This window comes from Cladosporium halotolerans (assembly GCF_011745625.1).
Source record: "Cladosporium halotolerans strain TM138-S3 chromosome Unknown Sca19, whole genome shotgun sequence".
Classification (NCBI taxonomy): Eukaryota; Fungi; Ascomycota; class Dothideomycetes; order Cladosporiales; family Cladosporiaceae; genus Cladosporium; species Cladosporium halotolerans.
The window spans coordinates 1-486,472 of record NW_027191470.1 but is presented as its reverse complement, the minus strand read 5'-3'; the positions used below and the strand labels follow the sequence as shown (position 1 = coordinate 486,472).

General features: G+C 56.5%; 183 protein-coding genes across 183 annotated transcripts; 89 read left to right on the top strand and 94 right to left on the bottom strand.

The window, feature by feature from the left end:
- Positions 1-301: 301 nt before the first annotated feature.
- Positions 302-2,504, bottom strand: WHR41_05764 (uncharacterized protein). The gene is made up of 2 exons (XM_069374369.1): positions 1,061-2,504; positions 302-1,002 (listed from the first exon to the last, which is right to left on the bottom strand). The coding sequence occupies exons 1-2, from the start codon at positions 2,366-2,368 to the stop codon at positions 586-588; spliced, it is 1,725 nt and encodes a 574-aa protein (XP_069228492.1). The 5' UTR covers positions 2,369-2,504; the 3' UTR covers positions 302-585.
- Positions 2,505-3,144: 640 nt separating this feature from the next.
- Positions 3,145-4,182, top strand: bna1 (3-hydroxyanthranilate 3,4-dioxygenase). Its single transcript, XM_069374368.1, has 2 exons — positions 3,145-3,507; positions 3,572-4,182. The coding sequence occupies exons 1-2, from the start codon at positions 3,230-3,232 to the stop codon at positions 4,095-4,097; spliced, it is 804 nt and encodes a 267-aa protein (XP_069228513.1). The 5' UTR covers positions 3,145-3,229; the 3' UTR covers positions 4,098-4,182.
- WHR41_05762 (uncharacterized protein) lies at positions 4,090-5,038 on the bottom strand. The gene is made up of 2 exons (XM_069374367.1): positions 4,773-5,038; positions 4,090-4,721 (listed from the first exon to the last, which is right to left on the bottom strand). Exons 1-2 carry the CDS (start codon positions 4,936-4,938, stop codon positions 4,216-4,218), a joined length of 672 nt encoding a protein of 223 aa, XP_069228512.1. The 5' UTR covers positions 4,939-5,038; the 3' UTR covers positions 4,090-4,215.
- A 276-nt stretch (positions 5,039-5,314) lies between these two features.
- Positions 5,315-6,306, top strand: WHR41_05761 (Proliferating cell nuclear antigen; the record flags this gene model as incomplete). The annotated part of the gene is made up of 5 exons (XM_069374366.1): position 5,315; positions 5,366-5,406; positions 5,460-5,889; positions 5,944-6,233; positions 6,289-6,306. Coding segments are annotated over 5 exons (780 nt in total).
- Positions 6,307-6,865: 559 nt separating this feature from the next.
- WHR41_05760 (uncharacterized protein) lies at positions 6,866-8,101 on the top strand (the record flags this gene model as incomplete). Its single annotated transcript, XM_069374365.1, has 1 exon — positions 6,866-8,101. One exon carries the CDS (start codon positions 6,866-6,868, stop codon positions 8,099-8,101), a length of 1,236 nt encoding a protein of 411 aa, XP_069228493.1.
- Positions 8,102-8,303: 202 nt separating this feature from the next.
- WHR41_05759 (uncharacterized protein) lies at positions 8,304-8,978 on the bottom strand (the record flags this gene model as incomplete). Its single annotated transcript, XM_069374364.1, has 1 exon — positions 8,304-8,978. One exon carries the CDS (start codon positions 8,976-8,978, stop codon positions 8,304-8,306), a length of 675 nt encoding a protein of 224 aa, XP_069228581.1.
- A 768-nt stretch (positions 8,979-9,746) lies between these two features.
- On the bottom strand, positions 9,747-11,731 carry WHR41_05758 (uncharacterized protein; the record flags this gene model as incomplete). The annotated part of the gene is made up of 2 exons (XM_069374363.1): positions 9,747-10,323; positions 10,382-11,731. 2 exons carry the CDS (start codon positions 11,729-11,731, stop codon positions 9,775-9,777), a joined length of 1,899 nt encoding a protein of 632 aa, XP_069228582.1. The 3' UTR covers positions 9,747-9,774.
- A 1,014-nt stretch (positions 11,732-12,745) lies between these two features.
- WHR41_05757 (uncharacterized protein) lies at positions 12,746-14,630 on the top strand. The gene is made up of 2 exons (XM_069374362.1): positions 12,746-12,917; positions 13,008-14,630. The coding sequence occupies exons 1-2, from the start codon at positions 12,832-12,834 to the stop codon at positions 14,146-14,148; spliced, it is 1,227 nt and encodes a 408-aa protein (XP_069228589.1). The 5' UTR covers positions 12,746-12,831; the 3' UTR covers positions 14,149-14,630.
- Positions 14,631-14,806: 176 nt separating this feature from the next.
- WHR41_05756 (uncharacterized protein) lies at positions 14,807-17,580 on the top strand. Its single transcript, XM_069374361.1, has 3 exons — positions 14,807-15,190; positions 15,262-15,424; positions 15,478-17,580. Exons 1-3 carry the CDS (start codon positions 15,141-15,143, stop codon positions 17,110-17,112), a joined length of 1,848 nt encoding a protein of 615 aa, XP_069228590.1. The 5' UTR covers positions 14,807-15,140; the 3' UTR covers positions 17,113-17,580.
- A 5-nt stretch (positions 17,581-17,585) lies between these two features.
- On the top strand, positions 17,586-18,929 carry WHR41_05755 (uncharacterized protein; the record flags this gene model as incomplete). Its single annotated transcript, XM_069374360.1, has 2 exons — positions 17,586-18,104; positions 18,201-18,929. 2 exons carry the CDS (start codon positions 17,586-17,588, stop codon positions 18,927-18,929), a joined length of 1,248 nt encoding a protein of 415 aa, XP_069228587.1.
- Positions 18,930-19,305: 376 nt separating this feature from the next.
- Positions 19,306-20,241, bottom strand: WHR41_05754 (uncharacterized protein; the record flags this gene model as incomplete). Its single annotated transcript, XM_069374359.1, has 1 exon — positions 19,306-20,241. The coding sequence occupies one exon, from the start codon at positions 20,239-20,241 to the stop codon at positions 19,306-19,308; it is 936 nt and encodes a 311-aa protein (XP_069228588.1).
- Positions 20,242-20,753: 512 nt separating this feature from the next.
- WHR41_05753 (uncharacterized protein) lies at positions 20,754-23,564 on the top strand (the record flags this gene model as incomplete). Its single annotated transcript, XM_069374358.1, has 1 exon — positions 20,754-23,564. The coding sequence occupies one exon, from the start codon at positions 20,754-20,756 to the stop codon at positions 23,562-23,564; it is 2,811 nt and encodes a 936-aa protein (XP_069228585.1).
- A 1,599-nt stretch (positions 23,565-25,163) lies between these two features.
- Positions 25,164-27,526, bottom strand: WHR41_05752 (uncharacterized protein). The gene is made up of 3 exons (XM_069374357.1): positions 27,197-27,526; positions 25,518-27,137; positions 25,164-25,462 (listed from the first exon to the last, which is right to left on the bottom strand). The coding sequence occupies exons 1-3, from the start codon at positions 27,416-27,418 to the stop codon at positions 25,265-25,267; spliced, it is 2,040 nt and encodes a 679-aa protein (XP_069228586.1). The 5' UTR covers positions 27,419-27,526; the 3' UTR covers positions 25,164-25,264.
- A 110-nt stretch (positions 27,527-27,636) lies between these two features.
- WHR41_05751 (uncharacterized protein) lies at positions 27,637-29,440 on the top strand. The gene is made up of 3 exons (XM_069374356.1): positions 27,637-28,029; positions 28,097-28,633; positions 28,686-29,440. The coding sequence occupies exons 1-3, from the start codon at positions 27,742-27,744 to the stop codon at positions 28,872-28,874; spliced, it is 1,014 nt and encodes a 337-aa protein (XP_069228583.1). The 5' UTR covers positions 27,637-27,741; the 3' UTR covers positions 28,875-29,440.
- Positions 29,441-29,610: 170 nt separating this feature from the next.
- On the bottom strand, positions 29,611-30,430 carry WHR41_05750 (uncharacterized protein). Its single transcript, XM_069374355.1, has 4 exons — positions 30,229-30,430; positions 30,095-30,167; positions 29,930-30,041; positions 29,611-29,879 (listed from the first exon to the last, which is right to left on the bottom strand). Exons 1-4 carry the CDS (start codon positions 30,261-30,263, stop codon positions 29,749-29,751), a joined length of 351 nt encoding a protein of 116 aa, XP_069228584.1. The 5' UTR covers positions 30,264-30,430; the 3' UTR covers positions 29,611-29,748.
- A 162-nt stretch (positions 30,431-30,592) lies between these two features.
- On the top strand, positions 30,593-31,210 carry WHR41_05749 (uncharacterized protein; the record flags this gene model as incomplete). Its single annotated transcript, XM_069374354.1, has 1 exon — positions 30,593-31,210. The coding sequence occupies one exon, from the start codon at positions 30,593-30,595 to the stop codon at positions 31,208-31,210; it is 618 nt and encodes a 205-aa protein (XP_069228496.1).
- A 536-nt stretch (positions 31,211-31,746) lies between these two features.
- WHR41_05748 (uncharacterized protein) lies at positions 31,747-35,310 on the bottom strand (the record flags this gene model as incomplete). The annotated part of the gene is made up of 2 exons (XM_069374353.1): positions 31,747-34,765; positions 34,837-35,310. 2 exons carry the CDS (start codon positions 35,308-35,310, stop codon positions 31,991-31,993), a joined length of 3,249 nt encoding a protein of 1,082 aa, XP_069228495.1. The 3' UTR covers positions 31,747-31,990.
- Positions 35,311-36,251: 941 nt separating this feature from the next.
- Positions 36,252-37,637, bottom strand: WHR41_05747 (uncharacterized protein). Its single transcript, XM_069374352.1, has 5 exons — positions 37,541-37,637; positions 37,431-37,485; positions 36,856-37,374; positions 36,724-36,787; positions 36,252-36,659 (listed from the first exon to the last, which is right to left on the bottom strand). Exons 1-5 carry the CDS (start codon positions 37,586-37,588, stop codon positions 36,452-36,454), a joined length of 894 nt encoding a protein of 297 aa, XP_069228498.1. The 5' UTR covers positions 37,589-37,637; the 3' UTR covers positions 36,252-36,451.
- A 496-nt stretch (positions 37,638-38,133) lies between these two features.
- Positions 38,134-39,408, bottom strand: WHR41_05746 (uncharacterized protein; the record flags this gene model as incomplete). The annotated part of the gene is made up of 1 exon (XM_069374351.1): positions 38,134-39,408. The coding sequence occupies one exon, from the start codon at positions 39,406-39,408 to the stop codon at positions 38,134-38,136; it is 1,275 nt and encodes a 424-aa protein (XP_069228497.1).
- Positions 39,409-39,984: 576 nt separating this feature from the next.
- Positions 39,985-41,362, top strand: WHR41_05745 (uncharacterized protein). Its single transcript, XM_069374350.1, has 3 exons — positions 39,985-40,187; positions 40,242-40,463; positions 40,526-41,362. The coding sequence occupies exons 1-3, from the start codon at positions 40,111-40,113 to the stop codon at positions 41,259-41,261; spliced, it is 1,035 nt and encodes a 344-aa protein (XP_069228500.1). The 5' UTR covers positions 39,985-40,110; the 3' UTR covers positions 41,262-41,362.
- Positions 41,363-43,414: 2,052 nt separating this feature from the next.
- WHR41_05744 (uncharacterized protein) lies at positions 43,415-45,650 on the bottom strand (the record flags this gene model as incomplete). Its single annotated transcript, XM_069374349.1, has 2 exons — positions 44,418-45,650; positions 43,415-44,349 (listed from the first exon to the last, which is right to left on the bottom strand). Exons 1-2 carry the CDS (start codon positions 44,719-44,721, stop codon positions 43,415-43,417), a joined length of 1,239 nt encoding a protein of 412 aa, XP_069228499.1. The 5' UTR covers positions 44,722-45,650.
- An 8,111-nt stretch (positions 45,651-53,761) lies between these two features.
- Positions 53,762-54,813, bottom strand: WHR41_05743 (uncharacterized protein). The gene is made up of 4 exons (XM_069374348.1): positions 54,758-54,813; positions 54,224-54,619; positions 54,051-54,137; positions 53,762-53,991 (listed from the first exon to the last, which is right to left on the bottom strand). Exons 1-4 carry the CDS (start codon positions 54,767-54,769, stop codon positions 53,962-53,964), a joined length of 525 nt encoding a protein of 174 aa, XP_069228502.1. The 5' UTR covers positions 54,770-54,813; the 3' UTR covers positions 53,762-53,961.
- Positions 54,814-54,986: 173 nt separating this feature from the next.
- egd2 (Nascent polypeptide-associated complex subunit alpha) lies at positions 54,987-56,152 on the bottom strand. The gene is made up of 3 exons (XM_069374347.1): positions 56,092-56,152; positions 55,656-55,974; positions 54,987-55,594 (listed from the first exon to the last, which is right to left on the bottom strand). Exons 2-3 carry the CDS (start codon positions 55,946-55,948, stop codon positions 55,276-55,278), a joined length of 612 nt encoding a protein of 203 aa, XP_069228501.1. The 5' UTR covers positions 55,949-55,974; positions 56,092-56,152; the 3' UTR covers positions 54,987-55,275.
- A 208-nt stretch (positions 56,153-56,360) lies between these two features.
- WHR41_05741 (60S ribosomal protein eL14) lies at positions 56,361-57,513 on the bottom strand. Its single transcript, XM_069374346.1, has 4 exons — positions 57,456-57,513; positions 57,248-57,393; positions 56,885-57,148; positions 56,361-56,760 (listed from the first exon to the last, which is right to left on the bottom strand). Exons 2-4 carry the CDS (start codon positions 57,371-57,373, stop codon positions 56,713-56,715), a joined length of 438 nt encoding a protein of 145 aa, XP_069228504.1. The 5' UTR covers positions 57,374-57,393; positions 57,456-57,513; the 3' UTR covers positions 56,361-56,712.
- A 676-nt stretch (positions 57,514-58,189) lies between these two features.
- Positions 58,190-59,260, top strand: WHR41_05740 (uncharacterized protein; the record flags this gene model as incomplete). The annotated part of the gene is made up of 1 exon (XM_069374345.1): positions 58,190-59,260. The coding sequence occupies one exon, from the start codon at positions 58,190-58,192 to the stop codon at positions 59,258-59,260; it is 1,071 nt and encodes a 356-aa protein (XP_069228503.1).
- A 459-nt stretch (positions 59,261-59,719) lies between these two features.
- WHR41_05739 (uncharacterized protein) lies at positions 59,720-62,907 on the top strand (the record flags this gene model as incomplete). The annotated part of the gene is made up of 3 exons (XM_069374344.1): positions 59,720-59,816; positions 59,933-60,207; positions 60,268-62,907. The coding sequence occupies exons 1-3, from the start codon at positions 59,735-59,737 to the stop codon at positions 62,905-62,907; spliced, it is 2,997 nt and encodes a 998-aa protein (XP_069228561.1). The 5' UTR covers positions 59,720-59,734.
- A 149-nt stretch (positions 62,908-63,056) lies between these two features.
- WHR41_05738 (uncharacterized protein) lies at positions 63,057-64,136 on the bottom strand. Its single transcript, XM_069374343.1, has 3 exons — positions 64,014-64,136; positions 63,953-63,964; positions 63,057-63,893 (listed from the first exon to the last, which is right to left on the bottom strand). Exons 1-3 carry the CDS (start codon positions 64,094-64,096, stop codon positions 63,284-63,286), a joined length of 705 nt encoding a protein of 234 aa, XP_069228562.1. The 5' UTR covers positions 64,097-64,136; the 3' UTR covers positions 63,057-63,283.
- A 172-nt stretch (positions 64,137-64,308) lies between these two features.
- WHR41_05737 (uncharacterized protein) lies at positions 64,309-65,556 on the top strand. The gene is made up of 2 exons (XM_069374342.1): positions 64,309-64,640; positions 64,704-65,556. Exons 1-2 carry the CDS (start codon positions 64,391-64,393, stop codon positions 65,501-65,503), a joined length of 1,050 nt encoding a protein of 349 aa, XP_069228567.1. The 5' UTR covers positions 64,309-64,390; the 3' UTR covers positions 65,504-65,556.
- Positions 65,557-65,562: 6 nt separating this feature from the next.
- On the bottom strand, positions 65,563-66,586 carry WHR41_05736 (uncharacterized protein). Its single transcript, XM_069374341.1, has 2 exons — positions 66,292-66,586; positions 65,563-66,155 (listed from the first exon to the last, which is right to left on the bottom strand). Exons 1-2 carry the CDS (start codon positions 66,499-66,501, stop codon positions 65,823-65,825), a joined length of 543 nt encoding a protein of 180 aa, XP_069228568.1. The 5' UTR covers positions 66,502-66,586; the 3' UTR covers positions 65,563-65,822.
- Positions 66,587-66,610: 24 nt separating this feature from the next.
- WHR41_05735 (uncharacterized protein) lies at positions 66,611-67,950 on the top strand. The gene is made up of 3 exons (XM_069374340.1): positions 66,611-66,897; positions 66,970-67,109; positions 67,204-67,950. Exons 1-3 carry the CDS (start codon positions 66,812-66,814, stop codon positions 67,263-67,265), a joined length of 288 nt encoding a protein of 95 aa, XP_069228569.1. The 5' UTR covers positions 66,611-66,811; the 3' UTR covers positions 67,266-67,950.
- Positions 67,739-69,741, bottom strand: WHR41_05734 (uncharacterized protein). Its single transcript, XM_069374339.1, has 3 exons — positions 69,171-69,741; positions 68,045-69,053; positions 67,739-67,983 (listed from the first exon to the last, which is right to left on the bottom strand). The coding sequence occupies exons 1-3, from the start codon at positions 69,601-69,603 to the stop codon at positions 67,953-67,955; spliced, it is 1,473 nt and encodes a 490-aa protein (XP_069228570.1). The 5' UTR covers positions 69,604-69,741; the 3' UTR covers positions 67,739-67,952.
- A 362-nt stretch (positions 69,742-70,103) lies between these two features.
- Positions 70,104-71,372, top strand: WHR41_05733 (uncharacterized protein). The gene is made up of 2 exons (XM_069374338.1): positions 70,104-70,668; positions 70,725-71,372. Exons 1-2 carry the CDS (start codon positions 70,356-70,358, stop codon positions 71,246-71,248), a joined length of 837 nt encoding a protein of 278 aa, XP_069228563.1. The 5' UTR covers positions 70,104-70,355; the 3' UTR covers positions 71,249-71,372.
- Positions 71,373-72,130: 758 nt separating this feature from the next.
- Positions 72,131-73,889, top strand: WHR41_05732 (uncharacterized protein; the record flags this gene model as incomplete). The annotated part of the gene is made up of 2 exons (XM_069374337.1): positions 72,131-73,175; positions 73,234-73,889. The coding sequence occupies 2 exons, from the start codon at positions 72,131-72,133 to the stop codon at positions 73,887-73,889; spliced, it is 1,701 nt and encodes a 566-aa protein (XP_069228564.1).
- A 1,772-nt stretch (positions 73,890-75,661) lies between these two features.
- On the top strand, positions 75,662-77,053 carry WHR41_05731 (uncharacterized protein; the record flags this gene model as incomplete). The annotated part of the gene is made up of 1 exon (XM_069374336.1): positions 75,662-77,053. One exon carries the CDS (start codon positions 75,662-75,664, stop codon positions 77,051-77,053), a length of 1,392 nt encoding a protein of 463 aa, XP_069228565.1.
- A 4-nt stretch (positions 77,054-77,057) lies between these two features.
- WHR41_05730 (uncharacterized protein) lies at positions 77,058-78,070 on the bottom strand. Its single transcript, XM_069374335.1, has 3 exons — positions 77,872-78,070; positions 77,474-77,669; positions 77,058-77,406 (listed from the first exon to the last, which is right to left on the bottom strand). Exons 1-3 carry the CDS (start codon positions 77,928-77,930, stop codon positions 77,359-77,361), a joined length of 303 nt encoding a protein of 100 aa, XP_069228566.1. The 5' UTR covers positions 77,931-78,070; the 3' UTR covers positions 77,058-77,358.
- Positions 78,071-78,308: 238 nt separating this feature from the next.
- Positions 78,309-79,903, top strand: WHR41_05729 (uncharacterized protein). Its single transcript, XM_069374334.1, has 3 exons — positions 78,309-78,375; positions 78,449-79,314; positions 79,373-79,903. The coding sequence occupies exons 2-3, from the start codon at positions 78,462-78,464 to the stop codon at positions 79,555-79,557; spliced, it is 1,038 nt and encodes a 345-aa protein (XP_069228656.1). The 5' UTR covers positions 78,309-78,375; positions 78,449-78,461; the 3' UTR covers positions 79,558-79,903.
- Positions 79,904-80,036: 133 nt separating this feature from the next.
- Positions 80,037-80,899, top strand: WHR41_05728 (uncharacterized protein; the record flags this gene model as incomplete). Its single annotated transcript, XM_069374333.1, has 3 exons — positions 80,037-80,148; positions 80,250-80,710; positions 80,774-80,899. 3 exons carry the CDS (start codon positions 80,037-80,039, stop codon positions 80,897-80,899), a joined length of 699 nt encoding a protein of 232 aa, XP_069228655.1.
- Positions 80,733-82,016, bottom strand: WHR41_05727 (uncharacterized protein; the record flags this gene model as incomplete). Its single annotated transcript, XM_069374332.1, has 2 exons — positions 80,733-81,822; positions 81,903-82,016. The coding sequence occupies 2 exons, from the start codon at positions 82,014-82,016 to the stop codon at positions 81,031-81,033; spliced, it is 906 nt and encodes a 301-aa protein (XP_069228664.1). The 3' UTR covers positions 80,733-81,030.
- Positions 82,017-82,487: 471 nt separating this feature from the next.
- coq6 (Ubiquinone biosynthesis monooxygenase COQ6, mitochondrial) lies at positions 82,488-84,047 on the bottom strand (the record flags this gene model as incomplete). Its single annotated transcript, XM_069374331.1, has 1 exon — positions 82,488-84,047. The coding sequence occupies one exon, from the start codon at positions 84,045-84,047 to the stop codon at positions 82,488-82,490; it is 1,560 nt and encodes a 519-aa protein (XP_069228663.1).
- A 436-nt stretch (positions 84,048-84,483) lies between these two features.
- Positions 84,484-85,398, top strand: WHR41_05725 (uncharacterized protein; the record flags this gene model as incomplete). Its single annotated transcript, XM_069374330.1, has 1 exon — positions 84,484-85,398. The coding sequence occupies one exon, from the start codon at positions 84,484-84,486 to the stop codon at positions 85,396-85,398; it is 915 nt and encodes a 304-aa protein (XP_069228662.1).
- A 272-nt stretch (positions 85,399-85,670) lies between these two features.
- On the bottom strand, positions 85,671-86,504 carry WHR41_05724 (uncharacterized protein; the record flags this gene model as incomplete). The annotated part of the gene is made up of 1 exon (XM_069374329.1): positions 85,671-86,504. The coding sequence occupies one exon, from the start codon at positions 86,502-86,504 to the stop codon at positions 85,671-85,673; it is 834 nt and encodes a 277-aa protein (XP_069228661.1).
- A 740-nt stretch (positions 86,505-87,244) lies between these two features.
- Positions 87,245-88,432, bottom strand: erg10B (Acetyl-CoA acetyltransferase erg10B, cytosolic; the record flags this gene model as incomplete). Its single annotated transcript, XM_069374328.1, has 1 exon — positions 87,245-88,432. The coding sequence occupies one exon, from the start codon at positions 88,430-88,432 to the stop codon at positions 87,245-87,247; it is 1,188 nt and encodes a 395-aa protein (XP_069228660.1).
- A 1,177-nt stretch (positions 88,433-89,609) lies between these two features.
- WHR41_05722 (uncharacterized protein) lies at positions 89,610-92,573 on the top strand (the record flags this gene model as incomplete). Its single annotated transcript, XM_069374327.1, has 1 exon — positions 89,610-92,573. One exon carries the CDS (start codon positions 89,610-89,612, stop codon positions 92,571-92,573), a length of 2,964 nt encoding a protein of 987 aa, XP_069228659.1.
- Position 92,574: 1 nt separating this feature from the next.
- WHR41_05721 (uncharacterized protein) lies at positions 92,575-94,796 on the bottom strand. The gene is made up of 4 exons (XM_069374326.1): positions 93,931-94,796; positions 93,503-93,875; positions 93,092-93,442; positions 92,575-93,036 (listed from the first exon to the last, which is right to left on the bottom strand). Exons 1-4 carry the CDS (start codon positions 94,555-94,557, stop codon positions 92,753-92,755), a joined length of 1,635 nt encoding a protein of 544 aa, XP_069228658.1. The 5' UTR covers positions 94,558-94,796; the 3' UTR covers positions 92,575-92,752.
- Positions 94,797-95,018: 222 nt separating this feature from the next.
- WHR41_05720 (uncharacterized protein) lies at positions 95,019-98,625 on the bottom strand. Its single transcript, XM_069374325.1, has 2 exons — positions 96,369-98,625; positions 95,019-96,317 (listed from the first exon to the last, which is right to left on the bottom strand). The coding sequence occupies exons 1-2, from the start codon at positions 98,223-98,225 to the stop codon at positions 95,373-95,375; spliced, it is 2,802 nt and encodes a 933-aa protein (XP_069228657.1). The 5' UTR covers positions 98,226-98,625; the 3' UTR covers positions 95,019-95,372.
- Positions 98,626-99,996: 1,371 nt separating this feature from the next.
- On the top strand, positions 99,997-100,602 carry WHR41_05719 (uncharacterized protein; the record flags this gene model as incomplete). The annotated part of the gene is made up of 1 exon (XM_069374324.1): positions 99,997-100,602. The coding sequence occupies one exon, from the start codon at positions 99,997-99,999 to the stop codon at positions 100,600-100,602; it is 606 nt and encodes a 201-aa protein (XP_069228571.1).
- A 668-nt stretch (positions 100,603-101,270) lies between these two features.
- WHR41_05718 (uncharacterized protein) lies at positions 101,271-102,579 on the bottom strand. Its single transcript, XM_069374323.1, has 2 exons — positions 102,100-102,579; positions 101,271-102,040 (listed from the first exon to the last, which is right to left on the bottom strand). The coding sequence occupies exons 1-2, from the start codon at positions 102,220-102,222 to the stop codon at positions 101,609-101,611; spliced, it is 555 nt and encodes a 184-aa protein (XP_069228572.1). The 5' UTR covers positions 102,223-102,579; the 3' UTR covers positions 101,271-101,608.
- Positions 102,580-102,739: 160 nt separating this feature from the next.
- Positions 102,740-104,047, bottom strand: WHR41_05717 (uncharacterized protein). Its single transcript, XM_069374322.1, has 2 exons — positions 103,394-104,047; positions 102,740-103,331 (listed from the first exon to the last, which is right to left on the bottom strand). The coding sequence occupies exons 1-2, from the start codon at positions 104,021-104,023 to the stop codon at positions 103,134-103,136; spliced, it is 828 nt and encodes a 275-aa protein (XP_069228575.1). The 5' UTR covers positions 104,024-104,047; the 3' UTR covers positions 102,740-103,133.
- A 322-nt stretch (positions 104,048-104,369) lies between these two features.
- Positions 104,370-109,271, top strand: WHR41_05716 (uncharacterized protein; the record flags this gene model as incomplete). Its single annotated transcript, XM_069374321.1, has 1 exon — positions 104,370-109,271. The coding sequence occupies one exon, from the start codon at positions 104,370-104,372 to the stop codon at positions 109,269-109,271; it is 4,902 nt and encodes a 1,633-aa protein (XP_069228576.1).
- Positions 109,272-109,416: 145 nt separating this feature from the next.
- Positions 109,417-111,651, bottom strand: WHR41_05715 (uncharacterized protein; the record flags this gene model as incomplete). Its single annotated transcript, XM_069374320.1, has 1 exon — positions 109,417-111,651. The coding sequence occupies one exon, from the start codon at positions 111,649-111,651 to the stop codon at positions 109,417-109,419; it is 2,235 nt and encodes a 744-aa protein (XP_069228573.1).
- Positions 111,652-112,640: 989 nt separating this feature from the next.
- WHR41_05714 (uncharacterized protein) lies at positions 112,641-116,729 on the top strand (the record flags this gene model as incomplete). The annotated part of the gene is made up of 1 exon (XM_069374319.1): positions 112,641-116,729. One exon carries the CDS (start codon positions 112,641-112,643, stop codon positions 116,727-116,729), a length of 4,089 nt encoding a protein of 1,362 aa, XP_069228574.1.
- Positions 116,730-116,949: 220 nt separating this feature from the next.
- WHR41_05713 (uncharacterized protein) lies at positions 116,950-117,597 on the bottom strand (the record flags this gene model as incomplete). The annotated part of the gene is made up of 1 exon (XM_069374318.1): positions 116,950-117,597. One exon carries the CDS (start codon positions 117,595-117,597, stop codon positions 116,950-116,952), a length of 648 nt encoding a protein of 215 aa, XP_069228579.1.
- Positions 117,598-117,690: 93 nt separating this feature from the next.
- WHR41_05712 (uncharacterized protein) lies at positions 117,691-118,765 on the bottom strand (the record flags this gene model as incomplete). Its single annotated transcript, XM_069374317.1, has 3 exons — positions 117,691-118,456; positions 118,516-118,529; positions 118,586-118,765. The coding sequence occupies 3 exons, from the start codon at positions 118,763-118,765 to the stop codon at positions 117,691-117,693; spliced, it is 960 nt and encodes a 319-aa protein (XP_069228580.1).
- Positions 118,766-120,028: 1,263 nt separating this feature from the next.
- WHR41_05711 (uncharacterized protein) lies at positions 120,029-124,077 on the bottom strand (the record flags this gene model as incomplete). The annotated part of the gene is made up of 5 exons (XM_069374316.1): positions 120,029-120,724; positions 120,788-123,223; positions 123,286-123,858; positions 123,915-123,945; positions 124,006-124,077. The coding sequence occupies 5 exons, from the start codon at positions 124,075-124,077 to the stop codon at positions 120,093-120,095; spliced, it is 3,744 nt and encodes a 1,247-aa protein (XP_069228577.1). The 3' UTR covers positions 120,029-120,092.
- Positions 124,078-126,141: 2,064 nt separating this feature from the next.
- WHR41_05710 (uncharacterized protein) lies at positions 126,142-129,651 on the bottom strand (the record flags this gene model as incomplete). Its single annotated transcript, XM_069374315.1, has 1 exon — positions 126,142-129,651. The coding sequence occupies one exon, from the start codon at positions 129,649-129,651 to the stop codon at positions 126,142-126,144; it is 3,510 nt and encodes a 1,169-aa protein (XP_069228578.1).
- Positions 129,652-130,081: 430 nt separating this feature from the next.
- Positions 130,082-130,468, top strand: WHR41_05709 (uncharacterized protein; the record flags this gene model as incomplete). Its single annotated transcript, XM_069374314.1, has 4 exons — positions 130,082-130,096; positions 130,154-130,194; positions 130,247-130,315; positions 130,381-130,468. The coding sequence occupies 4 exons, from the start codon at positions 130,082-130,084 to the stop codon at positions 130,466-130,468; spliced, it is 213 nt and encodes a 70-aa protein (XP_069228491.1).
- Positions 130,469-138,096: 7,628 nt separating this feature from the next.
- Positions 138,097-139,323, top strand: WHR41_05708 (uncharacterized protein; the record flags this gene model as incomplete). Its single annotated transcript, XM_069374313.1, has 1 exon — positions 138,097-139,323. The coding sequence occupies one exon, from the start codon at positions 138,097-138,099 to the stop codon at positions 139,321-139,323; it is 1,227 nt and encodes a 408-aa protein (XP_069228490.1).
- Positions 139,324-142,159: 2,836 nt separating this feature from the next.
- Positions 142,160-144,455, top strand: WHR41_05707 (uncharacterized protein; the record flags this gene model as incomplete). The annotated part of the gene is made up of 2 exons (XM_069374312.1): positions 142,160-142,479; positions 142,536-144,455. Exons 1-2 carry the CDS (start codon positions 142,411-142,413, stop codon positions 144,453-144,455), a joined length of 1,989 nt encoding a protein of 662 aa, XP_069228487.1. The 5' UTR covers positions 142,160-142,410.
- Positions 144,456-144,967: 512 nt separating this feature from the next.
- WHR41_05706 (uncharacterized protein) lies at positions 144,968-149,929 on the bottom strand (the record flags this gene model as incomplete). The annotated part of the gene is made up of 1 exon (XM_069374311.1): positions 144,968-149,929. One exon carries the CDS (start codon positions 149,927-149,929, stop codon positions 144,968-144,970), a length of 4,962 nt encoding a protein of 1,653 aa, XP_069228486.1.
- A 2,308-nt stretch (positions 149,930-152,237) lies between these two features.
- On the bottom strand, positions 152,238-154,689 carry WHR41_05705 (uncharacterized protein). Its single transcript, XM_069374310.1, has 5 exons — positions 154,388-154,689; positions 154,278-154,329; positions 154,159-154,232; positions 153,282-154,099; positions 152,238-153,226 (listed from the first exon to the last, which is right to left on the bottom strand). The coding sequence occupies exons 1-5, from the start codon at positions 154,518-154,520 to the stop codon at positions 152,597-152,599; spliced, it is 1,707 nt and encodes a 568-aa protein (XP_069228489.1). The 5' UTR covers positions 154,521-154,689; the 3' UTR covers positions 152,238-152,596.
- Positions 154,690-155,720: 1,031 nt separating this feature from the next.
- WHR41_05704 (uncharacterized protein) lies at positions 155,721-157,289 on the top strand. Its single transcript, XM_069374309.1, has 2 exons — positions 155,721-156,234; positions 156,315-157,289. Exons 1-2 carry the CDS (start codon positions 155,931-155,933, stop codon positions 156,845-156,847), a joined length of 837 nt encoding a protein of 278 aa, XP_069228488.1. The 5' UTR covers positions 155,721-155,930; the 3' UTR covers positions 156,848-157,289.
- Positions 157,290-157,602: 313 nt separating this feature from the next.
- WHR41_05703 (uncharacterized protein) lies at positions 157,603-159,215 on the top strand. Its single transcript, XM_069374308.1, has 3 exons — positions 157,603-158,026; positions 158,081-158,184; positions 158,241-159,215. The coding sequence occupies exons 1-3, from the start codon at positions 157,815-157,817 to the stop codon at positions 159,077-159,079; spliced, it is 1,155 nt and encodes a 384-aa protein (XP_069228483.1). The 5' UTR covers positions 157,603-157,814; the 3' UTR covers positions 159,080-159,215.
- A 249-nt stretch (positions 159,216-159,464) lies between these two features.
- On the bottom strand, positions 159,465-160,073 carry WHR41_05702 (uncharacterized protein; the record flags this gene model as incomplete). The annotated part of the gene is made up of 1 exon (XM_069374307.1): positions 159,465-160,073. The coding sequence occupies one exon, from the start codon at positions 160,071-160,073 to the stop codon at positions 159,465-159,467; it is 609 nt and encodes a 202-aa protein (XP_069228482.1).
- A 976-nt stretch (positions 160,074-161,049) lies between these two features.
- On the bottom strand, positions 161,050-162,417 carry WHR41_05701 (uncharacterized protein; the record flags this gene model as incomplete). The annotated part of the gene is made up of 1 exon (XM_069374306.1): positions 161,050-162,417. One exon carries the CDS (start codon positions 162,415-162,417, stop codon positions 161,050-161,052), a length of 1,368 nt encoding a protein of 455 aa, XP_069228485.1.
- A 1,140-nt stretch (positions 162,418-163,557) lies between these two features.
- Positions 163,558-164,988, bottom strand: WHR41_05700 (uncharacterized protein). The gene is made up of 3 exons (XM_069374305.1): positions 164,399-164,988; positions 164,153-164,327; positions 163,558-164,101 (listed from the first exon to the last, which is right to left on the bottom strand). The coding sequence occupies exon 2, from the start codon at positions 164,315-164,317 to the stop codon at positions 164,153-164,155; it is 165 nt and encodes a 54-aa protein (XP_069228484.1). The 5' UTR covers positions 164,318-164,327; positions 164,399-164,988; the 3' UTR covers positions 163,558-164,101.
- A 2,924-nt stretch (positions 164,989-167,912) lies between these two features.
- WHR41_05699 (uncharacterized protein) lies at positions 167,913-169,328 on the bottom strand (the record flags this gene model as incomplete). The annotated part of the gene is made up of 2 exons (XM_069374304.1): positions 167,913-168,497; positions 168,561-169,328. The coding sequence occupies 2 exons, from the start codon at positions 169,326-169,328 to the stop codon at positions 167,913-167,915; spliced, it is 1,353 nt and encodes a 450-aa protein (XP_069228560.1).
- A 1,524-nt stretch (positions 169,329-170,852) lies between these two features.
- On the top strand, positions 170,853-172,148 carry WHR41_05698 (uncharacterized protein; the record flags this gene model as incomplete). The annotated part of the gene is made up of 1 exon (XM_069374303.1): positions 170,853-172,148. One exon carries the CDS (start codon positions 170,853-170,855, stop codon positions 172,146-172,148), a length of 1,296 nt encoding a protein of 431 aa, XP_069228559.1.
- Positions 172,149-172,725: 577 nt separating this feature from the next.
- On the top strand, positions 172,726-174,039 carry WHR41_05697 (uncharacterized protein; the record flags this gene model as incomplete). Its single annotated transcript, XM_069374302.1, has 2 exons — positions 172,726-173,027; positions 173,088-174,039. Exons 1-2 carry the CDS (start codon positions 172,774-172,776, stop codon positions 174,037-174,039), a joined length of 1,206 nt encoding a protein of 401 aa, XP_069228558.1. The 5' UTR covers positions 172,726-172,773.
- A 382-nt stretch (positions 174,040-174,421) lies between these two features.
- Positions 174,422-175,474, top strand: WHR41_05696 (uncharacterized protein; the record flags this gene model as incomplete). The annotated part of the gene is made up of 1 exon (XM_069374301.1): positions 174,422-175,474. One exon carries the CDS (start codon positions 174,422-174,424, stop codon positions 175,472-175,474), a length of 1,053 nt encoding a protein of 350 aa, XP_069228557.1.
- A 1,133-nt stretch (positions 175,475-176,607) lies between these two features.
- WHR41_05695 (uncharacterized protein) lies at positions 176,608-179,686 on the top strand. The gene is made up of 3 exons (XM_069374300.1): positions 176,608-176,805; positions 176,862-177,085; positions 177,138-179,686. The coding sequence occupies exons 1-3, from the start codon at positions 176,733-176,735 to the stop codon at positions 179,469-179,471; spliced, it is 2,631 nt and encodes an 876-aa protein (XP_069228556.1). The 5' UTR covers positions 176,608-176,732; the 3' UTR covers positions 179,472-179,686.
- A 1,131-nt stretch (positions 179,687-180,817) lies between these two features.
- Positions 180,818-182,945, bottom strand: WHR41_05694 (uncharacterized protein; the record flags this gene model as incomplete). Its single annotated transcript, XM_069374299.1, has 2 exons — positions 180,818-182,729; positions 182,812-182,945. 2 exons carry the CDS (start codon positions 182,943-182,945, stop codon positions 180,818-180,820), a joined length of 2,046 nt encoding a protein of 681 aa, XP_069228555.1.
- A 277-nt stretch (positions 182,946-183,222) lies between these two features.
- On the bottom strand, positions 183,223-186,816 carry cot-3 (Elongation factor 2). Its single transcript, XM_069374298.1, has 4 exons — positions 186,660-186,816; positions 186,462-186,593; positions 185,597-186,326; positions 183,223-185,537 (listed from the first exon to the last, which is right to left on the bottom strand). The coding sequence occupies exons 2-4, from the start codon at positions 186,467-186,469 to the stop codon at positions 183,753-183,755; spliced, it is 2,523 nt and encodes an 840-aa protein (XP_069228554.1). The 5' UTR covers positions 186,470-186,593; positions 186,660-186,816; the 3' UTR covers positions 183,223-183,752.
- Positions 186,817-187,396: 580 nt separating this feature from the next.
- WHR41_05692 (uncharacterized protein) lies at positions 187,397-197,155 on the bottom strand (the record flags this gene model as incomplete). Its single annotated transcript, XM_069374297.1, has 1 exon — positions 187,397-197,155. The coding sequence occupies one exon, from the start codon at positions 197,153-197,155 to the stop codon at positions 187,397-187,399; it is 9,759 nt and encodes a 3,252-aa protein (XP_069228553.1).
- Positions 197,156-197,475: 320 nt separating this feature from the next.
- On the top strand, positions 197,476-199,509 carry WHR41_05691 (uncharacterized protein; the record flags this gene model as incomplete). The annotated part of the gene is made up of 1 exon (XM_069374296.1): positions 197,476-199,509. One exon carries the CDS (start codon positions 197,476-197,478, stop codon positions 199,507-199,509), a length of 2,034 nt encoding a protein of 677 aa, XP_069228552.1.
- A 503-nt stretch (positions 199,510-200,012) lies between these two features.
- WHR41_05690 (uncharacterized protein) lies at positions 200,013-202,024 on the top strand. The gene is made up of 3 exons (XM_069374295.1): positions 200,013-200,327; positions 200,515-201,188; positions 201,270-202,024. Exons 1-3 carry the CDS (start codon positions 200,143-200,145, stop codon positions 201,770-201,772), a joined length of 1,362 nt encoding a protein of 453 aa, XP_069228551.1. The 5' UTR covers positions 200,013-200,142; the 3' UTR covers positions 201,773-202,024.
- On the bottom strand, positions 201,943-204,376 carry WHR41_05689 (uncharacterized protein). Its single transcript, XM_069374294.1, has 4 exons — positions 204,188-204,376; positions 203,038-204,124; positions 202,852-202,986; positions 201,943-202,793 (listed from the first exon to the last, which is right to left on the bottom strand). The coding sequence occupies exons 1-4, from the start codon at positions 204,202-204,204 to the stop codon at positions 202,161-202,163; spliced, it is 1,872 nt and encodes a 623-aa protein (XP_069228650.1). The 5' UTR covers positions 204,205-204,376; the 3' UTR covers positions 201,943-202,160.
- Positions 204,377-204,743: 367 nt separating this feature from the next.
- Positions 204,744-205,823, top strand: WHR41_05688 (uncharacterized protein; the record flags this gene model as incomplete). Its single annotated transcript, XM_069374293.1, has 2 exons — positions 204,744-204,966; positions 205,033-205,823. The coding sequence occupies exons 1-2, from the start codon at positions 204,783-204,785 to the stop codon at positions 205,821-205,823; spliced, it is 975 nt and encodes a 324-aa protein (XP_069228651.1). The 5' UTR covers positions 204,744-204,782.
- A 255-nt stretch (positions 205,824-206,078) lies between these two features.
- On the bottom strand, positions 206,079-207,014 carry WHR41_05687 (uncharacterized protein; the record flags this gene model as incomplete). The annotated part of the gene is made up of 1 exon (XM_069374292.1): positions 206,079-207,014. One exon carries the CDS (start codon positions 207,012-207,014, stop codon positions 206,079-206,081), a length of 936 nt encoding a protein of 311 aa, XP_069228646.1.
- A 1,179-nt stretch (positions 207,015-208,193) lies between these two features.
- Positions 208,194-211,724, top strand: WHR41_05686 (uncharacterized protein; the record flags this gene model as incomplete). The annotated part of the gene is made up of 1 exon (XM_069374291.1): positions 208,194-211,724. One exon carries the CDS (start codon positions 208,194-208,196, stop codon positions 211,722-211,724), a length of 3,531 nt encoding a protein of 1,176 aa, XP_069228647.1.
- Positions 211,725-212,217: 493 nt separating this feature from the next.
- On the bottom strand, positions 212,218-214,755 carry WHR41_05685 (uncharacterized protein). The gene is made up of 3 exons (XM_069374290.1): positions 214,530-214,755; positions 214,395-214,462; positions 212,218-214,271 (listed from the first exon to the last, which is right to left on the bottom strand). Exons 1-3 carry the CDS (start codon positions 214,627-214,629, stop codon positions 212,574-212,576), a joined length of 1,866 nt encoding a protein of 621 aa, XP_069228648.1. The 5' UTR covers positions 214,630-214,755; the 3' UTR covers positions 212,218-212,573.
- Positions 214,756-214,958: 203 nt separating this feature from the next.
- lsm4 (U6 snRNA-associated Sm-like protein LSm4) lies at positions 214,959-216,018 on the top strand. The gene is made up of 3 exons (XM_069374289.1): positions 214,959-215,075; positions 215,149-215,340; positions 215,417-216,018. Exons 1-3 carry the CDS (start codon positions 215,073-215,075, stop codon positions 215,594-215,596), a joined length of 375 nt encoding a protein of 124 aa, XP_069228649.1. The 5' UTR covers positions 214,959-215,072; the 3' UTR covers positions 215,597-216,018.
- Positions 216,019-216,135: 117 nt separating this feature from the next.
- Positions 216,136-217,035, bottom strand: WHR41_05683 (uncharacterized protein; the record flags this gene model as incomplete). The annotated part of the gene is made up of 1 exon (XM_069374288.1): positions 216,136-217,035. The coding sequence occupies one exon, from the start codon at positions 217,033-217,035 to the stop codon at positions 216,136-216,138; it is 900 nt and encodes a 299-aa protein (XP_069228642.1).
- Positions 217,036-217,785: 750 nt separating this feature from the next.
- WHR41_05682 (uncharacterized protein) lies at positions 217,786-218,420 on the top strand. The gene is made up of 3 exons (XM_069374287.1): positions 217,786-217,908; positions 217,974-218,130; positions 218,205-218,420. The coding sequence occupies exons 1-3, from the start codon at positions 217,865-217,867 to the stop codon at positions 218,292-218,294; spliced, it is 291 nt and encodes a 96-aa protein (XP_069228643.1). The 5' UTR covers positions 217,786-217,864; the 3' UTR covers positions 218,295-218,420.
- Positions 218,421-219,853: 1,433 nt separating this feature from the next.
- WHR41_05681 (uncharacterized protein) lies at positions 219,854-223,215 on the top strand. Its single transcript, XM_069374286.1, has 2 exons — positions 219,854-222,365; positions 222,420-223,215. Exons 1-2 carry the CDS (start codon positions 219,897-219,899, stop codon positions 223,107-223,109), a joined length of 3,159 nt encoding a protein of 1,052 aa, XP_069228644.1. The 5' UTR covers positions 219,854-219,896; the 3' UTR covers positions 223,110-223,215.
- Positions 223,216-223,548: 333 nt separating this feature from the next.
- WHR41_05680 (uncharacterized protein) lies at positions 223,549-225,522 on the top strand (the record flags this gene model as incomplete). The annotated part of the gene is made up of 1 exon (XM_069374285.1): positions 223,549-225,522. One exon carries the CDS (start codon positions 223,549-223,551, stop codon positions 225,520-225,522), a length of 1,974 nt encoding a protein of 657 aa, XP_069228645.1.
- Positions 225,523-226,310: 788 nt separating this feature from the next.
- WHR41_05679 (uncharacterized protein) lies at positions 226,311-227,632 on the top strand (the record flags this gene model as incomplete). The annotated part of the gene is made up of 3 exons (XM_069374284.1): positions 226,311-226,409; positions 226,472-226,483; positions 226,544-227,632. The coding sequence occupies 3 exons, from the start codon at positions 226,311-226,313 to the stop codon at positions 227,630-227,632; spliced, it is 1,200 nt and encodes a 399-aa protein (XP_069228542.1).
- A 616-nt stretch (positions 227,633-228,248) lies between these two features.
- WHR41_05678 (uncharacterized protein) lies at positions 228,249-229,232 on the bottom strand (the record flags this gene model as incomplete). Its single annotated transcript, XM_069374283.1, has 1 exon — positions 228,249-229,232. One exon carries the CDS (start codon positions 229,230-229,232, stop codon positions 228,249-228,251), a length of 984 nt encoding a protein of 327 aa, XP_069228541.1.
- A 245-nt stretch (positions 229,233-229,477) lies between these two features.
- Positions 229,478-230,842, top strand: WHR41_05677 (uncharacterized protein). Its single transcript, XM_069374282.1, has 3 exons — positions 229,478-229,753; positions 229,832-230,471; positions 230,527-230,842. Exons 1-3 carry the CDS (start codon positions 229,484-229,486, stop codon positions 230,709-230,711), a joined length of 1,095 nt encoding a protein of 364 aa, XP_069228544.1. The 5' UTR covers positions 229,478-229,483; the 3' UTR covers positions 230,712-230,842.
- Positions 230,843-231,336: 494 nt separating this feature from the next.
- On the top strand, positions 231,337-233,232 carry WHR41_05676 (uncharacterized protein; the record flags this gene model as incomplete). The annotated part of the gene is made up of 1 exon (XM_069374281.1): positions 231,337-233,232. One exon carries the CDS (start codon positions 231,337-231,339, stop codon positions 233,230-233,232), a length of 1,896 nt encoding a protein of 631 aa, XP_069228543.1.
- A 472-nt stretch (positions 233,233-233,704) lies between these two features.
- Positions 233,705-234,760, bottom strand: WHR41_05675 (uncharacterized protein; the record flags this gene model as incomplete). The annotated part of the gene is made up of 1 exon (XM_069374280.1): positions 233,705-234,760. One exon carries the CDS (start codon positions 234,758-234,760, stop codon positions 233,705-233,707), a length of 1,056 nt encoding a protein of 351 aa, XP_069228546.1.
- A 1,137-nt stretch (positions 234,761-235,897) lies between these two features.
- WHR41_05674 (uncharacterized protein) lies at positions 235,898-238,546 on the top strand (the record flags this gene model as incomplete). Its single annotated transcript, XM_069374279.1, has 1 exon — positions 235,898-238,546. The coding sequence occupies one exon, from the start codon at positions 235,898-235,900 to the stop codon at positions 238,544-238,546; it is 2,649 nt and encodes an 882-aa protein (XP_069228545.1).
- Positions 238,547-238,630: 84 nt separating this feature from the next.
- Positions 238,631-239,482, bottom strand: WHR41_05673 (uncharacterized protein; the record flags this gene model as incomplete). The annotated part of the gene is made up of 1 exon (XM_069374278.1): positions 238,631-239,482. One exon carries the CDS (start codon positions 239,480-239,482, stop codon positions 238,631-238,633), a length of 852 nt encoding a protein of 283 aa, XP_069228548.1.
- Positions 239,483-241,870: 2,388 nt separating this feature from the next.
- Positions 241,871-243,529, top strand: WHR41_05672 (uncharacterized protein; the record flags this gene model as incomplete). Its single annotated transcript, XM_069374277.1, has 3 exons — positions 241,871-242,757; positions 242,811-243,367; positions 243,423-243,529. 3 exons carry the CDS (start codon positions 241,871-241,873, stop codon positions 243,527-243,529), a joined length of 1,551 nt encoding a protein of 516 aa, XP_069228547.1.
- A 666-nt stretch (positions 243,530-244,195) lies between these two features.
- On the top strand, positions 244,196-248,017 carry WHR41_05671 (uncharacterized protein; the record flags this gene model as incomplete). The annotated part of the gene is made up of 1 exon (XM_069374276.1): positions 244,196-248,017. One exon carries the CDS (start codon positions 244,196-244,198, stop codon positions 248,015-248,017), a length of 3,822 nt encoding a protein of 1,273 aa, XP_069228550.1.
- Positions 248,018-248,597: 580 nt separating this feature from the next.
- WHR41_05670 (uncharacterized protein) lies at positions 248,598-250,955 on the top strand (the record flags this gene model as incomplete). The annotated part of the gene is made up of 1 exon (XM_069374275.1): positions 248,598-250,955. One exon carries the CDS (start codon positions 248,598-248,600, stop codon positions 250,953-250,955), a length of 2,358 nt encoding a protein of 785 aa, XP_069228549.1.
- Positions 250,956-253,377: 2,422 nt separating this feature from the next.
- On the top strand, positions 253,378-254,958 carry WHR41_05669 (uncharacterized protein; the record flags this gene model as incomplete). Its single annotated transcript, XM_069374274.1, has 1 exon — positions 253,378-254,958. One exon carries the CDS (start codon positions 253,378-253,380, stop codon positions 254,956-254,958), a length of 1,581 nt encoding a protein of 526 aa, XP_069228632.1.
- Positions 254,959-255,573: 615 nt separating this feature from the next.
- On the top strand, positions 255,574-256,068 carry WHR41_05668 (uncharacterized protein; the record flags this gene model as incomplete). Its single annotated transcript, XM_069374273.1, has 2 exons — positions 255,574-255,630; positions 255,700-256,068. 2 exons carry the CDS (start codon positions 255,574-255,576, stop codon positions 256,066-256,068), a joined length of 426 nt encoding a protein of 141 aa, XP_069228633.1.
- Positions 256,069-256,173: 105 nt separating this feature from the next.
- Positions 256,174-258,318, bottom strand: WHR41_05667 (uncharacterized protein). The gene is made up of 3 exons (XM_069374272.1): positions 256,540-258,318; positions 256,391-256,486; positions 256,174-256,334 (listed from the first exon to the last, which is right to left on the bottom strand). Exons 1-3 carry the CDS (start codon positions 258,058-258,060, stop codon positions 256,287-256,289), a joined length of 1,665 nt encoding a protein of 554 aa, XP_069228640.1. The 5' UTR covers positions 258,061-258,318; the 3' UTR covers positions 256,174-256,286.
- A 285-nt stretch (positions 258,319-258,603) lies between these two features.
- Positions 258,604-260,235, bottom strand: WHR41_05666 (uncharacterized protein). The gene is made up of 3 exons (XM_069374271.1): positions 260,062-260,235; positions 259,004-259,993; positions 258,604-258,935 (listed from the first exon to the last, which is right to left on the bottom strand). The coding sequence occupies exons 1-3, from the start codon at positions 260,146-260,148 to the stop codon at positions 258,864-258,866; spliced, it is 1,149 nt and encodes a 382-aa protein (XP_069228641.1). The 5' UTR covers positions 260,149-260,235; the 3' UTR covers positions 258,604-258,863.
- Positions 260,236-261,877: 1,642 nt separating this feature from the next.
- plyE (Pectate lyase E) lies at positions 261,878-263,068 on the top strand. The gene is made up of 2 exons (XM_069374270.1): positions 261,878-262,429; positions 262,483-263,068. Exons 1-2 carry the CDS (start codon positions 262,096-262,098, stop codon positions 262,905-262,907), a joined length of 759 nt encoding a protein of 252 aa, XP_069228638.1. The 5' UTR covers positions 261,878-262,095; the 3' UTR covers positions 262,908-263,068.
- A 218-nt stretch (positions 263,069-263,286) lies between these two features.
- Positions 263,287-264,060, bottom strand: WHR41_05664 (uncharacterized protein; the record flags this gene model as incomplete). Its single annotated transcript, XM_069374269.1, has 1 exon — positions 263,287-264,060. One exon carries the CDS (start codon positions 264,058-264,060, stop codon positions 263,287-263,289), a length of 774 nt encoding a protein of 257 aa, XP_069228639.1.
- A 335-nt stretch (positions 264,061-264,395) lies between these two features.
- Positions 264,396-266,441, bottom strand: WHR41_05663 (uncharacterized protein). The gene is made up of 2 exons (XM_069374268.1): positions 266,216-266,441; positions 264,396-266,128 (listed from the first exon to the last, which is right to left on the bottom strand). The coding sequence occupies exons 1-2, from the start codon at positions 266,396-266,398 to the stop codon at positions 264,527-264,529; spliced, it is 1,785 nt and encodes a 594-aa protein (XP_069228636.1). The 5' UTR covers positions 266,399-266,441; the 3' UTR covers positions 264,396-264,526.
- A 375-nt stretch (positions 266,442-266,816) lies between these two features.
- WHR41_05662 (uncharacterized protein) lies at positions 266,817-268,613 on the bottom strand. The gene is made up of 2 exons (XM_069374267.1): positions 268,259-268,613; positions 266,817-268,197 (listed from the first exon to the last, which is right to left on the bottom strand). Exons 1-2 carry the CDS (start codon positions 268,535-268,537, stop codon positions 266,869-266,871), a joined length of 1,608 nt encoding a protein of 535 aa, XP_069228637.1. The 5' UTR covers positions 268,538-268,613; the 3' UTR covers positions 266,817-266,868.
- A 152-nt stretch (positions 268,614-268,765) lies between these two features.
- WHR41_05661 (uncharacterized protein) lies at positions 268,766-271,368 on the top strand. Its single transcript, XM_069374266.1, has 2 exons — positions 268,766-269,264; positions 269,314-271,368. Exons 1-2 carry the CDS (start codon positions 268,893-268,895, stop codon positions 271,036-271,038), a joined length of 2,097 nt encoding a protein of 698 aa, XP_069228634.1. The 5' UTR covers positions 268,766-268,892; the 3' UTR covers positions 271,039-271,368.
- A 63-nt stretch (positions 271,369-271,431) lies between these two features.
- Positions 271,432-273,173, bottom strand: WHR41_05660 (mitochondrial 37S ribosomal protein uS4m). The gene is made up of 3 exons (XM_069374265.1): positions 273,086-273,173; positions 272,549-273,022; positions 271,432-272,498 (listed from the first exon to the last, which is right to left on the bottom strand). Exons 1-3 carry the CDS (start codon positions 273,116-273,118, stop codon positions 271,620-271,622), a joined length of 1,386 nt encoding a protein of 461 aa, XP_069228635.1. The 5' UTR covers positions 273,119-273,173; the 3' UTR covers positions 271,432-271,619.
- Positions 273,174-273,292: 119 nt separating this feature from the next.
- Positions 273,293-275,848, top strand: WHR41_05659 (uncharacterized protein). The gene is made up of 2 exons (XM_069374264.1): positions 273,293-274,188; positions 274,243-275,848. The coding sequence occupies exons 1-2, from the start codon at positions 273,511-273,513 to the stop codon at positions 275,653-275,655; spliced, it is 2,091 nt and encodes a 696-aa protein (XP_069228540.1). The 5' UTR covers positions 273,293-273,510; the 3' UTR covers positions 275,656-275,848.
- Positions 275,849-276,104: 256 nt separating this feature from the next.
- Positions 276,105-277,163, top strand: WHR41_05658 (uncharacterized protein; the record flags this gene model as incomplete). Its single annotated transcript, XM_069374263.1, has 1 exon — positions 276,105-277,163. The coding sequence occupies one exon, from the start codon at positions 276,105-276,107 to the stop codon at positions 277,161-277,163; it is 1,059 nt and encodes a 352-aa protein (XP_069228539.1).
- Positions 277,164-277,562: 399 nt separating this feature from the next.
- On the bottom strand, positions 277,563-279,209 carry WHR41_05657 (uncharacterized protein; the record flags this gene model as incomplete). Its single annotated transcript, XM_069374262.1, has 1 exon — positions 277,563-279,209. One exon carries the CDS (start codon positions 279,207-279,209, stop codon positions 277,563-277,565), a length of 1,647 nt encoding a protein of 548 aa, XP_069228534.1.
- Positions 279,210-280,177: 968 nt separating this feature from the next.
- WHR41_05656 (uncharacterized protein) lies at positions 280,178-282,156 on the bottom strand (the record flags this gene model as incomplete). Its single annotated transcript, XM_069374261.1, has 4 exons — positions 281,480-282,156; positions 281,292-281,420; positions 280,798-281,225; positions 280,178-280,687 (listed from the first exon to the last, which is right to left on the bottom strand). The coding sequence occupies exons 1-4, from the start codon at positions 281,691-281,693 to the stop codon at positions 280,178-280,180; spliced, it is 1,281 nt and encodes a 426-aa protein (XP_069228533.1). The 5' UTR covers positions 281,694-282,156.
- Positions 282,157-282,776: 620 nt separating this feature from the next.
- WHR41_05655 (uncharacterized protein) lies at positions 282,777-286,736 on the top strand (the record flags this gene model as incomplete). The annotated part of the gene is made up of 1 exon (XM_069374260.1): positions 282,777-286,736. One exon carries the CDS (start codon positions 282,777-282,779, stop codon positions 286,734-286,736), a length of 3,960 nt encoding a protein of 1,319 aa, XP_069228532.1.
- Positions 286,737-287,238: 502 nt separating this feature from the next.
- Positions 287,239-290,589, bottom strand: WHR41_05654 (uncharacterized protein; the record flags this gene model as incomplete). The annotated part of the gene is made up of 1 exon (XM_069374259.1): positions 287,239-290,589. The coding sequence occupies one exon, from the start codon at positions 290,587-290,589 to the stop codon at positions 287,239-287,241; it is 3,351 nt and encodes a 1,116-aa protein (XP_069228531.1).
- Positions 290,590-291,722: 1,133 nt separating this feature from the next.
- On the bottom strand, positions 291,723-294,005 carry WHR41_05653 (uncharacterized protein; the record flags this gene model as incomplete). Its single annotated transcript, XM_069374258.1, has 1 exon — positions 291,723-294,005. One exon carries the CDS (start codon positions 294,003-294,005, stop codon positions 291,723-291,725), a length of 2,283 nt encoding a protein of 760 aa, XP_069228538.1.
- A 778-nt stretch (positions 294,006-294,783) lies between these two features.
- WHR41_05652 (uncharacterized protein) lies at positions 294,784-297,653 on the top strand. Its single transcript, XM_069374257.1, has 3 exons — positions 294,784-295,204; positions 295,465-295,549; positions 295,746-297,653. Exons 1-3 carry the CDS (start codon positions 294,963-294,965, stop codon positions 296,616-296,618), a joined length of 1,200 nt encoding a protein of 399 aa, XP_069228537.1. The 5' UTR covers positions 294,784-294,962; the 3' UTR covers positions 296,619-297,653.
- Positions 296,724-298,864, bottom strand: WHR41_05651 (uncharacterized protein). Its single transcript, XM_069374256.1, has 2 exons — positions 298,479-298,864; positions 296,724-298,385 (listed from the first exon to the last, which is right to left on the bottom strand). Exons 1-2 carry the CDS (start codon positions 298,748-298,750, stop codon positions 296,909-296,911), a joined length of 1,749 nt encoding a protein of 582 aa, XP_069228536.1. The 5' UTR covers positions 298,751-298,864; the 3' UTR covers positions 296,724-296,908.
- A 1,774-nt stretch (positions 298,865-300,638) lies between these two features.
- WHR41_05650 (uncharacterized protein) lies at positions 300,639-302,168 on the bottom strand (the record flags this gene model as incomplete). The annotated part of the gene is made up of 1 exon (XM_069374255.1): positions 300,639-302,168. The coding sequence occupies one exon, from the start codon at positions 302,166-302,168 to the stop codon at positions 300,639-300,641; it is 1,530 nt and encodes a 509-aa protein (XP_069228535.1).
- A 685-nt stretch (positions 302,169-302,853) lies between these two features.
- On the top strand, positions 302,854-304,119 carry WHR41_05649 (uncharacterized protein; the record flags this gene model as incomplete). Its single annotated transcript, XM_069374254.1, has 1 exon — positions 302,854-304,119. One exon carries the CDS (start codon positions 302,854-302,856, stop codon positions 304,117-304,119), a length of 1,266 nt encoding a protein of 421 aa, XP_069228630.1.
- A 584-nt stretch (positions 304,120-304,703) lies between these two features.
- On the bottom strand, positions 304,704-307,307 carry WHR41_05648 (uncharacterized protein; the record flags this gene model as incomplete). The annotated part of the gene is made up of 1 exon (XM_069374253.1): positions 304,704-307,307. One exon carries the CDS (start codon positions 307,305-307,307, stop codon positions 304,704-304,706), a length of 2,604 nt encoding a protein of 867 aa, XP_069228631.1.
- Positions 307,308-309,524: 2,217 nt separating this feature from the next.
- WHR41_05647 (uncharacterized protein) lies at positions 309,525-310,828 on the top strand. The gene is made up of 2 exons (XM_069374252.1): positions 309,525-310,328; positions 310,409-310,828. Exons 1-2 carry the CDS (start codon positions 309,638-309,640, stop codon positions 310,495-310,497), a joined length of 780 nt encoding a protein of 259 aa, XP_069228622.1. The 5' UTR covers positions 309,525-309,637; the 3' UTR covers positions 310,498-310,828.
- An 81-nt stretch (positions 310,829-310,909) lies between these two features.
- On the bottom strand, positions 310,910-311,989 carry WHR41_05646 (uncharacterized protein; the record flags this gene model as incomplete). The annotated part of the gene is made up of 1 exon (XM_069374251.1): positions 310,910-311,989. One exon carries the CDS (start codon positions 311,987-311,989, stop codon positions 310,910-310,912), a length of 1,080 nt encoding a protein of 359 aa, XP_069228623.1.
- A 224-nt stretch (positions 311,990-312,213) lies between these two features.
- Positions 312,214-314,327, bottom strand: WHR41_05645 (uncharacterized protein). Its single transcript, XM_069374250.1, has 2 exons — positions 312,696-314,327; positions 312,214-312,638 (listed from the first exon to the last, which is right to left on the bottom strand). The coding sequence occupies exons 1-2, from the start codon at positions 314,196-314,198 to the stop codon at positions 312,609-312,611; spliced, it is 1,533 nt and encodes a 510-aa protein (XP_069228624.1). The 5' UTR covers positions 314,199-314,327; the 3' UTR covers positions 312,214-312,608.
- A 760-nt stretch (positions 314,328-315,087) lies between these two features.
- WHR41_05644 (uncharacterized protein) lies at positions 315,088-316,669 on the top strand. Its single transcript, XM_069374249.1, has 3 exons — positions 315,088-315,403; positions 315,478-315,708; positions 315,783-316,669. Exons 1-3 carry the CDS (start codon positions 315,286-315,288, stop codon positions 316,397-316,399), a joined length of 966 nt encoding a protein of 321 aa, XP_069228625.1. The 5' UTR covers positions 315,088-315,285; the 3' UTR covers positions 316,400-316,669.
- Positions 316,670-318,101: 1,432 nt separating this feature from the next.
- Positions 318,102-319,281, bottom strand: WHR41_05643 (uncharacterized protein). The gene is made up of 2 exons (XM_069374248.1): positions 318,632-319,281; positions 318,102-318,578 (listed from the first exon to the last, which is right to left on the bottom strand). The coding sequence occupies exons 1-2, from the start codon at positions 319,275-319,277 to the stop codon at positions 318,415-318,417; spliced, it is 810 nt and encodes a 269-aa protein (XP_069228626.1). The 5' UTR covers positions 319,278-319,281; the 3' UTR covers positions 318,102-318,414.
- A 269-nt stretch (positions 319,282-319,550) lies between these two features.
- Positions 319,551-322,232, top strand: WHR41_05642 (uncharacterized protein; the record flags this gene model as incomplete). The annotated part of the gene is made up of 1 exon (XM_069374247.1): positions 319,551-322,232. The coding sequence occupies one exon, from the start codon at positions 319,551-319,553 to the stop codon at positions 322,230-322,232; it is 2,682 nt and encodes an 893-aa protein (XP_069228627.1).
- A 1,149-nt stretch (positions 322,233-323,381) lies between these two features.
- WHR41_05641 (uncharacterized protein) lies at positions 323,382-327,024 on the top strand (the record flags this gene model as incomplete). The annotated part of the gene is made up of 3 exons (XM_069374246.1): positions 323,382-324,206; positions 324,263-325,885; positions 325,939-327,024. The coding sequence occupies exons 1-3, from the start codon at positions 323,634-323,636 to the stop codon at positions 327,022-327,024; spliced, it is 3,282 nt and encodes a 1,093-aa protein (XP_069228628.1). The 5' UTR covers positions 323,382-323,633.
- An 879-nt stretch (positions 327,025-327,903) lies between these two features.
- WHR41_05640 (uncharacterized protein) lies at positions 327,904-329,208 on the bottom strand (the record flags this gene model as incomplete). The annotated part of the gene is made up of 1 exon (XM_069374245.1): positions 327,904-329,208. One exon carries the CDS (start codon positions 329,206-329,208, stop codon positions 327,904-327,906), a length of 1,305 nt encoding a protein of 434 aa, XP_069228629.1.
- Positions 329,209-329,529: 321 nt separating this feature from the next.
- On the top strand, positions 329,530-331,751 carry WHR41_05639 (uncharacterized protein). Its single transcript, XM_069374244.1, has 5 exons — positions 329,530-330,009; positions 330,088-330,300; positions 330,364-330,524; positions 330,679-331,024; positions 331,276-331,751. The coding sequence occupies exons 1-5, from the start codon at positions 329,849-329,851 to the stop codon at positions 331,307-331,309; spliced, it is 915 nt and encodes a 304-aa protein (XP_069228530.1). The 5' UTR covers positions 329,530-329,848; the 3' UTR covers positions 331,310-331,751.
- A 1,146-nt stretch (positions 331,752-332,897) lies between these two features.
- WHR41_05638 (uncharacterized protein) lies at positions 332,898-335,569 on the bottom strand (the record flags this gene model as incomplete). Its single annotated transcript, XM_069374243.1, has 4 exons — positions 335,512-335,569; positions 335,194-335,371; positions 333,455-335,043; positions 332,898-333,395 (listed from the first exon to the last, which is right to left on the bottom strand). Exons 1-4 carry the CDS (start codon positions 335,521-335,523, stop codon positions 332,898-332,900), a joined length of 2,277 nt encoding a protein of 758 aa, XP_069228529.1. The 5' UTR covers positions 335,524-335,569.
- A 3,924-nt stretch (positions 335,570-339,493) lies between these two features.
- WHR41_05637 (uncharacterized protein) lies at positions 339,494-341,724 on the bottom strand (the record flags this gene model as incomplete). The annotated part of the gene is made up of 3 exons (XM_069374242.1): positions 341,416-341,724; positions 341,115-341,330; positions 339,494-340,873 (listed from the first exon to the last, which is right to left on the bottom strand). Exons 1-3 carry the CDS (start codon positions 341,533-341,535, stop codon positions 339,494-339,496), a joined length of 1,716 nt encoding a protein of 571 aa, XP_069228527.1. The 5' UTR covers positions 341,536-341,724.
- A 253-nt stretch (positions 341,725-341,977) lies between these two features.
- Positions 341,978-343,054, bottom strand: ANB1 (Eukaryotic translation initiation factor 5A). Its single transcript, XM_069374241.1, has 4 exons — positions 342,934-343,054; positions 342,560-342,826; positions 342,365-342,497; positions 341,978-342,311 (listed from the first exon to the last, which is right to left on the bottom strand). Exons 1-4 carry the CDS (start codon positions 342,958-342,960, stop codon positions 342,238-342,240), a joined length of 501 nt encoding a protein of 166 aa, XP_069228526.1. The 5' UTR covers positions 342,961-343,054; the 3' UTR covers positions 341,978-342,237.
- A 232-nt stretch (positions 343,055-343,286) lies between these two features.
- On the top strand, positions 343,287-345,302 carry WHR41_05635 (uncharacterized protein; the record flags this gene model as incomplete). The annotated part of the gene is made up of 1 exon (XM_069374240.1): positions 343,287-345,302. The coding sequence occupies one exon, from the start codon at positions 343,287-343,289 to the stop codon at positions 345,300-345,302; it is 2,016 nt and encodes a 671-aa protein (XP_069228528.1).
- Positions 345,303-345,780: 478 nt separating this feature from the next.
- WHR41_05634 (uncharacterized protein) lies at positions 345,781-346,827 on the bottom strand. Its single transcript, XM_069374239.1, has 2 exons — positions 346,455-346,827; positions 345,781-346,393 (listed from the first exon to the last, which is right to left on the bottom strand). The coding sequence occupies exons 1-2, from the start codon at positions 346,702-346,704 to the stop codon at positions 346,107-346,109; spliced, it is 537 nt and encodes a 178-aa protein (XP_069228599.1). The 5' UTR covers positions 346,705-346,827; the 3' UTR covers positions 345,781-346,106.
- Positions 346,828-346,937: 110 nt separating this feature from the next.
- On the bottom strand, positions 346,938-349,044 carry WHR41_05633 (uncharacterized protein). The gene is made up of 2 exons (XM_069374238.1): positions 348,583-349,044; positions 346,938-348,523 (listed from the first exon to the last, which is right to left on the bottom strand). The coding sequence occupies exons 1-2, from the start codon at positions 348,835-348,837 to the stop codon at positions 347,045-347,047; spliced, it is 1,734 nt and encodes a 577-aa protein (XP_069228523.1). The 5' UTR covers positions 348,838-349,044; the 3' UTR covers positions 346,938-347,044.
- A 370-nt stretch (positions 349,045-349,414) lies between these two features.
- WHR41_05632 (uncharacterized protein) lies at positions 349,415-351,720 on the top strand (the record flags this gene model as incomplete). Its single annotated transcript, XM_069374237.1, has 2 exons — positions 349,415-350,127; positions 350,187-351,720. The coding sequence occupies 2 exons, from the start codon at positions 349,415-349,417 to the stop codon at positions 351,481-351,483; spliced, it is 2,010 nt and encodes a 669-aa protein (XP_069228522.1). The 3' UTR covers positions 351,484-351,720.
- Positions 351,599-354,054, bottom strand: WHR41_05631 (uncharacterized protein; the record flags this gene model as incomplete). The annotated part of the gene is made up of 5 exons (XM_069374236.1): positions 353,417-354,054; positions 352,199-353,362; positions 351,948-352,140; positions 351,758-351,891; positions 351,599-351,708 (listed from the first exon to the last, which is right to left on the bottom strand). The coding sequence occupies exons 1-5, from the start codon at positions 353,592-353,594 to the stop codon at positions 351,599-351,601; spliced, it is 1,779 nt and encodes a 592-aa protein (XP_069228525.1). The 5' UTR covers positions 353,595-354,054.
- WHR41_05630 (uncharacterized protein) lies at positions 353,953-356,000 on the top strand (the record flags this gene model as incomplete). Its single annotated transcript, XM_069374235.1, has 6 exons — positions 353,953-354,008; positions 354,070-354,321; positions 354,379-354,967; positions 355,018-355,671; positions 355,728-355,819; positions 355,884-356,000. 5 exons carry the CDS (start codon positions 353,953-353,955, stop codon positions 355,758-355,760), a joined length of 1,584 nt encoding a protein of 527 aa, XP_069228524.1. The 3' UTR covers positions 355,761-355,819; positions 355,884-356,000.
- A 295-nt stretch (positions 356,001-356,295) lies between these two features.
- On the bottom strand, positions 356,296-357,825 carry WHR41_05629 (uncharacterized protein; the record flags this gene model as incomplete). Its single annotated transcript, XM_069374234.1, has 1 exon — positions 356,296-357,825. The coding sequence occupies one exon, from the start codon at positions 357,823-357,825 to the stop codon at positions 356,296-356,298; it is 1,530 nt and encodes a 509-aa protein (XP_069228652.1).
- A 1,237-nt stretch (positions 357,826-359,062) lies between these two features.
- Positions 359,063-360,133, bottom strand: WHR41_05628 (uncharacterized protein; the record flags this gene model as incomplete). Its single annotated transcript, XM_069374233.1, has 1 exon — positions 359,063-360,133. One exon carries the CDS (start codon positions 360,131-360,133, stop codon positions 359,063-359,065), a length of 1,071 nt encoding a protein of 356 aa, XP_069228653.1.
- Positions 360,134-360,987: 854 nt separating this feature from the next.
- WHR41_05627 (uncharacterized protein) lies at positions 360,988-362,840 on the top strand (the record flags this gene model as incomplete). Its single annotated transcript, XM_069374232.1, has 4 exons — positions 360,988-361,162; positions 361,216-361,409; positions 361,468-362,041; positions 362,093-362,840. 4 exons carry the CDS (start codon positions 360,988-360,990, stop codon positions 362,749-362,751), a joined length of 1,602 nt encoding a protein of 533 aa, XP_069228614.1. The 3' UTR covers positions 362,752-362,840.
- A 233-nt stretch (positions 362,841-363,073) lies between these two features.
- Positions 363,074-365,267, top strand: WHR41_05626 (uncharacterized protein). The gene is made up of 2 exons (XM_069374231.1): positions 363,074-364,073; positions 364,124-365,267. Exons 1-2 carry the CDS (start codon positions 363,170-363,172, stop codon positions 364,885-364,887), a joined length of 1,668 nt encoding a protein of 555 aa, XP_069228615.1. The 5' UTR covers positions 363,074-363,169; the 3' UTR covers positions 364,888-365,267.
- A 455-nt stretch (positions 365,268-365,722) lies between these two features.
- WHR41_05625 (uncharacterized protein) lies at positions 365,723-368,169 on the top strand (the record flags this gene model as incomplete). Its single annotated transcript, XM_069374230.1, has 2 exons — positions 365,723-366,733; positions 366,793-368,169. The coding sequence occupies 2 exons, from the start codon at positions 365,723-365,725 to the stop codon at positions 368,167-368,169; spliced, it is 2,388 nt and encodes a 795-aa protein (XP_069228612.1).
- Positions 368,170-369,129: 960 nt separating this feature from the next.
- WHR41_05624 (uncharacterized protein) lies at positions 369,130-370,929 on the bottom strand (the record flags this gene model as incomplete). The annotated part of the gene is made up of 6 exons (XM_069374229.1): positions 370,433-370,929; positions 370,347-370,378; positions 370,053-370,287; positions 369,849-369,995; positions 369,586-369,789; positions 369,130-369,518 (listed from the first exon to the last, which is right to left on the bottom strand). Exons 1-6 carry the CDS (start codon positions 370,635-370,637, stop codon positions 369,130-369,132), a joined length of 1,212 nt encoding a protein of 403 aa, XP_069228613.1. The 5' UTR covers positions 370,638-370,929.
- Positions 370,930-371,501: 572 nt separating this feature from the next.
- WHR41_05623 (uncharacterized protein) lies at positions 371,502-373,610 on the top strand. The gene is made up of 3 exons (XM_069374228.1): positions 371,502-372,281; positions 372,338-373,237; positions 373,306-373,610. The coding sequence occupies exons 1-3, from the start codon at positions 372,064-372,066 to the stop codon at positions 373,409-373,411; spliced, it is 1,224 nt and encodes a 407-aa protein (XP_069228505.1). The 5' UTR covers positions 371,502-372,063; the 3' UTR covers positions 373,412-373,610.
- Positions 373,611-373,746: 136 nt separating this feature from the next.
- Positions 373,747-375,768, bottom strand: WHR41_05622 (uncharacterized protein; the record flags this gene model as incomplete). Its single annotated transcript, XM_069374227.1, has 1 exon — positions 373,747-375,768. One exon carries the CDS (start codon positions 375,766-375,768, stop codon positions 373,747-373,749), a length of 2,022 nt encoding a protein of 673 aa, XP_069228654.1.
- A 1,174-nt stretch (positions 375,769-376,942) lies between these two features.
- WHR41_05621 (uncharacterized protein) lies at positions 376,943-378,796 on the bottom strand (the record flags this gene model as incomplete). The annotated part of the gene is made up of 1 exon (XM_069374226.1): positions 376,943-378,796. One exon carries the CDS (start codon positions 378,794-378,796, stop codon positions 376,943-376,945), a length of 1,854 nt encoding a protein of 617 aa, XP_069228616.1.
- Positions 378,797-379,420: 624 nt separating this feature from the next.
- Positions 379,421-380,500, top strand: WHR41_05620 (uncharacterized protein). The gene is made up of 2 exons (XM_069374225.1): positions 379,421-380,004; positions 380,057-380,500. Exons 1-2 carry the CDS (start codon positions 379,615-379,617, stop codon positions 380,330-380,332), a joined length of 666 nt encoding a protein of 221 aa, XP_069228617.1. The 5' UTR covers positions 379,421-379,614; the 3' UTR covers positions 380,333-380,500.
- Positions 380,501-380,764: 264 nt separating this feature from the next.
- Positions 380,765-383,453, top strand: WHR41_05619 (uncharacterized protein; the record flags this gene model as incomplete). The annotated part of the gene is made up of 2 exons (XM_069374224.1): positions 380,765-383,364; positions 383,393-383,453. 2 exons carry the CDS (start codon positions 380,765-380,767, stop codon positions 383,451-383,453), a joined length of 2,661 nt encoding a protein of 886 aa, XP_069228619.1.
- Positions 383,454-383,687: 234 nt separating this feature from the next.
- WHR41_05618 (uncharacterized protein) lies at positions 383,688-386,774 on the bottom strand (the record flags this gene model as incomplete). Its single annotated transcript, XM_069374223.1, has 1 exon — positions 383,688-386,774. One exon carries the CDS (start codon positions 386,772-386,774, stop codon positions 383,688-383,690), a length of 3,087 nt encoding a protein of 1,028 aa, XP_069228618.1.
- A 426-nt stretch (positions 386,775-387,200) lies between these two features.
- WHR41_05617 (uncharacterized protein) lies at positions 387,201-390,687 on the bottom strand. The gene is made up of 2 exons (XM_069374222.1): positions 388,060-390,687; positions 387,201-388,007 (listed from the first exon to the last, which is right to left on the bottom strand). Exons 1-2 carry the CDS (start codon positions 390,493-390,495, stop codon positions 387,381-387,383), a joined length of 3,063 nt encoding a protein of 1,020 aa, XP_069228511.1. The 5' UTR covers positions 390,496-390,687; the 3' UTR covers positions 387,201-387,380.
- A 158-nt stretch (positions 390,688-390,845) lies between these two features.
- On the bottom strand, positions 390,846-393,156 carry WHR41_05616 (uncharacterized protein). Its single transcript, XM_069374221.1, has 4 exons — positions 393,090-393,156; positions 392,527-393,024; positions 392,194-392,459; positions 390,846-392,138 (listed from the first exon to the last, which is right to left on the bottom strand). The coding sequence occupies exons 1-4, from the start codon at positions 393,119-393,121 to the stop codon at positions 391,177-391,179; spliced, it is 1,758 nt and encodes a 585-aa protein (XP_069228510.1). The 5' UTR covers positions 393,122-393,156; the 3' UTR covers positions 390,846-391,176.
- A 499-nt stretch (positions 393,157-393,655) lies between these two features.
- Positions 393,656-394,367, bottom strand: WHR41_05615 (uncharacterized protein; the record flags this gene model as incomplete). Its single annotated transcript, XM_069374220.1, has 3 exons — positions 393,656-393,799; positions 393,854-394,186; positions 394,245-394,367. 3 exons carry the CDS (start codon positions 394,365-394,367, stop codon positions 393,656-393,658), a joined length of 600 nt encoding a protein of 199 aa, XP_069228509.1.
- A 401-nt stretch (positions 394,368-394,768) lies between these two features.
- Positions 394,769-396,441, top strand: WHR41_05614 (uncharacterized protein; the record flags this gene model as incomplete). The annotated part of the gene is made up of 5 exons (XM_069374219.1): positions 394,769-394,861; positions 394,916-395,186; positions 395,240-395,451; positions 395,503-395,745; positions 395,803-396,441. 5 exons carry the CDS (start codon positions 394,769-394,771, stop codon positions 396,439-396,441), a joined length of 1,458 nt encoding a protein of 485 aa, XP_069228508.1.
- A 1,364-nt stretch (positions 396,442-397,805) lies between these two features.
- Positions 397,806-399,509, top strand: WHR41_05613 (uncharacterized protein; the record flags this gene model as incomplete). The annotated part of the gene is made up of 1 exon (XM_069374218.1): positions 397,806-399,509. The coding sequence occupies one exon, from the start codon at positions 397,806-397,808 to the stop codon at positions 399,507-399,509; it is 1,704 nt and encodes a 567-aa protein (XP_069228507.1).
- Positions 399,510-403,131: 3,622 nt separating this feature from the next.
- On the top strand, positions 403,132-404,471 carry WHR41_05612 (uncharacterized protein; the record flags this gene model as incomplete). Its single annotated transcript, XM_069374217.1, has 5 exons — positions 403,132-403,785; positions 403,838-403,855; positions 403,912-404,078; positions 404,132-404,279; positions 404,334-404,471. The coding sequence occupies 5 exons, from the start codon at positions 403,132-403,134 to the stop codon at positions 404,469-404,471; spliced, it is 1,125 nt and encodes a 374-aa protein (XP_069228506.1).
- A 402-nt stretch (positions 404,472-404,873) lies between these two features.
- WHR41_05611 (uncharacterized protein) lies at positions 404,874-405,780 on the top strand. Its single transcript, XM_069374216.1, has 2 exons — positions 404,874-404,935; positions 404,995-405,780. Exons 1-2 carry the CDS (start codon positions 404,933-404,935, stop codon positions 405,769-405,771), a joined length of 780 nt encoding a protein of 259 aa, XP_069228621.1. The 5' UTR covers positions 404,874-404,932; the 3' UTR covers positions 405,772-405,780.
- Positions 405,781-408,199: 2,419 nt separating this feature from the next.
- Positions 408,200-410,910, bottom strand: WHR41_05610 (uncharacterized protein; the record flags this gene model as incomplete). Its single annotated transcript, XM_069374215.1, has 2 exons — positions 408,200-409,107; positions 409,158-410,910. The coding sequence occupies 2 exons, from the start codon at positions 410,908-410,910 to the stop codon at positions 408,200-408,202; spliced, it is 2,661 nt and encodes an 886-aa protein (XP_069228620.1).
- Positions 410,911-412,122: 1,212 nt separating this feature from the next.
- Positions 412,123-415,518, top strand: WHR41_05609 (uncharacterized protein; the record flags this gene model as incomplete). The annotated part of the gene is made up of 1 exon (XM_069374214.1): positions 412,123-415,518. The coding sequence occupies one exon, from the start codon at positions 412,123-412,125 to the stop codon at positions 415,516-415,518; it is 3,396 nt and encodes a 1,131-aa protein (XP_069228600.1).
- A 1,745-nt stretch (positions 415,519-417,263) lies between these two features.
- WHR41_05608 (uncharacterized protein) lies at positions 417,264-421,322 on the top strand (the record flags this gene model as incomplete). The annotated part of the gene is made up of 5 exons (XM_069374213.1): positions 417,264-418,674; positions 418,730-419,728; positions 419,779-420,133; positions 420,189-420,581; positions 420,650-421,322. 5 exons carry the CDS (start codon positions 417,264-417,266, stop codon positions 420,909-420,911), a joined length of 3,420 nt encoding a protein of 1,139 aa, XP_069228601.1. The 3' UTR covers positions 420,912-421,322.
- Positions 421,323-421,970: 648 nt separating this feature from the next.
- Positions 421,971-424,805, bottom strand: WHR41_05607 (uncharacterized protein; the record flags this gene model as incomplete). The annotated part of the gene is made up of 1 exon (XM_069374212.1): positions 421,971-424,805. The coding sequence occupies one exon, from the start codon at positions 424,803-424,805 to the stop codon at positions 421,971-421,973; it is 2,835 nt and encodes a 944-aa protein (XP_069228595.1).
- Positions 424,806-426,249: 1,444 nt separating this feature from the next.
- On the bottom strand, positions 426,250-427,068 carry WHR41_05606 (uncharacterized protein; the record flags this gene model as incomplete). The annotated part of the gene is made up of 1 exon (XM_069374211.1): positions 426,250-427,068. One exon carries the CDS (start codon positions 427,066-427,068, stop codon positions 426,250-426,252), a length of 819 nt encoding a protein of 272 aa, XP_069228596.1.
- Positions 427,069-427,087: 19 nt separating this feature from the next.
- On the top strand, positions 427,088-428,235 carry WHR41_05605 (uncharacterized protein; the record flags this gene model as incomplete). Its single annotated transcript, XM_069374210.1, has 2 exons — positions 427,088-427,513; positions 427,574-428,235. The coding sequence occupies exons 1-2, from the start codon at positions 427,309-427,311 to the stop codon at positions 428,233-428,235; spliced, it is 867 nt and encodes a 288-aa protein (XP_069228597.1). The 5' UTR covers positions 427,088-427,308.
- A 667-nt stretch (positions 428,236-428,902) lies between these two features.
- Positions 428,903-431,172, top strand: WHR41_05604 (uncharacterized protein). Its single transcript, XM_069374209.1, has 2 exons — positions 428,903-429,517; positions 429,573-431,172. The coding sequence occupies exons 1-2, from the start codon at positions 429,115-429,117 to the stop codon at positions 430,697-430,699; spliced, it is 1,530 nt and encodes a 509-aa protein (XP_069228598.1). The 5' UTR covers positions 428,903-429,114; the 3' UTR covers positions 430,700-431,172.
- Positions 431,173-431,313: 141 nt separating this feature from the next.
- Positions 431,314-435,539, bottom strand: spfA (Endoplasmic reticulum transmembrane helix translocase spfA). The gene is made up of 3 exons (XM_069374208.1): positions 435,471-435,539; positions 432,108-435,411; positions 431,314-432,053 (listed from the first exon to the last, which is right to left on the bottom strand). Coding segments are annotated over exons 1-3 (3,912 nt in total). The 5' UTR covers positions 435,473-435,539; the 3' UTR covers positions 431,314-431,447.
- Positions 435,540-435,713: 174 nt separating this feature from the next.
- On the bottom strand, positions 435,714-438,881 carry WHR41_05602 (uncharacterized protein). Its single transcript, XM_069374207.1, has 3 exons — positions 438,550-438,881; positions 436,387-438,433; positions 435,714-436,328 (listed from the first exon to the last, which is right to left on the bottom strand). Exons 1-3 carry the CDS (start codon positions 438,612-438,614, stop codon positions 436,140-436,142), a joined length of 2,301 nt encoding a protein of 766 aa, XP_069228592.1. The 5' UTR covers positions 438,615-438,881; the 3' UTR covers positions 435,714-436,139.
- Positions 438,882-439,044: 163 nt separating this feature from the next.
- WHR41_05601 (uncharacterized protein) lies at positions 439,045-439,795 on the bottom strand. Its single transcript, XM_069374206.1, has 2 exons — positions 439,493-439,795; positions 439,045-439,412 (listed from the first exon to the last, which is right to left on the bottom strand). Exons 1-2 carry the CDS (start codon positions 439,715-439,717, stop codon positions 439,101-439,103), a joined length of 537 nt encoding a protein of 178 aa, XP_069228593.1. The 5' UTR covers positions 439,718-439,795; the 3' UTR covers positions 439,045-439,100.
- A 1,045-nt stretch (positions 439,796-440,840) lies between these two features.
- Positions 440,841-442,520, top strand: WHR41_05600 (uncharacterized protein; the record flags this gene model as incomplete). The annotated part of the gene is made up of 1 exon (XM_069374205.1): positions 440,841-442,520. The coding sequence occupies one exon, from the start codon at positions 440,841-440,843 to the stop codon at positions 442,518-442,520; it is 1,680 nt and encodes a 559-aa protein (XP_069228594.1).
- Positions 442,521-443,115: 595 nt separating this feature from the next.
- Positions 443,116-443,907, top strand: WHR41_05599 (uncharacterized protein; the record flags this gene model as incomplete). Its single annotated transcript, XM_069374204.1, has 1 exon — positions 443,116-443,907. One exon carries the CDS (start codon positions 443,116-443,118, stop codon positions 443,905-443,907), a length of 792 nt encoding a protein of 263 aa, XP_069228602.1.
- A 187-nt stretch (positions 443,908-444,094) lies between these two features.
- Positions 444,095-445,075, bottom strand: WHR41_05598 (uncharacterized protein). The gene is made up of 3 exons (XM_069374203.1): positions 444,922-445,075; positions 444,479-444,870; positions 444,095-444,423 (listed from the first exon to the last, which is right to left on the bottom strand). The coding sequence occupies exons 1-3, from the start codon at positions 444,949-444,951 to the stop codon at positions 444,249-444,251; spliced, it is 597 nt and encodes a 198-aa protein (XP_069228603.1). The 5' UTR covers positions 444,952-445,075; the 3' UTR covers positions 444,095-444,248.
- A 158-nt stretch (positions 445,076-445,233) lies between these two features.
- fis1 (Mitochondrial fission 1 protein) lies at positions 445,234-446,137 on the top strand. Its single transcript, XM_069374202.1, has 2 exons — positions 445,234-445,307; positions 445,380-446,137. The coding sequence occupies exons 1-2, from the start codon at positions 445,286-445,288 to the stop codon at positions 445,823-445,825; spliced, it is 468 nt and encodes a 155-aa protein (XP_069228608.1). The 5' UTR covers positions 445,234-445,285; the 3' UTR covers positions 445,826-446,137.
- WHR41_05596 (uncharacterized protein) lies at positions 445,972-446,865 on the bottom strand (the record flags this gene model as incomplete). Its single annotated transcript, XM_069374201.1, has 1 exon — positions 445,972-446,865. The coding sequence occupies one exon, from the start codon at positions 446,863-446,865 to the stop codon at positions 445,972-445,974; it is 894 nt and encodes a 297-aa protein (XP_069228609.1).
- A 1,256-nt stretch (positions 446,866-448,121) lies between these two features.
- Positions 448,122-450,383, top strand: WHR41_05595 (uncharacterized protein; the record flags this gene model as incomplete). Its single annotated transcript, XM_069374200.1, has 5 exons — positions 448,122-448,342; positions 448,583-449,429; positions 449,494-449,910; positions 449,963-450,213; positions 450,263-450,383. The coding sequence occupies 5 exons, from the start codon at positions 448,122-448,124 to the stop codon at positions 450,381-450,383; spliced, it is 1,857 nt and encodes a 618-aa protein (XP_069228610.1).
- Positions 450,384-452,750: 2,367 nt separating this feature from the next.
- Positions 452,751-453,329, top strand: WHR41_05594 (uncharacterized protein; the record flags this gene model as incomplete). The annotated part of the gene is made up of 1 exon (XM_069374199.1): positions 452,751-453,329. The coding sequence occupies one exon, from the start codon at positions 452,751-452,753 to the stop codon at positions 453,327-453,329; it is 579 nt and encodes a 192-aa protein (XP_069228611.1).
- A 783-nt stretch (positions 453,330-454,112) lies between these two features.
- WHR41_05593 (uncharacterized protein) lies at positions 454,113-456,653 on the bottom strand. The gene is made up of 4 exons (XM_069374198.1): positions 456,395-456,653; positions 456,243-456,297; positions 454,548-456,183; positions 454,113-454,485 (listed from the first exon to the last, which is right to left on the bottom strand). Exons 1-4 carry the CDS (start codon positions 456,509-456,511, stop codon positions 454,332-454,334), a joined length of 1,962 nt encoding a protein of 653 aa, XP_069228604.1. The 5' UTR covers positions 456,512-456,653; the 3' UTR covers positions 454,113-454,331.
- Positions 456,654-457,510: 857 nt separating this feature from the next.
- Positions 457,511-458,994, bottom strand: WHR41_05592 (uncharacterized protein; the record flags this gene model as incomplete). Its single annotated transcript, XM_069374197.1, has 4 exons — positions 458,676-458,994; positions 458,435-458,593; positions 458,265-458,376; positions 457,511-458,196 (listed from the first exon to the last, which is right to left on the bottom strand). Exons 1-4 carry the CDS (start codon positions 458,751-458,753, stop codon positions 457,511-457,513), a joined length of 1,035 nt encoding a protein of 344 aa, XP_069228605.1. The 5' UTR covers positions 458,754-458,994.
- A 528-nt stretch (positions 458,995-459,522) lies between these two features.
- On the bottom strand, positions 459,523-461,780 carry acu-8 (Acetyl-CoA hydrolase). Its single transcript, XM_069374196.1, has 3 exons — positions 461,464-461,780; positions 460,099-461,317; positions 459,523-460,043 (listed from the first exon to the last, which is right to left on the bottom strand). Exons 1-3 carry the CDS (start codon positions 461,569-461,571, stop codon positions 459,769-459,771), a joined length of 1,602 nt encoding a protein of 533 aa, XP_069228606.1. The 5' UTR covers positions 461,572-461,780; the 3' UTR covers positions 459,523-459,768.
- A 426-nt stretch (positions 461,781-462,206) lies between these two features.
- On the top strand, positions 462,207-463,416 carry WHR41_05590 (uncharacterized protein). The gene is made up of 4 exons (XM_069374195.1): positions 462,207-462,572; positions 462,635-462,668; positions 462,733-463,125; positions 463,188-463,416. Exons 1-4 carry the CDS (start codon positions 462,531-462,533, stop codon positions 463,265-463,267), a joined length of 549 nt encoding a protein of 182 aa, XP_069228607.1. The 5' UTR covers positions 462,207-462,530; the 3' UTR covers positions 463,268-463,416.
- A 140-nt stretch (positions 463,417-463,556) lies between these two features.
- On the bottom strand, positions 463,557-464,222 carry WHR41_05589 (uncharacterized protein; the record flags this gene model as incomplete). The annotated part of the gene is made up of 1 exon (XM_069374194.1): positions 463,557-464,222. One exon carries the CDS (start codon positions 464,220-464,222, stop codon positions 463,557-463,559), a length of 666 nt encoding a protein of 221 aa, XP_069228515.1.
- A 1,743-nt stretch (positions 464,223-465,965) lies between these two features.
- On the top strand, positions 465,966-467,369 carry WHR41_05588 (uncharacterized protein; the record flags this gene model as incomplete). Its single annotated transcript, XM_069374193.1, has 2 exons — positions 465,966-466,071; positions 466,120-467,369. 2 exons carry the CDS (start codon positions 465,966-465,968, stop codon positions 467,367-467,369), a joined length of 1,356 nt encoding a protein of 451 aa, XP_069228514.1.
- A 540-nt stretch (positions 467,370-467,909) lies between these two features.
- Positions 467,910-469,064, top strand: WHR41_05587 (uncharacterized protein; the record flags this gene model as incomplete). Its single annotated transcript, XM_069374192.1, has 1 exon — positions 467,910-469,064. One exon carries the CDS (start codon positions 467,910-467,912, stop codon positions 469,062-469,064), a length of 1,155 nt encoding a protein of 384 aa, XP_069228521.1.
- Positions 469,065-469,448: 384 nt separating this feature from the next.
- Positions 469,449-472,136, bottom strand: WHR41_05586 (uncharacterized protein; the record flags this gene model as incomplete). The annotated part of the gene is made up of 1 exon (XM_069374191.1): positions 469,449-472,136. The coding sequence occupies one exon, from the start codon at positions 472,134-472,136 to the stop codon at positions 469,449-469,451; it is 2,688 nt and encodes an 895-aa protein (XP_069228520.1).
- A 643-nt stretch (positions 472,137-472,779) lies between these two features.
- Positions 472,780-473,910, top strand: WHR41_05585 (uncharacterized protein; the record flags this gene model as incomplete). Its single annotated transcript, XM_069374190.1, has 1 exon — positions 472,780-473,910. One exon carries the CDS (start codon positions 472,780-472,782, stop codon positions 473,908-473,910), a length of 1,131 nt encoding a protein of 376 aa, XP_069228519.1.
- A 4,101-nt stretch (positions 473,911-478,011) lies between these two features.
- On the top strand, positions 478,012-478,922 carry WHR41_05584 (uncharacterized protein; the record flags this gene model as incomplete). Its single annotated transcript, XM_069374189.1, has 3 exons — positions 478,012-478,117; positions 478,174-478,450; positions 478,505-478,922. 3 exons carry the CDS (start codon positions 478,012-478,014, stop codon positions 478,920-478,922), a joined length of 801 nt encoding a protein of 266 aa, XP_069228518.1.
- Positions 478,812-480,652, bottom strand: ftrA (High affinity iron permease ftrA). The gene is made up of 5 exons (XM_069374188.1): positions 480,374-480,652; positions 480,197-480,318; positions 480,029-480,146; positions 479,624-479,960; positions 478,812-479,570 (listed from the first exon to the last, which is right to left on the bottom strand). The coding sequence occupies exons 1-5, from the start codon at positions 480,399-480,401 to the stop codon at positions 479,060-479,062; spliced, it is 1,116 nt and encodes a 371-aa protein (XP_069228517.1). The 5' UTR covers positions 480,402-480,652; the 3' UTR covers positions 478,812-479,059.
- A 302-nt stretch (positions 480,653-480,954) lies between these two features.
- WHR41_05582 (uncharacterized protein) lies at positions 480,955-483,427 on the bottom strand. Its single transcript, XM_069374187.1, has 6 exons — positions 482,881-483,427; positions 482,676-482,827; positions 482,134-482,605; positions 481,861-482,081; positions 481,339-481,810; positions 480,955-481,285 (listed from the first exon to the last, which is right to left on the bottom strand). The coding sequence occupies exons 1-6, from the start codon at positions 483,088-483,090 to the stop codon at positions 481,082-481,084; spliced, it is 1,731 nt and encodes a 576-aa protein (XP_069228516.1). The 5' UTR covers positions 483,091-483,427; the 3' UTR covers positions 480,955-481,081.
- Positions 483,428-486,472: the final 3,045 nt, after the last annotated feature.

Below are 486,472 nucleotides of genomic sequence, written 5' to 3'. Positions count from 1 at the left end.
CCCACCCCCCTCCGCTCCCACCCTCCAAAGCCCCTTCACACCCATGCCGCAAGCGCCCGCCGCTCCGACGCCGCCGCCGGCGCCCGCACCGGGCGCGTACAACACGGACGACGAGGCGGTGCTGGCGGCGCAGAAGCACGCGAAGTGGGCGATCTCGGCGCTGAATTTCGAGGACGTGCCGACGGCTGTGAAGGAGTTGAGGGGGGCTTTGAGGATGTTGGGGGCGACTTAGGGAGAAATGAAGGGGCAGGAGAAAGGAGGGAGAGGTGGTAGAGAGGGAGAGGGAGGGGCGTGTGTGTGGTTTTGTTTTGAGTCGCTTGTAGATATCCATTTTGTTAATAGGTCTGATGCATTTGAGCGTGTTGTTTCTTTCCGTCTGCTTTCTCCTTTCAAAGCACGCCACACGGGAGAATCCAACAGGGCAAATCCATGCTGGAACAAAACTTCGAAACCACGAACAGAGATCATCCTAGACGGATTCGACCGAGGAAAGAACCGCACACGTAGGAACAAAATAACCATTCCGCTTCTTCGCCATTTTTGATCCTATCCCATCAAACCATATACGAACAAACCCCCCCGCACCTACTGATTCGTCGGCATGTTGACCTTCGCCTTCGTGCTAACCGCATCATCCGCCTTCCAAAAGCTCGTTACTGTCTTCTGCTGCGTGTAGAACTGCACGCCCGGCTTGCCGTAGAAAGTGTTCGCTCCTCCGCCGGCCACACTCTTCTTGTTGCCCGTGAAGGAGAACATGGGCAAGGGGACCGGGATCGGCACGTTGATGCCGACCTGGCCGGCCTCGATCTCCTTCTGGAAGCGGGTCGCGGTCGCTCCCGAACGTGTGAAGATCGCGGTGCCGTTGCCGTATTCGTTCGCGTTGATGAGGGCGATGGCGTCGTCGAGGGACGGGGACGAGAGGCAGACGAGCACGGGGCCGAATATTTCTTCTTTGTAGCAGGTCATTTCGGGCGTTACGTTGGTGATGATAGTGGGACCGACCTGGGAGAGATTGGGTTAGTGTGAAACGAGGGCTTGGATGGGAGACGGGATGGCTCACCCAGTTACCGTTGGGGTACTTCTCGGGCTTCTGGCCGCGGCCGTCGAGGAGGATGGTGGCGCCCTCTTTCTCCGCGGTGGCGATGATGTTCTCGATGCGCTCCTTGGCCTGCGGCGAGATGACGGGGCCGAGGTCCGCACCCTCTTCGAAGCCGCCGTTCATGGAAAGCTCCTTCGCGCGCTCCGCGATCTCCGGCGCCCAGTCCTTGGTCTCGCCGACGAGGACGAGCGTGCTGAGGGCCATGCAGCGCTGGCCGGCGGCGCCGAAGGCCGCGCCCGCGATGGCGTTGAGCGCGTGGTTCTTGTTGCAGTCCGGCAGGACGGCGGCGTGGTTCTTGGCTCCCAGGTTGGCCTGCACGCGCTTGCCGTTGGCGGAGCCGCGGGTGTAGATGTACTCGCCGGCCTTGTTGGAGCCGACGAAGGAGATGGCCTTGATCCTGGGCTCGTCGATGATGAAGTCGACCGTCTTCGCGGAGCCGTGGATGATGTTGATCACGCCGGGCGGGAAGCCGGCCTTCTCGGCGAGCTCGGCCAGGATCATGGTCGCGCCGGGGTCGCGCTCGGAAGGCTTGATGACGCAGGTGTTGCCAGTGATGGTGGCGATGGGGATGGTCCAGAGCGGGATCATGGCGGGGAAATTGAAGGGGCAGATGGCGGCCACGACACCGAGAGGCTCGCGGTAGGACCTGGTCTCCATGTCCTTTGCAACCTCAAGCACCTCGCCGGTGATCTGGGTGGTGATGCCGCAGGCGGTTTCGGCGACCTGCAGACCACGCAGGACGTCACCTTTGGCGTCAGCGAAGGTCTTGCCCTGCTCGAGCGTGATGCTCGCCGCCAGACGGTCCCAGTTCTCCCTGATCAAGGCGACGTACTTGAACATCAGCTGCTGCCTGTGCAGAAGGCTCGTGGCCCTCCACGCCGGGAAGGCCTTCTCCGCGCTATCGACGGCGGCGCTGAGCTCGGCATCTGTGCTTTGGGGTACTCTTGTGACAAGGTTGTTGGTCGCGGGGTCGTGGAGGTCGATCCACTGCGTGGCCTGAGAAGGCACGAACTTGTTGTCGAGGAAGTTGGTGGTGTCGACGGGCTGGGCGACCTGCTCGTGGCTGGTCGGGTAGGACGAGGGGGAGCTTGCCGCAGTGGTGGTGGCGGCTTGAAGGTGAGAGGTGGTGGCATGCAGCCTGCGCACTGCGATCTTCCCGGAGTTGTGCGACTGCGGCATTCTGGCGATGTGACGTGTTGTAGCTGCTACCGAGGGCCGGAGGGAGAGGCTCTGCAGCGTCCTGGTTGACAATGCTCGGCGGGCAGCCATGTTGTCGGTGGAGGAGTCGCGGAGGTGTGAAGACCGGTAGGTGTCTTCAACTGCGAGTTGTGATGGAAACAAAACCACAATTGGCGGCTCGTCGGGGGACGAATGGAGAACAATGGAGCTCCACGCGCCCTACCGCCGACCATTCAACCTCGGGCGCGATAGAGCGATCGGCGGGTCATGACCGATGGCTTCCCCCAGGCGCGGGGAGGCGGCAGCGGCTGCGTCGGCATATGCAGCAGCTCGCGCGTTGGCCGCTCGGTTTAGATCCAGCTGAGCAGGTACAGCCGAACATCGATACCACATATCGTGTCCATCGTCTGGAGAAACGTAAGGAGATCGTATGAAGCAATGCTGGCTATAACTCAAACCGACAATGCCAGTCACTCTGCACAAGCTGGCCCTACACAGGTCGAGGCCATCCCAGCCCAGCGGCGATCATTTGCCGAGCCTCGCTGGAGCGGTCGGAGAAGTGCGGCAAGGTTGGAGTTACGGACGACGAGCTACGCCATTGTCACATGCCGGGAGACGCCCTGGAGCCTTTTGATCGTTTGCGTGTGAAGGACGTTCTGAGGAGTGTCATGCCGAGCGGTGAGCACCTTGGATGGACACAGCTATGGCCAGAGAGGAAAGTCACTGTACGTCGAGGCAATAGTTGAATCCGCAGGGCATTAGCCTCACGCATGACAATCGTTCGACGAATCACCCGATATCTATCTCAACTTGTAGGCAAGTAATGCCCTTCTTGGGTAGGGGAGAGTTCAGCAAAGATGATAAGGTGGTTCGTCACGCGATAAGATAAGATGGATCTCCCCGGATCTATCGGCGTTTACTCCAGCCTCATCTGATTGCTCCCCGCGGCTGATGATTTCATCCAAACGAGCTCGAAACAAAACATCTCGGACTCGCAAACCCGCCACAACTGCCCTACCAACCGGACACACCACAAAATCCACCATGCAGTCCCTCAGATCACCCCTAGCCACAGCAGCGCGGCAAACCCTCAAACGCGCCGCGCCCACCACCCAAATCTCCCGCACCACAGTCCCACACATCCAGCGCGCAACCTACGCCTCACAACAACAACCCAAAGACCGCTCCGCCGGCCCTCCCCTCACAAACCCGCTCAACATCCCCAAATGGTACGTCCTCCCTATTCCCCTCCCTTCCCTGCACATCTCGCTAACCCACCCTCTCCACCGCCAGGCTCGAAAGCAACTCCCACCTCCTCAAACCCCCCATCAACAACCATCTAATCTACAACGATCCCCTGACCGTCATGATCGTCGGCGGCCCCAACGCCCGCACCGACTACCACATCAACGCCACGCCCGAGTTCTTCTACCAAGTGCGCGGCCGCATGCTGCTCAAGACCGTCGAGCCCAGCACCGGCGACTTCAAAGACGTCTACATCGGCGAGGGCGAGCTCTTCCTCCTCCCGGGCAACGTGCCGCACAATCCGGTGCGGTTCGCGGATACGGTGGGCCTGGTGATCGAGCAGCCGAGGCCGGAGGGGAGTGTGGATCGCTTGAGGTGGTATTGTCAGAGCTGCGGGGAGAAGGTGCACGAGGAGGGGTTTGTGTGTACGGATTTGGGGACGCAGATTAAGGCTGCTGTGCAGGCTTTTGAGAAGAATGAGGAGGCGAGGAAGTGTGGGAACTGTGGAGAGGTCTGCGATGTGAGGCCGAAGCCGGAGGTTATGGAGAGGATGAGGGTTGGTGGGACGTGTTGATGTGAGATGTGATACGATAGCCGATCGGACTGCAATATGTATGAACAGATCAGCCTTTTGAGCGCTTCTGCTCGTGTGCAAGAGACGGTCAAGCGCAGCCTTCCCGCGACTGTAAAGATCATCTCATCCGAGGCCGGATAATGTCCTCCTCCCCAGGACTCCCCAGCCCGCCGTAAAGCACCATCGCCTCTCTGCGGCGCCGTCGCATCTCACCATCGCCAGACCCCGCTCGCTCTCGAGGCACCGCCGCCCAGCCCGCAACAGGATCATCCTCAGAGGGAACCAGCGCCTCCCCCGCACCAGCCGAGTCCTCAAACTCATCTGCGCTCTCAATCGACAACACCGACGGCGACAGATCCGCATCCGCAAACCCGTCGCCACCCCTCGCACCTGGGCGACGCGAGCGCCAGTCGATGCCGGCGCCGTCGGCCCACGAGCGGAGGAAGGAGTTCGTCGTGCGAGCGGCGCGCCGCACGTCTGCGTCCGAGGACTTGATGTCCGCTCGCACGGAGTCCAGGAGACCTTCGGCTAGGATGCAGCGCGCGACGAGCAGGTCGGTCGCGGATTTGCTGATGTTTTGGTGGGGCGAGGTGGCGAGCGCGCGGAGGGCGTCGAGGGAGATTGCTGTGGGGAGGGTCAGCGTCATTTCGAAGGGTGGAGGGTTGCTGGACTTACAGTCCTCTGGCTGCTGTTGGCGTTCATCGTCGTGGTCCTTGTCGAGGGGCTCGATGGCAGTTAGGCGGACGATGTCGCGGATCGCATAGCTGATGCCCTTGAATGTGATGTACAGGGCGATGCCGGCGCCTAGCCATAACCAGCGGTCATCTATGCGGTATACCATGATTTGGGAGGCCTAGTAGCGACATTGTGATAATCAACGTCGAGATAGCATAATGATGCTGGACGACTGCATCCATCCGTCTCTGTTCGTTGCTCGAACTTAACCACCAGCGGCGTATGTCAGTCACAGCACGGACCCCTTCCAGTCGCGGTGGCTCGCCCTCGCCCGCCAGCCCCACCCACTTAACGCGTCGACGCGACCGACCGCTAGTTTTGAAGCTGTGCAATAATACCGTGTCTCGCGACACTCCCACCATCTCTGCCTTCACCAACTCCCCGACCACCACAGCACGCCAGCGTCTTCTCTGACATTGCCAATATACCCAACGAACTCTTCACTTCATTCCCACAACACAACTCAACACTTATCAGCAAAGAGTACGTGTCATAACATCGTGCAAACAAACGCACAGCTAACACCATCTTAGTGTTGGAGGCACGTCTCGAGCAAGCGCAGCTGCTGAAGAAGGTATGCTTACCACTGCAAAGCATCTATGTGGCACATTCTGACATGTCAATTAGGTCGTCGATGCCATCAAAGATCTCGTTCAGGACTGCAACTTCGACTGCAATGACTCCGGTATCGCGCTCCAGGCCATGGACAACTCCCACGTTGCCCTCGTCTCCATGATGCTCAAGTCCGAGTCCTTTTCTCCCTTCCGCTGCGACCGCAACCTCGCTCTCGGCATCAACCTTACCTCCCTCACCAAAGTCCTCCGTTGCGCGCAGAATGAGGACATCCTCACGCTCAAGGCTGAGGATGCCCCCGATGTTGTCAACCTTGTTTTCGAGAGCGCCGAGAGCGACAGACTCAGCGAGTACGACATCAAGCTCATGGACATTGACCAAGAACATCTTGGTATCCCCGACACCGAGTACGCTGCTACGATCTCCATGCCCAGCTCGGAGTTCTCGAGAATAACCAGGGATCTGTCTGCCCTTTCGGAGTCTGGTAAGAGCATTGCACACAACACCCCAGAAAGAGTACCATCCTAACACACCACAGTCTCGATTGAGTGCACCAAGGAGGGCGTCAAGTTCGCCTGCACCGGTGACATCGGCAACGGCTCCGTCACCCTCCGCCAGCACACCAACGTCGACGACGAGGCCAAGAATGTCGAGATCAACCTCACCGAGCCCGTCGCCCTCACCTTCTCCCTCAAGTACCTCGTCAACTTCTGCAAGGCCGCCGGCCTCAGCGGGCAGGTCAAGCTGTGCCTCAGCAACGAGGTGCCGCTTCTCGTCGAGTACGGCCTGTCCAACAACAGCTATCTCAGGTTCTACCTGGCTCCCAAGGTATTTACCACGCTTGTCTTCTACAATCTGTACATAGCACTAACACACCTTCCAGATCGGTGACGAGGAGTAAATACGTGACGCGGCATGACGGACAGAAACTTTTAGCAATGGCATGGATGGAGTTAATGGGTGATGCTGGGATGTATCTACGAAGCTCAAGCGCGGAATCGCTTGATCTGGGTAGGCAGGCACGAGACTCTGGATTAACAAGGGGCCGGGGGACGGCGAGACGGGAGAGCATGATAGGAAGAAGACGTTATATACCAGCTCAAACTCGCACTTCAAATATACGAGTCCTGACTACTGTACACGTGGATGCTCCCGTTGCTTAAGACGAATAGGCTGCATGGCAGTGAATGCGTCGCGCATCGTAGGCGAATGGCACGTCGCAATCAATTATTTTTATTATGCAAGAAGTCAATCAAACGCGGTGAATATCAACAACTCGTTTGGCATGAGATACAAGTCGCTGGCTCGCCGACGGTCGACGGCTTTCCAGGCAACACCAGACACTGACCTTCCCCGCTTGCCGCTCGTGAAGCTGCTTCACAGGCCGACTTGACCTTGCGCCAAACGTCATCTTCAATCTCGAGGCAAGTCTCTCTCGCAACATTATCACAACAACAGCCATGACAGACGCGCAACATCTCTTCGACGCCGCGCGCACCCAAATCAACTCCGTCGCCGCCGACGTGGAGCGCCACTTCGACCTCGTCGCCTCCCACCTTCGCGAATGGATTCCCTCAGGTCCCTCAGCTCTCGTGAAGGCCCCGCCCCGCCGCCTGCCGCCTCCCACCACATACGAAGTAATCACGCGATGGATGGATAGGAATCGAGCTCTGACCGCCGCCCTCGTGGCTTTCGCCGTGACCGGAACCGTGAGCACGGGCATCTACGTGCAGAACCGTAAAGCGAACAAGAAGAGACGGGCGAGGAAGAGCGCGAGCGGCGCGCGGACAGATGTCGTCGTACTGGCTGGCGCGACGTCGAGCCCGCTCGCATCTGCCGTGGCTCTTGATCTGGAGAGACGGGGCTTCGTGGTGTATGTCGCTACTTCGTCTGCCGAGGAAGAGACCTACATCCGCAGCCTGTCCCGCGCCGACCTGCTGCCCCTGCCCATCACCCTGGGCGACCCGTTCTCTGCGCAGGAGCAGCTCTCGCGCTTCCAGAACTTGCTCGGCCGTGAGCACGTAGCTTTCGACGGCGCCGAGCCGCATCATCTCGAGTTCAAGGGCCTCGTGCTCGTCCCGGACACCGGCGCGGCGCCCGAAGGCCGCATCGGCGAGCTCGCGAACGAGGAATGGAGCGACATGCTGAACGCCAAGATGCTCAACACGATCGCCATGACCCAGCTATTCCTACCCACGCTCATCGCCCACCAGTCGAAGATCCTCCTGCTCACGCCCTCAATCACGCCCGCTCTGCAGCCTCCAGGCCACGCGGCGGAGAACGCCATCTACGCCGCGCTCAAGGCTTTCACGTCGACGCTTGCCGTAGAGATGAAAGAGCAGAGCACCGGCGTGACGATCACGCAGTTCAAGCTCGGCAACCTGGATATCCCCTCCGTAACCGCGAAGCAGCGGCGCGAGGGCCAGCCGGCTTCGAGGGTCAAGGCCACGCCACTCAGGGAATTGAACAATGCTGTTTTCGACACGCTCGTGGCTCGCAGGCCGGCCGCCATGCTTCGCGTCGGAAGGGGCAGTCTGACGTACGATCTCATCGGCGCTGTGGCTCCTAGGTCGGTTGTGGCGTGGATGCTCAGTTTGGGCAGGAAGGGGCAGGAGAGTGCGGAGGAGCTGAAGCGGGAGGAAATGGTTGGGAGTCAGGCGAGTTTGACTTGGGAGAAGATTGATGATCAAGATTGATCCCCTTTCCTGACGGGGACTGACGAAGATTGATGATCCTGGACTTTCTCTTGTCATGGAATATTTGGCGTTTTTGGAACAACTCGGACGATACCACCGCTCTGCTTACACGTGTAACCATTAGACTACTGCAATGCCACTCCATGCAACCCGCTCCCGCTCCTCTTCCCAGCGACCCAATTCAAAAGAACAAAAAGCGCCGTCAACCAACCTTTCTCCTCCTCAAAACAACCTCCTCATTCCTCCTCATCTCCTCCCGACTCCTCTCGACAGCCCTGTCCAAACTCGCCTGTATCCGCCCCGCGATCTCCTCGACCGGCGTCTCCATCCCCACCAGCCCAATAAACTTGCCCACCTTCCGCCTCTTAATCCTTATGCGATCCTTATCGCTCAACCCCGCGTAAGGATTCCTCGCATCAACTGCTCCGTCGGAGGAGGCAAGTGAAGAAGAAGCCAGGGTCCACGGTGGCGTCGCCCCACCCGCCTTCAAATCCTCCACCGTCTCCCTCAGCGTCCGCAAAAACTCCTCCTCCTCCTTCGGCGCCGCCGCCGCCGCCGCAAGCGCCGCATCGACGTCCGCCGCGCTCGCGGGACTCTTCTTCCCCGCCGCAGGCGGCGGCGGCGGGCGCGCGAGAAACTCTTTGTCCCAGTTCATCAGCGCGGGGTAGTGCTGCGTCCAGGGCCCGGGCGTGCTCTGGTGGTAGTGGTGGGCGATGCTGTCGAGCTCGTCTTCGGTCAGGAGGTGGAAGGCGAGGAGGGTTTTGGGGAAAGACGGGTGGGGCGGGCCCGAGGGGAGGGGCACGAGGGGCGCGAGGGAGAGCGAGAGGGTGGCGATTTTGCGGGTTAGGGCGCTGTTGCGGCGGGTTAGGGGGGCCATTTTTCTTGGTTTGTGAGTGGGGTGGGTTGGTTGGTTGTGGAAGGGGTGAGGTCGCGCCTGGCGATTGTTGGATTGGTTGCTGTTGCTCTGTGGGTGCTCTGGAGATGATGTTGTTGGTTTGCGAGGAAGGCGTATGTGATGGTCAGGATTGTGATATGGGCGGTGTTGGTTCTGTGAGATCTGGATGAGCGAGCGTATATTGGTCGTTCTTTGTTCGGCTGGAGAGGTTTGATGAAGTCGAGGTGCTTCGAGATGTTGGGTGCTTCTGGACAAAGAAAACGTGTCTTGGTATTCGGCTCTTGAGAGCAACGTGAGATTGTCGTTTCTTTGTTGCTTTTCCTGTATTCGGAATACCAAGGCTCGAAGCTCACATGTTCTTCTCAATGGTAGGAGTGTGCGATTCGTCAGGTGTTGGCGCATGCAATGCCTTGCCCCTGCTTTTTGGTGAGATGGAAGTCATTGAGCGAAGTGCACTACGCCCTTTGAATGTCTATATAACCAATCTGCATTTACGAAGTAGATCGATCAAGAAATCCAATGTTATGTGCATGGTCTCATTATCTAATGGCTCTTAAGGCCCGTATCCCAGCCGTGAAGGAAGCGTCAAACATAATGCCTTGGTCTCAAATCATCAGAGATTCCATGCTAAAAGCTCTCGACGCCAGAGCTTTTCCGTCCAAAATAGCGTGATCGACCTCGTATGTCTTTCGACCACACGATGATCAATGAAGAAATCCAAAAGGAAAAAGGTAAAAGGAAAAAACGAAATGAAGCGGTTCGTCCACCATATGCAGTCTCACTTGCCTGCCCTCGTCTTCCAAACGAAGAACCCACTCACAAGCACACCCAGCACATTCATGGCAATGCCAAACCACAACCCCGCCCGCCACGCAGGCAGCGGGCCCTGCGCCTCAGTGACATACCTCTCCACAGTCCCAGCCATCCCCAAGCCCAGACTAATACTGTAGTTGACCATCGTACTAATCAGACTCGCCGCAATGCCCAGATTCTCCCTTGGCACAGCATTCGACATGAGCACGGATCCCGCGGGGTAGCTCCAGTTCATGGCGAGCGGCATGATGAGGACCGACAGGAAGGTGTTGATCCAGTACGACTGGTCGACGGGCGCGGTGGCGAGCAGGATCGTGCCCGTCAGGAAGGCGAGCATGGCCGCGAACATGACCCAGGCGACGCGCATGCGGCGAAGCACAAAGGCTACGGACATTGCGCAGGCGAGGCCGATGGGCGCCACGGGCACTTTGCGCGCGACGGCGGACAGGGGCGTGAGGTGGCGGAAGCGCGTTTGGAAGACGAAGAAGCCGACGACCCAGATGCCGTGGGAGAGCTGTGAGGGATGCCAGTCAGTGGGGGGATGACAGTGTGATGGATTTGGTTCGACTTACCCATCCGCAAACAATGCATGCCAGGGTGAAAGCCGCGTCTCGGTTGAGGCCTTTGATTGGGATCAGAGGGCACGAGGCGACGCGAAGCTCGACGTAAATGAAGATTGCGAAAGAGATCAAACCAAGCACAAGAACAAAAGGAATGTAGGATTGGCTCCAGCCAACGATGGGTGCTTGGTTGAAAGCGAAGTTGATCATGACGAGGCCAGCCACGCCAGAAAGAGCACCAGCAAGGTCGAACTTGACCCACCACCTGACGCCGGCCTGAGAGTGGCGATGGGGAGGGTGGCTGTCCACCGGGATGATGAGAAGGCTGAGGACGCTGATCAGCACGCAGGCCATGGAAAGTGCCCAGAAGGACCACTGCCACCAGCCTTTTTGCGCACAGAGGGCGGAGAATGCGGAGCCAGTGACCATGCCCACAGGTCCCATGCCGCCGAAGCATGAGATAGAGAAGTTTCGCTTGAGTCCGACAGGGAAGTTGCGGCCGACAAGTGCAAGACCGTTGGGGACAAGGAGTGCGGGCCCGATGCCTTGCATGGCGCGGCCTGCAACCAGCATTGTGTATCCGCGATAGTTGCTGAAGCCACAGAAGAGCGACCAGATTGCGAACCACAGCCATCCTAAGACGAAGACGCGTTTGTGTCCGAACATGTCTCCTAACCGACCAGCGGGTAGAATCATGGTTCCCAACGCCATGCCATAGGCGGCTGTTGCTAAGCTGAGTGTTGCGAAGCTCGACCCTAAGCTGGTGCCGATGATGAAGCCTGGTGCAACTGTTTGTGACAGGCCACCCAAGGATAAGAGTTGAGCCAGGCAGACATTGATGACGAAAATGGCTTCATGGGCCCTTGACATCTGCGTCTCCTGCTCCGGAGCAGGCAGCAAGGGTAGCGGCGGCGTTCTGTCGCTGTCTGTGGGTGATGGAGGAGGGTAGCCCAAGTTGAACCCCTTCTCGTTGCCGTCGATTGGTGTGATAGGACTATGGTCATTAGGAGTCCTGTCTTTTTCGACGAGCCGGAACTCGCCGGTGTCGTTGTTGCGAGCCAGCACATAACCGTCCCAGACAGTGATACGAGAATTCTTCAAGGCTTCGCGCCAATGGTCAGGGATCTCATCGTCGTTGCCGACGTTGTTGGTCTTTGCAAGACGTGCAGGTGGAATGAGTGCGAGTTTTGATCTTTGAGCCGGCGTCTGGCCTCTTGTTGATGCAACGAAAGTGGATTCTGTCCTTGTTGGTGACGACGGTCGGTAGTAAGGTCTGTTGAGAAGACCGGAAGCGGCCTCGATTACATCGACGCTCTTTGACTCCCGCAGACTGTGCGCTCTTGAAGATTTGGTGGTACTCATATCAGAGTGTGGCGATGGGCACCGCGAAAGCGGCATCGCGGGAATGCAGCACTGTCTATATGACAACAACTCTCGGCTTCATTTGCAATGCCAATTCAACGAGACGGTCGGGATAGACAAGAGATGCAGTGGATGTAACGGGTGGATAAGTGGAGAGGGGGCCGTGCAAGGACAGAGACAACGGCTGTCTGTCTTACTTACATGTGAGTCTGAGGCGCGCCTGGGAGTTTATCAATGGACGCCATCTCCCCGGAGAAACAGTCGAAACGACGACGGAGTCGGCCGCCGTGATACCGACCGTCAGTCGATGCCCGTCCGCAGCACGCGTAGCAAGCTCGTGTTGTCAAAGTCTCCCGGAATGGGCAGCCTAGCATTCAAGTCTGGTAGTACCCGCAGAACAAGGTTGCATCCTTCATGCAAGGCACGCCTGTGGCTTTAGGCCGGCCTCCTGGGAGGGAAACGATCTTTAGATGGAGCTATGGTGCGGATTCGGTAGATCGACTAGTGAACACTGCTAGCGGCCATCATGTTCCTGGCTAGGAGAAGATCTATGTCTCGGTATGGACAACCATGGCTTCGTCGGAGCTGTGAGCGAAGTCTTGACCTCACGACGAAGATAATTGTTGTGACCGTTTCTCCGTCGCGTGGTAGGATTTCCTGTCGCGTCAAGGAGCTCTTGGAAGTGGTCCAGAAATACTCTAGGGAAGTGTCTCACTCCGAGCTATCCACGCCCGTCTATATCAGACGCAGGGGTACAGCCACTGGAGAGCTGCCTATTTCGTCTGTTATTGTCATCCTGCAGCGGAACAAACCTTTCTTGGAGCCTTGCGGCTGAGGCGCACCAGCCAGAGCTGACACAGAGTTCGCAGCCATTGCTTGTTGGGAGTGAAGGGGTTGGAGACGTGATATGGCCAAGTTAGGCCAAGCTTTGGCGACTCCTGAGCTTCCGCGCGATCGACGCCCCGGAGCCGACAACCCCGATCCTGTCTCAAGCCTCCTTTTGATCTGTGCCTCGATGCTTGCTGTGGGGTGCCGAACGAGAGATCATCTCGTCCACCTCTGCTGAACCGGCGCGCCCGAGCACCCACCCAGGCGCAACAATGGGAGCCGTCGAGTGGCAGAAGATCCCGTCCTCGCTGTCGGAACTCTGCATCAACACAACCCTGCGATGCGGACAGTCTTTCCGGTGAGTGTATCGCGCCGCAATCTTCCGAGGGCGCAACCGTTAGCCCACGTCACTCGACCGCAGCATACTGACCGCGCATCCATCCCACAGATGGCGCAAGAACGACGCAGGCGTCTGGTCCATGGCGCTGCACAACCGCATCCTCTCCCTCCACCAAGACCCTGAACACCTCTACTACCGCGCAACCTTTCCCGCAGCCCAACCAGCCCTGCCCACGCCCCCGGCCTCTCACGCACCCTCCGTCGCCGCCGGCGCCGAAGAAGACGACACCCCGGCCCTTGTCCAGCACTACCTGAACCTTGCGCCCAACCTCACCGAACTCTACAAGCAATGGTCGGCGGCGGACGCGAACTTCGCGAAGAAGGCGCCCAAGTTCACGGGCGTGCGCATCCTGCGGCAGGACGCGTGGGAGGCGCTCGTCGGCTTCATCTGCAGCAGCAACAACAACATCGCGCGCATCTCGCAGATGATGCACAAGCTGTGTGTGCACTACGGCCCGCTTCTCGGTCACCTCGACGGCGAGCCCTACCATGACTTCCCCGAGCCCGCTGCGCTGGCGCAGGAGGGCGTCGAGGCCAATCTGAGGAGTCTGGGGTTCGGGTACCGCGCGAGGTATCTGTATGAGACGGCTTGTATGGTTGTGGAGAAGCCGGATGGCTGGCTTGATGGGCTGCGCAACCCTGAGGCGCCGGTGCTTGGGCAGAAGGCGGAGGACGGCGGCGAGTGGCAGGCGTCGGGTCGTGAGGGGTACCGGAAGGCGCATGAGGAGTTGCTTGCGCTGCAGGGTGTGGGCCCCAAGGTTGCGGATTGTGTTTGTTTGATGGGCTTGGGCTGGGGTGAGGCTGTGCCTGTTGATACGCACGTTTGGCAAATCGCGCAGCGAGACTACAAGTTTGGCAAGGGCAAGCACTCTAGTCTGACGAAGGCGACGTACGACGCTGTGGGCGACAAGTTCAGAAGTCTGTGGGGCAAGGAGGCAGGGTGGGCGCATTCCGTCTTGTTCACGGCGGACCTGCGCGCATTCAGTGAGAGACTGGTGGCGAAGGTGGAGAAGAAGGAAGAAGACGTTGAGGTTAAGAAGGAAGACGGCGAAGAGCCAGTCTTGGAAGATATCAAGAAGGAGGAGAAGGTCGTTGAGAAGCGTATCAAGCGCGAAGACGAGGACGGTGAGAAAGATGTTCTGGCTGTCGAAGGGACCGTCAGGCGAAGCAAACGGGCTCGTAAGGGATGAAGATTCGGCATCGAGATTGCTTCGTGATCCGAAGCTACACAGATGGCCACTGCGGCCTGAGTTTGCTGGCAATCAAGACGGTCCTCATCTTCGGTTGAACATCGCCGCACTACTGCCTTGATGCGCTGCTACACTACAGTTCAGCGCAGTATTGTGCGGCCAGGCCTAACGACAAATTGTTGGTCATCACTGCATTATCTGAATGTTAGATATGCGGACAGCGCCCTGGATTGGGGCTGTTTGACGTCTGGTCTGAGCGCAAGGATAAATGAGAGGTTGGACGTAATGGTCGAAGGGCCGACCCTTCGCTTGTGACGAATAGAAGAGGAGCATGTACGATAAAGCAGCTTGCCACGACGCTGAGACATGAGGACAAATCCACCTTAGAAGAATATGTATATACATGCTGTACACAGCGAGCGCGTCATGCTGTGCATACCAAGGTTGTAGCTACGCTGGAGGTTTGTCTTCCGATTTCTGGGTGTTTCTGATGCGTGAAGTCCCTTTGATCACGTGCCAGCCAACCACGTGCGGGCCGCCGAACAACGTGAAGAAGGGCTGATGCGGGGCTGCTAGCGGCAGAGGGTTGCTATTTAAAACTCCCTCTGCTCGCGCGAGATCCTAAAATATCCTCCAGAACCTCGGCGAGCAAATGACGTGGGCGAGCTTGTGAGGCCGCATCGCATATCGATATCGGTATACACGCGCGAAAGATCGACGCCGCTTCACGCATTCCTACGCGCGACCGTCGTGTGCGCGCGCCGGGTGCGCCGCCATCCTTCCCCTTTGCCCAGCAGCAGCACACGCAGCACCAGCACCAGCTGAAGCGCCGGGCGCATCCTGCTCTCACCACCACCGACCGATCGCTGCACGCCGCCCGCCCGCTCGCACCGCACACCAGCATCGCGGCCGAGCTCGCGCGCCGCCGGCTTGAGACAAGGCTCGGCACCGTTTCCTCGCTCCTACACCCCATCTAATTATACGCGCCCGCCATGGGTCGTCGCAAGATCGAGATCAAGCCCATCAAGGACGACCGCAACCGGTGCGTGCCCCCGCCGCCTTCCTGCCTGCTGTGCCACGCGCGCCCTGCTAACGCTCCTTGTCCCCTTCCAGGTCGGTAACCTTCCTCAAGCGTAAGGGCGGACTGTTCAAGAAGGCCCACGAGCTCTCGGTCCTGTGCTCGGTCGACGTGGCCGTCATCATTTTTGGTCACAACAAGAAGCTCTACGAGTACTCCTCCGGTGACATCAACGAGACGATCGCGAGATTCCAATACGTGCGTACCACAAGTCTGGGGGACAAGTATGGCTGGAAACTGACTCTGAGTAGTATGGCGGAGCGCACGAACACAAAGGCCCTCAGGACTTCGCTAATAAAGGCGGCGGAGACGACGACGAGGATGACGAGGGCGGAGAGGAGGACGCTGGGGACGCGAGAGGTACACCGGACCGTCACCAGATAATGCAGCAGCAGCAACAGCCAGGCATGCAGCACCACCCAGGTTTCCAGCATGTTCGACATGGCACGCCGCAAAATTCGCCGCCCATGCCCAACGGCGCCATGCCGCAGTTCCAGAGAGGCCCTTCACCCCTGCCGCCAGGCATCTCGCGACCTTCTTCGCGAACCTCACAACATCCGATGCAGCACCCGCAGCAGCAGCCTCCGCAACATCTTCGCCGCACAAGCTCCAACCTCGTTCCAACTGGCCATCCGCAACATACCCAGGGCCCACCTCCTCAGCCGACATATGCGTACGCGCCGAACCAGCCATTCTACAGTCAACAAGCTGCCGCGCATGCGCAGATGCAACGTCCTCCACCGCAAGCAACCTACCCGCCCGCATATCCGCCCCAGCAACCTCACCACCCTTCTGTGACTCAAGCTATGATGCAAGACAATCGACGGCAGTCTATGCCACCCGCGTTTCCCTCACAGCAACCCTCGCAAGCCCAGATGCAACGGGATCCTTCCAGTGAACAGTTGCAGGCTCCACCGCAGCGTCCGCCCATGGCCTCTCCACAGCCACAACAGCAGCCGCATCAACCTCCGCCTGGTCCTTCTCCTCAGCCCCCTCAACATCAGCAATTTGCCAGCCCGCCTATTCCACAACCAAAGCCTCTCCCTGCACATGCGAAGCACAACAGCATATTCACGCCAATTGACGACAGCAGATCTCTGCTTGCGCAGCATTGGGGGACATCTGGCATGATGGAACAGTCGAGATCTGAACCGGCAATCAAATTGGAAGACGGAGGACCTCGGCCTGCCTCGATCGATGTAGCTGCTATGAACCGCGACAAAGCCAACGGCCTTTCACCAAGACCTCCACCTGCGCCAGCGCCTCAGCGTTCGCCTCAGCCGCCACCACCTCCTCAGCCTCCGCAAAGGACCGCAAGCACTCCAGGTGCACCGATAATAGGGCCTCCAGGTCGAGCAGGCGCAAGTCAGTCCGACGCCAAACGCCCTCGCCTGAAGGTACAAATTCCAAGCGAGGCCTCTGGTGACGAAGCCGGAACTGCAGACTCGGACGCTGCTAGCACTTCAAACACACATCAGACTGCAGCCGGCGGCCAGCAACAAGGCCCTCCGTCTCACGTTGTCCTGCCGCCGCCTTCTCCTTCGACCAACACGCTCCTGAGCGCCGGCGCCCAAGGACCACCGAACCCCTTCGCTCGACCCGCCCCACCGATGAGCACGAACCCGCACGCCGCGAACCGAGAAAACATCGAAACGCCCATGTCCGCTCTGCCGTCACGCTTCATGAGCGATCAACTGCTTCCAAGCCCGTCGGCTTTCTATTCCGAATGGGGATTCGGCAGGTCGGGCGATAACAACATGCTACCCAGCCCGCTGAACTTCCAAACGCCCGTCGTCGCCAACGGAGCAGGATGGCGGGAAGAAGACCGCAAGCGGGCTGCGGAAGAAGATGCGGCGGGTGCGGATGCGAAACGGCCGAGGAGCTAGATGCCACGATCGAGTTGTACTGCCGCTTTGCGAAAACGAAGAGAATGACACTTGTAGGGCGTTTTCGGCTTTCAGTTCTCCTTCTTGAGGGCAATTTGTCTAATTCTAGAGGATGCTTGTGTCAGGAAGAAGAAGCAGGCACATATGGTTTGGGGAGGAGTTGCTTTCTGTTTCCAGTAATGATACCAAATTCGCATGGATATGTAAGGTCTTTTAACTCTAGAAGGTTCAAATTGTGGCTTGTCTTGTTGGTTCGATGCCATCACTCCAATCACTGAAAATCGTTTCAGACACAAAATTGATCCTATGTCCTTTGGCCAGTCCACGGTTCATCTGTACTCTCCTGCTTGCTGGTCTTGCTGTCTTATCTAGAGCTGTCCCGAGGTTCGGATCTGGGCGACGCTGCTCCCCCATTGGACTCACGTCCTTCAGCTGGACCTCCAGCACGATTACTGACATCCACAACTCTAGACATGTCCAAATCGTCAGAAAGCTCATTGACCGTATACAAAGGCGCATTCGTCCACTCGAAGAATGTCAACGAGATCGAGTTCCTCCCAAACGCTACCCTTGTCGTCGACGCGGATGGCAAGATAACAGCATTTCACAATTACCCATCTGAGGATATCAAGCTACCCGCCGATGCTCGAGTGGAGATAATAAAGCCAGGTGATTTCCTCATCCCAGGCTTCATCGACACCCACAATCACGCACCACAATGGCCAATGCGCGGCCGTGGACAAGGCCTCCATATCCTCGACTGGCTGGAGAAGATCACTTTCCCGCACGAAGCTCGCTTTGCAGACCCCATTTACGCCCGCAAGGCCTACGAAAGCTGTGTTGATGGGTTCCTGCGTCAAGGGATTACGACGGCGTCCTACTACGGCTCCAGTCACGCCGAAGCAACTTGCATTCTCGCAGACATGTGCCTCGAAAAAGGCCAACGAGCTTTCGTCGGAAAATGCAACATGGACCGCAACGCCCCAGACTCAGTCCGCGATCTTTCCGCCCAAACACCATTAGAGTAAACAAAAGCCTGCATCGCCCACATCCACAGCCTCCCCCAAGGCCCCTCAGCCCTCGTCCAGCCCGTCCTAACCCCCCGGTTCGCGATCTGCTGCACGCCCGAGCTCCTCGCCGGCCTCGGTGAACTCGCCACCTCCGACCCAACCCTCGCCATCCAAACGCACTTCAACGAAGCACAGCAAGAGATCGCCTTCACGCGCTCCCTCTTCCCCTCCTTCGCCTCCGAAGCCGACCTCTACGCCTCCTTCAACCTCCTGACGCCCCGCTCCGTCCTCGCGCACTGCACCCTCATGACCGAGCGCGAAACGCAGCGCCTCAGAGACCTGCGGTGCGGAGTCGCCCACTGCCCCGTAGCCAACATGACCGTCGGCGGGGGCTTCATGGCCGCGCCCGTCGCGGCCTTCCTGCGCGCCGGCGTCAAAGTCGGGCTCGGGACGGATAGCGGCGGGGGCTTTTCGGCTTCGATGCTGGACGGCGTGAGGCAGGCGATCATCGCGGCGAATGCGAGGGACGCGATGGATGGGGGGCGCGGGGAGGAGGTGCTGACGCTGGCGCAGGCTTTTTGGTTGGCGACGGCGGGCGGGGCGGAGGTGTTGGGTTTGGAGGGCGTGGTGGGGCGGTTTGCGGTCGGGATGGAGTTTGATGCGGTTTGGGTTGAGACGGGGGTGAGCTCGGGGATGACGGGTGTGGAGGAGGGGGAGGGGTTGGAGGGGGTGTGGGAGACGTTTCTGATGACGGGGGATGATAGGAATGTGGGGAGGGTGTTTGTTAGGGGGATGAGGGTTAAGTAGGGGTGTGGTGGGTGATTGCTATGGGTGCGTTTGTTGTTAGGTGATCGCGGAGGTGAAATAGCTCGGCATGGCTCGTTTAGTTGACGTGAAGACGGCTTTGCTGGGACACTTTAGGTACCACGCCGGATCAACTGAGGAACCGACTCAAGCAAGCAATCAACCACCAATTGACATGAGATTGACATTCAATCAATCAACCAATCAATCAATCAATCAGCTACCAATCAACTACCAAGCAACTGCGAATCAATCAATCAATCAATCACTCTGGAGGTTGTTGTCCTCCCGAACACATCTTCATATCGAATTGCGTCAAATTGATCAAGCTGAAATTGAAAAACACACTAAGGAAAATCGTTAGAGGCCAGTCACAAGACTACACAAAGATGTCCTTGTTGTTCAACGCCCATTCTTCAAACTTCAGAGCAGGGTGGCCAGTGTACTTCCTCACGTTGTCAACGCCTTCCATGTGAACTTCATTCGTGAGACCCATCCCGCCACCGTTGGCCATGGTCTCCTCGAGGAGCTTGACCAAATACTTCGCCATTGGCTCCGGAATTCCAGCTTGCACATACTCTTGCATGCAGGCTTCGGGGCCCGCATCCACGACCTCGATCTTTTCGTTCAACGCTTTCCCAACGATCGGGTAAGCGGCTTTCTGCGTCAGCATCTCCGGACCAAATAAGTAAATCGCATCCTGCCCGTCTCTCTGTCCCTCAACCAACACAGTGCCACAGACTTCACCGACGTCGTCGTTCGTGACCCAGTCAAATTTGATCTCAGGCCCAAGCAGCTTGACTTTCCGCTCATCAATTCCAGGCTTGTGCTGCAGCACATTCGTCGAAAAGACCCCCGGCCTGATCGCGACGACCTGCTCCGTAGAGAAAATCGACCGCAGAGCAAGCTCCGCCTGCGCATGAGAGAACGCGATCAAATCGTCAGACGGTACGCTTTCCAGGCCCTCGGCAGGAACCAGGCACGAGCTGAGGAAGACGACGTGCTCGACGCCGCCGTCCCTTAGGGCAGAGAACGTGCCCAGCATGTGGTCCAGCGAGCCGTGTGCGAGGTACACGAACGCCGCTTTGACGCCGAACTGCCTCACGGCAGCTCGGACGGTCTGCGGCTTGGAGAGGTCGGCTTGGACGCGTTGGTACTTGCCTACCTGCTCGGCGGAGGAGGTCAGGCCGGGAATGGGTTTGCTCGGGTCGCGCATGGCGAGGTAGACTTGGGCGCCCTTTTTTGCGGCGGTTTGGGCGGCAATGGAGCCGATGTTGCCCGTGGGGCCAAAAACGATCACTTTCTCGAAAGCCATTGTTTGTGTTGTTTAGAGGATGAGTTGGAAGTGGCCAGAGGCGGGCATTCTGAAGTGAATTTATCATCTTGAAATGGTTACACGGTTAGATTGACGGACGAAAAAGCAATTGCAAGTTAGCTGCTATGCCTGTCAGTACTCACGATCCTACTCGCCCAGCACACAGCTTATCAAATTGTCTGCCATTTGGCACAGGGATTCATTCGTCGGTCTGACCGAAGCAATATATGTCGTGAGACGCCGAGTGGAATGCCTCGCTCCAACGGGCTTTGCGAAAACCCGACCGACGTGTCAACTGCATTGAACCGAGTGAGAAAACTGCAGTTGGATATATTGCTGCTACTAATCGGGACAGTGCACGTGATGACGCGCCGCCAAATCGTGCAGCGCGCCTCCAAAGCTTCCAAGGTTCTTCGGAGATTCGAAGCTTGGACACCTCGGCGTCATCATTCGTGCAGTCGCGACAGCTGCATGCGTCTCACACATGCCACCTTACCTCGCCGACCCTGGCCATGCCGGACGCAAAAGATGCCTCCGCCGACCCGCCCGTGAGGCTCTCCCTGCCGCTGGAGTTCCAGCAAGAGATCTTCCATGAGCTGAGGGAAGAAGATGCGCTCCTGGTCCTTGCGCGTGGCCTAGGCCTACCGCGGCTCGTCGCGAACTTGTTGCATAGCTACGATGCTGCTGGAAACAGTCTCATCCTGCTCGTCGGCGCGGAAGATAGGGAGAATATGTGGTTGGGCGAGGCGCTGGCAGAACATGCAACGATTAGCGGCAGCCCGAAATGCCGGGGTCTGCGTTTGGTCAATACAGACCTGATGAGCGTGGGCACAAGAGAGAAGATGTACGCCGGAGGCGGGATATTCAGCATCACCAGTCGAATTCTGATTGTAGACTTTCTGTCTGGGTTACTCAATCCAGAGACTGTGACAGGCTTGATTGCACTGCACGCTGAGCGCATCTCTACCACCAGTCTGGAGGCATTCATCATTCGAATATTTAGGCAGAAGAACAAGAAGGGCTTCCTCAAAGCCTTTTCAGACCAGCCTGAGCCGTTCACTTCCGGCTTCCAGCCTTTGACCGGCATTCTAAAGAATCTTTTCCTTCGCAAACCGATATTGTTCCCAAGATTTCATGTAACAGTCGCGAAGTCTCTGGAGGGCAGGAGGAAAGCTGAGGTTATTGAGCTGGAGGTGCCTATGACGGATGCAATGCGGGACATTCAGAACGCCGTCATGGAGTGCGTGGAGGTATCGATCATGGAGCTCAAGAAGGGAAACACAGGACTGGAAATGGACGATTGGAATCTGGACAGCGCGTTGCACCGAAACTTCGATTCGATCATCCGACGGCAGCTTGATCCTGTATGGCACCGGACGACGTACCGCACAAGGCAGATCGTTCGTGACCTATCGATCCTTCGAACCATCCTTCACGCCCTTCTCACTTACGACGCTGTCGCTTTCAACAAGTTCCTCGACACTGTACTGGCGGCATCATCTCCAGCCGCAGGGTCGACGCGCCAGAATCAGTCACCCTGGCTATTTCTGGACGCCGCTCACACTCTGTTTGATACCGCTAAACGACGAGTGTACTCGGGCAAGCTGACCGATGGCGCTGCGGTAAAAGACGGTCTGAACCCAGTGCTAGAAGAGATGCCAAAGTGGGGTCTCCTCGCCGAGATTCTGGAAGAAATCGAACGAGACGTCTATTTCAACCCGTCAGCCCAAGACGAGTCGAATGGAGGAATTCTGATCATGTGTGGCGACCAAGACACTTGCAGACAAATTCGCGAGTATCTTCAAACCATGCACGCAGGCGGTGATGACAACGACGACGATGGAATGGAGAGCAAACCGAGTGGTAAGATGATGATGCGAAGAAAATTACATAACTACTTGGGTTGGAAACGGGACTTCGCTCGCGTCAGTAACAACCTATTCTCGGAGAACCAGAAAGCCATCAATGGCAACTCATCGAACACCTCCGGAAATTCTTATCGGGGTCGAGGACCGCCCAACAAACGACGCAGGATCCGCGGTGGAGGCAGTGCTGCATCAGCCCCCCTGCGAACAGCAAACGGCAGTATAAACGTTGCAGGAGACAAAGATGCGCACATTCAAAGCTTGATGCAAGAACTCGCCCCGAGCGAGCTGGAAAGCACTGTCACATCGAAAGTCGATATCGGGGCCGATCCCCTTGACGACATGGACGAATTTTACGAACTGTACGATATGAAAGATGTAATTGTAGTGCACCCTTACGACGGAGATATGGACGACCACCTGCTGGAGGAAATCAAGCCTCGCTATGTGGTCATGTACGAGCCAGACGCTGCCTTCATTCGCCGCATCGAAGTTTACCGGAGCAGCCACGCTAATCGACAAGTCCGAGTGTACTTTATGTATTATGGTGGGAGTGTGGAAGAACAGAGATACCTCTCCGCAGTCAGGAGAGAGAAGGACTCGTTCGCCAAATTGATTCGAGAGCGCGGCAACATGGCTCTGACCTTCACGCACGAAGGCGCTAATCTGGACCCACAAGAGAGCTTCCTTCGGACTGTCAATACCCGTATTGCTGGCGGCGGCCGCTTAGCAGCGACTGCTGAGCCACCTCGGGTAGTGGTGGATGTCCGAGAGTTCCGCAGCAGCTTGCCGAGCTTGTGTCACGGCCGCAACATGATCGTTGTCCCTTGCATGCTGACGGTGGGCGATTATGTTCTGACACCCAATATCTGTGTTGAGCGCAAAAGCGTCAAGGACTTGATTAGCTCCTTCCAGGATGGCCGTCTGTACAACCAAGCAGAGACGATGTTTCAGCATTACAAGAACCCTATGCTCCTCATCGAATTCGACCAGCAGAAAGCTTTCACTCTCGAGCCCTTCGCAAATCTAAGTGCGACTATCGGAAACGCAGGGCCGGCTGATTCAGACCTCCAGAGCAAGCTCGTCCTGCTCACCCTCGCGTTTCCTCGCCTCCGCATCATCTGGTCCAGCTCTCCGTACCAAACAGCCGAGATTTTCGAAGAGCTAAAAAAGCAGCAAGACGAGCCAGATCCTATCAAAGCCGTCCAAGCCGGCCTCGAAGACGGAGAGGACCCAGAGTCGAAGACATTCAACCAGACGCCTCAGGAAATGCTTCGCGCAGTGCCCGGTGTCACCAACAAAAACCTCGCCAGGCTGGTGTTGGACTATGAGAACGTGCACGCGGTGGCCAGTGCGGAGGAAAGCGAACTTGCTGGCAAGATCGGAAAGGAAGCGGCACGGCAGATTCGATATTTCTTCGATCGCAGCGTTTGGGATGAGGGAGGGCCCGATGAATAGCTTCCGTTTGGCCCGTCACTTCGTCACTTGACACGTGATGCTTCTATGTCAATTTCACATGCGTCTTATGAGGATCAGTAGCTCATCATTCATCCGATCTGACCGTGATTGAATTCAGATTGTATTGCTGTGTCTGTTTGTCACTTGGCGAATCGACTAAGCTTTTATTTCCGTGACGAGCTCAGACATACGTATACCAAGCGATCAACAGCATCAGGGCGCGAGTGGACAGCCACCTAGCCATAAGGCTTCATTCTGATCACTCGGCACTCGTAGCTCTTGGTGCTATCTCGACCAACACCCCCCCAGCTGCGAATTGCATCACTCCGTGATTTTGGCATCCACCTGCGATTAGCTCACATAGTCCGCCGTTGACAATCACCTCCTCCGCAAGTCTCTTGATACCCATTATCTCCAAGGTCAGTCAAATGCTACGACGTCATTAGGAGATACTCAAGATTGTCGAGAACGCCACATCAACAACATCCCAATGGGTGCGGCAAGAAACGCCGCCCGCAAAACAGGTCCAGCCTATCGAGGCTTGTTTTCCTCCCTCTCAACCAAGCCGAAGGGCTTTTCGCACGATAAGTCGTCTTCCTCCGAGCAGGATAGCAGCCAGGACAGCATCTCCCAAAGGGATACTTCAGAGCTCCCTTCAGCCCCCGACATGTTACAGAGTCCTCCTCTCACCACTTCCTCGATCCAGGAAGAAAAGGCAAAACATGTCAGGAAACAAGACAAGCGAGATCGCCTCGTGAAGGAGGTCAAAGCAGACCTCATCAAGAAACTCGACAATGACAAGAATGCGATCCTGAGAGCTCGCGAAAAGGCAACATGGGGTCAAGAAGCAAAACATATGTCGGAGGAGGAGCAGGAAATTGCGAAAGAGCGAGCAGCTCTGGCTCAGATTGACTTCTTGATTCAACGGGGCTCCTACGTGAGCTGCTCGTACCGAGAATTCGAGGGGTTTAAGCCCATTCAGGTGGGGACTGTGCAGAAGGGGGCGAGGGATCATCACAAGTTGGCTCTCACAGATAAGGTCTTGAATTCTGTCCGCAATGAGCCCATCGAGGATGATGAGGATGAAGATGACGATGAGATCATCCCTGTGAAGCTGGAGTCAGCTCAGGCGCGGTGGATAGCCGAGCGCAAACCTTGCAAGGGCAACAGCGGCTCGAAAAGTTCGACAGGTGCGAAGGCCACCAGCAAAGAGCTTGGCAAAGTGATTGATGAATACAAGCTGTTCAGAGGTCCCGTTGCGGTGGTGGCGGTCAGACGAAATCTTCCGCTTTTGAATGATACGCCAAAGTCCGAGGAAACCACAAAGCATCCAAAGCCGAGTAGCGGCATTGACGCTCCAAGCTTTGGACAAGCAGTCATTCGAGGCCAGCATGAGAATATGGATGGTTTTGATCAAGGGCGGAGTTGGATCGAGAAGAGGGGTTGGGTGCCGAACAAACGTCCACACCAGGACAACGAAGACTCTGGCCCCGAATTGAAGAAGATTAAGATGGAGGGGAGTTAGACCCAGCCATTAGGGTATTATCCAGGATTGCAACTTACTTAGGTGAATTAAGGGGTGTATCTTGGATCGGAACATTGAGCAAAGGTGTTTGGGGTAATAATGGGTAGCGGTCATCTGGTCTCCGGCTGGTACTATATGAAGGATGGTATAAAAACACAGGTATCATATTATGGAATCATTTCATCAATTTGTCCACAGCCCACCCGACGTTCAGTCCTCTGAGGTCGCCATAATGTTGGCCCACGCCCAAGAAGACAACGGGAATGCCAGTCGCGTGCACCATGCTGACAAGCGTGCCGACCATGTCGCCGACGGTATCGCACTTCGAAATGATGAAGCCATCCATGCCGACACCGTTGTTGCGTAGTTGACCCTGCATCTAATGTTAGCAGGTTGTTCACTTTTGATATTTTGGGAAGTGCACTTACTTTAGTATCCACAAATTCCTTTGCAAAGTTCCTCGCTTGGGCAACAGAGTCTGATCCGACAAGCGCCTCGCCGACCATGAAGATCTTGTCGGGGTTTGCCAGCTGGCCGAACTTGGTCAAAGAACTCATCAACCTTGTGTCGTTGTGTCGTCGACCAGCAGTATCAATGAGCACAACGTCATAAAGCATCTCCCCTTTGCCAGCATTGGTAGCGTGAGCTACCGCATCACGCGCAACAGTAGCGGCGTCCTTGCCATAACCCTGCTCGAACAAGTCGACGGTACCGACTTGTTCACGACGGCTGAGCTCACCAAGGTTGCGGACGTGTACGCGGAGTTGCTCGACGGCACCGGAACGGAAAGTGTCGGCAGCTACTACGAGTACGCGAAGCTGATTCTGGAGGAGGAAATAAGCGATCTTGCTTAGGTTGGTGGACTTTCCAACGCCGTTGACTCCGACGATGCTGATGACATAGGGGCGTGCGTTCGGAGGCTCGATCGTGCGTGTGATATTTCGAAGAAGGTCGAAAGATGATGTAGGAGTCAGGATGCGAGTGAGTGCCTTACCCATGCTCTCGCGGATGGTCTTATCGATAGAGGCGAAAGATCCAGTCTTCTGGTTGAGAAGGTCGGTTTCGACGCTTTGGCAGAGACGGACGGCTGCTTCTCTCGCGACGTTTTTCTCGACAAGGAAATTCTCCATTTGCAAGAGCGGCTGTCGCAAGTCTTCTTTGCTCAGAGTCTTTCCACCAACGACGTTTCTGAACATCCCTGTGATCTTGCTGCTCGCCGTTCCGAATAGGCCACTGCTTTCGCTAGTCGTCTCTTCAGGTGCAGCTTGCTTTTTCGAGGAAGAGGCCAGAATAGCTTCCACCTCATCGTCAAGATCCTTGAGCACGAACTGGCCCTTGCCTGTCCGCTGTCCCATGTCCTCAGCCTTGACATCTTCGACATCCAACTCGCGCTCTCCATCGTTTCCAGATGCTGCCGGTGCACTGTAGTCCAATACAACATCATCATCTCCCTCAACGGCAAATCCATCTGCATCCCATCGTCTCTTCGATTTAACGCTGGCTTTGCCGCTCTTAACCGTTCTCTTTCCTGAGGCCTCATCGCCCGAAGATACCGGTGCAGAGTTCGCCAACCCTTGTGCCTTTCTCGCCCTCCTTGAAGCCTTTCCAGGCCCGGCTTTCCCTGTAAGTAGGTGCGATGGGCTTGCAGGAGTTCCAGGTCGCGAAGCATCTGGTGTAGGTACCGGAGTAGCATCTGTGCTTGTTGTATCCTCGATTGCAGAATCTGTGACCTTTCGCGCAAGAGTTGGCTTCTTGAGGCCAGGGACAGGAGGAGGGGGCTCAACTGCTTCCTCTCCGTCGGCCGAGGCGGAGCTCGAGGGCGGCGTCAGCTCGACTGGGCCCTCGCTGTCTGCCTCGCTCTGGCGCCTGGTGCTTCCAGTGTCCAGTTTGCGCACAAGCGCATCGAATGTCTGGTCAAAGCCTCGGCAGTTGAGCTTTGTGAGGTGGTGCTTCTTCAACTCGGTTCCGTATTGCTTGATGAAAAGCGCTTTCGCCGCGCCGAGAAGGTTGTCAACCCAGGAGAGGTGAAGAAGACTTTGGTACACTGCCTATCTTGCGAATCAACTTGGATGCTTCTTGGCCTCGTCTCGTGTGCGCTCCTACCCACCACAAATACCAAGCCAACGTCCTTCGCGATCGTCCATTTCAATGTATATTTGTCCTTCCGATAAGGTGGGTTCACCGTAGCCTCTTGCGATCCAGACTTCTGTCTCTCCTCGACGAAGACATCGTTGATCAAGCTGTTGACTACATTCGTGGATACGGGAGCGTACGATCGGCGCCAGAGCACGATGCCTGACGTGGTGACAATTGAGAAATCGTCCAACATGGCGATCGCATAGGTCGCTAGAGCCTCGAGGTGTATCGAGCGGGATATCGCGACCGTCGACAGGTATAGATTTGGGCGGGCCGGTGTAGCAACAGCAAAAGTAACAGGTGATGGTGGGGTCACTGTCGCAGATGTGAGTGACGTTCCATTTCCCTGGCCGCGGGTGAATTCCGTGGGGAAACGACAGGCACCTGAGCTGCCAATTGTTATTACACGCGAAACAACATCACACACCGATCTACGCAGTGACTGAACAAAACAATACTTTGATGCGGTCGCTTCACTGAACAATCTCTCGACATATCCTGGAATCGACCGCCAAAATGCAACGACCGACCTACGCCTCCGTACCGCCGGCTCACAGCCCACCGCTCCATCACCCTGTCCCTCAGCACGTCTCGACCGTTCCTCAACTGCGTAGCCCACCGCCTCCTTCATCACAAAATAGCTATGGATATGGGCAGTCTCAAGATCCTCAAGCAGGAGCGTCTGGTGCAGGATACAACATGCACCCTGCGTTCGGTGGATTCATGGAAGACCCCACCGCCAAAATGGCCATGGGGTTTGCTGGTCAAGGGATGGCTGCGGGCCAACAGTACATGGAGCAGAACGTATGTATACAATACGCGATGGTCTCCTGCAACAATCAAGGCTTTTGGGCGCTGACATAGCATCCAGCTCAACCGCTTCGTGAACGTTTCCGCGCTCAAGCATTACTTCAACGTATCGAACGCTTACGTATTGAGGAAACTGCTGCTGGTGCTTTTCCCATGGCGCCATAAGCCTTGGTCTCGCCAAATCTCGCACAACGAGCCCTCTGGTTCAGGCAGCAGCGCCTCATTTCTGCCTCCCAGAGACGACATCAACAGCCCTGACATTTACATCCCTGTTATGGCGTTCACGACATACGTTCTGCTCTCCACCATGATCGCTGGCCTGAACGGTCAATTCAAGCCAGAGTTGCTCGGCATTACTTTCAGCAACGCCAGCGTGATCATCATCCTTGAGCTGGTCCTTCTCTGGCTGGGAAGGTATTTCCTCAACATCAACTCTGAAAGCCAAATCTATGATCTGGTCGCATACTCTGGCTACAAGTTTGTCGGCGTCATCGTGACCATTGCAGTTGCCGCTGTCTTCAATGGCGGCAAGGGCACAGGAGGTTGGATTGGCTGGACGGTATTCGGATACACTTTCATGGCGAACGCCTTCTTCTTGGTAAGTTGAACTTGACCTTGTATATTGCGCACAATACTAACGACCAATCCAGCTTCGCTCCCTGAAATACGTCCTCTTGCCCTCAGACAACAACTCCGGCAACGCAGCCATGCAACCCATTGCACGTGGCCAGCGCAGCCGTCGGATGCAATTCCTCTTCGTCTACACCTACGTTGTGCAATTTGCGTTCATGTGGTGGCTCAGCGCGCTTGACCTGGGCTCCATCGGTGTCGGCAAGTAAGGGAGGCTTGCTTTCATTGCCACGTACGAGCAGATTGGCATTCAAATTCGCAAAATAAGCGGCCCATTTTTGATTCAGCCAAGCGAGCGCCTCCTTGCATTATCATCATGAAGATTAAAGGAAGAATGAGTTCATGACGGGGGTTTTCAAGGCTCAGTCTGTACAGAAAGAACCAAGCCAGTCGCAAAACTCAGATCTGCGAATGCTAAGAGAAAAGACGACGGATCTCATTCAAGCCATGCCTTCTTTTGCGCCGAGCATATCAGAAGCTTGTCAATGACGACGCATGCGTATGGACCTGTCTAGATTCCGTGTGCCCGATCGGCAACTTGTTCTCGAAGCATTTCCGCATCAGAGCACTCCCCCAAGGTGTATGTACCTAGATGGCTTAATTCGGGGGCAACCCTCGAACTAGTGCATGTCAATAGAGACGTGCGCTGGATGGCCACCATGCTCATGATACGACGATCGCGAAAGGAATGGCGATTGTTTTCCAAGCGAGCCGATTTTGACCGCCTGAGTTTAATTCAGCATAGAATTCATATCTTAAGATATTTCAGACCTCACTTCCTGTATCCTGCACATTGAGAAGTCGATAGTCTTCATCACACCTGTGTACCCTGTCTTGACCGAACCACAAGCTGTCGGGTTAGTCTAGACGCGTATGAGTGCTGCAAAGATTCTCGTGTTGACAAGCAAGATGACAATCAATTTTGGTGATATCTGGTGGCGGAACTGTTGCAAGGCAAGAATAACATTCTATTTCATACAAAGGCAACATGCTGCTCAACCCATGGAGCAGAATGCCGCGATCAATCGCGTGATATCATACAGTCCATTCTGAGTCTGACCATCTTCAAGCCGAAGGAATTCTTTACCTGATCGAGCCCTTGATCTCCTGGCGCCGGGCCTCGGCCTCAGCGTCTTCCGCTCGCTTCGCATCGACGAGCTCCTGGTTGTGGATGGCTCTGCGTCTCTCAACATCCTTCTCCCATGCGGTCCATACTAATGAGTGTTAGTCTTTAGTCGCCAAGCCGATGTGGCGAGGAACTCACTGGGCTTGTCACTCTTAGAGTACTCCTTCAATCGGCCAACGAAGTTGTCGAAGTCTTCCTGCTTCTCCTGGCGCCTTTCCAGCGATCGCCTCTGCAATTCAGGATTGTATCGCTTGAGAATTATCAGCATATGCGCTTCATAAATCGAAATTCACAGAAACTAACCAAGAAAAGCTCCTCTTCGGTTGGTGTAACGTAGTAGATCAATGCCGGTCCGCCAATGCACATAATACCGCCACTTTTGGTGGTCAGTACTATGTTCGTTCTGATGATCGCAATGATGCGTGAGAACAACTTACGAGGCCAGCATCTTCACCCACGTGATGGTCTTCATGATGGTGGCGTAGGCCTTCCCAGAGAAAGCCGCCTGATATCCGTGAACGCGGACGTAACAATAGCAATCCTTCAGGTACGACACAAGCAAGGCGTGATTGATCGTTTCGAAGATGGAAGCGCAACAGATGGTGGAGTCGAGGGCGTCTGATTACCTATATCGATCTTGATGTGCAGTCCATGATGCCCCCGCGGGTCCTCCGCGCCGAAGCTTCGCGCGCCACAAACGGCAAGCCCAGACGTCGCGCATGTGAAAGCCCTCACGTGCGCACGCGCGCAACATCACAATTGCCAACCACACCCCTCGCGGGTGCTCCCCTCCCTTGCACAATGGTGTACCTGTCGCTCAAAGGTCTCGGAGCCCCGACACAATTCTCCAATGAGCTTCTCTACTTCGCCTTTCAGCGGCACCCCCGGGCCTTCAACGTCACGACCGTCATGCCCACGGCTATCATCTCCGATCCGTCGACCTGCCACCCCCAGCAGATTTCGGTCAGGAGGAGGCTCGAAGCCTTCGATCCCAAAAAGCTGCACTGGTCGGTAGCCGTGCCCTCGGCTTTCTCTAAACGTTCGAGCATCAGGGACCACGCGAGGAGACGCTGCCGCGAGGCCTTCAGGACCGAGCTGCGGCTCGCTGGATGGGATTCCGATGGCCGCAGGATACCTGGAGGGGGGTCTAGTGGGCGAGAGCAAAAGTTTGATTTGGAAGGCGCGCTCAAGCTGACAGTCAAACATCCGGCCGGGTTGACCATGACGGGCGAGCAGTTGAGGGAGAATGCTGGATGGATGGTGAAGAAGCTCATTTCTATGCAGCGGGAGCAAAACGATCGCCAGCCGAAGGGCAAATACGCGCATAACCGGAGGTCTCACGATCAAAGAGCGAGCAACGACGCCGGAGAAGCGAGGCCGTCGGGGCCGGTTCTCCGTAAGGTCGCCTTGAAGCGATGAAGGCGTTATGTGGAAGCTGCATGCACTCACGGCATGAAGCGCTTCTTTTCAAACTACCCACGCGAAACCTACCCTGCGAATCGGCGTTGCAAGACGGAACGTCCGCCGACCTGGTCTGGCTCGGTCGAGCGAGATAAGAAGCTGCAAGTTTGCAAGGGCTGTTTTCTGTAACGCCCGCAACCTGCGGGTTACCAGCCTGAAGGAGCTGCAGCACGACATCTAGAGGCAAGAGCATACGCGTCTCCAGAGTATGGACTTGAGCAGGAAGCCTCGAGCTCCTTTGCTGTCAGAGCTAAGCCGAATTGGCAGGTAAATGTTTTGATCTGCTTCCTTTCCATCCAGCCACCTTGCATCGAATGTTGCAATAGGCGATGGAAGAACCATGCGAAGGCACCGGCAAAGACTGTCGCATCGACCAAGGTAAGCTGGCAGGAAGTAAGATCGGTTGATGTCGCAGGTTGCCTTGCACCCGAAACCTCACAAGCACATCGCGTCCAACAGTCGTCAAAACAGTTCGGGACACAATGAACAGACACTTTCAATCAAGAGTGGAAGAGCTTCTGAAAGCAAGAGACCCGTTATATACTTCAAAGTACAACTCCCGCAAACCCTCTTTTACGAGGTAGCAAAAGGAACCAAAAGAGAGAAAGCAAATGCAATCCTCACACATCATCCTTCATTACCAAAAAGAACCCAATTTTTCATTCCCACCATAGAACCCCAGTGCGTAAGGAAACCCCCATGCTCGTCGCACCTACGATGATATGTCGCGTGAATCGTTTATACCACATCGAACATGCCCTTGAGGTGCTTGGCGATGAGCGCCCACTCGTCCTTGTCGACCTCGTCGCGGTAGAACTCCTTGAGGGTGTCGATGCTGGCGCGGCTGACCTGGGAGTAGAGCATGTCCTTCTCCTCGAGGTGGCGGCCGTAGAGGGGCTGGTTGGGGCCCTCGATCTTGACGGCGACGGAGGGCTGGCCCTTCTTGCAGATGGGGATCTGCTTGTGGTCGCGCTCGATTGAGGTGACGCGGCCCATGGGGATGATCTCCTTGGCGCCGCTGGAGTTCTGCTTGACGCAGGCAATCGGGGTGTTGAGGCGCAGATTGCCGTCGATAACGTCGACGCCGACCACGATGGGGTCCGTCTTGTTGAAGACGGCGACGGGGCGGAGCACGCAGGGGAAGACGGCGAGCATCTTGCTCTCCTCCTTGCGCTGCTGTGCGAGCTGTGCCATGTGCTTGGTGAAGTCGTCGAACAGGTGGTAGATGATCTCGGCGGTGAAGATCTTGACGCCCATCTGGGCAGCGAGCTCCTGTGCGTCCTTGTCGACCTTGACGTCGAAACACAGCATGACGGCGTATTCCTTGGCTTTCTCCAGCATTGTCGATGCGGTGATGACATCGCGCTTGTGAACGGGGCCGATGGAGATGTTGGCGACGGGGATCTTGGACACGCGCAAGAACTCGAGGAGAGCCTCGAGCGAACCAAGAGTGGAAGCCTGCACAGTGACACCGCGACCGCTCTTGCTGATCTTGCTCATGAGGTTCTCGAGGTCACCCATGACATCCTCCTCAAGTTCCTCAATCTCGTCCTCATCATCAGGGTCCTTGACGACGAGCAGACGGGAACCGGCGATGGCGTGGTCAAGACCGTTGGCAGCGATCTTGATACCAAGAGCGGCCTTGACAGTCTTGTTGTGAACGTACTGCGACTTGAGACGCAGCTCCTTCATCTCAGCGGGTGTGAGAAGGGCACGAATCTGTGTTGTGATTGGGCCTTCAGTACCGCACAGAACGACGGTGTCACCCTCGTTAAGAACACCGTTGCTCAAGACGACATCGATAGTAGTACCGAGACCCTCGATGACCTTGACTTCGAGAACGGTACACTCAACCTCACTGAGGTACATGAGCTGGTTGGTCATGCGCTCTTGGGTGAGCTGGAGAAGGAGCTTGAGCATGTCGGGGATACCCTCACCAGTGTGAGCACTGGTAGGAACAAGCGAGACGAACTTGGCCATGGACTTGTTCTCGTAGTAGAGCTCGGAGTTGAAACTCTGCTCGGCGAACGCGAGCTTGGTCTTCTCAAGTCTGTCACGGAACTCGTTCTGCACACCCTTGTTCTGTAGGGCCAAAGACTCGCGGAAGCCATTGTTGGCGACCTGCTTCCAGCCGTAGAGACGATCGATCTTGTTGAGCGCGACGATGAAGGGCGTCTTGCGGTCCCTAAGCAGTCTCATGGATTCGAGAGTCTGAGGCTCAAGACCGTGCATGATATCGACGACCAGAATGGCAATGTTACAGAGGGACGAACCACGGGTACGAAGGTTGGTGAAAGACTCGTGACCAGGGGTGTCGATGATGAGGAGACCAGGGACCTTCATCTCGAAAGCGCCATCCTGGTTGACGACAGCAGTCTTCTTCTGGAGAGCCTCGACCGGGAAGTATGTAGCACCAATCTGCTGCGTGATACCACCAGCTTCTCCCTCCTGCACGTTGGTCTGACGGATCTTGTCGAGCAGCTTGGTCTTGCCCGTGTCGACGTGACCAAGAATACAGCAAATGGGCGAGCGCAGGTTGTCTTTGGAGGCGGCGGCGCGCGCTGCTTCGGACTCCTGCTTACGCTTGAGGGCGGCGGCCTCCTTGCGCTCACGGGTCTGCCTCTCGGCAACAGTCTCCTTCTCGTCAGAGTCCGATTCCGAGTCGGAGTCGGATTCACTCTCGGACTCGCTGAGATCGGCATCTTTGCCGTTGGGCTTCTTGACGTCTGCTTTGGCACCGGTAGCACCGGCCTGGACGGGCTTACCGTTTGCGGTGGCTTTCACAACGGCTTCCTCGTCGTCGGACTCAGCATCCCAGCTGTCCTTGACGTCTTCGTCCTCCTTCTCTGCCATGGCCTCCCAGTCATCGAGCTCGTCGCTCTCCTCGGCCTTCTTAGCCTCAGCGTCCTTCTTCGCCTTCTCGGCCTCCTCAGCCGCACGCTTCTTCTGCTCTTCAGCAATCTTGAGCTCCTCCATCTTCTTCCTGGCCTCCTCTTCTTCACGAGCCCTACGCTCCTCGGCCTCCTTGCGGGGGTTCTTCTTGCGCCTGTCGTCCTTGGTCTTCTTCTTCTCTTCGGCCTCGCCTTCACCCATGCCAGCCACCTTGGCACCAGACTCGAGCATCTGCTGCAGTCGCAGCTTAGCCTGTGCCTCATCCTTGCGCTGCTTCTCAGTCTTGTATGTGCCGGCCTTCTTAGCCTCCTCGACCTTCTTCTTTTCACGCTCCTTCTTCGCAGCCCTGGCCTCAGCCTTAGCCTGCTCCTCCTCCTTGCTCAGCCTCTCCTCTTCGGCAAGGCGGGCCTTCTCCTCCTCCTTGAAGCGCGCCTCCTCTTCTTGCCGGCGACGGAGCTCTTCCTGTTGCTTCTGGAGCGCCGCAAGACCAGCGGGCAGCTTCTTCTTCTTGCCACCAGCGGCAGGCTCAGGCACCGGCGCAGCAGCAGCCTCGGGCTCAGCGGCCTTGGCCTCTTCCTTCGCGGGCGCGGGAGCGGGTGTGGATTTCTTCTTCTGTGCGGCCTGGAAGTACTCAAGTCAGCAATCTGTCCAGCGTCACAACCTCAAAGCCTCAAGCGAAAAAGCAAACCCACCTGCTCCTTCTTCCTCTGCTTCTCCCTCTCCTTCTTCTCCTTCTCCTTCTGCGCCTTCGTCTTCACACCCCCGCCCGCACCATCCTCCTCATCCTCCGCCGCCTTCGCCGGCTGCTTCTTCCCGCCTTTACCCTTCTTCCCCGCGCCGCCAAAAGCATCCTCCTCGTCATCCATCGTCGCCTCCGCCGGCGCCTTGGCCGCCATATCCAAACTGTCGTCCACAGTCGGCGTGCCAGTCGGGTCCTCGCCGTCGAGGATGTCATTGTCGACGTTCTTGCCCTTCTTCTTGCGCTTCTCCTTGTTCTTCTTGAGCGCCGCCATCAGGCCGCCGCCGCCCATCTCCTCCTCGGCGTCGGCGGCAGCGTCGGCGGCCTTCGCGTCCGCGTCGGCCTGCGCGATCGGGTCCGCCGACTCGCCGAGCCCTTCGTCCCAGTCGTCGCCGGCCTTCTTGCCCTTCTTGCCTTTGGGCGCCATGCTTGCTTGCTTGCGCGTCAAGAAGCCGGGGTGTGGGGGTTTTTTTGGAAAAGAGCGTTGAGGTGAGAGACACACGGGCGGCTGCAAGTGTGTGTGGGAAAGGGCGCCGGGCTTTCACTTAAGTGCGGGTTCGATATAAGTGGGGACCTTTCGCGCAGCTTTCGGGTGGTGGTTGTGCGGGAGGCAAAATTTGGCCGGCGGGCGGAGTAGTGTGGCTGCTGGGGTCGTCGGAGGAGGGTGGGAGGTTTAGGGTGGTGGTGCACGCTTTGCTCATAATACGGCTGCCTAAGAGCGGCAGGGAACGGTGACTACGGGAAGTGATTCAGTGTGTGCTCGCGTCCTCTCTCGCGGGCAAGGCGAGGCTGCAAGGCGAGGTTGTGACTCTGCAGTGGGATTTCGCTTTGTGCAAGTGACGTCGCGGGGAGGAGAAAGGTGGGGGTGGGCGGCGCCAAGTTTAAGCAGGGCGCTGCGAGGTGGTTTGCTACTCTGATGGCTCGAACGACGTGACCTCATCTGGTGCATCGATCTGCTCTGTTGTAGAGCTGGTAGTGCCAACTAATTTCTTGCGGTGTCGACAGCTAAGTCGTAGGTTGTTTGCAGTCAATTCAACCGTATGTGTGCTTGATCAATCGGGAGTGTCGAGGCGGATCTTCGCGCGTTTCTTACAATTCGGACCTTTGCAGCAACACGAACGACCCGAAAGTGATCCATAAGACTAAATTGGCACATAACAAGTTCTTCAAGAGAAAAAAAACACAAAGATCCATCAAGAGACGAGGCAAAACGACAGTATCCCACCAAACAACGTGATCCTGCGGATCTATTGATTACATACCCTAACCCTAACTACCCCAAGTACCCTCACGGTCTCACGGACTCACGGAACGATGTCGTTCAACATGATAGACGACCAGAATGCTTGCCCGGGCTCGTATAGAGGGTGGGAAAGCGTTCAAAAATTCGATCCGAAGGCAAATGACACGTTGACGAAACTCCTCACACGCAAGGAACCCCTCGCTCAAAACACCTACAATGCCGAACACAGACGTACAGGTAAAATACAAACGTAGATAAAACGCGGACGGCCTCCAGAGCACCAAGCCGCATCGCCTCTTCGTTATGCGGAAGACAAACCCCTAGCCTACGCGAAAAACATCCTCCCCTCCCCGCCCTCCTTCGGCGGCGCATCCTGCATGGGATCCGACGGCTTGGCCGGAACGTCCGAGACGGGGCTGCCGTGCGCGAAGAACAGAATCTTGATGGCGATGGCGAGGCCCGCGTGCAGGGCAACGACGACGATGAGCAGGATGCGCGAGGGCTTGGCGTCGATGGCGGAGACGACGGGGTAGCTGTTCGAGGAAAAAAGAAAGGTCAGTAGAGTAGACATGGGGGGGAAAAGAAGCGCCAACGTACAGGTTGCGAAAGAGGAAGGCGGCGGAGAGGGCGAGGCCGACGCCGACGAAGGCGTAGTTGAGGGCTGGGAATGGGATTGTTAGCAATGCACCAGAACAGTGATAGGAAATGCAGGGGACGAGCGAAACTCACCAGTCAACGGCGACCACGACACCAGCGCAACGGGAATCCAGATCAGGTTCGCATACCCGTACAGCGCCCAGCACTCCATCAAATTCGCGCTCTCACTCCCAAACCACTTCAGCACGCCCCACAGCGCGAGCGGGATGAAAGCCGTGTATCCATAGATCAACCCCGCAGCGCCACTCAGCAGCTTGAAATCGTACGCGAAATGCTCCTTGCCCGTGCTCGCGAGGTACTGGCTGATCGTACCCGTGAGGAAGAGGATGACGACGACGGTGGTCGCGATCCAGAAGGGCCCGTAGAGGTCCGGGTTGCCCTCGAGGACGTCGAGGAAGTTCTGGCGTGGGTAGAGCGCGGCGCGGCAGCGCGCGAGGATCTGGTTCGTGTCGACGTCGAAGAACTGCTGGTAGAAGGCGATGCTCCAGAGCAGGCGCTTGGAGGAGGGCTGTTGGCTGCCGCCTGGGCCGGAGCTGAGGAAGGAGGAGTTGTTGGGGGCTGCTTTGGAGGTGCGGGAGGGGTTGTCGAAGGCTAGGGGATGGGGTCAGTGAATTCTGAGGCGATCTGGGTATGCGTGGATTACTCACTGGAGTTGTGGAATTCGAGGTTGTCTTCTTGAAGGTCGGTATGGCCGAGATCGCCCTGGTGGTTTTGGTTAGCTAATGCGCTGTTACTGTTTCCTGGAAGTGAAGCTTACCTCGGCGTCTACATCGACGACGACATCATAACCCTGCCTGTTCGCCATGTTTAATGTGTTGCGGGAGAAAGGGAATCGCAATGCTGCCTGCCAAACTGCCAGATCGCTGGACGACGCGCAGCTTCGGGGTACGACGTGGAAGTTGGGCACGGGCCATCAAGACGAAACCCTTGTTTCATCGCGGATCTGCTACAGTCTAGGTAGCTTCACGACATTCTCACTTCGTTTACTGATTGACAAGTGGAAATGGTTGTTCCAATTTGGCTGCTGGTATGGAAGAAATATATAGTTCGAAATACTGTCGCATTTCCCAAATACTTGCAATGCCACATGACCTGCCATGTCATGAAGTGATCTAGGATCCATGGATTCAAACTAGGCATGTCAATATTGTTATACAGATGCAATAAATCTACACGAGCCGAGATAGTTTTCCAAAGGGCCTTTGCACCCCTCGTCTCTATGTTTCAGCGCCATGCAATGCGTAAAAGAAGTAAGAATCTATCCCCTCCACCATTTCCCTCCGTACACGCGTCATGTCTGCCGGGGCAATGCCTTCCAATATTCGTACAACACGCCGAAATCCCGTCCCTTTAATCGTCCATATCTACCAAAGGATGATCGTCAAACCACTTCAGCAACGTCTGGTACATGACCAACATGGTTCCGCTCTGCACGCTCGTCCACACACCTCTAGGTCCCACGCCTCTGAACCAGCCGCCGATGCCTTCCGTGCGGTAGATGATGCGCAAGGCTTTCATGACGCTCTCGGTGTCGAGACTGACCTGACCGTGCTGCTTCAGCGCCGTGCTGGCACCGGAAGTAGAAATTGGATGGCCGCGCGTGTTAGGATGCTTGCTGGATGCAGGCTGCGTGGGGCGCTGCGAGGACGTGGCGGTGGTGGGCTGGGACTTGCTGGAGCCTGATTTCGCAGCTGCGGCCGCTTTGCCGCGGGCCTGCGCGATGACTTCGGGGTCGAGCTCGGTCTGGATGCGCGTCTTGACGACGTCCATCGGGCACGTGAGCACGCCGGCCATGCCGCCTGCGCTGGCGCCGGTGAGGATCTCCAGGGGGAGGCCGATGTCTTTGCTGCCGACGTATTGCTTGGCGAATTTTTGTTCCTGCTCGTAGAAGGCAAATTGCAGAGCGGAGAAGGGCAGATCGCGGAAGAGCGTCGCCTTGTAGCCGCTGAAGAGTTCTCGGAAGCCTTCTGTGCGATAGATGGTCCTCAGAGCGTGCCAGGTCGAGCGGTAGTTGTAGCCCGAGAAAAAGTAGGGATTGTTGTATCGGCCTTGCAATTGCAGACGCGTCTTAAGCACCTCGGTCGGCACGTACAAGGGACTCGCTGCCAAGTCTGCGACGAAACCAGAGGCGAAATAGGCAGCAGCAGGCGTGACGCCGTGATCGACCATATACCGCTTACTCCATTCATAGCATCCAAAGAAAATGACCGTTCCTCCAAAACTACCCAGAAACGCAGGCAGAACTCCTCCGTATAATCCTCGCGATACTCCCTCTTGCCTCAAGATGGTGTAGTATGAATTCCCCATGCTCGTGTACTTCGGCGGAAGATGCGGATCTCCCTGCTGCCTCGTCTTGACGGTATCCAGACTGTGCATCAACATATCGCCCATGGTGCCTCCAATCCCTCCCGCCAGCATCGCGTGCAGATACGGCGGTCTGTACGCTTCCTCGTCATGTTCCGCTACTGTGTGCGCGGTATCCGGCCGAAAGTCTTCTTTCTCCCGTCGCATATCCTGCATTGTGAGGGCCGGAGCGCCGAGAACGTCATCTCTAAAGCTGCTCGAACTCGACGACTGAGGCTCGGCGTTTGGGAAGAGGTAGGAAGCCACGCGGCCAAAGACCATGAATGCTCGTTTTGCGCCGTCTGGCTTACAGCATGCGCTGTGCTGAGTTCGTTTCGCCGGTGCCGGGAACCAGACTTATCGCAGGCCAGAAAATTCGTCAAAAATCAGCGAGTGGCGTGAAAGAAGTGCAATGGGTGTATAGAGGCCGCGATGTGGTGGTGGAGGGGTTGAGTGGTTTTCGCAGCGAGTGGTCAAGCCCCCGTTGATCTCTGGTGCAAAAGTCCGGTCTGGCTGCGGCGGAAAGGCGAGGATTCGCAGCGATGACCGCATGCCCGAGCGGCCGGCGAGTGCCTAACGCTGCGGAGGGCCGCTCTCCTAGTCGCCGCCGCTTGTGCCAACTTCACCTGCGCCAATGCTCGTGAGCACTGCTGGCGGCAAAGGATAGCTGTAGAAATGGTGCACGTTCATCCAGCACCGGCGAGAGGGCAGCAGGCGCGGTTGGAATGCTGCTGCTTCTGCTGCCGCACGCCTCTGGTAGGCTCCATACTGCTTGCAGTCTAGCTCCCCACCTCCCGGACTGACACACCACCGCCGCTTTGTTTGTGTATATGCTCCAGCACACGCGCCCGTCCTTAGCAACCACCTCATGTACCACTGCCTTCACACGCGCTGCCACCATCACGCCTCGCGCACACCCTTGCTTACTCTCATTGCGATCGCATAAACTACGCGACCAAGTCTATGTAACATTTGTCGCCCAAAATGGCTCCCTCCTCGTGGCTCAGCAAGCAGCGAAAGTCCTCTCTGATCGACCTCGCCGTCCAGGCCGGCTTGGATCTGTACGCGCTCACTCGGCAATATTAATTTACTAAAAATACGCTGACATCGCCCAGCGACTCTGATCTGAACAAGCCGGACATCGTCGAAGCGCTCGACGAACACCTTCACAGCAATGCGACGCGCCTCTCGCGCGATCCCGCCTTCGAGCCGTTTTTCCTGACGCGCCGAACGCCACACAAGTCCGCCGCAACCCGCGACATCAGCGACGACGGTGAAGTCAAGAGCGTCGTGCGCGGCAGAGGTCGTCGCGCGACAAAGGTCAAGTCTGAGCCCGAGTTCGTCTCCTCTCCTCCACCACACCCCACCCACGCCACCCAGCTAACCCCAGACCCCACAGAGACGACGACGACTACGCCAGCACAACCCGCGCCGCCGGCCTCTCCTCCCCCACAGCGCCCATGACGCGCGCCCGCACGCCCGCAGCAAGCATCATGCAGCGCCGCCGCTCCTCGCTCCCGCCCTCGCCCACCGTCGTCGTCGACGAAGTCGAGCACGCCCTCACCAAATCCTACGCCAACCTCTCCGACCTCTACACCCTCTCCGGCATCCCCGAAGCGATCTCCACGCTGCGCGAAACCTGCTCCTCGCTCGCCGCCGTGCACCTCCTCTTCAGCCTCCTCGAAGCCGGCAGCCTCTTCCGCGCCCTCATCCCGCTCAAATACGCCTTCGACACCCCCTCGCTCCCCCTCCTGCGCATCCCATCCCACGCCCTGCGCCTCCCCGACCTCTTCGTCCTCCTCACGCCCGCCTTCTGGCTCCCCACGCTCCTCTGGACCACCACCAACGTGCTCCTCCCCCTGCTGGCCGCCTACTTCTTCAACCTGACGGTGCACACGGTCAAGCGCGCGAACGCGCGCGTGCGCGTCGTGCGCTACACGTACGATCCTTTCACGTTCAACGTCGCGAAGATGCTGCTCGTTAGCACGGTTTACGGCGCGGGGCTGCTGCAAGGGTGGGTTGCGGATGAGGTTGTGGGCGTTGTGGAGGACGCGCAGTATGGCGGGTACCACGGGATGCTGATGGGGAGCTATGTTTGCGGGGCGTATGCTGTTTGGGAGGCGGCGCAGAGGTGAGCCGTGATTGTGAGGTCGAAGGGGGGATCTGAGGTTTGAGATGGGAGGGTTGGTCGGGTGCGTTGGGATGGGAAGAGGTTGGCGCTTTTGTGGGGTTTTTTTTTTTTTTGGCTTGGGTTTGGGTCGGTGTTTTTGATTTTGGATGGGACGGGATGGTTTGGGCTGGGCTGGGATCAGGTTGGGTTGGATTTGTTATCTTTCTGGGTTTTTTCTTTGGCAACGATGCCCCCATACCACGCAGGTGTTTTCTGCTCTACGTACGTATCGAACGATCATTTTCAGAAAGAAAATAGCCTTAGTTGCGCTGATGAGTCTCGGTTTCCATTTCGGATGTGGGAAATCTTTGACATCCATCAAAGAGTTGGGAGAGCAATCTCACTATAGCACTCGTACCTTGAGTATTTTGTGTTGGGGTATCTCGCAGCCTTCATGTCGCGCTCGCTTAGTCTCTCAATGCAATAACGTCCCCTTTCGAGCTTGGGTTTTCTCCTTCTTCTCCTTCTTCTTCTTCTTCATCCTCATTCCTACAGCGCAGCAGGCGTTGACGAAACCAGGCATCGTCGCCGTCCCTCGAGTCCCACTGCCAGTGCTTCTGACTCTGAAAGACAGACAGCAATGCCATGGCGGAATGAGCTTCGACAGATCCAAGCCGTCTGAATCATCGACAGAAAACCATCAACGGAGGGATCCGTCATATTGGCACCGACGACCTCCCTAAAGGGGAGAAAAGATGAGACGCGATGGTCTGCTTGCCCATGCATGACCTGTGCAAACTTCCCGACATCGACACCACTCACGACGCTACAGTGACAAGAGCGGATGTAATCACCGGTTGCTATCCCTCCATCCCAACCTCAGAGCAGCAGCAAAGACGGACCTCGAACGACCCCTCCATCAGGTTTAGACACCAGAGCCCCGCCCCCGTCCCGGCACCAAAAGCCGCTCCGTAGCAGTCGACACGACTCCCAGCCCACATCCGTCTAACGAGCCTCTCGCCCTCTCCTCTCGACTCCAAACCCGCCAGGCGAAAAAAACCAACTCTCGCCCGCGTGACCGTCTCCCCACCACCGTCCCTCTCCCACCCAGCCGACGAGGGAAAATCCCCGGCGGGAACAGCAGCTAGCTGGCACGTCTCACACTCCGTTCCCATCGTGACCGCCAGGAAGTATTTAGAGGCAAACGAATCAAACCGACCGCCCTGTGCTCTTCGTCCCGGCCGATTCTGGGACGTGGGTGGAAGTGTGTTGGGACGTGATGTAGCTTCGCCTGCTGTGGGGAAGGGGATGCAACGGAAGCGTTTCCTTTTGTCGTTCGTTCGTGTGATGATGCTGCTGCTGCTGCTGCTGCTGGTAGTGGAGCGGAAATCCGGAAAGTGGCGTTGACAATTCCGCGCCACGAGCCATCTGAGGACAGAAGAACGATCGCAGTCAGGCGGCCTGCCCGGCATGCCAAACCACGCTGCGCGCCCTCTCTCGCACGCGATCGTCGATTTGACCATAAGTTATTCGCGCGATGAGATCGGACGCTGGACTCGTTGGCTGGGAATGCTTTTGTTTTCTCTTTTCGAGCCCGTGTATGTAGGTATGTATGTATGTAAGGTATATGTAAATGGGGGGAAGTCCGGGCTCGTATAGTAAGGTATAGTACACAGATTTGTATCCTTCCTGAGTATAAAAAAAAAACAAAGAGAGAGAAAATGCCACGACAGAAACCCCGATCCTCTCAGAATGGAAAAATCCCCCCAATCTCTCTCGGGCAGACTGACCCATGAGACGTAACGAAACAGAAAACAACAACAACAACAGCAACGGAAATATCATCTAAAACCCCGCCTCGAGGGGGCTTCTTCCTTTCTTTCTTCTTTGCGCGCTAAAAAAAAAAACAAAAACGCCGGCCGGGCCCTTCCTTTCTAAAAGCTCCAAAATGGTATCCTTTGCAGAGAGAAGTTCGAAAAGAAAAGAATAAAACAAGACAGGACCAAGAAAAGAAAACTCCGAATCCCCCTTTCGCGAACCGACCGACCGACCCCTTTAGAGTCGTTCCCGTCCGACCTGTAACCCAAAACGCCGTGTTTGACCGAACTTCACCAACAAACCGCAAAAACCCACCTCAGTTCCATCATCCTCGCCGGCTAAACCCGCTCTCACCCACTGTTATTGCCCCCCCAGCCCCATCCCCCCCACAGCCCCCACGACGCCCGAGTGACACCCCTTCTCGTGCCTCTTCATGTTGCTCCTGACGCTGAAGGCTTTCCCGCAGCCCGCGTGCGGGCAGCGGAACGGCTTCTCGCCCGTGTGCGAGTGCGAGTGGATCTTCAGGCTCGACGGCCGCGAGAAGGCCTTGTTGCACGTCTGGCAGATGTAGCGCTCCTGCGTCTGCGGGTAGGTCGCGTGCGCGGAGGGCCCGATGTAGTGGTGGTGCTCCCAGGGGTTGGTGGCGGGGAGGAGGGGCGCGGAGGGCGGGAAGCTGGCGGGCAGGGGCCGCTGGTAGCTGGGTGGGTAGCCGGGGGGTTGCTGGTTGGGGGAGTAGAAGGAGCCCGAGGCGGAGAGCGCGCTGGGCGAGGCGGAGTAGGCGCTCGCGGTTGTGTAGGGGGAGGTGCCGAAGGGGGAGGTTTGCGCGTGGGTGGGGACGGAGGGGCGTTTGTGGATGTGGGGGATGAGGGCGCGTTGTTGGTCGGCTTCGACGTTGTTGAGGGCGGAGCCGATGAAGAAGGGCTGGCCTGAGAGGGAGGAGCCGGTCGAGATTGTCGAGGGGCTTTGGGTGTTTTCGCCGATGGAGCCGGTGCGCATGGGAGGCGTGGGCGGGATCATTGCTCTCTGGGCGTTGCTGGCGTCGTGTTGGAGGTTGGGGGGTAGGTGGGATGCCGGCTCTGCTCTGGGCGCGACCGCTACGAATTGCGGAGGGGGTTGCGCCGGGTGGTGGAATTGGTGTTGTTGTCGCATCGGATGTTCTGAGTGTTGCTGTCGTTGGTACTGCTCAGGTTGAGGCTGGGAGTGTGTTGCCGGGTACGATTGAGGTTGTGTCTGTGGTTGTGGTTGCGATTGAGGCTGCGCCTGCTGAGACTGGATGGCGTGTGCGTTCTTCGCTGCTAGGATCGTTCGTTAGCTTACAAGCCGACTGCCGTTATCGAGTGAGGGGCTGAAGAAGGCGACGTACCACGTTCTTGGCCCGACCGTTCGCCGTCCACCATACCGAAAAGGTTCGATATCGACGGCAGCGACGGCTTTTGACCGTCATCGGACGTGGGTGAGTGTGACGATCGAGCTGATCTCGTCGACTGTTGGTACGCCTGCGACTGCTGCTGAGGAGCGGAGGCATAGCTGGCGTAGGGATTGGCGGCGAGCGACGATACGGTTGCCGCCTGGTCTTGGTGGGCGCGTGAGGCGTAGTGGACGTATTGTTGCGAATAGCCCTGCAGGCTATCGCGCGGAGGGTAGCTCATCATGCCCACAGCTGCCATTCAGACCAAAGTCGTCGGTGGTAGAGAGTGGTGTTGGAGGAGGTACGTCACGAGAGCGACTGCTGAAGAGAGAGAGAGGAGGATGCAGCCGTGGATATGATGGCAACAAGAAGGAAGGAGCCGCGGCAGGACGCCAATATGCAATGTGAGTGCAAGCCGGCTTGCGTGGCGCTGGGATCAATCTCGTCGATCGCACAGACAGACGAGCGGGCGGCGTGGTGATCTCCGTTGTAAATTGATGTACCGATGCAAGAGTACGTTCAGGTAGATTGGCCTGGTCGAGCTTACTCGCGCGGCGGCCGGGAGTCGAAAAGCGGGCCTGAGGTGCGAGCAACGGCCGGGGTCAAGGGCTGTGGGCTGGATGGGTGGATGAGTGGATGGGTGGGTGGTCAGTGGGCGACGGCAGTGAAGTGACAGGCGGCGGGCGGGCGGCGGGCTGTGGCACTGGTGATGCTGGCGTGCAGTGCTCGGCCTCGAACGCGAGAGCTCCAAGCGGGCCGGGGTGCGGGCGCCAGATCCTGGCTGTTAATCTACGCAACGCGCGGGCGCCAGACGGATGAGGCAAGGGTGGTGGAGGCGTGGGAGGGCGTTTGGCGAGCAGGGCCAGGAGCGGTGATCGGCCGAGCAGCAGGTACTAAGTAATGAGTCGGGCCAGTGAGAGGGCGGGCGATGACGATCTGCCGCCAGGGCGAGGCGGCAGTGGGTGACACTGGGTGGTGACCGGGTGGTGAGTGGATGGTGAGTGGATGGTGAGTGGATGGTGACCGGGTGATGATGTGAATGTGCGTGTGTGGTCTCTGGCTCGGGTGGCAGCACGGTGAGGGAGCGAGGCGTGCGAAGGAGCCCGGCGTGCCTGGCCTTGGGAGTGATGAATGGTGAGGATCAGGCGGCGGCGGGCGGCGTGCAGGCTGGCAGGCGAGCAGGCATGCATGCAAGAGCGCAGCGGCGGAGGAGATTGATGTCAGATTGCGCGCGTGGGCGGGAGGCGATCGCTCGGGAGCGGCGAGGATGGGCGCAGGGTGGCGCGTGGGAGGGATGATGGGATGGGATGGGAGGTTTGAGGAGGCTGAGAAGGGCAGCCAGCCGTTCAGGCACACGAGCGTGACGAGGAGCCGGGGACAGGCTCGCGGTGGGACGTCCGTTTTGCAGACGTGAGCGCCGTCGCCGTCCCCGACATGATACCTTAGAGTGCGCGGTGTGGCGGGCTCTGGCAGGGCTGCAGAGGCGCGCGGACGGACTATTGGCAGCAGCGGGACAGCAGCGGGAGGCCCCAGGATGCGCTACGCAGTCGTGCCAGTCCACCTAACGCTACCAAGACGTTGCATTGCACTGGATCGCCTGAATGCAGGGCTGCACTCACTCACCTGCGAAGGAGTAAGGCAGTGTGTGGCAGTGGGTTGGCGTTGCCGTCCAGCCCGTCTGGCAACGGCAGTGGGCGAAGGTACTCACTCACTCCAGCGTAGTGCGCACAGCATCAGCAACGACACAAGGCTCCCGCCCTGCATGCGTCGGGCAATTCTTGAGTCGCGGCGGGCGCTGCAGCGGTGCCGCGTGCCTGTCAAGCGCGTGGGCGGCCAGGACAAGGTTTGGGACAGGGTCGCGGGCACAGACGACGCATGTGGAGAGGCGTGCAGACGGGGCAGATGTGCGGTGCAGGATGAACCCGGTTCGCGCAGATCATCGCGAGGGCTCTGACGCGGCGGCAGGCTAGAGGAAAGTACCGCGCCCTGCCGAGCACGTCCGCCGCCTGCGAGGACATGCCAATGCCCTGCGTGCGCGCGCGAGCGAGCGTTCGCACGTGCAATTACCGAACATGAGGCGGAAGGCTGTGTGTCTTGTCTACGGTACCGCCTCGTGTCTGTCCGGCAGGGTGCAGCGCAGCGAGGCAGGCGTCCACGCACCGCGAGTCTGCAGCCACACGATCACATCTCACCGCGGACGGCACCGCGCATCCTCCACCTCCACCCGCAGCCCACGCACAGGCGGCGATGCGTCGGCGGCGGCTGCTGAGGCGCCGCAGCGTCATCTCGCGTGCAGGCGAAACAGGCGCCGGGCGCTGTCGCAATCACAGAGGCACCGCGCCAGCCGTTTCATCGCCAGCGCTACCGCCCACCAAGCTCAAGCGAGCCCGAGGGGTCCTTGGAGATGGCACCGCGGCGGCGTCCGGGCGGGCGCTCGATGGATCGCGAGGCGCTGCATCTGAGACGACGCGACCGTTGGCCATCCTGCATGCCTAGGCGTCGCTGGACTACAGTAGCCGTACTGCCTACACACTAGGTACTACCAGTCTACACGGCGTCTGCATGCCCGCCGCGCCGCCGATCGCCCAACGTGGCGCGCAAGGGTTGTGCCCTCCCGCCGCCTCGCTTGCATGCACGCCGCCGTCGCGAGCAGCACAGCACCATCGCCTGCTGGCCGCGGTAGCGAAGGCGAGCCACCGACCGACCGACCGCCCGCGCGCCCAGCCTGCCCTGTCCGCCCATTCATCCATCATCCATCGTCCACCTCCGCCGCCCGCCCGCCCTCCCTCCCTCCCAGGCACGCCACGCCACGCACTGGCCGCGTGGGAGCGGCACCCTCGCACCCGCCGGTGATCGGCAGCCGCCCACGCGACATGCGGCCGGCCCAAGAGACTAGGTGCTGTCGATCCGCTGCCACGCCACGGAACTTGCCATCGCATTTGCTGATCGCTGTGCTTAATTGCACCGCTGCTCCTGCCACTTTGCTGTTCGTCCACCCTTTAGCCTTCCTGTGCCTGTGCCTGTGCCTTTGCCTGTGTTCGCGAGCGCGCGCGCGCGCGCGCGCGCTTCCTCCGACGCCGGATCCTAGGTAACGCGTAGCGCTCGCTTCGGGCAGCGCACTATCGCGTCCGCAGGCCGCTCTCGGTAAGGTGTAGGGCGGATGTGTGCGCCTGAGGGTTGGGTTTCTGGCGCCGTGTGGATCTTCGTTCGCTCCGCTGGTGGCAGATGCACACGACGCTCGAGGACCAAAATTACACTCCGTCGGTTTTGTCGGCGGGCAGGATTCGCTCGCTTGTCGACCCTCCTGAGCGGAGAAAGAGGGCGCGCGCGGTTGCCGCCTGTGTCGTTGCGAGTGTTGCTGCGTGCACCAATTTGCCGGGTCCAGACCGCATCGCACGGCATGTTCGGGTGCTAGCACGCATCGAAGCCACGCCACGGCAGGCGCCTCGCGATCATCTGCCACTCGTGTGCTGCGACGCCGTGCTAGGCTGCGAATATCCGTGGCAACCAGCATCCGTCGCAGATCCCGTTCAGCAGCAGCTGTCCGCACGCATCCCTGCGGCGCAGCGCTCGCCACGCCTGTACCACGCGGCGGGCGAAATTTTCTACAAACCCTAAGGGCAGGCGAAGATGCGACTGGGCGATCGGAGGAGCGCGGTTGCGGTCTCGTTCGTTTCGGCGATGGGCAGGGCAGGGCAGGGCAGGACAGGACAGGATTGCGATCCCGGTTTGCGATCGGTCAGCCCATGTGCGCGCTGCGTACGCGAGCCGCGGCTTGCATGTAGATCGCGGGCGGGATTCCGAAGCGTGATTATTGCAGGGACGTAGGGTTGGCGGAGGGCGCATCGTTCAGCTTAGTTAACCTGTGCTTGCCTGCGGAGTGGCGACGTCGGCGCTCCTGGTCATCAAAGATCGCGCAGCCTCGAATCTCTCGCTTGGTGGATTTCCGCGACGGCGACGGATGTCGATTGCCGAGCGGACGGCGGAGACGTGCTCTCGCCCATCTAGCAGAGACACCGTTGGCTGCGCTAGGCACCTCTGCTGCCGGGCTCAATTTCGAGAGCGTGCAGAAGGAATCTTAGCTGTGCTCGGCGGCTGGCAGGTGTACGACTGTACGAGTGACATGGGGCCGCAGATCTACACACTCCTGCGCAGGGTCGCGCGCTGATCATGACGGCAGATGGGCAACGGCCTGCCCGACAACACGTGTGATGGGGAGACTCGGGAGCCTCGCTGGGCCTGAAGCTTTGCGCTGCCAGCAGCCTGGCGGGCCTGATCGCCCGGCTGATCGCCAGATCAACCGCCGTGCAAACTCACGCCGCCTGTCGTGCCGCGTCGGGGGCACGGAGAGTGCGACGACGCCTGCGACAGAGGCGTCGGCGTCGTCGTTGTGGTCGCTGATGTCGTCGCTGTCGAGCGCTCACCGCCATCGCCTGCCTCGCCGTGCGCGCAGGCGGGTTGGGTGCGACCCTGACCTGTGCGCCGGTGCATCGACTCGCCGCTGACTCGCATCGCGTGTCGCAGAGGCCTTCTGGAAGCCGATCAAGCTGCAACGATAGCGCGTGCGTGCAGGATACCGTTGCGCCCGCCCAGCATCAGCCTGCTGCGACACACCCGTGCCCAACACCAACCGCCGCACGTGACGCCCTGCCCAGCCTGAGCGCCCTTCTTCGATGAACGTTTGCACGTTTGGCAACGACTCGTGCGACTCGTGCCTGCCCAATCCTGCCGCGCCCGCCGCCCTTCCATGGATCTTCGATGTTTCTTCTACAGACCTCAGGCCGCCGCGCCCCCGTCGTTTTGCACTTGTCGCCGCCTAAGGTGCCTTGCCTGGCCCGTCGACACGCCAGCGCCAACACATACAGCACCTGGCAGATCTTGATTTCGCCGCCGCACGTGCCCGTCTGCTGCGTGGGCAGGAGTCAGTCGACGGTCGCTTGCTAATCAAGCGAGGCGAGCTGGCCCTGACGACAAACATGGGGAATGCCTACATGGAAGATTGCGCAAATGACGCCGCCCGGAACGCATATTAGATGGCGCACCGCCCAATCTGGCCTAGCCATCGAGACACGACTCGCAACCACGGCGACTGCATTGGGCTCTCATGTTTATTAAGCAGCCGCCTTACTCGCGAGCGCCAAAGGTTCACCACGCCGTGCCTGAACCGTCCTCCAGCCACCGCTACCCCATGCAAAGCACGGCCTCGTCAGATAGACAGGCAGCACGCTGTTTGTTTACGCCCTATTTTTGTGTGCAACACGGCGGCATTATTTTCCCGTCGAACAAGGAGCTCCCGTGCAACAACAGCGCGCCGTCTCTCTGCTTGATCGCATCGACTATCGACCGTCCGGTTTAGTTTCCTCGAATCAGGCAGGCGACACGTCAAACACGCGTACGGGAGAGCTTGCATGCGCGGATGCACAGCAGGCGCACGCCCACCGGATCAATATAACCCCAGTCGAATCTCACCTCCTTGACCGCAGCTATACCCAACTTCGCCGCGCACGATCCGCGTGACGAACGCCCGGTTAGCAGACTCCCCTACTATCCGAGAGCACGTCGGGTGACCCTCGGACGTGGATTTGCTTTCTTCACAGCCGCCCCAGGCAAGCATCTGCCTGCCTCGTGTAAACCATGACACGGCTCGTTTTCTCTTCATCTCGAGAGCGACCGGATCAGGTTGCCGCTCCAGCTGGCAACGGCTCGCTTGCCTCTAAGCGACTGTTTTCCCAGCCGTTATGACGGCTGCCACGATTCCTGCCGTGGTCAACGCGCGCTCGACGGGCGAGGGAAGCCTCGCTTCGTCCTGCTCAGCCGGACCTCACATCCCTGGAGCACATCACCTCAACCGGCGAGCGCCCTGCCAACAGGGGCTCGACGGGATTGCCACCCAGCATTTCGACGCCTGCACGCTCGCCGCCAGATCCTTCCACGTCCCTAGCGCTCCTGCCTACTGGCCACGATGCCCCCCTCCGCGCGCGGCGCGACGAAAGCACGGGGCCTGCAGGACGCGAAAATTGGTGGCGGTCAGAGGACGCCTGTTCGGCCGGCGCTCTGTTACTGGCTCTCGTGCGCTGGCTGCAGACCTGTCGCACCCCCCGGCGGGACGGTGGCAAGTGGAGATGCATGGAATATGCCGGCGGATGGAATGTCATCCCGCCAGTTCGCGCGGGCAAAGGCATCGCGGGGGCACGTGTGGGTGGTTCGTACGCCGGTGGACCTTCCGATGTCGTCGTCGTCGTCGTCGTCGTCGTCGTCGTCGACGTCTTCGAGCTGCTCGGTCTCTACCCTGCTCGCCCTTGCTCATCCATCCAGCCAGCCAGCCAAGCTGACCAAGCTGACCGACCGAGTTATCTCCCCCCCTACACCTGCTACATCTGTGCGCCGGCCGAGCGGGCGATCATGTCGGAGACGCCTGCCTAGCTAGCCTAGCTAGTCCTCCAGCATCCCTCCCAGCTATCACACCAGACCAAACCGAATCCCCCTCCCCTGCCCGAAAAAGGCCGCACAGCTCCCTTGCCCACGCCCTGCCCTGCCAGTCAGAGCAAGCCTCCGGCCGATCACCCTCAATGTCTGACGCGAGCCTGCAAGCACCCGTCGCATCACGATCTGCACATTCCCGGAAGCCGCTCCCAGGAGTCCGCACAGCACAGAGTAGTCAGTCCGCCGCGCATCACTACTCCCGGCTGGAGGCCTGCCTGCCTGCCTGCCTGCCTGCAGACGAGACGAAGCAAGCGCCAGCGCCAGCGCCAGCGCCAGCAGAGCGCGAACCGAGTGGGCCGCACCACCCGGAGTCGTTTCCCACCCTCGCAGGCTCGCTCCCCACGGCATCTGCCGCCCGCTCGACACGAACGAGTCAAACAGCCCCAGCCCCTCCTCCGCCCGACGACGGCAAAAGCAAACCAAACCCACCCCCCAGCACGCGTCCGTCCCCTTCCTTCACGCTCGCGCTCGCGCGCCCGTACACGTATGCAGCCAGCCCACGAGCCCCTTGCCCCAACCCCCCCGGCCGCTTGAAGGTTCCTCCCGCCCTGGCCTGGCCTGGCACGAACACGCCGAGGGTTTCCCAATCGTGAAGCGCAGCGCAGCGCGCTTCGCGCTTCTGCCAGCCCGTTTCGTGTCACTCAAAGGCGTGCGCTGGGCTGGGCGTCGCAGGGCTGGCTTCGCCGGTGGAGGGGCAAAACGCTCGCGCGCCCGTTATGTCTTCAGATCTCTGTGAGTAAGTGAGTGAGCGTCTTCGTTCTGTTCTCTGCAGCGAGCGAAGCCACGATTGCGATCTCTCTGTTCCCAGAGATACGGGCTGCGCCGGGCGATCGACACACACCCTCGCTCGCGCCCGCTCGCTCGCTCCGATCAGGCATGGCGGCCCAGCAGCAAGCTGGCAGCGAGGGAGGGCGCGCGGCACTTTGCCCGAAGGCGGGCGCTGCGTCCGGCCGGCTGGCCGGCTGTGCTTGCTTGCTTGCAGGGGTGGCCTCTCTGTTTGGGGTTCTGCTCGCGCTGGCGTGGCGCTGGCTCTTGGATCGTGCTGTGAAGAGAAAGGCTGGGAGGGGAGGGGGGTCGGTCTTCACCGCTCTGCTGGGCGATGAGGATGGGACGGCTGCACAGGGCCCCTGTGACAAATCCTCCGGATCGCCTCAGAGCCTGCTTGCGATCGTGCTGCCTGCGGGCGGCTCGCTTGAGGTTGGTTGGAGGGAGGGCTCGGCGGCGTGGGTGTGGCGATCGGGGCGAGGGGAGGGGTTGATGTCACTCTTGCTCTATCTTCGCGCTGCCCAGGAGAGCTGAGCGGACACGTACGTACGTATGTTCGGTCGTTCGGAGCCTGCCGTGCGTGGGAAGGAGATGAGAGAGGGAGCGAGTGAGGCTGTGATGTGATGTAACGCTCACTTTGACCTGCTCGCCTCGTCTCGAGTCGAGTCGAGTCGTGCATCGATCTCGAGCCCGGCTCAGATCAGTCTGAACGCGTGCCCAGGCGAGCAAAAAGCAAAAGCCAACAACGTGCAGAAGACCACCGCGAACCGAAGCCCAAGCCGGCCGTCCCCAACCCACAGGCACCCCAGGTCTCCTCTCCGGCAATCAGAGAACAGAGAGCGCGTAAGCAAGTCGGTGTGTCTAGGTAGGTAAAGTCAGGCCTTTCCTCGGCGCCCGTCCTCCGGCACCTCACAAAGGTAAGTCTCTTCGTGCTTTGCTTTGCTTTGCCCGGCAGCGCGACGGCGCAGGCAGGGCTGCCTAGTCATGCAGAGTAGAGTAGAGTAAGTCATGCAAAAGCCCTCGGATCTGATCTCGAGGTCTGCCCTAAGGTAGGCTGTTAGGTTTTTCTTTTTGGGCAGATTGCGATGCCCCACTGCTGTGGGTGGTCGTCGGTATGACTCCGAGGGAGGGGGTTGGTGAGGTAAGGAGAATTGTTTCTGGGGATCGGTGGATGTTTTGATGTACTGTATGCGATGATCGATTGTGATGATTGGGTGATGGTTTGTGTGGTCGCTGCGAGATTTTGTATGAAGGTAGTGTTGCTGGATTGGGCAAAGTGGATTGATTGGTAGGCAGGTTTTGGAAGAGGGAGGTGGGCGTGTAAGGTGGTCTTTGGATATGATGCTTCGAGTAGGTAGGAGTTCGTTGCTTTTGTTCCCTCACGATTGTGGTCGGTGGATGGAGTTTAGCGGAGGATTGGACGAGTTCTGCCTCGTCGTTGATTTGGACATGCCAGCGGCTTCACTGGAGGTCTCCAGCGTGCGATTTCCCATTCACGATCTTTATCTTCCCAAACGAGGGCGATTGAAGACGCCCTTGCGGTCTGAAAAATAGATCAAGCTATCCCGTATTACCAGCAGAGATGATCATGCTTACGGTCATATCGAACTGTGGCCGACGGAGGATCATTCGCGCAATTTCAGCAAGTCGGACTGTATGAATGGGGCGAGATGGGAATTGTAACCGGCGACTTGTCTGAGCACCACCTCCGATATTGTTGAGCTTCGGTTTCTAACTCGAACAGTGGACGCACTCGTGCTACTCTTTTGAGTTGGGGCTTGGTTGAATGTAGGATGTTGGGACGTGAGGGGCCGAGATCTGAGCAGAACGATCGTCGAGGTTGATATGGTCTCATCCCTTTAAGTGCGAAGCTGGATCTACTCATTCAGAGCCGCGAAGGAGCTATCGGCGAAACATGCAGATGGTTTGACGGCATTTGAGGTTGCGTTTTTGCTCGTTTTGGCTTGTGCTCGTATCAAACGTACGCCTCGTTTTGACAGCGCAGGGATGAGGGAACGTCGAATGTCAGAAAAATGCTTTCGGAAGTGGAATAGCGAGCTGAGAGCTGTTGTAGGTTCCGATTGTGGTCAGGGTAGGGAAATGGCATGCAACGGGGCCGCCTCACAACAGATGGGAGGACTTCGGTGGCGATGCAGGCTCGTGGAAAGCAAAGAAAACCTCGATGCGGTTATGTACAAATGATACTATAGCACAGCAGCAGCTACTGCATCTTCTATCTCCCCTACTTCCTCTACAACGCGGAAAGGTCGCCGAACTTCTCCTGTGGGGGGTGTCAGCCTGATCTCGTCGATTCGGAGCGAAGCCCAAACGGCAATTTACCTTGTAGCCAGGAACGTTCCAGCGGCCCTTGGACACGAGCTGCTCGACGCGCTGGTCGATCTCGGGGCGGGCGGCAATAACCTCGTCCTGCGCGCAATGTCAGATACACCTATCACGTGATTTCCCCTCTTCTTCCGCGCACGCGGAGCTTTCCAGCGCCGGCGAATACGCACCACAGTGAGGTCCTCGAAAGGCCTGGCGGTCTCGATGTTCTTGAGGGTCTTCTCCAGGTCCTTCAGCTCGGCGTCGACCTTGCTCTTGGTCTCCTCGGCGCTCTTGACGGCCTGGGCCTCGTAGGCCTCAATGGCCTTGATCTGGCGGCCGACGTCGTACTTCTTGACCTGGAAGCCGTTGAACTGCTTCTCGATGTCGTCGATGACGGCGGAGTTCTTGAGCACGCTGCGGTAGTGCGCGAAGTCGACCTGCTGAGGCTGCTCGGACAGGATCTGAACCTTGCGGCGCGCGTCGTCGTTGCGCTTCTTGAAGGTCTGCAGGGCCTGGGCGGTGGTGCCGCGGAGGCCGAGTTTGGTGCCCAGGTTGGCCCAGTCGATCTTGGAGGCGGCGCTGCGCTGTTCGGATGTGTTAGTGGGTGGTTGTCACCATCTCGGAAAAAGTAGGACGGGGGTCCCGGGGCGCGGTGTCGGGGCTAGGGGCATCGCATCGCGCGCATTGCTCGAATTGAGGGAATCGGAAGAGGCTGTACGTACGGAAACGGCCATTGTGGATGTCGTGTGGTTGGTAGTGAGGGGAGACGGGGTGGTGTGCTTGCTCCTCTAGGGATGCTGAGCGTGTGAGGTCCGAAGCAGCGCGCGGCAAGCGCCGCCCGCCAAGTCTTCCGTGAATGGCCGAACAGCAACAGCTCCAACGACGAGCTGCAGTGCCGTTGAAGCTCTGCGCCAGAGATAAATCGTGGTCTTTATAACAGTTCAAGGAACGTTCATTTGGCTATAACGAGGGTCGATCGTTAATATTTGCAGATGGAATAACTTATTGGTAAACATCAGAATTCGTCCGACGTTCACGTATTGTCTTGAATATGAACACGCTTCGAAGTCGCCGTCATTCTGTCAATGCCATTTACACATCACGTTCAAGTTACAACTCTGAGATCGCCTTTGCACATCGAAGCATGAAGTTTTGATTGTACACCGCAGCGCGGCAGCTCACACCAGAGCCAGTCGTGAAGACAGCGCGAATTCGCATGCTGTCACTTCTCCACAATCCTCTATATGCTGAGAGCCATGATACTGTTGACAATGTCGTTGTCGTTCTCCTTGAGGGCCTTGACGGCCTTCTTCCTGCTCACGCTGGCCTGGGCCATGACAAGCTCGATGTCCTTGGCCTCAAGACCGGTGTCGTCGACCTCCTCACCATCGTCCTCCTCCTCCTCCTTGGTCTCAGCACCAGCGACGGCCTTGCCCTTGTCGCCCTCGGCGGAGTGGTCGTGGCCAGCGTGCTCGTTGGCGGACTGGGCGGCGAGCTGCTGGGCAGCCTGGGCCTGGGCCTGGGAGTTGAGGTCCTCGATCTTAGCCTCACCGAAGATGCTGTCCTCCGTGTCAGTATCGATTCTCCATCTAACCAATCTCTTGCTTGACTCAAACATACATCCAAGTGTTGCTGTTCGGGCTCTTGTAGACGTCAGGCTGGGAGATGACGAAGAGGATGTTCTTGGGCCTCCTGAGAGTGACCCTGGTGATGCCCTCGACGTGCTTCAGGCCGAGCTTGGCGATGGCCTTGCGCGCCTTCTTCTCGTTCCTGTTGTGGATGGCGACGGAAGCGCCTGCGGGGATGTTGGCCTCGCCGGCCTCGGCCTCGGACTCGGAGCTCTCGTCGGCCTCGACGTTGACGTTCTTCTTCTCGGGCTCGTCGACGAGCTCTTCAACACGGGGGTTCGACATATTCGCGGTATTAGGTTGACGGTTGTCTGCCAAGACAGCGAGGTTAGCTAGCTGTCGTTACGAACATGTAGAGACGCCAAAATTGCCGAATGAGCTGGCGCATGGCGCAAAATCACAATCGGATGAGCTGTGGCGGCACTCACTGTAAACTGTCAAATCTGGCCTGGTTGTCTTGGAATGCGCTGTCCAGCAAGGCTTCCTGTTCGAGATGGGTCGAGCTCTCCAATGCGGTTCGCACACCCAGCCAATTTGCAAATTTACGTATACGGCAGGTAAGCCGAAGTATCCAGTCACGTGGGAATACAAGGCCCGTTGGGCAATACGACTATTTTTCCATATTCACGGGAATTCAAGGTAGTGTGGAAGAATCACATGGCATTGTACATCTGCATGACTTCACTTGAACGGCGGATTACAGAGTACTTGTGGTTTCAATGCTGAGGCCTATGCTTGGAAGACGGTGGATGACTCGGCTTTCATGACGGGGCTCCAAGGCAGATGATAGAACATTTCCGGTGGAAAGAGACGTGTCGATGTTGCATTCCACCTTCAAGTTGTTGCGCGGGTATCAAAGTCGCTCGTAGGACAGTTGCAGTTTCAAGCTCTCATTTTCCGAAACGCTACTGAAGCTGCATGCCTGCCGTCTCCACCTGATTGACGCCTGCGACCCTGCTGATCAAAGAGCATTCGGTCTAAAAGAAGCTCTGAGCCTGAGTCGTCTCGTTCAAGCCTGATTTTGAATTGTCGTTTCGAGAACTGCAAATTTACGCAGCCTTGGCAGCGGCCATGGTCTTGCGGACCTGGAAGCGGGCCTGTAGACTGAGGTCAGTATTGCGCGTTGCACCCGAGTCGCAAGACCAGAGAACAGCAGATCAAGCCAAGACCTCTCTCCATGCTCCCTTGTCGCATTCTCTGGTCCCATATTCCAGCACTCACCTGCTTCCTGAGGCGCATGACCTTGAAACGCTCGAAGTCGTTGAGGTTCCTCCTCTTGGTGGTCTGCTCACGCTTCTTGGCGTAGTCGCTGTTGTTGAACTTCTTCTCGATCTCCTGGGCCTCCCACTGCTTCCTGAGGGGGGCGGTGCCGGCGCCACGGGGCAGCTTCTCGAGGACGAAGCGGGTGAGCGACAGGTTCGAGAGAGGAGCGGACTGGCGGGGAACGACGTCCTCGGCGTTGGAGGCGGGACCCTCAACGAGAACCTGTGTTGTACACGTTAACCTCCGATTCCTTCATGCCCTTCGCTGCTGATTTGCGTCTCTTTCCAATCCTTCGGGGCATCCATTTCGGTGATCACATACACGCTTGTGGTCGATGATCTCGGCGATGGCAGCAAGCTTGCCGGCGTAGGGGCCGGAAACGAACAGCACAACGCGGCCAACCTCCACGAGCCTCCACTGGCTTGCCGTAACGTCAACGTCGCCCATTGTATCGATTGTCGTCGGGTCTGGATTCGCAAGTTAGGACGGAGTCTCGAGAGTCGCAGGCGCAATGATGGTGGGACCGTACCGGGCTGTGTGGGAGAGGTTAGTATGGATGTCGTCGCAGTCGCTCGCTTCTCAATTCTGGTCCAGTGGGCTGAATTCTCAGGTCGTGGGCGGGCGGAAAAGTTCCGGGCTTGGCAGCTGGGCGGCCCGAGCAGCCCCCGGCGTTGTTGAAATCTTCTTCGCGTGAAGACTGGGCTCTTCCTTCTATTGCCCGTACTCTTCATCATGTGAACAGCACTGCATCCGGCCTGCTGCAGGCAAATGCCCACACCAATTGGTAAGTCCGATTCCTCAACTACTTTCTTACATCATCAAGATGTTATAATTTGCGATTGACAGTCAGCGCCGGAGTTACTCGCCTGTTTCTCATACGGTCTGGCTAGCCTGATATTCAATTCTTACATATTCTGAATGTCATGTCCAAACTCATCACGATAGCACTTCACTGCATTGGACATATCAGCTGACTCGCTGCAGAACCCAGATGACTCGACCCTCTTTGGCCATGGCTGCTCACCTTTTACCTGCATGAGTCTGCGTGGGGTATGTATTTTACATTTTCTTTCTTCCTTCAGCTTTCCACCATGTCCGATGATTAAAACACACGCACTAGATAGTAATTGACCCCCAGGGGATGATCATTCTTTAACCAAGATCACTGAGGAATCCTTCAAAGCATCGCTTTTATAGTCACACAAGTCTGATGCACAGCGGCTAACGTACCGACCTAGATATCTGGAACTTGTCAAGTGAAGCATGTCTTCTGACAAGACGCCGATCCGCATTCGAGGTAAACGCCATGGTGCGAAATGCGAAAAATGGACCGCTAGGAAAGTTCGAGTTCATGTGCGCAGGCCCGCCAACACCTTCGACTCTTCACCACCAACATCCCCTGTCGGCACGAGTCAGCATCGAGCGATCAAACGACGAAGAGTCGAACTGTCACATCTTGAGCAGTTGCCGACGGAGATGATCCAAGCCATTTTCGTCCACTCTGGCAATTTGGACTTACCAGCGGCTTCAACAAGTGTCACCTCTCAGCTTTCAGGCAAGCAGCTGCAGTGGGAGCTCACTTGCAATGCTTTATCGTCCGTTGTCCTCCATGGCACGGCCGACAAACCGACGTCGGCACAGCTAGCAAGTGCGACTCGATTACTCAACAGCCGTTTCATGACCTGGGCGTTCTTTTGTAAGTGGCTTGATCATGAGCGTGATGCACGACGCTTGGAGCAACCCGAGTCTCCTAGCGATGAAGCTCGGTATGCTCAAATTTGGTCTGCTCTCCAGCCTTCAACATCCTTGCCGCCACCCTCCAAGGTAGTTCATGGACCATGGACCATTGATCGCATTGCCTTTCTTAAAGTCTTCAGTTTATATCCCAACTGCTGTGCGACACCTGTGGAGGGTATTGTGGCAGAGCTCGCCTACGAAGGCCTGTCACAGGCTATAGCACAGCATGCAGTGGAGGTCATCAAACTGCTGCGTAACCTCGGGGTGGAGGTCGACCAAGACTTGCTTCGCAAAGCTGTAGTTGATGATGGCTGCAACAAGCAAGTAGTTCTATACCTGCTACAGTGGAGTGTTGTGAAGCTCATGCGATGGCATTTAAACCGTGATGCGTCCCGCTCCCGTCCGGCAGTCGACTTCCTAGACCCTGTGCTCTGGGCTTGGACGGAAAAAGCAAAAGCCATAGGCGAGCCGAAAGGCAAATGGCTCACCGATATTCTCAGACAATTGTCGAGTATTGGTCTGAGCGAAGACACGCATGCGCACGAGCTTGAACGCCTGGAGCGCGACGATAACATCTATATATCACAATGGCAATAAACACATTTGCATTGCAGCAGTCTCGTCTATCGTCCCGTGTCACGCGGTGCGACCCATGGTTGCATAAGCGACTTGATTTGCGTCGTCCCATGATCACGATCACTGCCGCGCTCATCGCCCAGGGTCTTCCCCACAAAGGCCTGCATGGGCAGTGATGGGGTCACACTATGGTGCACTTAAAGCGCCACAGCCGGCTTAGGTGGTGCTGCCGCGAAGTGGTCTGGACTTTCACTGGGCGCCGGGGCCAAATAAACCAATCTCGTCTGCGACCGCGCACGAACACCGTGCTTGTTGTACAGCGAATCGACGCCAGCCGGCCGCGCGGGCTCGCAGCCTCGTGCCTCTTTCGCCCGCATCCGCCACCGGTGGCCCCGATCTGGGTACCTAGCTGGATGAGGGGCGCGCTGATGTACAGGCGGGTGTATGCCTGCCGCGCCCTCTTACCTGAGAGGGCACTCCCGTGTCATTTGATGCATGTTCCAGCCTGATGTGGCTGCCACGTCTGGTTCATTACCCGCGGAAGTGCTGACTCTAAGAAGCGGCGGTCGCTTGTCAGGTTTGTACAGCTTCCCACTCTGTTTACTTGCTTCTGTCTTCTGTGCTGCGGCGAGTGTGCCTCAAAGCCCTGCGACTGGATCACCAGAGACATGCGCTTAGGACGTTTGAGTTCAGACACCGACCAGGATGGCGAAAGAAAGGGTTCACCTTTTCGGTTGCCGATAATGAAGCGTCATCGGCAGCCCGCGCAGGAAGTCAAGGAAAACGTTGCTCCGGAGGACGATGCCATTTCGCACGAGAGAGCGGCGTCTTCGTCAAAAGCTTCGAAGCGCAGGACAGTCATCGACTTCTTTAAACAAAAAGGCGGAAATCACAAGGCTGAAGAAGAGGAAAATGACAACATTCTTACCCGAATGACGACCCAGAAAACCAAATCGTCCAATAAATCCGTAAGTCCATCCGCATTTAAGAGCAATGCGACATGGACAGCATCTGACCCACTTTCATAGGGTAAGAGTAAGCATCAGCGAAACAGTAGCTCATACGGCCTAAGCGAAAATGCCCTCGACCGCATACTAGGACCGTCCAAGGACCAAGAGAAGAAGAAGGCCTCGGATAATTTCTTCCTTCGGCAACAAATACGAGCGGATTCGCGCAACGCCTCCGGCTCCGAACCGCTGCCGCCGTTTTATGACGGACCTAATGCCGACGTCCACCGACAGCTCACAGAAGATGAAATATTTATGCTCTTCGAGGGAGCACCATGCTTCAGTGCAGTCCCAGACTTGTCAGAATACCGACCACAGGTTGTGTTTCACGGTGGTAGCACTGGCCTACCTCCACACTACCTACCAGATCATAAACAATTTGACCATGAAACATTTCGCTCAAGCACTCTAGGCGTGGATGCTGTGGAAGAGAGCCAACACATCCCATTCACGAGCCATCTTAAAATCGTCAGTCGAAAGACCGAAGCTTGTGACGATATCTTGGAGGTGCCCAATCTGCTGAGCGCAAATGGACCAGAACCCGGGACGACTGGATTCGAACACTTTCTGCAGCTTCCTGTCTCGGATAGTCTGACGACTCCTGACGAAAGCTCGACATTTGAGAAGCGGCATCTTTTGACCAACAACCCTGCAGAAGTTGGCCTTCTTGAGTTCGATCTTGCACAGCTCGTGAATTGCTTGACAGAATCTGGAGAACTCTATGCTCGTCTTTCTGACGGCGACTCGGTATCCGGCTCGCTCGACGAAGACAATGTTTTCGAGCTTGGAAATGACTTGTTCGGCAGGCTACTGAACAGGTCTTCTGCGGACATCTCTGCTGAGGGCATTCAGAAAGTCTCACTCGATAAGCAAATTGCTGCGCTGCAGCAAGTTCTTGAGATGAAGGGCCTTTGGCATGATTTTAGCGTTGTCGAATGGCGGATAAGGATAGGCCAGCTTCTATGGACAGACTTCGACACCGAAGACTCTAGTGCAGCGCATCTCAGCGAAAGGGACGTTTTCATTCTGCAGGTGACTCTGGCTGCAGAGTTGTTGGTGCGCTTGAAACTCTCAGCAGCCATAGGCGCTCCTCACAGTGGATCCTCGCCAGTTCCGTTGCAACAGAGGAGCCAGAAAGTGGAATGGGACATCCTGGTTGCAGAAAAGTTCCTGTCCAACATGAGCGTTTCGATACTGCCGAGCGCAAATGGTCAAGGGATCAGGAACAGCTTTTTCAGCGCGATCTCTTTCTTCACATCGCAGGAGGACCCACAGAACGACTCCTCAAAACCTATTCTTCGCCCAAAGAACGAAGATCATCAGATCTCCGGCCTCTTGACTTTTGCACGCGCGCTCAGCTGGCCACATGTCGAAGACGTACGTACACAGCTCCGGCCAGAGCCGGACTTTTCAGGCTACGAACGGCCAGTCAGCACGATGAGCATATACGCAACGCCACTGAACAGCCCACGGTTGTTCGACGTTGAGAACACTCCTGGAACGAGGACCAGCTATTTCGGCGCAATTGGTCAGCAACAGAACCGCCCGGGTATTAATCGAACAAAGACTGCACAAAGCATACAATTGCGCCCTGCTGCAAATGAGGCTGAGGGGTTCAATGTCGGTGGGTGGCTTTCTCGCTCCTGGCTCTCCGGTCTTGTGCTACCGGGCGAAGCGGCCGGCCATTTCCTCATGAGTGCTTTGCTGGAGAACAGTCCTGAAGCTATTGATGCACTGGGTGACAACGCAAACTTGTACGGTGGCTTCGCATACAGGGGCCGCACTTTCTGGAGCAAAAGCTCAGCTGTGGGCAGGGTGTTGGCTGCAAAACTGGGTGCCATTGAATGCATGGGCTGGATATCTGTTCCCGATGCGCCGACTGAACAACCAGAAGGCTGGATCGACGCAAAGATCAAAGATTTTCCCTACCCTGAAGCAAAACCTCGCATCAAGGACCGCGAAGCCCTTCCGAAAGCCTCTGACCCATTCCACAACTACGACGCGAGCTTCCTGCGAGCCAGCGACTTCACTACTCCCACCGACAGTCCTCCAGTCATGGGCAACGAAGTCGTCTGTCGAGGCCTGTCATTCGTCAGCCCGGACTCCGACTCCGATGCCTCCAGCATCACACCCAAAAGCACAGCGTACCTGGCCTTCTCGTCGCCCATTAACCCGAAGCTCCCCCAGATCTCCGTACCCCTCACCTACGACGTCCACTTCATCTCTTCCTATCCCTGCTACCCTGTCGCCAACGACGAGGATCACGACCTCAGCAGTCTCACCTCTTCGCCATCCGATAACCTCGCTCTCTCTTTTCACACGGCATCCTCTCGCGACGTCGCGCCTCCACCAGCGCATCCTCTGCACACCTCGTACCGCTATATGACACTGCCGGTGGCAACGCTCCTGTCTGCCGGGGCGGAGGAAGCACGCTCTCGAGCCCTCTCGCTACCCGATGCGACGGCAGAGGCCGAGAACGAAGAGGAAGAGGAAGTAGCTGTGCTCGATTGCCGAGGGAAGGCCGATCTGGAGCTTCTCGCCAGGGCCTGGTGTGCGAAGGTTGGCGAGAACGCGATCGTTGGCAAGACTGGCAGAACGTGTCTGGCTTGCTGTATCAGAGAGGCCAGGGGCTTGGGAGTGAGGGTTCTGATCAGGACGTGAGAGGGGAAGTTGCTGAGATTGCTTGGAAGAGTTTGTTGAGGGATACACCTTCCTGAGACGATCCATGGTTTGGGTCGTCAATTTTTTGATTGTTTTTCTTTTTCACTTGATACCCGGGCGACACTCCAAAATCGAAAATCGTAGAGGCCTTTTGTGATTTTATGCAATGAATTCTTCTATTTGGTATCTTTCTCTTGATTTGCTAGCCTCCATAGTGTTCGTCCAGAGCACCTTGTTCAGGCTATCTCTGAGCTCATCCACGTCTCCATCGTCTGAGTAAAATCAGACTCAGCAGCCACACGATCATCGTAAGCCCCGCGCCCAGGACGAGGCGAATTTCGCCAGCGTCATACGGGTCTTTCTCAGACGACCCAAGTCAGAGCTTCTTGTCGCCAAGATCGGGTATCCGCTTGTTGATGTAGGCTTCCAGGTCGTCAATCTCCTGCGGAGCAGCAGAGTGAGGCAGGCCTGGGTAGGTCTTGAAATCCACACTCCAGCCCCACTCCCGCAGCTTCTCGGCCGTCATCTGGCCCCAGGCGTACCTGACAATAGGGTCCGCATCGCCGTGACCCATGAAGATCGGCGTATCCTTGTTCGGTGACTCGGCAGGCACCATATCCTTCACCTTATCTTTCAGCAGCAGGTAGCTCGACAGGCCGAAGATGCCGCCCAGCTTCGTCGGGCAGGTGACGCCGGCCATCAAGCTCATGGCGCCGCCCTGGCTGAAGCCGCCCAGGATGATGCGCTCGGTGGGGATCCCGGCGTCGATCTCGGCCTGGATAAGTGTGTGGAAGACCTTCTGCGAGCGCAGCACGCCGGCCTCGTCTTCGGAGCGGTTCGCCAGTTCGCCGAAGTCTGCGATGTCGTACCAGCCGGGCATGCGCATGCCCATGTTGACGGTGATGGGAATGCTAGGCGCATTGGGGAAGATGAACTTGGTTTCGGGGAACTTGTTGCGCGAACGCCATTGCTCGGCGAGGAAGGCCCTAAAGGTAAAGATATCAGAATGTTACCGTTGTTGGAGAGAATTGCGAGCTATGCTTACCATCCTGCGCCGCTGCCATGAAGTTAGCATTCTGCTGCTCAACTGGACGCGGGCACTTCACCTGTCTCCGAGGCCGTGGGCGACAATGACGGTCGAGGTGTGCCTCCTCAGGGCCGGTACGACCAGAGCTGCTTTGCTTGACATCCTGTGTGCGAGTTGAATGCTCGTGTAGATAGTCTCGGATGGAAGTCGCGAGCTAAAAGTGAGGCCGAGGCCGTTCACCAAACGAATGACGTCTGGAGGGGCTGAAACAGTGGCCAGACGGTCAGCGGAATCGACGCCGCAGAAGGCTTTCGTGAGCCCTCTGCCAGACACCGCAATGACAAAGCACTCGCGGAATTAAACATCCCCTAGCATGTATAAGGACTCTGCTTGGATTAATCATAGGATTTAGCTACTGGATATACATGTAGGTCTTCGCAAATCCGCTGCTTGTTAATGTCTTTCACTCGCTCGGTACTCTCACTCGTATTTCTCGGTGCAGCCCTCGCCCTGATAGCCCCCGTCTTGTCGCCTCACATCGGCCAGGAGACCGACAATCTGTATTCAAACATATTCACCCGTCCGCTTTCGCGGATAGCTTTTAAGCTTGGCCTACTCACTTCAACTACACGTTCACAATCTACTCAAACGTTTCTTGCGAATTCTGGCAAGATGACTAGAACGCCGGTGTACTTCCTCTCACACGGTATGTTGGCCTACACCCATAGTCAAGACACCTGAAGATCCACAGACTCACGGTCCCATCCAGGAGGCCCCAACCTCTTCGAAGACTACTCCCACCCAGCCTACGCCAAACTGCAAACCATTGGCCGCGAGATTACCCAGCAAGTCAAACCGAAAGCCGTCGTCGTCTTCTCCGCCCACTGGCAGGCCGACCGCGACGCCGTTGAAGTCAACACCGCCACCTCCCAGGGCCTCATCTACGACTACTACGGCTTCCCCGCCCACTACTACTCGGTTCAGTACCCCAACACGGGTTCGCCGGAGCTCGCGGAGAAGATCCTCGGGCGTCTGCAGGGAGCGGGGATCAAAGCCGAGGGCGTGCGGAGGGGGCTCGATCACGGTGTTTTCGCGCCGTTTTTGGTCGCGTTTGACCCGGAGAAGAACCCGCTAAACGTGCCGGTTGTGCAGGTGTCGCTGTTTGATTCGGACGACGCGGCGCAGCATGTGGCGCTCGGCAGGGCGTTGGCATCTTTACGGGACGAGGGCGTATTGATCATCTGCTCTGGCATGGCGGTTCATAACCTACGCGATTTGTGGAGCAGCATGGGGAAGCCCAAGGCGCAGCCGTATGCGTACAGCTTTGATGACGCGCTGAAGGAAGCGGTTGAGCAAGGGGATGCGGACGGCAGAGAGAAGGCGATGGTGGCGTTGTTGAAGCGGAGTGATGCCAGGAGGGCCCATCCTAGCTTTGAGCATCTGCTTCCTGTTCACATTGCTGCTGGTGCTGCCGGCGACGACAAGGGAAAGCAGCTCTGGACGCTTCCTGAAGGAAGCATGAGTTGGGCGCAGTTCCGGTTTGGTGAAGTGGCGGCCGGCGGTCAGTAAATTTGACTTCGTAATTAGTACCTAGAGCAATAAATGAGGAATGTTCTGAGCTGCCGGCATGCTTTCAATTGCCCCATTGAAGGCTCGAATTTGTATTTGATCGTATATTAACCACACCACTGGCCGCGAAACGCCGGAGCTTGACTCGTTCAGCTCCCTGGTCGCTGCGCAGGTGAAATCTCGCAATTCATATACAAATCCCGTTGGAGCGGCCAGAATACCGCTCGATTCTGAAAGCGAGTCCTTGCTCGCTTGACAACCCACGTGATATGAAACATCCTCTTCCTCTACTAGTCTAGCATTTCCCTTTTAGATTCCTCTATTTCGGGTTGGTAACGCTCTTGACAGCAGCCTTGGGGTCCTCAACGATCTTCTCAATAGCGCCAACGTCCTTCTCAGCCTCCTTCTTAGCGGCATCGATGGTGCTGTCGTTCTTCTGGCTGGCGTTGTAGAGGAGCACACGGGTAGTCTGGGTAGCGCCGACGCAGAAGAGGAGGAAGTTGACGGAGGCGAGGAAAAGGTTGCGGGGCTTGATGATGAAGCACCAGCGAGTCCAGATCAGACCGGTGGCAGTCAGGGCGGCGTTCTGGGAGAGGGAAAGCTGGTCGGCGGGGCGGGCGAAGTCGGCGGCACCGGCGAGGACGAGGCCCCACTGGAAAAGACATTGGTGTTAGCAATTGGTCTCTCATATCCAAAATGACCCAAATACATTGATTCGATCAGTATCCAATGTTGCGAACCAGTGCAATCGTATTCCCGGGCCCGAGGCTAGCTCACGTGTCGCATACCTTCATGATAGGCGCCCAGAAGTGGACGGTCTTAGGACCAACGGGGCTGTTCCAGAGCTGAGCAAACTTGCTCTTGGGAGGACCCTCGACATTGGCCGGGTTCTCAGCGGCGCTCTGGTAGGTGCGACGCTGCGCGAAGCGCATGTTGGTGTTGACCTGGCGGGCAGGCATCTGGGCGCGGAAGGCCCGGATACCGAAGCGGGCGGACATTCTGGCGGTGTTGATTTGGTGTTTCGACGGTGTGAGGAGTCGTCGGGGCGAAGAGGTGTATGAATGAGGTCGCGGCCGGGCGAGCGGTAGTGAGGTCGGTCGTTCAGCGCATTGCAGAGCGGAGATAGGCCGCCAAGGATTTTGCCCGGCGGAGCTTGAGGGTTGGTTGCTGACCACTTGCGACTTCATCTGGCTTCCGAGCGTTGCGCAAACCGCTGCTGGCTCTAGGAAACTACTCGTCTACACCCTCTACCTTGACAATTGCCGAACAAACAACTCTACACATCTTCCTTGGATCTATCAGCACACAATGAGCGGCAAATACGTCTTCAGCAAGGCCCTCAAGGAGCTGCGCTTCCTGCACTGCCAGACCAGCGACCACAGCAATGCCGTCCGGTACGGGCCACGCAATGCGAAAAGCAGCCATGTTGGGTTCAAGGAGCAATGCTAATGTGTGAACCTCCTCAGATCATTCCTCACCCGCGCCTACCCCACGATGAAGCACCACAACCCTCACACGCCTATCATGATTCGCGAGGCCCTCAACACATCGCCCCGTGTATTCGCACGCTACGAGTTTGGACGGGAAAAGATGGCAGATCTTGCAGGTGAGTGATTGGTGGCATTGGAGTCTTGGATATGGCTGGGCAATGGCATGAAGGCATTGATGCAAGTGCAATGTGGGCTGACAATTCCGTGCAGGTCTGGACGACAAGGCTATCGAGGACAAGATCACCACCCTGGTGAAGGAGGCTGCGCAGTAGATGTGATCTGATTGAAAGGGGAAACGCTAGCAGTACGAGCGCTCCAAGTGCCGCGCGAGGGAGGGGACGTGTACATACATGTACGATATCTGGACCGTCCGAGTGAGAGGATCCGCGCAAATGGACAATGATACCCAAGGATCTTTCCAATGCACCAGCCATGAGAGCCACGGACGTTAGAGACGCCGTACCTTGGATCTTTTTGTGAACGAAACGGCCTATTACGGCTTCTAAACGTTGTATCCGACATCCTCTGGAAGGTGGTTTTGAGGCGCGTCTCCACGCCTCTAGAGTTTGTGCTTGAGCTGGGCTACTATCTAGACCTGCTGTACTAAAGATCTAGCATTTCCCATTGAGAGAACGAACGGCCATCACAGCTTGGGAAAGTGGCACTGAAGCAGCTTCATCTAGATGAGTTGCGTGTTGGCCCATGTGATTGACACGTCCCATCCTCTCACACGTTTAATGCCGCCTTCTGCTTAAGTCAATTTCATTCTTTTATACAGTATCAGGCTGCTCTGAGTACTACCAGATGTCACAAAATTATACATACCGCATTTCAAACGGACATGTACACATGTATTCTAGAAGCTATAAGCTGCAGCACACAGACCGAGCCCGCGCTGGGATATCAATGCTCGTGTCGTAAAGCAAAGCCAGGAAAATAACCACGCCAGTCGACCCGCCTTACACCGTCTCGATGTACCTCTTGACTTCCCTGCAAGAACGTGTCAGTACTACAAGATCTCAATTAAAACGCCCATGCGTCAAAGACTTACCAATCAGTTACCGCCTCGTCCCACAGGCGAATCTCGTGCTCACGCGTGCCCGCAAAGTGCTCGACGAAGTCGTCGCCGAACACCTCCCTCGCGATGCTCTCCTTCCTCACAAAGCGCGCCGTAGCATCCTTCAAGTTCTTCGCCAGGCGCTCGCCCTTGTCGTCTTCGCCGCCAACGTCCTGGCCCCTAGCCAGTGGCGCGATAGGTAGCGCGAGCTTCTTCTCCACGCCCCGCCAGCCGAGCGCCAGGATGGCGGCGAGCACGAGGTAGGCGTTGGTGTCTGCACCAGGTACGCGAATCTCGAAGCGCGTGCCCTTAGGCGGGCAGGTTGGGGGCGCGATGAGGCGGATTGATGCGGCACGGTGCTCCAGGCCCCAGGAGACTGTGACGGGCGCCCAGAAGTTCTCGACCAGGCGCTTGTAGCTGTTGACCGTGGGGGCCACGATGGGCATGATATCGGGGAGACCCTCAAGGATACCGGCGAGAAAGTGGCGGCCGAGGTCGCTCAGGTGCTCGACGTCGGCGAACGGCGGGTTGGGGTCGGGCGAGTCGCGCGCGAACAGGTTGGCGCCGGACTTCTTGTCGACGAGCGAGACGTGCATGTGGCCACTGTTGCCGGGCAGGCCCTGGCGCGGTTTTGCCATGAAGCACGGCGTGATGCCGAATTTGCTGCTGATGTTCTTGACTGTGAGCTTGAAGAGGGCCGCGCGGTCGGCCATCTGTCTGATCTCGCCGTACTCCAGCGCGGCCTCGTATACGCCGGGTCCGGACTCGGTGTGCCAGCCCTCAATGTCGCAGCGGAACTTGGAGCAGGCGTCGAAAACACCGTAGTACCAGTCTTGGTTGTGAATTGGGCGGGTCAGAGAATAACCGAACATTCCCTCCTCGAGCGAGGGCAGACTGTCCACCGGGTTGTCGCGGAGGAAAGTCGCTGTAGCGGAAGAGTTGCGCTCGCCGGAAGGTCCATTGGTCGCTGAAGGCGCGCGAAATTGGTAGAACTCGTATTCGGCTATGGTTAGTAGGGAGCCGAGTCAGCGTGATGTTGAATCGACACACTGTGTGGCACGTGGGGAGTTGATCTGGCCAAAAGCATGTCAGGCCGTCGCAAATGGGATCTACCACTTACCTCCTGCCATCGCGCCGTAGCCCGACTTCTCAATTTTAGCGACTGCCCTCTCGAGCAAGCTGCGCGGGCATGCGCTGAGCGAGGTTCCCTCTGGCTCGCGGAAGCTGCACATGAAGAAAGGAATGTTGTTCTCCCAGGGGATACGCCTGAACGAGCTGAGGTCGACCTCAGCGACAATATCACGGTAGCCATTCTCCTTGTTGCTGATCTTCAATTCCTTGTAGTAGGTCTGATCGTGCATGTCCCATCCAAAGATTACGCTGCAGAAGCCAAAGCCCGACTTGGAGATCGAGAGGAACTTCTTCTTTGACATGAGCTTGCCGCGAACCTGGCCGTCAATGTCCGTCCCGCCAACTTTGACGCTGATATCATCTTTGAGGAGCTCGGGGAGGTCGGAATGCGTGAGCTGGGTGAGATCGTCGCCGATAGCCATATTGAGGTTGTTGTCACGTGAGGCTGGAAACGGGTTTATAGAAGGAGGGTGGTGAGGGAATTGGTGTTTTCGGAGGTGATCAAGCAGAGTGGAAGGAAGAGAATGGCTATCGGTCGGCGAGGCAGACAGCTGGTGGTGGGCTGCCAGGTAGTCCAGCCCTGGCGCTGGGACGTAGGGCGATGTCGAAGTGGCAGATCACCAGGCTAACGCCGCTGGCGTCGCCGGCGCATCCCGCCACGCGCAAACAAGAAGCTCTATCCTGTTCCATCCCGCTTCTGCGATCCTGGCGCGGGAGGCTAGCACGCACGTCCTGTATCGTCACACGACGGTTTATCGATCATTGCGTGTCCACACGAACCCATGAACTTACGGGCGGCGATTTGGTAACAATCTCATTAATCAATCAATTCAAGTGATTCATCGACGAGCGGCTATCAAGTCGCCGCCGTTCAAACGCCGGCCCGGAGGTTTGCCGTAGAAGGGCATTGCGATTAGATAAGTGCCCTCCCTACGTGTCATTTCTACCCCACGAGCACTTCATCATCGCGGGGCTTGGTGAAGTAAAACGACGTCCCCTCTGACTGTGCGACCGCAACCCGTCTCTTACATTTTTCATCAAAACACCCTGTGAACCCTGACATCGAAGCATCCGCAAAGTTCTCTGCGACGCGAGAGTCTTGGCTTATCGATTTCTATCAAACGCACGCTTTTGATATCAACTATCAAACCCATCACACAGACATCTAACAATCATGCCTGGACTGCGCTTGGAAGGCAAGAACGCCATCGTCACCGGTGCCGCCGGTGGCATTGGTCTTGAGACTACCATCCTCTTCCTCCGCGAGGGTGCTTCTGTCGTCATGGCCGATATCTCTGAGCCCGCGCTTGAGAAGGCTGTCGCAAAGGCAAAGGAGGCCGCGCCGGAGATGGTCGGCAAGATCAAGACTGCTAAGTGCGATGTCAGCAAGGAAGACAACATCAAGGCTCTCGTTGACAGCGTCGACGAGTGGGGTGGCGTTGACATCATGTTCAACAACGCCGGTATCATGCACGCTGACGACGCCGGTGAGTTCCACCATGTTCATTCAGTAACAGGGCGTCAAGCTAACTCTTCTTACTAGACGCCGTCGATACACCCGAGAAGATCTGGGACATGACCCAAAACATCAACGTGAAGGGTGTGTGGTTCGGCAGCAAGCACGCCGTCCTCTCGCTGCGCAAGCACAACAAGAAGAAGGGCAGCATCATCAACACCGCCTCCGTCGTCGCTCTCGTCGGTGCCGCCACTCCCCAGCTCGCCTACACCGCCTCCAAGGGCGCCGTCCTCGCCATGACCCGCGAGCTCGCCATCGTGCACGCGCGCGAGGGCTTCCGCTTCAACGCTCTCTGCCCTGCGCCTCTCAACACCCCGCTGCTCCAGGACTGGCTCGGTGATGACCAGGCCAAGCGCCACAGGCGTGAGGTTCACTTCCCTACTGGCCGTTTCGGTGAGGCTATTGAGCAAGCGCAGGCCGTTTTGTTCTTGGCTAGCGATGAGGCCAGCTTTGTCAACGGCAGCGACTTTGTCGTTGACGGTGGTATGACCAAGGCTTATGTCACTCCTGAGGGCCCGGCTCTTGCTGCTCCTTCTAACCTGGCTCGTTAAGTGAGGCGACGGAAATGAGACTGGTAATGAGGCTTAATTATTGCGGCATATGAATTTTCGCAATGTTGAGGAATGAGCCTTGCTGATCTTGGATAGCCAGCATAATGAACATGATTTCTACGCATCGTTGCTTTCCAGAATTTGTGTTACTTTGTCCGAAGTCTTCATTTCGTTGCCGCCTCCTTTATTCATTGACATCCGCGCCTAGCTTCACCCCCAAGCAATCTTCAGTCCTGTATCTCGTCATCTTCTCATCAAGCCTCAATAGTGAGGCTGGAACTGCGGCCATCACTCAAAGACCGGTATCTCAATGGAGGTCACGATCTGTTAACATCTGAATTGGTATACCACAGCAGCATGTGAGATCTTTCGACTCGAGGGTATATCTACGTCTCACACTGCATCCCCTACTGGACAGACACTTCGTACGGATACCACTCAATTGTCTCGCATCTACCACCCTATCATCAAGGAAAGACTTACATTGTATTGACCCGACCTGCTGCAAAGCATATATTGCTCCGCCCGCAAAGAGCTTCCAATGGCGAACGAAACAGACTCCGCTGAAATTAGTATCGCCGGAGTCGATGTGCCTTCTTCTGAAGTCCACGACTGCAGAGCAGCATCGCCGAAACTCGATCTGATCATCTCCAAGAAACGCAAAGCCGATGACGGCGCAGAAGAGCCACTCAAGGCCTCTGCAGAGCCTCTTCTCATGTTTGCGGAAATGGCTAAAGTAGCGAAGAAAATGGGGTTGAAGAAAACCAAACGCACGGTGAAGAGAATCGCAAGAACCACCAACAACTACAGCTCTTGGAAGCAGCAAAAAGAGGCAGAGTACCTCTTGAAGCAGCAGCGAGCCGCGCAGGGATCCAGCTAGCCATGGGCAACCAGCCCCGCGATCTCGTCCGTGAATCGCTAGGTTTGAACGAGAGACTTCTGACCGAGGATGAGAACAAGAAGGACCCAAGGGCTCTGAGAGCGCTCGCGAGTCTACAGCCGACGCCAGAACAGATCGCCAGTCTTGAGCTCGCGAGCAGCGTTGGTCCCAACTTTCTAGGCCGTACTGCCTCTCTAACCCGCGGCGAAAGCTTCGGATGGTACCACAGGAAGTCGAACGGCTTCACGGCCCAAGACCTACTGCTCCCGTCCGCCGACACGCGAGACAACTACCGCTCGCACGACCACCTCACTGACCTCTCGCAAGCCGAGCTTGTCTACATGATCGGCCACCACCTTCAGTGGATGGACCTGCGGGGTGACGAGCTGCTATCCTACAGCAAAGACCCCTTGTTCCTAGTCGTGCACGCCCTGCGGAGGTACCACGAGAAGCAGGGGAACGTCACGATCCAGTTCCTCGATCGTCGCAAGGCGAAGACTGTCACTGGTGAGCCTGTCGCTTTCTACAACGCACTCGATCTCTATACGATTTTCGAAGTTCCCAGGAGCAGTCATTGGGGCCAGTCAAACATGGTCAGACTGCACCCTCGGAAATTCACGCAGGAGTTCCTCACGCACGGGCCGGTGTTGTACGACGACGATGTCTTCAAGCAGGCGCGCATTGAAGACCTCATCCAAGACGGGCTGTACGACATCTTCCCTGAATTCCATGCCCCGGCGGACCATAAGCGAGCCGGTCTATACACGCTGCAGGTTGTGATGCGGAGGGTCGGGTTCCCAGCTCGCGCGGCGAGAAATGGGGAAGTGTACCCGCCCATCTACTCTTATGTTGAATGTCCAACGACTTTCCCTATCACGATAGAGCTGCTTGAGAAAGTGCGTAGGGTCACGCTGCACTTCCATAAGGTCGTCGGAGGGCAAGTTGGTGTCGAACCGCCGCTGCACGCCTTCATTTGCTTCTTGACGTTCCAGAAACGCAAGAGCGCGGAGCCGAGTTTCATGGAGTGGATTCGGCGGCGCTATACGGGTATGATTCGTCCCAAGCCTCTCAATACTGTACCCAAAAGCTAACTTCAGCATCCAAGCCCAGGATGTCCTCGAACTGTACACAGACACCAACGGGAAGCCGCTCGCCGGCTTCACGACGGTCGCCGACAATCTCCCGGGATACAAGCAGTACCTTGATCTCATTCGCGACTGCATCGCCGTGTTCTCGCTCCCTGCTTTGCCAGACAATCACGTCGAGACGGGACACGTCTTTCAAGGCACCATGAGCCAGTCGTACGCGTACGAGGAGGTTGACAACAAATGGCAGAGGGAGGATGTTAAGAGTGAATATTGGTGCCCTACGATGAATGCGCTCAGATTGGATAGCTCGCGTAGGCGTCGGAAGGCGAAAGCTGAGGCCAAAAAGACGTTGACGGGTGCGCAGCCAGCGACATCAGCCTCGCTGGTCCCTGCCTCGGGATCGCCGGAACCATTGGGCGACGCAGACAACGATGTAGAAGAGGCAGAGGAGAGCAGTGCACCTCGGCTGGTTGAGGACGCCGAGGACGAAGGTGATTCGATCTTTGAGGTTCTGAGGCGGAGCCGTCAGCAACACGAGAACGCCTTGCAGGACACTCGCTCCCCTCGTCAGAACCTTGGGAACCACGACAATGAGAGCGAGCCTGTCACCAACTCGGCAGGGGCCTTTCGGCCGCTCCAGGGTGCGTCTGACGCTGCTATGGCGCCTTTCTAGCCCATCGGGTGTGCATGCATGAGACTGATGCTACCTAAGATGGATTAACCTCATAGCATCGCTGCGCGACACTCGCGGCATGCAGCGGAGCGCAGATCATCCTTCAAGGGGGTTGGCCGAAGGATGAGGCCTTACGACGCAGCGGCATTTTCTCGCAACAGGCGAGCTGCGGGTTGAAATCTCTCCGAAGCTGATTGAAGGATGCTCTGGACAAATGGAATCGAGGGACTCCCGTAGGATCGATGATGTACGTTGCGTACAGATCCGAGCGTACAGTAGTAGCGTTATCGTCGCGATGCACGGCGTTCAATTAAAGCGCAAGCACAAGGCGAAGCTTAATTTCAGATCCTGGAGAAAATGCGTAGGCCGCCGGTACCCGCGCGCAGCTCGATGGCGCCATTGGCTGTGGCTTGGGCTGCGATTCAGGTAGACGGTTTCGTTGCTATCCCGTTTGTTCGAAATCAATTGGAGCGCTCCTGGTGCATGAAATCGCCCGCGGATGAGACGGAGCGGTCAGTTCGAGGCGCGTTAGACGATGGAGCACCTTAGGCACGGCTCCTTGACTAGCTGCCCATGGGGCAAGAGGAGAAGTCCGAATGCATAACGTAAAAACGTGACTTTGGGTCGTGTCGGTGATCCACAATGGGGGCCGTGTGACAAGGATGGCGCAGTGCGCGGCGGACCAGGCGCCAACATGGAGCGAGAGGGCGGTGCAGGCCTGCTCGGTGGAGACCCCGACACACGCTGTGAATAATGGCAAAAGGCCCGCGTGGCCCGCGTGGCTCGCTGTCGGGGTGTGAGGTGAGCCAAGAGGCAGAAGAAACTGCAAGCGGCGCCTCTCCCGTCCACCGCAGAGCCGCAGCGCGCCGGGGAGAGAAATTCTACGCAGGGCGGGAGAACAGTCTCCGCCGCCGTCCCGCGCGCAAGCGAGAAGATCTGCGTCGCCGAACGTCCTTGTTACGACTTCCGCGACAGATGCCACGCGACGGGCCTCGCGTTCGTCGAGCCTTATCGCCAACCTAAACCCCATCATTCGCGCGCCCCAGGAGGCAAGGCAAAGGGCCGAAATGGTGGGCCACCACAGGATTCCAGGCCGCCGGAGGCGTGAAACCGTTATCAATCTTCACCACGTCATGTCGCCTCGCCTGAGACCAGCAGAGGCCCAGAGCACAACAATGCGCTGCTAGTCCCGCGTGCAAAGAGACTTTTTTACGTAAATCGTCTTGGGGACTCCGCGATTCGGTCTGGGGAGGGTCAGGCTAGGCGGCCCTGGCCGAGTTCGCAACAGCCTTCAGAATTTGCTGAAGAGGTGATCGAACACAGAGCATCACTATAGGTGTCCCGTTTGGGAAGGGCCTGCCGAATTGACGCTTGGGGCGCACGCTATCATCTAAAATTACTTGGCCGCAAGTCTTGAGGGATCCAACTTGATACTGCCTACCAGCTATCAGCGTCCTACGCCACTCAGAGGTATCTGCAAGGCCAGGCCGTGCACGGCTTCACTCGGCTTCAGACATGTGGAGACCCCCGGAGTATATCCTATCGCGACCAATCACTAGCGTGCCAGTGTTACTCCTACTAATGGCTCTGGCCTCGGGGAGCCCGCTGAACGGCCGAAGTAAGATGCATGTCCATGCCGCGGGGGACACATGGCAAGGCATGTATAACTACTTGATCGTCCCTTGATTCTCCCCTCTCGAACTCACACACGCACAACCTCTCTCCCACAACCATCTCTATCCTCTCCTCTCTCACACATCCGCCTGTTCGACATGGCCGCCGACGCCTCAAAAAAGAACTTCGATGAGGAGCTCGTTGGAGTCCCCTCCCGCGCCGATGGAGAAGTCACAGATGCTGTCTTCGGCAACGTCGAAGAGGGTGGCCCCGACTACCGCAGTGTCGGCTGGCTCGGAGCATCCGTTCTCATGATGAAGACGGAAGTCGGTCTTGGTGTGCTTTCGATCCCTGAAGCCTTCAACGTTCTCGGCATGATCCCTGGAATTATCCTCCTGCTCGTCATTGGTGGCATTACAACCTGGTCGTCTTATGTGGTCGGTCAATTCAAGTTGAAGCACCCTCAGGTCTACGGTATTCCTGACGTGGGTATGCTGCTCTTTGGTCCCATCGGTCGCGACTGCTTGGCTGTCGCATTCTGTCTCTTCTGGATCTTCATCGCCGGCTCTGCCATGCTTGGTGTCTCTATCGGTCTGAACGCTGTTTCGACCCACGGTACCTGCACCGCCGTCTTCGTTGCGGTCGCTGCTGTCATTGGCTTTAGCATTGCCAGCATCCGCACCCTTGGCAAGATCAGTGCTCTGGCGTGGATCGGCATGTTCTCCATCCTCTCCGCCATCTTCGCCGTTACCATCGCCACTGGTGTTCAGGACCGCCCCGCTGCCGCCCCTCAAACCGGCGACTTCAAGTCCAACTGGCAACTCGTTGGTAGCCCAACTTTCGCGGACGCCATGTCGGCCATCTGCTCCCTCATCTTCGCCTTCGCTGGCGTCCCGGCTTACTTCTCCATCGCCTCTGAGATGAGGAACCCCCACCACTACACCTACTCTCTCGCCATGTGCCGTGGTATCGCTATTAGCACCTACCTCATCATCGGCATCATCGTCTACTACTACTGCGGCTCCTTCGTCGCCTCGCCCGCCCTCGGCTCCGCCGGCAACCTCATGAAGAAGGTCTCCTACGGCCTCGCCCTCCCCGGCCTGATCGTCTCCACCGTGCTCTACATCCACCTGACGGCCAAGTACGTCTTCATCCGCGCGCTGCGCAACTCCAAGCACCTGACGGCCAACACCCTCATCCACTGGGCCAGCTGGATCGGCTGCGTCTTCACCACCTCCATCATCGCCTACTGCATCGCCAGCGGCATCCCCGCCTTCGGCGGCCTCGTCTCCCTCATGGGCGCCGTCTTCGGCACCCTCATGTGTTTCCAGCCCATGGGCGCCATGTGGCTGTACGACAACTGGAACCGCCCGGACCGCGGATCCGCCAAGTGGACTGCCATGGTCAGCTGGGCGATCTTCGTCATCGTCGCTGGCACCTTCCTGATGATTGCGGGCACGTACGGCTCTGTTGTTGGCCTGATCAACATTTTCGCCGAGAGCGATGGCTCCGCTGCGTGGTCGTGCGCGGATAACTCCAACTCGGTGTAGAGCGCTGATTGCATTTGCTTTTCGATTTTAATACCCGGGCAGCAGATCTGACCCTGACGATAGTATACACTAGATATACATGATTTCCTCAATGATATGAAGAATACTCCAAAATATGCCATTCCCAGTTCTCCCAAGCTTCAAACGTGTTCCAAATGCCTATGAGCATACTATGCCGCTAGAAATGCAAGACCAATGCTCTCCGAAAAGACAAGGTAGCGCACAAAAGGTCCAGTTCAAGCCGGAGAAGAGAGCCAGCCGAAACAATCTCAACCTCCAGGCCTGCTTCCTAGCCCCCTGGCCCTTCAGCGTCCAGTCAACGGCTTCGTAACTTCATCCGCGGTATCACCAGCCTATCTTTGGGTCAGCACAGATCCCCTCAAAGCAAACTCCACGAACAGAAAAACAAGGTCCACTCACCAGCCCACCCAGCGGATTCTGCAGCGCGCCGCCGACCGCGTTCCCGACGCCCTTCTTGACCTCGCGCACGTCCTCCTGGTCGCTGGCCGGGATCTTGTCGACGTAGCTCTTGGCCATGTAGCTGGCCTTGTTCTCGCCCATGGTCTCGAGGGCTTTGTTTTCGAGCTCGCGCTTGAATTGCGGGGGGATGCCGAAGCTGGAGGGGGAGGGGTCGGTTAGCGATTTGGGAGGGGTTTGGGCTTGGGGAGGGATGTGGCGTGCGAGGCTCTTGTGTAGATTGAAAGAGAGAAAGAGCGTTATCTTCTCTTATGGGGTGGTCGATGCCAAATTTCACTCGGAGAGTTGGGCATGCCAATGGCTCGGGGAAAGTGATAAGTGCAATCAATGAGGGAACATACATGTAGACGTAGCCGGCTAGGATGGCGAGGAGGATGAAGACGATCATTAGGATACCCATTCTGCCTTTTTGGTGTTTTGGTTTCGGTGAGGTGAGGTCTGGTAACAAGGTGGTGAGATGTCCAAAGTTACAAAAGAGGTGTGTCGCCAATGCTGATGATAGGTCGATGCGTGAGGATGACTTGCAGGAGGGCAGCGATCAAAAGCAAGCTGTAGGTGCAGCAGGATCCTATTTCGATCCCCATGTGCCTGCTTCCCGTGTCTTCTCATCGAATGATCTACCGCCCTCGACCCGGTGACGCAATGCGTCAGCGTGGTGGGGGTTTTGCTTGCTCGAGCGTCACAGCTCAGGTGGGGCATGGCCAGGGCCAGGCTGGATCTCACGGTCAAAGCAAACAGGTTGCGGGTCTTTACGGGCCTCCCTTTCTTCATTTGACCTTGAGCATTCCTCTTCAAACATAGCCATAAGCTTTACATTCACTACCTTTATCTTCGACCCTTGAAATGTAAGCTACCAAGCACTCTGTTGCGCTGGACTTTCACCCTGTTTGCTTTCAGTGAAGCTGACTACCAGATTAGCACTACTCCAATCATGTCTTACAACGAGTACGGCTCAGGCGGCGACCGCCAGGGATACGGAAACGACTACTACGGCGGTGGAAACAACTACCAGGGCGGCAGGGACGAGTACCAGGGCGGCGGAAGACGCGAGGACTCTGGTCGTGACCGCTACGGCAACCCCTCTGAGGGCGGCTACGGAGGCAACTCGGGCAATGACTCGTATGGCGGCTCCGGCGGTTACGGAGGCGACAGTGGCAGGAGGAACGACAACTATGGAGGTTCCGGCGGAGGATACGGTGGCTCAAGCGGCCGCGATGACTCGTACGGTGGACGTGAGAGTGGTGGCTACGGCGGTGGCCGCGAGGACTCGTACGGTGGACGTCAGGGTGGTGGATATGGTGGTGGCCGCGACGACTCTTACGGAGGCCAGCAAGGCGGCGGATATGGTCACCAGTCTGATCACGGACGCCCCGAGGGATCCTACTCCCAAGGCGGCCAGCACGGCTCTGGCTACGGCTCGTCGACTGGCACCTCTTACGGTGGAGGCGGATATGGCGGCGGCAACGACTTCTCCGAGGCTGCAAATCACGCCCAGTCCCACACTGGAAACAAGGAAGATTCGAGTCTGTTCTCCACTGCCCTTGGCATGCTCTCTGGCAAGGAGGACAAGGAGGACATCGACGAGGAGGATGCTGTCAGGCAGCACCAGAACTTCTACGGTAGTGGTAGCGGCGGTGGAAACCAATCAGGCTCCAGCAACGGCATGGGCGCCGCTGCGGCCATGCAGGCGATGAAGATGTTCAACCAGGGTGGCTCTGGTGGAGGAAAGAGCAGCCAGAACCAGTTCATCGGCATGGCCATGGGCGAGGCTGCTAAGCTCTTCGGTATGTGCTTGGTCCGTTGCCGTTATTTTGGGGGACATGTTCTAACAGTGCATTTTAGACCAGCAGCACTCCCAGGGTAACGCCCCCAGCGGAGCCTCGAAGCAGGATGCCGTTGCATCTGCCGCGCAGATGGCGCTCAAGATGTACATGAAGTCTGAGATGGGTGGCAGCGGCGGTGGATCTTCTGGTGGATCATCCGGACTCGGCGGCCTTATGAACATGGCCAGCAAGTTCATGAAGTAGGCGCCTGGAATCACTTCTCACACCGGGGTTTGGTGATCGAATGGCGCGAATTATGATGGCACGAATTTGACGGCCTCCAAAAAGTGGCTTATGCAGAACAAGTCGTAGGACAATTTCCTACATGTTCCCGCATACCAGAAGCTGTTTTGTGATTGTTCCACGCGACATTCGATTTTCAATTCTTGTCTTGTTGGCAGACCGTGCACCGTGACCGATGATCAAATTACAGCATGATTATAGAAGCGGAAGGAAAACTTGCTAATATGCTGAGAACGAGATGGGTTGGGGTGTAGAATAGCAGATGTTGCGAGACGAGTTCAAGGTATCCATAAGGGAAGTGGATGCTGGCTGCCTGAGGTGTCTCATGAACCCTGACCCTGACCCTCGACGCGTAGCCAGGAACGAAACGCGTGCCCCGCCAATTGATGAACCACTTCCGCACCCAACCACGCGTGTCATTGAACATCACTCTGTATATCATGGCCGAAGAAGCAACTCCTCAGCCCCAGCACGAGACTCCCAGCCTGCCTGCCAGCCCGGAGCCCAAGCGCACAAAGTACACTGAGCCTGCCGCCAACCTTACCGTCGCATGTACGCGTTCACCGCCCTCGTCAAAAACCCCACTTCCAAACGTCCAAGGCCAAATACCACGGCAACGCATACTTTGACTGACTCCCTCTCCTTTGATACAGCAATTCTCAACTCCGCCCAGCCGACACCCACTCCCGATACCGCACCCCTCACAGACCCAATGGCCTCCGCCGCTCCCCAGCCTGCCACCGCCCTGCCCTCCATGTCTATTGAGCCTCCACCTCCCGCGCTGCAGGTCAAGTTCCTGTCACCCACCGCCAAAGCGCCCACACGTGGCTCCGCCTTCGCTGCCGGCTACGACCTGTACGCTTCGAAACCCACCACAATTCCTGCTCGCGGCAAGGTGCTGGTCGACACGGACATTTCCATCGCCGTCCCTGCAGGGACGTACGGCCGCGTCGCCCCGCGTAGCGGACTTGCGAGCAAGCACAGCATTGATGTGGGTGCTGGTGTGATTGATGCGGACTACCGAGGCCCACTGAAGGTGCTGCTGTTCAACTTCAGCGAGGTCGACTTCAAGGTAGAGGAGGGCGAGAGAGTTGCGCAATTGATTATTGAGAGGGTACGTATACACTTGGGTTAGATGTTCGCAGTGGAAATCGCATTTTACTGACATTTTTGCTAGATATATACCCCGGAGGTCGTTGTCGTCGAGGAGCTGGAGCAGACTGTCCGCGGAGTCGGCGGTTTTGGCTCCACGGGTGGTTTCGGTGGCACTCTGCCCAGCATCAACGGCGTTGCTCCTCAGTGAAGCATGCCGAGCGCTTTCCTCGCCTTTCAGCATGGCAAAAGGAAGAGCTTTTCCATTACCGACTTACGAAAATCAAGGCGCCCGAAGAACGGGCCCGACGTATAAATAACATCAACTACACCATCCACCCATCAAGGCCAACCATCTCCCAAACTCTCAATCCACCCCTCGCCGCCCGCCTGAATCCTCATACTCTCCCTCACTCTCTCCTTCACCTTCCCACCACCATCACTATCCCTAACCTCCATCCCAACAAACGCCCCGTGAGTGCTCCCAAACTCCCACGGCTCCATCGCCTTCCACATCTTCTGCATCTCACCTGGCGGCAGCGGAATCATATTCGGAATGCTCCACATGAACGCATAGCTCGTCGTGCCCTTCGGCCGGTCCTTATGATACAGCGCCGACGGGACCGTGACGAGCGTATCCGCGATGAACAGTCGCGAATCCCAATGCAGTACCAGCGAGCCAGGAAAGTGCCCGCCAGTCTTTACCGCCGTAACACCACGCACGACCTCCGTCGCCTGCTGCGACAACAGCTTCCGCAGCCCCCAGCGGTCCTCCCGCTGCACCCAGCTTGCATCCTCAGCCGCTACGTACACCGGGCAGCCGAACGCGAAGGCCCAGCTGAGGTGCGTCGTGTAGTAGTGCGGGTGCGAGATGACGATGGCTTTGAGGCCGCCGTGGGACTTGACGAAGTCGACGGTCGCGGTGTCGAGGTACGCGATGCAGTCCCACAGCACGTTGCCGGCGGGCGTTTTGAGCAGGATCGCGCGCTGTCCGATGCCGAATTTGGGCTCCGTCCAGATCGACCAGAGGTTGGGATTGTCGTCGATGGGTTGCCATTTGTTGGTGTATTTGCCGCTCATCTGAGAGCGCGAGGTCCAGGTTTGCCCTTGGGGTGGGACGAACTGGCGCGGGTCCTGGGACGGTGAGTGTCAGTTACGTGTGCCTTTACTTCTGTGGAAGTCTTGAATGTCGTTATGCTGAGTCTTGGACTCACATCGCATATAACGCAGTTAGACAGAGGTTGGTCGGCAGGCTGATCAAACTCGGTACCGCATGCTGTGCAGATGAGAAGATCTTGATCAGTTGGCGTTGGAGATTGTACCGACATTTTGATTCCGTTGTTTTCGAATGATGTTGGAGTGCTTGCGGTACCGATCTCCCCCGTATGACAACGTACAAACGATGCGAGCGGCAGCCGAGGTCGGTCTGGTGCAATGAGTTTACCTCCACTCCTGCCGGAGCTTCCAGATCGAAGAGTGGACGAAAACAGTGCGTATTACGTCATCATGTAACCTGAACAACTAGAGATTAATAATGCATTCAAAGCGTGACCATCGTAATTGAGCGCAAAATTAATTTGCGGCTCATCGATCTTCAACGTGACTACGGTGCAACGTGACGTTGAAAGCCCGGATGCTGCAATGAACGCGACGCTTCCGAGACGAATCTAAGGTGGGGGACAAAACAATCGATACCGGTGGAATGCAGATGGCTCGCCTCATCTTGATCATTATTTTATAGTTCTACAGTCGCGATCCACCTCCTGCGTGAACGCGGTATATTACAAATCAACTTTCCCTTACTTCGTCCCCGCAGCAGCACCCATCAACGCACCCTTGAGAGGTCCCATCTTGTTGACTAAATCTAAGCCCAAGCTCCTGCCCCAAACGACAGGGCCGGAGCCGACCGAATAAAGCTTCTGAAGCTTGTCGACCACTCCGAGCATAGCGTTGTTCTTCGCCCAGCGATCCGCATTGTAGCCGTCCAGACACCAACAGCTGCCAATGTCCATGCCGGTCTCCATGCCGTAGGCGATCGACTTCACCAGGCTCTCCGAATCTGCGAGGCCGAGGTTGAGGCCCTGGCCGGCAAGAGGGTGAACTGTGTGTGCTGCGTCGCCGATCAAGGCAACCCGGTGGCCAGTGTAGGTATCTGCGTGTCGCATGCGGAGAGGGAAGCTGGCTACGCTACCTTCTTGCACTTCTGCTACGCGAGGGAATGTGTTGAGCAGGCCGAGAGATTTGCTATTTGTGCTGGTTTCGCGCCAGGCCAGTTCCGATGCCGGGGAGACGGATTCGTGATGTGTGAGCATGAAGTCAATGTCTATAGGCAGGAGCCTGAATGCTGCATTGACCATGGCAATGAAATCGGGCGGAGAGAGCTGCTTGAGTTTTGTCGCGAAGGGGGCAGTGGTGCTCCAGACAAGACTTGCTCTGTTGCCAGGGAGAGGCAGGAGAGCGATGGGACCGGTAGGAAGAAAGCGCTGGTAAGCTGTGCGAATTTCGTCTGCTGTAAAGCTTCTATCGAGCTGCAGAGTCGCTACAACACCGTTCTGGCCGTAGTCCCAGCCGTGAGAGGGTATGTCGGCAAACTGTCTGACGGGGCTGTTGGCACCATCCGCACCGACAAGTAGACGAGCAGCAAGCTGGCGGTTGTTCGGAAGAGTCAGAACCGGCCATTGTGAGAGATCGAGCGCTTCTTCGTTCTCGGGTTCGGGTCCTAGATTTATCGATTCCACCTTTGTCTTGTCCAAGATCTCAACCCCGCCTGACTCCTTCAATTGCTGTAACAGTGCTGCAGTCAAGTTTCCGTTCTCGCATATCGTCGCCACTGTGGTCGGGTCACCCGTCTCGTACTTCCTCTTACTCGCCGCAAAGCGCGACCCGGGAACAAGCTCTGCTAATGAGTCCAACAGACCGGGTGTCTGGTCCACGGGATCAAAGCTGATCTTGCTCCCACTCACGCCATCCCAGACCTCCATTCCATGGTACGGCTGAGTTCTTATGTTGTTGACATTGTTCCACGCTCCAATCTCTTTCAGAAAATGTAAAGACGCAGGCGTGAGCGAGGAGCATCGATTTGAGAAGCCCTCATTTCCGGGTGTGCGAGAGGTCGTGAGATCCTGGCCATCAACCAATGCAATTTTGAGTCCCTTGGTAGCCGGGTCTGATCGCAGAGCTGACACCAGAGAGAGTCCCGCCGGCCCTCCACCAACGCATACAAGGTCGAAGATCTCGGGTTTCCGCTCAATAGCTGCTGCGGATGCAGTTGACCAGAAGCTTCGCCGCACCGCGGGTGGAAGCTCAAGGAGGCGCCGGGCAGCCCTCAGTGAGCTTGGATGTGTTGATGCCAGGACCATGGCGGCAAACGGGATGTTGTGAGAGAGCTCGCTCGCGCGAACAATTGCGATAGTGGAGTTCGCTCACGCAATGATGCCTGCCCATGTGGCTGTGGCCGTGCGTATTGCGCAGTCCGGCCCAGCAAGTCTCAGCACGTGACATCAAATGCCGCCCGGCGCCTGTTCCCTGCCTCGAGGTCCGCGCCGAACCATCCCAAGAAACGCCAGCCTCTCCCATCCTTCGACGGACCACGGCAGCGGAAGGAAGGGTCGTCATCATGGGCATTTACGGAAATTTCCACTTCTGCAAGGCCCGAGCAGACCCGCCAGGGCAAACGCGCCTCTTATCTGCAACCTCTTGTCGTATGTAATTCCTAGATCTGCGCTTTTGCCGTGAAGACGAGGCTGGAAAGCATAGAGAAGGCGGCCAGCTATAGCCTTACCTCACTTCTCGGTGATGACCATCGCTCGCCCTCGCCACGGCCTGAAGCGTCTACACTCTCTCTTTGGTTCTGTGCACGAACCCTCTAAAGACATCACACCCATCGACAACAACGCCTCAGGGCTCGCCTGGATCATACTGGGCGCCTTCGAGCATACTGCAGACGAAAGCGAGTTGCAGCACATCGTCACTGATCTGCTCGCGCCCGCCCTTCTTGAATCGCCAGGAATCACGCTGCTCTGGCAGTTGAGCAATACGAACCCATCTGCCCGCAGCGGGACCCTCCAAACCCGCTTCAAACCGCTCAACGGCGGCTGCTGCGCGCTTGCCGTGCGCATCCACGATGTAAACTCCACCGATGCGATGGCCGCGTTCGCCCGGCTGCCCATACAGTTCGAGCCCCCACAGATATCCGCACCACGACGGCTAGAGCACAGGAAAGGCTCGATACCGGCAGAGCACTATGGCGCCAATCTCAAAGGCTACTCGCTCATCCAACGCTACGAGCCGCCCAACCACAAAGGTCGCCCCACGAACGGACGATGTGTTGTCGCGGTAGGAATCGAGCCTGCTGACGGTGACGAAGCGCTGTTAGACGACTGGTATCGCGGCGAGCACTTGGATTTGCTCGCTAGAACGCCGATCTTCGTGCGCTGTACGCGATACCGTTTGCTGGGTCCTGGGAGTGGCAACAATCCAGATCAAGAGGCTCCGAGATTCCTGGCGTTGCATGAGTACGAGTCACATCAGGCGCTTTTGGACTATGCGATTGAGAATGGCCAGCTGGTGCCTGAGACTCAAAATGTCGAAGAAGATTTTCTCGAATGCCAAGACGGTCGAGAGAGCGATTTGGGAGGTCTCGGAGGACTTCAATGGACTAAATGGAGATCCTGTCGCCGGTCATCCTTGAGAGCGCTTTTTGCCTCATGAGAACTTGGCTCTCGCCACGTGAAACTGGGAGAGGCCACGATGATGTTGCATTACATGCGTGAGCGTCGTCTAAGCATCTTCTGTTGGCCCGGCTGGTCCAGGCTCGATTTTCCACGGGACTTGTTGAAAGGAAACATTACGATAGATATAGAACACAATATAGACATACACCCACAAGCAGCGTCTGATCTCATCACAGCATCGCTTCTTCAATCTCGCCGTACACCGTCGCTCGCCGTCAAAACATCATTACTCCGCGGGTTTTTGTACAATCACTGGCCCTTCCTCGCCGCCTCCAAGTGCCACTTCATCACCTTGTCGAAAATGCCCTTGCCTCCAGTCTCAATGACGTCTCCATGGCAAGGAATAATCCTGTCGAACTTCCACCCAGAAATCCTGTTCACCTCCCTGTTGTACGCCGGCTTGTTCTCGCAGATTCCGTACCAGATCAGTCGCCGTTGCGCAAGCGCCTCACCCTGCGTACTGTTGAGCCAACTGAAAAGCCTGGAAAGCAGCCCAGATTTAGGATCAAGGCCCGACCTCGAGAACTGCTCCGTCGCTGGCAAATTGAACAGCAAGTCGCCCTCAATCAGCGTGCCCGATTTGCGGTGGTTGAACACAACCTCCTTATTCGCATGCCCGTCCACATACGTAAAGTCGAACTCGCGATCGAACTCCTCGTCCACGCTCAGCTTCCCTTGCGCGCTCGCCCCTGCCTCGAACAGCTTCCAATTGCCCTCGGGGATGCGGAAGTAGCCCTGCTTGTCGCGGTATGCGGGCAGCGTCTCAGGCGCGATGACCTTGGCGTCGGGAAACGCCTTGTGCCAGTCCTCAAGGAAGATGTGGTGCTCCTGGTCCAGCGCGACGAGGTACTTGGTCGGGCCCAGCGAAGCCATCTCCGCGCGCACGGTGGGCGTCAGCGCGACGGGCGAGAAGACAGCGGTCGTGCCGGAGCCGAGGCGCACGGCGGTGCCGCGGCCGCCGATTTTGACACGGCCGAAGCGTAGGAAGGGCGTGGAGAAGGTCTTGATGTCGGGCGTGATGGAGCGGATTACCATTACTTTCTCCGGGTCGGAGGGGATGAGTTTGGCGACGTTGGGGGCCATTGTGGGTTGATTGATGTAGTTGTGCGCGAGTTGTGAGGTTCTTCTTGATGTGTGCTGTTTTGAAAGGAGATCGCTTCCTTTAGAAGCCTTTCCAGTGAAATGCTACGGCCGCAGTCGCGATTGATTTGGAATGTTGTTTCCTTTCGCGTGGCTGAGGCTGCAAGCGATAAAGTGAGGTCGGGCAGGGGGTTCGTTTCAGTGATTTGAGAGACACAAGTGTCTTAGTCAGATTGAGCACCTTTGGAAGGTGAAGCTGCTCATGCGCTTTGTAAGTAATCAGACCATGGTCAGGGAATATAACGCGATGCGCCGGCTCGGATCTCAAATCACGACGTCATGCCTCACTGTGCAGATCAGGGCCGGGGCTGGACCACAGCCGGGCGCCGCCGGAAACAAGCCCGAGTCGCCGTCTTTTCGCTTGTGCAGCTGCAATTCAAGCTTCGCTTTGGTGAGCACGCGCTGACCTGTGCGTCAGGTAATCTTCTGTTGCTGCGAAGATTATGCATGCAAGATGCCCTAGAATATTTACGACGGGAAATTTGTCACCGACTGCAGCCCTATAGTCATAGCTTTGGCTTGATTGACCTGCAATCCATGCATTTTTCATCTCGAGTGCGATCGTAGACAGGAGGGTAGATGTTTGATCGTGAAGCATGCTTTCATTCAATCTCGGCTCTCAGATATGTACCGCTCAAATGCTGCAACCCTTATTTTACTAAACCCTGGAGTATCATAACTTTTTAAAGCTTCTCAATGACCATAGCGCTGGCACCGCCACCGCCGTTGCAGATACCAACGCAGCCAACCTTGCCGTTCTTCTCCCTGAGCACACCGAGAAGAGTGGTGATGATCCTGGCGCCGGAGCCGCCGAGAGGGTGTCCGAGGGCGACCGCACCACCGTGAAGGTTGACCTTCTCCTCCTTGATGTTGAGCAGCTTCATGTTGGCGAGGGCGACGACAGAGAAAGCCTCGTTGATCTCGTAGGCGTCGATCTGGTCCTCGGAGACACCGGCGTGCTTGAGAGCCTTGGGGATGGCAAGAGCGGGTGCGGTGGTGAACTTCTCCGGGGCGTGGGCGGCGTCGCCCCAGCCGAGGATCTTAGCGATGGGCTTGAGGTTGTTCTTCTTGACGTACTCCTCGCTGGCAAGAACGACAGCGGCGGCGCCGTCAGACAGAGGCGAGGCGTTGGCGGCAGTGACGGTACCGTCCTTCTTGAACACAGCCCTGAGGGTCTTGGTCTTGGCCTCGTTGAAGTTGCCGGGCTCGTCGTCCTTGTCGACAACGGTGTCGGGCTTGCCCCTGACGCCAGGAATGGTGTACGGTGCGATCTCCTCGCCGAACCAGCCGTTCTGCTGCGCCGCCTGAGCCTTCTTGTATGAGCGAATGCAATAGTCATCCTGCTCTTCCCTGTTGAAACCGTGGTCGGCGGCGCAAGCCTCAGCGGCCAGACCCATGTGCTGGCTGTCGTATGCGTCGGTGAGACCGTCCTTCAGCACACCGTCGACGAGCTCCTGGTTGCCGAACTTGGCACCGTTGCGCATGTTGGGGAGGTAGTGAGGGGTGTTGGACATGCTCTCAGCGCCACCAGCGACGACAACATCAGCGTTGCCGCAGAGGATGGTCTGGGCACCGAGGGCGACGGCCTTGACGGAAGACGCGCAGACCTTGTTGACGGTGGTTGCGACGGTAGACTGGGGGAGGCCAGCGTGGATGGTGCATTGTCTGGCGGGGTTCTGGCCAAGGTTGGCCTGGAGCACGTTGCCGAAGAAGACCTCCTCAACCTCCTCGGGCTTCACGCCTGCTCGCGAAACGGCGTTCTTGATCGCGTGGGCACCAAGCTGGACGGCGGACTGGCTGGAGAGGGATCCCAGGAACATACCCGTTGGGGTACGAACCGCGGAGACGATGTAGACGGGCTGAGGGGCCATTGTAGACTGTGTGAAGATCAGAGGGGAATTGGGTATGTGGACAGCGAGATCTTAGAGACCAGAAAGACAAGGAGAGAATGCGATGTGGTGGTTGCGAAGAGCGGTGTCGGCCCAAGAAATTGTTGTTCCCTACCGACTGCCTTCACCATCGAACGATACTGCCAAATAACCCCGCGCTAATCTCACTGCAGGTGCTCCCTGCAGACGGATGTTACCGCGAGCTACCGTTGAGTACCCTAACCCTAGCCTTACTGCGCAAATGGGTGAGGCAGCCAGAGTCTCATGATCTCGTTAGATATCCCTTGGTCAACGTGTACCTTTATCGCTTAGCAAGATTAAGCATAAGCTGCTTTATGCCACTTCTAGGGATCCTATGTGGGTCTGTCGATGAGAATGCGATTTATTTTCCTTCCGTTGTAGTCGATCTATGACCTTTCACACGAAAAAAAGAGCCCGCACCGCAGGCATGGATGTGAATTCCTCGGGCAAGTAATCGGATGAAATGCGTCACCTACATAGTTCAAGTGACGTAGCCTTTTAGGCCACGTTGTTGTATATGGTCATTGGGGTTCAAGGAATCCTCGGATAGGAATCAAACCAATTCGGAAGCAGAGAGCACCTCTTAGATGTCCCAACTGTACGTGCTAAAGAAAATTGGTACTACAGGGAGACGATCATAAGACTATGGAGCCCGGCAGCTATAGCATTGTAGGTTTAAAAGCCGCGATGAGTGTTATACTCGTTGCATACCGAATACCAAACAGGGGACTGTAAGGTATTTGACCTTCCACAAGACATGAGACCGCAGCTAGTTGCGGGTCTAGCCGAGCCAATCATAGGCTGAGTATGTGTTTTCCCGGAACACGAGATGTGCAGGCTTGACAATACTCTTGGAAGACGGACCAGATACTCATGTATACTTATGTACAGTGACCCATATGGAAGTTGCTGTACACAAGGTCACCGTTCCGATTACAATAGTTCAAGATTTCAACCCTGTTGCTTCCCCCCAGTCGATTAGCGACTGCGTCCAGAGCTTGACCAGTGGGCACATGACTCGCGCGCCAGCGTTCTTCCAGAAGACTTTCGCGACACGCGATCTATTGCGCGCATCGTCATTCGGAGACCAGAATCTGCCGCGAAGAGTGTGCAGCTGGACCAGTCAACGACCGGGACCATGGACGATCTTTACGACGAGTTTGGCAACTACATCGGCGAGCCGGAGGAGAGCGAGGAGGAAGACCAGCAGCCGGCGTATGATGGCGCGCAATATCTGGACGACGATGAAGCCGAGGAGACAGGGCCGGTGGGCCAGGAGATGATGGAAGTGGACGAAGACGGGCCTTCGAATGCGGTCGTGTTACACGAAGACAAGCAGTACTATCCTTCGGCGTCGCAAGTCTACGGTCCAGATGTGGAAACATTGGTGCAAGAGGAAGACACACAGACTCTGCAGCAGCCCATCGTCGCGCCGGTGGAGACGAAGAAATTCACAGTCCAGGAAGAGGACCTGCCGCCGGTATACTTCGATAGAGGTTTCCTTTCGGACTTGATGAGCTTCCCGGAACAAATCAGGAATATCGCGTTGGTCGGACATTTACACCACGGAAAGACGAGCGTAATGGATATGCTGGTGGCACAAACACACGATGTATCAGCTTATCAGGAAGGGAAGACTGGGAAAGCTCGCGACGACCGCTTGCGATACACAGATACGCACATCTTGGAACATGAGAGGGGTGTATCGATCAAGTCGAGCCCGATGTCGCTCCCGCTGGAAAGCACGAGTGGCAAAACACACCTTTTGAACATCATAGATACTCCGGGTCACGTCAACTTTGCGGACGAGGTTGCAGCTTCAATGCGCCTAGCGGACGCTGTGGTTCTGGTGGTCGATGTGGTGGAAGGCGTGCAGGTCCAGACCGAGCTTGCGATCAAGCATGCGGTACTTGTCGATCTGCCTATAGTATTGCTGATCAACAAGATGGATCGATTAATCCTGGAACTGAAGCTTCCGCCCAACGATGCATACTTCAAGCTTAAGCATGTCGTGGAAGAGGTCAACACGAAGATTGAAGAGGCGATTCCTGGGAGAGGGGAGAAGTTCAGGGTCAGTCCTGAGAAGGGGAACGTCGCGTTTGCGAGTAGCAGCATGGGCTGGTGCTTTACGCTGCCCAGCTTTGCGAAGATGTACGCCGAGAGCTATCCGTCAGCACAATTCGACGTCAGGGAGTTCAGCAAAAGGCTGTGGGGAGACATCTTCTTCAACCCGCAATCGCGCAAGTTTACGAGGAAGGCCGTGGAAGAGAGTGCAAGGAGATCATTTGTCAATTTTGTGATGGAGCCCATCTACAAGCTTTACAGCCACACTATTTCGGAGAGCCCGGAGGATCTCAAACAAACACTCAAGGATCTTGGAATTCAGTTGAAGCCCTCACAGCTGCGCGCAAACGCGAAGGACCTGTTGAAGATGGTGTGCGAGCAATTCTTCGGTCCTGCTAGTGGCTTCGTCGACATGGTCATTGAGCACGTTCCTAACCCACTTGAGGGCGCGAAGCAGAAGCTGGATCACTTTTACGCTGGACCGCAAGATTCAAAGACCGCTGAGAGCATGCTGAAGGCCGATGCTGACGGCCCTCTTGTCGTTCACATCACCAAGCTGTTCAACACGCAAGATGCTTCTGGCTTCCACTCTTTTGGCCGTGTAATGTCAGGTACAGCACGGATAGGAGATACCGTCAGGGTTCTGGGCGAGAACTACTCGATTGAAGACGAGGAAGACATGGTCACAGCCACAATTTCAGACGTATGGATGGCAGAGAGCCGGTATAACGTACCTACCTCCGGCGTACCTGCTGGTAATTTCGTTCTGCTTGGTGGAGTTGACAACAGCATTGTTAAGTCAGCGACTATTGTTGCGCAGAAGCTTCCGGACGACGAAGATGCACACATCTTCAAGCCAGTTACACACTTCTTTGAGAGCGTCTTCAAGGTTGCAGTGGAACCTATCAATCCTTCAGAGCTCCCAAAGATGCTCGACGGTCTTCGCAAGATCAATAAGTCATATCCACTTATCACCACCAAGGTTGAGGAATCGGGCGAGCATGTAGTACTCGGCACCGGCGAGCTCTACATGGACTGTGTTCTTCACGATCTGCGAAGACTCTACGCAAACATGGAGATCAAGGTCTCCGACCCCGTTACTCGCTTCTGCGAGACTGTCCAGGACCAAAGCAGCATCAAGTGCTACGCCCTTACGCCAAACAAGAAGAACAAGCTCACTTTTGTCGCCGAACCCTTGGATGATGGCATTGCCGAAGATATCGAATCCGGAAAAGTCAGCATCAAAGATCCTGTCCGCAAGGTTGGCAAGTTCTTCGAGGAAAACTACGGCTATGACTTGCTTGCCAGCCGGAATATCTGGGCTTTCGGACCCGAAGACATGGGCCCCAATATCCTCCAAAACGACACCCTCCCCTCAGACGTCGACCAGAAGATCCTCCGCAGCGTCCGCGACACAGTCAAGCAAGGCTTCTCCTGGGCCAGTAGAGAAGGCCCGCTCTGCGAAGAGCCCATCCGCAACACCAAATTCCGCCTCACAGACATCGACCTCGCCTCGGAGCCCATCTTCCGCGGTGGCGGCCAGATCATCCCCACCTCACGACGCGCCTGCTATTCCTCCTTCCTCATGGCCGGGCCCAGACTGATGGAGCCAGTCTACTCCTGCACAATGCTCGGCCCCGCCAACGCCGTCTCGGCGCTGTACACCGTTCTCGCGCGCCGCCGCGGCCACGTCCTCGCCGACTCGCCCGTGCCCGGCACGCCGCTGTACTCCGTCAAGGGCCTCATCCCCGTCATTGACTCCTTCGGCTTCGAGACAGACTTGCGTATCCACACCCAGGGCCAGGCGACCGTCTCGCTCGTCTTCGATCGCTGGTCGCTCGTCCCTGGCGACCCGCTCGACAAGAGCATCAAGTTGCGCGCTCTGGAGCCTGCGAGCGCGCAGGCGACGGCGAGGGATTTCGTACTCAAGACGAGGAGGAGAAAGGGTCTGGCCGAGGATGTGACGGTGGGCAAGTTCCTCGAGCCCGAACTGTGGCGCAGTCTGAGGGAGAGCGGCGTGTTGGACGGACCGGTGTAAGTTGTGTAAACGGGAATGGAGCAAGATTTTGAGCAAATGTATGTATGATACCAGCCAGAAACAAAATTCAAACGCTGCGGCCTAATCTGCCGCGCAATCCGTTCTATATTCGTCATATCATCCCCTTTCCCTTTCCTACAAAGTATGCCGAGTGCCATCCCCTCATCTCTCACGGCCAATCAGTAAATGTACCTAAAGTTCAAATTCTCCCAATCCGTCAAATCGCCAAACGCCGTCGCGTCCAGATCCCTCCCCTCGAGCCCGCCCTCCATCGCGCTCTGGATCTTGTCGCGCCTCCTGTTCTCGCGCGCCAGCAGGAAGCGCAGGAACAGGATCAGACAGACCTCGATCAGGTGCGACACGATCATGCTCCAGATGCCGAGCTCGTAGCGCGGCGCCTGCGAGGACAGGTAGAAGAAGGGGCCCGCGATGTTGCCGGTGCAGTAGCCGAGGAAAAGGACGGCTGGGAAGGGGTCTTAGTTTTTGTTTGGTGGGGAGGGGGCGGGGAGGGGACTGACCGTTCGTGACGACCTTCTTGGTGTGTCCGGCCGTGTTAGCCGTGGACATGCTGAGGACCATGACGAAGGCGGCGTTGTAGGGCCCGGTCAGGTAGTAGGATACGAGGCGGCCGGCTTGGTTGTTCTGGTCGAGGAAGGCGAGGCCGAAGGCGCCGGCGATGTTGGGCGCGAGGAAGAGCAGGATGAACCAGGAGCGGGCTTGCCGGCCGCTCTTCTCGACGTACTCATTGGCGAAGACGCAGATAAGGATGCTGATGGCGATGATGGCGCCGTAGGGGATCTGCATGAGGGTGGTGACTAAGGTAGAAAAGCCAAAGCCTTTGATGATGATGGTGCCGAAATTCGAGATCCCTGGGTTTCAAGGTATTAGCTGTTGATGCGTTGACCGTGCAGAGATTCGGAAGACCATACCGCCGTTGGGGATGTTGCAGACAATCCCAAGCAAAAAGAAAACGTAAAGCTTGATATCGCAGAATGCCTCTTTCACCTGGTATCCCTTCAAGTGCTTGTTCTCGATGCCCGTCTGGTTGCCTCTCAGCCTCTCCACGACGACTCTCTTCTCCCGCATACTCAGGCCCTTGGCAGTGACGGGGCTGTCGGGCAAGAAAATGTACATCACGGTTCCCCAGATGCAGCACAGCGCGCCGATGATCAGGAATTCAAACTTCCAACTCGGAAGAGCACCGTCGATGTTACCAATACCGAAGCCCAGCAGGCCGCCCAAGGCGATGCCGAAGCCGTTCGCCAGATACCAAGTGCCCATGGCGCGAGGTTGCTCCTCGCGCTGATCAACGTCAGCGATGTCTACTCATACGTGCTATGAGATGAAGCTTCCTCACCTTGTACCACATGCTAGTGATCAACATGAAACTCGGATCCGAACACGCCTCCGCCGCGCCAGCGAAAGCCCTCAGCGCCGCAAGGCCTTCAAAGTTCTTCGCCGCAGCCTGAAGCATCAAGAACGCGCCCCAGAGAAAGATGTTGAAGCCTAGATACCGCCCAATGGGCAGCCTCTGCATGAGGAAATTGGTTGGGAAGGCCCACGCCAAGAAACCAAAGTAAAAGATCGAGCTGAGCCAGCTATACTCGGCGCCCTGCAGGTTGAGGTCTTCGCGGATGCCGAAGATGGCCGCGTACGAGAGCGTCGTCTTGTCGATGTAGAAGAAGGCGTAGCAGACGCCGAGGTAGGGCAGGATCATCCAGTCGACCTTGCGCTTGACGCGAGCGTCTTCTTCGGGGGAGATGGGTTCGTGGAGCTCCGCGGGTGAATTGAAGAGGGCCATCGCGACGTCGCCGTCGCCTGCCTTGGAGACCTTCCATCTTGGCTCCGGATCGAGGCTGTGAGATGTTGTTTCGGCGTGGATGGCTACTTCGGGATCGCCAGATTCCTTCCCAGACGGAGAAGGATTGGTAGAGACATCGTTCGGCGATGGGTTCGGCGTCGTCTTGCGGTTCCAGATGGCCATGGTGGCCTACTGTTGACTGCTTGGTTGCTATATGTTGAAGGTAAATAGCCGAAGTCGATGATGCTAACTGATGCCCAAAAACGATCTGATACACGATTAGCACCAACAGGCTTCGTAGATGTCAGGTTTCCATATATCACAGCGAGTCGGTCAGAAGAAAAGCGTACAAAAGAAGCAGAAACGTGCCCTCCCAGAAAACATGAAAGAACAGACCGACCGACCTACCATCATATACCCGCCCACGCCCTATCCACATAAACCGCCCACCCCTCACACCGTCGGTCAATCATTCCCGCGAAATCATACGCCGACACAGTCGAGTACATTGCAGAGCCGACTCAGCAACGGGTTTCCGCCATCGCAGTAACCGCAAGTCCGCCTGCGGGTGCGGGACCCCCGCATTTAAGCTCCACAGTTAAGTGAGGAGAGGCAGCGATCTGCAAGGCTTCTGTGGGCGGGCGTGGCGGGCGAGGAAAGCTTGGGGGAGCTTCTGTGTGATTGGCGCGGTTGGGTTGTGCTTACGGGAGGGAAGAGGTAGTGGTGTAACGTTAACGTGCAATAATGTCGTCTCTGCATGCTTGTGTTATTATGTGTCGAACATTTTGGAGTTTCATTTCATAGACCTTGTTGCGCCGGCAGTTGCTACGTCCCGTGCCCGTGTCTCCCTTCCCTGTCGTCTACATCAATTCGAAATGTGAAGTGACATCGTGCCCGTACATAACACGTAGATCGCGATGCAGCTCTCGAATCGAATGCCGAGGAAAAAATCGAGAAGCATACTTTCATACCAGCGCCAGAATTTGATCGCAACCCTCCTAACCCCTTCGTTTCGTTCCGTAAGGATCATACATCGCAGACGCATCAATCGATTCGTCTCTGTACCGCTTCTGACCGTGACCCGACACGTACGCCGACGTGAAGGCATCTTGCCACATGTTGGGCGTCACGGTTTGCATAGGCGGGGCCGCAAATGGGTTGGCGGCCATTGCTGACTGCTGCCGTGGTGGATGAGCAGCTGGCGCTGCCGTTGTTGGAGGCTGATAGTAGCTAGGCTGGAAGCCTGCGCTGACGGTCTGCTGCGGCAAGGGTTGCCGTAACATAGAGGTTGAAGTTACGGGTTGCTGGAATTGCGCTGCAGGTGGGGATGGTTGCTGGGGTGTTTGTGGCCCAAAAGCGGTGTTCCATTGTGTGAAAATGCCAGACGGATCCCATACTGGCGGGGTTTGTTGGTCATTACTGGATACTCGCTCGAGTGCGTAAGGTGGCTGGTATGATGCACTTGTGGCCTGGCCGAAGTTCTGTCCAGGATACGCGGTGGCAGGCGGCATGTCAAAGCTGTTCGTGTTGAAAGTTACAGAGCTTGTGTTTGGCATTGATGCGGTCGCCGTAGCTGCATCGAAGGATTGCAGGTAGCTGGCCGAGGGATCCGTACTCTTCGGAGACAAATCTTCCTGAGTCAATGCCCAAGTTGAGGGAGCCGTATTCTGCGCATCCAGTCCGACCACGGGTTGTTGCGTGGTATGGGCCATGGCCGTACTTGATGCAAGGTGCTGGTCCATGACCGGGCTGTGCATGCCCAAGGTATGCTTGAGCTCGAAAGGCTTGCTGGTATCTCGGCTGAAGGCTTCTCGAAGGGCGTTGATCTGTTGTTGAATCTCTGGTTGTGTAGACGAGGTGCATTGCTCTAGGACACGCATGTGCCTGGTAAAGTATCTTCGGGCTTGGGAGTTGAGCGCAGGATCTGGACACGTAATCGCAACCTAATGATGTTAATGTAATGATGATTAGAACCCCCAGAAATAATGACTTACGAGGTGTAGCATGGTGCAAGTCAAGACACAGTACACCGTGAAATTGATGCCCCGAAGCATGAAATTGAGACCGTGTAGCCCGAAATCGCGCAGTAAAGCCTCCTGCAGCTTGCACATTTTGATCGCCGAATCCACGCAGATGTCAAGATTGTGTCTCCAGTTAGGCTGCTTCATCTCCAGCTTCGTCTGCAATTGGGGTCGGTGATGCATCACTACAACCAGGTGGAAGTAGGCATGAACATCAGCGAGGTAGTGGTCGCCCCCAAGCCAAGGAGGACTGCCATCCTCCGGATAATGTATCTGCAGATCTGTCGGAAGGTTCTGCAAGAAAGCATCCAGATCCTTGTCATGGCGTTCCATTTCCGGGTCAAGCGCCCAAGTTGGGTTTTTCTTTCGTTTTCCGACCTGCATCATGGTATTCGTAATTTTAATGAGATGTCCCGCCTGCGCCATCATTGTATGCCGCCTCGAGCACTGAAAATCAAAAGTATCAATATCCGGCACAGGGTATGGGAAGGTTGTATTGACAGTGTCAGCTTCGATGCTGAGATCCGACCTCCCTTGTGGGCCACCAATGATAAGCTCATGGCCAAAAAGGACCTGCCATATCCGCGTGTACATAAAACAGTCCGCTCGTGATAGATTGCACGGAGTTCCAGCGCCATGCTTTTCGTGATGTTCGTGCATATCCAGATCCATCGCCATCGTAATAATGTATTTCAGAGACATCCAGGAACGATAGAAATAACCAGGTTTTGGTGCAAATTCGCGTGCTTTGAGGAGGATGATCAAGGCTTGGACGGTGCTGACTTCCGGTACATCCTTGTAATTCTCCTCGTGCCTAGCGGCTAACGCAAGCCATCTCTTACAATCAATAGGGTGGTCGAGATAGCGCGATACAGAAGCAAAAATAGCCTCAAGCAGCAACGACGGGACAGTGTCAGGAGCCGTCTGCCATTGCTCATAGAATTGTCGCTTGTTCAGAACAGGAACATACGGATGGACGTGAGTGAAGTAATATCCAAAGTAGTCCATGACGCGCTCATCATGAGGCATCATTTCTGAAGGGATTCTGCCAGTGGTATCAGAAATCACGCTTGCCGGGAGCGAGACGTCCCCCTCGTCGATTGATCGTGCATGCGTTTTTTGAGTGCTCTTGTTGTGGCTCGTAATCCATGGTGAAGTACTGGTGATTTCTACCCGGAGATCTCCCATTTGATTGGTAAGGCTTTTGACGGCAGCTTCGACGTCTTCAGGATTGCCATCTGAGCTGGTCGAGACCTGGCTTTGCGTGCGCACCCCTCTTGACACGTCGTGAGATGGCGGGTACTGGCTGGGGGCTGTTGCCGGTGGATATCCATACTCGGCTCCTGGGACAAGTGCCTGAGGCGGTATTGTCTTCGGGGGGAGAAACCCAGACGATGTGCTGCCGTCTGAATGGGAAGGAGCGGAGGTTGGCGCTGAGCTGAGTGGCGAGCGGGTGGATGCGGTCCATGAATAGTCGGTGGGTGCAGGGCTGGACGTGTGCTGTGAGGATTTGCTGGTGGTTGGATTGAAAGTGGTGTTCTGGAAGGTGAATTGAGTGTTGCCAGCAGAGCCCTCTGCGGTCTGAGTAATCGGGTCATCGTCCGGGTCTAGGGTTGGCGGTACGCATTTCAATTTAAGTCGCACACAGGCTCCGCAGGGCCACGGGCCGTTCTGCAAGGCGCCGTCGCAACGGATCTTTCGCTTTCGGCAGCCATCGCAGGCGCGCATGACCTTCAGGCGCTTGTGCCGGTTGTACTCGTCGACGAATACATACTGCTTGGTGTGAGGAGCGCCAGCGGCGGCCGCCGCGGCAGCAGCAGGTTCGGCCATGTTGGAAAGGACCTGAAGCTCGAAATCGGCTGGGCAGCGGGCAAGGCTACTGTTGAAGGATGCAGTAAGAGAGGCTGAAACTCGCCAATGGTTCAGGGCGGCCCAGAGCGTCACACATGAAGCGATCTAGAGAGACGACGCTACCGGAAGCACAACCCGAAGCGCCATGCCCTTTTACGGAGTACGCAGGCAGTGGCAGCAAGAGGACGAAGATCCAAGTGGCGGTGGGTGGAGGAGTCTGAGATGGCGCAGGGGTGCAAACGGGCGGATGTCGTGAGGCGGCGGCGGAGCGGTGGGTGCGGGCGCGGTGCGAGAGCGTGGACGACAGGGCAGACACGGACAGGCTCCGGCTGCCGGGCGCGGGCGGCGAGGGCGATGCTTTGATTTGGTGCGTGGGCGAGGTGGGCAGTGGCACGGTGGGCAGAGGAGAGGGGAGCCAGTGGGAGCGTGCTCGCGAAACAACTGCCTAGCGTGCCTCGGTGTGGGGTTGGCTTTGTGGCCTGAAGGATGCGCGCTGTGGGCCGCCATTCGCTGCGCCGGGAAGCGCACCAGGCACCTCGCTGCCAGGCACATCATCGCCAAACAACCTCTGCACTGTGCCATCCGCACGGCGCGGCCCAAGGCGCCCACGGCCTGTCGCCCTGAGCCCGCCAGACCGCGTCTGCGCGTTGCCTGCATGCGCCGGCGCAGGTGCTCGGCCGTGGCGGTCGTCTCCAGACGCCGCGCCCGCACTCGTGGCCGCCCAGGATCCTGCACCGAGGCGCTCTAGTGATTGATGTACATGGTACCCTGGGGCTCGCCCGCGCGTGGCATGTGAGAGCGCGCTGGCGCTGCGTTCGTGACCCCGATCATGTAGTGAGACAAGCGCCCGCGGCGAGCGGCGCTGGAAGCGAGCGGTTTGCGGGAGCCGCAGGCAGTGCCCGCTATCGAGAACGTGATCATCATGGGATCACCAAGGCCGCCTGAGCCGGCAGTACCCTACCATCTCTCCGCGCCCAGTCCGCTGGCATCTTGCACTGCACGGGCGTTTGCTGGCGGTCGGGGCTCTGTCGGCGCACCGGAAACCCCGGGGCACTGAACCAGCTAGATTAGAGTAGGGTACAGCATCATCTCCACCATCTGCTGGGCGGCGAAGGCGCGACTTTCTGCTCCCGTTTCAAAAGTCGATTGGCCCACGGCCCAGCTTACATATTCTTCGCTTGACGCTTGACGTGAGCCGAGGTGTGCATTGAAACATGAATCGTGTGCAGCCGCCCGGGACTGTTGCCAGCGCCAGAGCGTGTCATTTGTGTCGTTGAGACAGCTTGGTTTGACTCAAGGGATCCTTCCGGCACAATCCGTCGCCCTGTGCGTTGCGCTAGCTGCCCTGACAGATGTTTGCGTGAAGGCCAGAGAGGCCAGATCTTCGAAGACGGCACGTCGTCATCACCGCAGCAGCCCTGTCCACTTTGCACCCGACGCTCGGGTTGCGCTGAAGGCGTGATGACAAGGTTGAAGAAGCAGGTGGATTCTTGTAACTGGGTGGCTCTATGGGTTCCAACCGCCGAGTGGGTAGTTGGCATGGTGTTTGAGGGCTGCTGGCGTGCCAAGAATCATGCCTGAGGCAGTAATCTTTTTGTCAGCGCGGGGCTTCGTCGCCTGCACAGCGGCGCACACTACTCACATACGCCACTACCTACCCTGCTGTGCAAGTGAAACCACTAAACGTCTCAAAACCAATCCCACCCACAACCTTGACGCCGAAACACCGACACGAGCATAGCAAGCCGTCATGGACGCCGACAAGGACAACCCCAACCCGACCATTGTCAACGCCTCCGACCTCCCATCCCGCCGCCGCTCGAACCCCACCGCAAAGCGGCCGACTCTCTTCGACTCTCTTATTGCGCCCGCCTACCCCTCCTACGCCGTCCCGCTCGACGACCTTTCATCTCCGGAAGTGTCTGACGCTGCTTCTGACGACGAAGAGGACACTCCCCGTGAAGAGATCGACGCCCAGGAAATTTACGACCTCATCTCCTCCATCCAAGACCCCGAGCATCCCAACTCTCTCGCCAGTCTTGCCGTCGTCAACCTTCCAGACATCTCCATCTCTCCGCCCTCGAGCCCGAACTCACGCATCTCCACCGTCACCGTCCTGTTGACCCCCACCACCGCGCACTGCAGCTTGGGCACCGTCATCGGGCTCGCTGTCCGCGTGCGTCTCGAGAACGCACTGCCACCTCGTTTCCGCATCGATGTTCGCCTGAAAGAGGGCACGCACACCACCGCGGATGCTGTCAACAAGCAGCTCGGCGACAAGGAGCGTGTCGCGGCTGCTATGGAGAATGGAACGCTGGTTGGCGTGATCAGGAACATGCTCTCGACGTGCGAGTGAGGCGTCTCACATGACGTCGTCATAGCAATGTCTCCCAAGGAAACCACTCTTGTTTCCAGCAACGGCAGGATATACGGTGTCTTTGGGAGGCTGCGGGTGGTTCTGCGCCCGCAATGCTGGAGCAAATAGTAACGCAGCAGACGCTCATTACCAAACGCTACAAGGACGGACCACATGAAGCAGATTAAGCACCACAAGCCTGCAGCGCGCGAGCCAAGCTCCATTAGTAGCAGCAGCAGCACTTTCGGCGGCCCATTCCACGGTCCCCGAAACGCACTAATCGCCTCCAATACCCTACCTGCCACATGGAATTCTCTCCGACCGAGTCCAGACACGCGGAGAGGCGAAACACACTACCAATTTCCAGCGGCAGTTGATTCCCACATGGCGGTCGATCGCGCAAACCGAGGCACGTGGTGGTTTGCGAGCGCACGATGCGAATTGCTGCGTGCGCGGAGGACGAAGAATCTGAAACGGGCTAAGTGGAGCACGGCGAAACCGAACGGGTTCGAGGCTGTAATGTTTCGTCGCGTTACACGTGAGCTCGGCAGTTTGGGGCTACTGACACACAACTGTAGGTAGCGGGGCCTGTATGTAACCGTACATATATGCACATGGATGCTGCGCCGCACTGTTCGAGTTCGCCTCCAAATTCTCGACTCGTCGACTGTGTTGCAAATGGTGGCATGGTGCCTCTCGATCGACATTCTGAAACGAGCTATGCGATACTGTATGCAATGGAAAAAAGAAAAAGATATAGGCTTCCTGCGCCTCGAGGCTCTTTCATTTTCCTCGTTTCTCTCCCTGCCATCCTCCCATCGTCCGTCTCTGGTGGTATACTTGCTGGTGAAATAGCGTGGCGAAAGCTCACTCCCAAACAAAACAAAACTCCGTATCCCACCCCTCCAGCCCATATGACAAAGTGAAAAGAAGCGCTATGCAATCTTGGCCAAATTCCTGAGAAACAATCCCGCTCGGTGCTGTCTTTCCTTTCTCTCTTCACCGCCTAGCTCGGTCTAGCCGCCGGCCCAGGCGCCTGCACCTCACTGCTCTCCCCAACCCTCGCCTCGGTATAATTCTGGTCCGCAGCGACCTTGCTGCTCCCCTGCGGCGGCTGGTAAACGGGCGGCGGCGCGTCGCCCGCGTGGTAGGCCGGCGGCGGGGGCGCGTGCGAGCTGCCCTGCATGCCGTAGTAGTCTGGGTGCTGCGGCTGGCCGTAGTAGGGGTTCTGTTGGGGGTGCTGGTGGACGTAGACGGGGACGCCGTGCGGGGTGTAGTAGCGCGGGTGCGTGTAGCGCTTGACCATCCAGCGGTGGTAGGCGAGCGGCGGCAGGTTCTTGCGCAGCCGGCGCCGCGCGTGCCAGTAGCCGCCGAGGAAGTAGGCGAAGATTATGAAGAAGAGGACGGCGACGATCGTGTAGCGGACTGCGTGGCCGGCCTGGGAGGTCGAGTTAGTTCAGGTGGGTTGAGGAGTTGGTTGGAAGGGAGAGAGCTTACGTTTGACCACCACCAGCTGCAGCGGCCTTCTTGGTAGCAGTCGTCGGAGCTGTAATAGGAGTCGTAGCCGCTGTAGCCGTCGTAGCCCAGGTTGTCATCCTGGCGTTTGGAGCGTGCGAACATGGTTGCGTTGGTGTGAGGGCGATGGACTGCCGCTGCGCAGTAGCAAGGCAGATGGGGCGAGAGGCGCCGTTCAATTTACGGCGAAAAGGGTAGTCGTCAAGCGAGGGTCTGATCCAGGGAGGCGATCCAAGGAGGCGGTTGATCAACACTGCCTGTCTGGAGGCGCAAGCGCTGATGTTGTGTGGAAGCCTAACAGCGAAAGACGCGAATGGCAAGGTGATTCTACTTCGCGAGGTCGATCGCAAAAAACGAGCAGTGGGCCAGATGTGTCCGGCAGGGAAAACGAGAGACGGGCAGACAATAGTCAACAAGGAACGAGACACGATAATGCGAGGGCTGGTGGTTGCATCGCAAGGAGGGCGCTGGCGACGTACCAACCGGCGCGTGGTTGGCTGATGGCGCGGCAGGAGCTCGCTAGCGCACCGTTTCAGCCACACCCAGCCCACTAGCCGCGCAAACGCTCTCGTGTCCTGGGAAGCTCAGACCTTATTATTGTTTACTAGGCGTGACGTTATTTGCAGGGACATGCTGTGCGAAATAATAAAAACCTTCGGGTTTGGCGCACAATAACAGTAGGGTTGAATAGCGAACAAATCGATGAGGCACTGTCCTTTGCTGATTGTGAGGTTGATGAGCTAAGAAATGGACCACGAGGTTTCGGTGCGTGCCACAAGCCATATCGTTTATCGCAGCTAGGCTTGCAATAATGACAGGCATTGGTCTTTTGTTTTGAAAAGTCCGCCTGTGCCACGAGATGTGAGCTCACTCGCGCATTGATGACGGCGACGATGCTCTGGATTCTCCGCATCTAATGTAGTCACAGTCGCCTTTATATAACGCCGTTTGGATCCAGGGTTTTGCTGCTTGTGAGAAAGCGTAACACGGAATTGTCTCACGAGATCGAATAGTTTCTACAAATAACTTCCTCCCGAGAATTTTGACGAGAAGCCACTGGCCTGCTTCAAAAGCTCCTTCTTCTGGGCACGGCCGACTCCACCGACACCCATGTCTTTCTCTCGGTCAAAGGATCTCTTGCTAGGGTCATCTTCCGCCTGCTCCGGTTTACGCCCCTTATGTTGTTCCATCAGTGATGGACCACGAGCCTTCTCCTACGATAGTATGTCAGCATTGCATTGTTCAAAAAATGTACTGTGAAACATTTGATACTCACAGTGCGCTCTTGTAACTCTTTAGCAGCAGCATCGTCGCCCGCCTTCTTCTTGCTAGGTCCAGGTGCTTTCGCATCGCCAGGCGAAGGTCTTGATATGCCCATCATCTCTTCCTCCAGTCTCTTGCGTTTTTGGTCAGGCGTCTCGTGCCATGCTGAATTGTCTCCTCCCTTCTCTGCTGGGCCTTTGGCGCCCTTTCCTGTGTTGAATCCTCGTGCCCTGATCTTGCTTGGGTCCATTCTCGAAGCCAGACCGTCCTGCTCCGGAGGCATAGTCATCCAATCGTCTCTTTGTGGTTTGGATTGCACGGTGGGTGTATCCGGGTCCGGTCTTTGCGGCTCATTCGCTGGCGCATCGTTTGACTTCGCTCCAGTGGGTGGTAGTGAGGGACCGAAATCGTCATCGTCGCTACTCTCATCTTCTTGTGCATTTGGAGGCTCCGTAGGCCTTTCATCTAAAGGCGCAGGCGGCATCGCCGGTCCCGCGACCTTCCTTCGTTTCTCTGCGCCCTCTGGGCTCGGCGACCGCTTTGCGCCGGAAGCGCTTGCGGGTGCATCTTGCGCTGCTTCATCTTGTTGTCGCTTTCGCTTGGCCAGTAAGTGTGGCGGCAGCTCTGCACCTATACCCGACATATTGAGCAGCGTGAGGGTGAAAGATATTTACTTTAGAGTGACGGGTGGCAGTGACGATGAAGCTGGGTGTTTGCTCCGCCATCGACGCCAAGCGGCCCGCTTGAGGCAGCTAGATCCTCTCGCTCAACGACGTTGCCGTCAATGCCGTGAACTATCAGACGAACTGTACTCTGCTTGATATGCGATAGCGTGTTTGTTTTTTTGACTTCTGTTGGAAGCCTTCTCGAATCTCTTAGGCGCCGATTGCTCCTGCCGAACCCAGCCGCCTGCGAACTACACCTGAGACCCTTCCTTGGAAGCCCAAACACTTAGCTGGAGAAGCAATGCGCAACTACTGGAGACGCAGATGAGCTCAATCTTGAGCGGCAGCGACGCAAGCGCCCAGAATGAGGATGTGGAGGCAGACGAGTCAGCGCGGGCAGGAGAAGCAAGAGCTCCGGACGTGATGGTGGAGGACGTGGATGGCGGCGATAGCTCCGAAGAGCAGGAGTTTTACGGTGCCGGAGAGGAGCCTTCGACATTGGAAGATGAGCTAGAGGGAGAGACCTTCGAGGGAGAGGTCCTCGAAGGCGAAGATACGGGCATGGACGAGGGACTGCAGTCTGGAGATCAGGATCAGGACATCCCTCAACTTGAATACGAGCGACCGGCCACGCCGGATGAAGCCCCCATAGACCTCCCCCCCGATCCAGCTACGCCAATTGCACGGTCTCCACTTGACAGCCCGATAGATTCTGGCTCGATACCTGACGATACACCTTCAATACAAGGATCTCAGATATCTACACCCGGCCGGAGTCTTCAATCAACACCGCGGAAGTTCCCGTCGCGAACAGCATCTGGAGCGCTACAGCCCTTCGAAAGGAGATTTGAGGGTAGGCCATCGTTGTCTCCGTCGCCCTCATCGCGAGGGGCTTCGCCCGCCTTCCTCTCGCCACACTCGAGACAAGTATCTCTGTCCTCACAACTGTCTCCCCTGGGATCTTCGCAAGGCGATGCCACGTCAGATGAGCCACAGCAGGCTCCGTGGGAAGTTGTGAGATGGACAAAGCTGCGCAAGATCACTGGTCAAGTGTTCTCTGAAATAGGAAAGCGGAACTTCGGCAGACCAACTTGTCTGGCCGTCTCAGCTTTGATTGCGGTTGGAACATCGAAAGGCCTAGTCTTGGGATTTGATTACCATCAAACACTCAAGATCATCATCGGGCAGGGAATGAAGGCAGCGGAATGCGGCAGTGTCACTGCTTTAGCCATTGCGGCTGATTATTCGACAATCGCAGCTGGGCATGCCAATGGTTTCATCTTCACATGGGAGATCAATCGTCCAGCCAGGCCGTTCCTGCAGATACCGCCTGTGAGCATTAGCGCCGTCAAACAATCTCAGCATCCAGATGGGCATGTGGCCGATCGTGCAATCCTTCATATTGGATTCCTAGGAACACGGCATACTGCGCTTGTATCTGCGGACTCTGGTGGCATGGCATTCTCACATCTAGCCACGAGGGGCTTGGGTCCAGTCACACGAACCATCAAGACCACCCGCCTCCTAGGCCGCTACCCGTCTTCTGACCCCAAAACCGAGCGCAGCCGCAAACCGAGCTCGGTGCTGGCATTCGCTCCATTGCCACTTGGCAATGTAGAGCAGGAGACAGACAACATGGGCTTGACCGCTCTGCTGACGCCATACCTATTGGTCATTGTGTCGACTACACCTATAGCGCAGACACAGCACAAAAGCGCGCGACCGAAGGATGTGTCGCCTCACAGCACTTTGAGCGGCTGTCTTGCGTGGTTCCCAGCTGTCAAGCTGAAGAGTTCCAGCAAAGACTCCGAGAAGCAAGTCTCGAAGACAAAGCTGGTGTACTGCTGGTCGAATGTTCTTACAGTGCTTGATGTTGAAGTGCTGCCTCAAGATGACGACACCGCGAAGAATAAGCCGCCCAAGTTGGAGTTCAATGCACGGAGTCGCTGGAGAGCAGAGGAAGCCATTGTCGCCGTACAATGGCTGGGACGATCAGTGCTCGGCGTGCTCACGATCAGTCAGCGCATGTTGATTCTTGAGGACGGCAATCTACAAGTGACCGATTCTATCGACTTACTGCATCGTCACATGTATCACCAAGACCTATTTTCAAGGCAACTGCACAACGTGGTCGAGCAGCTTAACCCAGAAGACCCGTCAATGCACGGCGTCGTTGCGGACGCATTCTACATGAGCTTCAAAACATACAAAGGTCGGACCTTTCTCTTAGGTTTCAACGACCTAACAGTGGGCTCGCTATCCAATTGGGCCGATCGCTTGATTGCTCTTATGGAGACTGGAGACCACATTGCTGCTATCCGACTCGCTACTGATTACTACAGTGGTGTTGCCAATAATGTCACTGTCGGCCTGCCAGATGACGATGATACGCGCCACGAGATGGTTAGAGAACGTCTGCTCGCGATGCTGTCAGCGTCGATGGATTATTCGTTTGCACAACAAGACGGGTCAAGGGATGATCGACTGAAAGAGCTTGCAGATGTATGCTTTGATGCGTGCATTAGCATGAACGAGACAGAATACTTGTTCGGTAAACTCTTTGAGGCGTTCCAGGAGACCGACGACGAAGACGTCTTCGTATCGACTCTTGAGCCTTACGTACTTGACGGCGATCTGAGTCTTCTTCCGCCCGATATTGTGAAAAGCGTGGTGGCACACTTCATCTCACAGAACGAGGCAGCGAGACTAGAGGAGTTGCTTTGCAGGTTGGAGCCAACATCCTTCGACCTCGAGGAGATCACTATGCTCTGCCGGCAGCACAATTTGTATGACGCTCTCATACACGTCTGGACCAGAGCCATCCGAGATTTTGTCACGCCTCTCGTTGACTTGCTGCAGCTCGTCAAGCTGCTTCAAGCCGGCAGCGAGGCTGAGCATTCAATGGAAAATCCATTCTTCGCAGCAGCAATGAGAGTCTTTCCTTACCTCGCCTTCGCCTTCACGAGCAGGCTGTACCCAAATGGTGATCTCATGAGCGATGACGAGGCATCGCATGCAAAAGCGGACTTGTTTGAGTATCTGTTTTCCGGAAGACCAACCGCTTGGCCATCTGGGAGCAAGCGGGTTTTCCACATCGCTGACCCTCTGGACGAGCCAGCTTTCCCCTATCTTGTCCTCCTACTGCGCTTCGATGCGGCAAGCTTCATGAGCATGCTGAACGAAGCATTCGAAGACCCGTTCCTCAATGAGCTGGACGAGGATTCACAGTCGAACGGCATTGCTCAGACAAACGGTATAAGCAGTCGTTCAGGCTACAAGATGACGCGCCAGCACATCGTCAGTATTCTGCTGGACGTCATGAATCACAACGACTTCGAACCCGAGGAAACAATATTCTTGGACATTTTCATCGCGCGCAGTCTCCCGAAATACCCTGCCCAGCTTGTGCTCTCTGGATCGCTTCTCAACAACGTTCTGCAGAGGCTTTGCGAAGTTCCCTCTGAGGAGCTTCGCGAAGACTGCCAGCTGAGTGCAGAATACCTTTTATCAGCCTACCAGCCTCCAGACACCCGGGCAGTAATAGACGCCTTGAAACAGGCGGGCTTTTTCAGAGTGCTGAAGACGGTTTATCGAAGGCAAAAGCTGTACACCGAGCTCTTCGAGACGTATTTTGAGGACTATGAAGACAAAGACGGTGTCTTCGACTGCATCACTTCTTACCTAGGACCAAGTGCTGGTCTCGGCCAGAAGCAGGTGCAATCCTTCAAACAATCCGTCGTGTCCCATGCGGTTGATCTGGCGGATATAAGTGTAATTCAAACCGCAAGAGCATTACTGTACAGCGCAGGAGACTTGCTAGAGCCGAGCGCGAAGGCTTTGCCGGACTCCTACCAGCAATTTGTGTTCCTTCGTACATTGCTGGAGCCGAAACTCATTCAAGCCGACACATCATTAAGGACTCAACAAGAGCTGCCGGACAATGTCAGGCACACATTCCAGGAGAGATATGTGCAGCTCATGTGCGCCCACGAGCCTGGACATGTCGCAGACTATGTTGGTCTCTTACAGTCGGGCGATCTCCGGCTCGACCGAGTCTTGCCAGCGATGGAGGAGAGCGGCGTCATTGACGCTGCTGTGGTGTTGCTTGCCCGCGACGGTTTGACACGGGATGCTATGGACCGCCTCGTTGCACATGTGCAAAGTCAACAACACGCGTTAACAAGCTTAATAGAGGCGGCGGGCGACTCTCCGGATGCCCAAGCTACAAGAGAGACCGCTGATGACCTCGTCGAGGCTGTGCAGAAATATACCAAGGTGGGCATTTGGCTTTGTCAAGGGCAGACCGCGACAACAGAGCGCCGGCCACGGCCCCGAACAAGCCTTGCAAAGGACATCGATGAGAACGAGCTCGATCTTGACGAGTTCCTTTGGCTGAATTTGGTCGACGCAATCGTACAAGTCACCAAGGAAGCCTCGGCCTCCTTGCAACACCTCGAAGACCACCCGTGGGAAAACAACACCGCCAGCCTGGACCCAGAATCCATCCGCTCCGAGCTGCGAGCAAACGTGCAACAAACCTTCACCGCCCTGCTCGCAGCAACAGCCGCCCAAGTCCCCAAACAACCAACCCCCCAAGCCCAACATCCACCCTCCCGCCCACACCCCCACAACGACAACCTCTCCTTCCTGCGCGTCCTGCGCGCCTTCCTCACCCGCGCCGCGACCACCGCGCCCTCGCTCTCCGACCTCCGCGACGTCCTCGCCGACATCTTCAGCGCGTACGCCTTCGAGCAGAACGTGCTGGCGCTCGCGACCGACCTGCTCGGCGGCGACGTCTTCGCCGAGATCCACGACGCCCACGAGCGCCGCCAGCGCGGCTGGCGCCCGCGCTCCCAGGTCTGCGAGCTCTGCAAGCGCCGCGCCTGGGGCCCCGCCATCGGCGAGGTCGTCTGGGACGAGTGGGTTGGGCGCGAGCAGGATCGCGAACGGGCGAGGGCGGAGAAGGCTGTGGAGCGCAGTGGGGGCGATGAGGCGAGGAGGCGGTCGAGGGGAAAGGGCCGGGCGACGGTTGTGGCGGATGGGGCGGCGCGGAGGATCGATGAGATGATGGGTGAGGATAGGAAGAGGTTAGCTTTGGTTGTGTTTGCTTGCAGGCATGTGTTCCACAAGGTGTGCTTGGATGAGTCGGGCAAGGGAGAGGGCCGAGTGGAGGGGGGAGAGGGAGGGGCGGTGTATAGTTGTCCTATTTGTGCAGACAAGAAATGAACATCTGATGTCGTTTCGAGGAGGGTTTATGTTCGACAAAGCAGTAGTTTTATCTCCGTCACCGCCAGACCATACTTCAAGATCTCTGTTGCTGCTAGTAGGAGAGATGGTTATACATGGCTATACAGGTTTCACAGCGTGTATCTTACACTTTCGCATCAGTAGCGTCGCCCTCTTTTACTTTCACCTCAATGCCGTATTGTGTCATAATGTCGAACATCTTATGTCCAAATTTCTCTGTCCTCAATCCTCTGGGCAAACCCAGCTCATTAGTCTTCCAGTTCTTGTCTTTGAGAAAGGCTTCCTCTGCTAAGTCGACAAGAGGCCTCGTCGGACGCAGTGCGCGCGCCGCAACAAGGTCCGCTTGTAACAAGGCTTTCATTCTTTGCCACTCCGCGATCGTTTCTTGCTGATCCGCATCATTTAAAGCATCTCTGCCGCTATCAGGGCTCGCGGCGTTGTCCGCGACCGCAGCCACTGAAGTGGGGGCGCCTTGGAAAGGGCCTTCCTCGGATCGAATGCCGATGGCGAATCTCGGTCCTAGAGCTTTCCACAAGTCTGCTCTGGAGACATGCGTCCAACTGGTCTCCGCGGCCCTGGTACTTAGCTGGCTGGACAATGACAAGCTCGCTCGCTGGATGCCTTCCCACATGGGCGCGATGATGCCCCGAGTCAAAATACCGGCACAGCAAGCGTAACGCCAGAACACGCGGTAGCAGTTGTAGTACCGTCGTTCCCGGGCGATGTCGCAAAGCTGCTTAGCACCGATTGCGTTCAACGCAATGGAAAGGCTGTGCTGGCGCCCTGGGATCGGGGAGTGGCTGAGCTGGTGGAACTTGCGGAGCACCGCAACAGCCATCTCCATGCTTTCGTCCTTCCGGGCAGCGGAAAGGAACGTGTTCAAGGTCCGGCTGTTTGGCACTCCGCCCGAACGCACAAGCTCATCCAAGAAATCATACGCTTGCTTCGTTTTACCTTCTATGAGGAGACTCTGACAAATTTTGTTGACGGTGAATGTCGTGAGCCAACTAATGCCGGGCAAGTCGCGATTCATCTTGGCAACGTAACTTTTCACTGAAGCCCCAGGATAGGCTTCCATGTAGCTAGCGAAAAGCACAACAGCGTACTCTTCGAAAGTGTTAATTACCACCGAAAGATTCGCCTGAATTGCCTTGTTTTGCATGCGATTGAGGACTGGGCCAGCTTCGTCGGGGAAGCGCTTCAAGAGTAGGGTGATAAAATATTTCCACGTGTCGATATTCGGGATGACACCCCGTTTGCGCATTACGTGGACAACGTAATGGAAAGCAAGAACGTTCTCGCTCTTGGCAGCTGCTGCCAGCAGTGGATTGAAAGCATCTGCGTTCAGGTACAACTCGACGTCGGTCAAGGCATTGAAAATGTCCCGAACGGCAGAAAAGTGCATGTGCTTAGACAAATAATGCATGGCCGCGGACAAAGCCTGCACGCTAATTAGGTGAAAGTATCGGGGGCTTGTAAGAAGCGTTACAAGCTCGTCGCGTACAGTTTCCGTGTGGTTGAAGGAATGCTTTGGCAAGACAAAGGGCCCTGGAGCTTGCTCAGTCGTAAGATCTTCAATAGCAGCCGTAAAAGACACGACGGACCGGGTTGCCAGGGAGGTCCGGGATTTATCGAGATCGTCTTCGTTCTGTTTCTCCCGAGGAGTCACGCGGCGTTTCCGAGTCCGTCCTAGTGTCCAGACTGCCCTGGGCTTTGGCTGCTCCAGAATCTCGGCCACGGCATTGGAAAGCAATGTCGCATCGATTTCATCCAGCTCGCAGGGAAGATCTTCTTCTCCAGAAGGTTTGTCGCCACCATCGACAACCTCGGATCGTAGTTCAAGGCCCGCAAGAGACTCCATAGTGCTGATCTCGTCTGAACTTACAACACGTAGTAGTTGCGAGTCTTGCAGGAGGCGTTTGGCTGCGGCGTTCTGGACAGGCTTGCCCAAAAGAGTCAATTGGGAGAAAACATTGGGTGACCGTCCCGGCACCACCTGTACATGACTGCCGGTTCGCTGCATAATTTCCACGATCGACTCGCGCGGATCGCCTGTCCATTGCGCAGTTACGCCTTCAGGGAGTTGTATACTCTCTAAACGGTTGACGTACTGCTTTGCACCTTGAAGACTCTCCTGCTCAAGCAAGTGAAGGATGTCCTGCCATGCTAGCTCCTCCTCATATTCATTACGCTCGTTCGCAAGCTGGCGACGGCGAGCTTGTTGCTGCATGCGCCTGTGTTGGCGAGTTTTGAGGGCCTTGCGGTATTGTGGCGACAGTTCGCCCATTTCCGTGAGACGTGACTGGCTACCGTTTCGCTCGCGGTGTGCCGCGCTGCTGATAATGTTTTCGAACTTCATGGGCGCTTTGCTGTAGTGATTGCGGTTTCGTGCGCCCGTTTCCGCGAGACGCAATTCGCTGCCGTCTCGCTGGCGGTGCGCATTACTGTATGTCTTGCGGAAAGACTTTCCCCGGGAGAGCAACGAAGGTTCTTCACATTGCTCAGACGAATGCTGTGCCTTGTTCGCATCCGCAAGAGTCTCTCCTTTCTCATGCTCTCCCAGCGCCGAGCGCGAACTTCCAACATGAAGCCCTCCAACTCCTGCATGACTTCCCGGTGTTCTGTCGGGTCTGTTGTTTCCAACTGGGCCGAATGCAGCTTCTCCGTGATCTGTTTCAGCCTGTGCAGCAGGCCGGATGCCTTGATGCTGGTCAGACTCGCCAGGTCGGCACTGAAGGTGGGATGCATCGTTGCATGTTCCGACCTGAGCAGATGCCTGTGGCTTCGCTTGTGTGCTGAACTGGAGGGTCTTTCGCCGAAGGGTTGAATTCGCTCGGGAGGCCTGGCCTAGGGATGCTGGTTTGGAGCCGATAGAGCGCAGGATGCGTCTCAAAGAGACAGCATTTGTGGACATAAAAGGAATGTCATCGCACGCGCACGCAGCCGTGGACAAGAAGGTGAGAGGATATGGCAAGGCCGGACAGAACAGGACAGAGCGTGGGCGATCCGTGTAGAGAGAACCCCAAGGGTACAACCGCAGCTTTTATGCGGAAGTCGTCCCGAAAAGGAAAGGCATCGGGGCACATGACTCGCGATGCGCTCTTTGCAAGTGACGTGCCCCTCGCTGGTGCGCGCTGTCTTCGCGTGAAAACGCGTGCCCAGCGACGCGCCCGCGCCGGGCTCCAACGTCCAGCCAGACCTCGAGCTCTCTTACCACCACCTACACTACCTCTGTATTCACGCACCACACCCACACGGCAAAAACAAATTCGAATTCGACTCCATCATCTGCAATAAGCAATTGCCAATATATCAGGAATTGCGGGTCGGCAGGCCTCTTCTCCGACAATGGCGGCCGAACGCTCATCGCCGCCGCCATCCGATCAGGATGCCATTGATCTGGGCGACGACTACCTAAGCCCGCGGTCCAAGATTAACAAGATGCTTGCCGAAATCGATGAGGCGCCTACGCCCTCGCCTCCTACTGAGCGCTCGACAGTGCAACCCAACACAATCTCGTCCGGGCCATTTCAGGACGATAGCGAGGATGGAGACGAACTGTCTGGTGAATCACCCACAAGATCTGCACCCGCAACGCGCACCTCGTCTCACCCAAACTCTGAAGCTGAGGAAGACGAGGGGATCGTCAGAAGGCCTCAGGGTCGGGCTGCGAGGAGGATGCTGGGCATTGGTGGGCCAGGAAAAGATTCTGAGGCGGACAGTGAGAACGATTTGTACTCCGCCACACCACTTAGAAACTCCAGCAGCAAACGAAGACGCGATGTCCCCGAGCGAACTGGGTCTGGCTCTCCTCTTGGATCGCAGAGCCAAAGAGGGACAGGTCTATTCGTGAGCCCGGCAAAGACGACTCTGGAAGACAGTGACGGAGAGGACGACTTGCCTGGACCAAACCGACTGGCTGAACTAGTCGCACAGAAGCGAGCGGAACGTCTTGCTAAGGAAAACGAGAAACGGAAGAACGACAAGGCTCGGAAGACCAACGCCGAATCTGCGGCAGAGCACGTATCTTCTGATCTTCCTGAAGAAGTCTTCCAGGGCTCTCAGGATGCTCCCGCAAATCCTGATGTTGATCGAATCCTTTCCGATGCCGCGAGACCTACTCGCAAAGCCAGCAAGAAGGCCATGCTGGAGATGGAACGGGAAACACAGAGGCTGGCTCGTCAGCAAGCATTAGCGCATCAAATCAAAGTCAAGAAAAAGTTCAGCACGTCTGACTTGCTAGCACGGTTCAACTTTCGACAGCCTCAGGATCAGGCGGTACAAGCCGACAAGCCTTCATCGTCGATGCCTAGCAGCGACGGCATCGAAGCATCTCCCGGCGGTCCGCCCAAAGAACCCGTCTCAACACCTCCGTCGAGCCCTCCCACTCCATTTGACAAACAGAGAATGCTTGTCGAGAGAGGCGCACTCACCAAGATGATTCCTGTGCGCGAAGACACACTCACAAGCATGGCCGCCGAAGAAGATCAGCAGGAGCTGCTGGATGTCGACAAAATTGTCAAGTCCCCCACCCGGCGAAAACAAGAAGCAGACGTCACCGAGCCTTCGGCGTCGCGTGAGCAAGGCTCCAAAATTGCTCGCTGGGGCAGGAAGTCTGCACCTCAAACCTACAGAGACGACGAAAGCGATGACGATCTTGAGGTTTTGCAACCCTTGCCGAAGCACCTCCAAGTTTTCGATCGAGTCAAACCGATCAAGAAGCAAGAAGCACACTCCAGCGCAATCCACAACCTCCGCCATCTTTCCCACCTAGGCCACACCGACGCGAAACCGAACAGGCCTACAAACGTCAAACCCTCAGTCCACCCGCAAGTGCTAGAAGCTCGACTCCGAAAGAAGGCGCGTGAGCAGGCTTTTGAAGCGCAGCAGGAACGCCTTGCGGAGTTGAAGGTCAAAGGTATTGTGATCCAGACGGCCGAGGAGAAAGAGAAAGAAGCAGAGGAGTTCGAAAATCTGTTGGAAAAGGCCCGTCTGGATGCGCAGAATCTCAGAAAGGCGGAGAAGGCTGCAAACAAGGAGGCGAAAAGTGAAGGCAACATGGAGGCGAGTGATGATGAGACTGAAGATGAAGATTACTATGACCAGAGTGGGGACGAAGAAGCTGGTGAGGATGACGACGCTGATGGTGGCAACGAGCTCCTCGACGACGCCGCGGACGAAAGCGAGGAGGAGGAGGAGGAGCATGAGGAGGATGAGGAGGCAGAAGAGGACGTTGGTGTCGATGACGACGAGATGGAGGCCGATCAACCTCACGAGGATCCCTCAAAACCCGCAGCCTCACGCAAAGCTCGCAAATCGCATATTATCCAGGATGACGAAGATGACGATGACAAGCAGGAAGAAGCAGACAAGACGACTTCCTCGACTGCTGCAGCCCCTGCATCCGCCAACGATAATGACAAAGAGGATGACCCATTTGCTGCCTTCGGATTCGGCGCCGCGAAAGCGGACGTCAACATGATGTCTGCAACCCAGGCTTTCAATGCCACGATGGAAGCCCCTTCACAGGAGATGGAAGAGGAGGACAGCTTCGATATTCTGCAATATGTGCCGCCACCAGGCAGCGCGGCACTGCCTCCTTCGTTGCCTGCCATGGACACGCACGTTGAGAACGACGAGAGCCAAACTCAATTTGTGACGGGACCCAGTGTCGCCGAGAGCCAGGAAGTACAACTTGGCTGGGACACACAAGCTCCTGAAACTCCGGCCCCGGCTCTTACCAGGAAGCAAAGCGATCTCTCGGAGACCCCTGGCTGGGAGCCGACCCAAGACCCCGGTTTGCCTTCTCCATGGACCGGACTCCGTCGTGGGCAGTTGCAGCGAGAATCAACTCTCGTCACGGCTGCCGAGGACGATCACGAAACCCAGTCTACCGTCCAATTGCGAGTGAGCGAAAGCCCAGCACAGGCCGCACCCCGACGTGGTCGTCTACAACAACGTAAACAGTTGGCTGCGGACGATAGCGAGGATGAGGCAGAGCCGGCCTTGCCTTCGCAAAAGGACGCGTTCAAGGAGATGAAGCGCAGGCGCCTGGATGATCTCAATGCAGGCGATCGCCTCGAGGCCAACGCGGAGATGAAGCGGATGATGGACGATCAGGCCGAGGAATCCGAGGATGAGTACGCCGGCCTCGGTGGCGACGATACAGAGATGATCGCGCCCGAGACAGCCGAGGATCAAGCCATGATCGACTCTTCGCACATTGAGGTGGACGAACGCGAGATCGCTGCCCACCATGCCGCGCGTGAGCGTGTTGCCGAGGAGGAGGCGACGAAGAAGCTCTACAAAGACATCACGACCGGCGCTTTCAGGCGTAGGCAGCGTGGGGCCTGGGATCTTGACGAAGATGAAGACGACTACATCGCCCGCCGCCGACAAATGCGTCTGCGTGAGGAAACTCGCAAGCGCAAGCTGCTCCTTCAGGACGAGAATGTCAAGGGTTGGGCCGAGACGGGCAAGCACAGCAAGGGCAAAGATGCTTTCCTCAAAGCCATTGCCGATGATGACGAACAGGAGGCGGAGGATGCGATTGATCTTGAAGAGGAGGAGAAACAAGATACTGAAGATCAGTCAACACAGCAAACGCAGCCTGAGGTCGACGGAGTGCCCTTGCAAGAGATAAGCGGCAACAAGAGGCCTGCGGAAGATGGCGACGACTCTTCCCAAGCACGGCCACCCGCCAAGCAGCGCCGTGTTAAGGAGGCGGACGCCGCCTTCTCTCGCCCGACATCCATCAACCAAGTTCGCGAAAGCCTCAGCTTCCTTCTCGACGAGCCGGATCAGACACTTGTCGGCCCATCGGTCATGGACGACGAATCCGATCTCGAGATCGAAGACGAGCCAACGGAATCCGGTCCCTCGCCACATGACAGTGACTACGACGAAATCGAAGCCGAGATGACCCGCCAGAACGACGGCGGCTTTGCCCCAAACCCGAAATCGATGGAGGACAAGGCGATGATGCCGCCGCCAGCTCGTCTCCCGGGACCACAGCGCCGAACCGCCGCAAAGCCAGCCGTTGTCGACCGCCTGAGCCTCAAGCGTGGCAGCAGTAGCTCGACTTCCGCCGACGGCCGATCAGCCTGGGCAACGGGCGGCTCTAGCGGCGGCGCTTCCAAGACTCCATCTCTGCTCCGCCGCGCCACTACCAACATTGCCAGCGCTGGTGCCAATGACCGAGGTATCACTACTGGAGGCGGCAACGATCGTGGCGTGACGATCGGTGGCGGTGCCAGAGTCGGTGGCAACAAGAAGAGCTCGCTGGCTTACCAGGCGAGGGCCGAGGAGAGGCGCACGATCGTTGAGGCCAGCGCCAGGAGGAGGGCGGAGAATACGGCGAAGATCGCTGAGCTGCGTAGGGCGAACAGCAGCTCGATGGCCAGGATGGGTTTTGCGGGTGGTAGTGGATTTGAGTAAGCATGCATTCCAGGCTGGCTACCTGAGCTTAGGATGTGCCATGCGAATGGTTCTGGTCAAGACTACATTCATTTTTGGCATTAGTCGGCGTTGAGGCATGGGCAGGAGGTTCTTGCATTATGACACCGGCGCATAGGAGCGCATACCACATGGCATTCTTCACAATCGATTTTATCATCATCCACTCAAAAAGGCGACAGCTATACTTCATGCATCCGCTTCACTCAACTCGATAATCCTTAAACGCCCTCGTCTCAACACCCCTCGAAAACATGATGTCCAACTCCTCATACGTCCTCCCCTTCGTCTCCGGCACCCTAAACCAAGCCCACAGCAACGACACCAGCGAAAGCCCACCGAAAAAGAACCCAATCTTGCCCCTCCCGTTCGCCTGGTCCGGGTTGATCAAGTACGGAATCGCAACCGTCATCCCGATCGCGACGACCGCCTGCGCCGCCGTCGCCAGCGCGATCGTCTTGCTGCGCACGCGCGTCGCGCTCGTCTCGCAGATCAGCACGAAGCACACGGGGCCGACGGACAGGTCGTACGTGAAGTTCCACAGCAGCATCAGGCTGCTCTGCGCCCAGGCCAGCGCGGGGTTGGAGGAGTAGTGGGGCATGCAGTCGAGGATGCCGATGATGAAGAGCAGGGTGATGAGCGCGGCGAGCCCGGTGTTGTAGATGCGGCGGCGGCCGAAGTAGCTCAGCAGGATCCAGGAGCAGCAGGTGCCGAGGAAGCCGAGGGCGAGGAAGCCGACGCCCATGGCGAAGGCGTGGGAGGTGGCGAGGCCGGCGAGTTCGAAGAAGTAGGTTGCGTAGCCGACGAGGTAGATGCCGGAGAAGACTAGGGGTGGGAGTTTGGTTAGCATGGAACGGGGTCCTTGGATATTGGTTTATGGATTGTGGGGGCGAGGCATGAGTCGGATCACTATCACATCGTTAGCCAGGTCACTGCATCATTGTCACTGATCAGCATACCCTTGGATAGTGTAAACGCCAACGCTAATCTCAGTCCGCCTGAGATTGATAGCTTTGAAACAGTCTCGATACGTGCTCCCCGCCTCCATCTCATGCTCCAGCCGATCAGTCTCGACAATCATAGCAAGCGTAGGCTTCGGATCGATCTTCTCCGACGCAAGACGACGCAGAGAACGCTCAGCGTCGTCCATCCGACCTTTGCGGACAAGCCAGTACGGAGACTCCGGAGCAAAAGGCCAGATGATCAAAATGACAAGCGGCCAGAACCACTGCGCCGCGAAAGGTGCCGAGTACGCCCAGTGGTTGTCGAGCTTCGACGTGCCAGCAATGACACCGTTGGCGATCAACTGGCCCGTGACGAAGCTGAGATTGATCCAGGACGTCAGGATGCCTCGCAGCGCAACAGGGCAAACCTCAGACGCGTAAGCGGGGGCGACGACGATGTAGAAGCCTAGCACGAGGCCGCCTAGTAGTTCTCCTGCGAGTAGGACGGGCAGCGACCTGGCGAAGAACTGGATGAAGACGAAGCTTGCTGTGATGACGACGCAGGCGCCGAAAGTCTTCTTTCGCCCGAACCATTCCATGGGGTATGAGGCGAAGAAGGCGCCGACGACTTGGCCGATGGGGCTGCCCATTGAGAGAGCCGTTTGCCAGGGCGCCGATATGATCCATTCGCCGTTGTATTGGTATCCGAAGTCCCTTTGGAAAGCAGGTGTAGCATAGAGATTGCCGAGCAGTTGTGGATCGAAGCTTCGTCAAGTTAGAACGTGACATGGTAACATACAGTCCAGCCAGGATTAGTGCCTTACCTTGCCATAATAACCTGTTGCACCTCGATCAGCGTGAGCCCAGTAAACTTGATATGTGATGGGAGCATACTCCAAGTGAGAAATAAATCGACCAGCCGACCGCGGTCGGGTATAGCTTCAATGCCTCGAACAGAGACAGACTATGTTCGTGATCGGTTCCCTGACGTGCTTCCTCGCCAGCAAAAGACCCAATCGTCACGCCGCCGACCTTCGCAACCGATTCATGGCGCTCTTCATCGCTCGAACCCATTCTAGACGAAGACTTGCGGTCTCGCTTCACACACTGCCCATGTACGTCTCTTGTCGCGTCGTTCGTCAAAGCCTACTCAATCAGCAGAAGTGCATCGCAAGAAAACAAGACACAGCTCACCGTCTCAACAAAAGTGCCGTACGACACGGCGCCCTCTGAGGTCGCATCCGGGCCACGCGACATCTCCACCCGCCAGCGTGCTATCTCTGCTCTAGCCACGCCCGTCCGTCACAGTAGTATCGAGGTTATCGACCAATAGAGGAAAGAGGTCGAGCGACCGTGACACCGCTAGCGAGGCGCGAGTCAAGCTTCTACCCCCAAGTCGACCCCGCTTCTTCCCCCCATCCCTGCCGTGAGCTTATCGTTGTCTTGGGAGAACGCGACAGGAAAGCTTGGACGTCTTTAGGTCGGAAGACGAGTATTGGATATTAGAATTATCGTATCTCTTCCGTAATCCCTGTTGTCGTGATGGTCACTTCAGGCCATCACCGACGGTCTGATCCGCGAGCGTTTTACCCACAATTTCCGGACTTCACTTACTGACAGGATGGATGCCTCAGGTGTCCAACCCTACTGCTACATGGGACACACCAAGTGCAGCTCACAGCGCTGATTTTGTTGTATCAATCCTCAACAAGAGCGGACTAACTGGAGCGAGGCGAGAAAGTTGTACGGGCTCGATGGAATGGCAGCTAGTCAGCGAAAGGAACGCCCATCTCTGCAAAAACGCTCCAGTATCCGAACACGAACAACACAATCACAGCAGAACACCGGCGCAAGATTGTCAAGAAAAAAGATTCAACATCGATGTATTGCCTCGTCCACTCTTCGTCTGTCTGTCTGGCCCTCCCCCCCTAAGATAGACCCCATCCTGCTTGCATTCTCGTCCGAGGACGCACGCGTCCCATCCCCATCTCTCGTACACAAAGCCAGTCAATCAATCAGTCCCGAAACCCCCCAGAAAAAAGTCCTTTCAACCACAGACCCGGCCCGCCGCGCCATTCTCTTCCGTTGATCTCATCCAACAATCGACCAGTAGTGGCCCGGCTCTTTTGGGGGAGAGGTGGTGGCGGCGGGTCGCGGGGTCTTTCCTTCCTCCCTCCGCTTCTGAGAGGAGAAAAAAAAGGGAAAAGGGAAAAGCAGAACGGCCGCGGATGGGCATCTCCATCTGAGACGGAAAGAAAAAGAAGAGATAGAAAAAAAAAAAAGAAAAGCAAGAGGAAAAAGTGAGGAATCCCACGTGCCACTCCCCGCCGCACGCAATGCCGCTCAAAAGCCCCAAAACCCAAATAAAAAGGAAAAGAAGAAAACATGCAACTCCCTCTCTCTACTCCTCCTCATCACTCTCCTCCCCGAAAACTCCCTCCCCCAGCTCCAGCAGCGCCTGCACCGCCGTCCGCTGCGCCAGCATATCGCTCATCTCGCGCTCGATGCTGCTCGGCCGCATAATCGTCGGCGCGAAGACGACGGCCAGGTTCAGCGAGGTCATGAGGTTCTTGTCCTGGCGCGCCATGACGCGGCGCAGGTGGTGGCAGAGGAACTCGAGGCAGTTGCGGTGGTGCTCCGGCAAGTCGTTGACGGCGCTGCGGAGGGCGAGGGTTTGCTTTTCGCGGTTGGGGCCGCTCTCGCTGCCCTCGATGTTGGACAGCGCGCCGGCCTCGAGCAGCGAGTCGTAGACGTCGTAGGTGATGAGGGGCGTGGGCAGCTTGCGGAAGTACTGCTTGAGGGCGCTGGTGACGGCGTGGATGTCGAGGTCCTCGTCCGAGATGTCGTAGCTGCTGGGCTCCTTTTCGAAGCCCGCCTGGATCGCTTTCACCTGCCCGCTGCCGCCGGACTTGCGGTAGACGCCCTCCATGTCCATGCCGCGCTCTTCGACCTCTTCGATGCAGCGGGTCACGATGGCGGGGATGAGGCGCTTTTCGAACTCGCAGCGGAGCTCGAGGTCGGTGCCGAAGAGGACTGGAGTCGACATTAGCGCATGTTCGGAGAGACGTTGAGGGGGCAGAGATGTCCCTGACTTACCAGAAGGATCGTTCGACGGCGCCGCCAGGTTCGTGCTGCTGCTGTTCTTGCCGCCGGCCAGCTGTCCGTTCTTCAAGCCTCCATTCTTCTGCCCGAAGAATCCAAACCCTGCTCCTGTGCCGGGCGCGCCTTGCTTGGCGTTGAACGAGCCCGCCTCGCCGCCTCCCACTGCCTGCTGCGTCATGCCGTAGGGAGTGCCGATCTCGAGACCTTCCCTGGTCTGGACGCGGTCGGTCGCGAAGGCGCCCTTGAGGCCCTTTGTAACGTTTTTGGCCATCTTCTCGCCTCCCTTGCGCCAATTGAATTTCTTCGGCTGCCCCTTGCGTATGTTGACAACTTGGGGTGCCGTCAGCACGGTTGCCGGTTCCGCCTCCGTCTCGTGGAGAAGGTGGGGCATGGAGCCGTCGGTGTGGACGATGTTGAGGTTGCGCATCTCATGCACATCCTGCTTCTCTCCCTTTGCGCCGGGCTGGTAGATGCCCAGGCCGTTCGCGCCGCCCTTGCCATCAGCTCCGCGGTTCGACTTGTAGAGGTCCTGGATGTTCTGCAGCAGGCTGTTATTCATCTCCACCAGCTGCGCGTTCTTGGTCGATAGCGACTCGAACTCCTGGAATCCTCTGTCCTTCATCTGAATCAAGTTGCCGATTTCGTCCGTAAGCTCCGTACGCTTGCGAATGAGATCTTCAATCTGGCCACCCATATGATCCTTCAGCTTCTGCAGGGACTCCGACAATTCACGGAAGATCGAATCCTTGAGCGCAGGCAGATCCAGTGGCTGGTTTTTGTCCTTGACCTTACCCAGATGATCGGTCATGACCTCCAACTCCCGAACGACCATCTCCCTCTGGGTGTCGAGGAACGCCATCGTCGTGCGCTTCTCGCGCAGTTCGCTGTTCACCTGCTTGATGTCCGACGAGCCGCTGACTCTCTCCTCCAGCGCGCTGTTCTGCGTTTCGAGCTCGGCGATCTTCGCCTGCGCACGCCTCAGTGACGCCCGCATGGACTCTGGCGTTTCCTTCGCAGAAGGCGAGCTCATGATCGGACTGCTGATCATCATCGGTGTGGTCAATGCAGGCTCTATGGGCGCGCCGTTCTTGGGGACGCCTCTGTCACTGAAGCTGCGGCCGTGCTTGACAGCATTCGACACCCGTCGCAGCATGGAAGCCTCTCCTCGGTCACCACTTGGCTTGTCTCCTCGCAAAATCCGTGTCATCTCTTCCTCCATTGAAAACGAGCCATCCGCGCTGTGCTTCGGCAATCCGGCGCTTCGCAGAGCAGGAGAGAGCTGACCGTCAGACTTCGTATCTTGAATGCTGCTGATAGATTCCTGTGCTCTGTGCGAGCTGGCCGGAGGCGGCGGAGGAGGCAATCGCGGCGCAATGAAATCGCCATTATTGCCAACCGATTTGCTCGGCGCAGAAGGTCGGCTGCTCGCTCTCGGTGGGATCGCATCAAAGCTGCTACGAACAGGAGGGGACTCTATCGCCTTGGAACGGCTGTTGTCGCGGGATATTGTGCTCTGGGCATCAACGAATGAGCCTGGTACTGAAGATGCAGATTCCTGGCGTCCATGTGATGGCTTCAGAGATGTCGCATTGGTGGTCGGGGTGGGTGGTTCTGGGGAGGAGCGTATTGAGCTTGGTTTCAAAGAGGACGCAGCGAGCGAGTCTCCACGGGCCGGCCTGTCTGGAAATCTCGACAGCGCAGGCGCTTGAGCTGAAGGGTGTCCTTCCTTTCGTCTAGGGTCATCGAATGGATTGATGCCTGACTGCGGCGATTCTGCAGAAACAGGCGATGCGGATATCGTCCGGTCCAGATGGCGGTCCTTGTCGTCCGCATCAATCGGTGAGACGAGGCTTGGCGATTTGTTCTCCTTGCTCGAGTCGCTCCGCGACTTCTTCGTTTTGGGTACGTCTTGAAGCTTGAATCCCTCATTTCGTCCTAGCGTGTAGGAGCTGGTGTCAAGCGTCTGCATCTTCGGGCGCTCCGGCCTTTCTTGTTGAGCGCCTCCCACAGCCGGAGAAGCCGACGACAACGGGGTGTTCTGTCCAGACGTGACGCGCTTCTGCGGTCGTCCCTTCTCTTGATATGCGATGTGCGGACTACCCTTCGCTTGACTAGAGAGCTGCGGAGCATGACTGCCTTCGCGCTCTGTGGAGACGGATCTTGAAGAAGATGGCCGATCCTCGCGCAAAACGTCTCTGTGCGGTTTCGAAGTCGTCCTACCAGTAAAGTAGTCTCTCGGCGGCGGCGGTTCGGCAGGTGATGCGTCGTTGGGATTAGGTACTCGTTTTCGGGGGATAACAGACGGTCGCGGAGCGGGGTTGGGGTCGAACGCCATCGGGAGGAAGCCCTCGTTCTCGCCGTCATCCGAGAGCGAGGACATGCGCGAACCGCGGCCTTCTTTGTAAGTACTCGCGGGCAGGGTAGGGCCATCTGTGGAAGTGTGTCAGCCGTCTTCAGGAACAGTTTCAGCCACTGAGCGCATGTGAACCCACCTTTGCGCGCCTCGTCCGAAAGAGGCGAAACATCTCTTCTGAAGCTACTCGCCGGGGTATCCTTTTCAGAGCGCAGTGTCCTCTGCGCAGAAGGTCGCCGACCGCTCGGCGTGGCCGAAAACTGCTCCGCGGGCGGCGTCTCAAGCTCAGGGGAGAAGGCACTCTCGGTGGCAGCTCCGGGTGGCAGTGAGGGCAGAGCCTTCTCCACGGTGGTCGTCGACCCGGGGCCATTGGTACCGCTTGTGGCTGATTTTGTCCCCTTTGCTTTCTTTCGCCGTCGTGCCATCAGACTCTCGTGGCAGCTCATGCAAAAGATGCCCTGCGAAGTGCGCGCATAACGCAAATTCTCAATTTTCCTTTTGCAATTGCGACAGCGGAAGCAGCTGGCGCAGAAGGCCTGGTCGCCGGTGAGGATGGCGAGGTCCTCGATCTTGTTCCCGCAGGCATTGCAGCTGTAGGTGCAGTTGTTGCAGATGAGGGAGCCGTCGCCGAGGAGGAGCAGGTTGGCGTCGGAGTCGAGCAGGGTGCCGCAGGTGTTGCATCGGAAGCAGTCAATGTGCCATCTGTTGCCGGCTGTGGAAGTGTTAGATGGCGGCTTTTCGCGTGCGGTCGGGAGTGGAGATACGAACCCAGCTCGAAAGCCTTTCCTTCCTCCAGGATCTGCGCAGGCCAATGTCAGCGAGGTATTGCGGCGGAAGTAAGGGCAGAGAGAGGACATACCTCGCCGCAGCCCTTGCACGGGTAGATGGCGTCCTCGCCCTCCATGGGCGACTCGGGCGCGGGCGACTCCATGGCCGGTGAGGTGTGGGTGGGCGGCGGTGGTGGTGGAGGTGTTTGAGCAGCAGCGGCAGCGATGGGGCCTCACGCCGCGCCTCAGACGGGCATGCAGGGGAGGATCAGGCAGGGAGAGGTCGGTCGCGGCGGTGCAGCGGTGGAGTGGGCGCGGAGGAGGGGGGGTGTTGCGGTGCAGGGCAGATGGCAGGCGCCACCACGTGAGGGTTGTGTTGCGCGGTGGTGCGGTATGGCTTTGGCAGAGCGACAGGCACAGACGAGGCGGGAGGGCGCAAGTGGCAGCAGCCCTGAATGCGGGCACGGCCCACGGGCGACGGAGGGCAGGGCGTCGGTGGGTGTCTGCTGCGCCGACGATCCAGCGTCCCCAGGCTGTTCCTTAGCCCGCCACGCAAGCCGTTGGTACAAGTATTTATCTATAGAAGTAACACAATAATACAGTATATTCAGTAGTGTATGCACACCTGCGACTACCCACTCCGAACGCTGTCGACAGGTAGTATTGTTCAACACATTTCTACCAACATCCGGCAGCAGCATCTCCTCCCGCATCCTCCACGCAGCTCCCGCCCGGCCTCCCTGGCTCGGGCTCGCCTGGCCGCAGCCGGCAGTGGGCTCAGGCAGCCGGGCGGTAGCGGTGCGCGCCATCCTCAGGCAGCCGGGCGGCAGGCTTGCGCGCCATCCGCCGTCCGGTAGACTACCAACACTACCACCGCCCACTGTGGAGCGTCTCGGAGAGTGCAGAGCCATCTTCGGCCGTGAGCCGTCTGCACCCTCGCAGCGATGAAGATGCTCAGGTACGACCCCTTTCTTCACCCGCCGCTAGCTCCGCCCTGCCTCACTCAATCACACATCCCCCACTCCGCAGTCGCGACATCCACGCAGCTTATCATCACCGCGGCCATCATCACACCACGCCGCGATGAGAGCAGCACTGCAGCACCCGGATCCGCGTGGCCCATCGAGGGCATCTCGCCCCAATCCCTGCGCGCACGCTCACCCGCGCCCACGAGGCCCCTACACCACCACCCAACCTGAAACACCAACCTGCCTCAGAATCCTGCTCGGCATGCCGAACGCCGCCTCCTGGCACAGTAGTAGGGTAATCATCTGTACATCTCAATCCTCAGCCCACCGCCGGCTGAATCCTCGCGCCCGCGCGCCCTCCACGTCACCCGGCTGCCCGCATTCCTCCCAGCACCTCCCAATCTCCAAGCAAATAACCACTCCCCAAGCCGCGTGTCAAGTACATAGGGCTTTCCATCAGACGATGTCGCACGGCAATCCCTCGTACATTCGTGTCCGGGACGTCCCGCGTCTCGTCTCGCCTCGTCTCGCCTTGTCCTTTCACACCTCTGTCTGTCCGTCCCTGTCCCCGGACCCAGACCCTCAGTAGTCGCAGGTCTCAGTTTCAGACCCCTCGCGCGAACCCAGCCCTCGAACGCCGGGCGCGTCCGCAAAGTTAAAAATACGACATCTGGCACGGTAGCCTACCAAGCGAGCATTTTATCCTCCCCCAAACCTCTCCGCGTCTCATGACTTGAAGAATAATGACTGTACATTGTGCACAAAAACAGCCCTTGAACAGACCGTACGACGACCACCTGACCCACCGACCCCCAAAATCGGCATTCCAGCTCGTGCGCCGTCCTGTTCGAGCGTTGGCAGCTCCGGAGCGCGAGTGCAGATCCAGGGATGGGCAACGGCGAACGAACGCACGTACAGAAACAACCGTTTTGGGCGCCGCCCGTTTGGACTATTGGCTGGGCTTTTGGTAGATGTTGGTGTTGACGTTGGCCCTCCGCGGGAGTTTCGCGGTGATACGGCAGTGGTGTTCTGAGGTTATATACAGCTGCAATGCGGAGTGTTGTTCCGGGGTTTGGTTAGGGGATTGCTAGCCTTGCCATGTGTACGTCGTATGGTGCGTAGGAGTGCTGTGATGCTGGTTGAGAGGCCGTCATGATAGCGTGAGAAGTGACGAACACCTTTGATCCCGATGGATACATATATGAGATACACACCACAAATTACACACCACATGCCTCAAAACCCTCCGACCTCCCACATCTACCTCTTCGCCCTCTTTCCCCCACCCCCACCACCACTCTCCTCCCTCCCCCTCTTCTTCCCCTCCCTCCGCCAAAACTCATCCCTCTCCCTCTTCTCCCTCGCCTTCTTCATCTCCTCGTTCTCCGCCACCTTGGCCTTGTACGGCATCTTGCGCTCCTCCTGCTTCGCGCGCCTCTTCTCCACCTTCTCGTTCCGCAGCAGCTGCACCTGCTGCATGAGCCTGCGCGCCTTGCGGTCCTCGCCGCCCGCCACGACCGCGCGCTTCTGCGCATAGCCCTCCTTCTTCTGCGGCTTCATCTGCACGATCTGCGACTTGAAGGGCAGGTCGGCCTGCAGTTTGCGCGGCACGCGCAGCGGGTTGAAGTGGCGCTGCTGGCGCTCGATGTTCCTGTAGGCGGAGTTCTTCTCGCTGGGCGTGGGCAGGTTGGCGTCGGCGCGCACCTGGCCGGTCAGGCGCATGCCGGCCCAGTCGTCGGCGGCGCCGGGCTCGAGCAGGTTGGTCACGGGGTTGTAGAAGCGGTGCGGGCGCACGGGGTACCAGGCGCGCAGGAAGACGATGTCGCTCATGAGCACCTTGTCCTCGAAGGTGGCGCGGAAGTGGCCCTCGGGCTTGCTGAGCGCCTTCTTGATCTGGCCGCGGATGCCGGAGACGGTGCGGATCGAGGCGCCCTCGAACTTGGCGATCTCGAGCGAGGTGCTGAACATGTCTTTGATGAAGGCGGTGTTCTTGAAGATCTTGTAGGGGTGGCCGGTGAGTTTGAGCTTCTTGACGATTTCCGTGCCTTCGTCGACGTTCAGGACGACGCCGGTCGCGGCGAGGCGGAAGCCGGGGTTTTTGTTTGAGAAGGATTGCACGCAGCAGAAACCTGTGTTGGGCGCTGCGAGGGGGCCGTAGAAGGTTCCGAAGCAGTGCATGTGCTCTGGTGTGTACTTCAGCATGCGGTTCCGCGTTCGCGAATCGCTGATGCTGTACACAGGTGTCGTCTGGAAGCGCCTCCAGCCCAAACTGAAGATCAGAGGGTCGTTGGTCTTCAAGATCTTCTTGTGCCATCTGTGACGCTTGATGCGAACTTGCACGAATCCCATGCGCTCTTCAGTAGGCTGCAAGCCACCAACCAGCAGAGGGTAGCGAGGGTTGTAGTTCTCGATGAATTCGGCAGGGACGTTGTGAAGCACAAGTCGCGCGTAAGTACCAGCTTTGTAGCCTTCAGCGCGAACTCTTGAGGCTTCGTCCAGTGATTCGAACTCTCTCCGGTTGATGTCTTGTTGCTTTTGGAGCAGCGCCTTTTGGGCGTCGTACCACTCATCTTCTCCGAACTCCCGCTCCGCGGCTTCACCATTAGCCTCACGGTTCGCGTTCTTCGGGTTCAAGAATCCATCTCGGTCCTCTTCTTCGAAACGGAGCTTGAGCTCTTCCTTACGGCGTGCGTTCTTTGCACGCTCATCCTCAAGATCTTCAGCCTCCTGCTCCTCGCCATCGCCGCCAGCATGAACCTCACCCGTTTCCAAGTCCTCGAACTCTCCATCGCCTTCGTCGTCATCGCCGCCCTCTCCATCTCCATCGAAACCTTCAAATCCTTCGCCCAGCTCTTCCGCGTTGGCGCCCGTAGGCTGCCTTGCCGCAAAGCGCTGCTTCAACGCCTCAATGTTCTCCTCATTGGTCCACTTGTCTTCCAGCGCCTGGTGGTCAAACTGTGGCATCATGCGGTCCTCGTCGTCACTCTGGCCGGGGCGCTTCTTCTCGAAAAGCTCGTCCTCGTCATCGTTGCCCTCATCTCCACCTGCCTCCTCGGAATCATCCCCTCGCCATTTGCGGATGACCTGCGCGGCAGACAACATGTCGTCGTACATCATCCGCGCAAGCTCGGCGACCCGGTATGGTTGCCTGCGGCCGTGTCTTGCGTGCGCCTGCTCTGCCAATCGTGACTTCCATCGGATCTCGCCATCGTCTTCATCGTCGAAGTCCTCTGAGTCCTCGTCCTCGTCTCCTTCACCTTCGTCAAATTCTTGATCAGAGACCGAAGAGAGACTACCAAGATCGCTGTCCGAGTCGGCAAAAGCAATATCGCCCTCGACCTCCTTATCTTTGCTCTCCTTGTCCTTGCGAGATCGACCCAATTTCTCAGGCGCCTGCTGCAAGCGCTCGAGGTCGGCGTCGTCGTCAGAATCAGCGCTCACGAATCCCTCGTCGTCAGGAGAGTCACCCTCCTCGCCCTCCTCGCCATTGGCGAGCGTAGGCATGCGGCGGCCCTTCCTTCCAGTGTCCTGAACATCGTCCTCGTCATCCTCCACAGTCTGAATCCTGTCGCCCTTCCCAAACAAGCTGATGCCCTGGTCAGCCTCGCCGAGCATCTTCTTGCCTCCCTGCAACCCAACCATCATCTGCTCGCCAAACCCCCTCTCGCCCTCTTCATCCGAGTCCGCGTCGAAATTGTTGCTCTTGACATCGATGTACACCGCGTCCTTGTCCATCAAAACACCGCCCACATCGCTCATGGGCGCGTAGATCACCTTCTGCTTCTGGTCGAGGCGCTTGCGCTTCTTGATCAGCCCGGCCTTCTCCTGCGCCTGCTCGTACTGCGGCGTGGGACACGGGTCCGGGAGCGACTCGATCTGGCTGACGTTCAGGTCACCGATGCCGGGGACGTGCACGCGCGCGTCCTGCGAGGGGAAGTTGGTGCCGCGCAGGTAGCCGTACAGGGCGATCGTGCGGTCGCATTTGGCGTCTTTTTCGATGTTGGTGGGCGGCGTGAGGTCCAGCATGCGGTCGGCGAGAGCGTAGGGGTGGCTGTTGCGCCAGACGAGCGGGCGCGGGTTCTTCATGACGCTGAGGAAGCGCGAGAGGTTGAGGATCTCGCGGTCCGGGTAGCGGCCGTTGATCACGCCGGAGAGGTAGAAGAGCTTCGCGCCCTGGTAGAGCTCGCTCCAGAAGCGGTGCTTCAGCCTCTTTTTCTGCGCTTTGAGGGCGTCCTGCTTGCGGAAGAGGTCCAGGTGTGTGAGGATGCCGAAGATGTTGCCGGGCATGCCGGAGCTCGAGAGCACGTTCAGGAACTCCATGGTCTCCATCTCGAAGCCAAAGTTTCCGTCGATCATGAGGAGGACAATGTCCACCACCTTTGCTGTGTCAATCGCGGAGGCCAGGCTGTCTGATGGCACCTCGAAGAAGGTCAGACGCCTCTTCTTGCTTGTAACAATCGTGATCGGGCCCTGCGGCTGCGAGATCGTCTGCTTCGTGTACCGCTTCACCAAGCTCTTGATCAAAGTCGTCTTTCCAACACCCGGCGGTCCGACCACGCCGACAATGAGCGGCGGCTGCTCCTCCGGCAGTCTATCCACCAGAGGCACATGTAATCTCTTTTCCTTGACATCGCCGCTGCGCGCCGCGACTTTGGCGAGTTTGCCGGGAGCAGAGAAAGCAAAAGCCTTTGGGTTAGGCTGTCCGGAGGTCTTCGCCTTCTCTTTCTTCGCCGGGCGATGCGCCCGGTGCGTCTGTTCCTCTCCCGCCATGGTTTCGAAAAAGCGTCTGTCTCCGGCACAGAGTTGCTGGCGCAGCGCTGTGGGAGATGCAATAGCAAACCAGGCAAGAGGCGAGACCGAGAAAGTCGGGCAATCTTGGCGCGAAAAGTTCCAAAGCGGCTAGCGCTGATCTTATCTCGGAGTCTGATCTTATCTCGCCGAGGATCAGGGTCTGGAAGTCCAGCACGTGCGGTCCGCAGACGTCACTGCGCAGCGCGGCGGGGCAGATAGTGGGACAGCATCAAGGTCAGGCGACAGCATTGCCGTGTTGTGTTATTACCTATCTATCTTGCGTTATCTTCCTCTACTTCGAAGACATCCCCAACAACTCTTCACAGCCACTTCCATTAACAAAAGCTCCATCATCAACGCCAAAACGCATCGAATCAGCCGCCTCATCCACACCAGCATCAGAAACAAGATGCCTCAGATCAACGTACGAGCTCATCAATCCAACCCTCCACGACCCGACTGAGCTAACCAAGTATCACAGGTCTCGCTCAAGGAGGGTGCTAGTGCCGAGCAGCTCGACGCGTACGTTTGCCCCTTGACACTTACAACCCAACAATCGACTAACCCACCACAGAGCCAAGAAGCAGTGCACCGACCAGGGCGGCAAGATCGAGCACGAGTTCAAGCTGGTCAAGGGCTTCACGTACGTCAATCGTTCTGCCTGAGCTCTGCCCTACTGCTTGCAGCATGGATACTGACGACCAACAGAGCCTCATTCCCTGACGACAAGGTCCACACGATGCAGTCGAACGAGCACATCAACGTCGAGAACGACAGCGAGGTCAAGACCCAGTAAGCAGCATTGGAAGATAGCAGATGTGCGAATGAAGAGCATGCATACGTACCGGCGACTTGACGGCTGTCACGAGTGTCACGTAGAGAGATAGATATGCATTGAATGATTGGACTGGACCTTTGCTGCCCCATAGACCGCAACGTGATAGTGCCGACTGGATGGGAAGACACCCGGCATTGATATGTGGACCTGTGGAACGTTCTTACAAATATAAGCTGATCGTCTGAGTTGTTACAGGCCCGTGAGGTCTCCCATTTAAAGCTGATAGACATACATGTCTTGCATGCAATTCTCGAATTCCATCGCTAGGTCACTGACACGTTCACTACAGGACAACCACCACAGCACAATACAACCAGAAACAGACGATATGACCGTATGAACATGTGAATACAACGAAACAACCAAAACATGTTGTCAGGCTCATTCACCCCAAATATCACCCAACCCTTCCAACCCCAACCATCGTACTAGGGTTAGGGTTGGGGCAGACCACCCCTCACAACCAACACCACCACACGTCACTTCAACGTCTCAACACGCCTGCGCACCGCACAAGAAACTACCATCCCCACTTCCGAGCGCCTACCCCAATCCAAACCACAGCCTCGCTACTCGACCCCCAGTCCCCATCCCTCCCTCCCTCCCAGTGCTTCCTCTCCCTCACACCCGTACCCAAACCACCTCTCCCCCCCTTCCACCACCCACCTCCCCAAAGCCCCCCCATCCCATCCCATCCCTCCCTCGCCTGCGCCGCGAGCTCCCCTCTCAACCCCAGCAGTCCCTCCCGCCCAAGCAGCAAAAGACAAGACAAGACAGAACAGACGCGCGGCAGCCCGCACCGCGCCGTCGGAGAACGTGCGTCTGCGTCCTGCTCAGACAGCGTGGCGAGCGGTACCGAACCGGCACCGGCATCGGCAAGGGCAGACAGCAGCAAGAGTAGCAATGGACGCTTTGGGGCGTGGCCGGATTACGAGGTGCAGCGGACGCGCACGTGGGCGCGGACTGCGGACGCGTTGATGACTGCTGGCTTGCTGGAGACTGCGGTAGAACGGAGAGACGCAGGGCTTATTCGTAGGGCAGGGCTCGGTTCGGCGCGTGTGTATGTATATCTATCTATCTACACGGTTGTCGATGCTGTGAGCGGCCGCTTTGCGATACAGGACTCTAGGGCTTCCAGGCTCGCTTCCGCTCCCCAGGCGCCTGTGTGCCTGTGCGCGGCCGCTTTCTGCTATAGCGAAGTAGGGCTCCGAGGCTCGGTTGGGCGGGTAGAAGACGCAGGGCTGCACGTGGACGGGTGAAGTTCCACGAACGGACGGACGCGTGCGTGCCTGCCGACAGCTTACATCATATGTGCGGCGTAGGGCACACGGGAGCGGGTCTTTGTGCGATGGAGGGCTGGGTTGATGACCGTACTTACTTGCGAGACTTACCGGCGAAGCAAGTACCTGTCGTGGCGCCGACGAGATGGAGGATGAGATGAGGTGAGGTGAGGTGAGACGGTACATGTCGGAGGAATGCCACCGGCTTCGATCCCACAAGCCACGCGCTCGCAAAGGACGACACGTCACACGCACGAGCGCGGCAAAAAGCGCACGGCAGACGGTACTTCTCGCACCAGCACCGGCAGCGAACGAATCGCCTGCCTTCTCGCGCCCAAGCGAGACCGGCCAGACTCGAAGCGGGCAATGCGAATCCCATCAATCAGACCCGCAGGAACACGAGCCCACCCTCGCGTGCATCGGGAGGCAGCACGACGCAGCGCACAGCGCGGCGCTCGACCTGTCATTCTTGAGAGTAGAGACCGCACAGTAGTACTAGTAGTAGGTCGACAACAATCATCCAAGCATCTGCACGGCACGCGAGCTCCCTCTCCCCTCCCTCCCACCTGCAGACTTCCGCAGTGAAACAACACCATGGTCTCCGGCTAAATAGATCCGTGGGCGCCAGGGAGGAGGCCAGGGAGGGGAGGGCAGTCGGGACCCGTCGGGCGGGCAAGTCTGCGTGCATGCAACTTGCATCGAGACATGTTATATCTTCCCAGCCCATGCATGCGTGAGATCGCGAGGCAGCGCCGGTGGCGGACGAATTGTCTGGCGCTGGGACTGTAGCCGTTTCGCCGTTACCGTACCGGTGGACTGGACTCGGTTGCGCGGGAGGGCCGGGCGCTTACGGTGGAAGGCGTTGGGTTGGGCGGTTCGGCATGCCGAGTTGCTGCCTTCTCCGAGGAGGAATTTTGCGTATATTCAGATTCTTTCTGTCTGGGGTTGAGTGGGCAGGGGGAGAGTGAGATTGATGAGATGAGATGAGATGGGGAAATTGGGCAGGTGGTTTCATCAATAGGAACCATGCGGTGCGAGTGGAACGTGGTCTTGCCTGCGGCTGCCCGAGACAGCAGGCGTGCGTGCCAGGTCGTCTCGTGTCGCCGAAGCGTGCGTGCCGTGCTATACTGTCAGGGGACTGGATCTGAGGGAACAACGAACGTATGTACTTAGCCGTATCGATGACGCTGAGACATCGTGCGTTGGGTGTGCAGACTCCAGGATGCGTACAGTAGATGTGATCTCGTGCTTTGCTCCCCAGCACGAGTGGACGCAGGATCCCTCACGGGCCGGCCGAGCAGGGGGGCAGCGGCGCCGCGTCGCGAAAGAGACTGCACAGTAGAACGATTGAAATCTCGAGATCTCATACGGCAGGCTGGGCGGACCGCTCCCCAAGCGACGTCGCATATGCTGTGCGGCGGACCCAACGATCGATGACTGGACGGCAGCGTGCAGCGGCGCGACAGCTGCAGCTGGGGTGTCGAGTCGGAAGTCAGATAGAGTGCAGCGCGTACGATAGAGTGCATACATACACCCCACCATGGGAGTACGTACTCTGCAAGCGAGAAGCCGGGCGCGATCGAGGCGATCTGTCGAGACTTACCGTGATGGACGCATCCGCGACGCTGGTAGCCGTGTGGCCGCACGTTCAAGATCATGAGGCGCGGGCGGCCTTCCGCGTGCGTGCGTGTGTGCCTGCCACTCGGCCTCTCCCCTGTGTATGGTGCGAGACGAGTCGACATGGGTTGGAGGCGAAATTTGGAATGAGATCCCTGCGATCGCCGAGCAAGAGAGCAGACCCTGGTCGTCGTCATTGAAGCTAAAACGGCGCGGGCTGTCGTCGCCAGGGTGGCAGGATCTCGGAATGCGAGATGCGCAACGGCGGCGGAGTGTGAGGCACAGTAGCGTGGGATCCCAAGGTTCAAGGGCGCGGGAGAGCCTGGTTGGCCTGGCGTGGTCGGCAGAGCGGGCTGGCTGGCTGCGCGTGAAGAAGGGGATCGCGGCGCTAGGTACTACTCTCCGAACGAGGCTTTTCGGACGACGTCAGCAAGATTTTCCACCGGCGCCGTGTCCGCGCGACGGGCTAGCAGGTTTGATCTGCACGTGTGACCACCAGAGGATCGCCGCGCTGACTCGTCGATGAGCAGGTTTTACGGAGGAAGAGGAGGAGGTGCTGCTGCTGAGGGAGGGCTCACGTGCGATCCGACGGCCTGCCCCGACCTGCGACGGCGACTCGTGGGCAGCGTCTTCGCGGCGCCGAGAGGTGAAGCGCATCCTTGCCAGACCGCAGCGATTGGCCTCGGCGGGCGATGGGCTGCGCAGTAGTCAGAAACGGGCGGCCTCGCAGGGAGCCAAAGCAGGCGTGCCAGGGCAGGCTTGTGCAGGGCTGTCTGCGCGGCGACCCGACGCTGTGGAGACTATTTCTGCAAGATCTGGGGAAACAGGCGCCGTTGCGCTGCAAGATTCGCACCGTCTGGCCCGCGACGCCGGGCCCGCGCCCTCGCTTGGATTGGCAGAAGCGGGCATAGTCTGCGCTGGGGGCTGCGCCGCCCGCCCGCGACCTGCGACACCCGCCGTGGGTTGCATGGGTCTGCCGTCTTGCGCGCGATCTTCCGCCGAGCCACTTCCTGCACATCAGGGCTGCCGGGCGAGTCGCGAGGCCCGGCACGCGAGCGTGCGTGCGGCTCGCCGGGCCAGTCGGATCGCAGCAGCAGGGCTTTGTGAGAGCGGGCGTCTGCCAACGACTCGCGAGGTGCAGAAACTCGGTCGCTCCATTGTGCTAGCTGCCACACATTGTCGCTTGTGTGATCCGCGAGCGTGGGGACGGCGGCGACAAGGTGGTTTGGCTTGTGGACGTAGTTCGGAGGTGCATGCGTGGCACGGTGTCGTCGGTGTGTGTGGCACGTCTGGGAGAACGACAGCGGTCCGGCCGGGGTTTTGATCGAACCCCTGGCCTTTGTTTACAGACGGCGCCGTGGTCTGCCTTCCCCCTGGCGAAGACGCGACAGATTGCGAGTCGCAGTCAACGGCGATCGCAGAAGAGGCGGTATGCGGGCGGCGGACCTCAACGCCGCTTGTCTCACGCTGAAAAGGTACTCGTCTCTGACTGTGCAGACGGTACCGCGGCCACTGCGTGTATGGAGAAGCAGCGTGGGCCAGGGTATGGAGACAGGCTTTTGCGAGGGAGATCTTACCAGCCAGCGCTATGCGGGCGTGCTATAGGGCACGGCCGATCGTGAGCTCGCGTGCATGACCAGCATTATTACTACATGTCGACGAGCGCGTCCTTGTCCCCACGCACGCAGCGCCAGGGCAGGGGATGACCGTTGACTGATGTGTGTCCGTTGGAGGGGCGGTGGAGTGACTGGTGGTAGGTCAGTGTGGCGCGCAGCCACCCACCGCCGTTCTCGGTCTCAGCATAAAGCAAGCTAGGAGCGCTGACCGCAGAGGGCTACAGTAGCGCGCCGTTGCGTTTGCAGACCGCTCAGCCAGCCGTGCGTGCGCAAGAAAGTCTCCATAGCCAGGCATAGATTGATTGATAGCACGCGGAATTCAGAGCGCTAGCAATGCGCACAAAGACGTAGTAGCAGCGTAGGGGCCAGAGACAGGCACACTCAGGCACGCAAGCGGGCGGGCTGCGGGCGCGACTCAGACGCTGCCTCCCGCTAACCTTGTTTTGTGAAATGCAGTGGACCGGGGTTTCATTCCAAATAGCAGGCCCATGCCTTCGAGCAGCTGACCACGCGCACGTTCCCTGAGCACCGAGCCTCGAGGCCTCGTCGGCGACCAAGTCCGCAGCGGAGGGTGGACGATGGCGACGTCGAGGCTCCGCCGCCGGCGCCTCTCTGCAGCAAGGTCGCGGAAGGTTTTGGCAGCGCGCAGGCGGTGGTGTGTGAAGGCCGGCGAGAGCCTTGCATTATCACATCCCCGGCATGGGCGCGAGTCGCTCGCGCGCCGTCAGTAGTTCTTCAGCCTCCGATCCTTTGGCCGCCGAGGAGCCCGGCGCCGCGTCGGCTGCCGCGAGAGCTGCTGCAAAGGCTGCGACGGCGAGGACGGGTAGGTCTCGGGCGATGCCCGCCCGCAGGACGGCAACGGTGCGGCGGATGATCGTCAGCACAGATACATGAGGATCATCGCCGTCAATCTACTGCGCAACGGGCGAACGGTCTGCCCCTGCGCTATGCTGGCGGCAACGGCTGCAATCCTCTGGCAGGCCGGCTGCCGGGACGGGGTGTCTCGGTCTGGCGCAGCGCAGTGCGGTTCTGTATGATAGACGACGGTTGGCTATGGCGCCTGCTGTCTTGCAGAATGCAAGACATTCGCCCCCTAATTTGGGAGGGCGGTGGCGCGCGGCGACAGGGCGAGCGGCCGGCCACACCCCTGCGCGGCGGCGCCAGGATCGGCAGCGCTGGCGGGAGATCCTGGACGTTTTCGCCGACGGCAGACAGACAGCAGCAGCAGGCGTGGGGAGGGTGGCGCGCGGGCGCTCGTCAGGCAGACGCATTGGGAAACAGCACGACGCGCACGCCGGATGGCCGTCCCAATCCACACCCACAGACACCCACAGACACCCACAGACACCCATGTCGACGGCGGCGCAGCGCTGGATGGAGCTGCCGGCGCCCACGCCGCACCGCACCGCAGGCACCCCGACGACACGGACGCGGGCGGCGATGCGCAGCGGACAGGCGCTCGCGTGCGACGGGGCCTGTCGCGCTGTCGGGCCATCCTCGTGGGCGCCGTCGTGGACTCGTGCGTGCGCCTGGTATTGCTGGTGGACTGCTGGTGGACTGCTGGTGGACTAGCCATGGCGGTGCGCTACAGCATCGTAGTGAGCACCGACTCAGCTGCCCACCGTCCACACGCGGCCTGCTCTGCCTGCAGCGCAGATGGCGCCATGCCCGACACGGCCGTGGGCTCGCCGCATGCGGTCGCGCGGGCGGGCGATCGCTCGCGCAGGGACTCGCTGCCGCCCAGTTCGCCTTGTTCCGAGCGCGCTACTGCGCTGCGCGAGCCTGTCTAGGGTGAGGGATGTATGTGCCAGCAGGCCCGGGGTGACGATGCCTGGGCGGCGCCTCGCTGCAGCCCGGGCATCTGCCAGCCTGCCGGGCAGGGCAGGCGTTGCGGCCGCCGCGGCACGGGGACTGGAGCCCTGGAGCACCACCACACCAGCACACCACCCACGCCCTCGGCCGCCGCGCGCATGACGGCCCATACCAGCGTCCAGCGCCCGCCAACACCGCACACCCCTGCGGCCATCCTCTCCCACCGCGCCGGATCGCGGGGCACGGACGGCGCGCGCGAGCAGCAGGCCTCACTGACTGCGTCGCCGCCGCCGTGCCCAGCGACCACGGCGCCCGCCTGGGCCTGGCTGCGGCAGCGTGTGCGCACTGTACCGCCCAGTACTGCCCCGTACATATACCAGAGCGCCGCCCGGCCGCGGTATGATATTGCTCGCCCGCCCGCCTCCTGTATCGTCAGTCAGTGCCTCCAGTCAGTGCCTCCAGTCAGTGCCTCCAGTCAGTGCCTCAGTCTCGCCGCACGTCCGCGACCGCTCCCCCAGCCCGCGAGCCATCCACCCACCAGTGCCTCAGACTACCAGCACATCCACTGCCCAGTGCCACCGCCCCAACCCACCCTCTGCCACGCCGCACGCGCGCGCCAGGCAGGCCCTTGATCCGTGTGCGCGTTGATCCGCCAGCTTAGCCTCCTTAGCACCGTTAGCAGCGCACTACCCGCGCCGTTGACTCGCAGGCGCGCCGTCTGCGCGCGAACAACGTCCGTGGGCGCTGCTGTCTTGGGTCAGCCCCTCAGCCAACTCCACCTGGCCTGCGCTTAGCCTTCGATCTACCGGGCGTGACGATAGCGCCCGAAGCTCTCACGACACCGCGACGTCGAGCGCGGAGCCAATCCAAATTACCGCTGCAACGCTCCTCTTGGCCCCTCGCCCTGATTCACCTCGCGCGCGAAAGTGTTCAGATGCGCCTGCCCGCCGGCCAATCCAGGAGTCCTACCACAAGCATTTGAACTGCCGTTGTGCCCGCCTCTGCAACGGCCACCCAAACGCCTACACTTGCGACATACCCGCCCGCCTGCCCTCAACTGTCAAAAGGTACGCCTGCCCGTTGTCGTTGCGTTTCGCATCTCACCTCGTCCCGCACCACTCTCCTCCACGCTCTCTACTTCATCTGCTTTGCCTGCGACACTCACCGTCCTCGTTGCCACTCCAACCCAACGACGCCGTTGCTGACTTCCTCAAGTCTTCCATTCATTCACCTACACCACACCTCAACGGGTCTCGCAATCATGCCTCAGCACAAGAGAGGACCCTGGTCCGCAACCGAGGACCAGTACCTGCTCCACCTCGTCAACCTTCACGGCGCCCACAACTGGGTGCGCATCTCGTCGACCATCGGCACCCGCTCGCCCAAGCAGTGCCGCGAGCGTTTCCACCAGAACCTCAAGCCTAACCTCAACCATGACCCCATCACTCCCGAGGAGGGCGTCCTCATCGAGCAGATGGTCGCCGAGATGGGCAAGCGGTGGGCTGAGATCGCCCGTCGTCTGCGCGGCCGCAGCGACAACGCCGTCAAGAACTGGTGGAATGGCGGAATGAACCGTCGCCGCCGCTCCAACAACAACCGCCGCCAGGAAGTCGCCGTCCGCCAGCCCAGCCAGCAGCAGACCGTTCCCACCCTCGGCCACCCTCAGATGCCTGCCGGTTTCCAGGCACCCCAGGTTCCTCAGATGCACCAGCAGTACTTCCAGCAGCCTATGTACCAGCAGCCTCAGATGCAGTTCCCTCAACACATGAGCCTGCCCTCCAACGCACACGCCCTCAGGCAAGGACTCGTCGAGACTCCTCTGCCTTCTCCCTCCACCTACTCTCAGATGTCTGCCGACGGAGCTCCTTCGATGGTCTCTGACCGCTCGTCGATCTCTGGTCGCTCACCTCACCACAATGGCTCCCCCATCGAGCTTCCTCCCCTCTCCGGCAACCGTGGTGACCGTCGTCAGTCTGCTGCACCCCAGCTCAGCCTTGGTACTCCCAACGTCTTCGCCAGCGACGCCGACTTCCAGGTGCCTACCATGCAGATCACTCGCTATGAGGACCAGCACAAGCAGCCGCAGATGCTCCAGGAACCCTTCCTCCCGGCGCAGCCTCAGATGTTCCACGCCCAGCAGAGGCAGTTCATCCAGCCCATGCAGCAGCCCATTTCGCGCCAGCCCTCGCCAATGCAGCATTACCAGATGCAGCAGCAGTACCAGCAGGCGCCCGCGGCGTTCACCCCTCAGCGCGCCCACGGCAGCTACTCGATGCAGCAGTCGCCTTCCGCTCAGAGCGTCCAGCTGCCTCGCATCCCCGATCTCGCTGTTCCCACTCTTGACTCGCACCCTCAGCAGCGCAAGTCGCCCATGCAGCTTGCGATCGACCCAGCCCTTATGCACGGCCGTGGCACGCCCGTGCCGTCTATCCACACCCCCGAGGGTTCGCCGAAAGATAAGATGAGCCTTTCGAACATCACCCTCTGAAGGCAATCTTAATGGCCGCAAGACCGACATCCTCACGCACACGCCATATTATTACAGCAACTACCTCGCTCGCTTATAATCGTAATTTCAACGGATCATAACGGGATCTATTTATCTTTCTGTATGACTATCACCGAAGGACGACAACAAAACGGATTTCCCTGGGAGGAGAAGGAAGAAGATGAGAAAGAAGCTATTCAAGGATTTTGGATGGGAGCGGCTGGCGGCTCGGTCTTGTTTCTGCCTCTGTTTTTGCCATTTTCCTTTTTCACATTTGCATATACCCACACAGCGCTCGCTTTTGCTCTTACTTTAAGATTGGGGTTTCTATCATCGCTATCGAGATTTCTCTAAAAATCTACCCGCGCTTTGTTCACTCTTGATTATCAGTCTTCACCTTGGCGAGCACATCTCGAGCGCATGCAGTCGGCAGCGGCATAGGAGATACCCATGGGGCGGAGAAGGGAGAGAATCATCAAAACACTGGCTCAAGCCATCCTCTATCCATCCATAGCCATGCTTTCCCGCATCGATAATGTCAAAAACACCCAGCATCGTAAGCATCACCGCTCTCCCCTCCATCCCCATCCCCATCTCCGTCTCCACACCTTCACCACCCATCAGCGATCCTCCTCGCCTCACCACCTCAGCGCAGCCAGCAACCCCACACACACGCACGCATGCACGCCAATAACGCCCTGCCCACTATACACCAGCGCCCGCCTCTTCACCGCCACCTCGGCACCAGCGAAAACCCGCATGCGCCCGCCTCCCACATCCGGTACGAGGAACCGTCCCGATTCGGCACCAGAGTTCGCGCGCGTCGTGCGGACGCGCAAACTGCACTGCAAACACGCCCGATCCGCTCGCAGGCCGCCCACGCACGCAGGCGCGTTTTATCTGATCTCTCGTCACATTTCCCTTTCAAGGCGCGCGCCGGCCGGGCTTTGCGCGGGGCCTGCAGGCTAGGCTAGGCAGTGGAGGGGAGACAGAGCGGACCCACCGCGTACAGACGGACTGGCTGCTCTGCAGCGCAGATCATAAGGTACGTCGCCGGACGCTGCGGTACCGCCGTTCTGAGGACGTCGGGCGTCGGGGGGGTCGAATGACTACTAGCTGGCTAGCAGGATTCGCTGCGCCGGTGGGCCAGGCAGACTGCTTCGCGTGCTATTCCTGCGCCGCGGGCACCACGAGACACGTCAGGGGGCGAGGCTGGTGCTGTTTACGGTTCAGAACACGTTTTGGCATGGCGCGCGAGGGAACCTCGGAAGCTCGAGGAGCGGTTCCGGCAGCGTGGAAATTGCCCAAAGGCAAAAGAACCGAGGGGGAGAAAGGAAAACAGCCATCGCAGACCGCAAGGGAGCGATCAAGTCAGACTTTCCCGCCCTCTTCTCCCGCGCGCGCGCGCGCAAGAACGAAAAGGCTACACTAGGTATCGACGCGACCAGGGCGCCACGTTCACGTCCAAGTCCCAGCCCCGGCCGAACGCACGACGAACGAAACGGGCCCAAACTCTAACCCACGCACGGGACGATGCTGCAGAGAGTTTTTTTCTTCTCTCCCCTTTGCTTTTCGCGTCCCGCTTCTTTCTGGCTCTTTTGGCTTTCCGGTTAGAGAGTTTGGCTTTGCGTTGCTGGTGTCGTTCCAAAGCGGCCGGTACGCTAGTGACGCCGGGACGCTAGCGGCGCTTTTCTGCCTCTGACGGACGGGAGCGGAGGTTTTTGGTGGGCGGGTGTTGTTTTTGTGTTTGGGCGGTTGCGGGCTTGGGAGGAGAGCGGTGCGCGTTGTGGTGCTGTAGGGCAGATCAGGGCAGGACAGGAACGGGTATGTTGATGCTAGTCCATGCTGGACGCAGACGAATCGTCGTCGGCTGCACGCTCACGTTGAAGCCCTCGTCAACAGAAGCCCGCCTCCCCTCCGGGAGCTATGGCGCGCGATGGGCGCGTGCGAGGCAGCAGCTCTGTGATCACCAGGCTCCAGGGAAGCTTTGCGCACGTTTAGCGTTCTCACCCACGCGCAGCCCGCAACGGCGCTCCTCGGTCGGCCCAGGGCACAGGGCACAGGCGCCAACGACGACAAACGGAAATCCCACGAAACGGCCGAGAGAAAAGGGAGCGTGGTGGGCAGGCATCACGCGCCCGTCAGAGGTTGAAGAGGGGGGCGCGCCTGGTTTCAGGTTGGTGGGGACGATTTTTTTTGGGTTGCTGTTATTTTGGAGACTCCATTCTTTTTTTCTTTGGTACGCTACGTATGCTGGCACTTGATGGCGTGAGAGAGGTGGGAAAGGTGCTGGTTTGGGACGCTTCACCGCCTCGAACTGGGTTTGGGACTTGCTGGGTTCGAGGATGTATGTGAGGCCTGGTATGTACGGTACGCGACTTCGAGGGTGGGCTGCTGAATCAGGGGTCTTGCCTGATGAGCGCTGAGCCGATTTCCGGTGCCGTTGCGATTTTGGAGGTGGGGCTGACGGGTGGGTTCGTTGGAGATCAGGTGACTCGGTGAGCCTCCTTTTACTGGGGGTGATTTTCTTCGCGCCTCGTGTCTGGTAAGGGGCGTTTCTGAGCTCGTGATGTTGCCAGCTCCTCGGGAAAATGAGTCAGAAGGTTTGTCCGAAAATCGTAACCCTTCCGCCGAACGAGCCTCGAATGTCCACCTCGACTCACGATATGCTCTAGGCGGATTGTCGGGGATCTTCAGACACGAGTCCCACCAGAGCCTGTGACGAGCGCGCCGATTGTGACAGGCAGATCATGATATCATCTGGCCCGTCTCAAGATAGCAAGCATTCCCTGGATTCTCGGTAGTTCGTAGGGTGGCCTGAAACGGCGAGCAGAGGCTTGACGGTCGGCACAAGCGAAGCCGATCTGCGCAGGGATGGGGTTGGGAGGCTGCATGTCAAAATCTGCCGGCCTGAGGCAGGAGAGAGCCTCATCTCTTGGCTGGAGACTGAGCAGCCACAGCACGACTGAGCCACCTCCACCAGCTCGTCGGTCGCCACGTGATCGCGAACCTCACTTGCACTTGCACTGCCGCGTCATAGTATGTAATTTATAATTGGCCGATCCGGATCCTTGACGGCGCAGCGGCATGTCGGCCTCGCTGTACGATCCAGATGCAGACGCGTTGCCAGGCGACTTGGACTTCATCCGGTCATTAGTGCGTCCAGGACCTCACCATCGCCACCGACCTTGCGCATTGCTAACGTTCTGCAGTCCCAGCGCGACCTGTCGGCAGCGATACCAGTCAATTACGTGACTGTTCCAGGAGTGTTGCTGACCCCGGCATGCTTTGCATTCGGCCGCTACGACAGCGCATCTGGCGCAAAATGCATTTCCAACCTCCTGGCGGCTGGCTTCAGACGACTGGAAATTGACCTGTATTGGGACGTTAGCCGGACGACATGGAGCTTCTGCCCCGTTGAGCTGGGAGAGGTACAGCCTCAGCTGAGCGTCACACAAGCATCGACGACTTCACAAACCTCAGTGGAAAGCACTACGCTGGCCGCAGAGGAGCTGGGCGGGACGTCGGAAGCTTCGCCATTGCGGGAAAGCGAGTTTGCTACAGCCACTGCAAGGCTGAGACCACGGCAGACTGATACGGAAGAGATGACTTCGCTTTCACGGAGTAGCAGATCTCTCGTTCCCGCGTCGACATTTCCTTCTGCTACAACGACACAGACTTTGGTCGACGACAGCTCAGCACCTGGTGTGCAAGCACCAGGGCCTGAACCTACTGACGTCCCGAATGATGGGACGCTCTTGAGTGTTGGCGGATACATCTGTTCGACACAGCTGGACTTCCACGCATTTATGCAGATTTTACATGGGCACTTTCTCGACACAGAGGACAACCTTAACGCCACCACAAAGTATCTGATCATGAACTTACACGCCGCCGCGCCGGCATCAGACTCTGACAGCAGCGGCTCCTCTCCTTCGGATGGCAATCTCCCTCAAGGCAACAACATGCTCAGCAGCTTGATCGCTGCGAACAACTCGGAATACCTCTACACACCACAGGCTCTTGCAGACCAGCGAGCCGATCTCAACCAACCCGGCAGCTGGTTAACAGTAAGCCCTTCTGACTCTCCAGACACAGCTTACTATGATGTGAACTCGGACAACAACATCGACTCAACCGCTGACGGCTGGCCGAGCGAAAGTGTCGTTGAATTCGCTAGAGCCAAGCGGCTATTTGCTGGCTTTGGACACATCGACTCAGAAATGGAAGGCTACAATCGATCCGCTGACGCCTCCACAATCTTCCCGCCGGATTACATCGAAAGCCCCAGAGACGTTACATACGCCAGCAACGGAAGCATAACTAACGGCTGCATCTTCAACCCGGACGCCGATTCCGTCGAAAGCGCAAACAACTCCTGGGCCATCACCGGAACGTACTCCTCCGACCTTCTCCCAGCAGACGCTTCTCTCCACCTCGCCCAAGCCAGCAACCTCACCGACTGCGGCATCTCCGCCGTCCTCAACAGCACCCTCTCCAACACCACAGCAGACACCGATCCTCTACCCTACAAATCCTACGCCCTCGCCACCATCTGGTCCTGGGCCGACAACGAACCCCAAGCCCCCGACAACTCCCTCCCAGACACCAACCCCGCGACCCTCAACCGCTGCGCCGTCCTCAACGCCACCACCTCCCGCTGGCAAGCCCACGACTGCGGCGCCTCGCACCACGCCGCCTGCCGCGTCAGCTCCCAACCCTACACCTTCCGCATCTCCGACGCGAGCGCCGCCTACGCCAAAGCCGGCGACGCCTGCCGCGGCACGAACGCCTTCACGGCCTCGCGCAGCGCGCTCGAGAACGCCTACCTGTCCTCCGCCTGGCGCTCGTACCGCGCGGAGAACGCCGTCGACGACGAGCTGCTGTGGGTCGACTTCAACGACCTCGACGTCGTGCGCTGCTGGGTCATCGGGCAGAACGGCACGTGTCCGTACCAGGCGCAGCAGGTCGGGGAGGGCCGCACGATCGTCGTGCCGACGGTCGCGGCGGTGATTGTTTTTGTGCTGGCGCTGTTGACGGTGTTCATCAAGTGTGCGGCGAATCGGAGGAATACGCGGCGGAGGAGGAAGAGGGGGGATGACGGGTGGGATTATGAGGGCGTGCCTTCTTGAGAGAGATTGACTTGGGCGGTTGGGAGGGCGGATCGGATGTACACCATTTTTGATTTAGGGAGGGAGTTTTGGGCGTCCGGTCTCAACGGACAAGGGTTTTGGGAGGTGAGTGATTTGAAGTCATGGTCACAGTGTAACATAGCAGAGGGGCACAGACCGGCTACGACAGCTTCTGCTGTAATGTGTAAGGGATAGTAATCAAGGGTCGTTCGAACAAAATCGAGTCGGTACAACTCGCCAAGCGTTTGCTTCTATCGTGATTCGTAGGGAATCGTTTGCCTTCGCTTCTGTCTGCCGAAGCGGAATATTCCCTTCTCCCCAATATTGCCACCATCCCATCCCATACCATACCATCCAAGCTTCAAACATTCAAACCGTTTCCCCCAAAACGCCGCATCGACGCCTCAGCCGACGCAAAACAACCCAGAACGAATGCCAAATTTCCAAGACAAGAGAAGAGAAGAGAAGAGAAAAAGCCCACCCTGATCCAAACCCGACCCCAACAAACCTACCTACAGCTCCTCCACCCTCCCCCTCGGCAACCTCTCCAGCCAAATATCTCCCCCGCGCCCCTCGACCCACCGCCTCCAAGCCTCCTCGTACGCGTCCTCCAGATCCCTCGTCCACCGCCCCGTGTCGAACAGCGCACTGCTCCACCGCGCGCGGAACAGCATGCGGCGCAGCTCCATCAGCCTGCCGGCGCCGCGGCCCCCGCTCTCCCGCCGATACGCCAGCCCCGCGCCCAGCGCGACGGCTTTCTCCTCGTAGTCCTCCTCCGAGCGCGCGACGAGCTCGGACGCCGCGCGCGAGCCCTCGGCGTCCTTGGGCAGCGCGCCGAGCAGGATGGAGGCCGCCATGCGCGAGCACATCTTGTAGGCGTAGCGCGGGAGGGTGAGCAGGGGCGTGCCGCTCCAGAGGACGTCGGCGGCGGTGGTGTGGGCGTTGCACTCCGGGGTGTCGAGGACGAGGTCGCAGACGCGGGCGCGCGAGATGTGCAGGTGCTTGGGGGCGACGTCGGTGAAGAGGATGCGGGCGGCGACGTCGGGGGTGGCCCAGCGGCGGGCGGTGTGCAGGAGGTGGGACTCGCCGAGGTCCGGGAAGCGGAGGAGCCAGAGGACGGCGTTGGGGACGCGGGCGAGGATGCGCAGCCAGGTGCGGAAGGTGGTGGGCTCGATTTTGTAGAGCTGGTTGAAGTTGGCGAAGATGATCGTGTCGTCGGAGAGCTGGGGGAAGAGCTCCTTGCGCATCTGCCAGCGCCGCGTTTGCTCTTCGTCCCAGCTGGTGTGGTTGTCTTTGGCGTCGGGGGCGCTTTGCCGGTGGTCGCAGCAGAAGAAGGTGTCGCGGCAGTAGATGATGTTTTCGCCGTATACCCAGTCCTCGTTGTCCCCGCCGCTGTTATCGTCGACCATTTGATCTTCGAGGTCGATGTTGCGGCGCCAGGGACGAAGGGTCTCGGGCGGTACTGATGTCTTGTCGGCCAGGAGATAATCACACCACTCTGCACCAAGCGTGCCGGCGAAGCCCATGAACGACATCTGAATAGGCGCCGGACGGGCCGCGAACACCTCGTTGCGAGCTCCTCGGGTGTAGCCGTTGAGGTTGACCAAGATATGGATGCCATCATTGACAATCTGAGCCACCAATCGCTCGACAGGCCACGCACTTGCATCGTAAAAGACAGGAGCTTCCTTCTCGATCTGCCGCCGGTGAATCGATTTGTCGCTCGCAGTAGTCGCGTAACAATACGCCTTGACGCGAGAAGTGTCGTGCAAGCCGAAGACCGACTGCATCAGATGCGCAAGCGGGTGATTGTTAAAGTCAGACGAGACATAGCCGACACGCAAGTACGGCGCTGGCGGTTTTGGCGGAGGAAACACCTGCTTGGGAAGCCACGGCGAGCGCAATGTACACACCGAGATCCTGAGCCCATTCCTCTGAGAAATCAGACGGATCTGCTTGGCGGACATCGGCGCTGTGAAGGTGTGGAAGGGCAAGACTGTCGGCGCAGTTGGCACGGGAAGGTTGGCGGGTAACATTGGGCGGGTGTAGCTCGAAGCGGGCCGATGCCTCTTCAAGACGTAGAGGTCGTTGTACCAGTGCCAGGCGATCCGGCGCGTGGCTCGTTCGACCAGCCGTGTGATTCTTGCGCCTTCCCAAACTTTGCCCGCCCATGATGCGATCGTCTTACGAAGGCTTCCCTCTCTCTCCGCACGATCCTTGTCAGCGCCATCTAGAGTCAGAATTTGCTGGACGATGTCGTGAAGTGTCGTTGGCCCAAGCGTAGCCCGACCCCAGCCTTCTCCATCACGGAGCTGCTTCTCGACGATATCGACGACACGCTTGATCCAGCCTGAGCTAACGGCTCCAGGCAGTCTCGCATCCAAGAGCATACCAGTAGAATCGACATGCCACCTATCACGCTTACCACCGTCGTCCGCGATGCCGCCTCTAGCCTGCCAACCGCACACCGAGTTCAGCGCATTGGCAAGCCCGCAGACAGCCTCTGCAAACTCGGGACTGACCTCCACGGCACGCCTGTAGTACGTGATAGCGTCGCTGATCCTGCCCTTGTCCTTAACAGCGTTGGCGAGGTTCGCGAGAGCAATGTCGAATTTACCGTCACACTTGACCGCGCGCTCGTACATGCCAATGGCCGCGTCGAGCTGGCCGATGTCCTTCAAGAGACTGCCGAGGTTTGTGTAGAGATGTGCGTGGTGTTGATCGAGCTGTAGGCCGTAATTGTAGTATTGCAGAGCTAGTGCAATGCCGCTGCCTGGGACGACACCTGGAATGTCATATTTGCGCGGAACGTGAGTCGCCGGCGCGACTTGTTGCACGCTGGCGAGGAGGATACCGACATTGTTCGCGGTGGAAGGTGATGGTTGAAGCGACAAAGAAAGGTAGTACAAGGCCAGAATATCACGGACCCCTGACGCGAGGGGAGTGACGCCAGCCGCGCGACTGGTATTTGACATTCCATCTTGGAAAATCTTTGCCAGTGACAAGAGGGAGTTGCTAGTTGTGGAGATGCCGGCTTTACGAGGAGTGCTCTGGGGACTACCAGGCACGTGCTGCAAGCCAGGCAATTCGCCAAAGAATGGAAAGCACAGTTTAGCAGTCGCCAGCGCTTGCTCCGGTGTCAAGAGGATCGGCTCCATCGGAAGAGGACGATGATCGTGTGGTCCACGTTGTTGAAGGTTCAGAGAGACGACTTTCAGGATGTGGTTGACCAAGCCCTGGATGTTGTCGAATTGTCTCCCCGCTGCAATGAGCACCGCGTCCTCGAACGCTCGTGCCGCGCCTCCGTTGTCCCCAGTCCCGTAGAGCATATTACCTTTTGCGTGTATGAGAGCGAGGATACGTCCATTGTCACAGCCAGGAATCGCGAACCCACTAGATCCAAAGCCAGGTTCAGACGCGCCCGCCGGATCCTTCCAGCCGGGAACAGAGTCTGCATCGGCATCGAAGTCGAAGGCCATCTTATCAGACACTTCAGAGATTACCGGAGATCGGCTGGCGTTAGAGGAGTCGCACTCGCTCTGCTTGTCAGGCGTCTGAAGCAGACCCGAGCTGCGAGGATACCGCAAGTTCGCTTCGACATACTCAATGACTTTGATGGCGTCTTTGCTCCGGTGTTCAGTGCAGAGGAGACCAATCAAGTGCTCCACAGCCTCGAAATGACTGGGCGCCGCCTTCACGACCTTCATCCAGTGCTGCTCGGCCTCTTGCCTTCGACCAAGTGCGAGCATAGTAGCGGCAAGGTTGGACAAAGCCTCCAGATGCTTTGGATCCTGTTCGAGCACCTTGGAGTACCACTTGAGAGCCTTGTGATATTTCCCAAGACCATAAGCGATGCAGCCACCCAAGTGCATTCCATCAATCCACCGCCAGTCAGTCTCTTGACACAATTTTGTTATTTGCGAAAGAGCAAGGCTTGCTCTCGAAGGCGGTGAATTGTCTTGCGGCAAACCTGGCGAAGTGACTGACTGAATGGACGAGCCGCTCGACCTGCGGAGTGTGCGCACTTTCTCCTGTTGTCCGTTGACAAAGCTACTTGTCTGACTGCCCTGCGGTTGCCCGTGCCCGGACGCATTCTGTCTCTGGCCGATATCCAGTGAATTAGCACCAGTGATCAGGCCCGATGTCGGTGAGCGCGCTTTCGGCGTCTCGACATCATCACCGTCTCGATCGTCGGGCGACCCGCCTTTCCCTGAGGAATGTGCGCTTGTCGGATCCGAAGAGCGACGGAGGCGTTTCTCGATCGCTTCTTTAGACACCGTGATTGACTTGCGCCTGCTGCCGTGGAAAGAATGACCTGCGCGCGACAGCTTCGGCGGCTGTGGGTAGAAATGAGGCCGCTGTGTGACTTGTGTCTGACCGTCGACCTGCCTGGCGGCCACTTGTTGGCGTTTAGTAAGATGGATGAACGCAAGCAGCTCTCGATATTGTTGCAGCGCCCAAATGAATGTCCTGTCTCTTTGCTGACCGTTCGGCGAAGAAGGGCCGTACTCTGCACTGATATCCTGCAAGCCGAGCTGTGGAGGATTGGCATAATTTGGTCCTGGTGGCACCATACCCATCGATTGGGGAAGGCCGCGTGAAGGGTCGACATGCAGAGTTCCTTGCTGCTGAATTAGCGGCTCCCTGTAAGCATGCTGGACATTGTTAATGTAAAGCGGAGTTGAAAAACCCGGTGGAGCCCCGAAGTTTTGTGCGTCGAGGGCCTGTGTTCCATAGTTGAGAGAAGAAGCTCTAGGCGGGAACCCGGTTGCTGGTTGTCCAAAATGCGGACCAGGCAGCGACCCAAGCCAACCGCCATGAGGATGTTGATATAGTCGTGGATCTCGTACAGGGGCAGGTCGATATGGCACGAAGGTACCGTCGTGCCAATACGGCCCATAAGGACCAGTGACTTGCCCTCCGGATGCGGTCGGGCCTAGATATTGAAACGGAGGCTGTAGAAAGGTTGGCTGGCTCGAAGCATAGTACTGTTGTGCCGTGTTGTATTGATGCTGTGGCATTTGATTCAGCATCGAATCCATGACTGGGAACGATTGCGGTGGTTGATAATTCTGCGTCTGAGCCCAGCCCTGCACATCGACAGCGGGCCAGGGAGATTGCTGCCCATGCTGCCGTTGTTGCTGATGCTCTAAGAAAGTGCGTTTGTTGCCGACGGGATTCGGCTGCGATATGAGGTGATCTGCCGGCGTCTCTCTGGGCACCAATTGATGCTTGTGGGGGTTCCGTCCTTCATCTGATTGATACCCTGCAGTCAGAGTGCCATTGGGTGTCTTCCTTCTCAGAGTGTTCTCAACCCGAGACGTCCGGTCACCACTCAAAATCGCGGCGTCGGTGCTGTACCGGCTGGTCGGATGGTGAATGGGCAGCGCATATCGCTGCGTCATACGAGGGATCAAAGAAGCTGGAGTGTTGGCGGGCGGTGTCGGCTCACACCGCGCAACGTCGGCACTCATCGCTGCAGTTTGACCTGAGATTGCGGGAGCGCGTGACTCGTGGGCGCGGATGCACTCGCTGGTTCACCGCGGAGGATATGTGCCTATGCCCTGGCGAAAGCTCTCCTCATCGAATTCGCATGACATGGCGCGGCTGCGGTCCAATATGGGCTCGGAGCTCGACCCAGTTTCCCTCTCGAGATCTCGCGTGCCTCGTCTCGCTGGCTGGTATCCACCCTCGAAGACCGACAATCCACGCTCCTATAACAATAGATCTCACACCAGAAGCCGCCCGCGGTTTCCGGTCACAGAGTGGCGGGCAGCGGCGGCGAGTCGCACAGGCGACGGATAGATTTGCGATTCGGGCGGTGCTGGCGGGCTGGGCGGGAGGATGGGTCGCAGGCTGCCGGGCCAGCAAGCAAGGGATGGAGGGCAGGTATTGGGCCGGGAGGATGGCACAGAGACGGCTAGGCGCAGGCGCTCTGCGGCTGTGTACAGCGCAGTCGAGGGCGGCGTCGGACGGGCGCGGAGGGTGTTTCGGTTGGTGTGGGAGGCTCGCGGGCAGCTGCTGCTCAGCGCTACGCAGAGGATGAGGCGAGGTGTCTGGTGCTGTCGAGCGAGCTGACGCGCAGGTGGATTACGGCGAGTCGATGTCTCACACGCTCAGCCCTGCGCGGCGGTACCTGACTGGCTGGCACGCAGCTCTCGTGACGGCGGTGCTGGACGATCAAGGCAGACGCGCCGGATGCATGTGGACGGACGCGGTGGGCAGGCCAAGGCGAGCGCTGTGCGAGGGTGAGGGCGGCGGTGCGGTGCTGTGCGTGCTGTGAGGTAAGGTAGCCTGCAGTGTATGTAGGTGCTGTCGACGGGCAGAGCAGCAGCAGCAAGCAGCGTGCGGCTGGCAGGCCAGGCCAGCCAGACAGACAGTGAATGATCAACGACGAACGCGCACCAGCTCGGCTGCACGCTTTTGCTCGCGGGCGTGGGTGCGGTGGCCTAGCGGCGGCGTGTGAGGTGATGCACGTCAAAAATACCAGCGCCATCGCAGGGTTATGGCGCGGTATTGGCTGCGAGGGCGCCGAATCAGCGGCCGGCCTGCCTCACCACCCACTCGCCAGGCCGCCCGCCTGCTCCGCATCGCATCCTGGGCCCCATGTGGGCCGCCGACCGCACGCCACTCGCGGCCCGGCGAACGTTGTGGCCCACGCCCTGCCCTGCGACAGATACGCCACGCCACGGCCTGGACGAGGGACACCGTCTTCCACGCGGAGCGATCACACCGCAAGTGTGTGCACAGCGTTAATATTACCCTATACATACAAGCACGCTCAGCATCTCACCAGCACCTCACCTCGCACCCCACCACCCCCGTCAGCACCCGCCCTCCGCGCCTCCACCACCTCCTCCACCAGCGTCACCCCCACGGCACCGCCAGTTCGCGTGGCGTGCGTCTCGTACTGCAGCAGGCGACGTGCATGCAGGGCGGTGGGGCGCGCGAGCAAGGATGCGGCGCCAGCCGATCGCTCGTCAACCCACACCACCCACTCCAGCCGCGCCCGCTGGTCATCCAGCACGCGCGCAGCAGCCGCCTGCGCCCGCCCTACAGGCGACGGTACGTGTGCCGCTGCTCTCGCTCTGCTGCGCCTCGTCGCATGCGGCACGTGACGGCGTGTGACGATGTGTGATGGCGCCGGCGGCGTGCGCGGGTGACGGGCGGGAAGCGCGTTTGATGCTGAAGGATTGTGAGGCGTTGGCTACGGCCGGGTGACACGGGCGACTTTGATTGATACATTCTTGTTTCGGCATAATGCTTGGTCCGCGAAACCTCAGCGTGATTGAAGAGTGACGCGGTCACGTCTCGACTGCATGCCCGCCCGTCTAAAGGGACGTTTCAAGGCAACCTTACCTTGTGAGCTACCAATCATTCCCCGCCAGGCGTCGTACAGCTCCGGACGCATCGAGCGACGCGTGCATGCAGCCTGCAGACAACACCACGGGATACGAAACAGTCCGTGTGAAAAGTGAAGAGCAAAGGTGAAGGAGATGAATATTGCAGAAATGTCCAAGAGGTTCTCTTGCCCGCCTCTCCCACGCTCAATTAAGAGCGCCAACTCTCCATGCAGAGAAGTCTGAAAGGCGTGCCTTCTATTCTCGGCATCAAGCTCCCCTCTCCAAGTCTTCCCTCGAAAGAAAAGAAAAGGAGAAGAGAACAAGATGATTTCAATCTGCCAACGCTCCGTTCCTGCCCGTCCTATGAAGAAGGTCGGGCCGGGCAGATCCTACAATCTGCATCGCTGGGTGTGATCACAAGGGAATATTCGGGGGGAACGAGATAAAAAGGTTAGTGAATACTGTTACCTTGGCTCATCAGGGGCATGACACTCGATCAGCAGAGGCGATGAAACCAGCAGCAGTCGTATCGCATTTCATGACAAACTTGCAGTTAGGTATGTCTAGGCAAAGCAATTTCGAGCTCTTCGTGTTCGCCTTCAGCCATTACCTCTTTGTATCTCGTGAACGCATCGTGTAAGAACCGGTCCAGCAAATCAATGCAATCTAAGAAGCTAGCGTGCTTCCCTCGGGTTTCTGATCAAAAGCAAATTCTCGCTCGAACGAATCATCGCATGAAGGGGCCTCTGTTCGAGGCAATGCTGAACTCTCTCATTATCCGTACAGGGGTATCCAGGTCTAGTATCGGTCGAAGTGACGATACAGAGCGCTGATACTCTCACCGTGGTGGTTTCTGCGGATTGCCTCGGAGAGAAGACCGCTGACGTCGAGGACGACGAGCTTCTTCATGTCGTGTGCTTCCGGAGGAATCGGGTATGAGTTGGTGACAATGACCTTGTCGATCTCATCGCAGTCTTCCAGCTCCTGGAGAGCGTTCCCGCCAAAGATGCCGTGAGTGGCCATGCAGTAAACCTTTGTAGCGCCACCACGCTTGACGACGGTCTCAGCAGCAGCAATCCAGGAACCAGCCTTGTCAATCATGTCGTCGATGATGATCACAGGCTTGTCGCGCACATTACCGACGAGGGTGATTGTGGTCTCGATCTCGGGGTTGTGCAGAGCTTCCTCTTCCTCTTCGTCCGAAGCCGCGGCGTCACCAGTGCCACCAAGGCCGCCGGTGCGGCGTGAGGAAGCGACAGACATGAAGCTCTGGGTCATGGCTTCCGGCAACTCCTCGTCGCTCGATGTGCGCTGACCGTTGTGCTGCTGTGGAGAGAAGCCAGAGTTGACAGACATGTTGGGAGAGGGAGCGTCGTCGTCTACAAGGTGGCCGTGGATCAGACGACCAGTAATGACATCGCGAGCTCTCTGTTTTCATTAGCACGGTCCCTGGAGAGAAATAATAAAGAAAGTGGAGACAAACCTCGTCCTCATCCTCATCTCCACCGGGGCTCTCATATCCATCTTCGTCTGCGTTGGGCTGAACAACGCCGATAGCGGTCGGGTTACGGCGCAGCAGGCCCGGTTGAGGCATCTCAGGGCTGTCGATGGAGTCGATGCGGGTAGATGTGCGTGCTAAGGGGCTCGAAGGGATGTCGTTGCCGTTGGCGAGACGGTTACGGACACCAGGAGCCATGTTGGTGACAGCACGCGGGCGTTCCGGGCGGGAGGGCCTCCTGTCACGTCCCTGAGACTGGCTGTTGCTCGCACTAGAGCTGGCCCTCTGGCGGGCAAAGTCCTGCTCAATCGGCTCGGAGCCATTGCGGCTCTGTGTGCGTGTGAGATCTGAGTGCGTGTAGACCTGCTGCGGCTCAACATCGTCTGCGTTGAGATCGTCGGTGACTCCGTCCAGAGCCATGGGCTCCAGGATAGCGCTGTTCATCATGCTATTGTTGCAAGTGAACGGACGGCGCCTGTCCGTAGTGATGATGCCGAAGCTCAGCTTCAGTGCATCAGCCATGGATGTAACCCGCTTTGATCCACCAGGGTTCTTGCTGACCACGACAGACTCGGGCCAGTCAGGAACGTTGTGTCTGATCCATTTTGCCAACAGAGGCTCGGCGACCAGGTTGTCCACGGGGCATTTGAAAAAGCCTTGCATCTGGCTCGCATGCAAGTCGATCGTGATAACATGGTTCACACCGGCAATGTGCATGAGGTTGGCCAGCATACGTGCAGTGATGGCACCTCTGTGGCTCTTCTTCTTGGACTGGCGGGAGTATGGGAAGTAGGGGACGACGGCTGAACATGTTGTCAGCTTATCATCCTGAACGCGCTCAGATGGAAGCTGTGGAGCTCACCAGTGATGGACTTCGAGGAACCGCCTTTGCAGGCGTTGATCATAATGAGCATTTCCATGACATTGTCGTTGATCCTGCGACGTCAGTATCGCCATTGGCACGGAACGCGGGTGTCTTACTGGCTGCTGCCGCTCTGCACGATGAAGACATCCTTATCACGGACTGAAGTCTCTGCAAGGCGGTGTTAGCAGGACAGTGATGACCTCTAGACGCTCGCGCGGCGACTGACTGATCTCGACACTGGTCTCGCCGTTCGCGAACTTGCGCAGCTCGACCTGGCTGGGATTCTGGCCGAGACGCTCGCAAATGCTCTCCACCAGCAGAGGGTGGGAGGAGCCGGAGAAGATGCAGGTCTGACGCATGGCTGCCGGCGGTGTGCGGGCGCAGACGGGTGGTTTTCGGCGCGGGCTACCAAGGGCTGATGAGGTTGGTTGTTGCGGAGCTCCAAAGAGGCATCCTTTGCTTGGGGTTGTGTTTGCGGCTGGCGACCGACGAGAGGTGGTCTACATGGTGAACACAATCGTCTCGAAAGCTCTGCCGCGGCCGGAAAGGTTTTGAATTTCCCTGGCTTGACGTAAGCCGCACTAGTGAACCTTGCTCCCGCCAGGCACGCGACTCTTGGCACCTGGAGTTTGTGGTTGCCGATTGGGAGCACTTGATTTTTAGTGAAGAAACATGCTTTGCATCTCATTGGCAGTGATGAGGTGACAGCCTTGTGGCTGGCATTCACATGTGAAACTACTTTGGTACTTGATTTTAATTCTGTGAATGAGGCTCAGATTCAACCCATAATCTGATACATCCAAAAAATAGCCGACCAGGACAGGAATATCTACAGAACCCACGATGCCTTACTTTAAGCAGCTTTCGTGCATTCTCTTCAGTGAGCCTCGGTGAAATAAGGCTTAGGATTCCACCCATCGTAGGCCACCACGGGGACTTCCTGATGAAAGTATCCTGGTCGTAAGGTTAACACCTATTGCATATCTTCGCAGTTTGGCTGTGAGATACTACCCTTGGGGTAGCTCTCCGGCCTCGTGCTGAGGCGTTCCATTCATCAACCCCACATGCCTTGTTCTAGCAACGGACTTCTAAGCATGAATGATAACGATGCTATTTACTGCTTCGGCTCAAGGGATATCCTCTGGTGTGAAGGGCAGCCAGATACCACATTCACATAAATTGTCCTTCTGCAACGTCAAAACGTCCGATTTCCTCTTCTGCACGCACTGAGCATATCTCATTTTTCACCGTTATCGGTCATGTCATGCCTCTAGTCTAGGTGCCCAATGTGAGCCCTTCTGTATGCCTGACGAAACTACTGCTCCCAAAGAGCACCATGACACATTTGTCGTCAGCTGGTCCACGCTTGCCCCGTTGATCACGACGAGTCGGCGCAGACCGAACGGCTGGCCTGGTGGGCTGGTAGTGTGCGCCTGGCGCAGTCGAGAAACAAGATCTACCAACAGCTGGGGCTTGGGGACGTCATCGCACCTGATTGCCCCACCAAAAGCCAACCAAGCGTGCACTGTCACCGCGCGCTTCCATTTCGCTTTCCCAAAAGGCCACCTTACCCACTGCCCAACCACCATCTGCTGCTGCTTGTGCTCACGACTGCTTCTTCCTCTTTCAAAGCACATCGCTAAACCCCACAGACAAGCGGTCGAGCATCACGCCCTCGTCGCTATCCACTTCTCCCCTAACAGAGCTTCCTATCAGGCGTCCACCGCACGCACAAACGAGCAAACACTCCTACCGCTCAAACCACTGCAATGGCTCCTCCGCCTCCTGGCCAGACCGCGCAGCAGCGCCTTATCGCGCTCGCGCAGACTCTCCAGTTCGCGTGGTTCACCGGCCACGTGACCCTGCTGCTCTGCACCCTGCGCTACGGCCTGAGCTACATCACCTTCAACTCCGCCAGCCGCTGGGCCCGTTTCTCCTACCGCACCGCTTTCCTTGCCGCTGCTGTCACCTACGGCATCGTGGTCTTCAAGGGCTACCGTGCTCGCGCCAAGAGCGGTAAGGGCCAGGGCAGCCCTCTCCAGCTGATCGCCGACGAGAATGTGCAATACCTTGGTAAGCTGTGCCCCGCACGCAGCGCGCTTGATGCGTGCGAAATAACCCGGGAAAACGAGCACAAAACTAACAATCTCCAGCCATGGCCCTTGTCTGGCTCTTCTCCCGCCAGATCCCTCTCGCTCTGCTGCCCTTCACTGTCTACAGCATTTTCCACGTCGCGACCTACACCCGCGGCATCCTCCTCCCGACTATCCAGCCGCCGCCTGCTGTGCCTGCTGGCCAGAAGCCCGCCTCTTCCGGTCTTTCTGAGACCATCGGCCGTTTTGTCAAGGATTACTATGATGCCAGCATGTCTCTGGTTGCGGCCCTCGAGCTCACCCTCTGGTTCCGCATCCTCGGCTCTGCCATCATCTTCCAGCGCGGCTCTTGGATCCTTCTTGTGATCTACACCGTCTTCCTGCGCACCCGCATCTCCCAGAGCACTTTCGTCCAGGGCATGCTCCGCCAGGCCGGTGCTCGCGGTGATGCCCTTGCCAACCGCCAGGACGCACCGCCCGCTGCCCGCCAGGCTTGGGACCAGTTCAAGGGCATCTCCAAGCAGGCCCACGATGCCACCGACATCAGCCGCTACCTTGGTGGCCAGACCCCGGTGCAGAAGAAGGCTTCCTAAGCAGCTCGCTCGTGAAGCAGCTGGAAAAAAGTCGTGTCTAGGCACATACCATTGTTTCCTCTAAAGGAAATGAAATGAGACAAATCTTACGAGCCTACGATCCCAACGGCCTGATCAAGCGGATGTGAAAGAGCATCGATGAGAGAATAGCGCAATGGCGTCGCAGAAAAAAGCGGCAGTCATGAAGATGGAGAGGCAGATGGAGAGATACAGACGATTTCATTCTACGACCACCGCCCGCCCGCCCACACGGTGACGCAGCCGGTGCGTCGATCGCTTGGGACAACAAGCGTTGCGAGGCGTCCAGGCGCTATCGAGAGATGAAAACTGATTATGCCTATGCTTATATGCTTATACGCTGTTTAGTGCGAGTGCGTTCTTTTTTTGTTTGGTTCCCATGCGTCGTAGTTCATGCAGTTGAAAAGAAATCATTATCACATAACGCTTCTCACTTCAAGGTTCACAATCGAGGGTCTAGGCCAATTAACTTGGCATCCCAATCTATATCGCATAGTAAGTAGAAGGCCGGACTTAGGGCCCCGCTCCGCTACACTGTGACATGCACAAGGTACGGTGTGGTTTATGCACCTTGAGATGAACTCAATCTCTCCTCTCCCCTTTCTGATCTGAAGGACAAATAGTCGCAAAGAGGTAAGTGACGCGAATGACCCGCTCTCGGACGAACCTTCTTCGCCGAGTGACGTTATGATAGGGTCCGAGGGCCCGGGGAAAGCACTCAATGGCCAGGCGGTGTTTAAGTCGGAGTTAGCCATCGATGACAACCATCATTGTTTGACCGACGCAAGGAGGTTACAAACCGCTAAAGTCCGTTGCTGCTACTCACCTGCTTTTATAAATCCCATACATCAACCCTCGTACAGACCACTGCGCGACTCATCTATCAATCTTCCACCTGTCCCAACTCGAACTCCAATCAGCACACACTTAACGATCTGTCCTCTTCATCATGTCGCTATTTCAGCCCGCCCCGGACCCTCCCACCCCCCTGGGCAGGTACCGTGTCCTTTCCAAGACGGCCGGCATCCGTGTCTCGCCTCTACAGCTCGGTGCCATGAGCTTGGGTGAGGCATGGAAAGGCATGCTGGGTACGATGGACAAGAAGACTGCCTTCGAGCTTCTCGATGCTTTCACCGAGGCCGGTGGCAACTTCATCGATACGTAAGTTATCAAGATTGGAACAGAATGAAAGGCATGACACTAACCAACGCCCAGCGCCAACAACTACCAGGACGACGAGTCCGAGACTTGGATCGGTGAGTGGATGAAGGAGCGTGGCAACAGAGACGAGATGGTCATTGCCACCAAGTTCACAAGCAGTAAGTGCAACCCCGATTGAAGCGCCCGCAAGACTTCCACTGACTGAACATCCAAGACTACGTCGGCCACAGGAAAGGCAAGGGTCTGGGCTCCCTCAACGCCTCCGGCAACCACAAGCGCTCCCTGCACGTCTCCCTGCGTGACTCCCTGAAGAAACTCCAGACCGACTGGATCGACATCCTCTACGTCCATTGGTGGGACTGGACGACCAGCATCGAAGAGCTGATGGACTCCCTCGACGCCGTCGTCAAGCAGGGCCGCGTCCTCTACCTGGGCATCAGCGACACGCCCGCCTACATCGTCTCGGCCGCCAACACGTACGCGCGCGCCACGGGAAAGACGCCCTTCAGCATCTACCAGGGCCGCTGGAACGTGATGCTGCGCGACCTGGAGCGCGAGATCATCCCGATGGCGCGGCACTTCGGGATGGCGATCGCGCCGTGGGACGCGATCGGCGGCGGCAAGTTCCAGACGAAGAAGATGCTCGAGGAGAAGAAGAAGAACAACGAGGGCCTGCGCGCCATCATCGGTTCCGGCGAGCAGACGGAGAACGAGGAGAAGATCTCCGCTGCGCTCGAGAAGGTCGCCAACGCGCATGGCATCGAGTCGCCGACCGCTGTTGCGCTTGCGTATGTGATGGCCAAGACGCCTAATGTCTTCCCTATTGTTGGCGGAAGGAAGGTCCAGCACCTCAAGGACAACATCAAGGCGCTTGAAATTAAGCTCTCGACGGAGGACATCCAGTACCTTGAGTCGATTGTTCCGTTCGAGCCGGGCTTCCCGAACAACTTTATCGGCGCTGACCCTCACTACGGTGAGAAGCCGGGTCCGTTTGTCGCTGGCGTTGCGCCTATGGCGTATGTCCAGCGTGAGAAGCCTATTGGTCACGAGTAATGCGATGAGGGAATCGCTCAGCGGCTGCTCTGTGTAACGAAAGATAAATAACAAGGGAAGACCGTTTAGATAATGATTAGATGGGACATCGATACGGGAATGAAATGTCAAACAACAATACTTTCAACCTAAACAATGAGATTTGCAGATCCCTGATTTGCCGTTATGCCCTGATGCTTCAATGACGCGAAGTCTCAAGCACATGGAACTGTGAATCATTGCGTACTAGACGTCAAATGATCAATTCTTCTCATCTGTGTTTACCGAAACTCCCCAAAGCCAATCCAGTCTGGTGCAGCCGGGTATCCCAAACGCCGAACTCGCGCCTCAAACCCCCTCAGCGAAACGCATCCCTTCACCGACCCCACTCAATCCTCAGCGCCCCTCACGCCCTCTCCTCAGCCTCCCCACCCTTCCCAAGCACAACCCCCACCCCCTCCTCAAAATCCACAATCTCCTCCGCCCCCCTCGCCGGCCTAGCCCACCTCACAACGCCCTCCCCATCAACGCCAAAACTCCCCGCCCTCTGCCACCGACTCCCGCTCTCCGTCGGCCGATTCCAAATCCCCTCCTCCCTCCCCAGCCTCCAAACACTCCCCAGCCCCCCCACGCTCAGCACGTGCCCGAAGCCCACGACCCCCAGGCCCCAGGCCGCGTACGCCTCGCAGGCCTCGTCGACGAGCACGTGCAGGTTGTCCGGCTCGCTGCCGGCTTGCGGGAGCGCGGCGAGCCAGGCGGAAGTGGCGGCGGGCGAGGAGTGCGAGATGGCGAGGAAGGTCGTGGAGCGGTGGGCGCGGGCCGTCTCGCGGAGGTTGAGGAAGGTCTTCTCCGCGAAGGGGCAGCCGCAGTGCCGGAGGAAGGTGAGGATCGTGGGGGAGCCGGAGAGTTGGATGGTGGAGGTTGTGGGTGCTGGGTCGCCTGGTTTGGGAGGCTCGGGGACGGGGTCGGCAGAGCGGGGGGCGAACCAGGAGGAGAGTTCTTGCAGGAAGGTCATGTTGTCGTTGTCGTTGTCGTTGTTATGAGCTTGATTGGTTTTGGTGGTGGGGCGAGGAAGGGTTGCTTGCGCCGTGGGCGGTGGGGGTGCGCTGTTGGGAGGTCTCCGATCTTCGGGTGAATTTTTTGCTTTGTGGATATTGAGAGGTCTGAAGGAATATGGTGACTTTCTGTGTTTTGAAGTCTGCGTTCAGTCTCTGAGGCGTGATAATTGTCAATCGCGCCGCGACAGTTGAGCATCGACGTCATGCGCACGGACCGTGTTTGTGAAAGTCTATCTTTTTCCCAAGTCGCAATTGTTCCAAATCGGGATATTATAGGAATGCTGGGGTGATGAAAGCGGGTGGGGATCGTGTAGTCGTGGAGGGCATCTGAGAGGATTATCATGGAAGGATAAGCCGAAGAGAACTATGTCGTCCGATCCAACTGTATCGTAACGTAGTTGTACTAAAGGCTGTTCACGTCAGCGTGCGAATCAAGCGTGGACGTTGCGTCCAAAAGTACGTCCCTCCTTGATATCTACTCTAGCTACGTGGGAGCACCGGCTCTCTGAGCTCCAGCCCGGCCGAATCCAAGCGTGGAGGTTGCCCTGCCATTCAGCTCTACTGTCTGACAGTCTGACCTTGATATCTTCCCATAGGATAGTAGCTTTGGCTCCACGAGGCGTGCCTGGTCTTGTTCAGTCCAGTCGAGGAGCCTGCCGTGTTTTCACACTTCGTGAGGAGTGTACACTCATTCCTCCATCCGTCAATCATCGAACGGCTTCCTCGCCCGTCCATGATATCGGCAGGATGCTCTCTGATGGGGCTTTGCCCGAGCTCCTAGCGTCCAGACGCTCTGCTCCCTCGCTTTCCGAGCAGCTCCGAGCGCCTTCTGTGCACGACATACCTCTCCTCTCACAGATACAGCCGCCTTCGCCCTCAGCCAACCACTCGAAAGCCGGTCAAAAGCCTCGAAATTCTCCGCCCCCTTTCCCCCTAACTAACCCTCCCCACCCCCCTCAGACTCAAATACACATCCGTCCCCCACCCCCACAGACTCTGCACCGCGATGCCTCCCCCGAAATACTCCGCGTACGCCCTCCCCAGCGGCAGCCCGTAGCCCAGCCCCGCCAGCGTGCTGCCGCCCGCGGCCCCGCCCGATATGACATCCAGCGCGTTCATGCCGCCCGCCCCGCCTCCGCCGGCCAGCTTGTCGTTCATCTCGTCCTCGTTAAAGGTCGTGAAGCCGTATTCCCAGAGCTTGGGGTAGACGGACGGGCTGATGCCGCCGCCGCGGTCGCGGATGCGGAGGGTCACGCCGGGCGTGCTGAGGTCGAGGGGGCGGATTTTGGGGCTCGCGGTCGAGGGCGTGGAGCCTTGCGTTGCGGTGCTGAGTGTGCTGCTGCGTGGGGAGGAGTCGGAGGAGCGCTGCTCTTCTTCCGCGGCGGGCGCGGGCGCGATGGTGATTTCGATCGGCTCCTTTTCCATGCCGGCTTCGATCGTGGCGCGGAAGGAGTTCTTGAGGAGTTCGGTGAGGATGTACTCGAGGTGCATGGGGATGTGGGCGATGGTGGTGTCTGGGTCGCCGGTCAGGACGACGGAGGGCCGGACGCCGTAGCGCAGCTCGCAGATCTCGCCGACCGTCGCTTCGCAGTTCCGGATGATGGTGGCTGGTTTGAGGGCCGTGTCGATCACGCCGATGTACGTCGAGTCCTGGCTCGTGCGGTGGAAGTGGTCGTGGTCTGAGGAGAGGTCCTTGTGCGCTTGGGAGGAGAAGTGCAGCGCGATGTGCTGCTCGGCGATCAGGCGCGTGCCGATGCGCGCGCGCAGGTGCTCGTCGAGGAAGCGCGTGATTTCCTCGGGGGAGATGTATTTGCGCGCTTCGAGGAAGCCGCGCGCCAGGACCTCGATGGTGTTGCTGTGCGTGTGGACGAGGTCCGCCATGACCTCTGTGAAGTCAATCTCATCTTTCAGCGTCTCGATTTTGCGCTCGGCGTAGGGCAGCAGGGTGCTCAGGCTGTGCAGGTAGTTGCCGTGGATCTTGCTGACGTTCGGGTTGGCGACGACGATGTAGGGCAGGGCTCGGAGGGACTGGATGCGGTGGGCGAGGCGGGAGGGGAGGATTTGGAGGGTGAAGTTGGCGCTGTTGAACAAGGCTTGGGTCGAGAGGGGCGGGCGGCCATGTTTGCAGAGGTCGGCGAGGGTCAATGGGTGCAGCGGCTTCGCGGCCAGACGCTGGATGTCGGCGTCGGTCACTGTAGCGGTCTGGATGTATCGTCGGTTGTGGTGAGCACGCGAGGCGAGACGGCCGGCGCAGAGACCCGCTCTGGGCCTCGCTATGCTCGCGAATGGGCGGACGAGCATGGCATCAGACCCAAGCCTTGGAGGTGTCGGTCCTGCTCCTTGGCTCGAGGCTACAAGTGGATTGCACGGGAGCTCAGCACTGAGCGCCTCCCACAAAATCCAAGTGTCGCGCGAGCAAGGCGTGGGGTCGGGACTCGATGATCGACGCAAGCGTGGGAGGGCAAAACACAGGGCACCCGGCAAGAGACGTCACCAGAGGCTTGATTCAGATACAGTAAAGCTCGTGCGGCCATCAGGGTCGCTTGAGCCTCGAGGGTCTAAAATTAATAAATCTAGCAGACCGCGTAAAAGCGATCCTCCTCGCGAGTATCCCGCGCCCGCCTCCCCGGCCTCGCATATCTCTCACTCTCCCACAAGCGAGCCTGCTGCTGCACCGTACTATTCTGTAGGCAAGCCTCGGCTGCTGCAGGACAGCCCAAATCTCAAACCAGGCACGCGGACACCGCGGACGCCGCGCCTGGCATGGCCCCGGCCGCCCCTAACCGACGCAGCGCAGACGCAGCCTCGCTTGGGTAAGCTCACCGTCCTCTTCCCCTTCCAGCCCCGACTGCAGTCTGTGTCATACCTACTCAACACGCGTCGATAACAAAAAAAAATCGAACCCGTCACAAAACCCATCTCATCTCCATCTCGCTACCGAGATCCAAACCACCCAACCCCTGCAAGCAAAAATGCACAACACCTGCCCGAAGTGCAGCGCCGCGATCGCGGGCGGCTCGAAGACGTGCGGGAGCTGTGGCTCGGTAAGTGGGAACATGCACGGCACCGATCTATCTATCTGTCTCGATTGCGTGTGCATGGCGATCTGAGCGCTTTTTGCTGAGATTGACGTTTTTATCAGACCTGCCCGAATTAGAATGGCGGTGGAGGTCGGGGGAGGTGTGCGTGGCGACGGGAGTGGATGTGGAGAGGGACTATTGGTGATGTGATGAGACACGAGCGGACGGTGACGACGACGACGACGGTGACGACGACGGTGACGATGATGATATGAACGGCCTATTATGATTTATCGAACCCGCGGGATTGACGGACACTCTCACTCGTTACTGCTGTCTTTCTTGATTTCTGTTATTGACGGCAACGCGCAAGCCTGTGCTGTGCAGGGGATGGGATCACAGCAGAAGAGAAGCAGATCGCTTACTAGGGAGAGAGAGAATTTCATTATTCGCAGCTGCAGACTAGCAAGAACGCTCACTACCTTGACTCGGGAAGAAAGAAAGAAAGAAAAGGAAACAATCCCCGCCTGTTTGTCCTCGCGGACGCAAACCTGTCTTGTAAATTGGAACCTTCTGAGGTGTTCCTGTGTCGGTGCAAAAAAAAGTCTCATGCCCGCGTTGTCGTAAATGTCATCAACCTGAACGCCCCGTCGTCTTGCATTTGCCTTGCCTGTCGGTTGGTAGATTTGCTGCCGTAGTCGTCGTCGTTGTCATCGCCGGACTTGTTTTTCTTCTACGCTCCCCGCTTCCGAAACTCCTTGCTAAGACGTAACGCTATCACGATAACCGGATGATCCCTAGATTGGTGGTACATTGTTGCTGAAGGAAAATGGGAGAAGTGTCTGTCGCTGGCAGAGGAATGGTGTAGCAATGCGTTGAAGAGCATGTCGAAGGATAGATCGTGCGTCTGCATAGTGGCCGCAGATGTTGCACGACGATCTGTGTTTGTGAGGTAGGTTTATGATCTAGGAAGAGTCAGCACCAGCAACTCAAACGAAGCAGCTTTCGACACCAACCTACGCTTTCGCCATGCATGTCTTGCACGCCTTGAGTTTGCACTTGGCGCATTCGTAGATCCACCAGTGGGGCCCAGAGTGGCACATGTTGCAGTTCCAGAGGATGAGGGTGGTGTCGGATTTGATCACCTTGAAGGTGTGCTCGCATTTGCCTGGCTTGGCCATTGTAATGAGGCTAAATATTTTGTTAGTAACTTGGTATGTCTTGACGATGGTGTGACTTCAATGGACGCCGTGAGTACGTACCTTTTTCGTTGGGACTTGGAGGAGGTTGTGCTCGTTTCAGGCGGATATGGCAGCCGCGAGTGAGTGCGTGGGCAATCTTCGAAAGTGCAGGAGCAGGATATGAGGCTTTATAACGTCCAATGCGTGTTGAATGTATGAAGGTGACCTCTTGCGGACGTTGCTGGCGTCAATGGTGCGTGGTCCAAGAACGATTGAGGGGTGATGTCAATGTCAATGTCAATGTCGAAGCTATGTCAGGGTAGGTCGACTGGACGAAGCAGGCAGATTGGCATGTGACACGGCGAGGGGTTGAAGGATTGCCGGAAACCTGGATGAGATGCAGACAGGCCGGTACGCGGCGCCGGCGGGAAAGCTATATAGGCGGGAGTGTCGAGGCAGAGTGTGCCAGCAGCCAGGGAGGCGGCGGCAGAATGAGGCAGCGTCCGTATGCTCGCACCGACAGGACCCGCAACTAGCGCAGCCAGTGACAGGTCAGGCACACACCAGCGGCGTCGAAAGGGGAGCTGTGGCGATGGAAACAGCAGTGAGGCAGAGGCCGAGTGGCACGAGGGATCGCTGCAGACGCTGCGACATGCTGCCCCGGTTCGCGCGCCGTTCGCCAGCCCGCGCGCCCATGGCCACTGCAGGCCCGAAGCAGCAAGCAGCGAGGGCGTGGAGGTGCGCGAGGGTTCACGGCGCGGGCGGGCTCACGGCGATTTTTGGCGCCACGGACGGGCAAGACAGCTGATCCTTGCTGGCGGGCTGGCGGGCGGAGTCTGGCGCGCTCCAGGGCTGCTGCTTCGAGCGACGGGGCCTGGCGGGGGATGCCATGAGGCCAGAGGGCGGGAGGGAGGACGCGCAGTAGTGCTGGGCGGGCTCTCACTGCTGCTGCTGCTGCTGCTGCCGCTGGGTGCTGCCGCTGGGTGCTGCGCTGCCGCTTGTTCTGCCTCCCCTGCTGCGCTCTTCCAGAACGCGGCACTGCAGGCGGGCGGCGGGCGAGGGTTTGGGTTAGCTCGCATCGCCCAGCGCGGCGGAGTGCGTCCCACCATCTTGGTTAGAGTTTGCGCGAGATCGCGCCCGCAGCCAGGAAGCCTCGAGCCGACGCACCTGCCTGCGCGCCCGCGATCCCACCAAGCGCTGCCCCGGTGCCTGGCGAGCCGGGCGAGCCTGGCGAGCGGCCGCCCTGGACTGCTGAGGCAGCATTTCTCCGACCTCACCTCCACACCCTGCCCTGCCCTCTCGTGTCCTGCCTGCTGCTCCCACACCTACCTACTCACGCCATCCGCTCTGCCATCTCCCGCCTGCCGCCTCCCTCCGCGCCCCACCGTCCGCATCACCGCTCGTCGCCATCGCCGGCCTGCTGCAGCGCGCGCTGCCCGTGGCATATCCGATCCAGCGTCAAGCAGCGTGGTCCCTTCCGCGTCCGGCGACCTGCATGAGCCGCGCAGACGCCATGCCCGCCCCTGCAGCGCCCGCCGCGCCTGCGCCAATGGCAGCCTGTCATCGCGGCCTCCACCTATATCTCTACGCGATCTGTCACAAAGCGCTCACTACACCTCCCTCTGCCGCCGGCCACCATCCGCCGACCTGTGCCAGCCCCACCGCCCAGATGGTCTAGTGAGTCGACACCACGTCGAGCTGCGTGCAACCCATCGCCCTGTCGTCCATCGTGCGTGTCGTCGTCGGCCGTGGCCGGCACGTCATGCGTCTTCCATTTCATCCGCATCTCCCGCGCCGTTGGCCGAGCACAAGCTCGCACATGCTGACACGTCGCCGCACCCGGGCGTGTCAAACAGACAGAGATCCCACCGACCGGGTTCTTCAATACAGATCACCTGCAGCCACACCTTGAACTTTCCTCGCCACCCGGTCTGAGCTATGCCGGAAACCGACGTGTGCGGCCAATGCTTGCAGGGTTGCACTACGAATCTGCCTGCACCTGCGTCGAGCTTATCCCCGGTCGATCATATGGCCTTTCGCAGACGGCAATTATTGCCTTGCTAAACTGCATCCCGCTGCCAGCCGGGCAACGTCACGCGACTAAGCGTCGAATAGGGTGTGATACATTTCAGCGAACGTCCCAATACGTGCATGTCACCTCTCACCCCACCCATCTAGTCATGGCTCTGCTTCGAGTCCATGTGTATCCTATCCCACCCGCACCTATCTCACTGTACTGTAGACCATTCTACGGCAGACATCAACCTCTGCCACGGCGCCAGGCGTGGTAACGCATCATTGCATGCATGCAGTCCTATTTGCAGGAAAAGCTCGGCAAGGCATCCCACTCAGAGGCGACCGGCCTGTGATCCGGACCGCCATCAGTGGTCAGTAAAAGGCAGTCCGTGTCTCGGCTCTGATCATTCCCATCGCTTGCCTGCATAAACACCCCCGGCCGCGAACATCTCCGCAGATGTCAAAGGCGCCGTCGGTTTACCTCGCCACGCTAACACGGCTATCTGACAAGATGTTGTGCCGCCTTCGGTGAATTTTTTTGAGAGACGCCATTTCGCGGCAGCCTCTTTGGCTGGTTGCTCAGGTACGACCGAGGATCGTCATTCGTTGAACGTCAATCCATACCGCTGGTCTGCATGTCTTGTCACGATAGTCCTCCCATCTAGGTATTTGGACAAAACACCAATCTCACTGCTTTCGAACCTTCAACAACCACATCGAAAATGTCTCTCCGCGATAGCTCTCAGACTTACACTCCGCCCTCATTCGTCCCCATCCCACAAGCAACCCCCACACCCCACCATCCCAACCCTAACACTCTCATCCCCCCCAATTCCATCTCCCAATAACCCACACTCCCCCGAACCCCCGAACAGCACAGCAAGCCCCCCCAAACCTGTCATCCACGTCACACCAAACCCGCGCACCCGGTCACCCTCCCCCTCCCTCCCATCCCTTCCTGCCCAGCACTCCCTCCCCGACACGGCATCCGCTTCCCAAGCCCGGCGCCGCCGCGGCTGTCACGTTGCACGGCTGCCCAGCGGGTACTGTGCCCTCGGAGCTCGCGAGCCGAGCCCACGTCGCACGCGGAGGGCCAGCGCTGCTTGCGGCTCTGGGGCGGGCTGCCGGCGGAGGCAAGGGCTGGCGTGCTTCCCGCATTGCGCAATACGGGCGACGGATGCAGGAACGGCGGCGTGGGTGCTGGGTGTGGGTGGCGGGCGCTAGGCTGGGTTTGGGGGAGGGGCGCATTGGGGGGACGTTTTTTTTTTGTTGTTTTGGCTGGGTTGGGTTGGGTTGGGTGTGGTTTATTGATTTGTGGGTGGAGAATTGGGACCTGGGATGTGATGGGTCCTATTACACTGTTGGCAATGGGGACTTTGGGTAAAGGCAGGGATCGATGGGTACAGAGGTGGGTTTGCAGGTTTGTCGTGTCGTGAGAGTACGATTTTTGGATTTGATTTTCGGATTGTCATTTGAGCTACTGAGTGCTTGAGGAGGTTTGTGCGCTCCGCCTGAGGGGGAGCGATACTATATACTTTCCCACGATCCTCCACAGACCCGTTTTGATCTTTGCCTGCTGCTAATCGAGGGCAGCGATCGAATCCATTACGTTCTCCACATTGCCTTGGAGAACAATCCATGTCAGACTTGAGTGCGGCCAAGTCGACTCGGACTGCTCCGGCTGATCGTCGTTGCCAGCATTCTCAGCAGCGCCAACATTAGCGTCAGCGTCCCCGAGGACACTACCAGCAGTGCCAGCACCAGCTGCTGCGGCCTTGAGAGCCTTCCACCGCGAAAAGTGATCAGCCCACACTGGCTGCAAGGCGTCAGCGAGAAGTCCCTTGGGCATTTGTTCGAGTCGCTCCCGGGCCATCCCATCGTCCCTGAACATGTCACGAATCATACAAAGCGAGGTCACGACGACCGCAACGCAGAACTTCCCGAAGACCTCGACCGTGTCGCAGTCGAGCGGGGTGCGGTCCGCGCGCGCGACGAGCTGGGTGCCCACGTCTCCGGAGCGAAACGGCTCCACCGGCAGCGCGCACTCGGGACTGGTCAGGTCGCAGCAGATGTGCAGGGCCGAGACGATCGTGTTGCTGGCGTCCGTGGCTGCGATGCTCTTGGAGCCGGGATACTTGTACGTCGCGAGCGGCATGCCCGCGAGCTGCGATGGGGGTTGTCAGTGGTTTTGCTATCGGGAGGCAAAGCTCCAAAAGGGGATGACGACCTCGGACACGAGCGAGACGCAGCCTTCGCGTTGGAAGACGGGGTGCGAGCGCGGGACTTGGACGGCCTGGGGGAACGGCGCGTTGGGCAGACGATCGCTGTCGCAGGCGACCTTGACGCAGGCGATTTTCGGGCCTTTGCGCAGCGCGTGCCGAGGGTCCTTGTTGTGATAATCGGTCAAGTTGGCGACGACATGAGCGTACCCCAGCATGCTCATGTCACGGATGTTGACGATGTCGCGCTTGTCAGTTGTCCCTCCGCCAAGTAGCCCGCAGTAGGCGAATACCGGCCCACGCCAGCTGAGAGTGTTCGCTCCCTTCGTCGCGGCGACCACGGCTCTGTTGTCATTCGAGTAAGCGTGGCTGAAGTCGTCGTCGAAGAGAATGTCGAGACCGTAGCCAAGCGTTCCGTTCGTCCACGGGTTCTTCACCTGCGGTTTCTGCCTGTACATCGGCGCGGGCTCGAAAAAGCTGGAGATGTCAACGGATTCATGCCGGCTGAACAAGTTCTGCATGAGCGGCGCCCACACGAATCGCGGCTTTTCCTCGTCCGGAAGAAACGCAAGGATGCGACGCATGTCCTTGGAGGGGCGGGGTCCGAGGTCCTTGATGGCGCCGCAAAGGACCTTGTGCGTAGCCCAGTCGGCTCTCTGGCACTCGGCCGAGCAGTACTTGATGTCGTTGCAGCGCGAGCAAGTCAGGGTTCCCTTGTCGGTGCAGCGCGGGCACAGAGTGCCGGAGATGTCGTTGGCTGCGCCTAGTGAGGCCATGGCTGAAATGGCGATGGGTGGTGATGAGCGAGGTTGTTAGCGAGTTGATGGAGGATGTAAGAGATTGGGAGGTCGAGGGTGACGGTTGTATCGCGTGAAAACAAACAGTGGAAGAAAGGCTCGAACTTGAGGAAGGCACGCCCGCTGCTGCCAATTCTCACTGCCTTCACTTTCGCCCTGTCTTTCACTGCAGGTTCTGGCAGCGACCGTGAGGTCTGTTAGCGATTAAAGCTGCATCGTTGGTCCGCGGACACAAGGAATGGGATCATCTTCTCGGCCTCACTCAATACCAGATCGGTCGTAGGACTCGACCGTAGTATACAAAGAATCTTTAGGGGTCTTTTCGATGGTTGAGTCCGATTGTGTGGGTCGACTGGTGCTAGCCAAGCGACTGTTACGGCTCACTTCAGCACGCAGTGACTCGGCTGCGCTCACGGTATCCGTCCACGATCAATGGACGAATTTTGGCCACACGAATACCCAATGGTTGTTCGGTTCTTTGTCGTCCGGGAAAGATCAAGTTTGCGACCTGACTGGCTTTGCTCAGGCACATGTCAGGCAGAAGAATGTTCGCTATGAGCAACGAAACAAGTCCACGCCTGTCGTAGCACAGTTTCCCGAGAAGCCCATGCGGTTACGGCGAACACCCACATGGCCTGAGACTCTGCGAGCTTTGAGCATGGCCTATGGTAATCTCACAATCGCCTCCCCAACCTTCCTGCGCGTTTGAACGGCGCGTCTATATTTGATGGCCTGCTAGAGCACACGATTGCGCGAGCGGCACAGAGATGAATGCAATCCTTGACTCGTATGCGACTCTGTTTGTGGCGTGCGCGTCGTCCAACATTCAACAACGCGCTTTAGAGACGCGATGTTGTTCAGACCTATTGCATTGCCAAGCTTATCAGCGGCTGTGGCGCGCATGAACGGCGCGTCTTCACGATGCATGAGGAAGTGCGTGCAGGACGGTTCGCTCCGGGCTTGACTGTCGACATTGTTGGATGGACATTGTAGACTCGTGGGTATCGGGCATAGAAATGGAAGTTTGGAAACAATTATGGAAGTGATCCATGCGGTACGTTTCATCCGACTACGATGCGTTGAATTGTCGCGGTTCAAGAACGGCATGTGGTCACAGGGAAAAATAGTGGACCGCACGTGCTCGCGCGTCTCTAGCAGTTCGAGTGGGGTCGAGGCCGGCCCTCTCGAACGATGCGGTGCTCGCTCGCGCACTCCACTCCTCCATGACAACCAGCATATCATATCACACACGCCCTGCCTCCTCCGTCTAGACACCGCGTTCTCCTGCCCTTCCCGTCCGTTCCTCTCCAAGACTCCCGCGACCCAGCGACCGCCTTGCGACACGCGCCCATCTCCCGTCGCGTCCGAAGCGTTGTCCGCGTCACACGGCGACCGCAAGCGAGCGCCGATCGTCGTCCACACGGGTCTTCCACCCGACCCTCGCTACCAATCCCATAACCCACCAACTACTCGCGCACAAGATCCTTACAGCATCCGTACACAATGGAGACCATACATGCCTCCTACCCTTTACATCCGCCAGGGCAGCATGCGGCCCACTTGACCGAGTCGCGTCCGAGGCCGACTTACGACCAGACGACGCGTACCATGCAATTTCCCGACCTGCAATCGCAGCAACTATCCGCTCCGGCGTCGCAGGAATCGATCACGAGCATAGGCAGTTATACGAGCAGCACCGCGTCGCAAATTGAGAGCGCGGGCAGCATCGCGTCGCAGTTGACGTCCTACACTGACTCAACGTCGCCTTCTTCGTCTGCGCCGATTCAAAAGGCACATTTGCCGACATTTAACGCTGGCGAGGATGCGAGCATTCGCGACAGCACGCCAGAGGTTCAGACTGATCGCGATGGCGACGTGAAGGTGCTCGCTAGCCCGGCAGACATTTCGACTCCGGTCGCGAACAACGGGAGAAAACGCAGCGCAGATGGACGCGCGAAAGACATACTCGGTGGGAGTCTGACGCCTTCGAATGGTATTTTCAAGGGTAATCGTTCACGCGCTACGTCGGCTGCTTCGTCAAGTAGTAGCAGAGCGGGTGAACTGGCCGCTAACCTCAAGGCACGCTTGGGATATGCCATGACCAAAGTACAGAACGGATGGGAGCATAAGCCATTTTCAGAAGTTGAAAGACTGGCAGCGCAGAAGGCTGCGAACCGACACAGCATGTCGCACTTGGACTACAACAGACGACCTTTGAGTAGCGGTCTCAGCAACGGTACGGCTCGTCTTTCAATGTATGAACCACAGACATCCGCAGCCATGGAAGGTGCTGCATCGCCACCCTCCAAACGCTTACCGGGATCGTATACGACATTTGCGCCGACTCGCGCACCTCACTTATCAGGAGCAATCCCACGTCTGCAGCCAGCGCCAGACATCAGACCTTCAAATGGCTACCGCAGCCACCCTTACGCACCTCCAGTCCAGCGTGTGAGACACAACGGCGCCATGTCTCCTCCACGCACGCCTATTTCCCAGCAGCCACGCCGCCCTCATCCTATCCGCACAGACACACAAACAGCAGAAGCAGAACGAGAAGCACTTCAAGCACTCTTCCAGCTCGGCTCGCCACACGCCTCCCAGATCTCGCACGCGCGAACGACCAGCCGAGCAAGCTCATCACAAGCCTCTCCACTGCGAGCAGAATTCGCGACTCCGCGACGCGTCACGTTCGCGCGCAGCCACAGCGCCGAGAGCATGAGCGACGCCTCCGACCCCACAGACAGCGCCGTGCACGACAGCAGACAGCAGGCTCTCGAAAACCTAGAGGGCAAATGATATTGTTGATCCTCGCAGAAGAAAGAGACAGAAAGCCAGCAAGCATTTGTTTGGAGAACCTTTCATGAATGAGATATGACCAAGGAACTGTTGCAGAGGGGCATGATACCCACATTTACTGCTTATTGTTTCTACGATTCGACGACATGTTTTGTGATTTTCTTGGAGGGATGGGAGGGATGGAGTTGTCGATAGATTTGCATTTTTTTGGCAGCTCAACTGAATATTTGTACAATCAAGATGATCATTAACGAATGTGCACGCCTTTACATGTCGTGTTGTGAGCAAAGTTGAAATTCTAGAGTGTAATTTTGTGGTCTGCCGACCACCTGTGTTGTCTCATTGCGACACTTGCAGGCGTGCAGATGCAGTACTTGCTCTATAAGACATTGCGTCTATGCTTCAGAATCGCGAACAATAAAATGTACACACTTCGCGATACAATAGCAATAGCGGGCCTTCAAGATGACATCATAATCACAACAAGAGCGGTGATTCTCAGCTTCATCGATCGATATCGACAATGCTTGTCTCTAAACGTCTGTCAAAAACAACAGCATTCTAATATTCACATTGTACATCAAGTACAGAAAGAACTGGAAAGGGCAAGCGCACCAGCCTCACAATGTGCTGCACCACAGCTCGAGATGGCATGCCAGAATCGAAGGCCGACGATGCCTTTCCATGGCACTTGGGTGTTTTCGATGCCCACTGCCATCCTACAGACACGCTGCCGAACCTCCAATCGATTCCGAGCATGCGTGCGAGGGTCTTGACGGTTATGGCGACGAGGGCACAGGACCAGGAACTCGTGGCAAACGCTGCGGACAAGTTTGGCGTCACACAAGACGAGCTGCTGAGCGGCGACATGAGTTGGAGGTGAGGCTGTCGTCCTTGCTCAGATCAATCCCAAATACTGACAACCGCCTTCCTCCAAAGCAAACAACACAAAATCGTCCCCGCCTTCGGCTGGCACCCCTGGTTCTCGCACCAAATGTTCGACGAAACCGAATACGCCAACGCCACCTCTCTCACCGACGACCAAAAAGCAACCCATTACCAAAGCGTCTTAACGCCCAAGTCCGACGACCGCGCCTTCCTGCTCTCGCTCCCGGATCCCCGGCCCTTCGGCGCTTTTATTTCCCAAATGAGATCCTACTTGCAGAAATACCCCCTCGCGCTCGTCGGCGAAGTCGGCCTCGACAAGTCCTTCCGGATACCGGAAGACTGGCTCCCGCAGCATCTGGAGGAACGAGATACCGCTTTGACGCCTGGCGGCCGTGAAGGACGCAGGCTGAGTCCGTACAGAGTCAGCATGGAGCACCAGCGGAAAGTGCTGCTTGCGCAGCTGGGTCTGGCGGGCGAAATGCAGCGTGCGGTATCGGTGCACGGCGTTCAGGCGCATGGAATCGTGCACGACACGCTTGCTGAGATGTGGAAGGGGCATGAGCGCAAGCCGGTGTCGAAGAGAGAGAGGAAGCGGACGGAGGCTGCGAGGAAGGCTAATGCTGAGCCGGAGGATGCTGAGGATGAAGATGCGCGAGAGGCTGGGCCGAAACCGTACCCGCCTCGCGTGTGCTTGCATTCGTACTCGGGCCCGGCGGAGACGGTCAAGCTGTATGTTGCGCCGACGGTGCCGTGCGATGTCTACTTCAGCTTCAGCACGTCTATCAATTCGTGGCTGGAGGATGGGAAGGGGAAGGTCGAAGCTGCCGTGCGTGCTGTTCCGGACGATCGACTGTTGATGGAGAGCGATCTGCATACTGCTGGAGACAGGATGGATCGGTATCTAGAGGAGATCGTCAAGAAGCTCTGCGAAGTCAAGGGGTGGGAGCTGGAGGCTGGTATTACACAATTGGCTGCAAACTGGCTACGATTCGTCACGGGATGAGAATAGCAGCAACACCTTCTCTGGGAGAGGAGGCTGAGGATGCTTGCTCGCACTCAGCACTTCAAGACCATTGCCTACTACACTGGTTCTGGGCAGTACCGAGATTACTGCTCGCATTGCCCTTGTCTTTAGTGACTTGTCGCATGATACAGTCACAGCGCAGTGGCTTGAGGCATGGATTGGGCATTCAAGTTCACTTGGTCCAACAATGCCTTTGTGCGGTGAATTGAATTTTGGACTTAGAGCACAATAAATATAGGAGACGGCCATCCTCAAAGGGAACTTGCTGCAACGGACGATTCAACACAACCTCTTGCACTTTCTTGGTCCACCTGTCATCTGGTACAACCACAATCGCACAGATCTACCCAAATTCACCAACATGGAATCAGGTCTGGGTTGTCGCTTCGTCGGCGGTCTTTTCGGGTCCAATTCACCTCCGGCGCCAGTATGGGGTACATCCAACGATCTGAACCTCCTTTCTGAAGCCCTTGCAGCTGATCTGAGTATCTCTTCCTCAGTAGCACCAGAAGGGTCCTCAGAAGCCTCGTACGCCCTCCAAGCCACAATCAGCCACCTACAGAAGGCTGGCCGCATCCCAGCAGACGTCGAGAAGATAAAAGGTCTGTCAGATTCTCAGCGTGAGGCGCTCGGTTTCGAACTGAAGACTCTCGACCCTGCGACCTCGATCCAGCACCTCGGCAAGCCCAACTTTGTCAACCAAAACATTGCCAAAGTTCTCGCCATTCTTCGGTTCGTTGCTCGGTATCAGGAGCTCAAGACCGGATCCAAGAGGCCGGTTATCCAGGTGGGAGTGGTCACTCTGACCGTCGATGGGTTCAAGACGCACTTCCGTGCGCAGACCTTCAAGGCTGCAGATGGCACTATCACTGACACTGTTTGGCTGTACAGATGGTGTGTCATGGATGGCAATGGCGCTTACGAGGAGTACTGGCGCGCTTTCAGTGGGCATGTGGTGGAGCAGCAAGCAAACACCAACGTTCCAATGGCAGACGTACCGGCCCCTGCTCCTGCACCTGCACCCACGCCTGTACACCAGCCCGCGAGTGCGACTGTCCCGAAGCCGACTCGCAAGCCCCGTCACACCGCATACCTCAAGTTCGAGCACGACCATCTTTCAGACGACGAGCTCTTCGCGTCTCGTCCAGAACTCATCCAAGGCGACGCCATCATCCGTCTCGCGCGTAACTACAGCAATACCGACATCTTCGAGCGCATCAACGCCGCGACTCCCCGCGGTATCAAGAACGTCTGCGTTATCACGAAGCGCTTGACGCACGCCATTGAAGCTGCTGCGGAGGCCTCGGGCCGGAGCGTGCTGGAGATTCGTCAGGAGATTGTGAACGCGAAGAATGCGAATGGCGTAGAGCACAGTGCCGTAGTCGACACAAGTCGCTATACCTCATCTGAGTGATTCAGGGGGGAAACTGTGATGTCGGGGTTTGCGTTGTTTGCGATGAGCGACGAGGGGGGCCATCCATTCTCACGAGTCTAAGGGTTGGGCTTGATTGTAGAGCTATTTCCTCATTCAGGATCCTGTATAGATATATTTCATCGTGCCGTATTCCTCGCTTCTCTTCAAATGATTTCTGTTTCTGCAATCGCTTGCACCGTTGTCAAGTCTGTTTCCATTGATGTTCCATGTTTTGATCTGACTTTTGCATCCATTCGTAATTTGTTCCCGTGAGGCAATATGTACTGGGTGCTGGGTTCGCATTCAAGGTTCGAGGCAGTTTCGCTTCCCTATCGCTTAGGTTGCGCTTCTGTAGCTGGTACCCATCTTTGACGCTTACATCGCTGCCTCGTCCTCCGTCTCGGGTAGCCAATGCTGTTTGATGCTTAGTGATGGCGCCTGCTCTGCTGATGCTGGATCCAAAATTCTGTGTTAGTGGAGCGATAATGCGGCTCGGTGGAATACATTCGGGTGCACTAGATCGGATCATTGATGTGATGCCCCACCAGAAAGCCATCTTTTCGACTTAAGATCTAAATCATACTGTTAAGTGCAGAATGCGAGAACCGTCAAGATCCGAATGATGAAATCCAAAATGAGGAAACCATGCCTTTGTTTGAATTGCGATGAATGTTCGTTCGCGGCTTGTGGTGAACAAAGAAGTCATTTCGCCTAGAGCATGCATATTCGGTTGTTAGGACCTGCTGAACACGGCGAAATCTACACTTGTACCTTCGAGTGGAAGAGGTCTCAAGATGTTTTGGCAATATATACTTGGCCATAGTAGGTACGCTGCTACCTTCTCCAATCTCATCTTGCTCGTGCGCGTACCATGACAACATGGTCGTGCACGGGACCACCCGGGTTTTTTGAGATACAATGCGCGTAATGATGCGCGTCCACGTGGTTCGTGTGTAGAGACGTAAGTGAAGTGACACCTTGAAGATGAAGAGACGTGATAGGGTGATGGCCGGGAGCTGCAAGCACTAAACTCTAAATCCGCTTAACGCGCTCTCGCGTCAAAGTCGCGAGTCGCGTCGGCGTTTTGCGCGCCCGGTTGCTTGGGCGGCTTTATCGACAGCGACAGCCCCTCGAGAACAAACACACCACACCCCACCACCTCACTCGTTTCCTACTGCAAGTCGCAAATCGGCCACCTCACCAAGAACAACTATTCGCAAAATCGGCAGGCGATATTGCAAGGCAATCGTAGTTCACCATGGATTCTGTCCAGCTCCGCGATGAAGCGGTCAGAGATCGCATTCGGGCGGCAGAGGAGTTCCTTGATCCGAGTACGAATGCTCGTTGTAGGAAATCATATGCAACATTAGCTGATAACTTTCTCTAGACGATCCTCGCGCCCGCTCATACCGCGCCGACATCCTGCTCATGCTCAACAGAGGCATGCGCCGCCTTGTGGTGTCGATAGACGAGATTCGCTCGCACAGCAAAGAACTTGCCGATGGGCTGCTAAATCAGCCGTTCGACTTCTCGCAAGCATTCGATCAGGCTGTGAAGAATATTGTAAAGACATTGGGAAACAGGCCGGCGTTTGAGACAGCAGACGAGACGGTACGATGGACTGAATGCAGACCAGCAAGCCAAACACTGACATTCGGTGCAGATGTACTATTGCGCATATATCGGCAGCTTTGGCGAGTTCGCATGCAACCCCCGAACACTTTCGTCACAGTATCTCAACCACATGGTGTCCCTGGAAGGTATCGTCACAAAATGTTCGCTCGTCAGGCCGAAGGTGGTCAAGAGTGTGCACTGGAACGAGGCCAAGTCGACTTTCCATTTCCGCGAGTACCGCGACCAGACCATGACAGCAAACGGCGCGGCGAGCACCAGTGTTTACCCAACGGACGATGGTGAAGGCAACCCTCTGGTCACAGAATACGGATACTGTACTTACCGCGATCACCAAACAATCTCAATCCAAGAAATGCCTGAGCGAGCACCTGCTGGTCAGCTGCCTCGCGGTGTTGATGTGATTCTGGACGACGATATGGTGGACAAGGTCAAGCCTGGAGACAGGATACAGCTGGTGGGAATATACCGTTCGCTAGGAAACCGCAATGCCGGGCAGGGAAGCTCAACGTTCAAGACTCTCATTCTGGCGAACAACATTATTCTGCTGTCTTCGAAATCAGGAGGAGGAATCGCACAAGCCACGATTACCGACACGGATATCAGAAACATAAACAAAATCTCGAAGAACAGGAAGGTATTCGATCTGCTCTCGCAATCGCTTGCGCCCAGTATCTATGGGCACGACTATATCAAGAAGGCAATTCTGCTCATGTTGCTGGGAGGCATGGAGAAAAATCTGGACAACGGCACGCATTTGCGTGGTGATATCAACATTCTCATGGTTGGCGACCCTTCGACGGCAAAGTCACAGCTGCTTCGTTTCGTTCTCAACACTGCACCCTTGGCAATCGCAACGACTGGTCGTGGTTCTTCAGGCGTCGGTCTGACTGCAGCCGTCACGTCAGACAAGGAGACTGGTGAAAGGAGACTAGAGGCTGGTGCCATGGTTCTTGGTGATCGCGGCGTGGTCTGTATCGACGAATTCGACAAGATGTCTGATGTCGACAGAGTGGCCATTCACGAAGTCATGGAGCAGCAGACCGTCACGATCGCAAAGGCTGGTATCCACACTTCGCTGAACGCGCGCTGTTCGGTCGTGGCGGCAGCCAACCCGATCTACGGCCAGTACGACATTCACAAGGATCCGCACAAGAACATCGCACTTCCGGACTCGCTGCTCTCCCGTTTCGATTTGCTTTTCATTGTCACAGACGACATCGAGGATGTGAGGGATAGGCAGGTCTCAGAGCACGTCCTCCGCATGCACAGATACCGCCAGCCTGGTTCGGAAGAAGGTGCGCCTGTTCGCGAGCAGCTCAACCAGACTCTTGGTGTAGGCCTCGAGGAGGAGGCAGACGCCAACAAGCCTAGCGAGGTCTACGAGAAGTATAATGTCATGCTGCACGCAGGCGTGACCGTGACAGTCGGCCGCGGTTCTGGACGAAGGGTCGAGGTCCTCAGCATCCCATTCATCAAGAAATACATCCAGTACGCCAAGTCGAGAGTGAAGCCCATTCTCACGAAGGGCGCTGCCGACTATGTCGTCTCTGTGTACTCCGCGCTGAGGAACGACGATCTGGAAGGCAACCAGCGCAAGACCTCGCCCATGACGCCTCGTACACTGGAGACTCTCATTCGTCTCGCATCAGCGCACGCGAAGGCCCGTCTATCGAACCGAGTCGAGGAGAAGGATGCCAAGGTCGCAGAGGGTGTTCTGCGTTTCGCTCTGTTCAAGGAGGTGGTCGAAGACGAACGCCGCAAGACCAAGCGCGCGAGAAGGACAGACCCGGATGCCATGAGCACCGACGACGAGGACGACAGCGACGACAGCGAAGACGACGACGAAGATGCCGCGGCCACCGCTGGCGCCAACCGTCGCACTTCGACACGCACTCCCGCTCGCCGTACAAGAGGCGCCGCCTCCTCAGCTGGCGCAGACGCCGACGACGTACCCGACGACGAGGACGAAGAGGACCTCTACACCGCCACGCCGAGCGCACGCCGCACACAGCGCACGGCGACCGAAGACGCTTCGCAGGCCAGCATGGCTTCTTCGCAGCCCGCTTCCCAGCTTCTGCAAGACTCCTCTCAGTCTCAGTCGCAGCCCTCGACCTCATCGTCCGATCCTGCGACGATCTCGCCCGCTCGTCTGCAGGTCTTCCAGGCGGCGCTGGGCCAGCTCATCGACGGTCCGCTCTTCGCAAACGATGCGGCGGACGTCGAGCCCCTGGTTGCTGCTGTCAACGCACGCCTCGCTCGCGGAGACAAACGTTTCGGAGACCGCGAGGCGAACGCGGCGCTTGAGGAGCTGAACGAGAAGAATAAGGTCATGTTGAGCCAGGGGGTCGTGTACAAGTTGTAAGCGACGAGTAGTATGAGGTCTGGGGGTGCTTTTTGGTCTTTGATGTTTGAGCGACTTGCGTGGCGTGTATTGGGCGTTTGAGGGGCATTGGGTTGGACTGTCAGGACACCATGGTTACGAGGGGCTTTTGATACCTGGATGGTGATGATGAATGCGGCTGTCGCTGGTTAGTGTCTTGTAGACATCTTTGATATATGAGACGTTCTCGCTCTAAATCTTTCCACATGCTTGGCGGCTACTTGCATGTCTTCTCTTCTCCATTATCTTATTATCTTGAGAAAAACATCAAAGTGGCATTCACTTACACGCAGGCGCGGTCAGAGCTGATTGGCCACCGGTCACTTGACGCTAGCGGGTGGTCGCATTTCTTCCCTTCTCGAGTCAACATTTTTTCCTTTATATTTGAAATAATACCATGGTGTCATTCACTTACATGAAGAAGCGGCTGAGCGCCGGTTGGCCACTGATCACTTGACGCTAGTGGGTGCTCGCATATCTCCCGAACTCGAGTCAACATTTTATTATTTTATTTGCAACATGTTCACTAACATTTGCTAATTCACTTACACCTAGGCGCGGCGAAGAGCTGATTGGACATTAGGCACTTGACGCTAGTGGGTGCTCGCATATCTCCCGAACTCGAGTCAACTTTTACTATTCGAATTAAATCCGCTGGGAGGTGTCAATTCACTTACACACAGGCGCGGCTGAGAGCTCATTGGGCACTGTACACTTGACACTAGTGGCGGTCTGCATTTCTTCCCTTTTCGAGTCAACTTTCAACAATTGATCTCAGTTCAGCATGCCACTCCACAGTTACGCTGTCAGACCGGCTGGCTTAGTAGCCATCGTCCTGCGCTGTCATCATCTGGTCGATTTTAACTACGCAACCCCAACCCTAACCCTACTAAACCCTCTCATCTGTCAGATATCATTCAACGTCTTTTTGACTGCAGAGCTTCTCATGTTTGATGTTCCCATCAACGTTTCCCGATTCTACTAATATGATATACTACGTACATTGTGCGCTGGAGCTTCTTTGTCGTGCACCGTGTCGATTTGCTGCTGCGCTGTTCGACGTCACCGAAGCAACGACACACGGTGACCCTCACTATCAAATCACGTCTCGGGCGGACATGGAAGATTTTGAGACACAGAAATAAACAGAGCGTGACGAAGCAAAGAAAGATCGTACAAGCATCGTCAAACGGCACAATGAAGAGAAAAGTTGACATCGAGACACATGTACATGAAGAACACATCCCTAAGATAGGGACAAAAAAAACGCCATCGCTAAGTGCAGCAGCAACGGAGCAGTAGACCAAACACCAAGCCACGATCACCGCTCAATCAGACCAAGGATTCCTCTCCTCTGGAATGTCCGGACTCCTTCTCTCCCTCTCCTTCCCCTTCCCCTTCCCATCCCCCACAATCCTATTCTCCCACGGCTGCTCGTGCGCCGTCTCGTCCGTCCCGGGCTCGTCCACCACCGCTTCCAAGTCGTCGTTCTCGCTATCGTTGAGCGCAAACGGCTCGTCGAGCGTGTGGTTCTCGTCCGTGATCGCCTTCTCCGGTCGGTCCGGGTTAAAGCCCTGGCGCACCTCCTCCTGCTCCGGCTCGTCCGGGTACGTCTTGACGAAGTGCCGCTGCTCGACGCTGTTCCAGCCGGGCCCGCCTTCTTTGCGCGCGCGCACGCGCTCGATCGCTTCGGCCTCGTGGTCTTCGACGACGAGGTCCACGAGCTGGCTGGAGTGGGACTGCGCGGAGTCGGAGGAGTTTTCGCGGAGCAGTTTGCCGACGACGGGGAGATTGGATGCCGCTTTCTGCGCTTTGCTAGAGGAGCTGCCGTGGCTGCCGCTGGCTTGGTCGGAGGAGGGGTTGTCGTGCTGGTGGACGTTGGCTTGGATGTCCTGAATGCGGCTCTTGCGTCGCTGCTTGTTGTCCTTGGTGGGCTGGAGGATGGCGCGGTTGGTGGTCTGCGAGAGCATGTTGGGATCCGCGTGCAGGCGGTCCTCGCGCGAGGCGTAGTGCGTGTTGATAACGGGGTAGTTCCAGTCGCCGTACTCGAGGTCGCGCGACTTCTTGTACAGTCTCTCCTCCTCGGCGTCGAGCTCGGGCTCCTCGGGCTGCACTTGTGTGCCGTAGCCCTTCGTGCCCGTGTTGCTGCTCGAACGGCTGCCGTGCCTCCCATTGCCAGGGCTCATTGTCCTCGCGTGGCTATCGGCCCACCTGGAGAGCAGCGGCTGTTTCGCATCCGCTCCAGGCGAAGGGATCCAGTACTTGCCGCGCCCGCCTCGCTCATACCTCATGCCCGCCTGCATTCTCGCCGCCCTGCTCGTGCTATCCTCGTGCGCCATGACGTTGTCCGTCGCATCGAAATACCTGTAGTCGTACTTCTGCCCGCTCCACGTCTCCTTCGCATCCTCAATGAGGTCGCGCGGCCCGAAGGCATCTCTGAAGGCAAACCGCATGGGCATGCGCGCGTCCGAGATGGTGACGTCCGCGAAGTCCTTCCAGCTAAACGAGTACCACTGCGCGAGCGCGAAGAAGGGCATCTCGAAGCAGATTAGCGCGTCCTGGATCGCCGCCGCCAGGTTGTCCGCCGTGTAGCCGCCGCCTATGCTCGGGATCGCACCCAGCCATACGAGGATGGAGAGGAAGAAGCCCTGCCACCAGGAGGCGAAGATGATGCCCTTGATAACGAGGAACTTGGGCATCGGCCTGAAAGGCTGCAAGTCTGCGCTCATGCAGACCCAGAACAGCGCGAGGTCGTAGAGAGACCAGCAGATGCTGACGTTGTAGATCAAACTTGTCCAGAAGTATCCCGAGTCCACTGCAATGATGCCCTCCCTGAATGTCCCCGTCGCTTTCATGGCAAGCGTCGCAATAGCGAGCGCAGGCTTGATCCAGGCATACTGCAGAATGCCCCTCTTGATGCTGAGGAAGGTGTGAGGGTCGCTAATGTCGACTTTGGGTAGCACGTAGTCCAAAGGCCACAGGTGGTCCACGGGTGGACGGCCGTGCATCATGATTATGAGGCTGCGCTCACCGCCGAGGAAGTTTATGAGGAGTTGGAAGAAAGTGTAGAGCACGAAAGCCTCGTATACATCGCGGAGGGGGTCAATCCAGAAGGCGACTCGTAGGGAGGTAAGGCTGGCCCATGAGGCACAGCTGAAGATCGGGACAAGCATGAGGATGCGGATGACATGGCGCTGGAGGAGGGGTTTGCGGTAGTTCTTGGATTGGAGGATCGTCGTGCTGGGAGGGAAGAGTTGGTCAGTGGCCGAAATGGTTGTGTATGGTATACTTTGGCGCGCTTTCGCAAGGGTAGGCGACATACAGGATAGTGAGGAGACAGGCGACCAGTGAAGAGACACCCGCCAAAATAAGAACAATCCTCCCAAACCCAGAGCCCGTGCCGGAAGGCTCGTTCTGTTCGCCGCCCATGGTGTTGAGGGGGCTTGAAGTAGCCATGGCCTAAAGCGCGTGTATTTTCCAAGCTCTTGTGCTTTACTGCATCTTCGCAGATTCCGCAGCCCTGTCTGTACAGCGACGAATGTGTACTTCAGCAATCGAGAGACCGGCTTAAGATCGTGGCGTGGCTTCCAGGCAGCGCAATTCGCGATGATGCTGTTTCTCGCAAGCTGCAGGCTTGCTTGCTGCAACATCACAGGGTCCATCCAAACTGGAGCATCACACGCCCGCCGCGTCAGGTGGTGCCTTCACACACGCCGGCGAATCAACGGCCCCGTTCATGGCAGATAAAATATCCTGTCTCCATTATTCAGCTATTGCAAGGGCATCTATAATTTTCTGGAGCATTATCTCATCTTTGCAAACATCAAAAACACCTGAGGTGCAGGCCCACTGAGCGCCGGCACTGTGGTGACGGGACAATCGACCTGAGCCTGAGCGTGGACACAATAAACATCAGAATCACGCAAGTATACCAAGGGAAAATCGAAGCATACCCATCTAATGAATGCAAAACGATTGAAATCGAGACAAGATGTCACAAACCAAAAGCATACAAAGGAAAGAACCATTCCACTCTTGTCATTTCGTCTTATTTCTTTTTCTAGAAAAAAACCGTCCCCCTTATGATCGTGTCAATCATTGCATCGCGTGGCGGTCTATCTGCCAACTATAGAGAGAAATTGCGCTGTCCGCTGCCAGACCCCGATTAGGGGAGCGGCGGCGGCAGCGACGTGTGGCATCCATCTGTGCTCGAAACTTTTGTGACCGTTTGCCGCCATTCCATCATGCTTACTACGCACAAGCTTAGAGCTTGTCGTAGTAGTTCTCGTAGCCGGGAACGTCGGGCTTGAGACCCTTGCGGATACGCATGGTCTCGACGATCTTGCCGGTCATCGAGGTCTTGTCGAGGACGGAACCACCCTGGAGGATCTGCCAGTGGTCGAAGACCATGGTGGGGAAAGCCTGGCCAGAGGTGGCGGCGCGGAGGTCGGCGTTGAAACCGAAGGACTCGTTGACGGGCAGGTAGGCCTTGACGGAGAACAGAGGAGTACCCAGACGCTGGTTCTCCTCGAAGACGTGACCACGACGGCGGGTGAGGACACCGTAGATACCACCCATGGCGTTCTCGGGGACCTGGATCTCGACAAGGAAGACGGGCTCGAGGAGACCGGGGTTGGCGAGGAGGGTGGCGGCGTACAGGACGCGGCGGGCAGTGGGGATGATCTGTCCACCACCACGGTGGATGGCATCGGCGTGGAGGGTGACATCCATGATGTTGAAGCGGACGGAGCGCATGGGCTCCTCGGCAACGGGACCCTCCTTGGTGGCCCACTGGAAACCAGAGACGACGGAGTCCTTGATCTCGTTCAGGTACTGGACGGCCTTGGTCTGGTCAACGAGCAAGTTGGCACCGTTGGTGTCGGGACCGAAGCACCAAATCTTACGGGCGTCAGTGACGTCCCAGCCGTGCTCGTCAGCGAGGATACGGGCGCGGGCCTTGAAGTCGTCACGCGGGCCGATCTTGCCGGACTCGATGTCCTTGGAGACCTCCTCAGAGAGGGGAGCGGCGGTCAGGTAGATACGGTTGTGCTTGTTGGGAGACTTGGAGAGAGCGGTCATGCTGGACTCGCCCTCAACGGACTCACGGTACTGGACGACGGGGTCGGAGATGCGGAGGGGAATACCGGCGTGGTCCTCCTCGAGATCCTTCAAGCAGATCTCAAGGTGGAGCTCACCAGCACCAGCGACGACGTGCTCACCAGACTCGGTGATGTAGGTAAGGACGCAAGGGTCGGACTTGGACAGACGCTTGAGACCTTCGACGAGCTTGGGCAGGTCGTTGGCGTTCTTGACCTCGACGGAGCGCTGCACGACGGGGGAGACGGAGAACTTCATGACCTTCATGTTGTGGGCGGTCTCGTCGGTGGTGAGGGTACCAGACTTGAGCAGGAACTGGTCAATACCGACCAGACCAAGGATGTTACCGGCGGGCACATCCTCGATGGGGTCAGTGTAACGACCCATCATGAGAATAGTGCGCTGGATGGACTTGAGGAACATGTCGTCCTTCTTGCCGGGCTGGTAGTTGGGGCCCTGGATGCGGACCTTGATACCAGACTTGGCGGTACCAGAGAAGACACGACCGAAAGCGTAGAAACGGCCCTTGTCAGAGGTCGGCACCATCTTCGAGACGTAGACCATGAGGGGACCCTTGGGGTCGCAGTCACGGATACCGATGGCAGAGGCATCGTCCTGAGGACCCTCGTAGAGAGTCTCAACACGGTACTTCTGGGCAGTGACGGGAGACGGCAGGTGGATAACCATCATCTCGAGGAGGGCGTCGGCGGCAGGCAGGAACTTGCGCATGACGACCTTGAGGAGGGGCTTGCCCTCGAGCTCCTTCTCCTCACCAACAAGCTTGATGTCAAGCTTCTCGAGAAGGCCGTGGGCGGCCTCCTTCTTGCCCTTCATGACAACGTCGAAGATCTTGAAGATGGGCTCAAGACAGAACTGGTTGAAGGCACGCTCAACACCGTCGTCAGAGGACTTGGTCCACTTCTTGGTCTTGGGGTTGAAGAAGCTGTCACCCTACAATGCTTATTAGCGGACATTCTGCGGCCACTTGACGGAAAATAGGAGATGCTTACCCAGAGACGCTCCATCATCTTGTTCTTGTCAACACCGAACTTCTTGGCGTACTTGACGGCGAACTGGCGGATGGTGAAGGCCCAGCCGTGAAGACCGGAACCGAAGGCAACGGTACCCTTCTCGGGGTAGACCTGGACATCACCGAGGACCTTGTCGAAGTAGGTGGCAATGACGACGTTGACGGACTCGATGGCACGAGAGAAGTTCTGGTAAAGGTCCTCCTTGCCGAGCTGGAGCTCGAGAAGGGCACGGTCGACCTTGTTGATGACAAGGACGGGCTTGATACGCTCACCGAGAGCCTGGCGGAGCACAGTCTCGGTCTGAACGCAGACACCCTCAATGGTGTCGACGACGACGAGAGCACCGTCGGTGACACGGAGGGCAGCAGTGACCTCGGAAGAGAAGTCAACGTGACCAGGCGAGTCGATCAAGTTGACCAGGAACTCGTTCTTCTCGGTGGGAATGGGGATGTCCTTGAGGTCCTCCTCGTCCTCGAGGTGAGCGTAGAGGGAGATGGCAGTGGACTTGATGGTCACACCACGCTCCTGCTCGTCGGCACGGGTGTCGGTGAAACGCGCAGAACCGGCGTTCTTGGCGGAGATGATACCGGCACGCTGGACGAGCGAGTCGGTAAGGGTGGACTTTCCGTGGTCGACGTGAGCAATGACGGACATGTTACGGATGTTCTTGGGGTTGTCCATGAGACCACGGATCTCCTCGACGGTGAAGCTGTTGGGCGCATCTTGTCAGCTGGCTGCTCTGCTCGCCCGTCTCGCCCTCCACCACATTCCGGGGCGCCCGGAGCTGTCCTCTGCGCTCTTTCTCGCCGCGGACAGCACCCTCGGCGGTTCGACGTCGACTTACTTGACCATCTTGGCGGTGTTTGTGGGTTGTTGGTTGTGGGAAAAGTTTTTCGGACTCTTGTCCTAGAGGCTGTGAAATGCCCCGCTTGCAGCGCTCGGTATGAGCACTAATGGACCGCTTGGGTTTGCCTGCCTGCAGTGAGGATGTCAGAGGGGGTGCTGGGTGATGGCGGCGGCAGGGAGGGATGGGGCGGCGCACCTGTCAAAGGCGTTATGGATGGTCTGGCGGAGGGATGGGCGAGTGAGGTTCCAGGTGAAGGTTTTGGGCGCTGCTGTGCGGCGAGCAAAATCGTGCCCCGCTTAGGCTGGCCCGTGCTGGCTGCTGCCCACCTCGTTTTTCTTTCCTGCGCCCGCCTGCCCGCGTTAGCGCTCAGCGGCGGGCGGACGATGTAATCATGGCCCCTCTTGGGGATCTTCGATTCGGCGCCCGTTCCCGTGACTCACAGCGCTGCTTGCTTCATCACGACCTCATCGGCGAGGGCGGTAAGTGAGGTGGCCGTTTTGGTATCTACCAGTCAGACCTGCCCGCCTGAGGCACCGCATACACCTAACAAGGTACCTACTGGAGACACCACTCGACGCTGCCGCCGCCCGATATCTCCGGGCCCCAGGCGAGTGGCGACAGCAGCGAGAGGCCCCCACATAGCGGTGGGCAGCGACAGCAGCCGAGAGTGGCTGGCCGGGCATGGTTGGGGAACGCGGATTGCGTGGTGCGGCGGCCAGGCCAGGATCCGCATGCAGCGTGTCTGCAGAGCCCAGGTAGCCGATAGCTTGAACGGTGATTATTATGGGAAATATCGCAGTAAACACGTGCCCGTATGTCCACATGTGTACAAAGTAGAGCACCATTCCATGCAGCAGTCTTCACACCTGCAGCAACCAAACGCCTCGCTTGGAACGCGGCACAAAAGAAAATAAAAATGTAAACGAGTGCCCTCACGAACTCCCCAGAATCCTCCCGTAAGCATCCTCCACCTCCTTCGCAACCTCGAGCAGACTCACAATCACAATCTGGTGCGTCACGTTCGGCAGCCTGTCGCGATGCAAGCCAATCCACTCCAGCGGCGGCGTCGCCTCGCCCATGTCGCGCAGCTGCGGTGTCTCGATGACCGGCGGCTCGAGCGCCGTGTATTCATACCGTGACTGTGGCAGGTTGACCTCCGCCGTGATCTTCTGCTGCTCTCGATCATCGCTCCCAGGCGGCTTGACCGAATCCTTGGGCGCCTCCTGCTCCGCCTCCGCAGCGGCGGTGTCCTGCTGCGGGCCGGCGGTGATCTTGACCGCGGACTGCTGCGGCAGCGGCTTGCCGAGCCTGGAGGCCAGCGCGCGCGTGTGCGAGACGTACATGCCCTTGATGAAGTTGATGCGGCTCAGGTTCCAGCCGACGTCGATCTTGCCCTCGAACAGCGACTTGAAGACGAACTCGACCTGGTTGGAGTCCGGGGCCTGCCAGGTCTGCATCGACGCCACCACCTTGGGCACGCGCAGGATCGTGCCGCCGCGCGAGTTGACCGCGCTGCTGATCACCTCGTCCACCGTGATGTCGCCCAGCGTCTTGGGCACCGTGACGCGCTTCACGGACCCGAGCGCGACCTGTAGCTGGCCGAGCGTCATGCCCAGGCCGCTGTGAATCCTGCCGTCCTCCAGGCCGACGGCGAAGCGCGCTTGAATGTTTGTCGCTTCGAATTTGAGGATCTGGCTATCGAAGAATGTGCCGGGGAACGCACCCACGCTGATCTCGCCGACCGTGACCACCACATCTGTGTGTAGCGCAAATGGTGTTCTGGACGCCGCTCGTGCGAGCGTGGACGTTGGCCTTGTGGTTTGCGGCGGTGCAGATCGGCTGCTTGATGCCGTGCTGTCGCGCCGCAGCTGTTTCTCGATGTCCTTGAGTGACTGTTCGAAAGCGTTCTGCTTTTCTTGAATGAGACGATCGAAAGCTTGGTACAATCCGTAAGCCTGCGCGGGACTGGTGGAAGTGCAGAACACATAGGCTTTAGCGCAATCGAGCACAGCGACCAGTCGATCTCGGTGTTCAGCCCTGGGGTCGCGGACATTGTACATGAGGAAATCGAAGCCCTTGATGTCTCCAAAAGCGAAGGCCTGGTAGTCGAAAGCCGCCTTCGCACGCAATCGCTGGAAGCCGATGGACGCTTGGATGAGCGGCGTCTTGCGGGATCCTTGGGATTCCTGAGGCCAGCAAATCGAGGTTCGCACGCCAAACTTGTTCAGCTGAATAAATCCACTCATCCTCCCGTGACTGTTCGCGGCTACATCATCTATGCCGATGCAAAGGTTCTGCTCCCAGTTGGACGTCTTCTGCGAAGAGGCCCAGAGATTGAGGATGGTGAACGATGATTTGCCAATGCTCTGACCCAGGTCAAGTTCGACTCCGAGCTCGGCGATGGAAACAGTGGCATTCCAGGGAAACGCCGCAGCCGCAGCTACATTCTGGTAGCGCTGGACCAGGTAGTCGTCCGACGAAGTACTCTGCGAGGGTTGTCCTGAAGGCTGTGAATTTCGTATCTCGGGAGGCATCCAAATCTCCCGGAAGAGTAGGAGATCCTGTAGCTGCTTGGCGTTGATCAACGTCTTGGTTGGATTGATTTTCAGGATCGCAGAAATTCCATTGACCCCACTGAAGTGCTTGCTGTTCATCAGCGACATGACAATAGAATCCATGTCGAAGCTGAACGTTGGTTCGCGGGAGTAGACGTGTTTTACGCGAGTGTTGAGCTTCGTCAGAACGGCAGACATGGCGAAAAAGTGGCCTTGTTCTTCGCTGTCTAGAGTGTTGACCGTGAAGTAGAAATCTTCCAACTGCGCTGTGGCGTCCACTTTGGCAATAGGCTGGCAGGTCAAACCGAACTCCTGCTTGCAAATTCGCAGACCTAGGTTGACCTTCGTCTTGCCGAATATCGCAGTCGGATCAGCCTTGACAATCGATTCGTCCTGGAAGAAGCGCTGCTGACTCTTGACATCGGTCTTCTCGGCCGGTGCTGCTGGAGTTGCAGGAGTGCTTCTATTTTCTTGGCTTTGCATAACCTCCTTGACACTTTCAGAGACCTCGAGAATCAACGGCACGACATTCGGAAGTAACATGTTCTTAGACGCATCGACACGTAGCTCTCCGCTGACGCTTGGGCGGGCTTCCGTGTCGTTGTATTCAAGCTTGAGAGCAATGCCTGGCGCCTTGAGTGAGGTATTGATGAGGCTTCCATCAGGCGAGAATTGTCCGTAGCGACCACGCTTTGCCTTCTCCTGTGAAGCTGCAGCAATTGTCGATAAAGCGGGACCTCCAGGGCCAGAGCCTTGCAAGTACACGTGAGCTCCCGCAAAATCAGCCTCGACGAGCAGCGATGCAAAATGATTGTTGCCTAGCATCTTCGCTCTCGGCAGGCCCGATGTTGTTGGAATGCTCTGCCAGTTGGCCGTGCCCGTCCGGAATCGCTCTACGGCAGACTCAATTGATCTTTGCACGCCGCTGACGGGTACAATGAATCTGGATTCTAAGCGAATGTCGAGGGCCTTGCCGGTCGCTCTGAACGCCAGACTGCGATTTTTCTCCTGCGACCAGTAGCCGACGCTGAAGATGACTTCCGGTAGCAATGCCGAATTGAGCGTGCGTTTGATCTTGTCTGCCTTTTTGGGCACGAGCTGCATCTGTAGGTCTTGGATTGTAAGTCGTGCCTCATGTCCACCTTTCGTAGCGAATTCAACTTTGCTCAATGATAAGACCAGGTCTTGCACCTCAGACTTTGCGTTCGGAGCATAGCTAGGATCGACCAGCCATGCGACTTGAATGTCATTGAAGTCGAGGGTCACTCTCATGGCCAATAGATCAGTGGCAGAGAATGGCATTCCGGCTTCACTTCCCTTTCGTTCTCTGCCACTAATCGTCTTGACTAAACGGTGCTTCCTCTGCACCCGCAGGCGACGAATGTACTCAACCTCACGAGACAGGTCTAGTCCTTTGATCCGGTCTTGAATGTGATTGACGACATCCACGATGATCGACGCGGTCTCGGGGTACGCGTTGACTTTGACCCCGGGACTTCTCAGAGCAAGCTCACGTATGAAGGCGCCATTCTCATCTTTGCACAGAGTTATGTCCAGAGTGGCAGCGAGCTTAGCATTGCCGACCTGACGCCTAGTCCGACCTTCAATAATGGTGAGGCTCGCACCAACATCCTCAACGGAGCCTTTGACTTCGGGAAACAAGGAAACGTCGCCGGCATCAATGTTCGCCTGGTTCGAGGCTTTCGCGTGGAGTGGCCCGATTCCAAGCTCCAATTCGGCGGTAGAACGCGCAGCAAGGTGCGGTGTCCTTGCTGAAATTCGTATGCCATAAAGCGCAAAGCGAACGTCGTACACGAATAGCTTGTTTGATGCGGGCCTGAAGTGTTGCTGCGGCTCCGACTCAGGTGGTTCCGGAAGGACTTCGCCCACACTGTCCTTGATGTCTTCCACGCCAGACTTGATCTCGGACAAAATGTCTTGAACCTCCTTCTTATTGAGGACGGTGACGATACCTTGGATAGTGCCAGCATCTATTTCGATCCTCCTGATGGTTGTGGTTACCGAAATCCGAGTCTCCTTGGGCCCAAGGTCGAGACCGACGTGCCCGTTGATGGGCGGTATCTGCAAGAGGCTTTGCTCATGATCTTCGTTACCGCTGTGATTGACGAAAGCATGGTTTTGTGCGCCAACGTCAAAATCGATACCGAGGCTTTGAAGCTTCACTAAGCTGGGAGCTACGCGGACTCTTGTTGCTGTCGCTTCCAACCGGTAACTGAGGGCTTGCAAGAGCGAAACATTCAGCAGCAGTCTGCCTGCAAGCACTGCGGCGTGGAATTTGACGGGTTTGGAGGCGACTGCCACCGCGTCCTCTGTAGCTCGTGGCTTTGAGACTTTCGAACTTTCCAACAGCTTGACGAGGCCTTGCACTCGCGAGACTTCATCGTTCACGATGTGGTCGACGATCTGAAGAATACCAGGGACCTGCTCCTTGACGTCGATCTGAAGTTCACCATATGCAAGTGCCAACGTTACTGTCGGTGGCGTGTCGGCATTTCTTGCGGGTTGCAGGTAGTCGACGTAAATATTCGGGCCTGTGAGCAAGGTTTGCCAAATGCAGGTCGATTGGGAGTGTAGCTCGGAAACCCCTGATTCGGCGTGTATCACCACGCTCATGCACTCGCCATACTTTTCACTCGCCTGTGTGGTTCCAATTACCGACGTTCGCAGACCATTCGCTTGCGACTGGTGGCGAAGATTTATTGTTTGCAAGAGGATACTTCCAGCGTCGGTCGAGATGACCACATGGAAATCGTGCCTAGTAAGGCCATCTTCGAGAGCTTGCGAAGGGCTACGGTGTTCTTGCTCAGGCTGGGCGGTGCGGATCAACCGGTGCACCTCTGGCACCACCGTTTCGATGATATTGACCATGTTCCAATCAACTCCAAAGGCGATGGCAGCGGCGTGTATCTGCAATTGGGTCTTCTTCCGCTTATTCTCGTCGACAAGCATGAGTCCAGTTGGCACCTTGGGTGGCGAAATTTCCAGGCCCACAGAGACGTCTTCTACAACAACCTTGTTCGCGCCCTCACCTTCGTCAACAGCGATCCTCAAAGACTCCGTGTCCCAGGTCAAAGCGAGCGGTCTCTCCCTGGAAGACTTTAGCGGTTTCTCGACAGGTTCACCAAACAACATCTGCAAAGCTGTTGTACGACCAATGTTCGGCACGTCCCAGTTCCGCCATGCTGTCCAGGACTCGAGCACTTGGTCGCCGATGTTGGCAGGACACGAGATATCGTCACCCTTGAAGTGAGTCTCAAGCTCGAACAGTACTCCTTTCGGCATGCATTGCAGCGTATGCCTGAAGCGCATGAGCACTTTCCAAGACTCTTGGTTGCGGTAGTGGTTTCGATAAGCTCGTAGAATGTAGGTCATACGCGACATGAAAGGTGGATCGCCAATGTGCTCACCATGCTCAGTCAATGTATAGATGAGAACCTGGAGGCGCTTGTGCGAGGCGGTGAGCGGCTTGCTAAAGCTCTCTTGCAGGTTTTGCACCAGAGGCGTCAGGCGCTGAGCCATTGCTGTCAGATATGCCGCTTTCTTGCTTGCAGTCAGAATTGCAATGTCTCTGATCGATACGTGAAACGTCCGAATAGCAGCAAGCGCGCACCAGGCTGTAACGTTATCAACACCAAGCGACAGCGCCGTACTGTTCACAGTTCGTTCAATCCCCTCGTGCAAAGATGCTCTCAGAGATGAGAGGACGAGGTGGAAAGCAAGCTTCTCATCGTGGCCCTCATTGGAAGGCTCTTTCTTCTGCCGCATCATGAACGTGAGAGCTTTGAGAGAAACATCAGCCACATCTGGGGGCTCTTCATGCTTCCGTGCCACGCAAATACGTAGAGGCGCTGAAGGTACGTCAATCTTGACTTCGAGCACAGTTCCCACATTATGCTGCTGTTGCTGTTGACTGACGATAGTGCTCATGACACTCATTTGGTAAGCATCCATGATATCATCAGGCTTTTTGGGCTGAAGAATTCGGAGTACTTTTGCAGCAGCGAGAGCAGCTCTTGGCTCGATGTAGGCGCGAAGGCCTGGGACTAGCTTGATCATGATTGACGTGTGACTTGACTTGTCATCCTGCTCGAGCTCAATGGTAGGCTCATCTTCTGACGCATGTGATTTGTCCTCGCCCGGTAACTCGAATTCGGGGACGTTCGAGACGTCAGGCTCGACCAAGTCGAGCGGAAAATATGGCTCAGCGAACGAGCTCGAAAAAGCCATCGTAGAGGGCGGGAGACCGAATTTCGCACGCTCGCGATCGCTAGGCAGGGTGCCTCGCCGCTCAGGTGAAGACTCACCAGAGGCGTTTGATGAAGGAGTCCGTCCTGACCTCGAGGATGATCCTCGAGATCGAGATCGAGCTCCAGCTATTCTTGGTACGGCCAATTTGCCGCCTGCTTGAATTGATGCTGCCAACGAAGAAGAGGATGCCTTTGATCTGAGCGACGTCTTACTAACGTAGGTTTCGGTTGATTTTATTGACATCGGGCGTGAATGCTGCTTCCCTTCATTGTCGATTGGCGGAGGGAATGAAGGGCAGGGCACAGTAGGATTGTTGATATCGGCCGATTTGACGCTTTCGAAGCTCGGGCGGCGTTGGATATTTCGCTGCAGGAAAGGCATCCGTCCGGTACGCTTGTCATTATTGTGAAGGTAACCCTGCTGTTTCTCCAGTTCTTCTTCAGAATGAACCTTGCGACCTACAACGTTCAGAGCGACACTCGTCTGAAGGTAGGCGTAAGTCCTGACGGGCTGGCGGCTATGCTTTCGCACTCGATGGCGCGAAGCGCTCTTTCCATCAACGCACGCAACTGTGAGGTTAGGAACGAGCACGCTGACTCTCTCGGAGAATCTTCTGTCTGCCCAGTCGTTGAAGTTAACGCTGACTGGATCCGTTGAAAGTAGAAACGCATCGCTGCCGGCATGAATCCAGACCCTCAAGATGTCCGTCCTCAATTGAAGAAATGTCACTTCGTAGAAAACGTTAGGTGTCTCAACTGGCAAAGCGTTCTCACCATCTGTGAAAGTGAACGCAAGTGCCTGTCCTGCCAATGCCAGGTCATGCACAAACTTGCTTTGTAATTCACCAGTGATTGCGCCGACATCGACAGACCACGTCGCAGCGTAAGCCGGTTCATTAGGGGGGAGGCCGAAAGCTCGATGCCCATTGAGGTCAACGTGGTGGATGTAGAGTTGTGTGTTAGAAACGTTGTCGTCTGGTGAATCGGAATCGCCGGAAGAGGCACCCAGCAGACAGTTGATCGGAGAGAAGTTGATCGCAAGATCCATGTAATAGCTGGTGAGCCTTAGGTCGATGGCGGCATGTTGCACGTCGACACGGACGAACTCTTCTGCTTGATAGAGATTGGTCGGGAACATGACGGTTGCCTCTTCAGCAGCAATGCACAAGATGACATCCATTTCGTTTGCAGTCTGGGGCTTAGGCAGACTGATGGTCATCTCATTGGACTCTTTCAAGTCATGACCAGCATCTTGGAATTCCTCAAGCGTTTTGAAGTGAACATAGTCGCCGAAGTAGTTCTCTTTCACGTTGATGAAGTGCCGCACCAAGAACCCATAGGCCTTTAGCGACAGACCATAGCCTACAAGGTCCATGCGCAGGACATCGCAAAGCCCAGCCGCAGATTCTTGATTGGCGGAGAAAGAGCCTACGAGGGTCAACTTTGGCAATTCAGCAACTTGTTTCTCGGGAAGCAGGGTTTTCAATGTGTTGCGTGGCGAGTTCAGCATCCTCATGGACATTCCCAGCGAGAGCACATCAAAAGAGATGTCGTTCACTTTAGGTCGAAAATTTCTCAGCGGAATGTCAAGGACGGCTTTCAGATCTTGGCCTTCGAGGGTCAGGAACTCATTCTTGTCAAACTCGGCTGGATCGTTGATGATGTTGGCGTCGTTCGTGTTGAGAAACATCTTCCAATTGCGGAAGTTGAGATCCATCCCGTACTTGTAAGGTACGAAGGTGTAAAAGTCAGGCGGAGGCCCGGAAGACCAATCATTGACGAGATCAGTGATGAGAAACATGTGGTCGCGCAAGATGAAGAGCTCAAGGTCGTCGCAAGTCAATTTGAAAGGCCAGTCACGCAGGGTGTTCCAAGCGATAGGGTACGACAGATCGGCTTCCATGTTCAGCGCGCCGGCTCGCCAGAGCAAACCATGATTGACGCTGCTGGTAATCTCAGTCCCCTTGACCTCCAAATCAAGGCTGTTTCGATAGCCATTCTGTCGAGCAAACATGTCCATCACGTAGTTCACCGTCGTGTCAGCTTTCACCTTGATATCAAGCCAGGCATATGGCCTTGCATCTGCTGGCGCGCTCTTCTTCGCTTTGCGGCGTCGACCATGCTTGGACTTCTTGCCATGTCTGCCTTTACCGCCAGAGGTATCTTGCTCAGCATCGGGCTTGTTGCGATTGGCTCGACCATGCCACTTGCTGTCTTTTGATGGCTCGCGTGTTGGGATACGAAGAGTGACGTCTTTCTCGATAGAAATAAAAATCTTAAAGATCGTTGAGACACGGTCTGTGCCAGGTTTCAAGGGTTGCGACGGGATAGCATCCACATAGGAAGCCGGAAAAAAGACATTCTGAAGATTGATTCGCTGGCGGTCTGCCCAAGGGCCGTAGACAATGAAACCACCGTGTACCGCAAAGTCCAAACCATAGTCAGGAGGCTTGCTTCCGTTCATGTGGTCCTCTTGATCACTTTGAAGAAGACGATCATGCTCGGCAGATGAATCTGGCACTTTGCCTGGGATGTCCCAATAAAAACGCATGCCGATTTGCTCAACGTCGACTAGAGTGGATGCTTTTGCATACTCTACGTCTTGCCACTCATTGACCTCCTCGTCGTTATCGTCAAGATAGCGCATGAGACCGTGCCATTGAGCTTGACCAGGTATAGGATCTTGGGTTGCCGCAGTCGGCGCGTCTTGCACATCTGACGTAATCGAAGCGGTCCTTATAGAGCCCTTATTCCGCCTGCGCCGACGGAAGAACTTGGCGAACCCTTCGAATGGGGACTTAAAGCCTTCAAAGGGATGGAAAGTCGGCCTCTCGATTGGTTTGTCGGTGAGCTCGCGTTCACGCACGATTCGCTTTGCAGCATCTAGTTGCAGCTGTTTGAAGTCTTTGTTCGGCTTCATCGCAACTTTGACATTCTTGAATTCAAATTTCATCAGTAGCTTGAAGATGTCGAGAGAGCCGGCTTTGCCAGCATCGAAAGTACCACCAGCGTTGTCGAGTTTTGCGGTGATGATGCTCGTCGTGTTTTCGTTGCCCACAGCAGCAGCAGCTTTCTTGCAATCTATTCTGATAGGAAGCATCCGGAGAAAGGAAGGAGGCTCGGGCGCCTGGCGTCGCTCATCGCTTGCACTTGTGGCCGTCGTGTCCATCTTCCGCAAGTCAGACTTCTCCTTGTTGTCTTCTGGTATGTTGCTGGAATCGGATCCGGAAGAGGCAGGAGGGCCGTCTGGTTTCTCCGAAGCATTTTTGGAGCTACCTGATCGTCCGGTCTGTTTCCTCGCAGCTTCAACGATCATGTCGTAGGCTGGAGAGCGATTGTACAAGAAAGCCTCAACGCCCGATACCTTCACGGAGATACGACATGGCTGCTCCTTCTTTGGCTTCCCTCCAGCCTCTGCCTTGCCCACACTCCGACTGCGATCTCTCGTCTTCTCGCTGCCGCTGCTCTCGCTCTGTCCGTCCCCTGACATGCTCGAAGACCTCTCCTTCTGCAGCTTGTCGTTCTCCAGCTCCTGGAAGATCTCAGCCTCCTGTACGGCCCGCAGCCAGTATCTCCAGGTGATGTGTCCATCATGTACAAGAACCGTCTCATTATGCGCGTGGTAGCGAATGCTCTTGAAGAACAGTCGCCCTCCCAGCAAGCTGATCTGCAGGGCGGATATGTCGATGTACGCGCGATATTTGTGCCAGGTCCAGGCTCGAATGCCGTACGATACGACCGTAGCAAACAAACGATTGAAGTAGAAAAGGAAGAACAGGGCCAAGACCGCGCAAACCAGCAGATCAACGAGGAAGACCCAGTTGAAGCCTCCAGAGGGCCCCAGAGGCGACGCGGTCAAGTCCGCCATGGTGTCGCGAAAGGAGGGGCGCTACGTGAGCCTCCCTCATAGTGCCTTGCGGACCGACAAACGCGCGCACCGGACCAACATCGATCGAGAATACAAGACGAGAATGGAATCGCAAGCAGCTGTCGCAGATCCAAGAGCATGTGAAAGTGCACGGATGTCCTCGAGCGCAATCCCGCGCAAGCCAGCAGCAGCTTTCCCCAGCTCGCTCGCGTTGCGTCAGACGCGCGCTGCAGATTCACGTCTCGACTTTTCCTACAACCACTTTCCACACAAGCACATCTGGAGCACTGCACCTCTTTGCGTGCACAAATCTCGCCAAGATGCAGCTCGACGATAATGAAACGGAGCTACTGAAGCAATGGGTCATGAAGCGCCTCGAGGATATCAGCGACGCTGACGGCGATGTCATGGCAGACTATGTTCTGGCACTGGTGAAGACGGACGACCCGGAGCCCATTGTCAGAGACAATTGCGTGGAGAACCTGAAAGACTTCTTACAGGACGGAACGGAGGCTTTTGTCGAAGATATCATCGCCGCCATTCAGACCAAATCTTTCGACCCGTCAAAGCCTGCGCCCGCGCCCGCACCCTCATTCGTGCAACAGCAGCCTTTCGAGTCCAGGAAGAGAGCATTCGACGATGATGAGGCGCAGACTGGGAGAATACAATCATATGAGGGAGGCGACAGGCCCGTGAAGCAGATGCGCCGTGGCGGCGGTCGAGGAGGATTCGATGGTCGCGGAGGCCGCTTTGCGCAACCACCCATGCAGCAGCAACAATGGCAAATGCCGCCCATGCCTCAGATGGGTCAGATGCCCGCGCCTCCGCCAGGCATGCCGCCATACGATCCGAATAACCCCATGTCCATGCTCATGGCCATGCAGCAAGCGATGGGCATGCAGGGTATGCCGCCTATGCCTGGAGCGCCGCCGGTCCAGAAGAAGCCCGGACGTCGCTGCTTTGACTACGACAGGAAGGGTTTCTGCGCGCGTGGCGCATCGTGCCCGTATGAGCATGGAGACGAGGCACTCATTGCGCCGGCTACTGAGCAGTACGATCCTTCAAACTCTGCTCTCCCAGGATTTCCGCCGGTCGATCAGTTCGGCGACTCCAGTCGCGGCGGTGGAAGAGGCCGCGGTCGCGGACGTGGCGGAAACTTCAGGGGAGGCGGAAGACGAGCAGACATCTCGATTCAAGGGCAGAACTTCGATCGATCGAACACGACTATCGTCGTTGAGCAAATCCCAGAGGATAAATTTGACGAGCAGACGGTACGCGACTTCTTCAGTGAGTTTGGAACCATCGAGGAAGTTGGTCTGCAGCCACACAAGCGCCTGGCGACAGTCAGATACGATTCTTACGATGGTGCGAAAGCCGCTTACGACAGCCCGAAGGTCATTTTTGACAACAGGTTCGTGAAAGTCTACTGGCACAAGTCCGACTCATCGCACAAGCCTAGCAATGCTGGAGGAGCTGGCGAGGGTGATGTCGAAATGAAGGAGCAAGAGCCTCAGATCGACCCCGAGGAGTTTGCGAGACGCCAGGAGGAAGCACAGCGGAAGCATGATGAATCTGCAAAGCAGAGAGCAGAGACAGAACAGCAAAGGCTTGACGTTGATGCAAAGATCAAGGCAATGGAGGCAGAGAAGAAGAAATTGGCCGATATGCTTGCGAAAAGGAGTGGCAAGCCTGCTAGCCCAGCGGCCGCGCAGTCACCGAGTACGAACGGCGGCAACTCGCAAGGTGACCCGAAAGGACTGCAAGAACAGTTGGCGAAGCTTGAGGCAGAGGCTCATAGTCTGGGCATTGACCCTGAAGCTGCACCCAACGGATGGTCTGGAGCGTCTGGATACCGCGGCAGGGGCGGTTTCCGTGGCCGCGGTGGGTTCAGAGGTAGAGGCTGGAACCCAGGATTCCGAGGTGGTAGTATGAGAGGAGGAGCTGTCAAGCGTCTCGACAACCGACCGAAGACCGTTTCGATTGTCTTCCCGAGTGGCACTTATGACCAGCATGACGAGGCGCTGAGGCAGTATCTACTACTAAGCAACAACCTGGAGCATGCAGAGCTGTCCAAGCATCCGGATCGCGCTGATGCTGCTCTTCTGGCATTCGAAGAGCGTTACCGCGCAGAGAACTTCATGGCCGCCGCTGGAGCATCCTCCGGAATCCCACACATCGGTCAGGTGGAATTGAGCTGGCAGCCGAACCCACCTATTACCGTCGTCCCCAATGGATCGAGCGGCAACGGCAACGAAGCGCAGGAGGACTACAAGATGGATGTGAGCGAGCCAGCTGCGCCGGCCGTGGAGTCCATGGACGCATTTGATGTCGCTGACGACGACGATCGTTGGTGATTGCTTTACGAGTGTATGAAACATAAAGAAACGTGTGCAGCATCGATGTATCATAAATGAGGAAATCAAAGGATTCCGAAACATGCATTGGGTTGTCAAGAAACAGGATATCGTTGACATGACGATTCGTTATGTTGAGCTTCATTCAATTCAGGTATCGATTATTTTCCATAGTAAGATCGAGACCCGAGCACGTATTCGATCGATGACCTACCTTTGCAGACTGACAGACATTGCTTGAACTGCTATCGTCCAATCGTGCTTGTCAAGTGATCAGGTAGTATCACGAATAAACGATCAGAAAACGATGTCAAAAAACGACGGAATGTCAGGTAGATTGAGCGAGATTTCAGGACCACGAAAAGAGCTTCAAACGCTGACTCATTGAACAAGGCACAAAAGCACTGTTTGTTTGTCAAACCCGTTCGGATATTGTTTTGCTCAATGCTCCCAATCTCGAAGCGTGATGTCATCAGCGAGAGTGAGACCTGTCTTACGGCGTCCCAGCTCCCATGCTTCGCGCAAACCGCGCAACAATCGCCCGTTGCATTCCCGTACACATTCCACCATGCGCCCTTGCTTGCGCGAGCACGCCGAACGTGTAGCCTGCACCCAGCGCAACACCCGGACCTAATGGGCAGTCGATCGCCCGATCCTACGACCTCCCACGCCTCCCGGCGCAAAGAAGCACACCTCACGCCGCCGCCCATCTACTCGCGCGACTTCGCCTACTCCGACACCAAACCCGTGCTTGTCTCGCCGGGTCCGCGCATGGCGGGCTCGAGCATCCGCGACACCAGCGCCGCCGTGTTTGCCGAGTACGTCTTGTCCCTCTCAATTGCCATTGCCCAGTGCCCCCAGCACCACGACGCGCCGCCGCCGGCCAGCAGCCATGAGCGCCTTCGTCGGCTCGCCGGCGCGCTCGCACCTGTGGTTCGCCATCGGCGCGGGCGAGGTCGTGGACGGGCAGAAAGAGAGCGCGGAAGCTAAAACCCTGCGCAAAAGACTCCTCGCGGGCCCCACCGTCGACATCTTCGTGGGCGCCGAACGCCGCCACTGGACGCTGCACCGCAACTTGCTCTGCCACCATTCGTCGTACTTCGAGACCGAGCTCGTGGGCCACGAGGTCCCGCGCAAGGGAAAGGCGGGTGATGGCGCCAACACGCTGGAACTGCCGGACGGAGACCCTAGGGGCTTCGAGCTGCTGGTCAAATGGCTGTATCAGGGCGCGCTGGAAGACGCGGCGGGGATGACGGACATGGAGAAATACGAGCACGCGGTCGCCTGCCACAAACTATACGTGCTTTGCGACAAGTTCGATATGACGCGGCTTAAGAACATCGCCATGGACCGCTACCGGCGCGAGCTCAACGAGGCGCAACTGGTCCCGGATCCGGACGAAATCAATGAGATCTACCGCGCCTCTCCCACGCGTTCGCCCTTCCGAAAACTCATGACCAACATCGCGGCGCGCCAGATTATGGATCCAGACGAGGACAAAGACGCCGAAAGCTACCGCAAGTGCTTCGAGAAGAACCCCGACTTCGCCGTCGAAATGGTCAACGCAATCCGCTCACTGTCCGGCGGAATGCTGTTCGACGACCCCACCGAAGGCGAGCCGTGCGACTACCACGACCACCGAGACGGGCAACAATGCCACAGCAAGAACAGCGCAAGAGGTGAGCAATCCCACCCCCTGAACCCCTGTCCAAAGCAACCACCATTCTGAGAATAATATACTCATAGCGTGAACCAAAAAGGAATGATGCGCCGGATCACCTCCTCGCGCATGTCGGTCGACATCCGAAACCCCCAAATGCAACCGCAACCGCAACCGCGCACCCCGCGCAGAGTCCGAATACAACCGCCGCCCTCGCCCTCGCCCACGCCTCGAAAGAGCACGCCCCGAAGGCCCGCGAGCGCCAACGGCTCGAGGACGTCGAACGGCTCGCCCGAAGCGAAGCGGTCGTCGAGTTTCGCGGCACCCAGTCTTGCTTCTGCGAAAGAAGCGTCGCGCCGCATGAACATCATCGCCGAGACGATCAGTCCGCGGAAACTGCCCGAGGACCGCTTCAATTCCATTGTGCGTCAACTCAATCGCGCGAGTAGCAATGGCTCGCTTTCGCACGACGAGCAGTCTGTGGCTGGGGCGAGCGAAGGCGGCAAGCAACCACCGCCACTAGTGCACAAAAAGCAGCCGCGGAAGCTGGCCGTGAATGCTCCTGCTGAAGTGCCCAACGGGGTGAATGGGCACAAGGCTTAGAGTCCACCGTGGCGCTGTTCTTGGCTTGGCTTGGACCGGATTCTATTTTATTTTTTTGGGGGAAAGGAGAAGGGAACGGTTTCCCTTATGGTAGTAATAGTGCACGATACCCAAATGCTTCACGGAAGGAGGAATTCTCGTACATCGCGTTTTCTTCAGGAAGAAAAGGATTTTTGGTTTCGAAGAAAAATGGTTCGACGCGACCCTTCGTGACTAATATTAGGTACACAATCAAAACCAATATTTGATACACTCTTTCATCAATCTCTCAATCCAACACGCACCCGCATCCCTGTCAATCTGCCATCCTCCCATCGACGTCACTTGATACTGGCAAACGACTGGGCCCACGTCCCAGCAGAACACCATCACCAGACACCAACGCCACTCAGTCATCGTTCCCATTGATCCCCCGCAGAGCACTCAACAGCTCCTTCAACTCCTTAACGTCCTGCCTCAGCTCCTTAAGCTGCAGCGAAGTAGCATCCGTGACAACGTTCGGCGCGGTATCCTGCACCTTCTTCGCCCAGCCGGAGCCCTCGACATCCAGCTCCTCGGCCAGCTGCTCCCACTCCTCGATCGTGTCGTCGTCAGCCTCGTGGCGCTTACGGTTGAAGCGCACGCTGCGCGCCGTGCGCGTCTCCAGGTACGCGGTCACGAGCAGCAGCGGCGAGTAGAGCACGCCCATGACGTAGTCGTTCAGGCGGGCGTACTGCGCCTTGCTCATCCACCACTCGAAGGGCAGCGAGAGGCAGACCATCTCGACGAGGTTGAAGGGCGCGATGAAGACGTTCTCGTCCGGGGCGCGGACGAATTGGAGGGTCTTCTGGCTGAAGAGCGCGAGGTATTCGTCGATGGCGTTGTCGGTGACGTCTTCGTAGGCGGAATTGTACAGGGCGATGAGGACGTTGAGCAGGATGACGATGATGATGAAGTTGTAGATGTAGTAGAGGATGAGGCCGAAGGGGGGCGCGAAGCGGTCCCACTGGTCGAATTCGGGAGAGCCCATGATGGCGTTCAGCTGGGGGATTGAGGTCAGTGCCGTTCTGGTGGGTGTTGATCATGCCGAGATGACTTACCATTTGTGTCGAGATGAATCCGACGGCGGTGACGGCGTTATCATCTGCGGAGTCCATGCCGACGAATGCTTGGAGGAAGCCGATCAAGACGACGATGAGAAGGGCGAAGAAGATTAGAGACTCTTTCATCATGACCTGTGACGTGTTAGTTCCATAGCTAGATGACGATTGAAGGGACACTCATACCTTCAGCACAACGAGCATGGCACCAAAGAAGCGGAAACCGTCGAGGTAGAGCAGTAAGCGCATCCAGAACATTGGCGCACTGAAGGCCAGGAAGTCATAGCTGAGCTCATTGTAGTGAAGTCGGATCGCAGTGTCCACAGGATAAGCCAGAGCAATCATGCGCATGATGAAGCTGACGGTGAGCAGCATGTAGAGCGTGCTGTTGAACACGTTCCAGAATCCTATGTAGTACCTACCCACCTTCCAGAATTTGGCGAGTTCATCGCAGACGAAGCCCAGAGTGAAGATGTACAGCAGAATCTCGACGACATCCAGGTCACCTTCTGGGTTAATCGTATTAATCGCGCCAGTGTAGAGACCCAAGAAGATGAGACTGAACGCGATCTGAACTGCATTCTGGTATAGGGGCACACGCATGCGGTCGGGATCGAAGTGCGCCCAGTAGTCGGTGTTGGCTTTCTTTCGGTAATCGACGAAGCGGCTAGGGTCGTCGTCGTCTTGAACAAGCCAGCCGCGCCACAGATAAGAGACGCACTTCTGATAGCCAGAGCTGCCAATCACTCTTACGGCATGCAGATCAACTGCCTTCTCCACCGCGTTGACAGGCTTAGTGTCCTCGCCGTCAACGACAATACTGTAACGCTTGAGCAGTATGTCCTGCATGAGGAAGGTCATGTCGTCCTCGGCCTCGATGATTTTCTTAGCAATCACCTCGCAAGCCTCGGCACGGAGCTCGTGGAGCTCGCAGTCCCAGAGCTCGAGCTTCGCCTGGCGTTTGAACCAGTTCTTGACGATGAGCAGACAGTAGACCACGCAAGAAGAGTAGTCCTTGTCATTTAGCTTGCCAGCCGATTTGGCAGTTGCCACTACAGCATCTGTGATGACATTGCTGTGCGCTGCTGTAACGCGCTCCTCGGGCAGCTCGCAGGGAATGACCATCTCGAGCTGGAACTTCAGACGAAGCGCGATGTGGGTGACATCTCGAGCAGGAATAGCAGATGGGATGGCGTCACCGCGATGAGACGGCAGCAAGGCCTGGATCTCATCGTGAATATGCCGACGATCCCGTGCATCCCAGCCGAACAGCCTTGAGAAAATCGTCAGCAATCATATTTGAGAAATTCCTCCCAATGGAAACAGGGCGACCAACTTTGCCCAGCGAACCATTGCGTCCAGAGGCGTGGATCCTATCCTGAGAGTCACTCGCGTTCGTTAGGTAGGAATGGAACTAGAGTTAGGGATGTGCGGACACAGAGCGAGAAGAGAGTCACCGCGCAACAGCAAACGTGAGGTCGAGGAACAGAGAGCGCGATTTCCTGCTTTATTAGTCGCGCCTGCACCTCGCGCTGGAGCTTGCTGGCGGTCGGAGAGGTTGGAAGCGGGGCAGATCAGGCTTGGAAGCGAAACGCGCGAGCCATTGGTGCCGCGGAATCGATCGGACACCTCGTTCGCTGCAACGTACTAAATGATATTTTTGTGCTACGTGCTATATGTGCGCATACAGGTTGACCTGTCGGTCACGATTGAGATTCATGCATCTCGTGCGACTGCAAACGGTGTCACCGCACACGAGTTTGTTCCACAGACGCTCTCACCACTTCCAAGAACACCGATGTCATGGCGCGTGAGGCGCGCAAAGGCCCGAACCTTGAATCGCGGGCCAGCGTGCATCAGTCACATGTCAAACCACTGAACCACGATCGAGCTCTGTCAACACGTCCTCGTTCAAGCAAACCTCCACAATCATGCCGCCCAAAAAGCGTGCGCGAGTATCACAGGCGACCTCGCCTGCTGCGACTGACCAGCACAAAACACCAACGCCTGCCGCGCAGTCTCCGAGCAAACCAGATGAAGACGTCCTGAACGACCCGTGGACCGACGAGGAAGCCATCGGGCTCTTCAAGGCCGTCGTGAAATGGAAGCCGACCGGTGAGCCACCCATACCCTCTCAATGGCTGCTCTCAAAAAATCCCTTAACTAACCCCAACACCCCAGGCATCCACAAACACTTCCGCATGCTCCAAATCCGCCAATACCTCCTCGACAACCGCTACATCCACCCCAAAAGCCCCCACACCTCGATCTCCGGCCTCTGGGCCAAACTCGCCACGCTCTACGACCTCGAGTCGCTCGACGAGCGCGAAGACGCGCGCCAGCTGTCCGACGTCGCGGACTCGCGCGCGTCCTCCGCCTCCGACGACTCCGCGCCCGAAGACGACGTCTACAGCCTGGCGGGCAACAAAATCCACTCGGCGCCGTTCGCGCTGCCGGACGACGACGCGTTCGTGGCCGACGAGGCGTGGCGCCGCCGCCTGCCGGGCGCGAAGGAGCGCCGCGACGGCAGCGAGAGCCCCGCCGTGCTGCCCGAGGTGAACATGGACCGCGAGCCGCCGCTGGGCTATGTGCGGGGTTTGCGCGCGAGGGCGGAGAGCGAGGAGCCCGTTGTGACGCCGGAGGTGGAGGAGCAGGTTAAGAGGCCGAGGGGGCGGCCGAAGGGGAGCACGAGTGCGAGGGCCGGGGCGCAGGCGGCGAAGGAGGCGCCGGCGGGGAATAGGAGAAGGTCGGCGAGGCAGGCTCCGGAGCAGGAGGAGGAGGATGAGGAGAGTGAGAGTGAGAGTGAGGGGGAGGAAGGCGAGGATGAAGAGGACGATGAGGATGAGGAGAGCAGTGAGGAGGAAGAGGAGGGGAGCGAGGATAATACTCCTGCGCCTCGATCTGGCAGGGGTGGAAGTGGGAGGGGCAGAGGGAGGCCTGCTCGAGGTGGTAGGGGGAGGAAGAAGAAGTAAAGCGGTGCGAACGGGGGATTGCGCTGTTCTTGTTGTAGAATTTCTTGGTTCATTTCGTGATACCCCAAAATATCTGTCTAATTGCGAGAAAAGCAGGTCGGATCTCATTGGAGCCGAAATAAAAGTAGCATCGCCACGCTTTCCGCTGATACATCAAAAGCAGCATGCATGCTTTTTTCTTTTGGATTCTCGTCTTGCAACGCCAGACGCCATGCCGTCCGTCTACATTTCAAACATCACTCGTCCGCGAGGCGTCTAGTTGTTCGCGGCAACAACACCCTCGTCGCTCTCGCTGTCGTCCTCGTCGCCGCTGACCTCCTGGTTCTCCCTCTCCTTCTTGTCCATGAGAGCCTGCAGCTCGGCGTCGTCGTTCTCGGTGACGGCCTTGGGCGCCATCTTGACCGAGCACATACCACCGGCGGCACGGATCGAGCTGTCGATGTCCTTGATGGCCTGCTCGAGAACGTCGATACCGATCTGCTTGTCCAGCGTCTGGCTGGTCAAAACATACAGGGGCGGAGAGACCAGCCTGACCTTGACCTGGGTGTCGGCCGTGTTCTTGGACTCGGCCACGCGGAGCGCGGTCTTCACAGCGTCGATGCCGTCGTAACCGAAGCAAGTAACCTCGACGTCCGCGCGCACCTTGGTGGGCTGGGGTGTGAGACGCTTGGAGATGTAGCCCTGCAGCTCGTCCTTGATGGTGTCGGACTTGAATGTGACCTCGCTCCAGACGTCCGGGTTCGTGATGCTGAGCTTGAAGGCGTCGACGGCGTGGCCGTACTTCTTGTTGAGCGGCCAGCCGATGTCCTGGTAGAGCTCCTCGATCGGGGTGTTGGTCTTTTCCGCGACGTGCCTCATGATGCTGTGCACCATCTTGCTCTTGTTGTAGCGCTCCTCGCACTTGACGATATCCTCCGGGCTGACACGGCGCTTGCTCAGATCAATGTAGCCCTTCTCCTTGTCCACACGGAGCACGACCACGACCTCGTTGCGGCCCACGCGAATAAGTTTCTGGATGGAACGGATACGTCTGCGGGAAAGTTCGGAGAGCAGGATCATGCCGTCGATGTTGTCGTACTCCAGCAGCTTGACGTATGCGCCCATCTCGGCGATCTGCTTGACGTTGACCATGACGAAGGAGTCGATTTCCGGGAATTTCTCCTCGTAGAAGCGGCAGTTGGTGAGAGACATGTTTGCGGTCCTTTTGGGCGAAGCTGGGCTCGCGGTAATTGCTGCTGAGGCTTCAAAGGGCGCCGCTTGGCTGGGGTGAGATGCTCGTGTGGTGTAGGTGGTGTTGAAGCCTGGTGGATGTCGTTTCGTCCCGCGATATGAAATTCAAGCGGTAGACTCATAGCCCTCGAATTGCGGCAAAGCCCCGCGCGCGCCAGCGTGGCCCGGACCGCCGCTCAAGCCAACGAGCATGTGCGCAACTGCCTGCCTGAGCGTGCGGAGCACATATCGCAGGTGCACAAACCGTGCTACAGTGGTCTCGACAATGATAATGAAACAAAATTCGTGCTATGGCATTCCACCTTCGGTCATTCGCTCTGCGCTTATAGCTGCTCTAACGCGATCACGGTGGCATGTTCTTACTCCAGTAATCGTGGGGAGTAATTGTTTCAAGGCGATTTTGTCCACAAGATGGCTCGCATTTAATAAATGCGTGTCGGACCAAGTGTTCCTCACGCCTACGTCCCGCTCACATCAACGAAAGACTGTTAGCCTTTGCAAGGCGCCTGGGCATCGGCATTGCTGTAAGCCATTCACGTGCCGTCCGCTCGTATCGCCACCGCGGAGGAAAGCTCGTCTTCTTGTGCAGCTGTCATGTTTCCGTTTGGTTCTACCTATCAGACGACGCAGGCCGGAGCCGAGAAGCTCTTGCGGAACAGGGATGCGCGTGTCAGCGCGCCGCTCGATGGTTTCCCAATCGACCAGACTTGTTGATAATACGTGATATATCACATTTGATACGGAGCTGTTGTCCACAAGACATATGTTCTGAGAGGGTTACTATCTGAGCCGGATAAAGATAGACGCGCGCAAGAGTTGAAATACCTCATCACACGCGTGAGGCATTTTGGGCTTTATAGCCAGCTCGCCTTCCCGGCGCAGCGGGTCGGGCTAGCGTTGCTCCGTGCAGCAACGCGACCAAAACAACATCGTCTCCACCAGAAACACAAACGGCAGCGCTTGGACACTACTTCACGCCCATACCACTCCGAGTCAGGCTGACTTGCGCTCGCTGATCTGCTCTTGCGACAACCCACATGCAACAATAACACCACGCCCACCGGCCTTCGCACTCACCCTATCCCAGCGACCACCACCGCGCCCCCTTCTCTCGGCTGTGAGAGACAGGCAGAGGCAACCATGGACCAACAAGCAGCCAGTCTGCTCAGCAACCTGAAGCGTCCCGCCGTCAACTCGGAATCCAAGATCAACGCGCTCAACAGCCTCAAGTCCGACATCAAGCACTATCGCGTGCCGGAGAGCGCCCAGGCGACCATCTTCGAGTGTCTGAAGCTCGCCATCACCCAGCAAACCTCCGCGCATCTCGCCGCCTCGGCTTTCTCCACCCTCGGCCATCTTATAAAGAGACTCAGTATCCAAGATGCCAGCGGCAACAGTATCCAGCAGCTCATGCCCCGTCTGCTGCCCGCGCTTCAGGACCGCCTCGGAGATCTCAGGGAGCCGATGCGGGCAAGCGCAAGCCAAGCGATGACCGACATCTACCCGTACTTGGGAGGAGATGTCGAGCGCATCATTCGGGAAGACGCGCTTGGAGGTACGCACGCGCGCCAAAAGGAAACGGCTATGGCATGGGTCGTGCGCATGAACAAGGAACAAGGCATGGCTTTCAAGAGCTACGTGGGCCCGATCGTGGCTTGCTTGGAGAATGCAGACGAACACGTGCGTGACGCGGCAAAGAACGCGTTGGTTGAGCTGTTCAGCGGCGCGAGTGATCGTGCTAAAGCGGATCTGAAGAAGCAGCTCAAGGCGCATTCAGTGAGGCACGGTATTGAGAGCCATATCCTGGCCCAGATCGGCGTGAACGCTCGACCTGCTGCTGCTCCGGCGGTGCAAGAGCAGGATGCTGACATGCACGCTTCGACAAGGAGCCTCCCAACCATCGATCACGCTACAGCTTTCGCCGCCAGTATCAACAGCGAGGCTGCAAAGCCTCCGCCTGTCGAGACCGTACCCATGGACCCCATCTACGTGCACACTGAACGTGAGCTTACCGATGCATTCCGCGACATGCAGCCACACTTCGAGGGCAAAGAAACGGAACACAACTGGATGCCGAGAGACAAATCGACCCTGAAAGTCAGGAGACTCTTGAAAGGAAACGCGCCAAGTGAATATCACAACGCGTTCATGGCTGGCATTAAATCTCTTATGGACGGTTTCATCAAAGTCGCGAACTCGCTCCGAACTACCATGTCTACAAATGGTTGCCAGCTTGTGCAAGAGCTCATGAAGACCCTTGGACCTGCGATGGATTCTAATACCGAGATTCTCTTGCAATCTTTTATCAAGATGAGTTCCGCCACGAAACACATTTCCGCAGAGAACGGCAAGCAGACAGCAGACTCGATCTTCCAGCATTGTACTTACAATGTGCGCCTCATGCAGCACATCTGGAGCGCAATGCAAGAGAAGAACGCATCAACGAGACAGTGCGCAACGGAGTGGCTCAAAACAATGCTAAAAAGGCAGACAGGCTACAAATCGTACTTTGAGTCTTCAGGCGGCCTTGATCTCGCGGAGAAGTGCATCAAGAAAGGACTGGACGACGCCAACCCTAAGGTGAAGGAGGGAATGAGAGCCGTTTACTGGACGTTTGCCAAGGTGTGGACGGACAAGGCGAATGCAATCATGGACAAGCTGGACCCTAAGTCACGGAGCATGCTCGAGAAGGATCCGAACAATCCCAATGCGGCGCTACACGGAGGCTCCACTTCATCCACTTCGTCAACAACACGACCTGGCGGACGATCGACGCTTAAGGAGATGATGGCTGAGCAGCGCAGGGCGAAGAGCGCGGCGAGGAACCTTCCTGAGCGCCCGAACTCCGCGATGGCGACTTTGTCACCATCGAAATCAAAGCCTGAGCTTCGTGCTCAGAGCCGAGGACCCTCAAAGCTGCGACCTGACAGCAGGGTCATGTCGACTGCTTCGAACGCATCTGCTGAGTCTTCGACAACTTCGAAGGGTAGTTCATTGATGTCTGGCCCCGTCCGTAGACCTCGGAGACCTGAAATGCCCCGACCACAGACGGCCGATCCTTACGCCTCCAAGCGTCTCTTGAGGCCGGAGACACCAGCCAATGGCACACCTTCCAACAGCCCGCCCAAAGACACGGGTGTATCAAAAGGCTCCGTCCCGGGGTCCAGCGCAAGTAGAAACCGCGCAAGGACTGCTGCCCCATCGGGAGGGAGTCGAGAGGGCAGCCCTATGATCCCCAGACGGAGTCCCTTGCCTGGTTCGAAGCCGCTGCCAAGCTCAAGACCAGTCAGCAAGGGCAGCAACGCTCCGCCGACAGATGACCTGTCTGGTCCTCGAGAGGACGACTTCACCATGGTCCTGCCATCAGGCAGGGACATCTCGAGACACGATAGGCGCTCGGCGGATCCCGCTTCAACACGACCTGCTCTGGACAAGACAACGTCGGTCGACAGTGGTATGCCACATACGGCAGATGAGGACAACTTCACGATGGTCATGCCTAGCTTCAGCCATTCACAACGGGAAGGATCGCCTATGAACTACCGCAGCCCACTCAAATCCATGTTTGAGGAGGCGCGCGAGAGGCTCGACAGACCCAGCTCGGCTCACAGTCGCAATAAGAGCGATCCTTTCATGGAGACATCTCGCAAGAGTCCCATCTCGCGGCGCGCAAGTCCGGCCAAATCCGTATCGCCGCAAGATGCAGAAGTCCAAATCTACGAGGATCCTGAGGCCCACGACGAGGCCGAGGCTCCCGTCAACGGCGATCGACAGGTTCTGAGCGAGCTTTCTTTGAACGAGAATGTCCGCCAAAGCCCGACACAATCTGTTGGCTCCAACACTAGCCCGGCCGTGAGCCCATCGCGACACGCATCTGAATCACGATCACCCGCACCCGAGCAGGACCGCTCAGAGGCACTTCGCAACCGCCGCCTAGTCACTTCAAGCATTGAACGCATCCGCAACCGCGCACTCGACGCCCACGGCTTCCGCCGCGTCCAAGACCTCGCGAAATCCCAGCTCGACATCTGGGACAACGGCGCCAAATACGACGAGCTCATGTCCGTACTCCTCGACTACCTCCGCTCCTTCAAGTCAGACTCTAGGCTCAACCAGCTCGCTTCTAGCAAGAGCGCCGGCCTCAAAGTTCAAGCCCTCAGCGTCGTGCGCGCCCTCCTGACACTCCAGCGGAAATACGCCGCCGCATGGTACGCCAACTCTCTCGCCACCGTCCTCGCTGCGCGCCAACACGCAGAGCCCAACGTCGTCTCCGACATCGAGCGTACCGTCGAGGAAGTCATCAAACTCGCCCCTCCCGTCGCCTGCCTCGAAGCCGTCAACGACCAGCTGCCCTCATTCGACGCCGAAGACCCCAGCTCCGCCCGCGCCACCGCACTGTCCCTCAACACCCTCCGCGCTCTCCTCATCACCGCTCGTTCCCGCAAGGTCGAGATCAACCCCGAGACCGACGCGGCTCTCGCCCGCACCGCCGCGCGCTACGTCGAGAACGGCGACGCCGAGGTGCGCAAGGCTGACGTCGAGCTTGCGTGCGAGGTTTTCGCGCGCTTTGGCGATGATAAAGCCGGGTTTTGGAGCGAGTTCAAGGGCGTCGACGAGGGGAGGCTCGGGCTGCTGACGTACTATATTGCGAGGAGGGAAAGGGCCAGCTGAGTGTGGAGCATGATGCATCTCGTTTTGTCTTTTTCCCTTGGCTTTGCTGCGGCGGGTCCTTTGGCCTGTTCTGCTTCATTCACTCCCTCACCCACTTCCCCTTGTACTTCTTTTCTTCCGTCTTCTCTTACGATCACGATTCTCTCGGTTCTCGGAAGGAGCAAAAAAAAGCGTCGGAGTTTGACTCTCTCTTTGTGCTCGGTGGAAGGAAAGGACCATGGAAAAAGAAAAAGAAAAAGACCCCAGCCGACCAGGCAGCGACGATTCTCCTTGTCTTGCCTGTTCTTTCGGTACTCATCCAACTTGTATTTTCGATCTCGACCTTCTTCTCGCCGCGCGTGGAATCTTGTAGGTTTATTGGAGGTTTCGCGCGTGGGCCTTTTCGTAGTGTATGCTTACTCCGTTACCTCTCTTGTCACTTCAGAGTTCCAGGTTTCATTTGCTTGAGTGGACCGACGCGTGTGCATGAACGTCCGGACTTTGTCAGAGCCCATTGCTGTTGAAACTTCAATCGAATTGTTGTACGTGATATATCCCACACATGCGCCCTATCCCGTCCCGTTCCTTTCCTACAGCCCAAGTGGCTCCCGCTATTTACACATTATTTCGTGAAGAAGATCTGACAAGGAATCGAACGATTTAAAACATGCCGCTTCGCGTTCTTGTACACGCGTCCGTCTGCTCCCAGTAGTCTGGGTCCCATTCGTAAAAACGCCCAGCCAGGCCTGGATGCAGGCCGGCATTGTAATGCCCAAGACTGAAAGTGAAATTGATCCGTCCGCTGTGTCTCCTCGTGTGCTGTGCTGTGTTCGCCCCCAAAGAACGCCGAAACAAGAGGAAAAAAAAGGTTTACGAGTCGCCGCTCTGCCTCGTCCGTAGCGTCTCCTCGCTGCACCGCGGCGAGATGGCCATCACGCTGCTGTCAGGTGTATACCGGCTTCGCCTGCTGCCGGAAGTCGTCGTGGATCCCGAGGCGCCATGTTCGGAGACGGAATCGGTGGGCGTGTAATGAGCGAAGCCGTCCGCGACGCCGCTGCCGCTGGCTTCGGTTGTGTCTGGTGTTGAGGTGTAGTCCGGCAGGCTTTCGGAAGTGTAGGAAGGAAGCGTGCCGCCGGTGCTCCGTCGCGACAGGGTGCCGGGGATGTAAGCGTGCGGAGGAGGTGGAGGGTGGCCTGCGAGGTCGTAGCGGTGCTCGTCGACGCCGATCAGGCCGGCGACGATGTCGTGCGCGTGGCGTAGCTCGCGGATCTCAGCTTCCATGACTTCGCCTTTCTCCGCGAGGTCGATGTCTTGCTCCAGGAAGGCGTCTTGCAAGATCAACGCGCGTTTTTCTTCGTAGCACTGGGGTTCTGGCTCTTTGGCTGTGCCGAAGCAGGAGATGGCGCTGACGAAGTTGTCCCATCGCTTGCGCAGGAGCGCGCGTCGTGCCGCTCGGCGGTAGGCGCGGGCATTCCGTCTCTCTTCTTTGTCTGCGGCTCGCTCAACGCGTTTGCGCATGGACATGCATTTTCTGCGGATAAAGGCACATAGCGCCGAGAGGCCGAGGATGCCGGCGAGGATCTCCAGAGCTATCACTAGAGGGTTGGAAAGTGTTTTCTTTGAAGTGAATTGCGGCTTTCCTTCCAATGTGCCGATCGTGGAAGAGACCCGTTGGCCAAAGCTAGCGGTCGACGCTGAAGAGGGCCTATCATTGCCCTTAGGCTTTGAATATGCGCTGGACGACGTGATGGAGACCCTTTCACCGCTGTTCGATACCTCGCTGTAGGAAAGGTCTTTTGCTTTTTCGTCGCTATCGCTTTTGCCGGATGATGCAACGATGTACTGTAGGTGAGAGTCAATCTGAGAATAGTCAGGCGGACTGTCAGCCGCCACACCCATCTTGTCGCAAAGGCGCCCAGCGATGACTTTGGCAGCACACATGATTCCATCGCAGTGCTCGATAAGCTCCTTCAACGGCACCTTGGCCATGTGTTTCTGGAAGCGTTGGTTGATGGCCAGTTTTCGAGCAGTCAGCTCGGCTTGAAGAGCAACGGCGTCCGCCTCCAACATGCGAAGAACCTCCAGCTCATCCTCAATGTCGAGGACGATATCCTTCTCAAAGTTCTCCATTCTGGATGGTGTAGGAAAGGTGGTAAATGATTGTGGGTACTTGTCGAAGTTTATGAGACGAGGTGACGGGTGATAGAGCAGTGTCTTGAGTCTTCTCTCTGGCAGGATGTCGAGCTGGGCCAAAATCTCTGTCGGGGGTGTGAGGACAGTCTCGTCAATTGATGTCAGCTTGAGAAAGATGTCCGAAGTGTAAAGATCGTGGTCGCTGTCATTCTTGGCCGGCTGAGAGGTGCTGTGAGCATCGGCAGTCACGTTGACAGTGTGATAATGATATGTAGAATCAGAAACATTCAGCAAAATGCTGGATCCAGCCGTCGATTGCTGGTGGAAGACTGCCTTGGTAAAACAAAGGTCCAGTCGTTGTCCATTCAAGACAAGGTCGACAACGTCCTCACAGCCTTCACGTGGCGTCGGGGCCGCGGGCTGGATGTCGAAGATCTAAGGCACTCAGAATCAGTACCTCAGGATAAACAGGAACGAAACACTAAACGACAAAGATGCATTGACTGAAGATGCGGAGGATCACGGGCTTGGCGGAAGCATATGCGGCGGAGGACATACCAGGTCAGCTTGCGCGGCCTCGCAGCTAGCACAAGGCAGAGAGAATATCGCGTGCTGTGTTTGGACGTCTGCATTGATTGTTAGCTAATCCTGTGGAGGCAGCGATATGTGGATTCATATCGGACTGGAGCATACCGTATTGTAGGACCTCGATCTCCCTGGCTGGCGTTGGCGCAGCGTAAGTGAAGGCGATGACAGCAGCTGCTGCGACTCCAGTGGTCAAGAACGAGCGCATGGTGATCGCCGTTGTCGCCTCACAGCATCTCAGGCCCAGTGAAGGTGGATTCTTCCTCCTTCAGCAGTAGAGATACAATCACGAGCTCCGCTCCCCTCCAACAATGGCAGCGAAGACTATGGGGCAGAAAAGGGCGCGCGACTCGGCAGCGGGCAGGCAGCAATAATTGTACCTCAGCCTGGCGGCGGCTCGCTTTCGCTACGGCCGTGGCTTAGCCACCTGTAGAAGGCTGTGGATTATCGATAGGCTAGCGGCCTCAGGCACGCGATCTCGCAACGCCGCAGCTCGATCGGGCTTAAGCGACCTCACGTCAAGGTGAAGCTGGCGCGAATCAGCAAGCGCATCGAGCGGATAGAGCAGTTATTCATTGCAGCAGTCCACGCCTCAATACAAGCGGATAGCAGTCGCATCTTGTTTACGAGCACTTCAAGAATCGGCCCAGCATGGTACGCCTGCCCATACACCCTCAATACCTCCCATCTACGACTTGCGCGCAACTAACACCAAACCCACTCACAGCTGCCGCTCGGCCTCCTCACCGCGGCCCAAGGCCACCCCATGCTCGTCGAGCTCAAGAACGGCGAAACCCTCAACGGCCACCTGGTACAATGCGACACCTACATGAACCTCACCCTCAAGGAAGTTGTGCAAACCAGCCCCGAAGGCGACAAGTTCTTCCGCCTGCCTGAATGCTATGTGCGCGGAAACAACGTAAGCAATTCCCCACGACCAAGCTAGAAAGGAGCGCAATCGCAACGTATATGCTGACCTTTTCGCGCTTTTACAGGTCAAGTACCTCCGTGTACCGGACGAGATCGTCGACATCGTGAAAGAGCAGCAGGCGAGCGCACAGGCGCAGAGAGGTGGACACCGCGGCGGTAGGGGAGATCACGGTGGTGGAAGAGGCGATCGCGGTCGCGGTATGGGCCGGGGCGGGCGTGGGAGAGGTCGCGGTCGTGGTAATTAAAGGACGAGATAAGACGACGGTTCATGCTTTCACGACTAAGATTCGAGGATTAAGAGTCCGCTGCGGTTCGGCCGGGGAACAGGAGGGCTGAGAAGGTATGCGGACGATGGACAATGAAATTGAGCTAGAGATGCCGGATGGTCAGGCGGATCTGCGCCGAACATGTCGTGCATTGGCGAAATCGCTGAAATCACGCTCCTCGAAGCCGAATTTGGAATTGTGGGAGAGCTGGGAGGAGAATATGACTTGCTGGAAGATACCCAAGCCGTGAAGGAAAACACTTGAATAGAGCTTCTTGTCACGAGCAGGAGGCGCAAAAACAATGTAAAAGAACCTTTATGCAAATATATCTACACACATGAGTGGTGGGCAAGAAAGCGCCCGACGCCACCTAGTATTTGATGCTCCGAATCCTAACACGAGCCATGCCATCATGCAGTCCCGCTCGCTTTTCCGCTTATATCTGTACACTCATCCGCGGCTGGCAGCACATCACTTGCCCGCTTCGGGATTATAACGCTCGCCGGACACGTCTCCGTCTAGGAGATGATCTCGCCAACGTCAACCATCTGCGGCTTGAAGCTCCTTCTCGCCTTGACCTCTGCCAACTCCATATCGCTGGGAACCATGACCTCCGACACGGTCGGCGAGTACAGGTACCAGCTGCGGAGCGCAGCCGCTGCTGCGCGCACGCGGGCTTCGTTCAGACTGCTTCCTGCGCCCTCGCCCAGCTTCTCATCGCCACTGTATACACCAACAACGAAGACAGGGCTACGAGAGTGACGACCGGTTTCGCTGACCAGACGAGCGACAGGGGGCTCGAAGTTCTCGCGGAGACAAAGACGGGAGAGATCGCGGGTGGGGTGATTGAAGTTGAAGAGCTGGTGGAGCTGGAGGTGACGGCTGAGAATGTGTTCGGTGTGGAATGCTTTGCTGGCAGACGCGCCGGCGTGCAAGTGGAGGGCACCGGCCAGCGCGCGGACGAAGGAAGCACTGGCGGCCTCGACGGTGACGCCTTCTTGAGGCTCCTCAGGAGCAACATTCTGGGCTTCCTGCTTTGCGACTTCGTCGGTGTTGTGCTCTTCACGGCGGGATGACATAGGAACGCCGGGGTAAGGCTTCGCGTCAGGGTCGGGCATGCCAGTCTGCAGATCGCCGAATTGGTCATCGTATACAATGCGGCTGGAAATGCCTCGGCGGTAGTGGTATTCTTCGTTGCGACGGCCGGTTTGCAGACGCCTGAGGCTGGGCATGTCTTTCTTCAGGGTCATTCCGTCCTCACTGAGAGCATTTCCAGGTGCCACGCGCTTGAGCTGCAAAAGACCAGGGTCGACTTCTTGACCAGGCGCGGCTGCGACCTCAACACCCCATTCCGAACGCAGTGCTCCGAGGGTTGCGGGACCGACGTAACCGTACTGCGCGGCGAAGAGGACAGGCATTGGGATGCGGGGATAGTGGCAAAGCAGGTGCTCTGATGTATAGTAACCGAGCAAGTCTTGACCAAGGAGAGCGAGAGGGGCGTTGTTGTATCCGGGCCTAGGATCGACAGATGAATCTATCAGACATCTCGCCAGGGTCTGCAAGGGGAGTTTCGAAGGCAGCGACAGTCTGGCGTGGAGAGCGGCCAGCTTCGCGGACTGTGTAGCTCGCGCATGTGAGGGTGTCTGGAGGTCATGGTAGAAGTTCCTTACCCGTGCTACGGGTGGTTGTCTTTTAGCAGCCTTCGCAGGAGTGCTTCCGGTTTCTTTCAATGGGATGTCCGCCTCTTGAACTTGTTCCACCTCCGCCATCCTCCTTGCCGACACGGTGTAGGCCCTCCTTTGCGCCCATTGTTGTTGTACCTGAATTCCCTTCGCAGTGATCCTCCTGTGCTCGATTCTCGCAGCATCGCGGCAGGGTAACCGGGGATTCCGTGGCGCTTGTATGTGACCGGCCCATCTCTCCAGGTGCATGCGCTTCATTAGGGCCTCCATCCAGCACAGTCTCCAGGCACACGCAGCGGGCGCGTGCGTGTCGGTCGATGGCTACTGGTGTCTTCGGCAAACGAGTGTTGTCGCAATGCAGTCGTTCCGTGGTCCCTTTCCCTATGCGCTCCGCAACTTGGGAAAATCGCCCGCTGCGAAGCTATGCACACGACACAGAGAATGCGCTAGGCCGCATCCAGCCAGCACCTCCGTGGCCCGCACTTCGCCCTCCAACCTCACCTCCACTAATACAGCCAGATGATTGGCAGCTCCCGGCGCAAGCACAGCACAACTCACAACAACAATGAAGCCTACACAAGCACTCATGGGCGGCGGCGCCAAGGTCCCGTATGTGTAGCAGCTATTCTGAAGAGCGCACGGAATACCAATGGCTGACGACATCGCGACTACAGGTACCCGAAGCACGTCTGGTCCCCGGCCGGTGGTTGGTACGCCCAGCCCAAGAACTGGCGCGCAAACACCGCCGTCATGATTGGTGTTATCGTCGGAGTCACAGCCATGGCCTGGAGCGTGAGCGCGGACAGGGAGCACAGGTACAAGATCCCCGAGGTATGTGTGCATTGAGTCGAGGGCCGGCCTGAGGATTGATAGAGTGTGCTATGTACTGATTGCATTGGAAACAGCCTGACAGGTTCGCCCCTTCGAGATACTGGTCCAGGCAGATCAAGGAGCACGAGGCGGCGCAGAAGGCGGCTGGCGAGGGATCCTCGTAGATCGAGATCGCGAAGGATTCGATGTGGAATAACGGCGTTCATGGGACACGCAGCGCGCGACGCGACTGTGGTAAAGACATCTGTAAATATGCTAAGAAGCGAATGGATTACATCCACCCCTTTACACGGCCGCTTCATTGGTGGTGCTTGCTTTGGATATCTCGGAGTCCGTCAGGAACACAGGCAATTGTCATTCTTTGGTTGTCTTGGTCATACGACTGACAACCACGCAGCATCGGCTCTTCCCTGCCGCATGGCACAGGAGGGCTTGTGTTCTTCTACTGATTGAGTAGCAGGGCAGGCGAACAATTAGCGACCGAGCTGTCCACCATCAAGCATACCCGAGCGTTGCTATGCGACGACAGCCGGCATGCTGCAAGTACCACAACAACAATACTCACGAAAAAAAACTCTAGAGATCCTCACTGGTACCTTGCAGGAGAGGGCAACTCTCTGCTTTAGACAGATGGACAACACAATCTTGCAAACAAAGTTGCAAAAAAAAGGGGGACCTCTTACCTCGATCACAGGATTCGAACCCGCGTCTCTACAACCCTAGACTCTTAGGAGCAAAGAGATCGCTCAGCTCGGTTTGCAACGTTCTAACCACTAAACTACGCCGACCTGGTTAGGGCCGGTTCGAGGGGGGTCCCGTTCCGTAGAACGGCAGCAGTGGTGCAACATGGCATATGTAGGCTGGGCGCAGGGAAGGGCAGTGAGGTGGACTTGAGGGGTGTTTGCTTGGTTTGACGATTGGTACAAACTGACCGGATCGTCTTAGCTCATTGTGGTAATCTGCGCATAGTACTCTGGGTCAACGGGCGCAACTTAGTATTCTAATCTTCAGGTTTAGAACGGCTTCGATCAAGTGTGGTCCAAAGCTTCTTTCTCAAGGTAAACGTCTCCCTCATCAGTTGTGTCAATCTTGGCCGCCATCACTTCACTAAGCCTTGGGAGCGAAGGTACTTCAACGAAGATCTGGTATTGATCAAAGCAAGTTGCCGATCTTTCGTGCCCCTTTCGTTTTGGTGAGGGCTACTCTAGACTGCGACTATTACTCGCAGGTAATGCGTCCGCAGGCAAAGACGTAACATGAGGGTGGATGTTCGAGTGAAGCTAACTAACTCAAGGTCGTATCGCCCCGTCTGTTTCACTTGCATTTTCCGTTTCAATCAAACACACTTGCGAAGCAACATATTCAAATACCAATGCCCTCAAAAGGTACAGCCATCTATATGCCTTGCCACATTTTAGCCCGATGTATTTCACGAGCTTTCGATTGGTTTCGTGTAATAGGTAGCAGGAACTTCGTCGATCAAGTTTATCGGCTTTGTATAGACTTCAAAGCACTTTTGGTCACACTGGCACTACTAAGTGGCTCTTGATTTCCACATGTCATTTGTTGAAGTGCAGTTCGGAAATGGAGTCAACACATGAAGTCCGAAGCCATGAGGCTCTGCGCAGCGGGCAGCTGCAGCTGGGCCCACCTTGTCCCCGGATGACCCCAGGCATGTCTCGCGTATCATTGAACTTTGGCTAGGTGTCCCACCACGCCCACCATACTCTACTGGATCGCGCCTGCGCGGCTCTTCGCGCGCAACCATGCCTATAACTGCGGACAAGGAGCGCGAGCTTCTCAACAAATATCATCTTACCAGCCTGTATCCCTCGGAATGGCCGCATCAGGACGACGACGATGAGGAGGACACCGACTCGGACGAAGACGCCGTCGCCAATGGCTTGCCCGGGCGCCAGAAAACAAATGCCTCCACCAAGTCAAGAAAGCTCTCGAGCACGTACAAGAACATAGACCGCCATGCGAGTATACGGTCCAGCTTGTCGGGGACGCAAAAGACGGCTAGTGGGGAGGACAGCCTGGTACAGAAAGATGAAGCGGATCCGCTAGGCATGGCGCCGAGTGTTGCTACGGAGCTCAAGCGAAGAGGGCTGCCTGTGGAGGATAACGTCAAATTGCGGAATCGCTTCATGCTCTCGAGTACCAGCTTCTCCCCTCAGATGTTCTTGTCGCAAGTTCACCAGAATGCAAGCACGGAGCAGCTACTGCAGGGTCTGGACTTTTTGAGCAGGAGCATCGAGCAGAAGAGTGCTTCGCTGAAGGTGCTGGTCGAGAGCAATTTTGAGAAGTTCGTGCGCGCAAAGGCTACGATTGATAATGTTTACACCGAGATGCGCACGCAGGGTGCTGATCCGCTCGAGGATCAGCGTCTCTCAACTGCTGGCAGAGGACCTCATTCACGACAGACGAGTAAGAGTCATTTCAGGAACTCCAGCAACCCGTTCAGTCCTGCGAACAGACCAGCATCTGCCGACAAGAAGAAGAATGCGCTCACCAAGGAGAGCGAGTATGGCGTGCAGGGAATCAAGATGCCATTGCTGGAGCTCGCAATTAGAGCGGAAGAAGTCTGGGGCCCTGCGTTGGGTGGAAGAGACAAGGAGGAGAGTCTCAAGAGTATTTTGACTTCACTGGATCAACATCGGGAGATCTTCAGGCTAGGCGGCAGCGTGCATGAGGCTGTTAGGAAGAACGATTTCGACACCATTATCGCAGATTGGAAGAAAGCGAATAAGTACGCGGAAGAAGCCCGAGGCGCTGCTGAGTATGCTCAAGAAAGCAATGTCACTCTATCCGAGGGAGACGTGTACCAGATCATCCTCACTGCCCGCATGTGGCACGATGTTTCCGCCCAGATCGAGATTTACAAACGCGACGTTTGGAAGCGCCTCAAAACTTCACATGGCCGGAAACCCGCAGCTATTTCTGATGAGACCGATAAAGAATCCCACATGGAGCTGATAGGCATCTTGCTTCAACTCGGCGTGGACGAGAACCCCATCTGGCATTGGCTCAACAGTCGCTCGCTCTATTTGAAAGACAGGATCGCCCGATCTTTTGAGAGGATACGAATCGAGATTGAAATCCAGCGCAGACAGCTTGCGAACAACGCCATCACTGATCCTAAGGTTCTAGCGAAATATTTACGCTCAGCAACGGACGCAGGGTCTGTCCGTCTTCTACGAGAAGGTAACAAGGATATCGATTCAACAAAAGTTGTTGCGTTTTGGGAGAAGGTTTTGGCCTCGATGAACGCACTGCTCTCGCCCACCAATGGGCTACTGGGTGAAGTTATCGAGCTCTGGGAAACGACACAGTCCTTCATTGACAACAAAGCTCAAAGATCATTCCCGACCGCAGTTTTCGCGGCCGGTCTTGAGCATCTCGAGCTGGAGCCGGATGATGTCGCGAATCTTCGTTCTGGTGCACAAGAGCTAGTCATCCAATTCCGGGAAAGCACCTTCGCATTCTTCTCAGACGCACCTGTGCAGGATCTATCTGATCTGTATTCACCAATACCGCCAACTCCTATCACCCCGGGATCTGCTAGCACGCCGAGTGCTACCAGAAACTTTAGCTTTGATCCCAGCAACGTGCCTTCGCTGAATCCAAGCAAGGGAGATGCTTGGGAGAAGTTCGCTTTCTGGCCTCCGGGTGGAAATTCTTTGAGTGGCGCCCATTACCTTGGCCGCATCCTTGTACTAGTCGGGACTGCCGCTAGCGAGCTGGCCAATCTGAGCGTCGTCAATACAATGCGGTCCGGCACCGAAAGTCTCAAGACGCTTGTTGGTGCTGTGAGGGAGCGAAGTGTAGCAGCTGTTTGTGCGGCCTGGGTTCCAGATGCTGAACGGTGCAAGTATATGGAGATGTGGCAGCGACATCCCGACAGGCGGGATTTGACCACAATGCCAGGTACATTCATTGCTTTCGAAGAGAAAGTCCTCGGTGGCATGCAAAAGATTGCATACATCTCCGAAGCCGCCAGCGTTGGAGGGCGAGGTGAGGAGGTCGTCGTGCCTCCAAGCGCGAAGCTTTTGCAAACAATTAGAGGCTGCTTCGTCACCAGCCTTTACAAGGCTCTCAGTGGCATGGTGGAGAATGCCGAGAGACGTACATTAGATGATGCTGGACAGGACGATCCCGACGGCATCACGTTAGTTTCGGGTGCAGGGGGTCGTGGCGATGGGGAGACCGTCTTGGTCAACTTCCGAGACCAGGTAAGAGATGCCATTGGCCATCGTTGTGAAGGGCCACCTACTGACTATATTCAGAATGTCCGTCGCCTAATTACGCTCTCTAACCTCGCGCACCTGCGCTCTGAGATCATCCCTCAACTCATTTCACAGTTTGAGTCATCCTTCTCTGTCAAGCTCACGGATGAAAGCAAGACCATCCGCGACGTCCTCTCCCAGATTGATGCGCGGCTGTTCCAATCTTATGTCAAACCCATCGTCGACTCCCTTCAGACCACAATCACCGCAGGAATCACCTCCAAAGCTTGGGCGCCTGCATCCGGTCGCCCTACTGACGCCCAACCGTACGTTTATGACGTTCTACTTGAGTTGGTGCTTGTCCACAGCGAAGTCAGCACAACAGCGTCATCTCTCACGAACCAGATTCTCTCTTATCTTCTGGAGCAAAGCAGTCTGGCGTTGATTGCGGCGTTTAAGCAACGCCCACGGTACACGCTTCCGGCTCTCATGCAAGCCACGCTGGATGTGGAATTCATGGCTCAGACTTTGAACAATTATACCACAGATCGCGCCAGTGAGGTGCAAAGCCAGGTCTATCTAGCTCTGGATGAGAGGACGGACAATGACGCCAGGACTAGGTTGGAGGGCGAGCTACCTGAGATGAGGGCCGTGCTAAAGAAGCTGAGAGAGGGCACTAAGGGCGAGTTCGGATGTTTCAAAAGGGAGAGAAGAGGCAGAGACAGGCCCACCAGCAGTCGAGGTCAATGATGTTGATAGGGTAGTATTTGTATCGGAAGAATCGCCCCCTCCAGTGGCCTCGTGTTATCACATGTATGTATTTTGTATGACCGACAATGAAAAATAACACGACTCGGGCTAAGCGTTTCTCCCGGTCTCCTTGCAACATACTCATGTGCGCCCCTCAGTGCAGAAGGATTGCGCAAGCACCGGGACCTGCCAAGTCAGCAAAAATGCATCGGCCGGGAATCGAACCCGGGGCTGGCCGACATTCGGAGCTGAGAAGCTTCAGATGGCAACGGCCAATTTTACCACTAAACCACCAATGCTTGGTGATAAATGGGAAGCATAAAAATAATATATTGCTTGCAACATTTTTCGCCCGCGCATCGGGAGTGAGATCGCCGACTTCTCCATTTGGTATTCGCGAAGACGCGCAACATTTGTACTGCGACACCAACGCAGAAGAATGTCTAGGATTGCCATTGACGAACTTTGGGCATGTCTATGTCCCAGCTGGAATGCGACAACGATATCAAAAGCACCGATTAGGTTATCAACCGCCCGTAAAATACCACGATGTCTCAATGCCCCAACTCGTCGAGCGTACTCTGCCTCGGGGAGGTTGAGGCTGGCAGAGCAACCTCCCATTTTAAACCCTCTGGAACCTACGAATCAACCCCTCGATGCGATCTCCAGCCCTCCCTCTGACCAGCCTATGCGAGGCAATGAACAAGAGAATCTTGGACGGAACTGGGCGCAAAGCAAAAGCAAGGGTCAGCAACCCGCTGCGGTGGGATTTTCTGCAGAGTCGACAAGCTCGCTATACAGTAAAATGAGGCTCGCTGCGAGAAAAGGACAGCACAAGCTAGTCCGCGAAGTGGTGGAGTTCTTGGTTAAGGAGAGGAGAGAAAGGCCTAGTCTGGAACACTACAATGCACTCATACTGGCCAACATCTCTACAGACCCAGGGTCGGCCTGGAGAGTGACCGATTTGCTGGAAGAGATGCTACAAAGCGGCTTCAAACTCGATTCTGCGACGTGTCATGCAGTTCTCAAGGTCCTGGCGGTGCACCCAGACCACCTTCTGCGGACGGATTTGCTGGAATATATGCGGTCAAAGTGGATAGCTGTGTCCGAGGACGGTGAGCATGATATTACGGCTGGTCTATTAAGGGAGGGCCTGTTCGAGCAGGCTTTGGAGAGGCTGGATGGCATGGGAATACGCCAGATGGTCACACAAAGCTGGCTCTTGGACATGTTTGTCTATATGCTCTGTGAAGCTGGTGAGCTCGGAGAAGCATACAGCATCATGAATGCTCGTCACGTGAACGGCGAGCTCAACATGAGTCGATCCTTATGGCATCACGTCCTCGAAAAAGCCAGCGCCGCCAACCACCTGGATGCGACTTCCTTGGCTTGGAAGACTCAGGTCAACTTGGGCTACATAAACCCCAGCAGTGGCACCTGTTTAAACGTGCTGTCGACTGCATCACGGGGCGGCGATACTTCGCTAGCCACGGCGGTCTTTACGCAACTTTCCAAACGCGGCGAGGTCTTCAAACCCCTGCATTACCAGCTCCTTATCGACGCTTATCTTAATGCCTCGCCGCCAGATGTCATTCGAGCCCTCAGTATACTTACCTTAATGCCTGCAGAAAAGCTGCAGCCTACTGTTTGGCAAACGCGATCACTGTTTCTGTGTATTCGCAATTCGCCAGATCTTACACATGCCGCTTTTGCACAATTGCGGGTCCTTCACGAAGAGGGTCGCGGCGTCCCGATCGCGGCTTTCAATGCACTCATTGAGTCATGGATCTATCAGAAGAACCTGGTGGAAGCACTCAGAGTTTACAAGCAGATTCACACTTTCGCGCCGCAGACATCCGGCGCACCGAAGACACTTGCCAACGTTGATACTTTCAATCTTCTCCTGAAGGGTTGCCGCACCGAGAATCCACCTGACGAGGCGCAGGCTTCTTTCCTGGCGGGCGAAATGCGAGCACTACGTGTCGAGCCGAACTCGTTGACCTATGATCGCCTTATCTTGGTTTACACTCTTGCAAGTGAGCATCACGCTCGTCCCGCTGCCTCTGCGCCAGATGCAGGTGGGGAGACCGATGGCACAGCTCGCGTGAAGATGCTTCTAGACTGGGCCACCCAGCATTTCATGGAAATGCAGCCTCTTGGGTTGATGCCGCGGTTTGGCACTGTGTCGAAATTGGCCACGCAACTGGCAAAGGTCCAGGACAGTCGATGCTGGGATGTTCTACAGTTGGCAGAAGACGCTGGTGAGGAGAAGATTGAGGGTTGGAGGGAGAAATCGAAGTGGACATGGGCCAATGTCGAGAAGGCTTGGAGTCAATCTGCCGGCGGAAAAGGGTCAGGACCAGAAGAGGAAGGAGATGGCTGGGGACAAATGGGTGCCGCCTTGACTGGGTGAAGCCCGTTACATCCTAAATGCAGAACAATGCTGTACGGGGAGAGGGAGGCTGGCATCCCCAGTCTATCAGACGGGTCGACCAGCAAAAGTGGGATTGTGCTCTGCTTGATTTTCCCGGACGCATGCGTTGTGGGCTTGACCCTTTGAAGATGAGTGTTGATGGCGTTGGGCAAAAGTGAATGAGCAAATGTGCCCCAACGAGCAGCTTCTAAATTGTCACGATGGAAGGATGCAGGAATTGCGTGCAAATTCGGTCCAAGGTCTTGGTTTCATAGCGATGCGGCGGTCGTTATCCGAAAAATCAAGGTCTACGAGATTTATAACGGAATTTTGATCTCTGGATGTCTCCAATTTCCTCAAATTAATGAACTTTCGACATGATACCTTTTTCCCAGCTAGTAAGACCGAATTGCTACGCGGAGAGCTTGAAACACCAGTTCTTCCAAAACGCGTCGGAGTCTCCCATGGCCTACAGATCAGAGGTGAGGTCGGAAGCTGAACGCACGACTTCGGTTCCTTGAACCTTATTTGTCAGCTGCGACCCTAGCTGAACGCAACTCGTATCATCAGTTCACAGGCGTCACAGGATCTCCGTCACATATTCGAACAGTATAGTTGGTGGATGTCCAAAGTGGAGTTGCCGCTTGCCTCTGCAGATCTCTGGAGGCCAACGCTGAAAGCACGCGCCAACAGATGTACACCAGCTACCTTAGCCACCTGCGCGGTTCGCGTCTCAATGCCACTGGATCGAACCCGGTCACAGCTTCCTGAGTTCAGGACCTTTCAAGATGGCAACCTCGCTCGAAGGCCGCCAGGTAGTACTTCAGGGCTGCTCTTGCTCCGACGGGCTCGACTCTCTGTGCCTGTTTGAAGCCGACCCGGACATTGTGCGTCTTCAGCCCTCGCACAACTACCAGACATCCTCCATACTAACCGCCCTATTCCTCAGGCTGGCATAGGGGTACGTTGCTGTCTTCGCCGACGTCAACGCTGATTGACTATTGACCAAGCTCCCTCACAGATCCTTCTCTCGTTCATCATCACAGCCTGCACAACCCATCTCATGGTCTTGTACACCTACTTCTTTGCACTGCAATCCGACAAACGTGCGCCCCTTGGCAAACTTGATCGCACAATTACCACTGAGGTCCGGCGAGCTTGTACCTGGCTTTTCACTCCCATCGCCCGGCTAATCACAAATGACGGGAAGCTGCATCGGATGTGGCAAGTGCTGGTACAAGGCGACTCGCTATTTCCGATATTGGTGATATTGACGGACCAGCAAATCATCACGGGACTCGCCATCATCACCGTCGGCTACGCGAAGACGGGGACAATGACAGAGTATCATTTTGCTCTCGTTTCGAACCTTGCGACTTTGACAGTAGTCGTGCATGACTCTGTCGCCAATGTTCTTCGACATAGAACGACGCATCATAGCGTGAACATGCAAGCCTACAAAGCGATTGCCGTCATTTGCTTCATGATGATGGCACTGGTAGCCCAAATTCCTTCGGGACACCAATACTGGCTCGTCAGCTACGGCCTTCCTGTCCAGTGCATCTGGAACAGCATCAATGGCAATATTCGATCCAACACGCCGCAGTCTGCCGTAATGGGGACCTCATTGTTTCTCTACACATGGGCTATTATAGTCACAGTCGATGACTATTTCCCAAAGCTATCTTCCTGGGCTTTCGACAATGCATTCGTACGGGCGGCAAACATCTACTTTCTCAAGGCCATATTGCTCCCTCGCACAGCGTATTTTGCTAGCGCACGGAAGCGAGCTTTGGCGAAAACAGAGTTGGCAACCATTCTGTGGTCAATCTTTGAGTGGAGCTGTTTCTTGATGGCTGCAGTGATATTCACGTTGTGCGAGGTTCTCAATTCCGAAGTACTCGATCTTCAACGGATCTGGCTCCTTCTAATTACGAGCATACAGACAATTTTCGTGCTGAGAGACTATGCTGGCCGAAATGGCAGAGTGGGTAATGAGGATGGATGGGGTTTTGGGCAAGCTGTGCCGATCTTTCTGTTGCTGATCCCCCTGTCGACTATCTTGGAAGCCATCTATGGTACGCCTGTCGAGGTTGAAGAGATGGCGTAACGCCGCGATGCTGATCGATGCTGACGTGCTGTAGAAGCCTACAAGCAACGTCAACTAGAGGATAGTCTCACGATGCGAGCACCTCCAGCGAACAGGCACGTATAGCAACTTACTCGTGAAGTTGAGCAACTCCGTTGACAGACGGCGTGTAGTGCGCCAGCAGCACCCCAATCCCCGACCTCAGGCACAGCGCACCGACAGGATCCCCACGAAGCCAGGAGAATCGAAATCGTGCCAATGAATTACGTGACTGTGAAACAGCACCCAGGCATAACTTCAGACTCTGCCGTTGTGCAGGCCCCAAACACCTCGTTATCGAGCTTCGGCGCCGCTCAGAAGGCTGATGCTGAAAGGCATGGCCAACGCACTATGTGGCAACGAAGAATGCGCAATTTCGGACATTACTTCGGCATTGGGGAATGGTTGACAGTGTCTTCATCCTTCGAGGAGGAGCTTTATCAATCTCGCGTCTTCAAATTTTCCGTCCTTATCCTGGTCGCAGGGGTATACGCATGTACTTGGCTGTCACTCATGATAGGGAGCTAAAAGTATTCCTCAATGAATAATACAGCTTGTTCAATCCTGGCACGCCAACCTCCTACAGTATTCAATGCCTCTATTGCCCCATATCAAACAACAAAAACTCTGCTGGCTTTTCGCCAACACTTTCGACCTCAACTTTCCCTGGCCCAGCTGCACCAGTGACGAAGGCACCGTCGCCCTCGCCCAACTCGACTTCTCCAATCTTGATCCTCGCTCCTCCGCTTTTTGGCTGAGTCTTGTCGCCCATCACAACGTGCAGATAGACCTTCCTCTGGCCCTCTTTGACAAGGTCATGAGTGACACTCTTTCCCGGGTGTAGAATACTCGCGCTCATGCTCAAGTCCGCGTGCATTGGGATCGGCTCCGTCTCCTCGTCCTTACCAGAGTGGCGATCCACAGACTCCATGATCCTCAGCAGGCGATCGGTCTTCATCTCGTCGGTAAATTTGCGGGTCTTGTACGAAGGCGCCAAGCGGCTGACGTTCGGCTTCGCCCAGATCTGGAGGAAGTGCACGTCTTCGTTCTGGTTGCGGTTGTACTCCGAGTGGCGAATACCGGTGCCGGCGGAAGTGAACTGGACTTCGCCGCGGCGCAGCTTTTCGAGGTTGCCCATGCTGTCCTTGTGCTCGAGCTCGCCGTTCACGATGTACGACCAGATGAGGAACTCCGCATGGCTGTGAGTGCCGAAGCCGGTGCCGCGGCGGACGCGGTCTTCGTTGATCACGCGGAGAGGCCCGAAGTCTTCAAAGGAAGGGTCGTAGTAGCTGGCGAAACTGAAGGTGTGGAAGGTGTACAGCCAGCCGTGGTCTGCATGGCCGCGCGCGTTCCATGGCCGTTTCACGATCTTGAGGTTGGAGTTGGTGGTTGACATTTTGGAGCGCTGAATCAAAGGTGCGGTTTGGGATTTGGGCAGCTGCCTCAAGAAGGCGGTCTTGACAGGTTGATAGAATGCCAGGATGACTGCTGCTATCGCTACTAGAGTTGCGATGATCCTGAATGAGTTGTTCGACGTTTGAGCGGTGGCGGGAGCAGGGTGTTGTTCTTCTTTTGATGGCATTGAGAGCGTATGTTAGGAGGAAGGAATCATACTTATACTGAATGATACTTATGTTGGACACTTCTAGCGCGTCCTCCGTTGCTCCACGACGGGATAGTCATGTTCTTGTCATGCTTACTTGCCCATTGAGAGGAAGATCATCAATTAGCGGCCATTTCCAATCATTTAGTCAGCGACGCTTGGACCGCATTTGGACTGGACTGGAGAGCTTCGACCACTGACGTCGACGCGACAATCGACTGAACAACGACATGTCGGAGATACCTCAACGCACGGAAACGCAAGGGTCAACGACCTTTGACCCAGAGAAGTTCTTCGATGCTTGGGCCAAGGAAGAGGTCACTCCGCCTTACGACAATGACTTCCGCAAGTTTGTCATCCGGGCCTTTGGGCTGAGACCGGATGATAACTTTGTCTACCGGGCGATTGCAGAGGTCACACTCCTTCAGGCTCAGACGTACCTCGAATTTGGTGGGCAGGGCGGACTGCACAAGTGGTATGTCGACGGAGGGGGCAACGAGGTAAGCAACTCATCACCAGCCATGTGCTAGGCGTCAACTCTTATACGGACGGACAGAACCTAAGATCATGACGAACAGAGACCACATCCTCCGGCTGTCGACATCGCCGCATACAACGATATTTTCCGGCCGACCACAAACACTGCGAATGCATTGAAAGCGCTCGGTGCCAACGCGAAGAAAGAGACGATTCGCATGGACGTTGCGAATCACCTTCAAAAGCTGTATCAGCCGCCTTCGCCTGAGAGAAAGATTACGGTGCCGAAGAATAAGGGCCACGTGAATCCTTATTTCGATGTTCTCGCATGGGCGAATCAAAATCTCGAATGGGCTGGCCCGGAGAGCACCACAGAGAAGATCAGAATATCCCACGCATTGCTGCCTGTGCTCTACCACCACTTCAGCTGTGTTTGCCCAAGCTTTGAGTCATTGGAGATCATACGGTTGGTTGCAAAGGGCCGACCAATTGCAGATGTTGGATCTGGAAATGGATACTGGACGTACATGCTCCGTCGGATGAAAGACGGGAAGAAGAACCTTGAGGTTGTCCCAATCGACAACGGGCTCAGCGACTGGCGCACTCTGTGGGTCCCGGATACTGTTGAGATGGACAGCACAGAGTGGTTGAAGAAGAATGGGAACGGCAAGGGCCATGTGCTGCTCTTGGTCTATCCGCAAGTCAGCCATGACTTCACCGCGAAGACAATCAAGGCTTATCGTAAGACTCGATCTACCTTGTAATGCCGCATCTCAATTACTGACGTGTACTGCAGATGGGTCTACAATTGTCATTGCCGGATCGCAGAACGGTAACGGCTACACGGCTTTCGCCAAGGGGTTGCTCACGGATTGGTTCGCTCGTGAGATGCCAGATTGGGAGAAAGTATGTCAGGTGCCACTCCCGAGCTTTGCTGGCAAAGACGAAGCTCTTTTTGTTTACGAGAGGAAAGCAACGTGATATGAGAGTGAAGACAATAATGCAGTACCGAGTAACTAATTGAGAGTTTGATCCAATGTCACGCGGAAAGCGTATCACCGACAGAACATCAACTATATATTGGATCGTTCATATCACCACTTGTCTGAAAATTTGTCGTCCTAACTGGTAGGTTCTCCAATCGGGAACCATCATGAGATTATCCAGAATGGAAAGGAGTACGGTAATGTAGTTAACATCCCTTGGGGGGGTTGATTTTGTTCACGTTCAAGAAGCCTCTACGTCGTCTAGATACGAGCTTGAGGTGCGACCATTTCCTACAGAGCGTGTGATGGTGGTATTGACCAGAGGAGGCCGGGGAAGCTGCTCAAAACCACAGACTGTCGGATAAATGGTAACACGTTCTTTTCATGGAATTTTTAGACACCCTACGCGTGGTATCTTTCTAAAAGTAGAAATCGTATTTCGTTGATTGCACCTCAATATATTGTTGCCTTAGGCACATGTTGCCGAGCTGCGGTGGTGTTCGTCTCCCCACACTCTGCTCGCCCCGCCAAAAGCGCTCCAGAGCGTCCGAGCAATTCTGAGCCACATGTCCAATTACCCAACCACAAACTATACGTCCCGCGGCACGATATATCCCACGATGGATATAACTACCTTCATCGCTGGCAAGCGAGAAACCCTGCTGATCGCCGATCATGCGACCTACCGCGCCCAGCTCTCCCGACAGATCCTCGCGACCCGCAAGCGACTCGGCACCGCAACTCCCAAGCGCGAGAAGTTCGCCCGCAAGCCTCTGACGGCCGCCGATGTCAAGAAGGATGTCGCGTTCGTCCACCTGCAGATTATGGTCGCCGAGCGTGCCTGGGCGCATGCGCTGCACATCAAGAACTCTCACACTGAGGATGAGAGGGGAATCACTGGCAGCGCAAGAGCGCAGATCTGCTCGAAGCTATGGAAGGCGGCGAAGACTGCAGGCGAGCTGGTGGATGTGCTGAGGGAAGCTGGGTCACAGAGGGACTTGCTCGAGGCGAGGACGTACGCTGCTATGCTTGCTGGCGCGGAGGAATTTGAGAAGCAGGCTGAGGGCATTGCGAAGGAGGGCGGCGACGAGAGGTGGAGCAAGTGCTTGAGGCGATGGAGTGAGGCGAGAGTGGGATATGCTGCCCTTTGGGAGAAGGAGAGGGCTGAGTTGTTCAGGGAGATGCTGGCCAACACAGTCGACCCGACGATTCGCTACGCGGCGTACCAGGCACGATTGAGTAGGACTATTGCGATTGAGGTTGTGGCCAGGAAATACTTCCCGAAAGACGATCAGGAGGCGGTCAAGTTGGTGGAGTCGGAAGACTCTTTCGCGTTGAAGGAGAAGCCGAAAGCGGAAGCCGGAGAGGAAAAGAAGGAAGGACCTTTGGCTGTGCCCGACTCTGTGACTTGGAGAGGGAGGAAAGCAAACATCGTTGATGCATCCATTGGGCAAGCGCTGGCTTCGGTGTCAGCTGCGGAGGCTAAGTTGAAGGCATACCTTTCTGAGCACCCTTCGGCATCTGCAAGAGACAAGGCGGCCGCCTATGATGAGATTCTGATCGCCTCTCAAGATGCTGCGGATGCCTCGAAACGTGCGACCGATGAGCTGGAGAAGGAGAGGGTTGATGAGGGTGACGCGCGCATGCAGGACCTCCGTGTTACCAGCCTGGCAGTCAACTATGACCTTGTCTCCTGGCGTGTTGGCCGCAACAGGATTCTTATTGGCGAGAACGACGGCCTCACATTCGAAGCTCAGAAGCAGAAGAAGCCTCAGCGCACACGGAAAGACGGCACACCCTTCCCCGAAGTCGAAGAAGGCCGAGGCAGAAAACTTGCCCGTCTGCGAGAGCGTGTGGTTCTTTACGACGCCACCATTCAGAGCATTGAGTCTGTCAAGGATCTGCGCGGTGCCATGAGAGACGAAACTTTCGTTCGTGAGCTTGACGGCAAGTCGGCATACTTCCGCGCCTTGAAGTGCGTCAACATCTCATACTCGCACTCGTTGTTGGACAACCACCTCAATGCCCTTGCGCTCCTCAAACGCGCGCATGACCTGCTGGCCGCCAACTCAGCTCCCAACTCGACCGCCACGACCTCGACTCCCCCTACCCTCGACATCCCTACATCAGAGTCATCGAACCTCAACACCCACGTCGCCAACCTTCTTTCGCGAACCCACGCTCTCGTCGAGCTGCACAAGCTTTCCACCAACTCCGCCATCGCAGCCCAGAAGAACATGACCTCGGCTGCGCCCGTTGTCCAGGACCTGCACGACTACCCCACGCCCGGCCTTCAAGTCGACCTGAACAACCTTGTCTCCTACCCACCGAAGATCCAACCGGTGCCCGTCAAGCCTCTCTTCTTAGACGTAGCATGGAACTACATCGACTACCCCGGCAGAGCTGCGCAGGAGCCCGCGGCAGATGTCAACGGCAAGATGGACGTTGATGAGCCGGCGGCGCAGCCGGAGCCGGCGCAGGAGAAGAAGAGGGGTTGGTTTGGGTTTGGACGATAGATTTTGTAGATAATGAGCGATAGCGGAAAAGTTTCTCCATACTTTGATGTCGTCCTCTGCCGCTTTCTTACGATTGTGTCCTAGATTTTGTCGTGGCGTGTGTGGTTACAGCCCGGGTTGATACAGTCCGAAAGACAAGCGTAGAAACGCTCGCCCAGTTACCAAAACATTCAAGTTCTCCTCGTTGACCAATGTGACAAAACACTGAGTAGCGACCACCAATTGAACGTAACCAATGCGATTTAGATCTACGGCGTGCATAATAAATTTGGGTATCTTTACCCGCCCCAACCCTAACCCTAACAACCCCATAGGCGCAGGGAATGATGGCAGGATAAACATTTACAACTCCACGTGAAACGGGTGCGGCGCTAATTAGAGAAAGGAGGATCCTCGATTCATGACCTGCATATTCCAACTAGCGAGAAATCAAACATAGAGTGATCGTGAAGCTCATGTCCAACGAATCTGCTCATTCCTCTTCGCTACTCGTCGCCATGTCTAGTCCTATACCTTCAAGCTGTTCTTCATAGGAGAGGTTCAGACCCTGCATATTCGCTTGCGTCGCACGGAATCGCCGGCTTTGAGGCTGATGCAGCTCTCTGTCGCCCGGTAGCTCAGCTTTTGTGCGGCCCTGTGTACCTTCTGTCAGAGGAAGCGGAGGAAGTCCGCTGGAGGAGTTGGCACTACCTGAAGTCTCTACTTTGGGAGGGCTAGGCGACGAAGGCGTCACAGCGCCCGGGTTGATGACACTGTCTCTCTTCTTCGTTGGCTCCTCTGGTTCCGGCGTGGTGCCTGGCCAAGGATATGCTTGCAGCCAGATCTCGTGGCACAAGCGCACTTTGATCTGGCCGAAGATGTAGAGCCTGTAGTCGTTGTCGAGAGACGATGAGAGGGCGATATCGCGTTCGATGGGATCGGCAATAGCTCTTGCGCCTGCTCTGCTGTCGATGGCGAGCTCCTCTTCCTCGAAGCTCTTCCAGGAGCGCCCTGCGCGGAAGGCTCGTTTGCCTCGCGACACGAAATTGAGCGCCACGGACTGTTGGAGTGTAAGGTCGGGCACGAGATCCGAGATAACACCGCAGAAGTCGTGCCAGTCGTCCAATTCCGGGGAATCGTCAGCAGCTTCCATGTCGGCATCGATGTCCGCTTTCCATTGCTTCCTGGATTCTGGGAGGTTGAGGAAGTCTGTAGGTCTTGGAGTCTCCCAGAAATAGACAGCGAACCTCCAAGGCTGCAGTAGCGGTTCGTCTGTGTCAAAGCTTTGGGGGTCCTTAGGTGGCGCAGCGTTCTTCCTCGTTTGAGGAGCTGCTTTCCGCACAGCGTCGGTGGTAGCCTTTGTCTTGCGAGTCTTCCGGGGTGGTTTCGCGGTGTCCCTCTTGTCCGCAGCGCTCTTCTTGTTCGCAACACCTTGTTGAGGCATCAGGGCGGCAGATCCCTCATGAGCCGGTGGAACCGTAAACTTAGTCGGAGATTTCACGATAGCTCGCACAGCGCCAGCAGTCTCGGTCTTGACGGAACGATCCATGGCGAGCGATGGGTTATCCAGAATTTTCGATGATGCGAGTGTGGAAGGACGACTCCTCAATGTTATAGTGGATTGCGGTGGAGTATTTATGCCGGAGATGTGAAGGTCAGACTCAATTGCTCGTTGCGTCGGGCGGATTTGGCGCCTGGCGCGGCCAAGGCCCTCGTTGGGGGTCACCGGTGCCATGGTAGTCTGCCCTGAGGCGTCGCGCTGATAAGCTATGCTTTGGTGAAATACAGAGTTGGTATGATAAAGTGAATTGGTTGATTGGCCGCAGATCGCGGATTGCCCAGTGTTGGAGGTCCATGTTTGCGATGGTGAACGAGGCAGGCACGCCTCGAGCTCGAGGAGAGTGTGACGTGGTTGCACTCCCTACTTGTAGAAGTCGCGACCGTGAATTGTATGAGCGCAGCAATCCTTCGTGACGAAATCGCAGAGACGTCGATGCAAGTGGGGTGCATGAATCTGGGCGATAGTTCCGCGGGCGTGGGGATGCAGAATAGGATTGTGCTTAGTGTCATGGCATATACAGCTGCGATCAGCCAACGCTACTGATCGGTATCTCGGCTCTATTGGCATCGCCGAAGAGTGAGGTCAACTTAGTCAGCGGGATACTATATCTTACAAGAGATCTTTAGAATTCCACTTGACGAATGAAACCACTGCAATTACCAAGGCATCATGGTCAATGACAGTCTCCTGCCGTTGCGACGGAGTAGCATACGCTTCTGATCGTGGATGCTTTCCTCGAGGCTCTCATTGCCATTTTTGAGGTATGATAGCGGCAGATGGTGAGGACGAACGTGGTGTGGGTAGGATTATTGGAGTTGGCTGTGCTTGATGCGGACTAGCTTCATGCAGCTCCCCCATAGCGATCTGACAGGGCGCGATCCGATCTGCTGGTGCCACTCCACCACGATCGCGTCGCGCGCGCGCGTGTAGGCTCGTGCTTTTCGAAAGTGATGACATCGTCGCCATTCCACTCTATATCGCTACTGATGTCTTTGCCTCTTGAGTGTTTGACACATTTGGCATTTTCTTTATTCTCGGATCTTCTTCAATTATACAAGCATTGAATTGTTATCGCCCGAGTGGTGCAAACCGAAGCATTTCATCCTTTCGGGCTCATACGCCACCATGTCTTCAGAACCAATGGCCTCGGCCGAAACAACACCACCAACATCTCCCGAGACGCGCGACAATGGACCCACAGAAGCTATGCAGAAGGAGGAAGCGCAGATGGCACAGGCTCGTGAAAAAGAGGAAGCGAAACGCGAGCGTAAGCTAGCCGCAGAGCGCGAAAAGGATCTTAAGGGAGGACCGGACGCAGTGGACACAAAGTACAAAGCTCTGGAATATTTGTTGAGCCAGAGCAAGCTGTATTCTACGATCATGTTGCAGCAGATGACGCAACAAGAAGAGGCTGCGACTGCGAAAGACGAAAAGAGCAAGCAGCGCGCGGCGAAAAAGGAAGAAAAGGCAGAACAAGCGGCGGTAGCAAGCCAAAAGCGTGCAACAAGGAGAGGGAACACGAACGAACAGACTACCGAATCCCCCGCGGATGCAAATGATCAAGATCCTCCTAAACGCGGCCGCGGGCGGCCAGCAAAGAACACCAGAGCCGGAAAGACCGGCAAAATCTCAGATTACTTGAAGAAGGAGGATTTAGAAGCCAAAGCTGGGCAAGCGTCTATCTCAGAGGCACTAGCGGAGGAGTCGAAGGATGATGTCAAACCTAGCGATATTGGCATGCAAGACTTGCGATCAGCCAAGCAGCCGGATCTGGTCACAGGAGGGCTCATGCGAACATACCAGCTGGAAGGCTTGGAATGGCTACAGTCATTGTATGAGAACGGACTGAACGGAATATTGGCAGATGAGATGGGTTTAGGAAAGACGATTCAAGTTATCTCATTCCTTGCTTTCCTGCGGGAGAAGGGCATCAATGGACCGTTCCTCATTGCTGCACCCCTGAGTACTACCAGCAATTGGGTCGCTGAGTTCAAGAAATGGACGCCTGACATCCCTGTCGTACTTTACCACGGAAGCAAACAAGAACGCGAGGAGCTTCGCAAGAAACGACTGCGAAACCCAAGCAGCAAAGACTTCCCCGTCATTTGCACGAGCTACGAGATCTGCATGAACGATCGAAAGCACTTAGCTCACTATGGCTGGAAGTTTATCATTATCGACGAGGGTCACCGCATCAAGAACATGAACTGCAGACTTATCCAGGAACTGCAATCCTACCAATCCGCGAATCGATTGCTGATCACTGGAACACCGCTTCAAAATAATTTGGCCGAACTGTGGGCACTTCTGCATTTCTTGATGCCTAGCATCTTCAACAATTTCGAATCATTCGAATCGTGGTTTGATTTCAGCGCGCTGAAGGAGAAGGGCGGCTACGAACAAATTCTTTCGGAAGACCGTCAGAAGAAGCTTGTCACCAGTCTCCATGCCGTCTTGAAGCCATTCTTGCTGCGTAGGATCAAAGCCGACGTAGAGACATCACTACCGCAGAAACGCGAGTACGTGCTCTATGCGCCTTTGACACAAACTCAGCGGGACCTCTACCAGGAGATTCTTGACGGCAACAGCAGGGCGTTTCTGGAAAACAAAATCGTTGAGAGTATCAGCCGCAGCGCGACTCCGGGAAGCACACGCAGCACGAGCCGTAAACGAAAGGCAAGTGACGAGACTGCAACGCCGTCGAAGAGTACCAAGACAAGCCGCGCGTCAACGCCGGCGACTGCAAATGGCAGCGGAACTCGCTCACGGAAAGCTAAGAAAAACCAGCAATATGAGGAGCTATCTGATACGAAGTACTTCAAACAGCTGGAAGAAGAGCCTGAGTCACCATTGCCAGACGGAGACGAGGAAGACGAGGAAGAGAGCGAGCGAGCGAAGACTCTTGCGCTGGCCAAGCGTGAGATTGCCCAGAAGAAGCTCCAGAACCCAGTCATGCAATTGCGGCAATGTTGCAACTCTCCCCACAACTTCTACTACCCATTTGAAATGGATGATAATACGCCCGTGGACGAAACCCTGGTCACCGAGAGTGGCAAGATGCTCCTTTTGGATCGATTGTTGCCAGAGTTACTCAATAAGGGTCACAAGGTGCTGATATTTTCGCAATTCAAGACCCAGCTTGACCTGCTGGAGACATACTGCGATGTCCTTCGAGGATGGCCGACTTGCCGCATCGACGGCTCAATCGCCCAAGTAGACCGACAGGAGCAGATCCAGTCTTTCAATGACCCTGAAAGCGAGACTAACATCTTCCTCCTGTCCACACGGGCCGGCGGCCAAGGCATCAACCTCGCTGCCGCCGATACTGTGCTTCTCTTCGACAGCGATTGGAACCCGCAGCAGGATCTCCAGGCCCAAGACCGAGCGCACAGAATCGGTCAGACAAGGCCTGTCATCGTCTATCGCTTCGCTACCAAGGGCACAGTCGAGCAGATGCTTCTGGAGAAGGCCGACAGCAAGCGCAGATTGGAGAAGCTCGTGATCCAGAAGGGCCGCTTCAAATCTATGCGCAGCGACACTGCCGGCGCTGACTTTGCGGAGTTGCAGAAGTTGCTCGGCCAGTCTGATGGCGAGGCGATCGATATCGCCGAGGGCAAGAATCTGCTTAGCGATGAGGATTTGGCAATCCTTACGGACCGTAGCGATGAGGCTTTTGAGAGGGCGGAGAAGGGCTTGGACATCACTGGTGATGCTTTCAAGGCTGTGCAGACGAAGAAGGATGGTGAGGGGCTGTTGGAAAGCTTGCAAAAATGATGAGACGAGCTGGCTCCGCGTTGTATATATATCATTATCATGTATTACTCATATTTCTATCATGCATGGCATTCCAGCTTCCATTTACGGGCGAACGTAGCCATCGACGTCGCAGCTGTTGGCCAGTTTCTCATACTTCGGGTACAGTTCGCTGTAAGACTTGATCTTGTCCATGATAGCCTTGTGAGCATCACTGCCAATGACCAGCCTGAGAGGCGGGTCCTCCATCTTAGCGACCTGCCACATAGCATCCGCGCCCTTCGGAGGGTCGCCTGCCTGAGTGCCGTTCCTCTTGCCCATGGCCTCTTTGGCATTGATGTGATCGTAGGCGGGGTTCTTGTTGCCTGCGAAATCCATCGAGCGGCCGGCCCAGTCAGTTCTGAATCCACCGGGCTCAATGCAGGTAAGCTTGATGCCCCATTCCGGCTTCAGCTCCTGCTGCACAGCCTCGGTGAAGCCCTCGACGGCCCACTTGCTGGCGCAGTAGATGGAGAAGGTCGGCACGCCACGCTGGCCACCGATCGAAGTGATCTGCTGGATGCGGCCGCCGGGCGGCGAGTTCTTCTCACGCATGGTCTCGAGTGCCTTGCGGGTCACGTTGAGCAAACCGAAATAGTTGACTTCCATCTGCGTCCGGATCTGCTCATCGGTCAAGCTCTCGAACTCGCCGGACAAGCCGTAGCCGGCGTTGTTGACGACGACATCGATGCGGCCGAATTGCGAGAGCGCCTTTTCGAATGCGGCGTCGATAGAGGATTGCTTGGTCACATCGCAGTCGACGGCGAGGTAGTTTTGAGGCGTGGCGTCCGGGAAGGATAATTTAGAAGAGTTGCGAGCGGTGGCTACTACCTTGTCGCCGGACTTGAGAGCCTTCTCAACGTAGTAATAGCCGAAGCCGGTCGAGGTGCCGGTGATGAAGAAGACCTGAGGTGCCATGTTTAGTTGTTGTAATTTCAGAATGTGAGGGAGTAACGTCGAACTTGAGTCTTTGGTGGTTATGTTTTTTGAGTCCATCAATGCCATCAGTGTACATATTACGGGAAGTGATGGAAACGACGTCATGTCTTGCTATCTCCGATAAATCCGCGCCACTGGCCGATGCAGAGTCTCGAAGCCAGGAATGGCGTAGATATGTGTAATGACTGACAATTTGCCGTCTCTGTTTGATGAGGACCGAGTTCTCAAATCTTCGAGATCTACTCAGTTGCTTGAGAAAGGTGTTCTCTCGTGCACCTGAATGGTTGCGTTGCGCTTCCGAAACAGATGTGCAAAGGCAGCACAGCACGCGTGTGCCCTTTGTTGGAAATCGCTGTAAACCAATTCATATTAGATTTCCCACTCCGACTATCAGTACAGTCGGTCCCATCCATCTCAGATCTCCTTTCGGGCCTGATATCCAAGATACCATGAGCGCGATCAACCCTTGACCATGTCTGATAGCTGCTATAGTTACAACTCCCCTGTTTCGATTCGCTGGGAACCCGCGCGCGGTGGGCTGAGGTCAGGGATTGGTTCTTTGATACCGGGACTGGAGGTCTTTGTTTAGGGCACCTAAGTTTTAAATCCTTTGTGATAAGCAAAGAATGATCCTTTGTGACAGACGTTCCGACAATGGATGCTTACTGTGTCTCTTAATACCTTCGTCGGTCAGGCGTTTCGTCCTGCAATACCTCAAACCTTGCGTTCCCCAACGACATTTGCCTCACACGGTCTGCGACTGTGCAGAAAATCCTCACACACACATCGGCAAACCGAAGAACATGAAAGCTGGTAATAAGGCTCCAGCGATTGGCTCGAAGATGTTAACGCAGTTCCTGCTGAGCATCGGCCTGCCCATTCTTATCCTTCCCATGGTCGCTGCTGTAGTCTACTTTGGCTTCCGGTATTTGAAAAGCCGGAGGAATGCGGCTAACGATGTTGAGCAGGGTGCGCTTGGGAAGTTGTCAGGCGAAGGCAGCTCGAGCTCTGAGAGCGGCAGTTTTGATTTCCAGTTGACCCCTGCTTTGTCAATGAACAGTGTGCACGTGGCCCGCCCAATCTAGAGCTAACCCTGCCATTTCATCTGGCTGCTGTTAGACAGAATATTAAATGCCACGCATCTTACTCCGACGAGCGATGTTCGAATGATGTATGTAATTACCCACCCAAGTTTTTGTCAAAGATCTCACCTTACATATGAAATTCGTGAGTTGAACGCCATCACAGGGGCGTGGTCTGGGCAGTCAGCCATGAGGGAGACCCCAGAGCTTTCTGCACGCTGATTCAATAATTCTAGGAAAGAGCCATTGAATTCTGACTTGGGTAGCAAACTTGGAGGCTATCTAGCCTCAAGACTAAGACAGATAGGTCCCCGCCCGCGGTCGTGCCAGACGATGAGGCTGCACTTAGGGCTAGGCGCGACAACACAAAAGCGCTTGACCCTAGTGGCGCTCCCGACACCGGAGGTGTTCAGCAAAAAGTTACAGTGTGCGGTAGAGGGGCGGTCTGCAGATAACAATTCGGCTCTTGTTTCGGGAGCTGTAGATGTGGTCAGGCAAGGCAGCTTGCTAAAGCAAACAGTAACCATGCGATCGTGCGCCTGATGTTGGACTTCTCATTGTCACGAAAGTGCTTGCATTGAAAGGTTCTGAAACTTCCATGCGGTCGTTGTTGAATCCACGTTGTGGAGTCTCCGGGCGAATGCGGTTGCGCCTGCCTCGGACGCCAGCATAAATGTCGGAAGTATGCCATCTGCCCGTGTTCATGCTGCTGCTAAGCCTCGGCATGCGACATAAGCTCCTAGCTAGCACGCTGCGAAGGAAGAGAAGTGCAGCGGACGAATGTCTTCCCGAAAATTACCTCGATATGACAGGCCGCAAGATGCAAGGCATGTCATCAACGGCTGATAGTTGGCTCGACCATTGGTCCGGGGTCGGACGGTGGGGACCCCGCAGGGGCGCACGCGGGCAGGTGTGGGTGGGTGGACTGGGACTTGCCGAGCGCTGCAGATGGAGCTTCGACTTGCTTGTTGAACGGGAATCGGTTGATCGGCTCTTGGCATGTGACAAGGTCAAATGCCACGGCCGTCCCGCGCGCAGCAGATAGATTTTGTGCTCCGTTCATTGAACGTATCGTCTCATCTGACCTCTTCGCCCGTGAGGGAGACATTCCGCTAGGACATTGGCATTCGATTGAGGTACGTGGAACAATCCGAATCCTGCCTCTCTAAGATCTATGCGGTGAGAAAGGGCTAAGCTTTTGCTTGGAGGGGCTTGGCTTTCTTGTTCTACGTGTGGCTGCACGTCGAAGAAACATGATCGCTAACGAGATGGTGATGCAGACAGCATGTCGTACGACAAAGGCGAGTCTTCGTCGCCAGAGTACCATGAAGACCGTCGCGACGATGCGCCCCTTCCAGCCACTGGCGAGACCCGGCACAAGATGGGGATCGGGCGGTACTTGGCCACCAGGATCACGACGCTGAAACCACCTATGGACAAGGTCGAGAACCCGATCACCGTCCTGCGACTCTTAAGCCCGAAACAGTGGCTTTTCTTCCTGTGCGCATTTACTGCTTGGACTTGGGACGCGTTCGACTTCTTCACGGTGTCTTTGGTGGTGTCCGACTTAGCTGAGAGCTTCGGTAAATCCAAGACTGACATTACCTGGGGTATCACTCTTGTACTCATGTTCCGATCGGTCGGCGCAATTGTGTTCGGAATCGCAGCAGACCGATACGGGAGGAGATGGCCATTTGTGGTGAACAACATCCTGTTTATTGTCCTTGAGCTGGGAACGGGCTTTTGTAACACATACGAGCAATTTCTAGCAGTCCGCGCATTGTTCGGCATCGCAATGGGTGGCCTTTATGGCAACGTTGCGGCCACAGCGTTGGAAGACTGCCCAGAGAGAGCCAGGGGAATCGTCTCCGGCATGCTCCAACAGGGCTACGCGTTTGGATACTTGCTTGCAACCGTCTTTGCACGTGCGCTGGTAAACACGACTCCTCATGGATGGAGGCCGCTTTTCTGGTTTGGCGCTTGCCCGCCGGTACTCTTTATCGCCTTCCGTCTGTGTTTGCCGGAGACTGATGCCTACATTGAGCGCCAACGAGTTCGATCCGCTGGTCAGAATGTTGGAAAGACCTTTGTTAACGAGGGCAAAGTCGCTCTGAAACGACACTGGCTCCTTCTGGTGTACTTGGTCCTCCTAATGGCCGGCATGAACTTCATGTAAGCCTGTATTGCGTTTGCTGCGAGTTCGTAGAGGAGCTAACGATTGCCAGGTCCCACGGTAGTCAAGATCTATACCCAACCATGCTGGAGAATCAATACGGCTTCTCTGCAAACGCAGTGACTGTCACTCAGGTGGTAGCCAATCTTGGTGCAATGACCGGCGGAACAATCATTGGGTATCTTTCCCAGAAGTTTGGCCGTCGCTTTAGCATTATTTTTGCCAGTGTCGTCGGTGGCGCCTTGATCTATCCGTACGGTTTCGTCGGGAGTGAGCGAGTCATTGCTCCGGCCTTCTTTGAACAGGCATGTGTTCAAGGCGCGTGGGGCGTGATACCCATCCATTTGATGGAGTTAAGTCCTGGCAGCTTCAGGACCTTCGTGGTTGGTACTTCATACCAGCTGGGCAACCTCGTCTCTTCAGCGAGCTCGACTATCGAGGCTCGGATTGGCGAACGTTTCCCTTTGCCCCCGATCGAAGAGAATGGCAAGACCATCGAGAGATACGAATACGGCACGGTCATTGCGATTTTCATGGGCTGCACCTTTGCCTATGTCATCCTTTTGACTTTTCTTGGGCCGGAGTACAAGGGTCGCCAAATGGGCGTTGGTAAGTTGAAAACCAAACCTCACGGAAAGGTTGGGATGCTGATCTTCCTGTCTAGCCGAAGACGTCGATCTCCACGAAGCTGCCGGTGCAGAGGCCGTGGACAATGTTGCCCGTGATCACACCGGCATTGATCGGGGCGGATCTCCAGTCGAGAAAGTCTAAGCTGGGGTGTATGTCGATGAAGGAGTCAGATTACGTCTTCAAATCTATGAGTCTTCCGAGAATGCGGTCGTTCGTGCAATGCAATATGGTCCCCTGCTACACCTTGATCACATTCTCACGGTCAGGAATGGCGCAATGAGCCGTTGATGGAGGCCTCCAGGGATACGCCGGTGACGTGCTTGTGTTCCGATGTATTCACAATCATGGCAAATTTGTGACCACACATGCCATAAGCCCTGAATTTTTTATCCATGGTTGGGTAGGTAGTCTTGCTCGTGCACGTCGTGGATGAGCGTCTCTAAAGCGTGACGGGGTCGAGGGGAGATTGCGGCGAACGCGGAGGTGCGTGATGCCTGAAGTGATGCCTGACGCGCGCCGGGTCCTCCGCTGGTCATTGATTTTCCAGCAAGTCGACTCTGGGGAGGCTCGTATGACATCTATCACTTTGCCATCTCGCCCCGGACCTTCTCCTATATCGACTTTTCTTGATCTTCCTGATCACCACTCAGGCGGGCCGACTAGATTCTCTCACAACGCCACTTCTCCTCTTTCCGCCTAGCACTTCCGAGCTTTGGAGATCATCGACAAGGGAATGCCGCTCGCCTTGGTATAGACTGGCACCGTCAACGCAGAGGATACACATTTGGCAGTGCCTTTGTGTGGGGCATGCTAGAGCGAGCCGCGGCATGTCTCGACTCCGGAGCACGTCTATCGGTTCGATGCGCGCGAAGGGTCTCGAGGAACAATCGCTCTCTGAGCTCGACATTTTGGCATCATGGAGCTGGAGACCTCGAGATTCTGCCCGGAAGCTCAGTGCAGCCAACACCACATACTGTGGATGTAAAGGCTAGTCGCAACCACTGCGATGGCGAGTTGCAATTGCATACCGACAAAGATGCCGACAGAGCTTCCGTTAGCGGCGGTCCTTTTCTGGACTTCCTTTATCCTCCACAGGCCCTAGCGCTCCTTCGCAGGGGCAGCGGTAAACGCGCCGAGAGATGGCAACGAGGAAACGAGCGAAGACTACCAAGAGGCTTCGGGCATGCGACAAGGAGATACTCTTCAAAGCCGCCTGGAGGTGTCCATAGGACTACGAAGGGGCTAGATGAAAGATTCATTGCTGAGTTGCAGCAGTACAGCCGAAAGGCCGACGATGAGAGCGAGGAGCCTTCTTCACCACAGATACAAACTGTTGACACGGCTGAGGCGGATCCTGGAGCGCAAGCGAACATCGGAGCAGACCCGAACGTCGAAGCGGAGCCGAAGTTCGAATCAGATCCAAACATCGAAAATGACACGAATACTGGAGCGGCAACGAATGCTGGACAAAATGCCAAAAGCGAGGGGGACACAAATCTTGAGGAGAAATGGAGTACTGGAGCTGAAGAAGACGTGGAAGTGGACGATACTATTGTTCAAACCTCTGACGAGCTTTCTGATGTGCTTGTCTCTGCGAAGGAATTGCGTACATTCCTGAATAATTCTTCAGATCCCGCGGTGCTGGAGGATGCCCAAAAGAGTTTAGAACAAACGGAAAATGCGTGGTCGATGTATGAAAGACTGCACGAGACGGATAGGGCCAGCGTTGGTTTGAGGATCAGGCTTCTGGAATGGCTCTCATCAAATCGGAATGAAACAGCAGAGACTCATTTCTTGGAGCTATATGACTCAATTCCCATTCCGCAAAGGACGATGGCCGTTTACAAGTCGGCGTTACCGACACTTATGCGATCGAATCTCTACGGGCTGGCTGAACAAGGGCACGTTGAGGCCCTAGAACATCTTCAGAATGGTCACGAGATCTCCATTTGGCTTTGCAGTACCGCGATCGAGAATGACATGTGGGAGTTAGCATCGCGGGTAAAGCAACAACTGGACACGAAACATGAAGGACAAGCACAGCCCTGGATAGACGCCATGTTCTGGCGGCACATCTCGGAGACACCTGATCTTTTGTCGAAGGCTATCAGACTTTCCAAGCACTATCGGATGCTGGCTCAGGCAGATGCTCTTAGTCCGGAATTTCAGAGGTTCTCCATGGATGTATTCAAATATGCCATTTTCCAGGAGCTCACAAATTCTCGTTCGAGAAAATCCTCCAAGTCGCGCATTGCGAAGAAGACCCTTAAAGATAGCCGTATCCGCTACCTTGTGGGAAGGGTCCAGCTTACCAGTCAAGATTCACCCAGATTCTTTCACGACGTTCTGAGCACGCTTGTCCAGCCCAAGTTTCTTGATCAGTACCCCGATGCCCACAAAACGGTATCCTACATGTATAAGCAATATCGGTCTATGTCGGGCGCGATACCAGATGCAGCCCTACTCACAACGCTAGTTCAGCGAGCCATCGAGTTTGCTGATATCGCCGGGAATGCGTCTGGGCGAGCTCCAAGTCTGTCAGTCGCTGTGTTGGAGAATGACTGGAATTTATTCCATGGGAAGATGACTGCGTCTCTCTACGGCTTCATCATGACGCACTACGCTCGCAGAGGAAATCCTGAAGCAGTGCGATACTATCTCGACCGCTTCTTGGCGGCACACCCCGCCCCTCCAGATGATGAGGGTATCATGTGGAACCTTGTCTACGTGTATGCAAGACGCGGTGAGCACCAAGCTGCGGAAGCCGCATTCGAAGAGATTCAATCGATTACAGCAGCCGCTGGGACTTCGCCATCTCTACGTTGCTGGAACATTCTGATACACGCGCATTCCCGCGCGGACGACATTGACGCGGCACTGGAAACTTTCAAGCGCCTGATGTCTGCAGGCAAGCAGCCTGATAGATTTTCCTTCCACCCCATTCTGGAGCTTTACGCTGCTAGAGGCGATGTTGGTAGTGTTGAAACCTTGCTTGAGCAGTATGATCAGCTGTGCAACGCGCCAAGGTCTGCGGAGCTATATGCTAGTCTTATGACTGCAAACATCAACGCCGGAAATGTCGATGTTGCCTGGGACATACTGCAAGAAGCCGAAAAGCAAGCGAAAAATGGCGAATTGGAAGGGCCTCTCACAATATGCTTCAACATATTGCTCACCTCACTAGCATTGCGTCGAGAGCCTGATCACGCTATGCGAGTGTACCAGTGGATGAGGAGGGAGCAAGTTCCGATCGATGCGACAACCTATGCAGCCCTCATGCAGACACTCGTGCTCCTGCGCAAGACCAACGCGGCCTGGAAAATTCTCAAGACCGTCATGCCAGAGCATGGCGTCAAGCCTGTAGCGTTCCATTACGCTGTGGTAATGACGGGATACGTCCGCCAGAATGCTTTTGGAACTGCCATATCAATCTACCATAAGATGCTCAGCAATAGGATCAGGCCAACCCTTAGCACGAACGCGATCTATGCAAAAGCTCGAGCGCGCTACGAATTGAAAGAGGCTTCAGTGGCTGATGATCCTAACACGGTCTATCCGGTAGCTGCCATCGTTGATGAACTTGAGGAACTGTTCGAGGATCCCTCAGCTGGCCTGGCAGCTCAAGAGCCGCAGTACTACTCCGTGATTGAAGACCACTCCCCAAAAGCGTTGATGTTCAGTGCCTTGATTAACGCATACGGAGCTGCGAGATCCCTCGAGGCAGTTCAGGAACTGCTCGAACGATACAGAGGTGCAGAGCAGACTGGTGCTCTGTCTGCTGACAAGTCCTTGCCGTTGAAGCTTCTGACGATGGTCATGCCTACGTATGCACGTGCGCGGGACTGGGACGAAGTGGAAAAATGCTGGAACCTTGCGAAGAAGCACGTCGACGCCCTCACAGCCGACAAGCCGGCCCCACGCCTTGCACCGCCAACAAAGCGCGAGAAGACTCCCGCCATCTTGAGGCTACCTACGGAAGAGAGAACGGCTGAATACAAACCCCCTGGAGAAAATTTCAAGGCGGCGATAGCCAATGATCTCGAAGATTCCACACGCCCACTACCAGGCCTTCGTCGTCTTCTCTCGCGCCCTCTTCAACACTATATCACTGCTCTTGCCCAGCAAAATCGATTCAACGATATCATCTCGGCGGTGACCGCCGTGTTGACCGAAGGTTACATATTGGACAACTTCGCATGGAACAGATTCATCCAACTACTGCTGCGGCCCTCTCCACCTCTCGCACTGCTGGCCTTTCGCCTGACAGAAAGATATCTCATACCCTCATTTCCAGGCTGGCGAAAGAAGGCATATAATCGCGGAGCTGCGAGCTTCTCCAACCCTTCTGCGCGCTTTCAGAAGCTGCAGTACATAAACATTCGTTATCCCAGCCCAGAGACGGTGGCGCCTGTGTACCCGACGCTCGTCAAATTGGCTGCTGCTTTGTTGCAACTTCGCTACAGAGAAAACGTGGGGATCAAGACGAAGTGTAGCGCACCTGGTCTTGACAAATATGTCGGCACCACACGCCTCATTCGCCAACTCGCGCCCCAGACACTTTACGCCGTTCAGACCATACCGAACGTCAACGACCATTTGCAGACGAAACTGCTGAGGAGAGAGACTTGAGTGAGCGCTTTGTGCGGGTTCTATGGCTCACTAGTACATTGGTGATTTGTCTTGCGTTCCAGCGCAGCTTGTATATACGATGTAAGATATGTTAGGATACGATCGGATGGACGTGTACTACTATTATGCAGAGAGGGCGAACCGGCCGTTGCTGGGCCTATCACTTACAAATTTAATTTTCAGGAATGATGATTTACTAAAAGAAGCAAAGTCGCCATCCCTTCGCCCAAAGTGAGGTAACAAGGGTGCCCCCAAAACAGGACGTCGCCCCGCATGGTGGCATTCCATCAGCGAGTCTCAAAACCCAACACACAGGCAAGTCAGGCGGCCGCCACAAGGTGCAGTAGCGGCCTCAAGCCGCGTGCTTCCGCCTGCTAGTCATCACATGGCTGCGGAAGTGGCATTGCTTTTTCCATGTAACAAGAAGATCGATTGTACCTGCCATCCAAGAAATGTGCTGCCCATCGGCGCGATCACCTGATGCCGGACCGGGAATGCTGCGACCATGGCCTGACACCACGACACCGGCGCCGAGCAGCAACTCTATCTCTAGAAGGAAGCACCTTATCGGCCGGCCGAAATGACAGATCCGTCGCCTGTAGACTCAAATGTCTACACACCCTCCGACGGCATTCTAGCGCCCAGCGACCAACATAAGCAAGGCCGCAAAACTCACATGCGGCTCTGGGACTACAGCCCGCGCAAGTGGGAGGAAGGCGAGCCGCAGACGTGGTGGTTCGCATCAACAGCCATCCCTCTGCTGGCTGCCACTCTCGGACCGTTGGCCAACGTCCTCTCCATCGCCGCCATTGTCACGCCATGGCGGGCCTGCCTGATCGCCGACGTGAGCTCCGAAGCAGCCGCGAGAGAATGCAAGTGGAATGGGCAGGCCGTCTCGCTCGGCGACGAGCTCAGCGGCCACCCGTTCAACGATCCGACCTGGGCCTATTCTTTGAACATAGTGTCGCTCGTGGCTGGCTTTATCGGCAACATTTTCTTGCTGTGCAACTTCACCAAGCGTATCCGATACATCATTTCTCTTCCGGTTACGATCGTTATGTGGTACATTTCCACTGGGCTGCTTATTGGCGCTACCGTGGCAGTGGATGTCTATGATCCTCCCGTGGGCCCACAACAGACCTACCATCAGGGTTTCTGGTACGCTGTCTTCGCGGCCATACTGTACACGATCTGCTCGATGATTCTCATGGTCAACATGTTAGGCCACCTATTGGGCCATTACCCGCGGGACTTTGCTCTCCGTGACTCGCATCGGACCCTAATTCTCCAAACGATGCTGTTTTTCATCTGGCTTGCTGTTGGCGCTGAGATTTTCTCGGCAATTGAGTCCAAGTACGGCGGAGGCGGCATCATCTGGACGTACTCGAACGCCCTGTATTTCTGTGAAGTCACCATCCTCACTGTCGGCTTCGGCGACATCTACCCAACCAACAATATCAGCCGAGGTTTGATGCTCCCCTACGCAGTAGGCGGGATTATCATGCTAGGTCTGGTGGTCTCGAGCTTGACGACCTTCGCAACAGAGCTCGGGGCTGAGAACATCATTCAAAAGCATACCGAACGCACCCGGAACAGGACGATCGATCGCACAGTCACCAGCTCATCTGAATATCTGCATAGACAGGCCCAAGCTAACGGCGGGCATCCTACTGTATCTGCTCCCTTCAACGCTGTTGATAGGTCCGCAGCCTCACGGATCAGCGATGAAAAATCTCGACCACCCAGCCGCACCGCCAGCGCTTCTTCTTCGTCCCCTATAAGCCCCTCCCGCTTAACTCGCGCGGCTACTGGCTTCGTGAGTAGGACTCGCAAGCATAAGCTGCTTCTTTTACGCGAAGAGAAAGATCGGTTCGAAGCGATGCGCAGAATTCAGAAGGAGACCATTGACTATAAGAAGCGTAGCGCCCTCTTCTTCTCGGCCATCGCCTTCGCTCTGCTATGGTGCATCGGTGCCCTCGCTTTCTGGCTCTGCGAGCGCAGGGTGCAGGATATGACTTATTACAAGGCTCTGTACTTCTGCTACGTCTGTTTGCTCACCATCGGATACGGTGATCTGGCACCCAAGAGCAATGCAGGAAGACCTTTGTTTGTCGTTTGGAGTTTGATCGCACTGCCCACGATGGCTTTCCTCATCAAGTTTTTGAGCGACACCGTCATCAAGCACTTCAAATCTGGCGTCTCCGCTGTTGGTGACTTCACATTGTTGCCCAAATACGGCGCGTGGCGCGCACTACTGGATCACAACCCGCGACTGCGTAGTTGGTTACAGCGCCGTAAAGCAAGAAGAGCCTCGCAGCAGCGCCTGGAAGCAGGCTTCCAAGTAGGAGTCCCCGACGAAGAGTTCGAGAAAGCCGAAAAGCGCAAAAAGACCATTGAGCAATTCGCGCGCGAGACGCCTACACACTACGACCTCGCGCGCCGACTTGCGAAGACCATCCAGGACGTCGCGAAGGACGCCAAGAACAAGCCCGACAAGCAGTACAGCTACGAGGAGTGGGTGGAGTTCACGCAGATGATCCGCTTCACGGCGGAGGGAGAGGACGAGGAGCGCGAAGAGGAGGCGGAGGGGATGGTCGACTGGGACTGGATCGGCGAGAACAGTCCGATGATGGCCCGCGGTAGTGAGGCGGAGTTCGTCCTCGATCGCCTGTGTGAGAGCATGAGCAGGTATATTCGGAGGGTGTCGGCGGTCTATCGAAGCGTAGGCGCTCCTGTCGATGCGGGCAGGGCGATTACGCCGAGTGGGAGGTCGAAGCCCTTGCCTCTGCCTGTGGTTAGGTCGAGAGCTCATGGGAGCGCGGGAGAGCATGGGAAGAAGGTGAAGAAGGGCCATACTTGGGACAACGGACCGAACAGGCTGCTCCGAGATGCGAGTGGAGCCAGCGCAGAAGGGGCGTCGTCGCGACCTGAGGCGTAAGAATCGGCGTGAAGGCGCCGCGTTGGCTAGTGAAGTGCGCCTGCGCTTCCTGATATTGTTGACTTCACTGTACCTATAATAATATTAATTTTGAGTGCAACGGCTGCTCTGGTCTCTTTCACACCCGCAAGAATAATGCCTGTTATCGCGCTAGTGGGCTGCAATCACATGCTTTTCACTGACGCATGTGAAAGACGAACCTGATACACACTTTTAGCAAACACCACACACAACGAAAACCACATTTATCCTGTCCAGATTGTCCCAAGACGACACGTATTACACTATTCAGAGGCGAAGATCACGATGAACAAGACAAGAAGAAACGCAATTTACCTAGATTCCTCGTCCGACGACCAGGTATGTTCACCCTTCTTGAGCTCCAAGCGAACACAGGCAGAGATAGACGCATCGATAGCTAACGATATATTGCAGCAAGAACCAGCCGTCTATGATTCTCCGCGACAGATTTCGAGCTCCTCATCAGAGGGCGACTCCGACCCCGAAGCCGAAGAGTACCGCATCCGCATCGGCCGTCGCACAGTCGAAGATGACGAGTACGAAGACGCCATCCCGACGCAATGCATCGTCGTCGCAGAAGTAAAATCTCCCAGAGTCCTCTGGTTGGCGGTCGCTACCTGGCAGCTCAACGGATTGAGGATCTGCGGACCAGATGCGGGAGATGTTATCAAGGAGAGCGAATTGTTCCATTTTTCTACGCACCTGGACCCGGATCCCTATTACTTTGCTCGCAACGCTCTGAGCCCCTCGAAGATTCGGCACCACCTGCTTGAGCTGGTTTCGCAAGGCGAGCTGAAGTGTCAGCCGGAAACGCTGGACGATGCGGTCGCGCAGAGGCAGAGGGACGAGGCGTCTTGGGCGAAGCTGGCAGAGGATACAGGAGACTTTCAATCTGAAGATGAAGATGCGCCTGCGTGGACTGATCAGCCTGTCGAAAAGCGGTTTCCGCATCCGTGGGCTCTTCCTGTCGCCCCTGCGCGATCTCACGAGAAATTCCCGCAAGATCTTCCTGGGTTCAGCGCTTCTACCACGGGAAACGAACTCTCGTCGATCGATATCATTGCTACGTTCGTCAACAACGTCGACGACCGCGATCTCAATCTCGAACACTACATCCAGGTGGCATTCGACTCGGACGAGACGCTCAAATCAGCGAAGGAATACTTCCTCCAAGGCGATGGGAGTGCTGACTTCCGCGGGATTGGAAACAACCGTCATCTTGCGCGGCAGTGGTGGCAGCTGGAGCTATGGGTACTGCCACAAATGAATGAATGTTCAACTCTGTTCAAGTGGGACGATGTTCCGGAGCTGCCCGGATTTGCATTCTGTGACTTGGATGCATTGGCCGAAGGTCAGGAGGGGAGGGCGAAATTGTACGTGGAGGTCCACATCGTGCCGCATCCGGAACATATTGGAGTTGCAAACGAGGGAGCTACAGGTCCTGAGGGCGATTGAGGAAGGAGATGATTGATGGCACCGATTGGTAGCCATCAGAATCCAGTACTCAAATAGACAGAGACGTTGGTCTGGTTTGCATTTGCACAGGCTCGAGGCATCCAAGATAGCAGTTTGATAAAGCAATCGAAGCCTTCTAGTCAGCTCACAACCACGTCTCACTTCCTCACTTCCTCACTTTCCTGCAATGACGCTGGGCTGCAGACTCTGCGTTCACAAGGTGCTGTCACACGCAACCACAGCTGCAGCGGCCCGGTCGATTAGGCGACTAAACGCGCCAGAGATCACGCATGCGATCTTTTTCTGGACGCTGTCTCACTCTGACTAGCCAACCCTGTTCACTGTGGGTTTCAGTGCACAGGTCATGGCTATCTGTCGGCACTGGAAGAAGGGTTTTTGCTCGCAAGGCTCGCATTGCGGGTTCCAGCATCCACAAACGGTGAGCTTCAATTTTGCCAGGTCCCCATCAAATCGGCGGTGTATGTTCTGCGATTAACAACGACACTTGTAGGACCCGCCATCAAGAACTTCATTTCAGCACACGATGCCGCCGCCTCGGTTTCCCCTGCCGCAGCCGGTCCCAGTCACGCGGGAGCACGAACGCCGTCACGCTGCGCCGTACCCAGATCGAGTGGCATCGATAGAAGCAGCGTCAAATCCTCATCAAATCCAGTTACCGAAGCCAGTCATAGCAGAATCGATGGCACCCAGGGTAAAACGACGACGTGGCGAGGAGATGTCGTCCAGCATGCCGGCATCAGCTCCGGCTTGGGCGTGGAGAGGAGTAACGGGACATGAAGTCGGGTCAGGCTGCTTCGACCCCGACGGCTTGCCGATTGGCCGTGCACCACCATCGCCGTACCCACGCGGCGAGTTGTCGCTGCCAACCTACGACTTCCATCCATTCTCTCCTGTAGCAAGGCGAGCCTCCCGCCCGACCGCCAAGATGGGCGCGCAGAAGCGCACGAGCGACGGCGAAACGAAGACGCTCGTCGGCCCTCACCCCAGCATCATCCGAGTCTCAGCGCAGTATCAGACCCAAGCCGCCATAGAGCGCAAGCTGCAGCAGCCCGGTGTCGACCTCCAGGAACGCTCTATTGCCGAAGCGAAGGAGAATTCTCTGCGCCTGCAAGGCGTGCAATGGCTCGACGTTGTGCGCCGCGCGCTGCAACTCCCGGTCCGAACCTTCACCACCGCCTGCACCTACTTTCACAAGTTCCGCCTCGCCCACCCTCCAGGGACGCCTACTGGCGACAGCTATATCTGGAGCGATGCGGCCGCCGCGAGCTTACTCACAGCATGTAAGATGGAGGATACGCTTAAGAAGAGCCGGGATATTTTGGCCGCGAGCTACAACTTGAAGGCCGCATCTGCGCACGACCACCTGCCCTCGGATGATCCCATGTTCGAACAGCAATCTCGTGTGGTGATAGGACTCGAGCGCATGGTTCTGGAGGCATCCACATTCGACTTTCGCAGCCGAGCACCTCATCACACACTCACTAAGATCGCGAAGACACTGGGCCGAGCAGACGAGGTGAAATCCGTGCATGACCTGGCATGGACGGCTCTCACAGACATATACCGCACTTTCGCTCCGTTGAAGCAGACCTCAATAACGCTTGCACTGGCCATGCTTGAGCTAGCGGCGCGCCTGACGAATGCTGAAGTCGTGCTCGAGACGCTCAAAAAGTACGATCTGGAGAAAGTAAACACCAGCCGGGAGGAAATCATGGAGACAATGCTCGACTCACTCGATCTTTACGTTCAGCACACCACGGCCTCGACGCTTGGCACACGCTTCAGCCTCGACGACTTCCTCCGCCTCCGCCTAGCTCTGAACAAGGAATGCGAAGACAACACCATCGCTCGCCACTGCACTGCGCCCGCCCAGGTGACATCCGCGACCAAAGTTCAAAATGGCCATCCAACTCCGGTCTCTCCTCCCCAAAATGGCTCGAATAACCCACCACAGCCCCCCGTTGTCCTCCAGCACGCTCCGCCTGTAGCAGGAGGCACGCTCAGATTCATGCTCAACCCACAGCTCGCGCACGACGAGCGTGAGCAGGTGGACAGCTACTTTAAGGAAGAATGGGAAGAGTACGAGGAGGAGATTGAAGTACCGCTACCACGAACTGAACGACGCCCTGGCCCACCTTCATCTCGAGCTTCATCTCGCGACAGACGATCAGACGACCGTCGCGACGAACGCGACAGGCTGCCTCCCCGGCCCTACGATGATCGGAGGGAGCGCGAGAGGGCCAGAGTGGATAGGGAGAGAGGGTATGATCGGGACAGACGGCCGGTGCCGAGGGATAGGAGGTATGATGATGACAGACGGCGGTACGATGATAGAGATTACAAGCGGTATGACGATCGGAGGTATGATGATCGCAGACCTCGCGACGACAGACCACCTAGGGATGACAGACCTCCTCGTGATGATAGGCCTCCTCGCGACGAGAGGCCTATTCGGGATGACAGGTCTTATGATGAGAGGCGCTTCCCTCGCGACGCTCGGCGGTGATGAGCGCGATTGCGGCTCTTGCGAGGCCTAGGACGAGAGGAGAGTTCAAGTCTGTACGAGTATAGATACCCAAAGGAGATATGCAGCAGTGACCTCGACCGAGGCACATGATTCTGAGCAACGTGACACTTGCTTGAGCTTCCCACTATTTTCTCTCATTTCGCTTACTTCTAGTCAATTCAGCGCCGCAACTTCACATCCGCCCGAGCACGTCGTGCCACGCTTCAGCCTGCTCCAAAATCGCAATATTGCACGAGCCCTGCGGCCTACTGCCACTTATTATCCCGCCATTCTTCCGCGGAATCCAGGCAGCATCTCGACGAATCGAGACCTAACTAACCAGTCGGCACCACGGCTGCCTAAGTCGCTTGCCGTCTCTGCTAACGCGACGGCGCTTCAGCGATTCCTTCGCCTGCCGTTCGCCGAACTATAAATACCTCAATATAATTGCAGCACAAAATACAAACACTTTTTTTACACACAAATGCCCCTCTCAATAAAATAATTCAATTGATCTCAATCGACCAAACACCTCAACTATCAAAAATTAACACCCACTTACCAACCTAATCCAACCCACTACAACCACCAACCAACCAGCCAACCAACCAAACAATGGACGACCAACCCCCCTCAACAAGCTGGGAAATCCTCCCCCTCTACCTCTACCTCGTACCTCCCCCCTCCCTACCTCCCTCCCCTCCTCTCCAACCCCACTAACCAAAACCCCCCCGCACCCAGACCGCCCTCCACAGCTCCTACACCGCCCTGAGCGCCTACACACCCTCTCTCCGCTCCCGCCTCCTGCACCAAACCTACCCCTCAGCCCCCTACACCGACCTCTCCCCTTTTTCCGCCCGCCAGCACGCCGCTCTCAACCTGCTCCTCACGATCACGCGCCTGCACGCCGCGATGGCGCCGCACGACGCCTCGGCGTACGACGCGGCGCTGTGGGGCGCTGTGGTGGTTGTCGCGCATTTCGTGACGGAGCGGGGGGCCGGGAGCGTGAGGGGCAGCGGGCTGGGGTGGGCGGAGGGCGTGGCGTGGGTTTTGGGCGGGTGGATGCTGGTGCAGAGGTGGGCTTATACGCGGGGTGATTTGGGTTATTAGAGGGAGGATTGATTTGGTTCTTCTTTCTTTCTAATTGATGGAGAGGGGCCGACTACTTTGGTGATCTTTCGATTTGATGAGTAGAGGATTTGGGGGGATGCGGAATTTTGGTTGGTTTCGAACAGAATTAGATTACAGCCTCCTCGTTTAGGGTAGGCGTGCCGTGCTATGGAGCGCAGATGAACTAGGAAGGAATATACAAGGCAAAAAACTTTTTCTTACGCGGCGGCTGCGTCGCGCTTGGTGAAGCTGAGGAAGAGGTCGTCCTGCAGTTGATGTCAGTTGATGCTCCATAGGAAGATGATTGGAGGAAACGACGTACCATAGGGAAAATGGTGGCGAAAACGCGAATCTCCTCGGATTGAGGGGTAATGTGGTGGTGCCAGTCGTAGTTGGCGGAGAGGAGGTGAAGCATGAGCTGTTGCATTTGTTAGCTCTTAATTCGAATCAGCGCATCTCGAGAAAGCTTACCATAAGGTTCATAACGGCGTACTGCTGGCCAAGGCAGTAGTGAGGACCAGTGCCAAAGACCAGCCAGTTCTTGCCCTTGTCCTCAGCGTCGCCCTCAGTCCACCTCTCAGGCGCGAACTCATCGGGACCGCCGAAAGTGCCGTAGGCCTCGGGGTCGTGCAGAGAAAGCCAGGTCGAGGGGATAAGCATGGAGCCCTTGGGAGCAGTGTATGTGGGAGTGACGGGGTAATCCTTCTTGACCATGTAGGGAACCATGATCACGGGAGGGCGGTAGCGGAGGGTCTCCTTGATGACGGCGCGGGTGTAGACGAGCTTCTCGACGTCGTCGATCTTAATCGCGCCGTACTTGCCGTAGCGGTCGCCCATGATGTTCTTGCCTTCCTCGCGGACCTTCTGCAGAATCTCGGGGCGGTCGGCGGTCAGCTGGAGGAGCCAGCTGCAGGCGGAGCTGGTGGCGTCCTGGGAGGCGAAGAGGAAGGTGAAGATGGTCATAGAGATCTCGAAGTCGGTGAACTGACGGAGGACGTGCTGGGGCTTCTCCTCGGCGGGGACGGTCTCGCCACGAGCGATGCGCTCGAGGTAGCGGTCGCTCTCCATCATCTGAACGATCCAGCGGTCCATGATGCACTCGGCCTTAGCACCGGGCTGCTTCATCCTGATTCTGGACTTGGCGGCGCAGGAAGCGAACATCTCAAGAACCTTGTCGGAGGCCTTCTTGCCGTACCAGGTCTTGGTGAAAGGGAGAATGATGGGGAAGTTGACGAGCTCGAGAGCAGCGGTGATGTTGTAGTAGTCGTCGGCGACCTCCTTGACCTGAGCGTGCGACATGTAGTGGCCGACGAAGGTGCGGCAAGAGACAGCGCACATGATCTCGCGCAGGTAGTAGACGAACTTGACGCCTCCCTTGTCCGGACCAACGCCGCTCTGGCTCTCCCTGGCCTTTTCGGAAACATCGTGGAAAGCCTCGAAGTACTCCTCGTAGACCTCCTGCTGACCAGGAAGGTAGGCGGCAAGCGCCTGGCGAGTGAAGAGGCCGTTCAGACCCTTGCGGTACTCGACGTGAGCCTTGCCATCGAGGAAGACCCAGTTCTCGGGGCGCAGAAGCTTCGTCGCGACGTCGACGACGCAGGGCTTGACGTAGGCGGGAGCGTTGAAGATCTGGCGGGCCATGTCACGGGTGGAGGCAATGATGACGAACTTGTGGAAGACGCTGACACAGCTGAGGGGACCAGACATCCATTTGGCGTGGTATTTCTCGAACTTCGGCCAGACACTCTCGAGGAAGGGGCCAATGAAGGGGATCTTCCACGCGGGGCCCACGAGCTCGCCCTTCTGTCGCCAGTAGGAGAGCTGGTCGTAGACGACGGCCGCGGCAAGCAGGGTGACGATGATGCCGAATGTGCTCGTGCTCTCGGCGATCGTGCCCAGGAAGCCGGTGTTGACCGCTTCGATGGTGGCCTCAATGGTCGAGGCCGGGACAATGCTGGAGGTGGAGTTGAGGGCGTCCATGACTGCCGCCATCTTGTATGATTCTTGTATGTTTCTTTCGCTTATCCAGGCAGTGCGATTCCAGTCGGTATGCCCAGAGATCTCACTCGCTCCTTATTCCTCCGAAACGGCGTTCGCGTTCCCCAAGCTCTTGTTCAAAACGCCGCAATGCAGACAGCCGGCCGCGGTGTGAGATCCAACAGCGCGAAAGTGAGCAGGCGACGGCAGAGACGAAGGAGGAAAAGAATGACCCAAGAGCCGCCGGGAGGGGGAGGAGGGAGGGCGCGCGGAGACGGACGGTGGCTCGAGCAGTGAGGCGAGGAAATTATGCTCGGATGGAGAATCGTACCACACCAGCAGATTGGGAGGGCGCTGATTGGCTCCTGCCCCTGATAGATTGCGCTTGCATCTGCAGGGAGATGGCGACGTCCGGCAGCGCGGCAACTCAACCCTGCCAGGCCGAGCGCGCACGCGACGCCAGACACACGCAACGGCCCTGGGCCGGCTCTTGCAAACTCTATGAAAGGGGGGCAGATCCGCAGCACTCCCTATCAGATCGGGGCCTGAGGCATGAGACGCATTTATTCCATATATTCCGGCGTGGTTTTGACTGTGTCTCTGGCTCATATGGCAGTTTGCGCGCACCTTGGAAACACCGTCTGATCTCATGCAGCCACACTCAACACTCAAATGAAATAGATTGATCACCTCTGACCGGAAGCAGCAGCGCCTTGACGGTGCGAATAATTTACATCCCACTACTTCCCGGCGAGGCTATCGCGCTGTATATATCAAATGAAGCTCGTCCGAGCCCGCCCAATGCAACAAGATGGTATCTACAGGTTCTTGATGACGGCGCCGGCGTACTCGTGGGTCTTGGACTTGCCGCCAAGGTCACCAGTGATGGTCTGTAGAAAGTAGCAAAGGTCAGCTATCCGTAATCTTCTTGCGACTGACGTTCTCCATTTGCACGTACCTTGCCCTCGGCGAGAGTCTTGAAGATGGCGGCCTGGATCTTGTTGGCGTGCTCGTGGAGACCCATGTGCTGCAGCATCATGATGCTGGAAAGAAGGAGCGCGGTGGGGTTGGCGAGGCCCTTGCCGGCGATGTCGGGAGCGGAACCGTGGACGGCCTCGAAGATGGAGCACTCGTCACCGATGTTGCCGGAGGGGGTCAGACCGAGACCACCGATGAGACCGGCGCACATGTCGGACAGAATGTCACCGTACAGGTTGGGCATGACCAGGACCTTGTCGTTGTAGGGAGTGGGGTCGGTGACGACCTTCAGGCAGGCGTTGTCGAGGAGCTCGGCGTCGAACTCGACGTCGGGGTAGTCCTTGGCGATCTCGCGGCCGAGGTTGAGGAAGAGACCGTCGGACATCTTCATGATGGTGGCCTTGTGGACAACGCGGACCTTGGGCTTGCCGACGCTCTGGGCGTACTGGAAAGCGAAGCGGAGGACACGCTCAGAGGCCTCGCGGGTAATGAGCTTGATCGACTGAACGACACCGTCCACCACGACGTGCTCAATGCCAGAGTACTCGCCCTCAGTGTTCTCACGGATGAGCACGGTGTCCACGTTGTCGTAGGGAGTCTTGTATCCTTGAATGCTCTTGCAGGGACGCACGTTGGCGAACAGGTTGAAGGTCCTTCGGAGGGTCAGGTTGAGCGAGACGTGGCCCTTGCCGACGGGGGTCGCGAGCGGGCCCTTGAGGGCGACGTAGTTGCGCCTGACGGAGTCGATGGCCTCGTCGGGGATGACGGTCTTGCCGTCCTTGAGAGTGGGGGTGACGTCGACGGACTCCCACTTAATGGGGACATTGGCGGCGGAGTAGATGTCCTTGACGGACTGCGCGATCTCGGGGCCAATGCCGTCGCCCTCGATCAGGGTGACGGTGTACTTGCCATCGCTGCCCTTCTGGCCCTTGAACTTGGCGACCTGGCTGTTGTATCTTGACTGAGAGACCTATGGGCGCCGCCTCAGTCAGTCCTGGGTTGTTCCTGCGCAAGCAATGCTTGGTCGGCGTTACTTACGAATGCGGGTCTGTAGATCTGCTGGGAGCGGACGGAGGTGCGCAAGCACTGGCGCGCAGGCGCGGCGAACGAACGACCAGCCAGCATGTTTGAGATGTGCGTGTTTCTGGGGGTATTTGAGGAGAGAGGTGGTGGTGATCGCGGCGAGCTACAGTGCAAAAGCGAGCATCCGCAAAGCAAAAGCCTGGTCGTCGGCAGCTGCTGTCGCGCTTCTCCCGAGCTGTTCCGCGGAAGGCCAAGGTGCTTGCGGGCCGTTACGGAATGGAGAGCCTCGCTGCTGTCCTGCGCTGCTTGCCGACAATAATTACCATTGACTTTCTGGTACGGCTACCTACCTACTGTGTTTGGCTATTTAAATTCTGTCAACGTTGATGATTCAAGTCTGGATACTGCGTATGCTCCCTCTTCCACTTTGGTCGACGATGGTATCGCAAGACTCCCGTGCTTCTTCAAAAAACGGGCGAACGGAAGACGTTTGGACGCCATCCAAAACGTTCGAACAACGCGAGCATTTGTTGCTCGTGCGAAGCGTTCCTGACGCCTCGTTGACGGATCGTCGCTGCTTGGTATTTGAGCATTAGCGTGACGAATCTGCCCAGCAAATGTGGGACAACCTCCATTGCAGGCCCGTTGGTTCATCCGAGGTAACTGGAACCGCGTCTTTCGACTCGTCTCAAATTCACGTGCAAGTCGCGCCTGGACACAAACTCATGCTGCCCTCAAGGTCGTGGTATGACCTTATGCGGAGCAATGGCGAATCGATCGCCAGCTACCCTCTTGAAAGCACGTGGTATCCCACCTCATGCTGAAGCTGCCAAATCGCCCGTCTGCCATGGCAAACGCCGCAGACTCCGTCTCCTAGGCCGAGCTCTTTCCGAAGAAGCCGGTGAACATGAACTACAGCCATGTGGCAGTTGGTGACATTTCCGTTGGACTTTCACACATGGTCCGGTCGATTGACAACAGCTGACCGTCCATTGAAGGATTCCCATGGGTTTTCACCGGCGGCGCACAAAGAGCAAGCTGGGAGAACTATAAGGATGTTCGAGGGCCTTTGTGCGTGAAGCGAGACTGGACGGGTCATCTAACCCCGAAATTCCACGAATGTCTTCACGAAAATACACCTGCACTCCGGACTTGCTACCCCGTGCAGGCATCAGGGCTTCTCCTGGACAGCGTCTAATCGCTGCGCTTCAGCCAGTGCTGGCCAGACTGGGAGAAGACCTCTCGCGTGTTACTGATGAAACGACCATGAAGCTTGGCCGGCTTGGCAAACGATACTTCACGACACTGCTAGCGCAATGCCAAGTTACTAACTACATACTGTAAACAACATGGCGTTCTCCTCTGCTCGAGCGATAGTATCAAGAAAAGTCAAAGATCCTGAAGACCGCGCTAAGAAGCTTGACACGTGAACCATTCAACTGGGTTCAATATCTGCGGGCGGCCTGATTGATGAAACGCATCAAGCGATGCCCTCTTTCCAAACCAAGTGGCTGACCGCCCGAAAATGTTGACGCCACGGACTGGCAGTCTCCGCTCGATCACAGTATGTAGGTTGTTCCATGGAGAAGTGTGTGGGACAAGTCCACCTGTGCCTGCCTGCCATTGGACGCCGCGCAGACGGAGAAATATGACAGCCGTTGCAATTGTTTCAGTAACATCCTGAATCGTGCTCTACCGACATTGGTGGTCGATCACCAACCCGGGGCATGCATCAAAGAAGATCTCTCGGAGAAAAATCTCCACTCGACTCAGCGTACTATGCCCTGAAGATCTTGATTGCTAGGGCTCTATCTTGCCCTCGTGGCAGTCTAGATCGTTACCTTACTCATCAGGGCTCTCAATAATCCTATACCACTCCGACTCAGCCTCGCACATATAAAAAGGCAGGCCCATCTCACCTCTTTCTCACCTCTCATCCGCAAACTACTCAGCTCTTCAGCATCCGTTCTTTCCAATCCACTTCTTTCGTTCATCATTCCCCACAACGCATATCCATTGACTGGACAATTGCCTTGAAACAATACAACAATGCCTTCCTTCAACTTTATTGCCACTGCCCTCCTCGGCGCCCTCGCCATTGGCGCATCTGCCGCCCCGGCTCCTGAGCTCGTTGAGCGCTCCTTCAGCTTCAACATTCCGGCCAGCAAGGGAAATGTCAAGTATTCCAAGACCCAGGTCATCAGCGGCACGTTTGACGGCGGAATGAAGACCTATGGCCGTGGTGTCAAGTGCACTGGCCAGTCTGAAGGTGGCGACAAGGACGCCGTCTTCCAGCTCGAGAACGGCGCTACTCTTAAGAACGTCATCATCGGTGCTGATCAGATCGAGGGTGTCCACTGCAAGGGCTCCTGCACAATCGAGAGTAAGCAGATTCCTTTCCTAACACCCTGCATAACCGACACTAACACCTTCCAGACGTCTGGTGGACCTCCGTGTGCGAGGACGCCCTCACCCTCAAGGGCTCTGGCACTGCCATGATCAAGGGCGGCGGCGCGCGCGACGCCGAGGACAAGGTTATCCAAAACAACGGGGCCTCGTCCGTGACCATCGACGGCTTCAGCGTGCAGAACTTCGGCAAGCTGTACCGCAGCTGCGGCAACTGCAAGGGCAACGGCAGCAAGCGCGCCGTCACCATCAAGAACGTCAAGGCCAGCGGCGGCAAGGTCCTCGCCGGCATCAACTCCAACTTCGGCGACACCGCCTCCATCTCCAACACCTGCGCCACCTCCACCAAGAAGATCTGCACCGAGTTCCAGGGCAACAACAACGGCAAGGAGCCCAAGGAGCTTCGCTCTGGCCCTAGCAACGCTTGCAAGTACTCCAGTGTTCCGTCTTGCTAGATGGTTGTCAACCATTGGAAGTAGTCGATTTGCGAGGGTGTAGTGAGGAGTCGGTGGAGAAGCTGATTCAGGGGAGGTAATTGAGTTGGGCAGTACTGTATCGTTTGGTGATTCATCTTTAAGCATAAATCAAGCTCTGAGAGCGGTTCTATTCGAAAATAGTCCCGTCACATATGCGAGGCATGACACTTCAGATTTGGTTTGGTTGAATACGTGCTTTTCACATTTGTACTGCCATACATCCATAATAAGCCTGACCATAGCAGTCTGAAACAGTCTACGCCAGGAGCCGTTTTACAGGTTGGTGCTGTGACCCAACGATCGCGCCGTCGACAATCTCTTCCCATCAGAATCAGAACACAAATCGAGAACGGCGCCCTCACACAACCGCACTCTCCTCCTCACTCCCCCCAGACACACTCTCGCTTTCCACCCTTGCCCTATCACTCTGCACCAACACCCTACTACTCCGCCTCGAATTGATCGCCGTGAAACTCCCCCCTCCAACCGGAACGCTAAAATAACTCTGCGGGCTCATCGTCCCCGACGTGCGCCGGAGATGATGCGAGCTCCCCGCCTGGCGACCACCAGCACCACCAGTGACAATCTCCGGCGAGTTCAGCCCGCTCGAGCCCATGCCGAACGACCGCCGCCGTCGCGCGGCGGGCGAATGCGACAGGTCCCCCAGCCCGCTGTTCATGTTCATGAAGATCGCCTGGTCGTCGGCTTGCGAGTCTGCTTTCCACCCGCCCACGCCTTCGTAGTCGCGGTGCGGGTTCGGCATGCTGGCGAGGCTGGCATCAGAGTTGGAGCGCGCGGAGCGCGGGGTTGTGGTGGAGGATTGGGAGCCGGCGTTGGAGGGGTGGCGGGAGTGCGAGAGGCCGTTGGGCGGAGCGTCTTGGGTGGTGCTGGTGGCGGTGGGGTGAGTGGGAGGGTGTTGTTTGAGGTCGCTGCTGCTGCTGAACCACCAGGTCGTGAGCCTGTCGCAGCCGTCGCTGAGGGTTTTGGCGGCGATGAGGAGGTAGAGGAATCCGACGGCGGCGGAGGTGCTGACTAGGGCGAAGAAGCCGAGGGGGACGACGAAGAAGATTCCGATCAGGAAGGTTACGAAGCTTGTGACTATTCTTTTTGTGATGCTCACGAGCCAGGCCATTGTTGCGAGAGGCGCGCCCGGTCTGAGAGCTCTTGTGGTTGTCGCCAGACTTGGGATACTGCGGAAGAAGTGCGAAACGCGTTGGCTAATTGGCCAAAGCCAAATGACGGCTATGATGCCGTCAACACGATCGCTAGACCGTTCCCACAGCCTTGTTACCTGTGATGCTGTTTGTGGTGGTTCTGGTCTAGGTTTTGGGGCGTGTAGAGGAGGAACCCTTGTCTTGAGCTGGAGCAAAGCTCCGGAAGAACCCGACGCGATGTCGTCCAGGATCTCTTGTATCTCTGCATCGGTCAATGTATATGCATCCTCTTCTGAGGTCGAAAGAACTTCACTCATGGTGATAAGCGTATGATTTGGATACTTTGCATATGCATTGAGAGGAAGATGTATTGTGCGCCCGGCACGGCTTTTATTGCTGGTCTTGTTGCTGACCAGCTAAATACATCGACCACTATGAAGCCATCTATCGCCTCTTAGTCAAGCGAACTCTCAAACCCTTCCCATCTTCGACCTCGTCGTCAGTGACATCATACACATTCTGCATTTGCAGAGTCAGAATGCTAATAGAGTCCTTCATCGAAGCGTCCAATCTGGCATCGACCTCACTCCGACTCTCTGCGCGACCGTTGATCGTCAATGGTACAGCTTCGATGCGATGCCTTCGGAACAAAGTCATGAAGATAGCGGTGAATTCAACTTGCGCCATCTTCTGTCCGGGACATACGCGCGGACCCGCTGACCAAGGACTGTACGTCCCTTTCGGTGGCTGGAATAGCGGAGTCTGAGAGCCCGGTGGATTGACCCAGCGCGTTGGTCGGAAGGAATACTCATCAGGTTGATCAGCAGGCTCACGATCGCCTGTGCTCGTATTGTTCAAATTTCGCCATACGTCATGGTCAAGGTGCAAGGCGACGTTGTCAATATAGACGGCGCATTTCGTTGGAATGTTGTACGTCCCGCCAGACGTCTCGATGACTTGCGGTACCTTCGTCTCCCTTGAGAGATGGATGACTGGTGTGAAGATGCGCAGCGTCTCCAGCATTACTGCCATGACCCTGACGACCTTAGGGAAAATCGCCGTGTAATCCACCGGCTCGCTTGATTCAGACGGGAGCAGGTCGTCAATTTCCTCCAGAATCCAGTCTTGCCAATGCGGGTACCGGCACAGCAGCACAAGGGCATAAGAAAGGGTGTTGGCTGTCGTGTCGAAGCCTGCCGCTGTGAATACGTACAAGTTTCCCATTGTCTCTTCCTCAGTCAGCGCCTTGCCTGCCTTAGGGTCACCCTCAGAAGCTTGCAGCAGCTGGCTCATGATGTTGCTCTTCGTCTCACCACCATGGGTCTTGACGCGTTGCCTCTCTCGCTCCATGAGATGCCTTGTATGTATGGGGAATTCTTTGACCGCTTGACCTAAATTATTCATGAACTCATGACCAGGCAGAAAACCGGGCCAGTAATTCATCACCCAAGTCGGCAGAGCTATCGGACCAGCAGTTGCGTCAATGACAGCCTTGCAAGCTTCGATGTAAGTCATCTTGTAACCTTCACGCGGCTTCTCGTTTTCATTGCTGTTCCATTCAACTTGCGCGCCCATGCCCGCGCCAGAGAGAACATGGATAGTAATCTTCTTCATCATGTTGAAGATCCGCTTTGTCTCAGATGTGTGACCGTCGGCATGGTCGTAGACTTCACCCAGCAAACCGTCAGTCTGCCGAATGCTCTCGTTGAAGACGGCTTTCGAGATACGCTCATTGATAACGCTGGCGATGACTTTACGCTGCTTTGCCCACTGGTCGCCGTTGTCTGTGAGCACATTGCGGCCAAATTTGCCGACGAAAAGAGCATTGAGTTCCGGGTGCTGGAAGTCGCGAGGTCGCCGAGTGATCTCATAGGCTATCTCGCGGTCGCAGGTGCTGATTTCTGGGCGGCCGCATGTGACCAGAAAGAAAGTCTTGCTGTTCCCTTGGGGCTTGGCGTGCTCTTCGAATGGCTGCAGCTTCTGATGGAATTCCCAGCCGTAGATGACTAGGGACATTCGCTCGTATGCCGATGTCGAAAGAAGTTTCTGCAGATGCAGGCGTCAGCGAGTGTGCCACAGGTTAGAGCAGGGTGATGTGGTTGCCCGCTTAGATGAACAGCGCAACAGACATACTTTCAAAATGGGACGCAACGGCACGGAGATGACCATCCAAAGAAATGCATTTTGGTCGATCGGAACTATGATGATTGGGAGCCCCGTCTTCCTGGCGGTGAGATAGTTGCGCCCGAGATTGTAGGGGTACTGTAGGAAGTAGAGGAGCAGGAGCCCCGCCGCGACCAGGAGCAAAGAGGGCATGGCGTTTTGAAAAATAGGCTGCTCTAGCTACAACACGAATTCATCATTCCTTGAAGGCAGAACGGCCAGTTCTTATGGTGAGAGATACGAGGTGATACTGTTGCTTACTTTAGCTCTCCTCTAGCAGCGCTTGGCGACGGATCGGGATGTTCGCTACATAGAACGATGGACGTAAGCGACACTTCGCTTCATGAAACAACATTGCAGTAAACTAATGGGATCCAATCATGATGGACTGTTCCTTTGAGATGGTTGTTTGCGAAAAGGCTAAAGGCACATTGCCTAAACACGTGTATCGTACGATGCCGTATCACTCTCAGGGCGGCAATTGCCGTCTACAGCTGCCCAGGTGTGAGCTCGAAGCCGCCTTCGCCGCCCTACTGTGATCTGAACCACCTTGTGAACCTAGCGGACCAAGTGTACATCGAAAACATTTGTACATTCCGTGTATGTGTACATTATGTACAAACTCACGAGTTGACAATCTTCAGCATCTCCTCGACGCCTCTGACTTTCTCACGAGCCTTGCCCTTCTCTTTGCCCCTCCTCCGCTCTTCGGCATCGATCTTCTCCCAATCCGCCCAGCTGAGACTTTGAATTCCCCTTTTCTCAACTTCCTTCTTGACGACCTCCCAGCCACCCTTAGCCTCAGTGTCGCCGGAATTGTTGAACTTGACATTGTCCACCCAGTCTTGCATAATGATATCGCCGGAGTGGAATGCGTCGTCCATGGTGCTTGCAATAACGCCGGTGGGGCCACGCTTCACCCAACCAGCACAGTACATTCCCGGGACATGCCCTGCTGTCAGACCAGCAAGAGGTCCTTGGTCGGGAGAAATGATGCGGCCGTGCATGTCGTTAGGGATGATGCCGAGTTTCTGGTCAAACGGTATTCCCAGATGATCGAATCCTGCAAGAGGCTCGCTCTTGTACCCAACCGAGCGGAATGCCAATGTAGCATCGACCTTTGCTTTCGCACCTGTGTTTCGTACTCGAAGGTCACGGATGGCGTTCATGGCTGCAGGGGGTCCAGACAGGGTGGGGCCCTCGTCCTTGGGAAGAACAGACTCGGGCTCCGCGACATACTCCGTCCGGTCAAAGCCTACAGCGCTGAGGTTCTTGCCATCGGTTGAAAGAAATTCCGTAGGAGAGCGGAGATAGCCAAGCTGCCATGCCTTCTGAGCCTGGTCCATAGGTGTTTTGGAGCCCTTCTCCAGCAGCTCTGAGATTCGCTTAAGTTGTCGGGGAAGCTGCTTGCGGTTGATTCTAATAAGGTCGTCCCATCCCTCAGGTGGAGGCACAAATCCAACGCCGGGCATGTGCAGTAGCTCTCGCAGCTCTTTGATCGTGTAGGGTGCTTGCAAAGGACCGCGACGACCAATGACCTTGACGTCTGTGACACGGCTCTTACTCAATGCTTCCATGGCCTGCTCTGATATATCCGTCTCACGCAGAAGGCTGAGCGGAGCCAATAACACTCGTGCAACATCCAATGCAACGTTGCCCTGTCCAATGATCACTGCAGTGTCGCCAGACTGCAGATCGGGGTTGAGGTGTTCATACTCCGGCAATCCGTTGTACCAGCCAACAAAAGATCTTGCAGAAATGACACCATTGAGATCCTCACCAGGTACTCCAAGCTTTTTATCCCTAGAAGCACCATATGCAAACAGCATGCCGTCGTAGTTTTCCGCGATCGTTTTAAGAGGGAGCAGGCCTGGCGCGTCTCCGATTGACACGTTTCCAACAAAGTTGAAGTTAGGCCATTTGGCGACATCGTCGAGAGTTTCGGAGCTTTTCTAGACGGGCTATGAGCGATCAGTCCTACCCACGTTCGTTGTAGGTAGTCGTCAACCCTACCTTTACTTCGGGATGATCAGGCGCTACACCGAATCGTACGAGGCCATAGGGTACCGGTAGCGACTCATACATGTCGACATAAGCCTCGGGCATCTTCTTCATGATCCGGTAGGCAGTGTAATAGCCCGCAGGACCCGAGCCGATGACGGCCAGTCGCATCGGACGGCGGGAGGTCGCGGTACTGTAGCGGTGGAGGCCATACTGGACACCACTGCGTCGCAGCGAAAGGCCATGGCGGCAGGTGTTGCAGACGTATGGCGTCTGCCGGAGGAAATTCATGCTTCGATGTGCACTGGCGCTGCGTGAAGATGGATCGCGAAACAAAAGCTCGCTTCCTGGGCCGGCTTATCAGATGCCAATGCGTCATGTCGTCTCGGCGGCGTCGGAAGCGGGCGCCACGGCCCATATCGGGCGGGATCCATTGAAGGCTAATCGAATTGGGGCGATCGCTTCTCCACGACTGGAGGTTCTGTGGAGTTGCCCTTGACAACGTAAACACGGCCCGGCCATGGATACAGTGAGACCACCGCGCGACCCTCTCAGGTTCTGGGAGCTTAATCTCAGTTACATTCCTCTCGTTGCTGTCTGCATACTTCGTTGACATTCTTTCGCATCGCTGCATTCGATCGTTAAAATGGGCGGTGCCGACGCACCATACCTCTACGACCCGCCTTCGCGCCGCCACATCGCCTACCCATATTCCGACTTCGACCCGAAGGCCGTAACACGAGCATCATGGATCTCCGCTGCAGAGAGCACCATGTCGAAGCCGAAGAAGGAGGGCCCGTTGATCGATTTCAACAAACACCCAGACAGCTTTATGGTTGTTGCGCCCCAGCCGACACGTGAGCCAATGCCGACAAACACCAAGACGAAAGTGACAGCAATTCGATGGGTTCAATTCGGGTTGAGGATAGCACAGGTGCTGGGTGCAGTCGGTTGTCTCCTCTGTGTAATCTTCGTGAGGAACGTAGAGACCGCGCAAGGTTGGATCATGAGGATACCTGTAAGTTGATGATGCAGGCGAAAAGGTACCCAACACTAACAAGATGTAGCCCGCGTGGGATATGATCATATCTTCATATGGCGTCTACCACCTTGCCTACCCTGCCAAACGGCGTACACCGGGCTCTAGTGCAAGCTATCATATCTTCTCGATTGTGATGGATGGCGGTCTCATACCGTTCTATGTCTACACGGCTCTGTTCGCTCATCAGAACTGGACCGCGCCAATTGGATCTGAGACGCGGTGGACGGATATCTTTAAGCAAGGCGAAGACAGCACCGGCCCTTTGCTGTTGTCAACCTTCATCATCTCTGCAGTTGTTGGGGGGCTACATCTGATTTCCATTGGACTCGGCATCTGGCTCACCCTCTTGTTCCGCAAAATTGCAACCTACCCTCCGGACATGAACCCGCTCGAGGACAACTTGACTAGCCGAAAGCATCAGTACAAGAACTCGGAGGCATCTGCGGTCTCGATGATGCAGAAGCCGGGCTACATGAGTGGCAGCACACTGAATGTGAACGACCAACGCCTTTCCAAGAGCAGCCACGACGACCGGACTGTCGAGTTCCGCCACAGTCGAATTGGTCAACAGATGGACTTCTCTCCGCACAATCCTCGTTCTGCAAGATACTCGCGTCAGCAAATGGAGGAACATATGCAATATCAACAAGCTCAAAACGACTCTGCGTCTCGCAAGTCTTTTGCACAGACAACTCATTCCGCAAACCAAAATCCTGAGAAGCGCGACTGCGATTCATTCTCCTTCGTAGGATCGTTGGCAAATGCTCCTGCTGTTCCTCCACACACCAGCCAGGGACGCTCGCACTCTCCTCGTCCAGGCTCTTCCGTTTCTATGCGCGACCAACAGCACCAGTACGCACCGACCAATGAACATGCCCAATCACAGCAACAGGATGCTTTACTCAACGACAACTGGTTTGTGCTCGACGATGCGGCTCCCAGAGACGGCGACCTCGGCGCCGTCGCACCCCCGTCGCCTTCCCGTCGTCGTACTCCCAACTTCTCGCGTCCTTCGCCCGTTTCCTCCCCGGAACCTGAGCGCAGAGCTCAATTCTCACCCCTTCTCTCTCCTGTGCCTTCGGACGCTCAAGCTCAATTCATGCCGCAGCCCCTTCGCATGAACCCGCCCACCCCACCGAACGACGAGAACGCTCTGCCCCACCACCCTCGCCACGACAGCTTCCAGGAAACTACCTACCAGAACTATGAGAAATACCCTCAAGACAACGACGACGACGACGACACCCCCACCATCGTCGGCCACGAAGAGCGCCAGCCCCTCAACGAAACCGCGGTCAACCGCTCGCACACCAACGCCTCCGCACAGTCCAGCCACTTTGCCGGCTCCAGCGTCTACTCCGAGTCCGCGCCCAGCCTCCGCACCGCCACCAAGAAGAAGTCCAAGCCCGACTTCTACGAGAGCTCCGATTTCAAGTCCGTCGCCACGCCACGCGGCAAGCAGTATGGCGACCTCGCGTCGGCGACCCGCGGTATCCGCAACCACGATGCCTACGCACAGATTCCCCAGGAGCCGCAGGCCTCACCGCATGGCCGCGGTGGCCGCTACAACCTTCGCGGCGATATGCCGCCTTCGCCGCCGAAGCACTCGCCGTACGCAGGTGGCAGGGTGGTGAGCAGGACTGGCGCCGATATCACGGACGAAACGCTGTATGTGCCTGAGAGCGGCAGTCGCCGTCGTTATGTCAGCGGCAAGGCTGCGGAGGAGGGCATGGCTGGCGGACGCTGGTGAGAGGATCAGGTTAGACCACACAGACCAGAGATTCTTCACGCGACCACAGACCGTGCAACGACTACACGAGGGCGCTAACATGGCGAAGGGGAATGGCGGGGCGTTTCATGAAAACGAAAAGGGCGGTATTGGCTTACGAGGTGTTCTTCTCTATTTCACGTAAATCACAGCGGGGGCGTTCTTGGACAGATAATTTGTGCAGGGTTTCTTTTCTCTCTTTCTTTGGCTTGGACATTGGAAATGGTTGGACTATGAAGAGCGGAAGACCGCCATTGGTGTAGGTGTAGGTAGTGTCAAGCAACAAGATTTCGATCATAAATCCAACATGAACCACATATTCCAACACCGATGATTAAGTGGCGAGATCCGCACGTTTTGGAACGTAGGATGGGCAGAGAAAGCAGGGCCGAATGTGATGAATCGATGTGGGCGAATTTTCATCTCTATTGTTACATTGACAACGTTGTACAAAATAAGGTATGCGACCTCGCCTCCTTTTGCCGCGCCCTGAACCATGCAAGCTATGCAGGGAATAATCCTGAAGAATCATACGCCAAACACCGCGCTCTCTCACGACTCCTCTATCGCCTCCTCAGGTACCAGTTGAAAGCCAGACCCATTGTCTCTGCGCTGAGGGGCGTGGGGACCTCGGCGATGCCGGGGCGCGCCACGGGGTGACGTAGGTAGACAGCCGAGCAGATGTTCTGGTTGACCTCGAGGTAACGCGGAATGAACGCGAAAGCGCTCATGTAGCTTCTGGGCATCCAGGGAGTTCTGTAGGGCTTGGAGGGATCGTAGGGGTTCTCGCGTGCTCGCTGCAGAGCCTGGTGCAGGAGCTGGGCGTCCTTTGCAGCTTTGTACTCGTCCTCGTGCTCGGGATCCTGGGCCTGAGGGTTTGAGGACTTGGGGGCGGAGCCCTCTTCGGATTTTGAGGTCTTCTCAGTAGCGGGCAGGTGCTCCTTAGGGATCTTCGAGACAATGTCGTTGAGGAGCGCGGTCAACTCCTCAACGGACTGGCCTTCAGGGTCCTTGCTGTCTCGGCGGCCGAATCTAGTCATTGTCGCGCGGACAGTTTTTGAGATGCTGCGCAGTTCCTGGCGGCGGCGTCCGGTCAGTTCCGCTTTCGAACCCTCCATGATATGGGACGCGCGATTCCTGAGCTTTTTGAGAGCCTTCAGCGCCTCTTCAGGTCCGGGCACGGCGTCGGCCTCGTTGGGTGCTGACTCCGACTCAGCCTCCTTTGAATCGCTCCCCTTCACCTCTGTCTGCTCGCTGGGTTCCTCCGTAGATTCCTCGTTAACCTCCTCTTGACCTTCCTCAGCTTCCTCGCCTTCAGCCGCCGCCTTCTTCGCGCCGCGCTTCTGCTGCACAGGTTTCTGAACGCCAGTGGCAAAAAGCACTCTCTCCGGCTCTACCGAAAACATGTCGCCGGGGTTCAGAAGGTATCCAGGGTAAGTCATCTGCGCACCGTTAGTCTCACGCGTATTTCATCATGGACTCGCAAACCCACCTTCTTGCCGTTGACCTTGACCCAGCCGTGTGTAACAAACTGCCTCGCCTGTTTGCTCGAGCTCGCAAACATCGCTCTGAATATCGCAGTGTCCAATCTCCTCTCCAGCGGGTAAAAAGCCATATGCATGTAAGGCGTTGACTTTTTGGCCATACCCATACCTAGCTTTCGTCTTCCCGGTTCCGATCGCCCCATCTCATGCGCATCCTCTTCTTCCAATCCCATTCCTCGTCCTGATGCTTGTTCGCTACCGTCATTGCGGGCCAGGTACTGGAAGTTCATGGGCACCACTGCGGGCAATCGACGGTCGAACATGCGCGTCCATTGTCCTTCGCGAACGTATGGATTGTGGTAGGCGCGAGCGAGTGATTTAGCGGCCCATTTTTGTTGGAAGAAGGAGAGTTTCGAGGCGTTGGGGGTCTTGATGCGTGAAAGGTTGTAGAGATTCCACTTCGACCAATCTTGTCGCACTTTCTGTACGGCTCGTTGTTAGCGATTTCAAGTGGTATGGAGGGCGCATAGCTTGTATCAACGTACAGGCACTTTCAGTGCGTGGTATTTGCGAGGCATGGCGCGGGTGTGAGATGGACGACCTGCCCTCGTGCTCTCTTGCGCATCCCATGTTCCCAAGCCCATCGCCTGCGAAAGTTCGCCGCGGGAGTTCGATTCGTGGGAGGCCTGAGGCCACAAGGTGGAAACGCGGCGAGCAACTTCCTGCGCTCCGCTCTTCCCAAACGCGACGCCAGACACGTCGAGCCCAAAGTGTTGACCACTGCCGCACCCGAACCCCACCAACATCATCCACCCCGGACATTGGCTTTTCTGATTGTCGCGGCTAGGTCTAGAGCAGGCGTAGCTATCCCCACGCCCTTTCGGCTACGCGACTGGAATCACCGCTGCGGTTTGCGACAGGGAGGCTGGTGCACCATATAATCAGTCGAGACGACACGCGAACATACATCATGGAGGGCAACTTCGCCAACGAGGATCACCAAGCGCCGGCTCAGGCCTCCGATGACATGATCGCGGCCGAAAATGCGCAAGTCGAGGAGCAGAACGCGCAAGCGCAGGAGGGCGACACGTCCATGGCCGAGGACACCGACAACACCACCGCACAACAGGATGAGAAGCCGCAGCCACAGGAAGAATCAGATGCTCAGCAGGCACCAGTCTCCGACAACCCGCTCGATGCGCCGAATGCGCCGCAGCCTGAAACAGCTGAGGAAACGCAGCCCGAGGACGAGGAGATGGCAGACACCAAGGACGGCACTCCTGCCGTGCAAGACGCGACCAGCGCTACACCCGCTGCTGTCAACAAGAGCGCCGTTGAGCAGTCTGCGCGCGCGCATTTGATCGATCAAAACCACGCGATTATTCTGCCTTCGTACAGCGCGTGGTTCGACATGCACCAGATCCACAACCTGGAGAAGAAGGCGCTTCCCGAGTTCTTCAACAACCGCAATCGCAGCAAGACTCCTGCTGTATACAAGGATTACCGCGATTTCATGGTCAACACCTACCGACTGAACCCTGCTGAGTACCTGACGGTCACCGCTTGCCGAAGGAACCTGGCAGGTGATGTGTGCGCTATCATGCGCGTACACCAATTTTTGGAGCAGTGGGGATTGATCAACTACCAGGTAAGATCGCCAAAAATCAGACATTCATTCAGGCAATCAAGCTAACTCGTTCAGATTGACCCGGACACTCGCCCATCAAACATTGGCCCGCCTTTCACTGGCCATTTCCGCATCACAGCAGATACACCTCGCGGCCTGCAGCCGCATCAGCCTGCACCTAACAGCACAATTACTCCTGGAAAGCCCTACCCTGGAACTGAGCGCATCACATCCTCGTCCGGACAAGCAGATCTTAATCTCGAAGTTCGCAGAAATATCTACGATGACAAGGGCAAGGATGTGACTCCCAAGAAGGCTGAGGGTGAGGTAGCTGAGGGCAGTGAGCTCGAGGAGGGCTTGAAGAAAGAAGGCAAGCAGTACTTCTGCCACTCTTGTGGCAAGGATTGCACGCGGGTACGATACCACAACTCGAAGAACCCTGCGCCCAGCGCCACCAACGCCAAACCCAACAAAGATCAGAGATATGACTTGTGCAGCCTTTGCTACCAGGAAGCCCGGTTCCCCAGCTCGACAACTGCGGCAGACTATGTCAAGATGGAGAACGAGAGCTACCGCAGCCTCGGCGACAAGGAGAAGCCCTGGTCAGACAGCGAGCTTCTCCTGCTCTTGGAGGGTCTTGAGATGTTCGACGATAACTGGGAGTCAGTGGCAGACCACGTCGGGTCGCGCACTCGCGAAGAGTGCGTGCTCAAGTTCCTGCAGCTCGAGATCGAAGACAAGTATTTGGAGGAGACTCCTTCAGCCAACGGCACTTCTGGTGGCGTTGGAGCATCTGATCTCGGCTACCTCAGCGGCGGACGCATTCCTTTCAGCCAGCTTGACAACCCGGTCATGTCCGTCATGGGCTTCCTCGCTGGCCTTGCCGACCCCGCCACCACCGCTAAGGCTGCTGGCCGCAGCGTAGACGAGATGCGCCGTACTCTCAAGTCTCGCATTGAGCGCGAAGCTACCCCTGGTGCCGAGAAAGACGCTGCTAAGGAGAAAGACACCTCTAGCACCGACGCTGCAGTTAAGGGCGAGCGTGATGAGAGCATGGATGTGGACGACACGACCTCCTTGGCTACCCGCGAACCCCAAACTTCGTCCCACGACCTCCCCACCACCGCTCTTTCTCTCACAGCTGCACGATCTGCCGCGCTTGCCAGCCACGCAGAGCGTCAACTTACGAACCAGGTGTCTGCCGCTGTCAACTTGCAGTTGCAGAAGCTCGAGCTCAAGATGCAGCAGTTCTCTGAGATGGAAGCGCTCCTACAGGCCGAGCGTCGCGAAGTCGAGCGCATGCGCCAGCGACTGTTCCTGGACCGCCTGGCCTTCAGGAGGCGCGTGCACGAGGCCGAGGCCAAGCTCGGTGGGCTCAAGATCGACGTGCCTCAGGCGGAGAAGATGGGCGTCGAGCGTGCAGAGGGTGCTGAGGGCGTGGAGCCTTTGGGAGAGGACAGCGAAGGCTTCATGAGACACGAGATCTGAGGTTGGAGCTGGCCAAAGGAATAGAAAACGGTGTTCACGGCGTTACCTCGAGGCTGCGAGGGCCCACGCGATGCGGTGTGTTTGATCTTACCTTTTTGTTCCTGTAATTGCGACCTGTTCTTTCTAGTGGAGACGGGGCTATGTCCCCTTGTATCAACAAAGTGTTCGCAAAATGCAAGACGTGAAAAATCCATTAGCAGCCACAAGATGATTCGAGAACCACCCCACCCAAGTAATTATCACATGAGAGCTTCTTCGCACGTCTCGATCCATCAGACCGATGCTGCCTGAGGCACAAAACCTTTCCGGCTAACTTGCTCGCGACCTCGGCTTAGAGGCAAAGCCGCCGAGCTCGCTGTGACAATGCAATCCATTGCGCGTGGAGGCGTTGTGTAGAGCCCGCCTGAACACCTTCCTTTCCCTTTCCTTCCACACTGAAATCCTTCGCAATGGCTCCCACACTTCGCACAAGCCTCCTTCGAGGCGCCCAATCCTGCCTCCGCCAGCAGCGCTCCACCCCGATCTCTCGCCTCTCCCAAGACGCCTACCTTCGCCGATTAGCCTCCACTCTCGCTGTCCTCGAACAGCGCGACGGCAAACTGAACCCCTCCTCTCTGGCCTCCATCACCGCCGCTCAAAAGCTCGGCGGCTCGATTCACGGCTTCCTCGCCGGTGCCAACGCCCAGCCCGCCGCCGCCGAAGCCGCCAAAGTGCCCGGCCTCGAAAAAGTCATCTACGTCGACAACGCCTCCTACGACAAGGGCCTGCCCGAGAACTACGCCCCGCTACTGCTGGAGAACATCAAGAAAGGCAGCTACACCCATGTGATCGCCGGCCACAGCGCCTTCGGCAAGAACCTGCTCCCGCGCGTCGCCGCCCTGCTCGACGTCCAGCAGATCTCCGACATCACCGACATCGAGGGCGAGGACACCTTCATCCGCCCCATCTACGCCGGCAACGCCATCCTGACCGTCCAGTCCACCGACGCCACAAAGGTCATCACCGTCCGCGGCACCGCGTTCCAGAACACCACGAGCGAGGGCGGCTCCGCGGCGCTCGAGGAGGGCGTCGACCCCAAGGCCGAGAGCACCACGACCTGGGTCTCCGAGGACCTGGCCAAGAGCGACCGGCCCGAGCTCGCGACCGCCGAGCGCGTCGTCTCCGGCGGCCGCGGCCTCAAGTCCAAGGAGGAGTTCGACCGCGTGATCCCGCCGCTCGCGGACGCCCTGGGCGCTGCCATCGGCGCCTCGCGCGCCGCCGTCGACTCTGGCTTCGCCGACAACTCGCTGCAGGTCGGCCAGACGGGCAAGAACGTCGCGCCTCAGCTGTACCTGTGTGCCGGTATTTCAGGCGCCATCCAGCACTTGGCTGGCATGAAGGATAGCAAGGTCATTGCGGCGATCAACAAGGATGCCGACGCGCCGATCTTCCAGGTTGCGGATGTGGGGTTGGTGGGTGATTTGTTCGAGAAGGTGCCTGAGCTGACCGAGAAGGTCAAGAGCTCGTGAGGTTGTTGGTTGGTGGGTGGGTGTTCTTTGCGGCGTTCTGCGGAACTCTGGGGACATGATGATGGTCATGATTTAGCGCATTTCCTCACAAGATTTTAAACGTGTAGATACCTTCGTGTACAAGATCCAAGAAGCAGTTTGAGCATGAGAGCCAAGATGATACCTACAGTCCTGTAGAGCAGCGCTGAGAAGAATCAAGCGACTCGCACTAATGATGGCAATGCAGGAGCAAACAGCCTTCGGATTTCCACGAACAAATCTGGAAGATGAGAAACAGTTCTAGGTACTCGTCTCGCTTCGACATCTTGACTATAGAGCCTGACTCAACAGGCTATATGTATTAGATCTAACCATATGTCACACCGACCCGCCAACAACAACAACCACCACTCCAGTCATCTAAAAATTCTTCCAAGCCCTCTTCCAAACCGACGGCCTCTCCGCCGCCAACCCGCCCTCAACATCCAACTCATCCCCCTCCCCAACCTTATCCAAATCCACCCTGCGCCCGGAGTCAACATCGATCTCCCGCACGCGCTTGAACCGCGTCTTCTTCACCCACTTGTAGACGAAGAAAATGATCGGAAACAGTGGCAGCAGGATATAGGCATCCACAAAACTGCCCGCGTCGAACGGGCTCAGCGTCGTCCACCCCTGCACGAAGGCCAGGAAGACGTTCGCGCACACGCCGAAGTACGCGTTCCAGGGGTAGAGCATGGACTTGAACGGGAGCTGGGAGGTGGTGCGCGCGTTGAAGGCCCACGCCTGCCGGAACCGGATGTGCATGAAGGAGATCGACGCCCAGACCAGGAAGGTGCTGATGCCGGACAGGTTGACGATGTACTGGTACGCTTCGGCGCCGCCGGTCGAGTTGTTCATCATGCTGATTGCGCCGACGGCGTTGGTGAGGATCACCGCGTAGACGGGCACGCCGCGCCGGTTCGTGTAGGACAGGAAGCGCGGCGCGCCGCCGGTTTTGGCCATGTAGAGGACTGTCCGCGAGCCGATGTAGATCGAGCTGTTGATGGCGGACACGCAGGTGACGAGGATGAAGGCGTTGATCAGGTGCACGCCGCCCTCCCAGCCAGCGTTTTGGATGGCGATCGTCATGGGGCTTTGGAGGGCGCGTCCGCCGCCGCTGCCGGCGAGGCCTTCGGCGTCGGCCGGGCAGGTGATGCCGAAGAAGAACGCGGAGCCCATGTAGATGAAGATGATGCGCCAGAAGACTTGCTTGATGGCCTGGGGCACGGCGCGGCCGGGGTTCTTACACTCCGTCGCGGCGACGGCGATGGACTCGACGCCCGCGTAGAAGGTCGAGCAGAAGACGAAGACCGTCGCCACGCCGCGGAAGCCGTTGCCGTTGAACGCGCCTGGATTGTCCCAGTACCGGAAACCCAGCGGCTCATCCTGCCCGATCAGCCCGCCGGCGGCGTAGACGATGGAGAAGATGAAGAAGGCCGTCAGGCCGAGGAGCTTCGCCAGCGCGAGCCAGAACTCGGCTTCGCCGAAAGCCTCGACGCCGATGAGCTGGAAGGCCAGGAAGGCGCTCCAGAAGAGCAGGAAGTAGCCCCAGAGCGGGACCTTGTCGCTCCAGAAGACCATGATGCTCGACGTGACGTTGTACTCGTTGGCCAGCACCGCCGCCCAGATGATGAAGTAGTTCCAGCCCACGGCGACCGCGAACGCCTTGTCGACCAGCCGCTCGCCCAGCGAGATGAAGCTGCCGCCGCCGGGGAACAGCGTCGTGATCTCGCCCAGGCTCTGCATCACGGAGAACGCGATGATGCCTATCACGCCGAACCCGATCAGCAACGACGCCGGACCGCCGTTCTGCAGCGCTCCGCCGGCGCCGACGAGTAGTCCAGGTCCGATGATACCCGCCAGCGCCATCATGGACAGGTGCCGGTTCTTCAGGCCTCGCTTGACGCCGCTGTCTGGGTCGATCACGTCGCGCGACCCGTCGTTGCTGGTGCCATCGTGCGTGTAGGCCTGCGGCGAGTCCGGCCACGCCTCGCTCTCGGCCGCGGGCTGCTTGCGCCCGAACATGGTCGTGTCGGTGCTGCGAGCAGACCAGCACGGTGGTGGGCGCGGTCGTCGTTCGCCACTGGAGTCCGGCTAAAGCAGGCGGTGGCGTTTCTCGCGATGCGCTTGACGATATCTCGGAGCGGCGTCCGGACAGGCTTTGGTTGAATCGCGGCGACGATTGCGCGAGATTGTTAGCGACGAACGTGAAGAGTGAAGTCACAAGCGATCGACTCTGCAGCAAGAAAGAAACGTCCGCCACGCGAGACAGCGATAGAGTCTCGGCCCACACCTACCGCGACCGCCCATCCCCACCGAAAAAGGCTCAGAGCCAACGGAGTTATCGATGGCGCCATCTGCGAGTCGTCAAGTCAGAGTTCGCAGTTTGTTTCTGCCGACTCCACGCTGGCGCTCCCGCGTGGGCTGGGCAGGGTTCGAGCTGCGTTGCAGAATGAATGAGAATCTCATTCGCATGTTGCGCACGACCGGCAAGTTCAGCTCCTCGCAGATCGCGCGACTGACTCCGGCAGTGGAATTTCTCGAACTGCGGGAGACGACTCAAAGCCTGCTTGTCATCTTGACTGCATGTTCTGTGTTCTTTGCAGATGTTGAACGCGCTTTACTTAGGTAGACGTGATGTCATGTTTATCTCCGAATTTATCTCCGTCGCAGCCAGCTCCATCCAGTCGTGGGAGATGTTCCAGCCAAAGCCAGGTTCCGATACCACTTGTGGTTCGAAGGAAATGCACTTGAAAAAAGAAAAGGGGTTGTCCTCTTGAGAAGAGTCCTGTTGAAACTCTCTGCGAAACCCAGCCAGGCCCTCTCGGCCCTGAAAGACCATGCCACTTGCATTCGGGTCGAATCCGCCTTTCTTGCCAACCCATAATATCGGCCAAACCAGTCATTAGATAGGACGAGGTCATGAAATCAAAATGCTGAAAATTGGCAAGCGTGAAAATCCTCGAGCGGCCGCAATCCAAGCCCGACCGCTCTTACCTGAACAACCTCTCCAGAAGCCCCAGCGCCTTAGCCCTCAGCATCAAACCCGCCTGATATACGCCCGCAATTGACAACGACGGCGGCACACCCCCGACCCTCCGCAAGTAAACAGCCAGCACTGCCACCAGCACCGCCGTGCCCGTCGCCATCGCCGGCCGGCGATACTTAACCGCCAGCCTGCGCGCAGTCTTCAACCGCCTCTCCCGCGCCTCCTGCGCCGCGACGTCAGACGCATGCCGCTCGAAGAAGCGCTCGCCGTCCGCGAGCGTCTGCGCCGCGAGGCTGGCCGGGTCGCGCGTCGTCTTCAGCACGCTGTTGCGCGAGACGGTGAACCAGGTCAGGCCGCCGAGGCGCGTGGGCGGGTGCGCGGCGTGCAGGGCGGCGGAGCGGGAGATTAGGGAGTCGAGGTTGAGTGGTTTGGGGAGCTTGGAGAGGATCGCGTGCAGCATGTCGTGCTCGTCTGCTTCGAGGGACAGGAGCTCTGCTTTGCGTGAGAGGATTATCTGCCGGGGTGAGGGTTGTCAGTGGATTGCTTTTGTTGTGGAGTGCATGGTTGGCGTGCGTGGTGCGTCTGGTCCGCGGCGTGAGTGTTACGATTGGTGGAAGAACTTACTGTCGCGTAGAGATAGATTGAGGCTACGGCTTCGTTGGTGAGGAGGTAGTCGAATAGGCGGGCGATGTCGCCGTATTCTTGGATGTCGTGGGCGTAGAGGGTGAGAGTTGCCGGCAGGGCGAAGTAGAAGGGGGCTGTTTGGCTGAGGTGGGCGAACAATTCGGCGTCTGCTGCTCTCAGAATAGATGGCAGGAGCTGAAGATGCGATATTGCCCCTGTCATTGTCGGCAGCATGAAGTCACGGATGCGTAGCAGGGAGAGCCTCTCCACAGCCGCAGGTGCGGCTTCAGCTCCCAGGACCAGGAGCAATACCTGGACGATGTCATGATAGCCTTGGAAGTAGCTAATCTTCGGATGGCGGCGCAGAACTTCGGTAATTACGTTCGAAAGTTCTTGCTTCCGCGCATCGATTCGTTCGTCTGATTCGTCTGAAGGTCATACGGGTCAACGCCGGAAGCGTGCAGTGCGTTGGGACCTCCGTGGGGCATACGCACCTGTGGGATAGTAAACGAACGAGCGGTTGACATCTAGTTCGACTTGGGACTCTTCGCGATGACTAGGTAGCGCTTTCCAATCGGCCTCTGATTCTGCACCGACCTTCTCCGCGCCCAGGACAACTGGCCCTGAATATTTGTGAGCATTTTCCTAGATTGGCTGTGACAGAAAGCGTGCATTGACGTACATACTAAGCGACGGACCTCATCGTTGATCAAGCCGCCGGTTGAAGCGGCCAGGCCACGCAGGGCCAGGTAGTCGCAGCTGTCACTCGCATCGGTGATCTGCCTTACCTTAGCCTGTTCTTCCTCTGACAGCGGTTGATTGTTGTTTGCCGTGGACAGGGGCGGGATGTGGCCGGCTGCAGGCCTTTGAGCTGTCCCTGTCAGAGCCGGATCCATGACGACGGGTTCCTTGGGACAGTACTGCTGACAAGCGGGGCGACACAGATTAAACGCCCAATATAGGGCCACTGCGGCTGCGGTTCCTGGTCAATGCAAGGAGGGGAGGCGTCGGCGTCCCGGCGAGGCTGCGTTGGTGGTGGGTGTGACGGACGGAGGCACGTGGGCGAGGTGTGAGTGAGCAGTGTTGAAGGGGTGCCGGCGCGGCGGGATCAATGCCAGGGGAGTTGCAGGCACGGCAGCGAGCGAGGCGTGTGGTGCATTGATGAGGGCGGCGGGCGAGGAGTGGTGAAGCGCGGGGAGACGGGTAGGAGTGAGGTGGCGCCTACGCAGCGTGCGACCCGGGTGGCAGGCGGCAGACAATCACCTGCACCGACGTTGGACAAAATGCGAGCGGTCGGTTTTCAGACGCCGTGATGCAGACTCTCACTGCAGAGGGGATCTGCGGCGCGCGCTGGGCTGCCGGCCGGGCCAGGGAGGGCTTGCGAGCGACTGCTGCCGGCGGCGTGGTGTGGCTTGCAACACAGTAGCTGCCCGTCGCACGTCGGGAGGGCAGCCTCGAGTTTCGTCGCTGCCGATGGCGTCGGGCCGGTGTCTGCGGCCGCGTGCTCGTGTGATGATGTATCCGATGGGTGAGGCTGGCACGCCTGGCACGCTGGGAGGAGGCGCTCGCTCGCCGGTCCAAGGGTCGCTGCCTCCTGCGGCACAGCGCGATGCCTCCCTCCACCTGCGAAGGCTTCGACCCGCGTTGCTGCACGCAGCTCGCACCGCCTGTCCACGGCATGATTGCAGTAATACCGCCATCTCGCCAACTCCACCAAGCCAATACCACGTCCCGCGCGCCGCCAACGCAAGGTGCTGTCTGTACGCCTCGCCGACTGCCGTCCACTCGCCGGAGCCGCACGCTGTCCAGTTGCCGGGCCCATCCAATTCTGAAGCCCGCCCATGAGTCGTCAACCGCTTTAGGATATTCACCACCATGATATATTAGCCTGCGCCATTCATATCACGACGTTTCCTTGCACGCCTCCGAAGCCAGTCGACCTGTCTGCTTGTCCGCCGCTGTAAAATCATGTCCAGATGATGGGCTCCGTCCAGCCTCCAAACGCCGCCACCCAAAGGCCGGGCGTTCTCACCAAGACTATAATCCGCACTCCTGTGTGCAAATCCATATTGCATGCCCGAGTCAGGAGCTGGAGCTTCAACGATGTCGTCTTCGTCGGAGAGCACTTCATCCACGTCAAGCAGGTCAAGCAGAAAGGCCACCTCGAGCATATCGCTACCAAGGACGACTTCGCATCCCGCATTAGGGCAGCACGGACTTTCCCTCTCGACCTCGATCCCCCCGAAGCCAGGAATCATTTCGATTTTATCAAGGCAGAACAGTCAAATGGCGACAGCAAAAGCACACAGGCGAGGTACAATGCCCCGCCTGAGCTCGTTGTGCTTACCCTCGACACGGATGATTTGGTCTTCTTGTACCTAAAAGATGATGGCATCGGCCGACCACAGTTCGTTCATCAGACATGTCCAATGCCAATCTTCAATCAGGAAATCTATCAGGTCGGGGAGCATCTCGCTGTAGATCCATCGTCTCGAGCTGTGGCCGTGGCAGCCAATCAGAGGGAGGTGGTGATTTACTCTGCCAAAGATAAGGAGCAAATCCAGAGCGAGATCCATGCGAACCACCCGGACTGGTGGCCGCTCTCTGCTCAGCGGCCAGTTCCTGTTGAAGGAGTCATCCAACATTTGGAATTCTTGCATCCTCCCCAAAACGATCCAGATCACATCATCTTACTGGTCATCGTGATCGAAAACCGCAGAACGAAAGCAGTATGGATCGACTGGTACGGAAACACACATTTACGTGCTGCCGTCGTACATAAAGCACAGCCAATCGAATCTGCAAAGGCCGTTCCCAGCTTGCTTATCCCGCTGCGAGAAGCTGCCTTCCTTATGATCACAGGCAATGAAATGAAGCTCCAGAAGGATATCATTTCCGGATCGATGCGGAGTATGCCCTTGACTGCTCAATTCGAAGAGACCGACCTCCCAGGCTTATCCCCAAGGAAGCCCACATGGACAGGTTGGTGTCGGCCCCGCCGCAACAGATCAGCAGACCAATCCCGGGACACTGTCTACCTCATTCGCGAAGACGGTTTCGTCGGTCTTGTCAACACGACGACTTTCGACACTTTGCAGACAGGTAGCGCCGGTAATGTCAGTTGTCACGTCGGCACTGCCTTCGCCTCCCTCGGTGACCCAAGCGACCCGGATATACTCGCCGTGATGGGAGACGCAAGCAACGGCAAGGTAGTGCACATCGGCAGCTGGCCATCGGCCGGCATCCGCGAAATGGACAGGATTGAGACCATGGCCATGAGAGACAGCGAGATCCTGCCCAACTGGGCATCGAGCGTTGACATGGTCGTGTCTAGACTGCCTCAGTCCCACAACAGATCACCCCGGACGGTCGATGCAGTGTTCGTGACTTCCGGCTGCGAACCTTACGGCTGCATCACCGAGCTTCGAAAAGGTCTGGAGGCGCGACTGGCGAGCTACTTCCCTCTGGACGGACTCAAAAGTGCTGTTGGGGCCTGGGTGCTTCCGAACGTTTCGACAGGCTCGATTTTGATGCTGCTTTCGTCGCCGTATTCCACTCGTTTGCTGGATATCGATCCTGACATGCAAAACATGTCGGAGCTGGATGAGTCTGATACTACTGTTATGGCGTTGAACGAGCGCACTCTCGAAGCGGGCGTCCTTGAGAACGGCCATTTGTTGCAGGTCAGTGAGACGTCTATTCGCACTAGCGCCAGCGTGACGGCGAATTTCGAAGATCGATCACGATGGGATGCCGGCAATGGTCGTACCATTATCGCGGCAGCACTCGAGCCTAGTCTCAACACCGCAGCTGTAGTTGTGCGCGGTGGTGACGGATCTAGTCTTCTGGCGTTCAAGCATTACGCCGCTCTGCACAATGACGGAGACGCAGAAGAGACAGAAGGACTGCATCAACTGGGTAGCCCAGTGGCGCTGGAGAAAGAGGCACTTTGTCTGGCCACAACTGTGCACAACAGCACCATCGTTGGAGTGGTTGCAACTGTCGAAGGAGACCTCCAACTTTTTACCGTGGACAATGATCCGTCCTCAACTCCCAAGATCTCCGACTCTCTCCGAATCGTCAAGGATTCACAAGGATTGTGTGATCATGTTGTCCTCCTTCGCCCGACGCGTTCGAGCGCAAATAAATCCTCAGAGTTGATGGCAATCTGCGGCCTACGTGACGGTAGGGCTGTATTGATCACAATCGACCTGGAAAAGTCGCCAAACTTTGGGGAAGCCCACATCTTGCGATTTGGACATGAGACTGTCAGAGTTGCACGGCAAGCCGACGATCCTAGCCAGGCGTACGCGTTCACAGGACTTGACGCCTGTGTGTTAATATGGAATGGAGAAAGCGCTTCATCCGTTCATGTTCAAAATCTGTGGATTTCGGACAGGAATCGGCCGGAAATGGCACAAGGCCCGATTACAGCAGTCTCTAAAATGCCCTCTGCCGAAAACTTGAGCAGTAGCGAGGAGATTGGCTCCCTCGCTGGCTGTGTCGTCCTCGTCTCTTCCGCAGAGGTTTGTTTCGTATCGATCGACCAAGCCACGACCACTGTTCCGCGACAGATCCACGTTAGCGGAACACCGAACCGTCTCATCTACGCCGAGCGGCAGCGGAGCCTCATTTGCGCTTCTATGTGCACGTCTACTCGCTCATTCCCATCTAACATGCGCAACGCTCAGCCTGCAGAACGACGGCAGGTATGGCCTGTGATCGACTTCATTCCGGCGGACAAAGGCGAGCCTTCTTTTACTTTCGATTTGCAACCAGGCGAGCGGATTTACGCTCTCCTGGAGTGGTCGTTCGAAGCCAACCAGAAGCGTTACAGTTTCATTATGGTAGGCGGCAGCTTCACGAGACATAACTCGCAGCGAGGACGCATCGCTTTCTTGCAGCCGAGCAACAAAAGTTGGGAGATCGTCGACGTCAAGGAAGGCCGCGTCACAACATTCGACCGACCCGTATATGCACTCGCCTTGTACGACGAGCTGACATACATCGCGTGCACTGGCTCTTCCATCATCGCCTCACGCTTCGACACCTCCGAGCGAAGATGGGGCGAAATCTGTGCACCCCTCAAACTCGCCAGCGAGGGCACGTCCATCTCCATCACCAACGGCCTCATCTACGTCTCGACAGCCCAAGACGGCCTCATCACCCTCCGCCTCGAACCCCTCTCCTCCCCCGCCCATAACAACGAAGACCACACCCACCGCCTCGCCCCCATCGCCCAAGCGCCCCGCCTCGACCGCTCTCAATCCCACGCCATCGTCTCCCTGCCCACCTCCCCCATCGCCCTCCAAAGCACCCAAACCCACACTCTCCAAACCCTCACCTCCCCCACCGCCCAAGAACAAACCCACCGCACCCGCCTCCTCGCCCAAACCTCCCTCCCCACCTCCCTCACCCGCCTCGCCCACGCCTCCATCCGCCCCTTATACCGCCCCCCTCCACCCCCCGGCGTCCTCGCCTCAGACCTCCTCGGCCTCTCCACCGACGGCTCCCTAACGGGCATCGCCCTCCTCTCCCCCGCTCTCTGGCGCCGCCTCTTCTGGCTCCAGCGCGTCATCGAGTGGAGCAAGGCTTTCTCCCCGCACACGGCCGACGACCCGCCCTACGGCGTCGACGAGGCGCTTTTCGAAAGCCGCGAGCGCGCGCTGCCGGCGGGGTTTGCGGGGCGCGAGGAGGACGAGGTGCTGCTTTTTGCGGCGGAGGGGGTTGGAGCTGAGAGCGATTTGTGCGTTGATGGGGATGTGCTGGCGAGGGTTCTGGAGGTGGGCGGCGTGGAGAGGTTGAGGGGGGCTGTGAGGGGGTTGGCGGCGAGGAGGGATAGGGTTGGCACGTGGGTGGGCAAGAGGTTGGAGGAGGAGTTGGGGGGCGTGGAGGGGGTTGTGGAGTTCGTGAGGGGGTTGGTTGGGTTGTGGATGTGAGTTGCGATTGTGGGGTTCGAGAGGGCGACGAGAGGAGTTTGGAGGGGATGGAGATGCTTTTTGGACGGGACTGGCTGGACGGTGGTGGTTGTGGAAGTCTGTTCCTTTTCTGATGTCAGGGTAATATTTTGTTATCATCGGCCGCGGGAGGGAAAGGTGTTTCAGCGTAGAAAAAATATGGTTTCTTTTTTCCTTTAGTGGTTTGCCACCTTCCTTAGCACGCATATGTTTTTGTGCTTACATCACAAGAAATGCGAGCGACGAAAAAGTCTCAATTTGCATTCATTCAAGGTCTTTTGCGCACGGCGATTTGATGCCTGCTCAGCCGCAAGCACCAGATGGCCGCCATGGCCTATGTTATCTACCACCCATTGCCAATGGTAGTTCACCCAAAACCCCTCCGTCATGATCGCAGGGGTATCGCAAGCAAAAATAAAAGACCCCCCTCAATTTCGCCCCATCCCAGCACCCTCACAGCTGATCCGCAAAGCACTTCCCTCCCTTACTTGAACAGTTCCCTCAACTCCTCGATCCGCTTCTTCGCCTCCTCGCTCCTCGTCTTCTTCTTATCCATACTCAGCCTGGCCAACTTCATCTTCTTCTCCTGCAGCTTCAGCAGCGCCTCCTCAACACTATCCGACATGATGAAGTGCACAATCTCAACATCGCGCTCCTGCCCCAGGCGGTGCACGCGGTCGATAGCCTGGTGCTCCACGCCGGGGTTGAACTGCGGCTCCATCATGTAGACTTTGTTCGCGGCCGTGAAGTTCAGGCCTTGACCGCCAGCGCGGATGGAGACGAGGAGGACTGTGACGCTCGGGTCGGACTTGAAGGTCTGCAGGACGGCGGAGCGCTGCTTGACGTTCATGCTGCCGTCCAGGCGGACGTAATTGTGCCCGTGCTGGGCGAGGGCGTATTCGAGCAGGTCGAGGTAGGAGGTCCATTCGGTGAAGACGACGCTGCGGATGGGCGGCTCGCCCATGGGCAGGGCTGCGGTCTCTTGGGCGGATTTGTCGAGCTGGTCGAGGAGGGCGCGGACTTTGGAGTGCGGGCCGCTGTAGCTGTCGGCGTCCCATGTCGCGTGGCGGGCTTTCTTCATGCCAGGCGCATGGTCGTCGAGGTAATCTTGGAAGTTGCGGCGGGAGAAGGCGAAGAAGTCGAATCTGACGTAGGCGCCGCAAGTCTCGCACTCGTGGTAGCCGTCCACGCGCAGCTTTGGAAACGTGGTTTCGTCTACTAAGACATCCTTGCAGACGCGGCAGTATAGGTGATAGCATGGATCAAGATATCCAATCGTGTCATTCTCGTCCTCATCGTCGGAAGAAGATGATTCGGAATCCAGGTCACTGCTCTGCCGGGGCTTCTTGCCTCCGATGCGCTTGTTGCATCTCGTGCAGTAATCCAGATCGTTCTCACTCTGCATCTTGAGCAGCTCGTACGCCTGACGATCCGAGATGAACTTGCGGTTGGTCTCTAAATCAGGCTCGTCGCCGAGATCGATAGCGTTGCTCGCGTCCATGCCCTCAAGATCCTTAAGGTCCTCCTCGTTCAGCATCTCTCTGCCATGATCGCAAATCATACGCAAACGAAGCAACGACTTCAGGACGTGAGCGTAGGATTTGCCGCGCAGAGTGTTACTCTCCCTCATCATGCCCCGAAGCTGCATATTAGACCTGGAGGCAAACAAGCCGTATAGCTGCTTTTCCTCCTCGGAGAACTCAATCCGAAGATAAACCTCTCTGCGCTGCGTCAAGCCGATGTTCTCCTTGCCGCGTCGAAGAGTGATGCTGTCAACAAGTAGACGCAAATGTTGAAGAACGTCTGAGTTAGCGTTCCTGAAAGGAGCGACGATGTGCTGAGCCCAATTGCTAGGCTCGTCGAAAGGCTTGATACGCAGAAAGCGAATAAGAGCACCAAGGTCATCGAGGCGATTCTGCACCGGTGTGCCGGTTACAGCCCAGCGACACTCGGCATTCAAAGCACACGCACCTCTCGAGCCACGTGTAGAAGCAGTGCGAATTGTGTGAGCTTCGTCCAGCACGATACGGAACCAGTTCATAGAGGCAAGGGCCTTCTTTTTCTTGAGCGAGTCACTGAACTCAGAGGCCACAGTTCCGTACGTCGTAAGTATAATGTCATATTTGGCCAAGTCTTCGAGGTCTTGTGTGCGATTCGGGCCATGATAGACACAGTAAGTCAGCGTGTTGGGAAGGACGTGAGTATTAATTTGCTCGGTCCAGTTGGATAAGACAGACTTTGGACAAACGATGAGAGTACCCTTGGCGTTGCGCAGCACTCCTTCAACATCATTCGGAGGTCGTTTCGCTTCAAAGTTACGTGATCTGTCGATAGTCGCGGCGATAAGCGAAAGAATACTCAGCGTTTTTCCGAGACCCATCATGTCTGCAAGAATACCGCCACGAGCTGGCTCTGGCTTCTCGCGAATTTCGTGGCCAGTGATCACATTGTACCAGGCCTGATTGCCGTTGACCTTGGCGATGGGCTTCCACAGTGAGAACTTTTCCCCTTCGCTGCCGTGAGAGTCACCGTTCTCTTGAATCGTTTGATCATGGTTCTCGTGGTCAGTCAGAAAGTGCAAGCCCTGCTTCTGATGCGCCAAAAGCTCGGTTGCGATGATCTCGGGATTGGCTTCCATTTCCGGCAAGTTCTCATTCTTCGCAAGCGTATCGATTAGCGTAGTCGCATCTCTCTTCATCTCCTCCGCAGTCCGAGCAGTATAGGCAATAGAATTGCCAGACACCGGCTTCCTTGCTCCGATTTGCTGATTTTGATAAGCTTGAGGAACATGTGGATTGATGATCCTTCTCCCAGAGTCAACATTCTCGAGCGGCGCATCCAGGAAGAGCTGGTTCTGGGAAAGAAATCTCCCGACCTGCTGCACAGCCTTCTGCTTGCAGTAAAGCGAAATTCGCATGTGCAGGCTTCGAGAGATTCGAGCACCGACGGATTCACCTTCATGGCGCTTTCTCTGATCCAGAAAAGCTTTGAGGCGGATTCCGCTCAAATGAGCGCCAGCCATCAATTGTGCCAGCGGCTTCGCGAAGATGATACTCAGTCGCCCGAAAGTAGTTCCATTCTTATCGATCATTTCGATGACATGATCCCTCAAGTTGTTCGTTTTCCTCAACGCGATCTTCGTCACGGGCCAGAATTCTCTTCCCATGAAAGCTGCGGCAGCGGGCACACGATCTGCGTTGCCTTGAGCGCGGAGCACGCCGATGCAGACCTCTTCCTCTCCAGGATCCCGCTTAGGCTTGAAATTCTCGCCAGTGATCACCAGGTCGTCATCATCTCCGGTCAAGTCGATGGCAGCAGAGGCAGGGCCATTCTCTGAAGCTAGCTTCTTTCGCTCTTCCGTGAGATACTCTCCAATCGTGCCGCCACTGCCCGCGCCGCCAAATGTGGTCTTTGCCTTCTTCTGCTCAGGGTCATCCCCATCCTCGTCGATTTTGAGCTTGTGCTTGCGCTCTGGCGCGTACTCGCGTTCGGTCGTGTTATGCAAGCTCTGCAGCATTTGGTCGATTCCCATCCCACTCTCGCTCTGATTGCCATTGCCAGACCGAGACAGAGCACTAGGGTCGACTGTGCTGCCATTCATGTCGCCGCCGTCACTCTCGCCAGCTTTGGCATTGCTGCTGCTAGCAGCTGCTTTGGGGTTGAGTAAAGCTGCAGGTGGAGGATGTTGGTATATGGAGCTTGCTGCAGATTCTCCAGAAGGTTGGGGTTTGCGCGACTGTTTAGGGCCTTGATTGGTCAGCCAAGATGCCGCGTTGAACGGAGAACTATCCGACATTCGCGACGGTGGTGGGTTAGTAAAGTCGAGATTGACCATCGTTTTTGCGGTCGTGGTGTAGGCAGCAGGATAGTCGGCTCGTCCTTGTGCAAGGTAGCCTTGTCGTGCAAGGTGTGGAGGCAGTCAAGATTCGTGCAATGTATGGAGGATGGTCGATAAATTTTTCTCGAGTGTGCAATGTGCAGTAGTGGAAGGAAGCAGGTCGTACAGCAGGAGTTTGTCGTCGTCAAAAGTAGGCCCTTGGCCGTGCAGTGCTGGGTGTTTGTCGGGATTGATCGCGACGACGGTGGTGGCGGCGAGCGTTCTTATATGCACTCTCTCACATGCCGCATCGCAATCACACACGAGCACATGCACGGACGCTCACGGGACATTTGGGGACAACTCAGGAAGTCTCAGGAGCCGAAGTGAACGTGAAAGGAACGTGAAAAGACTCACCATAGTTAGGCGCTGGCTTCTTATTGGCCTTCGCCTGCTCTTTCTTGAACGCCTTCGGGTTCAGCAGCTGGGCGGGATTCATCTTCGCGACCTTCTCACTTTTTTCTTGGCTCAAGCGTCAAATATAGACCCCACTTCTGACCACGCGAGACTTGAACGCAGCAGTCAGATCAAAGGCGTTATCATGTCGCGCGTAAGCCGGTGGCGACTTCTTAGGACGCGGTCGTCGCAAGCGTGGAACCGTTCTGTTTGCTGCAATGATTTTCTATCCTTGGATCTATTGCGAGAAACTCCGCATCAAAACGAGCGATTTGAATTCAGAGAATGAAAAAAAGCTTGATAAATGAGAGTGCTGATACTGAAGTGAAGTACGCTCTCCACAGGCAAACGGACGGTCTGAAGTGACGTGACGCCACACGCGGCCGCTGCCGGGGCGCGTCTGGGCAGGGCGCGAAGTCTCAAGGCAGCAAGAGCAAGGCCAGACGATTCGCATACGGTGACACCAATGTCTTCTGAAATAGACATAAATGGCAAAAATCCTGGCGTACAAGCAATCTATAGCGTTAATGTTGGTATCTATGCTCCCTCCTTGATATAGTACAGATTCCTCGCTCCAGGCCCTTCGTAGCACACACAGGCCGTGCAACATATCCTGTCATGCCATCACGCTCAACGCACATCCAAACGCCTGCAGAAAAACAAAGCACTTCGTGCTCAACAAGCTGATCACAAGCTCAGCACCACGTGAACACCGGCGGCTTACTCTTCACCATCTCCAACCTCTCAACGATCACCTTCCGCCTGCTGCCCTCCTGATCCCTCGCAGCGCCAAAGCCAAGATCACCTTCTCCCTCGTCATCTTCGTCACCGAACACTCTACGGACGGCAAAACTCGATCTACGCTTCCCGCTTTCTCTCTCCCAAGCACGACGCGTAGACGGCGGGTCGTATGACATACGCGGCTGGGCCATTGTCGTGGACCGAGGAGCAGATGGCCGTTGCAAAGCGAGCCGCGTAGAGGAAGATGAGGCATCGTAGCTTTGTGCCAAAGAAACTTCGGCTGGGGATTGTCGAATCTGAGGAACTAGATCAGAGCTATTCTGCCGCGAATGGTTGAAAGGGTTTTCGCTGACTTCGCGATCGGCTGTAGGAGCCCCGAGGCCAAGGAGGTCGACTTGTGGGTGCGCGGGCGCCGAAGCGTAGGCTGCACTGATGTCCATCTCTTCGTGCTCGTTCTCTTCTCTTATGCCGCGAGGGCGTGTCTTGAGGCTCTTTGCCTGCTGCCGCATCTCCTCTGACGGTCTGTTCATGCGCACGGCGACGGGGATGTCGACTAGGTCGTCCCAAACGCAGACTCGGTTCCGGCGAGTGAGTTCCAGGGGCCCGTGATCGGGTGTCTTGAGAGTTTCGACGACGTTCCAGGCTTGGCCTTTCATGACGGCTATTTGGCGTGCGAACATGCGCTCTTTGAAGTCGGCGTCGAGCTCGAAACATTGTCGCAGTTTGACTTGGGTATCGGTCCACCACTCTTTCGATGTGAGTAGGGGTAAGAAGTGTCGTCTAGTCTTCTCGGTGAATGGACGGCCGATAAGGCTTACAGGCAAGAAGAGCCAGCCGAAGGGATAGCTTCTCCAAGCATCGGGGTGCTTCCATGGCCAAGACAGGGAGTTGTCGATAGCGCCTAGTCTTGTGACAGGAATCTCCTCATCTCCAGATGGGGTCGCTGTCATGCTTTCGTGTCGCCGGTGATATTCTTCAGCCTTGGCTGGATCCGTGTGGCCGTTCTGTTGCCGCTCGCTGTCTGGTGGGCGTGCGACAATCTCCGCTGTCTGTGTCTCCCGATCGATCCTGATCATCCAATTGTCTGTTCCTCGATCCGTGTTCCGCATAATGTAATCCAATATTACAAGCTTCTCCAATTGCTCTCTGAAGCTCTCTTGCAAAGCATCAGACCAGAACTCGTGTCTTGCCCGACTTTGCTCTCTGCTGTTCAGCCCTTCCTCCTCATCACTGTCGCCAGCCCGGCTCTTCGGTCGACAATCTTCCGCCCAGCGCGTTTTTCGCTTCTGCTTGGGAGCATCTCTGAATGTGCTGTTGTGGTGGTCCGGCCAAGGGTGGTCTCTGAAGAACTCGGTCGCGCCCTTGAAGCCCTTCAAGAAGACCTGAAACGAGCCCTGCTTTTCCGGTAGAGCTTTGCCTTTCCTGTAGAAAGCTCTTCGGTCCCAGAAATCGTAGAAAAAGCTCTTGCTCGACAAGCTGACAACTTCGGTATATGGTACAATGTTGGTTCGCAATTGGCAGTCGAGTACGTATGCCGCTGCCTCCGAGACGTACGACAAGTTCGGGATCAAGCATGCGCGACCAAAGAAGAAAGGGAACAAGTTTCTGTGTATCCACTTTGTCCACTTGGGGTTCTTGCTGGCGTAGGGTTCCTCGTCTTTTGGCTTGAAGACACCCAGTACCTTTCCGCTGCTATTTCTGGCAAAGTAGCTGCCACTGCTGCCTTGTGCAATCAGCGTTGGATGCTTGCCAAGTTCAATGGCCGTCCTGACGCTTTCTACGATGTCGTCAAATTCCAGTTTCGAGAGTCTCTCGCCGGCATCCGAATGATCGGCTTCCAGCTGCTCCTTCGTAGCGGGACGAATCCATTCAGGTGCCTGAAATACCGAGTGGTGAATCTCCAAATGTTCATCGTCCGCAGACTTCCCCTTGACTCTCCGAATCTTGAACCGATCCTTGATCTCGTCTGCCCATCGCTCCAATCGTGCATTTATAGCTTTGATGTCGACACCACTATTTGTTCGTTTTCGTCGGCCAGGTCGGCCGGGGGAGGATTGGCCGGAGGGAATGTGCATGCGCTCGCGGCGCTTGGGTTGTATGGGCGCGTATGAAGCATCTCCGGACACGGTGTTGGGGTCGCGGAAGGGATCGTCTTCATCCGAAGTGTACGGCTCCTCCTCCTCTTCCTCCTCGGCTTGAGCGATGCGGGCGTAGCCGGATGTGGGAGGGCGAGGCATGTTTGTTGAGAGTTGAAGTCGCGACCATTTGCTGCTCACAAGAAACGAAAGGAGTTTGGGGGGGTTGCGTGGGTTTCTCCACTTGTTTGGGCGGTGAAAGTCGTCGTTGGTCTGTACTTGTTGCCTGCCGACTTGATTGCGACTGGCGACTAGGATCTGGGGGCCTCGCGCGACGTCAACCGCGGCTCTGCGGTGTCGGGAGGCAAGGACCGCCCCTCTAACGCGTCGCCCCAAATTGAGCTTATATTTGCAATTCAAAAAAGACGATAACCAGAAACAACTGGCAGATCCCCAATGAAGGTAACCTAGGTTATTGCTACTGTATAGTTCTTTGAAAGATCTTCGTTTCAGACTGGGAAGTGGTTTCCTCTTCTGCAAATGCCTGCACAAGGAATCACAGCATTCACAAGCGCCGCTTGCCCTATCAGCTTACTCGATGAAGTTGCGGTCCCAGATCATTTGTCGATCAGCATGCGTGGCATCCTTCTGCCAAAACACTCTATATAGTTACAGCCTCGGACAATCCAGACCAGAATTTCCACATTTTAATTTTGAAGTTTGTTACTTCGCCTTTCAGGCGTCCAAGCAGCTCGAGCAGGAAGAGAACACGTTCACGAATGCACATTGGCCAATGGTCTGAGCGCACTGCCCTCACGGCAAGGGATAAGATATCGACGGCACCTTATCGCCGCCCCTTATCCTTATCGATTCCCGGGATGGCTTTCCAGAATGTTGTCTCAGTGCCTCGAGGTACCATACTTCACTATCGACGACTTTGTATTATACTATCATTTCAGCTACCTTTCCATCTTTGGCTGCGAGCCTCTAATTCCTGTTTCATCCACCATCTCGTCTGCCCGACCTGTCAGCAACCCAGCGATCCAAACTACAAAGTCCACTGTAGCCGCAGGGAGCAGCACCAGGCGGCCGCACAGAAACAACTTCAATCACCCCTCAATGCTTCAAGTCGCCGCCCCTCCATCGGAGCGTAGCCGTCGACCGCACCTCCTACCAAACCCGCAACCTCGGCAGCAGAGCTCCCACCCTCCTATCACGATATCCGTAACGAAACCCTCGACCGACTCAGCCGACTCTCTAGAACAACACAAATACGGTTCGGGGCAGCTACCAGCTCTCGCTGCGTTAGCTTCGTTGGCTGCTAGCGCACCGGCTGCGCCCGTGAAGCGTGAGAACGAAAGGTGGGTTTTGTGAAGATCAGGACAATTGGAGTCACACGGCAGTACAATAGGGATGGTCACAAGAGAGCAAGGGATCAGAGACCAGCTGCGGGCTTTACACCATTGGCATACATATGCAAGTGCGGCTAGACTTGCGACGAGTCGCTTGCTCAAGCGCGCGCTGTCTCAAAGCCGAAGCCGGATGGTGCCAAGTGCCGACTTTCGCCGATCGCGAAGCGCAAGCAGCATGCAAGCAGTTCAACTGATTCTTTCTACCACAGTCCCCCTTCAACATCGCCAGACGACAACATGAGCGCGCCACAGTTCGCTCCAGCAGCCACCGCCGGCGGTCAGCAAAACGGCCCGGTACGTTCATTATGCCTCGCGCGCGCATCTCATTTGTCGTCCTCGCGTTATCAGATATCGGAAAGGGCACATATCGATAACAGCAATCGCAATCGATACCAACCCGATATCGAATTAGCCCGCGACATTGTCATCCTTCTCGATGATGCGATACGAGTAAACAGACCTGGCCAGCTAACGCAATGATCTCTCACAGCCTGTCTGCCAGAACTGCACCACTTCCACGACGCCATTATGGCGACGCGACGAGTCCGGCGCAGTCCTCTGCAACGCCTGCGGCCTTTTCCTTAAACTCCACGGCCGGCCGCGCCCAATCTCGCTGAAGACCGACGTGATCAAGTCGCGCAATCGTGTGAAGACATCCCAGACCCCGCGCAAACATGACCGCAATGGCAACCCTGCCGACCCGTCTCACGCCCACTCCCAACCCGGCCCCGGCTTCCCCGCCGCCCATCCCGACGTTGCACATGCCGGACAACCGCATGCTTACCCCCACGGCCTGCCGCCGGCGCCGCAAATGGGTAGCGGCCTGTCACATGCGCATGGCCATGATCGAGCTCCCTCGCCTGGGGGCTCACTGAGCCGTAGCGAAACGCCTTCACAGCAGCACCAGCAACATCATCAGAACCCTAATATTGCACCTCAGCATATCTTCGACACCGTTTCTCTGCCCGCCGAATCCTTCCCCTCGCCGGCGCCGCAGCATCTCGAGGCTCCACAGAGCTACGATGCGGTGGTCGCACAGAACAATGCTTTGCGCACACGTGTCAGTGAGCTCGAGGTGATCAACGATCTGTTCCGCGGGAGAGTTAGCGAATTGGAATCGTCCGAGCAAGAAGCCAGGCGTGAAGTCGACGCTCTCAAGCGAGAACTTGAGACGCTGAAAAGAGAACGATCCGAGACGACCGCAGTTGAAACAGAAGATAAGAGAGAGGGAGAGCCAGAGAGAGAAGCAAAAAGAGCGAGGACAGAAGAGGAGACCGCAACTGGCGAACCAGGGTTCGCCGAGTTCACCAGAGGCGACGAGAGCCAGGAGGCTGACGAAACCGAAAAGCGCACGACCGAGTAACCGCCATCGGGGCAGAAAAGCGCGATACGAACGGCATTTCTATGATTCGATTCCAAAACGTCTGTTGGGACGTCCTTTAAGCTCATATACCCAGTCACGCACGCATTCTCAAGGCAGAAGTGTAGCGCTGGCTAGCATTTTGATATTGATTTACTGATAATCCATTCATACGTTCCTGACCATTACCTCACCACCTAGTTGACAAAAGAAGAAACAATCCCAGGCAGCATAGACTTATCCACCTGCCCTGCATGGCTTCAAAGCAATGGCTCTTCTGAAGAACTCACCCTTCAATCATCAACATCTCTCGGACCGTACTTCTCCCAGAACTCCTTGTACTCTTCTGGACTCTGCGTGGTAAACTCCTCCGGCCAAGTAATCGGCGCCAACGGACTGTCGTTCTCCTCAAACGCCTTCAGCTTCTCAATCGTCCTTGGCCGGGTCTTGTTGATACTGTACACCTTGATCCGGTGCGCAGAGCTCGTGACATGCAAGCCCCAATTCCAGGCGGCGCGCACATTCAACGGCTGCGTGTTGAGCGAGTTGTCCCAGCAGCGGCAGACTATCTCAATCCACCCTTCGACGTCGCAGGGCAACGCGAACTCCCACGTCCGCCACGTCCACTTGTGCTTCGCCGACAACAAGTCTAGCGGCACCGCGTACCAGCTGAAGCCGCCGTCCGCCGACAGCTCGACTCGCTCCGGCCACCGCCCGCCACCCGAGTACGCCCAGCCCTTGCAGTGGATCGCGCCCTCGTGCAGCACGACCTGGTTCGTCCACGGCGACATGATGGCTGAGCTGACGGGCATCTCCTGGATCTGGATCCCGTCCGTCGGCTTCTGGTTGTGCTTGCCGGTCTGCTGGTTGAAGTACAGGTACTCCTTGCTCTGCACGGGCGCCGGGCTTGGGTCCTTCAGCGCTTTGATGCGGTACAGCCACTTGACGCTGCGCGCGCCGATGTAGCCCAGGACCATGACGCGCAGCGGGAAGCCATGGATGGCCGGCAGCGGCTCGCCGTTCATCTCCCAGCAGAGCAAGACTTCGTTCGCTTTGACTTTTGACCACGGCACGCTGACGAGGTAGTTCATCGTCTGGCCGCTCTTGAAGTACGTGTCGGCGCCGTAGAACTCCAGGTGTTTGGCATTGTTCACCAGCCCGCCGCAGGCTTTGATGACCTTTTTCAGGCTGATGCCAGTGTATTCCGCGGTGCCGATGGCGCCTTCGGCCCAGGGCGCTTGGGCGAGCTCGTCGCCTTGGCCGGCGTACACGTTGATCTGTTCGATTCGGCGAGTGCCGGAGCATTGCATGGTGACTTTCTTAGTCACTCTGGGAAATCGGGATTCGTCCTTCAGGTCATCGAGGGTGAACTTCTTGGGGTCCGCGACTAAGCCGTTGACATCGAAGTAGTATTCTTTCTCGTCGATGATCGGGATGCCGCCATGATTGCGGACGAAGTGGAGGCTGTTGGGTGTGATGGGTTTGGCAGTAACCAGACGCTTGGGAGGCTCGCCGTTGTACGGGAATTGGAGCAGGTGAAGCATCTCAGGGTGCTTTTCTTTCAGCACTGTCTCCCATGAGTTCTCGGGAACGTCGCTGAGCTCGCCACCGATGGCATGGTGCCACTGTTTCCAGTGGGTGCCTGGTAAGACCGGGTTCGTTCCAGGAATCGGGCCCAGCTGGTATTCTGGGTTTGGCGGAAAGGTCTGAGAAGTGAGGATCTTGTGGGCTTTTGCCTTCTTCTCGGGGCATGCTTCCCATTCAACGTAGCTGTTGATTCGATCGTCAGTGAGACTCATAAATTGGGTGCGACCAAGTCCATGATTGACGAGCCATAAGTTGCAACATCAAGATACTACTCACCCTTTCCAACCCTTCCTCTCACGCTGAAAGAGCTCATCCCGATTTCCGACTGATTTGATGGCTGCCTCGTCCTTGGTCATCTCAGGCCATGGCGCCGGAGGATTCTCCGTGGTGACGTCGCCCGTCTGGTCGAGGTATGCTAACTTCGCGCCAGCGAGGCCTTGCTCGATCTTCCATTCATCAGGTCGATTTTTGGCTCCCGCGGGCGCAGGATTGTCGTTTGCGTGCGTTGAGGCCTGTTCGGCCATTGTACATGTGTAAGTGATCGGCATTCCGACGGTGGAGGATGATAGAATTGTAGTTCAGGTTGATGTTTGGGATGATCAATTTCCAGCAAAAGACAACATAAGGAGTGGGTCTGGGAAAGGCTTTAGTTATCAATGGCTGGGAGAAACATAAAGCTACCTCTACATGGGAGACGGGATGCTTGTGAATAAAGCTCTCGACCCAATGCACGTGGATGGCTTACAGGGGTCCCCCAGTCGGTGACGATGTAAGACGTCGTACATACCATTTGAAACCCGCGATTTCCGGTAATGCCTATCATGCCGGAGCGCTCACCGGTGTTCGGCTTTGGTACATCAGCGAATCTGCCGTGCTTACGATTGTAAGAGCTCGAATCGGAAGCCAGCGACGCGTCTTCCAGGTCGGACATCTTCGGCCACAGCTCTTTCCAACACCCCAGACGCCCGCAATCAAGCCGTATCCGGCTCACCTGCATTGAGCTGCATGCAGGTGCATTACTGTACTTTGGGTCGTACATGGTGGTAAGACCCTTGTTGCGATGCTGCAGGAAAGGGAAACGGGAGCGGTTGGTCAGCGGCAAGCTGTTGCTTACTGTACACCGCATAACCCGTTCCCATGTTTACAACTGCAGAGATACAGTAATTTGGCCACACCAGTCGTGAATCCAAGGCTCAGAGTGCTGAAAAAATGTCAAGTTTTCGTTTCACGAAGACGAAGAGTGCGCGGACCTCTCTCAGAAGGCATCTCTTCACAAAAGAATTTAGAAATCATCAAAGTCGCACACTCAACATATGCAAAATTGACAAGAAATGTTTGAGAGAAAATCATTGGAGTCCAACACCTGAGTACTTTCTTTTCCAGTGCCCCAGACGTGGAGCATTGGCTGTCATCACAAGTTCGAAGCACCCATCAACGCTTCGTCCAAGTGGAAGACCGGCTCCTCGAATCGCAGAGATGGCGTCTCGAGTGCTAAAAAGCTAGTTATGAAATATTTGCACCCTCAAACAGCAATGAGAGAGTTGCCCTGCTGCATTTGTCCGACGACGCTCATACATGCAGTTGGTGTTTGGAAAGATTGGATGATGTCTCTGGTGTCCAAATCCCGTGCTTTTATTAGTTGGAGTCCACAAATTAACAGGAAGCCGTGTTGGATGAGGAAACATTTTAGCTTTAAATATTCTCTATACCAATACGATTCGTGCGCTTCACCCGTTGATGCGTAAAATGTAGCGAGCCGTCCAGTAGCAATAGTGATGGCGAAGTATATGATCGCTTTTGGAGCGAGGACGAAACCGTCCGATTGTGGGGCGTCTCGGCAGGACTACAAACCGCACAGCTGGTGGTCAATCGGCTCAAGCCATGCCTCAAAATGCGTACCCTGCGGAGATTTTCTAGCATCAATAGCTATGAACAACAGAATCGGCACGTGGCGCACCGAGAGCGGATCGTGGTTCAAGACCGTGGACTCCAGCAAAGACGACAAGATCTGGGCGATGCAGTATTCCCCTGACGGCAAGCTTCTAGGGCCGTGTTCCTACAAGCACTCCCAGAGTGGTGACCGCCGGCAATCGAAAGGCGAGGTCAAGATCTGTGACTTTAGAAGCTTGGAGATGTGTGAAGACGCTAGACCGATTCCACTGCTTGTGTGAAGGATTGGCATTCTCGGCAGACGGCACGACTCTGGCCTGGGTCAATCGTCACAAAGGGGATGGCATTACACGACACCGTGACTTTTCCACAGCATCGTACGCTTACCGATGTCTCCTTTGCAGCTGGGTTGTGTCTTATCATACCCAGAGATAAAATCACGAATCTTCGTCGGCAATATTGCTTAGAACCGCGATGACAGTTCAAGTGAGCGACAGCATGTTCCGCACAGTGATATGATCAATTAGTTAATCGAGATCCTCCTCATCAATAAGCATACCGAAACCACAAATTCTCCCGATCCGTCAAATCGCCAAACGCACACCTCTCCCCCTCCTTCTCATCCAACACCATCGCCTCCCGCCGCTTATTCTCCCTCCTCAGCATCCATCCCAACAACACCGCAACGGCCACCAGCACCGCATAGCTCCCGATAATCCCCTTCCACACCCGCGGGTACTGCTCCGCAACCTGCTCAGTCCGCACCCAGAAGGGCCCCACGATGTTGCCGACGCAGTACATGACGAACGTCGCGCTGGCCATGAAGCTCTTCTTCGAGTTGCCCGCGACGTTCGCCATGCCGAGGCTGACGATCAGGCTGGTCACGGGCGCGAAGAAGCCGATGAGCGTGTAGCCCGCGAGCGGCGCGGCGCCACCGGCGGACCAGGGCGAGCGCCAGATCAACGCGCAGCCGGCGATGACGGGTAGGGAGCAGAAGATGAGCATGAGCAGGCGGATGTTTTTGAAGAGCAGCGAGGCGTAGCCGGCTCCGAGGGTGGTCACGAGGCAGACGGCGCCGAGCGGCATTTGCCACAGCAGGGCGGTGAAGGGGTCGTAGCCGAAGGTGCGGACGATGAGCGGGCCGAAGGCGCTGACGGCGCCGTTGACGGTGTAGGCCAGGCCCATCATTAGGCTGATGAGGTAGACTTTGGGGTCGGTGAGTGCTTCGCGGATCTGGTCCCATTTGATCGTGTTGCAGCGAACGCCCATGTGGCTGGCGCGCAGGCGTTCCATGGAGATGGTCTTCTCGTCGCCGCGGAGGAAGAAGGCGGCGTAGGGAGTTTGGGGGAAGATGAAGAAGCAGAGGCCATATAGGACCGTCAGCGAACCGGCCATGATGTACAGGTATTGCCAGCGCTCGAGAGCGCCGGAGTTGATGCCGGCGAATGCGTAGTTGAAGCCTGCGCCGATGATGGTCCAGGCGCCTGTCGCGGAATACCAGAGGCATTGGCGCCACGTCTGCTCGCGCTGCGTGTAGAAGGAGGAGACGATGACCATGAATGCGGTCGGCATGATGGATTCGAGGAAGCCAAGGAAGAAGCGCTGGACATAGAGGCCTTGGTGGTCTGTGACGAGCGCCGTAGACATGCAGCACAGTCCCCATAGGACGACTGCTGCGCCGATGATCCTGCTTAGATGGAATCGCTGGAAGGCGTAGGTCATTGGGATGACGCCGGCGAGCATGCCGAAGTAGAAAATAGAGCTGGCCCAGGAGAGTCGCTGGGTTGAGGTCACGGGCGGGTCGACAGAAGCGTCCACCACGACGCGTAGTTCAAGGTCGTCGATCATGCCGAAGATACTTGCGCCACCGAGAATGGCCTTGTCGTAGTATACCAGACCGTAGCCAAACCACAAGAAAGGTATGACCCAGAGATCGATTTTACGAACGATGCGTCGCTCGACGGACGGGTCGTAAGCGTGAGCTTCAGTGCCGACAACCTGGGCGGCGACATCGCCCTTGGTGTTGATGTCGCTGCCAGAGGGCACGTGCCCATGCACTTCTGGTTTGCGGTCCATAACAAGAGACTGCCCTGATCGTGGTGCCAAAGCACGCAGGAACAGTGGCGTCTTATATCTGCACGGGTCGAGATGAGAGTCCGAAGTCGCTGGGGCGGGAGACAGAGGCTAAAGTTAAAGTAGCCCACTCTTTCGATCTAGTGGCAGGATGATTAGGATAATATCAGAACCATGCAGGAGAGAAAATAGTCCAAGGTGACATGTTTCTGCGACTACAAGAGCGTATATTATATCTGACGACAGATTTTTGCCTCTTGGAAAAAGGCTGGTTCGAGTGAACCCATGCCGCCATGCCGTCAGACTATCGATTGCGGCGAAGGCTTGGGGTACTTGGCCCTTGATTTGGCGTAGAGACTCTCTGGTCGTGATATTGCGTTCAATGCACCGTCATTATGACTTCCTGGAGCTCAGCTACAGCGTCGGACTTTTTTTTACCGCGACAAGAGAGCTTGGTCTAAATTGCTGTCAACAATTCACATACAAACAATCTCTGCAGTCCCCAGACATGTGAGAGCGCGAGGGTTCAGCCCGAGGTTCCATCACGCTAACCGCAACGGGCAGCTGCCGCGCCGATCGATAAGTTCATCTGGTTTTTTTGGAGCAAAGCAGAAGAAGTGCAGCCCTCAGTTGCGCTGCGCTGCTGTTGCGACCAACACCACAACCCACCACCACACACACACCCACAATGGCGCCCGCAAAGACCACCACGACCGTGGCCAAGGTCGCCACCCCCTCCTCCTCCTCCCCCTACCAGCTCGACTCCGCGCAAACCCTGCGCGCGACCAAAGCCCTCGTGCGCAAAATCCAATCCGACGCCGCGACCCGATCCTCCTCCAGCGACAAGAAAGAGTCCCTCCTCGCCGACGCCGACGACGCCTCCGACCCCTCCGACGCCGTCCCCATCTGGCTCATCCTGACGACCAAAAAACACGTCGTCGACAAAAAGCGCCTCAAGCCCGGCAAAATCGCCCTCCCGCACCCCTACCTCTCCCTCTCCTCCCAGACTCCCGACAACCCCCTCCGCATCTGCCTCATCACCGCCGACCCGCAACGTCGCTACAAAGACCTGCTCGCCGAGCCCTCGTTCCCCGCGCCCCTCAGCGCCTCCATCTCCCGCGTCCTCGGCCTCGAAAAGCTCAAGGCCAAATACCACTCCTTCGAAGCCAAGCGCCAGCTCCTCGCCGAGCACGACGTCTTCCTCGCCGACGACCGCGTCATCACATACCTGCCCGCCCTGCTGGGCAAAACCTTCTACAAATCCGGCGCCAAGCGCCCGATCCCCGTGTCGCTCGAGGGCCGCCGCCAGGCCGTCGACGACGCCGGCAACAAGCGCGCCAAGCTCTCAGAGGGCGGCAGCAAAGTGACCAAGAGCGACGTCTCGCCCGCCGACCTCGCGGCCGAGATCACCAAGGCCCTGGGCTCCGCGCTCGTGCACCTCGCGCCGTCGACCACCACGGCCGTGAAAGTCGGTACCGCGGCGCAGGCGCCTGAGGCGCTGCAGGCGAACGTCGAGGCCGTCGTCGCGGGGCTCGTGGAGCGCTTTGTCCCGCAGCAGTGGCGCAATGTGCGGGCCGTGCACGTGAAGGGCCCGGACACGGCGGCGCTGCCGGTTTGGTTGACGGAGGAGCTGTGGGCGGAGGAGACGCAGGTTCTGGAGGACGTGGCGGCTGAGGGCGAGGGGAGGAAGAGGAAGCGCGGGGCGCTGGCGGGGGTTGAGGAGGAGGATGGTGTGATCGAGGTGCCGGGCGCGGATGGGAAGATGAGGAGATTGGAGAAGCCGGGCAAGAAGGTTGTGGATAGCGCGGTGGAGGAGGCGAAGGCGGTTGAGAAGGCGGAGAAGGCGGCGAGGAAGGAGGCGCTGAAGGCTGCGAAGGTGGCTGCTAAGGCGGACGGAGCTGCCGCGGACAAGAAGGTGAAGAAGCCTAGGATGAAGGCTGCGGATTTGAATTGAGGAGGTTGAGGTGGTGTGATTTCTGTCTGGTTTCTCTCACCAAAAAGGCTACAATTTTGGGGCATTGAGCGACGGCGTTCTTTTTTTTTTTGTTTTTCCTTTTTGAAGTTTGAAGACTACAATAACGGGCTGGTGTATCAGGTATTACTATCACTATGTATACAGCGTCGAAAGAATGAATCGAGGTGTCCTGGGACGGGCTCTCTTGTATTTCATGCACACGGTCATTATCAAAAACTCGAAAGCCAAGCGAAAAAGCAAAATGAAAACAAAAAAAAAAAAAGCGACATGAAAGAAGAATTCAATTCAAGGTAAGTTTCAGGAATCAAATGATGACTAGGGATTATAGGTGAACATTCGAAGCCTCCGGCCTGATCTATCCCTACAGTAACACTCAACAAAAAGCCGCGTGGTATCTCAAAAATGAAAGGCATCCGTCCCATCCAACCCACCAATCATCCAACCCTCACCACCCAAATCAACCCTTAAAATCGTAACCCAACGCTCTCCCCAAAACAGAAGAAAAAAAAGAAAAAAAAGAAAAAAAACCCCCACACATCTCCCAAGAACACCCTCACCTCACCTCACCTCAACTCCGCCCCCACCCCCCTCCTCCCACTCCCCCCACCAGCACCCCCCGCCGGAACCTCCGGCAACGGCCCCCCCGGCGGCGGCGCCGGCGGCCCCAACCCGACAACCGGAATCCCCAGATCCAGAACCGGCAGCGACGCCCTGGCTCTCACGTTCTTCCTCCCGTTCCTCCCGTCGCCGCCCACTTGGGGCGAAGCCGCTGGTCGGCTGGACAGGAAGGGCGCGGGCGAGGAGCGGATTTGGATGCTGATGGGGCGTTTGAGGTGGTTTCTTTGGGGTTGGGGTTGCATTTGGGTTTGGTCTAGGGGGGAGGGGGTGAGGGTTGGTGTTGTTGGAGCAGCGGGCGCAGCGGGGGGGAAGATGGAGAGGCGCTGGGGATTTGACGTCTTGCGCGCCGCGGCCGCGGCCGCCTGCGTGCTGGGATTGTTCTCGGACGAGGGGCGCGGGGTGGCGATCTGCGCTTCGAGCGTGTGCGTTCGGGGCGGCGAGGGCTGCGGCGCGGGTTTGATGGCGCTGGGACTCGGGCGGCGCGAGCTTTGCCAGGAGGCGGAGGCGTGGGAGCCTGAGGGGTTGACTTTGAGGGGGAGGGAGAAGGGTTGCGAGGAGTTGCGGCGCGCGGCGGTTGTGCGAGGGTTTGTGGCGGCGGTGGTTTGGAGGGCGGGCGCGGAACTCATGCGGTGGGGCTTGCGGTCTGTCGGTGCTGTTGTTGTTGTTGGGCCCATTGGCGGGAAGGGCTGGATTGTCGACGAGCGTTTGGCGGGGGAGACGAGTTTGGAGGTCCAGTGGGTGGAGGAGGTGGTGGAGGAGGAGGGGAGGTCTGCGACGAAGGACTGCGGGCGTTCGCCAGCTTCGGATATGGGAGGCGGAGGGGGAAGTTTGGGGGTGGTAGTGTCGGTTTTGCTCATTGAGGCAGTGAGGAGAGGCATGCTTTGGCGAGAGCTGAGGATTTTGCCACGGGGAGGTGCGATAGGTGGCAGGGCTGTGAGGGGAGGCGCGTTGTAGCCTACGACGGGAGAGTCCTCGCCTGATTCTGGGACTTTCGGGGGGAGAGTGCTTGTGATCGCCGTGTCGATGCTGGCGCCTGAGGGAGCTCGAGTCAGTGGTGCCGAGGGCATTGCGGATCTGCGTTTGCCGGAGTTGTAGGATGAGAGGTTTCGATAAGGACCACGGGAGGAGTACGTCTCGGTAGGACTTTCAAGACTCTGCTTGTTGGGTGCTGCGTGTTCGCTGGTCAGGGAGTTTGTCCGAGAAGTCCATCCGGTGACATTGGTGTTCGTCGACATCCGCACGCTGTTGCGCAGACTGTTGAGTCGCAGATGGTCGACCGACTGAGCGACTGACGAATTCACAGACTGCGCGTCGGACGTCCTACGATCGCGGACCGATCCAGGTTTGGTGTAAGACGCCCCAGCAGCAAGTTTCTCAGCAAACGCCTCATCCTCGTCTAGGCTTTTCTTAGGCGCTTCGTTCCCTTCAGCCTTCGGCTCGGCGATCTTAGGCGGCTCGACAGGCGACACCGAAACCTCCGTCTCGCGCAGATTCGACGGTCCCACGCTCTCAGACCGCCGCTTGATATGATACCGCTGCATCGGGCCCTGCTCATCCTGCCCCGAAACCCCAGCGTCGCTCCTCGACACATTCCGACTGTGCGACTCCGCCCCAACCTCACCACCGCTCTTCGCACCGCCCAGATCCTCAATCAGCCTCCTCACCGCGCCCAACCACAAATTCAACTCGTCCCCGTCCGGCAGCACAATCAGCACGTCCGACATCCTCATCTTGTCCCCCGCACTCTTGATCCCGACTTTCGAAAAAAGCCCCCCGCCCGCCGCAGCAGCAACCGGCAACCCCTGCGCGTCCACCGCCTGCGAGACGTGCGCGACGTGCGGCCGCCCGCCGATCAGATCGCTCGCGAACGCCGCCGACGCCGACCCCAGCGGCAGCACCTTCTCCGGCAGCCGGCCGCTGGGCCCGTACTCGGCGTACTGCACCAGGTGGCCCGTCGCCACCAGCACGAGGATCTTGCGCTCCAGCTCGACGTGCGTGGCGCCCGCGGGCGCGGACCCGGAGGCGGAGGCGGAGGCCCTGGACGCGAAGCGGCCCAGCTTGTCGCCGCTGCGGCTCGTCTCGGCGCTCGTGCGCGGGGAGGATTTGAGGTCGGGCGGCGGCAGGTGCAGGGCGCCGATGCGCTTTGCGCGGGATTTGGCGAGGACGGTTTCGGGGGAGGCGGTGGAGACTTCGACGAGGCCGTGTTTGGTCGAGCGAGCGAGGGCTTGGAAGAGGGGGAGCGGGTTCCAGGGGGGGTTGCTGCTGCTGCGGTGTTCTTCGGAGGGGCGGCGGGCGGGGTGGCGGGAGATGGTGGTGCCTGAGTTGGAGGTTCGGTGGGTGCGGAAGGACATTGAGCTGGGGGCGCGGGGCGGGTCGGGGAGAGGGAGGTCGTTCAGGTCCATTCTGGAGGAGTTCGTGTCGTCGTGTTTCACGGGCGTGGCGAGGCCGGACTCGGCGTAGCCACGCAGCTTTTGGACCTTGGGCCTGCTGAAGAGACTGAAGAGCGACATGTTTGGTTTGCGAGAGGGCCCCGCGACGGGCTTGTCCATTGCGTCGTTTATGGGCGGCAGCGGTTTGCCATCGTAGCTTTCTCGTGGAACGTGATTCCTCCCGCGGACTTCAGCTTGTCGTCGATCGCTCCATTGCTGGTCGGATCCGGTGCGTATCGGAGGCAAGGGCTTCTCGTGGTAAAGAGGTGTGGTGACTCTCGAGGTTGGTCGACTGCCGAGACCCATGGGGTGCAGGGTGCGGCGGACGGGAAGGGCAATGTTACGATAGTTCGAAGGATGCAGTTTGTATCCTCGGCGCGTGGCGTGTCTAGAATGGTCGCGAGATGGAAATGCTGGGGTCGCACGGTGGCGGTGGCTTGGATGAAATGAGCGAAGACCAACACCGAAAAGCGAGGATTGCTGGGTTGGAAAGGAAAGCAGGACGAATGGCCACACACCGTCCGCGCCGTGGGAGTGCGTGTCTGTGGAAGCTGAGGTCGGAAATTCAACGAATGCCTGGACGGCAGGCTGACTATGGATGATGGTGTGATGACTACGCTAAGGAAAAGTCTCGTCCGCTGAAGCGATTCAAGATGAAACGTTCGCTAGGCAAGGGTGTCTAAACCACATGCGTCGACAGCAACTCCAGACAACGACGGTAGTCTCGCCAGGAGTCCGGGCGAAGGACCGCTCCCGCTCCACCGGACGGAGTAGCCGATCGTGCGTGAGGGCACGGTAGCGGCGGTAGCGCAGGTAGCACGATCGCATCGGGCAGTTATTGCATTGGAGGTCAGCGCTGGGAGGGAGCGGCGAAAGTTGGGGTGGGCCAGTGGCGCGGGGTGCAATGACTAGATGTAGGTAGGGGAGATGTGGGAAGTGTGAAGGGCGAGGGCAGAGATCGTGCGCAATGATGAGGTGAAACGACATGGGATACTATTGGTAGATACTACCTGGTAGATACACTCAACTTCAGCGGCTGAGGCGACATCCCTGAGTGCCTCAAGCGGCCTGTTCGGCGCAACAGTGCATCTCCAGTGGCGGCAGACGGGACATGTACGATGTACGATCGCCGGGAGCAGCGAGTGGAAGCGGCAGATGGCAGCAGGCGAGGCGTGGCCAGGCGTTCGCAGATTGATGGATGGCAGGGAAGGATGGCGTGGATGGGTGGATGCGGTCGCGTCGCCCGGCTCGCTTCAGGGGCAGCATTGGGCGGAAGCGAGGCACCCCTGCTGGCTCCTGCGCCTAGCTTCCGCGACGTTTCGCATGCGAGCTTGGCTTAGCTGCCGTTTCGGCAGGTCTCGCAGAGCGCAGCAGAGCAGAGGAGCAGCGAGAGACGGACGAGACCAGACGCCGGTGTCAGGACGACGCAGGAGGAGTGGTGGGCAGGGCGACGGTGGTGCGAGTCGTGGACGGAAGGCTGCTCGTCGGCGGATTCGCGGGGTCGGCGAGCACGTTGTACCTAAGGCACTGCAGGGCACAAAAGGGCAATGGCGGCCTCGTGTGGTGCTATCTTAGCTCCAAACAATCATTCGCGTCCCACCGACCTGTGCACACCCAAACAATCACACGCAGACTAGCAGAGGAGATGGCTGAGGGTGCCTCTGGACTAGCACGCGGGCGCGAGGGACCGTGATGAAGCTGGCTGTCTAGTGCGCCCTCCATTCGGCACCGGACGCGTTCGCGGCGAGGCCCAAACACCATCACGCGGATGGGGGAGGAGCCGAGCACGGCGCATCCAGCACGCTTAATAATTGTAATGATGTTGCGGGTCTAGCGCAAGCACCGCGGAGCATCTGCTCGCTATGGCAAACGCACTCGCGGGGCTCCTGCGAGATGTGTCGATGGATGTGCTGTAGCAATGAAGCCTCAGGCAGCCCTCGCGGTCGGAACTCAGCCCGGCCAAGAAGCTTCAATGCACGCGAGCGAATCGGGGGACAGCCGAGAAGCAGCTCCGGAGCTTCCAGAAGATCGTCGCAGACACGCCAGACCACACCCATTATAGATGTTGTACCCTCCGTACCACTGCACATGTCAAGCCCATCGTGCGATGCGTTTGCGGCGACCATTGGAACTCGCCGACCGGCTATATCACATCATCGTCATCGTCACCTGCGCGTGAAATCATCCCTACCGCGCCCGCGTATTGACAACTGCTGTACCGGTAGGTCGGCGCCGGCCGGATGCCTTGGGAGCGGGGTGTGACTGCTTCCACCACCTGCTGCTTGTACTTGTCGTTTGTCCTGGGTAAGCCGGGGTGCAGCGCTGCACCTATAGAAAGGTATCTCTTTGTTTGCCTCCGCCGCCCTCCCTCTCCCGTCACCTCATTGGCATCCTACAACCAATCCTACCACCCATCACCAACTATCTCGAACAACCTCGCAACAACCACAATGTCGCCCGACATAGACACCATGACCCCCTCGACCCCACCATCCCGCCCACCGCGCCCCCGTCGCATCTCAATCGACACCACCCACCCCATCCCCACCTCTCCCTCCCCGCGCTCCCCCTCCCTCTCCTCCCTCCAAGCAGCCGCAACCCTCAACGCCAGCCTACACCACCGCTCACCCCCCGTCACCCTCGCGCGCCGCCGCAGCAGCCTCGCCGCCAACCTCGCCCTCAACGACCCCACCCTCCCCTCCCCCGGCGAATTCCAACCCTCCTCCTACCCACCCCACCACCACACCCGCCAACCCAGCCTCGGCGCCCTGCACCAAGACCTCGAAGCCGAAACCGAAGGCCAGGTCAACCGCCTCCTGCACATGATCCGCTTACAGCAAGAGCAGCTGGCCGCGCTGAAGCTGCAGGCCGCCCAAAGCCAGCGCCAACCCTCCGCCGAACGGCCTCCGCTCTCGCGCCACTCGTCCTCGGCGCTGACGACCTCCTCGACGGCGACCAACAGCCCTGCTCAGCAACGCCCGGCTTCGCCGCCGGCCTTGGGCGCGGAGGAGTTCGTCCTGCTGCCTTCTGGGAGTTCTCCGGGCGTGGTGGCGCGCGACGACCCGGCTTTCTATTACCAGGCGGAGACGCAGACGCTTACGAGGGAGAACCAGATGTTGAGGTGTAGGGTTAGGGAACTGGGTACGTATTCTTTCCGTTGTATTTCTCCTCTATTTCTACACTCCATACTTTGAGTTTCGCTTGGCTGACTTTCTATGCAGAGCGGCAGATCTCGGACATGAGTCCTCACGGGCATGGCAAGAATGGCAGGGGGGCTTCGCCTTTGGCTGGGGAGGCTGAGAGGGGATGACAGCCTTCGTTGTTTGTCTTTGATTCCGTATTCGGTTGCTTTCGATGGCGTTGGGGATCATTACTGCCTTTTTCTTGGGGCTGGCAGACTGGTAGACTGGCAGGATTTCTGGGGGTTTTCTCGTTTGCGTCGGCGTTCTCACAAAGAAGGACGGGACGAAAGACCAAAGGTTGATTTGTACGACTAGAATGACTACGATGGGATGGCATGGGATTGACGATAGTGTTTCTTTTTGTTTGTACGAGTACACGAATACTAAGATGGGAAAATAAAGGCTGGGTGCTTTTTATCATCACTCAAACTGCGAATAGCCAATCCGCTCAAACCGCAAGGCAGCCTGGCCCTCACTCCAAGCGAACAAAGAAAACCCCCTCCCGAAAACGCCCAATCCGAACCCCAAAGCAAAACGTGCTCACAAATCCCCCTTCCTCCCCGCGCCCAACACAACCTGCCCGCCCCCCTCCTTCTCAACCCCCTCCACTGCCCTCCCCTCCCTCTCCGGCCCAAAGTACTTCCCAAAAGCCCTCTCCAAATCCCTCTTATCCAACTGCATATGCTCCCCCTCCACACTCCCAAACACCAGCCCGCCCTTGCGATCCAACTCCCTCAACCCAATCCAATCCTCCTTGTACACCCTCCTCTCCCGCAGCGGCGTCACCTCCCCGCTCGTCCCATTCACCTCCGCAAACCACCCGCTCTCCTTCGGCACCACCGTCTCGTCCCCCGCGAACACGTACATGGCAAAGTTCTCCAGCGCCCCCAGCCGCGCCGCGTACTCCTCGTTCCGCCTCCCCCCGCCCCGCTCCGCATTCACATCCGCCAGAAAATGGCTCGCAGCCAAATACGCCTCCGTCCCCTCCCCAGTCGTCTCGTTCACTTCCCGATAATACTGCGCCGGCACGACCCCGCCCTGCACGGTATCCGTCCACGCGTTCCCGCCCACCAGCGCCGTCGCCGCCTTGCAAAGCAAATCCCACGCCCCGCAGCGCTGGAACTCGCTGATGCCCGCGTGCTGGCTGCCGAAGGTGACCAGGCTGCGCAGCTGCAGCGCGGGGCAGCGCTGCGCGAGCCCGCGCAGGAACTGCCCGCCTTGCGAGAAGCCGAGGGCGTCGGCGCGGATTCTGTTGCTGGCGGGGTCGAGGAGGGTCGTGTTGGTGGACAGCGAGGCGCAGACGGACGCGATTTGCGCGCTGACGTTGCCGAAGAAGGTCGCGCGTTGGTCGGCGGCGCCGTCTAGGGGGTCGGAGGCGGGCAGGCTGATGTAGTGGACTAGGGTTCCCGGGTGGGTTTGCGAGGCGAGCTGCCCGACGGTGTGTAGGCCGGAGGCGTCGGAGCGGTCTCCTAGGCCGTGCCAGATTAGGAGGGGGAGGGGTTTGGCGGCGTTGTTGTTGTTGTTGGTGGAGGTTGAGGAGGAGGAGGAGGGTGCTGTGGTGGCTGGGGGTGGGAGGGCGGTTGCGAGGGGGAGGAGGGGGAGGAGCGTGGTGAGGCGCATGGTTGGTAGGGTGGGAGGCGCTAGGCCTTGTTTGAGGAACAAAAGTGATGGATGGTTTTGAGGTCTGGAAGACGAGAGAGTAGACTTCGATGCGACAGCGCGCGCGAGCAGGCCAAGCTTCGATGGATTGCAAGCATCATGCACCCGACTCGGCAAGATCGGCAGCTGCAGCCCTACGCGAACCCCGCGCGGGGTAAACGGGACGTCACATCGAAGGTCTGGAATCTTGTCTCGACTCAACATTCGTCTAAACACTTCATTTGCCTACACTGCCCTACTCCTCCACCAACACTCCAAAAAATCAACAGTCTCGCATTGCATAGTCCGTCACAGTCGTTGCACCCCAAACAAGCGCCCGTTGACGCGCGATTGAACGATACACTCCAGGCTCCACGCCTTTTTTACCGCAGCTAAACCTTTGATGGTTGCCGCCGGCAATGCGATGCCTGCCGTATCGAAAACATCCCTAAGCCCTGAAGAGATGCGCACATCGAAGGGTATCTCTCGCCTTTACCAAGCCAAACCAAACCAAACCGCCATGCAAAAGGAGAAAAAGAAGAGAATGAGAATGGAAGGATCGTTGAGTCGCATAACGTAACAGCATGGAGTATGGCGCGTCTCAGACACGCGGCTTCTTCCAGTAGTATTGCTGGAATGACGGTCAGTATGGGGGTGTATTATGTCAAGAGCACTGCAGTGCACATACCTTGTGTTGCTTACGCGCAGCGCGCATGCTGGTCTTGCCCAGGCTCTGGGTGACCGTCTCGCGACGCATTTCGTCGCTGTCCATTTCTGGCATGTAGTAGAACTCGCTCTCGAGCAGTTTGCCTGCAGCATCCTTGCCCTCGCGCTTGATCTCGCCAACGCAGGAAATGTCATCGATGATGGCTTTCAGGTTGGCGGTAGAGACGACCGGCTTGTCTGGAGTGCCCGACTTCTTCGACTTGGTGCCGCGAAGCTCGGCAGGGAGGTTGCTGTGGATGATGGACAGGGGAAGAGAGTGGATGCGAGAATATGCGAGCTGGTTGATGACGTGGTTTTTGACAGGAGCCAGGTCGATTTGCGGGATGGGCGCGGCTGTCGGTTTAGCCTTCATGGGTGAGCTAGTGGTGGAGCCCAGAGGCTTGCGCGCACGCTCGGGAGACGCCGGCTTGAAGGTTTCGAATTTGGAGAGAAGGTTGTCACCGAAAGGACCGAACGAGTGCACGATGGGATCGTTCTCTTCATCGTGCTCCGACAGCTCCTCGTTCTCCGTGCTGTGGCTCAGTTGAGCCTTCGGAGTGTCTTCATTGCCGATTTGGAGGATGGTCTGGTCAGGGTCACTGCTAGGCACGGGCGTATCGTACTCGCCAACAGCATCCTCATCCGAGCTGTGATCCTCGTAGACTCTGACTGGGCTTTTGGAGACGTCTTCGTGGAAAGTCGCCTCGAAGCTGTTGGCCGCGTTGTTCGGTGTTGGTGAAGGAGGCGTGTACTGACGCGAAGACAGCATCGCGGGCGGGCTGGAAGCGAGGTTGACGTTCTCGTCGCTACGAGATCGCTTTGTCGGAGACTCCTCCAGCCACGAAGACCTGGAGTGGCTGGAGCCCGGCTCCAATGCCTCTTTCGGCCACGTGAGCATGATACGCGTGCTTTGCACGTCGACCATGATTTGAGCGTGCGGCTTGTCCGATGAGAAGAGTTCGCCCTTGGCCAAGTCTGTTACCTGGCCGCGGCAGTGGACGGTCGCGCCATTCCATCCCAAGCATTCCACCTCCACCTTACCCGCCGGGTATGAAGAGTCGGCAGCGATGTACGACGCGCGTACATGGACGCGAGATACGTGACGGTTGCCGGGGAGTTGGTAGTCTGAAGAGTTGCTCGATCGTCCCATCAAGACGGGCTCGCCATTGTAGGGGATGTGAAGTGTAGGCACGTCTCCCAAAGGAGCGCGTTCAGAGAGAGTGGAGACGGTCCGCTGGAGGCCAGGACGCGTCTGACGCGCAGGCGAGGACGACGCGAGTATACCGGTGGATGATGTAGGTATGGGAGTAGGATAGAACTTTCTTGCTTCCACCAAGTCGTCGAACTTGCGTTTCATCGGCCGAGGGAGGCCGGGAGAGGACGACAGCGGCTCGAACGCGGGCAGGAGGGAAGGGCGACGAGAAGGTGCATCAGCGGCCTCTGTCGACTTGACGACTGGCCTGCCACGAAAGGGCGAGCCTTCCATGGTGGGTGTGGGCGTTCAGGACGCGAGGCAAGGCCAGGTGCCGCGTAGAGTGGTTGCTACGTGCGGCAGGACAGCACGACGCGGCTGGGCACGTGTCTGGCTCGCAGCGGGTGATATGCAGCTGCTTCTGGCGAGCAGGCGGTCTGATCAATGGCGTTAGTAGGCGGAGGACATGACCGGACACGAGGACAGACGAAGGAGGGACTGTGTGGGTGTGGGAGGTCGAAGGACGGCGGCCATGGAGTAAAAGCGTGCAGTGCGTTCCTGAGCTCGCGTCGGGCTAAGGAAGCGCGCGATGGCCAATGCTCGCCCTGTCGCTCCCGCCTCAGCCTCCTCTGCGGCCTCTTCACAACCCCGGGAGCGTGTCTCTGATTTTGCTGTGCAATTACTGTCTTGTTGCCGGGGACGTTATTATTTTATATTTCCCCAAATATGAATCGTTTCGTCTGCACGCTCGTCCAACGCCGTATCCACGCGCAGGTCTCGCAGCTGGCAACGCGCGCCCCCCACAGAAACGCGTGAAGAGGGCGGGCTCGCGGGCAATTTTGATGTCATGTTCGCGCGTCTGGATGGCTGGCCCCGGGCTCTCTCCACCCGCGAAACTGGCTGATGACTGGTTGCCGACCGCGACGGCAGCGCTGACACGCACCACGGTTTGGTGCTCGGCAAGGCAGAGAGTGTGCGACACGGTTTATGCTGAGCGGCATAAACCCTGTTATTCCAGCATAGTGTACGGACGCAAGATGCAGTCAGCGTAAAAGCCGGTGACTTGCAGAAGAAAGCCGCTGCCTGATTTTAGCTTGGTTGTACCTCATGCAGGCCATGTAGATACCGTAGTTAGGCGCACGTGAAAGGCTCGTGCGACTGTCAGCGCAACTTTATGTACTATGTAGAGAGTTTGCGATGCAATTATAAAGCTCGTGCGATCCGCTCACATCTTTGTTGCCATCCCATCCTTCCATCCGTGGCAGACGTTTCTCTCATCTCACTCACACCTCAATCCACCCATTGACCCCGATTTGCCGCGAATTTCATCTCAACTATTGGACTTCCCATCACCACCACACCATCACATTGATTGCCCGTCATGTCAGCATATCTGGACTCCTTCCGCCAATGCTTCTTCATCCCGAAGCCCACCCTGACTGAAAAGAACCTTCCCAATCAATCCGGCCGTGTCTTCATCGTGACCGGAGGCTACGCAGGTAAATCCGAAGCATCCGCAAAAGCTTGCCAGACCATTACCGGGACAGACGCGCTGACCCCAATCTACCCTCAGGCGTCGGCAAAGAGCTATGCAAGATCCTGTACCAACACAATGGCACCGTCTACGTTGCCGGCCGCTCCCAGAGCAAAGCCGATGCCGCGATTGAGGAGATCAAGAAAGCCTACCCAAGCTCCGACGGCCGCCTGGAGTTCTTGCACGTCGACCTGGCGGATCTCTCCACTATCAAGAAGTCCGTCGAAGACTTCACGGCCCGCGAGCAAAGGCTGGACGTTCTCACAAACAGTAAGCATCCCTCTTCCCGTCACGAAACCGCCCTCCGCCACCTCTCCCCACCCACAACTAACCACCCCTCCCAGACGCCGGCGTAATGACACCCCCCGTCGGCTCCATCACCTCGCAATCCCACGAACTCCAACTCGGCACCAACGTCCTCGGCCCCTGGCTCTTCACGACCCTCCTGACGCCCCTGCTCGCCAAAACCGCCTCGGCCTCCCCCGCCGGCTCCGTCCGCGTCACCTGGGCCGCCTCGCTCGCAACCATGTTCAGCCCGCGCAACGGCCTCGCCTGGGCCGCCGACGGCAGCAAGCCCAAGACCCACGGCGACCGCGCGACCGACTACGCGCAGTCGAAGGCCGCCAACGTCCTGCTCGCGCGCGAGTACGCGGCCCGCCACGGCAAGTCCGTCGGCGTCGTGAGCAACGCCTGGAACCCGGGGAACCTGGCCAGCGAGCTGCAGAGGCATTCGAGCGCGGTGGAGCGGTTTATCATCGGGTTCTTGGTCTATCCGCCGATTTTTGGAGGGTACACGGAGCTGTTTGCGGGGTGGAGCGAGGAGGCGGGCAGGAAGGAGAATGACGGCAGGTATGTGGTTCCCTGGGGGAGGTTTGGCGTGCTGAGGGCGGATTTGGAGGCGAGTAAGGAGGGGGAGAAGTTGTGGGAGTGGTGTGAGAGGGAGAGTAAGCCTTTCATGTGAGTGAGAGTAGGAAGGGCGAGATACGATGGATGAGGTTTATTGATTGCCGTCTGGCTGCTGGACGGGGTCACGGCTGATTGTGGTGGTGTCTTTATGTACGGGTAATATCTGTTTTGTGAATGTGTTTTGCCTTGAGTGCCAACTGTAAGAGTCTAAACTTTCGCGGATTGATGTCACGACTCGTCCACGACATCCGACGTGCCATATTTACTAGCGCTGTCTTTCAACGAAAGTGAAGAGGCACCCGGACTAGATGAGCGGATCAAGACAAGGGACGATGCGAACAAAATTCGCAGGGGCAATGGCCACGCCACAAATTGTTGAGAAGAAATGCAAACCGCAAGGCCCGTCATAGTGATGCTCATGCAATCAAAATTATCGAAAAGGTCCGATAGTCAATCGTGGATTTGTGATAACAAGACGACAGGTGCATGCTGTGTATCATGTGCGCCGTACTAGACCATGTAGATCGACATCCGATCATTGTTCGTTGCGGTCGGAGTCCATCTTCGGAGAGCTGACAAGAAGGAAAAGGCGAGCAAGGCTCTCTCTTTTTTGGTGGCGTTCAAACATGGCAGAATTGGCATTTCCCGCTACTTATTGCACGAGTACGCCGTGGTAGTCCACCAAAAACATTCCCGACGTCGTCCGCTTCTTCCAAAACCCAATCCGCACCAGCCAAAAGCGAGTCGTCTATTTCAGCTTCTTCTTCGGGCGGAGCTGGTTGGTGTGGCCGCACTTCTTCTTGCGGCAGTTGGTGGCACGCGGGGGGAGACGAGCCTGAGTGGGGTGTGTCAGAATCCAGGTTCTTTGCTTGGCGTCGCTTGGAGAGCCGGTGTTTGTTGGTGGCGAAGACTTACGTAGCACTTGCGGCAGATGGACTTGTCGCAGTTGTACTTGGAGGCGAGGGCCTTCAGGGAAGGCTCGATGATACCACCACGGAGGCGGAGGACCAGGTGGAGGGTGGACTCCTGTGGCGCTTATCAGTGTTCTGTCCTTCGATCCGTATTTCGCGATTTGCCGCCTTGTCTAGTCGGTCGGTCCTTCGTCCAAATCAACGCACCTTCTGGATGTTGTAGTCGCTGAGGGTGCGGCCATCCTCGAGCTGCTTGCCGGCGAAGATGAGACGCTGCTGGTCAGGGGGGATGCCCTCCTTGTCCTGGATCTTGCTCTTCACATTGTCGATGGTGTCAGAGGACTCGACCTCAAGGGTGATGGTCTTGCCCGTCAGGGTCTTAACGAAGCTGTTGCGAAATCCGCGTTAGTGGCCATGTTGCGTGTCTATCGTTCGTGCATTGCGTGCGTGCGTGGGATGGGATATGGGATCGTAGGGTTTGCGGTCGCAGTTTTCGATGTTGGGGATTTTGCGCGGGCGCGGGAACGTACATCTGCACTGTGGAAATTGTCAGTATTTCATTCTGGAGAACTCAATTCAGCGGTTCACGTATGGCTGCCACTTACTCTTTGCTAAGTTTGTCGGAGGTCGTCGTGGAGCAGTCGTCAGGAATGGTCGCGGGCTGCTGCTCAGCAATTGTGTCAAGTGTGCGGTCCCAAAACAGTTAGGGCGCGGGCGTCTCCCGGGGACTTGGCAGAAATTTCAGCCTTGATGCCTGACGTCTACGATGCTGAGGCGGCGGCTTCAAGAGTGGCACCAACTTCAAAGTTGAGTGCTGCTAAATTCTTAGGTGACTGTTCTCAATACTGTTCTCGGGTATTGCAAGAGTGTTTCCTGCTGTTTGATCGTCTCTATCTGATGTAATGTATGAACTGATCTCGGCAACAGCGCTCAAAAAACATTTCTAGACCATTTCTACGTCTTGAGGGCTCCTGCAAATGCTGGCATGCGCAGAAAGTTGGTATATGAGACTTGTTCCTCACCAAAGTGGTTTTGCAGCCTCAAATGGTGGTACAGTCGAAAGATTGGCGCGAGATCTTGATTTCGCGTCGCGCAACTCCCTCCCCAAATTACAACCTGTTAATCATGACATCGTGTAAAATCGTGAGCTCATATCGGCTCATGAACTCTTGAAAATCTCGGGAAATATCTTGCGTAGCTCCTCGAGATTGCTGATCTGGTGCTGAGAGACCGGTTCGGGGGGCGGCGTTGCGGTAGGTTCAACAAGATGCGCAGTCTTCCAGCCGTACATCTTAGCGGCACCTGCGTTCAATGCAGAATCGTCTGGAACCATGTCAGTAATGTGTCAAGAAACCGAGGGTCGGAGATATACGAACCAACAAAATAGCAGTCTTCAACGCTGGGCGCATTAGCCTCCTTCATAGCCTTCTCGTACATTTCTTTTGAAGGTTTGCACAGGAGCCTCTCAGCTCCATAATCACAGAATGTCATTCCGTCAAACAAGTCATCCACGCCGAGAAGACGAGTCACCCTTTTGCCGTGGTTCACATATGCATTGGTGAACAGCCACAGCCTGACCTTCTCCGGGTCCAGGTCTTGCAGTAGCTTCCTCAATTTAGGGTCCGGCTTGATTATGTCGTCAAGTGGCAAAGCGTCGTCGACCTTCTCATTGTATTCCAGAGGGTCGACTTTGTGGTGGCGAACAAGGCCCTCGATTGCAAGTCCGTAGTCCTTGTAATACCGCTGGTGCAGCACTGTCGCGTCTTCGGGGGAAAGAGAAAGATGATTTTGGAAATAATTATCAATGAGCACCGCCATTTTGTCGTGGATCTGGTAAGATTTCGGGTAAAGACAGTTGTCGATGTCGAAGAAGAAGACCTTCCGGTTGTCAGGCCTGACACCGTTTGTCGTGCTACCATTCGTCGCCATCGTGACTGAAAATGAACGTCTATAGGAAAATGCTGGAGGGCGAAAGAAACGGGGGCTTGTAGCAAGACGCTTCATATATGATGAGTGGTTCATGGCCCGGTGACTGTATCCATTCACGAACGCCCGCGAATCCTCGACTCAACGCTGACGCTGCCGATTCGCTGGACGCAGGGGCCCGCGCCCTCGGGCTCGCCCAGCGCTGGCGCTCCCTTTGCAGCGCCGCCACAACCCAGAATCGGAGACTCGAACTTCCATCCGCCCATCTGCTGCACGGCGATCTTCTAACGCACGCGCTTTCGCTGCCGTCGAAGGTGAGCGCGTCCAGTGGTGGTTTACAACATTCTACGCGTGGTGCCGCAGGCTACGATGGCACTAGATGCACACGCGCCTGCGCATGGCCATCACTCGGTCCCGCCTACGCTGGAAGAGGAAGACGACTTCTACACGAAGGTCTTGGATCTTCGAGATGCGGTGGTCGAAGGAAGGCATCCCACGCTCAAGCTGCCGGCTGCGGCGATAGAAGCACTCAAGGCCTCGCTTCATGTTCCACAGTCTCCAAAGAATGCCAGCCAGCATGCTGAGCCTCCTAGGGAGACGAGCAATGCTCTCACAAACGGCTTACCGTCTAGTGCTAACGCAGCAGCTCCGCCCACGATGATGTATCCAGGTCTCCCTGGGCTCGGTTCGAGTATCCCTCCGACACAGCAATACCACGCAAAGCCCGCGTCTGCTGGACTCGACCCTATCTTTTTGGAAAAGTCGGATAGCCTTGTAAGAGCAGAGGGACAGCTGAAGCGCCAGCGGATCGAGCACGATTTATTTGACAGCTGGGAAAAACGGAAACAGTTGTCCGGTCGTGATAAAGAGGGCGCTCCTGAAGGCCCGTCGAACATTAGCATCGATGCCGCGTTGGCGGATGCTCAGCGGCGAGTGAAGCCAATTTCAGGACTCAGGGCCGCATACCGGGCTGGAAGTGCTGCGACTTCGTTTGATGAGAACGACTATTATTCAAGCCAAGTGCAGAGCGAATGGTCGTCAGATGTCGCATCCCGTAACGGCTCCGATCAAGCTGTAGGTGCTTTCCCTGCCGATGTCGAAACTCTCGATCATCGTAATGGTGTCGCTGCGGCATCTTCAAAGGCGCGTGGCAAGCAGCCCGTTCAAGCACATGGCACCTTCCATCGTGCAGACGTTTCTTCCGCGTCCAAAAATCGTCCTAATATCTTTACCCACGAGACAGACGGTGTCAATGAGGCTGATGATGAAGATGAGGAGTATTCGCCGCCCGATCCTGCGGCTTTTGACAGTTTCTACGACGCCGACACCACAATGGACGTGCGTGATATGGGCGCCGACGAAGATGACGATTCCGAGTACGAACCCGGTGAGGTCACCCAGGACAGCGTTGTGGTGACGCCCTATACGAACAACCAGCCCAGTGCACAACCCTCGCCCCAAGTGCCTATATATCGCAATCACCTCAGTACCATCGCAGCCCCCCAGCCGAATCGCGTCTCACCACTCGCTGTTCAGAAGGGGCCGAGCATTGAGCTGGAGTTGGTGAATGGATGTCCGGAGGTTGTGCACAAACCGCAGAAACGCTACGCTCAGGTTCAATCTCGACCTTCGTCAGCTTCGCCTCCAGGGCCGGGTACCGGACCAGGATCCAGAAAGAAGAAGAACAAGAAGCGAAAGCGAGAGCTGGAGGCGTCAAATCGATCGAAAAAGCGTCAAGAGAGACAGAACGCACAGTCTCCCGTATCGCCCATCTACAAGGAGCCCTATATCAAACCGGAGCCGCTTTCTCCGCCACCTTTCACCAACGTGCCAGAAGTACAGCCGTACCCGTACAGGTACACAAACCCAGCGGCTCCAATACAGCTCGATCCGGAGCCTCCACGCAACATTCCCCAGCCCCAATACGTGTACGCTTCCTCTCCACGATACGAGTATGCGCCTTCAATGCCGCCACCTACCGCTGTGCGTGTCAGTTCAGCAAGCGGCTACCGTCCCGCTCAAAGGGACACCCAGGATCTACGTCGTGTTGCCAGCCTACACTACGCACAGCGTCCTGTTTCTCCTGCTCAGCGGGTGTACTCACCTGCTGCCGCTTACTCGTCTAACGGAAGAGCATACACGGAACGTCAAGCATCAGTAGCACCCTATGCTCCAGATACTGGATACGGCCAGGAGGCTTCGACGGTGCGCTATCTGCCTACCGAACCACAACACGAGCCTGTCCGCCTGCAGGAGTACAGAGAATCCAGTCCAACTATGATGCCTCCGCCTCCAGCTCCGCGGCGCGTTGTCGTTGACCAGTACGGCAACAAATACTATGCGGCTGAACCATCCATGCATACGAGAGCATCTGTGGCGCCACTTGGTCGACATGGGGAGCCCGAACTCGGATACGAACGTGCGTCTAGCAGGATGCCAGGATCGTACACCTTACCTCCTCAGGCGGCGCCTTATGAACCAGTCGAGTCTGCCATGGGACCACCGCCAGCAAGAAGGCATGCACCACCTGAGCAAGCCGTAGAGCATCTCGACTCCAACGGCTACCGCGTCCGAGAGTATAGTACACGCCCAGCCGAACCAATCCGCTACTCCCACGCCCCGACCTCCCCAGTTTACCAACAACCACCGCAATACGACCACATGCCTCCCCCGTCCGCGCGCCCGGCTCCCCGCGAATCTCACTACGAGCCAATGCCACCACCATCCGTCCCGCACGAAACAACCTCGCCCGTCTACGCGGCCCCGTCCCGAGCCTACAGCGTCCGCCCCGACGCCCAAGACCCGCCGCAGTTCACTTACGCGCCGCGGCAAGCGAGCGTTGCGCCCGTCCAGTATGTCCGCCACGAGGCCCCGCCGCCGCCTCGCGCCATGAGCGTCATGCCTGCGCCTGAGTATGGAGCGCCGGCGTACCAGCAGCGTGCGCCGAGCTATGCTCCTGTTCCGCAGCAGCCGGCTGTGAGGTATCTGGATGAGTATGGGCGGGAGGTTGTGCCGAGGGAGGTGAGGCAGGGGAGTCAGTTTAGGTATTGAGGGGTTTGAGTTGGGATGGTTGAATGTTTGTCTTTGGTTCTGAAGAGGTTGGGGTTCATGAGAAGGCAGAGTGTTGTTTTTGCGTTTTGTCGTTGCGTGGAAGAGGTGCTGCGAGTAGGGCTCCAGTGAAACAAATCCAATTGTATTGTACGTAAGACACCAATGGGCAAAGCATACTTCTCTTTTGCTCGAATAGGACAAGCAACCTCTCATTTGAACAACTCAACACCCACCTCAATTCAATACCTATCAAGAAGGCTGTGCTTCTTTTTCCTTACATCAAGCAGTTTGTCCGTGAAATTCTGCGTACGCGTAATGATTAGAAGGTGATGCGTGTTTTCCCAGGATCCAAGATCCAGACATCATCTTTTGCATACGTCTATGCACACATGTGTCCACCCGTTCGCAGCAAGTGGAGACGTCAAGAAATGCTCAGGTCAACTAGCCAACCGGTCTCCTCGCAGGCGAAGGTCAGGCCATCCTCCAGGCGTGCCAGGAGCCAGGCAGGCAGGGTCAGGGAGCGAGCGCAACGGCTTCCGATCAGGGTGGATAGAGCGGCGATCGCTTACAAGGGTTGGATTTGGAGCGGACTGGGGGACAGTGGCAGGTGGACATATGTCTTGAGTGTGCGGAGTGTTTGTGCTAGGAGAAAGGCCCAGATGCAGGGGATTGGCAGTGGTGTCTGATTCCTGCACGACGAGTGCCGCGGAGGACGATGCTGTCATATTATAGGGTGCTGCAAGGCGTGTTTGTGTATGCATTAACGGAGTGTATATCGCACCGCCTTGTTGATTGTTTGTGTTGTGCTGGCTTTGCCGCCGGGGTTTCAATGCTGTCGATAAGCGCTGTGCGGCGAGTCTTTCACATGCTGTGCCTCGCAGCCGCGTATACCTGCTACGGCGGCTGCCCCGTGGGAGTATTTATTTTGGGCATTTGATTAATGAATGTCTGGTGTAGGGAGAGGCGGGCGGCCGTGCGCGCGGGCGGCCGTTGCTACCGCGCTCCCCGTCCCGACTCACATCCGGCGCGACCTGAAATCGGCCCTCGCTCGCAAAGCACACGAGCTGGCCTGGCTCGCCTGGACTGCACCGCTGCTGCTGGCCGCTGGCTCCCCATTGCTGCTCTCCACCCTCCCTCCTCCGCCTCCTCCACCACCACCGCCCACCGCCGCCAATACTAACCCCGCCGCCCACCGCATGCCTGCCGCCTGCCACTGACGACGAGCTGCGCCGTCCGTCCTTCCGCTCGCGCAAAGGCCTGGCGCTTCTGTTCGCGTCGCTCTCTTCTGCCCTTCTTTGCCGCCCTGCTTTCATCCCTTCGCTTTTATCCACGCCACCGCCCACCGCCCACGCGTGCCCGAGTCTGCACGCCTGGCGCTGCATGCACACCCCCTAGACCGCCATGCACAAAATCTCAAACTTCACCGGCCAGGCCCGCCATGGCTGGGAGAAGATGACGCCCTCGATGGGCTTCGGCATGTCGCGGCCCCAACCCCATCAGCAGGACTCCATGTCCGTCACGCCGCCGCCGCTCAAGCGTCCCATGCCCGGCACCGCCATGCCCGGCGCCTCGATGAGCCCCAGTCCCGCAATGCCCGGCCATCTCGTGAACATCTCCTTCAACGTGCCCTTCAACTCCAACCTGCCCGGTCCGGACAAGGAAGACGTCCTCTACAGCAGTCTGGGTGCCTTCCAGAAATGGACGCACCCGGACGGCGTCGTGGATGATGTCCCGGTACACGCCCTGCCCGTTCACACCCGGAATGTAGAGAACCTGCGGAGTCTTTGTAAGCAGGTCAGCGAGGGCAGCGGAGACAGGATACACGCGACTGTCACGTCGTCCAAGCCCAAGCCCGTACCTGGCATGCAGAGAGGACCGCTGACAGCTCTTGTCACGAATGTGTGCATTTCCGGTGATTCGGAAGTGGTACACAAGATGCGTCAGAGGCTGCTCAACGAGACGCCCATCACATTGGTACATCCATCTGAAAATATCCGAGATGAAAGAAGCAGGAACTGACATACGCGTAGCAATGTGCCACAATCGATATCGACCGCGAGATTATCTTTCCGAAAGGCCAGGACGCCGCGCGGGCCGACATCCTGAACCACATGGATGAGATCGCAGACAAGACGAAGGCAGACATTTTCCTTCTGGAAGCGAAAGCACGACGAAAGGACTCTGAATCCGCCAGTACAAACGGTGCTTTCGAGACGAGCATGGACAACCGCCTGAGGATCCAGGTGTACGGAGATATGGAGAGCTGTGAGAACGCGAAGACGAGATTGTTGATCATGATCGACCAAATTCTCCAGCGCCAAGTGGACACCATTCGCCTGGAGCTCTCTCTGCACAGTTTGATCTCCGGCCGCCACCGCCGGAACATCAAGATGATAGAGTCTGCCACTGGTACCGCGATCTACTTCCCGCCCATGTTCCCTTCGGTCTTTGGCTACACTGCGCCTGGCTCCGTCCCTCTGCGCGGAAGAGATGAAATCATCATCACGGGAGACACTATGGATAACATCCTGCTGGCGAAGAAGAGGCTCCACGATCTGGTCATGACCACCAAAACTTTTGTCAAGGACGTGCACGTGACGACTAGCAAGGTTGACTATATCCTTCTGGAGAGACTTGACAAGATCCGCAAGATCATCGAGGCCAATGGCTCGTATGTCCTTCTGCCGCCGCTTGGTAACACAAGCGGTGTTCTCCGCGTGCAGGCCACGGACATTCTCAATGTCGAGAGGACCGTCCGCGAGATCATGAGCCTGGCTGGCCAGTTCTACAGTGCCTCTTGGTGGGTCACTACTGCCGATCCTCACCAGAGACAGCCCACTCCTTCGGACATCCGCGCGATGCTGCCCGATATCTGCATCAACTCCGGTGCCGAGATCACGTTTGAGAAGCTCAACTTCCACATCAACGGCAGTGACGATTCGGTCAAGGCTGCAATGTCCATCATCAACAGCCTTCCTTTCCTCCAGCGTGCGCAGTGCACTCTACGCGTCAAGGTCGAGCTCGCCAACGAACACAAGGAGTTCGTCAGTGGCAAGAAGAACGGCAAGATCAACAAGATCATGAGCCAGAGCAACGTGCAGATTGTCTTCGACGGCTTCAACGAGTACAACTTCTACATCGATGTACGCGGTGCGCAATACGAGGCTACGAAGAACGGCCTGGACCTCGTGGAGCTGGAGATGCCGGCTTCCATCTCGTTCCACGTGCCGGATCAGTACCACAAGCGCATCATCGGCATTGGTGGTCAGCATATTCAGCGTATCATGAAGAAGTACTCGGTCTTCGTCAAGTTCTCCAACGCCATGGATCGTGGCGGCATCGGAAAGGATGATGATGACATCAAGGTTGACAACGTCATTTGCCGTACGCCTGCGCGCAATGCCGACAACTTGGAGCTCGTCAAGCAGGAGATCATGGACATGGTTGAGAAGGTTGACGCCGAGTTCGTTTCTGAGCCCGTCCCTGTTGACCGTCTCTACCACCGTGAGCTCATCACCCGCATGCCGGAGATTGAGTCGCTTGAGAAGAAGTGGAACTGCAAGATCACCTTCCCTGGCACTGAGCAAGCCAGCGACATCATCACCATTTCTGGTCCGGAGTACCAGGTCCCTCAGGCTCTGGACGAATTTCTGGTAAGTCTATTTTCACGGCCTTTCAACCTAACCTTTACTAACAACGCCATCAGGGCATGGTTCCAGAAACTCACGAGCTGGAGTTCCAGACCTCCGAGGAGCTCAGCACCTTTGTCAGGTCTCAAGAGTTCCTTTTCGACACTGCTCAGAAGCTCAGAGATCAATACGAAGTCGACGTTGCCTTGGGTGAGCCGCGGTCTGAAATGCAGGGTGACAAGGAGGTCATTGTCGAGAAGCTGATGCTCAGCTACACTCGCAACAACGCTGGTGGCCTCAAAGATGCCATTGACTTCCTTCTGCTCCCCTTCATCTCTCGCGGTCTGGAAGCAACAGAGGTCAAGGGTGCTATCCCTCGCCCCAAGTCTGACTCCTTTGAGGACAACATGCCGTTCTTCGAATCTAAGCTGCTTCAACGCGCTGAAGCTCCGCTCACCACGGAGTCCCCAACCCGCTCGACTTTCGCTGAGGACGGCCAACAGCGGTCCTTCTTCGATAAGCTTCGCAAGCCGGGCAGCATGAGCAGCTTCAGCTCTTTCCTTGACCGCCGCCGCAACGGTTCCAACTCCCCCGGCTCTCTCTTCAAACACGCGTCTTCCAACGCCTCCAAGGCTTCCCTCGTCTCCATGGAATCTCGCGACTCCGGCTACCGCAACCCATGGAACGACTCTGGCATCGACCTCGAGCACGACGCCGCTCCCGGCGCCCCAGGCCTCGCCGCCCCGTCCACCGGCCACGCGCACACCGCCTCCCACAGCCTGTCCGGCAACACGTGGGGCTCGCTGGGCGCGCCCGCGCCGACCTCCCACTCGACCTCGCGCCCCAACACCTCCTCCAACTCCCTTTCCGGCGCCTTCGAGACCAAATTCCCCTTTGGCGCCAACGGCAACGCCTCCACCTCCTCCCTCTCCACTCCACTCATCCCGGGCCTCGGCATGGTCAACGGCCACGGCCAGCACACCACCAGCGTCTCCTCCCTCGCCGGCGACGTCACGCCCAAGTACGACGCCCGCAGCGCCTCCTCGCGCCCCGGCTCGCGCGGCTCCGCCGCCGCCCCTTCTACCTCCGCTTCCGCCGCTACGACTACTTCTGATGCGAATGCTAGTTCAGGATACCCGGCCCCGATTGGGCCTCCGCGTTGAAACTCTCTCGAAAGATGATACCTCTTTGTGCTTCTTCTTTTTCTGACGCGTTCTGTTGTTTATTGATATCTTTTCAAGGGCTCGGAGAGGGGTTTGGTTCGTGGGGTTTCTGGGAGATTCGGATCCGGTGTCTTCGTTTCACTTCACTGCTATATCCCCCTCTGGCTTTGTTATCTTTTTTGCTGCTGCTTGTTTTAGTTGTTTTGTGCTTTTTGGGAACCGGAAAAGAAGAGACAATACCCCCCGATTATATGCTTTTTTGCTGCGAAATGAAAATTTACTTGTCGATGTTGTTTGTGGCTGCTTTTCTGTTTCTTCGCCGTTCGTCCTTTGCTTCTTGAATGATTTTGTGGTGTGGTTAAGTCTATGTATTGGGCTGAGAGAAATGTGTTTAGTGGGGGAGGTGAGGGCACGGAGATGGGGGGAAAGAGACGGGACTTGCTGACTGGTTGATAAGGCGGGTGGATGATGTCTTGTTTTGGGTCTGGTCGTATTTTTCGTGCGGCGAGAAAACGGATATACCTCTATGTCATGCTTCGCGAGCGCTTAATCTATTCCAGCCGGTTTTTGTTGACAACTTGTTTCTGGACCTGCATCTCTGTGCTCTTTCCCGTGGATTGTTGGTCTTGTATATCTCATTCTTACGGCTTCACATGCGGTTGCACGGGGAAGTTGAGGTGATGGAAAACATGATTGGTGAGATGGAGGTAATGAAGGTAAATTGTGGTGAGCAATTGGCTGGCTGATCACGGTCGAAGGCAATATCAAAGCGTACTAAGGTACCATTTGATGTAGTTTAGAGCAAGCTCTGCAGGATATGACTGCATCTATACACAACAAGGGCCAGGGGCGCTGCATCTACAACGATACTGAAAGCCCTCAGAACGTGTCATCCTCCTCCCACGCCTTCCTAACAACACTCGGGCTCGGCTCCTCCACAAACCCACTCTCCTCCTGCCCCTCAATCTCATCCGTCGCGTCCGCGCCCGCCGTCAACAGCAGATCCTCCACGATCTTGCGGCTCGCCTCGCGCGCGGGCGTCTGCAGCAGCCGGCTCTGCGGCACGTGGAACTGCATCGTCTTCGGCGGCGACATGCCCAGCGAGTCGTCGTCCGAGTCCGACTCAGCGCCCGAGAAGAGCCGCGAGCTGCGGTTGGCGGGGCTGATGAGGGGGCGGCCGGTGCTGGTTGTGCGCACGCCCGTCGAGGTGGGTTTGGCGGGCGTGAGGACTGAGATGCCTGGTGTGAGGGGCTGAGGGGGTTGTTGTGGCTGCGCGGCGCGGGGTTTGGGCACGGGTGCGGGCGAGAAGAGGTCGCTGCGTAGTTGGGGCGCGGAGATTTCGGGCGAGGAGCCGGGCGAGTCGTCCCAGGGTTGTCGGGTTGTGCGGGTTGCGGTTGCGGGGGTGGCGGCCGCGGAGGGTTTGTGTTGTTGCTGTTGCTGTTTGCGCTGGCTGTGGGGGGTTGCTTGGATGCGGTAGTTCTTGTCGAGGACATTGCGGTGGAGGACGGCGTCTGCGTTTGAGTGTTGAGTCTGAGGCCGGACTGCGGACTCGGCCTGGAAGGGCGAGGAGGAGAAGAGGTTCTCGTCGTTCCTGTTCCCAGGCGCGTTCGGCGTGGAGGGCTCCTCGCTTGTTTGAGAGACGGCTAGAGGGTTTCGTCCGGTGTATTTGCGTGGAGAGGGCGATCGGTAGGAGGAAGCGGCTGACTTGCCGAACGAAGACTTTTGTTGGGCCGGCCGTGTTTTGGTGGTGGAAGCGGGCAGTTTTGGGGTCGATTGCACGCCTGTAACCTGCGTGGGCGAATCGATGGTATATGAATCTTCCTCCTCATCCTCGCTCTGGTGTCCTGCAGCAGGCCGTCGCTCTGTTTCAGGCGTTTCGAGCGCAGTTGCGGTGTCGTCGACTTCGGTGTTGGTAGCGTCCTGGTCTTGTGCTCCCTCCTCGTATCCCGAAAGAGAAACGTTTGCGGACGCCTCGAAGAATTGCTTCCAGAACTTGGAGCTTTCCCAGACATCGTTGCTGTGCTTGCCATATTGTTCGACTATCGGCAGGATGCTGCTGGTGACGATGCGGTGAGCTTTGCTGAAGTTGCTGTCGATCTCTTGCAGCGTCAGGGTGATCTGCTGTTCAAGACGCTCTAGTTCCTCGGTGAGGGTGAGGCCTCTTGAGGCGGCCGGACGAGACATGGTGTGTTGGGCGAGTGGAAGAGGCTATTCACAATGCTGCATGGGCAAGGTGCATTATTGTTGCACAACGCGTGCAAGACGACGCGATTGGAAGAGGGGTCGTCGCGCGGCTTCTGTTCCGCGTTGTGAGATCGTCCGACTAGCTCGCCTCAGCTCTCCACCTCCATGTCCCAGCTGCTACTTCACCTTGGACAGCAGAGTTCGGGTGAAGCCTTGCGCTTCTAGGTACGAATTTCATGCGTATGGCTCTTCCAAAATCATTTCGAGGCTTCACCACACGCGAAGAGTGGAAATCGGAACCCGCCGGTTCGAACCTCCGCCACTCCTCGTGTGTGCCCATATCGCTCGGTCTTGCGGGAGAGAAGCACGCGAGCCGCGTTCCTCCTCTTCTGTGAGGGGTAGCATATGCCCGCCCATGGATTTGGCACGGATATGCCATTGCTCCGGGCAAGTATACAATCTCTGATTCTTCAATATAATCTCCGGCGTCTCTTACTCCCTGCCTTTCCCGTTACATAGCAAGCACTAGCCCGTACTCGAAGCATAGCTGGAGTAGCTACTTTATTCGCGTCCAGCGCCTTTCCCAATTCCATTCAGAGCTTGTATCACAGTTCTCCCGTCTTCAGTCCAGCTAACAACAATGGCCTCGATTCCTCGAACTGTCTTCTCCCGCACCAGCCGCGTGCTCCCTCGCACAACAGCAATATCCTCTTTCCAGCAGCACCGTACCTACGCTTTCCCGGCTCAATACCAGACCGGAGACAAGCAAACAGCCATTGTGACTGGTTCTGCCCGCGGCATGTACGTGTACTCGCCCATGGCCGTGTACCAGCAATATGTTGCATGCTCATCTTGTACCTAACCAACTACGTTCTGCAGCGGCAAATCCATCGCCCTCCGCCTCGCCCAAGACGGCTACGACGTCTGCATCAACGATATCCCGGCCAACAAGCAGGGCGCCGAAGAAGTCGCTCACGAGATCTCACAGATCGGCCGGAAGTCCACCGTCGCGCTGGGAGACGTCTCGGTCTTGAGCGAGGTCGAAAGTGTCGTGAGGTCGAGCGTTGATGCGCTGGGGCCGTTGAACACGATGTACTTCTACTTATATTTTTCCTATTCGAAGCAGCAGATCCGCTGATACTTTTGCGCGAACAGGGTTGCCAACGCGGGCATCGCGCAGGTAAAATCACTACTCGAGCTTACGCCGGAGGACTTCGAGCGCATGTTCCGCATCAACGTCTTCGGCGTGCAGAACTGCCACTCTACGGCCGCTAAGCAGATGATCGCTCAAGGAAACTGCAGTGTTGAGAAGCCAGGTACGTGAGGTCTGAAGTCGGAAAAATTGAAGTCTGCGATTCCGACTTCATCCCATCTCTCCCAAATCCCGAAACAAAAGAAAAAGCGGAAGAATCACCAGGCCTCATCCAAAAAAACCCTTCCAATCCCCCCAAACGCTGACTTCCCTCCCAGGCAAACTCATCGCCGCAGCCTCAATCGTCGCCTTCCGCCCCTTCCCGCTCCTCTCCCACTACTCCGCCTCCAAATACGCCGTCCGCGGCCTGACCTCCGCCTACGCCATGGAACTCGCGCAGCACGGCATCACCGTCAACGCCTACGCGCCCGGGATCGTCGGCACGGCGATGTGGGACCTGATCGACGAGGAGCTGGGCAAGACCAAAGGCGCCGCCAAGGGCGAGACGATCAAGCAGTTCAGTCGCGACTTGATCGCGCTGGGGCGCACGAGCGAGCCAAGGGATGTTGCGGGCTTGGTGGGGTATCTGGCGGGCAGGGGGAGTGATTATTTGACGGGGCAGACGTGAGTTTTCGGCCGTTTTCCTTGAGTCGTTTTTTTTTCCCTCCTTTTCGGCTTTTCGAGGGAGATGCTTGGCTGGGTTTTGTCTCGCACGCTTCGGTCGCGCCTCGAATCTTCTGGCTTCACTCCGCAGGCGGAGGAGAGGCGTGCGCGAGGCGTGCAAGGTCGGTCTTGCCGGGAAATTCGTGCGCGTTCTGCAGTTTTGCATATCGCTTTGCAAATGACTGTGTATTGAAACTAACACCTTATCTTAGCATCTGCGTCGACGGCGGCATCGTCATGAGCTAGACCAAGATGCCGCCACCAGCACTAGCTACTTCATCTCTTCACACAAGCGATATGCGGCCGGCTTACACGTTGGGAGAGATATCGTTTTTCTTTCGTGACAATGGGGAACGATCTTGCCAGTCAAGTGACGAATTTGGTATCTGGAGGAGAAGACGAGACGGAAGATGTGGATGTACAGAGGATTCGGTCAGGTCTGGAAGGCGATCTATCCTTCAGGTATTATGACATGAAGCTCTAAGTATAATGAACTGAACGGCCGAACGAGTCGCGCGCGGCGTTGAAAAAGTGCAGGCAAGCAACGAAGGCAACGCGAACACCAACACTGCTCGCACTCAAATCCAAAAACAAACGCACACAACGTGACAGCGACTCACGAGCTGGGAAGATCTAACAGATTGAAGTAATTTCGATTGTTGAAGAAGAAAAAGTGATTTGTATGTTCGTGTAAGCCGCCCTTTCCGTCAATCCATCCATGCACCCATCCATCCATCCGTCTTTCTCCCCCTTTGACCTTCGGGCGGCTTGGTTTGTGTGAGTCCTGGGTATCATATCGTACAGCAAAGCAAAAGCCAGCAAAAAAAAAAAACGAGAATAGCTGTCCGACAGAAACGAAAAGAAATAGAAGAGAAAGAAAAGATGTCGGTGATTAGATTATGCTTCGATGCTCCAGCGTGGGAGAGTTCGAGCGGAAACGAAAGTGTGAAGAAAATCCGATGAGAAGAATGGAAGGTTGGTTGGTTGGTTTGTTGAGTGAGGGCGCATCTTTGGTCGTCGATTGTGTGCTTCGACGGAAAAGAGCCGGTCTCGTGGTGATTCATACATTAAGTTGTGTTGTTGTGTTGAAAGAAGCTGCAAGAGTCGACGACGACGACGATCGACTGCGAGCGATAAGAGATAAAAGCGACGAGAAGTGATTAGATGCCTTTAAGAGAAAGAGAGAAAGCCAAAAAGCAAGCAAGCATGGGGTATAGCGCGCCGGAATGCGAAGTGTGATGCGGTGCCCGTGTCCGTTTCCGTTTCCGTTGTCCGTGTATGAGGTAGAACGATGTGCGTGTGTCTGTCGAAGGGGGCGTGTTTCGTCGATGTTGTGTGTGCATGCGGGCGGTCGTCGATCGAGTAGCGTGACGGGCGCAGCAAACGCCGGGCGCGCGGCGGGATTGGCTGGCGGCGACGCCAGCTGCAAGCAAGCAAGCCCTTGCCGATCTCCGGGGCCGCAGGCGTGGGTCCAACCGCGCGCCCGACTATAGTACTGATGGCTGTATCCACCATGTACCCGCTGCGCAGCCAGGTCGGGTGACACGGCGGCCGCGGGCACACGGTCGAGCAGCAGTCAAGGCTGCAGCCCGCGGCGCCCAGGACATGGAATCGAGGGCTGCCGCTCTGCTGCGCGTGTGCCACAGGATCAAGAAGGCCGCGCCGTCTTGCGCGCGGCCTGCAGCGCCCCGGGCGATGCCGTGCCCAATCAGTGCGCGCCAGTCCGACCTCGACGTTACCCACCACCGTGCCTTGCGGCTCTGGGAGGGCTGCACACCATCATGCTGTGATTGTTTGTTCGAGTCAGGCGTCCCGCGGGGGTGGTCGCCCTTCCCTACGCGCCCGACGACGTCTGCTGACTGCCCTCCGCCTGCGCGTACATGGGCAGGAAGCGGCCCTCGTTCATCGACTGCGCCGCCAGCGTCGACACGCGCTGCTGCGACGCCTGGCCCGCGCCGATCCCGTACTGGTACTGCGTCGCCTGCGCCGATCCGGGCAGGCCGGTGGCCGGCGAGGCGCTGATGTACGTGCCAAAGTCCCACGAGTTGCCGCGTCCGGCGCTGGACGCCGCGCTGAGGTCCGACGGGGCGTACTGTGACTGGTAGCCGCCCGGCACCGTGAGGCGGAGGTCGGGTGGGCCTGCTGACGGGCCGAAGCCTGCTGATCCCGCGTACGCCTGCGTGGTCATTGCTGATGCGTAGGCGTGGGACGGCGCGGTCGTCGCGAGTGGCGAGGCCATCTGGCGCAGGCCCGCGTCGGAGCCGCGCGCGTAGCCGGCAGCTGATTGCATCTGCTGAGGCATGGCGCTCGCGGTGGACGAGTAGCTGGCGGACTGTGAGGCTTGGTTAGCGCTTGCAACGAGGCTGCAGCTGTGGGAGCGGGATGACTTGCATATTTGCCGATGATCTTCTTGAGGGCCGTGGCGAGGATGCGCCACGGGAAGACCTTGACGTCCTTCTCAATGTTGCGCGGCTTGGGGTTGGGGAAGCCCATGATCAGCTTGAAGAACTCCTCGCTGTCCTGCTTCGCCTTGGACACGGTCGCCGGGCGGAATCCCTCGAGGTTGCGACGGATGCGGTTCTTCTCCTCGACCGTGAATCGCACAGCCACCAGGGCCTCCAGGAGCTGGATGGTGTCGACGCTGGTGACGTAACACTCACCCTTCTCCGCCCAGTAGATGCAGCTGACGCAGATGCTGTTGGGCGCGCGCTCTTCCGGGCTTACCGGCTCGAAGGTGGTGGTGATGACACTGCCCGCCTGACTGCGCTTGAATTGCACCAGGCGACGCTTGACGTCCCACTCCTCCGGCGTCCAGTTGTCGACCATGGTGTTGAGGTCGCCGTCGATCTTCAGCATCGCCTTGGTGTTGGCGGGGTACATTGCGTACGGGTTGAAAGACTGCGACTGGGCACCAGGCGTCGTGGGCGACTGCGTGATGGTCGACGTGCGGATCAGAGGCGGGTTGCTGCCACCGCCGGGCGCTGAAAGCATCGAGGATCTGCCTCCAGCAGAGAGACCTTGCATGGAAGGCGACCTGGTGGTGTTGGGAAGCGACGAGTAGTAGTTGTATGACGGGCTCTGGGTCGACTGCAGCCTGGCAGCGGCAGACGAAGGCTGAGCGCCGTAGTAAGGCTGCTGTGCTTGGACGCGCGAGATGTTCTGACCGTAGACAGGCTCCGGCACGGAGAAACGACGGGCTTGCGAGTACGCATCAGCCATAGTCGGGCGAGCGAAGTCGGTCGACACCGAAATCGCGGGCTGCGCACTGGGGTAGTATGCGTGGGAGTCAGAGCCGGTGGAAGGAGGAAGAGCCGCATACGACTGCTTCTTGGTCGGCGAACGGCGCTCCTCGGCCTCGGGTGTGAGCTTGCGCTTGCGCTGGGTTGAAGATGCGTGCTGCTGAGTGGGCGAGTCGATGGGGTATTCGTCGAGGAACGAGAAGCTGCCGAACTCGAGCGATGGCGATTGCCAGGTCGCGGAGCCCTCGAACATGATGTGAAGAGGGAGCTGAGGAGACGGAGAGTTCGTCGATGAGAGCGAAGGCGCATCCGCAGTGAGGGCGTACTGGTAAGGCGGACCTTGGTGGGAGGTCTTGGACAGAACGCTGTCGCAGCGCTTCTGTCCGAACATCATAACGAGAGAGGCTTGAGGAGCGCTGTCAAGGTTGTAGTTGGTCCTGAAGTAGACGGTGACTTTGGTGCCTTGCTGTCCCTGTGCCGGCGAGTAGGAAATAACCTCCGGGAGTTGGCGAGCCTCGGAGTCCAGATATGCAGGGTACTGTGACTGCTGCTGGTTGTAATAGGTCGGGTCATGCGTCCCGTACGTTTGATGTGCAGACGGCAGCATGTTCAGCCCTGTTGACTGCGGGAGACCAGATGGTACCTGCGCCTGAGCACCCACATACTCGGACCCATAGGCTGGGTTGGCTGCGAATCCAGCGTAGTCTTGTGCCTGTTCTGGTCGTGTGGCTGCATTATAATCTGAATGCGTCATGGTCAGTCATCTGCGCAATTGACCTCTCACATGCCCAGTGCCCGCATGCGCGACGCTAGGCAGGAGCTTCGCAAGCTCAGGCGGCGAAGCGTCGGAATGCGCGATTTGGCAGCGCTAGAAGTATGGAACAAACTTACCGTACACATCGTAACTCTGCGGCTGCTTGTAATCCGACATCGACAACAGCAGCGTCCTGGGGTCCGTTGGGCCAAGAGGCCCGCTGTCGTACTCCTCTCGATAACTGTCGATCACTGAGGTGGGGATGCCGCAATCTTCATCAACTATCACCGGTGACTTGCGGCTACGCTGGGAAAGCTGCACGATCGCCTGTCAGTGATTGTGTTCGCCGGTCGCGTGGGTGTTGCAGTCACAGGAAGAGAAGTCTCGCGCTGACACTTTCAAGACCATCTCGTGCCGGGAAGGAATGTTGCAAGGCGAAAGGGGTTTCCACGCACCTGGTGACGCATACGTCTGTCTTCTGCCTTTTTGGCAAATGATGGGTTCAATCACACGGGCAGCAGAGGCAGTCTGCTACAGATGTACGCCGCAGAATAGGTGCGCGACGTACTACAACTCAATTCGATGCAAGGAAGCGCAGGCTGGGCGAACTGGGTGGTCCAAGCAGCAAAGCACTTATCCGCTTCGAGACATGCAGCCCGCAAATAGGTCTGCTTTGCTACGGTCGTCAATGGGGCGTTCTTCACACACCAATTGCCGGGCGCAAAAAGGAGATCTGCGCGGTTGGTATGGAGTTCTGGCGGCGATTGCAGGCGTTCGCAGGAGATTGCAGGGTTGTTCCCGTCGTTCGTCCCAAGGGGCTGGTGTTGGGCTACTGTGGGTATCCGGTGCCGACTCCGCACGCGAGATCAAAGAAACAAGGCTGTAGCGACTGTGATTGTTGCGGGTTGCGAGACTGGCATTAAACATTCGTCAGCGACGTCCGCGATGGGTAAAGTCTCCGTCGCCACTTGGGCGAATGCGGTGGTGGCCAGCTCTGCGGTCAGGATGGAGAGGGAAACGCCGTCCCAGCGGCCTGGGTGTAGCATCCCGAGGCGAAAGGGCGCATCGATTTCGTCGGGATGACCATCAATTGAACACTTACAGGGTACAGGTCCAAGCGCAGCAAGGGCTGGAGCACGGAAGTTGGTTGGTATTAACGCCGGTTTAGGCTATTGCGATTAGATTATCCTGATGACCGTGGTCTAACAGGAGGGTAGAAGCGAAAGTGTTTCGTCGTCAGGTGACTGGTATTAAGTGCAGGTTGCCGAAGCCACAAGTGTCAATGTGGATTCGTGATGGGCGGTGAAATCGATTAGGCAGGTCGTGTTTCCGGAGGCGGGGTGAGCTGAAAGCGGTGCTCGAACGATGTTGACCTTGTGGTTAGACGCGTCGGTGTGGGTGCAATCCAGGTGGGTGGGATAGGTCTTGGAATGGAAGCCAGGAGAGCGGATCCGAGATGCTGAGTACGGTTTCAGAGTGATCCGGATGGGCTGGCTGGGGTGAGTGAATGACTGACTGACTGACTGGCCGACGGCGGAGGAGTCGTCGAGGGCTCGCCAGAAGAATGCAGGTGTGGAAAGAAACCAGCAGGAGTGGTGTCAGGTCAGATATGTGTATCAGAAGGCGAAACCGTTGCGGCGGCCGTGAGGAATTGCGCTATAGAAAGCGCAATCAATATGACCATGAAACGGATGACGGCGAGCCGTCGATCTGTATTCGACACACGGGAACAGTCAGAAAAGCCAGCGATGAGTGAGGAGACCAGACTGAGGGGCCACTGGGCCACTGCATCTCCCTGGGCCAGGACGCCAGGACGGCAGGCAAGGCAGGCAAGGCAGCTGACTGGCTCCATGACGCCAGCCCATTCTGCCCATGGCACCGCCGCCGTGCGTCGTGTGCGCAGGGCCCTGGGGAGAAGGATCTTGGGTGGGTAGAGCCGATCGCAGCGAGCCACTTCGATAGCAGCCGGCTTGTATGATGCGCTATAGCGGCCATTGCGAGACATTATTTTTAGCCCCACTCTGGCCGGCCCAAAAGAAGCTTAAACTGTCTACCACCGCACCCGCATACCGCCGGACACGCGCAACGGCAAGATGATGCCGCAATCTCAGCGCAATGCTCACCGCGCGTGCGCGTGGGTATGGGCGTCCCAGAGTCGCAGGCGCTGCGGGCGGCGGGCAATGGGCGGACGGGCGTGTGGGCCGCCCACGGCCACCCACGGCCACCCACGGCCACCTATGTCGCGGAGCGCAGCCTGTGTGCGGCCATTCTCAGCCGCGGGAGACTGGCACGCCTGGGCAGGACGGACGGCGCCCGAAGAGAGCAGCGCCGCCGCCATTGGGGTGCCCGGAGGATACACAGGACGTACGGCCATCCCTTGCTGCTGCAGGCGGACAGGCGAGCGGACGGGCGGGCAGGCGGCGACAGGGCTGGCGAGCGGGCTGGCGCGACGCAGCCCGGACGATGAGGGCGACGACGAGGTCAGTGAGGCGGGCAATGGGGGTTGTGCGCGCTGGGGTGCGCGCGGGCGAGCAACGGCGAACAGTATAGCGCAGTAGGCAGGTGTACGGGCGCGCGCGCGCAAAGCTCTGGCGCGCCCGCTGGCAACGCCCGAAGTGGCTGAGGGCAGCCCGCGGAGGCCGCATGGAGGCAGCACCTGCGGCGGATGCAACACGGCATGCCAGATGGGCCAGGATGCGCCGCCCCGAAGCAGCAGTCCTGACGTGCATCGCCAGGCGGGCGGCGCGCTGTGCGTTGCAAATGCGGCCCTGCGACGGCTCACGGATCGTCAGGTACCACTGCGCGCCACACCACCGACTCCCCTGGGCCGCCTGCGCGCTGCCAACCCTGCGCCTCTGCCCTCACTCGCCGCCGCGCGCTCTTCATCGCCTGCGCCCGCGCCCGCACACGCAGGGGTCGCATCCCAGCTGCCGTCGGCGATGCCACATATGCGGCGTGATGGCCTGGCACACCCTCGCCTGCCCGTGAAGAGATCGTACGCTCCCCTGCCCCGTGATAGCATCGCACTCGGCCTCGCATGCCGTCGCCGGCCTGCTCGGGACGCTATTGCATCTTGGCCGGGCACGCGCGCACGCAGAGTCTGCGCGCCCTGCTGGCGGTCTGGCCGCGCAGTATTCCGCGCGCGCATCGATGCACCTCGAGGGAGCAATGGAGCACGCTGCCCTCGCCCTCTCCACCGCACGTCGCATCAACGCAACATCAGGCCTACACCGCCGCTCTCCTCCCCACTCCAGGAGGCGCCCCCGACTCCCGACCCAGGGCGCGCAGCTCTCTAGCCACAGGAGCGCCAGCATGTAGCTGCGTGCCGGCAGTAGCCTACCAGTGCATGAACGGGAGCAGGGGTGGCCGGGGCCACAGCGGCTCGAACGAACAGGGCATAAGGCGCCGGCGCTGGCTGCCCTTATAGCGGCCTCGAGCAATATAGGCGGGCACGCGCCCTCAGCATGACAGGACGATGCGATAGCGAAAACAGCACTAGCCGACCCGCCGGCAGTGGAAAGGAGAGTTGCGAGCACGTCTGGGGGATCACCGACCGCCGAATGCTCCACCCCACAAAACTGTTGGAGCCGCGACGGGATCGTCGAAAGTCACCGCGAGCCCGCGCAGCTGGCCAATGGCGGGTCGACGAGGTGGACCTCACCACCGGTGCCAGCGCCGCCCGCGCGACAGCCCACCAGATCTGCCATCTCTCTGCATCGACCTGTCCCTTTCAGGAGAGCCACTCCCCCTGCCTCCTCATGGCCGGCCCGGCGCATTTCAGACACCCGTCTGCATGAATCTGGTCACACCGCGGGGTGACAGTCAATCAGGTATCTTCAAGTGTTTTGTCGGTTGGCAGCGTTTTGATGTTGGAACGGACGACCCTCCGTTCTTCCCACCCGCGACCGTCGCTCGCTCGAAGACACGCTCTGCGACACCTCCAATTCGCACCTCGCACGGTGGATCGAGTAATCAGACACAGTGCTCACTCTCTCGACGTCTGTTCATCTCCATGCCGGCATCACCCGCTTGCGTGGAGAGCCCTTGCTCTGCTCATATAGGCATCGCGATCCTACTATAGGCAGGGCCCGCTTGATTCCGAGATCTGGCGCTAAACGGGCACCGAGCGTTTGGAAATTGGGCGGAAACGGTCCTGACAGCTGACAACAACAACATCACCTCACGCGAACGAGTGCTGACGCGCAAACTGCCTTTCCCTCGACCGTTAAACAGGGAAGGGGTTCGCTCCGCGCTGATCTCGCCCTGTGCAAACTCTCCGATACACGCGGCATCCCAGCGGTCAGCGGCCGGCGGCCGTTCGCCCAACTTCCACTCCCAACAGCACTGCCAGAAACGAGGTGGTGATTTTCATTATGTCTCAATATCGCCCTCGTCGGGCTTTGTCATAGCCCAAATTTTTCAACGCCCTCTCCCTCGCTATTCCTCCCCTGCGTCCTCCTCCCTCGCGCCGCGCTGCTCGCGCTTCTGCAATCCCCTCTCTGTTAGAAATACCGCCCGCGTCATCTCCTCCAGCGCCACGCCCGCCAGCGTCGCCGCTTTGGCATAAAGCGTCCTCGTCGGCCCTTCCAGGTCCGCCGCCTCGCGATGCCGCCTGTAGAAACTCCCCGCTCGCGCGACTTTTCCTTGCTCGACGCCGCCTGCTCCATCTCCCGCTGAGACAACAATCCCCCGCGGCCGCAGCGCTTGTTGCACTCGCCTGAGACGCTGTGTCGCCTCGTCCGCCGACGAGCGCGCGAGACTTCTGTCTTCGCCTCCGACGCTGTCTTCGCCTTCGACGGGTGGAGCGCGAGACGAGGGCTGAGTGGGAAACAGCCGCATCAGCGTGCGCCGGAAGTCGGCGTCGCGGCCTGCTCGGCCTTGCTCGCGCACGCTCTCGCTCGCGAGGTTCGTCTCGTACCAGTCTAGGTATCGGTCTAGTTCCGCCTCGCCCATTGTCAGGCAGTCGGGCTCGGTGACGCCGGCAGCTTCGCTGAAGCGCAGCTCGCCGCGTGCGGCATTGTCTTGCTCTGTAGAGGAAGAAGAAGAGACATTGTGTGTGGCGTCCCAAGCGTCCCAGTCCATCTGTAGAGCGGACAGGTCCTGCGCCGACGTCGGATGGCGCTCGACATCGTCCAGCGGAAAGAACAGCTTCGTCGCCACGACCAGCAACGCCATCAGCTGCACCTCAGGGTACCGCAGCAGCACCGGCGAGCCCGCGCCCCCCTCCCGAACCTGCACCGTGAAGTCCGCCCCCAGCTCGCGCGCCAGCCGCCGCGTCCCGGCATACACCTCGAGCGGCAGCGCCAGCTCCCCCATCCACCTGTACAGCAGCAGCGGCACGTTCGCGCGCGGCGCCTCCATCCCGAACTCGCCGCCCAGCAGCGCCGCCAGCTCCAGCACGCGCTTGTGCAGCGCGCTTCCTCGCAGCTGCCGCTGCGGCTCCAGCAGGCCTTGGAACTCGGGCGGCAGCCGCTCGAGCAGCGTCGCGGGCACGGCGCGCGCGGCGGAGTAGTAGAGCAGCTCGCCCGTGTCGATTTTGTCGACTATGTCGGCGATTGTCAGCGGGATGCGCAGCAGCGCGGCGCTCACGTGCAGCACCGCCAGCGTCTCGGCGAGGTTGACGGTGCCGTCCGTTTTGACGTGGCGTTTGCGCCGTCGGCCGATGGTGCTGCTGCCGCCGCCGCGCGAGGTGGCGGATTCGTTCTCGGACTGCGAGCTGAAGACTTGCGAGGGCGCTTCGGTGTCGGTTTCGGAGTCGTAGGAGACGCGGCTTTGCAGGCGGCGCAGGCGTAGGGCCCAGATGTCGCGGGTGATGGCCTGCGGGGGGGGTGGAGTAGCGTCAGTACAATGTTTTTGCCTTGTGAGGTCTCGCGATCAATGTGTCTGTGAGTCGTCGAGACATAGTACTTGCAAGAGACAGCAAACGTCCCCCTCGTCGTTTCGTCTGAGCGTGTCTGGCACAAGCGGACGTTTCGCAAAGACATGCTGAAGCGCTCTGGCTCGTAAGGCTGAGGAGGTCGGGGTGAGATGAAGTACGAAGGAAAGACATAAAACGCACCTCGAGCTCCGCGGGGAGTTTCGCGACGCTCACCAGCCACGCGACTTGTTTCCTCAGCACGAGCTGCAGGGCCAGTAGGTAATGTTCGAGAGCTTTGGAGCCGGTGAAGCCTCTCGAGCGACTTCGCGCGGACGATTCGGCGTCCGAATCGCGGCGGCGTTGTTTGCGGCCGAGTTGGACGAGCTCGCCTGTGTCTTCAGCGATGACAGTGCCGCGCTGGAGAGGGTGGTCAGTGGGATCCTTAATATGGACAGCAAGGAAAACATAGCCTTATTGGCAGCGTTTCGGCAGCTTCACTTACGTGTGATTGCTGGTGACCTCGGTCGCAGTATGTGTAGCCATCGTCGCCGACGTGAAATCTGCGTGAACCACAGTTTTCTTCGCCGCAGGGCTCAGGGCGTTTGTGAGCTCGCAACGACATCTTGTGGCTGCGGTGATGGGTGAGAGACTATTGTCGTTCGCCTCATTGTGGTGTGCGCTCGCTGTCGGTGGCCATGCGTCCGGATCCTTGTTAAATGTGCATACAGGTGTGAAGCGCGATGGCAGCTTCGGACATAGGAAGCTGGAATGAACTATTTCAGCTAACTAACCCTTCAATGCTCATCGTCACTTTGTCAGAGCAATGCGAACATATTCTCATCCGTTTTGATTGCTGTTTACATGTGTATAGAATTATTGAATGGTCGTCGCGACCAGTCGACGAGCGCCATCGGCGAGAGCCGAGGTTTTTACACAGCTTTTCAGGGTACACAGGGTTAGGGTTGGGGTTATAGCATTCACCTTTGACACAACGCGCTTTCGCAATATTGGCCTGCATGGTCACTATGTCGTTACTTATCACTGAGTGAGAAAAGTATCAAAAATTGAGAGCACGTCAGATCATTTCCTTGTCGTAGATACGTGGATGCTGGTGCGTCCCAATTCGAAAAAAATCAACATCGCTTTCCTGTTTTTTGCCAAATGCGCTATCGCTTTTGCAATAACTCATAAACCCGCATGTCCGCATGACGGCCGCAGCCCATGCTGTCGTAACATTCCGCTAATCGCGCCAGCGCTTGGTATTGATTGTATGCCTACTGCATGCGCTGCAAGAAACCCCTCATCTAGTCGATTCGGGAGAAATTTAACCGGAGCCCTTGGGGGCCTCCTTGGCGTCAATGGCGCACTCCTCGCCCATGGCAGTGAGGATGATGACGTCTGGAATTGCGTTAGTACAGGTACATTCGACAAATGGCTCCGGTGATACGCACTGGTGTCCTTCTCCTCCTCCTTGAAGAGCTTGTTGATCTTGTCACCAACCTCGCCGGACGGGACCTTGACGTCGTCCTTGGTGGAGCCGTCGTCGTGCATGAGGGAAAGGAAGTCGTCGTCGGTGATGTCGAGCTGTGCGCAAGCGAAGTCAGTCATCTGCCCCGCTTTTTCGCTCCTGCTCGGGTATTCCTTACCAGCTGGTACTCGCGGCGGGAGACGTTCGGGACGTCCATGTTGTGGGTGGACGGGGACAGATCCTCGAGCTTCTTGCCAGTGAAGATGTCGATGGCAGTCAAGTGGACCTTGGCGTGACCGTGCTTGCCGGTCTTGGAGGTGGACATGTCGACAATCTTGCAGGGACGGCCCTTGATGACAACGTGACCGTTCTTCCTCAGAGCAGAGCACTGCATCGGGAAGGTCGCGGACGCACCGGCGTCGGCGCTGTCGAAGGAGACCTCATGCTGTAGTGATGGTGGTCAGTTTAGTACGTGGCGATGCTCCAGGGTCGCAGCGCATGCAGAGGCGCAGCGCCGAGGTGTGTCGGAGTCGGTGTTCGCGGGCGACTCACCTGGGCGTCGTTGGGCTGCTCGGCCATTTTGTCTGAGTGTTGCTGGGTTGTGGGTGGTGGTGGAGGGGTGACTAAGTGCTTGGGGAAGTGAGTTTTTCGGAGATTGTGTCGTGTGGTAGAGAAGATTGTGGGAGGATATTCGATGCCCCGCGCCAAAGTCGGCGGGCGAGAGCGGGACCCACATTTGCCCGCCCGATTGAGCGGCTGGAAGAGCAATACCAGCCCTCGCTGATTGGCTGCACGCCAGAGGGAGCTTCAAGTCACATGCCTACGCGAGTCCAGGCACGGGCTAAAGGGAGGGACATCTTTAAGGTCGCGCCTCGCGCACACTACTTCGGATACCTCGCCGTGATATGTGGTTGGAGCGCTTCTCGGGGCAATCTGCCCAGTCGACGCCCTCAGGAGGCTCTCCAAACAGGCCCTATTCGCCGTCGCCTCGAAAGTCGTTCCAGCTAGGGCCCAGCACATTACCCCGTCGGCCTGGCCTGCCCTCCAGAACGACCTCTCTTTCTGCCGCATCGCTCGTTGGATCCACCGATAGTCTGCCCGCCGCGGCACGTATACCCGGTGCTTCCAATTTGAGGCGAGATCTGGCTAGTTCACCCGCAACCGACGTACAAGATCCAGTAGATGTGCTTGAGCGTATCCTCGGCCCGCTGCCAGCAAAGGGACAAGATGAAGGAGGTGATATCAAACAAAAAACCGGCGCACCAGATGCGATCGATGGGGACATTGATTTTGGGGGTCTGAGCCTTGAACAGTTTGCCAATGCGCGCCCACAACCCGCATCCACAACCCAACCTCCACCGTCTACAGATGCAGCGGTTGAGGATTTCGAGAAAGAGAAGGACAGATTTGAAGACCTGCACAAATCCATAGTGTCCTGCGATGAGGTCCTCAGCTCCGTTGAGACATATCTTACCAGCTTCCAGGCGGATCTGGCTGCCGTAGCAGCTGAGATTGAAACACTGCAGAATCGTTCCACCACCCTGAACACAAAATTAGAAAATCGGAAAGTCGTCGAGAAGGTGCTGGCGCCAGAAGTGGAGGCTTTCGGCATACCACCTGCTGCTGTCAGGAAGATAGCTGAGGGCACAGTGGACGATTCCTGGGTGAGAGCATTGGAAGAGCTGGAAAAGCGCTCCAGAAGCATCGATGCGAAACTCAAAGAGGGCAAGGATATCAAAGCTGCCCAAGATATTCGACCTTTGGTCGACGACGTGTCAAACAAAGCCGTGGAACGCATCAGAGATTACGTTGTTGCACAGATCAAAGCGTTGCGCTCACCTAGTATCAACGCTCAGATCATTCAGCAGAACAGCTTTTTGCGATATCGTGGTGTATTTGGATTCCTCGCGCAGCGCCAGCCACAGCTTGGTGAAGAGATATCCCAAGCATACATCAACACCATGCGTTGGTATTACCTCAACAATTTTACCCGGTACAGGACTGCTCTGGACAAGTTGAACATACATAATATTGATCAGACCGAGGCCATTGCTGCTGACCCAGCTCGGAAAACGGTCAAGCCCGGCGCACCACCACATGATGCTTTCTCGATTGGTCGCCGTACGGAGAATCTACGGACAACTAACGACACGGCCCTCTCGTCCTACCTTGCGGAGGAAGATAAAGGCACTCACTACTTGGAAGTTCCATTCCGGGCATTCAACCTTGCGCTTGTCGACAACGCATCTGCAGAATACTCATTCTTGACTGAATTCTTCACCAAGCAGTCCTTCCACGCCACCAACCGAAAGTTCAACGAGATCTTCCAGCCGACATTCGAGCTAGGTCAAGCCCTCACCCGTCAGCTTGTCGAACAGAGCGTCGACGCCCTCGGAATACTGACCTGTGTCCGTCTGAACCAACACTTTGCTTTCGAGCTCCAACGCCGCAAAGTGCCCGCCGTCGAAGGCTACATCAACGGCACCAATATGCTTCTGTGGCCCCGATTCCAGCGTATCATTGACGTTCATTGCGAATCAGTGCGCAAGCTCACAGCGTCGCTGTCTGGCAAGCCCGCAGGTTCGGCTCTGAGTCTGACGTCCTCTTCGGCGTCATCACAGAGCACCGCTCCCCATCCTCTCACGCAACGATTTGCCAACTTCCTGCAAGGCATTTTGTCGCTGAGCAGCGAAGCTGGAGACGACGAGCCCATTGGCAGCAGTCTCGGCAGGCTGCGAAAAGAATACGAGGCATTCCTTGTCAAGCAAAGTAAGAGTGTTCCGGAGGCTAGGAAGAGAGACAGGTTCCTGTACAATAATTACTCGCTCGTCTGCACGATTGTGGCGGATACGGAGGGCAAGATGGCGGAGGAGTTCAAGGGGCATTTTGCTGAGCTCAAGGATGCGCTGTCGGTAGACTGATAGATCAATCTGTCCGTCTGATGGGAACTGTATATCTAGCTCACAACCTTCTTTAACTCGCATGAGTGAACATGCCGCGTCCAGTCCGCATGCGGTCTTTCAAATCTCAAGCGAGGTGTGGGTTGCTAGGGTTAGGGTTGGGGTTGTTCACGGTCAGGACACAGTGGTCATGGTTGGGTTATGTGCTGTTCATTGCCCCGTAGCCACTTCCTAAGTCTGAGTTTAGGCTTTTCTGGATATATCTAGGTTATGTCTGGGGTTTATTAGACGATATTTGCGTCCTCCTCCATAATATATCAATCCTAGCTTCATGCTCATCCTCTGGCGGACGAAAGTGTCGTGACTGACACATACATCGCGAGCAGACACTATACAACGTTTGATCGAGCCATATGGCACGAGCACAAGAATGCTACACTGTGAGGCATTGAAGGCGAAATCAATTTCAAATACATATTCGTTATTCACGTCGACATAATTGGAGCAACAAAAGTCGATATGTAGGTGCAAGGTCGGAACATGCTATCTACTTGATCACAAGGGAAGGCCAATGGTCAACAGCTTTACTAGAGCGAAATCCCTTCCAACGTTGCGTATGTGCATTTTCCAGTCCTGCTGTGCGTGAGATTCTGTGCAGCGCCAGCATTCTCGCGTTGTAGAATTCAATGAGAAAGCCCCACTCGGCTGCTTCATCGATAGGCACGTATATGACGGTTCATATAAGGACACGGCACAAAGTGATATCGCATCGTAGCACCAAAGCAAAGGCGTGCAAGTGTTGTATACAATCATGCTTCTTTTCACTCAAGGCTTGCTCGACTGCCCGCCATTTTTCTCCCAGTCCAGCCAGCTCCCTCTGTACTCCGAGACATTCTTGTATCCGTACTGCTTGGCCAGCTGCGCGGCAGCCGAGCTCCGCACGCCTGCCTTGCAGTAGAACACTAGCTCCTGGTCCATCGCCGGCTTGCTGAAGCCGAAGCGGTCCTCGAACTCCTCCTCGGGCAGGAACATCGCGTCGGGCTGCGACTTGACCGGGATGTTGATCGCGCTGGGGATGAAACCCGCTTCATACTCGGAAGGCTCACGAACGTCTGGGTTGAAAAGGTTAGTATACTTCTAGTTGGATGGCAGGAGGCGCGGAGCGAAGCTTACCAATCAGCAGGCGTTCAGCAGAGGGAGAACTGCTGAGCTCCTTGATCTCGCCGAACTCGTAATTTTTCGAGCTTGCCGAAGGAGGAACGGAGTGCCATCGGACTGGGACGAAGGCCGGTCGGACAGCGCGCTGGGTGGGCTGCGCTTTGGTGAGGCCGTTCTGGAATTGTCTGGGAGCGAATGCGCTGCGGCATTGGCGGCCAAGGTTGCTCCTGAGCACTGTGGCTGCGACAGACTTTGCTGAAGCCATTTTGAGGTTGTTGGGCAGATGCCGCGTGTCTGTATGCGTGGTTCAAAGGGAAGCAAGAGTTACGCGAAGCTCTCCAGTTGACGTTCACGGCGATGTCGCGATTGGACGCCAACGTTCGTCATCTGCCCGCAATTTGGAGAGTCGTTCGCCAAAGGCCGAGGCACGCGAGGGTTCAAGAAACATACATTTTCTCCGGGTTCCACACCAAGATAGAAAGTCACCTCTAATAATCATTATTCGTTCGACGGGTCAAATGTGTACCGACTACTTAGTTTACTATTAAGCTCTCGAGATATTGTCATCTCCAAATCGACTCTCACCAGTCAACATGCCCTAGCTCTCAAGCATTGCCGTAACTGTTGAGAGGGATAGAATCAAGCACGGGGAACCAGGTATCCAAAGCATCCTTCTCCGGCATCACGCACTTGTGTTCAGTCGTATTGCCACTCCACATCGGCCTGTAAGGGAACGTGCAGATCTTCTCAGCGTTGCCTTCCTCCGGACCCTGCAAGACGGTTGCGTTCAGCTGCACAGGCACGACTTCATTCTCCACCCACTCGATCATAGATCCCAGCACAGTCTGCGGGAACGGCCCATTCTCCGCGCTGGGCGAGCAGTGAGCAGCTCCCGGAACAATGTACAGACGGTAAAACTCATGCAGCTTCTCCAGCGAGTCCTCGTAGCTGAGATCAGGGTACATGACGCGTCGGACTTGCTCCTGGTAGATGACAGACGAGAGAGTCGGGATGCTGTTGTCTGCTTCACCATGGTAGTGGATGATCTTGCCGCCAGCCTCACTGAATTCTTGCAGGTCCGTCCAGACGGTGTTCAACGTGCCGGCGTACTTCTGCATTCCCTCGATCATCCAGCCGCGCAGCGTGTCGACTGTAACGCCATCCAAGGAGAGAGAGGTACTGTTCACTTCCTGGAGCAGCTCGGTGATCCACTCGGCGCCGATGTCGGTGATGGCAGCGATTTCGTAGGATCCTGTTTTGTTCGAGTAGGTCCCTGCAGCATTGGATGAGGTGTCCGTTCCAGGCTGAAAGCCGACGTATAGGTGGCGGTTCTTGCTGTCGTAGGGACCGTTTTGGACAGCTAGGAAGACAGCCACGTCATTCGCGTTTACAGTGCCATTTGCGGCTGGTGTAGTTGCACCCGCGCCACCAGTGATCGGGTTGAAGGCCGTAGAGGCCGCACAAGCGTAGCTCTTGCCGATAACGTTCTCCGGGTGCCAGTTCAGCTTGCAAAGATCAGATCGTGCAACGACGCCATCGACTTTCCCGTCAAGAGCGTCACAAGCGTTTACAGTCTCGTTGACGATCTTCTCAAGCGCACAGCTGTTAGGCGCGTAGCTAATTGACTGCTCATAGATCTGCGGCCAGTCATGATTCGGCTGCTGGTGCGATTGACGGAAAGCCGGAGCGCCAACGACAGCGCCATCGAACTGGTCCGAGTACCTCTGCACCTGAGACCAGCCATCACGACCTCCCTCAGAGCACCCCTGGTAATACGAATACAGCTTGGACGAATTGTAGATGTTCTTGCTCATGGTCTTGCCAATCTCGGTCATCTCGTGGATCGACAAATATCCGAAGTTGTTGATAATGTCGTAGTCCAGGCTTCCGTTCGCTTTGAGGACGACGTCGTTGAGCTGACCGCCCCATCCCATGCCACCGTCAGTGCATCCAGCAACGGCGCCGTATACTAGACCACCCTCCAAACCGGAAGCGCCAGAATTGATGGCGAAGCCTCCGCCACCCGTGGCAAGGAAGCGACCTTGGTATTGGGCAGGATCAGGGAAGTAGTACCAAACGTTGATCTGTTCGATTCGTCGTCAACATGAGTTCTAGGAAACAAGTCGAGCGTTGCAAAACCTACTGCGTCATCCTTGCCGGCATGCTTGTATGCGGCAGTCACGTTGCAAAAATTCCGACCAGTAGCCGCTGGGTAGTTGTTGCCAGCTTCAACCGAGGAATTATAGACAGCCTGAGCCGTCACGTCGCGAAAGATCAGGCCATCGATGTCGGAGCTGCTAGGCAAGCTGTTTTGGATGTTAGATGTGCTGCAGATGCTGGCCAAAGTGGAAGCAGAAGCAGCGGAAAAACCGCTTGCAAGGAGGAGGCATTGTCTCATCGTTCTTCGTCTGGATTGAGCGAGTCCTAATTTGTGGTTGTACTGGCAAGAGATGGATGAGGATGAGCAGGTTTCTTATACCAACAACATCCCCTCCTCTGCTAAACCGCATCAAGGGACATGCCCCGAGACGCGTGGCCGTTGCTCAATCTTCATCGTTAGATCTCTGCCAGAAGTAATTTTCTGGCAGCGAGATGTGTGAGAGGGCGCCGCTATCGGTCGAGCCCTGCACGCTCGGTCGGATGTGTCGTCTGATGGCCGCGTGTGTATAGGCAACCAGGGCAGATTCGTGGCCCAGGGGGCCCTCTGATAGCTAGAGCGTCTCTCTAGTGAAGAGCTTTCCCGGTAGCTTGGACCATTTGGACATACTTCAATCCAGTAGACTACCTCAGAGTTGTATGTTACTAGGGCTAAGCCGGTTGACCGTGAAGTCGCCGTGTCCGCGTATGCGGTTGGTCGCTTCTCCGGATAAGACTTCTTCCCCCACGCGTTTCGCAGTTCTTAGCGCGTGAACAGAGGAGGCGCAGGATACTGGAGGCATCATCATCGCGCCGCAACACCTCCATCACCGGCGTGCATGCGTCGTACGCTCATTTTCCAGAATGGAGCTAGCCTTGCTGCTGCAGCCCTGAAAGGCTATCGCCATTGTCCATCTTTGTCGAAACAACATGACCCCTTTCGCGGCAACAACCTCCGGTCACACTCAATCGCCACTTCGACGCGGCTGTCTAGCAATGGTGGCTCTGGCATTCAGCTCCGTCCATATCAGGAAGAGTCTATCGCATCCGTCCTCACGAGTCTTGCCCAAGGTGCTCGCCGCTTAGGACTCTCGCTCGCGACCGGAAGTGGCAAAACGGTCATCTTCAGCCATCTTATCGAGCGTGTGCCATGCCCTACGCCAGATGCCAGTCAGACACTGGTGCTCGCACATCGTCGCGAGCTTGTAGAGCAGGCTGCTCGCCATATCACAAATCTTTATCCGCTGAAGCGCGTGGAAGTCGAGATGGCGGAGCAGCACGCGACTGGCACGGGCGACATCACTGTGGCAAGTGTACAGAGTATTACCTCTGGAGAGCGGCTGCAGAAGTATGATCCCAAGCGCTTCAAACTTATCCTTGTTGACGAAGCCCATCACATCGCGGCACCGACGTATCTTAATATCTTGAAGCATTTCAATCTGATGGATAAGGACGCAAAGACTCATACGGCTCTTGTTGGAGTCAGCGCTACCTTCTCCAGAGCAGACGGATTGAGTCTGGGCAGTGCTATTGATCATATTGTGTACCACAAGTTAGTGTGATCCTGTGTATGCTTGTTTATTTCATGCAAATATTGACATGACTCTATAGGGATTACGTTGACATGATCGATGACAAATGGCTCTCCGATGTCATTTTTACGACGGTACATTCCGGTGCCGACCTTTCTCGCGTCAAAACGACTGCCGGAGATTTCCAGACAGGAGCTCTTTCCAAGGCTGTGAACAACGACGAGATCAACGCAATTACTGTACGCGCCTGGCTCAGCAAGGCCGCTGATCGCAAGTCTACCATTGTCTTCTGTGTAGACCTAGCACATGTTGCGAGCTTGACAGCAACCTTCCGACAATACGGCATTGACGCTCGTTTCGTGACGAGCGATACGCCGCGTCAACTACGCCTCGAACGACTTGAGGCTTTCAAAACAGGAGAGTTTCCTGTCTTGCTAAATTGTGGAATCTTCACCGAGGGGACAGATATACCCAACATTGACTGCGTCCTGCTTGCTAGGCCAACCAAATCTCGAAATCTTCTTGTTCAGATGATCGGCCGTGGGTTAAGGAAGTACACCGGCAAGAATAATTGTCACGTTATTGACATGGTGGCCTCGCTGGAGACAGGTATTGTCACCACACCCACCCTCTTCGGCCTTGATCCGCACGAATTGGTCAACGACGCGGATGCATCTGCTATGAAAGACGTTCGGGATCGTAGAGCAAGTGAGAAAGAGCGAGAGGAAAAGGCCTCGGAGCTATCACCGCAGAATTCCAGCCAGAGACGACACCTCACTGGAGACATCACTTTCACGGACTACGACAATGTCAACGATCTGATCGAAGATACCTCTGGCGAACGTCACATCCGCGCGCTGTCAGCCTGCGCCTGGGTGCAAATCGATGAAGACCGCTACATCCTGTCCGACAGGTCTGGTGACTTCATCACGATCAAGCGCAGTGAAAGTGAGTCCGAAGTCTTGTTTACTGGGAAGTTGTCCGACAGCTTCAAGACCAAATCACCCTACATGCGACCTCGTGTCATAGCATCGTCCGTGACCTTCGAAGGTGCCGTCTCCGCAGCAGACACTTTCGCCAAGGAGAAGTTCTCCTTCGAGATCATCAACAAGCACGCCAGCTGGCGCCGACGACCAGCTACTCAGGCCCAAGTGGATATGCTGAATAAGTTTCGTGGCGAAAATGAGAAGCTGACTGTGGAAACCGTAACGAAGGGTAAGGCTGGAGATCAGATTACGAAACTCAAGCATGGCGCTAGAGGGCGGTTTGGCCGTCTAATGGCTCAAAAGAAGAAAGTGCAAAAGGGCGAAGATCGCAAGGAGCGGTGGCGGGAACTTCAAAAACAGCAGGAGGTTCGCGTAGGACGTTTGCAATGATCATTCAATATTAGCATCTGGAAGCAAACCCTTCATTACAGTGACCTTGGCGACAGTGAGGATGACAACACCCAATGACGAACTTTCAGCTCGATGTAAAAAGGCTGTCGACTAATCACGGTCTCGCCGTGAAACCAAGTCGGATGGATATTTCTGACTTGCGCGTTGCTGGGTCCTTTTCCTTCTCGGACTCCTCAAAGTGTCGCAATTTATACTCCATGATTTCTCGAAAAGTTAGTTCTAAGCAGCCACGTGTTGCAGTTGGCGTACTTACTCTCTTCGTCGACTGGAAGACCAATGAGTTTCTTCGTGATGATATAATCTCTTGCTAAGGCCCGAGAGAATTTACTGTTGGCACTACGCTCGTCCCATATGCTGACTGCGAGCGTCTCGTTCCGAGAAAATGCCCTTGATGGTGGCGTCAGCGCATCCATTTTCTGCAGAAATGAGGCTCGGGAATATACAAGTCAAAACTTTCGTCCCACTCTAGATGACGCCTCCACTTAATTGCTCGAGTGTCGAAGCGCTCGCGGCCGACAAAGATCCGGACGAAGATGCCCGGCAGGTCTGCGTCGGATGTACGGTCATGGTTCAAAATGCGATTCCAAATGCTTGTTCCTGGTAGTACAGGACACTTCAACCCGCTCACTTCAATGACTGTGTGATGATCAGCAGAGCGATGGATAGCGCGGATCGCAGTGAGAGCTAAACGTACCTCTTACTCTGTAATTATGCTTTACGGTAGTGTCGTACTTGTTCTGGACGACCTTGGGGCGCTCGGGACCCCCCATTTTATGAGATGTTAGCTTGACCGCCTCGGAGTCTCCGTGTTCCACGACACCTAGGGGCTCATTAGACTGCAAGGCTGATTCATCGCTCCACGTCGAATCATGTAACAGATAACCAGAAGCTCTCATGAGGGTATCGATCATCGCGTTTGTCAGCTGGGATGTAGCATCTCCTGCTCCGTGGCCACTCATGTGCGAGGCCGTTTGGTCACTCCCGTCGCCTCCCGCGTGTGGAACAAGTATCCTGGGCGGAGTCAGATCGAATTGGGCCGCCTTCGACAGAGTTGAATCAGTCGATTTGCGCAACTCGAGAGCCTTGTCCAGATTTGACTGTATCTTGTTACTGCCTGCCTGTCTAGGCAAAGACACCGCTTTGCAGAGCCATGGATGTGTCAAGCTGTCACTGGAGGTCAATCTGTCCCCAGGATGACTTTGTAGGAGTAACTTGACGATGTTGATGCCTTGCGTAGTCACCCTTGCGTCAAGTAAGGGTGCTTCAGGAAAGCTGCTGCTACTTTTGCAGTACCTGTACAGTGGATTGTGGTCCCCAAATGGGAGTTGAAAAGTCAACAGTTGGTAGATCACGACACCAAGCGCCCACATGTCAACTGCCATGGTGTAAACGTGTGTCTCATCATCATCCATAAGCCAGGGGAATATTTCCGGTGCCATGTATGCTTGTGTTCCCGTCATCGTCCTCAGGGCAGTCTCATTCTGTTGAACTCGTTTGCTGATACCAAAGTCGCCAATCCTCACACTCCAAGAGGGCGGCCATCGAGCAACCACGAACACGTTCTGGGGTTTCAAATCGCGGTGTGTGAGTCCCATTTGATGTATTGCAGAAAGTCCTGCACAAAGCTGTCCAGTGATGTCTTTCGCTTGCTCCTCAGGAATCTGAGCGTTGACGCACTGTGACAGGTCCCCGAATTCGAACCAGTCAATGGCAAGGAATATGCAATCGTCATCCTCATACCAGCCATGCATATATGCAAAGTGATGAGGGAACTGTCGACATTTCGCCATCGCCGCGATCTCTTTTTTGTAGTCCCAGGTCGCGGCATGTTTCGGTACTCGCTTGACCGCGCGGAACTCTGGAGGACTGTACATTAGCATGATAGGACCGAGTTATCACAACGCACGCTTACTTTGGCTTTGCATCTCTTTCTCACGCCAGATTGTGCCGTAGCCGCCCCGACCTATATTCTCACACCTGACCCATCTTTCACTGCGCCAATGGCCCTGCCCTTGATAAATGCGATGTGTGGTTTCAGTCGCACTCACTGAAGTCTCTCTTAGCCTAGTGATCTCAAGTATATCATCCATAGTGAAGGAGCATCATCCGTAGAATTGATCACAAGTCGGTCGAGTAAGTTGGCGGTCGGGCCATGAATTGGGCATCGAGTAGCTGACATAGGTCCATCGAGTCGAAGATTGATTCAAAACATGGTCCTTCTCGTGACCTTGTACCGCCTCATGGCAGTGCCTTTCAGCTAGAGCTCGCTAATGCATGTGTGGCGGTGCCATGCACCTCGTGCATAAGCGCCCAAATGCTCAGCCCCAGCCTAGCACCCGCGCACTCGACGCTCCGGTGTATTTCCTTGCGATGAGAACCTTCCGCCATCACTCATGCAGGAAGATATCTAAGGATAGTACGGACGTTGAGGGCCGATTGCAGGTAATCATGGAGGCAGCAGGCGTGGGTTTGGGTGTAGTCTCGACGATTGACGTTTGTATAAAGTAAGTGTCCCCAGTATCATCGGCCAGTATCATTGTTAGGCTGATACGGGAGGATCCCCAGATATGGCAAGACGCTTATCGCCATCTGCAACGACTTTAAAAATGCGGATACGGAAGTGCAAGAGCTATTGCTCCTCGTTCGCGCTGTCTGGGCCCGCATAGAGCGACAAGTGTTGGTCCTTCGCCGGACAGCGTCCAGCCTGGGTGACGAGTATCAATATATCCAGAGTCGAATGCTTGCGATATTGCAAATGAGGCTTTTGGAGTTGATCAAGATCATCGAGAAGTTCGCGAAGTCTTCGTCGTTTGAAAGGTGCTGAAGCTCTCGCGAGACGGTCGACACAGTGATGTGGGGTTGACCTTTCTGCAGGAAGCTGACATACGCACTCTATCGCAAAGAGACTCTTCAAAAATCGGTCAACGATTTAGAGACCTGGTACAGACGATGGGATCCTTCCTGGTTCTTAATCGCTCGACTCTCCGGCGTGGAAGCCGACGTCGAAATCCGCCGACAAAAGTCACAGGACAGCGCTCGACGCAAACCCGTAAATATCTTGGGAGACCTTCGTGATGCGAAAAGAGCAAATGAAGACGCACAGTGCGATCTCATAGGCTTCTTACCGGAGACTTTGGTGTTCTGCTCGCCCAGTCCCGTGAGCTTCTCAACAGCCACGGTGTCAGTCAGATCGGACAACCATGCGCTTGCCGTACTTGACAACGTACAATACACTCCGGGAACGAGCGAGGCAGAAGTGTCCAGAGATATACAGAAGCTTGCTAGAGTGCTCTCCAAGCTAGATCCTATCACATGCAGCTTGCTGGCATGTAGTGGTGTGAGGAAGAATATGAGCGAGGGAACGCTGGTGGGATTTTCCCTGGTCTTCCAAATGCCCCCAGCAGCGCGTGTCGTTTCTGGGAGGATCCTACCACCTCAGGATGGACAAGAAACGAAGGCAGTGGTAAGCAAAATGCTCTGGACCGTCTGAAACGGCTTGCTAAAATAGCCCAGTCGAGCACACGCTCCCTTAGAGACCTGCTTCTCAATCGGACTTCTGCACCATCGCTGACCTCTCGACTAATCATTGCAAGGAGCATTGCACGCTCCGTGATCTTTCTGCACAGCGCATCTTTTGTCCACAAGAACATCCGACCCGAGATAGTGCTCACCACCGACTCTGGAGCCTCTTATCTCGTTGGCTTCTCACGCTTCCGCCCCGCAGCAGGCTATACATACATGCTCGGCGACACTTTATGGAATCAAAATCTTTACCGTCACCCAACTCGGCAGGGCATGGTACCTGAAGAAATGTACAACATGCACCACGACGTGTACAGCCTTGGAGTATGCCTGCTCGAGATTGGGGTCTGGACCTCCTTCGTGCAGTACGCCATCGGGCCGGATGGCAAAGAGGCAATCCTGCCCGGACTGCATGAAATCGCTGCGGTGCCGCAGATGCGCGACGAGAGGAAGCGGGCGTTTGAGCTGAAGCGCGTGCTGACAGGGGTTGCCTCTGAGAGACTTCCCAACTCCATGGGCGATCGGTATTGTGAGGTAGTGCTGGCGTGCCTGACATGCCTGGAAAAGGGCAGTGGGGTTGCTCAGTCTAACGCTCTTTCGGATGACGACGATGGCGTTGTCATGGGAGTGCAGTACATACAGAATGTTCGTGACGCTCACCATTCGACAAGGTGCGCTTCGATCGCTGACAAAGCGCACAGATCCTGGAGAAACTCGAAGAGATTGCAGTCTGACACAGCAAACGCACTGTAATCGATTTCACGTCTGTGGGGAAATCGTTGAATGTGAGATAGTATGATTTCGAAGAACTTGCGATGTATACCTCTATATCTATGGCGCTGACCGGTTCCAAACAGACTGTAGCTTACAATCCGTAAGCATATAATCTTATTGCTCCTCGATGGAAACAAGAACCGATGTCTATATCCAAGCCCGTATTGTTATCCATATGTTGCATTCGCTACAGGTATCTCCATCTCTTGAGTGGGCAAAAGTACATGAAAGGTGCGACGCACAGACTGGTCATATGTCATGATCAGGCATCGCTCGTGTCGGTTAGCGTAACTTCGTGACGGCGTGCCCCTTCGGCAGAGTGCGACGCCGTCGACCAGAGCACCGAACATGTAATCATCGCGTGGAGGCAACGACGAGTAAATTGCCAGACCACCGAAAGCCCGTGAGCGCAGCCGAAGAGGCAATCGCTTGAAGCAAGGAAACGAATAGCGTTTCGAGGAACAGTTTCGTTCGCTCGCACTACTATTTGTATGCTTAAGCGTACTTGGCAAGGGTAGCCTTAGCACCGACCTCGTAAAGGCTGTGCAGGGCGTTGGTGAGCTCGCCCATGAAGCGCTTGTCGTCGCGAAGATCGTCACCGAAGAGGTTGCGGATGCTCATAAGCTCGGTCGGCTCCTTGCCGCCAGCGCGAGCCTTGACCTGCAGGTCCTCGATGGCGGGCTCGTCCTGGGCGCGGATGGTGTATTCGGCACCCTTCTCGTCGAGGCCGGTGAGATAGCGGAACCAGGCGGCAACGGTGAGTGTAAGACGGCTCAGCGGCGCATCCTCAACACCATCGTTCTTGCGCATGATCTGCTCAGCGACAGAAGGCATGATGAACTGAGGGAGCTTGCCGGAACCGCCAATGCACAGACGGGCGACCTCGTCCTTGAGCGTAGGGTTGGAGAAGCGCTCCATGAGGGTCGCGCAGTACTTGTCGATGTCGACACCAGGGATGGCCGGCAGGAGCGGCTTGACCTCGAGGTGCATCATGTCGGAAATGTACTTGTTCCAGGTAGGGTCGGCAAGCACTTCGTGCACATACTGGAAACCAGCCAGATAGGCAAGGTAGGCGATAGCAGTGTGGCTGGCGTTGAGCAAACGCAGCTTGTGCATCTCGAACTGCTCGACGTCGTGCACCGACTTGACGACCTGCACACCGACCTTGTCGAACGGAGGACGTCCGTCAGAGAACTTGTCCTCAAGAACCCACTGCATGAAGGGCTCAGTGACAACAGGCCATGCGTCCTCGACACCAAACTCGCTGGCCAGCAGCGCCTTGTCCTCGTCCGAAGTGCGCGGAGTAATGCGGTCAACCATGCTGTTGGGGAAACCGCCGTTCTCCTCGAGCCATGCAGCAATCTTAGCGTCCTTGAGCTTAGCGAAAGAAAGAAGCATGTGGCGTGTAATGCTGCCGTTCTTCTGCATGTTGTCGCAAGAAAGCACAGTGAAGGGCTTGAGGCCAGCGGCGTGGCGGCGGGCCTGGGCCTCGTAAAGGTAGCCGAAGGTGGTACGCGGAGGTCCATCACCCTTTACGTCGGCCTGGATATCCTCGTTTTCCGTCTGAAGCTCGTGTGTGTTCTCGTTGTAAAAGTAGCCACTCTCGGTGATGGTCAGGGAGACAATGTGCGTCTCGGGCTGAGCCATCTTTGAGATGACAGCCTCGCTGTTGCCAGGGGCGAAGATGTAGTCGGTGATAGACCCGATGACGTGCGCACTGCTGCCGCCAGCACCACGCTCAATCACAGTGTAAAGGTAGTCTTGAGGGGTAAGGGCGTCGCGCATGGCAACATCCCACTTCGTCAGGCCAACACCGCAGATGGACCAGTCGTTGGACGGGAATTGCGAGAGGATTCTGTCGACATAGACGGCAAGATGGGCGCGGTGGAAGCCACCAACACCAATGTGAACGATGCCATGCTTTGCTGCCTTGCGGTCGTAGTTTGTGGACTGGACGTTGTTCTTCGTGATTTCAGGCAGGTTCTGGCTGTTCAGCCTGAGGGATGATTCTGTGCTGTGCGGCATGATGGAAGAGGGCGTAACAAATTCGTAAATGCGTGTAAGAGAGATGGAGCGGAGAGATAGAAATGTGAGAAGGAGAGTGAAAGGAAGTGCGTGGCAGATTGCTCACCGCTGGAGGCCGGCAGCGTTGTTATTGACTCCGGGGTGTACGTATGATGCAATCATGGACACACAGAGGGCTGCCATCATTAGGTGGACCGGGTGGACCGGCGTGCTAGTTTTTCGCACTGACTCTGGACGGAGATCCATTTTTTCTCAGGAAGGGTCCGGGTGTTGAGAGGCTAGAGACCAGACCACGTCTCACACGTGGAGGGCGGCGGCCTGGCTGGTCGGTGTGCCCACGCGAATTTGCGTCTACGACTCGTCCTGCCAGCATCTTCGACGACGACGTGTCGACTAATGGCCCCAATTGATGCGTTATCTCGCCGGTGACGACTATCAGACTCATGCGGTCGTCAAAGTTAGGTTTCTCAAATTTCGTATCGGAGATCAAACGCTGAAGCCTGATTGGCGGAAGCTTATCACGTGATGTTTCTAAAATCGTCCGGTGAGGCTGACCTTGCCCTAGCTGAAACGACCCCGACTTTTGTTGCAAAGGGCCTGTAAAAAGTAACTCCCCAGCAAATCTTCAAGCCTTCTCCAGGTCTCGAATAAGGTTCGTGGTGTCGTTGGCATTCGGTTCACTCTGCCGGCGCTGAGTTGCCTGTTCCTTGCGGTGGCGTTGCAGCCCAGGTTTGCGGCTGAATAGGAAGACTCGCCACCTCAAAAGTGACGCTGATTGAATTTTCTGGACCTGTCCCGTGTCCGTCTCCTGTATCCAAGCGCGAGGTAAGCTCAATCGGATGCATTAGCTGCTCACGGGTGTTTATTATTGTTTGCTGTTTGTGCTAACACCCCCCACGGGGTTAGATTGGAAGATCTTCGGGCTACGCTGCAACGCGCTCAACGCTATCTCCGGGTGCGGAGGCGGCAAGGAGAAGGCTCGCCTGTATCCAAAGATCGTGTAAGTCGTAGTTGCGGTGAGAGGCTTGGTCTATGGGCTTCATCACGTCCATCTCCGGCATCCCTCATACGGATAGCCGCGTAAAGATCGCAAGTGTCGCTGTTCGTCCCGGTCGCTACTCAACGGCGCTGGTGGAGAAAGTACGGAAACTTGATCTTGCCGGTCCTGATCATAAGAATAAGAGCTTGATGCAAATTATGCATTTGATCCGCTGGATAAATTGGCTACATAAACACTTTACAGCTTCGCCACCTTCTCGATGATAGGGCTGCCAGTCTCGTCGAAAAAGAGCTTTTTGCCAGTCCGCAGGCTTTCTTGCAATGCACTACCAATCTGCAAGGACTTGACCGCGCCTGATAGCTTGAATGGCAGTGGCTTGTCATCAAGGACGGCCTCTGTAAACTCATTGCTCTCCCGGATAAATGCCGGCTCGAAGCGATCCCAGTATGTTTGTGCGATTTCTCTTCGGATACCTGTGGATTCATGGTGTTCCACGAGGTCATGAGTCGGGTTGGCATTAATCGTCAATTTTCCATGTGTGCCAATCACTTCCGTCATGTCATGCTGTCCTACTGCCATCATCCGGCATGCATAGAAGTAGGCAATCTTTCCACCCCAGAACTCGACGATTCCGACGCCATTGTCAACATCGCCATACTGCTTGAGTCCTTGGTAGCGAGCACAAGTGCCGACAGCCGACACACTCTTGACAATACTGTCCTGACCAAAGAACCAGAGAGAAAGGTCGATGTCGTGGACGGATGCATCGACGAAGATCGATCCAGAGTTCTTCGAGTACCCGATGAAGTAATCATCGTCACGGTACTTGTCGCAGGTCTGCGATCTGAACACGACAGGGCGTCCGATGTCTCCGGCGTCCGCCTTTTGCCACGCATTGCGGTAGCTCTGATCGAACCTGCGCGAGAACCCAGTCATGACCTTGAGATGCGGGTATTGCTTCGCCACGTCGAGTACTCCCTGGCTGATGCCAACGTCTGTAGACAGAGGTTTCTCGCATAAGACATGCTTGCCTGCCCGAATGGCCTTTATGGATTGCGGTGCATGCTCGGTAGTGATACCGGCGACGATGACAGCCTCAACGCCAGCGTGGGCGAGCATTTCGTCGAAGTCCGTGTAAAGGGTGACTCCAGAGGGCTCGAGACGGCCTTTTGCCCATGCGATGACCTCCGGGTTGGGGTCACAAGCCGCTACTAGCTCGGCTCGCGGAGTGCGCTCAAGGTAGTTGATGGCATGGCGAGCACCCATTCGGCCAAGGCCACTGACGGCCACTTTCAGCTTGCGGACCATTTTTTTCGTTATCTGTTGTATTGTGCAGAAAGGAAGTCTAAGAAACACGAAACGTAAAGAGGACAGCAGCAGTTTGCTCGTGAATACTGAAGCTGGTAAGGAGGAAATGCAAGTCCTTACCGCTCATACTTATATTCATTGATCCATCTGAGCAGTGGAGACCGACATGTTCGAGCTCCATAGGTACCCCGTGGGTCAATTGCCTGAGAGAACACAACTCAGCGCGATCTATCCACGGCTTTGTCGTTGTTGTGGGATGGAGATCCGTAGAGAGTAATTTGTTGCGCGGAAGAGGAAAGGACCGCCGGGCGTCCGCTGCCTCTCCCCAGTGGGTGTTTCGGTGAGAGTTGCCATGATCTCGGTGACTCTAACCTGATTAGTGAGGTCGGGTTGACCTCGGGGCTCACAACGCTGTCGCTTCGGAGCGCCTCCCAGCGCCACAACTTCTTTGGCAGCATCACAAAGAAGGGAGACAGGGCGGGGAATTTTCAGCATACCCTCGATTCAGTATTCATAAAGTCGCAGCATGACTTGGCGGGTGTGTCATGCAAGATCTAGGTTTGAGCTTCCCCAGACCTACGAGGTGCAAGATGCGGGATCCCCAGAATGCAGCCTCATTCTAGGTAGGGCGAGGGTTACCGGGCTAGACTCTTCGCGGGCTCATCTGTCCGGACTGTGGTAGAGACATGAAGGCACATGGTAGAGCCCTGGTGTATATATATCTCCCTTGAGGACGCTGTTTTTTCACTGATCTGCCATCATCTTATCTTGGTAGTGTAGACGCGCCATCCTTTTTCCGAACACCAACCTTACCGTCTACCAAGACACATCTGCCAAGACAGACATACATTATAATGGCCACAGAAAAGAACATCGTCGACGATAATGTCCACACTGAGAAGCACGGGGCCGTTATGATCGAGAACGCAGACGACATGAGCAGGCTGGATACCATCGAAGACACCAAGCCGGGTGCATTTGTCTGGCTGTGTGCAGCAGCAACAGCTATCGGAGGCATGCTTTTTGGCTGTAAGTTTGATTCCAACGAAGAAGGGACGTTGCATAGGTTGACACGACCATAGACGATACTGGTGTCATATCGGGTGTCCTTGTGGTGCTCGGCACAGATCTAGGTGGCAGGGAAGTCACCGACTCTGAGAAAGAAGCTATTACCGCGCTGTGTGCTGCTGGTGCGCTCGTGGGTGCCATCCTGGCAGGTATCACCTCTGACAAGTATGGTCGAAAGCCCGCGATCTGGTTCTCCAGTGTTCTTTTCGTAAGTGCCCGGAATGGAAGACACCCAAACACCAGCTGACCATGATACTATCAAAAAGACTGTCGGCGCCCTCGTTCAAGCGACTTCATTCAGTATCGCTCAAATGTGTGCCGGCCGCTTCTGCATCGGCCTCGGTGTTGGCAGCGCAAGCATGATTGTTCCCCTGTACATCGCCGAGATCAGTCCTGCACGCTTCCGAGGACGGATGATCTCTGTTGACATGATCTTCCTCGGGACTGGTTCAGTGCTTGCTTATGCATTCGATGCAGCATTCTACAAGGTCGCTCATGGCTGGCGCTACATGATCGGATTGGGCATGTTACCTTCAATTGTCCTCGGCATTCTCCTCTTCTGGTGTCCTGAGTCGCCGAGACAGCTCATGTACCATGGTCGCCGAGATCAGTGCGAGCGCGTCATTCGCCGAATTTACGTGAATGCCTCGGAACAACAGGTCCAAGAAAAACTCATCTCGATCGAGCATGGCGTCAACGCTGCGAAGAGTTTGAACGAGGAGATCTCGCTGCGCAAATCGCTCAGCATGCTCTTCACGATCCCAGCAAACCTCCGAGCCTGTGTTGCTGCTTGTGGCTTGATGTTCTTCCAGCAATTTTGCGGATTCAACACGCTCATGTGTAAGACCTCCGGGTGAATGCTTACGAAGAAATCAACTGACTTGCCTTCAGATTACTCCTCGACCCTCTTCGACATTGTCGGGTTTTCCAACCCAATCGCCGTCGGCAGTGTGGTCGCCGTTGTCAACTGGATTTTCACCGTCTTGAGCATTTTCATCATTGACCGTGTTGGACGCCGTCGCCTTCTGCTCTGGACCATGTGGGGCATGCCGGTCTGCCTAGTACTTGCCGCTGTTGCGTTTGTCTGGGTGCCGATCGACCACAAGACACTTGAGCTGACCTCCGACTCCGTGGGATGGCCTGCATACCTCGTCTTGGTAGCCATGATCCTATTCGTCGCTTTTTATGCGGCAGGCCTAGGCTGCGTCCCGTGGCAAGCGAACGAGTTCCTTCCCATGGAGGTCAGAGCGATGGGCACGATGATGATCAACGTGTTCAACTGGGGCCCCAACATCGTTGTGTCGGCCACGTTTCTCACGATGATGAAGCACATGACGCCTTCCGGGACCTTCGGCTTCTATGCTGGGCTGTGCTTCCTCGGTTGGGTGTTCGTTTTCTTCTGCTTCCCTGAAGCCTCGCAGATGACACTTGAAGAGGTCCGGCAGGTCTTCGAGCACGGATTCGGCGTCAAGTACGCAGAGGAATGGAGGAAAGAGTACAAGCTTGGTGAGAAGGCAAGAGGGCCTGCTGACAAACCAAGCAAGGTGTGAGAGCCATAGTCGTGATCACTGGTTTGAGAACGTAACATATGTTGATCTTAGGCCGGTTTATGCGAGTGCGGAAATGTTGTTGTTCGGAATGGCCGTTCTCAGAGATGCCCAGTATGCGTGACATTGCCAATGATGGTATTTTAATGGAACGTCATTGTCAGCTCGAAGTTTGCCACCTGCATTCTTATCAACTCTCAAAATCCGAAGATCGTTGTGGCGTCTCATCACCTATTGTGGCTTCAGTTCTCGTGCCGCGCTTTCTCCGCTGGCTTGGCGCGATCACTCATCTCATGCCTTGCGCGTGTTTCTGAATCGTACTATCAATTTTGATGGCTGCTCACTCTGATTTGAACCGCGTCCTAATCTACTAGAGGTGTAGGTACCTCACAATGGGCGCAGTGCATGGTGAATACGTGCGATGAGCGGTGCCATGCCGAAGCCTCTGCCGGTGTGCGAAGCATGCCGTATCCGAAAGGTCAGATGTGATCCTTTCGAGGAGCCCTGCAGAGAATGCCGTCGAGCCGGAATGGAGTGTATCCGGACATCTGCCATCAGATTCAAGCATCACTCCGGACACGAGGCTGGTGATGGCCGAGATTTCCCCTCCCGGCAGGTATGGACGCTACCAAAGACGGCTCTTCGATATCACGACGAGACACCTAGATTGGTGGGCATGTATGATGCGTATGGTCCGGGTTATGAAAACGACGCAATCTTACCGACACTTCGTGTCGAGAACGGTCCGAGAAATGGCATTGGTCTCACTCAAGCGTCACATGAGGACTCTGGAAGCTTGACCCATCAAACACAACCAGACCCCATACAGACTTTTCCAATCGGCGGAACCGCATTGATCAACTCGCCATCATCTCACGTGCTGGCATCTGCAGCTGATACTTCGGCCCAGGAGTGGGTGAATAATCGACCACAATCGCACGACTCGCCATGGACACAATCTGTAGGATCTGACCAGGTGCAATCACCAGGATTGCAATCTGCCCCTCGTTTGTCTGAGACTGAGGCCATGCTCCTACGCAACTTCAGCGATAACATGGCATTGTGGGCAGACGGCACTGATCCGGGCCGGAGCTTCGAGCTCGAGGCAACCAGCCGCGCACTCACCAACCCTGTTCTGCTCTACGCCATCTGCGCATTTTCTTCGAGACATGTGAACAGGAGTCGAATTGATCAAGATACTACGGCCCTCGAGTACCAGAGTATGTGTTTGCAATTGCTCATACCTGCCATTTCCGCCCCTCAGCCCGTCAATGAATCGACTTTGGCTGCGGTGGCAATTTTGCGGCAGAATGAAGAAATGGATGGTGGGTCTCCAAAAGTTACTTGGTCGTGTACCTTCTGACGTCCGGTATAGAAGACGATGAACGATTCCATCTGGAGGGTGTCTCCCGCATCTTAGAGAACAAGTACAATCTTCTGAGCGCAGGCGGGCTTGGGGAAGCTACCGCCTGGCTCTGCCTTCGCGAAGAGATCTACGTCTCCCTGTCAACGCAAACTCCATTACGGTCCAGCCTGGCGGCATTTAAACACGCGAGCTGGGTCAAAGGGAACGGTGACGCCGCATGGGCAAACAGAATGGTGCTCCTCCTTGGCGAAATCCTTTCTCATGCCTTCGAGGACACCACAGAGAAGAGTGTGACAGACCAACTGAAAGCCAAATTGAGGGACTGGGATCACTCGAAACCTATCTCCTTCCGTCCTATCCATTACGTTCCCCGCAAGCCAGCTTTGAGTCGATACTTGCCAGAGATCTGGATGCTTGCTGCTCACCACGCGGTCGGACTGCAGTACTACCACATCGCTCAGCTCGTACTCGCTGTATCTAACCGGATGACCTCTTCAAACTTCCTTCAGTATATCGAGGAGCACAGGGCTGTTGAGCAGCAAGTTCGACACCACCTCCTGCATGTCGTCGGCATCGCGACATCGAACGAACGTGCGCAAAACGCCTGGTTTACCGCGCATCACTGTCTGGCAGTGTGGGGTGGCTGTTTGCGAAGACATGGAGACCAGCAAGCCTCTCTCGACTTCCTCCACATGATGCAAAGTCGCACTGGATGGCGCGTCCAGCGACTCGTGGAGAAACTGAAGTATCAGTGGGGTGAGGACAGCGAATGACGATATTTCACATTGGAATATTGTGTGACTGAGGGCAAGCTTAGCTTGAGGGGAAGCTGAAGAGTGGCCAACGAGGCTTTGGTTGACGTGGCCATCAGAGCTCGTCGACGTAAACAAGGGTTTGGTGTAAGCTCACCCAAGCAACGCCAAGCACTAATGAAGGCGCAAATGACAGGCCGCCGAGATCACGAAGTGGGTACTAGACGCGCAGCATAAGCGAAGGAACTGCCTAGTACCATGCAGGGCGCTGGACTTCAAGGCGCTTGGAGAGAAATAGCGCAGATGTGGTGACACCGCAGTGCAGATAAGGCGACACGTGGTGCCATGAGACATTCCACGTGGTGATCCCGCGAGTCGAAACCAAAGTAATATGCTTTCTTCATGCTCCAGTCGGCATGTGGAAGGCAGTATGTGGGAAACTACGCTTTGCCCGGTTCATCACAGCGGAGCTGGCGTTGCGGCATTTATGAGACGCTTGATGAGTGATTTTTGAGCTTCCAGGCCGCCCACAGCCACCCCCAAAGCTACCCAAAACCAGATCGCCGGCGCAATTTGTGCGCACTGTTGACCAGTAGGCATACGACGGCATATCGTTGATGACATTTTGTATTCGACGGCGAGAGATAACGATGGATTCGCTTTGCGACTGCACACGAATTTTTTCTGTCAGACCGGAAAGATCCATTAGGTGTACAGCCATGGCTCTGATAAATCTAGCAGGACGGTCTTCCTGTCGCCGCATTCTACGTATCGTCCTCGGTCTTGCGAAACTTGATGCAGCTCCACCTTGTCACCTAACAAACATCGACCTACCCAGCTATCCAACGACCAAGCCATGGTCGCAACAGCAATACGTTTCCATGAAGATGCGATCCATCGAACCCACAGCCATATGAGCGATTCCAGAGACGGTCCCGGTATTGTCTTCTCGCGAATTCCTTCAAATGCGGTTGTAGGTTCGGAAAAAGAGGAACCCAAAGCTCAATCCAGCGTCAGCGGAGATGATTCTGCATCAGAGGCCCAGAACCTGCCGATAGATCACCGAGTACGCCAGAATTTTCAAGGGCGCAATCTACTATGGCTTGCATACCAATCGATGGGTGTCATCTACGGCGACATTGGAACTTCACCCCTATATGTGTACTCTTCGACATTCACATCCAGCCCCTCGAAAGCAGACCTGGTCGGGATACTCTCATTGATTATCTGGTCACTGCTGACCATGGTAACACTGAAATACGTTTTCGTGATCTTGCGCGCAGACAACGAAGGCGAGGGTGGTACCTTCTCATGCTATTCTTTGCTTTCACGCTACGCGAACCTGGCAAACATCGATCCAAAAGAAGCGCATTCGCTCAAGATACAACGTGTGCTCACTGGAGAGATGCCATCTGGCAACCGATCCATTCGAGCTCGCATCGAGAAGAGTGCTTTCTTTCGTGGCTTGCTAAAGGCAATTGGGGTGCTCGCCGTCTCACTCGTCATCGCAGATGGTGTGCTGACCCCAGCACAATCGGTGCTCGGAGCCTACCAAGGACTCAACGTCATCACCACGGTCAAGACGTCGACTGTCGTGGGAGCAACGTGCGGTACGCTTGTATTCTTGTTTTTGATCCAGCCATTCGGGACGACCAAGGTTGCATCTTCATTCGCTCCGATTGTTGTCGTCTGGCTAGGATGGATAGGCGGCATCGGACTTTTCAATCTTATCAAGTACGACTACACAGTGCTGAAGGCCTTCAACCCTGGCGAGGCTTTCTCATACTTGATCCGCCATAGAGAGGAGGGATGGCATAGCCTTGGTGGCGTTCTGCTATGCTTCACCGGATTGGAGGCGCTGTTTGCCGTACGTCATTGCTTTGTTGCATCTCAAATTGTCAATCAGAGGCTGACTTACTTGACTAGGATCTCGGCGCATTCAGTAGAAAAGCGATCCAGATCAGTTGGCTTAGCTGGTGCCTCCCCCTCTTGCTGTTGACCTACAGTGGTCAAGCCGCCTATATCTCCGTGCATCCTGAGGCATACTCCTATCCTGTGTTCTACACCGCACCTAAAGGCACACTTATTCCCACGATGATACTAGCCGTGCTTGCTGCTGTCGTGGCATCTCAAGCTATCATCACCGCGACCTTCCAACTCATCGCGCAGATCACCAAGCTCAGCTACTTCCCTTCGATCAAGATCGTTCACACCTCTAAGGTGTTTCACAACCAGCTGTACGTTCCTCTAGCCAACTGGCTGCTCATGATCGGTACGATCATCGTCACAGCTGTCTACAACAACACAACATCCCTTGGAAACGCCTATGGAGTCTGCGTCATCCTCGTCACTTTCTTCGACACATGTCTGGTAACAATGGTCGCATTGATCGTCTGGTTGGTTCCATGGTATTTCGTCGCTTTCCCAGCTACGGTCATTGCTACGCTGGATGGAGCTTTCCTATCTGCCGCCATGACCAAAGTGCCTTTGGGTGCGTGGTTCACTTTGACCCTCGCCGCAATCCTAGCCACGTTCTTCATCGTCTGGCGTTTCGGAAAAGAACAGCAATGGGCCGCCGAGGCTGCAGACCGTGCACCGCTGTCCAAGTTCGCAAGGAAGGATGCAGACGATGTCTACCGCCTTGCGCGTCATGACAATGAGCCGGTCTCCACGAACCGCGGCTTTGGCATCTTTTTCGACAAGATCGGGGACGGAAGTACACCCATGGTGTTCAGCCAGTTCCTCGAAAAGCTGGTGACAAGGCCGGAGACCACCGTCTTCCTCAATCTGCGTGCCGTAGAGAGGCCGACGGTGGCAGACGAGGACCGCTTTTTCGTCTACGACTTGCCTTGGCCGAATTGTTATCGCCTGATGATACGCTATGGCTACATGGACGAAGTTGTCACACCCGATCTTGCGTCTATTGTGTTGGAACAAGTGAGAAGACACATCATCCAGCGACACTCCCGCAAGTCTTACCAGCGCACCGGAGCTGCAGAACTGTCGTCCGAAATCGTTGACAGTCACTCAACATCTCTGGACGAGAAACCCTTAACAAACGTCACTGTCTCCAGCCAAGCTGAGCTGGCCAACGCCCTTGCTTCGCTTGAAGCATCTTACGCGCATCGGATTGTGTATGTCATTGGCAAAGAAGAGATGAAGATTGGAACCAAATCGCCGCTATGGCGGTCTTTCTTGCTCTCTATCTTCTTATTTATCCGCCACAACACCCGCAGCAAGATGGCGAATTTGAAGGTGCCGATCGATCGATTGGTCGAGATTGGCTTCGTGAAAGATATATGAGTGCAAGCTCTTGGTCGGTGTAGTCCACGGTTGTCTATGGAGATACATGTGTAGTTTAAGCTGTAGTTAGGATGAGAAAGACATCCATGAAAGCATTGATTTAGCGACTGCTTCTTAATAACGTAGCTAGCCGAGACGTGACTGATCGCAATCACAGCAGCTAAGTGGGTCGAATCCTGATCCTTCTGTGGGTACTATTTTAAAAATGTTTCGGCACAAGAAATGGGCACAGGCTACAGGGTGACCGCTGTATTGATTCGCGGTCAGACCACGGAAGGAATCCTCAGCGCGATGTTCGACTCAGCATACCGCCTTACGTAGCCGAGATGGAGAACACACAATTCCTCACCTGAGCTGCGTTCTATTTCCAAGCCCCAGGTCTCTCCAGCTTACACACGAAGCAAGATTGCTCCTTGGCTCACATCTGATCTTTGCTCTAATCTAGACAAGGCTGTCTTACCCCCGAGGGCGTAGTACCATCGGCCCCAAGAAACGCCTTGCAAAGGCTTCAACCAGCCGAGACCCAATCCAACAGTAAGTTCCAAGCTGCATTCTCAAAACCATCAAAAATATCCGGCTAACGCTGTCATGCCCAGAAATGTCCCTCTGCAGTCCAGACCATGTCCCGACATCACTTCCCAGCTCCAACATGAGCGCGGAAGATGGCTTGATGTTCAATGAGGACTTTGCGGAGTGCTTGTGTAGACAAGCAAACGTCTATAACCTCACGAGGCCCCGGACTTCTTATTGCAATACGCCCAATTACCCGAGCACGTCGGCTGCGCCGGGACTGCGGAGCTGGGGAGGCTGGGCGTTGATAGCGCTGTTGGGGCTTGCGGGTGGGGTTTTGGCGGATGTGTAGACACTAAAAATGCTAGATTCGTACTGTTGCTACCAAAGTAAGACCCCCAAGTCAACAGACCGAGGTGCGTATAAGAGACTCATCCAAACACTCTGAACCTATTCGACCAACACCTCCCTCGTCCTAACAATACTATTGCTTTGCTCCGCCGGCGTACCCTTCCCTTCTTGGAGCGGGAACTCATCGCTCTCGCAATCTCTGGTCATTGGATCCCAATGGCCGTAGACGGAGTGATGTTTGCGCCCTGCTTTGTTCGCCCGATCTCCGGGCTGCACGTGCGCACTGTAATGACTCCCGAGACCTAGGCCGAACACGTTGTTCGCTGACTGGCCGGTCGGGCGCCGGGAGCGGCTTGAGGCGCCTGATGTGCCGGAGCGGGAACTGGCGTACTTGCGGGCCATGTCGACGGTCCTGGTGAAGAGAGGCTTGAGGGTTGGGAGGCAGGCGGCGAGGATACCAACGTCCATCTCCACGATTTGCCAGACGTCTGGGTTGATATGTTAGCGAGCTGGTCGTTATGAAAATGAACTATCCAAGTCACGGGAGACACTCACAGTACCAAGCACTCTTGCCAGTCTGGTCAGGCTCTTCAAAGAAGTGATATTGAATGGGCGTTTTGTAGATCGCGGTCGCAGCCGCGAAGTATCCCAGGCTCAGGACACTGACGAGGCCGATTCTTGTGCGAACGCTGACTTGAAGGTTCCAGAGTATGGGAATCGGCAGGGTCGCGAACAGCAAGTCAGTAGCGATGTTGATTGCTATCGCGAGCATCAGCACGAGAATGACGGGCATGGTGGAACTAGGTATGAACACTCACCGCTGTTGAAGACGCCGATTTTGACGAAAGTGTCGATGGGGTAGCACTTAGCATGCTCCATGAGTGTGAAGTCATACGCGGCCGCGACTGGCTTGCATTGGAGGATGATCGCCAGCACCGAGCCAATCGTAAAGAGCACCAAGAACACTATTCACGGGTCAGCTTGAAGCGTCTAGAGGTCAGATAGCAGTCGAGCTGACAGACCTTGGATCCCTTGGATCCATCTTGTGTATTTGGTGCCCTTCGTCAAACGCAACAAGAAGACACCGATGGACAGCTTGATGAAACTGTAGGCGAGGATAACAAAGATCGCGTACAGATACCTCCATATTGCAAGAGGTGCCCACCAGTCTGGGTGATACAAAAGAATTTCGACATGTCTGCCGAGTCCGTAGAACGACATGCGGACTATGCATATGAGAGTAGCAGTGCAAAGTAGCTGAGTCGTGATTAGCAAAAGCTTGCCCTAAGTGTGAATAGAGGAGAGGGATGACCCACCATTGCAATACACATCAGCCAGTCGTCAAGACCTGGGTAACATTAGATTGAAGTCAATTCAACGCTGCCGAATAATCGAAGCTTACCAAAGGCCTTGATCAGTCTGATGCGAACCCATAGCCGTAACAACACTGCGGTTGCGGCAACGCCATAGAGAGTTCCGACGATGGCAAGGATCTCAGCTCGCTCGTCTTTGATCTGATCTTCTGGGACTGTTGGCTCAGGGAATGGGAAGGCGCCCTGCCTTTTCTGCAGGTTTAGAGCAAGGTTGTCCATGTAAACCATTGGCATCTGTTACTGCTGGCAGTTTCAATGGGACTCAAGAAACGATGAAGCTGCAAGACCAGGAAGAGGCTGGCCACCGCGGCGCTCCTCACATTATAGAGAGACATCACCTGTAAATGATACTGGCGCTGGCACATTCGAGCGCTCTGTTCTCTGCGCGATGAACCTGCATGTCTGCGGCCTCTGAAGGCGCCTCCAAGTAGGGGAAGATACCGCAGCTCGCTTCCAGCGATCCGAGCAACTTCGCACTATCAACTATTGGATCGAGTGGCTCGGTTGTGTCACCACGCGGCAGTCTCAGACATTGCAAGGATCCTCGGCACGGAAGATGGGTTCCCCAAGCCTGATGCAGGAGATTCGACCTTTTGGCTATCGATGGAATGCCACCGGTACAGGTGATTCGGCCGATGCGCGTCGCTTCACACTCTGCCGCAAGCGAGCTGATGATTGAGCTAGGGCTGATTTCTTCTTCACACCACGTGCTTGCTTCTGCAGATGCGGATAGCTAGGTGCCGAGCTCCATGTTTCACCATGCCGGATCCTGTAGGCACGCGCATCTGTGGTACCGAAAATCTTGGATGAAAAATCTTGGATGGGCAGCAAAGAGCGACCGTGTATAAGTCTGTCGTACTGTCGATGAGAGAATGGTATAGTAAAGGTGTCTTGATGCGACATGGAGTACAATGGCTGCTCGGCCCAGCTCGACGACTTTGCCAAACTCGCCACTGGCACGTTCCAGCCGAACTCGCCCAAGCACACTGCCGCTTTCTGCAATACCTCCACGCACATCCATCCTCCTTCAGCACGGTGCCATGCAAACCCATGTCGAAGCAAACAATAGTATAGGCGAGTGCCGAAACAGAACAAGCGCCCTCTCCAGGATCCCGGAAGGTATTCCCCGGCTGGAGCGGACCCATGTGGCTCAACGCTTGAGAATCCCTGCCACGAACGATCCTGATTCATCAAGCCTGCAGTGCACTCAAGCCCCGCTCGAAGATACCACGATGTCCACCGAGTATGCCTGCATATCTACATTAGACCTTTTCGAGAATGAGGCCGGCTCACTAGTGGACCCTGACACTGCCCTGCTGAGAGCCAATGATATCTAGTATGGTGCTCGCCGATTGGTAGGATCTCACAACAATATCATCTGGCCCTCGCCCCTCCGCTACGACCTTCTGTGTACGGGTCTAGAGGGTCCATGATCGCTCTATCGACCTCTTCTGGATCTCTCCGCGATGAAGCAAATCACGGCACTTGGGCCACAAGGCCAGGACTCTTTTGCCGACAAGGAGTGTTGGCTTGGACCTGGACTATTATATGGGACCTCCTCTGACTTAAATGATCTTGCTCTATTCAACAGACATTGCTCCTGGTGTGAAGACCAGCGTCGAGTTCAGAGATTTGCCACAGTATTCTTATCCCCTCCACAATGGTTCAACGGCAGCTCCTGCTCACAGCTGTGGCCGCTCTTCCTCTCGTTTCGGCTGCTGCAATTGAACGATATCGCAACGAGACTGGCCAGGATGCACTGGAGACCGATGAATACTCAAGGCGAGCCTGGATCAACCAGCAAGACTATCAAAGTTCCAAAGCGTCCAATTCCTGGACCACCTGCAACGCCAACAACACCGTAGTCCGCAAAGAATGGTGCGCGCATGCCATACCCACCTCCAACTACCCACGCCACTAACACTCCACAACAGGAGCGCGCTCTCCAAAACCCAGCGCAAAGAATACATCGCCGCCGTGCAATGCCTCGGCACCCTGCCACCCAAAACACCCCTCTCCGCCGCCCCCGGCGTCCGCCGCCGCTACGACGACTTCGTCGCCACGCACATCAACCAGACCTTCTCCGTCCACAACACGGGCAACTTCCTCGGCTGGCACCGCTACCTGACTTGGGCCTACGAGACCGCCCTGCGCGACGAGTGCGGCTACACCGGCTACCAGCCGTACTACAACTGGCCGCTCTGGGCCTCCGACCCAGCCGCCTCACCCGCCCTCGACGGCTCCGACACCAGCATGAGCGGCAACGGCGAGCTCGGCTGCACCGAGCAGGCCGGCTACGGCATCCCCACCAACGCGCAGCCCAACATCCTCATCCCGCACGGCGCCGGCGGCGGCTGCCTGAAAGACGGGCCCTTCAAGGACTTCGGCATGAACCTCGGCCCCGTCTTCAGCGACCTGACCTGCACGCCGCCCAACCCCATCATGGACTTCGCGAACCCCCAGTTCGGCCTGGGCTACAACCCGCGCTGCCTGAAGCGCGACATCTCGCCCTGGACGTCGTCGCAGTGGACGAGCGACGCGCAGGTGAAGGCGCTGCTGGACTGCGACGGCATCTTCTGCTTCTGGGCGAACATGCAGGGCGGCGTGCCGGCTTTCGTGGACAACTTCATGGGCGTGCACACCGCGGGGCACTTTACCATCGGCGGCGATCCGGGGAGCGACTTCGTGTCTTCCAACGGCGATCCGTGGTTCTACTTGCACCATGCGCAGATCGATAGGGTGTGGTGGATGTGGCAGAATCAGAAGCCGGCGGAGCGGACGGACGCGCTGTATGGGACTATTACGCTGGCGGATTCGCCGCCTTCGAGGAATGCGTGAGTCTGCTTGCCTTTTGTGATTTCTAACGATGATGGGGATAGCAAGGCTGACTGATGGTTTATAGGACGCTGGACGACGAGATGGATCTTGGCTATGCAAGCGATGTGCGCATGACGCTGGGTGAGAGCATGGACACCATGGCCGGGCCGTTCTGTTACAGGTATGAGTAGGTGGAGGAACCTGTGTGGCCCATTGCGCCTGTGCAGCATTAGACTCGGTAGATGAGCCGCCGTGATGGTAGTGCATCGACCCAAAGGTCCCAAAGGGATCGGTAATTGTCGGTGATCTATATCGAGAGATAATCTTTAATATCTTGTGGATGGTCCAAGACCAAGTTGCTTCTATGTATTGAGTGAATGGTTGCGAATCGAAAGTAAAGTCGTCGAAGTAAAGAGGGTGTTCTAGAAAGAAGGGCGAGAAATCGACGCAAGGGAATTGGAGACGTGAAAAGTCAGGGGAAGAAGAACAAAGCAGAAGAAAAGCAATAAAAACGAGCACCCTCGAATCAATCCCTCCCCTTAACAACATCCTCCGCAATCTTCTCCGCCAGCGCATAAATCGTACTCTGCGGATGTCCCGGCGGGAGGAACGGAAACGCGCTCGCATCCACAACTCTCAGCCCGTCGACGCCAAAGACTCTCGCCCGGCTATCGACAACATCCATCTCGTCAACTCTCTCCGGGACTCCGTCCTCTCCAACAACGCTCTTCCCCATCCGACACGTCGATGCCGCGTGCCAGACGGTCATGAGACTCTCCCTCACTGCCGCGAGGATCTCCTCGTCGCTCTCGACTTCCAGACCAGGGTAGGCTTCGCCGCCGGGATGGATCTCTTCGAGCTGTGAGCTAATGGCTTGCGTGCGGAAGATCTCGCGCTGCCGCCTGTAGCCCGCGATCACGAGCTCGCGATCTGTTGGGTGAGAAAGCCAGTTTGGGTTGATGGCGGGTGGGACGAGGGGGTTGGAGGATTTGAGCGTGACGTTGCCGCGGGAGAGAGGGGCGACGAGCGCGCCGAGGAGGGTCACGTAGTGTTTGCCGTCGAGGGGTTGTTGGAGGACGGGGAAGCGCCAGGTGCCGGCGTAGGCGTCCGCACCGATGTGTTCCAGTTCGGGCCAGTCGGCAGGGAATTGTGAGAGGGAGTCTAGGGCGGAGGAGCTGAGGTTCGCGCGGTATTCTGGTAAGGCGGAGAGTTTTTCCCAGCCCAGGACATCTGCGATGTAGGTAAGGGGACCACTGGCGCTGGTGATGTACTGGAGGAGGGCGGCGGCGAGCTCGAGCGGGCGGACAATGACGGAGCCGACTGTAGGAAATTTGACGGAGTAGGAGGGTCCGAAGAGGACGTGGTCCCACATGTTTTGTCCAACTCCAGGGGCGTTGACTATCTGGGGGATATCGAACTCTTCGAGAGTGTCGGAAGGACCGATGCCGGATAGCATGAGAAGCTGTGGAGACTGGAAGGTGCCGGCTGAGAGAATCACTTCATGGCGAGCGTGGATCTTGTACTTGATCAGGTCCAGAAGACCAGCTACCTCGACGCCGGTAGCCTTAGGTCTCCCGGAAGACGTGTCGAACAGAACCTTTCGTGCTTGCGTCTGAGTGAAGACCTTGAGATTCTTGGAAGTCGTAGTGCTGCCGTTGGCGGCGTGGATATAGGCGACCGAAGAACTTCTTGTCTGGTCGCTGGTTCGTAAAGTGCTTTGCGAGTAATGATATCCCAGGAGGTCTCCGCTGTCGAATCCGGTGGTCTCCTTCAATCCCAGGGACCTAAACGCCTTGGTAAGGTACGTTCCGAATGCCGTGACCCATTGGCTGTATCCGACTTGCACAGGTCCTCCACCAGAGCTCGAAAAAGCGGATGGGTCGTAGTTGGTAGTCACATTCGACTTTGATCTCTCTCCCGGTGGCGTGAAAGTCACAGCTTTGTTGAAGTACGGCTTCAAGTTCTCAAGCGTGTAGCTCTCGTCGTCAACAGTATCTGCCCACTTCTGATAGCTCTCCGTGGTGCCGCGATGATACACCATGAAGTTCAGGGCGCTGCTCCCGCCGAGACACTTTCCCCTGGCATAGTGGAATTTGCGGTCGTTCAAGAATTCCTGTGGCTCGGTGAGGAAGGCCCAGTCGGTCGTCGGCACGGTGTCCAGAATGCTTGCTCCAATGCCCAAATAGCTGCCTGCAGGCGTGGTGCCGAAGACTGGCTTCTCAATCTCGTAGTAGCCTCCGGCTTCGATGATGGCTACGCTGTGCCCTGCCTCAGCCAATCTGGTGCCAATGGCCGCGCCAGCTGTGCCGCCTCCGACGACGACATAATCGAACGTTTGCTCGCCGCCGAGGAGCCCTTCAAGTGCGCCAAGCGTGCCATCGATCAAGCCTTCTCCTTGCAGTTCAGATTCGACGGTCTCCAAGAGCGGGTGTGTGATGGGAGCGGCAACCCCGATGGACGACAACAGGTCAAGTAATCCTGCGCGTGCCAAAGTGGCTTGCGCCAGCAAGACCGCCGACCACGTGGCAGCGGATCGGAAGCCCTTCATTGTGTCGCAAAGGGAATGCACTTGGTTCGCGCGCGTTTCAGAAGGGCAGAGGTCACATTATATCAGGCTCTGCTCTCCCCACACAACGTGGCTGCTCCTTGCTGGAGATCCAGTGATCGACCGTCTGTGCAATAAAGCGGTATGATCTTGTTGATGATTGGCTATGGGAGAAGCGGCAGCTCTTCGGCAAAACATCCGGGCGAGGAGTCCACTAGAACTTTGCTGTTAAAAGTCGTAAAGGAGGGCATCCTTGAAATGTTATGACTCGCGAGGGAGCACCGAATATGGGGCGAAGCAAAGCTTAGCTCGTGTAGAGCGGAGCTCTTCCAACCACGTGTAGATCCGCAGACCCGATGACATGGTTCCGAAGACACTGACTCGATTGTCGAGGTGGCGTTTAGCCCATCGTGGTAATCGCACACTTGCTGACACGGGAAACCAGATCTCGTGAATCATGTCAATGGCGCAGACGTCAAAGACTAACAGGTAGGACACCACTGATTGTAGTTCCTGAGCTTCATACCTGGAGACGTTCCTGGAGCGCATTCGAATTACCTAGTGACAAGATTGGCATGAGAAACGCTGAAGTATGCGATGCAAAATACGAGCTGCCAGTCTCATCAGCGCACCAAGCAAGAGACGGCGTTGCTTGTGCTCCTGACACACGTGAGGACGATGGTTCCTGGGGATCGCACGGGTGGACTTAGCGGAGGATGTCGAGAATTGATCTTCAACGCAAAGCTTGGCAAGCCACGCCTATTCTTCGGGTCAGACGCACCATGATTGGCTGCCTGCGTTTGTTCGATACTGCTATAGGGCACCCTGAAGTAGGGCACGCCGGATCGCTCTCCGTGGTTGCGAATCTTTCTCCCTGTGTAGCATTGAGATCAGTTGTACCTGACGTACTGTAGGCTTACACCCGTTATACAATGCAAGGAGGCTCTGAGGTGTGCTCGTCCAGTGCAATGGCAGGCGGACGCGGGTCCGAAGCTCGAAAGACCGTTGCGACTACTGACTCGAACAAATTGGCGGGTTGTGGGCCTCATGGTGTACCGCGAAGTTCTCAGGAGGCATGCTGTGGAAGCTCCGAATTTGTACATTCATTTTATTATTCGTAAATAATCGACCGCAACTGCAATCGTGACAGTCGTGTCATGCCAAACATGTGTATGTCTTACCAACCATAAGTTTCAGTAAACAGGTAGATTCCTTGCGCCCCAGTGCCCTTGTGTACAGCGCGCTCGTCGCTCAGCTTCGCGACGAAAGTCCGGGCTTGGGCCGTGAACTCGGCGCCTCCGCATGTCACGACAGCCGTTTCACCCAAAGCCGCTTCCACGGGCGGTCGGATCATCGAATCGGCTGATGGTCGTGAGCCGAGGTGGGTGTGGAGGACACGTGAATCAGGCTCGACGTGCGCAGCGGGAGTCTTTTCGTCGATGTTGATCGAAGACGGTCCCGTCGAGACGGGAGAGTCCGAGCTGCTGTTTAGTGAACGAGAGACGAATGTTGCGTCGTCTTTAGACGGCAGAGCATCCGATGAGCTGTTGAGAGAATCGGGCTGAGTGATGTGTACATGAAGCCGAACTTGTATGGAAGCTGTACGTGAAGCAGCTGCGGTCGTGGAAAGCTCATCCCTAAACCAGTCGATGTTGCCCTTGGAACGAACGATCCAATGAAGGTGAACCCTTTGTACACAACCTTGCTTTGCAAGAAGGTCTTGCAGGAGGGGCATGATAAAAGTTGCTCCACTAGCGCAGGCAATTAGTACCACCGTGTGATAGTGAAGCAAGTCTGGCGGCATTCCCCACGGCCCGTTCAGAAAGACCCTCCGCTGGCGTCCCGTCTGGGAGTCTTTGTCTGCCGCTTTTTGCAGACTGCGAGAGAAACCGTGGTGTGCCTTGATCAGCAGCGTCATCTCCCTTTGGCCGGAAGAATCGTCAGAGTTAGACACGTTGGAAATGGTGAAGGGATGTAGCTCGAAGGGCCTCAGACTTGGAATCGAGGTATAAACATGCTGTCCAGCTTTCCACTGGAAGTCAACATCGTTGATCGTGAGGCGTACCATGTCGCCTGAAAGGTTTTGGACCGTTGCAGTGTAGCCAGGCATCCTCACGGCGAGTTGGCTCATGAGGTGTGTGTTGCGCAGGAACCCATGGACTATTCGACAGCCCCAGTCGAACGCTAGAAAGCCAACGCACATCCAAACGTTGTATCTCGCGTAGTCGGGAATGTGTATGAAGACCAGCCAGAGCAAGACGGCCGCAGCCACGACATGCTGGGCAACAAAGATCTCGTAGCTGACTGCTCTGAAGTAGCCGAAGCTGGACAGTACCATCCATGTGATGACGCCCCAAGCACCGAAGCCGTATTTGACCATGGGCATCATTTTGAGCTGGAGCTTGACGAAGTCTGCTTCAACCCATTCTTGGAAGAAGAAGGTCCAATGTACGATGAGCGTGAGGAAGACGGTGCGAGCTGTCCAGCGGTGCAGCCAGTTGAGCCGTTCGTAGGAGATGCCCGTCAGGATGCTGATTGGATTGAATTTGCAGGAGAGCAAGTAGATGAATGGGATTTGTGTAACGGAGACCCAGGCGGCTCGAAAGCCCACTTTCTCCCACTTGTACACATACTCAAAGCTTCCTTTGGTGAGGATGGTGTTGCTCCAGAGCATTGTTAGGATGACTATCCAGTAAACGGCAAGGACCAGACATCTCCCCACTGGCGGAGGCGTGAAGTACTTGCTGAATCTGCCGGTGAATACAAGCGGCTGCGGGTAGGCTAGCTCTCTGCAGACGGCTGTCGCAGTTGCGTATGATTGAGCGAAGGAATTCGTTGGCCTTGACGGAACATTCTGACGTCCTTCGCTGGTTGACTTTCGCCGGCTGCGGCTTTGAAGCCAGGATATGAAGCGAATGCCAGTCAACAGCGCCACGAATGCCGCGACGATGTACCAGAATGTGTGAGCGATGGCTGTGTTTGTGGGAGTGAACATGCCACCCATGCTCATGCTCATGCCGCCCATGTTCATGGTGGCGGTGGGTGAGCGGTGAGCCTAAGGCCCACGGCCGTTGGTGGTATACCGGGAAGAAGGTGCGACGTCCGGCTATGGGTAGGTAATCAAGCGCGACGAGAAGAAGAAGGAAAGACGGGGAGATGTGGTGGCGTGCTTGGCGGGGTATGGGAAGAAGACGGTGTAGTAAGAGAAAAAGACGAGTACTTGACCATGGGTAGAGTAGCTACAGACGCAAGAAGAAGGTCGCCAGGCTGCCCAGGCGGATCGAGCAAGTATCCACGCGAGACCATGTGCGCCCCGTCGCGCCGAGCGGAGCGGGATGATACCTTAGGTACCTACCTGCCTTGCCTTAATAATAAGGTATAATACCATTGTGGCCAGGCGCTGAGGCGCCGAGGGTGAGGTGCTTTGAGCAAGTATCCGCCAGCTTGGGCCTAGCCGCGGCATCAGCCGTCGCCGGCTGGCTGCGCGCCTGCGGTGCGCCAGTGGAGCGGCCGCGGTTCGACAGCAGCACAGATGCACAAGGCGTGAGTGATACTCCATCGCTGCGCCGTAGTTGGCGGGTCGGGACATGCGCTGCCCGCGGCCTCACAGCGAGCCCTCGCCTCGCTTGCGCCGCAGCTTGTTTGCCCACATGCCGTGAAACGTATATGAAGAGTCAGCGCCGCGCGAAGGTTTGCCCGCCGCGCGAAGGTTTGCCTGCCGCGCCTCTCATCAATCGCATCCTGGTCATCACTTGAAAAGCAAGTACCACGTGCCTCTTCTTTCAATTCTTCCTCATCCTCACCCTCACCCTTACACAACCGACAACACACCCACTCCATACCGCCAACATGCTCTCTCAAACACTCCTCGCCTTCGGCCTTGCAGCCACCACGTCAGCCCACTTCATCCTCCAATGGCCTCCTACTGCTGGCTTCCTTGACGAGCAGGAGGTCAATGGCCCTTGTGGCGGTGCGACCGTCACCGTCAATGAGACCAGCCCAGAAGTCCAGGTCGACCGCTTTGCCGTCCAGATCCAGAGCTCGCATCCGCACGGCAACTGGCAGTTCCGCGCCACCCTCGACACTGAGGAGCCGTACAACTGGACCAACCTGTCCATGGCCATGACCGAGGGCGTTGGCGTCTTCTGCCTCAACTATCTCAGTGCGCCGGGCGACTTCGCCGGCAAAGGCGGTATCTTGCAGGTGACCGACTACTCCGGTGATGGCACTCTGTACCAGGTATGTTTACTTGTGATGCGTGATATTCGGCGTTTACTGACGTTCCCGATAGTGTGCCGCAGTCAACTTCGCCACCGGCGCCAACAGCACCCTTGGCGCGGCCTGCTCGAACGCGACATCGAGCTTCACCGCAGAGTGGTCCAACAGTACCTCGAGTGAAGAGAGCGAGGACCACTCTGGCCACTCTGAATCTACTTCGGCTTCAGCTTCGCCTAGCGCTTCCGCCGCGGCGTCTGCTTCTTCCGAGGCGGCTGGTGCAATGGCCACTGTAGGTATGGGTACTTTTGTTGGCGGTCTTGGAGCACTGGCCGCTGGATTGATGCTGTAAAGAGTGTGCTTTTCAAGTTTGACGACATGGAAGACATGCATTCGGAGGCGCAGGGACCGTAAATAGCGGGAGAAAGTATTGCTCCTAAACCAGGAGATACCAGATGGCAGCTTCAGCGTGACCATACGAAACTTTATAAAAGTAAAACAGCTTGCGTCGTTCAAGAAATTTTATTTTCATGCCCACACTTGAAGTCATGTTGTCCAATAGAACAACTTTGATGTTCGCAAATCGGGTTGTGATCAGGCAAGATGCGTCTCCCACTTCGCAAGCTGAAGCGTTGAAGTTCGCTGCAAGCAAACGCCAAGAACGCCGGCGCGTGGACGCGACTTCACCACAACTTCGAACGTCAACTCGGTCGGTCGATCTCGCCAGAGCCATAAATCGAGGGAACAAAATGCTCGAGCAAGCTTCGAGCACGTCCGTTCTGGCATGGAAGAGTCATCAGCTTTTCGCTCGGAAGAGCTCTGGCGGCCTTCGATCTTCACGCTCAACGCGGACCGCGATGGCAGCATCTTCGACAGCCTGCAGCTAGACGCGTCCCCTGCTTTATTGCCCAAGCCGACCGACGGGAATCTTTTCGACGGGATCTCGGACGACCTGGGCCTCCCACCACTTGAAGATCTGTCACCGGATGCCAGCGATGAGCTGCCCGCGGCCGAGGTCCTTGACGCCAAGCCCAATGTCAACCAACGCCCAACAGAACAACTAGACGATCACGACGTCTGGACCCTCGATGAGAGCACCGCCTCACCACCATCCGAACCTCAATTCCTCACATGGGAAGCCTTCGAGCGGAAAGCCGACCAGCCAGCGCACCCCTTCTACCTCACGGAAGCGGGCGACGGCGCCTTCGACGCGGTCTTCCAGCAGCGCGAGCAATCGGAAGGCGTCGTTCCCCACGATGCTGTGCTGCGAGCCTGCTTCAGCTTGGTGCTTGGTCGGTCGTCGATATTCTTCCGCTGGGACGCTGCCAAGGGCTCGTTCTGCCCTGTTCTGGACAAGGTCGCTATTTCTGGGTTTAGCCTCTTCGCTACTAGGACCCTTACGGATACGTTTGCTGAAACTGGGCTCGCTTTCAGAGAGCTCGGGGCTTTTGTGAGCAACTCGAATGCACGGGATTGCACTGCTATGGTGGCTTTGAAGCGGTGCTTTAGCGTTGTGCTTGATCGCTCGGAACGCCAAATCTGCGAACAAATCCCGCACACTAGGTCTTTGTTGCAGCTTCAGGAAGCGATTGAGCGCCCGTCTCGCATCATGTCTCATCTCAGGGCTATCATCAAGGTCTTGCGCCGCCTTCGAAATGACGAGGATCTCATCTCAGCGCTTTCGGACAAGGTCACCAGGCTAGCGGAAAGTGACAGCATTGCATCTAATGTCATGCAACAATTACTCGCTCACATCAGCATGCCATGGCTACAACGTTTGGCCGAAGACACAGGACTGGCACCTCGACTTTGCACAATTCAGGATCCAGCAGCCATTCAAGACGCAGCTGATGCTGAGCCAGGGAATCATTTCATCGCCCCCGAGGACATTTCTAGAATCTCAAATGTGAAGCGCAGCATCAATCTGCTGCGAGAGCATGTCTCAGAGCATCCACTTGCGAACACAGACAGAAATATACACGAGCGCAGCGCTCAACTCAGCACTCAAGTTGTCGATGTGGAATCTGTTGTGCAACGAGCGGCAGAATACAAAGTCCAAATGGAGTCTGCGATCTTAAAACAGCGGCGCGAGTTGGGAGCTACACCGCACGACATGCCAAGTGCAAACTCCAATCTTTCCATTGAGCACGATGACATCTTCTCTACTTCTGCACTTGGGGACCTCGCCTCGATGGTGGAACAAGACATGTCGACGAACATGCCAGAGAGCGAGGATATCTACGGCAGTCTGCAAAATTCGTTGACATCAGTCTTCGACGATCAGTGGGAGAACCAAACGGAAGTGTTATCTTCCAACATTGACCTATTGGCTCCATTGCGACCCTTTATCGAAGTGCAAGCATCGTTAGTGAACGATGCCGTTGCAGACTACCTATTCAGCACGTTCAAACTGCGAGATCACTTAGATCTCCACCGGTCATACCATCTCTTCGGCAATGGCGACTTCGTAACTCGCCTGACCACGGCTCTCTTCAGCGACGAAGTCCAATCGGCCGAGCGCAAACGCGGCAACATCCCCACGAGCGAAACAATGGGCCTCCGCCTCGGCAGCAGAGAAGTACAACGCTGGCCGCCCGCCAGCTCCGAGCTCCGCCTGACCCTCCTCAACGTCCTCAGCGAATCCTTCGCCCCCGGCAGCTCCAACGACGCCGACCTCCACCTTCCCGGCGGCCTCAGCTTCGCCATCCGCGAGCTCTCCGACGCCGAAATCGACAAAGTCATGGACCCGACCTCCATCCACGCCCTCGATTTCCTCCGCCTCCAATACACCCCTCCCCCTCCCCTCGCGCCCATTTTCACCCCGACCGTCCTGCAACACTACGACGCCATCTTCCGCTCCCTCCTCATCCACGCCCGCGTCCTGCACGCAACCGCCAACCTCCGCCCCTGGCCCCGCCAACCCAAGCACGCCAACAACACCCTGATCCTCCGCCGCTTCGCATGGAAAGCCCGCCACTTCTCCACCACGCTCCTCTCCCACTTCACCGAGACCGCTATCGCGCCCGCCTGGAAAGCCTTCGCGCAGCGCCTCGACGAAGCGCAGTCCGCCCCGCAAACAGCGTCCCTTTCCTCCCTAGCCGAAGCTCACGCGCTGACGCTCGCGTCTATCCGCGCGAAACTCTTTTTGCGCCGCAGGCAGGAGCCGCTGAGGCGGGCTGTGGAGGCTATCGCGGAGCTGGTTGTCAAAGCGCCTGCTGGTGCGGGGATGGGGATTGCGGAGAGGGAGAGGAGGTTTGATGAGTTGTGTGAGGAGCTGTGTGGGTTGCTGGAGGGGTTGGCGGCTAAGAGCGGGGCGAGGGGTGAGGAGGCTGGGGTTGGTGTTGGGGGGTCGGAGGGAGAGGCCGCGGGGTTGTTGGGGAGGAGGTTGGGGTGGGGTGGGGAGGGGGAGGAGAAGTGAAGTGGACGGTGAAGCGAACTCGGGAGATAAAGAGTCCAGAGTAGTGGCTGAATAGTCACACTCAAATAGAAGGTGGTGAGACTTAATGCGCATGCTCCTTTTGTATGCAACATGCAATGCCGATGCTCTGTTCTGTTCTTTGCTGTGCTGTTCCGCTTTCTCCGCCAGGGGGGTATCTATACATTATGTGGAAAGAAAAGCCCAGGCAGGGATATGCTCCTCCATGGAAAGAAATCAAAAAGGAAACAAGACCAAGTGCTCCGCGCCGCCCCGTCCTAATCATCTCTCACTATTCCTCCTCTTCCTCCTCAACTTCCTCAACACCACCCTGTGGCTGCTGCTGCCCCGCAACCAACCTGACCTCCTCCCCATCCCCCGCCCCCTTCGCAACCAACCTCTCAATCTCATTACTAATCCCCAGCACCCAATGGTCCCTCTCGGCCCTACTCCTCGCCTTGAAAACCACACTCCTGCCCGTAGCGCCCAGCTGGCTCACGCGCTTCAGCTTCCCCCTCTTGCCCTCCTGCCCGGACCCGCGCTCGGCATCCCGCACGTCGTCCATCGTCTTCGAGCTGCGGAACCAAGATTTGCTCTTGCTGTGCCACAGCACGAAGGTCGTCATCGCGTCCTCGTCCGTGCTCGTCCACCCGTCTTCCAGGTAGATGCGCGGCAGCGCGTTGTGGCCCGGCGTGTTGGAGTCGAAGGTGCGGTTCTGGTACAGCAGGTCTTGCTCCGTGAGGAGCCCGGAGTAGACGTAGCAGCCGCGCAGGTCGAGGGCCGCGATGCGCTCGTGGTGGATGTGCTGCAGCTTCTTGCCGGCCGTGCTGCGCAGCGTGTCTTGGTAGACGAGCAGGTGGCCGTGCGAGAGGATGACGTGGCAGCGCGTGAAGGTGGAGTGTCGGCGGGGTTTGCGGAAGAGGAGGCCGGAGAGGTGGATGGTGCGGCAGTCAGCGATGCCGCAGAGGTTGTAGAGGGTTGGCGAGGCGAAGGACTGCGAGACTTCCCACTTGTAGGCGAATTGGCCGACGACGGCTTCGGCGCGCTCGTCGATGTTGAGAGATTTGAGGTTTTGTTCGCGGACGGTCTTGTAGAGGTCCATGTCGGCTTTAGAGCGTGCGGTCCAGTAGGAGACTAGGGCGCGCAGACGCGTCATCCATTCGCTGCGAGCGGCTTTGTTATAGGCTTGCAAGCGGATGACGAGGCCGTTTTTAAGGAGGAGCTCGAAAATGCGGTCTTCGTCTACCTCGGTTGTTGACCCGTCGTCGGTGCGTTCGTTTTGCCGTACGATGCTCGGCTCTACGTGGAAGTCGACATCGTCGCCGTCTTGCAGGTTTGCATCTGCAGGCACAGCACCTTTCTGCATTGGTCTGGCCCTGATAACGTCGCAGAGGTTGATGAAGCCATCGGAGGCGAGAAGCATGTTCACGTTCCGCTGTGCTTCCAGAGCAGCATCTCGATCATGCTTTTCCACATCACGATCAGGTAGACTGCCTGGCTTCAACCACGACAGGTTTCCGTCTTCGACCGGGTAAGGGTCGACTTCATACGTGAGCGGCACGTCTTTTGCGATCTGCGCCGAACTAGGGACATTGTTGTCGCTTCGGATGCGCATCTTCGGAGGCGGTGGAGGCGTGGCTTTCGCCGGCCTCAGGAAGAGAAGGTAGTTGTCGAGCGTGGAGAAATACAGCCTCTTGAAAAGCATCTTGCCAAGCCGTCGATCCTGGCCTTTCTGACTGGTGAGCCGGATGAGGAATCCCTCGACCGGAGGCGGTTCGTCCAGGCTTTGGTCTTCTCCGCGAGGCTTGACGCTCAGAGGATAGTGGTCTTTAGGGCGCAATTCGAGGTCGTGCGTACGTTGCATGGCGATCGTGCCGTACATCTTCTCTTCCACTGCACCGTGTACCCACTCGAGTCGGTCGTATCGCTTCCAGGCCAGTCCTACTCGTCCGGTCTTAGTCCAGGCTTTCAGCACATCTTCCCAATCTGGCGAGTCCTTCAGCATGTCAAGACAGCGAGCGACAATAACGCCGGCCGCGCCAGTCTCGTCCGCAAGAGCTTGCGTGACGTGCACTGCATCCCCCTTCCTACGGTCTGCCGCTTCCGTCTGCGCATTCTCAATCGTCACGAACGGATCGTCTAGCCGCAAGCTCACACTAAGATCGGGCACGCTGACAGTGAGGGTCTGCGCTCGCTTCCAGCCCATGATAGAGGTCAGGAACGTATACCACTCGACAGCAGTCGAAGCCGTAGTCGCCTTCAGATAGTAAATCGTCGTGCGAGCGTTCTCGCTAACCCAAACGCACAGCGTCTTGTCCAGCGTCGAGAAAAGCGAGACCTTCGCGCGCCGCGCGCTGAGCAGGATCTGCGCCTTGGGCTTCTTCTTGACCTTGCCAGTCTCTGACAAGTCGATCACTCGCGTCTGGTGCAACTGCAAGATGGCCGTGGCGTCGTCCTCGCTGTGCTTACGGCAGACGACCATGAATTCGCGCCACTTGTCCAGAGACTTTGTCTCGACGCCCTGGCTCACGCGCTCATCGAACTGCTCCGGCAGCTGCTGCTGCGTGATGTCGATCCGCACAAGCATCTTGTCCATCTTTATCACTTCGCCGTCTTTGATCTTGCTATTGCGCAGCCGGCCTTTGGCTGCGAGCTTCTGCGCTCGGGCGCGAATTTGTAGGCGTGAGGGCTCGTTGAAGCGGACGCGCGGGACGGTTTTGCGTGCGCGGTCGAAGAGGAGGCCTTTGCTGGGCTGGGAGGCGAGGGTCGGTCTGCTTTCGCGCGCGGTGGAGTCGCGCTGCTCGGATCGGGGAGCTGGTGCGTGGGCATCTGTGCTTGGTCGCTGGTCGTGCAGGAGAGATGTGGTCGATTGCTCGTTTGCATTGTCGAGGGCTGACTGCGATGAGGATCGCAGAGGTGGTGATTGGGGTTGCGTCTGAGGCTTGGGCTGGGCCTCAGGTTCTGGATGTGTTGCTGCACTTGCGCCTTGTTCGTTGCTTCCGTGGGTTTCGTTTTGCACGTCGACTTGCAGCTGGGCGGCGTGTCCATTGCTCTGCTTCGACCCGTCTCGGACTTCCTCTTCGTGACGCCCATCTCTCGCTCCGCTTTCCCCTACACTCTCTCTTCGCCTGCCTCCGGCCGAACTCCCCCTCCTCGAGCTTTCCGCATCCCCCTCCCTCGGCGCCGCTGCAATGAAAGTATTCTGCCGACTGTCTCCTCCTCCCACAGGAAGATAGTGCCTATACCAGCTCCTGCGATGGCTCTTCAACCAACCGTCGGGAATCGGGCCGATGAACGTCCTGCGCGCGGTGTGGTGCAGATGGTCCGGCGTGGCGTGGGCGAGGCGGCGCGCCGTGTACGAGTCGGGCGGCAGGCTCATGCTGGGAAGATTGCTGCTGGGCGTAGTATGCGAGCCTATTACATTATCATTGTTGTATGAAGGAGAGGTTTGAGTTACGAGAAGGTTTGGGACATGGCCATGTTTTGGCACTAGGGGCTTTCAGGTTCGCGCCTCGCCGTTGCCGACGGGGCGTTTGGAGAGAGCTGCGGCTGGCACATGGCGATCGGCGAGGGAAGTGACGCCAGCGGCTGAGCGAACGTGCGGGCAGGCGTGGATGGGAGAGATGGTTTGGTGCGCGGTGGGTCGCTGCTGCGGAAGGGCGGGTAGATCGGGGAACGATGCTGGAAACGGAATCCGAGTGTTTGGGAGGGATTTTGTACCCTAATAAAGTCATGTGCTGATTCAGGTATCGTACTTTCATCGGCATGTACACCAATCCCTGGATATGGAGCTTGATAAAGAAAACCCATCAAATCATCCGATTTTTTGATCAATTCCCTATGAGCAATCGCGAATACCTTGCGAGCGTATGAGAAATCATCTCCTGTGCCGTACCTTATAAACATCAAATCCGTCCGATCCACATGTCATCGTCCCAATTCAATCCAGCCGAAGCCATCGCCCTAGATTCCATCTACCAACCCTCTAGGTGTAAATACTCTCCGTGTATGCATTAACCTGCATACCCTTCTCCGCCATGTTCGCATCCCTCAAAAACTCCAACGGCATCCACACAAGGTGGCCCTTGATCTTGTCCAGCTCCTGCCTAACGACGTCCACCGGCTGGAACATGTCGTACAGGTGGCCGGCCTTGCGCGAGCCCTTGGCGCCCAGGAAGGCGTCGTACTCGTCGAAGTTCTTGACGTTGTCGTCCGGGTCCGCGTGGAACAGGTGCCGGAAGACTTTGGTGTTGGTCGTCGCGCGCGAGGTCCACATGTCCCAGAGGTCGTCGTTCAAGGGATCGCTGACAAGTGCGTCGTGCTCGTCGCCGCCGTCCCAGACGTTGTCGCTGTCGCCGGGCGGTTGGGCGTTGGGATCTTCGGAGGCGTCGAGGGGTTGCGCGGTGAGGAGACCGAGGTGCTCGCGCCAGAGCATGCGGCGGAGGGTTGCGGCGTGGTGGCCGGCGGCGTAGGGCTGGCCGTTCATGAGTGAGGGCATGGGCTGCGTGTCTTCCATGACGATGGCGAGTTCGCTGTCGTGGAAACCGAGCTGCGAGCGGTCATTGATGTTGCTGCTGCCGCAGATGGCGATGCGATCGTCGACGATGAGGAGCTGGATAGAGTGTTAGTGGGTACGACGAATGGGCTGACTCAGCAGAGCGTACCTTTCCGTGGATGTAGAGCTCCTCCTGGACGAAGTTCTCCTTCTCCTGCTCTCGCGAATCCTCCGCGTCGCCCTCGGTGTCCTGGCCATCTCGGCCGGCGTAAGCCTCCTCAGACGGCTTGGGCTCGCCGAGCATAGCGTCTTTGGCGATCGAGTCCACGCTGCCGTGCTTCGTGTCCATACCTCCAGCAGTCCCGCCGGGGGCTCTGCCGTCCGCGCGCGCATCGCTGAAATCGCTGCCCGCTTCTTTGCGCTGCTGCTCGAATTGGCGCTTGCGCTGCTTCATGCGCTTCTTCTCCCGCCTCTCGGTGTCCTCGTCGTCACCCTCGCCGTCACTCGAGGAGCTGCCGCCCTCGCCTTCCACGCCGTGCACGCCGCTGCTCATGATTTCCTCTGCCTGCGCACGCTGGACTTCGTGGTATTTGACGCCGGATTCCTCCTCTTGCTTCTTCAATGCGGGCGTCTTGTTGATTCTGTCGTAGCTGCGGAGGTTGAAGACGAACATGTAATCTTCGGGGTTATAGCCCGCGGCTCTGATCTTGCCGAAGATCGACTCCTCGCCGCGGTTGATCGACTTGTATTGGTAGTCCATGATCGCGCGAGTGCCGGTGGCTGCATCGTCGCGAAGGTCGCCGGCAAAACCTGGGATGGCAGGAATGACGATGATCACCCTAAACTTGCGTCCTTCCTTAGCAGCACGAATGCAGGCGTCCGCGATGGCTCCGCCGATCTGGTTGTGCACAGGGGCTTGCTTCTCTCCTGTCGCAGTAATGAAGAACTGGTTCTCGATGTAGACGTAGTGCTGTGCTCCACGGATGACCTGACAGTAAGCGTTCTGAATACTCTGCTCGGTCAGGATACCGCTAGACCAGTCGGCAGAGCTTCGCACCAGCTGAGCATGTAAAGATCCGTAGCCCCTAGCTGGCATGGTGGAGCCCTCTGCATCGACCATGTTTGACGTGTACTCGTCACGCTTAGCAGCCTTACCTCCAGATGCTGTGATTGTCCCTTCCTTCGAAGCGTTGTTACCAGTATGATGTGTGACCTCCTGCTGGTGGATCTCCTGCTTCTCAATTTGGCTCGAAGTCTCAGGTTCTCCATGCATGTGTGGCATGTGTATGCCGTGCTCCCGCATGTTCTTCTCCCATCGCGTCCTAGTGTGTTGATCCTCGGTGTAACCATGTTCGTCGACGTTTTCTGGCGCATCGTGGAAGTCATCCGGGGTAGAACCTCCCGTGGCGTCAAGGTTGACAGGGAATGGATTACCCGCCTTGAACTGAATGGGGTTGAAAGGATGGTGGACGTAGTCGCCGACCGGGTGCTTCGGTCGCTGCACACCAATTAAGTCCTCGTCATCTCCAGTGCGTCCGGTCAATGTCAGCCAGTCGTATCTCTCATCACGCTTGTACTTGTCGCGCTTGCAGAAGTTCCAGCGGAGGACGAAGTGTTCGGCAATGTCGTAGATACAAGGTCCAATGACTCCCATTGCAACGTCATGCCACGGCATGCGGCCATACTCGGCTTTCGAGAGCTCGTTTGTCTTCCAGTCCTCGACAGATTGGAAATCCATGATACGGTTGTTGTTGAAGTCTTGACCGGGGAAGACCTCGTTCTGGACACCCGCAGGATGGGCATCCGACAGCGGGTGCTGTCTCGAATCCCAACGACCGAAGCAAAGATCCAGACCTCCAATGAATGCTAATTCGTAGTCAATGACGATAAACTTCTCGTGGTGGGCCCAGTAGAAGGTCATGTCGCCGGCGTTCTCAAACACGTTGTGGTCCGGGTGGCGCATAACGCGAATATTGCCATAGCCTGGCTCGCCCTCCTTGATGAGGGTGTGGAAGGCATTCTTGGTGTGAGCAGAGTTACATGTGATTGCAGCGGCGACTTCCTTGTAGACGATGATGTAGATCTTGACCCCACGCTCGGCAGCGCGCTTCAAGACCTTGTCGAGGCGCCATTCCTGAGTAAAGTAGGGAGGCCTCCTAAGGAATAGCTCCGGGCTGATCCACCAATCTTCGAGGTAGATAACTTCCTTCGCACGCTCGAGGGCGACAGAGACGGCGTGGAAGTAGTCGCGGCCGTCGATGTACCACTTGATCTTGTTGCCGTCGCGCTCGGGAGCGAACGACTGGAACCTGTGGCCCTCGGCGATCGCAGTGCGCTTGGCGTCGGTGACCTGCTCGTGCTCCTCGTCGTGGCGGTGGTTGGTGTTGATCAGGTTTTGGAACTTGCCGATGCGGTGCTTCAGGTGGATGGCGCCGACTTTCGCATCGTACAGGTGCGTGTCTTTCAGCTTGTTGCGCAGCTTACCCATGAACCCGCGGTTCTCCTTCTCGCCAGTCTTCTCCTCCTCGGCGGCGCGGGCGGCGACATTCTCGGGCGTGCGCTGCTCCTCGGCGCCGACGTGGCTGGTGTTGCCGGTGATACCCATGTCTGCGTCTGCGTCTGCGTCTGCGTCTACGCCTGTCTCACGTGCAGCCGGCAGGGACGAAGTCAGAAGCAGGACGGGTAGGGCTGCCTCGCAGGTGCCGGGGAGGGTGTAGTGTTTATAAGACGGCTGCAGGGTCAGGCAGACGGAGAGTTGGCAGGCCAATGCTCGAACCAAGCGTTCTCCAGCCTTGAAATTGGACGCGATTCGCAATCGCAAACAGCTCCTCACCCGGTGAGCCCCGCGCTGTCGTCATCGATGGTGGGGCTGTAGGGCAACGCCGCGTCGCGGGCGTTGTGAGATCCGGTTTTTGTGTTCAGACGATCTGTGGCACGTCCCTGTAGGGCGGAGGATTTCTAATTTGGGCTCTGCACAATCATCTTCGTATCTGTCTGGGTACATATGTCGTGTGACCCCGGCCACGTACGCCCAATGTTCGTCTGCAGGCAAAGAGCTTTTGGACCGCGTTTCGTCGCGGCCTCACCGACTATAGTTCGAATGCCCTTCCCACGTCGGACCTCTTTCATCCACTCTCAGTACCAGTGAATACTTCGTGTCGATCTGGCCATGGACGCCTGAGAGACAACGGCGAATACCGTTGATCCCACGGCCGGCCGCTGATCAACACCACATCCAAGCTTTCTCCAAGCTTTCTGCCCAAACTCAAACCTCCCATCAACATAACTAGAAAATCGAATCAATCGCAAAGTCCGACATAGGCGTGATAGCAATATCGTTGATCACCCACTGCTCCCCAGCACTCGGCTTGTCGTCCACGGGCTTCGCAAACTCCGACAAGAACTTCAGCATCCAGCGGTCGAGCTTGAACGACGTCTCCATCGAGTTGCGGCACGCCTTGTGGAATGCCTGCAGCCGCATCATGCAGTAGTCCAGGCTGGGCCAGAGCGCGCGCAGCTTGAGCAGGATCTCGAAGTTGGATTCGAGCCGTTGCTTCGCCGCTGCGATTTCGTCATCGTCGCTTGAGAAGAGCAGCGTGTGAATCTGAACTGTTGAAGCGACCACAAGCACGTGTCCGATCATGTTATACAGCACGTCGCAGCCGGGCGTTTGGTGCGCGGCGTAGATGATGTTGCAGAGTTTTGCGGCGTGCTCTTTGCATTTCTGCGCGAGGCTGCGGTCATGTTGAGATTCACCGGCCGAGTCGTCATTCGTATTGGTGGAGTTGTGTAGGTATTGGTAAAACAGCAGCTGACCGAAGTGATAGTAGCCGCAGTAGACTGCGACGTAGATTCGGCCAAGACCTTGCGCTGCGTAGTGCGCGAGATTCGACGGGTCGTCGCGGATGAAATGTGGCAGCTGCATTTCCCAGTCGTCCAGCCGTTTAGACAAGGCTTCTACTTGGCCCATGTTGAGGGCCATGGCTCCCTCGTCCACAGCACTCTTGTTCAATCGGTTCACGTCGGCCAGAATGCGATTCAGCACGATCATCTGAGCCAGGAGTGAAGACGAAGAGGATGACGGAAAGTCGTCTTGCGCAATCGTGTCCGCTGTGTCGTAGTTCCGGAGCTGGAGAAACGCCATTTCTTCCATTGGAAGCGGAACGTCGGCTGCTGGTACCGCGATCTGCTTCGGCACCTGGAGACCTGTCGAGGACCACTCATCAACCATGCAAAGCGTGTGCCAGACTGTGTAGTGTCAGCATACTGCCATATATGTATATGCGGAGAACACGCAGCATACCTCTGATGTTGATCTCTCTCTCCAACCGGTTGGTGCACACCCGATGCGGCAGGTCGATCAGCTGCGCCATCCGACAAGCAATGCCATAGTAGACCGACTCGGCAGGGGCGTCGCCCTCAACGATGCGACACGCCCCGAGCAGCACACTTGCCTGGATCGACTGCAAGGACACGTCGCTTGGGTCAAAGAGGCTTGCGCTCTTTCTCGCGTACTGAACCCCCCTAACACGTGGGCTAACGCCGGCGAAGAAATCGTGGGAGGAAAATCTGTGCACTTATCAGTTGGAGCTGTCCCACGACCATCTCAAATGAGACGCGACTGTGCTGCACTGACCTTGCCGACAACGCGATGACCGCGAACATAATGACCGGCGGGACGCGATTCATGACCATATCCGCCATGAAGGCCGGTTTCTGGAAGAGGGTGTGCAGCTGGTCGTGCACATAATCGAAGTAGAGGTTTGCCAGATGGAAGCACACGGCCGATGGAGGAAGAGGGACGCCATCTGATACGGCCAGGTCGAAGACGCCTGGGCTTGTTGATGAAAACTGGTATGTCGATGTCTGAGGTAGTGATGCCGCGTGAGGGGACCCTCCATCATCAATCTGTGGAGGGGCGATGCCATTGACATGTGCACTTGCATTGGCATTGGTATTGGCATTGACTGATGTCGGCCTCGCGGCCGTGCCGAAGCTCGAGCCTCGAGTGTGAGCTGCCTTGGGCGCAGCGGAAGCGATCGGTGCTGTGGGCACGCATGGTACGTTGTGTTTCTGACACAATGCGCAAATTGCACTGTCAGGCGGGATTCGTTGGCATCGCCGCCGCCGAGAACTGCAGTTGGCCTAGAGTCAGCGACATCGGGACTGTGCAAAGGGATGGCATTCTGTGCGACTCACCGGCAGAACTCGCATGCAGTTGGTGGCCGCATGGCAGGGTATCAACACCATTGTTCCAAGGCCATCAGGCGGGATTGAGAGGAGTGAGTTCCCCGCTCGCAGGGGAGTCGGCAGACAAATGGTTCGTGCATGACATGGCGCCATGTGGTGAGTTCCCGTCTGAGTTTCTTGGGCGAGCGGGGAACTCGCGAAGCTTCCTCCACTTCCCTTCCGGTCTCGCAACACGCGCCAGCATTTCGCATGTTCAACCATGGCACTATTGCAAGCGATCCTGAGTGTGCACAATCGATCTGCGGAGATGTTGGAGTGCATTCGTCTGAATGAACGTGCTCACATTACCATCAGCGCATGTGCTCCACAGTCCTCCTTCGGCGCTAGAGTAGCACTTGTAGAAGGTTGACGAACACAGTATGATCAAGACAAAAATGGATCGATCATATTATGACCTACGGCATGGATCTAAGAGGTATTGGTCACTAATAAAACACCTCTGAGGCTTTTTCTGCAATCGAGCACCCGGCTCGCCGTCTGAATCTGATGTATCCGAATCGGCAATCTATCACACATCACCATAGACTCATGAAGACACCCCAAACAAGCCCAGCACCATTACCAACAAGCGGTCGATACTCCATGGGCACCATTACGAGGTTGAGCAAGCAGACTATTGGCCAAAACCTGTAGCCCGCAAACAGCATTGGCCAGAAATCCTGTCAATCGCGATCAGCCTTCAACTCCGTCATCCTGCCATCTTCATGACATACCATGCGAATGGACTCGCTGATGTACTCCAGACTCTGGCCTTTGATCAAGCCGAGAACCACAATGAACAACATCGTGTTGGTCGTTGCACTTAGCGACTGGTCCAGGAAGAACTTGATGATTGTGTTGCGGACGTCCAGCTGCCCGTGCTTCTCGAAAAGCTCTTCTTGATTGCTTTTGTCTTTATCGCGGACTTGATTTTGGACTGAAGCTGGGATTGTACGCGTTGGGAAGCGTTTCTCTAGTGTCATCTGGAAGACGTAGTTCGGCGCGGCGGTGATGGCCGTGAACAGCATGAATTGGAGGATTTGGCTGAAGTCGATCGCGAAGAGATCCTATCAAGCCGTTCTTAGCCCACACCAATTGAGGCATAACACTCTGGTAGCTGCTTACTTTTGCCTTGTATGCGACGAACGCTTGTGCGAGCACGCCGGAGGCGGCATTGAGGGTTACAGCTTCGATCGTTGGATTGATCAGGTCGAGCGAAGACAGGCTGAGAGTATGTGTGGTCGACATCGTGATCGAAAAACGTTGCCACGATGAACTTGGAATCGAAGTGCGAAGGTGACAGTTCACTGAAGAGAATCTGGGTCACACCCATGGAACTGAGGAGCTCAGGTTGTACATCATAAGACACCCAAGAGCTCGCAAGAACCACATGCATTTTAGAGCTTACCTGAAGCTCTAGGGACCCTCCAAGAAACAGCTCTATAGGACAGTAGTACAGCGGCCTGGTGCCCCACGAGGCGTCTCGACTGACTTTCTCCGCCAAAATTACCAATCCCGCCAATTCCGCCAGTTTCCCGCTACCACGCCCCAACGACCTCTGACAGCATCAGTGAGCGTGCGCCTGACTGACATAAAGGCGTTTACGCCACATTGTGAAGGTCAGCATTTGCTAAGATCATCTTGCGAAAATGGCTCTTCCATACGTTGCACCACTTGCCCTTTTGGCGGTCCAAGCAGTCGCTGTCAACAATGGCCTTGCAAGAACGCCCCAGATGGGCTGGGTATGTCGTACAACTATTGTTTTCTCCTGAAATGTGACTGACAAGACATGCCAGAATAACTGGAACACGTTCGCTTGCGACGTGTCAGAAGATCTCCTTCTCGAGACCTCTCAGCTGCTCATCGACTACGGTCTGCGAGATCTTGGGTACAACTACGTCGTTCTCGACGACTGCTGGTCTCGCGGACGTGGCAAGGATGATTACCTCATCGTGGACGAAGCGAAGTTCCCGAATGGAATGAAAGCCGTGTCGGACAGGTTGCACGACAAAGACTTGCTGTTCGGCATGTACTCGAGTGCTGGAGAGATGACTTGCGCCAGATACGGTATGTTCTCCCCACTTCCTCTGCAGTACTTTTTGCTGACGTTCAATTCTTAGCTGGGTCTCTTGACTATGAGAAACAGGACGCCGAGAGCTTCGCCTCGTGGGGCGTCGATTACCTCAAGTACGACAATTGCTACCACATGGGTCGCTTTGGAACGCCGATCGTCTCGTTCAACCGGTTCAACGAGATGGCGGAGGCCCTTAAAGCTACTGGGAGGTCGATCCTCTACAGTCTTTGTAGCTGGGGAGAGGATTACGTTCACACTGTAAGTCACGCACCGATGTTGATGAGTAGGAGTAGTAGCTGACTTGGTTAGTGGGGACCCTCGATCGCCAACTCGTGGCGCATCTCCGGAGACATCTACGACTCGTTCTCACGTCCTGATGATCTCTGCGGTTGCGGAGACCCTACAGATCCGCACTGCGTTGCCCCTGGCACGCACTGCTCGGTGTTGAATATCATCAACAAGGTCGCGCCTTACATCGACCGTGGTCTTCCTGGAGGCTGGAACGATCTTGACATGTTGGAGGTCGGCTTGGGCGGAATGACGGATGAAGAGGTAGGCTGTCTTTCCCCGACAACAGACCATCGCTCGACAGTGACTAACAAATCGCAGTACAAAGCACACTTCTCCATGTGGGCAGCTCTCAAGTCACCCCTCCTCCTCGGCAACGACCTTCGCGCCATGGACGCAAAGACTCTCTCCATTATCAACAACCCCGCCATCATTGCCATCAGCCAGGATCCTCGCGGGAAAGCCGTCCAGCGCGTCAGCACCAACACCAGCGTCGCAAAAGACGAATATGGCATCGGTGAGGTCCACGTCTGGAGCGGTCCGCTAGCCAACGGCGACCAAGTCGTGATCCTGCTCAATGCTGCCAACGAAGACTTGCATATCAGCGCCTCGCTGGCCGAGATCTTCGTCATGGATGGACCTGGTGGCAGCGCCCCGCAGGTCCAGCAGACTTGGGCGGTTCATGATCTCTGGGAGAGCAGGATGACGGAGACTGATGCAGCGGCTGTCCTTGGCCAAGATAAAGGCGCGCTTAAGGGCTCGTACAACGCGACGGAGATTCCCTACGCGAAAGGCCTGGCGGAAGAAGATCCTCGCCTGTTTGGCGAGAAGGCTGGGGTCGTCAAGGCGGGTGGAAGTGTTAGTGCGCTTGTGCCGCGTCATGGCGCGAAAGTTTTCAGACTTAGGAGCACTGATGGGAAAGACAAGACGAGGAAGAGCTTGGTGAAGGAGGAGCTGTGATGATGGCGGGATGAATGCATGCTCCGCAAGGTCTAGATTGCCGGGGCGTGACAACCTTTAGTAGGTAGATGTGGCAGGATACTCTCCCCTCACAAGTCAGAGAGAACAGACAGATGGATTTTCAACCGTTTTGACAAGGGACATTGTCCGCATGGTCGTTTGCCTCATCGTCGCTGCTATGCTCCATGTGATAAAAGGACGCATCCACGCACACAGCTTCCTTCGAAATCACCAATAGAAGGGACGTCTACCAAATCCAAATGACTGTAATGAAAAAAAAGAAAAAAGGTAACTCTCGTCTGGTCTTGTCATGCTGGCAGCCCGGACGCTTTCTCCACTCGAGACACGGAAGTGTTACTGGCCCCCAACAACTACGTTTGTATTGACCAGGAGTAGTCGATCTGCTAATGCGGCAATACCATGCGCTTGGTCGTCTACAATATGTTTATGGTTTTCAAAAATTGGCCGTTTGAGTACCGCAGTAGTCGACACCTCGTTTACCTGGTGGCCACTTGTTGATTCATCCTTGGAGCACACGGCCCTCTCGGTTGTGGGGGATGTGCATTGCTGTCAATGCCTCTGATCGGCGCCGCATGTCCGATTGAATGTCACTGCTAACCGTAACGAGAATGTATCCCCGGACAAGGGACAATGTCCCCAGATCTCCACTGCTCCTCCACAAAGAAGGAAGCGGACTTCGGGGAAACACAAGAAAAGCGCCTTTGGTGGCGCGCGACCGAGGAGCGGGATTCGCCTCACACGCGCCGGCCTTGGGAGAAGTCTACATCTCGGCACCTGTTCTGGTAAGGCTGGGTGGAGGAAGACCACGTGCGCCGCGCGTGGTAGAGAAGTTCTCCACCTTCCCGACCCCGTGACCGGCAGGTGGGGAAGATGCCCCCGGACAGAGAGAGGCAAACCCCATGGGGACGGAGCGATCCAGCCTGGGCTGGGCAGCCCAGATGCCGCATTGACTTCGCCAACCTCCCGCTGAGCGAATCAACTCTTCTCCCCAAGACCGCCCAGCGTGGTCCAAGCCACCGAATACACTTCAGCCATACCCCGAGGTGGCGTCGCTGGGGAACTCGAGAATGAAACCGAAAGGCGCTTTTGCTGGCGGGATTGCGGTGGACTATGCGATACCTCGGGCCACGCGCAAACACTCCCCAACATGCCTGAGCACACCACACTTGTGAACATACTCATCAACGCACAAGATGGACGAGCATATATAGGTCTTGTGGAGCCCACAACATCAGGTATCATCATCCACCAGCACAACATCTCCTCCACTCGAACAGTGTCCACAGCGCACAACCGCGACGACCATTACACAGCGTCAATTCTCCCCGAAGAGTTCATCGACAATGGCCGCCATGGATGAGAAGAAAGACTATGCAATTACGCAAATCGAGTCGAATGGCCTCACCCAGTCTGTCACCACCAACGGAAAGGTGCTGCAGCAGACTATCGCCGACGCGACACACGCCGAACACGAGCTCACCATCAAGGAAGCTCTCAAGATCTACAAGCCCGCTGTACTTTGGGCTTTGGTTTTCCAGGCATGTGTCATCATGGAAGGATACGATACCAATCTGCTCTCCAATTTCTTCGCCTATCCGTCCTTCCTCATTCGCTACGGAAACTGGGTCGGCATTACGCCAGAGACTCCGACCGGATACCAGCTCACTGCGGAGTGGCAGGCCGGTCTCTCTCAAGGTGGTGGAACGGGCTCCATCATCGGATGTCTTCTCGCTGGTATTTTGGTCTCCAAGTATGGCTCCAGGAAGACAGTCATGGGTGCCCTCATCGCACTGTCTCTCGCTGTCTTTGTCGTCTTCTTCGCGCCCAGCCTGCCAGTCTTGGTAGTTGGCGAGATCCTCTGCGGTCTTCCTTGGGGTATCCTGGCCACGACTGCACCAGCCTACGCTTCCGAGGTCTTGCCCACCTGCCTTCGCACTTACATGACGAGCTTCACCAACATGTGCTTCATTCTCGGTCAACTCATCTCTGCCGGTGTGCTCAAGGGACTCGCCACCCGTGAGGACGCTTGGGGCTACAAGATTCCGTTCGCACTGCAGTGGGTATGGCCCTGCTTTCTCATCCCGCTTGTCTACTTCTCTCCCGAGTCTCCCTGGTACCTGGTCCGCATGAACCGCATGGAAGATGCAGAAGCCTCACTCAACCGCCTGAAGGCTAAGACAGCCACCCACGTCGATGTCAAGGACACTCTTGCAACCATCATCTATACCGACAACCTCGAGAAGCAGCTTTCCGTCGGCACTTCCTACTTCGACTGCTTCAAGGGCGTCGAACTCCGCCGCACTGAGATCGCATGCTTGTGCTTCGCTGGCCAGATCCTTTGCGGTATCGCCTTTGCGTACAACAGCTCCTACTTCTTCTCCCAAGTCGGTCTCGGTACCAGTGCCACTTACTCGCTAGCCCTTGGCGGTACCGGTCTTGCATTCGTCGGCTGCCTCATCAACTGGTTCTGTCTGATGCCCTACTTCGGCCGCCGCACGATCTACATCTGGGGCATGGCTGGCATGTGCACGATTCTTATGCTCATCGGTGTCCTCAATGTCTGGACCAGCAACGACCTCGTCGCCTTGTCCCAAGCCGTCCTGACCCTCGCCTGGACTTTCATCTTCCAGCTCTCCGTCGGCCAGCTAGGTTGGGCCCTCCCCGCCGAGATGGGCAGTACCCGTCTCAGACAGAAGACCATCTGCCTCGCTCGCGACAGCTCCAACATCACAGGCCTCATCGGCGGCACCCTCCAGCAGTTCATGATGAACCCGCAGGCCTGGAACCTCAAGGGCTACACCGGCTTCGTCTGGGGCGGCACCTGCCTGGGCATGTTCATCTGGGGCTTCTTCCGTCTGCCCGAGACCTGGAACCGCACGTACCACGAGCTCGACATTTTGTTCGCGAAGAAGACTCCCGCGAGGAAGTTCGCCAGCACGGTTGTTGATCCTCTCGATCAGTCGGATAGCACCAATGATCTTGTTGCTGAGGCGGCGAAGGAGGCTGCTAAGGATGCTGTCAGGACGGGCTCGATCACTCAGGTCTGAGGATGGGTCAGTCGGTGGTGATGGGGAAGCGACGGGAGGCTGATATGGAGTGATGTCTGGCATTTTCACGACCGATACGCGCGCGATTGTTTTTCTCATAGCAAGGTCTGACTTCATTTGAGTATTGCAGCTGTTTCTTCCAACACAGGCCTCATGTTCCTACACCATGACAATGATTGAAATGATCACATGCCTCCTCCCCTGGACCCAGAGGACGTAGTCGGAGAGGCTATGGCAACCATGATTCCCAGACAACCGAACACCCACCATGAATTTTGACGACCTATTTCGATCTTGATTCAGGTCACCGACCCTCTGGCGACAGGCGAGAATGCTCAAATATTGAGATAACCTCACTGCCGAAAGTTTCGTGACGCCAAGACCGACCTGGTCTTCCGAAGGATTCACTAACAATTCGCTAACGTTTCATCGAGATGTTGACGGCGGTTCGAGGCATGGCGCCGCGAGAAACTATGGCGCCGTGGGCGCGTATCACGCGGTCTATGCCTCGTCTTCGCCGCAAGTTTCACTTCCTCATCCTTGAATTCTTTGCGCTATTACCATTTCTCGAAAGGCCGTCAAATTCGACCGACTTCTTGCAACCAATATATTCGGGACCTCAAAGACTAGGGTCTGTTGAGACAGGATGCGATAATGCTCAACTGTGACTGAAACCTTCTAGACCGCGCGATCGTGAGTAACGATACTATGCCAACACAACCCACCGAGCAGCCTCCCGACGACGACTCCAACGAACCGGTTGAAGGGACACCCCTCTTCAAAACCGCGCTAGATCCTCACGGCCATCGGAGCATGCTATTTCGTATCGACAAGACCGGCGAACTGATGACCTTCACCGAGATCAACGAGCGAAACCTCCCACCAGGCGGGCCCATGCAAGGCTGGTTCCGGCGCTATGATAGGTTTATGTGTTGGATGCTTTTCGAAAACATTCGGCCGGGACGAATTCGGACTGCTTGTCAGTATCTGTGCGCTCCGTTGGTTTGGGGCTTCCTTGGGTATAATCAAGTCAGGTTTCATTGGGATTTGTGGAGGTGGATGAGATTGAAGATTTGATAAATTTATCATTGTTGGCTGGGGAAGTCTCCTCGTCGAAAGCTCTCATGATGAACAGGAGGAAAGATCATCCTACTACCCTGCTCTTCGTGTTCGTGTAGATGATTGCCAAAGCGCTCTAGCAATTATGGACCAAAGATTGGAGCAGCGATTTGCAGAAGCCGGTTCTAGACAGCTACTATTGATCTACTCTTTCATTTCATTGTGCGAAGTGCTGGTCTGGTCCCCGGTTGAAAGATTGTGCAATACGCTGGCAGGCTTTTCGGCAGTGTATTTTCCCTCGATCATGTTCCTATACTTGGGAGAAACAGCCCGCAGCTATCTCTCAGTGGGAGTAAAGCGTGGCCTCAAACAAAGCCTCAGTCCGCTATTGTTCCATGCCGAGTATGCTTTCTTGGTACGCAACCAGTCATGTTCGGGTTCAGCCAGCTCGAATTTGAAGTTGTAGAGGAACTTGGAAACCAAGACGCGCATTTCGACGTGGGCGATACTGAGAGAGACTCATCCGTGAATCAAGCTCACTCCTTTCCGATACAGTTGCGCAGACCATGGAGATTAGAGAGGACACAAAGCCAAGAGAACATTGAAGAGGACTTATAGTAAAAGACGCACAACCACTAGTCCGAATGAGTGTTTGACCGACTACAATATGAGCATTGATCGAAACGTCTTCCGAGTTCTGCTTCACAGGCGTCAGCTCGGACACACTGTATCGCCTCGGCAATGTTGAAGAATCAGTTTCACAGTCTCGTAATCCAAAGAGACGCTTCACCGCCACGATGTTTGCTAAGTTGCCCAAGATGTCACCAGTGCGCTGTCTTCATGCGGCCAGCCGATCGCCTTACTTCGACCCGTGAGGATGATCTGGCTAACTGCCGCCTCGAATCACAACGAGGGCAGTGGATGCTAGGCCGAAGAATGATTCGATGTGTTCGAGAACAACACGTGCTTGGGCAATGACATGGTGTCACTGTATCTCGCCCCAAGGAGTCGGAGCCCGACGTCGTGAGCCTGGTGTCGCCTTGTGACAGCGTTTGCACAACCAAGCTGTTTGCCCGGCCCGACTGGGGTGCCGCAAAGCAATCAATGTAGGGTGGACTGATATACCGCCTTTCCTCTCACCTCTGAAACCCCCCAGCTAGCCACCATCCAAATCGACAACAAGATTCTCACTCGGACCCAACGTCGAATATGTCCCTAGTCAGCTACCGCCCCAACCTCTCCAATACCCTCGCAACCCCACCCTACCACGGCGCACACTCCCGTACCCTCTCACTGCACGACCACATCTTGCAAGCGTACCTCCCTTACTTTACCACTCACCACTTCCGCACGGACCCGGACGTCGACGCAATCCTCGACAGCTGGCTGCGCTCAAACCCAGACCTTCTCGAACCGAGTCGGTACTTCCCCGGCCGCGCGCGCGACTTCCGCTCAGCCTTCGTACTGGTCCTCGATGCTGCGGCCGAGTCTGAGAACATCGGGGAAGCGGTCAGCGGGGTTTCGAGACTTTTACTTGACCAGCTGGAGGCGGAGTGGGAGGATGATCTGAGGATGGGAACGAGGAGGTGCCAGCGGCTGTTCAGGGGATTGGCGGAGGTGTCGAATGCGGCGGGCAGTTGGCCGCTGGGGAATGTGCTGAGGACGTTTTTCCTAGGTTGGCTGAGGGATCTCGCGGAAGAGGAGGACACGGCGTGTTTGGCGGGCTGGTGTTGGGGTTTGAGCAGGTCTTATATGGATTTGAGGGACAAGGAGGAGTGCTTGAGGTCAATCGTTGCGCTGAGGCCGGATGTGCTCGCGGAGTTGGAGGCGAGGGGGGTACAGTGGGCGCCGGCAAAGGTAGTTGGTAGTCCTCTCGTGAATTGGCCGGCGAGACGTAGGAATGCTGGGAGATTGTGGTGGGATGAAGACATGGACAGGCGCATCCAAAGATTGCTAGAAGATCAAGAATACCTCGATTGCATGGCGGATCGCGACAGGAGGAAGTTACTACAGCTCCGCTTGAGGAATCGGTCCCCTGAACGCAGACTGCGCTTCCGTCCCTTAGCATATCACGATAGAACACGCGGCAGGGGCCTGAGTCGATCTAGGAGTCCGCCGAGGGCACAGGACCTGGTTTCAGACGAGGATAGAGCCGCCGGTTATCCGTGGGGACGACCGCTGCTGAGGTCGAGCAGCATACCCGCCAGCTCTCGTAGAGATTTCGAAAGGGCTCGAGATTTGCGAGAGGAGCTCAGGGCTATGCGCGAGCTGGAGCACATCCCTTAGGAGCACGGTGATTGATTAAGATTGACATCATTGGGGACATTTGAGCAGCATTCTGTACCACATACTAGGTCAGCATTGTAGTGTTTTCGCTTAAGAGAGTGAACCTACTGCATTTACGTGCAATCGAGATCTCATGCCGTCATTCGAGTGTCACGTGCGCTCAGCCGCCCCCCCTTAAATTAGTAAGTGAAGGCGTCCTTTCTGACTTACAAAACTCTCATAACAACAACACAAACACGCATCTACACACCTGTGACACACACTCCCACACGTGAGAATGGCGGGCTCCTTCAGTTTCGGCAATCCAGAGATGGACGGCGCCCTCAGGTATAGCAGCATCGGTGTTCCACAGATCGGTAGTCCAATCGCCGCAAGCGAACCTGAAGCGACGGATCAGGACGCTCTCTTGAACAATCCCTCAGCCGAGACCACCATGATCGACGTGGGAGAGAACTACAACGCGACCGGTCAGCACCACGATGGCCCTTACTACCAGAACCCACCTCTCGAGCCTTCATTCAAAGACAGCATCAACAGCAACATGACGAGTTCCAGCTTCCACAACGAATCCGAGGACATCTCCCCCACTCAAGCCTACGGCGGCGACGTGAGCTCCGAGGCGATTACCCCTTCCAGTCAGCCTAAGCATACTGGTGGCATCCGTACCCCGATGATCAAACCGCGCGTGCTGCCTAGCGATACCGAGTCCGACTCGACTGGGAAGAACCAGCCCGAGTATGACGACGACCGCGACGAGGATTTTGAGCCGGAGCCGTTCGTGCCGAAAGTTCCCACGATGAAACCTGCCATTCTACGCAAAACGCCGGCCAGGACGCCGACCAGCAGCGTCAAGAAATCCGGCAAGGGTCGCAAGGGTCGCAAATCGGCTGGGAAATCGAAGGAGGCTGTGCCTTTCAATCGTCAGCGCAGGGTGAGATATGCTCATCTTGAGGAAGTTTAGAGACAATGCTGACTGATGACAGGCTCCGAAGCACGGCATCGTGAGAGCCTTTGACCAAGCCACAGAAAGTGAGAGTACCGCTAACCTATGGATTAGACCGAAGCTCGACCCATTGCGCGTAGCTACGAAGAGTGCGACGACGCTGACAAGGCCCTTCTCGACATGCGTGACAAGGAGAACAGGACGTGGAGAGACATTCGCGTCTGGTGGGAGGAGATGACGGGGCAGAAGACTGGAAACTCGACTTTGCCGAATCGCTACGAGTATGATCTGGTCAACTGGGACGACGAGTGTCTTGCGCTAACTTATCTTACAGACGCCTCAAGGACAACTTCTCGATCATCCGAGAGGAAGACCGCTCTCGCCTGCTCGATGCCAAAGACGAAGTCGAGAAAGAGCAGGCTGAGAAAAAGTGGGAGTTGATCGCGGTCAAGGTTAGGGAGAGCGGTGGCGACCAGTACACCGTACGCACCCACCTTCATGTCGTTCTCCATGGGGAGCTTACTGACAGAATCTAGGCTGACCATCTTCACCGCCAATACAAGAAGCTGATGCTGAAGGAAGGCTTGCGTCCGCCGCCCGGTATCGTGGACCCGGATTTTGACATTCAGGTGTCGGACGATATGGCTCAATTTTCTGAAGATACCGATGAGTGATGGTCTCTCATGCCCGACCTTTGATGGTGAAAAGGGCTGAGCGTGGCTCTAATGCGAAACACGATAGTTATTCGAAGTACAGTGCGAGCATCGGCATGCGCCGTGGCGGGATGAGCACAGCAGAACAGGATGCCCTCTTCATTGGTGATGCTGGAGACAGTTGGGTAGCGAGAGCAGGCATCTCTGTAGACGACAGGTAGCATCAATCAAAGGGACAACAGATCTCGTGAATGTGACAACCTGTAAATGTGACATTGAACGTTTGGCAGACGTTTGATACTCGGGGATCGAGATCAAGTATCGGAGAAGCGAGCCTAAATATGTGAAGTCGCAACGCAACAGTGAAGCCGCGGAAATCGCTCCGCGACACGTTGCCGATGATCTACATATATACAACCTACAGGCAAACATAATCCAAACATGCGTAAACGCAGGAAACCCACATCCCACACACAACCACAATGGTAAATCTCCGATTCGTAATGCCCAACCATCTGTTTGCATCACTAACTCCCTTCCCCAGAGCGCCCTCTACAACTCCGCCCTCCGGCAATCGAAATCCATCCGCTCCGACCTCGCCTCCCTCACCTCGACCCCGGGCCCCAACCCCGCCCTCCAAGGCCAAATCACCACCTCCCTGACTTCCTTCGCCCGCACGCTCGACGACTACCAGCGCAGCGTCGACGTCGAGCTCGTCCCCGAAAAAGCCACCAAGGGCGCCGACCGCATCGCCGCTTTCCGCGCCGACCTCCTCGACTTCCGCGCGCAGTTCGCAGAGCTCAAGCACACGAAGGAAGAGCAGGGGCATGCTGCGGACCGCAGCGAGTTGCTGGGCCGCAGACCGCACGCGAGCCAGACGCCGGAGAATCCGTACTCGGACGCCGCGCTGAGGGCGAATAACGGTAGTGCGAATCCGCTGTTCAGAACGTCGAATCCGAATTTTGTTGCTGGGCAAAGCGGCGAGAATAGTTACTCGGCGTACCAGTCGCCGTACGGGCTGGGGACGGACCAGACGAGGGAGGGGCATGCGCTGAGGGAGCAGAGTTTCTTTGGGTCGGCGAATTCGACGCTGGATGAGTATTTGGAGCGGGGCAGGGCGGTGCTGGGGGATCTGGGGGATCAGAGGGAGATGCTGAAGGGGACGCAGAGGAAGCTGTATTCGGTTGGCACGACGTTGGGGATTTCGGGGGATACGATTAGGATGGTGGAGAGGAGGGCGAAGCAGGATAAGTGGATTTTCTGGGGAGGGGTGCTGGTGTTTTGTCTGTTTGTGTATTTTGTTTTGAAGTGGCTGAGGTGAGACTAGGACGGGAAAATGGGGGGTGTTGGTCTCTTGTTGATGGGATTAGCGAGGTGTTCTGGGCGTTTTTGGTAAGATGGTCTGGTGATTGAGGCTGATTGATTGAGATGTAGCAAGAAATTATTGGATACTGATTATGACTTTCAAGCGAATGACCAAACCAAACCCAGACGGCTCTTTGTATCTTGCCTGAACTCCTCTGAACGTCCGTTCAAAAAAAGAAAAAAAGAGCGACGACAATCCATCGACTTCATAACGTCGTAACCAATTGCGCTCATTCCGCCGTGGGCGTCCAAATTTTCGTCTACCTATCACACATCACTTTTGCGAAGCCCACAGCGCCAATAGCTTTGGGTCCATCCTGCCTTCCCTTCGCTTCGCCTGCTTCTCGCCCGGTGAGAGTTCTGGCTTGGGAGGCTTGGGCGATTTGCTCTTGGGTGACAGCTTGTTCTTAAGGAGAGCCGACATGGAGTTTGTCGTGGACGTGCTGAGAGTCGACGCTGTGTCTGATGCATCCTTGCTGGCGGACCTCATTGTCGTCGACGTTGATTGGTTCTTTGGTGTTTGATCGGATGATGGGGAGTTTGCTTGCGCAATGGCCTGCTCGTAGGCTGAGTATCTGAGTTTGAGAGACATGTTGATATATGTCTGCGTTGAAGTACAGATGCGGTGATGAGAGGCGTGCAGTGGGCTTTAAATGCTCGAAGCTGGTCAAAGCCGATGCTCGAGAATGTTGGCTGCGAATGTGGCTTGTCGGATCCGAGGGCGTATGCGGCTTTCGAGGGTGGGACCACGAGACCCAAATGAATCGAGACGGTAGAAAGACCTGGTCTTGTTTGTTTGTAGTAGTTAATGCTCAATCTATTGAACTCGAACTCGTTGTGATGTCAGGTAGACGATATGGCTCCAGCAGCTCAAGTCCATACTTATTATATACCCACCCTCCATCAACGCAGAACTCAATGACCCCGTCGACTCACATCATCAATCGAACCACGACTCAGTCCCGCGAGCACGCACTCGCATGCTTACGAGCGAAACACGCCTCTGCTGCCTAGCAGGTATCGGTACAAGCTCTCGACAAGCCAATGGCCACGCGACGCACGCGCTCTCGAACTCCGACACCGCGGCCAGAGCTGGTATACGCTATGCCCAGAACGAACGCCGCTGACAAGCCACGAGGAAAACGCAAGTCGGTGCTCGGTGCTGCTTATGGGATGCTTGTCTTGGCGTCTCTTTCGCTGACTGGTCAATTAGACGAAATGCAGTAGTGTACACGGCGGTGACTCTGGTAGGGCGTCGGCGGAGTTCAGCCGCTGGCGCTGCGAGCGGGGCTGGTGGAGTCTGGGGCGGCTCATCAGCCTTGCCTTTGCCTGCTTTGGGTCGAGACTCATTTTCCTGCTTAACAACCACCGCGAATTCGTGGGCTTGGAGGGTGTCATAGGCGTATATGAAGGGTGTCATACCCCCACCGGCGCAACATCAGCGTGGACTTCTCATGCCTCCGCTTACCAACGCGAGGACGAGACAGCCGAGGGAGGAGAGGGAGAGACAGCAAGCTCTGCTCACTAGCCCAAGCAGAGAAATCCTGCAGCGAAAGCTACTTTATCGTGGATAGTCACCCGCTGACTTTCAAGCTGTACCTTGCTTGCAATAATGCATGCTTCCCGCGAGGCTTTCCGAGTCATCGTGTTTGGCTCTGCACATGACAGAGCTTGTTCCTGTCTCCCACGAGGCATCCGCTCCGGAACCGCCTGTCCTATTCCCCAAGGGCCATTGGACCAATTTCGGTGTCTGACTCCTTCGCGCTGCAGCAAGACTGTCATTATCCCGGAGCAGCCATTTTTCCGTGCTCGTGTGAACGCCGCAATCCTCAGCCGCCCAACCCGCGCGGTGTCGTGAACTCCGACCCGTCGGACGTCGGCTTTCCCCATGCAAAGATATGAACTGGTGCTCGCTTATAAGGCAGCAACTTGACTGCCTGACTCCTGCCCTGGAGCTAGGCTGAGACAGTTCCTGCTTGCTGCTCGCTCGCTGGTCGATCGTCCGGTTGTTCGGCATGCAGATCGCTTTCCGACCGGTCGACGGCGTTGGAGCGTTGGACCGGTGAGAGGCTTATGGGGGTTAGGGTTGCTTGACGCTTGAGCTTGTTTCTGTTTCTGCCTGGACGGCGCGAGTCATGAGAGTACGTGTACAGGGTGGGAAGGGAGGGAGCCGGGGTGGATATCATGTGCTGTGCTGTGCTGTGCTGTGGATTTTGCTGCCGTGATCTACCTAAGCCGTTACGCCCGAATTCGGACAAGATGGGAATCATATCCTCAAACGCCGTTACTCCATGCTTGAGCCTTTCCATCCTATCCCAAAACATCCCGTAACATGTGCTCTGAACTCCGGTAAGTATACTTCGTCGCCGATGCTCCCAACCAAACTAGAAAAACAACATATCCTCCTCCCTCCACCCCAGCTCCAACAACGCCGCGTGCGCGCTCTTCTCCAGCGCCTCCGGCCCACAAATCAGCACCATCGCATCGCCTGCGCAGAACCCAGCCCGCTCCGCGTGCTCCTTCAGCAGCGGCGCCGCGATCCTGCCCCGCAGGCCCTTCCAGTCCTCCGGACCCTGCGTCAGCGTGTACAGCAGCTTGGCCTTGTGCTCGTTGCCCTGCGCGAACGCGTCCAGCTCCGCTTTGCACAGGATGTCTTCGAACAGCCGGTTGCCGTCCAGCACGACGCAGCGCGTCGCGTCCGCGCGGTCCTGCATCACGGCCCGGTAGACTTGGTAGATGGGCGTGACGCCGCTGCCGCCGCAGATCATGAGGAGGGAGTTGACGTTGCGAGGGGTGCCGTTGACGGCGCACTTGCCGCCGCCGAGGTATTCGAATTTGCCGATGGGGCCTTTGAATTCGATCGGGTGGCCGAGGGGGAGCTGGTCGATGGCTTGTGACATTTTGCCGCCTTTGCGCTCGTTTGTGTCGAAGTAGATCTTCACGAGCACGTCGACGTAGCCGGGCAGGGTGGTTTCGGAGATGGGCGTGTAGGAGCGGATGATCATCTCGCGTGTTACGGGGTCGCGGAGGCGGATCATCATGTGTTGGCCTGTCGGCAGGCCAAGGGTTTGGGCGTCGTGCTCGAGTTTGAAGCGGAAGACGCGCGTGTCCCAGGAGACAGTGGTCTTGGAGTGGAGCGAGGATCGTTTCCAGTGGCGTGGCTCCAGGAAGACTGCTGATGGCTCAGCGGACGGGTCGGGTGCCGTTTCGCCTTCTGCCAGTTCCTTTTGGTCTGCCTTGCTGAGCGAACCGATGTGATAGTCAACCATCATGGCCTTGGCGGTTTCACTGTCTGTAGTGGGGTTAGTGATTGCGGGTAATAAATCGTGCAATGAGACTTACGAATGGCCATGAACTCATCCGTGCTGTCCAAGGCAGCTGCAGAGATGATACTCTGGGCTCCTCCGGGGTGGCCCTCCAAGAAAGGCGTTCCATCATACACCTCGCCGTTGACGACAAACCATGGGCTATCCTCTTTGTCATGTTTTCGTAATTCATCAATCGTGATCGTGTTATTGAGCCCACCCTTGGTCATTATGATCTCCTTTGCCGGTTCCTCGGCTGCATCTATGGCTGTCTCGTCACCAAAGCGCTCGCCCCAGTAGCCGTTGCTGAGATTGCCACCTTCCTTCTTCACTCGCTCCATCCATCCACCGGGAATGAGAGCAGGCTGCGTAGGATGCTCGAAGCGGAGAATGTTATCCTCTTTGATAATTGCAATCCTATACCACGGGTTGTTCATCATACCAAGTACACTCCAGTACATGTCGCGAGGTTGCAAGTTCATACTCTCATCCATGGCGCGGACGAGGATGTCTTGCGATGCGGCAAGCTCCGACACAGCGACGTCAATGTCCCAGAAACACCAGCAGAAACAACTCTCGCGCCAGTCCACGTCGAGAGTGCTATTGAAAAGCTTCTGGGGCCCTGCATCTCGGTAGCGGTCTTCGGCGTAGTCGATGTTGGCAAGTCGCCAGCTCTTGCCCTTGTCCGTTGAAACTTCAACGCGAGTAATCCTCCGTCCGCCGCCGCCGTAGGCGTAGCCCTTGACGCGGTACGAAGATTGGTGTGCCGTGAGGGCCAGCTTTTCGTCATGAGCTGGGTATGCGATGGCAGAGTTTGTGCTGAGGTCGTAGATGGCATATCGCTCGTCCATCCACCAGTTCTTGTTGCTTGCCGATTCCTCAGGAGAGACCATTGTGGGTAGCACGCGGTTGTCGTAAATGTGATACCAGTTATCGCTCGGCTCCGCAGTGATGATGAGCTTCTTAAGCCATTTGACACTCCGACCACCAATCTGTCCTGGAATGACGACGCGAAGGGGTTTGCCGTGATCTGGTCGGAGCATCTCGCCGTTCATGCCGTGTGCGAGCATCATGCCTTTGTTCGGGTCCATGGCCCAGTTCAGCTTGACCGAGGTGCCGTAGTAACCATTGGGAAGCTTGTCCGCACCCTCCATGCAGACGTATCTTGCACCACGCTTGGGCTTTGCCTTTCGTAGGACTTCGCCCAGAACAACACCGGTGAAGAGTGCCGTCGAGACACCAGCAGCACCCCATGAAAAGCCTTTAGTCTTGCGGACGACGTTCTGCTCTTTTCGTCTGTTGCCAGCACAGACGAGAGTGATTGGATATGTGACATTGTTGTACTGCTCCATCAGATCTCGAAGGGTCAAAGTCAGCGGGTTCTCCACCATTCCTTCCACGGTGAACTCCCAGTCGGGGATGTCTTCATCCCTGACTTGGGGAACATGGCCATGATTTCGGACGTAGAACAGTTCGGGACTCGTGAGAAACCCTTCGTTGTAAAGATCTGACAACGGTGCTTCTACGTTGAAAGGATGCACACCGGTCAGTCGGATGAGTCTTGGGTCGCGAGGTAGCCAGCCATCGGGTGTCTTCTTGTCGACATCCAGAACTTGCGTAGGCGCTGATGAGGGTGGAGGCAGTGGAAAATCCGATTTGGTTTCTGTGGATTTTTGTTTGTCGTGGTTCTCGCTGTCGCTGTGTTCTGAATCCGGCGGTGTGGGTGGTAAATCTGTAGAAGTCCTTTCCATTTGTGCGGTCTCGCTGTGCATGATGACGGTGGCGGCCATGGTAGTGGCGCAGAATATTACTTCGGCCGTAGGCTCTGGGAGTAACACGAAGCAAGGACTAAATAGGATATAATTGTTCACTTCAGGAGATGACTTTGAGTATGAACAATGCCGGTCTTACCGCAGCAACGTGAATGGGAACAGCATCTAAGACACACCAGCGTAACCATCGGCAGACGGCTAGGCCTTAGTACGGGACGGCCAGGCGGTCATCTTGCTCGGAGCGACAGATCTGCCAACGCCTTGCCTTATCCCCCTGGAGCGAGCAAAAGCAGAATGCATCGAGTTTCCGCGGAAGAATACAGATGTTGAGGCCTGGCGACTAGTGCGCTTTGGGGTGTGACAAATGGCAAAGTATCGTTTGGCCGGCCGAGTAAGGCACCGTGGATACATCAACAGATGGCGTTGTCGCAGATGTGGAGGCCAGCCTTGACCACACAGATGGACCGAATGCTTATCGACGCGCGGACGAGAAGGGGATAGCGGGCCTCAGATCTGTTCCAGGCTGTGCGGCGTGAGGAAAGGAACACCGACACCCGGCTGCAGAGAGCTGTGCGCCGGGTGGAGGACGATGCTTGGAACGCATGGCATCGCGATAATACTGCTTGAAGAACCGATTTCTCGCTATGAAAACATGCTCCCATTCGCCGTGCCTTATCAGCGCGGTCGAGATGAAGTCGAATAAGGCTTGGTGCTAATGCGCGAAAGGGCTCGGCAGCGTAATCCCGTCCTTTCCGTCTTTCCGCGCCCGACTCTTCCTTATCTCCACCGCCTTATCAGCACCCATGCCACGCACCCGCGACTTTCTCGAACATCTCCACGTCCGGCACGCCGAGTCTGCCACCTCCCTCGGAGAAGCAAATATGCATGACTGCGTTGAGCACCTCGACCCTCTCTCGACCCTCCTGCTGCTTTCGCGTCGCCAGAGTGGCTTGTATGGCCCGCAGGGCGAGTGTTTGCTTCTCCGGCCCAAGCCCTGCGCCTGGCCACTGACCATTCAGCATTTGTCGTCCTCAGCCTGTATGCCCGTACTACTTGGCTTTGATAATGAGCCGGGTGCTCTCAAGATAGGTGCCGCGATGGTGAAGTAGCCTTACGCATCTCATTGATTTATCTCTTATTGGTGCTTCCTACCGCAACAAATACTTTCCCAATCCCCCCTCCTTTTTCGTGTGATGTGCATTCTTTCATTGTTTTAGTCCTACACACGTCATGAGCAGCAGCGAGTGGAACGATCCGGAGGCAAACCTGCTCCCGGAGAAGGTCAAGGAGATGGAGCAGAACGGCGAGCTGCCTAACGGCAGCGCACCCGTGAACGGGGTGAATGGAGATCACGTCAATGGTGATGCCCAAGAGATTGACATGACTTCACAAGAAATTCCAAAAGCACCTGGTCGCAAGCGAGTGGTGGTCGTCGGCCTGGGTATGGTCGGCATTGCGTTCATTGAGAAACTCATGAAGCTTGACGTGAAGAGGAGAGAATACGACATCATCGTCATTGGAGAAGAAGCACATCTTGCCTACAACCGCGTTGGCCTGACAAGTTTCTTCGAGCACCGACAGGTCGAGAACCTCTACCTGAACCCGGAATCATGGTACTCCTCAATGCCGCAGGGTTCGCTGAACTACCACCTCAACACACTGGTCACTTCGATAGATTCGGAGAAGAAGACAGTGCAGACGTCACAAGGGCAGACCGTGCCCTACGACATTCTGGTTCTGGCTACTGGCTCAGACGCTGTGCTGCCAAAGCACACCCCTGGATACGACGCTAAGGGTGTCTTCGTTTACCGAACAATCGAAGACTTGCAGAAGCTCATCGCCTACTCCGCGAATAAGAAAGGCACCACAGGCGCTGTGGTCGGAGGTGGCTTGCTGGGACTGGAAGCGGCCAAGGCTATGATGGATCTCGAAGACTATGGCAAGGTCAAGCTCATCGAGCGCAACAGATGGGTGCTCAGCAGGCAGCTAGACGGCGACGCCGGCAGCATGGTTGTCGAGCAAGTCAGAGCGCTCGGTCTGGACGTGCTGCTCAGCAAGAGAGTGGGACAAATCAACACCGATGCGGAGAACAACGTCGTCGGCGTTACTTTCGAGGACGGCGAGACCATGGACTGCACATGCATTTGCTTCGCCATCGGCATCAAGGCGCGAGACGAGCTGGCGCGCCAGTCTGGCATCCAGTGCGCGGACAGAGGTGGCGGAATCATCATCAAAGACGACCTTTCTACATCCAAGCAAGACATCTACGCGATCGGCGAGTGCGCAAGCTGGCAGAACCAGACATTCGGCCTCATCGCGCCTGGCGTCGAGATGGCGGACGTGCTCGCGTTCAACCTCACGCAGGCCAAAGCGCATTCGCCGAGGAAGTTCAAGAGCCCTGACTTGAGCACGAAGCTCAAGCTCCTGGGCGTGGACGTCGCCAGTTTCGGTGACTTCTTTGCTGACCGCGACGGCCCAAAGCAGCTCCCCACGCGCAGCGGCAGGGCAAACGGCGTCAGCGAGAGCAAAACGCCAGCTTCTGTCAAGGCGCTTACCTACAAGGACCCTTTCACCAATGTCTACAAGAAGTACCTCTTCACCATGGACGGCAAGTATCTGCTCGGTGGAATGATGATCGGTGACACCAGCGACTACATCAAGTTGGTGCCGATGGTCAAGAACCAGAAGCAGCTTGAGATCCCGCCTGGCGAGTTCATCGTCGGCGCAAAGGGCGAAGAGAATGGAGATGACCTCGACGATGACACACAGATCTGTTCCTGCCACAACGTAACAAAGGGCGACGTGGTCAACCAGGTCAAAGACGGCACCTGCAAATCCATTGGCGACGTCAAGTCTTGCACCAAAGCCGGCACCGGCTGCGGTGGTTGCATGCCATTGGTGCAAACCATCTTCAACAAGACCATGTCCAGCATGGGACAAGAAGTCAAGAACAACCTCTGCACGCACTTCGATTACTCGCGTGCCGATCTCTTCAACATCATCTACGTCAAGAAACTGCAAACCTTCACAGACATCATGGCGCAAGCCGGCAAGGACCCGACGTCCACCGGCTGCGAGCTTTGCAAGCCCGCCATTGGCTCCATCATCTCCAGTTTGTTCAACAAGCACCTGCTCGACGCCGACCGTCGCGGCCTGCAGGACACCAACGACCGCTTCCTCGCCAACATCCAGCGCAACGGCACCTTCTCGGTCGTCCCGCGTGTCTCCGGCGGCGAGATCACCGCCGAAAAGCTTATCATCATCGGAACGGTCGCGAAGAAGTTTGGCTTGTACTGCAAGATCACCGGCGGCCAACGTATCGACATGTTCGGCGCCAAGAAGCACGACCTGCCCGCCATCTGGGAGATGCTGGTCGACGGCGGCATGGAGTCCGGGCACGCGTACGCCAAATCCCTGCGCACTGTCAAGTCTTGCGTCGGCACGACCTGGTGCCGCTTCGGCATTGGCGACAGTGTCGGCATGGCGGTGCGCCTCGAGGAGCGCTACAAGAGTATTCGCGGTCCGCACAAGTTCAAGGGTGGTGTCTCCGGCTGTGTTCGTGAATGCGCCGAAGCCCAGAACAAGGACTTCGGTTTGATCGCCACCGAAAAGGGCTTCAACATCTTCGTCGGCGGCAACGGCGGCGCCAAACCGCGCCACAGCGAACTGCTCGCCAAAGACGTCCCGCCCGACGACGTCGTGCCCATCCTCGACCGCTACCTCAGCTTCTACATCCGCACGGCCGACAAGCTGCAGCGCACCGCGCGCTGGATCGAGAACCTCGAGGGCGGCATCAAGTACCTGCGCGAGGTCATCCTCGAGGACAAGCTGGGCATCTGCGCCGACCTGGAGAAGCAGATGGAGGAGCTCGTCGGCTCCTACTTCTGCGAGTGGACCGAGGTCCTCAAGTCGCCCGAGCGCCGCAGGCTCTTCACCCAGTTCGCCAACACCGACGAGACGCAGGACACCATGGAGAAAATCGACGAGCGCGGCCAGCAGCGCCCGACCATGTGGCCCAAGGATTCCGTCAAGGAGGACTTCCGCGGGACCAAGTGGACGGGCCTCTCGTGGCAGCCTCTCGCTTCTTCATCCCAGTTCACCGACGCGGAGACGGGCTCCTCGCTCGCGGTCAAGCGCGGCGACACGCAGCTGGCCATCTTCAAGGTCAAGGGCGTCTACTACGCGACGCAGCAGATGTGCCCGCACAAGCGCGCCTTCGTGCTGTCCGACGGCCTGATCGGCGACGACTACAAGTCCGACAAGCTGTGGGTCAGCTGCCCGTACCACAAGCGCAACTACGAGCTCAAGGGCGAGAACGCGGGCAAGTGCGGCAACGACGACGAGGTCAACATCGCCACGTTCCCCGTCGAGGCGCGCGAGGACGGCCTCGTGTACGTCAAGCTGCCGCCTGTCGAGGAGCTGGACGCCGTGCTGGGCACGGAGAAGTTCAAGGTCGCCAAGGAGAACGAGGACGAGCCGTTCAAGAGGCTGGACGAGAAGTTCAAGCCGCTGAAGGGTAGGAAGAGTAAGGTCGTCAGTCACTTGCCGAATGGCATTGGGGAGGGGGCGAAGGCTCAGGCGATTTTGGCGGGGGGTGAGAGGGGTGCGGGTGGGATGGATTGGTGATTGTGATGGTGATGACCTTTGATGAGTGTGTTGTTTTTGGGGGTTTCGGGATTTGGCGTTGGTGGTGAGACGACTTTCATGAGATACCATTGTTTAGACTTGGCAAAGCATTTTTTTTGACGAACTTTCGTTTTCTTTTGAGTCCGCAGTGATTTATGAGGTGTTATCGTCGTGTGGGAGCTGAGTTCGAGGAATCCGTCATAAGTCGTGAAATCGACTGTCGCGTGATGCTGACGCGGGTTGAGTTTGACGCCCCGGAGTACCGCGAAGTGAAGAGTGAAGCCCACGTGAACCACTATTTTTCTGTTCAGACCGAGGAATTATTTTCTTGCACAATTCTCAAGCGTCATTGACTTTGTCGTGCGGAGAGCCGACGGTGGGCTGATCCTGGATGGAGTTCATCCCGCGATGTCCAGGATTTGCGTTCCGGACAATCCAGGACGTCTTTTTCCGTTGCAGTGAACTCCGCTGCGTTCCTCATTACTTTATTGTCCCTCCTCTTTTTTCGAAAGGCGGCACACGAGCATAGTGTGAAATCACAGTGTATGTTATCTGCAATGATGCTGTACAATAAGCTCGCGAGAGAGCGCCGATGTTGTTGTTGCTACTACCACATAGTGCCGCTGTACCATATTATTTCGTGCATGTACCCCAGTATGTAACACAGGGATGCAGCTGCTGGCAGAAGCTTAGCAGGTGAAACGGCTGTCACAGAGTGTCGGGGGGATAAGATGCGGCCTCTCCATAGGCCTGAGCTTGCTTGCGCGGCCTCCACCTTGGCGCGGCAGTCAGACGCGCGTGGGAGGGAAGCCAATAGTGTAGTAGGCTGCTAATCTGCCCGGCTGCATGCGCGCGGGAGTGAGGTGATTGCATGATGCATCACTACCTCACTTCCCGTCTGCCTGCCCGTCCGTCTGCGGAAGAGACGCTTCACGGCGCTGCATGATTCAGGGCATGCCGTCCTCTCTGCAAGCCGTCCGCACGTGCAAGGCGTTGTGGGGAGGGCAGTGGGATGCGGACGACCGTGTCCGGCGCCGGATCTGCGCAGCCTCGGCAGCCTTACCACCTACTGTCCTGCCCCGGGGATCGTCGTCAAGCGTGTGGACGAGGGCGATGGTGTGAGCAGTGTGAGGTGGCTGGCACAAGCTTTGGACGGGGCGAGCAGTCGGCAGCGGCCTCAGGTCCTCATGCGCTTGCATGCGCCTGCTAGCCGCACGGCGCTGGCCCGCGGAGAGCAACCTAAGCCCAGACGGTGACGCTGCCGGCGCCTCTGGGCAAAAGTTGTGCAGGAACCGGCGATGGCATATGAATACTCTGCGCTGCCTGTAGCCACCCGGCAACGGTAATCATGAAGTGTCCGCTCCACGGCTGCGCATCCTGTAACACTCCTCATCTCGGCCTCAGCCCGCCCTAGTAGAGCTGAACGCGCGTGTCCGCCGCGCCGTCTGCTTGCGTGCTCTCCTTTGCCATCACCCACGTGGGAGCGCGACTCCGGCTTTGGCCTCCTGCCCCAGCCTTTCCACGACTTCAGCTGCCGCAACCGCCGCCGCCACCGCACGCGGCCGCGCCGACGTCCATTCGCTGACCTCTCCTGCTCCGCTGCCTGTCGCTACACCTCGTCGACCTGCCATCGCTTCCGTCCGACCATCTCGCCCCACGATCTCCCCGCAACCACCACGCCGCCGCCGCACTTCCCACTGTCGCTACCTGATCCTGGATGTTCGCGCGTTGGACATAGCGTCTCGATGAGGAGACGACCCTCCGGCTCCGGCGAGGATGACAACGGCTCCAGGTCTGCCTCCACCGCGCCGGAGAACCTTGAGAAGAGCAGGGAGCGCGGCAATGCGCGCGATCGGGAACATGCGCGCGACGCCAGGCTTGCGCCCTCCGGCCCGATAGAGCGCAAGCCCAGCAAGGAGACCAGTCGCCCGCCTGTTCTCGACATCCAATCGCAGTGGGAGCATACCCTGGAGCCGAAGACCGAGCTGCAGAACGATATCGTGGGCAGCCCGGTGCAGGCGAAGACTCCCACGGACACCATGTCGGATCGACGGGGCCAGCCGGCTCGCATGCGAAATCCATGGTCGTGCTCGACATTGACCTTCATGACGAGCATTTGTGCCATTGTCCTCTTGACGACGATCCTGCATTCTTTCTTCACCAGGCAGCAAGATCCGAAGGGATGCGCCATGTCGTACATGCGGCCGGCCTTTGCCCGATACTCTGATTTTGATACCGAGCACACTCGCTTTGCCACGAAGTATTCATTGTATTTGTACAGAGAGGGAGGTGTGGATGAGGATACTAGGGTCAAAGGCATACCGGTTCTGTTCATTCCTGGAAACGCCGGCAGCTACAAGCAAGTCCGTCCAATTGCAGCTGAGGCGGCGCATTACTTCCAGGATGTGCTGCGGACAGACCCTGCGGCTATGGCGAACGGCCAAGCTCCCTTGGATGTATTTTCCGTGGACTTCAACGAGGACATTACGGCTTTCCACGGCCAGACAATGCTGGACCAGGCCGAATATCTCAACGAAGCGATTGCTTTTATCCTGGCGCTTTACCACAATCCTAGCCGTTCATTACGGGAACCTGGCCTCCCCGAACCGAAGTCTGTGATCATTCTGGGCCATTCGATGGGAGGAGTCGTCGCGAGGACAATGCTGCGGATGCCGAACTACCAGGAACACACGGTCAACACAATCATCACTCTTTCTGCACCGCATGCTCGCGCGCCTGTCACTTTCGATGCCGATATGGTGGCTGCTTATAACGACGTCAACAAGTACTGGCGAAACTCATACCTCCAACCGCCTAGCCGGAACCCATTGGCAGACGTTACTTTGGTGTCAGTCGCTGGAGGCGGACTCGACACGATGATCCCCTCCGAATCTACCAGCTTGACTTCCCTGGTTCCGGATACCCATGGCTTCACGGTCTTCACTTCGAGCATCCCCAATGTCTGGACCGGCATGGATCACCTAGCGATCATGTGGTGCGATCAATTCCGAAAGGCACTAGTGAAAGCCATCTTCGATGTGACGGATGTGAGACGGTCTGCGCAAACCAAGCCGCAAGCGCAGCGTATAAAGGCCATCAGGAAACGTCTGCTTACGGGCATGGAGCCTGTCGTTCAAAAATCGATACGCGATCAAGGTGCGCTAGTCTCTGGACAGTCTTCGATTGATTCTTGCTGACAGTGACGCAACAGAACTTGACACTCTACTGACTTTCGAAGCGGGCGCTGGCCAAATGATGCGACAGGGCGAGCGTCTCTTCCTTCGCCCGCACGGCGAACCAGGTCGCAGCCAGGCACACGTCATGCCGGTCTCTGTCCAACCTTTTGCAGATGGTGGCAAGTACACCATGCTTACCAACCAAAAGCTGGACGCCGGCGATGGCCATGGTTCCCTTACTGTTCTCTTCTGCAGTGTGCTACCGATCCACTCAAAGCTGGTGTTTCCGCACAACGTGGATCTGACGAATGGCGCTCGCGGTGGGACCAAGCTTGCATGCAAGAACGCTGCGCCCGATGTCTCCTACCTTCCAGCATCCACCAATCAGTCAACCAACGCCTTTGATGGAAAGCCTCCGTTCTCGTACCTCCAGTTTAATATGGAAGATGTTTCGGATTACCAGTTTGTCGCGATCCTTGAGAAACCTGGGGACCACCCTCATGCCTGGACTATTGCAGAGTTCAGCAGCAGCGATACCTCTTCTGTCACTGTCAGCAAAGGTCACCACCAGCTGCTTGTCAATGGATTGCAACTCACTCTGCCTGCGACCCGTCCAATGATGACAGAAATCAAGATTCCAGAAGTCCACTCAACATTGTTCGCCTACACCCTGGATGTCAAACGTAATCCGTGCAAGCAGTCAGAAGAGAGCTTCGCACCCATGCTTCGACAATACATCGCAGAGCCTTACGAGAGCAAGTACTTCGTCAACACTCAAGGCGGCAACATCAACGTCCACGGCATTTCGCCTTACATGCCACCTCCTTTGCGTGGTGGAGGCGCTAGCGAAGGCCTCAGCCTGCAACTATGGTCGGATCCCACCTGCAATTCCACCGTGGAGGTGTCCCTGAAAGTCGACGTGCTGGGCAGCGCGGGCAAACTGGTCATGCGCTACAGATCCGTCTTCGCAGCTTTCCCTCTGCTTGTCGTATTGATTGTCATCAGAAAGCAGTTCAAGGTCTACGACGTAACTGGTAAGCATCTCAAACGACTGCAAATCTCTTCAATGCTGACATCCTCGCAGGCGTGTTCATGTCCTTCTCGGAAAGCATGGACGTCTGTCTTCGAACGTCCATACCTTTCATCTTCATTGCGCTCACATTCTTTGCTGTGTCGCTGTCCAAGGCATCTCAAGGGTCCTGGACACGAGGGTGGATCGACTACCCCAACGGCATCAACCAAAAGCCCATTGATTTTCACATCAACGACTTGATGCTCGGCACACAGGATCCGTTCTTGTGGTTCCTGGTTCCGCTGTTCGGTGTGATCAGCGTTGGAATTTGTATCGCTGGAAACTACTTAATCACAATACTAATGCACGTGTTTGCGTTTGCCTATGGCTGGACGAGTGGGGTCCTCAGCGGGAGTGATGACAATCGGTATGGCCAATGAAGCATCAACGCGCTCGACTGCTTATACTGACATACCTCACAGCCGCCATCCATCCTTCGCTACAACAGGCGGCCGTCAGCGACTCATCACAACCGCCATTCTCCTCTTGTTGATCACAACCCTCATTCCGTACCAGTTCGCGTACATGGTCCTCACGATTGTACAGCTCTGCACCTGCGTCCGGGCGCTGCGCCTCGCCCGCGACACCCGCTCCGGCGCCCACTATAATTTCTACAACTACACCACCTCCATCCTCGTCCTTATGCTCTGGGTCTTGCCCATCAACATGCCCGTGCTCATCGTCTGGATCCACAACGTCGCCGTCCACTGGTTGACGCCCTTCAGCACGCACCACAACTTGCTCGCTGTGCTGCCGCTCGTGCTGCTTGTGGAGGTTATGAGTACGGGAAATATGACGCCTAGAGTCACTGGCCGGTAAGCTTGCCTTCACCATGAATCCTGACAATTTCCTTTCGATATCAAACTAACGACAGGATTAACAGAGCCCGCTTCATTACCAACCTCCTCACTTTCGTCTCCGCCCTGTACGCCGCCGTCTACGGCGTCACGTACGCCTACCGCCTGCACCACCTCCTCAACATCCTCGCCGCCTGGCTCTTCGCCGTCCACATCTCGTCCCAGCCCGGCTCGTCGTCGCTGAGCAAACTTGCTGGTGCCGAAGCGACGGTTTCGTCGCCTAGATCGCCTAGGTCGCCGAGCTCGTCGTCTTCGAGGGCGGGGAGAGATGTGAAGAAGAGGCCTTGAGGGGCGATTCCGTTTTGCGGGGAACTTGGTGTTTTTGGTTTTGATTTCTTTTTTTCGAGCGATGATTCAGCGACGATGAGAGAATAGAAGATCAGGACGAGGGCGAAGAATTCTTCTCAGCCCGGTCGTCTGGGCTTGTACATAATCGCCAGCAGCCCGGACTAGGACGACAGGAGAGACGGGCGGCAAGAGATGGGACGGGACGGCATGAGATGGGGGATGCTGTTCATTCTTACGCCCGCTGTCCCCGTGTCGCTGGCTACCTTTTCTCTTCTTTCTTCTTCTAATGTTTATGCTTAGTGCTAATGATGAGAAACACACACTTCTATACCCGCCTTTGCCCCTTGTCGGGGCGAGGTTAACGTCGTTTTATTTTGGAAGAACGAGAACGCACTTCCACTTTCACGACTTTGAATGCTTCTTGTTCCTTTCTCTTTCCTTCACTCGACCCGACCGGGCAGCTTCCTCGCTGGCATCGAGACGAGCCCACCGAAACTCCACGCGCATCGAATAACATAGACTGCCCGAAGAAGCAAAAACGTTCGACCGGGGAGAAAGAATTCGAAAGAATATCCATGTTTCAGGCTGCCGTCTAGTACGGACAGATGCTACGCTAAAGGCTACGGAAAATGTTCACACACACACACGCGGGAGTGCGTTGTCGGGAAATCAAAAGCAAGAAAAAAAAAAGCAAAAAAAGCCAAAACTATCTAGGTATCATCTTATGCGCTGGCAGTCGTCTCGTCTCGTCTCGTCTTTCCTTTTGTATCGTCAAAACCCACCCGGCATGTGCACACGCTGCTTTTCGGAAGAGGCGTCCTCTCCGAAGATTGCTCTCCGGCTCTTTTTCTTTCCTTCTGCGACCAGATCTCTCGCTTCGACTCGGACTATCTTATGGACTATCTTATCGCGGAACGCTGGAACGCTAAAAATAGATTGCCTGACTGATGGGCTCCAAACAGGAGACCACGATGGCAGGACGCAGAAGTGGGAGGTCCATTCTGCCGATTAGTTCTTTCCTGACCCTCAAAGAGCCAGCTTGCCCTCTCCCTCAAACTCTCAAAACTTGTAAAGCCCCCTCAGCGCCTGCTCCTGCGGCGGCGGCATGTTGCGCAGGAAGGCATCGAACTCCGCCTCGCCGATCATGCCCTTGTACGTCGCCAGCACGCGCTCGAAGCCCTCGAGCGGGCTGTCCTGCTGCAGGCCCGTGAGCACCACGGCCGGCGCGCCCGCCATCTCGATCAGGAAGTCGATCAGCGTGGCCTCGAGGGCCTGCGGGTTGGCCAGCACGACGGTCACGAAGCCCTTGTAGGCATGCGCCTTCTCGTCGGTCCAGGGCACGTTGCGCATGATGCCCAGGAAGGGGCCGGCGAAGGAGGCGAGGTGGGGCGCGAGTTGCTGGTGGCAGGAGACGCCGAGGCGGCCGAGGGCGATGGCGGCGTTTTCGTTGAGGGATTGCGGGACCTGCGGGTTCATGAGGATGACGGCGAGCTGCTGCAGGATGCGGTCGACGTAGGGGCTGATGACGTCGGGGGGAGCGCGCATGGCGATCTCGCCGCAGGACCAGCAGGCGTTGTTAATCACGCGGAAGCCTGTTTCGGGATCGGCGTTGGCTGAGGAGAGGTCGAGCTGGGTGATTACGAGCTCCATGATGGTGGGGAGGTATTGCTGGAGCTGGCTGAAGATGTAGATGGCGCAGTCGCCGAGCAGGGCGTAGGCGGACTGGCGGACGTCGTTGTTGGTGTCTTTCATGCAGTATGCGAGGAGTTCGAACATGTTCGGCTGTGCGCCGGTGACTAGCATGTTGATGGTTTGCTCGTTGACGCTTTGGATGATGGCGCTGAGAAGGTCGAGGCTCGTAACCAGGAAGTCCTTGTCGGGCTGATCGAAGACAGGGTCTGACTGTGCGTGGAAACCTTCTTCGAGGTTTTGGTGCATGATGCGAATGCAACGCTCGAAAAAGGGTTTCGAAAAAGGAGTGATACCTTCACCCAGAGCAGTAGCGACGTACGACAGGCACTCCAGCAAAGGGAACATCTCTCTAGATTGATCCTGAACCTTGGTCCAACGAGTAATGAGCGCAGGCATGAGGAGATCCACGAGCGGCTGGTGAGCAAGAGCCGGACCAGCGTGTTCTGCAAGAGTCTGTACACAGTCATACAAGATAAACATGTTCTTGTCCTTGTAGCGATCAAAACAGCGAACGAATTGCTGAACGATGACGGCGCAATAAGGGATAAGCTGATCGCTCGCTGCCTCTTCAAGGGTTGCAAACGCGGATGCTGCCGACTCTTGCACTTTCTTGTTCTGGTCCAGCATGCGCTGAAGAATGCCATCCATCATGGGCTCGAAGAATTCACGCTTGCGGTCTTCGTCAAGCGCAGCAGCCCATCCCGCAAAGCGACTGAGTGCCCAACAAGTAATCTGTCTCACGACCGGCTGTTCGTCGTTGAGTAGCGTGATCATGTAAGGAACCAGCTTCGGAAGATGTTGCTGAATAGCATCGATACATCCAGGTCCGATAGCACCAAGAGCAAGGACTGCAGCCTCTCGGTTGGGCCAATCTTGGTGTTGAAGGTTGTCCATGAGCCAGGGTAATGTGACCTCAAACACGGGGGCTCCGTAGTGGGTGGCGATCGCGTCCAGAGATGCAGCCGAGCACTTGCGCAGATTCCACTCATCTTCAGGATCGACACCATAGTCCTCGTCCTCGTCGATCTCGCCTTCGCTCAAGTCGTCATCCTCGTAAGCATAACCATTGACCGACTTTTGAGCCTGACCATTACCCTGCGGCGTCGAAGTGCCACTGACTGCAGTCGATCCCTTTTGCTTTGCATCGGCGAACACTGGCTTGATGTCTTTGGCTTCGTCCTCGACATCAGCATCATCATCGTCTCCCTCAAGCCTGAGTTGATCGTCTTCGCTGTAAACCATGCTATCAAGGAGTACAGGCACAACCTGAGGCAGGAACGGGCCAAGAGCCTCCCGGAGAGTCGGCGTGTTGCTGGCTTCAAAAAAGAATTCTGCGGCGTCAAGTGCAAGCTCGGCGTTCTGATTGTTTTTCTGCTGCGACAGGGTGTATTCGACGATGCCCTGAACGTGGGGTTTAAGGAGTTCTGGCATGCCGTCGGCTAGCAGGGCAAACGCACGGCATACGTAGCGGCGCACGTCATCGTCGGTATCGGAGGTGAGTTGAACCAGACGACCCAGGATGACATCGATGTTCTCACGGCAAGTGTGTGCAATGGGCTCATTCAAGAAGACATTGACGGCGGCGAGGGATTTGGAACGAATCTTAGGGTTCGAGTTGGCCGCGAAATCGAGGAGCTTGGGGAGCAAAAAGCCCAAAGGTCGCTCCTTCTGGTATTCCCTGTCGAGCGCGCGGCGGTTGTCCTCGCATATCTTGAACAGTGCGCCCATTGCGCCATCTTGCGCCTCCGATGTCATTTGTCCGCTCTCGTTCCCAATCATCGATATGAGTTCGGGCAACACCTTGGGCCATCCTAGAATGCCACCCGCGCGAACGATCTCGGTGATTACGCTTCCGGAGAAATTGCGGATTTGCTGCTTTGGGTCGCGAAGGCCAAGAAGAATCGTAGACCGCACGTACTCTTTGCTAGGGTCGGGTATCGATTTGTACGAGGCTTTGACGTTGTTCTTGAGCATGATGGCAGCGGCACAGCGCGCGGAGAAGAAGTTCTCTTCCGATAGACCAACATTGGCCGTTTCGTTTGTTGTAATCCACGCGAGGTAGTTGTTGATGTCCGGCGAAGCCTTAGCTTGCTTGAGCATCTGCTCTGCGTTTCGCTGTGCTTTTACGTCGTGGCCGCTAAGCGAGTCGCGGAGACATTGCGCCAGCTGGCCGATCTGGTCTTGTTGCGGAGACCAGTCCATCGTGGGTTTCTGCGGCGAGTGCAAGTAGTCGGTCTGGTAGGGTGAGGGGTTGGAGATGGGACGAATCGCTCGTTGAGAGGATAAGGAATATGCAGTTGGCGAATATGAAAATCTGATAAAGAGTCACCAGAGAGTCAGCAAGATCGACTACGATGGTGTGCGACGCAGCGTGGCGTCGGCGTTGTCCTGCATTGACTGACTTTTTTGCGAATGCCGGAGGCAGATATCAAACAAATCCTTAGGCGCTGTACTGCTTTGGTGGGGGCGCTCGTTAGTGCTCTTCCATGGCGCGAACGCCGGGTGCGTGGCGGAGGTGGCGAAGCGTGCGAACACCGGACGGGCGAGGTGAGGTGTATGCGACTGCTCCGGGGTGTGAGAGAGCGTGCGTAGGAGGTGGGCGAAGGGCGGCGGCTCACAGCAAGAGTCGTGGCAGCGCAGGGCGGCGGCGGTAGTGGCAGCTGGCGGTCCTTCGGTCGCACGCCGGCGGGTCGAGCGAGTGGAATTGTATGAGGGGGGCTCAGGGCCAGCCGCGACCGCGGGGATCGTTGGTCTTGGCTTGGCGCCATCCGACCTCACTCGCGCGTGCCTTACCCTGCCCTGGCTAAAGAAGAGGTAATACATTTTGCCTCCATGCGTATAGAGCGACAAGTGCCATTCGCAATTGTGATGCATATTAAAACCTGACGGTGATTTTTCCTCACCATGAGCGTGTTGCTTCCCACCTCCTACAGTGCTCAATGCAAGATCCTCACGGCGTGCTGGACTCGAACTGCCGCCGCTATGACGTCCCAAAGGCGGCGCGTGAGATCCACGCAGATGCCACGACCGGGTGGGCGCAGAGGGCAAAGTCGGCACGCGCGGTCACAAGGCAAGGCTCGTGGCACAGCGTATTCCAAGGCGTGGCGCAGGATTAAAAAGCCGGCTGGCTGAAACAGGCTTTTCTGTCAGGTGGCGCTTTAAGGAAGATCAAGCTTGCTTGGAAGTATTTGTTTACATGCGGTCAACGTAGTCACATGTCATCGTGTCGGGCGAAACAAACACGTGTGGTTTGTGAGAACATCGTCCTAAATACCACCGCATCTCTCCACTCCCCGATTTGTCGTACAAAGGCTCTCCAGTACGCTGCAGCAGAGATCATGTCGGGCATACACCGCTACCTTCGCAGAGGTTGAAGAGAAGACTCGGAATAAGCCCTTTCTGTGACCAACACAGGTTGCTTTTTTGGTGGGTTTCAGATCTCTCTCCCAGCTGTCATGGAGACCACCTCCTGCTTCGGTCCAGATCTATTTCAGACGACATCAAGCCCTCCAACTGGTCGATCCAATTCCATTCCGGAGGCCCTCCAAGTGCTTCTTCCATACGGCCAGACGCTTGGTCGCCCATAGGACCGCATAGAACCTAGGCAGCCAAAGCAGATCCAACCCAATCAACCAGACCTCATCGTTCACCTACCCACCGCTCTCTCAACCGTGAACAACACCTCCCGATCCGTCTCAATCTCAATCCTCTCCGCAACAATATGATTACTCGAACTCACCTGCCCGCCCATCTCCGTCCGCCACCCCTCAACATCCCACTCCAGCCCCTTCGTACTAATCACCGCCGGCCCATACACCGGCAAAATCCCCACATTCTGCGTGATCAGCCCCCCGTCCACAGGCGTCTGCAGCACAGTTTTCCCAGGGCCTAAGACGACGCTCACGCTCGCTTCGCTGAACAGCCAGAACCGCACGCCCGGGTGCCGCAGCGCTTGCTCGCGGTACAGCTCGTGCAGGAGGCCGATGCCTTGGTCCACGCGCCCGCCGACGCTGCCTAGGACGAGGATGTCGCGGGCCGTGGGCCGGGAGGCGAGGACGGTTTTGATCGCTTTGCCGAAGTCTGTGCTGTATTGGTCGGGGTCGCGGGTGATTTTGACGCCGAGTTGAGAGAAGCAGGAGCGCGTGTGCGAGGTCAGGGAGTCCAGGTCGCCGTGGATGGCGTCTGGGAGGGCTTTGCGGAGGGCTGTGTCCCAGGCGAGATCGGAGTATGTGCTTGTTAGGAGATTGTAGAGGCGGTCGGCTCCGGCGTCGGCGCAGAGAGTATACGAGGCATGGTTATACAGGCGGTGGAAGTAGGTGAAGTCCGAGATGGGAGAGTTGAGGATGATCAGAGCGATGTCGTCGCGTGATACGTCTTGGGGCCGGCCGTTTTCTTTTTGCCCAGGCGCTTCGAGATATTGAGTTGGATACAGTGTTGTGATGTTATTTTTCTTTTCGCCATTCATCTTGTATTTCGGGTTTATGACGTCGATCAGTGTATTCCATCCGTTGCGTGACGAGGAGTGGCGTACTTTATCAAGCGGGCACGGACCTCCTATGAGCTGCGATCCGGCGAAGCGTGGAAAGTTGCGAGCCCCGAAATCTACCGCGACTTTCGAGAGCATTGCTAAGCCGCCTCTGCACCAACCGACTTTCCTTTGCAGCATCACGTCTTTTCAGCGTTTCTCTTTTCTCAGTCATTAAAGATGTTCAGGACGGCGCTTCGAACAGGCGCGAGCGCACGCCTCACCCGCTCCCTCCCTCAGAATGCGACTGCCAGGCGATTCCTGACGACCGCCCCGCCGCACAAGACGTCAAGAAGCTGGAAGAACTCAGCAGCAAGATGGGCTCTGGCCGGTGGAATTGTCTACTACTACAACACTTCGAGCGTCTTCGCTGAGGAGCCGACCTGTACGAACCATTGAGCAATGCGCTGAATGAAACCGGACCCGCTGACAAATGCGCTCACAGACACCATTCACTCTCCCCCAGAGACCCCACGAGAGACCGAGACATACCCCACCGTCGACTCGATAGCGGACAAGAGGCGCGAGCAGGCCCGATCGCAAGCCCTGGCCCGTCAGTCCGCGCCCGCAGACGCCGCCGCCGCCACACCCCAGGCCGACGCCGCGGCGCCTGGCTCGCCGGAGGAGCTGGAGCAGGAGGCGGGCCAGCAGGGCGCGTTCAATGAGGAGACCGGCGAGATCAACTGGGACTGCCCTTGCTTGGGCGGCATGGCATACGGCCCTTGCGGCGAGCAGTTCAGGGAGGCGTTCAGCTGCTTCGTCTTCTCCCAGGAGGAGCCGAAGGGCATCAACTGCATTGACAAGTTCAAGGGCATGCAGGACTGCTTCCGCGAGCACCCGGATGTGTACGGTGCGGAGCTTGAGGATGCGGATGCGCCGCTGGAGAGCGAGGAGGTTCCTGCTGAGGGACAGCCGGCTGCCCAGGCGCAGGCTCCCCACGCGGGCGGCGAGAAGGTTGCTCACAAGCAGAGCAGTGATCCTGTCGGCTCGACGGAGAGGGCGAACGTTGTCGCTTCGGAGATGAAGAAGCAGGATGCGCTCAGCGAGAGCGACGAGATGGTCCCCAAGGCCTGGCACAAGGGTGTTGACGCCAACACTGAGAAGTAGAGGATGAACTGCATGGGAGTCTTGAGGCAGGCATGTGCATGAACAAAAGGAAACGGTGTACTTGTACTGTACTGTAGGGGTAGATGTAACATAGACATGATAGCGCTAAACGGCGCATTCGCTTCTCTCGTGGCCACACTTAGCAACAGAGATCGTATAATCGGGGGGATACGCCAATGACTTTGATGCCGTGACCATGATTCTCTTGTCGTAGTCAAGTATAGGCCAGTGCCCAGGTATCTTAACTCAGCAACTGGGATAGCCCTGACTCCCTCATTGGTGGCGGCATTTGTTTGCAATGCACGGGGATCGGCTGCTGCGGTGGCGTCGAGCGCTGGCGCGTGCGGAGACGGCCAGAAGCCTTGCAGCCTTGCGGCCTTGCGGCCTGGCCGCCTGGCCGCCTCGGAACGTCGGACGTCGACGCTTGGGCTGGCGCGCAGCATCTCTCAGATCGCCGCCGCTACTTGCCCGCGCCTGCACCTGCGCCTGCCGCCATCTCGAACACCCGTCCCGCTACCACCGCCCGCTCTACTCTCGACTCCGCTCTGAGACACACGACACTCGCCCTCGCCGCCCCGGCAACACCATACCACAACACACCGCTGCCACCACCACCACCACCCACGCCCGCTCTCTCCCACCGTCTCCCCCGGCCCGCGCGGGTGCCCAACGTCATCGCCTCAGCTACCCAACGGCCGCCGCCAACGCCCACGCCAACCCCGTCAATAGCGCACGCCTGGCCCGCCCGAGACTGTTTGGGCATTGCGCTGTGAGCATTGCATCGCCTGCGAGCGACTGCTTCACCACAACCACACCTGCTCTCGAGAGCGACATCGAATCCAGAAGGCAGGCTCGCCTTCACCGATCACACCGCCGCCCATGGCGCAACCGGCGCCCCAGGGCCCTCCGGCAACGCTCGTAACCTCAATCCGCCCACAACACACACTCTCCGGCAAGCTTCCGCCTCAGTGGCAGGTGTCACGCGATGGAGGACGATGGGGATCATGGCAGGACCAGCGCGCGGCATTCCAGTCGCATGGGCTGAGCTCGACCGGCAAGGGCATCCTGATCGGCATGCTCTCTGCCTTCGCCTCGGCAGCACTGGTCGGCATCATCATTGCCATTGTGTACTTCTTCCGCTATACCGGGAAGGGCCGGATTCTGCTTGATCGCATGACCAGGCCTGGAGAGTACGATGATGAGCAGGCGTTCTTGCGTGAAGAAGAGGAGGCTATGGAGGAGATGGACGACATGCAAAGGGCAGAGTATCTGAGGGCTAAGGGTAAGTGTATTGAGCGATCGTGATGATGGAACGTGGTGCTGACACTATTGTGCAGCTTTCGTGCAGGCAAATCCCCCAGAGTCGCTGCAGACGGACATCTCGTTATCGCAATTCTTGGCTATTCAAGAGAAAGGTGTCTCTGCATGGGAATTTGAGCCGGAACTTGAGATCGCAAACTGCTTCGTCGAGGCGAGAACAGAGATCGAATTCTTTGACTCAGAGTGCAGCGTTCAGAGCAATCTGCCGATTCCGAAACAGAACGAGGTCTATTACTGGGAGGCAAAGCTTTACGATAAGCCCGAGTCGACGCTACTGAGTATTGGGCTCACGACCAAGCCGTATCCCCTCTTCAGACTACCAGGACTGCACAAATATTCTATCGCATACACTTCGACCGGCCAACGACGATACAACCAGCCCTTCTCAGGAACAAACTACGCGCCACCCTTCGTGCAGGGAGACGTTGTGGGAGTCGGGTACCGCCCCAGAACTGGCACTGTCTTCTTCACTCGCAATGGCAAACGGCTCGAGGACGTCGCGCACGGCCTGAAGAGCCAGAACTTCTTCCCTACCGTCGGAGCAAACGGCCCGGCCAACGTTCACATCAATTTTGGACAGATGGGCTTCGTCTTCATTGAGGCGAATGTGAAGAAGTGGGGTTTGGCGCCTCAGACTGGCTCACTAGCCCCGCCACCTCCCTACGGAAGCGAGCAGGGCAGCATTCTCCTCGAAGGTGGCCGAGAAGGCGTTCGCGAAGGCCAAGCCTACATTCCCGGACACGGCAGGAGCTCCAGCGCTCAAATTCGCCTTGGCCGCGGACCTCCTGCCCGCTCACCTGGACCCCAAAGAAGCCCGACCGATATCTCTCTCGCTCAGCTAAATCTCAACGAATCGCAAGAAGAGGAAATATCGGATGATGATAATGCCGGCGAAGGAACGAGCGACTATCACGCGCCATCAGAGCATGACCTCGACGTCTCGGAATTGCCGCCGCACGAAGATCACCCGCCGCCAGAGTACGAAAGTCCTGACGACGACTCGACACCGAGAGCGAGCGAACACCACGATGACCGAACGCATCTTCTCATTAACCACGGGGAAGACCCGCCGATCCCTTCGTACGAAGCTGCGACGACCGGAGATCAGGAGCCCGGTCGTGGACGAAGTGAAAGCAGGACGTGAAGAACACTCAACACCAAAATACCAAAAAGAAGCAAACAAAGTCGACAAATTTCCTTATGTGATACCAACTCATCCAGCCGCAACCAATCCGACTTCGAACTGCCAGAGTGGCAGCGCGACAGCACCAGCAGCGATTCTTTACACCTCGACCATACCAACAGCGAGTCCCAATCCCACCTCAGCCGAAGACAGAGCAAACCAAGGCGTCGGGAGGCAACATGGGAAAGAGGGCGGCCTCAAAGCGAAGCGAAAGCATTCTTCGAAACTCTTATCTTGACGATGTACATGAAAAGGGAAGGAAGGAAAGGAATATCTGTTTTCTCTTTTTGATTTTCAGGAAGTAAGGCGTTTGCGGTCCCACTCTTTAGCCTCATTAGCGCCAGCCAACTGCTGTTCCATTTGCCGTTTGCTCAGATCAGATAGTTGAAGCACAGCACAGCTCAGCACGAATCGAGGCGTTGTTCCCCAATCAATTCAGCTTTTCCTGTCCACCGTTTGACATAAGTTCCGTCATCCACTCACTCATCCTGGACCATGACTTAAGGCGTGTCGTGGAAACCTCCGGCCCATAGCCCATACATGACACCATTGAAATTGTTGGCGCTGAAAAGAAATCTGATGCATAAACCTCTTGTATGTTTACTCAATATGCCAAACGTAGTCTAGTGGTTTTCTCCTCTGTACAAAAACATCAAAGAATCACACCCACTCCCTGAATGCATAAACAGGCTCTGCGCCTTCCCGCACCTCATACCTTCCCAGCCTTCTCCTCAATCTCCCTAATCCTCTTCGCCTCCGCCGCGTCAGCACGCTGCTTCTCAACAGCGAGCTGATCCGGGCGGCGCTCCGCGATGTCCTTGGGCTTGTAGTCCGAGAACAGGACCTTGAGCGTCTTCTCGATGACCCAGCAGCCGACGTAGTCGAGGACCATGACGACGCACATGGTGATCTTGAACTCGGTCGTGAAGGGCACGAGGCTGAGCTGCTCGTTGATCTCGGGGACAAACTCGGTCGCGCAGCTGAAGGCGACGCCCGTCACCATCAGGATGCCGTAGTACATGCCCTTGTTCTCTTTGATGGACTCGCGGAAGGGACGGCCCTGGTAGTTGATGGCGAAGGTGGAGATTTGCTGGATGAGCTGCAGCAGGTAAATGGCACTGTTGAGGAGCGAGGGCTTGAACTCCCGCTCCAGGTCAATCGTGCGGCGGTCCTCTTTGGGCTCGAACTTCTGGACGAAGTTGGAGATGTAGATGAGGGTCGCGATGTGCACGGCGAATTGGCCGAGGACGGAGGGGATGATATACCAATTCCAAATGTTGTTCTGCGGGCGCTCCTTGGACAGTTGTTCGACGGACTGGTTGGGGTGTTAGCTAGGATCGACGCGACAATGAGATGCGTGGGGGCTTACCTTCGCGCGGGAGATGCTCAAGAAGCACACACTCATGAGCATTCCGCTGATTGTCACTTGTCCGTCGCCGAACTTGATACCGTCCAGGTAGAGTACACTCAAACTGTAGGCACTAATCAAGCAGTTGAGCGCGAGAATTTTGTACATCTGAATAGTGGCAACGAGCGTGCAGCGACCCTGGCGGATGATGTTGGGAATAGCGACAACGTTAGCGAGCTTGCTGGTGAAAGGAGCGGCAACGGACGCGTCACCCAGCTTGATGGTTGGCGGCTCGTCTTCGCTTAGCTGCTCCTCCATCATCGACATGGACCACTTCTCTGCCATCGCGCTCGCAGCGTTCTGAGCTTGTTGCTTCTTCTGCTCCTGGGGAGTGGGCTCGGGCTGGGGAGGAGCGGGCTTCGCGACAGTTCCGTTCGTGGACCCGTTGGCGTTCTCATCTTGAGTGGCTTTGAGGGCAGCCAGGTTAGCCTTGGTCTTGGCTTCGCGCTCCATGGCAGCTTCGTAGTGCGGGTTCTTAGGTCCAGGCGGGTACAGGTGGGCGATTTGGTTGGGAACCGGGGGTTGCGGCTGGTTGAAACGCTCCATCATGGACACCTGCTTCTCGTACATTTCCTTCATCTTGGTTTCACGGAAGTGCTTCGCGATCTTGTCCATGTCCTCCTTGGTACCGTTGAGAAGAGCAACGCCGACGTGAGCCTGCTTCAGAGCGCCGACATCGTTGGTGCCGTCACCAGCCATCAGAGTAGTGTAACCAGCTTCCTTCAGGCCGAGGAGAATATCTTCCTTCTGCTTCGGGGAGACACGAGCGTAGACCCAAGTATGCCTGAGCAGCTGGGAGAGTCCTTTCTGTCCCTTGAATTTGGCAAGACCGAAGCCAGTAACGCACAGATCCTTTTCCTTGAGAATGGTAGGATCAAGCTCCTTGGTGGGATCAACAGGAATGTTAACTTTGTCGTCGATGCTTCTCCAGACCAGATTCTCACCGCTGTCGTCGTGTTCCGGAGCGTCAAGGATCAAAGCATCACGATCAACGATCTCGACCTGGCGGGCAACGTGCAAAGCAGTAAGGGGGTTGTCACCAGTAATCATGACCACACGGTGGCTGCTCTCATTGAGCATGCGGACAGCCTTGATAGCGTCATCCTTAAGCGGGCATTGCAGAACCAGAAAACCAGCGAAGTGGAGATCGCACTCGACCTCCTCGCGCTTGAGGTTGTTGATGCGGTTCTGGCCAATCTCGTCCTGGGTGGAGATGTATTTGTATGCCAATGCGAGAACACGAGCGCCGTTCCTGCTGAAGTACTTGAAAGTCTCCTCATACTTGGGCGGGACATCGACAAGCATCTTGCGGATGGTTTCGGGTGCACCCTTGGCACCGACGAATGTTCCCTTGGTCTTCTTGCCCGTTGAGCGGTCAGTGGTGATAGCTGTAGCGACAGAGCTCTGGCGCTTGAGCGCAGACGAAAACTGGAAGCGGCGCTTGATCTGGACGATATCGGCGGGCCCTTGACCCTTGGTCGTGGTGGCGCCCTTTGCGGAGAGAGTATCGTTCTTGCCCAGGGCCCATCCAAGTGCCTCGAGTGTGGTCTTTTCCATAGGTTCACCAACAACGTCGCCTTCCTCCAGTTTGACAAGAGCATGCGCAGTGGCGAGAGTCAGAGTCGTGTTGATGCTGGTCTGGTTGACACGGACAAGCTGAGTCTGCGCGCCATCCGGCTCGGACTCAACACCAGTCTGACCCAGAGACAAGCCGGCAATACCCTCGACGACCAGATCCTCGCCTGTAAGGGTGCCAGTCTTGTCGAAGCAGGCGATGTCAACGCGACCGGCGAAAGGAATTCTGAACGGCTCCGTGCAGAAAATAGCGTACTTGCTAAGCGCTGCCAAACTGGTGTTTACAGCCAAGCTTAATTCCATGGGCAGCTCAGGCGGTACGACCGAGGTAACGATCAGAACACAATCCAGGAGCAGCTTCGAACGTTTGCGCTCGTTGCGGACACCCTCAGTCCAAACGTACCAAGATGCAGCGATGGCGAAGACACAGAGGAACAAGATGAACAGGAAAGCCTCGACGTTGTTAGCGCTGACGCGCTCAGTGGAGTAGATCATCGTGCGGACGAGACCACCCTGGTTGGTCTCGAACCCAGTCTTGATAACGATAGCGAGCGCACCCTTGTCAGGCGCAGGAGGCACGCCGGACGCGACTTGCGGGACCGTCTCAGCTGCGTCTTCCGAAGCCGTGCCATGTTGGACCTGCAAGACCTTGGTACCACCCCAAAGGAAAGCGTTCTTGTCGAGGCCTTCCGGCTCAACGCGAGCATCGGCCGGACGGAGCTGGATAGAGTCCTTGAGGACTGGCGTACTCTCACCAGAAAGCATAGCCTCGTTGACAATCGCGCTTCCCTCAACCAGGATCATGTCGCAAGCAACGCCGCTGTCCTCCTTGGTGCGTCCAACACTGACCAAATCACCTGGCAGAAGCTCGTCGCTCTCAGTCTCGATCCATTTGTTACCGCGGAAAACCCAGATGTCGTAAGGCTTGATGCTCATGCCTCTGAATTCCTTGAGAGTGCGCTGACGCTGCCAGACAACCGTCGACTCGAACATGACAAGCATGAAGAGCGTGAAGAGCGAGTAGTACCAGTATTCGTCGAGCATCCAGAGGCCAACACAGAAGATCTGGAAAACGAAGAAGGGTGCCACGGCATGCTCCTTGAACAGTTCCGTGAAAGTCGGGACCGGAATGTCGAAGATGTTAGGGCCATAGTGCTGCCTGATGCGCTCAATCTCCGATTCCTTGCCCACACCTCTTGACTGCTGGTATTCGCGGATCAAGGGCTTCGGCTCCTTGTCAATCCCGAATACCAGAGGAGCGAAGCTGCCGTTGTTCTCATCGTATAGGAACCGTCTCTTCTGGAACAAGAAGCTCACAAGCTCCTTGCCCGCAACCTGATCCCTTTCAATTTCGCAAATCTCCGCAGCGCCTGCGTTCGCATCGGGGATGACCTTGATCAGGCTAGCGCTCCTGACATCGTATGCGCGCACGGCGGTGAACAGGGCGCGGACGTTGACGTTCCAGAAAGTCGTGAGCCAGATTAAACTCTGGAGAGTGAAGATTGTACCGCTAAAGACGAACGTCCATTCTTGACCGTTAATGTACTTGTCGTACCGCTCTTGCGAGAGGTAGATGGCAAAGAAAGCCGGCCAGATTCCAAGGAAAGGCCAGACGTAATCATGTAGAAGGATATGCTTGGGGTTGTGGAGGGACGCATGTTTAATCTGCGGATTATCCACTAACGGCGCCCTGTGAGACACAGTCAGTATTAAGGAACACCTTTGAATGATTGCGCTGAGGAATCTTACATGATGGCGAGTTCACTGAGGTTTTCAAAGCACTCGTGCGATGGCTTCAATCAGCGAGAACAGGTGGTATTCTTGAGATCTGGAAGTACTTCGACTTTCCCATCGCGGAACCATCCCCGCGGTTCGCCTCCTATCCCACCAGTTCGCCAGCCACTCCACACCACGTGACGTAGCCGCAATCTGGGAACAGAACCTCACTCGAAGACCCTAGTACCAATCAATTCACTGTCGCGACTTTGAGGATTGATTACGTACTGTTGATTGTGCATTGAGTTTTTTCTATCCGTGAAATGACCGCTACACACAAAGCCGTCTCGCGTCATAGCAAAGCTACCTTAAAGAATGCCGCCTCGCGCAAGTCAACACTGACTAGGTACATAAGTTGATGGTAGCCCTGCTTCTGTGCAAGGACAGCCAGAAAACGCCCAGGAACGCCATGCTAGAAGCACCCCGCCTGTACTCATCAGCGCATTTCGCGCGCAGTCTCGTTGTCCGTGTCTCATGCAGCCTATCCCGCGCTCAAAACGCCAACGACCGAACCTTGAGACGTGATTTACCTCTCGCCCTCCCTGCTACTGTGCTTTGGGCGGCAATACTTCGCACGTCAACTTCTCTCCAGACACCACAAGTCAGATGCGACACAGCACCGTTATCGCACGTCGCAGAACCTTAAGCCAGGTAGCCAAGCTCGTCACCCTCGAGACGCTCCAAGTACTCCTTCTCAAGAAGGATGTCGATGCATTTCTTGATGTCGCTGACCTTCGGCGAGAAGCGAGACTTGATCTGCTGAATAGTCTCCGAAACGAGCTGCGTGTGCTTCATAGTCTTGCGAGACTTCATGATACGGACGATGGCCGACTAGAGTAAGTGTTAGCAATGGACAACAAGACATAGAGCTCGACTGGATATTACTTACTTGCATGAGCATCTTCCTGTCCTCTTCGATCGTCTTGTGAGTGTCCTCCGCCTCCTGCTTCTGCTCCGATTTGATGGCGATGTTGAGGTTGACCTTGAGCTTCTTGGCCTTGAAGTTATAGTTCAGGGAGTACGTGGTGCCAGGCTCGGTCTTACCCTCAGGACTGGCAGTGAGTACCTTGGCCTTGAGCATAATGGCAAGGGAGGGGTCGAGAGTTTCCTTGGCAAGCATCGTGGTGCTTGCAATGTCGTCGTAACTGGCGGTATCGCTGTCGTTGAAGAGCAGGAGGATTGCCATTTGGTAGGTCGACACTTGGAAGGTGTAAGGTACCTTGGCGTTCTTGATGTAGTTGGCACGAATTTCACCCTTGCACAGGTTCCAGAGCCATGTCAGCTTGCGGCCGCCGTGTTTGTCCGCGTAGAAGTGAGTAAAGCGCTCGTACTGCTTTACAAGCAGCGCAGGCGGCGCAAAGGTTGTGTTGGGTGGCTGTAGCGGCCAGAAACCTGCACCAAGGATCTGGAACGAGGTTCCAATGCCGTCATCGCTGCTGAAGCCTTTGCTCAAGTGCTCTTCATACGCCTTGTTGAGATCCTTCGACGTCTGCATATCCTGGAACATGCGTTGGAGCTTGTTAGTGTATTCGAAACCGGATGCGTCCTTCAGCTTCGAGATCATGCTGGTCTCCGCGTCACCCGAAGCAGAAGTGCCGTTGACGAGGCGCTTGGCCAGCATCTTGGAGTAGAATTTCTGGAAGACATCCTTGTCCTCGATGTATTTGAAGATGGTCATGACTTGGTTCAGAAGCTTCTCCATGTCGTCCTCCTCACTGCTCTTCTGAGAACGCTTGAGAACGTTGTCTGCATGCTTCGAGAGAAGTTCTGGCGATTTTGCAGAGTTCTTTTGGCAGACCTTGTTGCGGTTGACATATTCGCGACACGCGTTGTCAAGTGAGCGCACGAACTCTGATTCACCACCGAAAGCATTCTGCACGAGAGCAGAGTACTGTGTGTTGACTTCCAGAAGGGCATCAACGTAGTTCTTCGGGTCAATTGCTTCGCTGGCTTGAGCCGCCTTTTCGACAGCCAGAAGACCGCAGGAACGGACGTGGGCCTCAAACTTCGCCCTAAGAGGATCAAGGCCTTCGGGGATGCGCGCGAGCAATTTGTACATACGCGCCATGTCCTCTTCCCGATCGTTGTCGAGCAAGATCTGGAACTCGTCGCGAAGTACGTTTGCGTGCTTGGCAATAAGGGCTGCCTCGCAGGTCTTCATGAGCGGAGTCATTATCTCCTGGAGCAAGTACAGAGGCACACGCTCCTTCTCCTCATCAAGGCGACGCTCGGCTTTCTTCATGTAGTCCACAACGGAGTTGACCGCGAGGAACTCTGCGGATTCCTTCTCGTAGTAGACCTTAGTCGCTTCCAGGAAAGGCTCCTCAAAATGCTTACGGTAGACGTCGAGTGTTGTCTTTGTGCTGTCTTGCTCGTCGATACCAAGGGAGACGAAACTATCGACCACGGACTTGATCTTGGACTGCTCGATGGTTTCACCGTTGCGCTGCTTCTCCACGAGACGCAGAACGGCGTCCATGACAGCATTCTGCGTGCTTCCGAACATGTCCTCCTTCCACCGCACAAGATGGAGTGTGTAGATGTCGTAGATGTCCTTCTTGCCTTCATCCATCTCTCTCTTCACCCAGTGGCGGTTGAGGTACCGGAACAAGTGGTTGTTGTAGGTGCCCGCCGTCGTGTACCTCTTCCATTCCTTGATGTAGAAAGTGAGAAGCGCCTCGTCGACATGCTTGACCATCTCCGTATGCACGCCTGTCAAATGCCTCTTCAGGTAGTCATTAAGCCGTCGATAGAGGTCCTCGCCAAGAAGATGCGCGCCGCGCTGACTCGAGTTAAGATTCGTCTGGGCGCCCACCGCCTTTTGCGCGGTACAGAAGTTGTGGATGGAAGTGTAAAGGGTCATGTACGTCTTGAGGTCGAGGCCGTAGCTGAGATTGACCATGATACGGTCGACTCCCCATTCCAGGTAGTTCCATCTATGCGATGATCAGCAAAGCTCGAAACAATGAGCGACCTCAGCCTCCCGCGCATGGAGGCTCCATGTGATATAAAGCTCTTGATCTCCGAGATCGAGGCGAAGGGTCATACTCACGTGCCATTAATGTCATCTTTGCTGGTGGGGAGAGGTGGCGCTGCTTTAGCAACAGCGTCCGCCATGTTGATTTTATGAGGGTTTCCAGTGGAGTGTTTTCTGGTCGAAGGCCTCTGCCTGAGTCTGGGAGTCGCCTGCCAGCGGTGCAAGGTATAGATGAGTAGACTGCTTTGTAAGGTCGTAGGCGGGGCTGGGTTCGCGGTAGATGTCGGAGAACGTGAGAGAGCGGCACAGCGGATGTGGGTTATGCCTGTGCCGGCGATAGACACGTCGAAGGAGAAAACAGCGCGTGATGTCGAGGAGAGGAGGTGTTGGGTAGTCGGTGGATGATGCGACTCGTGAACGGCGAATGAAGCCCGCCAGCGCTCAGGCAGCGACTGCCCTCCGACCAGGGGAAAGCGCGCCACTACGTAAGTTGGTCTGTGCACGTCTTTTGCACATATTGTTCACCTGTCACATGAAGTAGACTTCGCGCCTGCACTCGGCTTGTGAAAGTTGCGCGTGTCAAGCTTTCTCTCATGGAAAATTCACCGGCTCTAGTGAAGTATAGACTACGACAAAGTTGGGCCTTCGTCTCCGTATACCGGATCTCGTGTGAACCACGGCAGCTTGCCGATGGCCTCGATCTGCTTTTCCTCTCCCTTGTTGCCATACGCCATGTCCCAACTAAAACCCTTCGGATAGCAGCCAACCATTGAGAAGCCTCCATCGATGTCCTCCAGCAGCCGATGAGCGACCCCTGCAGGGATGATTACCACATCACCCTTGCGAACTGTCTCCTCGACGCGTTTAGGGTTATCTTCATGCCCGAAGCAGAGCTTTGCTTGGCCATGAGCTATGCCCAACACTTCATGCGATGTTGTCTGAACACGTTAGCCTCAGATGCTTGCTGAGCAATGTTCCGGAACGGGAAGCAGCCTCTACAGGAGAGGGCAAAGCATACGTGAAAGTGGCTAGTGGTGAACATGCTGTATCTCCATTGCGGTGAAACAACACCGATAGAGCTCAGGTGCCCCTCAATATCGCTTGCAGATACGCTTGAAGCGAAAGCCGATTTGTAGATAAATAGCGGCTTGTTTTGAATCGATGTGTTTGGCGTCAGGCCATGGGCTGGGATCTGATGCTTGAGCACCTTAAGCTCCTTGAGCGGCGTCAGTTTCGAAGCCATTCCAGATTACGAGGAACTGAGTATTCGGAGCAGAGTTAGGCAGTCAAGACACGAGCAACACTGGGGAACGAGTGCCGGTGAATGACATGGAGTAGATAGCAATTACACGTCGAGAATACCGTACAGTATCAAACGTCGACGTCATCCACACATCAATCTCGTGTCTCTACATGTACTTGTACATAATGTTTCATACGTTCATTGGCACACTTATCAATAATGCCTACGCTGTTCTGTCCATCGCATGCGCTTAGACGAGACACCGACCATTTGGTGCTGACACCGTGTAGGCAAGATGGTTTGCCAACCACGTCCGCACACAAAAACTGAAACATCTCCACGGTTCCCGTTACTACTCATTGCGTGGTTCACCTAGAGCTGTACCAACTCCAAAGGTCAACTAAAACCGCAGATTATTTCTTGAAGGTTTTTCCTTCTTCTGAACATAGGATGTTGGATTGCTTCCGTGGGATGTGGCTGACACACTGTACATATAGCATGTTCGATCAACCCTAAACCCTAACCCTAATCAGGGAGATTCGAAATGTGCAGATGTATCTAGCTTAAGACCTCGCCATAAACCATTCTGCGAGAGCAAGTCCAGTGTGTCATTGACGTTTTCTGCAGATGTTGCGAGGTTTCCGCACGTAGGCGTGAATTGGGAATGAGGCTTACTTGATAATAAGGTGGGACTTGATCATGACAGAGCTGTGGCCCCGAGCCTGAAGAGAGCCACAGATGAATTGTATAGCACTGGTAAATCGTTCATTATATGCACCTGTTCGCAGATTTAAGATCACTTCGATTGCTCATCTTCACATCGATTCGCTCGAAACGTTCATTTTTAGATGATAGATGGTCTGGAACAGATCTCCGTTCGAGACTTTGGCCTGACGTCGCGCTCCGCTGATGTCATTCCAGGACTGTTGGCCAAGTTCAAGCAAGAGGGAAACAACAACCCGACAGGAACTACTTCTGAAATTCGCTGGCTAATTGTTGTCCAGTGACCTTTGAGAGCATGCGAACAGTCACGCGACCACTTTCCTCAGATCTTTACGGCATGAACCCAACAAACAACCAGTAATCCTCACGCGCAATTCGAACACTCTCCTACCCCTCGAGCATGGCCTCCCTCCTCCGCCAAATCGTCGCAGGCCCACGCGCACGACACCCCGAAGCCGGACTTGATCTCTGTTACGTGACAGACAACATCATCGCGACCTCCGGTCCCAGCGGCACCTTCCCCCAAATCGCCTATCGCAACCCGCTCAAAGACCTCGTGAGCTTCCTGGACTCTAAGCACGGCTCCGAATGGGCGATATGGGAGTTCAGAGCAGAGGGCACCGGATATCCAGATGAGGAGGTCTACGGCCGCATACGACACTATCCATGGCCCGACCATCACCCGCCGCCTTTCGGCCTGATTCCGTTGATTGTTGGCAGCATGCGCAATTGGCTGAAGGAGAAAGATGACAGGGTTGTTGTCGTACACTGTAAGGCTGGAAAGGGCAGGAGCGGAACGGTGAGCTGTAGCTACTTGATAGCTGAAGAAGGGTGGAAAGTGGAGGATGCAAAGGCTCGGTTCACGGAGAGGAGGATGCGCCCTGGCTTTGGAGCGGGTATCAGCATTCCCAGCCAGATTAGGACGTTGGGATATGTCGATCGCTGGACCCAGGGCGGCAAAAAGTACATCGAGAGGCCTGCCGAGGTTTTGGAGGTTCACGTTTGGGGACTGAGAGATGGCGTTAAGCTGTCAATCGAAGGGTTCGCCGAGGAGGGCAAGTTCATCAAGACGTTTCATACGTTCTCGAAAAAGGAGAGGGAGATCGTGAGAGGTGAGATTAAAAAAGAGAATGGATTTGCCGATGTGGTTCAAGACGTGATGGGCAGAGGCAAGAACACCGCTTTGCAGAAGAAAGACGAGACATCTGACCCTGAAGATCCGCTGGAGAAGGAGGAAAAGCACGTGTCCAGATCTTCAACGAAGACCATGGACAGCTCCACAGGTGGCGACGTGGTCTTCCGTCCTGCCTCGCGCGTAGTCTTGCCTTCAAGCGACATTAATGTTGATGTGGAAAGACGCAACAAGACGAAAGTCGGAGGCTTTACAATGGTCACAGCAGTCGCGCACGTCTGGTTCAATATCTTCTTCGAGGGTCAGGGCCCTGAGAAGGCAGGTACACCAGAAGAATCTGGCGTCTTCGAAATTGACTGGGATGCGATGGACGGAGTTAAGGGATCCTCACGCAAGGGGACACGCGCTTTCGACCGTCTGGCCGTTGTTTGGAAAGCTGCCCAGGTGGATGGGGCACCTGGAATCGAGGTCAAAGAACCCGAGCAAGGCGAAGAGGCGAAAGATATGAAGGCGGCAGATTGGCATGGCGTGAAAGACACGGGCGATGATTCAGACAAGCAACTTGGCCTGCGAGCTGAGAAGGAAGGCAGCGCCTTGATCAGCCGAGCCAGTAGTGTGAGAAGTCAGACGAATGGGAAGACAGTGGGCGAGGCCGACGAGTTAGAGGGAACCAGACCGTACGGCCAGCACGGAGAAGAGGATCCTGGAAATTTACCGACGCAACTGGCTGCCAGTGCTTCTTCAAAGAGTGCTTCTGCACCGCAGAGCCCGCAAGGAGTCGACGCACCCAAGCAAGCGTCACCTCACCTGGATGGATCGAACAGCAACGTTGGGCATGTTTCTACGTCTGACTTGCCCAATGGAACAGACCCAGAGAATCTTGAGGATCATAACGGACAGGCTTTAGGCAAAGTCAAGGTGGGCAGTAAGTTTGAGAGTAGCTCTTGAGGGGAGCTTGGTCCTGATCATTGTTTTACTGAGCGAGGCGTAAAGGTCATGGCATGGGTATGAAGGGTCGTAAGGAAGATTAGCCAAGTTCCATACACTAGAATTCTTGAGTGTTGAATAGTAGCTTGATGTATCAAATCTCTGGGTCTTCGCCATGTTGGAGAAGTCCGGTCTATGAGCGACCAATCTTCGGGTGGACTACGAGCGGAATCTATGCCCATGACCAACCTCGTTGCCGAACACTCACGTAGCCCTGTAGTCGCACTTAACTCATTCAGTTGTCGGAAAATTTGTCACAAGGTACGTTTGGATCTTGGAATATTTGATGATACCTACCTAGGTAGAGCGTGTCAGCACCCTCTGCCAGCTCGGATTCAAGGCGGCTCTGGCGCTTTGCCACACACCACCTTGCACCTCAACCCAAGGCGCCCTACACCAGCAACCATCACAACATTTCTGCAGATTTCTTGACTTGTCATTCCATCCATTTGAGTTGCGTGAGGTAACATTACAGAATATAAATACCTGCAATTGCCATTGTCTGATGGCTGCGCTCGACCAATCCTCTGCGACTCCCATCTACTTCCAACAAACGATGTCTCCCGCCATCACCTCACCGACAACGATCATGCGTCCGACTCCCGTAGTCCGCAGACACAATTTCCCCACCCCTCTTCTGCGTCTAGAACTCCGCGACCTCGCACACGAAGGCGCTTCCATCTTCCTCTCCAACATCCATGGCAATGAGGACCTCGAAGCTCAGGTCCAGAACGTCCTCAACCTTCTCTACGACTCGCCGGAAGCTTCTCCCTTGCATGTTAAACGCCCGGGCACGCGTAGTGTGACGTTCATTGTGCGCGAGTTCGATGGGGTGGCATACACGACGGGCCTGGACTTGGACGACGATCACAAGGAAATCCACATCAACGCACAGTATATTCGGAGATGCGCACAGGGCGGTGACAAGCGTCACGAGCTGCTAGGCGTAATTTGCCATGAACTCGTGCACTGCTTCCAATGGAGTGCTGGGGGAAGCTGTCCGGGCGGCTTGACGGAGGGAATCGCAGACTGGGTTCGCTTGAGAGCTGGGCTTGGAGCGGCGCATTGGAGGCAGGAAGCTAGTGGAGGGTGGGATGGTGGATATCAGAAGACGGGCTACTTTCTTGAGTGGCTAGAGCAGAAATTTGGGGATGGCCTGGTGAGGAAGATCAATGCTTGCTTGAGGAAAGGCAAGTATGATCAGACGAAGTTGTTTGGCGATTGTTGCGATGGCGAGAGGGTCGAGGATCTATGGAAGATGTACCAAAAGGAATTGGAGAAGAAGGAGGGCGGCCACGGTGATGAGGATGCGCCGGCGAACCCCTTGCCAACTCATCCTGCAAAGTAGTGAGAGCATGCTAGGGCTTGGGAACCATCATAGACACCACTTAAACAGTTCGGTCGTTCACGAGATGCATTTGACATTATATCGTGCCGCTCAAAATTGCGAAGGCTCCCGCTTCCGCATACAGACAACTGGACCAAGGTCTTCCCAAACCAAGAAGCACCCCACTTGAGACAAAATGGAGGAAGGGTGCACGAGATCTGCATAGTCATTATAATCATCATGAGGTGCTACTTGCCAGCGGGGTATTCTAAAATCACGCCATACTCCAATTCAAACCCCGAATGTGAATGTCAAGTCCAAAGGCTCAGAATCCCGGGGGACCATGAGACCATCTCATGGCATTAGAGGCTGTCCCAGAACATGTTGGCGTAAAAGCTCTTGTCCAGCTTTCCATCCACGTTGACCACATTAACGTCCCCTTTCGCCGGATTGCGAATTACAGCGCGGTTGAATGTTCCAGTGTTTGCATCTTGAGAGACATCCACGCCCAGAGAGCGATAGACTTGGAGCTTCAGTCTGCCGAGTCCGTGTTAGCAAGTGCTTGCGGTGTGTGGAGGAGCGAACCTCATACAAGACCTCATCTCCCTCATCGCCATTCCCTCTCCTGCTACCTTCGACGCCCTCCCTCTCCAGTGTGTCCAACTGCGCCTTCAGGCCAGCCAACTCGCCCTCCAGCCTTTCGCCTTCGACCTCAACATCATACGCGCTCTTCGCTATCCTGAACTTCTCCGCATCAAGCGCAAGAATCTCACTCGCGTGTTTTCCGGCATCGTGCCTGTTCTCTTCGTACTCGTGCTGGGAGTGAAGGTTGTTGAGGCGGCGCGAAAGTGATTTGAGCGCGTTTTGCTGTGCTGCAAGACGAGACGCGCGGTTGGAGCCGAGTGCGTTCAGTGACGAGGAAATTCGTGTGAGTGAGTCTTTGTCGGGGGCGATGTGGAATTGGTTCGTCGTCTCTGAGATGAGCTGGAGGTTGTGTTAGCATAAATCGTTGTTGTTTACCTCGTGATGCCGTACCGTGACAGGATCTTCGTCGAAGAGAACCATAGTGACCAAACTGTCGAGACTGTGTGGATCAAGACTTTGGGAGTGTCAGAGAGGCCGAGGGCAAGTGCTGCTAGATCAGCTCTGTACGCGACGTATAGGTGGTATAGTAATCAGATGCTGAAGTTGCAGTATCTCGAAAGGCTCATGTTTACTTCTGGAAACAAAGTTCCAGAGTTGGTCTAGTCTGGGGAATTAGCTCGCGCGTTGGCGGACCGGCGCGTGAATGACGCAATGGCCAACCGCTGAGTTGAAGCCCGGCTGATCGCAGGCGGCAGCGAGAGCAAACGGGAGTTCTAGAACAAATCACCACGTGCGCGCCACGATACACACGACCATGCCTTCCGACAGACTACCTTGTAAGTATATGTATACCTTGCTCACGACCTCAAGCATTAGCGCGGTCATGTCTAACACTACCCGCCTCCCAGACGCGGCCGACGCCGAATCCGCCCTCAAACCCGCCGAGCTCGCCGTCCTTCGCTCTCAGTATGAGAAAGAGGACCCATACCCTTCTCTCCAGACGAAGTTCAACTACGCCTGGGGTCTGATCAAATCGAACAAGCGCGACGAGCAACAGCTCGGCGTCCAGCTCCTCTCCGATATCTTCCGCCAGAGCCCCGACCGCCGACGGGAGTGCCTTTACTACCTTGCGCTGGGACACTACAAGCTTGGGAACTATGCGGAGGCAAGGCGATACACCGATAGCCTGCTGGAGATCGAGGAGGGTAACCTGCAAGCGCAGAGCCTGCGCGATCTGATCGAAGATAAGGTGCAGAAGGAGGGGCTGTTTGGCGTTGCCATTGTTGGTGGCCTTGCCGTGGCTGCAGGAGTCGTCGGCGGACTACTGGTCAGGGGCGCACAGAGGAAGAGGTAAAGGAAGTCTTTGTTTTGATACCAGAAGGCATAAGATTGGCTGCAGGAACATCTAATTCTTTTGCTGCACGCCGGGCGTTCTCAGTGGAGTTTGTTTGCGAGTCTACGTTTCTACAATGTACAACTCTTCAATCAGGCAAAGAATGATCACGATTCCCATGGCATGCCAGCGACAGCATTCGGGTTTGTTCCCTCGGCACCCATGAGTCGGAAAGCCTCAATACAGGCGTCCCTCCCTTTTCTGTCGCAGCATTCGTCTATAGGCTGGTCCAGGTAGGCCTTGAACCATCCTTCCTGTTTATTCCGAGAACAATCCACCCTCACGCCGCAGTTCATCCCGCCCCACTTCCACACCTTGAACACCAGATGTCTGTACACTAACGGCCAGACTGTTTCGCCGAAACATCCTTTGTTCACGACTCTGACCTCTTTCACTTTGCTCAGCTTCTTCAGCGTCTCGGCCAGCACATGCGCGAGTGTGTGGCACTGATCCAGCTCCGCGACCTCCGCCCATGCTGTGTTCGCTGCATTTGGCCGCAAAGGGACCAGTGTCAATGTCTCCAATTGCAGACTTGATTGTCCGAACGGCCGGCCATTCCATGTCTCGTTCAAGGCGCGCAGCTGCGTGATTCGAGCGGTGAGGGTCAGGTGTCTAAGCGCGCCTAGTTTCGGCGTTGACAGCGATTGTGATCGCAATGCGAAGGCCTCAGGCAGCGCGATCGTCGAATGCAGATGAAATATGGTGGTGCTCAGCGCCAGAAGCTGGGCTTCGCGATGGATCTGGCGGCACGTGAGGAGAGTGTCAAGGTGTGATGGCGGACGTTTTGAGACGGTGGGCTTGGTGTCACATGCATTGCCTCCGTCATCGTAGGATTTGGGATCGTGATCGTCTGGTAAGAGCGCCTTTGCGATCGGGCATTCAATGTCTGGGATCTCTGGTATCGAGTCGTCTACGGGAGGGATGAACAGCAGGGCATAGATCGAGTTGCGGATCTCAGGTGGTAACGTGAGGAACGTGAGCGGTTTTCGTTCCGTAACCATTTTAAATATGATGTAAAGATAGGGTATCACGATGGTATTATTTTGACAGTCAAAAAAATAAAAATAGGACTCTTTCTTTGTATCGCTGGAACGGAGGTGAGGTTGAATGACGCTACCTTGATGCCGATAAGCTTATCGCGGAAGCGTGACCTCGGTATGATCTGTTGCTGCAGCGATCTGCACGTCGACTTCGAGGAAAACCGTGAGAGCCATCGTTATTACTCGAAGACGCTGCTGTAACATCTGGGCTTTGTGGTGATTGGGAATTCCCAGGAAAGCGGTGCGTGCTTTGTAGATTTTCCTTTTGAACGAAAGGACGGAATAGCGCACATTGTCATTGTGTCGAACAGAGCCCTACGTCCCGATTTGCAAAAGCAATCTACAAAGAAGTATGGAGTGAACATCATACTCCGAAGGGCGTTCATAGTCACCCCGCGATAAAGACAAAAAAATATATCGACACCTGTGTGATTCGAACACACGCTCCCGAACTGGATGGCTGTTAGGACTTGATCGACGACATGGAATGTCTGAGGCATGACTTACGGAACTGCCTTAGCAGGGCAGCGCGTTAACCACTCCGCTGGAGAATTTGTTAATGCCTGAGATGACCAGAAGGATACTTGGTGCAAGCTTACCCAAAGTGCCATTGGTTGCTGATGACGCAAACTGGAATCTATTGCATTATAAATCTCACATAAATCTTAAGCCAAGGATGCCCTCGACTTGTGACGGAATCTAGAACAACCCTCGTGGACATTTATTGTGATGCAGCTTTTTCATCACAAGACATTGACTATATCATTTGGACGTCGGGACTATGGTCTTTGACCACAATATAAGATTGTCAATGGATGAGTACTGATTTGTCAGTCGACGTCGTTCCTGCCTTGGCTTTGCCTTGCCTCCTTGAAACCACTTCACCTGTCGAGCCGAGGAAGCATATATTTGTCCAATGCGGCAGACGCCCCTGATTCGGCGCATTGCATCTCGCCGCAACTTCCCATCCGTTTTTACAGTATAGTATGCCGCGCCACAAGTACTCTACATGACGCCACCCGTCCACATCTTCCCTAACAACTACGTCGCACTGCACCGCCCTCGCGCTCACCTGTGTGACGAGCGCGCCGGGCCTTCTCCACGGGTACCTGCGCTACCGGGCGCGGCATCTGCACATGAAATATTCCCGAAGTTGACAAAAAGGCAAGGACTTGTCATAAACATCTTCTCCTTCGCTTTCCCGCTCTCCTTGCTCAATGGCTACCGCCCTCTTCAACAGAGCGCTCAATGAGCCTTGGCCTGTGGAAGACATCATCTACGTCTCCATCGTCGGGACTATCATGGTTGCCGCTTTACTCGAATGGATTCTTTGGCTGCTGGCATTTCTGTTCTGTTTGATGAAGGTGACGCAGAAGGCTGACAAGTGGTCGACTCGGGTTTTGGCGGTTGCTAACATGGTGTTCTTCATCGCAATGCGGTGTGTGTTCCTACCCATCATGGTTGTCACATTACCTTTACCGGCACAGATCGTGAGAGTTTTCCCACAAGGGGTGGTGGAGGTGTTACAATGGGTATGTGATGACAGCCGCGAAGTGAGATACTGCTGCCGGGAGAGTGCTGACTGCTGCATAGTAAGTACCACCGGAGGCGCAGTTGATGGCGCACGCTACCGTTGAGCTTCTTGATGAGGCCCATGGATATTAACCAGCCGCTTCAGGTTCGCGTTCTGGTCTTTTGCTGGGCTATTGACTATTCCTTGGTTGTTCTGCGTCTACCAGCTGGTCATCAACAACGTTGGAAGAGAACGCCGGATCAAATACGTTCTGGATGAGCATACCGCGCCGAAGGTCGTCATTATCATGCCATGCTACAACGAAGAGCCGGAGATTCTCCTTCGCACAGTGGACTCCCTAGTGGACTGCGCATACCCGCCAAGTTGCTTGCACATTTTCCTCTCGTTTGACGGCGAGGAAGAAAATGAGCTCTATCTCCGGACAATTGAGAAACTGGGCGTACCGATCACCCTCGAGTCATTTCCTCGAAGTATCGACATTGCCTACCGCGGCTGCCGCATCACGGTGTCTCGGTTCCCCCATGGAGGCAAGCGTAGCTGCCAAAAGAAAACATTTCGCCTCATCGATCGTGTGTACCAAGACTACCTTCGCCGGAATGACGATCTTTTCATGCTCTTCATCGACAGTGACTGTATCCTCGACGCGCATTGCATACAGAACTTCATGTACGAGATGGAGCTGAAACCCGGCAGCAATCGAAATATGCTTGCTCAGACGGGAATCATAACGAGTACCACGGTCAAGCATCGGCTCATCACTGTCCTCCAAGACATGGAATATGTGCACGGCCAATTATTCGAGAGGACGGTTGAGAGCGGCTGCGGCGCTGTGACTTGTCTGCCCGGCGCGCTCACCATGCTTCGCTTCAGCGCTTTTCGCAAGCTGGCGAAGTTTTATTTCGCGGATAAGGCGGAGCAGTGCGAGGATCATTTCGACTATTGGAAGAACCATTTAGGAGAGGATCGGTTCCTGACACATCTGTTCATGGTCGTGAGTACATTAACGTGCGGGCTAATGATACTGCGGTCTAACCTAGGCTAACCCGATGGTGTAGAGTGCGAAGGAACGCTACCAAATCCAAATGAACACTGGAGCATTCTGCAAGACCGAGGCTGTTCAAACGTTCAAGAGTTTACTCAAGCAGCGCCGACGGTGGTTCTTGGGCTTCATCACCAACGAAGTCTGCATGCTAACTGACATACGCCTGTGGAAACGCTACCCTCTCTTGCTGGTTATACGTCTCGCCCAGAACGCGATCCGCACAACAGCCCTTCTATTCTTCATTATGGTCATATCCATCCTCACGACCTCTCAAAAGATCAAGAACCTACCGGTCGGCTTCATCGCTGTGTCCCTGGGGCTGAATTGGGTTTTGATGCTTTACTTCGGTGCAAAGCTTGGTCGATACAAGATCATGTTGTATCCGCTCATGTTCGTGGTCAACCCTGCTTTCAATTGGTTGTACATGGTGGTGAGTATGCTTCATCTCTGTATTAATGCCATACACTGACTTGGAACGCCAGTACGGCATATGCACTGCAGGTCAACGAACCTGGGGCGGACCAAGAGCCGATGCAGGGAAGGCGGACGAAAAGACGACAGCGGAACAGGTCGTCGCCGACGCAGAAGCTACCGGAGATGACCTGAACGTCGATCCAGAAACCTTTAGGCCAGCGGCAGAAGCTCGGACGAACAGATATATTCACGCCCCTTTGCAGCCTCCCAGTCATCTACAAGGCAGATTTGCTCCTTCTGAGCAGCTCCCTGGAGGCTGGTATCACCAAGCAAACGACTCGGAGGTCCTACGGCCTGATCTTTCCCAGCGCCCTCCGGGAGAGCAAGAAACAGCTATCGCGTCTCAAAGGACAAGTTGGCAATCGCTGGGATTGGGGACCGCATCTAGTCGTTCGACTTTGGTTCCTCGACGCGTGGAAAGCTTCGTAGGTATCGAAGCTGCCACGACGTATCATAACCAGCAAGCAGCCCAACGGCCCGCAGGAGGAGCTTACTTTGAGGCGCCTCGATCGTTGCCCCCAGCGCCTGTTCGTGCGCAGCCTACTAGCGCTCAGAATACCGAATCGCGCCATGCAAGTAGCAATGATCCGCCGGTAGTCGGCCGCTCCCGCTGCTTGAGCTCTTCCTCCTCGGTCTCTATGCACTTCGGCATTCCGTCTCGAGAGAGGAATCCAAATCCGCCGCCACCTCAGCCCCGCTCATACACGCCCACTCAGCCTCATGACAACGACCCACCTCATCTCCTGATGCCTCCACGAACTTACCATCCCGGCTCATCCGCTCAAAGAACAGGCCGCAGTCCTCTAGCGCGCAAGAGTTTCACCCGCCTTGCAACTACGTCGCCTGAGGGAGACGTGGTTGAGATGGAGGTTGAGACTAGGGTTCCCAGAGGGGCCTCGCGTGAAAGGGATGGGTATGGAGATGAGGGAGAAAGGAGAGGCAGAAGGAGAAGAAGGAGCTTCAGCGTAGACGCGCAAGGGCGGAGACGGCTGAGTAAGCAGCAGAAGGACAGTCGGGACCAAGGCTCATGAGAGTATCACCAAGTGGAAGCGCTGTCTACTGCCAATTTGACATCTTTGCTCAGTGAAGGGTATAATAATTGGCAGTGGAACTATCATTCAGCGAAGAGTTGAGCCAAACCACCTGACTTCCGCAGTCATTTCAAGATACTCTTTCCCAAGTAATTTCCAATGCCAAGCTCGATGCGCAATGGCAGCTGCGAATCATTAGTCGTCATTAGACTAGAATGGCTGTCTTGCGGGGGCGCCGCAACAGGCGACTGGAATCTCTTCTTTCTTCGCGATGTCCTGTAGACTTGACGCTCGATTGGCGTGTCGCTATTCGAATTGGATTACCATGGATCCGGACAAACCATGCTGCTTCTCGATCATACGAACCGTTCTGAAAGGACGAATTGTCAAGATCCGATCTCACAGTGGAATAACCAGGCCAAATCTTTTCCAGGAGCTCCGAAGAGAAGCTCAAAGCTGACCCCATGGAATGAAGTTGAGCAAGGGCCATCTGAAAGTGATGTTGGAACTGATGGACGATCCGTCCAGCATTTGAAGATCGCTACTTTTGTTCTCGCTTTCGAATAATGGAAAAGTACGAAAAAGTACTAGCGTTGCAGATGTGTGGGAATGTCTCAGAATGGTCCGAAAACTCTACCTTGGACAATGGGCACAGTCAAATCCGGAGCTTCGCAAGTGGCCAGCGGTGACTAATGGTGTCATTGTCAATCTTGAGCCATGGAAGCAACTTGGCTACATGCGAAGCCTTAGAGGATTCGCACATGTTTCGATAGACTTGATCGAGAGATGCTGTTCACCCGAACGAATGCGGGAAACGCATGGAGTGCACGTAAAGGACGCCGCTATGGCGAGATCCATGGGTCGTCACCTTGAAACATGCATTATGACGCAAGGTATTAGTTATTGATTGGGAATGCAAAGCTCTTCCGCTCAATCTTTTTAGGTCGACGCTCCGGTCCATGGCTTCCCCGCGCCTGGTCGTTCGCAGTAGTGATTCCGTAGCGCGGAGAGTTGTGAGGAGCAAGCACGCCATGTCATCAAGTAGGACTTACAAAGCTCATGTAAGGATCAAGGACACGCAGGTCCAATTGTGGCTGCTGCCAATGTTAAAGACGCTTCTGGGTTACCTGGTGGGCTTGGGTGCAACTATGTCTCGCTCAACTCCACCATTGACGATGAGCGCGCTGCAACAGTGGACAGGTCGTTTCAAAGCTATTAATGGAGTGCTCACGTTTTCAAGCGGACCTATGCTAACTCCAGATACATTTTTCGATCTCCTGGCTCATCCTTACCGCGGTCAGTGTCGAGATCGAGTCCCGGGTATCGATGGTGATGCTCCAGTACCGCACCTTCAGGGTGCAATATCTACAGCTGATGCGAGTGATCACTGACCCCGTTCAAGGGCGCTGAGACACGTTATATTAGAGCTTCATAAGATCTCAAGATCGATATAGCATCCACAAAGGATCAGGAAAAGAGATGGTTGCGTATCCGAATACGTCAGCCTGGTCATGGGCATACCATGGTTGCACGCGGGGGTCGCTACTGCGATCGCGCCTCAGTTCTTCTTGCAAAGAGTGCAGACGGGTGAGATGATACGGCATCAAACCAACGATTCACTGGCCCGATGTTGTTCTACTGGCGATACTCGCCTGAGAGACGTGGCTATAAAGATGTGTGAGCCTCGTGCTCTTCTCCCCGGATCCTCATCTCTTTCTTCAATCTTTCTCAACTCAACACCAATCGGGTCAGAGACTTTCACACAATGCAGCTGTTCAGTGTGCTCATTCTACTCGGAGGCACCGTCGCCACTCCGATTAAAGCTCGGCAAGCGAGCGAATCGTTCAAGCTCTATTGTCGGGTCTTGCCAAACTTGATCGCACCGAACGACTTCCTGCAGAATCTCCCACTCGTTGCTGATGGAGGGAAGTTTTATCTGGGTGGCGGTACTTCTTCAACCAACCCGGACAATCCCACAGTTCTTGTTGGGTCACCCGATGCCTGCGGTCTGGATGTCGGCGTCCCAGGAGGTCAACGTATCTACGTAGCACCTGATCTCTCTGTCGGCTACACGAGCCCTCATTCAGCCGCGACTCCCGACGGTTCAATCGATTGCCTCACCGTAGACCGGGATGCTGACCCTGGTTCTCAATCACTCAGCCTTTGGACTACAGCGTTCGGCGCCAATGGGTTCATGGCTTGCCCAGTGAACGGTCGATGGGAGCTTTTCGCTCAACAATGGAACGGCCCAAGCGCTTACGGGAACTCGATGCGTTGCATCTGGATGGATCTGACCTGTCAATACTACCTTGATATGAGCGATCCATCGGCCTGGAACTATTAGATGTCGTGGTGTTTCCGAGCTGGACCGAAGCATGATAAGCTGTGAGACGGACCTGGACACCTGCAGTCGGCTGTATCGTGTTGAGCAGGTTGTTTTCCTCTTTTTACGTGAAGTTATTGATTTTGCAAGACCATCAGTCCCTTCCACAGCTTTGGTGACATGGATCATTAGTTCACCGCATAGCTCGATAGTCCTTTGTGATGAAAGTAAGACAGCCGCTTTTGTTGCTCGCCGCTTGTGTTGTGCTCAAAAAAGTTCAATGGAAGCTTTATATTCTCAATACTGTTCGTCGCCATATTAGCGGTCGTCCTCTCGGTCTGCATCATCAAACTCATCTCCAACGACAGTAGAACAGGCCAACCCGAATGAGAATGCCTGTTTTGGTATATACATTGACTGACACGTACGAAGGGCACCGACAACATCGAAAAGCGCGATCGGAGGGATCGGAGAGCGACCAAAACGAAACAGCGCTGTTTACGCCAACGAGCCCAGAGAGCTCGTCGTTGTCTTCAACCACGACACCGCGGATTCGCTCAATGGCTCCATCCATGACAACAACCGTCAAATCTTCAGATCCGGGCACGGCAACAAGTGAAGGTCGCTACATACACCGATTCCGGGTCCTTTGTCCGGGACAGTCTTGCAGAAAACGTGAAGACTGTGTAGATCCATACCCATGCACATCCGCCGGGCACTGGTTATGTACATCTTGAATGACAATCCCAGATGACAAGGATCCTTCTCACTCTTTTGATACCACGGCTCAGCGGACTGTGAGGACGAGCAGAACATTCGAAGTCGTACAAAATATACATTTGATCGTTCGCATCAACATCAGCATACGCGTGGAAGTCGACACGTCTCTCTAACGAGATCGCCCTCCACGCTGAAATTGAAATGACATCCACCATCTATATCCCATCCCTTTCCATCTATTCATATCTCTGCAGCCTCACAAGACCTTGACGTTGGTCACATCCATCACTGTTCGTTCGTTCTTTACAACTTAGGCTTCTCCGCCGGCATGGTAGCGTTCATCATATCGCGAATGTCGCCCGCGGCCTCGTTCAGGAAGAAGGCCATGCGCTCGCAGCCGAGGTGCTTGCTGACGATGTTGAACTGCACGCTGTTCTCGTTGATCATGTAGGCGATTCTGTCAAAAGCAGTCAGTAATCAGTGTCGCTTGGTTCATCCGAGATTCATGAGTAAACTCACCCCCATCCATCATCAACAACCTGCGACCAGCCGTAGCCGTTGTAGTACTCCGAGCTCAACTGGCTGGACGAGATGAACCACGTGCTCGAGTACGCGTACGCCGGGTCCTTGTACAGCGCCGGCACCTCTTCGCCCTCCTTGAGCAGCTTCTTCAGACCGAACAGGTGCCTGTCGACGCCCTTGCCGTCGCTCGCGTCGGTAATGTACGCCACGTGTCCGCCGATGGCCTTCAGGAATAGCTCGCGGCACTCCTGCGCCGTGCTGAGCGGGTGCTGCATCGCGGCGCAGAAGGCCACGCTCTCTTCGGAGACGGTGCGGCAGGTCTCCGTGCGGCCTTGCTGGAACCGGCGGGTGGCCGCGGACTCGTAGGTCGGGCGGTTCTTGCCGTAGAATTTGTAGTAGGCCAGCTGGATGATCAGCTGCACGTAGGCGTCCGGCGAGCACTTGAACTTCTTCATCAGGCCCTTGCCGTAGCCTTGGTATGCTTCGACGCGCAGCTCGTGCTGCGACATGAGCTTGGTGTGGTTCGTGGCGGCTTCGCCGATGTCTGCGAGGTTCTCGGTCGAGAGCTGGAATTTGATCGGGGTTGGGGGAGGGAGGTCGGAGCGGACGGAGGGGTTGTCGAAGTCGAGCTTGTTGTTGAAAATGCACATGTTGATGTAGTCGTTCAGGCGGTGGGTGGGTGTGCCGTCCATCATGCTGTGCTCGCCGTTGAAACCGGAGGTGCCGTTCTCATTGACGATGAACTGCAGCGGCTTGTCGAACCAGCGGTTGCTGCCGTCACCGTGCCAGTACTGGCGAGCACGCTCGTGGAGGGTGATGGGAGATGCATCGTCGAGGCAGACGGTGAAGGAGGCGGCCTGGATCTGCTCGAGAGCAGCCTCGTTGGAGGGGTTGGTCTTGATGAGGCGCTCGCGCATCTCAGTCCAGGTGTCACGGTTCTCGGTGGTCATGACACCGACAGCGGGGCCCTTCTCAGCCGACTTGTAAATGCGGCGGAACTGCTCCTCCAGCTCGCTGGTGTTGAGCTGGCGACCGTTGACCATGTAAGGAAGCTTGTAGAAGGAGTTCTTGCGGATGACGAGGATGTAAGGGTTCTCCTTGTAGTCGTACTTCTTTGGCTCGTCGGACGGCTTCATCGGGATACGGCAGCAGTTGAACATGTACTCGTAAGAGCTCATGGCAATGGGCAGCTTCTTCATGTACTCGGGCTCGAGCGAGCCCTCGTTGACCTGCTTGGCGAAGTCAAGAACGGCGAAAGAGATTGCCGCGGCGCGCTTGACGGGGTCTCTTCGCTTGCGGTCATCGCGGTGGCTGTAAAAGTAGGAGACGTAGGGAACGATGGGATCGCGGTACGCAAGGTACGCGGCCTGGTTCCACCAGTCGTACAGCCAATTCTTCACCTGAGGGTCGTCGGCCCTCGCTTGCAGCCTCTTTTGCAGCTCTTGACCGGCGCCGTTGGGAGAAATAAACTCTTCCACCGCCTTCTTTGTGTGCTGGTACTCGGTCTCGGTCACGAGGGCGCGCACTGATTTCAGGTATCGCTTTGCGGTCTCCTCGAGGGTGGGGACGGGGAGCTGCGGGAGGGAGTCTTCGAATCTGAGCATGGCACCTTTGCTGCTGTCCTCCTTGTATCCTGTCAAGCATATCAGCCAGGCTGGCCTTCGGAAAAAATATTGGCACGTGAAAGCTCACCAGCGGGCAGAGTGCTCTGCTTCCTCTTCTGTTGGGGCGCCATGGTGATGGACGTCTGTTGTGTGTCAGCTTACACGGCCAGGATGGAAAGCAAACGACGTCCGACACAGCGAGGATGGATGTCGAGGAATAGGAAGGAAGAGGGAACGTACAGGCTTGACAGCTCTAGCAAAAGATCCTCGGTAGCCGGCAAGACGAGGCAGCGCGGTATGTGACGATGATGCAGCGGATCGTAGCAGCGCTCGGTTGCGCAGAGCAGCGCCGAACATGCCTCTGGCGGATGGGAGAAGGCTGGTAGGGACTGTATTGGGAAGGGTGAATTGATGAAGAGGTGTGAGAGAGGGCAGGCGCACAGATATGAGGTGTATTGCACAAAAATGCCAACTCTTCTCCTTGGACTTGAGCCGCACGCGCTGGCAGCAGCAGCAGCAGCAGCAGCAGCATTGTCTGGCTGCGCAGCCGGCGTCCGCTCAGCCGAGGCTCGTTCTCGGCCCTGCGTCACTCGGCACTGCCCAGCCCTTCTCTCCGGACGGACCGCGACACACCAACGCTCGTTCCTGGGGCCGGAGGTGGAGATGGCGGGCGTGCCACAAAGGGCCATATTCGGCGGTATTATTGCCCATGTATCACCTTGATGAGCTGTGTGTCTTCTGTAGGATATCATCGGACTTCATATTTACCAGACGTACACAGGAAAGCAGAGACGGGACTAACGTCATCAACACCCACCGCGGCCAAAACATACCTCACAACACCCGCCAGCCACGTGCGTCAAACTCTCCTCCTGCGCCCGGCCTGGAAGCCACGAGAGCGGGTCCCCATGAGGGTGTTGCGAGGTCGCACAGCGTGCAGCAGACGTCCGTCCGGTTAACTTCTCAGCCGGGTTCGGATCCGCCTCCACCTTGCTCTCGGCCGTTGGCAAGTCTCGTGGTCTTCAGCCTCGGCAGTGATATCTCTCGGATCTTTTCACTTCTTCGCCGAGCCGGACATACACCGGCAGATTGATGAGTCGGGTCACGCGTGTGGTCGGTTTGGCCTGCGGACGACGCGATTCAAACGTGGCAGAGAGTGATGTAGGCGGACAAGTACAAGGCACACAATCGACAACATTCGAGACCATCAAGGAAAGCCGCAGTAATTCTACATTGGAAAATTACATCAAGCTTCTACTGTATCGTAACATGCACATCCTCTTTCGCTCGCACTCTATCAACATTTTGTCAAAGTGATGATCCGAGAGCTCTTCCGCTACACACTGCATCACCCATTCAAGGGTTCTCGGCGACGAACTTGACGCCCTTCTCGATGTTGCCCTTGAGCTGGCCGACGCAGACGTCGATCAGCTTCTGCTCGTGCGCGGTGACCTCGCCGATCGGGTGGATCTTCTCGACACCCTCGGGGCCGAGCTCGACGTTGGAGGAGAAGTAGGTGACGCCCTGGTCCTTGAAGAGAGGGGAGTCGACGAAAGAGGGCTCGATGACGCCCTTCTCGCCCTGAGCGGCCTTGAGCAGGGACTCGGCGAAGCGGGCACCAGCCATGGCCATGGAGAGGGTGGCAGAGCCAGCACCGCCCTTGGCCTGGACGACCTCGTCACCACCGAACTGAACGCGCTTGACGTAGTCGGCGAGGGCCTGGCCCTCGAGGTTGTAGCCGCTCTGGCTGAGCAAAGGGACGATGGTCTCGCCGGAGTGACCGCCAATGACGACGATGTTCTCGTTGGCGGGGTCGGTGCCCTTGTGCTGGGAGATGAAGCGGGAGGCGCGGACGACGTCGAGGGTGGTGACACCGAACAGGCGCTTGGGGTTGTAGACACCGGCCTTCTTCAGCACCTCGGCGGTGATGGGGACGGTGCTGTTGACCGGGTTGGAGATGATGAGGATGTTGGCGTTGGGGCAGTGCTCGGCGACAGACTTGGAGAGGTCGCGGACGATGGAGGCGTTGGTGTTGAACAGGTCTGTTTGAGAATTCGTCAGCCTTTGAGTTCATCGCAACCGCGTATCGCAGACTTCTTGATTCACGTACCGTCACGGGTCATGCCAGGCTTGCGGGGGACACCAGCCGGGATGAGGACGATCTCGGCGCCCTTGAGGGCAGCGGCAATGCCGCCGTTCTGCTCGGGCTCGTAGCCGGTGACCTAGCGCACATATTGTAAATGTCTAATCATTCGCTTATCGATCGCGGTATCAACGTACGACGCTCTTGGTGTTAACGTGGCCGACATCAGCGGCAACGCCGGGGGCACCGCGGATGTCGAAGAGGGAGAGCTCGGTGACACGCGGGTTGAGCTTGAGGAGGAGGGACAGAGGCTGGCCGATTCCGCCGCCGGCACCGAGGACGGCAACCTTGGAGAGCTGTGATGTGGATGTCAGTCAGGGTCGATCTCGGATGCTCGAATGGATCGGCCATTGCGATTGGGACTCGGGCTGAACGTACGCTGGCGGCCGAGGCGGAGAAGGCGCGGCGCTGGGCAGCGCCGAAGACGGACGAGGTGACCTGACGGGCGGCGAACATGGTGTCCTGTGTGTTGATAGAAGAAGGTAATGGGTGGAGGTGGAGTGGTTGATGGGTGGAGGTGGTGTGAAGCTATGGCGAAGCAAAAGTTGTCGGGTGTCGCTCGCTGGCGGTTGCGGAGGACCGAGCTCGGACGCGCGGGTGCTCGATGCTCAAGCCGGATGGGATCGTTGGTTGGGGTTTTGTTGCGCTGCACCGCTTGCAGTAGTCCCGGTTAAATGTACGAGGGCCGTTTGGCAGGCAGAACATGCGCGAAAAGATCTGAATCAAGGAAGCAGGAGTAGATCGATGTATTTTCGAGAAGTCTTCGAGAAGAGCCTCACATCCACGAGAACACTGCCTCGTGAGTGCGTTCCAAAGATGCCTCCATAGCGTGTTGCAGTCACTATCAGTGTATCTGCGATCGCCGGTAGACTTGAAAGACTTGGTCAAATGGCATCCACGATAGAATACCGCCATATCCCCTCACAAGTCATAGATTCAATACGATTTCTCAAACGGTTCGTGGTTCCCATTTCCGAGGCAATGGCAGATTTAGGGTTAGGGTTATAACCCCAAGCAGATTTCGACGATGATCCTCGGTCGCATCGTTACAACACGCCATCAACAGTCAAGTTAGGTAGACAATGGTGGCCGAAATATTCGCCACGATATAGGGGTTGATTCAGTGGCAATCTATGATACATTGGGCCAAGCAGCTTTACCGATCTGACACACCCGACAAATAGTGCAACCGTTGATAATTCACATTTTGGGTTTTGTCGAAAAGTTGTTTAAAGATGCACTCAAATCGCGGAGCCGCGCGTGGCTGCTTCAGTCTATTCTGTGTTCCACTCTATTCTGTATAAGACAGGACTCATCCTGATTCCCCCTCTATGTCACCATCTATGCTCTATGCAAAACCCGCGCTGTATCCCAGCGCCCAGCAAATGAGACGACAAAGGAGATGATTAAACGCTCATCAAACAAATAAACTCAATAATACAGGGACAGGTTCCCCTTCGTCTTCAACCCCTTACGCGGCGAACGTCGACCTCGACGCATCCCAAGCCGGGATCTTCATCGTGCCGTGCTCGTTCAGGTGCTTGTGCATGTCGAACGCGTTCCACAGCAGGTGCGGCTCGTGGCCCCAGCCCTTGCGCAGGCACTCGAACTCCGCGCGGTCCAGGTAGTCCGTCAGGATCGGCTGGTAGTCGGGGTGCGCGCACTTCTTGATGATCTCGCGCGCGCGCTCGCGGGGAGACATGCCGGTGACGTCCGCGAAGCCGATTTCGGTGACGACCATGTCGACTGGAGGGAGGGGTTAGTTGGGTTTCTGATGAGAATGGGAGTTTGAAAAACTTACGATCGTGCTCGGTCTGGTCGACATGCGTGCACATGGGAACGATGCAGGAAACGCCGGTAGGGTCGGTCTTGGAGGGACGGGTGGAGGGCGTGTGCATGATGGAGTACTTAGAGCTGCGCAGGAAGTCGGCGGAACCACCGAGACCGTTGAGCATGCGGCTGCCCATGACGCAAGTGCTGTTGGCATGGGCGTAGATGTCGACCTCGACGGGGGTGTTCATGCCGATCACACCCAGACGCTTGATGATCTCGGGAGAGTTGGAGACAGCCTGGGAGCGGAGGAGCAGCTTAGGCGCGTAGCGCTCGTAGTTCTCGTAGAAGCGCTTGAAGCCGTCGGGGCTGAAGCGGATGGACGTCGCAGTTGCGAAGTCGAGGTTGCCGCTGTCGAAGAGGTCGAGGAAGCTGTCCTGGAGCACCTCGGTCCAGACCTTGAGGTTCTTGAAGTTGGCGCCACCGGAAGCGAGACCGCCGACGACGGCGTTGGCGATGTTACCGATACCAGACTGCAGAGGGGTGAGGTTTTCGGGCAGACGACCGTGCTTGACCTCGTGCTGGAGGAACTCGACGAGGTTGCCGGCGATCTTCCGGCTAGTCTCGTCCTCCTCGGCGTTGGGCTGGGTCTGGTCCATGTAGTCCGACTCGACAACGGCAACGACCTTCTCAGGGTCAACAGGGATGTAGGGCAGACCAATGCGATCCTCAGGCGACATGACCAGGTAAGGCTTCTTGTAAGGAGGGACATCGGTCATGCAGATGTCGTGGAGGCCAGTGAGGTCGGGAGAAGCAGTGTTGACCTCGATGATGATCTTGTCGGCCATCTGGATGATCTCAGGGCTGGCGCCAACAGACGCGCCGGGGACAATGCCACCTTCCGGGGTGATAGCCGTTGCCTCAATGACGGCAACGTCGAGCTTCTTGCTCGGGTTGTTCTTGGTGTAGTAACCGTAGACGAGGTCGGTAGGACCCATGGAAAGGTGCTTGTCGAAGAACTTGATGTTGCCGTTGTTGATGCCCTTTGCGATATCCTTGCCGACCTGGTGAGGGCTTCGCCTCTCGATCATGTTGTTGCGCGCCCATCTGTTCTCGGTCTCGGCGCCGGACGATGCGCCGACGAAGAGGTTGTACTTCAGCTGGCCCTGCAGGCCGTTCTTCTCGACATGGTCGGCCAATGCAGTGGGAGTCTTCTTGGGGTAGCCGACACCGGTGAAACCACTCCAGCCCTGTTGGAGCTTGTCAGCAGCTGGTTGCTGAAGCCATTGAGAAAGCCGGCTTGATCCGGGGTGAATTCCAGAGCTATAATGTCGTGTCTCGTGCCATTGAACGCGCACGGAACAACCGGAACGTTTGTATACGGACGGTGACTTACAATCCAAGAGTTGTGAGGGAAATGCTCGATCAGGTCCTCAGCCTTTGCGAGCTTCTTCAAGTAGGAAGGCCGGGCAACACGGCTCTTCAAGAGAGCAGAGGCAGACATGCTGGGGAGTGCGGAGGAGAGTGGAGAGGGTGGTGTTGGGGATGGAGGGAAGGAGAGAAGGACGAAAGAGGGACTGGGACACTTATTTTCTCTCGCGAGTCAACCGAAACCTGGGGTCGGTATCGATTCTTGGTACCTCTTGGGGCGACAAGCTGGGGTGGAGCGGGTTGTCGCAGAGGGCGGTCCGGAAAGATTGCGGATGTCTGTCTGATGTGATGTCAAGGGCTCGGTTGTCGCTAGGATGTCTGTCGCCCCACGTGATATGCCTTCCCGGAGCAATGGAAGCGACGTGGGACAGGCCGCGCCAGGCCTCTGCTGACTACGACTTACCTCACAGGGCTGGCACCGCGGTGCACCGCGGGAGTGGTCGCCTGCCCTGTGCGAAGGAATCTTTTCACATACCGAAGATGGCTCGACGCGTGGGACGGTCCGAGGGCTCCGCGCTCGCAACTCGCCGACTGGCTGAGACCGGGGATCGCCTCAGGCGCGTGGAGCCTCAGGCGCGCACGGCATTGGCGTTTGGCACGTGTGACGGCATCGCATCGCCATCGCGTCGCGATCGATGGATGGAGTCGTGTCTGGATGGGGCACTCCACGGAGGGCGGCCTGGGGCAGGCACTGCGCGTGGCCGTCGGGCGCGCGTTGATTACTGCGCATACTGCTCCATCGTCTGTTGGCTTAGTATACTGTGCTGGCGTCGGTGGTACCAATCCTGCCCTCCTGCACATGCGCCCGGCGAGTGCGCGCAGGGGCAGACGCGGTCGCTGTGATGTCTCTCTCAAAGCCCGGACAGCGGAGCCGATGCACCTCTCACCACCAAGACCCGTAGGAGCTCTTGTCTTACCACGTGGGTGCCCATCTCCATCAATGTTGACGGTCTCTTTCCTCTCCCTTTCCTGCCCCAGTACCATCCTGTTACACCTCTCTTACCAATCTCGTTGAAACAAACAATCGCAGCAATGGCTTCCACCGGCAACCTCTGGTGGTTCACACCCCTCCAGGTATGTCAATCAGCTCTCCCAACAAAACCAATGGCCGTGAACATCCAGCTTACACCACGTAGTCTTTCGCCGTAATCGGCACGGCCGTCAACTTTGGTATAGCCAATCATCCAGAGCGTGCAGTTCAATAATCGAACAGCTCACTAATCGATCTAATCAGGCGGCTCCGCCCTGCAATCCCCTCTCATCATGCCCATGCTGCAGCTCCGCGAAGTCCCCGCGCACCACTCCGGCACCCTGACGGCCTACCTGCTGCACAACTCCGAGTACTTCTTCCCGCCGCTCAACGGCGCCTGCACCGTCACCAACCTCGCCCTCACCATCGCCGCCTACCTCAACCGCGACAGCAACTCCGCCGCCGCCGCTAAGCTCCCTTACCTCGGCGCTTCCTTCGCGCTCAACCTGGCTACTACTGCGTGGGCGCTGGGCATCATGGTTCCGATGAACAGGGCTATGGCTAAGCTGGCTGGCAACTTGCAGGCGAACAACGCGGATGAGAAGAGCGAGAAGGAGCTGAGGAGGCTGCAGAAGAGGTGGCAGGGTCTGAACTATGGTGAGTGTTTGTGACGATGAGTTGAAGCTAGGAATCCGTGTGCGCTGACATTTGAACTCTAGGCCGTGCTGCTATCATGATTGCGTCTTCTATCACTGCCCTCCTCGGTCTGCTCGAGGACGGCAGCGTCCTTAAGGTCTAGAGCCTTCTGAGTGTTGACCTTCATATCCATTATGCAATATTTAATAGAATCGGAGTTTCGGGAGGATTGACCTCGTATGAACCTGCTGCTGTGTTCACTTTCCAGCCTCAAATGTGAAATACGGCGTGAAAACGCCTTTTGATGCCGAACGCTTTTGTGCTTCCAAATCCGGGATGTATAGACGGTGTTCGCTCCAGCGCCAGTTGTGCAAACACTCTGCAACAGCCAATCCCTCTCACCCTGGGTATCATCGAAACCAGCATTCTGTCTCACCAGCGCTGCCAAACCCTCACTTCCCCTCCGCAACCATCCTCTTCACCTTATCAAGCAGCACATTACTCTCCCTGCCCAGTTTCCGCTGCCCATTCGGCCCTGTCGTGCGCGCCTTCGCCATCGCTTTCCGGAACCGCTCCCTCTCTTCTCGTTTCATCGCTCGCTCGCGCTCCGCTTGCTCCCTAACTTGCCGCCGCCGCTCCGCTTCTTCTTTCCGCGCCTGCGCTTGCGCGTGCTCTTTCGCGAACGGCTGGTGTTTGGGTTTGCGCTGCCGCGGTTGCCGCTCGCGGGGTGTGGGCTTTTCGACGGGTTCTGGAGAGGGCGAGGGAGCGTTCATTTGCGCCTGGCGGTCGGGGTGCGGTGCTGAGGGCGGTTCTGCTTGCGCTGGTGCGGCGGGCTCATCGTTGTCGTTGCTGTCTTTGGCCTGATCCTGGTCGAGGTGCGCGGACGCCGGCGTGGGTATGCTTTCGTCCTGGATTTCGGGCAGTTTGCCTTGACGCTTCAGACGGGCGTATTCCTTTTGGATCAGGGCGCGCTCGATGAGGGATTCTTTGATCTTTTTCACTTTGCGCTTGTGCACGCCGTCCGGGAGGTTGGCGGGGCCGACTTGGAAGCCTTTTTTGGGTCTTTTTGAGTCTGAGCTGGGGGCTGTTGCCGGGTCGCGTTTACGTTTCTCGGCCATGGCTGTTGTGGTGTTTATGCCGTGGACGTTGCTGAGTCGCAAGGGAATGTCTTTCTCGGCTACAGGCAGAACGAGGGCAGGCTCGCAGGGATCTGGAACTTTTCGTCGGCGGCGAGCGAGCAAGCGCCGAGTCGCCGAGCGGGCAGGCGGGCGCTTATCAGCCGCGATAAGACACCTGCTGCTTCACGGCGGCATGCATGAGCGACGGCGAGCCACGACAGCGCACAGCAGATCAGATCAGGTGCGCGACATTGACTCACGCCGGCAGTAGTGGTACATACCCCTCTCTGCCCACCAGCGCCTCGATGAAAGTAGGTTATCAGCTCCGAGCAGTCAGTGAGGGGTCGTCGCTCCAGCTCGTCCTTTGTCGCCGACCCTGGTCTGACGTGACCAGCAACCTTGAAGGCTCCTTGCTCCGCCCGAACTCTCGCCTCCCGGGCCTTTGTGAGCCATTCGGGTGCGAAGGAAGGCAACACTCCACCCTCTGCTGAAACAACACCACACCTCACTCCCAGCCCTTCCACCGCCCGCGCCCTTTTATCACTCGCTTTGCTTCGTGCTTGCCCCGCCGCCAGTCATCCCTCCACCGCCAACGCTCTGCAAACTTGGACCCTGAGAAAGCACCGCTCATAGTCACGCTCGCCTACCGTCTCATTCTCCTGGTGACACCTTGCAGACCGCTCGGAGTCCGACTGGAGGCTCCGGGCGAGGAGAGAAATGTCTATACAAAAACACACCGCTTGCCCGAACCCCGAGTGCCAGCCCTCCGCGAGCAGCAAGATCGACGCTGGCGGTGAAGGCGAACGCCGACTGGACGGCAGCCACAACCTTTCTTCTCCCCAAGACGGTCAGACCAGCCCTCCAGCTGTCTACAACCCTTTCTACACTGGTCGCCCGCGCTCGCCGAACACACCCTTCAAACATGAGCCTATCAACCGCCAGGAGATCATCCGGAGGATTAAGAGTCGGGACCATGGCTCGAGGCCCGGATCGCCAGAGCTGGAGAGGCCGCCGAGTTCGAGCGGATGGAGGAGGAGGGAGGCCGCTCCATTGCCTCCTGTCGTAGACTCGACCCCGGCACGACCGCGATCGAGAGAGGAGGAAGCGGAGAACATGGCTGCTGGAATACAGATTGAAAGGCCCAGGTCAGCCTTGCACCGTGGCGATTTTAGAGAAAAGGAACAGACGGACGGTGGTTTCGGACGGTTTGCCCAGGTCTCACGAGAGGAGCAGGCGCCTGCCCTGTCTACATCACCCGTGGTTCCGTGGCATCCAGGATTTCCTGCAGCGGCTTTTCGACAGGCTTGGCTGGAGAGACGGCAATCACCACCACGACAGCCCACCGATACAAACCAACGGACCGTGCGGCCACGGGCAGTATCAAATGCCACTTTGGCCAATAGCTTCACCTACAAGCCTCCGACGAGCCCTTTGGTTCACCAGTCCAGGCCGGATACGCCCGATCCACCGTCCAGGCCTTTGTCCCCAAATAAAGACAAATCTCGCAGGCATACCTTTTCCCCGGAAGCCATCAAGCGATTCTCTTCCGCGGCTCTGGAGTATCCATCTTCAGCACGTGCTCAAGGCAGCCGGCCAGTCCCAGCCTTGCGGAAAGAGACCACTCACCCTTATCAAGCCCACCAGCCGCGAAGGTCGCTGCATTCTTTCAACAGCCTCCCACAGTCGCCGTATGCCGCAGCCAGAAGGCCCTCGATCTCTGAATCTCCAATACAGCATGCGCACATGGTTGGCTCGTATGAGGAATCCATACTACGAGGTCGGATGTCCACGACGCCCTCCAAGCCGTTGAATTTTGTCGCGCAGATTGGGGTGCTGGGCAAGGGACAGTGTTCGTCTAAGCTTCGATGCCCGCCCCATGCTCACATACCCTTCCCAGCCGTCTTCTATAGCTATGGTTCGGGGACTAAACAAGGCTGGCAAAGCGATCAGCCAAGCCCCTATGTCGGCCTTGTAGATCTTGAGAATAATCTACCAAACGCGGAACCTGGTACAGATAAGCGTCGACAACGGCTTGAAGAGCGCCTACATGCTACTTCTGGAAGCAACCAAGGCAGTCGAGCCAGTTCTCCGAATCCTGGCGATGATGGATCAGCCTCGGACGCCCATGCGAAACGCCGCCTTCGAAACAAGCAAAAGCGCCGATCGGGCTCGCCTAAGGCTCCTCCAGGAGGTAGCTATCGCATTCCTCAACAAGGTCAGTTGCAGATCGTGATCAAGAATCCCAACAAGACTGCGGTCAAACTCTTCCTGGTACCGTACGATCTGTCCGACATGGAGCCTGGCCAGAAGACCTTCATCCGACAACGCAGCTACTCGGCGGGCCCTATAGTGGACATGCCTCTTTCCTCTCGCAATAATCTAGGCACAGACCGGCCGGAAGCATCTCTGCCTGCCTCTGACGACCCCAACGAGCGGCCCACTCTCCGTTATCTCTTGCACCTGCACATTTGCTGCCCGTCAAAGGGTCGCTTCTTCTTGTACAAAAGCGTCCGTGTTGTCTTCGCAAATCGAGTACCGGACGGCAAAGAACGCCTGAGGAACGAAATTCAATTGCCAGAGCCTCGGTACAGTGCCTACAAGCCTTCACGCGACTCGAACGTCGGCGTCTCTAGTACATCCGATCACGCTGCTAGGCGACGCAGCGGCGTGCCCGCGGACTCGATGCGGTCTCCGACCAACGCGGCCGCTTCGCCTCCCTGGCCGAATGAGTACAGGAGCGTCATGGCAAGGCGCTCGATCCCGCACTCTCTCCCAACAGCGGACTACCCCAGTCCTAACACCGGGCTCTCGCCTTTTGATTACGCTTTCCGGGCGCAAGACCGCATCCGCCACACCGAGCCTATGGACGTCGAGATGTCGCCTTTCTACAGGACACCAGCCTCGAACTCCCGCATCCCTTTGTCTCCGGAGTTATCACCCGCGAGCCCCAGCCCTATCAGCCGCAGGAAGCATGCTCGCGAGGGCGCTGAAGCCAGCCCACCATTTACTTTCGAGCGCGATCCGAGCTGGGAAGCTGGGCTTGCGAACGCAGCTGGACAAGCTGGGGAGGCGAGAAATGAGAGTCTGCTTAGTAGGCGGTTGAAGGGGTTGGAGTTCAGGGGGCAGAGGGATGGTGGATTGGAGTGAGGGGTTGGATCTTGGGTAGTGGGTTTTGTTCCCTCAGTTGGTTGTTATTCTTATCAGTTAAAAATCAGAATGTGATCACCATGTATCATTCTCAATCGAGAATAAATGGATGAGAGCCAGGCCACACGTCATAAATCCGATTTCACGTGCCAATGCGACTTTGTGGTGTTGATCATGCTTGTCACGTGTTTGACATGTGAAAGCGCGGCCCTGATGACTGTGACACAGCCGCCGATGGGAGACTCCCTAACTTCAATTTTTTCCTCACCTTAGCTTTCGAAATCCCGACAAACTCTTATCACCTCCATCATACGAACAGAGTACCAGACTGCCTCGTACCTTGCTGCATTGCCCGAACCATCACTGAAGATTCAACGCTAGAGCGCTAGTGCCCCGCCGCCAGCCCTCTTTGCGCCAGACACCGAGAGCTCTCCGCGAAATTTCACTCGGCGCGCCTGGAGCTTTTGCGACAACCGATTGAGCCCCAGCCCACCTTTCCCACACCACAACCCTCTACCCTCAAAACCCACAACCACCACAATGGCCGAGGTCGCAGAGAACAAGCCGACCGAGCAGGTCGCCGAGCAGCAGCCGGCCGCCGCCACCAATGGCGACAGCACCGGGAAGCCCACCGAGGCCGCCGCCAGCGAGAAGCCCGCTGAGGCACCCGCAACCACCACCGAGGACGCAAAGAAGGACGAGCAGACCGAGAACAACTCCAACGACCGCAAGCGCCGCAACTCCTTCCAGCGCGGCGGCGACAACAAGCGCGGCCGCGGCCGTGGCAACTTCCGCGGCGGCCGCTTCGACCGCAAGGTCAAGTCTGGCTTCCAGTCCCTCCCCGAGAGCAACGACGCCGCCGAGATCCGCCGTCAGGTCGAGTTCTACTTCTCCGACTCCAACCTGCCCATCGACGCCTACCTCCTCAAGCTCTCCGGCGGCAAGGACAACAAGCCCGTGCCCCTCAAGACCATCCACGACTTCAAGCGCATGCGCCACTTCCAGCCCTACTCCGCCGTCCGCGACGCCGTCGCCGCCTCCGACTTCCTCAACTTGAACGACAACGACGAGATCACCCGCAAGACCCCCCTGCCGGAGAAGTACGGCACCGACGCCGACGCCAACAAGCAGGTCGCCAGCTCCGCCAACATGGCCCGCAGCGTCTACGCCAAGGGCTTCGGCTACGAGAACGAGAAGTCGCAGCTCGAGATCGAGGAGTTCTTCGAGCCCTACGGCCCGCTGCAGGCCGTGCGCCTGCGCCGCGGCGAGGACGGCGGCTTCAAGGGCTCCGTCTTCGTCGAGTTCGAGTCCGAGGACGGCGCCAAGGCCTTCCTGGAGCTCGACCCCAAGCCCTCTTTCAACGACCGGGAGCTGAAGGTCATGAGCAAGCAGGCGTACGTCGATCAGAAGAACGAGGATATCCGCGAGGGCAGGGTGCAGCCGCGCTCGCCGACGAGGGATGGCAGGCAGAAGTTCTCGCGCGACGGTGGACGCGGCGGAGGACGCGGTGGCAGGGGTGGACGCGGTGGACGTGGCGGTCGTGGCGGCCGTGGTGGACGTGGTGGTGACAGGAACGCTGAGAGGGAGCAAGGCGAGGGCAGGAAGCGCTCGCGCGAGGAGGGCGAGGGTGAGGGCGAGAAGCCCGAGGCCAAGAAGGCGAAGGAGGATGCGCCTGCCCCTGCTGCTGAGGCTTGAGCGTGAGCGCGAGCGTGATTGATGGCTCTGATGGCAAACATCTTGTACGAGAGGGCTGATTGAAGCCCGACAAAAAAGGTATATGCATAGCATTGGCGTTTTTCTTTACTAGCTTTCGGATCAGGGGTGAATGGACAGGATTTACTGCGGTCATCGACTGGAGAATTGGCCATGTCACAAGAACACTTCGAAATGGAACTTTTCTTTAAATCTCGCCATTCTTTTTATGCGTCGTCCCTGACGCCATGCGCTCATGAGAGTGAAATATCGAATGACTAGAGCAATGCTGTTGTACTCGGACTTCACAAAATCCGCCGACGCCAACCAATCATCCAAGACCTGTGAGAGATCACCCTAGTCCCCAAGACTTGATCTACCTTCCCATCACATCTCCTTCAGAATCTCCCCCAACGTCAAAGGCTTCCTCACCGCATTGCTGAAGCCCTCATGGTACGTAACCCACACCCTCCCCTCCATCTCGCCCGCCTCTCTCCTCTTCCTCTTCTCTTCCTCGGCCCTCGTCTCATTCTCAGGCTTCGCAACAACCACTTCCCGCCCGAAAAAGTCCCGCACCACTTTCGTCTTCGCCCGCTCCTCGCCGTCTCCCAAACTCGTCCCGCTGCGCTTCAGCTGCGGCGCAGCAGCCGCTGTCCCAGGGGGCAGGCGTTCGAGACGAGCAAGCTCCGCCCGCCGCTGCTCCTCTTTCCTGAACTCCTGCTCGAGCACCTGCCGGACCGCGAAGCGCGTTGATTTCCCCCCTGCGGATCCGAAGGCCGCGCCCGCTGTGCCGAAGACGCCTAGCTCGTCGAGCGCGGGCTCCATTCTGTAGACCCAGCTGGCGGATTGTTGGGGCCCGCTGGCGGTTTCGGAGTCCATGGGCGAGACGCGCGTGCGGTCGAAGCGTACGCCCGAGGCGCGCATGGCTGTTACGCTGCGGGCGACGAGGGCGAGTTCGGAGGCTTTGCGGACGGTGGCGGTGCTGGTGCCGTTGCTGTGGAGGAGGGTGGGGTTTATGCCTGGTGAGAGGAGGCGGAGGAGGTAGGGGAGGAGGTCGGTGGAGAGGGTGGCGGGAGACGTGAAGCTGCGGGAGAGGGAGGGGGTGAGGGTTGAGGCGAGGGTGTGTAGGGTTGCGGTGTTGGTTTTTGTCGCTTCAGTGGCAGCGAAGGGAGCGGAGGGCGTTGTGAAGGGGTGTGCTGCAGGAGTATCTTCGTCGGGTTGGGGGTTCTGGTTCTGAGCCCAGGCGCGGGTTTGCGAGGCGAAGAGGTGGTGAAAGCCGAGGACTGGTGTGGAGAGGTAGGGTGCAAGCTCCCATTCGTTGCTAGAAAAGACTGCAGAGGAGAGGGAGTCGTGGAAATTGAGCCATTCGTAAGCGGCGTCGGGTTTCGAGAGGTAGGTGTCGTCTTGGAAAGGGTGTGTTGGGTATGTAGAGAAGACGTCGGTCATGATGCGGTCGGTGTCGCCGTTGGTGTCGATGAGCTCGCGTAGGCGTGAAGTGGCAGTTCGTTTGAGCGATTCAGCAACTCCCTTAATCCCTGTGTTCCCATTGGATTGGTGTTGTGGCGTTTCGATGTTGGTTGATTTGGGGAAGCCGGCTCCTTCTCGGAAAACGCGCTCGACGATGTCTCTAGGACCTCCACGTCCGACTCCTCGCGCAGCTCCACCGCCGTGGCTAAGGTCGGAGATGAGATTCTCCTCGACCCACCGTCGGGTCAGCCTGGCATCTCCAGTGACTTCGTTCGCAGCGCGCAGCCTGCCAGCGACCCATTCGCCGACAACCATGATCCCCCGCATATCACCTTCCCCTGAACCACTTCCAGCACGATCCTCCTTCCGGTTGCTCACACCCCATGTAGCCTCGCATAAGCGTCGGACGCCATCTTTGTCGCAAGGCACGCCTTCTTTCTGGAAAATGTCGTGCATGCGAGAAGCGATGGTTTGGAGAGGCGGCTTCCTGACGTGAACGATTTCTGCCAGCGAGCTCTGCCGGAGTGGTCGGAGGGCTGGGTGATAGACGTCGTTGCAGATCAAAATCATTGGTCGCAGCATTCGGAAGCGATCGCCCTTTTTCTTCTTCGCAGGCGCTTGCGAAAGCGTGCCCAGTGCCTGGGAGTTCTTCTGATCCAGCAAGATGAGATCGATCAAGGCCTTGACAAAACCGCCCTCGCCACCGCTTCCGCTGCTCCCACCGACAACACCATCAACCTCGTCCACAATGACACAGACCGGCTTGCCCGCTTTTCGTACTTTGCCGTCGTTGGTCTGTTTGTCTACCCCTCGCACGTTCTCCGTTCCTACCATGTCTCTTATCCTCCCTCTCACCACATTGCTGCTCCTCTCGTCACTTGCGTTGATCTCTTGCGCCTCGTAACCTGCCTGCTTCGCACAAACATGCGCCAGCGTAGTCTTGCCCAAACCCGGCGGGCCAGTGAGCATGAGAATCTTCCTGTGCGCTCGCTCCTGGAAATCCTGATCTTGACCCGGCTTTGCCTTCTTCGGTCGGTATGATCCTGGAAATACAATCTCATCCCACCGCTTCAGCCAGTGCATAACCTGCCTGTGTGTCCTCTCGTCTCCAACCAGATCTGTGAACTTCTTTGCGCGGTACTTTTCTGTCCAGAGCAGAGCAGGCTTGCCGGTCGCTTTCTCTGCGGGCGGTGTGGGGAGCTCCATGGCTGCTTTGGGAATCTCATCTTCCGCCTGGGCTTCCTTCAAGAGGTGGTGGATGTCTATGCCATAGTAGACGCGCTGTGCTTTGGCTGGCCGGCCGAGCGAACTGTGACCGAGATCGATGTCGGCGAAGCTGCGTTTCTTGTTTGACGGGCTGAGTGGAGGCGAAGAAGGCATTGTGGCCATGTGGAAAGGCGAGCTCGGAATCTCTCCAGGCTCGCTGCGAAATATGTCTGGAAGCTGCCAGACGCGGTGCTGGACCACGACGCCGTTTCGTTTGTTCGCCGTCTGAGTGTTGGTCTCGAACTCGTGCAGGGCGTCGAGGTCGTCCGAGAAGCCGTGTGTATGACCGGAAGTTGGCAAAGCGCAGTCGTCCAGATCGGGCACGTCGTCTAGCAGAGGCATGGGAGGGCAGTGATCACCTCCAATTGTCGGCTGTCGCGCGTCGCGTCAAGTCGCGTCTCGCTCCGCGGCTTTATTGGTACGAGGCGAACGCGCTTGGGCGAAGCCCACAGCACAGCCTGCCCTCACGTCCAGATCCACCATCGCGCAGTCTTCACCTAAACCCAATCTGTCGCCTGTGGTTGACCTCGTCCTGAGGTGCCCAGGTGTCTCGGGATCCCATCCATTCCCCATCCAAAGTTCGCCTCCGCGCTTTGTTGTCGTGTTGCTGATGGCTCCAACGCATCTTGGCGAACGGCTATCGACGCCGAATGCCTTCTCCCAAGCATTTCACTGCCCCTCACCAACGGCGGGTGGGCTTCGGAAGGATTCAGCTGAGCCTCAAGTGCCTGTTTCCATGTTGCAATGAGATCCCGTACCGGTGTGGCTGTGCCTCAGAAACAGCCCATGATCTACGCGCTTGTTATAAGCGAGAACCGCCGCGATGCCAATCGCTTCAAAAGCATAGCCCCTTCCCGACAGTTATATAGTCTGACCTCAGAGGTCTCTTCACGTCAGGCAGACTCCCCAAAGCCCCACCCTATCCTTGTACCCGGCTCAGGGCCCATCTCGATACACACAGCCAGATCACAATTCGGACAGAAGCATGTCGCAGTTCACCCAGGCTCTCGCGAACGCAGCAGTCCGCAATCGCGAGCTGCTGTCGACGCTAGCACAGACGGACTATGCCGCCACCGCGCTACAGCAGAACAAATCCTACACTTCTGACCTGGAGTCGCAAATCAGAGCGACCGACAAAGAACTGAAGAAATTGCACACCATAACCGAAGACGAGCGTAAGGACCACCTCAAATACCGCGACAGCACCTTCAAACGCTACGCCCACAAGCTCGGCGGAAGCAAAGGCCAGGCCAAGTTCTCGTCGAAGTCCGAGAAAGAAGAACGCGAATTTCTCGAAGCATGGCAGAAGGAACGCGAGGCGGAGGAGCGCCGGTCTGAACTCATGCAGGCCCTCAATGTCGCAAGCGACGACTGCACCCGCCTCGAGCACGACAAGACCCGCAATGACGGCGCCCAAGCCGAGCTCGACGGTCTTTACAACAGCATCTTCTCCGGCCCGACCCCAGACCTCCCGGGCGAAGACCAGCTGGAGACCGCCGTCCAGAACGCTCGGCAGCACTTCGAGCAGACCCAATCTCGCTTTAACACCGATTGCGCCGCTCTTGAGGCTCTCCGCCGCGTCGAGAACCGCATGCAAGCCGCCTCGGCTTCTATGAACGACGCCCTGCATGCGTCCCGCATGGACATGTTCGGCGGCGGCACTTTCACCGACATGATGGAGCGCGACGCCCTCTCCAAGGCATCCGTCGCCATCTCCGAGGCCTTGAGACACATGGATCAGGCCCGCCACCTGCAGCCTGCCATCGCGAATTTGCGCGAGGTCAATGTCGACATGGGCCATATGGTTTCCGATGTCATGTTCGATAACATCTTCAGCGATATGGCACAGCACGATAGAATCCATGCTAGCAATCAGCAGGTCATGGAGGCGACGGCACAGTTGAAGGAGCAGATTGACGCGCAGGTGCAGAGGTCTAAGAGCGCGACAGCAGCACTGCGGCAGGCGGAAGCGAGCGTGAAGGAAGCGAGGGCGGAGTTGCAGAACATTCGTGCGGAGGCGTTTCAGAGGTTGGGTGCTGGCGGTAATGGCGAAGCGATGAAGGCTCCACCGCCGGTGTACGTGGAGAATGTGGGTGGGTTTGGCATGCGGCAGTAAGAAGTTCCGGTCCATGGCTTTTACGATGATTTACAAACGCGTATTACCTTAGTAATGCTCCTGACGGGATGAAATCAAGAACAGCATCGTTCTCAGCCAAGCGGTTGCAATGAAGATTCATGACTTTTGCGGATGGTCAAGCTATCAGCTCGCGCCCTTGTGAATTTTGTTTGTAATCATTTTGTCTTCTCTACTGGTAAGCCCAAGATTACCAATGCAAAAGGTGAATGGGGTAGAGCCAATGTCGCACAATCTACGGATTGCATCCCAGGGCATCCAATTATTCACATTATTTAAAACCAAAATCGCTTGACCCTCGCTAGAACCGACGGACCTCCAATCTAGGTATCCAGCATCGTCAGGCGAACCCTGCCGTGCAAGCAGGTAGTAGACTTTCCACTGGAATGATCTCTCACGCGTGATGAATTCATCTGAGCAGCTGCACCTTCTGAAAACGACCGCGGCGCTCTACGCTGGCGAAGAGAGCCCTCGTTGCGTGTTGTGTGATTGAGTCGCATTCTAGTCCGTCGACTGCTCACTCAGCTGGAGTTGCCCATGGATCTCCTTCCTGAAAAGTTCCGCAACGATCATGTCCTTTTCTCCGGCTTTCTCGCATTGACATCCGCACCATTCATGCTTGTTACCACGGCCGGGATTGATGGAACAATCGTGCATGCGTCCTTGAAACTCGCCGTCATCCCAAATCTGCAATTCCATTTCGTCGCAAGACTCGCAAAGCGAGGGAGCAACTTTGATTAGATCGGTCACTTCGAGGTGAAGCTCGCGAGACTCGATCACTGCTTTGCGCGATTGCAGTAACGGCAAGCAGCTCTTGACAATAGCTTCGATGCAGTCGGGTACAAGATTGGCAGTCCACTCCTCGTCCTCCTCTTGCGTGCATGTTCCTTTATGTGAGATTTCGACGGAGTGGATGTTTGATCCCAGTGCTGCTCTATCTTCGGAGGTAGGCCACGGAGGAAGATAGCAGTGCATCGCGTACAATATGGCGATCGAACCAAGATGCTGGTTGGCGTTCCCGGTGTGGCGAAGGAAGGAATGGCAAGTGATGAAGTCGTCGAAGAAGAACTTGTTCTCTTCGTAGAGGACCTGAGATGCTTCTTTGTAAAGCTGCTTATTCACTCGCAGCATCGCCACGCCCTCATTCAAAATCGGGTCCAGACAGCTGTCGTAGCCATTTTCATCATCGCCGTTTTGATACCAGACCTTGCCGACAAATTTGTGCTCGTAGACATGGCGGATGTCAATGCAATGCGGCGTGACGAGAAGTTCGGCGTAGATGCGCTTCCGTAGCTTCAATGACAATCTTCCCAGCAGTCCGCAGGTCTCCATGGCCGAGTTGGACGTGTAAGAATTTCGAGATCCTCGTGAGCAGTGGCGTGGCTTGGGACTGAGGAGGGTCAGGTTGGCGAAGCGTTCCTCTTAGTCGCGCTTGGGCTTAATCTGCAGTTTTTGACCGCTTGGACTTGATCTAGGTGATACCTCAAAGTTGATGTTGTGGTGAAAAGTCAGAAACTCCAAGCTGCCGGGAAAAGATGCTTTGACTCGTTCGCATGTAACCACGTGCGCAGCAGGGACGCTATCATCGCCATTGGGCGGCAAGTGAACAAATAGAACATGCTGAAGTGAAGGCTGCTTTTGCGCCGCTACTCAGTCAATCTACATGGATTGATAAGACTCGCGGAGCCATGAGACAGGCTACGATGCAGACGTGCAAAGTCTTTGAGGAAGTCCAGTGTCACGTCTGAGTTGGGTGATGATATGGTGGAACGATCGCCGTCAACATATCCCATGTTGACTCGAATCATTATGATTTACGGCATATGATAGTAGCACGGCATTGTAGAAGGGGGTTGAAGGAATAGCCAAAAGAAGATCTTTCCTAGTTGTATCATAAACTCAGAGTGTCTTGTGCAATCGGTTGAGATCTGTACTAGAAACCTGTTGTTTTGATTTTGACTTTGTGCCTGGATTTTTCCTAATCTGCTGACTCCGCTCATTGTGGCTGAACTTGTTGTCTGCTAATACGTGACGAACGTATCCTCCACCGTTCGTGGCCAACCCCCTGCGTCAGCACAAGTTGCATCCTGTGACCTTGTTGGCCCAAGCGACCGAGCCGACCAACTCTACATTCGAGACCGAAGTTCTCAATTGTTAACGAGCTCATACGCGATCGATGCGCGAGGTCCGGCTCTTTGGTCGTCTTGTGCTTCTCAGTTTCGTGGCGGAAACAGCGACAAGTGTTAATTCTCCTAGGTGCGACTTTTTAGTCCAAGTCAAGATGTTTTTCAACCTCCTCTTTGAAAATCTATTGCATCTTGTCGATGAAGTACTTTAGAAACGTACATGGACAGCTGCATTGGGTACCACTTCCCCTTTCTGAAACGACCGTGGCGTGATTAAGAGTGGAGCCGCCATTTCCTTGATGATTAGCTATATGACAACTCGATGAAGCGAACTGAATGATCCTTAAAGGATCTTTGTGTGCTGGACCAGGCCCCAAACCTTGAACCCACGAGAGGAAGGGGACGATTGCTCGTGCCAGGCGGGACAGATTCGCACGGTCGAATGAACTTGCTGTGGCTGAACAAGAGACCGGAAATCGCAACACTTGCAGGTTACGGGCACCTATAAGAGCCCTCATTGCCTGATTCATTCCCCGCTTGAATGGGATTTGGAGAGCACTCTGAGCTGTGAACTTGATCAGGCAGAGACGCTTCTTCGACTCGCCGATTTGAATCAGGAAAATCTTCAAGTCGCGCGGGTGAGTGAAGCTGAAAGTGTTGCAGCCGTAGAGTACCGGAGAAGCTTCGATATTGACAAGTTTGCAAACACGCAACAGGTGTATTACGCATTCCCCTTTTCCGTCGCTGTCCCAAATGTTCATGACAACGCGGGAGTGAACGACTTGGCGCATTCTACTCGAGTATCTTTTTCTTCGCGTGACGTTGGATGAGCCTATGATGTCGATTCGGCGCCTGACATAGATAGGTATTGGGTCCACTAATAACTCGAGGTAGATCTGGTTGCGGATCTCTGGCGGAAGTTTTCCCAGCAGGCCGGCGCTGGACAAGGCTGTCTGTGTCATTGTGTGGTTTCGAGATAGTGAAAGATCAGTTGACAGCTTTCTTCGCGTTTGTGATTGCGTGGCGCGTGTATTCGATGTCAAGAAAGTGGTGGTTGTTGATATTGACGACGCGGTTGCCCCAAAGCCTTGATGAAGAGAGCGCTCGGGAGTGGAAGGAAGGAGCGATCGTGACACGGTCGCCTGACTTCACTTCCCCCCAATATCCGCGAATGGTAAGTACATGAATGATAGCGGTGAGCATCTTCCAGTTCATGGTTACCACGTCTGCAATGGATTGATCAACCTCATCAGCTGGTAATCAAAAGATTCTGACTGTTAATGGAGACTTGATTCTGTTGTTTGCTTATTTTGTGGTGAAAACTCGCATCAACCCATGGCATCGAGTGGCTACCTTTCCCTTTCTCTCCGACAACCTGCTGGTTGACTCGTTGAGCAGGGGCGTGTAATCCATTCTTCTTACTAATTCATTGTCTTGGCATCTGGTCGTTGCCTTTTTGGTCTCCATAAGGATTTGCAGATCATCGGTATGTGGGGTTCAACGACGTAGAACCGGGCTTATTCGAGCAAGTTCACGACAGGACTTTCGGGCTGGATTCCGTTGCTGCGGAAGAAGTTGCACGAGATAAGAGTCCTGATCATTCAAACGTCGGAGGCTGACTAGTACCAGTCCGCTGAACTCAAATCTCGTCGCGGCCTAACCGGTGCATACTAAGCAGGCTGACTAACAGGGGTGAAGGATCAACAGCTAGGATATGATTGAACAAATCTGCAGATCGTCTATCAGAGCGCGAGACTTTCCAGAGACTAGAGATGTAGCTTGTGTCCAGTCGAGAGTGAAATTGATGAAGCAGAAAAGTTTGACAATGACCCGATGTCTGTGCTCGTGATTTCCAGCAAGTGAAAATGCGCCTGGAACGCCTCCTCACAGTCGTTATACGTAGCGCAGCCCCATTCTTGACAGTTAAATTTCGGCCCTAAGTATTCCTTCGGACGCTATGGCAGCTCTCCCCGCAAGCATGGAACATGTCGATCGACAGCAGCTGCAAGATTCCCTGCCAAGCCGCATACGGTATCTCCATCAATTTCTGGGCTTTGGCGAAGGTAAACTCGCCTCAGTAACAGTTCCAGATACAAAGTATGCCCTGACCGCCGTCCAGACGATGTTATGGCGCTTCTGGAAGGCCAAAGCCATCTCCGGAGCGCAGCTCCAATGATCACAACTAAGGTCTATGACAAGTTGCTTGAGTTCGATGTCACGGGGCGTATTTTTACACAACGTCCTCGAGATACACGGATTGACGAGAATCCTGAAGTTTGGGCCGCACCAGACTCCGATGCAATCAACACGAGGAAAATGTTCCTTCGATGGTATTTCGTCAGATTAACTAGCGACCCCACAAAGCCAGAGTACTGGGAGTACCTCGATTTAGTAGGGTGAGTTGCGAGATATAGGGATGCTGACTTGAGAAACTAATGAATTCTTGAAAGGCGGATGCATTCGAATCAAGCTCGTCAGATACCGGTGTTCGTGGAATACGTCTTTCTCAATGTCTGTCTCGGGTACATCCAAGATATTGCATTGAAAGCCATCATGTCGCTGCCAGACTTGAGCGACAGAAAGAAAGTCAACCTCGTCAGAGCTTTGACGAAAATTATCTGGATCCAGAACGATCTGTTCGCTCGATATCATGTGACTGAGCCACAAAAGCCCATCGAGACGGTTCATCATACGAGCGACCGCCATCGTCAACGTCAGCAAAGTCCGTCTGCCGGACATCAAGCCGATGAGGACAAGTTTCAAGGAAAAAGCTTTCAGAATGTAAATCGTGAGAATTCTGACTCGGGCAAGACAAGTCTGAAGCCGAGCCGCCCTAGCGAGACCCATCTCACATTCTTTCATGACTGAAGGAAGGGCATTGGAAGGACACTATTGGCGGGGTCGCATCACCGCAGAGATTCAAATGACTTCATGCAGGTTGAAATGCAAGATAAAGGTCTTAGCCACTAAAGCTTGCAACATGTGACCTGCTAGAATTGACTCCCTCAAACACTGGAAACGGCAACTCTTGCTTCGGCATTTTCTGTAGCCTTGGCATGATCGACCTCTCTAGCCTGGCTGGCGGGTACTTCCTTTTTATCTGCATCATCTCCGCTACCAGAGTCTTGTCCGTTCTGTGTCGTTCCATTGCTCGCGCTCCTTTTCTCCTGCCAACGCATATAGAGGAACGTGCACATGATAGCGAGCCAGTAGAGGTTGTACGAAATGACCGAGCCGTATGTAGCAGAGTTTTGCCACCCAAGGACAGCGTTGAAGATGCCCCATCCGCCACCCCCATTTAATAAAGGGTTGCAGCAGTTGACATGCCACACGCTCTGTCGAATGTCGTACGAGCCGGGACCAGAGCCAGTCTCTGCGGCATCACCGCCGATGGCAAGACCCCATCGGTAGTTCTCGAAGTACCAGACGCCGCGAGAGAACAATCCTGCTGCAACAAGGTATAGGAAGCAAGTGGATATGATGAGGAAGATCTGGAGGCTTGGGCCTCGTCCGCCTCTGCGATGGGTCAGCGGCATGGTCATGGGTGTTCAATATCTGCATGCACCTACCGATAGATGACATATCCCACCAAGCACCCTGCCAGGATTCCACAAACAACTGGAAGTGGGAAAGAGGTTGCAGGCAGGCCCAGACTCACACCTCCGATGTAGACGACGGCTTCTAGACCTTCGCGGAGGACTGTTACGAAAGGGAGAAGGAACATGGCGTATTTCTCGCACCACCTCTTGACCCGGGTGGAGAATTTGACCCGACTTCTTTGCTGTTTTCCACGAGTCTCGAGGGCTTTGGTCAATTTGACCCGCCACTTGTCTTGCAATTTATTGACGCGCAGTAGTGCTGCGCCCATTACAGAAATGATGACCGCAGCAATCATGCTGAAGATGCCTATGTGATGTGTCAGGCGCAAATAAACGCATGTAGGCTCTGATGAGTCCTCGAATCTTCGGACAAACCTTCCCAGAGATCTTCAGCCTTTGCAAAAATATCCTTCTGAAGACCGTAGAAAGCGCCTATCATCCCCGCGCCGATGATGACGACGATCAGGAGGCCAAGGCCAACACCGAACCATACCTCGAGGTGTGTGAGCATGGCATCGACTCATCTGGCAGGGTGTTACTAACCTGTCTCATGAGTTTCTTGTACACGGAATCATTTTGGTCTCCGAGTGTCTGCTTGAGGAACGCAAGCAAGACAGAAACCACAATGCTCGTTTCGATACATTCTCTGAAACAAATGAAGAACACTGCGCACATTAGCTTACGTGTGTATACCCAGCGATGGAAAAGAACTGCGCATACCCGACACCGCGAAGACTTGAACAGTCATGTTGTGAAGCGCTTTCGTGTACTTCAAGCAAGTCAAGAATTACGATACGAATCCTTAGTAAGAAGTAGGGAAAAATTATAAGGCGAAGAGAGACTGAACAGAGAGCCAACTGCGAACTTGCCCCATGAAAACACACCGTCCACGGCTGATAGTTGTGGATGGAGGGCGATGAGGGTCCCGCTCTAGGCAGACTTGAAGATCTTGACCAGCGCTAGTGAAAGCTTGAAGTGCTTCCTTTTAGCTGTAAACGAGCAAGCACGGCTGACCGTCGCATGACTGCAGTTCCTCAGGGCGGGGGATGGTGCTGCTTCGCATGTGAGGTCTGCTCTTTATCAGATCTAGACCTTATCAGATGAGCGCCACAAAGCCACTAGTAAACTCACTTGGTTGCATGGCCTGTTCTTTGGTGTCAAATCTCCTGATCCTTCACGGCAGAACGGAAGAACTCGCCGATATTCGCCTCGCATTGGAGCCTCAATCCTGCTAGGTTCTCCAGGAAATGAAGAGGCGGAAACGAAATCTCTAGCCGTAGGGATGCTAGCTTTGCACATCGCTTGTGGCATGCCTTGATATACATGATGTCAAGGTCCAGTCTCTCACGCCATATGCGGGACCAACAAAAAGCTCATTACTAGTAACACCTCCCAATTCTCCATCAATCCGGGCACAAATGTTTTGTTTCAAAGAGGAGCAGCGCCATACCACGCTATTGTCGCCAAACCAAGGAAAGCAGCCACACAGCTGAAGACCAACGCGACAATTCCCCCGGTGGTGAAGCCCGTGGGCAACGGTGCAACCGAGCGGTTCTCACCTTCGAGGTCGAAGTAATGCTCCGTGTTCGCAGCCGCATTACCAAGATATGGAACGCCGCCTGCTCTGCAAACCTGCGCTTGTCAGCAGCGGAAAAATGTAGTGCGATTGTGGTTGTTTCACCCACCTCGTAGTGGTTCGAGAGAATGCTGAGTTGACTCTGCAACTCAAGTGGCGCCTCTACCATGACTGCTGCGAGGCCGGAAACCAGATGCCAGTAAATGTGACAATGAAAGAACCACACGCCGGGATTGTCCGCTACAAACCGGATCAAGAAGTTCCCTTGCGGTCGCACCATGAGGGTGTCACGGCGCATCGGGACTTGCGGGAATCCATTGACGGCTTGTGAGCTATTCCAGTGGCCCACGTCGTCGTCGCTGCGGGCCAGGACTTGGAAGGCATGACCGTGCAGATGGAAGGGATGTTTGCCGGGGTCGTCATTGTTGACGATTATGTCTACGACGTCCCCTTTCTTAAGAACGAAGGCATTCGTATCGGTACCGTATACCGTAGGATTCACCGCCGACCCTCCTGTGCTGAGCGCACTATAGAGCGAGGGGACTTTGGGTGCAATATATGTGATTTCGTTGAAGAATGCGCTGTGAGGATGTCAATTGGTGTTGGAATGTTGGACGAGTGAAAGTCTTACTAGTTGGCACCATCCCCGAGGTTGTCCATCTTCATGTCAAGCGTCACTGTATGGTCTGCTGGGCCCAGTGCCTCCTGTCCATCAACCGGGATCAGATTGAAATCGTCGAAAGGGTCAAAAGTATCCTTCGATTGTGGCTGTGGCAAAGTCTGGGACACATCATATTGAAGCCAGCCGGTAACGTTGGGGTTCAAGCCTTCTGGAATGGTGTCGAAGAGGTCCTGCTCAAGTTAAAGTCGCCATACAGATCTGGGGAGCTGCATTGGGACTTACAGTATCCATGCTGCCAACCATCGCAAAATTAGCGCCAGTATCGGGTTTGGTAGTGACGAGGACACTGCATCTTTGGGCAGCCGTCAAATAGATCATGTCAGTTTCTGATGCATTTGTCCAGACGCCATCGACTTCAACGATTCTCATGCTGTGGCCCTCTACCCAGAAATATTGACCTGCAAATGCTCCCACATTTACGATGCGAAAGAGGTAGGTCTTTCCCGGCTGCACCGAAACAGTAAGGTTTTGTGTGTCATTTAGAAGAGCGGCATTGGGGACAGGCTCGGCTCCCGTGGGATTGAGTACGCTGATGAACCCCTTGATGAGTGTGGGCATTTGTTCGTGATACCAGTCGGATAAGGTTAGCACGACCTCCTCGTCGTATTGTCCTTTGTAAGGATCATTTGGGTCATCAACGAAGAAGGCCTGCCGCAGCCCGTCAGGGTATTGCCCTCTTGTGTGCGAATGATACCTGCATAATCAGGTTGAGCGCAAGCACGAAGTAGCAGTGCGCGGCACTACACGATTGACGACACGCTTACCAATACGATCCTGTCTGGTCCACGGTGAAGTTGTAGACGAACGTCGATCCGGCTGATATCTCGCACTGCGTGACACCCGGAGGACCGTCCATGTCGCTGGTACCGTTCTGAAATAATCCATGGAAGTGCATGCTGGTAGATTGATTCCCAAGCTAAGATGCCCATGTCAAAAAGGGATTGTGGAAGCCTGAGCTGGGCGAGATACCATATTGTGAACATTTGCGACCACTCTGTCGCCTTTTGTAAAGTTCAGCACATCCAGAGGCCATTGCCCGTTGATGCCAATGACTGGACGCTCGAACGCGCCATCCGGGTTTGCCGTGACCCAAGTGATGTTCCAGTCAAACGTATGGGTGGCGGCGAAAGTGGCCAGGGCATGGCAGGTAAGGAGTAGTACGGCCACGTGCACCGCCATGTTTCGTAATCAGATCGTGGCAGCAGAAATGAAACGAAGCTCAGAATTGCGTCTCCTATGTACGGCCATGCCTAGTACATGACCTCGCACGAAAGGGAGGGTGGGACTTCTCGTGGTATGCTCTTTAGTGAGGGCGAAAAAGCCAAACGCGTGAGATCCGCTCAGCCCGCATGGTCTGATTGTGGAAGCAGGCGAGGATGAATCCGGGCTAGCAGTCAGAAGCGAGTCCTTCGGCGCTACTTCGAGCACGAGCTCTTCGTCCGGTGGACTCCGCATCACGACAAATTAGATGCAGCTTCCATGGAGATGCAGCAAACATGGAGTGCTTGATTGATGCGGAGGCGGGGCCCCAGTGACACCGGTAAACGCACACGTGGGAGGCGGCATGCCTCGGGTCGCAGCTTGATGGAGTCAAGCGTGAGTCTTGGTGTCTTCGGTTCTTGGCCAGGACATTTTCGAAAACAAAGATCCGGCGGGTGTGCCATCGTCGGACATGTGATGTTGTGGCGGCTGAAGCCCATTCGATGATTGGTCGCCCGGCGGGCTATTTGTTATCTGATGACACCGCCGCCGGAAGGACATCTGATAAGCCTCTTCACTTCGACTGGCTCACGTCTGTGGCTTTCAAACTGCATCAGGCACTTCAGGGACTTGTGTACTTTGGAAAGGTGTTCCTACCTACGATTGGTAATTGGGCAGAGATCAGGTGACAGCGTGATTGTCTGACCGCCCGTGTGCTTGTCGTATTAGGTACGACCTGAATTCTCAATGTTCTGCTTCATGCCTCGCGACGCTCTCCACAGAACCGGCCCCGATACTGGGTAACCAGTGCGCCATGTTACCATCAGCCCTGAGGACCGCTGTCCCAGGCATTCTTGCTATGACAGGTCACCACATCCAATGGATACCCTCGCGCAAAACGAATTACCCGTGCCCAGGCATGAAGCTTGCACACGAGGACGGCAAGATGATAGTCATCAGTCAAAAGATTCGGGACCCATTGTCAAATGAGGCCAGCTGGGTAGTGCAGCTACCACGAATACCTCAAGGTCATTGATTCGGCATTCGCTCGCCGAAAAGGCGATGGAGCCATCACGCGCAGATTGGAGATAGCTAATTTAGCAGCCGAGCAACTATTTATGACCTTGTTGACACCACCGGGCGAGGGTACGGGCGCTTGGTGATAGCGTAAGAATGCAGTGTTCACCGATTTTAATCACCTGGATGAGACTTTGTCGAGACATCATCAACACGACGCCGAGCCTAACAAACTTGAAGAATTTCGGTGCCAGTTGACCCAGGTCACAGTTACCGAATACAGAGAGAAACCAGAACTGCATCAGCATTATGAGCACCCATCAACCTCTGGATCTCTTCTCAGCTTGGCGCGTCTAGTAGAGAGACAACATACCACCTTGCTGCCCGCCCTGCAGGCAACACTTGCCAGAACATCGGATTGCGTGGCTTGAAAAGACTTGTTCGAGTTGAATCAATGACTCGAGTAATACAATGCTGAGGAGGCTGCGACGCAAAGCGGTTGAGCAAAGCACGTCGGGGAGAAGCCAACCTCAATGGTCCGGATATGCGAGAACCGTGTTCATCCATAAAGCAAGCAGTTATTTCTACTGCAGTGACCGAGTAAGGCAACTAGGCTTCCACGGTTAATTCGACCCATCGGAGTCGCAAAGATGTCTTCTGCAAGAGGGAGCCTTTGCAACGGCTACGGCGTTCCTAACTGTAAGTTCCTCGAACCTCGGGCTCCGAGACCAGCTCGCCTCATTATATTGGCAATATCAACAGTGCCAGTCACGACGTTAGGTCAAGACGAATCGCCTCCAGGACATATTATTGCGCGTGCAGCCGGCCTCCTGGCCTTGCACGCACAATTTCACCGTTATCATCACATCTTCGTTGTTCGCTATTGGACCTTGTCGACTCTACGAACCTTCTGATACTCCGTATTGCCCCACGGGAGAAATTTGGCAAAAAGCAAAGGGTCAATTTCAACAAGGCCTATCGACACGTATGGCGTGGATCGCGATGAGTTTTTAGCGTTCTTGTAATCGTGGTATTCGCAGAAGGACCTCAGATTGTGGTCACAAGGATGTTGACGAGAACTGAAGGCTGGTTGATTCCAGCTCATGGCGCGGCAGCGGCCACGCGACATCTCGTTTCTATCACAAGATTCCAGCCAACGCCTCCAGCGCACGTGCAGCGGCGCGTCGCACTAACCAGTCAAGGTTCGGAGCTTGGCCATGCTTGGCAGCATCTCCGGCCCGGACGCGTCTCGTCAGATCGCAAGTGCACATGCGGCGCTTCAGACCAGATAACATCTTCCGCCTTCAATTGGATGGAGCCTTGGTCGGCGAACGCCGCGGTCAACGCAGGTGCCTAGTGCAGGTAATCCTTATCACGCAATCATTAGGGTAAATCAAGCTTTGTCTAAGCTCGAATCCAGGGTGCTTGTCACGCTTGTCTGCCCAGACTTCGTTCTGGAACATGCATCAAAATGGCGCGGCAGGCGTTCTCGCATGCAAAATGAGCACAGCCCTCCAAAGCACGAAGAACACACGCGACATTGACTTTGCATCACGAAGCCGGATGTCGCGCTGACGTGCTGGTCATCGCGCGCTCAGAGAGCGGCAACTTGAGCTTCCTTTCATTGATTGAGCGCTTGCGCATTGTAGCATGCCATCGACCACTGCGGAATGATTGACAGTTATCGCTGTGCTTTTAGGTCGCATTAGCTGGCGAGAGAGTAAGATACCGCAAGAAATGCACTGCCTGTGCCGCCAGTCGGCGAAAGACAAGCGATTGCAAGCTCGCACTAGTTGTCCAATCCTCGCAGCCGATGGGCCTCGACAAGCCACTGGAAGGCCATCGATAATCACCTCATTCCTCAGCGTTACCGTATAGGGCAGCTGCCTACCCGCCAGTGGGCCCAACCCCATATCTATCACGTATCCTTGCGGAAGGTCGTCCAGAACCTCTGCTCCTATCTCTAGCCTACGGGCATTCCTTCCACTCTATCAGGGCCGTCGTCCGAACTCTATGGCCACCATACTCGCTTGCATCAACAAAAGCGGTCGGTCCCGGAAGACATGGAGCGACTGATGCTCGGATGTACTAGGAACTCATCCCCAGGGCGATCTTTAAATATGATAGTCCCGTCTCTTGGTCAACGTCGCTCTTTAAAGCACTAGAATCAAATCTAGCTCTCTTACATTGCCGTCTGGACTAAAGATCAATGGGTAAGCGCGTTGTTTGAGCATTCTCGATGTCGTCAGAGGTGTGCATAATCAATCAATTCAAGTTTCAGGGCCCTGACTTGATTGATTGCCAAGGATTTTTCAGATTGATTGATTGCTTACTTCACATCGAC

Excerpts from the sequence above, each read along its gene's own strand:
- WHR41_05747 (XM_069374352.1), bottom strand. The coding sequence starts at position 37,588 with ATGGCGAACAGGCAGGGTTATGATGTCGTCGTCGATGTAGACGCCGAG. Across the intron at positions 37,486-37,540 it reads TCGTCGATGTAGACGCCGAG|GGCGATCTCGGCCATACCGA; the intron begins GTAAGCTTCACT and ends CAAAACCACCAG. Across the intron at positions 37,375-37,430 it reads CCTCGAATTCCACAACTCCA|CCTTCGACAACCCCTCCCGC; the intron begins GTGAGTAATCCA and ends CCCATCCCCTAG.
- WHR41_05689 (XM_069374294.1), bottom strand. Across the intron at positions 202,987-203,037 it reads CCATGCTCGTTGTGCTGAAG|GTCATGATGAAAGAGTCTCT; the intron begins GTATGAGTGTCC and ends AACACGTCACAG. Across the intron at positions 202,794-202,851 it reads GATTCATCTCGACACAAATG|CTGAACGCCATCATGGGCTC; the intron begins GTAAGTCATCTC and ends TCAATCCCCCAG.
- WHR41_05663 (XM_069374268.1), bottom strand. The coding sequence starts at position 266,398 with ATGCCCTCTTTGCTCCTGGTCGCGGCGGGGCTCCTGCTCCTCTACTTC. Across the intron at positions 266,129-266,215 it reads CGTTGCGTCCCATTTTGAAA|AAACTTCTTTCGACATCGGC; the intron begins GTATGTCTGTTG and ends CTGCATCTGCAG.
- WHR41_05652 (XM_069374257.1), top strand. The coding sequence starts at position 294,963 with ATGCTTCAAGTCGCCGCCCCTCCATCGGAGCGTAGCCGTCGACCGCAC. Across the intron at positions 295,205-295,464 it reads GTGAAGCGTGAGAACGAAAG|TCCCCCTTCAACATCGCCAG; the intron begins GTGGGTTTTGTG and ends TTTCTACCACAG. Across the intron at positions 295,550-295,745 it reads GCGGTCAGCAAAACGGCCCG|CCTGTCTGCCAGAACTGCAC; the intron begins GTACGTTCATTA and ends GATCTCTCACAG.
- WHR41_05623 (XM_069374228.1), top strand. The coding sequence starts at position 372,064 with ATGGTTCAACGGCAGCTCCTGCTCACAGCTGTGGCCGCTCTTCCTCTC. Across the intron at positions 372,282-372,337 it reads ACCGTAGTCCGCAAAGAATG|GAGCGCGCTCTCCAAAACCC; the intron begins GTGCGCGCATGC and ends ACTCCACAACAG. Across the intron at positions 373,238-373,305 it reads TCGCCGCCTTCGAGGAATGC|GACGCTGGACGACGAGATGG; the intron begins GTGAGTCTGCTT and ends GATGGTTTATAG.
- WHR41_05729 (XM_069374334.1), top strand. The coding sequence starts at position 78,462 with ATGTCTTACAACGAGTACGGCTCAGGCGGCGACCGCCAGGGATACGGA. Across the intron at positions 79,315-79,372 it reads CGAGGCTGCTAAGCTCTTCG|ACCAGCAGCACTCCCAGGGT; the intron begins GTATGTGCTTGG and ends AGTGCATTTTAG.
- WHR41_05730 (XM_069374335.1), bottom strand. The coding sequence starts at position 77,930 with ATGGGTATCCTAATGATCGTCTTCATCCTCCTCGCCATCCTAGCCGGC. Across the intron at positions 77,670-77,871 it reads CTAGCCGGCTACGTCTACAT|CTTCGGCATCCCCCCGCAAT; the intron begins GTATGTTCCCTC and ends CTCCCCCTCCAG. Across the intron at positions 77,407-77,473 it reads AGAATCCGCTGGGTGGGCTG|GCTGGTGATACCGCGGATGA; the intron begins GTGAGTGGACCT and ends ACCCAAAGATAG.
- WHR41_05757 (XM_069374362.1), top strand. The coding sequence starts at position 12,832 with ATGGGAGCCGTCGAGTGGCAGAAGATCCCGTCCTCGCTGTCGGAACTC. Across the intron at positions 12,918-13,007 it reads CGATGCGGACAGTCTTTCCG|ATGGCGCAAGAACGACGCAG; the intron begins GTGAGTGTATCG and ends TCCATCCCACAG.
- WHR41_05617 (XM_069374222.1), bottom strand. The coding sequence starts at position 390,495 with ATGGGTATCACCGGCAACACCAGCCACGTCGGCGCCGAGGAGCAGCGC. Across the intron at positions 388,008-388,059 it reads AGCTCTACATCCACGGAAAG|CTCCTCATCGTCGACGATCG; the intron begins GTACGCTCTGCT and ends CACTCTATCCAG.
- spfA (XM_069374208.1), bottom strand. Across the intron at positions 432,054-432,107 it reads TGAGCATCTCCCGCGCGAAG|TCCGTCGAACAACTGTCCAA; the intron begins GTAAGCCCCCAC and ends CACCCCAACCAG.
- WHR41_05751 (XM_069374356.1), top strand. The coding sequence starts at position 27,742 with ATGCAACGACCGACCTACGCCTCCGTACCGCCGGCTCACAGCCCACCG. Across the intron at positions 28,030-28,096 it reads AACAGTACATGGAGCAGAAC|CTCAACCGCTTCGTGAACGT; the intron begins GTATGTATACAA and ends CATAGCATCCAG. Across the intron at positions 28,634-28,685 it reads TGGCGAACGCCTTCTTCTTG|CTTCGCTCCCTGAAATACGT; the intron begins GTAAGTTGAACT and ends CGACCAATCCAG.
- WHR41_05582 (XM_069374187.1), bottom strand. The coding sequence starts at position 483,090 with ATGGCGGTGCACGTGGCCGTACTACTCCTTACCTGCCATGCCCTGGCC. Across the intron at positions 482,606-482,675 it reads GACCAGACAGGATCGTATTG|GTATCATTCGCACACAAGAG; the intron begins GTAAGCGTGTCG and ends CTGATTATGCAG. Across the intron at positions 482,082-482,133 it reads TGGTTGGCAGCATGGATACT|GACCTCTTCGACACCATTCC; the intron begins GTAAGTCCCAAT and ends TAACTTGAGCAG.
- ANB1 (XM_069374241.1), bottom strand. The coding sequence starts at position 342,960 with ATGGCCGAGCAGCCCAACGACGCCCAG. Across the intron at positions 342,827-342,933 it reads AGCAGCCCAACGACGCCCAG|CATGAGGTCTCCTTCGACAG; the intron begins GTGAGTCGCCCG and ends CCATCACTACAG. Across the intron at positions 342,312-342,364 it reads GGAGGAGGAGAAGGACACCA|ACGTCATCATCCTCACTGCC; the intron begins GTGCGTATCACC and ends ACGCAATTCCAG.
- WHR41_05660 (XM_069374265.1), bottom strand. The coding sequence starts at position 273,118 with ATGCCTCGCAAATACCACGCACTGAAAGTGCCT. Across the intron at positions 273,023-273,085 it reads ACCACGCACTGAAAGTGCCT|AAAGTGCGACAAGATTGGTC; the intron begins GTACGTTGATAC and ends CGAGCCGTACAG. Across the intron at positions 272,499-272,548 it reads TCAAGGTCAACGGCAAGAAG|ATGACTTACCCTGGATACCT; the intron begins GTGGGTTTGCGA and ends AACGGTGCGCAG.
- WHR41_05667 (XM_069374272.1), bottom strand. The coding sequence starts at position 258,060 with ATGGCGGCAGTCATGGACGCCCTCAACTCCACCTCCAGCATTGTCCCG. Across the intron at positions 256,487-256,539 it reads ACGCCGTTATGAACCTTATG|CTCATGCTTCACCTCCTCTC; the intron begins GTAAGCTTTCTC and ends CAAATGCAACAG. Across the intron at positions 256,335-256,390 it reads TCGCCACCATTTTCCCTATG|GACGACCTCTTCCTCAGCTT; the intron begins GTACGTCGTTTC and ends CATCAACTGCAG.
- WHR41_05662 (XM_069374267.1), bottom strand. The coding sequence starts at position 268,537 with ATGAATTTCCTCCGGCAGACGCCATACGTCTGCAACACCTGCCGCCAT. Across the intron at positions 268,198-268,258 it reads CTGATCATCCCGAAGTAAAG|AAAAGCTCCGAAACTCTCGA; the intron begins GTAGGGTTGACG and ends TAGCCCGTCTAG.
- WHR41_05741 (XM_069374346.1), bottom strand. The coding sequence starts at position 57,373 with ATGGGCGACGTTGACGTTACGGCAAGCCAGTGGAGGCTCGTGGAGGTT. Across the intron at positions 57,149-57,247 it reads AGATCATCGACCACAAGCGT|GTTCTCGTTGAGGGTCCCGC; the intron begins GTATGTGATCAC and ends TGTACAACACAG. Across the intron at positions 56,761-56,884 it reads TCATGCGCCTCAGGAAGCAG|GCCCGCTTCCAGGTCCGCAA; the intron begins GTGAGTGCTGGA and ends CTCAGTCTACAG.
- acu-8 (XM_069374196.1), bottom strand. The coding sequence starts at position 461,571 with ATGTCTGCCTCTGCTCTCTTGAAGAGCCGTGTTGCCCGGCCTTCCTAC. Across the intron at positions 461,318-461,463 it reads TCCCTCACAACTCTTGGATT|GGCTGGAGTGGTTTCACCGG; the intron begins GTAAGTCACCGT and ends AAGCTCCAACAG. Across the intron at positions 460,044-460,098 it reads CGACCAGACCGAGCACGATC|TCGACATGGTCGTCACCGAA; the intron begins GTAAGTTTTTCA and ends CCCTCCCTCCAG.
- WHR41_05718 (XM_069374323.1), bottom strand. The coding sequence starts at position 102,222 with ATGTTCGCACGCTCCAAACGCCAGGATGACAACCTGGGCTACGACGGC. Across the intron at positions 102,041-102,099 it reads GCAGCTGGTGGTGGTCAAAC|GCCGGCCACGCAGTCCGCTA; the intron begins GTAAGCTCTCTC and ends TCGACCTCCCAG.
- WHR41_05601 (XM_069374206.1), bottom strand. The coding sequence starts at position 439,717 with ATGGCTTCGAAACTGACGCCGCTCAAGGAGCTTAAGGTGCTCAAGCAT. Across the intron at positions 439,413-439,492 it reads TCACCACTAGCCACTTTCAC|ACAACATCGCATGAAGTGTT; the intron begins GTATGCTTTGCC and ends TAACGTGTTCAG.
- WHR41_05644 (XM_069374249.1), top strand. The coding sequence starts at position 315,286 with ATGTCAGCATATCTGGACTCCTTCCGCCAATGCTTCTTCATCCCGAAG. Across the intron at positions 315,404-315,477 it reads CGTGACCGGAGGCTACGCAG|GCGTCGGCAAAGAGCTATGC; the intron begins GTAAATCCGAAG and ends ATCTACCCTCAG. Across the intron at positions 315,709-315,782 it reads GCTGGACGTTCTCACAAACA|ACGCCGGCGTAATGACACCC; the intron begins GTAAGCATCCCT and ends CACCCCTCCCAG.
- fis1 (XM_069374202.1), top strand. The coding sequence starts at position 445,286 with ATGCCTTCCGACAGACTACCTT. Across the intron at positions 445,308-445,379 it reads GCCTTCCGACAGACTACCTT|ACGCGGCCGACGCCGAATCC; the intron begins GTAAGTATATGT and ends CCCGCCTCCCAG.
- WHR41_05733 (XM_069374338.1), top strand. The coding sequence starts at position 70,356 with ATGCCTGGACTGCGCTTGGAAGGCAAGAACGCCATCGTCACCGGTGCC. Across the intron at positions 70,669-70,724 it reads CATGCACGCTGACGACGCCG|ACGCCGTCGATACACCCGAG; the intron begins GTGAGTTCCACC and ends TCTTCTTACTAG.
- WHR41_05704 (XM_069374309.1), top strand. The coding sequence starts at position 155,931 with ATGGCTCCTCCGCCTCCTGGCCAGACCGCGCAGCAGCGCCTTATCGCG. Across the intron at positions 156,235-156,314 it reads CGAGAATGTGCAATACCTTG|CCATGGCCCTTGTCTGGCTC; the intron begins GTAAGCTGTGCC and ends AACAATCTCCAG.
- WHR41_05750 (XM_069374355.1), bottom strand. The coding sequence starts at position 30,263 with ATGAAGACCATCACGTGGGTGAAGATGCTGGCCTC. Across the intron at positions 30,168-30,228 it reads TGGGTGAAGATGCTGGCCTC|TGGCGGTATTATGTGCATTG; the intron begins GTAAGTTGTTCT and ends GACCACCAAAAG. Across the intron at positions 29,880-29,929 it reads CTCTAAGAGTGACAAGCCCA|TATGGACCGCATGGGAGAAG; the intron begins GTGAGTTCCTCG and ends AACACTCATTAG.
- WHR41_05721 (XM_069374326.1), bottom strand. The coding sequence starts at position 94,557 with ATGGCCATCTGGAACCGCAAGACGACGCCGAACCCATCGCCGAACGAT. Across the intron at positions 93,443-93,502 it reads CTGCAACATCCCCAACGGCG|GGATCTCGAATTTCGGCACC; the intron begins GTATGGTCTTCC and ends CTTGAAACCCAG. Across the intron at positions 93,037-93,091 it reads CAAGAAGGTCGTCACGAACG|CCGTCCTTTTCCTCGGCTAC; the intron begins GTCAGTCCCCTC and ends ACCCCTTCCCAG.
- WHR41_05639 (XM_069374244.1), top strand. The coding sequence starts at position 329,849 with ATGGCCTCGATTCCTCGAACTGTCTTCTCCCGCACCAGCCGCGTGCTC. Across the intron at positions 330,010-330,087 it reads ACTGGTTCTGCCCGCGGCAT|CGGCAAATCCATCGCCCTCC; the intron begins GTACGTGTACTC and ends TACGTTCTGCAG. Across the intron at positions 331,025-331,275 it reads GATTATTTGACGGGGCAGAC|CATCTGCGTCGACGGCGGCA; the intron begins GTGAGTTTTCGG and ends ACCTTATCTTAG.
- WHR41_05666 (XM_069374271.1), bottom strand. The coding sequence starts at position 260,148 with ATGCTGGCTGGTCGTTCGTTCGCCGCGCCTGCGCGCCAGTGCTTGCGC. Across the intron at positions 259,994-260,061 it reads AGATCTACAGACCCGCATTC|GTCTCTCAGTCAAGATACAA; the intron begins GTAAGTAACGCC and ends CGGCGCCCATAG. Across the intron at positions 258,936-259,003 it reads AGACTCTCGCCGAGGGCAAG|ACCATCACTGGTGACCTTGG; the intron begins GTACGTGCAAAT and ends TACTTTCTACAG.
- WHR41_05685 (XM_069374290.1), bottom strand. The coding sequence starts at position 214,629 with ATGCGCTCGTTCTTGACCACTGGAGTCGCAGCAGCTGCTGTCATCGCC. Across the intron at positions 214,463-214,529 it reads GATCGAGGTCCTACAATACG|ACGTCCAAACACAGCACGCG; the intron begins GTATGCTCCAGT and ends CAATCAATGCAG. Across the intron at positions 214,272-214,394 it reads AGGCCGCGCAAGCTGACCTG|ATCTTCGACATCCAGCCCGC; the intron begins GTATGTCCTCCG and ends TGAGTGCCTTAG.
- WHR41_05634 (XM_069374239.1), bottom strand. The coding sequence starts at position 346,704 with ATGGCTTCAGCAAAGTCTGTCGCAGCCACAGTGCTCAGGAGCAACCTT. Across the intron at positions 346,394-346,454 it reads TGCTGAACGCCTGCTGATTG|ACGTTCGTGAGCCTTCCGAG; the intron begins GTAAGCTTCGCT and ends TTTTCAACCCAG.
- WHR41_05598 (XM_069374203.1), bottom strand. The coding sequence starts at position 444,951 with ATGGTTCTCTTCGACGAAGATCCTGTCACG. Across the intron at positions 444,871-444,921 it reads TCGACGAAGATCCTGTCACG|CTCATCTCAGAGACGACGAA; the intron begins GTACGGCATCAC and ends CACAACCTCCAG. Across the intron at positions 444,424-444,478 it reads GATGAGGGAGATGAGGTCTT|ACTGAAGCTCCAAGTCTATC; the intron begins GTATGAGGTTCG and ends CGGACTCGGCAG.
- WHR41_05690 (XM_069374295.1), top strand. The coding sequence starts at position 200,143 with ATGGGCAGTCGATCGCCCGATCCTACGACCTCCCACGCCTCCCGGCGC. Across the intron at positions 200,328-200,514 it reads AGCGCCGCCGTGTTTGCCGA|ACTCCTCGCGGGCCCCACCG; the intron begins GTACGTCTTGTC and ends CCTGCGCAAAAG. Across the intron at positions 201,189-201,269 it reads CAGCAAGAACAGCGCAAGAG|GAATGATGCGCCGGATCACC; the intron begins GTGAGCAATCCC and ends TGAACCAAAAAG.
- WHR41_05643 (XM_069374248.1), bottom strand. The coding sequence starts at position 319,277 with ATGAACCACTCATCATATATGAAGCGTCTTGCTACAAGCCCCCGTTTC. Across the intron at positions 318,579-318,631 it reads TGAAGACTGCTATTTTGTTG|ACGATTCTGCATTGAACGCA; the intron begins GTTCGTATATCT and ends ACATGGTTCCAG.
- plyE (XM_069374270.1), top strand. The coding sequence starts at position 262,096 with ATGCCTTCCTTCAACTTTATTGCCACTGCCCTCCTCGGCGCCCTCGCC. Across the intron at positions 262,430-262,482 it reads GGGCTCCTGCACAATCGAGA|ACGTCTGGTGGACCTCCGTG; the intron begins GTAAGCAGATTC and ends AACACCTTCCAG.
- WHR41_05743 (XM_069374348.1), bottom strand. Across the intron at positions 54,138-54,223 it reads CTTTCGAGGACCTCACTGTG|GACGAGGTTATTGCCGCCCG; the intron begins GTGCGTATTCGC and ends CATTGCGCGCAG. Across the intron at positions 53,992-54,050 it reads GGAACGTTCCTGGCTACAAG|GAGAAGTTCGGCGACCTTTC; the intron begins GTAAATTGCCGT and ends CACCCCCCACAG.
- WHR41_05703 (XM_069374308.1), top strand. The coding sequence starts at position 157,815 with ATGTCGCTATTTCAGCCCGCCCCGGACCCTCCCACCCCCCTGGGCAGG. Across the intron at positions 158,027-158,080 it reads GGTGGCAACTTCATCGATAC|CGCCAACAACTACCAGGACG; the intron begins GTAAGTTATCAA and ends ACCAACGCCCAG. Across the intron at positions 158,185-158,240 it reads TGCCACCAAGTTCACAAGCA|ACTACGTCGGCCACAGGAAA; the intron begins GTAAGTGCAACC and ends TGAACATCCAAG.
- WHR41_05695 (XM_069374300.1), top strand. The coding sequence starts at position 176,733 with ATGGATTCTGTCCAGCTCCGCGATGAAGCGGTCAGAGATCGCATTCGG. Across the intron at positions 176,806-176,861 it reads AGAGGAGTTCCTTGATCCGA|ACGATCCTCGCGCCCGCTCA; the intron begins GTACGAATGCTC and ends AACTTTCTCTAG. Across the intron at positions 177,086-177,137 it reads TTGAGACAGCAGACGAGACG|ATGTACTATTGCGCATATAT; the intron begins GTACGATGGACT and ends CATTCGGTGCAG.
- WHR41_05682 (XM_069374287.1), top strand. The coding sequence starts at position 217,865 with ATGAAGCCTACACAAGCACTCATGGGCGGCGGCGCCAAGGTCCC. Across the intron at positions 217,909-217,973 it reads GGCGGCGGCGCCAAGGTCCC|GTACCCGAAGCACGTCTGGT; the intron begins GTATGTGTAGCA and ends TCGCGACTACAG. Across the intron at positions 218,131-218,204 it reads ACAGGTACAAGATCCCCGAG|CCTGACAGGTTCGCCCCTTC; the intron begins GTATGTGTGCAT and ends CATTGGAAACAG.
- WHR41_05620 (XM_069374225.1), top strand. The coding sequence starts at position 379,615 with ATGCTCTCTCAAACACTCCTCGCCTTCGGCCTTGCAGCCACCACGTCA. Across the intron at positions 380,005-380,056 it reads GTGATGGCACTCTGTACCAG|TGTGCCGCAGTCAACTTCGC; the intron begins GTATGTTTACTT and ends CGTTCCCGATAG.
- WHR41_05717 (XM_069374322.1), bottom strand. The coding sequence starts at position 104,023 with ATGTCGGGTATAGGTGCAGAGCTGCCGCCACACTTACTGGCCAAGCGA. Across the intron at positions 103,332-103,393 it reads AAGAGTTACAAGAGCGCACT|GAGAAGGCTCGTGGTCCATC; the intron begins GTGAGTATCAAA and ends ATACTATCGTAG.
- WHR41_05737 (XM_069374342.1), top strand. The coding sequence starts at position 64,391 with ATGTCTTTCACTCGCTCGGTACTCTCACTCGTATTTCTCGGTGCAGCC. Across the intron at positions 64,641-64,703 it reads GGTGTACTTCCTCTCACACG|GAGGCCCCAACCTCTTCGAA; the intron begins GTATGTTGGCCT and ends GGTCCCATCCAG.
- WHR41_05590 (XM_069374195.1), top strand. The coding sequence starts at position 462,531 with ATGGCTTCCACCGGCAACCTCTGGTGGTTCACACCCCTCCAG. Across the intron at positions 462,669-462,732 it reads CGGCACGGCCGTCAACTTTG|GCGGCTCCGCCCTGCAATCC; the intron begins GTATAGCCAATC and ends CGATCTAATCAG. Across the intron at positions 463,126-463,187 it reads GTGGCAGGGTCTGAACTATG|GCCGTGCTGCTATCATGATT; the intron begins GTGAGTGTTTGT and ends TTTGAACTCTAG.
- WHR41_05735 (XM_069374340.1), top strand. The coding sequence starts at position 66,812 with ATGAGCGGCAAATACGTCTTCAGCAAGGCCCTCAAGGAGCTGCGCTTC. Across the intron at positions 66,898-66,969 it reads GACCACAGCAATGCCGTCCG|ATCATTCCTCACCCGCGCCT; the intron begins GTACGGGCCACG and ends GAACCTCCTCAG. Across the intron at positions 67,110-67,203 it reads AAAGATGGCAGATCTTGCAG|GTCTGGACGACAAGGCTATC; the intron begins GTGAGTGATTGG and ends AATTCCGTGCAG.
- egd2 (XM_069374347.1), bottom strand. The coding sequence starts at position 55,948 with ATGTCGAACCCCCGTGTTGAAGAGCTCGTCGACGAGCCCGAGAAGAAG. Across the intron at positions 55,595-55,655 it reads CCGAACAGCAACACTTGGAT|CATCTTCGGTGAGGCTAAGA; the intron begins GTATGTTTGAGT and ends CACGGAGGACAG.
- WHR41_05616 (XM_069374221.1), bottom strand. The coding sequence starts at position 393,121 with ATGCGGCCACCAACTGCATGCGAGTTCTGCCG. Across the intron at positions 393,025-393,089 it reads ACTGCATGCGAGTTCTGCCG|TTCTCGGCGGCGGCGATGCC; the intron begins GTGAGTCGCACA and ends GGCCAACTGCAG. Across the intron at positions 392,139-392,193 it reads GAGAGAGATCAACATCAGAG|TCTGGCACACGCTTTGCATG; the intron begins GTATGCTGCGTG and ends GACACTACACAG.
- WHR41_05602 (XM_069374207.1), bottom strand. The coding sequence starts at position 438,614 with ATGGCGGACGCTGTTGCTAAAGCAGCGCCACCTCTCCCCACCAGCAAA. Across the intron at positions 438,434-438,549 it reads AAAGATGACATTAATGGCAC|ATGGAACTACCTGGAATGGG; the intron begins GTGAGTATGACC and ends ATCATCGCATAG. Across the intron at positions 436,329-436,386 it reads ACAGGAAGATGCTCATGCAA|TCGGCCATCGTCCGTATCAT; the intron begins GTAAGTAATATC and ends CACTTACTCTAG.
- WHR41_05762 (XM_069374367.1), bottom strand. The coding sequence starts at position 4,938 with ATGGTATACCGCATAGATGACCGCTGGTTATGGCTAGGCGCCGGCATC. Across the intron at positions 4,722-4,772 it reads CCAACAGCAGCCAGAGGACT|CAATCTCCCTCGACGCCCTC; the intron begins GTAAGTCCAGCA and ends CCCTCCCCACAG.
- WHR41_05677 (XM_069374282.1), top strand. The coding sequence starts at position 229,484 with ATGTCGGAGATACCTCAACGCACGGAAACGCAAGGGTCAACGACCTTT. Across the intron at positions 229,754-229,831 it reads TCGACGGAGGGGGCAACGAG|AGACCACATCCTCCGGCTGT; the intron begins GTAAGCAACTCA and ends CATGACGAACAG. Across the intron at positions 230,472-230,526 it reads GAAGACAATCAAGGCTTATC|ATGGGTCTACAATTGTCATT; the intron begins GTAAGACTCGAT and ends CGTGTACTGCAG.
- WHR41_05720 (XM_069374325.1), bottom strand. The coding sequence starts at position 98,225 with ATGGCCGAACCTGCTGCTGCCGCGGCGGCCGCCGCTGGCGCTCCTCAC. Across the intron at positions 96,318-96,368 it reads CTTGCACCATGCTACACCTC|GTTGCGATTACGTGTCCAGA; the intron begins GTAAGTCATTAT and ends TAACATCATTAG.
- WHR41_05745 (XM_069374350.1), top strand. The coding sequence starts at position 40,111 with ATGGCTCCCTCCTCGTGGCTCAGCAAGCAGCGAAAGTCCTCTCTGATC. Across the intron at positions 40,188-40,241 it reads GTCCAGGCCGGCTTGGATCT|CGACTCTGATCTGAACAAGC; the intron begins GTACGCGCTCAC and ends GACATCGCCCAG. Across the intron at positions 40,464-40,525 it reads AAGGTCAAGTCTGAGCCCGA|AGACGACGACGACTACGCCA; the intron begins GTTCGTCTCCTC and ends CAGACCCCACAG.
- WHR41_05651 (XM_069374256.1), bottom strand. The coding sequence starts at position 298,750 with ATGCCGATCACTTACACATGTACAATGGCCGAACAGGCCTCAACGCAC. Across the intron at positions 298,386-298,478 it reads GAGAGGAAGGGTTGGAAAGG|CTACGTTGAATGGGAAGCAT; the intron begins GTGAGTAGTATC and ends TCGAATCAACAG.
- WHR41_05633 (XM_069374238.1), bottom strand. The coding sequence starts at position 348,837 with ATGAGACAATGCCTCCTCCTTGCAAGCGGTTTTTCCGCTGCTTCTGCT. Across the intron at positions 348,524-348,582 it reads ATGCCGGCAAGGATGACGCA|ATCAACGTTTGGTACTACTT; the intron begins GTAGGTTTTGCA and ends CGAATCGAACAG.
- WHR41_05752 (XM_069374357.1), bottom strand. The coding sequence starts at position 27,418 with ATGTTGGACGATTTCTCAATTGTCACCACGTCAGGCATCGTGCTCTGG. Across the intron at positions 27,138-27,196 it reads ACGTTGGCTTGGTATTTGTG|GCAGTGTACCAAAGTCTTCT; the intron begins GTGGGTAGGAGC and ends TTCGCAAGATAG. Across the intron at positions 25,463-25,517 it reads AGGAATTTGTGGATACTAAA|GGTCAACTACGCAACAACGG; the intron begins GTAAGTGCACTT and ends CATTAGATGCAG.
- WHR41_05705 (XM_069374310.1), bottom strand. The coding sequence starts at position 154,520 with ATGCGTCAGACCTGCATCTTCTCCGGCTCCTCCCACCCTCTGCTGGTG. Across the intron at positions 154,233-154,277 it reads GTGCAGAGCGGCAGCAGCCA|GATCAACGACAATGTCATGG; the intron begins GTAAGACACCCG and ends CTGACGTCGCAG. Across the intron at positions 154,100-154,158 it reads TTCCTCGAAGTCCATCACTG|CCGTCGTCCCCTACTTCCCA; the intron begins GTGAGCTCCACA and ends CAACATGTTCAG.
- lsm4 (XM_069374289.1), top strand. Across the intron at positions 215,341-215,416 it reads GCTATGTGCGCGGAAACAAC|GTCAAGTACCTCCGTGTACC; the intron begins GTAAGCAATTCC and ends GCGCTTTTACAG.
- WHR41_05626 (XM_069374231.1), top strand. The coding sequence starts at position 363,170 with ATGAGCGGTGCCATGCCGAAGCCTCTGCCGGTGTGCGAAGCATGCCGT. Across the intron at positions 364,074-364,123 it reads GCAGAATGAAGAAATGGATG|AAGACGATGAACGATTCCAT; the intron begins GTGGGTCTCCAA and ends CGTCCGGTATAG.
- WHR41_05645 (XM_069374250.1), bottom strand. The coding sequence starts at position 314,198 with ATGGAAGGCTCGCCCTTTCGTGGCAGGCCAGTCGTCAAGTCGACAGAG. Across the intron at positions 312,639-312,695 it reads CTGCGCGTAAGCAACACAAG|CAATACTACTGGAAGAAGCC; the intron begins GTATGTGCACTG and ends CCGTCATTCCAG.
- WHR41_05700 (XM_069374305.1), bottom strand. The coding sequence starts at position 164,317 with ATGGCCAAGCCAGGCAAATGCGAGCACACCTTCAAGGTGATCAAATCC.
- bna1 (XM_069374368.1), top strand. The coding sequence starts at position 3,230 with ATGATTTCATCCAAACGAGCTCGAAACAAAACATCTCGGACTCGCAAA. Across the intron at positions 3,508-3,571 it reads CCGCTCAACATCCCCAAATG|GCTCGAAAGCAACTCCCACC; the intron begins GTACGTCCTCCC and ends CTCCACCGCCAG.
- WHR41_05736 (XM_069374341.1), bottom strand. The coding sequence starts at position 66,501 with ATGTCCGCCCGCTTCGGTATCCGGGCCTTCCGCGCCCAGATGCCTGCC. Across the intron at positions 66,156-66,291 it reads TCTGGGCGCCTATCATGAAG|TGGGGCCTCGTCCTCGCCGG; the intron begins GTATGCGACACG and ends TGTCTTTTCCAG.
- WHR41_05661 (XM_069374266.1), top strand. The coding sequence starts at position 268,893 with ATGGGCGGTGCCGACGCACCATACCTCTACGACCCGCCTTCGCGCCGC. Across the intron at positions 269,265-269,313 it reads GTTGGATCATGAGGATACCT|CCCGCGTGGGATATGATCAT; the intron begins GTAAGTTGATGA and ends AACAAGATGTAG.
- cot-3 (XM_069374298.1), bottom strand. Across the intron at positions 185,538-185,596 it reads AGATGATGGAGCGTCTCTGG|GGTGACAGCTTCTTCAACCC; the intron begins GTAAGCATCTCC and ends TAAGCATTGTAG.
- WHR41_05659 (XM_069374264.1), top strand. The coding sequence starts at position 273,511 with ATGGAGGGCAACTTCGCCAACGAGGATCACCAAGCGCCGGCTCAGGCC. Across the intron at positions 274,189-274,242 it reads GGGGATTGATCAACTACCAG|ATTGACCCGGACACTCGCCC; the intron begins GTAAGATCGCCA and ends TAACTCGTTCAG.
- WHR41_05738 (XM_069374343.1), bottom strand. The coding sequence starts at position 64,096 with ATGTCAAGCAAAGCAGCTCTGGTCGTACCGGCCCTGAGGAGGCACACC.
- WHR41_05647 (XM_069374252.1), top strand. The coding sequence starts at position 309,638 with ATGTCGCCCGACATAGACACCATGACCCCCTCGACCCCACCATCCCGC. Across the intron at positions 310,329-310,408 it reads GTGTAGGGTTAGGGAACTGG|AGCGGCAGATCTCGGACATG; the intron begins GTACGTATTCTT and ends CTTTCTATGCAG.
- WHR41_05604 (XM_069374209.1), top strand. The coding sequence starts at position 429,115 with ATGGCGCAACCGGCGCCCCAGGGCCCTCCGGCAACGCTCGTAACCTCA. Across the intron at positions 429,518-429,572 it reads AGAGTATCTGAGGGCTAAGG|CTTTCGTGCAGGCAAATCCC; the intron begins GTAAGTGTATTG and ends ACTATTGTGCAG.
- WHR41_05681 (XM_069374286.1), top strand. The coding sequence starts at position 219,897 with ATGCCTATAACTGCGGACAAGGAGCGCGAGCTTCTCAACAAATATCAT. Across the intron at positions 222,366-222,419 it reads TGGTCAACTTCCGAGACCAG|AATGTCCGTCGCCTAATTAC; the intron begins GTAAGAGATGCC and ends GACTATATTCAG.
- WHR41_05734 (XM_069374339.1), bottom strand. The coding sequence starts at position 69,603 with ATGGCTATCGGCGACGATCTCACCCAGCTCACGCATTCCGACCTCCCC. Across the intron at positions 69,054-69,170 it reads CTACGGCGCGATGGCAGGAG|CCGAATACGAGTTCTACCAA; the intron begins GTAAGTGGTAGA and ends TACTAACCATAG. Across the intron at positions 67,984-68,044 it reads GACGAGGCGGTAACTGATTG|GGAAGTCAAGAGGTACATCG; the intron begins GTAAGTCTTTGA and ends ACGTTCTTGCAG.
- WHR41_05764 (XM_069374369.1), bottom strand. The coding sequence starts at position 2,368 with ATGGCTGCCCGCCGAGCATTGTCAACCAGGACGCTGCAGAGCCTCTCC. Across the intron at positions 1,003-1,060 it reads AGTACCCCAACGGTAACTGG|GTCGGTCCCACTATCATCAC; the intron begins GTGAGCCATCCC and ends AATCTCTCCCAG.
- ftrA (XM_069374188.1), bottom strand. The coding sequence starts at position 480,401 with ATGACTGTTCAAGTCTTCGCGGTGTCGG. Across the intron at positions 479,961-480,028 it reads GGCTGAAGATCTCTGGGAAG|GCATCTTCAGCATGATTGCT; the intron begins GTTTGTCCGAAG and ends CACATCACATAG. Across the intron at positions 479,571-479,623 it reads GTGGGATATGTCATCTATCG|AGGCGGACGAGGCCCAAGCC; the intron begins GTAGGTGCATGC and ends GACCCATCGCAG.
- WHR41_05593 (XM_069374198.1), bottom strand. The coding sequence starts at position 456,511 with ATGTTCGGCGCTGCTCTGCGCAACCGAGCGCTGCTACGATCCGCTGCA. Across the intron at positions 456,298-456,394 it reads TTGCTAGAGCTGTCAAGCCT|ACGTCCATCACCATGGCGCC; the intron begins GTACGTTCCCTC and ends GACACACAACAG. Across the intron at positions 454,486-454,547 it reads GTTGTTGATGATGGATGGGG|AATCGCCTACATGATCAACG; the intron begins GTGAGTTTACTC and ends TGCTTTTGACAG.
- WHR41_05756 (XM_069374361.1), top strand. The coding sequence starts at position 15,141 with ATGGGTCGTCGCAAGATCGAGATCAAGCCCATCAAGGACGACCGCAAC. Across the intron at positions 15,191-15,261 it reads ATCAAGGACGACCGCAACCG|GTCGGTAACCTTCCTCAAGC; the intron begins GTGCGTGCCCCC and ends GTCCCCTTCCAG. Across the intron at positions 15,425-15,477 it reads CGATCGCGAGATTCCAATAC|TATGGCGGAGCGCACGAACA; the intron begins GTGCGTACCACA and ends GACTCTGAGTAG.